The sequence below is a fragment of the Cyrtonyx montezumae genome, unplaced genomic scaffold (assembly GCF_038088225.1).
Source record: "Cyrtonyx montezumae isolate F1298 unplaced genomic scaffold, pur_monq_1.0 scaffold_3, whole genome shotgun sequence".
Taxonomy (NCBI): domain Eukaryota; kingdom Metazoa; phylum Chordata; class Aves; order Galliformes; family Odontophoridae; genus Cyrtonyx; species Cyrtonyx montezumae.
In genome coordinates, this window is record NW_027072034.1 from 23,025,082 (window position 1) to 23,601,797 (window position 576,716).

Below are 576,716 nucleotides of genomic sequence, written 5' to 3' on the forward strand. Positions count from 1 at the left end.
CCTGCCAGAAAGCATCACGGGGACCTCTGCGAGATCGGTGCTGACAGACGTTTATTGCACACAGAGCTGAGGTGCTCACACCACCACCCCCAGCAAGGTTTGTAGTGCCCACGCTGCTGCGATGCTCTTTTCCCTCCTGAAAGTCACAGCGAATGAGTGTCAAGAGGACAGAGAGGCGCAACGGCTTCGGGCAGCAACACGCGGCACAACAAAGCCCGCGGATTTTTAGCAGAGCGGATCATCAGTAGCTCTACACGCCTTCCTCTCCTCCACCGCCCGTGCCCGGCACCCGCACGCCGCGGGCAGGCAGGAGGCGCCCGCTGCCGGCGGCGGGGAGCGCCCGGGCACGTGGGGGGCGGCTCCCACCCCCACGTGGAGCGCGGCACACCTCCTCCTCCCCTCCCCGCCAATGAGCCCCGCGGGGGAGGGCCGCGGCGGCGTTCCCCAGCCAGTGGGCAGCGGCGGGGCGGGGCGAGGCGGTGATGGCGGCGATGGCGGCGGCGCGGGGCTGGAGGCGGCTGTGAGTGATGCGGCGCCGCCCCGCGGCACGAGCGGATCGGGGCGGGCGGGGGCGGCACGCGGCGCCTGAGGGGGGCGCTGTGCGGAGGCGGGCGGGCGTATGGCGCGCGTCGGGAGTTCGGGGGGCGAAGGCGGCGCGGGCGGCGGGAGGGGAAGGGAGGGGTCACCTCATGGCGGCTGCAGCTCTCACAGGGAGCGGAGGGCAGCGCTGAGCTCTGTGTGACAGCAACAGGGCCCGAGGGAACGGCATGGAGCTGTGCCAGGGGAGGGTTAGGGCACAGCCCCGAGTGCTGGAGTTCATGGAGTGTTTGGACAATGCTCTCAGACGTTGGGTTTAACTTGTTGGTGATCCTGTGTGGAGCCTGGAATGGGACTCGATGACCTGCCTGACTCCCAGGATTTGTCCTACCATGCCTGTGTCCCATCACCCACCTGTGCTGCCCTGGAGCCACCCAGCTCCTCCATGACCTCAGTTTGGGGCAGCCAAGCAGTTGGTGGCCTGGAGTGGATGAAGAACCAGGAGTCCTTGCGCACATTTCAGCTGGACAACCATTTAGTGGAAAAATACAGGGATGGCTTCAAACTTTGGCAACTGATGTACATGTGGGTTAGATTCTGTTAGCAGCTTTGTGATTTCCAGCAGGAGCTGGGTCCAGACACTGGTGTGTGTCCCACGGCTGCCACTTTTGTGTCTTTACTAAGATGTCACTGTCCTGGCAGTGCTCAGAGCACTGGTTTTGCTCGGTTGTAATCTTCCTGAGCCTCTTGGGCTCTCCCTGCTTTGGAAAGATTTTTTTATTGGAAAAAAGTTAAAAAAAACAAACAAACAAACAAAAAAAAACCTCCTTCCAGCTGTTCTGGAGTAATACATTCAACTGTTCTTCATTTTATTTTCTTTTTTCTTTTTTGTAATTGCTGAAGGCTTTTTATGTGCTTCTACAGACAATGTTGCAGTAAAGCACTACGTATGAAAACTTCCATCACCACGGATCTGCACAGAGGGCTCTCTCTATATTTAACACTTGTGGTGTAAAAGAACATTGCACCTGGTTGCCCTCAGCTACCTGACTGCATGTGTGCTTTCCCCATGAACAAGAGGGCTCTTTACATCTCTTTCTTTACGTGGCATGCTCCAGCCGGAAGCATACCCACATGCCTGCACGAGGTTGGTCAAAAGCGACATTGCTAACCTCACACCTTGGCAGAGTACTGCGGAGTGCAGAATGCACGATGTGGATGTGTACAGCTTTGGGAGTGCTGCTGGAGGAGCGCTGCTTCAGCTGCCATGCCACTAAATGAGCGTGACGGATTGCTGTGGTGTGGTGAGGCTCACCAAGTGTCTTCTTGGAAGATAACATAGCATAATTCTGTCACATCTTGCTCAGAGACCATACATATGTCATCTACAATTTCTGCCCTTGGAACAGAAGATATTTGCAGCACTGGGAGTTCCTTCTATTGCCTCCAGTTGTCACCTTTGCTCCCAGGATCCTGCTGCTGCTTCATCTCGTGTTTCACAGGACAAGTTTGAGTCTACTTGGCAAATTAGTCCTGATGGTGCTTTTCATGGATTGGACGCTGGAGGGTGCTAATGCAATGAGAGCTGAAATTGTTTTAGCAAATTAAAAGGTTCTCCTTTGTTGCTTGTGAAATAATTTTATTCTTTGTTGCGACATTTAAACAGAAAGACATCAGCTGTGGTCCTTCCTCGTAGCTGATCTTGCTCAGTATGTGTAGAGCGATATCCAAACATATCAATAAAGCATTAAACCTGCGAGGGATTTCTGTCCTGAACCTTTGTTAAAAAAAAAAAAATTCATTTTGTGTTCTACACGCTTTCTAAGTGTGTCTTTCTAGAGATAAGAACACTTTATCAGGCAGAACTGTTGAGAAACAGCTGCAAAACCTGTTTTTCTACAAAGTCACTTTGGTTCACTGAAACCAGTGTGGCTGTGTTGCTGATGAGCACCTGATGAAAGCTCATGTTTGGGGAGGAGGAGGACTGCTTGAACACTGCTGATGGAGTCTCTGGGGCTGTGACCCTCTGCCAAAGGATGAACCTGATAGAGCTCTCTAACATCAAGGTTTGGGGTGGCTATGTGTGGTGTGTACCCTGCACCTGGATGTGGTTAAAGGTGTCCCTGCTGGCCTTGCGTTACGCTAAGCCAGTCTCTGCTCTCCTCTGCAGTTAGCAGGAGGATGCCAGCTCCCTGGTGTGTGTGCTCTGGCAATTCCATAGCCAGTATTAAGGACTGTGAAACTACTGCCTGAGCCAGTTCTTGTCCTGGCAGTGGCAGAGGTAGGACGCTGGCTAATTAATGCTAATGAGAAGCAAGGTGCAAAGCCAAGTGTACACAGCTGATCACCCCTGGCACCCCAACAAGTCTGCTTAAATCTCTCCCAGTCCTCAGTGGTCCTGCCTGCCCCTCCACCTGCCTTTGTGGAACAGTAAGCAAAATGGGAGCTGGCAGTCATTAAGCTCTGAGCAAAACAGGATTGTTGCAAATACACTTTTGTTTGAGGTCTTTCTTATGAGATGCGAGTGACAAGTGAGTCACTCCTGTATCTTGTTCTTTCCAAATGCATTGTGCTGTGTTCTCCGGGAAAGCGTTACTTTGTGTTGGTCAACTTTTGTCCTTTTTCAAGTGTTGGAGTATGTTCACATACAGACTGCTTTCATTCTTCCTTTCTTTTAGAAATACGCGGCAGTTTTTCTTCTGAGCAGAAGATGCAGATGAGCTGGAGAAAAGAGCAGTGTATAAGGGAACCAGGTTGGGTCCTGTTCTGGCACCGTTCGAGATACGTTTGCTCACCTCGCCAGTGTGCACAGGCAGTGTGGCTGGTTACGCTGCTTGGCACGATGTCAGAAACTGAAATGCTGACAGCGGTGCCAAAAGGATTTGCAGTTGTGCATTTCATGTGGGCTGCGGCCTAATTTATCCTGAGAGCCCCGTGACTGGCAGAGAGGGCTCACGGGCCTCATGCCATAGGTACTCAGCAGCGTTGGGTTTAAGTGCTGCCAACTGCTGGATGCTGTCCTCAAGGCTCAAAGCCACCCCACCATGAGAGAGGAGCGGGCCTGTGCCTGGGCTGCCTGGCACCTCACAGAGCGCAGCCTGCGTGCGGCCTTTCTGTGCTGCTCATGAAAGCTGTGCAAGGGAGCTCTGCAGGGCTTTGGTGCCTTCTGCAGAGATGGAGCTGCTGTCCTGGATGCCTCCATGCTCAGGGGTCGCTCAGGCAGGGAAACGCCTGTGCTACTGGATGTTGCCAAGGTCGCCTGCTTTTCCTTCTCCCCTCTGCGGGCCCGGGCTGACCTGCTGCCGTGGGCTGAGCAACTAAGCCTGCTTTCTTCTCTGCCATTTTAATTAAAAAATGGTTGGCATCAGGGCTCTGCAGCGATGAAAGGGAGATGATGAAACTTTGAAGAATTTGGGGCATAAAGTCAATCTCTAAATTTTAATGTACTCGTTGCATTTAAACAGTTAATAGATGCGTTTTATTATCGAGCTTTCAGGTGACCTAATTTCCCTTAGTACTGTACATTTAGCTTTATACATCTGCACCTAATTTGTAAAAAAGGACTTAATGAGAAACTTCAAACAGTTTAAATGTCAATTACAAAGCGAGCGAGGTTTTAAAGTTCCAGTAATCTGTCCATATTGGTCATCGAAACATGATCCCAGGTGGATGTTAATTCAAGACAGATGGCATTCCAAAGGCACAATTACAAAGAGCTTATATATTTTCAACACTAACAAGCTGTCACGCTATGTTGTAGCTACACTTCCAATACTGTATAACTACAATTACTGCTTTATCTGGTGTGGACTTGGTAATAAAGGGATTCGATTCCCCACTCTTGAGTTGTCAGTGGGATTTCTGGGGTGAACTGGTGAGTGGGGTAAGGTAGTGTGAATATCTTTCATGTGGTCAAGCTGTTGTTGGGTTTGGTTGGTTTGGTGTGGTTTTTTGTTGTTGTTGTTGTTTGTTTGTTTTTTGCTTTTAAGTTGGTGAAATGCTATTCAAAGAAAGGAATGGAATATTGCCCACATGCACAAAAAGCCTAGCTCATCACAGTAAGTTTTCTGTTTCCTGGCAATAACAATTAACATTAGTCTTAACAGCTGCTAGGAAATAGCTACGACAACCTGTTCAAACCCACAGTATCCTGGATGTTTTCACTTAAAAAGTCATCTCAAAGCCCTTGGAGTATTGCAGTGTTACTTGGAAGACTGAAGTCAAAGGGATCGATTGTGACTTTACTCTCAGTGGTGTCAATAGGGAGCGGTTCCACCGCAGCCGAGCAGGAGCAGTACACCCAGTGCAAAATCAGGTTTGAATTATTTGTAGGTTTCAGAAAGGCAGGGATAGAGGGGCTGAACGAGGCAGGCTAAACTCAGGACTTCCCTTAGACCGAAGCGTCAGCCTGTGGTAGATGGCACAATCTGGTGTGAAACGTTTGATCCTTATTACATAGTGTTGGTGGATGGAACTGTGTAACTGAACAGTGAACCATAATTGTGTGCAATTTCCACTGATCTCCTTGTTTGTTTCTTGAAACCGGGTCATGAAAAAGCAGACTTGCACTGCTCTGGCTAGATAGTGTTTTAATAGGCTTTATAAATTCTATACTGTTAGGAGCAAGATTAATAATTCTCTCCAGGAAGGATTTTAAGCTCCTGTGTGCACGTGTATTCTCTAAAGAGGTTCTGAGAGTGGAGAGCTTACACATCTGCTAATTTATCTACCTTTCACTGGAAAGTGGAGAAGGAAGCAGAAAGGCTACGGTGCTTCATCCTCAGAGTGCTGGAATTAAGTGGTGAGGTTTTGCTTGTTAATTTTGCTTTCAACTAAAGAATGTTGCAGATGTGTTTTCTGAAAATATCTTGCCCCGCTTCCTTTTTGGAGGAGGTGCAAGTGCTATTTGAAATACACGGCTCGTCAACAAGCAAACTGGACTCCTGAGCTACATTTGAAACAAAATGCCAATTTTACCTACAGTTTTACTAGGTTTCCTGGTTTATGCAGTGGCATTTCAATGGCCTCTAATAATTGTTTTTAGCAGAAAAAAAAAATCAAACAAAAATGAGAAACACAACCCAAAGCTCATTAGCACTGAATTTGGCATGCCATGAATCGTTAAATCTTTATATAAATGCAGAAGTAATTTGTAGCAAACAAAGTCCTTCATTTTTTTTTTTTTTTGGCAAGGCTTTCTTTTGAATTTTCATGCTGGCTGCTGAGGTCCGGTATGTTTCCCAAAAGTCAAGTGTTAATTCAAGAACAGGGGAGGAACTAATTCACGTTTCAGTTAAATGTTATGCGCTGTTCTTGAGCGTCAAATGTACTTAATGGTGATGAATGAACAAAATTATATGGAAAACAAAAGGTAGTAAGTAAATGCTTAGATTAGTCTTTACATCCATGTGTTTAACCCAAATTTGACACCAGCAGTGTCGCTCTCAGGTGTTTTCCCCTCAGATTGTGCAGTGCTTATCAGGGTAACTTGCCATAGGCCTTTCATTTGTGTCAGGCTAGAAGTTGAGGGTTAACTGATTGTTAAAGCCTGAGCAGGGAGCTTTCTTGCACCTGGAAAACGAGGAGAGCAAAAGCAAGAGACGTGTCCGCATCCTTTCCCTGGTGGTTCTTCACCTGTGAATTTGAACTGCGGTGGTAATAAAAGTTTTGTGGACCTCATTTTATGTGAGATCATTAAGCGACAGGAGAATTCAGGACTAGCTGCCCTTCATAATTCAGGACACCGAAAGGTGCCATTTATAAGCTCAAAGCGCCTGCGGGAAGGCAAAACAGGCTTGTAAAACTTAGACCCCAAACTCCGAAAGGCAACCAGTTTGTACTGCTGGCTGTAAGCGTCAACATTGCAAAGGTGGTTGGTATTGGTCTTAAAAATGGAAAAACACCTGCCTCTAAGTGTGGATGTAATAGCCTGAATTTTCATAATTCTAGCAGTGACTTGTCTTTTGGCCCCCAAGAAAAAACCAAAACATCATGGGGAATGATCCTAGCAAAAACCCTATCAGCTGTTGTGCCCGGCCATAAAATATGCTTCTCCTGACTTCTTAATAATACTTTGCAGTGAACTTTGCCCATGCTGTGATCCAAGGACATTGCAGGGAGAGCTCTCCCCTCCTTGCTGTTTGAGGCACAGTGGGACTTGAAGAGAGGACATCAACAAAGTGGTTGATGATATGGCGGCATATCAAATCTTCATAAAGCAAATTGTCACGGTGCTGAACAGGCAATGTGTTCTGCTAAACAAAGAACATGCTGTGGTTAGATGGATCTAGAAACCAGGAAAGACACTGGCAGCTCAGGGAGCAAGTCCAGTCCTGGTTCTCACAACAGGTCCTGTTTTCCCTGGTATGCTTCCATTGTTTGTGATCAAAATGGGGCTGTTCATGCCTGGAGATGTTGGTTGCTGTGACAGAGGACTTTGGTTGGCTCATTCTGTCATTTGCTCAGTTAGGCTCAAGGCTTAAAACTTCCCAAATGTATGATAGGAAGTAAGCCATCCATATCTATAATCCTAAAATGCTTTTAGTTTGGCCAGTTAAACCCTTCACTGCCTCGTTAGAGTCCCTTAACTACAATTAGTTGGGTGTCAATTTGCACAATCAGAACCTGAATTCCAATAAAGACAAGAGCTGGCTGCACATCATGTCTGCCTACAGCATCTTTGTTTTGTTAATCGGCTTGAATTCAGTATCCACATGCTTACACACGTTGTTTTTAGGCTACCGTACCCAAAGGGCCATCTCTCTGAAGGCATTCCAGGTAGGATCCAGAGAAGTGACGGTGATTTGGGAACCTGTGTTTATTGTGCCATTCTTCACTGCTTTTGTTGCCACAATTGACACGCTTGGGGCCCCAAATACTACATGGAGTTTAGTTTGACTCCAGGGTTGATTGCAGGACTCAAACCTTTGTATCCACTATTAAAAGGCAGTTATGTGACTGTTTATGTTAGAGCCAGGTGCTTGGTTGCCTGTGGACATGGTGTTATTTGACAGAAGTTTGGTTTTTCCCTTTGTCATCAAAATCTAAGAAGTGTTGGTACCGTACTTACATTTATCCCTCCCTCTTCACAAGTGAACTGGCTGCCTTCAGCAGGCTGCTCTGATTCCTGCAGGAGGATGCAAGTCACGGTTTTCCAGCTCTCTGTAAGGACATGTCAAACAGCACTACCACAGCACCATTACTTCTATATTTTCTAAGTGAAAAATATACAGTTACTGGGTGGCATTTCAGCAATATATCTTCAATGACAGTATTTTTAATTTAAGCTGTCTGATCCACAGTACGTTTCTTGATTTTTGTGGCTTCACTTATTTAGGCTTTGTGGACTTACTGCATTAAACATCAGCTTTTTTGTCGTTGGATCTGTAACAATACTGAAGCACTCCACGCTGCTTTGGGTTGGGCCAGTACAAAATACTGACTCCAATAGACTGGAAGCATAAAGTCTGACTTCTCACTAACCAATTCTTTGGGAAGTTGATAGATGTGAAAAACATTTAACAGTATTTTTTCTCTCCTGCTAAACAGAGCTACCGAGGAAATCTCTCCACTGCTACATGCTGCAATATGTCAGAAACACCGCTATGTTATAGTTGCATCATTATCTAAAGGAAAAATTGAGTGTGGGTTTGAAGTCGACAAGTGATGAAAGTAGCTCTGAGGTTGTCAATTAGAAAGCCGAGGCCTGGAATTGATAAGTTAATGGCCGGTTCCCTTGTCACCCCCTCACTTTTCTGCCTGCTCTCTCCTCACCCCGCAGCAGCTTTATTGCTGAGAACATAAAGGGAAGGCTCGTGTTGCTTTGTGTCCCAAGATTTATCTCACTAATATCATTCACTTACATTCCTGGCGGGTTGCAATGTTCTTAGTATAGGCAGGTAGTTAAGCACGGAGAAATGAAATATAGCAGAAAAAGTCATTTGCAAAGTGGTGCCCCCCCTTTTTTTTTTTTTTTTGTCTTTTGCACATGGAGCACACGCAGCAAGTTTGGAAGTATTACATCATTCAGCTTGCACGTGAAATTCAATGGCAGCCAGTTGGAACCCATGTGCTTCCTTTAATGGTAGAGGGCAACATGTGCATTTTTTTTTCCAAAGGGAGATACTGGTTACCAAAGTTTATGATATAAAGCAACATAATGCAACATAATGCAGTAATGTTTGTATTTTCCTCGGACAGGAGGGAGCAAACATGTTGTCAGTTTCTCTTTTCTGGAGGAACACGTGGTTTTAGACAAACAGGTATATTTTGAAGCATAACAAGCAAGATTTGTTTCAATTTTGATCATTCAAGGTGTGCCATATCGCATGAACAATCAGAAACTCATGCAAGCAACTTGAAAGGAGTATTAGGAATAAAATATGTTTCAAACAGGCATTGCACAAAGCAAAGTGTGCAATTTGTTTTCAGTTTCTGAAAAGCTTATGTATAGTGTGAGGTGTTTACTGCTTGTAAGGGGCTGCAGATGGGTGCTCCTGAAGTCTGAGGTTTTCTGTTCGTGGCACAGCTGCTACAGTGACAATGGAAATACAATAATTTTTTCCACATAACCATCCCAACCAGACCAGTAATAATTAATGGTATGAGAAGGCTGTTTAATTTGTGAGTACATTCAGCTTTTTGACCTTTCTGGAGGTTTCACAGTGACCAGCAAACATCTGTTGAGTGGTAAAAAACTGCAGTTGCTGCTTACTTGCAGTAATCAAACGAAATAGGGAGCTCAGTGTATGACTGGTGATCTGGAGCTCCTCTCTCCCTCAGCAAGATTTCAAAATGTGAAGTAAATCTTACTCTAGCTTAATTCACATGTGACATCAGACTAAACATCTGAGTGTTGGATGGCACTGCCTCTGCCAGCCCTGCCCAAGAACCAAGCTGCAGGGCTTCTCCAGAGCTTCACAGGAGGTTTACTACAGAAGAGGCAGCACAACTCAATGAGCTTGTTCCTTCTGTACCATACACTAACTTTTTTTTCCTGAGGTAGCTATGTCTCACAATACTCATAAAAACTAAAAATGTACAGTAAGATTTATGGTAGGTTTTGTTTTCATACACATAGGGGCTCTAGATTTTTTAGTGATAAGGGAATAAGCTCCTCTAGCAGCCTGTTCCAACACTCGTTGCCTCAAGATAAAGAGAGAACACTGCATCTAGATTAGCCTGATTTGTTCAGATATCACCCCTGACAGACAGATAACATAACTGTGGTCTTTCCTCCTAAGCAGGTCCTTTCCTTGGACATTGGTTTTGTCATTGCAGGAGATTACTACAGTTACTCTTGATTTTTTTCTGAAAGCTAATAGCGTTAGATCAGCAAATCTCATCTTCCAGGGGAATAGGTATCTCTTTCCAGACTTTTCTTCCCTTTATCTCTTCCATCTAATTTTATATCTGTTGCCCAGTAGGGCTGTTGCACAGGTACATTCATGTGCCATTTGGAAAAGGCAAATTTTGGCAGTGCCAGTCACTGCTCTGCAAAGGGTATAGGGTATATATAAAGGGTATAGGGTATATATAAAGACCAATACCAAAAATCTCCACTAGTTCTTTCCATACATCTACAGCACATGATGTTCTGCCTGTGCCCAATACAGGGTGAAGGGGGACCTTACTGGTAGAATTAGTGTTCTTTTCCCTCTCCCTGCACCAAGAGGAAGAGTCACATTTTCAGGGAAAGAGCTGCTTTCTTCCCAGCAAGGATGAGACAACATAAGCTCTTCAGCTCCTTAAGGTCAGTATTGTTGTATAACATCCATGTTATTGGCAGATGATTGCCCTTCATGAACCCAGCTCCACATTCCTGAACAGGATAAACCAGAAAATGAATATGCTATGAATAGGGCTGCATTTCTAGGGCATCTGCGGGGTTTGTTTATTTTTAAAAATAAGCTTCTTTGACCACTTTCGTCTGGGAAATGATCTGCTAACCTTGCAAGCACCACCATCAAGTTGGAAAATCTTACAGAGAAAAAGGAACGTGTGGTGTCTTAGGTTTGGTACTGTAATGTGTGACTGTATAAATCTTAATCACTAGGGAATGTAGGAGCCGAAACTAAATGGTTTCAAGACAAATATAAACTTAAAGAAAGAATTAGCAAGAGTTTGGGCTTCTCTGATATTAGAGACCTCAGGAGTGCTTGGAGGTCTTGACCACCTTCCTGATGCATCTGTTTGATTCTATAATTGATAACAATATTTATTTGCTAGTGTTTTTGTATAGAATATTTGAGACGAGGTCTTGCTAGCTCACACCATTGGTAGCTGTGATGTCGGCACCTTCCTCCATTAAAAAAATAGTCTGGAACAAAATGAAAAGCCAAGAGCAGAACCCAGAATCAGGGAGATTGGTAAAACTTCAGTGATCAAGAAACAAATAACAATAACAGTTTTGAAAGTAATGGTTTTCTTCTCAAAACTAAATCTATTGGAACAATGCTAAGGCCTAAGCTTACTGCAATCTGCATAAATCGTAAAAATAAACAAAATAGAAACAGGGCATTCTTGCTTCCAAGTCACAAGCCAGACCATTGAACTGATGAAAATCACTGCCTAAACTGTGGAAACCTGAGTTGTTTGAAGTACCAAGCTGGCTTTTGAGACCAGCAGTCTCTCCTGCAAGTACCAAGAGAATACTTTCTTCAGCACATTCAATTAACTGAATTAAATGATTAATTTATTCAAACTTGACCAATTGGGAGTTGAAAGAAGCAGAAAAGCTTGTTCTCTACCAATCTGTGAATAAAAGGTAATTATGAGAGGATTAGATTTTGTAATACTACAATACTGAAGGATATTATGGACAAATACAAGATTGGTGCTAATTCTAGCTAACACTGAGTTATTTTAATAGGCCAAATTGATACATATTACCACAATTTATATATGCATTTTTAAGTCCAGCTTGTTTACAACAGTGCTGTGCAGCTGATAAACCGTGTCTCTAATTTTAAGTTGCATTCCGGTTTCCGTCCAAAGAAACATAAATCATATGTAAACACAAAGGGATCAGCTAGTAAATAAGAATTGCGCCATACATGATTTTCTAATAAAAATAAAATTAATGTGAAAAAATATATAATGAGGTATAGAAAAGCTTAAATATATATCAGTAGAGCTACTCTGTCCTTCTGGCTAGCAATAAGGAGTGCCAAATTTAGTGTAAGAGCTATATTTAGTTACAAAGCAACATACAAACTGAGAATTAACCTTTCTTTAAGAATATAACTAAAATGTTTAAACGGGAAAACAAGATTCAAGTTGATTATTTAACTAATGCTTTTCTGATTGATTATTTAATAATTGTTTTGAAAGAAGTGGCTTAAAAGCTTCCATTCTTCCTCAATTTGTCAATAACCAAGGTGTCTATAAGGGAAATAAATGTAAGTAAGCACAAACTTGACATAAGGATCTGGAAATTCAGCCAGGAATGTGAACTCAAGGGAATAGGGAAAGTAAAATTTTCAGTCCTGTCTCTAGACACTTGGCATATGCGACACCACACAATGAAATTTCATTACCTCTTCTGCCAATGGGATCATGAGAAAAAGGCTGCTTCAGGAGGTAGCAGAGTGAGCTCGGGAGGGCAGGCAGGATGAGGAGTATGCTGGTCAGCTCTCCTTGGCTGCTGAGATGCCAAGGCCTGCTGCCACTTCAAACAACCTTAGGATCTTCATCTCCAGCAGGTGTCAGTAAGCCAGTTGTGTACCTTAGAGAACAGACTGTTAGAAAACATGGACTGAATATGCAGCTGGAAGTGTTACTGGATGTGATGGCCTGTTTTCGTGGCTCCACAGTTATTTCCTGAAATCATGCTTGCCTGTACGTCCTGAGCCCCCAGGAACCTCCTCCCAGTCACTTCTCTCCTGTCGGTGTGCGCAGCAGGGGATTTTTGTAAGGGCAAGCCTGCTGTTCACTGCTAGGACATAGCGATGAAGTGATGGAGGATGTATAAGCAGCAAAAAAGCGAGGTGGTGGATGTTTACCTCAGCAAGACCATCGACATGAATATGGCCTTCCGTGCTGCCAGCCTTGTCCTGCAGGCAGACCTGCTGGGCTTGGGGTTTATGCAGTAACTGAACAATAACAGCATGTGCACACGATGCTGGTGTAAAGGCTGTGTGTTACCTGCCCCATCTGGCTGCCTGGATTCTGGGTTTGGGCAAGTGTTATCTCTTTGTAGTCCTTTTTTGAGTAGAACTTGGATTTTACCGTCTCTCCCTCACATGCATCCACTGTGAAAGATTAGCACAGTATATAGGCTTTTCCAGACCGATTTTCAGGGCGACTTGAACCCTTTTTTCTGTAATGTTTCTAAAACTGGCAGAAGTGGGTTGTTTTTTTTTTTTTTTTTTTTTTTTAACGCCTGCATACACTGCAAGGAATATTTTAAAATAAAGATTTTTTTTTAATCTTTAAGCTAGTTTAATATGAGGTGCCAGATTTTAATTACAGTTGGCATTTATAAGTGTGGTGCTGGCAATGGCAACCATATTGCTGAAAAAAGGCATAAATTTTGACACCGGCAATATGGGAACCCAGCATAGGAGACTGTAAACCCAGTTGCATTCTGTTTTAATATGCTGGTTTAAGGAAAGAATTTCTAACGGTTCATATTTAACTAGAATGTTTAGGGTTAGGTATAAAGTTGTTCTTATTTCAAGCTATTTTGTAATTTAGATCCTACCAAAGATCGGCTGCAGCAGTAAGTTTCTATTAAACAGCCTCTAAATAAGCGTGCTTAAAGTAGGAAAATAAGATGCTTCATTACAAGAAATGAGGTTGGCATCTACCAGGTTTTCCATTAAGTTCCAGGTCACAGACAAATAAAGGAAGTATGTTAGGAAAAAAAAGCTTTTTAAAAATAATTAGGGAGATGTCTGTTTTGTTCACCAGATGGAAAATCAGTAGTTGTGGGTGGTCTGTGCTGGATGGGGCATCTCACAATTGGCAGAACTATGCCTTTAACTTTTAAAGTCCTGGGACAAAATGTGAAAGTAATTGACTGTTCAGAATGCTCTCTCTCTGGATACCTATCATTGCTTTTAAAACCGGGATTTGGTGAGTTTCTGACTTTCTTTTTTTATAAGAAAGCTCAAGCTGTTGTGTCTAGTATTGGGCCAATAGGATATATTTTTGGTAGCTGTGTACTGGGGCTGTTGTCTTTTGTGATTACGCCTGTGTGTGCCTGTACTTGCATGTGCACAACTGAAACACCGCAGCCTTAGAGTTCTGTTAGCACGTTGTGCACGTGTTTTTCATAATACTGTCAGTGTTTGCTGTGTCAGGGTGTACCTCAACTGCCGCTCAACAGCATTTGTTTCTTTCCTGTGGTTCCCTCTTTTTTGAGATTTGCATCAGAAATGTCTATCGATTTGACAGTATAACTAAGGAAGAAAGGCTGCAACATTGTTTTTCAGAACGAGAGGAAGGTTCCTATTTTAAAATAATTCAGGGCATTGTAAAAGCTCCACGAGTCAGCACTGTTATTTTTTCAGAACAAACAAATCAAGTGTGCATATGTAAAGAATATGTGTATGCGTATGCATGTTAAATATAGTTATTTAGGCAGGTGTTAAGAATTTTCTCGGTGCAGTTTGCAACTTTGCTCACTGTTTCAGTACCGATGCTTTCTAATTTCCAGGTTAAATTGGGAAAATGATATTTAAAATGTGGAATAAGTGTTAGGGAGTCTTTGTATTCACGTTACGAAAACCAGATTTTACTATCTGAACAGCAATAAGAATGCGTGCTGATCAGGGGTGACCTCTAAAAGAATGAGGCATTTATGGCATAGGAGGTAATTGCTTTAGATTTTCCTTACTTTGCAGACCATTTTTTTGCAGTTATCTGTAGGAATGGTCACAGAGAATTGAATGCGTGTGTTATGTGTATGTTGTAGCTTGTGTTAAACCGATCCCCACACTTACTATGGACAAGCATTCTTGAAGATAAGTGAGGCACTCAACTTAGTACCTTCTTTGTGAAATCCCTTTTGCTATGCATGACATGTACTCTGTGTTTTTTTTCCTTGCAGTAAATTATAAAGCTTTTTTCTTTCCATGAATCTCCTTCCAAGAAAACACATCCCGCCTAATAACACTCGCCTTGAGAACGGTGCATTGCCTCCACTACAAAGCCGTGTTTTCATTGAAGAGATAATTATAATATGGTTTAATGTTCTTGTCAACCCTGAAACACTGTCCCTAAAGAGTGCTATTCTGGAGGGTGTCTTTTTGAAGAGAGCTGAATGTAGCTAGGAAAACACACATAGAGCCACACACTTTTCTGGTAAACTAAGACAGATTTTTAATGCAGTGTGTGCTTGCTGAAAAGAATTAGGCATTTTCTAAGGAGATAATTTAGGGCTGCTTCTTCCTCCAGAGTTCCTTGTTGAAAGTGCAGAAAATTTGCTTGGATTTATTTATTTTCACACACTCTGTGTTTATAGACTTCAAATCTATACAGGCACATAAACTCATGACAATAATTAAAATGCTTTTAATGTGCTTTGAGGCACAGACTTTAAATGAGTAAAAAGCCCAAACTGGAACACAAATGGTTCTTCCCCGGCAACAAACACGCTTGGCTGTTGATATGCTGTAATTTTCTGCTTTACTTAGTGAAAACAGCAATTACTTATTTGTCCCACGTCCCCCCCCCAGCACAGATGCTCCTCAGTCTGTCCATTTTCTGGGCGCTGAGCAGGCTGTGTGCGTGCCTGTGCGCGTGCATGTGTTTTAAAGCAACGTAAGGCAAGTTCTCCCCTTGCACGGCGTGCCGCTAACAGCATTTATGTGACACAGCCTGCCACCAGCTCAAGACAATGGTGTGCTGGAGCTGCCTGGGACTGAAAAGTAGTGCTTTGCCGTGGAAACGTTTGCTCCCAGGTGCGGGTTTGTAAAGCGCCGAGCGGAGCTTACAAATGGGCGCATGTGCTGGATGGTCACACCAGTTAGGGCTGCTGCCGAGCTGAACAAATCTCTAACATTGCTTTTGCTGTCTTGTCTTTTGTGATGGTCGGGTGGCCATGAACTGGTGCTCCAAGGAGCTGTGTGCTGGGAGCAAAAAGCCTCGGAGGGAAACGGGGACTGGCTGAAGGCGAGGCAAAATTCCCACTGCCTGCAGCCGCTCTGGGGTGTTCCCGCAGGTTTCAAACCCAGTTACTGCTGGTAAGCTTGTGGACACACCACAGGAATACTTCTAACCAAAGCAGGAGAAAAAAAGCACCCTGAAAAGGTATGGACGACACAAGTCATGCAGTCAGCACAAGGCTGTGCGTGTACACGAGGAGCGCGTGTTCCAGCCCCACGCGGCCTGACTTCCGAATCTGCTGTTTGCGGTCTTGAATTTAATACCTAATTATTTTTAAGGGCTAATCTTAAACGAGGAATATGAGCTAATTAATTGAAAGTAGGCATTTTACTAAGTACATAATTAGTGTAATTCTGTAGAGGTAGTTTAATGGGAGCACGATACATGGAAAAAGTGTATCATTTGATTCTGCGTTACAGCCATCCAATCATTAGCAATCCATTTGCTTGCTCTGAAGTCAATGGGATTGGTTTTCTATTTCGAGTAGGAGGAATCACAAAGCAGGGCCTTATATTAGAGCAGGAAATAATCTTTCTAGAGAAACTTTTCACCGCAAAGACTCGCCCAACAGACGAGCATTAGAGTGTCAGGATTGCTGCACACGGTTATAATATGCCCGAGATTTTTCCGCTGGGGAAATCTTCAACACGGAAGGCTGCCCTTCAGAGATTGAGCACATATTTCAGGCAGAACCAGCATTTTATAGCCACATCAACTACGTTTCGGTTCCCCCACCATTTTGCTTTTCTTTTGCAGTGGAAGGAAAAAGAAAATATGAAATGTTAGTTAATGAATTTAGATGCGAGTAGCAGGAGAAGCAGAAAGAATTCCGGTTGTTCCTTCTCATTCTATCTTTTGGTTTCTTAATCCACATTTGCTTTACAGAGTTTGTTTTATTTGACAAGATAAGTTGTGTTCCAGCTTCACCTCTTTTATGCAAATCACCATTTGGATTTTTTTGTTTGCTTGTTTTGTTGTTTGTTTTTTTGTTTGTTTGCTTTTTATTTTGTTTGTTTTTGTTTTTGTTTTTTCCTAAACCACCCCTTTTAGTTTTGGAACAAATAAGTCATTGTGAGATTAAATATCAAAAGAAAGGTATACAAGGCTTCCCAAGTATGTGAACGTATGTAACTTTTGTAATTATATTCTTTCTCACCCTCCCCACCCCTCCCAGGTCAAATATTAGATTTATGTCTTTATGTTTTGAATTTTAACTATGAAGATGTCACATTTAAATCCACTGCCATGCTAGATGCTGCAGATGAGGCTCAATGATACCATCTGTCCCGACAGGCAGGTAGTTTTGCTGTTTCATTTCCTCATAAATTACCCTCTCTGGGAAAGACTGTGTCAAGGGATACTTGCAGACAGCCCATTTTGTGCTGTCCAGGGGCACTCTTGCTGGGACAGACATTCTTGCTCCATTCTTAACATGTCCATAATATTCCATTCTCCTTCTTGGTGAAATTTCGCAAACGAGGAGTTAATTGTTAAGCACCAAATACTCCCCATGTTTGTTTAAAGGCAGCTTTATTTTTAACACCTTGTGTTTCACTTGATTTCCAGCTTTCACATCCAAATATTGTGATGGAGAGAGAAAATGAGTTGAAGGCTGTATTGTCATGTTGTGGGTGATCACGTCTTGTTTCAGTGGTTAAATACACTCTCTGACCCCAGTTCCTTTGGAAATTCCCATGAGCTGCATATTATTGATGTACATTGATTACAGGTATTATTTTATTAAAAAAAAAAGCAAAATTTTGCTGAAGTTCTCTTTTGATGTAATTTTATTATTAACCTCGTTTTCTTTTATGGTAATGGCATTCATTCAGCCTATAGACCTCCTTACATACTGCATTCTTACGATTCTTTTCTCATAATGGGAGGCTCTGCAAAGACATGCGTCAGCTCGAGACAGCCTTCTTAAGGCTGCAAAGTAAAATGCCCAAGAATTAGGAAATGTCACAGTTATGATAGTAGGTGCAATCAAAGTTGAGACCTCTTATAGATTCACATGATAGCGTCATGGAATCTGAGACCTCTTATAGATGCACATGATAGCATCATGGAATCATACAGTTTTTTCCTCAGAACTCCAGTCTCAGTTACTGAACAGGATGGACGATGCTGAGTTAACAAGCAGTTATTCAATATTTTGTTTTCTCCTAATTTTTCAATGTGTAGCCCTAGGCCTTATTTACTGCACACTATTGAAACCCTGCTGTGAAGACAGAATTGTTAATTTCCTCATGAGCTTTTTTATGGCACTTATTGCTATAAATATCTGAGTGCTTAACAAACATTAATTAATTTATCTTCAGAAAACCCTTGCTATGAAAATGGATGGTATTACTGCTGTTTTACGAACTGGGAGCTGAGGCACAGGGAGATGAGGATCGTGGCTGTCCCACAGACATGAGTGCTCAGTTGCCAGCTTACAGTGAAAGCAGGGATCTGTATTTCAGCATTTGGCTTTGAGGCACCTTGCCATCAGAGCAGAAAAACAATGCCAGGTTAGAGAAATAAGCTTCCTCTACTCTTACGAGAAGCTCTAGCGAGTTGAGCTGTATAAAAGCTCAATTTATTTCATTAATGGCTTATATGTATTAAAAGATAAAAAAAGATAAAAAACTACCCCAAAGACAAAACAAAAACAACCACCACAAAACAAAAACAAGAACAAAAAAACCCTTTGGGCATGCAAGAGTGCTTTTCACCTGCACTCTTTTACTTGTGCATGTCCAAATAATTTTAATGCTAATTCTATGCCTAGTACAAACTTCTAGAGACCCACAGAGCATTGTGCCCCCACTGCACTTGAGGAAAGCTGGAAGTACTTGGAATACGTGGTGAGCAGGGAGCTGCCTGCGCCCAGTGAAATACTGCAAAAATGCCATTTCTTAAATCACAGGCTTTTCTTAAATCTAGCAACATTACTTTAGGTTTCAGGAGACTGCTTTTGTTCACTTGAGATTCACCTAGCCCTTTATTGCAGCCACGGAAGCATCTGGAAATTTTATTTAATTAGGTAGGACAGATACAGAAGCACTGATGGAAGTGCCTTTTTATTTATAAATTGCTCTGTGGTAAGAAGCAATGGCATCAGTTCTTCTTTCTGAAAGGATTCAAACCTGTTGCTTTCCAGAACACAGCCTTAACTAACATTGTGGTAAAACATGACTTTCTAGATGAAAAGATAGAAGCATTCACTTGGTGGAGGGCAGATTCAGCTCCTGCCCTTGCTTCAGTTAGCTATCCAAATAATTAGTGTCAACTGAGCATTGATTAAAGTAAGAAAGTAGATTTTAGATGAGTTCATAGTCTGGCCTCAAAAGTTATGTGTGCGTCTTTTAGTGTAATCCCCTGCATATCCAATGACCATACAACCTGTGCAACCTGGGCTAGGGAGCTGCTTTGGCAGGGGGTTGGACTCCATGGTCTCTAGAGGTCCCTTCCAACCCCTACAGTTCTGTGAAACAATGGTACACGAGCTAGCAGGGCTTCTGCTGTGTATTCCCAGCTAACGTCAAAACTTTAAAAAAAAAAAAAAAAACACCTTAAACTTTTAAAAGGAAACATAAACAGACAAACCAAAAAAATGCCTCCCTTAGGTTTCTACAGTCTTCTTCATCCAGTCATGATTCAGATCAGTCCCTTGAAACATCTTTGGGAATGTATTACTGAAGGTGATTTCATAAGCGATGTGCGCCAAGGGCTGAATTTGGATTACACCAAAAGGTGAACTTGGCTGTTTCCTAATGTCTTGTTCATTTGTCTTCTAATCTTAGCAATGCAGCTTAGTGTGGTCTTGCCAGGTTTGCTGAGAGGACATTTTAGCACAAAATGGCACTGAAGCTCACATAGTCTGCTGGCACAGCAGCTGGAAAGCTGAGCTGAGCAACTCACAGGTATCAGTGTGGTGTCACACCAAGGTGCTGCGCACTGATGCAGTATCAGCAGCCTCTGGATGGGTGCAGCAAGCAGGAGCTTTGCCCTCATAGCAGGGGAGACAGGAAAACAGGATCACAGCAAGTGGAAGGAAGATGGGCATCACAGTGCCAGTAGGGCCGCTTGCAGCCGTTCCATCAGGATATAAGCACTTAGTACAAGCAGATCATTGGAGTCATGGCTTACCAAAGTCCCAGTGCCTTGTCTCACAGTTCCACTACATTTGATGGCACTGAAACTTGAGTTTTCTGATGTTCTTGGTTGTTTTATTATCTGGGGAAGATCTCAGTGACTAACAATGCTCATGCACATTTGGGTGCCACTGCGTGTGATGTAATGCCTTCTGCTTCAGCTCTGTCCTGTCCTCAGTGTGTTGTTTCAGTCCCATTCTTCCTCTAGGGCTTCGCAGAAACCTCAGAGTTTGGAGGGAATGTTTGTGGGAATGCCTCATTGCCACACTTTCCCAGAGCTGCTGGGAGGCACAGTTACAGGGCAGAAGGTGTGGGATCTGTACCTGAGCTGTGCCCATGGAGCTTTCACAAGGGGCTGGGACACTTCATGGCCTACTCTGACCAAGGGCTGTGAGCAGAAGCACAGCAAAACATGTAGAGTATGGCCATCTCAGATGAAACAGAACTCCTCCTGATGTTGCATTAAAGTTTTTCAGTGTTTGAACTTGGGTAAATCTGGGTGACTTCTAAGGAGCATGACAACAACACGTACAATGCAAAAGACTCCCGACCTTCCTTGCTAAGTTTAAAGAATTTTGAAGAGGAACGTATTTAAAGGTACTGGTAATTTTAATACAGTGAAGAGCGTGGTTCACTGAAATCACCTGTTACTGCTAAAGGTTCCCAGAACATCAGCCTGAAGCAACCATGTAGCACAGACATCCCACTCTGGTGCCCAGGTGCAGACTGAACTAAATGTGGAGATTGGAAGTTTTTGTTAACAAAAAGACCAGCGCTGCTAATGCAGACCCCCTGCTATTGAAACACCAGAAGTGTTGGACTAGCAAATTAGCACAGAGGAAATCTGCAATTGCAGAAAAAGTCGGGTCTCATGATTGTAGCAATTGTTTACATCTTTCTACAACAAAAAAGGCTGTTTAATCATGTTACATTACAACCTTGTGTTCAGATAGTGGGCGCTCACATTATTGTCGTTGTGAAGATGAGTTGTCACTTCTCTGATCTAGGTTGCTCTCACAACAAAGAGGCATTAAAGCTTTCTGTGTGAAATAGAATAAATGGAATAATTTCTTCTGGTGCAAGGCTGTGCAACAGTTTCCCTTGTACGCGCCCTAAAGTTTAGCCTTCACTAATTGGTTTGGAAATGAAAATTAATCAGTGCAAGGGAAGGGAATTCACAGCTGAATTCTAATTACAGAGCAAGCAAAACGATGGTTGGACAATGCAAAAGCGTGGCACAGGTGTGTAACGTGTAGCTCTAGCTTGTTAACTGGAACAAGCTGTCCCGAAATGGCTCTGTGTGCTAGCTCTTACCAGCAGCAGGCAGCTGGAGGAAGGCAGGAGATGTACATGTAGGAACCAGCTGTGCTGGTTGAGAGTGGCTCCACTGCCACTCCAGGAGATGTGATTGCTTCTAGGGATCTGCCTCAGAGATTCTTGATACACTCTAATGGGTCTCATTTTTCCTGGAACAGTCTTGGGAAGACTCGTGCAACCCCATTCTGCTGGCAGGGCTAGAAACTGATGGCATCTGTCTGCTAGATGCTCCCAGGCACCCCAGGTTGGTGCCCACACAGGTCCTGTTCGGAAGAGGACATCTTCCTGCAACCTTAAATCACTGAAAGTGGTGTGTGTCATTTTGTGTACCTGTTCTCTCACACCAAACTACACAGGCTTTCTTCCTACACTCAGTCAGTAGCGCCAGATTCCTCTTAATTTCAGTAAAAGCGTTTTTGATTATCTTTTTTCTTTCCGTCTTCTCTTTGAAGCGTAAACTCAACCCTTGTCTGATAGGCTACGTCTTTGCTAAGCTCCTGCTCATTAGGTGGACTGGTAAGGGTTTGTTTGGAACTGGCACATTTAGGACTCCAGCGGGCAGCGCTGGGAAGGCCCTGCCCGAGGCCTCGGCCTGCCCGGCCGCCCTCCGGCCGGAGCGGCGGGCAGGTGGCGCCGCGGCCGCCAGGTGGCAGCGCTGCCCCAGCGGAGGGGAGGTCCGCAGGCACGGCCGGGGACCTCGGTTCTTGAGGTCCTTCCGACCTCGGATAAACGCACAAGTGTGTGCCGAGAGTTCCGTGAGACTTCCTAGGGTAGCGCCGACTCGGACACTTGGCTGTGTAAATAGCCTTTTTGTGTTACTGCTCACAGGTGTCAGAAATGGCAGCGGTTAAGTTTAGTGCCTCCGTCGAGGTATCTGCGCTTCTACAGACAGATGCAAAAACTCAAATTCACAGACGGTCTGTGGGCTGCGTGATGAGGAAGGAAACAGACACGGCACCAGATAGTATTGTTTGAGAGCTGTCGGCCTCGTGCTGTAAATGCACAGTGACACTTAATCCAAAGGAACTGATCTGTGAAGAATTTTGTGCTGGACTGTTCAGGAAATGCCTGTTTGCTGCTGGAAAGGAAGGAAGGAATGAGCCCAGTTCGGCCCTGTCTCCGTCGAGTGATGGCTGCTGCCTGATGCAGCTCTGTTGTTGCTGCTTGGTGCGATGTTCACAGCATACATGCAAGAGTGATTCATCTCCGCACCCCTTAGCTGAGATAACAGCCTTGCCAACCCTACCGCTAAGGTTAACCTGTATGATGCATAAGGACAACAGATGGGAATTCTGGTGTAGAGCCACCAAAAAAAAAAAAAAAAAAAAAAAAAAACATAAAAATAAAAACATGTTCCAAAGGGAAAAGGATCTTGTATTTCTCTGCCTGAACCTTTGATCTTCCTTCACATCTGAAGGGAAGAGTAGACCTTTCGCTGAAGACACATGGTTTTGCATCTGTGAAAACACAGCTGTATATAGCAAAACAACACTGGCGGAAAACACAATGCTTTTGCTGTGTCAGTTTAGATGTTAAAGTTCTTTAGAAATACTGTTTTTTCGAAGAGCCTTCCAGAAGCTCACTCTCATTACGCCGTTGTTTGTTGAGATTTTATTCCGTGGATGTTAAGGTTCATTGGTGATCAGGAGACATCTGCTACCTACATTTTTAAAGCGAGCTCCTGAGAAGGCCGGGCAGCCCCTCAGAGGCCCTATTTTAATGGCTTTCTAATAAAATGTATAAATGAAAGCATCAAAACTTACAGGAAAATGCACACTGGCAAAATAGCCTTGAAAAACAGACTCGATCCAGAGAAAAAAACAATCCCTATCACAAGTGCTGTAATTCATAGCGGTGTGTGTATAATACATAGCTATTTGAGAATTGTATGCCGTCTTTCTTGAGTTGCCCTAGAGTTCCCTGGAAAGCAACAGGGCTGTCTCTGGCCACACCTCAGCATGGTGCCAGCTGCCTGTCCACTGCCTCCCAGCATACACAGTGACACACCGCTGTCCCGGCAGCATCCCCAGCCAGCTTAGCGGGCTTGCTTCACACCTCCTGTTCCCCAGCAGCACTGCTGCTTGCTCTGGTGGGTCAGGAGTCCCACTTGGGTCCTCTTATTACATGGACTGGTTTATTGCAGATGGCAAAGAGAGGAACTGAAAGGAGGAATGCTCAGTGTGCACAGCTCGGCAAACGTACTGTTATTTCTTTGCATGTCAGTAACCAATTGCTTCCTGAGCAGGGAGGGAATCAGACTCTTCTTTTAATTCCTGATGCTGGCACACCAGTGCTTTGCTCTTCACATGTATCTGTCTTGCAGCCTCACAGTAAATTTTCAAACGTGTTCAGGTTCCTAAACATGCAGCTGGCACGTAATTGGATTTTGAAAAGAGCATAAGCAGGTTAGACATGGCAGCAACCACTGAAATGGGTAGGATTTAGATACCTATCCTGCTCTCAGAGATCCTGCCAGGTGCCCAGGGAATCTTTAGTTGCCCCAAAAAATCTGGTTGGTGTGTCCCTGTGGTCACTTTGCTCACATCAACATTTGTCTCCCAGCTCTGCCCCCTGTCTGGCCTGCACTGATGCTGGAGCCCTCTCCTTTGTAGTTCTTAAGGGACATCCCTCTTTGTGCTGCCTACCCGACAGGCCCTTCAGGTCTTCAAAGGCTTGGTCAAGCAGCCCTGCTCATATTTTTCAAATTAGCTCACCTCTCCTTTCTAGCAATCTTTAGTTCTTCGTTTGTGTTGTTTTGTCTCTGTGCTTGGGGATTAGCGGCTGTACAAACAGGTTTGCGTGTGCACGTGAGGAGGGCAGTGTGCTACAGATCTCCGTGAGCCAACAGGGCATTAATCACAGAAGCACAGAACTGTAGGGCTTGGAAGGGACCTCTAGAGATCACGGAGTCCGACCCCCCTGCCAAAGCAGCTCCCTAGCCCAGGTTGCACATTAATGTTGTGATACGCACACGATTGCTAGCTTTTGTATGTAAAGCACAAGAACCCAGAATCAGAACATTAGTATTATAGATTCCTGGCTTGTTAGAGCAGGAGTCACCTGGTGCAAGCCATTCCCCATCTGTACAGTGGGTCCCACCTCTCCCTGTGCACGCGTGTTGAGCCCGGGTAATTAATCAGTACTTGTGAGGCCCTTCTAAATCCTCCGACAGAAGGTGCTGGAAGGTGCAGCGGGCTGCCTGGGGCCCCACACCCCGCGGGGTGAGCCACAAGCTGCTTCCCTGTTCCTTCCCAGAGACACCCCTATGTTTTCTTCAGGGGAAAACAAATCGGGAAGGGAGCAACGGCCGCGCATGCCTCCCTCACCACGCATCCCAACGATGGCAACAGCTTCATTAGCGAGCTGACAGAAAAGAGCGCTGAAATAGCGATCTCTGGATAGCGATCACAGTCCGGGGAGCGAGGGGAGACAGCAGCTCTCCTCTGCGAGCATCCCCTCGGAAGGAAGCCTCACGGGCGACGAGAGGAAAGATGTGAAGGCTGGTGGGAGGGGGTGGGGGGGCTGCCCCGCTGGTCCGCTGCCCGGACCCCGCTGCCGCAGGATGTCGCTGCCGGCCCGCCTGTGTGCCCGGCCGGGGCTTTTGGGGAAAGGAGGCGGTTCCAAGCACGGGAGGGAGTGCGGGGGGTTGTCGGTGTGTGTGTGTACGGGGTGGGGGGGGGCTGGGGGGGGGGGGGGGTGGAATAGCAGCTTTATTGTTGTTTTTTGTTGTTGTTGTTTTCCGTGGGGAGGGCGAACCCCCTCAGCCCTTGGCGGGCGTCGCGCCGCAGGTGACAGGTTGCGGGGCAGCAGTCCGCTCCCGTCTGCCGAGGCTATTCTATGGAAACGCCCCGGGTAAAAGCAAAAAGACCGGCTTGTTTTGATTTGTTTTGTTTCTTTTTTTTTTCTTTTTCTTTTTTTCCTTTTTTTTTTTTCCCCCGCTGTCACGATACACGCGTAGGTGCGCTGAAGACGAGGAGTGTTTACATTCGGCCGGGATATCGCTGAGTTAATTTTTTTTCCCCATCTGAGCAGCGAGCCGTACGTGGCTATTCGGGCTCCGACAAACACGCGGGGGAACCGTTTTCCTCGGGAGGTGCCGCGCGTGTGCCCCCGGCACTCCGCCCTGCCGCCGCTCCTAAAGGAAAAACCATACGTGCCTTTTAACGTCTCCCGACGTTCTGTGCTGTCCGTGTCCCCGTTTTGTGTCCTTTCGCGATGGATTCGCAGTAATTTGAAACTTTTCAAAGCTTCTCATTGTTTCTCAGAACTTATTGAAATGCGTAGATATGTTAAATAGGTAAAAAGAAAAAAAGAAAAAAAAAATAACCCACCCCGAAGACTTCTTTTGCGCTGCATATGCAGTGCCTGTTCCCTGGCGTTTGTTAGTCACATCCTGTTGTCCATTGTTTTGCTGTTTGTGGTGCGAATCCGATTTATTCAACGGTAAAGGACCGGGGTGGATTTTTTGTTTTGTTTTTGTTTGTTTGTTTGTTGCTGTTTTTGTTTGTTTGTTGGTGGTGGTGGTTTTTTTTCCTTCCAGAGACGGTGGGCGAGCGCTGCAAACGCAGAAAGAGCGGAGACGCCGACGTTGCATCTCCATCAGAGAGCTGCGCTGCCTCTCGCGAGGCTCTCCGCTCACGGGCACTGCCCCGAGTTGTTTTGCTTCCCGACTCGTTTCGGCCCAGAAGCCGTGCGAGTGAATACGTGGAGCAAACTTCGCCGTGCTTCCCGCGAGGGGCGGCGGGCACGGAGCTTTGCTCCTTCCTGCCAGCCCGAGGGGGTTGGTCCGCCGCTGCTTTAGGCTGCCCGTGCCACGAAAACCCTGCCCAGAACCCACAAGAAAAGCTGCTTGTAGCGGCAGGCCCCTTTCTAACGTTGAGGGGTGGGGGAACACACGCCGTTTTCAGACGATGAGATTTTTAGGGAAACGGAAATAAATGGACACCTTGGGAAAGGTGTGAGCTGCCGAAGTAGAGGGACCGCACCGATTTTGAAGCTCCTCAGTTCCAAAACGGTTTTGTTGAACCAAATTTATGAGGTTGTTATGGCAACAGAAATAGTTGGGTTGTGGTGTGTGTGTGTGTGTGTGTGTGTGTGTGTATCCAGAACGTAAAATTGTAAGAAAGCCCGAAATAAGCGCGGTGCTTTAGTTGGAAACTGAACTGAGCAGTGGCAGCCCCGCATCCCCCGGCCTCGCTCACAGTCTGCAATGAATGCTGCAGTCCTGCTCTCGTGTGTCTGGTGCTACCACGGTGCCGGACCGAAGGTGCGAGCACGGCACTGCCTCGAGGTTCACCTTTGTCATTTTTGCCATTGCCGCACCGCTACAAAGTGAATTTTAGCACAGTTTTATATTTCCTCCCTTTCCAAAACCTGCCGTGCTGCAGGGATGTGCGCTCTGATCCCTTTTTGCCCCTGCGCTCTCCACCTTGCCTCCCCGCAGGACTGTCGGGAGCAAAAAAGAGCTGAACGTTGTTCCCCTTAACTCTTTGCCATGGTAAAATGTTGCCTCTGCCTCCAGTCCGGTCGTTAAGCCGCAGCCCGTCCTCACGACCCACGCTGCTTCAGAAGCAGTAGCAATATTTGGCTGTACCTTAACACGCTTCGGGAACCTTTTGTCCCACATCTGACATGGATGAATCTGCCAAGTTTCAAATTTCAGGGGCACGGCAGTACATTTGTAAGTCGGTGTTTTTGTTATTCTGGAAAAGTTATTTGACTTGCGGGCTTTCTTAGCTTACGTTTAATAAAAAGGAGATGGAGTGTGACATTAGGCAGTTTCACAGCGTTATAGGTTTCGGCCGTAAACAAAGACAGATGAATCTCGATCACTTTCAGTCTCGGAAGTTTGCTGTCATTTGTTCGCAAACTGTGGAGCTGATACTGCGGGACTTTATTCAGGAAAACAGGGCTTGAAGCTGTTGACAGTGCGACTGAGTAAGTACTGCGGGACCAGAGCAGAGCTCTGCCTGCTGAAACCACAGTACCTGCGTCCCAGGGAAACAGCTCCTCAGCCGCTCTCACCGCGGCACCTCTGATTCTCTCTGGGATTTCCTTGCTAAGTCGGGATGTAAAGAGAAAAAAAAAAAAGAGAGAGAGAGGAATTGAGGTTTTGGAGTGATGCTGTTTTTCGGTTTTGGTGGTGGCTGTGGGTTTTTTTTTGTTGTTTTGTTTTGGTTTTTTTGTTTGTTTGTTTGTTGAGTTTTTTTTTTTCCTACTAAACCTCCTCAAAACAAAGCAAAACAAAATAGAGCAAAACAAAACCAGAAAGCTTTTCTCCGAGCATCTGATTTTAATTCGGTGTCATTTTGTTGAGGTTCCTGCAAAATTAAAGCATATCCCTCCGACGTTCTGCGCTTAAAATTTCAGCATTTTACAGTGTAAAATTACTTGACATTATTTAATTGGACATGAGGGTGTAATACAGGAATTTCCGTTATGTGATGGATTAATTGTTTTCCTAATACTTTAAAGGCTGGGATCCAAACATTTTTCCATTCTATTGCGAAATTAACTGCAATAAATCTGTCAGACCCAATTATTCATTTAAAACATTCCACACTGATTAAATCTGCACATTCGCCGGTGCGTGTGCGCGGCTGCGAGCGGGCGGCGGGGAGAGGTGTGCGGGGAGGGGGGGGGATGGGGCCGCACTCAGCTTCCTCCCCAAAGCGGCGGCGGGCTGGGGGAGAGCACTTTGGGGTTTAACCTGCAAAATGTCATTACGCAGATGGTGCCCTGCGAGGAATTGGGCAGGCAGACATCGCTCCGTCCGTCCGTCCGTCCGTCCGCGGCCGCTCCGTCCGTCTCCGTCCTCGGTGCCAGCCCTGAGCAGGCAGCAGCGTAGCGTGGAGGTGTGCGATGCCGTCCCACCCGATCCTATTTTGCTTCTATGGTGCGGTGGCGGATTTTTTTTTTTTTTAATAGTTTGTTGATGTTTTCAAAGTCTCTAAACAAAGTCAGATGTGTTAACAGTCTTATTAACAATGTTAAAATGGAATTAACAGCTTGTGGATACCTCGAGAGCACAATAGCATGTCAGCCTACCCTGCCCCCTTATAAATCGTGTCCCGCTGTCTTTCCTTTGTTTCGGGCCCAATCAGCAAACCAAAGTTTTGTCGAGGCAGAAGGGCAGCCCGCGCCTTTCTGCGGGCCGGCCGAGGGGAGGGCTCCGCTGACCCGCCGGGCTGCCTGACCTCTGCCTTGCCAGTTTAGGGGCTTTAAAAGGCTTTTCCTATGTAGTAGTTTACTTTTATGGTCCTCTCGGTGCCGCCATGAAAGCTTTTGTTTACTTGAGATGTATTTGGGGTCCAGTTTCTGTTCACCTTCGGAACTCTCCCAGGGCTCCGCCGCCCTCGGGAAGGGTTACTTCTGGAGCGGTGTCACGCCAGACCGTGGGCAGCCACCTCCAGCGGGATAACCGTGCCTGGGTTTTGATATTCCGAGAGTTAGTCGGCTCCGAGAGGGGAAGCTCACAGCAGCACGTGCTGCTCTTCGGTGCGATTTCGCTGGAATGGGGTTCTGCGCGAGAGAAAAACTTTTACTTTGTGTTCTCCTCTCCCAGGTTTCCCTCCTGCAGCTCTGCTGAAATCTTAAGAAATGTCACCCGTCACATTGCAGTGTTAAATGTGAAAAGAGCATTTAATGAGATGTAATTTTTTTCATGTGGTTAGAGTAACCCAGGGTTAATTTGCATATAAAATTTATGTGAAAGGAAAGGCATTCCCCATAAGAAAAGTGTTTATATGTTTTGCTTTAGCTATGATAATGACATTTTTGCTCCTTTCATCCGTCAGTCTCCAAGTATTTACAATCCCTCTTAGGACTGCGTAGCACCGCGGGGCGGGCAGGCGTTGCATCCCGGCTCTAAGTCACACACTGCGTGCTGCAGGCAGGCTGCACTGTGCCCAAGGACCGCAGAGCAGCGGCGAGCTAAGGAAAGCCAAAGTGGTCGTGTTTATAGCCAGGGCTACCCCAGCACTCTTCCCTGCTCTGGCTGTCCCCCACGGCTGCTGGCAGGAGCAGGAGGGGATGTGGTGCCACGAAAGCACCTGCTGGAGGTGCACCTGGAAATCTAGCTTTAGGAAGCAGCACACTCACTGTCCGCAGAGCCCCACTGTGCTTTATTCGCTTGTGGCACTTGGAAACATCACCGCAGCACCCAGAGAGAGTCTCTGCAGTGTCTTCGTAACGCACGCTGTCGTCCCTGCTTCCCATTCTTAAACTCATCGTTCGGGAAAGTTGACTTTAGCTGCCGCTGAGCAGCTTCTTTCTCACGGCACCACTTTATCCACCCATGTTTTTATGCACACTGCTCTCATTTGTCTGCATTTGGGGTCATCTGTGGGTTCGGTTCCAGTTTACAGATAGGATAAGCCCATCCACGAGTTGGTTGGTTTTTTTTCGACTTCAGTTTCTGTAGCTATTCTGAAAGCATGGAATATGAGATTACAAACAGGCACTAAAAAAAATAAAATAAATAAACAACCCACAAAGAAATGCAAGCTAATCAAGAAGGCCTGCAGGCAATTTGGCTTCGCTCTGGTGGCTGCTGAGCCCAGCTCACCCTCGCTGCAATGACAGAAGTTGGAAACATTTCACCTTTCTGAGGGTCACGTCCTGCAGAAGGTGTGTAGTCAGGAGGATGGCGTTGAAAATATTTCCTCACCTAGCTGGTACAAAAACCTTCTCACAGGCAAAGCTGTGCCTAATTTACAATGCTAAAAATCAGTATCTGCTATGCATTTCTTAATAATGAATGAACCAAGCTGATAAAGACTAAATTATAGAGGGACCAACTATGTTATTTATAGCATGGCTCACTTTTTGCTATGTTGTGAAATTGAGTGCCCAGCAGTTTTTCAGGGTTTCCGCTTATTTTAAATGTTTTGTGTCTATTTTTACGACGCAGATTTTTTTACATCGTATAGAAATGCCACAGATTAAAAGGGATATTTTCATCTTTATGTCTGTGGAAGTGAGGAACGAAATAATTTGTAACTATGTGCTGTAACTTGGTGTAACTGGGTAACATAACAAAAATAAATGCTCATCTTGGGGAAGTGTTTTCAATTTTATACAGCGTTGTTTGAGGGAGTCGGGAGATTTGTGCTTTAAGTACTGCAACACCGGTAAGGAGGTGCAATGTTTGCTAAGAGTCCAGCCATAGCTGGTGCTGAGACCTGCCCTGGGCTACACCTCATGGAGGAAGAATTTAGAATTATTGCTTTTCCCCCCTTTCTGTTTCTGTTCTTTATAACATATAAGGAAAATCCTTTATACGATTTATATTTTGTGGGAAAATTAACACCTCTTTACTTTTAACAAATGTCAGTTTTATATGTGGATCTATGTGGATGCCCATTAAATGTACTTTGGGGTTCAAGGGGAGAGTGGAGGACTTTGGTGGGTGCTGAGTTTGGGTTTTCTGTTCGTCTGGGTGAGTTGCATGCAGAGCATGTGAGGGTGATGCTGGGTGCATGTGCCAGCTGCAGAAGCTTTTGGTGATGGAACATCCACCTTTTACAAGAGCAAAAAAAACTGAATAACCCAGAAAACACCACCCTGAACAGGAATGAAGATGTTTAGGCACCATCTGCAAAATCAGCATGTGAGATTGCTGCCCACCTGAGGCTTGGTTGGGCTGAGGGCAACTCCTGGGTCCTCACCAGCACATTCCTGAAGTTCACCCCTGAGCTTAGGACCCACCTGACTGCTCTTTTCTAACCCATTAGTTGTGCTCATGTGCTACTTGACATTTGTCTGGGCAGGCTTATTTATTTACCTGTTTTGCGCTAAGCAAATTTTATTAAAGATACCTGGAGGGTTAACTCATTTCAGATTATATATATATTTTTTCCCTACCTGGAAAGGAGGTGAACTGAGGAGACTGGCTGGCCCACGGAGGCTGGGTTTCATCTCTGGTGCAGGTGAGGTGTGGGGAAGAGTCTGACAGAGAAGTAATGTATGTGACACAGAGGGGCTTGGATTTCCTGAGATCACTGTGGTCTATGAACGTGTTACAGTGCATCAGTTCTTTATTAATACTGCATTTTTATGAACGCATATAGACCACAAAACATAATCTTGAACGGCTTCATCTATGTAGACATATTCCTGTACTGTTTTCCTTCCGTGGAGTTCTAATGCAGTAATCATTTACGTAATAGAGAAAGATGCGAGAAGTGTTTTGAAGATGTAGCACATTTAATTACATATGCTTTTCCATCGCAAGTTGATTTTTAAATTGGGAAACTTGGGAAAACCTTGTAAATGAGGATGCTGGTTTATTTATTTATTTGTTTCGTTTCAGCTGAGACAGATGGGATTCTCGGATCATGCACTGTTAAGCCTTCCTTTGGAATTCGCGCCACTGTGACCACAGAGCCCAGATGGTGCTTAAATCTGTCATTTTTTAACAACCCTACTTTCTTAATTTTATATCCAAACACATTGAGCATTCTAAGTGATTAATTACTGTCCAGATATGTCTGTGCCGAAGCAATGTACTCACACGTGCCAAAGATCATTTCGTTTGAAGAAGTTAGCTTGGAGAGGGCTGGGTGGGCAGTGAGAGACCCCCCCCCCCCCCCCGCAGCAGATCCCTTCTCCTGGAGGTACCATGCAAGGCAATTTGTACCTTCCTTCTCTGACAGCAGGGCGTTAGCAAAAAAAAAAAAAAAAAGTTTCTGCCAGTAGAACAGAATTTGGTCATTGATATTTTCATAGAATCATTAAGGTTGGAAAAGACTTCTAAGATAACCCAGTCCAACCACCAACCCATCCCCACCGTGCCCGCTAACACCCATGTGGCACATCCATGTGTTCTTGAACACCTCCAGGGATGGTGTCTCCACCGCCTCCCTGGGCCATCCATTCCAGCACATCCCCACTCTTTCTAAGAAGAAATTTTTCCTGACATCCAACCTGAATATCCTTCCCTGGCATAGCTTAAGACCATCACTTCTTGTCCTAAATTTTAAAGCTTGTGTGTGCGATTCACTGTATTTCAGCCGAAGTTCCAGTCTCACCAGATCTTCTGTTTGTTGGGAGTAGCAGGAAAAGGACAGTTTTTGATGCCTGACAGCACCAACATTATCATTTAAGGATTTTACATCTGGACATTAGTGGCATGTCTGAGGTTGCGAAGATTGCAGACTTCAAGAAGCAGAGCTGGTTCCAGAGGTCTCAGGAACAAAATGATCAAATTACCATATTCAGAACTGGATGTTTCTCTGGTGGTTTCCCTTCTGTTTTCAATTTAAACTCTCAAAGAGTTTAAATACCATTATTATTTGTGTCTGACACTTGCTTTAATTTGCACGTTGGCAGCAGGCTGCTATCAGTTCCCTGATTTTTGGAAACGAGGCGAGAAGCGGTGCTGCGCTGTGCCGCGCAGCCTTCCTGCACATAGCAGCACAGCCCGTGGAAACCCCTGAAGTGCTGCTGCTCTTTCCTTCGGCTGAGCGCCGATAGCCAGCCACCTGAGGGTTGTTTGGGGATGTCACACGTATTGCCTGCTCGGTCACATCAGCTGTGTGCAGGTAGAGCACTCTTTACAAGAGGGAGTTTCCTCCGGGGTGCCTGAAGTCTGTCAGGGTTCCTGGGGCTTTTTCTGCTCTGCGAAGGAGTTGTAATGCTCACGCTATGTTAAACACGGGCAAAGCAAATGTCGAATGCTCCTTGCGTTAAGGGGGGATGGCGGACAGCAGCAGGCTGTGTCTCTCCTTCCTCACACAGCCTTTGTGTCTTGCACAGTCCTGCCCGTTAGCTCCACAAATAAACACAGTTAAACGTAACAGCATCAGCATAAGCCATCTCAACAAAGGGATGCTGCTTTTAGCAAGGGAGATGCTATTCTTGTCTGAGGCTGAAGTTGCCCTCCCTTCCATGCGGTAGGAAGCTGTGCAGTCCCTAGTGGCAAAGGAAATCTGCCTCTCTTAGGCATAAAGTTTGCAAGGAGGCATTTTTCCTGAGAGGTTTCAAATGAGCTCAGCCAGCATTAAATACTGGAGAGTTGTGGTAGCTGCTGCTGCTGTGATGAAGTGGTGCATATTATTTATCAGAGCAGGCAGGGTCCCTCAAAGGACGGGAGCTCTCAACTCAGGATGTTTTGTCTTACCCACATCACTGCGGAGGACCAGTTCTTGGGCAATGATCAGCCCGGGCTGCTTGGTTTTGATCTGCTCTTCCTGAGGAGCAGAGGTTTAGCAATGCTTTCTTTTGGTTATTCTTAAAAACCTCAAGAACCATTCCTCAGTGTGGTAATGCGCTTTAAAGAAAAAATTCTGGTTCTGGAAAAGCAAAGGAAGGGTTTTTTCTCCCTGGTTCCTGGTATCTGTATAGAATCAGATAAGTAATAATTAAATAATCAGACACCACCTGGCCAAAGGTTTTAAGGCACGCCTTATGCCAAAGTGAAAATGTACTGACTGAAATGAAGGCAGCATTCAGAGGCTCAGCTATAACCAGGCACAGCGTTCAGGGGAGGCATGATCCTGGGGTAAGGCTTACGTAGCTTTTATTGTATCCTCGAAAGCAGGAGTCTTGACAGCAGAGTACATGGCCAGAAATAGTGCTAGAGCACGCAGTATTAAAAAGTGAGTTTAGACAGACACATGTATAAAACGAATTTGTCTCTAAAATAAGGCAAATGTATGATATTTGTAGTGATGTGCATTATAAGGCCAAATTATCACGTTTTGTTATATACTGGGGCTTCCATCGCTTAACACGTCACTGTAGAAGCCTTTAATTCTGAGGGGACTCTCTTGTTATCGGCATTTCCCTTGTCACATTTCAGTTGCATTTAATTACTGTTAGCAATTACCGACTGGTGCTGGTGGTTGCAAATCTGATTGTTAATATGAAGCAGCTCTCAGGCAGCATCTCTGAGAGCTGCCCTGTGAGGCGGGAGGTGCTGGCTTGGCTACTGTAGCTGCAGGAAACTCTGCCCTGCATCCTTTGGGATTGGTGGGTATGATCTCATTCCCCTTCCTGGACATAACACAGCCTAGGCACTTCTAGGAAGTCACGGCATTGGCTTTTGGTTTAGGATTTAATAAGGCAGGAGTGGGTTCTGGTTTTTAGGAGGGAGATATATTGACTTTTTGGGGCAGGGCACCTGGAGTAGGCACTATTTGTTCCATGTCTCTCCGACTGGTGATGTTTCAATCCAACAGAATGTTTTTGGATGTGCTGAGAGAGATATAGTTGGCAGTGGTTCTCAAAAAGTACTGATAAGCCCTTAACCTGAGTCCTACCATAAAAGAAATAACCGCTTAACACTGCTACTGTCAGATCAGAATGTCCTGGTTAGTATTTCAGGTTTTTGTTTTGTCTGCTTTGTTTTTCCTTTGATAATTAATTCTACATAGTAGCAGCTCTCGCAGCAGTTGGTGGCAAGTGCCACAGGTTCCCATCAGGTAAACTGCACGGGTGGGGGTCTGTCCCCTCACTGTGGAGGGTGACCTCTCCTCAGCTTGCTCTTGGCTATGTTTTGGTAGCCCAGCAAAGTGCCCCCAGTCATTTGTGCACCTCCAGAGTCACTGTAAAATGTAATAGCGAGAGCTCTTCAGACAAAGTGACAGCTTGGGCTTTTCTTCTCCCTTCTATAAAATAAAGTCCAATCAAGTTTACGTCTGTAGCTCCAGCTGCATTTTGTCCATCCTACCTGAAGCAAAATGCCTTATATCCCACTGGAAGCATTCAGTTACTTCTAGGCAGACACAGCACATTTGCGCTACAGTGTTTTTCACGAAAACTTAGGGCAGTTTCACCCAGGAGGAGATTACCGCTATTGACGCTAATATCCTGTGTTTGGTGTCGGCACTTGAATTCCTCAGAATCTCTCTCTATGGTCTTCCTTAAATCTCGTTAGCCCCAGAATGATCTGACACTGTTCACAGCCTTTTGACACTTAAAACATCTGAGGGTGTCTTCTTGGTGTCTGCCTGTAGTGACAACCAGGTGTTTGGCTGGGCCTGTCACAATGCATACAGCTTTTGGGTCAGTAGAAGCTAAATCAGAAGCTAAAGCAAACAAACAAACAAAGAAACAACCCCATAATCTAAAGGATGAAAGTCCCAGAATCTCAGTTCCTACCCACCAAAAGGAGCTCACTTCATCTGATTTGAAATACATCAGCTTTTAACTTGATCGTTTCTAGCACTGAATGATCATCTCAGCCAAAAAAACACGCGTGGCCAGGTTAGGATGCCAATTTTCACCATCCCTCTGCCTTGTGTCCTATAAAACTTTAATACAGAAGCTGACTAACAAGTTGTTTTTTCCTGCAACTTACCTTTGTTGTGTGAGCAGAACCAAAGGAGAAAAGCCAACGACCTCTGTTGTGGGATCTTTGCACCCCATCTTCCTCACGCCCCAGGGCCAGGCTCTTCGGGATGCTGCTGCCATCAGAAAGGAGCTGTCCTTCCAAGGGAGCCTTTTTAACCTCCTTTTAATGAGTTCCCAAGTGCTTTTTGGCCCGAGATATTAAAGCTTGTGTGTTTGCAATTTCTTTGGCAAACTGCCTTTCGTAAAAAGGATATAGTGTTTTCTTGGTTCTTTGCCCAAAGTAATTTTGCAAGAAACTGTAACTGTATTTAGTACATGTCGCTCATTTGAGACAAGCCATTGTAATTGCATTTGATCAGATTCAGTTTATGGTTACTTTATCATGTTTTCATGCTGCATATCTACTCAAACATCATAGCAAAACTTAATGGCTACTGTTTTACATCTGCATAAAACATTTTATGGCCTTTTTGTGCAGCAGACATCAGGTTTCAATCACTGTTGCCCCATGGAGAGAGAAAAAAGTTGGCTGAAGAACTATCAGAAGTCCTTAACTACATAAAATTTTATTTCAGGTCAACTTCCCATAAAAGATATTAAATGTATTTTGTGGTTTATTCTTCACGTTAACAATTTTAGAGGAGCTGCAATGTTTTGGGGGAAGCAGTATGAAGGGGGAGGTTAATTTGCAGAAGATGTTTTAGGTTCGGGGTAGCTTTCCTTTGTAAAAGCGTGCATTCGGGCTGGGACCGGCGGCTGCAAATCCACAGCCATGTGCTCAGCACAGCTCTAAGGGCTTACTGTTGCCTTTAGAAAATTCACACTTCTGACCTTCCGCTGATGCTTTTTAATCATAGCTCTGCGTTTCTGATGTGCCATTCATAAAAACCGGCTCCATTCACATTCCTTAAATAAAATATTTTGCTGTCGGAGCGCTGCTGAAGTTCCCAGCTGAAAAGTTTAATTAAAAGGGAAACTTGGATGTGGTGCTGAGAAGATTAGTTCGCATTACAACGGCAAGATAAAAGAAAATTTAGTTCTAATCTAATTAGCACCAATTAAAAGATGTAAAAGAGTTTGCGTCAGCCAAATGTTAATTATGCATCAATTTGCCTTTCCTGTGACACAAAAAAGCAAAATGCGCCTCGTTTTGTGTTCGGACACCTATCGTGTGATGACAGTGCCGCAGTCCTTCTTCACGTGTGGTGTGCATGAGGTAGTTACACTTGCTTAGCATCAGCCTTCGGCTGCTGCGTGGGCTCTTGGTGAGTGGCCTTTCACTGAGTGGCTCCACAATTTGGCAAGCGTATGCAGGGATGATGCAAAGGCCTACAGAAGTTCAAGTTTTGCACAGTTTCTGCTTAAATGTGTGTAGGGGTCAGGGGGGTCTACCTGTCTGTTTTTAGGTGTGTACGGGCATTTATGCATGCTTGTGTAGTGGTTACATTAATTCACAATTCCTTCATATCTGAGATTATCTGTCAATAGATTCCACGCACCTTCTACTCTCCTTTTGTGTGTGTGGAATGTAATATTTTGAGACAACTGGTGTGGCTAGTGAGCTTCACAGTTTGTTTTCAGGCAAAATCCGGAGGTGCAGATTCAAAATTGTAACAAGAGATAAAGGAGGGACCCTAGCTAGATTATACTGGTTACATTCTGTTAGGGACTTTATTTTTATTACGATTATCATACTACTAGACAATTGTACATATAAATACAAATAGCAGGGATAACACTGCCAAATAAATGGTTTATGACATTGGTAGCTGTTTGTGCCCTCAGTAACCCACAGATAAATTCAGTACGAAAATCCTCAACATACCTTTTCCAACTCACTGCGTATATAGTGGGTAGTGCAATGACGAGTAATTATGAAGGTATCAGAGTGCTGAGAAGCACGAAGGCTGCAGTTATCTAGTAGTTACATGTGGGAGGAAAGGAGACGTGTGCAGTTATGTCAACCAACCTTAGGAAATTTATAGGCAAATGGAATTTTAAGGCCAGGTTGCATATTTAGAAGGACAAATAGGGACAGGGAATGTGTCAAAGGGAGTAGAAATATTAGTGTAGCAGTATTGCTTGTAGTCAAACAGTGTAGTTGGAGTGGTAGCAGTATCTCAATTAAGAATTTCCCTTAATTTGGTCATAATACTGAAAAAAACCTAAGCAATGCTTTGCTACTGGGAACGTGTGTCAAGTAACTCCTCGGTGCGTCTTCTTGTTCATGCTATGCCTTGCTGTACTGTTCTTTACGCTTATATTGCCTTCTGTGAAAAGCTCCACACAGGTTCTTTATAAAGAAAACAAACCAGGAGCTAGAACATTAAGAGAACATTATATGTTTGACCAATCACTTTTATGAAGTCTGATGCAAGTCTTTAATCTGAGATCCTTGGAGAATGCTTTCGTTTTTAATATTTCTATGACCTTCTCCAGGGGACTGAAAAATTACTTTGAAGTATCAAAGTGGTGCATGGAGTTTTAGCTGTGTGATTCCCATTAAAGTCAGTAGGAGCCAGGTAGCTAAAACTCAACACAACTATGAAAACACGCTCCTTGTGCAGTGTTAAGTAGTTAGGCAATTCTGTGACACGGCAGTGACATTTTACTGCATTTGCTGCCTTTATAGATCCATTCAGGGCTTGTATTTTTACTGGAGTTTTACTGTTTGGTGAGAATAATAAAGGAATATTTAAAAGTAGGTGTAGGCTAGCCTAGGAACAGGCACAGATGTTGGGTAAAGCTGATGCCTTACATAAATTTTTAATGTAAAATGGCAAAATCGCTTTTGCAGACTCCTAGCTCTCCTGTGTGTAGGCATTTGTTGGAGATGCCTGAAAATGCTTTGCATGTTCTCCTGGCATGGGAACAAATTCAGCCCTTGGTGACTACCAGTGCTGGCAGAGAATGGGGACATACTGACATCTATGGCTGCCTTCCCCCAGTGGAGGTAGAGTGGTTGTGGGTTTCATGTCAGGGCTGTGGGCACCTGCAGGAGGACAAAACTCCACTGGGCAGTGTTTCTCCAATGGACCAGGAGGACAAGGCTTTTTGTGGGAATGCCAGCCCCTGTGAGGGGGATCTCTGTGAAGAGATGTGCTAGGTGAGTCTACAAGAAGTCTATTGCCATATCTCAGTCAAGCATTATCATGTGTTTTCAGTGGTGTGTCTTCACTTTTAGCTCAAGCCAGTAGTATTTTGCATTTTATCTGTCATAGATCTCCAGATATTGCGTATGAATCTCTCCAGTTCCTACTGTGGAAGACATTACCTCTCACAAGAGCTGTTTTATGTTATTTTGTGTTGACCATAATAATCTTCCCTCTGTCTTTCGTAGCAAAGGCACACCATAAAAGCAGAGGCTCATCCTTGTTCCTGAACTTTCAGCTTCTCTAGATGAGTTGCCTGTTATATGCTGTAGCTGTCATGCCTCTTTTTGTGAGGATAGTTGTGATTTACAGAAAACCTCTAGACCAACTGAACTTATATCAAATAAGTAACCTTAGAATTTGAAAATAAATGTTTTGAGCAGATATCTAGTTAATTTATTTTTGAATGACAGAAAAGTTTGTCTATCGGGTTTTCTGAAAGACTAGAATCACAGAAGCACAGAATGACTTGGGATGGAAGGAACCTCAGAGCCCACGCAGCCCCAACCCCATGCCATGGTAGGGCTGCCCCCCACCCAGGCTGCCCAGGGCTCCAACCTGGCCATGATCACCTCCAGGGATGGGGCCCCACAGCTTCTCTGGGCAGCTGTGCCAGTGCTGCATCGCCCTCTGAGTGAAGAATTTTTCTAACATATAAACTGAATTTCCCCTCTTTGATATTAAAGCCGTTCCCCCTTGTCCTGTCATTTTCTGCTAATGTAGATTTTCAGTCCGTTTGTTTATAATCCCCCTTTAAGTACTAGAAGACCACAATAAGGTCTCCTGAGAACCTTCTTCAGGTTGAACAAGCCCAGCTCTCTCAAGCAGTCTCCATAGGAGAGGTGCTCCAGACCTCTGATCATCCTTGTGGCCATCATCTGGACCCACTCCAGCAGCTCAACATTGTCTTCAGGGGCTGGAGGCTGCAGGCCTGGATGCAGTACTCGGGGTGGGGCCTCACAAGGGCAGAGTAGAAGATGGCATTTACCTCCTTCTCCCAGCTGGCCATTCCTCTTTGGTTGCAGCCCAGGATACCATTGGGTCCAAGTTACTTCCAGGATACTTCTGGGCTTCAAGTGCCCACTTTTCATCCCCCAGGAGCCCCAGGTCTTTCTCCGCAGGGCTGTTCTCAATCTGTTCTTCTTCCAGTCTGTACACATACCTCAGATTGTCCTGACCCAAATGCAACACCTTGCACTTGGCCTTGTTGAACCTCATTAGATTCACATGGGCCCACTTTTGAAGTTTGTCCAGGTCCCACTGGATGGCATTCTTTCCATCTGTTATATCAACTACACCATTCAGATTAGTGTCATTAGCAAACTGAGCACGCTCAGCAAGTCTGATGTATATGATATTGATGGAGGAGAAAATGCAATGGTATCTCCACTCAGTCATGTCCTAAGATGCAATGAATTTCACAAAGGCTTGATTCTAAACTGTAATTACTCTTCTTCATGCAAAAGAAATCCATCCTTTTTGGCTGTAAGGACTGTTGTATACCACAGACCAGACAGAAATAATTGATAATACTTGATTAGTAATAGATAATACTTGATTGATAATACTTTTATTGAGTGTTGATGATGTTTGGGAAACTGGATAGCAATGCCATCAGAATCTTTAAACAAAATTTAGTTGCAAGTTTTCCCAACAAAGCCATCTTTTCTTTGTGCACTATTTAGGAGAAGAGCAAGCGCTCAGAAGGGCTGTCAGTCAAAGCTCTATTCAGCTCCTCTGAGTCATGCTTTGTCCACACTGGCCTTTGTCCAACTCAAAGCACCTTTGGAACCAGCATGTCTTCTTTGCATCGTTCTGCCTGGAACCAAAACATCCTCTAAAAAAAATCACAACAAACTCAAGTAGTTAAATGCCTATGAAGTTTTATTTACACCAACCTATAACAAAAATCAGGCGTTCTATTCATTTCGCCTAAAATCAAAACAAGGCTTTAAAGCTTCCAGACCTCAATTTTCATCAGGGCACCCAACAAACCAGCCAGCTGCAGTGCTCAGAGCCATGTACCGGGCCATGCTCCCTGGTGCCACAGAGTGTGAGCGCCTGGTGCTGCTGCCAAAGGTCCTTGAGAAAATCAACATAGAGCTGTCCCATCTGTTCCACAGTCATCCCTGATAGGTCAAAATGAGTTACTCCATAATTCTGGGGCCTGAGCTCATCCATATTTGACATGAGATGCTGAGAAGCCCACAGTACTCAGAAGATTAATCTAGCAATTAATATTTAATCACAGTTTCTTGATATGGTTGGAAGCATGCTGACTTTACCTTTTCACCAGAGAGAAGTCAGGTTTGCATGTCACATTACCTCAACTAGCTGCAACTTCTATGCAGCTAGGAAGGGTATTTATGGAGTTCATGTCAGAGCATATCAAGTTTTATAGCATCAATTGTTACATCATTAGCAAGATTGTTTCAGTTTTCCTCAAGCTGTCAGAAAATAGATTAAAAAAATACAGAACGTAATAGCATGGAAAGAGAGCAGGCAGCGTCCCCAGGCTAATCTACCCTTAATCCCCAAATTTTGCTGGTGTGAGACTCAGTGCCGCTTGCCAGGAGCTCAAGTACTACGCAGGGTGTTCAGAGAAAAGTAATGGTAATTCATCTCTAATATGGGTATGTAGCTCCTGGGATCCACGGGCTGCAGCATATGAGCTGCTCCTCCGTGACCCAGAGCGCGGGCAGCGGGGATGTAATCCGGTATTGCAGAGGTGGTTCGCTGCACCTCTGTTTTAAAACAGCAAGCTGCTTTTGCAAGTCATATCATTGACTTCCTCGGGGCAGCCATTTCTGTGAATTAGATTTCTGGAGCTGCTTTGGTTCCTTTCCGTGCCATTTTAAAACCTTTCTGAAAGGCCAAATTTATGAAGTATTGACCTGTGCCTTAGGGTTCAGGGACAAGGCCAAGTACTTGCTCCGTTTTCTCCTCAGTCACCTCATTGCGTATTTATAGTGACCTGTTGGAAAATTGAGCTGGATTATTATTGCCATATGACCGTAAAGCAACTTTTCTCATATGGTTAATTCAAACTGATGCTCCTTTAATTTTAACAACACAATGCGTGTATGTGCTTATCTGTACTTGTATGCTACGTAGCGAGCCATGTCTGAATAATGCAAGTAGTAGTCTCATTGCATTGGCTTTATTAGACTTTTCAGATTTAAATAGATTTAGTGATTTTGTTTAATAGCTTATGATTTTATTATTTGTTTCTCTTTAATTGAGAAATATTTTGAAGTGTGCAGAGACTGAATCAAATGTTCATTATGTACCTGCTCAGGCTAAATGATTCTTCAAGCAGTTTGGAGAAAAACGCTCATTGAAGACTTGTTAAGTCGTGTGAGAATATGCATTAAATGCTTATCTCTCCTGTGGGTATGTAGGTATCAGATACTTGGTTTGCTGTGTGAGGTTTAATGCTTTTCTTCTAATTTCTAATGAACTTTACCACCAGACTACTTGATCATGACTAAGCCTATGAACAATGCAAATGGAATTGCCCCCTGATGGTGAGGAATGGGGCCCAGATGGCCCTTAAAAGGTGATAATTAGGAAATATAGCATATCTGAGTAGCTAGAAAGAGAGAAATTTGTTGAAGACAGTCAATCTGTTTGAAGCAATGGTCTTTTCCTTAATTATATAGATTTTCAGTTAGGGCTGCTTTAAAGTAAATTTTCCTGGAAAAAATTGTTTGCAACTGGAAACTAGGAAACATTGCTTCTGCTGCTCCCTGCTTTAAATTATCTGTGGAACCTTCTCGGCTCACACTGTTTTCAAAACCCAGATGAAGGCTACTTGTATGCATTGTGGCAGCATTTCAGGCCGTCGGGATTCTCCTGCTGCAAAACGATAGCAAAATGGGAAGTACTGGAGATAGATGTTGCTATACTGTAATATGTAAGCATGACCAGAAGTTGGTTGTAAACTCCAGTAGGTGAGAGTTCGCTTGCTTCTAGAGCAATTCATCCCTGTTTAGAGCGTTTCATCGCCTTTTGGGGGTTTCATAAAGCTCAGGCTTTTATACCTCCATTTACCTTTATGACTTCATTAAAACACCATGATTTGGAAATATATTGTTGCTTTATATTGTAGCTCAGATGCTAATGAAATAGTAGCACAGGTCCTTTAAGGCTTTCCATTGTAGCTCTCCTCTTACAGCTGCCTTGTGAAACGATGCTTTATGTTGGTTGCATTTGCTGTTCGTTGTGAGAAAAAAAATGCCAGTGGGAAAGGGACATCCATATTGCTAGGTTCTGGCAGGATATGATGTGGGAGAGGGAAAACTTACTGGTAAATCCACTGCTATTGATTTTGTTTATTAGGTGAATTCTAATTCTAACCCAAGAGCGATGTGACACAAGCACATGTTTCAAAGAAGAAGATGCGTATAAAGGTAGATTCCAACAACTGGTAAATGCTTATGAATTATTATTATTTTGAATGCCACCTTGAGTTCAAGCATAAAATGCAGGCATGTGACAAGTGTTTAACAGTAAAACCTGTTGGGATGGCTTTTTTGCCTCATGATGCACTATGTCAAATTATTCTCCAGAACAGACCAATATCCTGTAAATTTTGTTTTGCTGCTGTGGGAGAGGACACACTGGATGACAAAATAGGGAAGGTCTTCCAGAAGGATTTTATTTTTTTTGTCCTCTGAAATATGTAGTTCTCTGTCATATTTTGTTGTTTAGGAAATGGTGTCAGAGCAGGCTATCTCCTGTGCTCTGACCTTTTCACGTTGAAGGGCAAACACAGGGCTCAGCATCAGCATCATGTCTCTGCTAATTTTTATCTCATATTTCACATTGTTCTCCCCTAAATGTGCCTTCCTCAGCTTACCATTGGATGAACTAGGAACACCAAAAAGACAAGTTCAGTTTGGAGAATTTAAAGGAGATTATAAACAAGATGGATATCGACTTTGTACATGGTCTAATAGTGGTAGGACAAGAGGGAATAGCTTTAAACTAAAAGGAGATTTAGATTAGAGGTCACAAGGAAAATCTTCACTATGAGAGTGCCAAAGCACTGGCACAGCTGCCCAGAGAAGCTGTGGTGCCCCATCCCTGGAGGTTATCAAGGCCAGGTTGGATGGGCCCTGCACAGTCTGAGCTGGTGGGTGGCAGCTTTGCCCATGGCACAGGGTTGGGGCTGGGTCCCTTCCAACCCAAGCCATTCTGTTATTCTGTGAATCTAAGTTCCTGTATCCTTAAACATAAATGCATTACTGGTGTCTCTTCTGCTAGAGCATCCTCTTCTTAAGAGGAACCAAAGAGCAGCACAAAGGGAAAGCTAACCTATTAAGAGGTAAGCTTCAGGAAAAGTACTTTTTCATTATTTCTTTGGATTTTTCTTTCTTCCAAGTAGAAGGCACTCCAGTATCTAGTATGATACCTGTACTGAATTACTATTTCTATGTCTGGAAGTCTTAGTGCAGTAAGTGAAAGTATTTCCAAGGCTTTGAGCACTATGACATGAGCCAGAATACCTGGGGACAGAAGTATAACTGAAGCACACAAGGTCCATTGTTCTTGGCTTCATTGTTACCTGTTGCAATCTCAGAAAGCTCTGAGGTTTGGACTTCTTTTGGTTCTGGCTGTTGTAAGCCAAATAAGCAAATCTCTGTTAGTCTGCTAGTCGCAAGTGTGCAGCTTCCCATGGTTTCCATAGGATAAATATTTTGGGTACCCTTCTGCTGTGAATGGAGCATTTTTGTTTATTCCCATGCTCCTCTGCAGCTGGTTAAAAAAATAAATAAAATCTAGTCATGTCATTGATGCTGATTATTGTTTAAAGAGAGTGCCTTTAAGTGTCTCTATGCATCCCAGCCTATCTGAAACCTTCCAGAATGGTATTCTGCCATTTTACAAATAATTTATTGTAATTTATTTTATAGAGCACAAAGGAGAAGACAGGCATGGGAGGCTACTTCATTGGGCTCTGATGTGATTCAGTGTGCTAGGCCTGTTTATTATAATTGATTGGGAATGGTTAAAGTACCTAACAGCTGCCGCCTATATTGTGCTGATATTTATATGGTACTTTAATACTCTGTCTGAAACCATAAGCACAAAAGGTTTGCAAAGAATTAATATTAAACTTGCTTGTAAAACTCCAAGGTTTACAGCATGATTTCTACAGCGTAGGCCTGCTTGGTTTATGTGGGTGGACGCTACTTAACTTTGCACTTTCTTTTCTGTACTTCTCTCTGACAGAAAAATGCCAGGTTTTGAAGTTTTAAATGCTTTTATCTTACTGAGACACGCATACTGCCTTTTTGTAAGGAAGTTATTCTGAAAGTAGGCAGCATGTGTACGTGCAGAATTGGTGTGGCATAGGTACATACAGATATCCTGAAGTACGTTAAGCCTCTTGAATAACCAGTGGCCACTCTTCCCAAGCACCTGGAACATTTTGTTTAAAATTAACTCCTCAATAGCTTCTTTTTTTAGTTTTCTTTTCTTCTTCTTTTATTTATTTATTTGTTTTCTTCTTTTCAAGTAGTTACAGCCTAAGTCTTGATCCAGGAGGAGTTTCCCGTGCACACTGGCTCAGGACCATCTTTTCTCCTTTATCCCGTGACCACACTTACCTTGAGCCTGGCCTCTTCTGGTACTTTCCCCAAAGCTGAATTTACGGTTCATGAGTTTTACACCGGTATCCAGCTGTGCTAACACAACCCATCTCTGCTTGGTAGCCACAGACTGCTTGTTTCTTTGTGAGCCTGTGGCCATTGCCAGGCTTCACACCCCCTCCATCCAGATGCCTCTCCCTGTCATTGAAGGGGCACACAATAAACTAAGGGAATCATGCAGCTCTTTCTAAATGTTGTCAAACTTGGGTGTCTCAAACACATCCTCTGGAGCCACTGCAAAAATTTCCTGCTCAATTTTGGTGACTTCTCATGATTGGCTGTATTTCAGTCCCGTAATTAACATTGTCCTCATGCCACTTTCCTCTCCATACTGATAGCTAAGTCAAGTTGGAGCATGCAAAAGCTGGGAAAGGTGGGTATGCACTGAAGGGACTGAGGGGAAGACTCATTCTCCACTCCAATAGACTGAGAGGGCTATTCTCCAGCCGGTGGCTGTGCCAAGGGCACCAGAGGTGTGATGTGGATTTTGTCAGAGTTCTTTCCAGCTGCAAAAAGTGTTGGATCTGTTCTGGCCATCCTCAGTTCCTATAAGGCTGGTCTTTCCTCAGCAGCTCTGCTCATTCTTGTGTTTCCTCTGGAATTGTTTCTGGTGTTGTTTTTGGTGTAGTCCATGCCCCAGCCTGGTGTCCCAGGAGCACAAAAAGCACGAATTCCCTGTCGCTTCCCACCCCTCCCACCCCCAGCTTGGTTGTTATTACACTATGTTAAGGGTATTCTTTCCTTGACATTTGCAAAAGAATAGGAAGATTACCTTATTTTCATGTCTATAGCCTGCATCCCAGGTCAGAAGTACTCCGACTTGAATCTAAGTCTCTGGATAATCTGCACTCTCAGAAAACCTGTATTAAATAAGGAAGCAGGGTGGGATTAGAGAAAGCAAGGACTAATTAGGCCTGCAGAAGAAGCTTTTGGCTGAGTGGAAGAGTAAACTTCCCATCATGTACAGCCTGCGTTCTCCCTGTTTGTTTTGTATTTTATAAGACGGCTTGTGGTTTACATGCATACAAATCAGAGAACAGGAGTTCTCACTTCAGGCAAGGAGCAAACCTGACTGCTTTGGCAGTTGCTCTGTCTGGTGATAGAAGGATTGGATTCACCTTGCAGAGCAGTTTTGAAGCTGGGTAGCTAATAGTCATCTGCTGCGCACAGGTGAGGCCCAGTGAAGGAGAGCACTTCGGTTACGCTCTGGGGCCATACCCAACTGCGTGGTGTTAACCTCCTCATAAAAACAAAGTGCCCGGGTTCCACTGCCTTCCTATCTGCCGGTATCTGCCATGCACACGTTATCCCAGTGGGGGAAAAAAACGAAAGCTCCTTTTCTCCTTTTTTTTTTTTTTTCATCGTGGAGAAAAGCCTGAGGCTGTGGAATCTTTAGCCTTACGAAGATATAAATGACCAGGCTTTGATTCATGCAGAAGGTTTAAGGCCGATTATTTTAAGAACCGTTGAAACCTGAAGCCTCAGCCCTGTGATTACAGTTCTAGTCTGTATTTGACATAGTGCAGAAATGATTTTGAACATCTATTTTAGTTTGGATTTAGAGAGAGAGCCAACCTACATTGAAGTATATTACCATGCTCTGACTTGTGAGCATTGTGTAGGAGGTTTAAGTCAGATTATTTTAAGAACTCAACAAGCCTGAAACAGCATTTTTATGATTATAGCTTTTTTCTCCCCCATCCTTTCCACACAGAGCAGTGGTGAATTCTAACATCTCTTTTAGCTGGCTTTAGAGCCGGAGCCAGCCTACACTGAATTGGCCTCTTTTGATGCTACAGTATTGACTGAGGGGAGGGACAGATGGAACAAAAATCCTAATTGCCCAAACTTACAATAGGTTCCCAGCAGCAGCCATCACAAAAGAAATGTTAATGCAGTAAAAGGTAAATGGAAGGAAGCTAAACCCAACTTGTGGACAATTCAAAACCTACATCAATTTATTTCAAACTGCTTCCTGCAGTTTGTGAACACCTTCCTTGTCATAGCGGAATTGTATTTGTTTTAACATTGGTCACCGCTCTGCAGAAGTCTTACCCTGCTTCTGCAATTTGTAAAGTAAACTGCAAACTGTAGTCTGGCATGGGGAACAAATGACTTCCTATGGTCCGGGGCCAATGGTCTCGAAGGTATTTGTTGCAAACAGTCCCCTGCGTATCCTTCGCAGCTGCAGCTGAACACTGTCTTTTCTAGCAGAGAAATGTGAGGGTATCTGCAAGGAAAACAGATGGCAGTAGTATTTTGATGCTTCAGTCATGAAGCGAGGGGGCAAAGTATCATTTTCCTTCCTTCCTTCCATCCATCCATCCATCCATCCATCCATCCATCCATCCATCCATCCATCCATCCATCCTTCCATCTGTCTGTCCATCCATCCGTCTCCCAACCATTCTGTTAATCTTACACATTTATGTATGTTTTTTCTTCCATTTCCGTTTTCATTTTTTTTGCACCCTTACCTCTGCTTTGTAAAACTTCCATGTGTTGTGTTGTAATTAATTATGAGTGTGTTGAAGACTGAAATTGACTTTGTGTCCCCTTTCCATGATGTGAAAATCATCCTATCATTAGCAGTTTTGAAGAGTTGATTTCTTTGACTGACTGTCATTTCTTCTTCTGGTGAGGGCGCAGCTGAGGATAGTTTTAACAAATTGTCTTCCATGCTAAGCATTAATTCAGGATGCAACTTCAACTTATTTTTTGCTGGGATGAAAAGCATCTCTAATCCCAGAGCAAGCCCTTGTGTGCTCAACGGGTTAGTTACTAATCAGGAAGATGGGGCCACCCTCTAAAAATACATAAGAAGTCATAAGTAATTCAACTATGATTTTCTTAACTTGTGTATAGGATGTTTTTTGTAGTTTGATTGGGTTCCATTGCTCAGTGGTCAACAGATACCCACACTTAGCATTCTCAGAAGAAGCCAGTAAAAATGTCCTTTAAAATTTAAGATAGGTACTGATAGGTATTCTGCATACAATATTTTATTTTTTCCAACATTGTAATCAAAATCATTAGGTTTATAAGGACCTTGATTGCAATATAAATGCAGCTGTGGCTCAGCAGCTCCCTGAATCCAGCAGCCAGGTGCTCCCTTACCCCTGGTGCAAGTCACTCTCATTGGGGCTGTCCCTCATGCTACGGGTTTAGCCTTAATTACAAAGTGCTCTGTCCCACCTCTGCCTGATGATTAACCTAATCTTTACCAGCCCTATGTACCAGAGGGGCACAGGTGGAACACCAGGCAGCCCATTTAGCTCTTTGTGTCTTTTTCTCCAGAGGAATCTTTTGTAGAAGCTTTGGTTTCTACGACCCAAACTCTTTCCTTCCCGTAGCCCTCATCTGCTGGCTTGGTGGCGGTGCTGCTGGCCGGTCCCGCCAAGGTAGCGATCCGAGGTCTGCATGTTTAGTTATAAAAGTCAAAGGTTAAGTGATTTGGGAATAAAACGTCACTTAATGTGACAGAAATGTGACAGAAATGAACCTGCCGATGGTCGCATTACTCCTGGGGTTTTCTCTTTACGTGCGGACTTGGTGTTAAGTAATTTTATTAACTGAGGAGGGGGAAACATGTTATTCGCTAACATTTTTATCCTCGTGGCGAAATTTATTGTGTGTTGCTTTGTGAGTATTTTAAAGCAGGGAGATGGGGAAGGCAATGAAAGTAAAAATGGAACATGTTTTTTCTCTCGGAGGTGTTACTTAAAACATTGTACGGCTAGTCAGAAAGATTAATTGTTGCCGGTGGCTAAACAGATGATAAATTTTAAAATGATATTATTACAGTGTGTCAGCATAAAAGCTCCGTGTCCCAAGTGTGTCGCCTTTTTATGTTTCTGTTGACAAGGTTCACATTTTATAGCACGCTACCAGAAAGTGTTGACACATATTCAGATCACTGATTAAATGTTTTAAAAACGTGCCACTCACAGACTAACCCTGATGGTCTTTGAGACAGGCATTTTAGGAGCCTGGACGCCTTTCCCTTCATCAGTTAGGCTGTAGCACAGTGAGCAGCAGTAATTAATGTTTTAACTTCTTTTTAATTCTCATACTTGACTATTTTAAGGACGAAACGATTGATAGTGAATTTTCAAGCGCAGTTCATGGCTGTCTTCAGTATGGTTTAGAAAATGAATGCTAAATAATTCCTCACAAATGTAAAAATAAAATGAAATAAATCACCTTTCTCATGTAGAACTTTGCCAAAGCATTTTTCTTCTTCTTTGTTTTGTTTGTTTGTTGCTTTTGCTCATTGTTAACATTTTGATGTGCCCATCTTGAGATGATTGGATGACGTATAAAAGTACAGCTCAGTGTATCCTTGTAATTTCAGTTGTTCCAACTGGAGGTGCCCCTTTGTACTTAAAAACATGTTTTGCTCCACATTCTGTGATCTGCTCTTCTACCTCCAGCATTTTCTCCCCCCGAGGCTTGCCCACGGTTCCTGCAGCCCAATCGTGATGTTGCTGTGCATTTTCCCTTCCTGCCACTTTCACAGCAAGGTTGCTCCTTTCTGAAGAGAAGTCATGGGATGAAAAGGAAAAGCAGTCCTGAAAGCACAGGGTGGGACCCAGGTGGTTCCTCCCCCAGCCCTGCTCCTGTTCACCAATTCAGGCTGCTCTGTAGCTCCTTTTCCCACTCATTTTCCATTCTGAGGAGAGAAGTGCAGGAATGGCTCTGGGTGTGATGGTGTATGAGGGACCTGAGAAGGTTCCTCCTGCAGTTTGTGCACTGGAGCCTGAGGGCTGCATGAGCACCCTTGTCTTTCTCTGGGCAGCAGCTGCTAGGTGGTTCCTGCAAGGACTATCCACTGAAAGAAGATAATTAACCCTAATTAGAAAAGGACTGCTTTTCATTGAAGCTGTGCTGTGAAGCTCAGCTTACTGTTTTCTTAATGTTTCTTTTTATTTTTGAGAGAAAAGGTGTTACTGAAATATGAAACATGCAATCTATCAGCGTTCTGTCACCCTGCCTGCAATTCCAGCCTGTTCTGAGCAGAGCTGTAGTATTTCTGGTGTGAAAAGTTTAGTCAAGAGAGAATATCTGGCTGACAAATTGCCTTGCTATTTCCTGTGACAGGAATGTGTAGAACACAAGGAGAACACTTTTCTGTGTTCTGATCTCACAATTATCTCTCAGTTCACCGGTAGATTTTATTGTGCTTATTATTGTCCAACAAACTCTATTCATATTACAACTTTTCTTTTTCTCTGTCTTGCAACACAGCTGGTCAGAGATTCTTTTTTTTTCTTTTAATTGTCAAAAACACAAGTAAAACGTAAGGCAAAAGGGGAGGTTGACTAGCTGAGTGAAAAGTGAATTAATAGCACTTCCTCAAGCTTTTCACAGTCTTTGTTTCCAAAAGATCAGTTATGATGAAAAGAAATTCATTCTCTTCAGTTCCTACCGAAAACTTCCTGTAAACATTTTTAAGTAACTTTTTTTTTTCAGTGGATTCTTCCTCCCATCTTTAGGAGTTGAAATAACCCATTGAGGGGAGATAGGATCAGTTCCTACATCTGCAGGCCTTGAGAAGCATTGAATTTTTCAAGGAGAGTCAATCAAATAGGCATAACATCTCACTTCTGCTTTTTCGGTGATGCTGACCTGTCTCTGGTGTCCCTGTCCCATTACACCAGTAAAGAGCACCTCTCTGGTGGCTGTGTTTGGAAAGAAGCCCATCTGTGAGGCCATGATGGATTTGCATGGACAGGAAGTCCCTCTGGATGCCACTTCATCCAGGAGCTGTCCTCATTCTGCTTCTGCCCTCTTGGGACTGCCACCTTTCCACTGGTTCTCTCTGCCAGTGGAAAAGGGGATCTAGTTCACGTGATACGCAGCAACATTTATGCATTAAAGAGAGGGGAAAAAAAAGATTTTCCTTGGAAAAAGCAGTAGTTCTGCTCATCCCTAAAGTAGGGACCTAAGACAGTTGTGATGGGACAGTTCTGTGAGGAGCTGCCTCTGCCTCCATAGCTGCTTAAATGAAACAGGTAACTTGTGTGGGCTTGAGACCTGAATTTTAGGTGACTAACATTGAAAAATGTAAATCTCTGGACTGTAGAGACTGAAAAAATTAGATGTGGCCTTGGTATTTCATCAATGATACTTAAACACTGCAAATTATCATCCTGATATAAGATACCCACATTTATCCTGGGCAAGGGGCATCTTCAGGGACGTCACACTAGGGTTTGGGACAGACCTCAGTGAAATATGAAGAAAGTTGTCAGAGCTGAGGACATACCTGGTCACCATCTGTGGCATGAAACTCCCAGCCTTGATTGAAACCAGATATGGTAGAAATGCTGCCTTTGGCTTCTAAAGGACTAGAAAGTAAAATGGCACGTTGAGGCTGTTGGGCACAGCGCTGAGCATAGGGCACCTGGAGCTCCACCTCTGCTGGAGTGACATGGACAGCGCAGGTGCCACAGTGGCTTCTGTGTAGGGTTTTCTAAGATAAACAAGCATCCCTTTTTTAATCTGTGTTTTTGAAAGACAAAGTGCATTCCGAGCAATAACAAATGGAGCCATCACGGTGCTAACAGACATGAAAATTCATCCATTGCTCCACTTAAACTACAAAAAAAGCTTTCACCAAAACTCCCAGTTGGGCATTATTTTGTGGATTTACTACAAAAAGAACAATGCGTGTTTATTAAAAACAGAGTGGCTTTTAGCAGCAGCAGTAGCACTGCACACAATACACCAAAGCACAACGGGGGCCTTCTCCTCGCAATTGATGTGGAGAAGACCTTTGGCAGAGCAATATGGAAATTCGCATTCAGTGGCTTGATTAATTTGGAGTTTGGAAGCCACCTTCCAGAGATGGATGACAGTGGTTTATTAAATAAATAAATAAGAAAAAGCAAGCCGAAGCAGTGCCGGCACTACCGCACCAGATTTATGTCATCGGCAGAGACAGAAAAGGCCTTTGTGGCCGCTATTGTTCTGCCTGTCAGCCGAGCCCTCAGCAGCAGCCTTTTGTAGGAACTTGTGCTGGGGTAATAGCAGGGAGACGGCGGTTGGTCTGTTTGATGTAACCCGGTTTTATGTATCCTGGAGCCGGCATCTAGGCACACAGGCGGAAGAAAATAAGCGTGCCGGAGCGCCGGGGCGGGCGGCCCACATCCCATCCAAGGAGACAGCTCCCACCTCTGCTGGCCGTGGGCCCTGAGCGCCGGCACTGAGGGTCTCCAAGGTCCGTTCCTGCCTGGGTGATGGGTGACGTGGCACTGGGAGGCTTGTCACGAGCCCCTCACAGCCCACAGCAGCGCGGCCTGAGGCCTAAGCTGGTCCTGCAGTGGGCACACATGGCCAACGCTGCTTGGCGTGCCTGTTCCAAATTGGGCATGGTATATATGGCCACAATGCAGCACATTTGGTGTAGAAACAGACAGGGGCAATAAAAAAAAATCTTATGCTAAAAAAGTCTTATCCTAAAATGTAGACGAATTTTAAAAGGATAATTTTATTTCGAGTGCTATAGGATTCATTTTCTCTTCAGAAACATAGGTAAAGTTTATGTTGCTCAAGCTTAGCTCTTTCATATTAAACACGAAAAGCAGACAGACGATCTCAACTCATCTACAGATGTAAGCGTGCTGAATATACAAGATAAAAAGAAAGACTATTAATTTGCAGTTGACTGTAAGAGTAAACCACTGTATTCTGTCTCCAAGCCAGTATAATTCTGTAGAAGTTAAGGAGTACATGGCGTTCACTGAGAATAACACCCCTCCGATCTTAACCCTGTGACTTCAGGAGAGTATGAATGAAGACTGAACAGTTGCCAGTGGAAGCTTGAATTTTCAATTTGCAAACAGAATATGAAAGTTATTTCAACTGTACTTATGACAAATTAAATAATAACATAATTTATTATTGAGACTTCTTAAACTGTTTCCTCTTTTTTGGCATTTCTTCAGAGTTGAGTAACTGAAAGTGAATTAAATTTGACACCAATGAGCTAAGTAACATAGTAAAAAAACTCCTCTGTGAGCTTTTTTGAGAGAAGTAGAACAAAGTCATCCAGCTTCCTACTTTTTTGCTTTGGAAGTAGACATTATACAGATACCAATCTTATGGTACAAAGGTAAAAGGCATGCCGTACTAAATCAAAACAAAGCAAAAACAAGCAAAACCAACGATGGACAATCCTCTTATCTTACTGCATCTCATATCAGTACTGACTACATCACATTTTGGCTTGCCTGGGCTGCATAGAATGAAGAGGAATTGTCTAGGGCCACATCTACAAGAGTTGATCTGAAAGTAATTCATCCTAATGATTTCCATGGAAAATAGAACCAATACAAAGATCACAATAACCCTATTTAGTAGAGCAAATCTTCAGCTACAAAACAATATTTTTCAACATAGTCACCACTGTTAGCTGTGCATTTTCCCCAGCAACAACCAAGAGCCTGCATACTGTGCTCTTAACAATTTGCACCAGTGAAGGTGACCCCCTGTTGCTGTTGCCACTGCTGAAATGCACAGCCCACCACCTCACTGTGTTCACATCCAGCAGTTGGTCTCCATAATGTCTAGCAAGTGTCAGTGAATGGGCACCATTATTTCCCCATGGAGGAATTCAGTGACACCTCCTTGCTTCATATGCACATCCATGTCAGACACCATCGTGTCAGACTGCCTCTCTGCTGCCATCTGTCGCGTGGCAACAACATGGAGTGGAATACTGGTTCAATCTCTGCTGCCATACCACCACCATCCACCTCTGATGTTGAGGGCCAACATCATAAGATAGGGGGCACTACTTTCAAAGCAGCCCTCATAAATATATAATATAGTTAACGTATATAAGTAACACTTTTTTGTTTTTTAATTAAGACATAAAAAGAAAAGCAACAAAACCATAAAACTAGAGACCTTGTTTTTGTGGAACTAATGCATCAGTCTGGTTTGATGGCAGTGGTTGCAGTTCTTAATGAGGTGTTCATCAGAGATTTTTGATGAAATTTATTCTTCGTGTAATTCATCCTTGAAAACAATTGTTCACAAATGTATGTGCTGCCAGAAAGTAATGACACGAATAAGACATGACTGTGAAGCGAGGGGTACTTCTCTCTGGTAAGAGAGCGCTTACAAAAGTCTGGTACAAAGGTAAAGGGACATCGTCATATTTTTGATAGCAATTCTGTACATTTTATTTGAAAATTGCCAAGTACTGTATGTTGACTAAAAATGGAGTTGCAAATAAACCAAAGAAGTGATGATTTTTTTGGGCAGTCTTGAAACTTGTTCTCAATTTCCTTTATTAAAGCAGAAAGCGCAGACCTTCCCAGTCTTTTTACATTCCTAACATTTTGCTGCTTTCAGAAAAGATGGTATTGTCTTATTAGCTAGACACGTGCTGTAGCTGGACCACTTGGCCTGAGAGTGCCAGAGCAATGCCTGCTAAGGTCAGCGATGTTATTGAGATTACGCTGTATGTGGTAAGAGCTGAGATCTGTAATAAAGTGAGCTCATTTCAGAAACTGCACATTGCGTTCACTTGTATGTGAATGACTGGGCTCAGTGTTAGCAGTGTTTGGCACTGATGAGCCATGTAGACTTATAAGGTAGAACTGCTTCATTATGCTCATTGGTTATGGCCCAATTACAGGAGATGTTTGAAACACAAAGGATAAACTCCTTCAGCAGCCTCATTGTAGGTATTCCTCAGTTTAGCTTAAGTCTTGTAAATTCAGGTTATGTACTTTACCTCAAAATGTGTTTCTTAATATTATGTAGAAAACATCCTTGCATGACTTTACATTAGCTAACGAGCACGCTCTCTGCTTCTTAAACAGGCTGATGGTTGCCCTGACGCAGTGAAGGTTTTGTTGGCAGCTTCAGCAGGGACAAGATTTCACCCACAGCAATTTTGTAGGAGCAGAAAATCCGACTTCCAAAAGGTCATCCTCACTTCTGCTTGACTTAAGTTGGTGAATTAAGAGCTTTGGAAGTTTCAAAGGAAACAAACCTCATTTTGAAGGATTTATCTATCCTAGTTTACCTATCCAAATTAAAACAATAATAATAATAATAATAATAATAAAAGAAAAAATAAGAATTGTGAAACATCCTTCTGCTGTAAATTGCTGTAAATTTATGTCTCTCAGGATATTTTTTCATGTCATCAGTTGTTTGTGTAAATTGCTAGACAACATCTTTAGGTAGTATTCAAAGCATTTTAAGGAAATTGCAGTGTATATCACATACAGTGCAATCTGTTACGTTTCAGACTGACAAAAAAATCATTTGCTCAAAAGTTGGAGTTCTTCTTTGGGTGAAACAAACACGTTTTTGCCTTGTAAAACTACTGACAAAACTTCCTAACCTGTTCTAGCTGGAGATAGGTCAGCCAAGTCTCTCTGCTTGTCATTATATCTGACTGACACTTGCACACCTTGGAGGATTTTTGGTTTGCTTGTTTTAGCAGTCTTCAGACATGCCATTATTTGAAAGTACCATTGACTAGTAAAATATAATTCTGAATCAGAAAACTGTGGTTGAAACAATAGGCTGAGCAATCCTGCTGACATGGAGGATTGTTTTATAGTGCACCAAAATATATTTTTCTTATTTCTGAGGAAAGTTTCTGGATTCAAACCAGATCCTCCAAAAGAGAGTGAAAAAGAAAGAAAATCTTTATGGAGTTAGCCCTGACCTATAAAAGCACCACTCTGCAGGAGTCACGAATGGCTTTTTGGCTAAGTTCAGCAGTTGAAAAGGCCGGTACTTGTTTTGTCTCCAACTCCCACAATAGCTGTGGAGAAGAATGTCTTCTTTAAAAGTTCTGGGGATCAAGCTGCATGTTGCTAGAGTGTTGCTTCTTCTGGTCCCTTCCCCCCCAAAAAAGAAGTATGCTAAAGGGCCTAATCCGGCTTCTATTGAAACTGGTGTAACTTTGTCTCTTTTCAGATTTTTATGATTGACTCTTTTTTGGGCTGCTTTCAGGTTAAAAACAGGTTTCATATTTCGCAGTACAATATAAAAATATCTAAGGGAAGGAGAAGATATTTTCTTTCTGAAAAACTCTTCTGGTTTGACAGTAAGCAGTAGAAAGATTTCTACATGGCGATTTCTACATGGCTGCAGATGGCACGAGCTCTTGCATTCTGTTTGCAAGCTTCTGTGCTGGGGCTGTTGGCAGCTCTCTCCCAGCCCTTGGGCTCCAGCAGGCTTTCTGAAGACAGTTAGGTAAAGCTGTTTTTCCAGGGAATAGCTGAGCTTTCAGTGAGTCTCCTGGTTTATTTCTTACAGTAGGAGCGCTTGGTGCCCAGCTTTTTTTTTTTTTTTTTTTTTTTTTGATGTTCTGGTGCTATCCCACCTGTCAGCATTGAGAGCTGGGCTCAGTCCCACCATCAGCCAGAGGGGGTTCAAATACACAGCTCCAAAGACCCTCTGATTGTCCAGCTATTTGCACTTTTGGTGGCAGGGAATCCCCCGTTCCTTCTGATGAAACTGAATAAGAATGATAGAATCACAGAATCATGAAAACGAAGAGAAATGAAATGATGAGAAATGAAATGATGAGAAAATGAAAGAAAACTATGTCAATGACCATTTGTAAGTCCAAGATGAACCTACACCTTAATCCTTCTCAAAAGAATCAGCCAAGGGAGAGAGACAATTGGAGAGTTGTTCCTCCAACCCAAAGGTGCCAAGCTTATTAGATGCTCTCTTGAAACATGTGATTCTCTTGGTTGATAGTAATGTTTTAGATTACCACTATGAGGTGGAATGAAATCTATTCCTGAATAGATGACCTTGTTTACAACGAAGAAGTGGTGATGCCACTGAAAAAAGCAGTGGTATCTGCAGTAGTCCTGCAGCAGCTATGGAAGCTTAAAAATCATTCTGCAGGCAAAATAAGTCTCATGGTTAATTTATGGGAAAGAAAGTAGAATGATCCCAGGTGTGGATTTCCAAAGGGATGCATCTCTGAACCCAAATCCTTGAGCACATAGAGCTGTAATAAAAGTACAATGTGTATTACAAAGGAATGGAGAACAGACATCAAATTGACAAAATCTAATTAAACACTATTTTAAAGAGAATTATTACAAGCCAGCAATACCATCCTTGCATTTCCTGCCCTGCTTTGTTTAACTCATTCTCCCACAGCGAAGATACAGCACACCTCCATGTGTTTGCCTGGGCTGTGTGAAGACCATATGACCTATTTCATATGACACAAAGCAGGATAAAATTGGAATGATGAAGGAATGGAAGAGGCATCATTTGGCTTCCCAGAGCCCTTAAGGGGCAGGGAGAGAAGCCGAGCAGCACGAGGCTGTAGCTCTGGCCTGCTGCCCTGGCAGGGCTGCCCGTGCCCATGGGCTGTGCCTGCATGCCCGCTGAGGGCGGGGAGCCTCACTGTGTTCCACCCACGTTCCCGGCTGGAGCGGGGAGCAGCGGGTTCCTTTCAGGGATAATGGAGCCTTTTAACTGCCGTGCCTTGCTTGATGTATGAAGGTGGATTCACGAGGAGTTCCCATAACATTTTGCTGGTGGTTTAATGATTACCGAGAGAAAAGGCTAAAGAATGCAGAGAACAGGACACTGCACTTGTTCTTTTTTTTTTTCGAGGGTGGTGTTTTCTTCTGTTTTTAAGAAATGCGTGTCTTTGATGAGATATTGCCACAGGCTAACGTTTTACATTTTATGTCGGCCACCTTTTGTCAGCAGCTCGTTATTGATGCCGTACTCTGTTTTAATTCACACTTCTCTGCTAATCAATTACAGCGTTTATCCATTAATCAGGTGTTCTGACAGGGTCAGTAACTGCTTTTAGGTTTTGTGGGACGTTGCGTGTTACCAAGCAAGTCACAACAGTCGGCAGACCGGCTCAGCACGGTGTTATTTCTGCAGCCCGCTGGGCATTCAGGGGAACAAACACATAACAGTGCTTCTGGCCATCACTTCAGGTTTGGGATCCCGTGTCACAAACCTCAGCTCTCTGCGTGCTTCACCCGCACTGTTGGCTGGGGTGGAGTGTGTGCGCCCACGTGCATGAGCCCGAGTACGTGCATGAGGCCGGGCCTGCCCCCGTCTGTGTGTGTGCGGACACAGGTCGGCACCTCACAGCCCAGATGTCTGCCTCGGGAAATGGGCCTGTTCAGCTGGGAGTCTTGCAGCTCCTAGAGTGAGGTAAAGCCTCGCAGGAATTAACATTTTTTTTTTCATTTTAACAAGTGGTGTAGATAACAGAGGGGGCAACATTTAATTGAACAGTTACAGTTTTGGTAGTTAAGTTACCATCTATAATGATGGTAACAGGTTTCAATTATCTTTTTTATGACAGATGTACCAACATTTAATTGTTTCTCATCAAGTGTGGAAAGAAAAGACACTTCTGTAGATTTTTCAATTCTTCTACATGTCACTTAGCTGTCTGCACCATTGTTTGAGCTCCTTTCTCTCATCCTCTTTGCAGCAATGAGTTGTGTCATTCCCTCATGATCAGCACTTTTGTTGTCTTTGTTTTTTGCTGTACCTCAGAAGTCCATCTTTTCTTTCATCTCCTTCCCATTCATGCATGAGGGAACAGTTGTGCTCTGTTGTGGGGATGTTCCGCTGGATTTCAAACAGTAGGGTTTCTTTTTATTCTCTTCTAAGTAGTACAATGGGGCTGAATGTCTGTTGCAGAATGCACACACTAATATGCCAGGTTATTTGGTTTCTAAGAAGTCAATAAAAATGCTACATTTAGGTTCAGTACTTGGCTTGCTTTTTTTCTTTTGCTGCTTGCTTTTCAGTCTTCAGTTATAAATCTGTTTGTTTGTTTCTGGTTATAAAATATAATCCTCTATATTAAATCCAAGCGTGGAATCAACAAACACTTAGGAAAAAGCGTTACTGGCGGTGGGGTATTTTCACACTAGCAGATTTGGCAGACTGCGTCTTCCCCGATAAGGAAGGGAAAACTGCCGCCAAATCTAATTAATGGGGTCTGTAACAGAGAAGGGGAGAGGGAGCGGGGAGGGGAGATGCGATCATGAGTTGGTCTTGGCAAAACTTTGCTGTTTCTTGGAGACTCAGCAAGTCTCTGCATTTAAAAGAAGGTAGCTTTAGTAGACTGGATTTTTAAGGATTGGGTTTTTGTATTATTATTATTTTATTTTACTGTGTTTGTACTTAGTTTATAAACACTCATCCAAAAGCCGCTTCACCAGCAAAAAAGCTAAAGACATAAAAAGCTTGAGATACCTCCAGATACTTTGTTCTCATATTCAGGAACAATCTTCAAAATCCTTCTTAATGAGGTCATAAAAGAAAAAAAATCGAACAAGTGGTACTTGTGTACCTCTCTAGGATGTGTCATCGGGGTCACTTGCCACTAGGTTATCCTATTTAAAAAGGGATTGGGATAGTTCAATCAAGCATTGCATTAGGAGAGAGACTTTGATTAATTCCTTCTCTTCTCTATTGTGCTATAGATAATTTCAGTAAATTTGTGATACTTTCTTCTTAGTCGGTGTTGAGGCTTAACGTTCTTGATGCGTCATGCTGTGTATTAGCATTTATTGGGCCTATTTGGCTCTAGTAAAGAGGAGTGTAGGCTGCAGACAGCCCTCTAATCTTTGACAAGTGAGGCCATTCTTTCAATATTACTGTTATCTCAGGTCATAGAGAGAAAGTGTTCTCTTACAGGTTTGCTGCAGGAACAAATATTGCGTGTAAAGGAAGGGGAAGAATAAAAAGTAAGTAGGCTGATGATTTATTGCAGATTTGTTTTCGGAAAGAGTCGGCTTTTATGCAGAAAATCACTGTTGTGAGTAGCTCGTTCCTTTTGTGGCACAATGAGATGGAGGTAAAGAAATGCAAAGCTGAGCCGCGTTATTGACATACGCTGAAATGCAGCGGAACTACAACTTAGAGGCCGGCTGTGATTTTGTTATTTCTGTACTGCATGAAACCTAACTTTTATTTAAAATGCTGATTGGCTGCTCTGGGAAATTTCCTTCTTTGTTTAATTCTCATTAAAAAAAAAAAAAGTAAAATTAAAATAACTTGTTCTGACATTGGCGAAATTTACTTATGTCCTGTTTATCAACTAGCCATGCACATTTTTTCTTTCCCTTTAAAACTCAGGCCTTTAGAATTTGCGTGATATGTCACTTACTCATTGTAAAACTTTCTATCTCTACATTGCTTGGTGTAATTTCCTTTCTCTCTCCCGGCTCACTTTGAAAACGTGTGCGCCAGTTGCTCTGGAGACTCCAGGCCCTGTTGGGTGTACACATATTTAGGCGCTCTTTAAAAAGTGGATTTTTGACCTGATAGACCGTAACGGCTCCCAGGGAGCCACTATGGTCATTGTGTAAATCCTTCTTAGTTTTCGGTTTACTCACTTGATATACCGTAACGGCTCTTAGGGCCGTTATGGTCTATTGTAGTAATCCAGCTGCTGCACATGCGCATGAAGCTTTTGTGCCCAAAAACCCCAGGGAAGTTCTGTAGGGAGCGGGTAGGCATGGGCAGAGTGCTGACTTCCTAGAGGGGCCACGGGGCTGGAGGGACAGTGGTGTCCTTTCCACCCTTCCCTCTGGCCGCAGCCTGAACCACAGGGTGCAACAAGGCTAGAAGCCTGCCAGCTGGGGTGTGGCAAGAGAAACAGTCCTACTGCCTGGCCTGGGCACTTAAAATACCATCCAGTTTAAAACTGGAACATCCTTGAGTATGAAGGAGCTGGTTTGTGTTTGTGTGTTTTTTTAACGTGTGTCTGAGCTGCGTGTCAGGCTTCTGCCCAGTGGGGTTTTTGACAACTGAGTTATTGACCCTTGAAAACAGGGAGTTGTAACTGAAAGGCTGATACAGTCGTAACTATAGCAACCCTGTCAGTGTTCCTGTAATTATTAACTATTTTTTTTAATGCAAAAATTAAGAAGCTGTTTCCGTTCTTAAAGAAGCCTTCATTGCAAACTGATGGTGCCGCCACAGAAATATGCTACGCTTAAACAACGCATGCCAGTAGTGAACACAGAGTACAGGCAAAGTGGGGAAAAAGCTGAGCATTGCTCACCAGCAGGGCCGGAGCCCGCTGGCCCAGCCTGATGCTCCGAGCAAGGACAGGCAGCTTCAGCCACTGCTTTGAGCATAATTGGGTGCTGGCTCAGTTTCCTTCACTCACATCAGGAGAGCAGCGTCCATGCTGAAAGCAGAAGCACGGGTGTTTCTTGTAGTCAGCGCCTGGGTCTGGGGAGCAGTGAGCATGGCAGCTCCTGGGGATGTGCTCTCACACTGCTCTGTGGTTCCACTGTGCCAAGGAGTTGCCAGCCCACCCTGAGCCAACCACTGGGGCCTGTCCTCGTTGCAAGCACCTGCAGATCCACCTCTGGTGACTTCATCTCTTGTTGTTGCTCTGGTGTTAGCTTGCATTTTCTAATCCACCTTCCAACAGAAGCAGTAAATGCCCGAGATATAAAATGGGTACACACCCTGGTATTTAATGTGAGCACAGCAAGTGTTTGCTGCTGCCACAAATGGCGTCCGGCCCTCCATTTTCTTGTTCCTTGGAATCCAAACTATTGATAGTACTGTATTTAATGGAGTTCCTTAATTGCTTCTGTTAAACAATCAGTTGCTAAGCTTTCCTTAGCCAGGTTTTTAGATAATGGCTTTTGTTTTTGCTTAGCCATCTGTCCCTGTATTAATTGTCCTTTTCCCCTTGCATCTACCCATAATTTTGGCAAACTGGTTCCTGAGGACGATCTGAATTCCTTGTGCCTCATTTTGTAGTGTTGGACACCGTTACCTTTAGCGTTTCACACATTTAATGGATGTAGTTCTGGATACTGAAGGCAGTTCAGTCACTTGCACCGCATTGCAGGGAGCTGAAGTTACTCTATTTCTATGCAATGCTAAATGCTGGCAAAACAATCAGAGGCCTCAATTGAAATGATGGCTTGTTTGCAGGAGATCAGCGTGCATGGCAAGTAAAAATGTTTTCCTCATTTCTCTCTGCCGAGTGAGGTGACAGCTCACAGCTAGAGGGTTTCAGAAGAACTTCCTCTGGGCTCAGCACTGAAGTTCCCATTTTGTTTCCACCTTGCATGCTGAACCGCCATTTGTTCTGCCTGGTTTGTACAGCTTTGCCCCTGATCTTTGACTGCAAAGCTGCTGAGCCAAGGCCTGGTGCAGAAGGGTGCTCAGACAGGTGATATCTGTGGGGTGCTCAGCTACTTGGCTGAACCAGGATCATCCTGGTTCCTTTCTCCTTTGTCCTCCTCCCTTGTACCCTCTTTTCTTGCTTCCCCCATCTCCTGCTTCATCCTCCAGGACTTCTGCTGGACTGTCTATGTTGTCCTTAAGTGATGCAGCTGGTTGCCCTGAGTTATAACATTTCCCCTTGTCTCTGGAGGTTCCTCAGGCCCTGGTTTTCATTGCCGCTTCCCTCACTGAAATCTCCACTGACTTGTCACACACCTTTAAGATACCTTTTGACCTTGATCCCTGCCCTGGCTCCCTTCCTGCATCCCTGACTGATGGTTTGGTTTCTGTGTTTCAGTCACCCTCTCACCCTACTGTGCTCCTCTGCAGTTCCCTCAGGCCTTCTTCTACCCTGGTGGCTCAGCTGGGGCCACAACCTGGCACCGTCTGTCTCACTGCTTGCACAAAACACATCCCTCCCCTTGGGGTTTTTCATAGAGACCCTACACATCTGTCACCCATCTCCTTGGCGCTTGGACCAGACTCTGCCTCTACAGCCACCTCTTCTGCTTTGCCTTGCCTCTAGAGCTGTGGCTGTGTGCAGATGGCTTCAGACTGTCTATGCTACCTCACCTCACCCTTCTGCCAAACCTAGGCTTCTTGCAGCCTATGTATCCCCTTTTATTCTCATTTTAGGGAATAAAGCATGTAGATGCTCTTTAATCTTCTTCTTTATTCATTCTCAAACATGAACAGTCTTACAAAAGTCCTTCATTGTCCCTGTATCTGCAGCCATCCTCATACTCCTAGTGCTGGGTTAAACACTGGTGTGTTAGTTGTTTGCCTGCAAGCAGTAGGAATAGTGTAATCAAAGTATGTTTTGAATCAAGGCATAGCAGTGTCAAGAGCCCTCATTCGTCTCTTCAGACTCTATATCTTCACTCTTCGTAACTCAGTTCATCCCAGGCTGGAACCTGTTTCTGTTTGCATTTTTTTCCCATAGACTGTGTTTTTAAAAAGACTAGAAAATAATAAAGCAGAATATTTTAAGACTAGCTTATTGATTGCATAAAATTTAACAACTGGTTATTATTTTTCAAACTTTTTCAGAAGAAAAAGTTCTTAAGGCACCTACTAATGTTGATTTTATCTTTTTTGTGGATCAAAACCTAGCAGTATCCCTGGAATGCTCAAGTTAGCAAATGAGACTATTACTGTGGTGGAAAAACAGTTTACATTATAACTGCTTGGGACAGGAGCAGGGACAACATACCTTTAGAAGACCCAAAGACACAACTGTGTTTGTTGAAAGAAAAAGCAGTGTTTCAGACCAGATTGCACCAGATTTTTTTTGAGTGTGCTGAGTGCTGGGGCTTATCTTTTAGAGCATGCAAAATGTCTTGCAGCCAAAGAAGTGATGATTGTAGGATGTGGCAAAAGAAATTATTTATATACGGTGTCACTAGTGGTGGTAATTTCCTTTAAAATTTACCCTAAGCACATATCCATTCAGTGCTCTGTCCTGTGTACAAGGGGATGCCAATGCTGTGGGGAGAACAGCTTGCCAGCAGGACTTCCTAAGCATCAAGCTGGAGCTTAGACAGAAAAAATCCACCATTCTTTTGGCCTGAGCACCGTCATCTGGGTATGTTAGCCAAGAATTTATCTTCCCAACTATTAATGTGTAGTGGCATACTGTTGATCAAACAGCCCCTAAATTCCTTCCTTGCCCTACAAAACAATCAGAGCAGGGACAAGGGAGGATATGAGGTCATCATCTTCCTTGTTTAATGGCTAAAAATGCTAAGCTCTAAGAGACAGAAATGAAGGAGTGTCACTTGTGTGAAATGCCTGGTTGCTTGCTTTGTTCTGGTGGGGATTTGGTGAAGACAGAAAGAAGTAGCACTAAGGGCAGAGCTGCTTTGGTTTCTTGAGATGTTTCTTCAGCATTCAGCAGCTGTAAGCCTGCGGGGTCATACCTATACTTGCAAGGTACGTAAGATGCCTGCAACCTTTGTGATGCAAAGAGCAGCAGCACTGTGAGGGCAAGCTATTGGCATCAGTAACTGGTGGTGGGACAGCCTGCCACCTAGGGTGTCTGCAGCACTGGGGGATTGAATAATTCCTTGTAGAATTCCCAGTCTAATAACGTTGCTGGGGATGTGGGAAAAGGCAGGTTTTTTTCCAGCAAAGTAGTTGAGACTAAAAATGTTGGGAAAAAAGCACTTAATATATATTGATTTATGGAATGGAAATTCTTTTTGCCTCTTTCCACTGATACATACTATTGTGTTACGCCACATTGAATGATTTTATATGCATACAAGTATACATATATCTACACTTATATGTGCATAAAGAAGTAGTAAATGTAGATATATGTGTAATAAATACGTAAGCATGCATACAAATAAATGTATGCTCACTTCAGACTGTCATGGTTACAAGCCAACAGATGATTTTATCACCTTTAAGGCTGGATATCCTACTGCCTTTCCCTTCTCTCAGATTTTCAGTAATTCAGTTTCTAGGTTTATTGTTAATTACATATTGGTATTGTTTTTAAAGACTCCAAAGAAGAAGCCTTTATTATTCTGCTTCCACCCAGAGCAAGTGAGATTATTATTTTCCATTTTCTCTATCAAATTACCCAAAGAAGGAGAATTTTTTTTGCTTTCTGGATACATTCTGGAGAAAAGAGTGGATATGCCATGTTTTTTCTTTCTTTACTTATTTATTTATTTTTAATGCATCAGATGCTAATCTCTGACAACAAATCTTGCTGTCACTGAGATACTAGCTCAACTAAAATGTTATTCCGGATGATAAAAATTGAAAGTCCCTGACATTCCTCCTATCAGCAAGGAAACAGATGATGAGGAGCAGGGGGTGATGTGAGACTAAAACTGGTGTCTCCAACCATCCAAATAATATATAAATAATCTCAGATTTGAGAGACATACTTAGCAAGAACATTTCAGTTTGATCTGTAGCACTCTTCAGTACTTGTATGACTGATTTCTGCCTCCTTTTCAATCCTTTGTTTCTTAATGTTAGTACAGATTACTGATCTGCTCTGTAGAATTAATATGTATCTCAATATAATTTCACTTTTTCTGTACTGAAATATATCTAATGTGATTCCCAATTAAAAAAAATATATATATATATATATATACATATATAGGCAGCTTTGGGAATTGAGTACTTTTTTCCCTCTTTTTCTAGTACAGGATAGAAGACATATGTTAACTAATGATCTAAATTCTGTAATTCTGAGCCTATTTCTGATAGAGGTCATTAAGGAGGACCTCTAACGGAAAACACCATGATGTCTCTCCATGTTTTCACAGGGAGTTTTTTCCACAAAGTTATATATCAGAGAGTTTGAAGATTCTGTTTGTTGCTCAGTTCTCATACAGATGTTCAGTGGTAGAATGTTAACTTACAGAAACATAGCTGCTCATTTAAAATGCCATAAAAACAGTTAAATGGAGATAGACCTAATCCTGTTTCTCCTTACAGGTTTTACTTTCACATAATCCAGCAATTTTGTTTATCTATTGTATGTCAACGTTAGAAACCAAAGGCAATTTTATTTGTGCAATAGAGGCAATATGTTTTTCTTATCTCTAAAGAAGTACTGCATCAAGATTTTGGGGAGCAAAATTCTCGCTGATGGGGCAGTGACCCCATCTCCTTTTGGTCAGTCCCTTCCCTTGATCTCTGAAATTTAGGTTTAAGCCTTGGTGATGGTGGAGCATACTGAAATGCATGAGTATGGGAGATCCCTGCTTAACAAAATGGCAGTGTTTTGTGGGAAGGGTCATCCAGTGGAACAAGGCCGTTGGGAAAGAGAGCAGCTTTGACTCCTAGTGTTGCCTGAGTTTCTGATGGCTTTTTTTGCATGCTCACTGACCCTGGTCTATAGATGCTGTAGCAACCGCAGCCACACAAGCCATCTCACCTGTGAAATACAGATAAGAAGCCCCCACAGAGAATGTAATGCGAGGTCTTGCCCTCGTGCCTACACAGAGCCATGCTTACCAGGTGTTTCCAGTGCCCAGAAGCGGCTTTTTGCTGCTCGTTGGACTTTTTTTTGTTTGGTTAGTTGGTTTGGTTGGTTTTTTTGTTTTTTGTTTTTTTTTTTTTTGGTGAAAATAAACCCACAGTGTTTTGCAGAGCTTTTCAACCCACCTCGCTTCTGTTCTTGATGATGATGATTTGTGGAGCTCTGGGCCATGGTCAGTGACCAACTAACCATCAAATGGGATGGAGTTTACGGTATGGAGGATCTTCAAACGGGCTGGGGTTGTGCTTTTATGACCGCTTTAAGTCTCCCAAGGTGCGGCGAAGTTGTTATGAAGAGTTCTGTGAAAATGTTTACGGATAACTAAATGATAAAAGTATCTTCCTCTCATCCAAGCAAGTTCACCTCCTTTGAACCTTCAGTGACCTGCCTGGATGGGGAGGAAGGTTATGACTGCGTTCTCCCTTGAAAGGTGAACCTGGGGCTCTAACCATCCCAAATACACACCCCTTGTGGGGCAGGACCTGACCCTCCACATCAGTAGGTCAAGAGGGTTTTGTCCCTTACCAAATGACACTGATGCACTATGCAAAACTTCTCCCTCATGCTGGAGAGTTTGGTGACTGGAGGGGTCTGAAGAGGAGGGTAGGCACTAACTACAGCATTTCCAGTTTCCTGACTTTACCAAGGAGATGATTTTGGAGGGTTGTGTCTGGGTTGGTGTGTCTGGGTTGGTGTGCCTGTTTCCATGAACTAAAAACATCCTTCGACTGGCTGTGGGGATGACCAAATGGAATCAACAGCTGTCAACTATTTTATCCTTAGTTTCATAGTATTTGCCATTTCCTTCAAGCCCAACATCCTAAGATCTTGGGGTTTTTTCTTTTTTTTTTTTATTTCACTTCTAAAAAAAACATCTGGTTTCAATTGTAAGGGAAAGTTTGAAAATACAGAGCCAAGGACACAAGAACTAGCAAGTAATACTGCATGGTGCAATGCGAAGTGTTGAATTTTTTAATGCACAATGTGACGTCACATTCTTCATGATTTTTTAAATGGTTGATGTTATTTGCAGATGAAAAATGAATGGCTTTTTCGAGAGGCACAAAGAGTAACGGTAAGATGCGGAATAAATGAATAAATGGAAGAAAATACAGGTGTTTGTATTTTCATTGTAATTGTACAAAAGCAGAAATAATTCTAATTTTGTAGCGTATCAAAAGAAATAAAAAATGCAGAAGAACAATTAAAGACATTGGATAATAAAACTTTGCCAGGTGCTTATTTACTGGAGATTGGGAAATTTTTGCAGTCTCCAAAATGTTGCTTAGTCCCACCACTGCTTCTGGTTTGTGTGTTTTAACTGGTTTGTGTGTTTTAACTGTAGATAATTGAGCAGGGATATAGTCTAAGGCATGAAAATGTAGAAGTCAGAATGTGGGGGCTATCTCTGCTGTCTTTTTAAATTAATAAAATAAAATCTGCCCTAGGGCAATAGGGCTGGGCATATTATTGCTACTACCAGAACTGTCATAGAAAGATTCCCACGTTTTGTTTAAATTAAATAGCGATAGAGGCATAGAACATTCATTTGATCTTTTATAATGTTTTCATGCTTAATGGGATTTACATATGACATTTTTGTATGATTAAAAGTACTGGAGTTTCATTGCAGTAGACATTAACTCCTGTGATTGAAGTTAAGTGAGTTTTTTTTTTTTTTTTTTTTTTATGTAGCTAATCAAGAGTTTAACAACCTCTGGGGCATTTCAAGAAAACGTTATACTGTACTTAACGAACATTATACTACAAATAAGAGTGATATTTCTGTAATTAGAACAGTCTGGATATTGCTTAATGAATGTTTTGCTTATCTTAATGTATAGGCCATAAGGATTCATGTAGTTGCCTTTATTAACTTGTGGAGTTAGTTAAAAAGCTGGTTAAAACAGTAAGTCCATATCGGGTCAATATAAAATGCTTATGTAGGGATTTCATTGCTCTTATAAATCTGACTAGTTAAAAAATAAACACAGCTGCTTGTTTGTGCCATCCTGAGCCATACTGCAGTGTGGTATTTCTGCCTGTAGACATTTCTAAAGTAAGTATTGCCCCAGTCACTGAGCACTTTGGGAGTCTTATTTATCATCCGTTTAGGAAATGTTTTAGAATTTCCTCCACACCAATATCCAAAAGCAGAGAGCAATTGTCCTTCAGTTATTATAGCTGCATTGCTGGGGAACTAACAGCAGTGCATGTTCGTTATTTCTCCTATCATATTACATCACATTTGATGTAATTACTTTTTTTTTTTTAATGAAATAACCATGTATTTTAGTTTATGGTTACACAGACTGTTTTTCGGTGATTTCACATTTACTAATTGCTGGCTGAATTTTTCCTCACCACTCAGCTGTTTGGCACAGAAACAAAGCAGAACTGATACAAAATGAGGCTCCAATCTGAAATGCTCAGCAAAACATAAAACATATTTTTTGCTCTTCATCAGAACCTGAAAATAACACGCAGTTTATTTCCTGGTTGAGAACGACTGCCTTTATGTTGTTAAAAAGATGTTCACCAGCTGGATCGCATCTGCAAGCTCCCAAGTCTCGAATTTGCACCAGACTCTGTGCCAAAAATGGAAGAGAAGAGGTTGACCTACAAATAGCCTACAAACAAATATAGAAGAGCTTCTGCATCCCGAGTGAATCCTCAGTCCTGCAGGGGCTTAAGCACATGGGCAATTGTAGGTGTTTGACCAGTCCTTTTGATTTCCGTGGGCAGAGCACTTGCTTGAGCAGGTTTACAGGAGCAATCCCAACGTGCAGAGAAGATTGCAATTTGTTTTGTTTTCCCCGAGTAGTAAAAGTGCCCATGCTTTATTTAGTGGTGCAATTTGCATGTACTTCTAAGTAACTGTACAGGAATCACTGAGCTGTTGGTGCATGGCTAGTGTAGAATGTCGTGAAGTGTAAATCGACATGAAATACAGCCTATTTGGTGAAGAAATCTCAGAAGTACGAAGGAGACCTCACTTTGTAAAATCACCTCACCACAGCAGAAATTAGAATACAACTGGTATTCAAACATCCGAAATCCTGAAAGACTCAAAGCATGGGGCAAATGTCTTCCTTTCGACAACTTCCTCGGTATGTTGATCCTGACTCTTCTTTACCCATCTGCTTCATTTGAATATTATTACCAGGCACATCTTCCGTGTAATTTTATTCTAAGTACAACCCGAATCGGAGCTGTCTTTAGGGCCAGCCCTGTTTGCTGTTATCTCTTGCCGTGCATCAGTGCATTTCTGACCCCGTAGCTCTGGTGCAGGCAGCTGCTCTGGCTGCAGCACCACGGTGCTTCACTGGGGCTGCTTTCATCAAGTGTGTGCTTCTTCTTTTACGTGGAATTCGTTAGCAGTCCTTGGCTGTGGCTGTTTGGGCCTGGGATGGTAATGACAATAATTAGCACGGGTTTCCAAATCCCAGTGTTGGTGTCGGCCCCGCAGCACTTGGCACACACGCAGGCAGCGGGTCTGCAGCACTGTGAGGAAGAGAGGGGAGTGGTGAAGAAAAGGGATGAAAAACATCTTCAGGGAGAAAAAGGCTCTGTCCAACTGCTGTTACCCATTTTGGTGTGTGTGTGTGTGTGTGCACAGGGGTCGTGGTTGGGTGTGTTTGGAAGTGCTCTGATAGTTAGTGGCAAAGACAGCATCCCAGGGCAAACCAGGGAAAAGAATGTGAACTGTTCCATGACAAGACAGGGGTGTTTGGGTGTGACTGCCCAAAGAGAGAATCGCCTCAAAACTCTGCTTTTCTGCAGTGGCCACTTCCCTGATTCCATAAAAGCATTGTTTTGCACTTGTTTTGTATTCACTTCCTAAGGCAAAAAATTATACACTGTGTCCTCACCAGCAGCTCGTGGGTAATGTGTGCCCCATCCTCCTCCCAAACTGGAGGGTGCTCGGCTTCAGTAGCCCTGTTTGTCCCTTGGTGTCACACAGCCCTGAGCACCCTTTGCTTTGTACCAAACAGTGATAAACCAAAGCAAATCATAAATCAGTGCCATATACCCAAAGTAATCTCTTCTTACGTCGCCATACGTGTCTTGGAATGGCTGATCTCACGTGCAGTCCTTTCTGAGCCTTCTGATGTACTGCCGAATCTTCATGTTTATTGTGGGATGTTTTTGCTTTTTAAAAAGGGTTGTCATTTCGTTGCAATTCCCTAAGAAATGCATCCAGCAAGAGCCTCTGTCAGGACACTGTACGGCTAAACAAAATTCCCAAAAACCTCTGTGCTGTGTTGTGGATTAAAAAATGCAAAGAACAAACAACGTTAAGTAGCTAAATGAAATTGCCTAAAATCTACCTATAGAAATTGAAACTTCAAAACGTCGCAGCGATTCAGGGCATGGTGGGGCTCTGAGTGAACCAAAACAACGGGGTCAAATGTGGTTGAAAGAACACGGAGGGGTAAATAAAAGGTCTTTTTCTTTTCTTTTTTTTTTTTTTTTTTTTTTTTTTTTTTTTTTACATTTAGCGCGGGTGGGTGGAGAAAGTTTGGTTAACTATTTAACCTGTGATTGCCTTTCATCATTTTATGGCTAAGGGGTCCGTGGTTTCAAGCCTTTGTCAGTGAGTTACTGGTTCGTGCTCAATCTGTGCTGCGGGAAGGCTCTGGTTTCCAGTGATACGACTCACACTGGTTCACCGGAGATAGGAAAAAACTACAGATAGCAGCTGGCAGCACACGTTTTCCCTGAAGTCACTCACCATCAACTTCTGAACATCTGTACACTGAACTGCTTCCTTCTCCACACTTCTCCGCACCACTGTTTGTTTCCCACCACTCTGCTCCTCCTGGAGCCTGCAGCTCGTCATTCCCTGGGGTCCCTGGGCATATCCTCAGCCCACTACACCCCAACCCCACTGCAGGATCCCCCGTGGCCTTCTCGAGAGCCAAGACAGGGGTCCTACTCCCGTCTTGGCTCATGCCATCTTGCACCTGTATAGCTCCATCAGCGTCAGGAGCATCAATCTTAGCGGTGCGTTGCTGGGAGATGACGCCAGCTTTACAGGGGACTTGAACGGCAGCCAATGGCTCTTTCGGGGCACCCCGACTTCTTAGCAGAGCTGCTTTTCCAAAGCCCCAAACCATGGGCTGCGGGGAGGGAGAAAGCCCTTACTTAATTTTCTTTCTTTTTTACTTTTGGAGCGTCAGGGAAATGGCCTTAGCGGGTCCGGAACAAAGAAAGAAATCAAAATGTAAAGCGGAGTGTTTGATGTGTTGATCAGGCGCAGTTTTGATTTTAGCATAATTGGATCACCGTCAACGGCAGTTGTTGGGCGAAGTGCCTCGGTGAAGTTGTGCCTTCTTTCGGCACCAAATATCGCTCACACGCCCTCTCTTTTCTCGCAAGCCCCGCTCCCCCCAAAGCAGCGCAGCGTAGCGGTGCAGCCCGCACTTTGCCGGCGGAGCCCCGCACGGCGCTTCCGAAAGAAGCTCGTGTTATCCGCCCGAGAACACGGTGCGATTTTTTTCCCGTGTTAACTTTTCATTAATCGCGGGGAATTTGTTTAGTTTAGTTTAGTTCAGTTTTGGGTTGTTTTTTTTTTTCCCCCTTTAAAATTGCAACCCTTTCCTCTCCCCTCCCTTTTCTCTCTTCTTGATATTTTTATTTCCCTTTTATATGGAGACTTGTAGATTTTGTCACTTCAAACGTTCGCTGTTCCTCCTCTTTTCTTCTGCTTTACAATACGCACTAGGAGATTTTTTTTTTTTTTTTTTTTGCATATTCCTCCCCTTTCTCTGTGAGATATTGTCGCTGACCAAATTTAAAACACTACAGTATTTAGGATCCCCGCGGTGCCATTTGAAGTATTTGGACCTGGAAAATGCCCCAAGCAATAACTACCTGAATTGCTTTTAATTACACAATATAGCTGCATCATTTTACTTCAGATTCTTTTTGATTGATGCTGTAAGGCAATTGTAACCATGGATGATGGGATTAAGTGCCTCTTGAAGTGACTTTAGCTTCTTGTGGGAACAAAGGGAAAGAAGAGAACACTTAGTCCCTTTTGGAGTGAACAGCCTTTTTTCACTCGCTATATAAAGAAATACAATTAACAAACATTATCCCCAGAGGTGAATTGAAATGTACATGCAGACAATAACTGCTCTTGACTGCAATTAGACATATATGATCCGAGGTATTTTGGCCATTCATTAGTGCTAATTGTTTGAGAAACAAGCCCACAGAACAAATGATTAAAATGTTAGTGCCATAACCGGGATTATTAGCATGTGTGATAAAATGCATGCGCTGCAGCTGTACCAATAAAACTCTCGGGAAAGTCGCTTTGATTTGACGAACGCTTGGCTCGGCTGTGAGCTGCTCGTATTTGCACAAGGCCTGCTGATGTTTATAACAAACAACTTCTAGCTTCTTTTCTTAATTAGAAAGAATTACCATGCAAATTGGGGCGCTTTGTAATTTCGCGCAACTCGCCTTTGTCTTTGGTGGATCATTTGTGCGCGTTGCGGAGCGGCTCCCTTGCAAATCAGACATAGTCAAACCGCTGTATTTAATTTGTGTGGGTTTTGTTTTCTTTTGTTGTTGTTTTTTTTTTCACACATCAAACAATTAGCTGGAGGAGACTTTGCTGTGTTAGCTGTGCTGTGTTCAGGGTCGCTTCTTATGATCTTTAGAAACTTGTTGCCGACACCGTACTGCAAGAGTAGAGAGCTGCCCCACTAAGTCATGGGTGTTTTGCCATCTGTTGGGCACGTGATGGTGTAGAGCCTCTCCTAGGATGATCGGGTCTGGCAAATAAACATGGAGCAGAGATGCAGGCTGAAGTGCTGATCTTGAAAAGAACTTGTGGAAGTGCTTTACGTCCTGCGCAGTAATTTGTTGGCTCCAACAAGAAGGCACCGGTGTGTGCCATTCAACATACTTGTGAGCATGAGCAGTGCTGGAATATGAAAATGCAGTATGCCTTGGGGGCACCTCTGCGATTTTCAGTCATTTCACTGTTTGCTGTATGGCTGCCACCACAAAGTGCAATGTCTCTTAGTAATCAAATGCTTTTGTTTTCTCCTTCCTGAGGATGAGCTATTTGCTCTTCAGTGAAACTGTTCTCGGAGGATCGAGTGTAACTTTAATTTACCAGCTACTTTTATATATTTGATGAAGACTTCAGTAGAATGTTATGCTTGCTGAGGAAATGTGCCTTGATCAAAGATGTGCTGCAGTAAAACTACGCAATGAGCATTACCCAATCCTTGTTTTAACTTAGAGTGCTTAATGGAAGAAACATTGTCTTAGCAAATTCACTTGGCTTATGTCTGTGTATTCAGTTTTAAACACAGTCGAGTTTAGTCTGAACCATCAAAATACTTGTAGTCAGCAGACCTGTAAGATTTTCTTCCTCTTCACAGCATGGGGTTATAACAAATTGCTTTCCCCTCTGAAAAAGTAACCAGACTGGGGATGTTTTCACTCCATCAAAATAACAGAAGGAGATGATCAAGATAGTATTTGCTACCGGAATAGCTAACTGTTAGTATGCATGCCACTGCCCGTTTTAAAAGGGTCTGTAGGCAAGTGGACTTCGTTGTGGAGCTGCTTCTTCCTGGGCAATTCGTTCTATGGCAGAACATAAAATTTGGCTATGTAACACAAATGTGCAGTGAGAATGGGACTTTTCAAAGAATATTTGGCAAAATGATGGCATCTGAAAGTGTTTATTGCAGTCACACCTAAGTATCATTGATAAAGAATCTTCTTTTGCACTCACATTTCTAGAGCTCTTTGTTTTGGGAAGAGAAGGTGTTGTGTTGGTCAGCCGACAGCAGTTCCTTCCATATAATTCATTTTCACCCAAACGTCCATAGAAATCTACTTCATGTTTCATAAGACCATTAATTTGACAAATTATTGATATATATTTTTTAATAATCTGTGCCCTGAGAAGCCTGCTTTTTGAGCCCCTGAGGCTGCAATTTGATTAACTGAGGATAGACTAACAGTTTCTAGCACTGAGCCCAGTAGGTTCATGGATTAAATCTGCCGTGTCTTGAGGGGGAGCCACACTGCTGCCCTATCTAGAGGGATGTTCACAGACCTGAATGGGGACATGTGGCTAAGGATGCTCTATTGGCAGTGAGGGTTTCACCTGTGCCGGTGTGTGATAAGAGATAGATCTCCTCTTGGTGTGCTCTGACATAATGGTTTTATCCACTTCTACCAGGGTAGGGTGAGCTGGAGGGATGCAATCCAAGGGTGCTCCAGGATCTGCTTGTCTGCAGGAGTTAACTATTAATGGACTGAGCACTTTGACTTCTTTGTGCCTTTGGGCACTACAGAGTTGAAGCCAACAGTGACAAAAAAATGGAAATGAATCACTTTTATCCCCTCATACATGTCTAGTGAAGGACTGCAGACTTTACTGACCTCTGTGTCACACTGAAAAAAGACCCTCCACTCTTCCACTTCCCCCTTGCTCTTCCAAAGTGTACTACTGCAAGAAAATGAGATTAAGTGGATTTAACTAGCAGCCACTTGAGTTGCCTCAAGTTGTGTCATCATTCCCTCTTCAACACAGGGCTGAGAATGTGGAGTGATGGTTTGTGGGAGAGGAGCGAGGAAGGTGCTCAGGAGAGTCTCATCTGATGTTGATTCAGCTCCACGTGTTGATTGTCAAGACCTTCAGCAGCCACATCCCGGAACTGCTGCAGATGGAGATAAGATTTACTAACAAGGGTAGCAGTACAATTTGCAATAAATAGCAAAGCATTTCTATTTAGCAGCAAAGCCGATGTGTTACTTAGGCTGAGACACATTGCTCAGAAGAGATTGGTGTGGGATTTTTGTGGACTCTTAAAGTGAGTCCACCCAGGACAGACCTGGCAGAGGAGACAGTGGAGTAACTGTCCTTTTCTGCACATTTTACTGAGATAAAATGTAGTTAAAGCTCTATTCGAGTTCTTAATTCAAGATCTGTCTTTTAGGGTGCTAAGCCTAGGGGAAGGGAGAATGCTTTGGTGGGGTTAGTTTAGAAAGTTGTCTGTCAGCGAGGCATCACGTTGGCTCTGATGTAGATTGACTGAGCTCATTTCCAGGTGTTTGAGAGGGTTAGTCACTTTGGAGAAAAGCCATGTGTGCATGTAGCCATGTGTCATTCAGATGTAGCGACCTGGGAAATGTTATTAAGAGGGACATAGGAAAATGTATGGGTCTCTGACATGATGTGATAATGACATATTCAGTGCGGTGCTAGAAAAGCTTTGCATTATTCAAAGTGCTGAATAATATACATGATAATGCATAATGGTGTTGGATTATGGTGGGATTATTTTGTGACTTGTAAGTGACTTGTGCTCTGGCTATGAAGATGAATTGTGTTATTTTGTCCTCAGTTTTGATGTAGCAGTGTATGTCTGAGGGGTACAGCTTGAAGTGGGTAGGAGAAGCAGGAATGAGCAAGGGGTTCTTTTTGTGAGGCCATGAAACAGAGCGGTGCTATCTGCAAAATAATTACAGAGTGAGGCAAGCTCCACACTACACTTTAGGGCAGCCTCCCCCAGCAGCCCCTGAGCACACAGCCCATATTTGGGGTGAGTAAGCCACAGCCTCACCAGGAATGATCAGCACAGAGTGGAGACCATCACAAACCCAACACTCCTAACCACTCAGATGAATCCCACTCAAGCCTTGTGGCACTGCAGGCTCACACCTGTGTCTTCAGCACACTTCACATGTGGCACGAAACATTTATGCATGAAGAGATAGCGTGGCCAGCTGGCCCACTGATGCTGCTGGTGGGCTTGTGAGCTCTGCCAGCATTCCTGGTTTTTCTTGTTTCCCTTTCCATCCATTTTGCTGATTTAAAATTCGCAAGAAAATACGTTTGTTGAAATAATACTAAGGTTGCAAAATCAACCTTGCAAAATGGTGTTTGTTTAACCAGCCCCCCCTTCTTCGTTAACAGCATGCTATCCAACTCCTGCAGCACATGTGGCAGGGAGCAGCCCCTGCCTTAAAGCAGCTCTGACCTACTCCCAGCACAGCCTGCAACCTCTGAAAGAGTCCTATGGCACAGGGAAAAAATAAAATAAAAACCTTTCTGTATTTAATGCTTGTCACAGGGCACAAAATGGGCAGTGTAATTAAGAGTGCATGGATAACCTCAGCCCTGACATTTCTTTGTTTCTGGGTGTTAAAATTTGCAACTTCTGCTGAACTCAGTGTTTCTGGGGGGGTTACACCGTAATTATCAGTAATACCGTTGTCTTCCTACCTTGTCTCTTCTTGAAGCTTCTGTTTTTAAGACATAGTCAAGTATTCCTTGAAGAGCCTGATTTCAACCTTATCCTTTACAGGCTGAGTTCTTCTCTGCCAGCCGGTGTTCCCAAGCTCAGCTATCGCTTTGCATCATCTCACAAGTACATTCCCAGGAGAGCCGTGCTGTATGTACCTGCGGATGATGAAAAGAAGATACGAAAAATCCCATCACTAAATGTTGATTGTGCAGTGCTGGACTGTGAAGATGGTGTGGCCCTGAACAGAAAGGTAATTAAAAACTATCTGTGCAATACAATCAGTGCTAACTAGAATGTGTGGGCAAATATTGCCTTTGCCTTGGGGAAGTGGCAATCAGGCAGACAAAGATAAACCTTAAGATATACAAAGGGAAGTGATAGGTTTTATGGTGATGCTGGAAAACATGCTTTCCCAGAACTGCAAGAGATGGCTCCTAAGTGGGAAATGAGTTTTGTAGGAATCCAGAGCACAAGCACTCACCACAGAAAAGTGGGAGATGCTATTATTTTTGTCACATATTTCTTGTAGAAAAAGAGAAAATCAATTGTTAGAAGAGAAGTAGGGAAGGAAGAATTGGTTCATGGTCATCAAGTGGATATTTTGTTGTTGAAACAAAAGCTTCTTCAGATTTAGAGTGAGAGTATGGGTTTGAGCTTGAACTTTTTCATAGTTAGATTTACTCACTGAAATTTTCAGAGGAATAGTTGGTAGGGTTATTTCTGAACAAGTTAGAACCCAAGTCCACCAGGGACTGGACGGCATTTTAAATCAAAGGAGCTGCAAGAAAGCAGGCAGAGTGAGAAATAAATGTAGATGTGTGAAGTGTCAGTGCTAAGTTTTTGATGATATTCGATTTTGAGGGAGAGAATGATCCAAACATGCTTCCAGGTATCCTTGCTAGCAATTTTTTTAAAGTATCTTGAAGTAACCATTAAAATGTTTCACATCCCGAAAAATGAATACCAGAAACTGTTTTGAATCTTTCACAGTGAAAGGCATTTTGGAACTGGAATATAAATGTGCCAAAGTATCATCTTCACTTTACAGTACCTCCAACAGTAGCAAGAGCTATTTAATGTTTGAGTTTTAATGTGTTGTCCAGGCAGTTATGGAATAGTCTTGAAAACTTTCCCATGTAATCTCAAAAATGTGGATGAAATTTTATTCTTTTCTGTTTCTTGGGAGTTAATGCTTTCCAGAAGGACTCAGTTTGGTAGTGTTCTCTTTAACCTCCAGATCTTCTTTGCAAGTATGTTGGATAGAAAAATATTACAGAGGAGTTTTCACGTAATAATTTTGGCTCTGAAAAGTGAAAATAGCACTGCTGAATGTTCATGTGTACTGGTGAAGACAGATGGAAAACATTTTCCAGTTGCTAAAATTCTGAGCAGAAGGCTAAAATTATATCTGCTGTCACAGTGAATTAGTATTGTTTAGTTCATGTTTGGAAGGCTGATACTGTAAGATGACACAAGACACAGTTGTGTGTTAAACCAGCATTTTTAGGTGCAGCTTAATTATATAAAACAAACCACTTATAGCAGAGGCATCAATTTGTAACACAGGATGACAGCAAAATGAAATTTTATGATCGAGGTGACGAATTTGACAGCAGTAATTTCTAAAGGGTGATAAAATTCTAGCTTGGTTGAAGTGAAGGGAAGCTGTGCCACTGGCTGTAAGATTTCAAAGAAATTAGGGGGAAATTATGTAATACAGACTGGAGGTGACAGACAAGCCCCTGAGTGAGCTTAAATGCAAACAAGAAGCAGATAGGAGGTAAAAGCTGGGGCAAGCTACCAGAGAGCAACACAGAAGGCCTGTCTGAGCACACAGGGACAGAAGGTGGAAAGTCAAAGCTTGGCTGGAATCTAAACTGGTGAGCCTTGAGCAGGTCAACAAGAATGGCTACTAGGGGTGTACCAGTAGCAAAAAGGAGAAGGAGGACCAGGTGAAGTGTGGACTCTGCTCCACAAATCCTCAGGCTTTACTGTCAGGGACTGTCTCAGTCCTTCTAGGGGAATTCTGGAAGCTGTTGAGGGAGCTGGCTAGTATCATTCTAAGCTGCTGTCACTCATCACTGAGAGGACATGGTGTCTGGGTTGGTTCCTGATGCCTGGAGAGAAGCAAATGGTACAACAATATTCATAAAGGGTAAGAATGAGGAACCACAGGTGAATCAAGCTCACAGTAGTGGTTGTGAAAGCTGTGGTGCTGGTTCTCACAGAAGTTATTTAATGGTGCCTAAGGACATAGCCAGAATGGACTGATACGGAGCAAATCATTCCAACAAACCTTCTCTAAATAAATTATCATGTTTTAGTATGAGAGATGAATAGAAGTCTACTTTGACTTTATCAAGACTTAGACATGGGCTTGCATAGTATACATATCTAGTGGTCTTACATATCCTGGCGGTCAGCCTAAGAACAAATGGACATTGTGTACAGACTGTGGCAGTGACAGTTTGGCTGGACACGGGTGATTCATGATGTGTATATTTTAAGATGCCCTTTGTGGGGTCAGTGCTATTCAAGTTCTTCATCAACAGCCTGGTTGATGGGATGGAGTGCACTCTCACTAGATTCACGATGACAGCAAATTGGGGTGCAATTCATAAGCTAGAAGAGGCATAAGTTCTTCTTATGGAGCTTGGCCTTTGGAGACATTATTTGGCAGAGACATAATGAAGTGTTCAATCAAAGTGAAAGTAAACTCACAGAATCATAGAATTGCTTAGGTTGGAAGTTGCCATCAAGATCATCTTGTTCCAACCTTCCTGCCATGGACAGGGCTCCCAGCCACTAGACTCTATGCTGAGCTAAAATAATCCCAAGGACAGGCTAGGGACACAATTGTCCTGGTACAGCTCTTCAAAGAGGCCCTAGCTACTGTTTTATGTGCAGCTGAACAGGCTTCAGCAGTGTGCCCTGTGGCAAATATGGCCTACTGCCTCCAAGATGTACTGCCAAGGATGCAGGCAGCTGGTGAAGGGAAGGGGTCTGTCACCTTCACTTGGGATGGTGACGTGAGAAATCTGTGTCCTATAGGAGGTCCCAGGCAAAGGAGGCACTGAGAAACAGGAAGGAGCCTGTGAGGGGCCACCAAGATGGTTGTGGCACTGGGGGAGAGGCTGAGGGAGAAGAGTTTATCCATCCTTGAGGGGAGAGAGCAGAAGGGACCTTGGTGAGGCCCTACTTCGACCAGGAGGATGGAGATGTTCTACTGAGGTCCCTTCCAACCTGAATTAGTCTGTGTGATTGCACGACCTAGCAGCAAAGCATAATTCAAAGTGATTGGAAGATCGAATTTCATTTTTAGATCTGCCACAGATACTCAGGAAGACTTTGATTATTAGGTTCTGTGAATGTGAAGCTGAAATTATTACTGCTCTTGTTGCTTAATATATTAATATTTCTGAGGTGTTTGGAGACTGTGTGTGAAAGATATGTCAAGAACATGCACTGAATACTGTATTCGGTGGCCCATTGCAAATAGGTCATCTAAAATAGAAAAAAATACTGGGAAACACAGCAACACTGAGTTTGTCCTTTGGTACACTGTTCTTAAAATAAATAGTGCTGATGATTTTTGCTGTTCACTGCCACATTTTGTATCAATAAAAATTCTACCTATGAATTTTCTTGAAACTACTATTAAAATGTTGGGGTTTTGGAAAGTTAGAGCCTGGCTGAAGGTTCACAGTGCTTTGGGACAATTTAATCTGCTTACACATGATTTGTGCTTTAATTGTACCCAAGCAGAAAATTTGAACAACACCTCACAAGTTGGTTTTGCAAGACTCTGTGTTGCACGCATTCAGATTAAGCTAGATTCAGACAGACCAAGAATCTGGAATATCAGCAGCCCCATATGTTTTAAAATGAAAAGTCATTTCCAAATGAGGAATGTTACCATCTGAATATGTTGAACTGCAATATTTCTTTGGTATCCAACCTGTTTTGTAGTATCCAACCTGTTTTGTTTTGTTTTTCCTTAAGACAGCGCCTCTCTCTGTTTTGCTTATACGGCAGTCTTGATCTCATGACCTCTGCAAATACATTTCTGAAAGATCCCAGAACCCTAATAATTGCCAGTATTCAGCTGTGCATTCAGCTGAGAGCATATTCTAACTCACCAGGTAAAAAGGCGTTGGAAGAAAGAAAAACTAATTGGCTGCAGAGTTCAGGTTTCTTGGAGGAACATCTTTATTTCTCTGCACCTGATACCCCTGTTGTGGGCAGATAATTACAGCTAGGCTGTCTGTGCAGAAAGTAAAGCCATACACGTCTTTGCTTGTGTTGAGACAGTGGCATCAAGAGCTGTTCAGAGATCAGGGAGTGGCTGGCAGGAAAATACCCTCCTTTGATTATAGCATTTTCTTTGTGACTTTGTATTCTTATTTCTTCCTTATCCTGTAGCATGAGTCCCCATCCAGGTTCCTCCAGTCCTGTGCCTTTGTCTGCTGCTTCCCAAAGTCTTCTCTTCCTCTAGCCTTTGGTCATGGCTCAGCAGCCTCTGGTCTTGTCACTTAGTAAACAGCTTTCCCTCAGTGTTAGTTTTTGTTTGGATTTGACAGAACGTTAACCCCAGTAATGTTGTCAGACCTAATTACCTTTTCATACTAGGGAATTCAATCCTGCCAGCCATGTGCAAAGAGTTATTTCTCACTCTTTGTCGTAAAAAAATTGGCATGCAATAATTCATGTTACTCATGTTGTTTTACAGTACAGGTGGTAAAAGCAGTCTCTAGGATTACATATATGTTTGGGAAACTTCTGTGGTATCACCCAGCGCAAAATTCTTCATTTGAAATTGAGAAGTGTTGCTGTTTTTCCTCCGGAACTGAGGAGATCTCCATCATCCAATAAAAACTCATATTCAGGGCTGCACTGTAGAACGATGTAGGACTGATGAGCGTTTAGGATTCTATCACTTTGCGTCTTGTAGAAGGAAGCTGCCTTCTCCTCTAGTGCCTGAGCAGAAGAAGGTGGGGAAGAGGAAGATGCACTCCATCCTTTCCTCTCATCTCTGCCTTCAACAGGGAAACAGCAGGTCCTGAGCCTTTCTGTTCTCCCTGTTCCCCTCAGCAGTGAGAGGAAGTTCACTTTGCCTGGGAAGATGGGTAGGGAAGGACCTATTTTGGCTTATCCACAGCATGGTCTCTTAGGGTCAGAGCATAAATTTGCTCCCACTTAATATCTTTTAGCAGCCACTTAAAAGATCATCACTGTGCTGTGCCTTGGAAGAAAAAAAAATCAATTAATTCTTTTGAATCATCTGTTTTTAAAAATAGGATTAAAGCCTGACCACTTTTCAAACTGTTCCATTATGAATAACGCATACGTAAGAGATGACTCCGGGTTCATTACAGTTAAGAGCAGATCATCCGCATACATGCTGATTTTATGGAGATTTCTCCCCATGAGAATGCCTCCTCCATCGCTGTAGTGATCTGATCCTGGGGTCAGAACAAACAGCACTCTGGAGGGAGAGCATCCTAGCCTACCATTTTTCCCCTAATATGAGGCCTTCTGACCTTTTTATTCCTTATCACAGATGAGAAGAGGCTCTTGCATACCAAGTAATGCTTCAGCTGAATTTTAGGGTGGAGATGAATGCATAAAATGGGTCAGCATGGTATACAAAAAAATCCTAGGCTTTCCTTATTGAAACACATTTTCTTGTTGATCTTATTGAAGGCTTTTGCAGTATCAGCGGAAAAAAAACTGCAGTTGGTTTCCATAAATCTCTAGCTACTTCAATTAAAACCAACAGTTTTCCTGTATTATGCTATGATAATCTTTTTTTTTTTTAATGTTGTTATTAAAGCCAAGATGGTTGGGATTTATCAATGCTGCAGGTATTTCTCTAGACTCATAGTGAGAACATTAGCTAGTACTTCATAGGCACAGTTGCATGAAACATTGATAACCAGGTTATTTTACCAGGCCTTTGCTTTATTTATAATAAATTAGTACTGTACCTAATTGTATTCCTCCTACGGGGAGAAGGCTTGCTGATAAAGTGTATAGAGAATGATTAAATGTACACAGGCGCATAGTAGGGTGACTTCTCTTCAAAAGATGCACAAAATTAAAATGGGAATGCTGCTCTCCCTGGTGGCTTGCCATTATTAAAAGTCTCAGTAGCATGGGAAATATCTTCTGTAGGAATTGGGGAGTCCAAAAGTCTCTCTGGTATATTGTAGGGAAGCTGAACTGTACAGTGAATCTCTGCAAGGCCTTTTTGATCCTTGAAGAGTTCTGATGAATATACATTTTTATGAAAGTTGTAAAGTATTTTCACTTTCTTATTAATCCCACCATGGTTCTTGAAGAACTGCCACTCCTTACTGATAGCAGTGACAATAAAAGTTCTTGTTCCTATTGTTTTATCCTATCAGCCAGTCATCTTCCTTACAGAAAGATTTGAAGATTCCTAAGTATGGGCACAATATTCAGCAATTTTCTTCTTAATGATCTCAATAATGCTTGTGTCTCCTCAAGCAGAGCCTTTGAAATGCCAGTTATTTCTTTTCCACTGATTCAGACGTATCCAATTAAGTTTGACTTGGACGTATTCTGATATAACAATTACTACTGCCAGAATGGTGTCTAGAAACTTGGTGAAAATGCCATGGCTCAGTATAAACAGGAATTTCAGACAGAGACGTTTCAACAGGCCTGAGAAAATGCTTTAAAACACACTGTTAATGCTTGTATGGATTTGGAATTTGTGGCACTTTAAGTCTTCATGAGTACTCCACTGTCTTCACACACAGCAACACACCTGGGTGCTGAAGGCTAATTACAGGGCTAGAGCTCAATATTGCTACATATTTCTGTAGCATTTCTGGACCATTTTGCAATATCTCCTGTGTTCTCATAAGTGGGACTTGCTGCACAGACAGTGAGCATCTAGCATTCTGAAGGGCATTGTTGAGTTTCAAGTGTGCTATAGCAAATCAAGTCAACACAAAAAGTTGTGTATACACATGTAACTTAGAAATGCATTGGATCAAATTTGTGTAAACTTCTGTCTGTACACAGGTATGTGCATAGGGCTATGTTGCCTGGGCTGCGACAGTACCAGAAGAGAGTAGAATTTAAAGGTACTGCCCAAATGGCTGTAGGTGACGTTCTTGGCACTCATAGTAACATAGAATGGTTTGGGTTGAAAAGGACCTCAAAGATCATGTAGGTTCAATCTCCCTGCTGTGGGCAGGGTCGCCAACCATAGACCAGGCTGCCCAGAGCCACATCCAGCCTGGCCTTGAATGCCTCCAGGGACGAGGCATCCACAACCTCCCTGGGCAACCTGTTCCAGTGTGTCACCACCCTCTGAGTGAAAAACTTCCTCCTAACATCTAGCCTAAATCTCCCCTGACTTAGTTTAAAACCATTCCCCCTAGTCCTGTCACTATTGACCTGTGTTGACAATACTCAATAGCATTTATTCCACGTCTCCTTTTTTTTGGTTATGAGCAGAGGTATATGTCTGTCCAAATTTCTCTTGCAGTGATTTTAAAATCTGTTCTTGAGCCTAAGACTTTATGATTCTTTTCACAAGCCGTCCACCATGCTTATCTTTCCATATTGCAAAGACTGTATTTTGAAAACAGAGAGGCAAGCCAAGCGTTGGGAATCTTGCAGACTCCATTAACAATGGCATGGAACAGAAGGTGGTAGGACACGCAGACTATAGAACTTGCCCTCTGTTAATTTTTTCTGCTAAGTATCTTTACAGTTAAAGTCAAGGTAGTGGTCTCAGTGGACCTTTGCTCTGATTTTAGGTGAGGTAAGAGAAGTCAGAAATGCACCGTACTTTTCTTATTGCATTAGTTTCATCACTGCTAGACCTGTCCCAGGATAAGGAGGAGTGGATGGAACCTTAGAAACACTCAGAAGAGACATTTGTCTGCCACACTGATGTTGAGATTGCCTTTGACTTGGATGGAAATTGGCTTGGGTGGCTGTGGATTATTGGCAAAACCTGTGGTTTATTTTACCAAACTACTTAAACGTTACCTGTTTACCTGGGAATTAGTGGTATTATTAGGAAGCAAAACAAGTGTGGTGAGGTACTAGGTAAGAAAGAGGCATTTTTTTATGTCAGATGGTGGAACAACATAGCTGTAGCCATGGAAGTTGCAGATTAAGGTAGCGATGTCTCTGTTCTTGGTTAAGCTTTTTAACATGGCCAGTTATGAGATTTAACATCTGGACCTTTGGTTTCATTAGTTATTCTTCTGGAGACCAGAGGCTATGATCCTATTTCTCATTGGTGAGAAAGAAACCCCACAGTACCTATGCAAATTACATACCTAAACCTCAGTTCATCCCATTGTGTGACTTAATTATTAAGAGTCTACAATCCCTACTGTGCTGCATCTTCAGAGGCAGATTCAGCAGTTCTTATTCAGATAACATTTCCCAATGAATAAGGACATTTGTGTCTAAATGTGTAATTCAGGATAAATCCCAACAAGAATTTGCTATTCCTTCTAGGAAACACTGCTATATATAAAATTGATTATCTTCTTAGATTTTCCTACACTTTCCCAGTTTCCCTGAGTACTTTTGATTAGCCGTATTGTGTTTCTCTGCTCCTGAACAAGTTTCAAAAGTTATCCCCTTTGAGGCGCTGATGATTCCCTGAACGTTCTGTGAAATGAAAGCCAGTTGTTATGTCAAGCTTTGCTGCAGTGGTAAGCACGTGTGTTGTCCAGGACAGTCTGTTCCCCAAATAAGCAAATAACCATCTAAAACCAGCCATTTATTTCCACCAGAAGCTAAACATCTGCCATGACATCCCTTCAACTTAGAGTGGAGTAATTTATCTCTGTTCAACAGAAGACAACGCATGGATTACATTTGCTTAAAGCTCTGTTTTTTACATATTCTGTGAATGACTTTCTTCTTTGACTTGTGAAGACTTTGTGCTAAAGAGGGCTTTATACAGCTAAAGAATACACTTCTGTGGGACGAGCTGCTAACCAATATAACTACAGGACCAAACTTCTGGCTTACTGAGACCAGAGAGCATTCAGAGCTGTGAATTCATTTTACGTGAACATACCAGAACAGAAAAAGTGATACGCAATTCTGGTGATTTTTCTTGTCCCTGTCTTAAAAGCCAAAATAAACAGGGACAGAAAGTTAGGGAAGCACAAGTACAGTTTACTCACATCTAAACCCACACAACAGTGCTGATTCTATAGTAGGCTCCAGAGGCAAGAAAGCTCTTAATGTGTCACTGCATTGCACATTGCCATGCCCACATTTTGGGCTTTCAACCAAGGGATTATTTTGCAAAGAAGTAGAAAGCATTTTTTTATTCATCCTTTCAGGTGAGTCAAAATATCTAGCAGTATTTGATAACAACTATTTTAGCACTGCTTTTTATGTACTTATGGTGCCTGTGTGGTTGTTAGCACACCTAAGTGTGTTGGCTGACATCTATTGTATTTTTTTTCTCCAGGGGCAAATACACACATCTACAAATCCAGCATACTATAGATTTTGATGTTGTTGTAGGCTGATCTGCTGAGGTTGCCCATCTTTCCATTTGGCTACAAATGTCACAAGGGAGATTGTGATCTCTCTTCTTGTTTATCAATAAACGAAGTGATAAGCTGACTGTGGAGTCTGATTAGCACTTTGCATAATTTCTGAAAAGATTAATAAAATCATACTGTTTCTGCATTCGACTGCAATTTCTATTTTTAAAGGAGCTTGGTTGCTCTGAGATTTCTGTTTCAGCTTCTAAATGGCTGCAGAGCCTCCTAGTATCTGCTGTATGTCACTGTAATAGTACTTTTTGCTGTCTTTCTTTCACTGCAGTGCGTTAGGACTACCCTCTCCAGAACAATAAACTTGCCAGTTATTATCTCTTCAAGGCTAGGGGAAAAGAACTGCAAATATTTTTCTTCATTTCCAATCACTGAGCTCCAGAAAGTCATAAATCCTTACGTTGTTCCTTATTTGGGAGCAAATGGTTGTAAAGATGATGGCTGTTCATTTTAGCATCATTGTAAAATATTGCTAGCTCATTCTTTCCTCCTTACTTTGTTACGGTATGTTATAAGATTGCCTCAGAATAGCTGCTCCTATGCCAAGCTTGAGATAGCTACATCTTCTAAGGTTTAATGATAAAACTGTGCATTGTAAGGGGGTTATGCTGAACAAATTGATATTCTCTTCCTTCTTAGTCAAGTTATTTGGTTACATTTTAAACTTTAATTCCACACAGACCCAATCTTCCACTCATTAACTGATCATTTTTAAATAGAATAAATACAGATAATAATTTAGCATACATCTTCTTGAGAAAAGGGCAGATTAGTACGTGTAAACATGGGTGAATCTATTTAAGTAAACTGTCCACAAAATCCTTACAATATGTAAACAACATTTGTTATGCCTTGGAGATAGCATATGATTGGGCTCATGAGACCCTGTTTATCCTACTGAACAGTTTCTTTCATAACTTCAAAGGGAATTTTATATATATATTTATGGCAATAGCAGGGTGTTAAGTGTAGCTAGACAGAAATTATACCTCAGCTATTTAAGTTAATGCCAATAGGGATTAAATTAGATTTTATAGCTGTTAGTAGAAGTCTGTTTTGTAGCTAACAAGTGGGATTTTTAAATCCTGGAAAGCATAATCCTATTATAAAACTGGCAGCTGAATTAACATTATCTAGGAAGCACGTCTTCACGGATTAACATTTTTTGACATTAACAAAGAAAAACTAATGCTACAGGGATATTAGATGCTTTTCCCAAAAGTAGGAAAAAAAAAGGAAAGTGAATATAGGACAAGATAAATGGCATAAATACTGCAGTAAGGAAAAAAATGGAGTGAAATATGCATGAGAAATGAAATCTGGGAGTGACCGTGTTCTTTATCAAGTACAAAAGAGATACACAGAGGAAGAAAAGACTCCACAATTGATAGCTCATATGTTAGCCCACGTGTTGATTTATATACAAGGCATGGCTATCCTCTGCTCATAGCCATGAAGGCCTTATCCTATCCTGAGATCTGAGATCTTTGCATTACAGATAGATGCTGTAGGAGACAAGAGCTGACAGTAATACAGAAGAAACACTCATCCTTTTATTGAATAGGACCATAAGGCTGTTCCAGAGGGATATTAAAGAAGTTCTCTTTACCCTAAAGGACAGCTATGGAACAACTACTGTAGGTGGTTGTACAGGAGATGAGTGACAACAAGTTTGACAACAAAGTGACAACACTGACAACAAGTTAACGAACTTGTGTCTTGCAGTATCTTTTTTTAGCTGTTCATTAAAACCTAAAAATAAATAGGTGTTAATAATAAAAAATAAACGGGCTGACAGCAGTGGTACATCAACTTTCAATTAAAAAGTCCCCATCCCAGTGAACTTTTCATTGTTTAAAATTGCAAAGTATATGTTTACTTTTCATTATTTTAAGTTTCGTGTTTAGAGTCTGAGTCCTCGTTCACAGTTGCCGTATAGAAATAGTAGAAGTATTTTGTAGTGTGCAGTATTGAGGAATCCAATTGATACACATAAAACAATTCTCTAGATTTTGCATCACATTGTGTGCTGATCCTATACAAATTTTACAGTAACAGTTGGCTGCCATCTTGTCTCACAAATTTCTTCTGTCTTCTCAAATATAAAAAATCATTAATTACTAATGAGAGATGAACTGCAACAATTTCTTCTGATGCTACCTTCTAACATCAAAATCTCTCGATTCAAGTAAAGTCACCATTAGGGTAAACTTTTGTGATTAAAAGTTGAACTGTGGCTTTATAAACCCAATGCATGGCTTTATAGGTTGATCCTTGGGTTGTTGCATTCAAAACATTGCATTTTTCCATTGCTTTCACACACATGCTTGATTTTCTAGCTGGTGGGAATTCACATACTGAACAACCTCTGAACAACACTTCATTTGACTTGACAGAAACAAGCAGAAAGAATGACTGCCTTTTAGCCTGTAACAGCCATCTCAATCCCCAGTCAACAGACGTCACCTGTGCCCACACCTTCACACTGACATAATTGTTGTCAAAAGGAGAGCACTGCAGGGCTTGCACCCTCCCAGGGGTGATGTTTCCCGTAAGAAGAGTGACGATGCTTTGCCGTAAGCACAATCAGTGGGTCAAAGAGGTCTCTAAGAGACCTCTCTTTCTGTCATAGTTGGAGCTCTGAGCTTTCCCTGTGTTGCCAAGAGCGAGCAGTCCCACGAGGGTCACCTTTCCATGCCATATGGTCTTGGCAAGCAGCCTCCTGCCATACTGAATGGGGTAAAAAAAATAGCAACAAACAACAGCATTTGTAGTAGATCTGTGGGTACTGAGCCTAATTCTTTGAGAGAACTGTCTTTTTTTTCTTCTACTAGTAAATATACATGGCAGAGAGACTCAAGACATCCATTTGGGATCATTTGTCGTAGGGCATTCTGGGGTAACAGGAGTGTTGAACTGAAGCAGCTGTTGTCATCTACTTCAGTCCCCCAATCTGAAGAAGGATGAAGCTTATCCAAACCACTCCAGTAGATATTTCTGCAATCTAGTGTAGGTGTGGCCCAGAGGTGGCTATTGTTCTTCTGATGTTGTTAGAGATTTTCTAATAATTTATTGTCAACACTGGTAGACAGCAAGCTGGACATGGGTCAACAGCGTGCCCTTGCTGTCCAGAAAGCCAACCATATACTGGGCTGCATCAAAAGCAGTGTGGTCAGCAAGGTAAAGGGGTGATCCTGCCCCTCTGCTCTGTACTGGTGAGACCTCACCTGGAGTACTGCATCCACATGTGGAGTCCTCAGTACAGAAGAGACATAGGCCTGCTGGAGAGCATCCAAAGGAAAATGATCCAAGGGATGGAACACCTCCAGGTCAAGAGTACGAGGGCTGTCTTTTTCATGTCTGCTTCCCAAACCTATTTATTTCAACTGCATTCTTACAAATGCAACATAAAAATGTGCAATTGACTCCTATTTTATACTGCATGATGTTTCTGCTAATATATTTCCAGAATAAGCTTTGTTTTTTTTTTTTGTAATAATCCTGCACTGGTGGTACCTTTTAACTTGACCATAATTTGCATTTTCAGCTATGTTTCTGCATCTATGTCTCTGTTTCATATATTATATTGTTCTTTTTCTTTTCACCTTTGACAGAGTCTGAGAATGTTTTTGCAAGTTCCTCCAAATTCTAGATCTCTGAAGATACTGTGAATCTAATCACTCTTGCACTATTCAAATTGTTACTGAAAATATTGAAACCGTGCCCATTCTTCCTACTGAGCCACCTGCTCCATGGAACTGCTGGTTGCTGGTTTCTGAAGGTAGATTTCCACAGTACCGTATTTCCTTTGAGGTTGTTATGTGCAACAGTGCCAAAAGCTTTCTCACATCTTGGAAGCCCTCCACTGAGCCCTGTCCAATTTTTCAACACCTTTCTTGAAGTGGGTGGCTTAAGCTGGATGTTCTACTCCAGATTTCACCCCTCTGGTGTTGAGCATAAGACAACAGTAACCTCCTTAGTTTTCTGGTCATCCTCCTCCTAGTGTAGTCCAGTACTCAGTTTGCCATGTTTGCAGTGTGAGCACTCTGTTACCTTCCTGGCCCCCATTCAGGCTGCCACCCACTAACATTCCATGGTCTTTTCAGTAGCCAGTCTCTGTAGCCTGTCACTCTTGGCCAGGAAGGTACATGAATTTATCCTACTACTGTGCAAGTTCAGTCTTCTTCTTGCTGAACTTTCTTGAGTTACATTTGGCCCAGTCCTATGCTTCCTTACAATGCCTCTGGATTTAAGCTCTACCAATCACATCCCTCTACTTTGGTGTCACTGGAAAATTTGCTAAGTGTTCATTCACTGTCAGTCACTGGGGTTGATGCAGAAGACGCTGTATAAAATTGGTTCCAGCATCAAAGCATGTGGTTCTCCATTTTTTATCAGCTGCGAACTAGGCATAAGCCATGGATAACTATCCTTCAAACTCAGCTGTTGAGAGAGTTTTCAGTCCATTTAATAGTTCATTCCTTCAGCCCATATTTTCTCTGCTTCCAGATGAAAATGCCATGCCTTCTAAAGTCACAGTGTGTTACATCTGCTGCTCTCATTTTGTTCACATAGCTAGCTAATGTTTTTGTCACCAAAGGTCATCAGAGTGATTGCGCTGAGATGTCCTTATCCTATCTCCAGCCCACACAGACCATCTTCTCCTGATTTGGTTGTCTGTAGTTATCATAATACCATGATTGTAACCTGTTTTGCCTTCTTTTCTTATTTACCCACCTAGAATCTATAGACTTAATAAGCAAGAGACTTTGTTCTTGTTTCATTGTACAGCTTCCCAGTCTCAGGTATTTTGAAGTGTCCTTAGCATTGCAGCATTCTGTGTCTTCTGAGCATTAAAATTTTAGTTGCCTCAAGTTAAATGTGGATAACTGCATCTGAAAATGTGATCCCTAGCTACAATACTAATGTGACTGTAAGCATGTAAAATCTGCTTTTGTGCATGCTCATAAGTGCCTCTTTCCTCTTCTGGCAGCTTGTATCCTCTCTCATGCCAAGGCTATCAGAAAAATGCCTTCTGTCTAAGGCTCCTGAGTAGATGAGATCAAAACTTGCCTAGCAGATTCTGATAGGAGACAAAGAACAACAACCATTGCAGTTTTATTTAAAAATTGCTAGGAAAGGAAAGAGAAAGTAATGGTCTTGACTATATTGGCACATGTAACAGATTCACTGGAAACTAATTGAACAGGGTCATAAGAGGAAGTCAGAATAGTGGAGTGTAATAATGTTGTCTGGTCAGGGAAGGAGACTGTGGACAAAAATTTCTTTTAAAAACTGGAAGAGGTCTCTGAAATTCTTCATGGTTTTTATGAAAGACTTTAACCATGTCATCATCCACTGAGAGGATCACATGATAGAACACAAGCAATACAAACTTCTGGAGTACATGGGAAATTTGATGCAAATACTGAACAAGCTAACTAAAGCTGTTTGGTGAACTCCTGAGTGAGAATGAACTGTTATTCAATGACAGCTCTGTCTGCAGGAGCTGTGAGATGTTGAAGTTTAAGATCTCGGAGGAAGTGAGGGTGGCAAGGAAACAAGATTTCAGCTTGTTCAGTGAGCTGGTGAGCAGGACAGATGCCGTGTTATGTTGCCTCTGAAGGGAAGGAGAACTCATAAGAGCTGGTCAGACTTCAATGACAATCACCTTAAAGTGCAAGAAAATCAACTTAAGTGCAGGAGAACAGGCAGGCATGGCAGGAGGCCAGCTGGCTGAGCAGTGCACTTTTGATTCAACTAAATGCAGAAAGGTTGTATAAAGGAAACAGAAGCAGGAATGGACTACCACAAAGGAATATAGAAGTGTTGCCTGGGCATGTAAGGACAAAATGAGGAAGATCAAAGACTGGCTGGAATCAAAATTCATGAGTGGCCTGAAGGGCAACAAGAAAGGTTTCAATACCTTCAGCAGCAATATAAGAAAGAACAAGGAAAAGGTCTAGCTGAAGGGTGAACTTTGCTGCAGGACAAGGCTTAGGTGTTTAGTAGGTTCTTTGCCTTAGGCTTTAGTCTGGATCTGAGGGCTTCTCATCTTAGAATCATGGAATCTCCAAGGTTGAAAAAGATCTCTAAGATCATCCAGTGCAACCATCCACCTACCACCAATATTTCCCACTAAACCATGTTCCTTAGATCAAGATCTAAACATTTCTTAAACACCTCCAGGGTTGGTGACTTCACCACCTCCCGGGGCAGCCCATTCCAGTGCCTGATCACTCCTTCCAAGAAGGCATTTTTCCTAATGTGCAACCTGAATCTCCCCTGGCACAACCTGAGGCCATTCACTATAGTTCGTACACTAGTTATACTGGAGAAGAGTGTGACTCATCCTCATCACAACCTCCCTTCAGGTAGTTGTAGAGTGGGATAAGGTCTCCTCTGAGTCTCCCCTTCTCCAAACTAAATAATCCCAGTTCCCTCATAAGACTTGTGCTCCAGGCCCCTCACCTTCTCCCTTCTCTGAGTACGCACCAAGGCCTCAGTGTCTTTCTTGTAGTTAGGGTGAACAAGCTTCGCCAATAAGCACATGTGTATGCATAGTTACACATATGTGCACGTACACATTCATAGAATCATAGAATCATAGAGTCATAGAATCATAGAATCATAGAATCATAGAATCATAGAATCATAGAATCATAGAGTCATAGAATGGCTTGGGGTGGAGGGAACCTCAAAGATCCCCTAGTTCCAACCCCTCTGCCACAGACAGTGTTCCCATATGTAGCCCAACACACAGCTCAATAGAGTCAGAAAGTACTGACTTTACCAGCATCCACATAAACACGGTGCTCCTACAGATATGTACAGCATGGTGGCCAAATTCTATTCCCAGTCCTGCATATACTCTCTCTATATAGTATTATCCATATGAACACAATGTATGATATATATATGTACACACATAATATGGACCTCCCTTTGACAACCTGGATCTGGCCCCAGGTACCTCAGTTTGTGTCATGTGGACCTGCACAGCATGGAGGTTCATGGCCCCACCACAGCTGCTGTAAGTCAAACATCTCATTAAACATGCACATGCACATACACATGTGCACGTGTACATGTATAAGCACACACTCAAGTAGCCCACCCAGTATCTGGCCCCAGATCCAATTAACAGTTTATCTTCTCTTACTATTAGCCTGGGATTTACCAGTTCTTGTCCTCCATAGCCTCATACAGTTGGTAAACTAAAGGCCACGTTTCTGAAAGTGAGAGACTGATAATAGGAAATCTGATGTCACTGTTGTGATTTTGTTTTTTTTTTCAATAGTAGTTAGGTGTTAAATTGTTATTCCAAAAGCCTATTTATCTACAAATGTGCATGTGAAATGAACAGCTTTAGGAAAGGCATGATTGACCACCCTATAGTATGCGTAAGGAAACCTCACAAAGGTGATACGTGCTTTATTTGTGATTGTAGTTTTGAAGTGTTGTATTACTTTCTTTGTTGTGTTGACCCACATTACAAGGGTCTGTATGTGCGGTGTGTTTTACTAATCCTTTTGTAGCAGGAGGAGGAGCATCTCAACTGGGTTAAGCACAGTAGATGGTACAGATAGGAGCTTCTGGCTACCCTGCTGCTCTTGCAGTTGATTAGCTGTTTTCAGTAATTACGCATTTCCATCAGGGGTGCAATGGTTATCACCTCTGGTAATGAGATTACTCCCATTTCATACAAGTGTAATGTTCTGCTGGTTCCCTTTTGGCACTTTACACGTCTCTTTGACTCTCACTCTCAAAGCTTACTGAGGTTGCTCACCGTATTCTCTCCTATGGACCTATCGAACCGTGCAAACTGGCTCCGCAGCATTTGTCAGTCTCGTGATAGTGACCACTAGGCATGCCAGGGTAGCATGACAGCATGGGCAGAAAATAGACTGCTTCACAGTTATTTAGAGAACTTGTTCAGATTTTTTGTGTTGCCTTCTTTATGGTGGCTGCAGAATGGGAATTAAATGTTTTTCACTCCTGTGAGGGATTTCTGTAGCCCATAGCGTAGCAGGATTTTTTAATCCATGTTTTTTCATTCTGTTTGCCACAGAATGAAAACCGATAAGGTACGGTGCTTTTTTACAAAAAACTTGCAGGATTTGCTGGGATTCTCTAAATGCGGACCACTTGTTCCCCAAAGCACTGTTACAAATCATTATAGTCAACAATAGGACAAGGCAGAAAAGTGGATGCTGGTGCTGCATGTGACTTATACAAATAAATCCCCCATTCTTCTGGTGCTGAGTAAGTACCCGAGAAAATTCTTAAAAAGGAAGAGAGAAAAACCCCACTAAGGGGCAAATAAATCACTGGAAAAGACACGCCAAAAACAAAAACCTAAAAAGGTAAGGTGTGTTGCTGGAGCTTAACAAAGAGGAATGAAGATGCAGTGAAACATTACTCTGCAAGGAGCTGCAGATTCCAGGCATTCCTTTTGATGGAGCCTCTGAAGGAAGGTTAGTGGCTGCGTACTCTTTTGGAGACAGCTTTGCAGGTCACAGATCTGGCCTAAACAAAAGTATTTTTTTCTAAACTACTCCTTTCATTTCCCTCCTCCTCATGGCAGGATTCCAGCAGAGTTTTGTAAGCAGTCCGAGGGCCATCCTGGCAGCATCTCCCTCCCTGCCTCTGGGGACCAATTGCAGGTCATAGATCACAGTGAAGGTATATTTCATAGAGCAACTTGGCGCTTCCACATGTCCTTTAATAGTTATTTTTTTCTCCTTCCAGAGTGTGGCATGAAAAGGGCAACACTGTAGGCTACCAATCAACCACCTCCTTAAAATAAACCTCATCGTCACAGTATCTTTCATGTAGGCATCCCAGCGAGTAAGCTGCATGGTGCAAAGAAGGGCATCTGGTTTTCACCCTGTTCTGGAAATCAACTGAGTGCATAAACGTGTTTTTTGCCAAGAAATATAAATGCAAGTGCTTGAGCGGCAGCCTTGGAGCTCAGGCTTCCTTGACTCTCCGTGTGGTTCCAGGAGACATGTGACCAGTTCCTTCAGTGCTTTTTTCCCATTAAAATTGATCCAAGATCCCAAGAGATAGGTGATGAAATTCCTCTTATGTATGGAGGTGGCAGATTTCCCCGAGAGAAAGAATCCGACCAGCAAGCAATGCTGCCTATGCAGGAAACCCCTCCTGACACTGAGGGAAAAGGTCTCCAGCCTGAAGGTGTTGTTTAAGCCTACCAGTGCTCCCAAGCAATCTTGTCTAGGGGAAAAGAGATTGAAGGTGCAGAAATAACTGTCCCAGCTAACTCAGGCATGGGGCAGTGTGGCAGGACACCTACTTGCTTCTGGCAAGAGACGGAAGCGTGAGAAGTGAGCATGCCAACCAGCACATTAAATAAGCTGGGGGCTCGCTTGCTGTGCAGGGTTTTGGCTCGAGGAGCTCCCCTGTTCTCTGAGGGGACAGGAGGGTCTGAGCCTCCCACACCGAGGGCGGCACAAAGGAGCTGTGCACAGCACCTGCTGTGCAAGGGAACAGTTTCCTCCTTTGCTGCCTTTTGGTACATCTTTTCTGTCCCACCTCCCTTGTTCCCAAGTGCTAAAATGAGGCAGGGTGGCACTCAATCCAGTCGGTTTCTTTGGTCATGCTTCTGGAGACCAGACTCCAGCTGTGAAATTAAATTGATAAGATCTACATTTCAACAGAATAAGACATATAATTCACCCTTGAAAAGTCAGAAACCTTATTTCAGTCAAACTACTGCTTAAGAGAAGATTTGACTATACTCTAATTCAATCTAATCTACCCAGTCAAATTATATGCTCGTTTCTTCTCTACTTTAGAAGAGTAGTAATATAAAAAGTCATACAAAATTTGGGATCTTTTTCAGCATTGCATGAGGTCACTGAGCTTGGGTCATACAAGCACTGTGAAGGCAACACCATGGAGTTTTCACTGAAAGGATTTGATAAGGGACTAAAATTGTAGCAGGGGTAAATGCGCTCTCTTATTGAACTTGTTAGTTCATGTAAAGCTGTAGCTGCAATAATGAGAAAAAATCATATCTAATTTCCTGGAAAAGTGGGAAATTGAGAGAATATATTTTAATGGAAGTCGTATTATTAACTCTTTGTTAAACTGGTGTATTTCAGTGATCTTCAAACACAGCTGTACAGTACAAGTGCCAGTATTGGCATGGAGAGCATCTGAGAAAGTTCCCTGTTGTGCCAAGACTGTGACATTGCGTTCTGCTGGAGATCTCTTTGGCTCTGTTTCATGCATACCTAGCAGATTTAGCAGATTGTGAAAATGAATGTTTGCCATTCTCATGGCTGATTTTTGCATGCATCTGTTCGCTCATCTAAACCTTAGTCACATGCTGCTACGAGAATGAAAGGCTGTAATTTTTTTCCTTGGAAATTGGGATTGTTTCATGCACCATGATTTCTGCTTAAGAATCCTGCACAGAAATTATGAAACACTTGTTGTACTATTGTCTTAGAAGAAATCATAGTTACAGGGACATGTTTTTCTTTCCCTCTATGTGTGTGTCTGGGCTTTGTGTTATAGGAAATACAGGCATAAATCTAGAGAAGAGTACTCCTCTTAGAAAGGAAAATTCCTGTTGGCAGGTACCAAAAGGTACCTATTTAAACATGGTATTTACATGTGACATTAATATACCCACACTTATTACATCACAAATTCAGCACTGTAATCCACAGTGGTTGCTTCATGCATCAGTTTGGAAGTAAGTACGTAGAGTGTCAGATTGTTTAAATATTGAAGCTGTGCTATACTGCAGAGCTTGCAGAGGGATTTATATGCTGAATATTCCTCTATTTGTTTTTTAAAGAAAAAAAAAAAACGGCCTGGCAATTAACTTGATACAGTGAGATTGGATGGGGTCAGGAGAGAAGCCTGACGTCTATGTGGTGCTCCAGAATTAACAGTGTTTACACTCTCACTTTTTAGAAAGAGCATTTCTGACATAGCAGCCTTTTATTTATAGTTTCACTGGAATTATTTGCACTTCTAAATATCCCTTCGTACTAATATTTTGTTTCCACAAAGGACGGGTGTAAGTGGTTAACCGCATTTTCTAAGGCAAAGACAAAGGGTGAGATCCAGATGACCCTCAGCCCACCCAACCCCTGCAGTGTTCCCAGTAAATTGTACCAGCACACTATTTTTTTTTCCAAATTATTTGTGCTCCGCAGATTTGTATTTGCTTTGTTGCGGGGATGTACTTTTCTGAGCCTTGAGCCTGTGCCACCAAAATTAACATGCACCATCTAAAAGGTAAAGACAAGGATACAAAGGCAAGAAAGCCATCAGTTGAAGCATTGTGCCCCACAGTACTCTTAAAACACTTGCTTCTAGCACTTCCAAAGCACCCATTAAATCTTTATATCACTCTTCAGAGACTGTCATTTCTTTTTCCACAGCATAAAGTTTACTGGTCCTTCTCTTTTCTCAGGCACCCTTTTTTCTGAGTAGCAACACAAAAGGAACAGAGCTAAAAAGTGAGTCCCATTAGTCATGCTGCGTAAGGTCCAGTGAAGTGGATTTCCAATTATTGCTAATTTATTCAAGGGTAAATTGTTGCACTGCAAGGGGGCTAGCAGTAGGGGTGGGTGCAGCGGGCGCCTGGCAGTGCACGGCATGCAAAGGCTGTCATGGTCACCGCATCTCCCAGAGGCCTTCAAGGGGCTCTTGCACTCACACAGGGCAGCTCCACCATCCCGCTTAAGAAGAGGCAAAGGTTGGATTTCAGCCCCTCCCTGCTCCTCTGAGCACCCTCCACGGGGCCGGGCTGCGTGCAGGAGCTGCCCTGGACTCGAGCCTGGGTCTGCCATTGGGGCTGGGTCCTCTGCAGAATCTCAAACTATTACATTTCTGGCTTTGGTCTCTGTTACCTTCTCTCTAGAGTCCATGGCTCTAGTGGGTATGTATAGAAGAGCTTTTATTTCAATTTGCAGACCCAGCTGATGAGCTGCAGCCTGGTCCATATGGTCTATTTGCTAGCCACGTTGTGATAAAGTGGCAAAGAAAACATCTGTGCTCACCTGATGAAGCACCTACTACTTGCTTTTGTAATGCAATTGAAAAGCTGTTCTTAGTTAGCACATTCAGAAACCCAAATAAAGTCTCTTTTGCAATGGCTATATAAATAACTGTGGCTGAGAACAGCTGGCTTGGTGTCAGTGGCAAGCGCAATGTTTCTGGCTATGCAGTGTATCTGGCTGTGGGAGCTAAGCCCATCTGGGCCCTTCCCCAGGGGCTGGGCTCCCTGCTACGGCTGATGGATATTTCCCTGCCAAGCCTGCCAGTCTTTCCCTGCAAAGGAGCAAGCTACTTATTTTTACTGTGTCATAGGACATCTTTTTAGATGCCTTTGGACATCTAAAAAGTTGAGGGTATTTCTGATGGAGTTAAGATGCCTTAAAAGTCTCATTTCGCCTATCCAAACCTCTATACTGGGGATGCTCCAAGTATTGCTTTGTAGAAATTTCCTCTGCTCAGTGATCACGTTGACTCACGTAGCCAGATCATCCTTTGAAAGGCAGTATTCTCTCTCTGCCGTAGGAAGAAATCCAGCTAAACCAGTGAATGGCATATTGGCAGTTTGTCTCATAGTAAATCAGGTGGGTCTTGGTGCTTTGCAGATTGGGACTAATCCTGCTGTCTCCTACTTGTAACAGTGTTGTGGATTTCCAAGTCCTTGGTTTTGGCAGAATACTATAAAGTGTTTACACTCACAAAGATTTTGTTAAGCTGGAATGCCACTGTATTCTGCACTACGTAATATTTTACATAATGGAGATGTAAGTTTGCTCACTTTCCCCTTTTTTCCCCATTATAAAATGCAAGAGCTGAGAAGCAATTAGAAATGGTGATTTTCTTTTGGCAACTAAAAACTGTTAATAGTTGGAAAGTTATGTTTGTAGCATAGATTGCTAATAAAATTCGCCTCTTCCTGCCAAAATCAGAGAGTCCAACTTTCAGCATCTCCCCAGTCTCTCTCTCTCTGCACGAGCCATTCTCACAGACCCAGTTTCACTTCTGGCTGTTATGTTCATGCACTCTTGTCAAAAAATATTTTCTGCGTCTCTAATTTCATCAAGATATGCTTGACTGCGGTCGTCAGAATCACTGAGAACTAGTGTTTAATTCAGAATTCGCTGTGTCTGAGGCTGTGGCAGCTGAACAACTGAAATATCAGCGAGGAATCAGACCACCGCGGCTCCACAGTTTGTTGGCATGTTTGTGTAATTAGATGGGAGACGTCACTATTGTGTGACTGCCCATTCTGAAGCTGTCCTCCATGTACAATGTAGTGTGCTTTTAAGATATTCACACTGGAAAAGGACTATATGTAAAAAAAAATAAACCTCTGCATTTAATTCTTCCATACCTTTTATAGGGAGCTGTGCCGTATTTTCTGAAATAAAACTAGCCCTTTTTTCTTCCTTCATTAGTCACAGTAATACATTTTTAAATAGCATTCTTCAGTGACAGTTATCTCATCTGTGCAGTTTCTAAGGTATTCCTTATGCAGAGGTATGGTCAACAGCATCAAGGCCAAGATCAGTGTAGAAATACTGATGTCAGACATGGGTAGGATATGAAGATGTAAGGATGTAAAGAGCTAAAGCTTGGAAAAAAGTGAATGGCAAAAATGTAGTGTCCTCCTTCTTAAATACGGGTTGTTTCCACTAACCTTCATTACTTTTGAAGTAAATCTGTATCCTTCAAGTCTAATGTGCCCTCACTTTCACTGTTGATCTTAATTTACCTTGACACAATTATGGTGCTGTGGCTGCCTCCCCTGGCTATTTCATTGCCTTGCACAGTTCTTGTACACCAGGAGAGGTGAGTGCCCATGACACGAAGCATGGCAAGCAGGGTTGACTTTGGACATGCTGACTTTGCACATCAGTAGGAGTGTATGGGAGGGATCAGGTGCTGCCTTACAGCACAGACCAGAGGTAGATCTGCAGTGATGGGTAGTTTCAGTTCTTTCTGGGTCAACGCCATTTCCAGGTGCCATGGTTTCCAGGAGGAAGGCTACATGGATGTGGAGCCTTAAATGCAGAGCTACCTTGTACTGACAGCAATGGGGGAAAGGTACATGGCTCAAGAACACATTGTACTGATGTGCAAGTGGGCTGGTGGAGCTCAGAATAGAAAATAGGCTAGGGGAACAGGCTCACACCATGTGTAAATCCAACCATTTCTGAGGTTTCCCTGAATCCATTTAGGTAGGGAACTGGGTTTAGCCAGTGATTGTTTTGAATGATGAGCTGTTCATTACATCTGTTTTTCCCTGACTGCTGATGTGAAATAATTGACAGATGAAATGTGAGAGGATAATTTCATGTTTCACACCAGTGACTCCATTTTATGTGCTTCCCTTCTCACATGATTGGGAAAGACTAGTGCTGTATGAATCCTTTGCCTATCTGAATGATGAATCAGCAGGTCAATGATGAGGTCACATCAAGACCTCCCGAACAGCTCTTTGTTGTTGTTTTGGTTTGGTTAGGTTTTGTAAAGGCTTCTGAATAGATTTTGTAGCATGGCATACGGTTTCAGTGCTTGTCCTAAGGTCTGGGTTGGTTCTGTCAAATATTTTAGCTAAGCAATGGCAGTGATACCCAGTGGCAGTCCTTTTTCTGGCATTTAGGAGGGCAGCCAGTGGCTGATGGAACAGACAGGGCTTCAGCCCAGTGATAAGAGCTCTGACTGAGAGAGGAAAAGGGCACCATGGAGAACCTTGCATAAGATTGTGTGGCACCTCTCTTGATAGGGCCAAATGTGAGCAAAACAAAACCTATAGTATTTTTCATCCTGGTAGAAGAGCCTGAAGTGACCTTCACAGTGTTCTGTTTGGCAGTAGCTCTGGATACCACTGGCTCAGAGCAGAGGGCAGACTGCAGTGCTGTGAAATCAGATAGCAGATCTTAAATGCAGCACATTTTCATGGTGGAGATGACACCTAAGTCATTGGGAGGTTCTCCATGGGGCTATCACCACCACTGCACAGGAGCTGGCAAGATGATGCAAAGGTGCAGAAACTCTTTCCCTTTCTCCTATACAAATCTGAGATTACTGTTTGCATTGTAATCCCACAGCTGCACAGATGTCCTCTGTATAGAATTTGACCCAGATTTGCCTGGTGACACTGGACACTCACAAGAAATGAACATTTCCTCCACCACAGTAGTATGTGAGGGGATATGAGCAGAGCAGCTGGCAGGAGCCTGACAGCAAGCACATCCTCATGCCCAATGTGCTAAGCCTTTCCACGCTGCTCCTGAGATGCCTGCCAGCACAATTTTCCAATTTCTCATTTACAGAGGGCTTTGCACGTTACCGCCATCGGAAGCTCCTAGGGCAAGCTAAATACATGTTTTGTGCTTCTGCCTCTTGTCAATGGCATTATTCTTGAGCCCAGTCCCATCCCTGATGCTCAGTCTGCAGGCCAGCAGATGCAGGAGGATCAACAAGGGTGGTCTGGGCTCGGTGCACTCTGCATCCTGAGTTTCTCAATGACGGCCTCTCTGCCCAGCGGATGAGCCTCAGAGGGAGCCCCAGGCAGCCCTTCACTAGTAGAAGAAGTTGGCAGCAGCACAGGGCCCCCAGAACAGCGATCATAAAGCCAGGAAGAAGTCCCCTCCTGTGGTGTGGTGCTGTGTGCCAAGCCGTTGTCCCTCCAGCCAAGGCAGACCGAGGGGTGTCCTGCCAGGCCTGCCAGCCCCTTTCAAGAGGCAGCCAGGGCTGCTGCTCTTTGATGTTCCCAATCAGGGGCCGGGGACAAGGTTAGAAACCAAATTCTGACTTTTCTGCATAGCCCTTGAGTTTTTACGTCTAAACATATAGTCTCTTATTTTCTTGGTTTTGTTCTTGGCCTCCAGCTCCCCTCCACTAGAGGCACGGGCTGGTGCGATTGCACTCCACTGAGCAGAGTGCCGGCCACGAGCTGTGTGATTTTGTCCATCTCATCACAGCAAACACATCACCGTGTGACTCAGTCATTCTCCAGCTGCCCAGGGAGAGAGGCCTTCAGAGCAGTTGCAACAATAATCCCATCTCATTACAGCGTGAGGCACTGCCACCATGCTAGGAGGCAAGCTAGCAGATCTCCTTCTTAGAAAATAGCTGGCTAGCTGTGTGGAAAACTTACCTCCTGTTATGGGATAGACAACACTATATTGTGAGCTCTGGGAGATGGTGTGATTGAAATCACAGTAATTAAAATGAAAAGGTGAAGCCAGGACAGTGTAATGCTGCTTCCCTTCACTTAATAGGTACTGTAGGAAGAGAAATTAAGAAATGTAATTATTTGAGAAGTTATCAGTAAAATAGTATCTTCTACGTTCTGGCAGAAAATTAAGTATGCAGAAAAAGCAGATGTTCAGTTTTCATATTTCTCTGCTTGTGATGATTTTTTCCCCCAGTTCTGGGAGAAAGATGCTCAAACTCAGTGCACTTAGTGGGCCCTACTCTACATCTCTAGTTTGGTTCACCATTCTCATGGTCTGCCGTACTCCTCCCAGTCACAGTTCCTTTCACTCCTACATGCCTTCTGGTGATCCTTCAGGAGTACTGCCTTGGGTAAATCCCCTCAGCAAGGACAAGCTGACAGCTGTAACCGGAGGCTTTCCCGTAGCCCCAGTTATGCTTGGGACCACTGGGACTACCTGGTGCCACAACTTTTGTCCTCCTGCAGGACAGACCTTTTCTCCAACACCTGCCTTGCTCCAGCAGCTATCCCTTCTTCTGAATCTCCACTGAGGGGCTTCCCTGAGTATGAGTATGAGTGTGGGTCTTCCACATGGGGATCTCCAGGACCTGGGCTCCAGCTCACTCTAGATCCCAGCCGGGGGGGGGCAGAATGGCCCTGCTCTATGCTAGAGGATTTACTGCAGGAACCTCCTCCTGAACAGCAGATGTCCTTGCCAAAGGAGGGTATTCAAGCTTATGCTTTCTGTTAGAAAAATGCTTCCTGAGCAGTTAGAACTTTCTCTCCAATTCTCAGTATTAAAATTAAAATTAAAAAAAAAAAAAGAGAGAGAGAGAAAGTATTACTTTGTGCATGTGGTGGTGTAGTTTAAATATAACTAAAGGAAAACTAGTCTTTTTTTCCTCCGGTTAGAGTTGCATTTATACATTTTAATATGAAGATATGCTCAGTAGGGAGCAAGAGCCTATCATTGGCTCTTCCAGGCAGCACAAACTGTAAATGTAAAAGAAAGGACTGCATCACAGAAAGGAGGAAGTGAATTTTAGATGCAGGGGGAAAATACAAGTACTTAGACCATATCTGTGCCTATAAAGCCAGAGATAGAAGGCTTTCTCTTTTATATTTTCTTTTTATTGTTTTTTATGGTGCAGTACAATACAAACATTACAACCTGGCTGACTCCTGCAGAGATGCCAGGCACTAGCATTGTGTCCAAAAATTAGCTTTATACATATGCTAAATTAAAGATTGGCAGCCGCAGCAGCACAAATCCCATATTGGCAGCAGTTTGCAAATCCCACGTTGGCAGTCTTCTCCACATGAAAGAAGAGAGGAAATACAAAGGGCAAAAAGCCCAAGAGACTTTCTCTATCGAATAGCAGCGAGTGGAACACATAAACTATCTGTAGGGAAAAGATCTCTGAATTACTGAAGGTAAAAGATTAAACTGGATGTGTGATGAGCTCAGATGAGGCTCTGTTTATACCTTTTCAAAGCAAACACTGGTTTGGTTTTGAGAAGGGTGCAAGTCCAGTGCTGAGCAGGGGATGACACTTGCCCTGTGGAAGTTGGCACCAAGGGATTCTGCTGCTTCTCTGACACTTCTATCAAGGCAGAAATAGCACAATTAAGTCTCTTAAATCCAACCTGTCGCTAAATACACTGGACCCTGTAAAGCACATAAGGTTACTTGGTTACTCCTTTACAGATTGTGTATCTTGACCTATCTGCAGAAAACCCCTTACTTTTTTGAATTTGAGTTCCTTATGAACTGATCAAAATTGTCATCGTGTTTAATTCATGAGTCTGAACATCTGTATTTTCATGTTAATTCTGCTTACTACTGTATTCTGTGTGTGTTTCACAACAGAGAATATTTTCTCTTACATGTACGCTTTTGGCAGCAGTTTCTTCATGGTCTGCCCAGCCCGGATGGATTGCTTAGCTCCTTACCCATCCTCCTATGTTATTTTGGTTGGCATTGCTTCCTTCTTGAGAAGCTGCTGCATCTGTTAATTTACCTTGAGATGTAATTGCTTCTAATGCTTTAACCTGTCTGGATTTTAGAAGTCACAAATCTTGTATTTGGTGGAGGTGCCTGGCCCTAACGAAGATCTTTGTTAGAAGACATCACCTGATTTAGTTGTAATGGTTGGCTGTACTGAAAGGAGTATCCTGAGATGGAAGTGCAAAGAAGTATAATTTGCATCTTTCCAGAGCTTTTATTTTTGTTTAGTGCTTACTTAAAGCATAAAGTATTCCATGGTCTTCTAAATCTCTGAGGTAGCCCAGGACATGAAGTTTTTTTGCTTCCTCAGAGAGGAATTTGCAGTCAATCCAAGAACAGCAAATGACAAACATTTAGCTCTTTCCATCTGCACGTTGAGTGCCAGCTCTCACCACTTTGTGTAACAAAGCCAATTCTAGGCCAGCAGTGTGGGATCTCATGCACTGCCAGATCAATGGAAGTGGGTCTGAATCAGACACATCAGCCAGGAAGGAGAGGGTGCGTGGTACAATGCTCCTGGCCCTTGCTTCCTGCAGGTGAAGGATGCAAGTGTTTTCTGCTTGCACTGGGCTTTCCAGCTGCATCAAGAGGTGGGCTGTAATGACTGGACATGGATTTGGGGAGGAGAAAGCTGTTCCTGTATTACATATCAGCTGACCTCTGGTAGTCATGTCCTGGACAAAGGCACTCCGGTTTCCCACCGGGGCACCCATTGAGGCACCTGGCAGTGCTCCATGCTCATGGTGGCTTTCTCTGCCAGGTTGGATTTCACACGTTCACTCTGCTGAGTCTTCTCTCACCACTGTAGCCCTGTTTTTGTTCCCAAGCTTTCTCTAGGACCAGCTGTGTCCTTGAGTTGTCTTGCTTTGGCTGCAGATGCCAAGATGCTTCAAATAAGAAGAATTATCAGGTGGCACATTCTAAGCAAATAGAAGCATCTCTTTTTAAACCAGTGCATTGTTAGGCTATTTTCCCTCTGTTGTGGAGATATGCATCAGTCTAAAAAAGCAGTAGAGCATATTCGTGGTGGGATTCTACCAAGGGCTATTAAACACAAAGATATTGCCTCTCCAGCAATCTCTTAGTTGTAAGTAGGAGAGGGCAGTTTATTTCTTCAAACTTCTAGGAGAATAAAATTTTTGACAGCTTCCCTCAGTTATGGATGGATATAGACCAGTTTCAAAAGTACAAAAGGACAGGGAGTTTACATAGACTTTTTGGTGATCACTCTGCCCAGTTGAGGACACCACACGAATTTGTGGATGTAGCTTGGATCCATGATGTTCTAGGTTGACAAATGCGTATCTTTGCTCATGCTATGCATATGCTTTTTCTGTTATTGTATACTGTGCCTATAGTGTATTAAACCATAAGAAATATGTTCAAATTTCTCTAAAAGAGCTTGCTATGCTGGGAATTCCTTTTGTTATCTCAGGTTCAAGGATTGATTGCAGCCCTGCCAAAAAAGACCTGGGGGTACTGGTAAGATGGGGGGTACTGGCAAGATGTACATGGGCCAGCAAGTGTGCCCTCACAGCCCATAAACCAACCACATCCTGGGCTGCATCAAAAACAGCATGTTCACCAAGGTAAGGGAGCTGATCCTGCTCTTCTGTTCTGCACTAGTGAGGCCTCACCTGGAGTATCACATCCACATGTGGAGTCCTCATACTGTAGAGACATAGACCTGTTAGAGAGCATGCAGAGGAGGGCCTCAAAAATGATCCATGTAAGGAAACGTCTCTCCTACAAGGACAGGCTGAGAGTGCTGGGGCTGCTCTCTCAGAGCAGAGAAAGACACAGACTCTTTAGCAGGGTCTGTGGTGATAGAACAGAAGGAAATGGCTTCAAGCTCAAAGAGAGTAGATTTAGGTTAGATATAAGGAAAAAATCTTTTACAGTGAGGGTGGTGAGGTGCTAGAACAGGTTGCCCAGTGGTGTGGTTGATGCCCTGTCCCCAGACACTTGCAAGGTGAGGCTGGATCAGGCTCTGGGCAACCTGATCTAGCTGTAGTGCCCCTGTTCATTGCAGGGGAGCTGGTCTACATGGCCTTCAGGGGTCCCTTCCAACTCTAAGGATTATGATTCTATGACCAACTTGATATATGCATCACAGTGTATGGGGCACCCTTTGGGTGTCCTTCATGGATGCTGCCTTCACAAACCAAGCACATTTGAGACCCTGAATAAATGCTGGTGTTCCCTAAAATACCGCTACTGGCATGCAGTCTGTCATGCCCCAGCTGGAGATGCTGGCCCAGCCCCACCATGCTGCTGCCCAGCGTGTGTGACTTGGGCTGTGGTGTCTGAGGGGCCACCAAGTGAGAACATCCAGGGACTAGGTGTGGAAAGGAAACAACAAAGCCGCAGAATAGCTGAGTTCAGTTTTTTTATGCCTGTTCACAGGCTCAGTCTAGGCTAAAGTTACCCTTCTGGAATAGTGTGAATAGCTTGCCACTGGCTGATGGACCTTACCCTGTGTCAGTGCTCTGCATTGAGTGGGCAAAGTGATTTTAGTCTGGGATTAGGAGCTTTCCCATTGGCAGTGGCTTTTTCTTCTTCTAACTTCTTTCTGGTACTTATCCAAAATGTTAGTAGAGGTTTCTATACATATATTTATACATATATAATGTATATATAAATCCATTCATTAATTTATCATTTTCAGTGCAGTGTTAGCTTGCTTAAATTATTTGTAGATGCCTTACATCTTCATCGCAGTTCAGCCAAACAATACATATTTATCTGATTTCATCTCCTTTTTTCACCTCAGTCCTTCTTGCTTCCATGCAAACACATTTCTATTTATTATGATTTTTCTGATGAGAAAGAGCCTGGAATTAAAAATAACTGGATGCTGGCAGTGCTGTAGTGAGTGGCAGAGCTGCACAGAGAGCTCCACTGGCTGTTTCCTTATGAGTGCCATATCACACAGCATGCCCCTTTCCCATTTGCCATCCCCAGTGAGCCACACCGCAGCTACTGCTTTGTCTTTCTCACTGATGATCTGTGGCTTTGAATTTCGTTTTTATCTTTAGATCTTTTGTATTAGTTCTCATACTCTTGCAAGGCTTTTCATTTTTTTCCACATTAGGATTGCTAGAAAGTCTTCATTGGGCTGATACTCACATTTTCTTCAAGACCGTGATGCAAATTAGAACAAAAAAAAAAAAAAAAAAAAAAAAAAGGAAGGGAGTACCCTGGCTACTTCTCTTAGATCAGTCTGATTATTTTAGTTTTTATTTCTGCTTACAGTGCACTTAACAGTCTTTTACAGCAACGTACCTTTTTCCCCTTTAACGTGAATTTTGAGTGATTGAGAAGCAGAGGTATAATAAATAAATTGCACTGAAATGGTGAGAAAATCTTGAACAATAAAATACTGTCATAATGCATGATTGTTTGGATTGTCCTCCTGACTCCACCGCATTACTTTCATTTTGTAAAATCATAATGGTATAAGAATATGTCTCAAAAAGACTGAAATTATTCATAATTGTGACCGTCTACTCCTCCCCCTTGTCCTGTCAGTTTCTTCATCCCAGATTAGTGTCTGTTGGCTTGGGAAGCAAAGAAGGAGCAGATGGACCACAAAATGAGATTCTGTAACCTTCTTACCCAATAGATCTGCTTTCTGCATTTATTCAGACATATTTACTTACTGTAGTGACAATTATCAGTTTTATTTCTTTTAAGAAAACCAAACAACTTCAGCTCAGTATGAACGAGAGCAAACTAAATTGTCTTCTGGCACCGCTACCATCCATATAATTTTAATCAATTAGGAGTTATATGGCCAAATTCCGAGCTGTGTTATACCTGAATATGTCCATTAAATTAAGAGAAATATATTGGTAAAAGGGGACTTTATAGGAGCCAAAGTAATCACAGTACATACAATCTGTGGAAACTAGATAACATTTTATTGTTCATTATGCAGGTCAGAAAAGCATAACAGTCTATTGCTGGGATATTTTGTATAATATGCTTTTTTGATCATCAGATGAAGCATCTTCTTACTTGCAAACGAAGGGAGTTGGATACAGGAGTAACCAAGTCATAATGACAACAAAGCTCCAAAATACATTATCTAAAGAATTTTGTTTATTCAGAAGCTTTGTCTCGTTTGAAGAGTACCCGTTCAGTACACTGGGTGTGTTTTAAAAGAAAGGAGGCAAACACAATTGACTAGTGTTTGGATAAGGTATATCTGTGAGTATAAATTGCCATATAGCCACTGTCGTTGTAAATTCAGCTCACGTTGAAGGTCCACTGTCATTGTGATACTCATATAGCAACACATTAGTCTTTTCATACTTATAAAAGCCATGTGTGTCATCCAGGATAGCAGCCAGTGGCCCCAGAAACATGGGATGAGGTTCATCTTGCCACTTGTAGGTCTCCAGGAGTAATGCACTTGGACTGAACCAGTTGCCTGTGAGGGAGCTGGGCACCTCTAGTGAGCAAACCACCTCCATGTCTGAGGCAGCTGTCCAGGGGTAAGATGAATTTCCTTTCAGGGACACCAGCCTGTCTCTGTTCACTGTAAAATTAGCTGAGAAAAAACACAGAGCACATTCCTGACTTTGAGATGAGTCAGGCTGAATGAGATGAATCCCATCACTGTGTCTAAGGAGGCCTGCAGTGGTAAAAAGCAGAGGGGAAAGTTTTGCCCAAATATTCTGGTTGTGCCAGCCTCCCTTACTAAAAAAGTGCCTTCACTCCCATGCTAAGCACATGGGACTTGTCCAACACGTACATGGCACACACACAGCCATGCACTGGGCATCTTCCTTAGGAGGAGAAAGGAACATGTCAACCTCGTAATTAGGGCCTGGAGTTTTAGGAGTTTAGGTAACAGAGAAAATAAAAATGAGAAGCGGGGACTTTGTGTACAAGAATTGCTTGGCTGTCTTATATGCCTGAGAGCATTGCCAAGAGCTGCAGGTGTTCAATCAGACTGCTTTTATTTGAGGTGCCCAATGTGGATTTAGAAACCACCATGTAAGGAACCCGGCTTGAAAATTGACTTTAATTTCTTCTAATTGTATGTCTTATTCTTCATTATTTTTCTTGTTAAAGACAGAAATTAGAAAGGCAGTTCACTAGTGCAGCTATTTTTGACTCATCGCTGACTTTGTCTTACTTCTTGTTATTTAATGGGTTCCAGTGGCCATATGCTGTGGAGAATCCTGGAACAAAGTGAGTAAACTGGGAGGCATTGCTCAGAAGGATAAATTTCACAGTTGGAAATACACATAATACTAAGCCTTCTAACCAGTTTTTCCAGAAATCAAAGACTTGATTGCCATGATATCTGAACATGGCGTAAGCTACTCCAATAAAGAAAATAATTGATATGCTATGGAAATTAAGTCTAATTAGTTCTTGTTATGATAAATATCTCAGTTTTGCTGAAAAGTTGAAGAGAGATATTTTACAGCGTTCCAGATTATAAATATGACACTTGTTCTTCATCCTCTCCCACACACTGGGATGCCACTTGTAGAAGTGAATATGAAAAGTCTCCTTGTGAGAATCTCTGTAGCCTGTACCCACCTGACATAGGAAATAGTGACCAAGGTGCTAGGTCATTTAACTCTTGCATAGCTTAAAACTCATTTATTTCTTTCCCTGAGTTTTAGGTTAAAATTCTGACTTTAGAACCATACAACATAGTATCACCTACCTATTCATTTTCTTCAATTAAAGATACAGATCTGCACCAAGTAATGCTCTCCAGTCCTTCTTTTCATTTTCAATGACTTCAGAACAACATGAATGCTGTATTATATCAATAACATTTTGATGGAGGGAAAGCGTCGAATGCAAACTATGACAAAATCAAAGTCACTTTTAAATTTTAAAGGAGAAAAGATGGATAGATATGTATATATGTGATGGAACATCCATCCATACGTATATACTCTACATATATACACTTCTAGGCCTTATTTGTGTTTAGACTGGGCAGATGACTTACAGCCAGGAGTACGCCTTGCAGGGCTCTGCCAAATGATGAGCCAGACTCTTCTACTGCCTTCACCAATGTAGTTACTGTGCAATGAAAAGCAGAATTAAGCCTTCATGGTAGCTGTCTATTTCTTTGTTTTTTCTATGCACAGAAAGCATAGGTCAAGAATGCTTATCGCTCAGATAAGCTCGTGTTTCTAGATTGCACACATCTTGCTTTCTACAAAGAAAAAGGGAGAGGAATCCATGTTAGCTAATAATTCTATTTGATGTCTTCTGATTTTCACAGAATCAGCTATTTAAAGTGAACCCTTTAAAAGTCTGTCTCCAGATTATCAATTTTTCAGAGCCTCAGAGTTATCAGCCCATAGGCCCTAAAACCACTGTGTGCATTCTGTAACACCACAGGCTGTTTTGAAAATGTAAAATATTAAGGAGGCAATTTCCCTTATTTGTTGTGATCTGTTTAATTCCTTTGCCGACGGCCTGGCAGAGCTGCTTGTTTTGCCAGCTGCTTCTGTTCCCTGCTGCCGCTAGCTTGCCTCTGGGAAGGGGGCATGTCGGGGGTGACCCGCAGAGCAGCACGGACATCTCCTTGGTATGTCACTGCCACTGAGAGCCCAAAGGTGCAGGGACAATGTGCAGAACCAACCCGGAGGTGTGAGATCTGCTGGTGAGGAGTACTGCTCCTGAGAGCGGTGTCACCAAGCAGGACAAGGGGCACGCAGGGGAAAGGCAATGGCAGGAGGCCCAAGAGCTCCTTCCAGACGCATCCAGTCACTCTGCAAAGCCAGCTCTCTGTCTGTATGTCTTCTTCTTGGCAGGTCTTGAGTAAGGGGAAAAGTGACTGATCTGAAGTTTATAGTCACGGTTCATGACGACTTTTCAATGCCTCTGTGCCTTCACAAACACACACCTCTGCCCACTGACATTTTTTCTTGCAAAGTGAGCGTGGGGGAAATCATGGCAATCTAGTATTCAGTTTGCCTGGATGAAGGTGAATAATAAGTGAGTAAAACAAGATGACTCTTCGTATGGCCTTTAAATATTAATAAATATCCATTTTCATCACTCATTCCCTATTATTAATTTATTTCTCCTTTTTTACTGTCGGTCCTTCTGGCTGCTACCACTCTCCTGCATCTTTCATTGTCATACTTGCAAGCATCATGAAGGTTCCCATATCCTCCATTCATAGACATACAGGCACGATTGCAGGACGAGATTCTGTGCAGACCTGTGGCGGATGTATGTAGATTTCTTCAGTGGGAGCCTAGTGCAATGGTTTCATCACGTAGCACCAAGACAGCAGTTGTTGTTTTTTAAAATCTATTTACTCTTTCTGTAACAAACCTACTGGTTGCAGAAATGAGAACTCAGCCTGCAAACAGTCCAAATTTAAGTAAAATCACCCCCCACGCTAGACTATAACAGTGGCAGATGGACAGAGGAAGACAGTGTATATAGTCATATTTCTTACCATTATAGTATAGACCCTTTCAGCTTGCAGCGAGCGACTTGCCATCTGCAAATCTGAGTCTTTCCTTTTCTGCTGAGGCACCGATTCAAGAATCATGATTTCTAAAGTTGGAGTAGCAGCACTGAGTGGTTTATCTCTCGTTTAAAGGCATACTTGTCTTGCGATTTTGCTTCAAATACATAGGAAAGGCATCATGAATATTTCCCTCAGATCTCTTCTTAAGACAAAAGCAAAACCCGGTGGCTCCGGCTTAGGTATGTGGTGAGGTAATGGGTTGCGCACATGAATAGCTTTTTGTCAAATAATCCCTTATTGTTGTTGTTCTCTCTTCTTTTCTCTGTGCGTTTTTCAAACGGCCTGTGACTTTTCTTGATGCTCTATGGGCAAATGATTTGCTCTGTGTCAGTCTCAGAGGTGCGTTGCAGTGAGCATTACTGTAGCACACATTCTGGCCCGACTCGCATTTGCTGTAGCTCTGCTCCTCCAAAGGGATGGAGAATCTGATCACTACATAAATGTCATTGATTTTAAGGGCCAGACCTTTGTGTAAATGGCTGCTGATTTGGCAGGAGTGTCACTTTTACACATATTTGCAAACAAGATCCGGGCACGTTTTTAAAACCCCTCAGTGTGAAATGCTGCTTTCCACACAGCAGTGTTCCATGGCTGTATCGGTCTGTAAGTTTTAAAAGCATGATGAGGATGGTCAGCATCACAGAGCTCAGGCAAGCATATGCAAGGTGCAGCCTGCCCGGCCTTCTGCTGCTCTCACATGATGGGCAGGGAGTTGCTTAATCTCAGGGTCATGACTCATGCAAGTTTAACAATTTTTTTCCCTCTGTGTAGCCAGCAGTAACCAAAAAATCTCCTTCGGGGATGAAAGCTGATTTTGAACTTGTCTAAAAAGGAGAGTTCTGGCAAATCCGTTTCAAGAGGTGCTGCAGTACATGCCGCGATTCTGATTTTCACCAGATTGGGGTTGCTCTCTATGGAGGCAAAAAGAGGAAGGGTTGCTTTTGTTAATCATACACGCAAGAGCCACGTACCAAATAAACTATCAAACACGGTAATTACAGTCATTTTTGTTAAAATATTTCTATAGGTAAATCTGTGGCTTTGAAAACTCTACCAGAAGCAAAAGAAAAACAACCTGTAATGAAAAAAAATTGAAATCAGAAGCCACTAATAACACTAAAGGGAGCCCAGAAGACAAATTAACGTTTCTACAAAGAAATACTTTCCTACACCAGGCAAATTCATAGTAAGACTCTTACCTGGATCTTTATATATACAGGATTCAGATTTCATTTTGAAGTATGCTTTTTACAAACTGTTTAGTGTTCGTATGTCATTACCACTGTTGGGCCAGATTGCACCTGGCATCGATATAAACAAAGCTTTGGCAGGAATTCTTTCCTTTGGGATGGAGACATCTGATTTTCAAGCAGAAAACATGTCAGTGTTGCAAGACACTCCAAATAGCCTGTTTTACCAGTGCAGTAAATTAACCCGCCTGGTGTAGTGTTAAATGCTTTACAAACATCGACTGAAGGTGAGGGAGGGAAACAGCAAAAAACAAACAAAAACATTTCAATAACTAGTTTGACTAGTAGCAGAGGAAAAAGTACCACCACAGCTTGATGGCAGGAGGTGGGCCTTGGGAGACAGGACTACAGAACACATTTTCTGCTTTTTGTCCTGTGTTCATCCCAGACAGCATGCCATGGCACAGGGACGTGCAGAGAGATGGAGCAGGAGCAGTTATGCAGGCAGTAGAATAGGCATCTCCCAACAGAAAGCTCCATTTAAAACACAGATTAGGATATCAGCACGCAGGGACTTGAACTCATCATAGCCTCGTCTACAGGAGGAAGATCTTGTGCATGTAATTACACTCAAGGGGTTTGTCTCCAATACAGCAAATCACTGGTAGTCAATGGCCAAAAAAAAAGGGGGGGAGAAGGGGGGATGGGGGAGGAGGGATACAATATTCAGCTTGTCCCCTAGTCTTCCCATCATTCAGGATGAAAACACCAAGCAGAACTTCTGGGCATCCAGAACTGGCCAAGTGAAAGCCCCTGTACTAGGTCTGGATTTGTGTTAGCTGAATGGTATGCAGTGCAATGGGGCTCAGCCTGCCCCTGTACATAAGCGTTCATCTATAACTACCACACAGTGGGTCCATGTGCATATGGAATCTAACAGTGACTTGTCCTGAGGAACACAGGCAGAAGCAGTGTTCTTAAAAGTATGTATTTATGTCACTTTTAGAAATCAGAGTAGACTGAAGCCATTTTGCTACTATTGTCTTGCTATTTTAATTACTGTAATAGCCATCTATTTACAAACATGCATGCAAGTTGGCTTGAATAATTAATTAATATTCATAATCACTCATAAAAAAGTGACAAAGCTTATGTTAGGGTGGATGATACCTCCAAGGAGGATTAGATTTGTATGAAGAGTAGATTTATACTGATACGATTCAGCATGCTTGCTTCTTGCTAGGGCAGAAATAGAGGAGTTAGCTTCCATACTGGCAGAGATTTTATCTGGTCAACAGGAAATGAAATCGGGCCAAGAAACTGCCAACACAGAATCTGAAGCTGTGAAACCTGGTCAAGAAGAAATTAAGCCAAGTAAGCAACAGCTGAAAAATTATCTTAAAGCAAGGATCAAATTTCTCAGTTGGAAATGAGAATTATATTGGAAAAGGTGATGCTGAGAGCATGAAGGGAGGTAGGAATTTAAAATATATATTTGAATAAATATATTTAGACTTAAACATTATTAAATATATTAGACTTAAACATTTTTCAAGGAAATGAAAAAAAGAAGGAGAAAGCTTTCATATGTCTGAAGACTTAAAACAGCTAGCAGAAGGGACTTTAAAGTCTTATGGACAATTTTGAAGAGAGTGCCAGAGGTCTGGAGCCCACTTGAGAAGATAACATAACAAATGAGGAACCAGAAAAGAAAGACCTGCTGGTAAGGCACATATTTTACAGCACTAGTGTCGTACCTGGTACAGCACCCTCAGCTTTCTAATAGTCCAGTGGGCTCAAGAGGGACAACAGACTTCCTAGGAAGTCAGTTGGGCAATCACCTGCTACATGCAAGAGCGGGAAGTGACCTAAAATAAGTGGAGTTCTCTTGATGTAGAGCAAACACGGTTCGGGAACCACTTTGGTCTACACTGACCATGGCCCCATTCCAAAGGATCCCCATCCCCTTCCAAAAACAAAGACATCCTAACTAGCAATGGACAGCACAAGGGCTGCAAACATGCTGATGGGAACGGTGTTGCAGAGCCCAGTTGGAATTAACAAGTGGAGCAGGGCACTTCTGGAGATGACTGGTGCCTCTGCCAGCGGAATGTGTTACTCCAGTGGCAGGCAGACAAGGAAGCAAAGGGGTGGGAGTACTGTCTGTGTCCCATCAGGGTCAGTCTGCACCTGCTACAGGCAATGCGAGTGGGACTTCTGGCTGGAGAAAATCTCCCTTAGTACTTTGGGGGAAAAATTAACCGCTGTTTGTAATATGAGATGCATGATTACTGATCAGTCATAAAGGGTAAGCAGGTTTACCACGTAGAGAACACTTTCCATAAAAAAAGCATTTGATAGGTAAGTAGGACACATTTTCATGAATCTGTCTTGGTAGTCCTTCATCCAAATCAAGGAGATTCGTATCAAATCAAAGGGGCAAAAAAATTGCAGAATACGTATTTAGTGCAGACAGTTACACAACTATAAAGAAAATTGAGACAATGAGAGTAAAACTGATAATTTCATGGGTCTCAAATTTGCTAATAATGAATTCCATTTCATCACAGCCAGTTTAAAATTAATATTAGAAAAAAAAATAAAGAGTGCCAAATGAATGTGATTATACTGCTGTAAAATCCTGACTGTCCATTTAGTTCACTCACACAGGAAAACAAATAACAGTGCTATGACCATTTTGACAAACAGATGCATGCTGAAGTTTTGTATCAACTTAATGTTATTGGTGTTAACTAAATTAATTGTTAAATCAGTACATAGGCAGGGTCTGGGTTGGTTCCAACATTTTTTATATGCATTAAAATGTGGTCTGAGCCTTCCCTATTAGTCTTGCATTGGTATATCATTGGGAGAAAATATATGATAAGCCAGACAAAGAACTTGAGCTCAAAGCCTGGCAGACTGCTTGAGCTAGATGAAATCTATGTTGGAATTGGACTTGGACGTATCTAACAGTAGGTAATAGAAACATGGCTGAAGGAGCTCCCATGCTCAAGCGTGGAAAAGAGGCAGTGAAGGGAGCTTCCTAATTTGAGGCAAGAGCTGTAGTAGTCAAGTAATCAAACATTTAGCAAGGTTGCCTGCTTCCAGAGGCTCCCATCAGCTATGCTGAGATACCAGTATGGGTAATAAGTGTGGACATAAGAATGGGGACTCTGGAGATGGTTGTGATGGGATTCAGACACTTGCTTGAATCTCACTGCTACCTCTTCATTAGCAGGAAAGAAATTAAGTCATGGTTGCGTAGCTGCCTGGCTACAGTTCTCCAGGAGTAGCTGTGCCACTGGAGAACAAAAAACAAAACAATAATAATAATAACAGGAAATAAAACAAAACAAAAAAGCAGCTTAGAAAGTTCTTCTTTGTTGTTGCCCCTCCTGGCTGCTTGTTGTCAAGCTTTACAATTCCCTTGCTTAAAATGGTACAGTTTTTTGTTTGGCCATGTTGAAATGGTCCAGATTTAAAAATAAAAATAAAATTAAAAAAACAGTTTCCCCACCCAAAAGTGAAACAAACCTGAGTTTTTCTAATCTAATTGCTTTGTGATTCGGTTTGTATCTTGGCTTGAGAAACAGCTGCTTTGGAAGCCCTTGCATAAGTGAAAAATGCAGAATGGAGTGGTAATAAGCAGAAGATAGGAACTGCTTAGATCTTGCAGAAATAAACCGGAATTGATTTATCTTATTCTTTGATTGGGAAATATGCAGCAACCTTACTTTAAATTTTCCGGAAGCCCTGCTGTGATGCACCTTCTTAGCCCAGCATTAAAAATAATTGATTTCATCAGAAAAAAAAAAAAAGTACAGTTGAGGAAAAGCTTAGGGAAGGAAATGCCACAAGTTCCAGTAATTTGTTCTGCTGCAATCAGGAATATCTAAATGAGGAACTTAAAAAAGTGTTGAAGAACACCAATAAATAATTAAGATTTCTTCTCTACATGTCCATAAAGATGTGTATTGTATTGTACCAGTAATGTACAGTTCATCTATTAGTGATGTAAAAATACTGTGACCGTAGGGTTGGCACAGGGGAGATTTGACCTAGAAAATAACCACCTCCTCTGGTGCCACTTTCAAGCAAGAGAAAAATCACAGTTTCTTTAGCACTGATCATAGGTCTAGGCAGGAACAAATTCACATCCTCAGATTTGGTTTAGACCACAGAAAACAACTGAAGTCATTTCTAGGAGGTCCTTTCTCCTTGCCATGAATACATGAGTCACTTATTTTATATACAAGGGCTCAGTCTCTGCCTCAGATAGTCGCTGCTGAGGCAAGGACATGCGGGATTTGGCATTCTGATGCCACTTCCCCTCTCCCTCTTCGGGGGTGTGAGTGAGAAGGAAGGGGAGCAGTTGCTTAGGGATTCTGCCAAGAGTGATCAGCAAGCTGTAAGCTGCTAAGAAAATGCAGGAGGTGCTAATCTCTGTTTGGGGTGGAGTGGGATCACTGACTCACTGCTGACACCTGTCCAAGTGGGATCTGTCAGAAGAAAGCCCTTCTAGCAGAGGAAGAAGGATTTCAGGCAAAGTCCAGCACAATGAGATGGTCTTAACTTTAAGGTAAAAGTTAAAAGAAAGCAAAAGTTGTGTTGATTTAGCATGAAGCTTCCAGGATTAAAGATTCCTGCACTGAACAACTCTGTCAAGCACTATCTCTTCAGGTCTTCTGCCATCTTCTTTCAAGCTTCTGAACTTAAAGACAACTGAAATTGTGTTCATGGTCTCCTAACATTATTCTCCCGTGGAAGTAATGACTGTAATTATAAGCTACTTTACAGTGCTAAAATGTATCTGGTCAAAGGATCAATCCCTGGTGCCTTCACCTGGTGGGGCTGAGGGCCCATGTTGTATGGGGGCAGCCCTTCAGAGCAGACTAACCGCAGTGCCAGGTATATGGCATGCTGCTGGGCAGCTACCTGTGAAGAAGGTGCAGCTCTTAGGGATCTAAGGAGTAACTATTCCACGCGTTTTTTCTACAGTTCCAGCAGCTGGAGTAGTATGAACAGTGTGCCACATCAACATGGCATTTTTTTAATGTTTAGCTAACAATATGAGTCTCATATCAAGGTGATGTATGTATGTGGATGAAGGCATGCAGGCCTTGCTGGAGCACTGGACAGCACTGAGCAGTCCTTCCCATACTTCTTTGGGGACATGATCCCAAGAGACCCATCTCTGAAACCACACTGTTGCTTTGGTTTGGTGAAACTAGTGGTTTTCCTCCTCCAAACGAGAGTCTGGATGTAAATGAGGAGGTAGGCTTCCCAGGTACTTGGGGCTCAAGATCTTCAGGTGGATTTGGGAGTTCAGTTATCTGATGGTGTTGATGTACTCAGAGGGTCCATATACAGAAATTACAACAAATCTCATGATCTCAAAGGAAGTGCAGGACTGCATGAGATGATCTCTGCTTTAAAAAACTGTCCATGACATGAAAAGAACTCTTCTTTTAGTTGGTGCAATAATCCACCCAGGGAGAGGAACTTCTGGGGGGGTGCGTTGCTCAACACAGGGCACCTGAGCGATCAGTTGGTGCCATAAATCCCATGCTAAATATATTGTGTGGAAACTCTTGCAGCTACAAAGTGACACCATTTAACTTTAAAAGAAAAGTTGAAAATGATCAGTGATCCCAGATTTATTTATTTATTTTTGTAGAATTATTTGCTGTGGACATAACCTGTAAATATTCGGTCTTTGTGTACTCTAGGATTCGATCAATTACAAACTCTGGATAGTTCAGTTGGAAGGGACCTTCAAAGAACATCTGCCCAACCGTCTGACCTCTTCAGGGCTAAACAAAAATTAAACCATGTTATTGAGAGTGTTATCTAAACATCTCTTAAACACTGACAGACAAGACACATGGCATCAACCATCTCTCTGGGAAGCCTGTGCCACTGCTTGACCACCTTTACAGTAAAGACATTTTTCCTAACGTCTAGTCTTGCAAGCCTACTAATGCAGATAAAGCACTTAATGAGAAGTTAACTGAGGGCTGTTAATCAGATTTTGCACACTTCAAGAAATTTATGCATCACTGTTTCAAATTTTCTCACTAAAACACTGGATGCAGATTGTGAAAAGTATCTTCAAGGAAAGAAGGATGAAGAAAGCTATGGTGCAGTTCACCTGATTTTTCTTAATGCCTTCTGTGTTCCTAGGGTGCTCTGAGCACCACAAGGGAGGTACTGACTCCTTCAGTGAAAACCTTTAGCCTTTCTTGCTTTCTGTTCAGTGATTCTCTTAAAGTTTGTGGAGTATTGCAAGTGGTTTTTAATCTAATGACCTTGCCTTTTCCAAAATGCAGGCTCTCATTCACTTTCTTTCTGATGAACTATTTTTCCCCCTTAACTTTACACATTTTGGCTTATTTTTTCCTCCCTCCCCCCCTCCCTCCCCCTCTTTCTAAATAATTTATTAAATAATTGTAGCAGTAATTAAACAGCACTTCTGATGATGCACATTTGCTGTTCATCACACCTCAGCTCAGCATCTGAACAGGAACTGATAATGTGCTAAAGTAAAGATAGTTCTGCTGGTCAGTTATGTTCCATTGTCAGCATTAGAAAAAGATACATTTGTAAAGATAAAAAATGGACATCTAAGTGAAAACACTTGTCACAATAATTTATTACATCATTCCAAGAAAAGAAACCTTAAGCTAGAATATTTTTAAATAAAAAATAGCTGTAGCATTCAATTATGTTCATGTGCCACATGAAAGGAACATAGAGCCTTCTTTGTATTGATTACATCAGATTGGATATTTTGTGGTCTCATTTCATCATCCAATGGCTCATTCGGACTGTTCAGGAAGACTAATTAACACTAATGCTTCTAAAGAATTTTCGTTTGTGATGCTAATCTGTCACAAAACAAAAAGCATCCTCAGAAGGCCAGGGAAAAAAAGTAAAGAGACTACATCTTGCAGCCAGCTTAAATTAGTGTTAGCTTGATTTGTCTTAATTGAAAGGTTGTTTACATCTCTTTTGTAAGTGTTTATAAAAGTTGGCAGACAGAAGAATAGCTGCCCACGTACATGCACAAAATTTTCTTTTATTGGAGCTGTTGTATATGAGGCTGTCATTAAAAAACCTTTTCTGTACACTTACTTAGTCTTAAGGTATAAGTCTGTCTCTGTATTTATGTATACACATACACACAGCATGCTGTATTTTTACTACAGACAAATTTATACTAAATTCTTATATCACATGAATATTTCTACACGCCAATTCATTCTAGCAGCCTCTAATTAAATTTCTGCGAGACGCATGCAAGTCTGAAAAATATCTTAGACATAACTTGTAAAAATATCTTGCTCGTGCAGTAATATGCATGTCTCTGGGTACGCTGGCTCAGCAAAGATGTGCTGTTCACATAGCTGAGCACCCGTGCAGCCACACAGGGAATCACCAGCCCTGGTCCTAGACTGCTGTCTGGGGGGACTCAGGGTCTGCTCCTCCAGTTCCCCACATTCCTGACTTCTCCAGCCAGGCCATCATGGCAACATCAAATGTGGAAGCTGTCAAGCTCTGTCAGTGTTGGACATCAAATGATGGATCCTCAGAATCCAATCTGTCTGTGCTGATGGAGGAGGGGAAAGGCTTGCTAAAGCTTCATGTCTGCTAACAGCTCCCAGATACTCATAAACAACTTAAAGTGATCTTATCCTTCAGAAAATACAGTGGAAATACTGGAGATGGGTGTAGTGATGCCTTCCTAGACCTTTAGGGCAACTTCTAGGAAAACAGATAAAGGAGATAAGATTCCTCAGCAGAGCATAATTAAATTGCAGCTCAGTTCATAATGCTGGCCACTGAAGTGGTTTGCTTCATTTCAGTGTTGATAGACCATGTACTACATGTAAAGACAATTAGCAGAGCAGAGAGAAAAGCAGCAGATGCTAGAGATGCACCGAGTTAGATGACTCATTATGTTACGATGAATCTCTCTTTCAGAAGAGTGAAAAGGATTGTGTAAAAAAGAAAAGACTTGAGTAGACTAAATAATTATTAAAGAAAGATTTAAAAGGTTTTAAGAGAGAGTAGCAGAAAAATCAGACTCTTGCAGAGTGCTAAAATGTCTGTTTTCCTAAAGCGGAGAGGAGAAATACAGGCATACACATGGAGGCCTTATTCTCCCTCCCCTCTCCTTTAGAATCACACATTGACTTCAGTATGTTCCCCATTGAAACAAAAGAAAATGTGTTTTCAAACTTAATAAATCCTTAGAAACTTCTTGAATTATAATCTGATCTCAAAGGTAAGCATAAGATCTGATTCAATAGAGGCTTCCTGAAGGCTTTGCAATAAACCTACTTTTTGCAGCTGTTTTCCAGTCTAACAAGGCAAGCTAGAAAGAAAAAATGTTTGCCATCTCAAGGATTTCTTCTCACAAATAACTGAGGCATATAAAGTAGAAAACAGGTAGAAGCAAGGACCTCCCATGCTCAGCAGTGTTCCGCTCTGCAGTTACAGTTTCCTTTGTTTTCTTAAGAATGAACACCATTTTTCTGTTCTCTTGCCAAACTCATTTGAGAATTTGAACCTAAACAAAGTACCATTCTGCGCAGCAACACTTCATTGATGGAGACTGAGCACGTAAAAAAAATGTCAGCCTTTCTCTTTGCAAAAAACACAATTTTGCCCAAATATGCACTTCTGCAGAATTATGTTTGAGAGTTGCATTTGTAGGATATGCACTAATATAGGTGACAAAAGATTCAGCAGTGTCAAGCTCTGTAAACAAACCACTCCAGGGAAGTAACATTAACACATAATTGTATGTTTTTATCATGTCAGACCTGTCACAAAAAATAACTTGAATTGTGATTATAGTAATTAATTTTTCGTCTCCCATCTGAGACATACAAACTCATTATGGCTGCGAGGATGATATATTCTGGACAGCCATTTCTGTGCATTGTGTTTTTATGTTTCTATATGAAGAATAACTGCAAAAGGATGTTAACAGGATGAGAACGGGATGAGATCTCTACTTACACAGGCCTTTAGGTATATCCACTATCTTTGTGTGAAGACCTGGAGGTTTTGAGAAACTAAAGGGTAAGAATGTTCAAGAAACACGAAGCAAAACAGATACAACCCAAGAGGAGCAAGATATATTCTCCTTCCCACTTCCCCCCAAATCAGGCAGTTCTGGGAGTCACAGTGCTGGAAAACTGGTCTGTGGGGTGTTGCGTCAGTTTGAAAAGAAAGAAGAAAATGAATTTTTTCTCAGCTGTTTCTGCCCCCTAAATTCTGTTAATCTCAATGCCTGTGTTTCATTATTTCTTTTTTAACAGTGTGTCCGTGGTGAGTGGGTGGCTGGGCTTCCACTCCTGTACCATCCCTTCTGTCTTGTAACGGAAATCTCTGTGCTGACATACAATTTTAAGAAGGAAAAAAAATAAAGAAAAGGAAGAAGAAAAGGTACAGATTCAGATGCCAGGAGATGATGTTGTAACATAGGACACGCATTTAGGTGTGCTTGCATGTGGTTCCATTAGCAAGACCAGGGGCTCCTTCCCTACCACCACCTCCCTCCCTGAGTCTCGTGCTCTGCCTGCCTGATCCCACCCGACAGTTGCCCCGACACCGCACTAATCCCTGCAAGTTTGGAACTAATGAACTCGCTGCTGGGCTGCCGCCACGGAGCTTGGTCCCAAACTATACTGTACTTCACACTCGATTTATTCTCCAGATGGCGAGACTGCGCAGCCCTGCCGCGAGGGACCACCTCTTCCACTGGAGTGTAAAAGTGGACGGATGTTGTTTTCTTTGCAGATTTGATAATTCAGAGCTAGCAACTCGTGAGGATGGGTAGTGATTAGCTTTAATGGGTGCCAATTGAGATGGCTACTCGAGTATTCCCATCTTTAATTTCAGTGTCTCTGTGTCCCGTTGGCAGTTGATTCATCTGCGATGCAGCATCACCAAAGGCTTTATCCTCCACAGTTGGCGTAGCTGCATGCAGCAATGGAAACCTCCCCTCAGCCCCCTCTGAGTCAGACAGAAGAGACACAAAAGGAGCTACAGCCACCTTGACCAATGGCTTTTCTCAATGAGTTTTCTCAATGAGTTTTCCAGCCAATTTAGGATATTTTGGTAATGTTAGCATATAATATATAGTAATATTAGTGTAATTTAGTAACATCACTGTTTACCACACTCTCTCAGTTGTCATCCTCTCTTGTTCACCTTGTTAAGAACTCAACCCATGGGACCTAATGGACTACCACAGTCCTGGGGTGAGCCCCTTTGTTTCATGGTCAAGTTTTTTCTTTACCCGCTCAGGATAGAGACTTGTCCCATGCTGTATGGCAAAGAACTGATTAAACTATTTCTTCCACTGTTCTTAACAAATTCTAGCTTGACCAGTCTTGTCAGGGACTTTACATATAGTTTGGAAAATCCATTTATTCTTGCATCTATTACTACAAAGAATGTTGTATCAAGTAATACTTTTTTCTCAACTATGACATTATTGATGTAGCTCAACTATCTTAAAATCTTGGCTTTTGTGTACATCCTACAATTAGAATTGCATTTACTTTTCACTGCATAATGAGACAGAAAGGGATCTCCTTTTCCTCCATGCTTTTAGTTCATGTAGTCCAGAGATTTTGGTGCATTTTATAATTCAACCATGACATGTTTTCCTGGAAGCTCGAGGAGGGACTTGATATATTTCACTAACATCAGTGGGATTTTTCCCATTGTAGGAAGGACAGGCACATGGTCAGTCCCCTCAAGGGGTCTCTGACTTCAGGTACCAGGTCCGTCAACTTGTCCCACAAATAAACATGTCAGTTGAATCCTGATTTGGAAACTGCAGTGACTAGGGGTTTACCATGGATGGGGATGTTTCCGTTCCTGGGATATCTAGGCAGACAGATCTAAAATGTAGTGGCTATAAGAAACTGCATTGATTCTCAACCCAACAGATGGCATGGGTGTGTTAACTAACATAGCAACACATTTTCTATTAAAATATGAGAAAAAACAACAACCCCCTCCCCATGTTTGTCGGTTGGTATAAATTCAGTGAAGTTGTTGGTTATTTTTGGGATACGTACCAGAGGGCTGCACATTTAGTTTATGTAAATTGATAACAGCAACAGCCTGTTAATAAGTGTTTTGTATGGAAATATACCTAGAAAGACACGATCTGTCTTTTTTGGGAAGGGAGTTTGCAGCCTGAGGAGAAAAATAGCTAATGAGTCTACTGCTCATTATTATAATCTGAAAAAACTGTAATGAATTAGACTACAAGTTTTCGAGAGATGTGCCTTCAGTTGGAATTGGATGCTGCCTTAGTGGATAATTTTGGGAGAGCTTTATTTTGCAAATTGGATCAGTGTGTGTTGAGACGGTGATAATCTGGCTTTAATTAAAAGCATAAATTGTTTTGGAGAATGCATTTCAGCTACCACTCTGCATCACATCCAGAAACTTCTGGGCCAACAGAGGCACCAGCCACCCTGCCTTGAGAAGGACAGGGAGGTGGGTGTGTGCTGGACAGCAACGCGTGGGCTGCTTCGCAGTTGGCCAAACTGGCCTTGGCTGCAGTCAACTCCCTCATCTTTGCACAGACCTCCTGAGCCCACCAACAACAGTTTTGGGGCTGGATTTTGCAGAGACTACCTCTGAAAGTGACCCTGTATTGCAGCACAGAGATGTATACGTGTGTGCTGTGCCTCCAATTGAGGCCCCTGCACAGGCACAGATCTGTGGCCGTCTGGTTTAACTCTACTGCCATGTGCCATCTCATTGATTGGTATTAGCTACGTTATTAACTTTGATGATTTTTTCCCCTCTAAGTTTGCCTGTTTTCTTGCAAGGTATCTCTCCAGCAACTGCATATTGTTAAAGTTGTTTCTTTACGTTTGCAAGTCAGGAGCTATAAAGTTTTATTAGGATCATAAAGCTCTTCACAAATGAAATAACTTCTGATAAGCCTTCATTTTGACAGTAAGGATTTGTTAGGGGATGTTGGCAAGTGGGAGAAATTTGTAGCCAAACCCAACATGGGCAGAAAGTTGGGAAGTGCCCTCCTGCCACTGCCCCTCCTCTTCTTGAGTCCAATAAAAACACTGCATTTCAGAAAAGCACCCAGGTATTCTTCACATAAATCAAATATTCAGCAGATGTATAAATTTACATTCACAGAAAATAGCGAGTGACCACAGGAAGCAAGTGTATTTGGACATTTTATTTTTCACCAGCAGGAGAATATCTTTTTACATGGTTCATGAAAATCTACAAATTACTGTGGCATTGTTTCCAAAGGCAAGTTCTGAACTCTACTATGAGCCTTCACACACTTTTTGTACAAGGAGAAAAGGAAGATTTACATACAGAGAAAGAGATGTACATCTACACTTACTAACATCCCTGCTATTTGAGCACGGGAAAGATGGAGATGAATTACAAAAATGAATTGTTTTAAGCAAAGGTATTAACACCCCATCATTGTGAGCATAGACTTAGCGTAATATATTACAGTTAGTAGATAGATTCATATTTGTTAGACGTATTTAGTAATAGTAGACATGGAAGTCATGTTTTCTTTAAGTGGTGGTTGAGAAATATTTAGGCATGAAAACCGAGCATTTATTTGCTAGTTACGAAGAACAGAGAAAGGCAGAATTGCAAGGTGCTGATGATGTTTGCTTTAACAAAGAATCAGAAGTGACAGACTTGTTGGTGACAAAAATACACTGGCTGTCTAGCTTTTTCCCCATGTCATTTCTATGAGATTTCTGTTCAGCCTTTAAAAATGTCAGTAGAAAATAAGCGTTCTCCTTCTCTTTGTGGCTTTGAATGTATGTGTATGTATATATATACTGTAGAGAGAAGCAAGACTGACAGTTGTGAAAACGCTTGAAGAGTTTGACATCGGCCATGCTGAGAAGTGTGTTAGGATAAACTCTGTGTCCAGTGGTCTTGCAGAGGAAGATCTAGAGGTGCTTTTGCAGTCCAAGACTCTTCCTTCAAGTCTGATGTTGCCAAAGGTTGAAAATGTGGAAGAAGTAAAATGGGTGAGTAGCTATCTATGCATTGACAATGTGGTAGCTTTCGACTGAAGCTGTTGGGCCAAGTTCAGCCAAGTGTAAAGTACTCTGATGTGACATAAGTGCCATGTCCTGTCGTTGGCTGAGTAAGGTAATTGGGAAATGCTTCTGTTTAAATGTGTATAGGATGTGCTACATGAAAACCATATGTGGAGTGCATTGCCTTTGTAAAGAACAGTAGATTTATTTCTCCTGTTGTCAATGAAGAGTCAGAGCATATTTTGAAAAGTAGCTGCGTTGGTGTTTGACTCTTCTTTAAATATTCTGCCCTCTGAAATGCTTATCTGTGGCTGTGTGCCATGGTCACATGCCCTGTAAGTGGGAGTTGGGGAAAGCATGCTAGCAACATGTGAAAAGTACGCCATGGGGGGGGGGAAGGTCACTCCTGGGGGCAACTGGAGGAACAAACAGGAAGCTTTTAACTACTGTTTTTAATTAGCACAGATATTATTTCCTGAGCAGTTCTCTATTTCTTCCTTTTTAATTGCTGACAGGTGTGTTTGTGTTTCATGACTGACTTTTCAGCCAATAAAAACCTGAAATGTAAATGGCTGGCATGTCAGATTACTTAAGAAAACTTTGAAATAGGCCTAATTATGCTATAATTGTTTTAATTGTCAAGAAGGGGGACATTTCTTTGGGTATGCAGTGACTGCAGCGCGGTGCCAGTGCAGGAGCAGCCGTTCCATGCGTTGAGTTGGTGTTGCGTCAGATCCAGTGGGCCAGCAGCACTGGGAGGCCAGGAGGTGCCCTTATGCCAACTGTGATCCTGACACTGAGCCTCCTTCACGCTCCGACGATGACATGCGAGGGCACCCTGAGCAAGCACGTCCCTCCTGCACCCATCCCCGCAGCATCCAGTGTGCTGCAACGCTTGGTTCCATGGCAAAGAGGCTGTGCCTCGAGTGCCAGCAGCCCTGTGAGAGCCGAGCATAGCTCATCGTGTGTGAGCATTCACACAGCCAAAATGGCGGGCCTTCACGGCCACGAGGCGGGCTCAGGGCATGGGTGAGGTCCAAGGTCCCCACTTCCCATCCCTTCCTCGTCTCCTTGGGCCCGCTGCAGTGGTCACTGACTCGCGCCTGGCCTAGCCCAGCAGCACAAAGAGCGTGCTCCACTGAATGATGCCGGCGCGTTTCAGAAATCCCGCGGCTTCTCTCCTGCCCGCTTTTTTTTTCCAGGCTCCCAGCCTAAGAGAAGCTGTTTATTTTTCCCCCCTCATTTTTATTTATGCGGAGCATAAAACCTGGAGGCTGATGCACAACTAAAAGATGGGCTTACTTGTTTTCTTTTGTGTGAGAATCTCTTGCTCTCCTTTTGTCCCTAGTGTGGGTACTTGTTTGACTGGCATGGCTTATTGGACTATAACAAGCGTAACTCTCCCTCCTTTGTGGCGGGACAATTCTCCCACAAATCCCGAACAGTGTGCATTCTTTCCAACACACTATTGGGTGTGCACGGGAACTGAAAGAATTGCGGGGGCCTGCTACTTCATCCCCTCCCCAAGCTTTGTTTTCTTCCCTCCGCCTTCTCCTTTCCCCCCTTCTCCCTGAAATGAACACTTTACCAGGCCGGAAACATTTAATCGTCTCCTTTTGAAAAAAATTAATTGAAACTTCTCCACTAGTTACCTTTTGTAGAGGTGCTTATTGCAAATTTTTTAAAGGGAGAGGAAGGGAGACGCCATTTAATTAAACCTTCTTTTTTTTTTTCATTTACCTGACAAAAAAAAAACCAAAAAAAAAACAACACAAGCAGTCAAAAATCCCAAACAGTGACTTTTAAAATATTTTAAAATAAGAGTTCTGCTGCTTTAACTCGCACCTAAAATATATATATATTTTAAAAATATATATATATATACATATATAAATCTCAAAAACAAAACAACAACAACAACAAAAGTCGCTGGGAGCCTTAAGAGCATAGGCTGATGCAGTTTTATTACCTCATTTTCTGTGTTTGCCTGCACGGAGTTTGCACGTTGTGCTGCTGCAGTACCTGACCAGCCATACGCTTGCACGTGTGAATTGCACTCCTGTTTTGTTGCTGGCACATTTTTGGGTGGAAATCCCTTCTCCAAGGAAAAGTTACGGAGAGGGCCCCGCTGGTGATGCAAAGCAGGGACGAGAAGGGCAGAATTCTTTGTCAGAGAAAGCTGTGATTTATTTTGTCCTAATTGTAAAGTTACTGCAAATTGCTCAAAAGCTTTTTAAAGATCTCGGTGATTAGATTTTCCTTCTTTTTGGGAGGGGCAGTGGGGGGAAGCTAAAAGGGGAAATAACACCTCTAATCCAGCTTCTGGTAAATAGGCTGCCAGCTTTTAAAATGAGTTTCCTTTCTATTAGTCAGAATATTATGCTAAGCCTTAAGCATTAGTTTTTTATGTTGCCATAGCAGCCTTATTCCTGCAGGGTTGTGACCTGCGATGATTACAGTACAAAGCTTATAGGGTCTTGAAACCCCCTTTGAAGATGAAAAGTCTTTGATGGTTTATATTTATGCAAATCTCTTAGATATGATTTACCCAACTGAGACTGAATGGAGAGATGATTAAAATTCCCTTTCCTTTGATATCCATTAATAGTCGAATATTCCTTAAATTTAAAATATATGCATATGTTATTTTTGTCTTTATTTATTACGATATTCTTGCCATACCTGCAGTATGTTTATCTCCGCGCAAATTGCCAGATCTAGACCGACATAATAGATTTACAATATAGGGCCGAGGGTTTCTTTTCCCCCCTTTTTTTTCCCCCTTTTGAAAGGGGAAAAATCTGTGCGAGAGCTTTTGTATGTTTCCAGATGATAGATTTTGGAATTTGGGCTACCCCACTGGCAGCTCAGAGCTAGCTGTGAACTGGTCTCATGGAAAAAATTGGAAAGCTTTGGTCTTCAAAGAATTAAACTTCCTTTTTGAGGCCTTCCTAGGTAAGCTAAAAATTATGAAGAAAAGCCTGGCGAACAAAGGGCAGCGGTGCCGTAATGAGCCATGCGGATGCCGCAGCGGCGGTGCGGTGCCCGACCCGAAGCAGGCCGGGCAGCACTGTGTGTGCCCCATGGCTCGGGCAGGCCGCCCTAGGATGCAAGGCGCAAGGCTCACGCCTCGGCGTAGACCTTCCCTGAAGCTCTCTGTGGTTTTTAATGACGACTTCTGTGTTTTGGGGCTTTCTGTGCGCCAGCGCTGCAGCCAGGTGAAAGATTTAAAGTGTCGCACGTGCCCGTGCGTGCTTTTTTCTCGCCAAAGCCTCACGCTGTCCGCTTTTAGTTTGCAGACAAATTCGCACACCACTCGAAGGGCCGAACCCTTGCAGAACCAGTGCATTTTATCCCATTTGTGGAAACTGCAGTGGGGTTGCTCAATTTTAAGGTAAGCAGGTCTTGGGTGAGGTCCATGCGGTGTTTTGCCCTCTCAGCCACCTGGATAAGCGGAGCGCTCCGTCGTCCTGGCGTGACTTCCTCGAGGAAGAGAGGCTAAAAAATGGTAAACACGCTTTTCAGTCTACTGAGACATTTGGATGTTTAACTCTCATGTTTGTACAGCAAAGGCCTTCATTAAATCCAAAATATTTTGGTGGAGGTCTAGATACTCATTGCCAAATGAGGTAGCCTGTCTGCATTACTACCCGCATTTCTAAGAGGAAACTTGCTTCTCTGAGGGTCTGGAGCACACACGCTGCTGCGATAAACGACTATTTAGTAGCTGTCGAGATTGACTTTGATATAGCATTTAATTAGAAAAAAAACAATCCTCATTTCATTGCTGCTGAAGTGGTATCTTTTTCTACTGACACTGTTTCAGGCAGATTTCACATTATGTTTTTTTTTTGTGTGTGTGTGTGTGTGTGTGTGTGTGTGTCACAAGGAGTTTATTGCTAAGATTAAAAGTACAAGTAACTTTAAAAATATCAAATACCCAAAGGGTAATTTCAACCAAGCTTTACATTTAAAGTGCTTTGTAATATGGGTCCTCCCCCACCACTATCTCTCACTCCCAGCCCAGGTTTTCAGCAAGGAGAGGCAGCACGGGGAGGAAGCACACTCACGGGGACACGGGGCTCCCCGAGAGCTGACCGGGAAGGCTTAGGGCCAGCTGAGGGCACACAGACACAGAACTAACACGCATTCACAACTGGCTGAGGTTTTTATTCACCTGTAGTATTTTATAGGGGGATTTTTAATGCTGCAGCCCTTGATGTTGGCAGCAGAGTTGCCTTTTAAAGCATTCAGCTTAATAATAATTCTGTGTCCCACCAGCGGCCGTGTAAGAACACCCACTAGCGGAGTTTGTAATTACTTCTATCCTTCTCTGCATACCTAATCCTTAACAAATATTAATATTAAAAAGTTCTATATAACATTCTGAAACATAGGTACAGTAGCAAAATTCTGCTTGCTTTCACTTCAATACTTTTCTGCAGTACTTGTTGCATTTTTAACTTCCTTAGCTACTTTTCAGTTAGATGTAGCAGAAGCCTTTAAATTGGCAACTTATCCAAGAAGGAATCCACAACCATTTTAAAACACTGAAATTATTAATTTTATAGCCAGGATCCTGATCTTTATTTCTTCCTCTCGGGCAGTGTTGCTAAATGTCAAATCGATCAAATGTAATACTTTTTTGTTTGCTTTTAAGCAGCCTTTGAGGAGTGCTTTGCTCCTTATTGCTGCTTGAATATCTGAGGCAATACAGCAATCGCTGTAATACCAAGGGCATTATGGTAAGCTCCAGCCAAGAGGCAGGGAAGCTGCAGTGATGTCCTGCATCTCCACACCAGAGGCATATAGGTGCTCAGGGCAAGATAATGTTTTCTATTTTGCTGAGTCATTTTAAAGCATTGTGCACACTCAAGTACCTACAATGGTTTTACTTAATAGGAACAATTTTAGCCGAAGGATCACTAGGTTTTGGTAATACCGAGTTGATGCAATATCCTCTTAGTCACTCTGCTTCCTGCATTTCTGTAGAAATTAATGATATGCTCTCATTTGAAGGCTGTCTGTGAAGAATCATTGAGAACAGGATCCCAGGTTGGCTTTCATTTGGATGCAGTCGTCTTTGGAGGAGAGGATTTCCGTGCCAGCATAGGTTGTTACCTGTCTCTTTACTATAAAGGTTAATGGCATTTGTATTGGAGAAACCCAGTGTGATTTATCTCCACAGTATCACCGACAGCAATAATTAATGTAATAAAAACATTTGATTCTGCAGTTTGCATTTTCCCTTTTCTCCTTTTTTTTTTCCAAACTGGAATGTATCACTGAGATATTAAAACATGGTTCCTGTGTATTACAAGGCACTGGCCCTACCTTGTGCTTTTTGCCATGCAGTAGCAAAAATTATTAAATCAAAATAAAAATTAAAAGCAAGCTGTCAAGTCACTGAAATTATTTAACAATGCAGTACCCATAAGAAATATGCACACGCTTTTAAGAACCGCATTGAAAAGCTTAAAATTCTGGCATCTACTTTATCTCTGATCTAGAGTCAGTTATCACTGAGGATTCTGACATCATCTGCAAACACTCTCGTGTCACATTTTGCTATAATAAATTTGCTTTAAATATGTCCCGTGTCAATACAGTAATCCCTAGCATATTTTCCTGTAAAAGCACTATCAATCTTCCTTAGAAATGAAAAGTAGTTCTGAATATTTTTTTTATGAGAAGCCACTTATCTCCCCATTAGTCTGATTCACTTTAAAGATATTAGTTCACAGCTGTAGACGTTTAAATTAAAAATAAATGTTAATATAAAAATTAGCATTGATTCATTAAATTATTCCTAACAAATTGGAAATCTGCATGTGAACAAGTGACCCTCAGGAAAGGGAACTTATTATTTTTTTTCAGCACCCGCCTTCATGCAAGAACGCTGCTTAGCTGGTGCACCGCGAGCACATCAAGTCTTGTGAATACTTTTGGTCCTTCTCAGTCATCTACCATCATTTTTCATCCAAATACTAAAGCATAAATATTCAGCTTAGGACATCCGTTGTGACAAGAATCACAACCAAGGAAAGTGCAATTCTGCTCTCAGTGTGAATTTTTTAACCATTTAGTTGTAGCCAGTATGTCACGTTGTATAAAGCCTCTCTTGCTGTAGCGCTTCTCTCTGCACATACAGTAATACTGTAAGGTAATTACTGCACATTAGTTTCAACTCAGTTGTCTTGACCAGCAAAAACTTCCATTGACTTCATGCTTACAACTGCTGATTCGAACTGAATCAAAGTCTGAATTTTATAAAGAGATATTTATTACTTTTGCTAAAGCAGCTTATTTTTTTTCCCCAGGAGTATCAGTTTTACAGCACGGCCTTGTGATTCACTTTTGTCTTTCAAATCAGTTAACTGAAATCTTAAAGACTTTTTTTTTTCTAATTCTTTTAACACCCAAAAATATTTAAGAGAGAAAGATCTAAGGCACTCCTGTCACCCTTTCTTTGTTTTCTTTCTTTTCATAGGTGCAACAAGCAGTAAGGAAACTCAAGATATTTTATACGCCAGGCAAAAAATAATAGTCACAGCAAAGGCATTTGGCCTCCAAGCAATAGACCTGGTTTACATCGATTTCCAAGATGAAGATGGGCTCCGTAGGCAATCGAGGGAAGGTGCCTTGATGGGCTTCACTGGTATGGGTTTCTGCCAATGTCTCAAAATAATCCCTGTATTCTTCTATTTCAAGATATTGCTGTTTACTGTTACTTTGACAAATAACTCACTTTTTTATTTCAGGTTTATTTTTTAGAAACGAAGTGACACCAAGCTCATCTGCATTAATTGGCACCTTCAAATTTTTGCCTGGAAATTTTGCCTGAAAAGTCCCAGGCTGCTCTTTAAAACCGTACCCCTTGAAGCATATGACCGTGTTTTGAAAAGAGGTTGGGGCAGAAGATGTGCAGGATGTGATTCCTCCTGTCACAGAGTATGGGAGAAACAGTACTCTAGTCTGCAATGGTCAGTCTGCAATCACTTTTTAAAGATATTTGGATCCCTTTTATTTTTTAGACAACAATTGCTTAAAAAGCACTTGCTAGGTGAGGGAGTTGATAAGCGAACCTTGCATGCTAATTGCTACAGGAAAGTTCTTTTCTTATTATTTTCTTTGATTTGTTTTTCATCTCCTGGCTCCCCTCCCAGTAAGTGCTGGTGACACCTACGGGTATTGGCAGACAGCAAGACCAGCAGGCTCCTTGCAACAGAGCCCTGTAATGCGGCCTGTTACCCTGTGATTGGTGTACCAGATCACTTGGACACCCTGGTGGGATAGTGCAGCCACCAAAGATTGTGTTTTTGCAATAGAAATCAGCCATTTGACACATGCATTATAGAATTCTAGGATGCAGCACTGACGTTTTACATTATTCGTCTGTTACTGTCGTTCAGGATGTATGCACAGCAATCGTATAGCTGCTCGGGTTTTGTTAGCAAAGGAATAGACCCTGATGATGTGGTTTTAGCACGCTGTATTTTTACAGTTAATGGCATACAGTATCTTAAAGCACTATAGGCAAAGTGACCACATACCACAAGGGTTCTTTTAAAAGTGTTATTTTAAGTGGCCTGGTCTTGATAGAAAAAAAAAGAAAAAAAAAGAAAACCCTTCGATTCTCTTCAGCTCAAACTCTGCTTTCCCGTCTGCTGAGCTTCAGCAGCTGAAAAAGCAGATCTCGTTTCAGAGGCAGAGGAGGGAGCTCCTCACAGCTACACAACATTATCTCTGTCCTCGTGGAGTTCCACCCTCGATTCGTCCGCTATTGAAGTGGGGAAAATAATGGAGCTCCTGAATGGTAGCACCTGCTGATGGCTACGTAATCGAGACCAATCTTTTCTAGTTTAGGGAAGGGCTTGATTTTTGAAAAATTTAAGTATCTGAACCTCCTGTTGACAGAAGATGGAGTTGCAGATGCCCAGCACCTTTGAAAGCAATCTTTTTGAATGCTTAATGTGCTTTTAAATACTTTGCTCAGGCTGCCAGTTTGGAACATTCTAAAATCGCAAGGCATAAACAGCATTGATGGTGTTTTGGACTCAACCAATGTTCTGTAGGAAGTTTGCTCACATGAGAATAGGGTCCAGATAGGAGACAAATAAAAAGGCAATGAATGGCAATTTAGGGCACCAAGTTTGTAGCTAACGCATCCATAAAGAATAAAGCAGTGTACAAGGCACCAGCTTCACTAACACAAACGTGCAGCTCTTTCTCTTTCTTCTGCGTCTCTGCAGTTCTAATCACCACATCTCAGACGTGCAGGAAGCAGCTTGACAAACAGCCCCGTCATAAACAGAGACAAGTCAGTATTGGGATTTTGTGGCCAAAATTATAAAAAAAAAATAAAAATAATAATAATAATAATAAAACCCCGTTCCAAACGAAACAGACTTTTTCATATTTTTGGTAAAGAAAAAATGATGTTGGAGGGCTATCAAAAATGTTTCCCTTGTCTTTTTTCTTTCTTTTGATTGCAGTTTGCTTAATCTTTGGTTTTGCTTAGTTTAGCTAAATTAAAATGTCACTTCAAAACTCAAAGGAAAAACACTTATTCCAAAAACTATGTAAATAAAAGCATTTTAATATTTGCAATTTAATTTTCATCACGGAAATTTACAAATGGGTCCTAGCTTAATCCATGTCCTTCTATAAAATTCATCATATTTGTCACTGGCAGTTGTTGGATAATGTGATAATAAAATCCTGAAGCACTGCCTTAATAACAAGTTCTAAACGCACGATTCTTGTTATTTTTAACTATTTGCAATCACATCTTTCTACTTTTTCTCATGTAATCTAAATCACTGGAATCAACAGGACTAAAATGAAGGAAAGCTCACCAATTGCCTGGTAACTGGCAAAACGCATGCACACGTAGGGCCAAATTCACCACCCTCAAACGTAATCACAGACTCCATAGTATTCAACCAACTTACATGTCCTTACATTTTCTTTCATTCAGAAACCAGTAGAATAGAATCATCCTTAAAATAACCATGTCTGTTCACTGATGATTTAACAAGCTAAATAATATAACGAAGAATTTACCATCTATTTGGTTACCGCTGTGACCCTCAGTGCTGATTTTTTATCCAGCTAGCTTTTAAACAGCCTGGTCTTTCTTCAGTTTGTGTGCTTCCATAAAATCGATTGTTTTCAAATGCAGTTTAGCCAACGTGATACATCTTTTGAATATATATAAATATATATGCATGCACACATGCATGCACACACGACAAGATGTTTTACAGCGCCGTTGACTGTGGACTCAAAGCCAGCGCGCTGCCTACATAAATGGTCATCAGTTTTAGGAAAGTTTATGTAAAAAAATTGAGGAAGACTTACGACAAGCTTTAACAGCCGACTTAATCATTATAGAAAGTCCCGTGCTCCGTGCTGAGAAGCCAGACAGAAATACGGAACACTATAGGTTTCCTCTCTTTTTGTAGTCTTTTGTAGAAGACTAAAACGACACCATCATACAGTTACCTAAAAGACTTGACAGGTATTGATTTAAAGCACCATATATCAAGAGGTACTGTAAAAAGGATTTCATGGTCATAAATTTTAATGTATTCCAATTTTGCACTCTCTCGGTAACTTGTCAATAACAACAATTCCACCTAAAATATATCCTTCATTCCTGCATGGCATTACGTCCATTATACAGTTATTTGGATACATAATTCTGTGACAAAAATCCACTGAGTGCTATAAATCGAAGGTTTGATTTTCTTCTCTGTAAATTGTTCAGTAATGTTTTAATGAAGAGAAGTGTAGCTTTCAGATACGGATATTTGTTATCAAAAGAAAATGTTTTTACAGAAATGTTTTACACCTTAAAAAATTGTATGTGCATTTTAATTTTCGTTGTAATTTTAAGTCAAGTGTAAATTAAAATCTGTTCTTTATTTCTCCCAGAAAGTCAGGTTTGGGGATTTTGCAGGAATTATTTGTACGTTCTCCATCTTTAGAATTAGTAGTTCAGAGTGCATCATATTAAAAATAAGGAGCATCAAAAGCTTATCGGTAGTGACATTTAATTAAAGTGACTAAAATGCATTTAGTAAGAACGAATGTAAAACAGCAGCTCAGGGAAATGTCTGCCTGTAGTTTTTTTTTTAATCAGATCTTACAGAGCTTCAAACTTTTTAGCTATTTTAAAAGTATTTTTAAATAGCTACCGTATCAAAAATTCAGAGAGTATCTGGACACCCTCAAGGTCTTAAACTAGCAACTAACTGCTTAATGGGAACTAAAATAAAATTGAACAACTTGTGGCTTTTTAAAGAAATGTGGCAACACTGAGGAGTTAGTTACAATTGCTTTTTTATCAAATGAAAGCAGGCTGTGCTCCTGCACTCACAGTCCTGTCGTGGCACACATTCATCAGACATCCATTGCAGGCTGACACAAGGAATCCTGGTGACGGGAACCTTTTTCCCATTTCTGTTTAAAATAGTGGCACATGTGTGCTGTGGTCTGGGACTACTTGTGTGTGGCGACGAGCTTATTTCTAGCTTTACATCCATGAGATCAACGGAAGGGTCCCATTCCCTCCATAGGGTGGGCTGTATGCTGTGGGCAGATGCTCGCAGTGTCAGCGTCACCCCAAAGCCACACGGGTTCCTGAGTTCCCCTGGGGTCCCTGGGCACTGCATGAGAGCCAAAGGAGGTGCGGACCCAACACGAGGCAAGCCCCACAGCAGCCCCAGGCCTGGCCCGATGTGCCCCGCTGTAGGGCCAGGAGGCGTGAAAGGCTTGGGGACGGGGCTCGTGGCTGCAACCCGCTCTGCCGTGTGGCATAGAGGGATTAATCTGTGTCACGGCGAGGTCTGAGGAGCCGGGAGCTGCAGCAGCCCCGCTTTATTGAAGCGCTCCCACGGCACGGTGCTGGGGATCATGCAGCCATCACGCCGCCTGTGAAATTCCCTTAGAAACAGGCTAATAACGTCGAGTGCCACACTTTTAAAACTGTCAAACAAATTAGATATGTATTTGTTTTAATGTGGCCGAGTACAATAACAGATTAGAACGGATTATGTGGCTGTCTATTCACATTGGAAAAACTCTGGTTAAAAAAAAAAAAAAAGGCAACACCTATTTTTATTTTCCTACTGCATGTTCATACAAGGAAGGACTGGAAAAAAAGGGCTTCATAACACTTCAGGGCACCTCTGGCAGCGGTTTAATATACTGGTGGCTAAATAAATATCCCAGCCTACCTGCACCTGCGAACCACAACAAAAACAGAAGCAGTGCTGAGCGTTGCATGATGCAGAGCCAATGCTAAAAACGAGGGAACGATCCCTGCGTGACCGGAAACTTTTCAGTTCGATAAATCTCACTTTCTGAACACATTTTAATGCAATTTATTTACGAGTGGCTGGAGCTGCTATTTATATTGGTAAAATTCAGAGGTGCATTGCACTGTAGCACTGCTGGCTGCCCCAGACCAACAATTCCACCTGAGATGACCGACGGAAGATGTATGGACTGAAGTGGGGAGGGAGGAGAAAGAAAGAATCCTGGGTCCCTTCAAACATACTTAAATGCAAGTATTTATTGCGCAAGATATTTTCATTCTTAAAAATCTGGCACCTAGTCCAGTTAAATAATAACAGAAAACAAGTAAAATAATTAGTTCAGTAGCAGAAAGTCTGCGAGGCATAGGAGAGCCTCAAGTGGTTGGAACATTTTGCTTGAACATCTGTTTGTCGATGCGTGATTCTGGTGTTATTAATCTTCTTTGTAGGTAAGCAGGTGATTCACCCTAACCAAATTGCTGTTGTCCAGGAACAGTTCTCTCCCAGCCCTGAAAAAATAAAGTGGGCTCAAGAACTGATTTCTGCTTTTGAAGAACATCAGCGTTTAGGAAAGGTAAATATTTCGTTATATGATGTCGTGGAAAGTAAATTTAAATAATATTTAAAATTTAGAGAGATTGGAGGTGGCTGTTTGCATTCATCTTACAAAGCATGCCGCATTCGAGAGTCGCGCTTTTGAGATCTGGATCTGGATCGAGACTGTAGAGTGTGTATTTATTATAAGTGTGGCACTGCCCAGTGTGTTTACAAGTAGCCTGGCTGTCTTTTTCTCTCCAGTTTTAACTTTAATTCTTTGAGCGCAGAGCCTTCTGAATACGTGCGTATATACGTGTCTGCAGCATCGGTGAATTAAAACTGCTTCTGAGTTTTTTCTGAATTAAAACTGCTTTTGCAGAATCAAAAGAAAATATTTGCAAGCAAAAAGCAGGTAGCCGGGCAGAAGACTCCCAACAGCTTGTGCAGGCATAATGGATGGAAAGGGATAAGCAGATGAGGAAGACTCAGTTTTCAGTTGGTAAAACAGCCTCACGTCTGGGGGGGGCAGATCCTGCAAACGTCCCTAGCAGTGAGTAGCTTCACTTCTGAGCAGAGCTGCTTGCGGATTGTGGTTCTTAATCATTAAAAATGGGAATGTTTTATGTGCATTTGTACCGATTGCTGGACCTGAAACTTGGATAGAGTGGAAAGCAAATTAACACTAGAATATGATTGTTCCTAATTTAGTGCATCATTGAGTCTCACGTTTCCTGCTCTGTGGGTTTCTGCTATGTAAATATTGCGGTGGTGATGCACAATCTGTCTCCACTTTGTGCCAGTAATACTTAAATTAGGGGTCGCCTGAAGGAAGATTTTATGCTAGTTGCAGCATTGTCAGTTAATTATCTTAAAGGTTATTTGCTATAATCCAGTTTGCCTCTTTTTGAATGAAAAAAGTTGTGGTGAAATATGTTTGTCTTAGTGACAGCCAAGCTCAGGACAGCCAAAATCCCGATGTCAGAGTGGGTAGTGGGGGTGTGCAGAAATGGTTTACACTCGCATGTGTGCAATTCAAGTGGGAAAAAATATCTTTCTTAATGAAGCTCACATGTAGAGCTGTGCACAGATTCTTCCTTTCTCTGGTGCAGTTTAGAAATTTTCTGCGTGTTTTGTCACTTGCTGGTGGGTAGGAATAAGCTGCAGCGTGCCCCTTCCCTGTTCCCCTGTATCTCGGCTGCCCCAGGTGTTGTGTGTTACAGATTCTAAAAAAGGTCAAAGCAGAAATGATGCTTTCATCTCAGGATGAAAGCATGACAAGGTATTTGTTATTGGTCTGCCCTTTTCTTTGCGAGGCTGCCGCATCCCGTCTGCGGTGCCGAGGTGTTTCTAATGCGTTCTTTACTATCATATTTGGGTGCCATCCTGAGCAGTTATTTCAGGGTCACTGTTATTGTGTTACATGCCTGTATCTCTTTGTTCTGCTTCCCCTGTTTTGGAGGGTAGCTGTCTTCCTGTTAGTGGTTTAGAAAGAGAAAACCTGTGACCAGCATTGCATGTTATCCTGATTTTAAAAGCTTGAATCTGCTGCCAAAGGCATCATTATTAACGTGCTGCTAGAGCAGGAGTGTGATCAGGTAGATGCAGAATGCAAAAGTCAAATAACATGCCCAGCCCAATACTGTTTATTTCTTGTTGGTAAAATACTTCTAATTCTCTGAATTTAGAAACTCATCTATGGAATACCCCTGTCGTTTGTACAGCCAGTGAGGAGACGGGGTGAGGTGTAACTGCAGTCCCAGTATCACACAATAACAAAGCTACAGATGTTAAAATGCATGCACTCTGCAATAGCAAGCATTATTCTGCGGATTTGCTTTGAAGCTGCAATTTTATTGGCATAACACTGAAAGTTTCCTGATCACATCAGCCTTTTTTTTTTTTTGATGTTTGAATAAATGCTTTTCAATTGGGTTGGAAGCTTCTGTAAGCAGACACAAGAACAGATTTGTGGGGGTTTGCATCTTAGTGTATTTCTTCAACCATGCTTCATATATGTACGCTTCACGTATTTTTACACGTAGCTGCCTGTCTGTAAAAAGAACTGGCAGGTTAATCTGAGCACTTCTGGCCCTAGCACCACTTCAGTGTTGCTGGGCTTCGTAGCAAAACTAGAGAAACAGTTTTTCCCTGTAGTGTTTTCTTCGCTGCGTTTGCATTTTGGTATTAAAAATGTGTCAGCTAGAAGAGCTTGGGCAGTCTGATTACTTAATATTTTTCCAAAGCAAACATATCTCACCGAGGGAGCCTCTGGCTCTGCGTCCTAGAGACACGCTAAAATGTAAGTAATAACTCTTCCCATGCCACCTCCTGACAAATGCTGCACACAGTGGTTTTAGTAATCCTCATGTCCTAATGAAACACCTCTTCTGTTTTCCTTTTCCTTTTATTTTATTAAAGCGTTCGTGTCAGTAGGGCTGAAAATATAGCTGCGGTTAATATGGTTGAGACTTGTGTGCTTCTGCCATGTTATTAATCAAAGCTGAAAGCCTGGAAAAAATAAATGTGAGGGATTTGTGTGGTTGTTTGCGTGGCAGATAAGTTACCGGTCTTTGGTCTCTGGGATCACAGTTTATTATTCATTGGTTTTAAAGTTTGCTGCCCTTGGTCAATGGTATTTTATATTAAAATACAGTAATAAGTTTTTACAATCAGTTCCAGTTTGAGAGAGACAATTACCATAATAATCTTTCTTTGAGAGAAGGCTGATGCAGGCTCCTTCGTCCTGGAAGCTGACAAGCTTGGGCAGAGCAGCTTCCAAATTGTGAGTACTGAGGTTCTTAAAAATTCACCTATCAGATGAGCCCTGCAGAACTGGCGATGCTGTGACAGTGTCCAAACAGAAGGGAATTAGAGACTTTACTGGCCAAAAATATTTGGGTTTACATTACCGAGGCAGTGCTGTTTGGGGCACTGTTTTGGTTTGGCTTCTAGGCTGGTTTCATTGTATTTTTTTAAATATATTTTCAACTTGAAAAATAGCATATGTAGGAAATAAATGGCAACAAGGTGTTTTGGACAAATGAATGACAATCACAGAAAAAGTACACTTCATGTTTTATCAAATTACTTAGTGTACTCTGCTATCTAGAAATTTGAGATCTAAAATTGAAAAGTACTGAAAAATAGAAGTATTATTTCTGTACTGTTTCAGTATTTTCCAGCAGATGCGTGTTAGCAGAGGATGTGATTCCCAAAATTAAATAAACTTTATCCTAAAGAAAGCAGGGGTAGCTGTTGGAAAATCGAGATATTAGATAAATGTCAGCGTGCGTTCAGAAAGGAAGAAGACAGGCAGTAAGTGTTGTTTTGGTAGACTGGAAGTCAAGTTCTGTTCTAAATTTCTATAGAATTTGTGCTGCATTAGACAGGGAAGTGATCTTAGAAATCCAGATTAACTGAGTGTGAAAGGGCAGAGCTAGTGGGAGAAGCTGCTGGCTTATTTTGGGAAGATCTCACTTCCGTGACTGCTGCTACTGCTCTCTGCTGTGCAAGTAACTCTCATGTTTGTGTTACCAGTGCACCGGGTGAATAGAATACCTTCTCTGTCTGTATATGAGAAATGAGTGGGACATCGTTGCTGTAAGAGGATCTTCCTGAATTGTCTGTTTTTAAAATAAGATTCAGACAGAAGGGAAGACAGAATAGTCAAGTAAGAGGTTGCTTACACGTTTACAGCAGTGTACTAATTCATAAATGTTTTCAAAGCATCTGCACATCACACCAGGCTTAGGGAGCGAAATGCTGCTGCCGAAGTTGCCTGTCAGGTAAGGACTGTTCAGAGCTAAGGTGAGCAATTCACAGCTCTGAGCTGTAACAGGGACAAAGCAGAAGAAATATCTGTACACGCAGTATCCAAATGCACAGATTTTTCCTTAGAAAGCTTTTGGCATACGTTTCCTGCATTCAGTTCCGTGCCATTGTACATCATGTGCTCAGCGGCAGAGGAATAATATTTATGAACGCTAGCGATTTGACAGCCTGTAGAGCTTCTTTTACGGGCCTTTCCGGGATTATGAAAAATCTTAGGAATGCATTTATTTACACAGCATCCACCCAACAAAGGGATGGAAATTTCCAGCAGTGGTTCCCTCATAATGCTCTTTGTCTGGGACAATCTGCCCCAAGCCACTGTATCTTGGAGACGATGTGCCTCATGCTTGGGTCCTGTCCAGCTCCTGCCGGGCCCAGGAGGGCTCTGCCTGCTGAGAGCAGACCCCTCACAGGGCTAACGGGGCGGTCAGGACCCCACGGGGAGCACCGAGCACCTTGTTGTGCATTATCTTGATATGTAGTAGCACATTGTATTTGGGTATCCACAAGGATCTGTTGTCCGCGTGAAGTGGGCAGCACATATTCCTCATGGGGGACACCCAGGGATTTGGGTGGCATTGCTTGCATTAGGAAGCACAGAGTCAGGTGCTTCTGTGTGTGAATGGAGACTGCTGCTAGCATTTAAGCACAGGCCACTGTCAGGCTGGCTGCTTGTTTTCAGAAGTGCAAACTGATCCATGTAGTAACAATAGAGCCTGTCTTCGTCCTTAAAGTTTATTTGTACAATTGTACAAAATGTATGCTGTGTCACAGCCAAAGGCTTTTCTCTTAGGAAGACCCACCTGGGGACGCGTTGTGAGCCCCCACAGCAGTGCAGAAGGGGATGTATTAACTAAATGCTTGTGCTCTACCAGTTCATACTCCGGCACAATCAGTCCTGAGAGAGACGTGCCAGGTGAGGAGAGCAGATTTCTCGGCGCAGGGCTGCAAAAGCTCCTAAAGCACAGCAGAAACTCACACAAAACATCTTCTTGCTAATTCTCCCTTCCTTGCTCCTCAGCTGGTACATACTGAATCTTAAATCTGTTTTTCTCCACTCTTTAAATGCCAATGCATGGGATCAGAGGGTCTGAGATCATAGAATCATAGAATGTACTGGGCTGGGAGTGACCTTAAAGCTCATCTAGTTACAACCCCCTGCCATGGGTAGGATTGCCACCCACTAGACCAGGTTGCCCAGGGCCCCTCCCAGACTGGCCTTGATTGCCTCCACAGATAGGATGCACTTGTACACTGCACTTCTTCACTCAGGGGGACAGTCTCTGGACACCTTCATTGCCTGCCCAGACAGAGATACAGCCCCTGGCCACCAGGATGTGCACCCACAGAGGACAGAGGATGTCACCTCTCTGGGGTCCTCCTCAGCAAGGTGCCAACCAAGGTGCCACCTCCATATGCCCAGCCCTGTTTGCAAAGTACTAACAAGTGCTCACTTTTCAAAGAGGATCTGACAGGACATGTGTCATGTTCTGACCAGATGTCTGACCGAATTCCCTCAGTGAGGACCTTACAGCCAAAATATCGTTCCGGGTGATTTCAGCAGCAGCAGTCTTGCTGCCTTGCAGCTCCATTCTTCACTAGCTGTTGTTCTCAGAAGGCTAGAGCAGCTTTCTGCAAAAGCTCCCTCAATCAGAACAGAGAACCGCAGTGAGGAGTGACTGCTCAGCCCTACTCAGAGAATTAATGTGAAATTAGAGAAAATAATACAGAATACCAAAATAATACTGGCTCCATTCTTGTTGACAGAACAGGCTTCACTGTTAATACTGTTCTCACCTGTGTTGCTTTATGACTACCCTCCCTTTCAGTATCAAATGCCTTCTGTGTGTCCTTGCAGGCACCTGCTTCCAAATGCAATTTTCGAGGTTTTAACAAATTGCTTCAGTTACTGTAAGCCTCAAGTTAATTTTGAATGACTTAATTAAGGGCATCTGAGGATACTGATCTTAGTGTTAGTTACTTTTCATTTTTCTGTATAATAACCATCGCACTCACTAGTTGGATATGATGTTTATCCAGGGAGCTGCTTTTGTGCTATGAAGTAAAGATTTCCTTGGCAGCGACATCTCCAAGCAGCGTGCTCTCTAGGCTTCTTCTGTTCCCCATCCATTATAGAGATGACGGGTGGAAACTAAGGAAGAATATTCCTAGTACTCTCTTTGTTTCTTTAATTTTCCTACTCTACAGGAGCACACAGGAAGGCAGTAACTACAGTGAGAAGAAATCTAGTGAAAACGTGAAGACAGCAATTAAAAACCCTGGTGCCAGCCTTTCACTCAGGGATCTTACACAGGCTCAGTGCAAGGTGGAGACCTTGGTGGCTTGAAGCAGTTTCTGGGGCAGGACCAAACAGGATCGGCTGGCCCATCCCAGCCTAAACGCCTGTCCCCACTGGTTCATGGAGTCTGGGAGAGCTATGAATTGGAAACATGATTTGCCTGGTTACACAGCAGGGCAGGACCCTCATCCGAGGACTGGGAGCAGTAATGTTGGGCAGAGGTGGCACTTTTCATGACAGAAGTAATAGATTTTCTGGGGTCCCTGTTATTTATCTCTCCTGCCCACTGTAGACTGGGGGGATCACAGAGCCCTTTCCACTTGTTGAGCATTAGAGAGGACTTTCCTGTCAGAGTTCATGTACTGCTCCTAGGGATTCATTTGAGGGGAAAAAAAATGTATCTCTATTTCATGTTGCTGTTGCTCTCTTTTTTCTCGACCTTTTGTGTCCTTCCATCGTCTCCAAGAGGCAGAATCATATCTCACACACAGGCTGCCAACTAAGTCTTGCATTACAAAGTGTTACATCTTCTGTACCCAGTAACTGCTTCTGTACGGGTAGAAGTTTACGCAGGTGAGAAGAAACAAAAGACAGTGATATTTAAAGTCTTCTTCACATCAAGGTGTGATGACAACAAAGCTTTGCTGGTGAACATACATACGCTGCAGAATTCCCTCCCTATTCATCCCTGACTTCTGTGGGTCACAGAGACCCCCTGAGAATCTCCTCTTGACAAAAGGAAATTTTTGACAAGTCTTTCTTGGGATCATTTGTTTTTCCTAAAAATCTTGTTTATAAGTGCCTCCCTTTCCTCATATAGCATCACGACCAAAAGAGGCAAATGTCAAAGGGTTCAGAGCAGAGGATATGAAAATATACAACCAGAAAAGCTCTGTTAGTATAGCTAGTGTGTGGAGTCCTCAGTTTGTCCAATGCAACTGCACTGGTTCTTTTCCCATTTCCTACCTACTGCAAAGATGCTAAAAGAAGGCCGAGAGCTGTGTGTTGATTTGGAGGCAGGGTGGGCCTGAGCAGAGAGGAAAAGGAGACTTTTTATAACCTGAAAAACATGCTCAGTTGACCCAGATATCATTGACCAGCTCCTAGCAGCTCACTGACCTTTGGAAGTTCACCAGAAATCAAAATGGAATTGTGACCCAGCTATCTGTGAAGGCTCTTTGGCCACAACTCGCAGAAGAAAAAAAAAATTAATTAAGCCTTCATTCAGCACCATCACAGCTGTTAGCTTATTTCCTACTCTCGTCTTCCCCAAAAATATGGTTTCAACCTTCTGTTTGAAGGGAAAGTCATTCCTTTGTGGTTAGACTAATCACTTCTCCCCCAGGCACAGACCCAGCTCCATGTGCTGCGAGCTGGGCTCCCTTTTGTTCATATACCTGTAAGCAAATCCAAGCGATCTTTTTAAGCCCTAAAGCAGAGATTTCCACATTTCCTCTGCAGGGGGGTGCTTAAAGAATGTGTGTTTTCATTCAATCCTTGGGGGAATTGTCTTCTTGAATGCCATGCTTTTTAGGAGGACCCTTTGCCATCCACCTGCTTCCTCCTCTCCTCAGAAGAGCAAATCTGCCATTCTTCCAGGGCACAGCACTCCCATTTCCTTAGGACAGGTTAATATGCAGGATTAGAAATAATGTTCTCAGACCTGGGAAGATTTTCGTGGGTTTATTCCACGTATATTTGCAGTCTCCAAAAAATCCTAAGTAGACTTCTGGGATTTATCCCCAAATAATCCACCAAATTACAACAAAAATAAGAGACAGCTTCTCAGGTAATTGTGGCTCAAAGACAGTTCTAGTGTCTGTGGAATTGAGGACGTCTGTCTATGTGAGTGCAGGGATTTGGTCTGCCAGGGAAAGTATTTCTAGCTGAATTGATAAGTAATTGAAGGAAAGCATATCTTCATCAGCAGGGCAATGTTTCTAACCTAGTGAGAGCAGAGTGCCTCCAGAGGACTTCCCCTCACTCAAGAGCTTGCTCATCTTCTGAGTAAGTCACCTAACCAGTGGCAGAGATTTGCTGGCAATTTCACAAGCATTCAGTTACCCTCGTCTCAGACCTGTGTTTAATTCAAAATTCAGCAGCAGGTGCTTTCTTGTAAGTACTGCAATTCCATGGAACGTGACCTTAGCTCTCTTCTCCTTTTTTTCCACTGACCAGAGGACCCCATGCCAAGGTCCTGTCTGCTCATAAACATCTTCTGGTAATTTCCAAGCCTGCCATCTCCCAGAGTAAAGTGCTTTGAGAGAGGTGGCTGTCTCCACATGGGGCTGCCCAACACAGTCCATACTTGTAGGCACGCAACTGAGCACAGCACCATTGTCTTCACTATTTCACGTGATACAAGGTATTTGTTGTTTATTTTTCCTATAACAGACAAACAGCAAGGTTTATAAGCAAAGATAACTGATAACAAGTACTGCTGATTCCCAAACCAGAACGCACAGTCCTCACAACTAGTGCTTTCATTTGGAGTCACATCAGTAATCAAAAGGGAAGCCACTAGATATCTAGGAGCTTTTTGGGTTTTCTCAGTACTCTGAAACACATGTACTCGCAAGGTCTTAGGAAAAATGATCCTGTTATTGATATTTTCCTTCATCTAAGAATAGAGGACCTGCAGCAGTGTTCACAAGGAGCTCACTGCAGCCACCCGGACAGACACAGGTAGAGGCAAGGAAAGAACTTAGGAATACTGAGGAAACTGCCCCAAGTGTTCCCAGGAGTGGGAATACCTCTAATTCCTCCCTCTTGTCAACCAAGGGGGACTAGCTTGTCTGATGGCTGTCTCACATGTCCCAGAACAATTATTATTTTGCTTTAATTAACTCACTGTCTTTCATCCAAGCCACTGCTCAGAGACAAGTGTACCACAGTGCTATGAGGTCTCTGAAGTGCTCTGTACCCCAATAGCTTCAGCCAGCTTGTTTCTTTAGTTTATCCAGTGATACATAAGAAATAAAAGTGGAGGGAGCAAAACCCTGTGTAACACTGCACGTTATGTGGAAATGTTAGAGGAGAGACAAAGAAGTGGGGACTTCCATTTCCATGATCTCCTGAAAAGTCATGACAGGTGCCTCACTGGTTGTCCTGTCCATCCAAAGTCAACACAACTCTTCCATACATGATAAATCCCAGCAAGAGAGTTGAATGTGGAGTTTTTTCCCTTCTCCTAGTTCCCCCTAAACACACTGATCCCCAGGAGAAGCAGAAATGATTAATTCCGAATCCTATTCATTTACTTTCCGTGAAGATAATACGTCTTGCCATAAAAAACTTTTGGCATGTTTGTGAGATGGTAGTACAGACTTAGCAAGCTCTTAACCACCCCAAAAAGTTCCACAGAGGAGAAGATGCTGCCTCAAATACACACACAAACAGAAGATTTGCGTATTCCAGGAACCACTGCATTAACACATTCAGCCTTTGATCATTAAAGATCAATGTCAAAACTTTCTGCTACTTGGTGCATGTTGTTTAGATGCAACACATTCAAAATCTGTGACACTGATCCATGGCAATGCATGACTAAGGGTGTCATCTACATTGTCAGTGAGGAGCCCCCGTTATACACCGAACTATGTTAGATCTGAGTTGGTTCTGGCACTGGCTATGATTAGTTACCCCCTTTTTCTCCAGACTGCCTCTCCAGATCCCAGCCTGTGAACATGACTGATCTCTGGCAGTTCTCTGTTGTTTCTTCCCATGACTGCAGGCTGGAGCTTTGTGGCACTGACACTGACTGGGCTCAATTCTCTTTTTCCTGAGACTATCACTTTTTCTAGTTATCTCTTGAGAAAAAGGATGAAGGAAGGACAGATGGACGGAAGGGAGAAAGGAAGGAAGGGAGGGAGGGAGGGAGGAAAAGAACTGCAACCTTGTCTAATTTTAATTCCCTTCCACTTGTTTCCAGTATTTGCCAAAACCCCACTACATTCTGTTCCCAAAGCACTTTGGGACATACTGAAATTCACCACAGAGGGGACAGGACTTATTTGGGCCTGGCTTACACTTTATTTCCTTGAGTTCTGGGTTCAACCAGCAGTTGAACTACTGGAAGTACAGGCTGGAAGCGTGAGATGATTGAAGACCACAAGCCAAAAAGAAAATTTAGATCTATGGTTAAACCAGTCCCCAGATTAATGCTATCAAAGTAAATGGTGTTTATAGGAAGTCTCGTTTTCTTCATATTAATGTGAGCGAAAATCAAAAGAGTGTTAAGGGCAAATTTCATCTACCAGAGTCGGAAAAGAGAGCGTGGGGACAAAGCTGTAATTATGGGTATTTCCTATCTGCTGAAACCTGTGGGTGGAAGGGGAGGCAGTGAATAGGGCATATTCAATGGCATTAAAATCGGTTTCTTTTTCTGGACTTTAGCTCAGCACTGCAAATTAGCAGGGAGAAATGAAGCCTCTGAGTGAACAGGAAGAGAAGCCAACTTCTTTGTGCTACTCATTGCTGCTTTTTTTCCTTTGAGAATTCAAATTCACAACCAAGCCAAACCTGCAGCTGCATGCTGACAGGAGAATGCGTGGCGTACCTGCCATGGTTCACTGTTCATGCCTCCATGTGCTGCTACCCCCTTGTCCTTTCAGGGCCCTGCAGACTGTCCTGACCTCACAACCATCCCCAGGTGCCCACCTCTGTGCACACCACTGCAGGCACTTGGGAGAGCTGCTCCCGACACAGCCACTTCCCAGGGCTGGGAAGGGCCATTCCAGACCTTAACAGCACTCTGCTTATCGCCCACACGTGAATTTCTCTTTTAAACAATAGCCATTCTGTAATTGAATGCTTATAGGAAAATAGGCACAATTAAAATGCATTTTTCTCACTGTGAAAAAATATGCCCTGTGCTAACCAGAAGTTTTAGATCATAGACTTGAATTATTCTGAAGAACAATGTCATAAAATGTCTACTTAAATCTTCATGTATTTTTACAACAGTTAATAGATGGAGCAGTTTGAGGCTGCGTCTTTTGTAAATGTTAAAACTGAACATGAAATTGTCTGGGATGTGGCTAAGGCAGAAAGTATTATAACATTATTATAATTAATATCACCGTTGCAATTAATGTAGACTTGATTGGTTGCTCTGTAAACAAGACATCCGATCTGCAGCATCTGCAACCGAGTGCTGTCAGTCCCATTATTCTCTGACCCCTCCTAAAATACTGCAAGCTCTAGCACAAAATCCTGCTTACCATAAAATCAGAGCTTTAACTATTGGTTTGTTAATGGCTCCTACAGAGCTCGCACTTACATGCAGTGTTACTGACTTGTGTCAGGTTACCGTTCAAGGTGGATTTTTGTTTTACTTGTTCTACGATGTGATTTAGTGCTTAATTCATACTCTGACAACCTATGTACCACCAGAGCAGCACATTTCATTCCCATCTCTGTCAGCAGGCAGTGTTTTCCCTCTGTTTATGAGGTTCCTCCATTTAACCCCTACCAGCCCACCCAGACAAGCAGACAGCAGCGAGGTGCCATCCCACCCCATGCACACACACGCACCCACAGTGACCTGTTCCCATCCCTGTCTCCCTGTCCTCGCTTCACCCACTGCTGGACCTGGGCCTAGGCCTGGTGCCATGCTGCACTGGGTGCCCCTCTCAGCTCCTTTCCATTCTGTTCTCAACTCCCCAGGAAGGGAACTGCACCTTCACATTTGCTTTATCCAAGAATATGTCAAGGTACTACAAGTAGCATTTCCCCCCCCTCCCCTGTTTTTTGGCATATCCTGATGTGTCGTGCTTTATCATCAAGTCCTGCCTTGGTAAGAATACCCAAAGTAACACTCAGGTTTTGCCCTGCTTCATACACGTATCTGCTGCTGCGTGGTAGCTGTGATGCATTGCTGATTGCTTTCAACTCGCCAGCACAGAGTCCCTGGAAATGCAAAGTGGGGCCAGGCTTTGCTTGACTCTCCCATCACTGCTGCTGTGTATTGGAATCACTGTTAGAAACCCCCTGTAGCAGCATTCAGGTGGGCCTCCCACTGCTCTCAGATATTTGGGCAAGATTCTTGCAATAATCACAATATTTCTGCAACTATTTTATTTTCCCAGGCTCCAACCCAACCCCGTGCTCTGACCACATGCCCAGACATGGGAATTCCCTCTGCTTGCCCCCAAACCGCCTTTATTCTTGGTTAGCTTGGCCCCCAGGATCCATCTCTGCCTCCCTGCCAGTGGATGTGTTCTGGCAGTAGAGCCGGGCTGCAGCTTCCCATGCCCACTCAGGACGGTCGCTCTCTCTCTTGCAGGGCGCGTTCACGTTCCGCGGGAGCATGATCGACATGCCATTGCTGAAGCAGGCACGGAACATTGTTACGCTTGCCACAGCCATCAAGAAAAAATGATCTGGTAAATGGAGTGCTCACCATGGGGCCACGGAAGCTTGTTTTAAAAGATGACTAGAAGACTTTGGGGGGGGAAAAAAAATAATCAAATGCATCACGCTTAAGCAGAAATTCACTGACGTTTTGCAGATCTGCCATAATTTACTTGCCAGAATTGCTCATCGCTAACAGTGCTCCTGACTCAAAGAGTCGCTCGCTCCCAGTGCTGTGCAGCCTGCCACGGCACTATGTCGTGGCTGTGTGACATCGTGGCTCTCGTGACTTCACAAGAGGACACCAGCAGGATGTGAGCAGTGAGCTCCCCTCAAATAACAAGTGGACAGCGTTCAGCCTTCAGTCTCCGTTCCCATGCTGAAGTCCATCAGAAAGGCGAAGCACTGGGTAACCACACACCAGCTGAAATAAATGTGATGAAACTCACTGCCCCGCACGGGTTTCTCATCCCCCCTCTCCCCTCCAATGTATTTGTGCCATTAAAACACTGCCCCTACACGAGACTCCGGCTCTGCTTTCAGCAGCCGCGGTCGAGGCGCGTTTCTCGGCGGCACAATGTGGCAGAACTCGTGCATATGGTCGCGAGTCAGATTTACATCACATTAGGGATACGGCGACAGGTCATGTGGGCCGTGTGGTTAACGGGCTTAGTAAAGCTGTTTTGAAGAGGTTAACCCAGCTTGTAGTAAGGGTAAATAAACATAACAACCGGGCATTGTCCTCTATTCAGCATGTACTCTTATATGGAGGGCTAAAGGGTATTGAAGCTGCAGAGGATCAACTTGTGGTTGCCAGAGGACTCCAATGAAGTTTGAAACACCAACAATCAGAGATTTTGTTTCTGTTCCTCATTAAATCATGAGCTTTTGTGCTCAGACTATGAACGACTGTTCTTTAAGAAATTAACAGAATGGGAAGTTTTAAACTATGCACCAACCTTTTCATGACCTACACAGCAGCAATGCTGCAGCACTTAGACAAACACCGCGGGGAAGGCTGTTCTGTTTATTTAAATTTGTAAATAGAAAACAGTTGTTTTGGGGTTTCGTTTCTCGCCGCCTCCATGGCCGTTTTACGCAGGGAGCCGCGGTGCCTTCTCCCTCCCGTCTGCTCGCTTCTTGTGCTTCCCACACCTCGAGCAGCGCCTTTTGAACGCTTTGCTCAGTTCTGATGGAGGGGAGAGGAAGGGAAAAATTAAACAAAAATTGGGAGAATAGAACCCAGCCCCAACCCAAGCACCGTGCCTGGAGAGCTGCGGCTTGGCCAGGCCCCAGTGTTACGGTACATATGGGATGACCCCAGGGTCCGAGTGGCATGAGGCGAGCCATCCTGCTGCAGGGTGACCCATCTCGATGGTACAGAGTAACCTGTCCCAGAGCAGTGTGACCTGTCCTGATGGCACGGGAGCCCCCAGATTCATCAGATTAATGAAGGACTACCTGGCCTGATTGTATCTCGCAGCCCACCCAGCCCCAGCCCTGCACATCCCTCTGTTATTAATTCTTGGATGACTAAATTACAAGTAGCGCTGTTAAAACATCATTGGGACTAATGAGAAACAATTACTTGGGATATGATCTGGGACAGCCAGGGCCGGGCACGTTTCTAGCTCTCCCCACAGATTAGGTCTGTAAATCGTCAGGTGCAGGGCAGCATGGGGGCGAGGCCTGGCACAGGGAAAGCAAAATGACATACAGGGTCGGGATCTTTTTTTTTAATTTTGCATAATTTTTTCATTAATCTCAATAGGACCCGTGTGGTGTAGATTGTTTTATTCCCTTCGTGCCGCACTGGGAGGGGGAGTGGATCCCCCCTGTAACATCTGCATTGTCCCCGCAGCCCCAGGGGGTCCTAGCAGACCCTGGTCCCAAAAAGTTCGTTCTGGAGGAACAGCGGACATGATCCCACCTTCACCCCAGCTCTGGGGCACTGTCATTTCCCCCAAAATTACCCAGATCCCCTCCATCGGAGGAGCCCGTGTTCATTTCCCAGCCCTAACGAGCCGTGCTTTGTAACAAATAAAATCCCATTTATTTGTTTCTCAGTTTACTTTTGGGAGCGCTACGTGCTTCCCAGCTTTATTCTGTTCCTCTTTCTTCCCTTCTCTTTCCCTTTCCTTCTCTCCCGCTCGGTGCCAGGCAGGCAATTGATGAAACAAAACAGATTATAAGATTAGCAGCGGGATTTTGTGCATATTAATGATAGGGAAGGGTGCTGAATGGGTTTGTAATTGCAGATCTTGCGCTCGGGATTGGGAACTGTAGCCCTGCTGCAGCAAAGACCCCCCTGTGAGGTTTTCACATTGGAACTTAGGGGAAAAGTGAAAAAGTAATTACCAGAGCACAACATTGAAATGTTAAAGCACTTATTCTTTCTTTCAGCGTTCTGTTTTAAAGGGGGAAAACGGGCAAAATGGAAAATAAATTACTTTCAAATAAGTAGGTTAGCACCTGAATACTGGTGTGCATTTTCCCTTCTGCTGCTTCTTTTCTTTTTTTTTTTTTTCCTTTCCTTCTTTCTTTTTTTTTTTTATCAGATCCTAGCAATTATTGAGCAGGGCACCGCTCAAGCCGCCATCCGGGCGACAGTGCAGGGAGAGGGCAGGGGCACAGCGGCAGGGGCAGAGCAGCAGCCAAGGGCTCTTCAAAGCTGTGCTCAGAAATTTAGAGGTTTTTTACATGTATATATATATAATTTTTTTCTCCTTTGGTTTTGTTTTGAAATCGGGGCTTGAAAGGAAAAGATTGTTTTGGTTTCCTCTCCAACGCCGGCATCAAACGGCGCTCTGGCAGGGATGCATTTCCCAGCGCAGCCCCTTGCCGTGCTCCCGTAGCACCAAGCAGTGCCCGATCCCGGGCTGTGCCTCCTCCTGGGGTCCTGGGGATCACCTTACCCCCCCCCACCCCCACCAGGGCAGATCTCCCAGCACTGGGGGCCACGCTCTCTCCCTACCACCGCCCCATGTTGCTCCCATGCCCTGCTGTGATTTCGCCGACAACGGAAATCAATGAACCCTGGAGAAACGGGCTCTGAAAACTTTTTGTCTGCGTGACAGAAAAAGGGAGTACCTGATCCTCAGCAGCAATTTCTGATTTTGAACTGGGGGAGGGAAAAAAAAAAAAAAAAAGCAGGCATGGCTTTGAGCACATTTCATCCATTCTGTGGCTATTTTGGAGAACTGTGCAATGCGGGTCATCGGCTCCTGCTCTTTAGAGTGGGGTGGGGATAAATCTGTGGGGTGAGGCACTCCCTTGTTTTCTATTTCTCCCCAAGCCCGTTTTGCCCCAAGCCCTGAGCATCTCTCCCCGGGACAGGGATACAAGGGGCTCTGCTCCCCATGCTACAGGAACGGGGTGCCCTAGCAGGGATATCAGCTTCCCACTGTGTTCCGGGGCTGTCACTTCCCAGCACAGGGCTGGAACTCCCAGATCTGCACTGCGAACCGGTGCTGGGTCACACACTTCTGATTTTGTTCCAGTTTCTGCTACCAAAAATCCCTGCTGCTGCAACACTCCTTTGGAGGGACGGGAGGCAAGGATAATAATTTTTTTTTTAATTGCTTCCCTGGCTATAAATTATCATGCATTGGGCTATTTTTTTTCCTTGAACAAAAGCACAATTGACAGTGGGGCTTAGGGAAAACCAAGAGGGGGCTCCAAGCCCCACGGCTCCCCTGTGCATTGAACCTGAGCCGGGGGGGGGTGGCTGTGCCCAGAAGTTGAAGGACACTGAGAGCTGCAACACAACAATAGGGATTTTTATGTCTCGCCGACTGTTTTTGCAGCTGCATCTTGCCCCCTCCTCCTCTCCTCTCCCCCCATTATTCCATGTGAGAACCAAGTATGAAAATAAGAGCCATGCTCTCTGTCCTGAGCAAGTGTGCATAAATCCAAATATCACAGAGGACGGGGGCTGGTTCTTAGCAGCAAGGGCTACAGGCAAATACAACACTTGTTCTGCACCTCTGTACTGCATTTTGCTCTTGTCACAGATGGGAGGACATACACAGAGTATGTTGTTGGCATGCCTGGCTGTGGTGCTGGCCCCCACACCCCTACCTCACTGTTTCCCAGCAACTCCTCCATGCACACACCTGGACATTCCAAAAATCCCAGCAGAGCCTCTCTCCCCACAGACCTTTCCCAGCAGGGCTGCGCTGGGCAGAAGAGCAGGCAGAGCGAGTTTGCATTGACATGAAAAGATATTGTATGAACTAAAATGTGTTCCACCCCCAAACGGTGTCCTGAGCATCCGGGTGGTAGGGGACATTTTTCAGCCACGCACAAACTGTGAACCATATTTGAAATTAAGTCTCTGTATTAAAGTCAGCATCGCTGAGCCTCCCTCCCACTGGCAGCCGCCGCTGTTCAGCACGGTGACATCTCCCCTGGCACCGGCGGGCTGGGAGCTCACGCAGGCATTAGCAAGCACTTCCCTACTGCTCTGCAGATATCAGGGCTCTGCAGCAGAGTGTGCCGAAAAAGTGCGAGGAATGCAAGGTGTTGGGCAGAATGAGGAAGGGGCATGGGTGTTTTTGTCCTGCACACAAGGGTGGAAGCTGTTTTACAATCCTCCGTTAAAGCAGCATATTGCTGATGTCACAAATTATGTCATTTTTCAGCAAGCTGTTAGGGAGCAGCGGGACGCCTAGAGGTCCCAATCTGAGCTCACAGCTTGAGGCCTCATCATCCATTGAAGTCAAGGAAACACTCCAGTCCCCAGACCCTCTGTTTACAAATAATATATCAAGAATCAGGATTCCCACAAGTGAATTTTCAGGTGCCCAACTAAAAGAAATAGGTATGTATATACGCATACACAATCGCACACATATATACATGTATAGGTGTATGTGCATGTCTGTGTGTGTGTAGTGACACTGAAGCCTGCAGTTTGCCCTCAGGTTTCCTTTGAACAAGCATTTTTCATTCTTCCTTGGTGTTGAGAAGGGATGCTTCACCAGCACTTCTATGGCCATTTCGCACATGGAGCCCCATCAGACTTACGAGATATCAGCATGAGAAAGGAGTACAGCATACCCCATTCATTTCTACTTTTAAAAATAGCTGGGGTTTTGTGTGTATCAAGTACTTACATAGCAGAGGTCTGATTTATAAACACATGTATAAGAAGGGATGTATTGATACTGGAGTTGAGTAGGCTGTAAAAAAATAAAATAACAACAGAAGTGTCCAAAGAGATAGCAATTGGTAGAGCAGACCAGCTTTTAAGGCTCACCTTCTCTCTTTGCTGAGCCCTGTTTATAGACATATATTCCCCCCACCAGAATGGAATATGTCTCCATGTCCTTCTGACACTCTGCATATACCTGGTGGATTACAATCTACGCTGGATGACAAAAAATGCCAATTACATGATCCAGGGTCATGGCACAACCCGAGAAGAGGAATTAAATCCATAGCTAACTGTACTGAATCCTTCGCTGTGTGCTTTTACCCCATGAACTGGTGATAGCCAAGGCTGCAGTGCCCAACCACAGCTCCCAGCCACATCTGCTGCAGCTCTGCCACCACTGCACAACCAGCACAGGGTGCTGGCAGAGGCACTTCTTTATATCCCTCTGCTCTCTCACTAAAACAGTTTCAATATTTTGCTATTTGGAAGAGATATTCCAGGGCTCGGATCAGCTTCACCTCCACAGCGTATCCTTGGTTTAATTACTGCTGCTGCTATCCCCCTCTATCTGCACAATAAATGCAGTTGCTTACAGAAACATGATTGCAGGATTAGAGTTACTGGGCCCTAGCCCAGACGAACGCGGTGACAGAGCATAGCACTGGCACCTCCGAAAACTGCGCTGACCTCAGGCATCTGTACTTCAAAGGCCACGGCCACAATCTGAGCTTCATTAGCCTTCAAGGCTGATGTTACAGGAGCACTACTTCCTCAGCCGCTAATGGGAAACACTCTCCTCCATTTGCTGTTGAGGTGTTAAAAGTTCCCCTTAACGTCAGTTAGCGAGCTACAGCTCCACCGGTACCCGGTGATGCCTTGTGGGGCAGGGCTGAGCCCGCAGCTTCTCTCTAGGTTCTCAGGCACTAACAGGACCACATCGGCTCCCAGCATTATTCCAGCTTACAGGGTCAACAGAGCCAGAGGCATGCTTTGACTCGTAGGCTTAGCCCCATTCCCTCAGCTTTCTGGATGCTCGGCAGCCTGGCACGTTTTCAGGGCTCAGTGCAGATCCCCAGGCTTTGTCTGGGTTAGGAACTAAGGCAAGATGAGAAGGCTGAGCAAGAAGAATTCAGTTGATTTTCAGCTAAGCAGCCTCACGCAGAAGCTTACACAAAGGCATTTATTTCCCAGGAAGTTGTCGCTGGATTTCATTTTAAATTAAATTACAATCTTTCAAAGAAATGGGAAATTCCCCTTTTCTCCATGAATTACTGATTCTTTCCAGGCTTTCCACACACCACACACACAGCAGTGACCGCAGCTGAAGATTTCCATCACCTCAGGCCTGAGCAGTGTATGAAGCTGCCTGCAGAAGGCAGCAGGAGGAGACCGTGTGAGGGGCTGCTCCATGCAGACGGCCTTTGGAAGAGTTAATGGAACCCTGGTTGTGCCCATATCCACGTGTCTGAAGCCAAATGAAGAGGAGGAAAGCTCTTCCCATCTTGTCTGCCACACCAGCTGAAGGAAAGCTGGGCAGCGCTCTCAGTGCACCCAACCTGGGCTCCTGCTTGCAGGGGCAGGACAGCCTGTCAGCCTGTCACACTGCTGGGCTCCTGGGGTTTACAGACTCCTCAGTGCTACTCCAAGCAAAACCACAAGCCCATAAAGTGTCCTTTTCAGTAAAACCTTCTACTGTTTGCCTGAAGCCAACACACTGTACGTTTAAAAAGGAAATAAAAAGACCTCATGTCCCGTTGGGAAGCATCCCTTCCCCAGTGCTCTCTCCTGGTCCAGGCCTGGCCTGGTGGCTCTGCCCTCTGGTCTGAGGGAAGCCTGCTTGACCAAGGAATGACCACGTGAGTTTAATCAGAGCTCAAAAGCTGTGTAGGATGGCTCATGCTCACTCCTGACCCCCACCTCTTGGCTCCTGCTAAGGCCTCGCCATTTGCTGATGGGGCAGTGTGCGGTGGGATCTCTCCTACCAGCGCTCACACCACCCCATAACAATTTGCTGGAAGCTTTGCTGTGGATGGCACGGTTGGAATCACATTTCATTTACAGGTGGCAAGTCAGAGGAGAAGTCACCTCCATTTTTTCATCAGATCGCTGAGAGGAACAGAATTAAACTCCAAGTCTACCATGGCAGAACCGTGCTAACACTACAATAAATACAACAGCAATAGCTCAATGTGAGCAAAAAGTGGCAACTTCACGCTGCAACTTATTCACAATATGGGAGACAAGCTCTGGCAAGAGTTACGCAGCCATTAATGCATGCATTGTAGGGCAGGAGTGTAGCACAAGTGAAAGTCTGCTGACAGCATAGTAAACAACAAGCTGAAGACTGAAAATTTCAAACACAGCCTGGAATACAGATTTTGGTTGTTGGCACTTAGCCAGCTCTGTGAGCTGAAATCTTGCTGCATTTCACATCTATTTTATCGGAGCACACAGCTCCAGAGTGAAAAACTCAAATTGCATTTGTAGTCTAGTTTTCCAAATTGCATTCACATGAAAAAAAGAGAGTATTTTCCTACATCCCTTGCAACAACAGAAGAGACTGTGATGCTTACACTATGTGAAAAAGGAACAGCACAGGGACAGAGGTAGACTTCTCCAGAGTGCAGAATGCAAAGCCAATGGGAGAGAAAAAGTGTCTGCCATGCTTCCTTGAGACCTAACCCCACAAAGGTGCCCTGAATAGAGGCAAAGAAAAAGATTTCAGAAAATCTCAGTTACTTTCCAGTTCATCACTGATGTGACACAGACCGCGTTTACGGAGCAGGTCAAAATTGGCAGCGTGACATCCTGCCTCTCAAGACACAACCCTCATATCTATGTCAATGAACCAAGTGCAAAGATTGACTTCAGATCCCAGGTTAAGTGTGTCAAACTAGCAATTAGGACAAAACACCTTTTTCTCTATGAGTAGCCACTGAGACATAAGGATTTTGAAATCTGTGTCTCAGCTAAGTCACATCTTTTACTACAACCAAGCTTCAAAGAAAATATTTCAAAGTTACAATAAAAGAGGCAAACATCCTCAAAAGTTTCCTTATAAGGAAGATCAACCAGTACTTTCCCTCCTGTAGGATGCACTTGGGGTGCCGCAGCAGTGAGCTGGGGCGAAGCAGAACAGACCTCGGGACTGTTCACTTTATCCACAGAAGAGCTGTCAGGAGACACAGAACTGGTGCTCGCTCAAGGCAGCCGTGCTGGCTCCTACTCTGCTGGAGAGAGGAGCGTTTGCCACATGGAAGCAGAAAACATTGGCAGGGAAATATCTTCAATATCCAAACTTGAAAAGGAGTAGTGCAAGCAGGAAAAATAAAAAGCAGGGTGGGAAATAACATTCACCTGGATGCCCTGAAGACACTAGCCCTATTGTTTGGGGTACACTTGAAAGTTGTTTGTTTGTTAGTTTTTACAGTGAGCAGAAAGAGAGCTTAGAGGAAACTTCTGAGCCTCAGATAGGGAAAAAGCACGTCCATCACCTGTGGGCTGTGGTGAGGATGAGCAAGGACTTCTTGGAGGAAGACACTAACACTTTATATTATATATCTATGTATATATGTATATCAACATTGTTATGTACACATGCACTGAGAAAAGACAGCGAGAGAAGCCCGAGTGGTGCCCTGAGCATCGCCTGCAAGGAAGATGACATTTCTTCTGAAGTGATGGACACTGTTAGTCCTCCAGCTCTAGGGCAGGTGAAGCTCATGGTCCATGCCTGACCCAGGCTACAGCAGACTGTATCTGCTGTATTTGGAAACTTTCCTTTCTAGCATCTGCTAAAAAAAATTATTAGCAGGTGTTGAAAAATGTGTCCTCCAAACGAGAGATCCAGAGCCAAAATACCAGAGGGGAAAAAGTCATTTCTTGACAACCGCCTGACTCCTGGGCTCGATGAGACAGAGAGACAATCTGCTGCCATGGGAGATGCCAGATAGAGGAGGGAAACGCAGCACCTCAAGTAATTAGTCTAATTTTTTTGAAGCTACAAGTGGCAAGGGCCAATTCCTTGCCTCTGTGAAGTTATAAGCCTCGCAGTTCCCTCTCATGCTGTAAAGGGGTCCTAGCAGCGTGCAGGTGATCAGAAGAGGCTTGACTACCTCCTCACCACCCAGAGTAACCAACTGAGGGCACTTAACATTTGCTGTGCAAATGGCACACTGCTATGTAAATATACCCCAGCTAACCCAGGAGAATAAATTCTTACATGCCACGTCGTTACACACACATTCACATAAAATAAGCTGATATAGAATAAATATACAGATGTCTATGCCTATCCCAGCCTCCACTCCAAGGTTATTGCATTGCCAGTGTGTTGACATAAAAATGCAGTTTTATAGGTTACATCTAAATAGAAATGTGTGAGAAGGGATTTTGTTTTGGCTGCGGCCCAGTCTCTCGTTATAGTTGCTATTTTTACTACCACAACTCCTACCCCCACCGCAATGAATTGGGAGCCCTTTAGTTCTGCCTATGGCATGAGCAGCAAGAATGATCTGGGTCTAAAAACACTGCAGGTGAAAGAGGGAGAGAGGCAATGCAACTTCTGCAAGGTGTTGCAGCGGGACAGCGTGGGCGACCAGGTCTCACATCCCAATTGGTGCAGCACTGATCAGGGTTTTGCAGCAGAAGTGGCAGTGGTGACTGGCTCTAGCAGCCAAGACCATGATGGCAGAGGGACCAGCAGCCTCGAGTGTTCAGGCCAACCAGCTGGGACCTATCAAGACACAATGCCTTCCTCACCCCCTCCATTTTACAGGTATTGGCAGTGAGGCTAGGACACTTGCCACCAGTAGGTCTGCTGGGGTTGCAGTGGTTGCTTATGGGTTCAGTTCTCTGCCTCTCACAGCAGATTGGAGGCAAGGTTGATCTTTCTTAGTCATGGGAGAAAAAATGCCTTCCAGCTTCCTCAAAGGGAATTATTTCTTCCTACAAGAGCCGTGTTGGTTTGTCTTGAGGGTGCTGTTAGGATTAGCTGAGTTAGCAATCCATATTGTCAATTAGAATCTAATGTTGCCCCAAAGAGACCCAAAATAAGATCCAAGCAAGAATAACAGGGTTTGCAAAATGATGATTGGCGGCAGAAGCATCATTTAGGAAGGAGTCTGTTTAATGATCCTGCTCAGCTTTTGCCTTTGGGTAGGCATATGAATCAAGAGATTTGAACACACAGCTCCCCAAAAAACATTTCAGTCCACACACACTCCTCTTGTGTTTGTGTCCCCAGCTGCATTGGTTCCGAGCAACCCTGGGTCCCATATACCAAAGCACCCCTCCCAAACTCAGTGGGGTGCATGGAGATATCGTTGGCCACAATAGAAATGCAAGCTTGGAATCCAGCAATACAGATTTGGCGCTTCAGTGTAGCGGATCATGTTATAATCTCCGTGCTTGCAGACAGACTTGAAGTTTCAATAATACTTGGCTGAAAGATACCATCCTGATAGCTGAGTGTCAGCTGCACTGAAGTGTAGCCTGTGACCGGTTTCTGGCCCTGCTCAGCTACGTGCAGTATTCCCTGCCACTCTGCCTCTGCCATAGCACCGCTGAGTCAATGACAGCCGCAGGCAGACAGCATCCCTCAGCAAAGCAGAACTGCAAGCCCTCGGAAGTCAGCACCTGAATACATACAGAGTTCATAAGGGATTGCTAATGCGTTGCACATCCCCACAGACCATAGAAATAAATGGGTGACAACGACATCAACCAAGATGGAACTGGGTATCACCCTAACCATCAAGACCCCCTAGCTAAATGTGATTGTCATTGCTCCAAAATCTGCAAACCTTTCTCAAGCGGAACATCCATGAAGCACACTGAAGAATTTGTGTGCACGCACATACATGGCTGTGTGCTACTGTGCATGTCTGCAACCCTTCATGCTTGTAAGGATTTCTTTAACATGGCAGGTGAAGGAGCCCTGCGACTCCTGTGCGGAGGTGCACGGTGCACCTGTAAACTCGGCCATCCTTCATGTCGCCATACCCTCATGTCACTGCACACCTGACCCCATTGTCACCGGGGAGCTCCCCTCAGCCCCATGGCCTTTCCAGCCCACATCTGGGCTGCCCTGGGCCTGGCCCTGCTCTGTCACAGCGCTGGGCAGTGGGCAGGCCGCAGCCATGTTTTTGGCAGCCCAAGGTGGGCCTGACCTGGGCAGTGCAGTGTGATTTGACCCTGATTTTTCTGAAGCTCAGAGTTACATTTTTAACAGAAGGCTCCCCCTCATATCCTCCCTCTCACCCTTTCAAACTGATGGACCCTACTAATGGGCACCGTGCAGTGCTTAGCTCCTGGCAAATAGGCAACTGTGACAGAGAAGATGAGCTCGGTCAGCGCAGGCCCAGGTGGTGCAGTGATGAAAATAAAGTGGGTGCCACAAAGCAGGCTGCTCCTTGACAGTGTGTCTGCTGCCAGAGGGACACTGCTGGCACCGCACCACACAGCCTTCGTGTCCCTGAGGAGCTACAGAGACATGATCTGAGGGTGTCAGTGTGAGACTGGTGCCAGTGCGGAGGGGAGAGCCATGAGCCAGGCACTGTATGTTGGCTGCAATTGCAGCAATGGCCTTTCTTGGGGTAGACACAAAGCAGAACTGCAGCAGCCAAGGCAAGAATAAACTCTTGCTTTACCGTGGCTTGCAAACAGCAAATGTAACTCCTCTGAACTGCTATAAAATGCTGCAAAAACCCTCTAGCCTGCCTTCTTCATTTCCCACTGCAAGCACCTAGTGCCCTCCGCAGCACTGTGGTTGGCCTCAGGATTTTCCTGTTCCCTGCTCACCATCCAGGAGCAACCCCGTGTGGGTAGTGTGCATCCATCCCCAAACCCCAGCTCAGTGCTGTTGGTGAGCTGGTGGCCTGGGTGCTGCTGGCAGGTGTCACAGGGAGGGAATACCCCATGCACAACCTGAGAACTGGCATGGTCTGCATACTCTGAGGGATTAATCCAACACCAAACACATCTAGCACCTGAACCTGGGGAGAGGAGCACATATTCCAATAATGAAAACGGGAAGAAAGTTCTCAGTAAAACCCTCTTGGTGGGGTGATGGTACCAGAGGAAGCAACCCAAGGCTCCCACTGACCAGAAACTTCTCTTCTGGGGGAATAAAGGCTCCTAGGGCTGCCCCAGGGCTGCACAGCATGGTAGCCAACACTTGGTAGCCACAAACTGCTCTGGGAGACATCACAACTCAAAGGCCAAAGGGAGGAGGGTAAGGCTCATGGTGAAGGCAGCGAGCCTGTCCCAGGGCCAGAACCCAGGCTGAGCTGAGTCAGTCTGCATTCGTTTGTGGCTTAAAAGGGGAGCTCCACGTCACTGTGGAGAGCCTGCATTTTTGTGGGATTCAAATATTCCCTAATTAGGTGTTGTCTCTTCACGGAATGAAAAGAGGGCTTTTATTTCATCTTATTTTGTGGTTTTAATTTGCCCCCTTTGCATTTAATAACTGGGTAGCTACACGTCAGCAGCCGCTACACCACATTTTGCAGTACGTTTATTACCGACAGCCCCAACCTTCAGCCCCCATCCTCCACTCGGGCGGCGATGGGGAAGTTCCAGCAGCCCCTCCAGCTCCAGGAGGGTCCCACTCAACTCCCTCTCCTCGCCCTGCTCCAGAGGCTGCCGGGCGGGCCGCTACAGGACGGGATGGTCACCGAGTGCCCCGACGGCAACCCCCGGGCGCACCTCCGGGGCCGGGACTTCGAAACGCGCGGGGCCGTCCCTTCGTGTCCCTCGGCCTCAGGCAGCAGCCGGGGCCGCTGGCGCCCACCAGCACGCGTTTGCCGTCGGAACAACGCGATGCGCGTACCGTTTGGTCCGTTTGGCGCCCGTTTGGGCGCTTCACTACTGAAAATAAGTCGCAAAGGTCGATCGATTCCCGCAGCCTCTCTCCCCGCGCCGAATCCCGGCCACCTGTTGTACTTTTTCCCCGTTGTTTCAGCCTGTTTGGGGACGCACAGACCGCGACGGCCGTCCCACGGGTCCCGAGAGCCTGAACACGCGCGGAGGCGAGCGGGGAGTCCCGGCTGTTTGCGGGGGGGTGGAGGGGGAGGGAGCTCCCCACGCCCTCAATTCTCCCTTCCCCAAAGGGAAGCCCTCTGCCTGCCGCCCCCTCCCCGCGCCCCAGGCTCAGCTGCATCTCCCGCAGCCCCCGGCCGCTCCCTTTGTCCCGGGGCGGGTGACCCACTTCCTCTTCTCCTCTTTCCCGCTCCCCTCCGCCCCCTCCTCCGCCCCGGGAGCCGCCGCCGGCCCCTCTCCTCCGCGGCCGGCTCGGGGCGGGGGGACCGCGCCGTGTTTGTTTTCCTTCCCCCCCATTCCTTCCCCCCCCCCCCCTCCGCCCCGATCTCTAGATTAAGACGTGAAGATTACACTTTTATTGTGGCGGCCGAATAATACCACGAGTCAACACAGACGGCAAACAAAAGTGCTTGTAGTACATGGCCAACCCCGCTGGGAACCGGGCTGCGGGCTGCTGCAAAAATCAAGCTCTTCAGTGCTAATTACAAATAAATGATGATGTGCTCACTAAGTAATTGATTTAATGAAGTTCCTATGAAACTATTAAAACCGGGTAGAGGTCAGCGCGGAGACGCCCCAGAGCGCCCATTGAGGGATGTTTAACTCCGCCAATCTCCTCGGAAAGACATCGGGGCTAATAGGTGAAGTCACAGCTGTTCCGGCTGACTTTTGCAGCAGCGGCCTCCCCGAGCCCGGCCCGAGGACACGGCCGGGCGGGCGGACCCCCGGCACAGTCCCCCGAGCCCCATCCCCTGCCCGGGGGCAGCCGCAGCCCCCCGGTCCCGTCCCGTCCCGTCCCGTCGGGGCCGCGCTGGGTACTCACTCGTTTGGCCCTGCCGGCCGCCCGCACCTCGGCTGTCCCCGGCCCGATTAACGAGGGGGGGAGCGGAGCTCTGAACTTGTGCCTACTGCTGCGGGGCGGCCGGAATTCCACCCCCCGGGCCCGGCCCCCCCCGCCTGCCCGCCCGCACTTCTTCGGGAAACTGAAGCTGGGACGCAGGTAGGGTGCTGGGAGGATTTGGCAGGGCGCCTGGAAGGGGATGCGTGCCCATTGCTACTTGAAGGGTTTTCTTGTTTGAAAGGCCGGCCGGGGCCTCGGGACGGGTTGTGTGAAAGGAGAAGGAGGAGGAGGAGAAGGAGGAGGAGGAGGAGGAGAGGGGGAACACAGACATTAAAAAAAAAAATTAAGGAAAAAAGAATCCGGCGATTATATTTCCCGGCTCCGCGCCCGGCTCTCCCCCCTCGGCCCCCACTCCGTCGTCGCCAGGTGCCCCCGGCCCGGCCCCGTGCGGAGCGGGGGGGGCAATCCCGGCTGGGCTGCCGGGCGTGGGGGTTGCTGCCCCCCTCCACCTGTACGGGGAGAGTCCGCGCCGGGAGGGGGCAGAGCTGCACTCGTTGGCCCTGTCGGAGGGGATCGCCGCACCCAGTACACAGCCCCCCGACAGCGGGGGCCGGGGGCATGGGAGGAACCCGAACTCGTCCCGTTATCCCAGCAAAATCAGTGCGTTTGCTCTCAGGATTTTCGGGAGCGTCCGCTTCGGCTCTTTAAGAAATAAAAAATTGTGGGGGTAGGGGGGGATGGGAAAAGATTAAATTTGAAACAAACGAAGCTCACCCGCCCCATGTCTGCCAGCCGGGCTACGGGGCGGCATCGAGAGCGGCGTTTCGTTAACACCGCGCCAAGGAGCGCGGCGGCTGCAAAGAAAAAGGGCCGAGTGCCCCCGAAAAGCCCCACGTCGTTCAGCGTCTGACGCCCCGCACCGCACGGCCTCCGCCGGGGCTCCTTCCTCAGCGGCACCCACGGGCAGGGAAAGCCCTTCAAGGGGGCGACTTCCACCTCCCGTGTAAGGCGCGCGCACTCGGGACATGTGCACAGGCGCAGGCCCAAAGCAAACAACGGCCCCCCCCGCAACTAACGGCGCGTTGTGCCGCGGCTCCCCCCGCTCCCCGCCCGGTGGGTGCTGCCCGCGGCCGGGAGCTGCCGTTCCGCTCCGGAACCATTGTCTGCGAGCGATGCCACGCGGTCAAAGGGAGAGGGAGGGTGCTTGTTTCCAGGCTCCCGAGACAAACGAGTCCGCCTTTCATCCTTTAAAACGAGGTTTAAATGTCACCTCCACGTCTTTCACGGACGGGGGCGACCCTTCAAAGCGCTCCGTAATAAACGGCCCTTATTAAACGCGTCCCCGCCTGGGAAAGCCGAGGGCCGAGGGGGCCGGGCCCGCGCCGTACGCGCCGTCGGGGCCCCGGAGCGGGGGCTGCGGGCCGGGCCGAGCCGCCGCTTTTTGTGGCGGGAGAGCGGCGTCTGCGAGTCTGGGGCGGGCGGTGCCGGGGTGCGGGCTGCATGCTAAGGGCTCCCGCGGGCGGCCCGGCAAAGGAGAACAAATCGCTGACAAAGGAGGGCCCTTCCAGCCCAGCGCCGTCGTTAGGGCAACCAGCGGGCATTCGCCCCATAATAAGTTCCACTTCAAAGGGTCCCCCATTCAGCGGGGGCCGCGCCGCACTTTTATGAAGTCGGCGCTTTTTCACGCGGCGGAATCATCTGTTTGGTTATTTTTCATCGTGTTTATTTTGCGCCATTCACCCAGCACTCGTATTAAATAAACACGGGACAATCGCTCTGCAAATAACGGGGCTGAGGTGGGAAATAAGGGGGGGAAAGAGGGGGGGGGGAAGGGGGGGCCTCGCCCTGCGTGCGTGTGTTTGTTTATGGCCGAAAATACGGAGCGGGGAAGGAATGGGGAGGGGGAAGGAGGGCAGAAATATGGGGGGTTCCGATGGAGCGAAAGCTGCCGGCGCTAACGCGGCGTGACACCAAAGGTCGCCGCAACTGTATCTTAATAGAGTGTCGCGAATCGCGGTGCACCGCTCCGAACGCGGCCGCTCCGCTGCGCCCATCGCCATGGCAATGCCCGCGGCGAGGGCAGCGGGGCCGTGCGGGAGCGTGGGGCGGGGGTACGGGCGCGTGGGTGCGTGGATGTGCGTGGATGGATGCGTGATTGCGCGTGTGATCGTATAGGTGCGCCTGGAAACGCGAGAGCGCGTATGCATGCGTATGTGTGAGGAGATATATATATATATATATATATATATATATACGTGTGTCCACGTGTGACACGTGTGCGTGTGTATATACGCGTGCACGCCCGCGCGAGGTGGGCAGAGCTCACCGCGCTCCCCTCGCCCCATACCATCTCCCATTCCCCTCGGTCCTCCCCGTCCGTCTCCCATCCTCCCGCAGCTCCTCGCCCCCCAGCCCGGCGCAGGGCTGGCTGATGATGGGAGCGCGTCCTTCCCGTGCTGCCGGCCCATGCGGTGTCACCAAGCGGCTCCGGGCCGGGCCCGGGCGATGCTGTAGAGCTCCCAAAGCACTGGGGGGGCTCGAACGCCTTCGGGCGCGGAGCCGAGGACGGTGCGGGTCGGCGCAGGACATGGGGACACGGGGACACGGGGATATTGGGACATGGGGACATGGAGAGGGGAAAGGCGTTGTGTGCTCCATGCAGGGCGCTGCCCATTGTCCGACGGCTTTTATCTTTTCTATTTCCCATGAATGATTCATGCCGCGGTGGCTTTGTGTCGCGCTCCTTTCACCAGAAACTTCATTAGGAGCGCTAAGTTTTCCCATTGACGGGAACCTCATTTGGGAGCGCTCTCCGCGTTGGTCATTGTCACCGCACTCGGGACTGCTTCCCGCAACCTGCTGCACCGCGCCGCGTCGAGGTGGGGCTGCTCCCGGTGCTCGTCCTCGATACGAAAAAAAAATAAAATAACCGAAAAAAAACAGGAACAGAAATAATAACCACAGGAAAAAAAAATCCTGGGCTCGTTACATTCGTTTCTTGTATTAAAATTTAAAGATTAAAGAAGAAAAAAAAAAAGGAAAAAGGAGAAGACTGTCCCTTTCGGCCCCGCGTGGCACTGCGCCCGGGACGGCGCTGAGGATGTGGGAGGGCACGGCCGAGGAGACCTCGATTCATTAGGACCGTTGCTATTTATGATGATCATCATCATCATTATCGTTCTTATTCCCGCCGAAATATTCACACTGAGTTGAGCGGTGTGACGCTGCGATTTGCTGTTCCGGGGCATAACGGAGGTGAATCGGCGCCGGACCTCCCCCCGTGTTACCCACGCACCCCCGGGTCGCCCGAGGGGAAACCCCCGGCGCCCCTCGTGGGAGCGGGACGCGAAGCCGCGGGGGGAGGGGGCCAAGGGGGTGGGGGGGACTGGCACTGCCCCTCTCCGCCCCCACCTCGCCGTACCTCTGCCCACCTGCAGAGCCGCACCTCGGGCTGTCAGCGAGCTGTGCGTGACGCGTGGGAGCGCGTCGCTCAGTCACCGTGCGGGGACATTTCCTGCCTTTTTATATTATCATTTATTTCTACATGGGGCTCTCAGAGGCCAGTTATCATTTTTGCTAATTGCCGTTCTTCAATTCGGGAGGTGCCGGTGTCACGGAGCAGGGGCGTGACCCTCCGCGCAGCGGCGGGGAGATGCGCAGACACCGAGAAGTTCCGTTTGCAAACAGCTCGGGAATCGATAGCGAAAAGGTACCCGCCGGCTGCTGCCGGCACAAACGGGGTTTGAAAAGAAATCACTCTTAAAAAATCAATAATTATCCTTAAAAATAATAGTAATTAAAAAAAAAAAAAACGGGATTAAAAAGCCGGGGGAGGGGGGAGGAGCGCAGCACCGGGTCGGGTGCGGAGGAGAGCACGGAGGTGATGGGTTTATCCACAACGCAGCACCGCACCCACCGCCGGCCTGAAGCACGCAGCTCCGTGCCGCGCCCCGCACTCCGGCAGGAAAGAAAAAATAATAATAATTTACAACAAACAGGAAAAAAAAAAAAAGGAAATGAAAAGAAAGGAAAAGGGGGGTGGGGTGAATGTCAGAAAATAAATTAATTCCGCAGCACAAAAGAATCGCGTTTGCGGACACGTTATTGACAATGATAAAACCAAACAAATTTCACGCACCAAACACATTTCCACAAGCCCCGGGGGGTACGGAGGGGAGAGCTGCCCCCCCCCCCCACTGTCCCCTCCCCTCCCCCTCCACGACGGCCCCAGAGGACGAATGGCGCTCCTCGGGACCGGCGGGTCCCTCCCCGCAGAGGTCCGGGCTGCAACCCCCCACAAACACTAAAGTTTCCCTCCCCCCCCCACCCCACCCAGAGCCGCCGGTGCGCGCCGTCGAGGCTGCGGGGAGCGGGGCTGGGGGCTGGGCCTGGGAAACAGCACCAGAGCCAGCGTCAGCCCCAGCGGGACGGGGCATCGCCATCATCGGCTCCCGCGTTCCTGCTGGTATTTTTTCCCAATTGCAACGAACGTATGGCAGCGTCATCCCCGGTGTCAGGCGGCAGCGGGTTCCTCTCATTCCCCGGTGCTTTTCGGGAGCCGTAGGCACGCAGAACGAGGAGGAGCAGTACAGGAGCACCGCATCTTTTGTCCCTCCTTCCCTACAGCCGTGGTACAGCGGAGGGTGAGAGGTACCGACCGGGTCGGGCCGGAACCGGCGGCTCAGAGGGGAAAGAGAATTACACAGAGCTGTACTGCAGGAGGCAAAAAACGGCGTTTATTTTGCGGCACTGAGCATCTCCCCGGGCCGGCTGCGGGGCCGCAGCGCTGCTGCATTCGGCCGCAAACCTGCCCCCCCCCCCCCCCCCCCTTCACCCCCCTCCCCCGGCTGTGGGGGCTGCGGTGAGGCTGGGGTGGGGCGGGAGCCGCTCCGGGGCCTGGGGGGGGGAGCTCAGGAGGCATAGGGCTGAGGGAGCTCAGGGGACAACAGGATTTCGGCTGGGTCGGAAGATGGAGGGAACTCATGGATGGGGGGGGGGCTGTGCCTGCTCACAGCCTGCGTGTCGCCCCCCCCCATGGCCGCCTCGGCCCGGGGCACCTCCTGGCCCCGCGCCTCTGCGGTGGGTGGCACGATCCGGCGTGATCCGTCCGTACCGAAATGGGACACAACCGTCCGAGTCTCTTTAATTAAATTAGTGCCCGTACAAACACCATAGGGTTTCGTACACGGAATAAATAGCGCGAGTCAAACCTGACGCCCTTCCCGCAGCCCTAGGGGGCGGCCCGGCCCCCCGAGGTCCTGCGGGGCGCGTCCCCCTCGGAGCCCGGTGATGCGGTGCGGCTTGGGGGGCTGCGCGGCCGCCGTCCCCCCCCGGCTTGGCAGACGTACCACTCGCTGAGGTCGGTGACCGGCGGGGACAGGGCTGCGGCGCGGGCACGGGGAGGGTCGGGTTGGGGCTCGATGCCGGGGGGAAGAGGGCCGTCGGGGGGCCCCGGCGCGGCGTAGCCCGGGGGGGCGGGCGGCGGAGAGGGCGGAGGCGATTTGCAGTGGATCTTCATGTGCTTGCGCAGGGAGCTGGGGTGCGTGTAGGACTTGTCGCAGCCGCGGATCTTGCAGTAGTACGGCTTGTCGCTGGTGTGGACGTGGGAGTGCTTCTTTCTGTCGCTGCTGTTGGCGAACTTCCTGTCGCAGCCGTCGAACTCGCACTTGAAGGGCTTCTCCCCTGCCGGCAAACAGCAAGCAGGTGATTACACCCCGGCCCCGTGTCCCCCCCGCACACACAACCCGGCGGCAGTTCCGCACCCTCCCCTACACCCAACAGCCCCGTGGCTGCGAGCAGAAGCACGAAGGTTTTGGAGACCAAAAATGAAAACCAAAACCAAAAGAAACACGAAATCCAACGGCCGACCTCCAGGCAGGCCTCCACCTCGTTTGCCCGCGGCAAACCCTTCATTAGGACTCTAATGACCGAACCCACACAACGCATCGCAGCGTAACCGCCTCAAGTGCGTGTATCCCGACACATCGGGAGTAGCACCTCTCTGTGCACAAAGGTCGAAGCATCACCCCGTGTCACCCCCTATCACCCCGTGTCAGGGCGGCCGGCAGCCCCTTCTCCCCTTCGCACCAGGGGATGCTTTCACCACGGTACAGTGGATTTATATCGCTCTGTTTCTATAGGAACACAGCCCTCCGCTGCCCACCGCCACGTCGGGGGCTGCGCATCCCGCGAGGGGCGGGGGGAGAGGGTTCCCCACTCCTCAAGACGCGCGCAGTCCCCGGAGAGCTGAGCGCAAGCGGCAGCCCCCCTTCCCCCCGCCCCCAGTCAGATAAACAACGCATAAATCAATGAAACTCCACTTTCCCAAAGTGTCCTCCGAGGAATAGCAGTAGTCTGCCGCCCTAAATCCCAGCTCCGTCGAGAGATTAGGAATAAATAAATAAAAAATAAATAAAAACCAAAATTTAATAAAAGGAAAAGGGGAAAAATAAAAAAAGGAAAAAAAGGAAAAAAAAAGAAAAAGAAAAAGCTCTGAACGCTGCTCGTAAAACCTCTCTCGAACCGAAGTTTCCTCAGAAGGGAACCCTGCTTGCAGCCGCACCCCGGGGAGCCGCTCCCCGAGAGCCCCGACGGGGTGGTCCCGGCGGAGAGCAGGGGGAAAAGCGGAGCCTCCGATGTGCCCCGACGGCTCCGTCCTCTCCCCGCTCCGCCTCGGGGCTGCCGCTGCGGGCGGAGCGGTGCTGCCGGAGGTGGGGGAGGGAGGGAAGGGGGGAGGAAGTATGACAAGGGGGGTGGGGGAGCCGAGCACGTGCGTGTCCGTGTGTCCCTGCGTCGGTGTGTCGGGGTGCGCTGTCGGATTACTTATTCATGACAAAGTCACATGTCCGACGGCATGTAGGGAAAGTGGGAAAAAAAAAAAAAAAAAAAAGGACGGGAAAGGGAGGAAAAGGTGCGGCCGGGAGGGGCGGGGGCACACCCACCTGTGTGAGTCCGCTTGTGGATCTTGAGGTTCTCCGACCTGGCGAAGACCTTCCCGCAGCCGGGGAAGGGGCAGGGGAAGGGCTTCTCGCCCGTGTGCACGCGGATGTGGTTGATGAGTTTGTACTTGGCCTTGAAGGGTTTGCCCTCGCGGGGACACTCCTCCCAGTGGCACACGTGGCTGCTCTGCTCGGGCCCGCCGACGTGCTCCACGGTGACATGGCCCACGAGCTCCGGCATGGTGCCGAACGTCTTGGAGCAGGGCGTCCCCCCGCCCGGCGGCGGCTCACCGTCGATCCACTTGCAGATGAGCTCCTGCTTGATGGGCGGCCGCATGTAGCGCAGGAAAGCGCCCGCCGCCCCGACGGGCCCGCCCGGTGGGGGCGGCTGCCCGCGGCCCGCGGCCAGGCCCAGCCCGCCGGGGCCGTAGCCCTGCAGCGCCGCGGGGCCGTAGTGCGGTTCGGCGCGGCCGTACGGCTCCGGCCGCATCTGCCCGTTGAGCGGCGGCGGGAAGGAGGCGGAGTGCGCGCCGTCGGCGGGGCCGTAGGTGCCGGCGGCCGAGATGAAAACGCCGTGGGGCGGCGGGGGCGGGAGGCGCGGGGGGGCCCCGTGCGCGGCGGCGACGGCGGCGGCGGCAGCGGCGGCTGCGGCGGCGGAGGGCAGGTCCCGGCGGGGGAGGAAGTCGCGTCCCGCCGACCCCCCCGTCGGGCAGCCCGGCAGCGCGGCGGCGGGCGGCGCGTAGGCGACGGCGGTGCTGGCGGCGGCGGCGGCGGCGGCGGCTGCGGCGGCGGGAGCGGCGAAGGCGGCGGCGGCGGCGGTGAGCGCCTCGGGGGCGAGCTGGAGCGCGGCGGGCTGCGCCATGTGCTCGGGGCCGAGCGGCGTCAGCGCACCGCCGGGCTCCGCGTCCCCGGGGTGCGGGTGGGCCGCGCGGGGGGGGTGGCCGTGCGGGGCCCCCGGCCCCGGGAAGCGCGTCATGTGCGGGTGCGGATGGGGCTGAGCCGCTGCCAAATCCACTAATCTCGGGGTCGGGTTCCTCTTGCTCAAAGGGGGCTCCATAAGGACACGGCCGGGCCCATCTACGTTGGCTGTTGTTATTTTTTTCCCTCTGCCCGCCTTCAAAAACATGTATATATTAAGCGGCTCTTTAACTTCTTTTGTCTGCGCTCGTAACTCCGCGTATCCCCGGCCCCGTTCCGTCCTCCAGCGATTGGCAGAGCGCTCCCCACATTTGAGCTGCACAGTGGGAAATACGGTTCGGACATGGCACCGGAGGGATTGGACGGCTCCCGATGATTGGCAGCGGCCGCCGCCGCGCCATTGGCTCCCTTTCAGGCCGCGGCTCAGCGGGGATCCGCCCCCGCCGCCCCCCGCGTTCCCCCCCCGCCCCCCGGAGCCGCACTCGCAAAACTTCGCGCGGGGCCCGACGGGGCGCACCCGACCCCGCCGCACTGGGCGGGGGAGCGTCCGCGGATGCTCCGGGCTCGAGTTCCCCGGGTGCGGGGTGGGCTGCGGAGGGCTCCGGTGTTCCTTCTGCCGGGAGCGTTGTCGCGGCCGATGCTGGTGGCTGAAGGCGCTGCCGGCGGAAGACAGCCAACGTTTTCCTAAAAAGGCGGAGGGAGGGGGGGGAGGAGGTGGAAGGGGGATTCCTTTCCTTTAGAAAAGGGCTGAGCGCGCAGCGGCGGGGAGGCACGCGGCGCACGGGAAGGAGGAGGATGGGGAGCCCGTGCCCAGTGCCCGCGTCCCCCACCCCCGGGCCTCCCGATCGGGCACTGATGGGGGGGTGTCCCCGGGCGCCCTCCCCAACCTCCCCTCTAAGCTCTATTTCAGCCACGGGGGAACGGACACAAAGCGACCGCGGTGCCAGTAGAACGACGCCCCGTAAAGCTTCTAGATCGGGTTGCCGTCGGAGGTGATGGGGGGGTGAGGGGGGCAAAGGACACTGGGTGGCCCCAGGTGAGCCGCCCCACGGCGTCCTCTGCGGGAGTGGTGGCCGCGCCGTTTTTGTCCCCGCGTCATGCGGCGCTGTCCCCGTGGGAACCGCACCTTCCCGCCCCGTCCCCTAAGCCGAGCTCCTGCGGTGCACGTCGGGGGCCGGCCCCGCTCTCCGTTGGAGCTGCGTGGTGCGGAACGTGGGTAAATAACGCCCGGCCCTTTACTGGGGATGCCCGATGGTTTTATGGCACAGTAAAGCTTCCCTCCAGCTCCCTGTACATCGACATGACTATGTCCCTGGGCTCGTGTCCCACGCACGCACACACTGACTGCCCCCCACACGCACATCACGGTGTCATGAGGCTCCGGGAGCGCGCAGAAGGGGAGCGTGGCCCCGCGCACGCCTCCTCACCCGGCCCTCGTTAAACGCAGCGTGATAGGGATCTGTCATCGATTTAATATGGCTTAATTCAAATCTATCCCCCCGATCAATTTCTTTTTATGAGGGGCCATAAAACAAAGAAAATATTTTACAGCCGAATAACAGGCGGCCGACCCGCGGTTGACAGCGGGGGAGCTCGGACGGGCTCCACGTGGATCCGTGCCCGGCTCCGCGCACCGATGCAGGCATGGGGTAGGGGGGGCTCACTCGGGGGACTGCGACCCCGCCGGAGACCTCCGGGCCCTGATCCGGGCCCGTCCCGGAGAGTCCTTCCCGCGGGCACTTTCGCCTTAAACCCGGGCTCGGGACATCGGCTTCGGAGGGGTTTGCGCTGTGTTGCGCTGGGGCTGCGCTATGTAAATGTATGCTAATGCTCGCGAGCAGCATTTACAAACAATCGTCTTTACTGCACGTCTTATTGATGGTTAGGGAGCGGGGAGCGATATTTTACAGCGGCGAAAGCGTTCTGCCGGGGCACCGCTCGGAAAAGGGCGGTTACAGCTCTACTCGGTAAAGCCTCCAGATCTGCGCGGGTCTGCCCCGAATCCATCACTCCTTCCGGCCCGGCCCATCTGCGTGTGGGCTGCCCCGTGCGTGGGGAGCGGGGCCGGGCCCTCCGTGTGCATCCTGCGCGGGCTTGTGTGCATCTTGCGCGGGGCTGCTCCGGCGGCTGCTCCGCAGCTGCTGGGAGAGGCCGGGAGGTGCGGGCAGGGCCGGTAGACCTCCCCAGGGCGGAGGACAAGCGGGGCCGGGCCTCGGGCGGGAGGGGACAGCCTTTGGGATGGGGATCCGCGGTAGAAGTCGCGCAGTTGCCATTTTCAGCGTGCGCTTTGATGGGGAAAGCGTGGCCCGTTTCAACCCGCTCGTCCCCTTTTGTGGGGGACGGGGGCAAAATAAGAAAAAACAATCCCTCCTTCCGTTGGTGTATAGATGTGTTCAAAGAGAACGGAGGGAGAAGGGCGGCCTCGGGAAACCCGGGGCATATTTTGGCTGCGCCCTCCCTCAATTCGCAGCCGAGCGTCGCCCCCGGAAGAAGCTGTTGAGATAAATCAAACGGTGACACTTTGACGGCTTTTCTTGTACCCGCAATATGGGGACCATATGGCATTGTTATTTATGAATGACAGCAGAAATTGTATTACAGCGCCCATCGCGCGCTGTCGCCGCGCTGCTCCTCCGCCACCGGCGCGGACACGGCCAGCCCCGCTCCGGGAGAGGTCGCCCCGGTTCTCCCGTCCCGGCGGAGCTGCGCCGGATCCGCTCTTGCAATCGGGGACTGAGCGGGAGCTGCGCCGCGGAGCCGGGTGCGCAAAGTGCGCGCAAAAGTGCGCGGCCGCGGGCACTGCCCTTCGGCTGCCAGCGGCAACTTCAGAGAGATACATATATAACGCGTACATATGCCTATAAATACAACAATAAGATTGGCGTGAGAGAGAGGTGCTCCTCCTTGCCTCGAGAGCAGGTTTGGAGGAAGAAAAAAAAAAAAAAGGCATTTAAAAGTTGCGGCTTTGGCTGAGATTTTCACGATTTCCCTTTTCCTTTTCACATGGCGCTGCCGCTGGAGCCGACAAAGAGCTGCTGTCCCGAGGTGCGTTTCACAGAGGGAGCTGCAGCACCGCACATGTTGGGCTTCGCGGGTCAGAGGTCGGACGGCCCCGGAGCGCGGAGCTCGGCCCCATCAAAGCCGACTGTGGCTCCGTATCGCGCCGTGAGAGCGGCGGGCGGATGGCGGCTGCGGCACGGACAGCGCTGCACTGCCTCTCCCGGCCCCGAGCTCCCCGCTCCGGCCCGGCCTGGCTCACCCCAGTGAGCAGGGGAAGGGGTGCGGGGGGGGCCTCGGCGGGGGTACGTGAGGCGTGGAGCGATGCTCCGTCGCGATTCTCTCCACGTTAGCAGCCGGCGACGACAGGAGCTGTTTTAAAGAGAAATTCGGAACGCTTACAGAGGGAGGGTGCTCCCAGCGGGGCTCGGCAGGTCGGGAGCGGACAGAGACCTGCTGGGAAAAATAACAAAAATTAAAATCAGACTCGAAGTTCTGTTCATCCGTGCAGAAGAGCTCTGGCCCGGCTCCGGATGGACACTCTGCCCAGGAGCTGCCCGAAGCTGGACCCTTCGCCGCCTGGGGAAGAGGGGCCGCGGTGCTGGGAGGGACACAGAGACTCTCAGAAGACGACCATGCGACTTTGAACTTGGACCGGCCCCGCTGCGTCCTGGGGATGCACACTGGGAGGCGAGCAGAGTGCGGCTGGGCTGCAATGGTCCCGGCGGAGTGAGAGGAGATGGGGCAGGAGAGGAGGGAGGGATGGGAGAAGGGAGAGGGTGGGAATGGAAAGGGAGGAAGGGAGAGATGAAGGAAGGAGAGGAAGGAAGGGAGGAAGGGAGGAAGGGAGAGGTAAAGAGGAGAGAAAAAGAAATAAAGAAATAAAGGAGAAAAAAGAAGAAAAAGAAGGGATGAAAGAATAAAGAGAAGAAAGGAAGGAGACCTTTGTACGGACATTTATCTTTTTTTTTTTCTTTTTCCCTTTTTTTTTTTCTCCAAACCGATATTTCATTTGGGGTTTTTCTGAGTCTTTCGGGTTCCTTTCTGATCTGAGATACAATCACTTTTTTTGCGTTTTTCTCTCGGTAAAGTCCCGGCTCTCGCAGAGCACTGTCCACAGGTAGCACGGAGGCACAGCCTCCGGCGTCTCCCGCACCTCTGGGGCACCTCCAGGCCCTCCTCTTCCAAAACCTTCCGGGGAAGGAAAACAATCTGTCCGCTCTCCGTGCCCGCAGCCCGGGCTGTGCAGGGGCCGGCTGTCAGCAGGCATGGACGGTGCGGGCTGCGGGGCGGGGCGGGGGGAGGATGAAACCTCGGCCTGGGCAGAGAGCAACAGCGCGACACTGCATTTCGGACAGGGCTTGGAACATTTTAACTATTTGATGGCAGCAATGGGGGGAACCTTCTCTAACAGTGCTACAGTGTGGACCACGCTACCTTTTCCTTCCTTCCTTCCTTCCGTCCTCTCTTCCTTCCTTCCATCCATCTATCTATGAATCCATCCGTCCATCCATCCACCCATCCTTTCTCTGGGTGCAGAGCGGCTGCATGCCATCAGGATATGGTCCCTCCATACCGCCATAACACGATACCGCTTTTTTAGGCCCCTTTCGGGGCTACCCCCACCCCCCAGCACAACTCGTGCCCAGGCGTGCTTTTATGGGGGCGAAAGTGGGGGGGGGGTGAGCTTTTCCATTCCCGCCGTGAGAGGATCCGGTTTGCCAGTAACAATGGCGGGGCGGGGGGGGGGGGGCTGGGCCGGTTTGGGTTGGTTTTGTTTGTTTGGGTTTTTTTTTGTTTCTCTTTAAAGAACGGAACGAGAGCGGAGAGCTCCCGGAACACCCGCCCCGGGACACAGCACAGCGGAGCAGCCCCCGCCCCTCACGGGGTCCGACAGCCCCCACGGCCCTGTCCGGCGTTCCCTTCTGCGTCCATTCCCATCTCAGTGCATTTTCCGCGGCAGCAGGACTTCAGCCCAGCCCCCCCCCTCCCCCCCCCAACTCCGGCCCCGCTCCCTGCGTCGCTTCGTGTGCCTGAGCCGAGAGGGGGAAGGGGCTGCGGGGTGGGGGAGTGTCCCTCTCTCCGTCACCACCTGAAAAAAAGAAAAATTAATAAAAATGAGAGAATCATTTAAAAATAAATAAATAAAATCTCTCTCTCTCTCTCACCCCACCCGCCACCTCCATCCCTCCTCCCCCTTGTTGATGCTCGAAGCCCCTCGCTTTGTTTGTTTGCTCCCCAGGCACAGCGGCACTGCCCGTGCGTTCGGCTTCTCCCCGCAACACCGCCCCTTCCCTTCGCCGCCCAAAATTCGAGGGGGCGGCCGATGGGGGGGGAGGTCGGGGGTGGGGGATGGAGGGGGGACGACCGAAGAAGCCCCGGGCGGGCTCTCCGCTGCCGGGCGCTGGGCCGCGAGAAGGGGATGCGCGGCCGCTCCGCTCCGTGCCGGGCTGTGCCGGCGGGGGCCGGGCTGGGGCGGGAGGGGCGCGGGGCCGTCGCGCTGCCATTAGCCGGGGCCGGGGACGCCCGGATGGACGGGGCGGCCCGGGCCAATGAGCGGGCGCCGGGAGAGTGACCGGGAGCTGTTAAAGGGGCGGCGGGAGAGAGAGGGGCCGCCAGTCCGGGCGGGGAGAGGGGGAGCGGCCGGGCGGGGAGAAAGGAGAGGGGGAGAGGAGGGGGCTAGGGGAGGGGAGAAAAATAAAACGCGGCCGCCTCGGCAGCACCCGGCGGGATAAACAGTGGCGGCGGGAGCGGGCGGAGAGTGGCTGAAGCTCGGCGGCCCCCGCGCCGCTCCGCCGCCCCTGCTCCCCCCTCCCGCCCCCATTGTTTTTAATCCGCCCCGGACCCCCCTTCCCCCTCCCCTCCCGCCCCCTCCCCGCGCTCCTTTCCTCCGTGGGAACCCGCGGTTGCCGCGAGAGCCCCGGCGGGGCCGCGTGTGTGTGCGTGTGCACGCGTGCGTGTATCGCGCGTGCTTCTGTGTGTGCGCTTGCGGGCGTGTGTATCCGTGTGCGCGTATCCGTGTGTGTGTGTGTGCCGCAGGGAGCGGCGGGGCCGCCTTCCCCCCCCCACCCCCCCGCGTCCCCGCCGCCAGCCCCGTCCCTCCCCTGCTCCCCCTCCCCTCCCCTGCCCGCCCCCGCCTCGCCTCCTTTAATACACTTTGGTTCTCCGCTCGCCTTTGGACTCTGCGCTGCCCGGGCTCCGGCTCCGGCTCCGGCGGCGGCGGCGCGGCCGTGCGGACGGAGGCGGGGACGCCGCGGCTGCCGGGGGGAAGCGGTGCGGGCGGCGGCGGCCCCGCGCCGGGCGGGCGGCGGCGGCGGAGCCGCGGAGCGGCGGATCGGAGCGGCGGATCGGCGCGGCCATGCTGCTGGACGCCGGCCCGCAGTTCCCGGCGCTCGGCGTGGGCACCTTCGCCCGGCACCACCACTCGGCCGCGGCCGAGATGCAGGAGCGGGAGCTGAGCCTGGCGGCGCAGAACGGCTTCGTGGACTCGGCGCACATGGGCGCCTTCAAGCTGAACGCCGGAGCCCACGAGCTGTCCCCGGGGCAGAGCTCGGCGTTCACCTCGCAGGCGCCCGGTTACCCCGCGGCCGCGCTGGGGCCGCACGCCGCGCACGTCGGCTCCTACTCGGGGCCGCCCTTCAACTCCACCCGGGACTTCTTGTTTCGCAGCCGCGGCTTCGGGGAGGCGGCGGCGGGCGGCGGGCAGCACGGCATCTTCGGGCCGGCGGCCGGCGGCCTGCACCACCCGCACACGGACGCTCAGAGCCACCTCCTGTTCCCCGGCATCCACGAGCAGCACGGCCCGCACGCCTCGCAGAACGTCCTCAACGGGCAGATGCGGCTGGGGCTGCCCGGGGAGGTGTTCGCCCGCTCCGAGCAGTACCGCCAGGTCGCCAGCCCCAGGACTGACCCCTACGCGGCGGCGCAGCTGCACAACCAGTACGGCCCCATGAATATGAACGTGGGCATGAACGTGGCGGCCCACCACCACCACCACCCCGGTGCCTTTTTCCGCTACATGCGGCAGCAGTGCATCAAGCAGGAGCTGATCTGCAAGTGGATCGACCCCGAGCAGCTGAGCAACCCCAAAAAAAGTTGCAATAAAACTTTCAGCACCATGCACGAGCTGGTCACCCACGTCTCGGTGGAGCACGTCGGGGGGCCCGAGCAGAGCAACCACGTCTGCTACTGGGAGGAGTGTCCCCGCGAGGGCAAGCCCTTCAAGGCCAAGTACAAACTGGTCAACCACATCCGCGTGCACACGGGCGAGAAGCCCTTCCCCTGCCCCTTCCCCGGCTGCGGGAAGGTCTTCGCCAGGTCGGAGAACCTCAAGATCCACAAGCGGACTCACACAGGTAATGGGGGAGGCCGTGCGGGAACGAAGACGGGAGAGTTACGGGGCAGAAACGGAAGGGGGGGGTGGAAGAGAAAAAAAATGCGGGAGAAAAATAAGATGGAAAGGGGGGGAAAATCGGGTAGGAAAGAAATAGGGGAGAAAGTCGGGAGGAAATAAATAGGAGAGGAAACTGTGGAGGAAATAAATAAGGGAATTGTGAGAAAACTAATAGGGGAGAAAATCAGCGAGAAAATAAATAGGGGAAAAAATCGGGAGAAAAACGATAAAGGGAGAAAAATAGTGAAAAAATAAGTAGGAAAAAAAAGTCAGCGATGAAATGGACGAGGGAGAAAATCGCTGAAGAAATAAATAGGGAAGAAAACTAGGGAGAAGATAAATAGAGAAAATGAGGGAGGAAATATACAGGGGGCGAAAAGATTTGAGAGAAAACGAATAAGGGAGAAAATCAGCGAGGAAATAAATAAGGGAGTAATTCGGGCGGGAAAGAAATAGGAGAGAAAATCGGTGAGAAAAAGAAAGAAAAAAAAAAAAGAGGAAAGGAGAAAAAACGAAGAGGAAACGGGCTCCCGCGCAGCTCGCCGCCTCCCGCAGCCCCGCTCCCGGCACACGGCCGCGGGCGTTGGGCTCCGTCCCCGCCGCATCCCCACGGCCGGGAGTTCGCGTTCGTGGGAGCGGCGTGGATGGAGTGGGGCCTCGGCCGGGTCCTCCGGAGGGGCGGGCGGGGGTCTGCGGGCGTGGACCGCGGCGGTGCGCGTGTGCCTGGAGTCGCGGGATTGGGGGATCGCAGAATTACAGGATGGCGGAACTGTGGGGTCACGGAACGGTAGGATAACGGGGCTGTAGGGTCACGGGATTGTAGGGTCACAGAACGGTAGGATCGCGGAATTGTAGGATCGCAGAGACGTAGGTTTGCAGAACTGTAGGGTCACGGGTTTGTAGGATAACGGAATTGTAGGATAACGGAATTGTAGGGTTACAGAGCTGTAGGAACACGGAGTTGGAGCATCTCAGAGCTGTGGGGTCACGGCTCATCTCGGACCCGCAGCGTCCCCGAGCCCAACTCAGTGCTCCTCAGAACGCGCTCCGCTTTGGGACAGAACTCGGCTGTCGGGAGCCCGCCCGGTCCGTGCTCCGTTCGGAGGACGGATCCGTGCGTACAGAGTCCCGCGGCAGCCCCAGCCCCGTAGGAAGTGCCGAGTGCGGCACGTCCCTCGCTGGGACTGCTTTCCATTAAATTTAAATAGTGTGAGCAAGGCAATAAAATTTTCTCGTTGGGGAAAAGAAAAAAAAACGAAACCCACCAACCTAACAAGGACCAGAAAAAAAACAAAACAAAACAAAAAGTGCTCTTAAAGTCTCAGCGAGCTGCCGTAGGCCGGCCGGCAGCGGCGCGATGAATGACGGGGGGGAGCGGGGCACGGCGCGGGCGGACGGGCCGGCGATGCCCCGGTGGGGAACGGCGAGAGCCGCGGGGCCGGGCCGAGCGCGGAGCCGTCCGTCGGTCCCGGAGAGCTCCTCGGTTCCGCGGCCCTCGGCGGGGCTCGGCACCGCGGGTCGGTGCAGGGAGGAGTTCGGGCGCCGAAGGCGTTCAGCGATAAGCGCTTCCTCGTGCCGACGCGGAGCTCGCGTCTCCGCAATGCCGCCTGAGGAATGGTTGGGAAAATTAAACGAAGTATTTGACGGACGCTTCGTTTGCCCGGCGGACGCGTGCTCTCCGCGGCTGTCCGAACGAGGGGCTCTGCCCGGCCCTAAAGCCGCCGTCAGTACCCGTTCCTCGGCGGGATGCGTGGGGCCCAGGCCGTCTCGCCGTTTTTTTTCCCCCGTCTCCTCGGCCTCGGGGCCGCGCGGGGCCGGGACGCGCGTGGGGCTGGGACAGGGGGCTGGAGGCCGGGGCCCGGCCCGACCGCTGCTGTCTTGCAGGGGAGAAGCCTTTCCAGTGCGAGTTCGAGGGCTGCGACCGGCGCTTCGCCAACAGCAGCGACCGCAAGAAGCACATGCACGTGCACACGTCGGACAAGCCGTACCTGTGCAAGATGTGCGACAAGTCCTACACGCACCCCAGCTCCCTGCGGAAGCACATGAAGGTACCCGGCCCCGCAGCCGGCGGCGGGAGGCGGGGGGGCGGCCGCCCCGCTCAGGGAGCCCCGTCGGGGCGGCGGGCGGCGGGCGCGGGGCCCGGGGGCGGCGGGCCGGGCCGGCGGCGGGGGGCGGCAGAGCCAGGGGGCCGCCCCGTCCCCCCTCCACCCGGCGCTCTTGCCTTTGCCCCCCAGGTGCACGAGTCGTCCCCGCAAGGCTCCGAGTCCTCGCCGGCCGCCAGCTCCGGCTACGAGTCCTCCACGCCCCCGGGGCTGGTGTCCCCCAGCGCCGAGCCGCAGAGCTCCACCAATCTCTCCCCGGCGGCGGCGGCTGCGGCGGCGGCGGCGGCGGCGGCGGCCGTGACCGCCGTGCACCGGAGCGGCGGCGGCGGAGGCGGCGGAGGGAGCGGCGGCGGCGGCGGCGGCGGTCACGGCGGCCTCTCCTCCAACTTCAACGAGTGGTACGTGTAGGGCCGCCGGACTGCTCTGCGGCCCCGCCGCCGCCCCCCCCACCCCCCGCCGTGCCGGAGGGAGCGCTCCCGGAGCCCGCTCCGCACGGAGCTCCCCGCGCCGCCGGCCCGCGGCCGTCTGTCGGAATCGTTTCTGGTTGTTTTTTTGTTTTTGTTTTTGTTTCTGTTTTTTTTACGAACGCTTTAAACCAGCAAAAAAAAAAAAAAAAAAAAAAGAAAGAAAGAAAAAAAAAAGGAAAGGAAAAGAAAATAAAAGGAAAAAAAAAAGACTTTTCTAATGTAACTGCGTGCTGGGAAACGCGAGGGAACAACTCACGAAAGAGAGGAACGGAAAGGAGAAGAGAGGGGATAAAGCGACGCACGCGGCTCCCGGCAGAAGGCCCCGGGGCTGCGGAGCGCGGCGCTGCCCTCGGAGCAGCGGACAAAGCCCCGAGCGGGAGAGGATCGGCTCCGCTGTGCCCCGCGCCCTCCTCTTCCTCCTCCTTCAATTTCCCTCCGAAGAAGCGAAGGACTTTGTTTCTTTCCTTCCTCCCCTCAGCCCTCCTCCTCCTTTTTTTTTTTTTTTATTCACCCTTAAAAAAAAAAAAAGACTACAAAAAATACAAAGTAACGTGGAAGAAAAACAAAACAGAAATGGTTTCTTTTGTACATGTGATCTCTTGAATATCGTGTTCCTTTCGAAGAGGCGACTTGATTGTAAACCGCATCTCCACCGTACCCGGGGAAGAAGTGCCGTGCCAAAGTCCCGTCCCGCCCCGCGATGTCCGCTGTTAGCTGGGTGCCGTGTGCTGTCGTAGTGCTTTGCCGTCCGCTCCCTTAGTTCTGGTGGGAAGGTTGTGAGGAAATCAGCGTCGTGCCGTAGGCTTCCCGTCCACCGCCCTCCTCCTGTAAATACCCGTGACCATATTTATCCATTTGTAATTAAATTATGGTATTAACTTGCTACAGAGGAAACAGTATTTATAAAGAATGTTTCTTAACTATAAATATGTACAATTGTGAGCATAAACTGTTTCAGATTTTTTATTTGAAGGTTTAAGTGGTTTCATCCTTTCTTGTGATATGTTTGGAGAGTTAATGCATACAGAAATATAATAAAACGTGTTGAAGCTGCACGCGGGCCGTCGCCTTTTTGTGCCGAGGGCTCTCCCGGCGCCCCCGGGTAACAAACGCCCTTCGACGGCGGCCGTGGAGCGGCAAGGCGGGGGGGAAGGGGGGGCAGCGCCGCACCCCCCGACCACGGCGGGGACGGACCCCCTCGGGCAGGGCCTCGCACGGCAACGCCGCGCTGCCCTCCGCTGTCTCCGATCCTCCGACTTCTGCGGGAGGCGACGACGCGGCCGCTTCGGGCCGCAGGAGCTCGGGCGCTACCCCGAAGCCGAGCCCCACACCGGAACGGCTGCTCGGGCCCCGGAGAGGAGAAAGAGACCGCGTGCGAGAGATCTCATTTCCCTCCTCTCTTCTCTCTTTGCTTTTTTTTGCTTTTTGAACCAGGATCGGGATGACGTCGGGACCGCCCGCGCCGGACCCGCAACGCGATGGAGAGAGGCGGCGGGCACGGGAGGGCCTTTGGTCCCCGGCATCGCCACCGGGTCCCCCTTCCCCCCCGACGTTCCGGCCTTGATTTGGTTTTCGGGCTCTGTGCCCTGCGCTCAGGGAATGGCAGAGGTTTCCTGAGTTATGAGAATCGGATAAGTAGGGCTACGCGGGGCCCTGCTCGCTTCGGGCACATCCCCCAAACGCGGGACGAGGGGAGGAGGGGGAGGAAGGAGATAAGGGGTCCTTCATCTCGGTGCTGCCGCAAAGTTGGGGCGCGGAGCGGGACCAGAGCGTCCGCCACAGCCGCTCCTCTCCCTACTCGGCCATCCCCCCGCGTAGCGCGGGCTCCCGAGCAATCAAACGGCTGTTAACATCCATTTATGTTCTGTAATAATATTAAGAAAAATAAGAAAATTAAATCATTGGCGTATATCGCCTGCCCCTTGGAGAGCTCCATAGGAAACGCTGCTGCGAGGGTCTCTCTTCGTCCCTGCAGCCGAAATTTCTCCCGGGGTCCCCCTGCAGAGCGCTGCGGGCCGGGGGCTGCACCGATCCTCCCTCGGCCCGAAGCCACGGTTCCCGCTCAGTCCCGGTGCCCTCTGTCCCCCCGCCCCGTCGGGCCTCGCCCCGTTCACTGCGGCTTGCCCAGTCCCACTCCCTCCGCGGGCCGGGGCTGTGCCGGCCGCGGGGCTCGGGGTCACTGCTCGGCCCTGCGCAGTGCCAGCTGAGGTCGGAGCGGGCGGACCCACACGAGCCTCCCGCCCTCCATGTCCTCTCCGAGCTGCCCCTGAACTTGAACTTGGCCCCGGCGGGTCCCGCCCGCAGCCCCCTCTCTCCGCCCGCCTCCCTCAGGCCCTGACCCCGGCCCGGCCTCGCCACGCTTAAGGCAGAGAGCAGTAATTCATCGGGCTCGGGGTGCGGGGGTGCGGCCCCGAGCCTCCTTCTGCCCAGTGTGCGGGTGGCCCGGTCTAGGGGAGCCGGAGCCCTGCTTTGCCCTCTCTTACTCTTTCCACACCCAGTTTTCCCCCGCCTCCCGTACCCCTTCGTCTCTCACACCGCATCAGACGTTCCCAAACCTCCCCGCCCGGCCCCGAACGCGACTTGGGGACAGCCCAGGGGGGCAGCGGGCAGCCGAGCTCACGGCCTCGACGGCGCGGCCCCGACGGCGGCCGTGGAGGAGACGGCTCCGGGAGCGCTGCTCGGCCACTTCCTTCTGGGGCCTCTTCGCTTGCCGCCACCGCCGGTACAGAGCGGTGGGTTTCATCGTAATGTTTATTATTGGTATTATTATTAATCATAAAATTCGCTCCCAACTCTGCCTGGAGACCCCCTGAAGGCACAAAACGATTTCCCCGAGAACCGCTCTCTCCCGGCGCGCTCCTCCCGAAACAAATCCCTGCTCAGCCCACGACAGGAGCCGCAGCGGGACCCTACCTGCCCCTGCCCTGTCCCCCCCCACCTGCTTCGCTGCCGCACCGTCTTTGTTTTGGAGGCGGAAAGAACGCGTCCCAAAGCCACAGCTGCCCGCCCCACACCACGGCCGTGTCCGTGCCCACGGCCCGCGCCCAGAGCGCCCGCACCCACCCGGGGAACGGCCGCGGCTCTCCCCGAGCCCGACCCGGCCCGATCGAACCCCGCTGGCTGCCTCGGGCCCGACCCCTGGGAGCGTTTTCGGTCGCCCTTTTGTTTTCAGTACCCGCACACATTTCCTGCCCTGTGTGCAGACTAAACGGGCTCACCCACACCTCTCCCGGCCGCGCGGGCACAGCGAGGTACGTGGATTTCTCATCATCTCCGTGCACAGTTAGCTTTCTGTTTAGTTGCTCGCGTTTCGATCTCGTGGGTATCTTTTTCCTTTCTTTTTTTTTTCTTTCTTTTTTTTTTTTTTTTATTTTCTTCCTCCTTCCTTCTCTTTTTCTTTATTCATTTTTCTTTTCTTTTTTTTTTTTTTTCTTGTCTTACCTCCCCCCCGCTCCCTCCCAGCAGTCCCACTCCCGATCGTATCCCCCCTTTCTCATCAGAGCGGGCAAACCCCATTGTCCCACCCCGCGGGACACGGTGACCCCCTCCCTCCGACAGTGCCATTCCTCCCGAGGGCGTCGGGCTTTCCTCCCTCTCACCCCGGCCGGGCTGGGGGTGGGGGTGGGGGAGGCTAACACTGGGGGGAGAAAAAAAGAAAGAAGGCGAAGAGCGGGAGGGGCCGAGAGGACCTTTGCGGTGGTTCCATGTCTTTATTTAATTCTACTTCAAAGCGGCCGCTGCGCCGTTGTCCCGAGGGGAGGAAGCGCGGCGCGGAGCGCACAGCCGACCCCTCTCCTCGCGGGCACTGCCCCAGCGCTGCTCCCGCGGCCCCACCGCTCATTGACGGCGCTTCGAATGGAGAAGCCCCGGCAGTGGGAACCGCGAGGGGCGAGCGCTGCCGCGGCCTCCCCACGCGTGGGGACAGTGCGTCCCGGGGAAGCTGTGGGTGTCCGCAAGAAATCGTCGGCACGGGAGCAGGGGGAGGGAATGGGGGAGGTGGTCCGGTATATGGCCGGGCAGAGGGGTCGGGGAGGCGGAGAGAGGCGTGGGGCAGTGGGGGTGGCCCCGGACCGCTCAGGTGCGGGTGGGCACGGCCGGGGGTATCCCGGGGAGAGGGGCCGTGTGGGTCGGAACAGAGGGAAAAAAAAGAAGAAAAAAAAAAGAGCAATTTTCATTTTAACTTCTTTCTTTCTTTCTTTCTTTCTTTCTCTCTTTCTTTCTTTCTTTCTTTCTTTCTTTCTTTCTTTCTTTCTTTCTTTCTTTCTTTCTTTCTTTCTTTCTTTCTTTCTTTCTTTCTTTCTTTCTTTCTTTCTTTCTTTCTTTCTCTCTTCTTTCTCTTTCTTTCCTTCTTTCCTTCTTTCTTTCCTTCTTTCTTTCCTTCTTTCTTTCCTTCTTTTTCTCCTTTGCTAGAGCATCAATTCCTCCGTGTGGACAAACAGCCCTTCTCCGCTGGTTCTCAGCCGCATCCCCGAGATGGAAGTGCGGTTATAATGAGAGCCGCGAGCGCGCCGGGCCACGGCGGAGAGGAGAGCGACCTGGCCGGCCCGTGGCGATAGATCTGGCCCGGCCTGTAGCGACGGAACCGGTCCGATCCGTGCCCGTGGAGCCGTCCGGCCACGGGCAGAGGCAGAGGTCGGCCCCACGGCGGGGCGGCGCGGCGCGCTGCCGGCACACGCTGCTGCGGTATTGATCCGGGGGGAAAGATAAACAGCGAAGCCGGCCCCTGTGTCCTGAATGCTAATGCGAGCGCCTTCCGCATTTTAATTGTTGTTCACTTCTTATTTCCACCGCAAACGTTTGCCGCCCTCTGCGTGGCAATCCCCCCCCCCCCCCCCCCCCATCTTTATTTTACTTTGCGAGCTCTCATTTAGCTTTCTTCCTCTCGTTTTGGTTTCTTCTATTTTCCCCCCACCTCCTGCCGTCGGAACCTCGCCGCGGCTTTCCCGTCCGACGCCGGGGACACCGGCTCCGCTCCGTGCCTCGCCCCGTCTCGTCCCTCCGCTCCTCTCCGGGCTGTGCGGCGCAGCCACCAGCGCAGAGGTCCCTCCGGAGCCCTCCCCCCCTCCCCCCCCCCACCTTCACGCGTTGTTCAGAGACCCACGGACCTCATAGGGGCAATTAACCGGGTCGAGCTGACGCGTCAGACAACGAGGAGACACTCATCTCTAATTTCCGTCATTACGAATAATTTTCAAGAAGGGAACTTCTAAAATATATATACATATGTTTCCTCCCTTATCCTTTCCAGTGTGTTTTTAGCCCCCGAGGAATTTATTGCGGAGGTAATTTCGGAGGACGCGGTTTACAGCGTGAGTTATTGGGGCGAGCAGCCCGGGCTGACACCTCCGTGTGCCCGCACCGCTCCGCACCGCTCCGCATTCCTTCACAGCGCGGACTCCGGGCCGGCATCAAACGAGCCCCGGCCAGCGCGCCGGTTTTAAGACACGGGGAAATTAAAACTAAATACAGGCTTAAAGGAACAACTAAAGCAGCGTTTATTTCCCGTCCGTCTCCCGCTAAAATAAAAGAAATTTCGGGCGGAGCCTTCAGTACAAACCGCAGGCACAGAGCCCGAGCAGCCGACTCGGGCTGGAGCAGGAGCGATCCCTCTGCTGACCGCTATTTACTGGTGTGTTATTTCGGCGGTGTTTTTAATTCCCGATGGGAATGTCGGCCCGAGAGCGGTGCCCGCAGCCTCTCCCAGCCCTCTTTCCCCATTTCTTTGCTGCCGGCTCTACTAGGCTGCAACAGAAGGAAAACGCTTCCAGCGTTCTGCTTAGCGCCCTTCACTTCTCCCCGGCATTTTGGCTTTTAGAGACTTCCCCTCTCGTCACCGGCACCGCTTTTTCCCGTTGTTTTGGGTATGGCGAAGGCGGCTCTCAGCTCCCCGCTCGCCCGCATCCTACTGCCCCGCTGCCCACACCCGGCTCCGCCGCAGCCCTCCCCGACCCCCGTTGTGTGCCCTCGGGGGAGGTAAACCCCTGAATCCCGCAGTGCCCCCCTCCTTATCGCCCCCTCCGCCCCGTCCCGCTCCCCTGCGGGAGGGTGCGGGGCCGCTTTTGCCCGCCTTTGTTACGCGCGCATTTGAAAAAAAAAAAAAAGTTATTTTAAAGAAATGAAAAAAAATATGTAAAGAGAGGAGAGAAAAACTAAAGCGAAGGATTCGCTTTAGGAAACAGACCGAATAACACTCTACATTAAAAAGATATATATTACATATATAAAATAAAATTATCCCCGATAATTATCCCCGAGAGCCGTTCCGCATCCGCGGAATGAGATCACGGCTGGGTCGTCCCCCTCCAAAATGCTCTGCCCGAGCCCGGCCCGACGGCTGCGCCCCGTGCCCCGTGTTGTGGCGGGGTTGCTCTGCGCGCAACCTGCGCTCCCGCTGCGCGCCCTGCAGGGTCCGGCCGGAGGCAGCGCCGGGACGTGCGGCAGCCGCGAAGCTGCCGTCGGGGCGCAGGTGTGCTCCCGTTTTGACAAAGCGCGTTCACATGAGGCGGAGGGCAGCGGGTTCCTCCCCATCTCCAGCTCTTCCCCCAGCAGCTGTCAGAAAAAAAAAAAAAAAAAAAAGACTAAAAAGAGGGGAAGCTAAGATTCTCGTTTTCAGCTTCTACACACAACGCTGCGGCTTGGCGAGGACGCAGGGGAAATCCGCGTATCTTTTCCGCGTGGGGAGGCTGCCGGCTCCTTGATGCGTTCCCCCCGCGCATCCCCGCGGACAGGTGCGGAACCGGGCAGGACCGCAAAGCCGCCGCGATCCCCGGCGGGGCGTGAGGGCCCGGAACCTTCGTCCCTGAGAGCCGTCGGGGGGAGTGGGGCATGGGAACGTCGGGCAGCCCCTCCTCGAATCTCTTCTCTGTACACTACCCCGGGGCCGACCTTGAATTAAAGCCCCGATGGGGTTCCCTGAGACAATGGGAACGCCGCTCGCAGGAGTGCTCTGGGGTTGCGGCAGGGCTGGCCCCAAGCCCTGCGTGCTGCCTCCGCTCCCTGCGTTATTTGGGGGAATGCGGGAACACGGAGACGGCTCTTGCCCCAAACAATCGATTCGCGCAAATGTAGCAGCGCAAGAAGGTGCTTAAATTCTCGGGGCGACCCGTATAAAAATACTGTGAGCTTGCTCCCCTCGGAGGAAGCACTGAAAACGCTCCGGAGCTCTGAGTGAGCTCGGTGGGTATCTCCGGCCGCGCCGTCGGAAGGAGACTTGGGAAGGGAGTGCCGGCAGCTGCCGCCGGGCTCCGGCTACAGATACGCACGGATGGTTGGGGGGGGGGATACTGGGAACGCACGTTGTCCAACGCTGCGCAGAGAGGGAGCGCTGGAGAGCCCCAAACTTGCACTCCCAGGGGCTTAACCGTGGAAAACAAATAATTTTGTTTCTTAGATATATGCACATATTTATGTAGCATATATACGAAGCAGCAAGAGGAAGGAAGAAGTTGTCTTTGTTCTGCTATTCCTCTTTCACTGGGGGGGGGAGGGTGGGGGGGGAGTAGAGAACACCCACCCACATTAATGCCCTTTGGTTTTTGTTTCCACAGTTTCTGTTTTCAAGGCTTCCATGCACAGCTCTGAGGCACCGCAGGGCCTTACACAAGTTAACCCACACCTGAAGGCATGAATAGGCACGAAGATAATACCTCACTGCACAAAAGGTGCTCTAAGGTGTGGTGCGACCTGGTATTGAGACAGCTGCCCAGAAGAACCCCTTTTCTTTGTTTGTACAATGGCAATATTTTCCTTCCGACCCTAGAAGCACAGAAGATGTGGTGGAGGTGCAAAAGAAGGAGCTTCAGGAACTTCCCAAATAAAGCCAACTGCTGCTGCTACCCACCAACAGAAATCTCAGGCATCCCGTTTGCCTTTCACAGTGCTGTGCCTTTAACACATTTTATTGTCCCACTATGCTTCCAGAAAGTTGCTGCGTCCTACCTGGGATCACAGACCACAGTGTGGGATTTTGGCAACCTCCTTTCTGCTACAGCTGTTAAAATTTATTGCCCAGCAGAACTCATCCATCCCACAAGCCATGCCGGGTACAAAGGGACTCATTCAGGCTCTGGGGTGGCTCCTTGTGCAGCCCCCTTATGGAGCCCACCAGAGACACAGCCACGTCCGCCAGGCTACAGAAGACCAACCAATGCCTTTAAGCTGTGAGTACATCATGCATTGTTGTATCAATTCTGTTCCTACTCAAACCAGTGGAAGATACGTGGGAGAATGAAGTATCAAAAATCCGCTGTGCAGCCCAAGGTATGGGCTTGAGCACTGAAATATGTAGGTAGCATAAAACTTTGCCCTAAACTCCACATGAAGGAGACGTAGTTATGAAAGTTGAGATTTTTTGTCTTGAAAATATGTTCCTTTAATGCTGTTAAATTGTAATCCTTACATGCAGTCCTGCTTTCCTTCTGGGGTTTAAGTGGACTTCAAATAACTCTCTCGATGGATAAATGCCCCTTCCCCTCTGTACCTGCCTGCACTTTGCCAAGCATATCCTCTGGTGGGGTGCGTTACGAGCTTCCAGATGGACAGCACTCACATCTGTGGTGCTATGAGGAGCTGCTGAACAGATAATTGTGATGTCAAGGGGATGGGTGGGAAGAACAGATGAACTCTGAGAGCAAACAAACTGGTTTGATTCCGTATTCCAGAATGGGAAAGGCAAATAGTGATGCCTCAGCAGAACTGTTTTCAAGGAATGGTTCTGATGAAATCTCAATGGTGTTAGGGGCATATACCATTTGCTCGAGAAGTTTTGCTTTTCTGTTTGTTATCAGAGAGGCTTTGATGTTTGCTCAGCTGCCCCATCCCAGTTCCTTGCCCCCTGCTACCCACAGGCACTTCTGAGGCCACGTGCCTGCATTCCTAATATCCTGCCTCCATTTGGAGCAGGAAGCTGTCTCCTGGGCAAAATGAGACCTCCAGGTTCATTGCTGCTGATCAGAACTGCAGCCAAGGCACAAGACACACTCATACCACAGAGACTGTGTTTTAAAAATCCCATGGGTGTGGGGTGTGTAAAGAGCAGAATGCTCAACTGCCATTTATTTTCTGGAGGCATTTCTGCACCTTCCGAAGGCTGGATTGTGCAAAGGTGCACCCCATCAAATTCCAGCCCCGGGTTCCGTGTCGGTTTTACATATGTCTGAGAGGCAGTTTGCCTTGTGCAAAACATCAGAAAACTGAATTCCAGGCTTGCGTATCTATAGAATGTACAGAGTGGTTGACAAACGTTAAGAGTTCCTCCAGTTCCTTTGAGCAGGCACGCAGATGGCACCAAGCACCAAGAGGTGCTGCTGGCTGTGGGCAGCCAGGAACCTGCTAGACACTCAGCACTGCTGCCACTCCTCAGAGTGGCTCCCCAGGTCGAGGTGAAAGAAGCATCTGGAGCACCTTGCAGGGCTGTCCCTTTGGCATCTTCCAGCAGCAGATTTGCACCCTCAAAACTATAAATCAGGAGAACTATGTGCTAACTGCAGCATATGGGCAGTAAGCTTGTGTGCCTCAAGAAAAAAGCATCATACGTCTAGTTGGGAAAAATAAAAAGCATATGCTTGGAGCTATTATCATATAAACACAGGGCTGGAATGCAAACCTTTCCAGCACACAAATAAATGGACTTGCCACTCAGCACAGCCCCTGTATACTGAAATTCAAAGTAATTAGAGGACAGATGCGGGGCTCCATTCTGAACTATTTGTTTTATTTTTATAACACTCAGGATGTTTTTTGCATCTTCAGAGGTATTAGATGTCAGATTGCTACAGTTAATGCAATATAAAATTCTGCAGCCATTGACTGCAACTGCCAACATACAATTTGGGAATTGAAGTCCAATGTGGAAAACTGGAGATGGATATTGAAAACAGTTTGTGCTCTTACTTTACCTTACAAGCAGTACTAGTACTGAGCTTGTTTTCAAGGGGCTCTGCTGCCCTAGGGCTGGATGAGAGACCCCAAAACTAACCCCGGCACTTGTAGATGTCTGATGGCACCATGGTTCTTCCCATAGTGAGGGGCAGAACTGACTGTCCCACTTAACCAAAGCAGTAGTTCAATTTTAAGGTCTTCATCTTAACCCCACAGTCCCTGCAGTTCACAGGTTTTAGGGAATACTGATCAGAAACAGTGATTAGTTGTGAGTTGTATGGCACTGTGAGCATAATCCCACCTGTGCCTAAAATCTGACAAGTGAGCTTATCTTGACTACGTACAGTAGGTAAGCAGCAGATGATTACTGTTGTTTCGTACTTAGTGTTGCCAAGTATTTTCAATTTAATCTTCCTTCCTGTTCTCATGTGATAGATTCTCTAAAGGAATACTCTGTATCTTCACATTTCCTCTCTGTGGTTTTTGCCCCAGAATGATTTTCCCAAGTCCTTTTTAGAGTGTTCTTTCGTTCTCTGTCGAAATGGTGATGGTCAAAACAAAGTAATAGTCCTCTCCATAGAATAAACATCCCAAACCATGGAAGAGTCAGAGCAAAGTTATCATGGACACAATCCACATCACAGATCAGTGTCCTTCAGTCAGATTTCTTCTCAGCTGCATTAATTTAGACTGTTTTGCTTCACGAACTTTACATTTTAGGAACAGAATTTAAGAAACTTGGCTGGGAAGGTGGATACTTAGCATAGGTTGTTCCCAGCCCAGGGCCTCCAGATACACTGTGCTTATTAAGTTTCTCATTCTTCCATCTACATTTTTGTTTCTAAGAAGCAGAGATTGTATCCTCTTTAGGACGAATAACTTGGAAAGAAGGAATTTACAAGCTCCACAAGATTATTGGTTCCAGATTTCTTTCTTTTTCTCCCCTGCGCACAGTTTGAGATGTCTTTTCCTTAGAAGTTGAGGAAAATATACTGAAAACATTAATGCATCACAAAGGTCAAAAGATGAAGCATTCAAATGACAGTCAACTCCAAGGGTTATCACAGCAAGATCTTGGGATCTAGGTTGATTCCCAATGACACAGCATCAAGAACACTATACCGAGGACCTCTGTAGACTTGATTCAGCACTTTGGTTTGCTTTTTCTAAAGATTTTGTATCGTATTTAACTGATCACTTGGACATAAACAAGAGATAAAAGACTTTGCTACATTATTAGAAATTAACATGGAACCCCTCTGATGAATAGATAAAAATGTCTGATTCCATAGAGTTAGAACAGCTCTGCTGCTTTCATGTTTGTACTCAGTCATCTAGAGACTCTGGGCTTAGATAAAATATCTATTGCTAGTTACAGAGATGTAAACAACTTCAGGAAAATCAAAAGAAGTTTTGAGCCCCTCACTACAAGACAGGCTCTGAAGTCCTGGAGCATATCCAGAGAAGGGCAATGGAGCTGTGAAGGGTCTGAAGCACAAATCTTCTGTGGAGTGGCTGAGGGAACTGGGATTGTTCAGTCTGGAGAAGAGGAGGCTCAGGGGTGACCTTACCTTTCTCTGCAACTGTCTGAAGGGAGGCTGTGGCAAGGTGGGGGTCAGCCTCTTCTCCCACATAACAGCAATAGGATGAGAGGAAATGATTTCAGAATGCACCAGAGGTGGTTCAGGTTGGATATTAAGAAATATTCTTTCTTGGGAAGAGTAGTGGGGCATTGGCACAGGCTGCCCAGGGAGGTGGTGGAGTCACCATACTTGGAGATGTTCAAGAACTGTGTGTATGTGGTATTGAGGGATGTAGTTAGTGGGCAAGGTGGGGATGGATTAATGGTTGGACAAGATGATCTTAGTGGTCTCTTCCAAACCTAATGATTCTATGATTCAGAAAACTAGATAAATTATGCATCAGGGATAAAAAGATCCCATAACGTTATCTCATAGCAACGACTACCATGCATGCGTTTTGAGTTAAGTTCATCTCTACAGGTCATCTTAGTTCATTTGAGGCTGCACACCAGTGGTATATGTTGGAATGGTGTCTCTTCTCAGTTAGGATGGCTTCTCTTCCCTCTTCTCCATTTTGGCATTTCCCAGACAGCAAATCTGGCCAGCTGTGAAGAATCTATTCATTTTCCCTATCGCCCTGTAACAGATGAACAGATGTTTCAATGGGTGATTAAGCTCAATTTGTCCCTCTAGCCCTTATTTTCTAAGAAAGTGAAGGTTGGGGTGGGTAAATTTTCACTGTGGTTGTGAATAAAAGAAAAAATAAAATAGAAGTAAATTAAATCAAATTTTACTTTGGGGTGAATCTGAGAATTAAAATTGCTCCATGTTTCCTCACTCTTAAAAGAGGACCAAACTCTGTTCCAGTCTGCAATGTATCTGACTGAGAAAGCTCCCATGGAGAGCAGCAGCAGGCAGTGAAAAGCCAACCCTGTGCCAAAGCTGGGGGAGGTGGGGACTGTCCCTCTGTAACACTGGCAGATGTCATTAGCAGCTATATGAAAGAGGTACAAGCATTTCATTGTAGAAATCTTCCTTTCTCTAAAGAAGTAACTTGAACTGGTGATCAAAAACTAGGGACATAGCTCTGTTAGGACTATTTTTTTTTTCAGAAACACATGGAAGTTTGTATTAGTGGATAAATATAACTCAGATTCTCTGTAGGCATATCTGCCTGGGGTGCTTGCTCTAATCCGCACACAGTTTAAATACAATTTTCTGTTTTCATTGTAGCATCGAATCATGGAATCATTTGAGTAGGAAGGGACCATTAACACGATACTGCCCAACTTCCTTGCAATGGACAGGGACACCCACAGCTAGGTGACAGAATCATAGAATGGCCAGGATTGAAGAGGACCTCAAAGATCATGTGGTTTCAGTGCCAGCCACTAAACCAGGCTGTGCAGAGCCACATCCAGCCTTGCCTTGAATGCCCCCAGGGATGGGGATCCACAACCTCTCTGGGCAGCCTGCTCCAATGCGTCACTGCCCTCTGAGTGAAAAACTTCCTCCTCATGTCCAAACTAATTCACCCTTCTTTTAGTTTGAAACCTCATTCCTTAGTGTCTTGAACAAAAATAAATTAGTACAGCTTTTCAATATGGATTTTTGTATTTGTCCACTCTATAGCAGTAGTACTGCGATATTCTTCCATCAGCTTCCACCATTTCTAACGTCATCATTCAGACCTTCCAAGAACTGCCTAATGCTTTATCTATACCTACCAGAAAAGCTCTTGCAGTCTGGAGAACATTACCGTATTCAAATGTATTTCCCCAGGTACATAACATAGCATGAACAGAGGAAGAGGCATTTGTCTCTTCCTCACCTCTGTTTATATCTGAATGAAATTAGATTTCCCATTTGGTTGCATGTTTTATTTTTTAATCATATTTCTCCTTTCCTCAATAATTAGCAAAGTGTAAATAAAAAGTCATAATTTGAAGAAAAATCAGTGTATCCCACGTGGGAAAATCCATACGCACCTCAGGTTTTAAGTCAGGTTTAAAGTTAACTTACATTGCTTATGAAGTGGCAAATGAAACACTGTGCAGCTAAGAGAGGGATCAACTGTTCTTTCTCATAGATTTTATCTGTCTTCTGATTTGTGCTACTTTAAAAATGATGGAATCCCTGTGCTTCATAGGAACAGGCTCATTGCAAGATAGGTGCCAGAAGCTGGACTTGATCAGCTTTATGGGTTCCCTTCCAACTCTTATTTAAAAAATGCACCTCTTAGGGAGTTTTCTAAGGAGGCAGTGTTTCCTCTTCTTCCAAGAAGCAGTGTCCCTGGGGCAAGGCACTGACTGGTGCCAAGTGCTGGCACTTCCCACACCCTGCCTTGCACTAGGCTTGGATGGCAGCACTGGCACAGCAGCAGGACGAGCTGGCTGCTGTGCCTCTGAGCACAGCGTGCTTGGGATGGCCCTGGTGTGATCCAAAAAGCGCCTTAGTGCTTCCTCAGCAGGTTTTGCAATTGAATCAGGTGCCTGGCTGCAAAGGCATGTTCCAAAGAAACAGCAAAGTGCTTCAAATTAAGTGCCTGCTGACATCCAACAGGTGATTACCAGCCCCCAGTACTGATCAGGGAACACACTACAGCTGTGAGGGAACCACTGGGCTTCAGCCCTAACTCATTGCCAAGGCTTTGGCAGCATCATTTGGCCTGAATTTCAGTCTGAATTTGTTTCCAGAGAGTTTCCAGAGTGATAACAGAGGGGATAAGAGCAGGTGCAGGGCCAAGGAGCACAAGTGTGGCAGTCCTGGGAAGACCTGTAATCTGTGGGGGCCACGTTCTCAGCTCCTTGGCTGCAGCAGAAGCAGGAATGCATGAGTTATGGAGCCAGAGAGAAGGCAGGCAAGAAGAAACACCAAATAAAACCTAGGTGGTAGGGCACTCAGCCAGAGGAGGGAAGACTCCAGGCCAAATGTATAAATAATCCTGGGAAGTCAGAGCAGAACTCAGTAGCTGCACAGTACCTGATAGCCTACAGCTAAAAAAGTCCCTAAATTACCTTTCGGGGCAACGGATTACCTAGAACCTGGTGTCCCACCACCTGGTGCATTTGTGCTGCACTGCATGCTCTTGCTGTGCAGTACGTGTGTTCAAAGTTCACCTAACATGCTCGTGACATGCAAAGAAGCATATAATGTATTTTGCAGTTACCACATTGTTTTCCTACACAACTTGTTAGATCTAGGCACTTTAATCACATCTCAATCCTATGCTGAAGTGCTGCTCTTAGTCTCATCTGAGTACTAGCAGTTGTGTTGTGTACTCATATGTACATGTACACGTGTATATCAGGACCCCCTCTCAGTCAAAAGGCTGCAAGGATGAAGTGACACCTATTTCCCACTCTCATCCACTGCTGCTGACATCACAACTTGTGCGCTAGTTCAGACTATGGTCTCCTCTGCCAGGAACCACAAATCATCTTACAATAACCTCTGTAACAGGTTAGGGACTACAGACAACCTATGGGCTTAAGCCATTTCCCTCCATGAGTTAGCGGCTCTGGCCATCTCCTGCAGAAGATGTAGCCCCAATCTCCCCAACTGTGCCTTGCACAGGAGCCCAGGAGAAGAAAAATTCTTTTTAAAAATCACACTGCTGCCATTTTCATCCCCAGTGAAATGAAAAAGACACTTCTGTTTTGCCTTATAGCGTCCCTGACAAGGTAAGGCTGATAAGCACTTGAGGAAGCAGAGCTGAAAGAGTGCATTTAGCCTTCATACTGGGAGTTTATCATATTCAACATCTTAACCTTCTTTGGCTGAACACAGTCTTAAGTACACAGCCTACTCAGCTAAGACCCTGCTGCATAAACACATGGGTAGGGGTGAGCAATCTGTAGGATTGTAGCTACCCAAAAATCCATATCATAGGTACACTGAAGTTTGTGGCAGAGGGGAAATAAAACAATAGATTACAATATATTACAACACTAATACAATATATTAGTGTTATGGTTATATATATATATTCTGGAGTTGTGGGTGGTGCTGTATTCTTTCTTTTTTTGAAGAAATACAGATACATGCCATTATTTCAGATCTGCCACCTGGCAGATAAGAAAGCTGATGCATCTAAATAAAGCTTTTCTTTTCCAGAACTGATGGAAAAAAAAAAAGCATCATTTAATGGCAACTTCAAAGAGTCAGTAGCAGTGGCTTTCAGACCTTAGCCAGGTGTTTATTGAAAGGCAGCCAAATGTTTACATTCTTGATCTATTTCTACACACACTGTGTCTCTTCCCAAAATGACATCGCGTCTTGAAGATGAAGAATATCAACCTGGGCTGTAGCAGTAAGTATGTTGGAAAAGTAACACTGACATGTGCCATGTCCTGACATTTTTTCATGTGTGGCACAGTCACTGGTGATAGTGGGAATTATGGTGGGTTAACAGAAGTATAGGGCTCAAATTCTGTGATTCCAGATTAGGTCTATGTGAAGACCACTGGAAGGAAGATGCTGTTTTTAAAAGAATCAGAGTTGAGACACGTTTCTCTGTGGAAGCAACACAAAATTAGCTGGTGTAAAACCATTTAGGTTTGAAGGAGCAGAAATAGCAGACAAGTCTGCTAAGTACGACATGGACACAGACAAATGTGAAAAACTGGCTGCACTCCAAGCATGCTGTATGGGAACTGCTGAATCACAGCCTGAACCACTGATGGGTCACCTGAGGTGAGCACCGAGTCAGCCATGGGGCCACAGGTGAAGGTGATATACCTGTGTGATTGGAAGGGGCGGAGCCTGGCTCCAACTCTCCCAAGCCCCATTTAATGGCTGACCACCACCAGGGAAGGATCTCTTCTTGGAGATCCCTCCCATGTGGAGTCCCCTGAGAGTCTTGTCATTCTGAAGGTGAACCATCTTCTCTTTTGTATTATTTGTATCCTATCTGTATAGAACTGCTCAAAATATACCATCATCTATATTATTTCTTTGTGAAGTACCATCCTTGGGAGTTATTTACCCCACACATGCTCACTTTGTTCAGCAGGTAACACATGCCACCTTCAGGAGTCATGGCCATTCCCCATGTAGATGAAGTGAATGGTCCTCTACTCTTTCTCAGTGGAAAAGGAAAACTACAGCTCTCTTTTCTGCACAAGCCATGGTCCCTAAGGCTTGCTAGGTCAGCCAAGTCTCAACCAGCCTTCCTTGAAACACTCCCAACTACTTCTCAATAAAGTACTGTCCCATGTCCTATCCTCTCATCTCTCAGCCCTCCTGTCCATTGAAAAAAAAAAAGTCCTACACCTTTTTTTAAGTTTATAAATAATGAAGTATTTTTCACTGCCCTGAGACTCAGAGGTGTTTGCATTATCCTAATCAACAACCCAAATTTGTCACGCACTTTGATCAGTGTGTGAGAAACCTATCACACTTTGGAGTGGAGTAGACCAGAAAGCTGTAAAGGCAAAAAGACAGGGATAACATGAGCTATAGTTTTGCAACATATGCTGTAGTAACTTCTTCTGGATGTTCTCAGAAAATATATCTTATTAATTGCTGCAGGCTGTAAGAGCAGCTCAGAAATCGTGTTAAAGAAGACTAGAGACAGAACATTATCTCCTAAGAAGCTAGATAATAAGAGCAAGAATAGTGGAGAAAATCTGCCAAACGTCCAGGCTTAAAGAAGAGTATAGTGAACTTAATATTAAAAAAAAAAGTCAAATTGATTTCAGTCAACTTCTCAGACAGAATCAATCACAGAATCACCGAATCACCAAGGTTGGAAAAGACCTACAAGATCATCCAGTCCAACTGTCCATATATCAACAATAGTTTTCACTAAACCATGTTCCTCATCACAACGTGTAAATGTTCCTTGAACACCTCCAGGGTTGGTGACTCCACCACCTCCCTGGGCAGCCCATTCCAGTGCCTGACCACTCTTTCAGAGAAGTATTTCCTAAGATCCAATCTGAACCTCCCCTGGTGCAACTTAAAGCCTCTAGTCCTATCACTAGTTACACAAGAGAAGATGCTGACCTCCAGCTCACTACAACCTCCCTTCAGCTTGTTTCAGGGAGCAATAAGGTCTCCCCAGGCCTCCTCTTCTCCAGACCGAACAATCCCAGCTCCCTCAGCCACTCCTCCTAAGACTTGTGCTCCAGTCCCCTCACCAGCTTTGTTGCCCTTCTCTGGATACGCTCCAGGGCCTCAATGTCCTTCTTGTAGTGAGGGGTCCAAAACTGAACACGGTACTCGAGGTGCGACCACACCAGTGCTGAGTACAAGAGGACAATTATTTTCCCTGCTCCTGCTGGCAACACTATTTCTGATACAAGCCAGGATGCCATTGGCCTTTTTTGGCCTCCTGGGCACACTGCTGGCTCATGTTCAGCTGGGCATTGACCAAAACCTCCAGGTCCATTTCCTCTACACATTCTTCTAACCACTCTGCTCCAAGCCTGTAGCACTGCCTGGGGCTATTGTGGTCAAAGCGCAGGACCTGGCACTTGGTCTTGTTGAACCTCATCCTATTGGCTTCAGCCCAGCTATCCAGCCTGTCCAGATCTCCCTGTAGGGCCTCTCTACCCCAGGCAGATCAACTTCCAGCCAACTTGGTGTCTCCTGCAAACATACTGAGGGTCCACTCAGTACCCTCATCCAGGTCATCAGCAAAGATATTGAAGAAGCTTTTCAAGCCATCAGAATCCATGCAAGATTTAGGACTCAAGAATTGAAACAATGTGGGATGTGATCTTTAGCCCTTAGGAGGTCTCGGTTGTGTGGTTATGAGGACTTCTATTTCAGAGATAACAAAGCACATTTATCACATCAGCAGGCAAAGTTCTATGAATAGACCAAGAAAACCCCCCAGAACAAAACCAAACCAAACCAAAACAAAAGATAATAGACATTAAAAGGAATTGTAGTTCAGTATGGTAGAAATCCACTTGGACACACAAAAATATAATCATAGTCACAGCTTAGGAAAAATCTCTTTACCATGAGAGTGACCAAAACTGGAATGGGCTTCATAGAGAGGTGGCTGACGCCCTGTGCCTGTCAGTCCTCAAGAGATGTTTGGACAATATCCTCAGTAATGTGCTTCAATTTTTGTTAGTCCTGAAGTGCTCAGACAATTGTACAGGATGATGTGGGACACAAGCCCCATGCTGTGCCAGACTGAGGCCTGGAGACAGGGCTGGATATGGTCTGGGGACTGGGTGGAGCACGGCAGAGACAAAAAGGGCCCTGGTCCCCTGGGTGGTGTGAGTGTAGGTCCTGAGGAGATCCACTGAGGATAGTAGGGCTTGAAGGTGTCCTCAGGGACCTGATAAGAAGTCACAGGTCACCAAATCCCGTGCTGGCTGAGGCGGGCAGGGCCCTTTGCATCCCTGTGTCCCAGCCCCTGCTCCAGCAACACCATCCAGAGCAGGGTGCCCAAGCCCATGGCCAATGGCCAGGTGGTTTCTGGAGAGCTCCAGGGAGGAAATCCCACAGCCATTCCTAATAACATGTACCCATTCTTGGGCAGCCAAAGTGACCAAAGTCAAAGCCAGAAACATTAGACTGCTCTGGAATTTGAGGTATTTTCTGTAAAGACACTTTTTGAGGAAGTTACTTAATGGGAAGTGTGCCGTATTCTCATCTAATCAACTCCAGCCCTTGGCAGCACAGACCAGAAGAGGTCTAGGAACAGATTATAGGTGACTGAGAGCAAGGAAAATGCACATAGACCTTTGATTTACCCCATGTTTAGGAAGGCAGGCACTCGTACGTCATCTCTAAATAATGAATACACCATGGCATCACTGAAATGTTTCCTCACAAGAACAGCATGTTTTTGGCCGGCTGCCCCAGTTCACAGTCAGGGGACAGTCAACAGCTGTGCAGTCAAGCACCCAATTTTGTATGCAAATCTCTACTTTCCAGTTTTTGAAAATTCAGTCCAGATTTTCTCTCATTCTGAGATTTCATGTGTTTGCAAATACCAAACACACTGACTGAACTTTGGAAGAGTCTCTCTGTAAACATTCCATATTTTTTCTTGCAGACTTCACTGTTACAAAATTAGAAATGACGTGGAAACAAAACCAGGTCAAAAACAACTGCAAAGCATGCAATTTCTGTTATGAATCCATTTCTCATCATATGACCTCATATTTTTGAAGTATGCCAAAGTGTTGTTTTGAGTTTAAATCTGTCTCAACCAATATGGGTTTACAAATATGAAAGACACACCAGAGTTTATTGAAAGAAAAAACAACAACAAAAAAAAAATAGTGGAAATCAGGATTAACTTGCTTAAATCTCATACTGTATTTGGTACCTGTGTCTGTTACTGGTGGTATGGGACATTCTGGATATTTTTACTACAAATGCCTACAGAATCACTGAATTGTAGGGGTTGGAAGGGACCTCTAGAGATCTTTGAGTCCAACCCCCCTGCCAAAGCAGCTCCCTAGCCCAGGTTGCACAGGTCTTGAACATCTCCAGAGAAGGAGACTCCACCACCTCTCTGTGCAGCCTGTGCCAGTGCTCCGTCACTGCACTGTGAAGAAGTTCCCACACACGTTTATGCAGAACTTCCAATGCATCAGTTTGTGGCCATTTCCCCTTGTCCTATCGCCACACACCACTGAGAAGAGTCCAGCCTCATTCCTTTGCCTTCTGCACCTTACATATTCATAGACAAGGATCAGATCCTCTCCTTTATTACAGGAGTGCAATAAAATGGCTGACATTAAAAACTAGCAGCAATCCAAGTTATGCATGTCCAACAGGTGACAAAGATACTGCTTAATGCTATAGCCTTTAGAAAAAGCCATCATTAGGGTCTGGTACTGCCCTGCTCCCTGCAGCTGAAAATCAATCATCTGATCTGGTGTTGCACCACATGGATGTGAATACTATGGCCTGGCTTCTTCACTTTCCTTTCTACATTAATATTTACTACTGTTACACCTTCTCAAGAGGCCACTAAATATTTCTCAATGAAGTTATAGTCCTTCTGGGCTCTGGATTATTTATGACTTCTCCTACTCCCCTATATTCACAGACATATCCCAAACTGTTCCTAACTCCTAAAAAAGAACCCTATATAAATGTTACAGACTGCTAGTAAAAAGACTAATATACTAAAATACCTCAATTTTCAGAAAGTGTAACCTACAAAATATACCTGGTGCTGCATCTTTCCTGAGGGTGTCTTCATTAACTCAAGAGCGTATTTAATTAAGGTCTTGTAAATTGCAATAACTCTGTTGATAAGAGCTGAGTTCTTGTATCAGTGTAACTGGTTTAAATATTTGTTCTCCCTCCCACTTTGCATTCTGGGAGAGAAACTACCATTGCTACAGCTGGTAGAGCAGAAGGTAGAGTAGACAGATGGTTTTAGTCTGTGCTGTAAGCTCTTGCAGAAAAAAAGATTAGATTACAGGTGACTTGTAGTCATCTACATAGATTTGATGTTAAAAGTTTCATTTTCCTTAAGATGTGCTTCTGTAAGAGTGATGCTACAGCAAGCCTTTCACTAGTATGGTTTTCAGATGAAAATGCATCTCTGTATGAGTCAGGAAACTGTTAGGACTGCACAACCAGCACATGCATTTCAGCAAAATCATTGCTGTGGATGTTTGAGAAGCAGAAGAGTAACAAATAACATATCTGCCTCTTCCCACCCTTACAAAAGGACCCCGTACTGCAGAGGAAGTTCTGATGGGGGAGAGGACAGAAGGCAAGATGGGGTGTCCTGCTGTGGTATGAAGGGAAGGAGTGGAGGCTGCCATGGCCGGGCTACCACACTGCCGTGTGCCTCCCAAGGATCTGCACTGTCACCCACCCACGAGATGTCCCTAGAGTTTCCCTTTTACCTGGGACTGTGGGTGGGATGCATCCTGTGGACTCAGCCCCGTGGACACAAGGATGTGTGGCTTGTAGAGTCATGAGAGTTGGTCCTCTGAGATGGCATATTTTAAGGAACAAGTCGTTCACCTGTGTTTATCAACACATTAGTCTGCAATACTTCTTATACAACTGCATGAGGTATATCAAGCAAAATAAAATACTAACCATTATATGTAATTAGCAATTTGGTATTTGCTACAGGCTTTCTTGTTGAAATAATTACCAGATTTCTACTTTATTTTCTCTATCCACAAAATACAGATATGACTTTTTCTTTTTTATTATGTGGGGGGAGGAAGGGGATTAAGCAGTTAGCACTTACATAACGCTTTAAAATGCTCCATGCTGTTTTGGTTAGCAAGTCATGATCTTTATTGGTGAATGCACAGCGAGAGACAACCAAGCCTCTACTCTGCTTTTATGTATGCACCTGTGCAACATGCATTATACCTGTGTAACATGCTTTATACACTTTCATAAGCTGCAATTGCCTCAGCCGCAGCATGTTTTGCTTTATTTTCGTGCTGGAATTCGGAAATCAGCAAACAAGTCTCAAAACAGGCTTAAAAACCTCTTTAGAGGAGTATTTCAGTGGCAGAAAACAACGGAGCCTCTGTCTCCATATATCTACCACAGCACTCAGCCTCTTCCCTGAGGTGTTGGACTTCAGACACATTTTATTAACATTCTGGAGTTGTACCCTCCTGACTAACCAGCCATTAGCTGGCTCACTGATCCTTAACTGCAGCTCACTCTCTCTCTTATATAGGCAGCATTTCCCTTAGGTTCCGAAATAATTAGTCTCACGGCTATGGATGTGATTTCCGTTTAAAGGCATGCAGAAGCCACACCTCCGTCACTGCTGGTGAGCATCCTCTTGCAGCAACACTCCTTCGCTGGTTGGTATTCACAGAGCACCATATTCTAATTCTACTTAATAATTAGGCTAATACCAGTCGTCCTTACAGTTGCCTCCCAGCACAATTTTCAGCACAGTAAGCAAGGAGTTACCCACACAGCGCTCCCATAGCAACATGTTATTGTTAACTGAAGTTGTGTGGATAGCTCCATGTGCTAAAAATTCACCGAGGGCCAATTCAGCTGTCAGATACATGGGGGCAACTCCCACGGGATGTCAGCAAAGGCTTGGAGGGCAGAATAATCCTACAGAAGTTCAACTCTGTGCTGTGGTAACAGTCACCCGAAGAATGGACAAGCCAGTGCTGTAAGCAGCCCTGTTTCAAACTGCAGAGATAAAGCCTTGTGCTCAGTCCTTGGTCGAGCTTGACCTAAGGGCTGCATCCCTATAACCCATTTGAACACTATTTTTCCATTTGTGTTCTCCTGCAAGATGGGATACCTCTGTACTAAGGAAGTGATAGTGTTTTCTGATGAGCTACAGCCACTGCAACAGTTTCCTTCAGAGAACTGGAAAGCACCCACTCTTCATTTCAAAATGTACAAAAACACAGCACCTCAGAATGCTGTGACTGCCTTATAGGCTTCAGCTCATTTCATACCCTAAGGTCAATGATGCAAACACTGACCAAATAGCATAACCAAACTATTTTATTTATAGCACGTGTATGAGAACTGCTGAGTCACAGCCTAAACCACTGCATGAGCACCTGAACATCTGGTCAGTCTTGGAAGCACAGGTGAAGGCGATTCACCTGCATGACCAGAGCCAGGCTCCACCCCTCTTAGAACTCATTTAAGGGCTGACTGCCACTGAGGAAGGATCACTTGTTGGAGATCTTTGTGGAGCTTCTTCCCTGTAAGCCTAGATCTCTGGAGATGGGTGAGCATTTGTTTCCCTTTCGTAACACCTCCTTGTTTGCCCTGGTCTCTTTGCTTTTGCAATCTTTACAGTGTGGTAGTAGAGTTGTTATTATTACCAAACCCTTAATTTAGGGAAGAAAAATGAATGCAATAAAAACATGGTGCCTGAAAAGCTGTGTAGTTTTTGTGACTCTGTACACCTTTCCTGACTACTTGGTAGTCTAAAACTCCACTGGTTTATTTTGTTTTTAATGACACTATGCTTCTTGTTTAGTGACCTTCAATTGGTGGGATGCATCAAAAGCTGTCAAAGTATCAGTGTGATAAAGATGTTCCCTTACTGAAAGGATAGATGCCTAGTCAGTGACTTTTGCTTCTCATGTTTATCACATTCTATAATTGCAGAGTCTCCAGGAGTACATTTTAACTCATTCTTCTTGAAATCATAAAGAGGTGAGAACAAAACGTGAAAAGGCAGACAGTGACAGGTCCCAACAGTAAAGTGCTGCACATGTCAGTTCCCCACTACAAAGGTGTGAGTGCTGTGCTGGGGATTTACTTGGGCTGGCCATTCCCCTCCTGTGCCTCTGGGCATCTTCACACCTTGCCGGGGGGGGGGGGGTGGGCAGGACCAGGCACACTGCCTCGGCCCAAATTCCTATGACTCAGTGAGGCTCAGCTGCAGGTACAATTGCATATGCCATTTTTAGGTGCCTGTTTTGAACACAGTCACCTACAGCTGTAAACATTGTAATTCAGCTTACCTTAATTACAAATACAGCAGTGTAACTTAAATGTCTGAACACCAGCTCAATGTTTGCTCAAGCATACGAAGCCAGGGAGGGACGAAGTCTTCTTAGCCCCCTGGGAGGAGAGTACATCTACAATCCATGCATTTATGTTCTTTCACCTTTATTTTTAAATTCCATCTCCCTTGATAAGTCATTGTAAATGTCCATTTCAAGCATTTCCTTTGATCTGTCTTCCCAGTAATTAAATTGCCTGCTTTTAAATTGCCATCATTTATAGTAATCCTAATTAAGACAATTTCTCCAAACTTCAAATACTGGTTTCTGAATTCTGGTGTGAAGAGAATGAATAATGATTCCCCATGTATTCTCTTTAATAGTACAAGGAAATCAACCTCTCACCTGTCATGTTAGCTAAGGGAAGTGGCTGGATTATGCTTGTGTCTCATAAGACATATCTGGACTGCTCTACTTTAGCTTACTACAAATATTAAATGTTGCATTTTTATGTCATACACAGAGCACTAAATCACAAGCTTATGAGCAACTGCGACTGTCAGGAGACAGCAAAAGATACGTAAGGGAGACATCCAGTTTCTAAAAGTCTACTGAGCCTGTGGAACAATTATACATTATTATATTTACCTCTTGCTTTTATGTTTACATATCAGAATGCATGTTGAAGGGCTTAATTGTGAGGCTATCAAAAATAAAAGTACTTTTTGAAAACCAAGCCATGCAATATTACAGGGGAAAAAAAGATGAAAACGTCCTTTGTTCAAATGGAAATACAGAAAACAATGTTGTTTAAGTAGGATTTTATTTTCTTCTACTCAAGTGATGAAGAGGCTTTTGTAAAGAAAGGCTTTCATCTTAAACATTCAGTACTCCATCACTACATAATTACCCTAATTTGTATTCCGCTGTAGAAATAGGCTTTTTTCAGCTTAAACAAATTAAGCAACAATCACTAAGTGCACATGACCAGCATTTTTTTCAAGTAACCTGTTATCAGCTCTGGCTACAGCTTTATCTTGATAAAATGGAAATCCTGTTGTATTTTCCTACTTTTCCCCTCAGGATTATGTCAGTCAAATTGCCTGAAGAGGCTCTGTGATGCATGGGCTGGAGCAAAGGATGGAGTACTTGGGGATTATTTCTTACAGCCTTACTAAATCACTCCGTGATCTGGGTCAAATCCTTCCTGCCTTTGGGCCGCTATTTGGGAGAAGGTCTAAGTAGGTACTTAACTCCAAACACGTGGATGCCCCGGCCACGCACAGAAGGCCCTTTAAACAGATGTGTGTGCTCCCTGGTGAATAGTGGCTGTTCTGCTGCTCTTTTCCTCTGGCTTTGGTCGGTACTTGTATCTGCTATCTGTGTTGATGTTATTTGTCCTTTATCTGTGTAACTATGGGTGTCCTTGCTGTTTGCATGCGTTCTAATTATTAAACAAACTCTGGTAGCTGATCACTTTCTTTCAAATCTTCTTTCAGTCCTAATAGAGGTTGATCCTGCAAGCAGAAATCCTGAGCTCCCAGCAGGAACCAGACAAATTGGAAGACAATGTATCTACTACCAAAAAGAGTGGGAGTCATCATGGCTCCTTCTGAAATCCTTGAGAAACAGAGCTCACCAGGCAGATACGTTGGTTGGATAGCATATGATCAGTATGTTTGCTGTGATCTCCTTCAGCACAGCTGAGATCAAATGTCAGAAACACAGGAATTAATGGTGGTGGTTGGGAATGCCACCTTTCCCAGCCATCCCTTGCAGAACTTTCCTGTCTTCTTCAATCCTCACAGCCTATCAGAGAGCAGCAGCCAGAAGGGAAGGTGAGCTGAGGTGGCCACAGCACAGGGCAGTGCCCTCACTGGCAGGGCACATTCCCACGGTAATTGGGCAGGGGAAAAAAAAGCAGGAGTTGATAGCAACAGGTCCTTTAAACAGGCCATCAGGTTAGAGGTCATTTGAGGAAATCCAAACAATTCAGGACTGGGCACAAGCACATTTATGATATACCTTAGACCCATAAATGGGCCGAAATGGAGATCCTGAGCATGAGCAGAAGTGTGAGTTGAGGTCCCAGGTTATGTAATTAGGGCCCAGTACAGCCTTCCCATCTCACCTCACAAACTCTGGGTTTGGGGAGGTGCTTGCTAAAACAAATTTGGGTTTTGGCCAATCCATCTGGTTTCCAGGGGTGCTCCTCAAGTCTGTAGCTCTACCAAATAATGAGGTATTAAATCTTCCCCCAAACTATTCAGTGCTTGATGAACACTTACTTTACTGGGAAGTGGATACATGGGGAATCATCAGGTAGATACAAGGTAATTATTCACATCTGACATAATCCTGGGAAAACTGAATGGTAAATCAGGATCAGGTACACCTATGGTGCACTTCTGACTAGGCCTGATGACCCATGGCTGGGCTGAAATGGAGCCCCTGGGTAGAAGGGAGATGGTCAGAGCAATTGGAGTGCATGGGTGCACTTGGAGCCAAGCATAGCCTTCCTCAATTCCTCTCTGGGCTGTGGGTTGAATGGATGGTAGTTCTGTTTCTCTTCAGAGACAGAAGAGAGTGAGCAAGCAGTATTGTCATTGCTTGTCTCCCTGTGCTTAATATCTTATTTGTGCTCAGGCACTCCTGAAATCAATGCCTCAAAAGCTTGTCATTGTTAATTCCACCACCCTTCGAAATATCAAGATCTAGTGCTTTCCAGCACCATACAGTGAATCTGTAGCTCCTCCTTGTCATCACTGGATCCAAGGAGGAATATGAATCTGTGGCCTCTGAGAAACTGATATCAGAACAAAGCTACAAAGATTTAAAGGGCTTAAGTGCCCTTCACAAAAAAGTGAGGACCAGTCAGGAGCATCTTCATGGCTGATATGAGGATTATCACCCATGTATTATTATATGTCATGCCACACACAGGAGAATACATTAATCATTCTGAGGAAAATGGGATGGAATTATCCACAAAACAGAGACACCCTTGTGTTAGAGAGCTGTGATGAAGTGAATGTGCTGCCTGACCTTGAAATTCAGCCTTCCTGAATTCTTTTTCACAGGTTTGAAATTCACAGTGCTTCCAGCAGAAACCAAGAGGAGATGGGTGCCAACACAACTCTTTGTCTCTTAGAGCAAGACAAGATGTAATTCACTAAGGACTATTCCTACTGCCAGTCCCGAGTGCCACTGCCATGTACAGACTTGGGCAGATCTTTTCTCTCAGACTTTTTCCTCCCTCAGTGCTCCATTCCCATCACTGTGCTCAGGAAGGGGATTGTTCCACGTACCCATGGGCAAAGCCTCCTTTCCTCTTGAGCAAACCAGGTTGCCTCTCTCTGCCCCAGGCTTTCATTCCCTGGCTGGAATCCACACTAATGATTTAGCTCTGCTAAAATTATTGCCTCTTTTAAAGAAATCCATCTCCTCCTTTAGCTTGTCCATGCTCAGGAATAGCAAATTCCACGAGCAATCTTGCATTCAAATGTACTACTTTGTTTACTGAGCAATGAACCTCCAGGGAATAAACACTACAGTGGGAATGCACCAAGACTCAGGGCTTGACAGCCCAGGCAGCCATTGCACAAATCTTTGTTAGCCCTGACAACATTTTTTTTAATCAAAGGAATTACAAATTTGTTAATCCTTGGGGTTAATGATTTAGAAATGATCAAGAGCTGTTTAAAACTGTATTCATATTACAAGCAGGCAGTACATTTCAGACTTCTAGTCAAGCTGCTGTCACTCCATGTGGACAATGCCACAGAGAAGAGGCTAAGAAAACTTTTTGCCCATGTGCTAGAGTTCCTCAATGACTTCTAGGTACAGAAAATGCTCCGGACCTCCCTGAGCAGATGACTCTCCAGTCACCCAGAAACTCTGGCAGCACAATACAGGTGCCAAGCAGCAATCCTAGCTGGAATTCCTTTAGCTTACAAAATTGGTACTTTCTTTGCTTTTTCAGCACACAGAGCAGAAATTCACTCTCCTAAGGTTAGGACTGCTTGTTAAAATGCAATCACAGTCATTAACATAGCCTTCAAATTTGTTTTCCCTTGACTCCTCTTCCCAGCTCTAGGGAGTAGCCACAATTACCACAAAGCATGCGTTGTGTAAAACCACTAAGGCAGTATGAAACCTTACAAAGTAATCCAGTTATGACTCAGGCTAGACTATGATAGACTGAAATCTCTGCTTTGTGAAAACCCTTTTCTTTAACTCTAGCATAAAGTGAACACCTTAAGGAGGTGATCAGGCCTTTAGAGTGGGGAACTTTGAGCCCTCCTGAACCCACAAGTCTCTTTTAGTATTTGTCTAGACTTGTTGCTTACCTACAGACCAGATCAGTATACATTTTTTTTTGTTCTTTTTGGCACTCCAAATTTCACATTCTCGTCCTTTTCCTCCCTGTGGAGCTCTCTCCAGTTGTCTGTATCTCTTCCACCTTGATACAGATTTGCAGAATCTTCCTGCCCATGAAATCACAGGAAACACAATTCCCACAGAGGCATCACCCTGCAGTGTCAAAGCACTTGTAATTCCTGTGCTACTAGTACAAGAAATATCATAAAACAGCATAACTTATTGCATCCAAGTATGAGGCCTTTCCAAAAGGTGCATGTATCCTCCTTGGTTACTGGTGCTATTTTGGGCTGTGTTTCACAAACTGCTTCAATGGTCTGGAAGTTGTGTTTTTTCCCAGCCTTCACTCTGCAACCCACAGACTCTGTATGGGATCCAGCGAACTCTAAGGCAGACAATGCTTATTTTCTTCTAGTTTTTCCATCACAGTTTTGTCAATAAGTTTTAAACATCCTGAGGATGTGAAAAAGTTGGAAGCCGCTTCTGATCTAAATTGTCAGTCTAGAGGAAACCAGACACAGACCCTGAGACAAAAGAACTCTTACCCTACCGAAGTAAGAGCTCCTTCATGTTTCCCCAGGCAAACCCACACTGAAATAAGCATTTTTACTATAGTGTTGTGGCACCCAGTGCATCAGTAAGCCTCAATGTCCCTGACCAGTCGCACCTGGGGCCTCCACCCACACCCTCTGTCTTTGGCCATGAGGGTCCATGTAAGCTTAGGGGTGAATGCTGGTCTTGTTCTGAGCTCTACTGTAGCTGTACCTGCTTCTAGTTCTGTCTCTGGCTGCTCCTACTGATGGGGCTGCCAGGGTAGACCTACGCCTGAATCATCTTCTTGTCTTCACTGGGACAGTATTTGGCGTTTGTTCAGACCCTGGGGAACTGTGCCATGGTGATAAAGACGCTCTCCATCCTATGTCTCCCCTGTGTGGCTCCTGCCTGGTACCTGGTGTTCCTTTGGAGTGGCTACAGGAGTCTAGGCTGCTCCTGTAAAGCTTGAGGTCCAGCTATCTGGTGAAAGGAGATTTGGGCTAACAGTGGGAAGCTGGGATGAGGCTCAAGCTGCATGTGGTGGGTAAATTTGGGATAATCAAGCCATCCATGAGTGGTTCCTCAGCTAGGTGCAGGACTTGGGGACTGAAAACATGGTTTCCTTGAGAAGCCTTGTAGTGAAGCCTTGTAGTGTGGGAAAGAGATCAAACCATCCTGAGACCATATAAGGTGAATAAAGGGTCTTAACCCCTGAGGAAACTCTAATAGTGGAGGACTGTTAAGCCATGTTTGAGGCTAGCTGGGGAGGAGAATGTGGCCTCCCAAGTGGGAGTGGGCAGAGGTGAAACCAAGGTATTACCTTAGAGCTGGTCTCCTGAGGAGGGAGACTCCTGGACTCTTGAGGCCAGGGGTATCCCTGTGCAGTCTGGAAAGCTGGAGAGAAGAACGAGGCCACCCTGAACAGCATCAGAAGTTAGTGGTTGGAGTGGTTGAGGTGATACCTACAAGAAACCACACAAGCCTGGAAGTTTCAAGTCCTCACCTCAGCAGTTGGGTGATTCAGGATACCCCAGGATGGGGGTCAGGATGAGCCAGGCCCTGGGAGGCCAAGGGGATCACAATGTCCCAAAGCAGGCCAACCTGAAGCATGTGTGAAGGAACAAGGTCACCTCTGACGGGTCCTGGAGGGTGTCCGTGTCACACCTGAGGAGCATCAGTGATCCCAAAGCCTGGAAAGCTGGGTATGGGGATGAACCACAGTGCCTTGGAGGAGGACCCCATCCTGGCTCCCCAGTGTGTGTGTGGCTCCTCTGGGCTTTAGGGTGTATCCGGGGCTTGATGACCCCTGGACTCTCACTTTAGAGTCTTGCAGCTGAATGTTGCATAAAGGATCTTCACAGTCAAGATTTTTCCATGGGTATTTTGTGCAGAGATGTATGGTAACGCTGACCTGGCTGACTCTGAGGCTGAATGCCTGCCTCACAGTGTGTGGAGCAGAATGCTGATAGAAACACAGGCTGTTTACAGAATATGTAACAGGTACATCAAAAGAGTTCTCCTGGCTTTGAGTCTTTCAGTCCCAGGCTTCCATGCATAATGCATTTCATGTTCTATGAACTCAATACAGTACACTTCTTGTTAGAAAAAGGAAGATGGATTACAATCACTCCACTTTTCTCCCTGGCATATGGCTTGATAGTCAGACGATGACACAACTTCTGATTCCTGTCCACACTTGGAATTACATTAGAAGACCTGGGCATCTGCCTTTCCCCTGAAAGGAAGGGATCAAGGAGGGAGATTCCCAGCATCAAAAAACACTTCGCTTTTGCTTTTTTTCCAGGATCCCTTCAAAATAATGAGAGAACGCGTCGCTTGGTATTCCAGCCTCTCCTAACCCTGCCTTTCCCCATCGCAGGGAGCCCCTCCTGCACCCAGCTGGCAGCCAGCTCCCCTCTGCGCAGTCCCAACCCGTTTCCTTTCACAGCTGCGCGAAGGCCAACACTCCGCAGCTGCCCCAAGCCGCCCAGAACCTCCGCGGACCACGCTGCCCCCGCCCATCCGCCGCGGCGGCGGGCATTGGCTGCGTGCGGCCCCGCCCCGCCCCGCGCCGGGTGAAAGGGTGTCCGGGCGGGCGGCAGCCATGGCGGCGGTGCTGCTGCTGCGCTGTGGGGCGCGGGGCGGCCGCTGGGCGCTGCGAGAGGTGAGCGTGCGAGCGGCCGCGGGCTCCGCGTCCCGGCTTCCCTGGTTCGGAGCTGGGGGCGGTCGGGGGTCTTCCTCTGTGGGAGGTTCTGCGGTGCTGGGGGCTGTGAATGTGGGGCTGGGGGCGGCGCGCTGTTGGCGCGGCAGTGGTGTGCGGTGGTCGCGGTGCTCCGCTCCCGGGGGCTGCGGAGCCGTAGCGTCGGGGATCATCGGGTTTAACTCCGGGCCCCGCGCTGGATCGCGCAAAATCCAAACCCCGTGTCTGGGAGCGGTGTCCAAACGCTCCGTGAATTCTGGCAGCTCGGGGCTGTGCCCGCTGCCCTGTGCAGCCCGCTCTATGCCCACCGGTGCGGAACCTGTTCTTAACCCGCGGCTCGCCTGGGTCGTGCTGCTCCTCTTGCTTTTCCTGGAAACGCGAGAAGCATGTTGCAGAATTGCGCTGATGCTTTTGGTGAAAGCTTTACACGTCTAGAAACCTGAGGGTGTGGGATAAGCGTCTCTCCAGTAATGTGACTCCTGAAGTATACCGTGTAGAGGTCATCACGTGCCTTTAGGGATCGCTCAGCTGCGTGGGGCTTGTCGTGGCTGTAAGCAGAACCCAGCGCTGCCACTTGTCAGAGCAGGGCCGGCTCCAGCTCCTCCACATGGACACGCTGCCGCCGGAGCTGAGCCGTGAGCGATGCTGCGTGTGCTCGAGAAGACTGAAGGAAAGGGAAAACTGCACAACAGCAGCTGGGAGAGAGGAGTGAGAAATGGGAGAGAACAGCCCTGCAGGCACCGAGGTCAGTGCAGGAGGAGGGCAGGAGGTGCTCCAGGCACAGAGCAGCAGCTCCCTGCAGCCCAGGAGAGGCCCATGGAGGAGCAGGTGGTCGCCCTGCAGCACCCTGACACCATGTGCAGCCATGGAGGAGTCAGCCTATGGTGTGCACCCACAAGCCGGAGCTGCCTGTGGAGAACAGCCCACAGTAGAGCGGGAGGGCTGGGAACTTGCTTTTAGTTCTCACTGCTCTGGTCAGTTATTAATAGACAATAACTTACATTAATCTCCCTTACGTTGCGTCTGTTCTGCCTGTGGTGGTGATACATAAGTGATCTCCCTGTCCTTATCTGAACCCATGTGCTTTTTTCCAGTCATATTTTCTCTCTCTGCTCTGTTGAGGAGGGGGAGTGTTAGAGAGGTATGGTGGAGCTGGGTGGCCCATCAGTGTGAGACCGTCACAGTGATGTGGGTGGTTTGTGTGACTAACCAAAGTGATTTTTAGCTCTTAATATCTCTGTATGAAAGTCACCTTCAAGATTTTAGTCACTGGAAAACATTTAATCAGATTTGCATGGGAATTGTTCATAGATTCTTTTATACATTACTGACAGAAGTGAATGGTATCATTTTAAGTTCTCACATTAAGAGTTATGAAAAATTAAAAAAAAATATATATTTTAGGACCAGTAGCTGGTTGCCTAACCTTGATGACTTCTACTCTTTCGTGGGAATTGGTAAAAGACTTGAGAAAAAGGGTAGTGAAGAAACACAGAATTGGGGATTCAGCTGATTGCTGTTTCTAATCTAACGCTTAACACTTCTGTGACGGATTTTATGCAGAGCTAATTCTATAATAGAGTATAACTAAAACTTCCTTTGGAGTGCTTTGCACTTCTGAAGTGAGGAGAAAATGCTGATCCTGTATGAAGGTGGTAGTTACTGTATGAGGATGAGAGATGCCTTTTGATACTTCAGTCTTGAAATTCCAGAGGAAACTGTTAAAGGACTTTAAAAAAGTGTAGGAGTAAGCTATGAATATGGTGTATTGTGAAGCCAACAGTAAACTGCTGACACTTGCCTTTTTAACGGTGTGGATCAGTTTTCTAACCATTGATCTAAATGTATGGAAAGTTTCTGGGCTCTGATAAGTTACTTATCTGTGTACCCACTGGTTTTTAAGTCATAAAAGTCACCTTTACAGTGGGAGCTCCTCACTCTCTCCTGGGGCATTATTTTAAGTGTCCTGTTTTTTCAGGGGGGTTATTTTCCTCCTTCTGGAGTGCAGAAGCCTGAGAGGATAGCAGTACTGGGATCATCTGCCATTAGGGTAAGGAGATGGAGTGGTTGCTGGTTTGGGAAGATGAGCATAGCCCTATGCTTGTGGAGTTTGGTGATTGATTGTTTCTAGCATATAAACTACAGACCTTCTAGAGGTAAACTACAGCATTCTGGTTTTACTGACCTTGTTTCCAGGAGTAGCTGTTTGAACTTTGCAGACTAAGCATGCTGTGCAAACTGCTTGGGTGGGATTTTTTCTGGGTAGAAAGTTAACTTCATTAAAGTTCACGTTGATTTAAAAACAAACCAAACAAATCTTAGTTTTGAGGCACTATTCATGTGGTTTTATACGCTTTCTTTTCTTCTCTGTGCAAACTTTGTGTTGGTGACTCTTGCATCATTGTTATGGTGTTGTAATGTCTTTCACAGCTCTAGCCTTGCTAGAGCTATTTAAGCTGATGCTGTGAGAAACTGTTCCAACTTTCTGCAGCTGTTAGGTCTTGAGCACAAGCCATTGCCTTTCAGCTTCTGTCTCCCTCCAACTTGTCCCAGTGCTGCTGTTTGAATGTCTAAATGGATAAACAGGACTGAAATCTGGCAGAGAACAGACTTTTCCCATTCCTTGTGAGTATCTTTTCAGATGGATGTATTCTGTAATCTGTTTCACCATGTGACTATGCAAACTTTTGTACTGGTGCAGGGGAGAAGGTACTTGGGTGTAAGAATGACTTAGTTTTTCAAAATGGGTTTAGGTGTTGGGAGTTCCCTTGTTTGTAGCTCATATTCTATATTGGTACATGTGGAAATGCTTCCTCTCTTCCTTCTGGAGTTGTCCATGTTTCTCAGGCTATATATATTATAGTAATATATTATTTCACTCCTATAATGAGTGAAATGATTCCATATGTAATGCAGTGGACCTTACTGGACCTTGTACTGTATCTGTTTGCAGTTGGCTTCAGGAGGATCTGCTTGTAGTTGCAAGTGCTTGGCTGCTCAGTGATCTCTGAGAGACTTCAAAAGAGGGAAAGTACTGAATGGGGGGAAAAAAGAACATTGTTATGGTTGCTTTCCTGTTTAAAAATGTACAATATTAATGATAAGCTACATTTTTCACTCTTACAGATTAAAGTCCTTGCAGATGTATATGTGCCTACTTTCAATATGTTGGGTACATACTCCGTCAGTAGAACACAAAGTTATTTTAGGACTGGTTCAGATCTGAACGAAGTTTTGCTGTTATGTAATTAACAGCTAAAGCAGGACTCTTCCAAAATAAATGCAGTACATAGTGCTAGTATTGTGTAGGGCAAGGTTTTGGAAGCAGCAGTGGCTGTGGGGAGCTTCTACTCTGTGTGCGGTGCACCTCCTGCCCTTGATCTCAGTGGCTTGCAGGGCTGTTCTTTCCCATTTCTCACTCCTCTCTCCCAGCTGCTGTTGTGCAGCAGTTTTTCTTTCTTGTATGTGTTCCAGAGGCATAACCAGTGTTGCTTGTGGCTCAGCTGTGGTGGTGGCAGGTCCCTTTTGGAGCAGCTGGTGCTGGCTCTGCTTACCAAGAAGAGTAGATTCAGTAGAGGTGGGTGGGAGGCTAAAAACCAAAATTCAAACAAGAGTTGAGCTCTTGTAAATAAATAAGTCGTCCATGTTTGTAGACTTTAAAGATTTGAAACATTTATCAAATGGAGATAATGAGTTATGGCAGAAATTGATTGTACCAGATTAATCCAGCAGTGCTAGTTTGACAGAACATGAAGTTGCTAGGTCAAGCTGTGACAGATATCAGAGTTAATATAACATTGTTAGCCTTCATTTTTTTTTATTTGCCTTGTACTGTCGCTTGTAGGATACACATGCATGCTTGTTCTCTATCTTTAAAAAAAACAACAAAACTAGCTTGGGGGCCCTATGAGTAGCATCAGATAAAATATATTATAGCGTGTTTTCATCTTGACTTTCTCTATGAGTGGACCATAGAGATCTCGACGAAAACAGTTTTTGTGAACTGGCTTGAGTTCTGGGATTTGTAGATTATAGTTATTATTTTTTCCATAGCATCTTGGCTAATGTGGAATTGGGTAGTTTCCATTCCTCATTTGCTAGAGAGAAATGGGTACACCTAAGCTTGTATTGAATAAGCTAAATAACTTGGCATTGTGCATTAGAGATCAGTAATAGCTGTGGAAACACATTCGAGGAGGGACTCAATCTGTGGTTCTGGGGAAGGTATAGTTAGGAATCAAGGTAGGTTTGGATATAACTGCCGTGATCTCCAGTTGCTCCTGTGTGGGGTGTATGCAATAAGTTTCTCAAAAGGTGTACCTACTGTTTGCTCATAAGCCATGTGAAAGATGAAGTGACAGATGTCAGCAGTGAAGTTGTGCCTGGCTTTTCTTCTAACGCTTGAGTGCATGCCAGGATGTGGGAAACAGATCTAAGCTCCCTTCATCTGGAAGGGATTAAAATCCACCCGTTCTCCACTGGTGAGCATTTCAACCAGACCATGTGCTGCTTTGGAGATGGAATTCTGGGGGAGGTTCTGTCTGGATTTTTCCATCTATCATTTTTTGAGGTGTAGATGAAGTTCCTATTCAACAGAATTAAAACTACAAAATTAGACAGCTAGGACAATGGGCAATAAAACCTAGAAATCCAGTAGAAGGAATAGGGGGATATGATATTTAGGGACGTGTTTAACAATTTACTGGTATGTCTCATGCCAGAAGAGTGGTTAGGCAGTTGAGGTAATGTGAGCTATAAATCTCAGTTGCACTCTTAGATATGATGGGTTATCTCTTGTATAGAGTGTGTTCTGGGGAAAATTAATCAAGATATATCTAGAGCACATGTGATTTTTTGTATTTATTTTTTGTGGTGTGAGGAGACAGCCAGTTAATCTAGTGCTGGACTGGTTTGTCTGAGTTAGAGGTTTCAAATAACCAAGCCAGGGAAGGAGCTTGGAGGCTCAGAGGCTTTGTAGCTGTCTATCTGGAGATGGCAGTTATCAGTGTTCCTTTGTGGCCCTAGCCATGCATTATTTATGTAGAGTCTGTTTGCTCACTCAGTTGTGCATGGTATCTAGCTGCAAGCCTTTGAAGAGACTTTTCTAAACAGTTTAAACTTTTAAAACAGTTTAGTAGTACAGGTGCACTGTATTTCTGAAGTTGTGAATTAAGAGTTGGAATTTCACATCTGACTGTTCTGAGCAACAACCTTGATTTGATTTTGGAAGTTACCCTTACATGCATTCGATTCAAGATTGAGCCTAGTTCTTTTAAGCCATTTGTGTGTGCAGTTGTTTAACACAGCATCATATGCATGTGCATCATAATTGTTACAAGATTTCTGTAAGGAAACAATCCGATTCTGTCCTGTAGAAGCAGAGGTGAGTGTAGTTTAATCCTTTGTCCAGTTTTTAATTGCTCAAATGCTTGACTTTTTCTAAGAAGTTTATTTATGACTTTTTTCAAGGCATGGCTTGAATTCAGAAATTGAACGCCAACTGTACTTTTCCCTTCAGAGCCTTTCCTTCGTCTCAATCCTTGGTGCAGATTTTGTCATCTCATATGTATTTAAAACTAGCACTGAAAGGTGCTTACAAGAAATGTCAGGATCATGCCTTGCCCCTCAGCAACTACAGGCATTTAGGTTAGCCCCCAACCCTTAGCAATTACTTTCTCCGGAGGACAATAGCTTACTGAAGATTTCTTTGGTGTGTCCTGTATGACTAACTTCAGACTACTTCTGGTGCCACAGACACCCCTGTCAATAGGGTCTTGGATTTGAGGGATTTGCTTGTTTAACTAACTACACATATGCACTGGAGGTGCAGAGAATATATTCTGTGAGAGTATATGCTGTGCTTCTACTGCCCCAGCTATCCTTGCTCCTTCCTGTAATCGGAGTTAGATAACAGCAGCCACTGACTGTGCAACTGTCATGCCATGAGCATGGTGCAGTGACCATCTGATAGTTGTGGTTGCTGCTGGCAGAATTCTTATCCTAAAGGTATTTTCCCTTTTTATTGCCTGAAGCAGCAGCCTGTACTGTCACATCCTCAGAGGAGGAAGTGCAGAGCTGTAGGTAGTTTATGGTGAATTGTGAGTGACCTGCTGGGTAATGGGATCACCTGGAAATGCTCTTGGAAAGTGGGAGAAGTGTAGCTGTGGAAAAATAAGCAAATGTGAGCCTAGGGAGAATGTTTTTCTTCTTTAGACCTCATGGTATCATGGTATTGTGGTGGTGAAGACTGGGAACCAAACTAGCATCTGAAGTCTGTTCTGCTTTTGATAGCAGTTCTGGCCTAGTCCATTGCCTGCTGTATACCTAACAACTCCCTAGCAGTGAGGGCTTGTCCCCACCAACAGTGCATACAGACCTGCATATGCATGCTCTGAGAACTTCTTGGTAAGTATTCCTTCAAACAAGAAGGAAATACGAGGTCATAGATTTGTTAAAAATCATTTATGGTCTGAAGAGTGACTTCTGTGTAGGGCATCTGAACTGTTCTCAGCTACTGTTTGTTGTGTGCGGAGGCAGATCTGTGCCAGCTTCTATCCACATTGTGGGGGAGTGGAAGGAGGGGTGGGGAATGATATGGAAGATTTTCCTCAAGATGTCAGTATATGAACTGTTTCTGTCTTGCTGGAATATAGCAGCAGGAGAAAAAAATGTGTAACTCCCTCTCTCTTCTGTAGTGTGAAACGCTTTCAAGACGGTGCCTTAAAACATCACATAAGCTGTATTCTGCTGTGTATGATCCAAATGAAAAGGTGAGTAGTACAGTGCATGTTTTTCCGCTTTGATGTTTTACTGTAACTTTGGCATTTGACTTTTAAAGCTATCTTCTCCCCTGTGCTGTTTCTCATAATGGTAGTTCCCCCAGCGTAACCCCTTTACAGTCACAGGATTGCAGTCATTGAATTACTAAATGTTAATGTTTCTCCTGTAGTGTATTTGTTGAGATTGCATACTGACTCAAGTGCATAACTTAAAAGTTGGGAGAAGTGATTGGGAGCTTGGGAAAGTTACGTACTAGCCAGACCATGTTATAATTTTGATACTGCTATTCTTAATGTTGTACATGGTATAGGAGGTATAGAGAAAAACCACTACTGTGTGTGTATACATATTTGTGTTCATGTAGATATGGAAAATGCAGTACTAGTATAGCATGTTTGTTAGATGGTCAAACACACTTTGTCCAAGTTGAACTTGTTACTCACGTGAGAGAAAACTTCAGAGCTTGGATGAGGATGGATGTGTGAGGTTTGCAGAGTATGCTAAATCCACATCTTGGATGAGGCTGCTGGGTTGTCTGAGCTTTCTGTCAGACTTGCTGACAGACTCATGCAGTAGCAATCTCAACTTACAGCTGCTAGCCAAGGAAAACTTCTCCTGTGGGCAGCTGTCTTGGCATAGCTACTGAAGTAACACAGTTGGAAAAATAGTGTGGCTGGAGATATCCGTGTACTGAAGAGTGTGAGCGCTGGCATTTCAGCGTGGGCTTGCCTGTATCTACCAGCATAGGTGCAATTAATCAGAAGTGAATCAGTATTAGAAAACAGAGGGAGAAATAATATTATGTAACTAGAACTGTGTCTAACAGGAAAGTTCTCCTGAAGTAATCAACTAAATGCTTCCTGTGTTCTCAGAGTCTTTACCTGATGTTCTATTCCTTTCTATGGACATATTGAGACTATGTAATCAGGCCTTTGGTTTCTCTTAGCTAGAAGTTGCATGACTCCAGGTAGGGGCTTCTGCAAGTAGCTCAAGGTCTTGTCTGCCTTTTCCCTTCAGTGTCACTGTTTTTGTAATGTCTGGAATTCTAGTATCAGAGTTTTGCACACTAATTAGTGGAAATTACATCAAATACCATGCAGTGTTTACTTTTTTAAGGTAGCATGTGAATTATTATTATTTACTTGCTGAACTTGGATCTCATTTTTAACAGCAGAAGTTAGAGTGCAGTTTCTTCCTGTTAGTATCCATATTTCAGAATTGGGAAATTAAATGGTGGATGTTCCCTGACTTTGGAGAAATATAGAATCATAGAATCACAAGGTTGGAAAGAACCTACAAGATCATCTAATCCAACTGACCACCCATTACCATTGCTACTGCAATATAATAAATCTGGTCAAGTGCATCTGGTGTACATTTGCTTGTTGCACACTAGACTGGCAGTAGAAATTTTCACTGTGGTTTTACAGTTTCTTTTTCCTCTCTACCTGCCCCTTCCACAAACCTGATGATTGTAGGGATAACAAACAGTTTCACTGCTGCACTGACAATGCTTCCCTTTCCCCTAGATGATATGGAAAACAGCTATTTTATGTAGGGGAGCGGGAATAATATCTATTGGGTGTCTTGGGGTATAGTTAGATAAATCTAATCTGGAATAACCAGGCTACCTGTGAAGGGGAGGACCCTGCTAGCTCCCTGTCCTGTTTGTGATTTGGAACACAGGAGGCAGAGTAGGACTGCTCAGTTTGTTCTGAACTGATGCATTCTGAAGCTGAAGTGGTATTACTGCCACATCTGTTGTAGGAAAAGCAGTGGGGAAGAGTGTGCAGAGCAGGCTTGTCCCTTTTGGTGACAGTCTGTGTTTGATACTGAACTTCCTTGGTTGGAAGTGAACCTGCATAGCAGCAAGGCCAGTAGCAGCAATAGTGCTTACAGACAGGATAGAGATTTCCATGTGAAGTTCCTCTCCAGTTTCTTAATGGAAAATTTTTGTCTAGGATATAAGGCTAATTGTCTTCTGACAGCTTGTTATCTCCTTCTTCAGTGCTCTTATCATGACTCTAAGATGTATTTACAGCATCAAGTGCAATGGAGTGTGAAAGGTGACAGAGAATTTCACATGCTTACTAAAGCGTGACTTGCTGTTTTGTTGCAGTTCGGTTGCTACTTAATAGTGAGTGTGTAAGGAAGCCATGATGACAGTGCAGGAGTTTGCCAGGCTCCTCATGTGACTTGGTCATAATGGGGATCAAGGCGTGTAGCAACTCGGCAGGGGCTGGAGTGGAGGAGTTCTTATGTGTTTAGTTGGGGTGGCGGGGAGGGAGAAGCAGATATGTGGGAAGCTTGCCTCAGTGTGAATATCTTGTCTGCTCAATATATGCAACTTTGATACTTTAAGTGAAAAAGTTGCAGGCTTCCAGTGTTTAATTGGAAGTGGAGGAGAAAAGAATGTGTTTCTGAAAGGAGGAAAACCTGTGTATTCATCTCTCAAAGTTCTTGTTCTTTTCCCTTCAGACTTTTGAAAAGCTCCTTATTGCCAACAGAGGAGAGATTGCATGCCGAGTAAGTATGTAATCTTTTTTTTCTGTAGTTTATTCTTGAGCTATTTGTTTTGAATATTGATAATTTTCATTTCTTATATGGTAGGTCATCAAAACATGCAGGAAGATGGGGATTAAAACAGTTGCCATACACAGTGATGTCGATGCCAATGCTGTAAGTACTGCATGAATGCAAGTGATAGGTAGGGTTCAAGAAGACTTGCAACTATAATGCAGACTTGTTGCTTATAATGGTAGGCATGTGTTTACAGTTTTGAAGCATCTTTGCATATACTCTTTTCCTCCATGTGATTAAAAGAAGGGGAGATACTATGGCAGGGGATGGATTAGGCAAGTATTTAGCACTGTGTTGTGTGAACTCTCTGGTGTTTTGCTCTTCATAGGTGTTATCTTGCTCTTTTTATTTTCTCCCTGAATTAAGCCATACAGTAACAGGTTGCTGCACAGAGCAACCAGAATGGCAGAGAAACCAAAGTTTTGTTTTGCTAATGAACACCAAAAGTAATTAAAAATCTATTTCAGGAGGTGGAGAATTTGGTATAAATGGTTCTTCTACCTGTTACTTTCGACTTAAGCTTTCTGCTTGCCAGAGGAATGGTCTCTCCTACCAGGTGTGCTGACCAAGCATTCCAGAGGTGTTACATTTGACATGGATATTGAGGTGTATTCAGGAGTGTGTCAGGAAAATAGCAAAATGGCTCTCTAGACAGGGAAGATGCTTGTCTAGATAACCTTTTTTTTTAGGTCTTGTAGTCTCCTATGTAGTTTATTTTAGAAATATTTTAGTTCATTTATAGCATACAGCAGCAAGTATATTCATACTTGCGTATTCTTGTTGACTGTAGAGGACATCTTATTACTCTGCCTGCAGGAACTGCAAGAGGAAAAAGGACTAGTGGTTTTGAATTGCTTATTGGAACTGGGAGCTGAAAACCTTTGTTGTGATTTAATTGGTGAGGTCCCTAGGCAAGGTGAAAGGAAAAAAAATTAATGTTATGTAGGGCAGGACTTGGGTTCCTCAGCATTTGAAAAACTGAAGATAAGTCATAGAATTTCTGGAAGTTTAGTTAGGAGAACTTTGTTGATTTCAGAGTTGAGAGATGAGAACTGTTGAGAATTTTGGAGCTTGACACAATAATAATAAATAAGCTGCAGGTATAATAAGGGATTGAAGCTAGGTTATTCTCAGGTGAATGAAATGTTCCAGTACTGGGTTTCTGTGACACCTAATATTTCTTTTAGGTACATAAGAGTAATAAATAATACTTGGTTTGGGTTTTAAGTGGTAGCCAAAACTAGGAGTGTATAGTAGCTTGTGGATTGAGAAACAGGTTTAATAGGTGGGTGTCAGGCATTATAAATCCTGATTCTTCTGGGAGCCAGGGGATTCAGTGAAAATAAATACAAGCTACTTATACAATCAATGATCCTTCTAGTGCAACAGGAGCATGCTAATGGGTACTTGTATTCTGTCTTATATATGTGGTATCTCCACTAGGATAAACGGATCTGTCATTTAGCAGCATTGCATAGCCTTGTTCACTGGGGTGAATTCTGAACATAGACGAAAAACTTTTTTAAAAAAGGAGGACGTGTTCTTTCACCAGTTGGTAATGGACTAGAAAAATGAATTGGTCTTTCCAGCATGTCTGGATGGCTTTGTTTATTGTGTGGGCACTGCTATGAACTGGAGATTATGGAAAATTTGAAAGTAATATGTAAAGACTGAGATTGAAGATTATAATGAGGGAATAAGAGTGATGGGAAAAAGTACAGCTCATGACCTTACAGAAAGGAGTACCAGTGATGTATTACAGAGAGAACTGAAAATATAATAGCTATTCTGCTTCATTCTATTGTGCCATCTTAGCTTTAAAATATGTATAGAGTCTTTAATTCATAGTAGTTCATAAGAGAAAGTAAATTCAAGCTGGTATCTCAAATTCAGTAATGTATTCAGAACAGTGCATAAAGTTAACATGTGGAATGAAATACTGACACTTATGGACAAAGATAATGCCCTAGCAATTCTAGAAGGGTGAAGTATTGCCTGCATAGCTGCTTTGGATCCTTACTTTGGTAAGCAAGCTAGCAAAAATGCATATTTAGTGTTGAAAAATATTGTTTTATGGCTGAGGATTTACTCTATCAAATAGTGTTATTGTGCTCTTTGAATTTGTAGTTTCCATGGAAATTAATAGGAGGCATTACTTTTGGATCAACCATGTATTATAACTACCTTATCCCTTCTGATCACTTATTTGGATGCACAGCTGTGGAAATAGCTCGATGTAGTCCACCTTTGAGTAGGATATCTCCAGTTGTTTGTTGTTGTGAATGACGTGGCCATTGCAGTATGTATGTGATGGGCAGTTTGGATAGATGAGCCCAGAGGCCAAATTGTTTCACTGTGTTACTCATAAAGTAGTGTCAAACGTGGCTTGACTTTATTTCTGTTCAGGTTGCATCAGCACCTAACTACTTGGTTATACTAGTGGTAACAAGTCAAACACTAAAATCAGATTTGGGAGCTGATACCTACTGAATGAGTTTATAGGAGAAAAGTGTTCACTTAGTGGTGGGATTTAGTAAAACAGTTGTGAATCTCCTTTTGATTTTTTTTTTTTTTGCTTGACAAGACTTCTCTCACTCTTCCAAGACTTCTGTTGCAAAGGCAAGGAATGTCATAGTTGTCTTGATAGTAGTTACTGAAACAAAGACAGGAGTAAATGTAAAGCTTCAACTACCAGCCCATCCTAAAGCTATTTATCTTTACAAAGAATAGTGGGACCTGATTTCAAGTGATGCGTATGCAGGGACTGTTTATGAAAATATTCTTTAATAAAGTGTTTAAAAACACGATGATTTGAAGTAGGCAAATATCCTGTTTAGAAAGTAGAGCAATCTCTTGAGATGTAGTAAAAACTCCTTATCTTACCTGTGTGCTTACTAAAACATGTGTAGTCTGATGTTCTTGGTACCAATTCTCTTTAAATTCTCACTTTAAAAGGAAGGCAAGCTAGTCAGTCTTCTACATCTCTCTGGCTTTCCTTTCTGTTATTCTGGTTGAAAACAACTGAAATTGAAATAGGGCAGCTTTAGTGTGCCTGTCTAAGGGGAAAAAAACCAAAACAAAACTCGCAATGTAATGAGCAATTCAAGCTCTTCAATAACAGCTTCTAGTTTATTCCCTGTCCAGCATCATATGCTTAGATGATTCTAACGGGTACCTTCATTGATGTTCATTAGGAATGAATGATATAGCTAGCTGTAAAAGTATTGATTTTTTTCTTCTTAATTATTTGCTAGTGATCTTTGAAAGCTTCACTCTGAAAGACTTTGGAATTCTTCCATTTAAATATTCAATTAAAAATGTTTTAACATAAAAAAAAAACCTGTCAGATATCTTCATGGAGTTCAGTGTTAAGTGAGAATAGTTGAAATGTATATGTACTTTCTGAGAAACTACTCTTATTGCTCTCCAGATTTGGTTGCTGTAGAACAAAGGTGAAAGTTTTGTATGTTGTTGAAGCAGTATTCATTTTGACATCCAGAATTTACATATTAACAAAGGGTAACTAGGCTAGGACAGTACATGAGAATCTTGATCGCAAGAAGTTAAAACTGTGGCAACTTATGAGCAGGAAGCAGCAGCAAGGACTGTTTTAAATTGGGAATGTGGCAAAAATTGAACAACCTGCTGAGAGCCAGATAATGCTTATTTGAAGAAGGGAAATGTAAAGAACAAAATACTGCTGGTGCACTTAAAAAAAGCCAAAATATTTCTATAGGTTAAAAACAAGAATTGTTATGGTGATAGGAAGGCAACATTAACAAAGCTTAAAAGGATATAAATTACTTCAGGGATTTGTGAGTGATTGTGCATTAAACGTGAAGTTGTAGGTAGCTGGAAATGGCATTGAATGGGATAGGATTAAATTTAAATTGCCTAGGAATGTGAATGGGCAGAAAGATAACTTTTGGTGTTATTTATGCTGTAGAAAAGAAGTTGCTGCTTTAACAGCTGTTCTGTAAAATCAGTTTGGTGTAGGGCAGAGCAGAGTGACAAAATGACTAGTGAGAAGAGACCCTTAGAGAATGAAGTTGCCCATGAGGTGCTGTGTATATTCAGGAAAGTAGGTCACAATTTATGCTTTTTAGAGCCTTGACAATCTTGGTTAATACTTATTTTTTGCTGTTTTGGGGAGGTGCAGGAAAGAAGTTGATGTAAACTGTGCAAAACGCTACTTTTTCTTCAGAGTTCAAATTGTGAAGCGCTAATTCTTTATACTTGGATAGGTAAAGACCAATAGAATTTGGACTTTTTAATTTAATGCAAACATCTGGAATTATTTTTGGGGTGAGAAAACAAGCAAAGAATTTTCAATGAAAAAAAGAGTAATCATATGTACTTTTTTCCCCCTGAACTGATTGGAATAGGGGGTTAAGATGAAAGAGACTCCTCAACCATAAATGTAACACTGATGGTGCAAACATTGTCGAGGAAAGCTAGAGAACCATTGTAGTGCCTAATGTAATCAGCTAAAAGTATGATAAATGAAGAACAGGCTTTCACTAATTGGATCTGAACAAAAGAAGGTATAGCATAAAGCAGTGAATGAGATATAATTTTATTTGGCATTTTTTAACACAGCAGGGATTCTATAGCCATATGAAGCAATGAACTATAAATGACTGAAAAAATCCCATGGGAAAGTAATGTAAACTACTAAAACTGTGAGTACTGGACAGCTAGTTGTGCTCCTTCAATGCAATTTTTCTATCACTCACTTTAAGCTTCAGGTGTTAGAGATGTCTGTGCTTACAGACTTATAATGCTTGAAGTGTTTTTTACTTTTGAGAAATACTTTATTCTTCTGGATACTATAAAGGCAAAAATGATGCAAATGCTTTTATTGATGTAAAATTAATTGCACAGTATTCAAATGAAAATGTTGAAATCTCATGAAATCTTGGTCTTTGAAGGAAAATGGGAAAGGAAGTCAAAGGATGTGTAAACTGAAGGTTTGTAATGTTAACTTTATCTCCTTCTAAGCTTGAAGTCTGCAGCAGTACAAGTAGAGAGGAAGCTTCTTTAGGGAAAATGCGAAGCTGATTAAGTTTGTAAGCTGCTATAGCAAGTCTGTATTGAGCAGAATGAAATTGGGTGAACCAGCTGAGCTTTTGACTTAAACAATAAAAACATAACTTTGAAGATTTTTTTTCCTACAGCTTAACTGAATGTTGTTGGTTCTTTGTTCTCAAGAAATGTAGTCAGCAAAAATAAATGTTATAAGGGGATGCAGTTTGTATTAATCTAAAAACTATAATTGAATTGAAAAAAACAAGTTCATGTAAAACTGAAGTTTTCTTTGCTTGTTGCTAACTGACATACACAGGTTTTACAGTTTAGATAACACTCACTTGTTCTGTTGTTGCTTACTTCTGCAAACATGCCAAACTTTAATCTGTCATCTGCTATGAAAATGGTGATTCAAGTGTTATAGAATCATAGAATCTGCGGATGGCTTGGGTTGGAGGGGACCTTAAAGATCATCTAGTTTCAGCCTCCCTGCTGTGGAGGGTATTGACAGCTCATTGCCTCCCAGTGGCACTTCGTTTGTGCTCAGATAACCTGGGGAGAGATGTAGTTCAAGTGCCTATAATGCTAATATTTTAATGTCTTGTTTAAGTACATGTTTTTCAGACTGACGTCTAAAGTGTACGTAGGGGACTCTTTGCTCCCATGTACTATATCTGGAGCAATCCATTCTTAATAAGTGGTAGTGCTTCCAAAATGTGCAGAACAGGAGTCTGTTAGGATGTGCAAAGGGAATGTTAGGGTCAGGTTTGCAGTTGGTGTTCTGCTCATTCTTTAATACTTGTTAGGTATGGTTTAGCTGTAACGCAAGACAAAGTCAATTGTCTTTTGTTTCAAAGATAAGACTGCATGTTGCTTGTTTCTCTACAAGAGGTGATGGAAGTGCTGTCAATTATTCCGTCCCCTTGCCTTACTGAGTGAACTGATAACACTTGTGTAAGGCATAAGATGTTGGTGGTGATCTTCCTGGGAATGCTATCTCTGTGGAAGGATTATACTGTTATTCATAAGTCTGTGCTAGTCAGGCAAGACACACTGCTTTTTCTTTTAAAACTATACCATAACTTCTATGAGTGAATGGGTGGAGGATGCTGCTGATGAGGAAATACTCCTTTTTGTTGTCTTTTAGGAGAAATTTAAGCTTCTAAAATTAAAGTTAGCGGGGCTCACCAGTGCTCTAAGGTCATAAAATTTCAGGCTGTTCTCCAAAGACTGACTATGCATTTTAGTCAGTGAGAGGATGACATGAAATGCATATGACCTTTGGAATAAGGACAAACGATCAAATTCCTTTTGTAATATTTGGTGGCTAAGATGAAGCATTACTTGCATTGGATTTTGGATGAAGGTTTTATGCTGAGCAGGAGAAGGCTATAGAACAGAAAGCTATAAGCATCATGCTGTACACTTCTTGGGGATACCTCCGTGGAGGTGGAAAGTGTGTATTGGAAGAAGGGATTTGAACCAAAATCATCTGGCCTTCGTGAAGAGGGCCAGATTTGTAATTACCTAGCTGATTTATTTGAAGGGTCAATGTACAGATCAAAATTTTCTTAGCATAGAGTTCATTTGGAGGAAATGGTTGCCCTTAGGATGGGAATATGCAGGAGTTTTGTCAGAAGCTAGCTGTGATTGGGATGTCCAAATGTTTACTGCTGCAGAGACTGAATCTGTGGTTTTATGGGTGGTGATGTCTGCCTAGAGTGAAGTGATTGATGCCGGAGACATAGGGTCCTTGTTGTCTGTATCTTAGCTGTTGGAGTAGTTTGGTGCCATACTTTGGTACTATGGACTTGGTGCCCATTAGTGGTGGTGTGATGTGTGTTTGCTGGACTGCATCTTTTGGTTGAGTTTTGCCTGGAGGATAAACAATTCATGTGCTTTGGGACACCTATGTGGTGAAGAATGTGTTGCATTAATCTCATAGCTAACCTCACACTTGAGACTTGTACTTAAATGCTAATATACACTTGCATGAAGCAGCTGCAGTTGCTATTGGTATTCTGCTGCCTCATCTCCTAGGAGATGAGGAGAAAATGTCCTTGAGTGTGCTGTCTCTGTCCTGTCTTCTTTCTTCACCTAGGTCTTCAGCAGCAACTTATTTTCATTGTGCCAATTCACCTCTGCTGCTTTTGTGGCTCACATTTTCCCAACAATGTGATTCGCTATCAGCTGCGGTTGTGTGCGTTCAAGTATGATCTCTTTTTAAGTGCTACACATGAGCGATGCTGTTTAGTAATCGTATTTCTTATTTGTGTGGCTGTAATAACTAGTTAGCAGGCCTTGGGCTGAGTTTCCCTTTTCTGTCAGAGCTCATGGTTGGAGTTAAGGCAAGTATTTATGAATAGTTTTCGGAAGTGTTTGGAGAATAGCTTTTACAGCTGGTTTAAAACTATACTGTGTACTAAGAGGAATTCTTTCCCATTTTTACCTTTCCATCTCCTGTGTACCTGATGTTTCTGTTGGCACTGGTATATGTGCAGTCTTCTGGTAAATGGGTCCAGGCTGCTTATCTGTCCCAAAAGGTTGCAAAGAAGTAAACTGATGTGATTCACTGCATGTCTTTATGATCGCTATTGTTAATGCTATCCAAACATGTGGTTGGAACCAGCAGAAAGGAGACTACCTGCTCCTACTATTCTTCAGTCAGACATTATGGATTTAGTGTCTTAAGGTACTGTGAGCCTATATCCTTGATACCTGTTTCCTTCCCTGCTCCATTTTCCAGGATGTGACTATATGTGGTGGGACTGTGTGAAGAACTGGATTAGGAAGTGAACAGTCTTTAAAGGTCCTTGTGTGAATATATATATCACTGTTTAACTGGTATTGTGGTTTTAGGTTATACTTCCGTTCTTGTTTTTAAAAAGCATTTTCCTTTTATTTGTTTGCAGTAAAACAGCATTATAACTTAAAAGTAGAAGTTTGAGGTGCTTTTTCTTTTAGGTTTTAGTCGTAATAACAGGTAAATAATAACTACAATCATTTGACATTTGTTTCTAAAACTTATGGTGATGGTTGTTGTTTAAAAGAAACTTTATCTTCTGATCTTGTCTAGTACTGGGGGAAATTGGAGGAGGAATAGTGATCATGTAAAAGTCACATCTACGTGACTAAGCTGTTTCTGGGAAATTGTTGTGGCAGTCTATCAAATTCAGTTCAAAGAATAAGTGAACTTTTCAAAGTTGAATCTATGAAATAAGCTTTAAATGACTTTATGAAAAGCTTTCCATTGCTTTTGTGATTGCTTTATAAATTTTTTTCCTAGAGACAGAATGTTCTAGATAACTCAATAGCAACTGCTTTTTTTACCTCAAGTGAAACGTACATATTTGTTTTCCTTGAATTAGCGTGCCTGCATACGTATGAATGTTTTATTACCAGCTGGACTGATCATGCCTCACAATTAGAATTGGCCATCAATTGAGATTTATTATTGGAAAGGCCCTGACTGAAACTCAGGTTTGTCAGGTTGACAGGAAGTTCATTTCAGAATGCATGAATAAGCATGTACAATGTAAAAATTTGATTTACGTAGTAACGCATCAGAGCTTTTTTTTCTTGCCTGTAAAAGACTTTTAGGTGTCAAGTGATATAAGACTTCTGTTCTGTAATGTTTTTCATATCTTGGGTCACTTGAATAGTGAAAATCAGATGTCATGATGTTTAGCTCGGTACTTGTCTCTTAGTGTCTGGCTGTAGTAATGGAACATCAATTACCAGGGAACAAGTCTTTAAGACTGACCTGTGGTAATTTTGTTCTCACCCATTTTATTCGGTGTGTAGGTTCCTAAAGTGTTGACTGAGAAGTAACTACAGATTGAGCATGATGCTGATGGTACCTGTTGGGGTAGTGGATGATAACGTTTTGCAAGGGGAGGAGTGGGAACAGAGGAAGACACAGTTCTTCACATCCCTTCTTCCACACAAAAAGTCAGAGATGCCCAGCTGAAGTTGATATATCTCTTCCTGTATAGTATTTAAAGACTTTTTTTTTCCTTCCAAGTAGTATAAAAGTCCTGGTCTACAGGTAATGCTTATCCTAGAAAATCTGCTATGAAATCATTAATTTATTTTATATTCCTTTCCCATTGCATTTTCTTTGTAATACTAGATTACAATCAGGGGGGCATGGCTCTTCAAGTGCACGCAGCAGTCGGTGCAGTGAACACACATGGAGGTCAGGTCCCACAGTAACACAACTGTTTGAGAATGGCTCTCTGCAGGAGGAGAGGAATGTGACTGGAAGCTGAGGCAACTGTGTTGAATTGCATGCAGGTAAGATCCTGCTGAGCATTGTGGGGTATTGGCATGTGGCCAAAGATTGCAATTAGTTTGTGGTGTTGCATTAAGAACAGGTGTGACTAGGTGATCTTTCAGACCATGAACTTTTTGACAGACTTTTTAGTGTGTTACAAATGCTTGCTTAAGGATCAGGTGACTTGCCTAACTATAGGTATTGTGATGCTTCCCTACTTACCTTGGCAGGGGTCATTGTCTCCTGAGAATTAAAAGGAAGGTAAAGGGAAATGGTCTCAAACAGTAGGTTTCTTTTTCCAGTTCCTTGGTATTTGGACTATTCATTTATAGTGCTTTGTGATGTTGTATAGTAGGAGCTCTGAGTGATGCTGTTAAGTGACATTTATTAGGATCTGTTCATATCTAATATGGCCAATGAATGAAAATGTGTATGCTTCAGTATCAACTTAAATAACTTGTTCAGTTATTTAGCATCATAGGTATCTCAGCTCCTAAAAGAAATGATAGTCTAACTTCTTCCATGATATGAAATGCTAGTGTAGCATGAATAGGTAGCTTGAAAGGTAACTTGAATAAAGCTTTCCTTCATAGACTTTTGTGAGTAGACCCTCCGTTCTCTTAGGGAAACTTTGTTTTGTCTTAATATGGATATGTAAATGTTTGGGCCTGGAGCATCTCCCTTTGAGGAAAAGCTGAGCAACCTGGGACTGTTCAGCCTGGAGAAGAGAAGAATGAGAGGGGATCTTATCGATGTTTATAAACACCTAACAGACTGGAATTGAGTGAGTGGGACCAGGCTTTTTTTTGGTGGTGCCCAGCAAAAGGACAAGGGGCAATGAACACAGACCACAACACAGGAAGAACTTCTTTGCTGTGAGGGGTGACAGAGCCCTGGAACAGGCTGCCCAGGGAACTTGTGGAATCTCCTCTGGAGACAGTGAAAACCTTCCTGAATGCTTTCCTGTGTAGTGGGGGAATTAGACTAGAGGTTCCTTCCAACCTCTGTGGTTCTTTGATTCTATGTGTGTGAAGAGTCTAGTTTAGAGAATACAGGAGAGTTTTCCTGAGCTTCCTTAGACAGACCTTGTTGGGTACTCTGCATCAAACTGAGATTCTGATCATTTAGCAAGAAATCAAAGTTGCTGAAAACTCGTATAGTACAATTTCTTTTGAACAGAGTTTCAAGTTGATGCTTGGCCATCTGCATGTATTACCAACACTGCATTCCCAAAGGATACTTTGGAAGTAATCAGTTAGATATTGTGGACTGGTCATGATCTTCCCTGCAGAAGCTGTCCCATGACCTTATTGCTTCTTTATTAAATTGTAAGTGTAAAGGAAAAGCAGCTTTGAGCAAGTGAGCATGTGTTAATCATTAATTTGTGACTGCTGGCAAGATTAATATTTCCAAATACATGGAGGAAGTGCAGATGTGGTCATCCATGTCATGGGCTTTAGCAAATGCTTGGTGCTTCTCCTTGAGGCTGGGAGTAGGAGCAGGGTAGTGGGATCCTTACAAGGAGGAGTTCTGTGGTTGGGTTGCTGAATTGCAAGTGAAGGAACTACTGGAAAAAGGGGAGCTGACTGCAGGATTGTGGCGGACAAACACTGTCAGTTTCTTTTGCCTGCAACTTGTGGAGCCAAAAGCTTTGTTAGAGGCCATTCTGGAATAAGTATAGGAAAACCTGTGATTTTTGCAAGCAGGCCACATTGTGAATGTCTGCCTCAAACCTGATAGGGAAAAGGATGACAAAACCTGTTTAAGAAAACTGAAGGATGCCTTGCTATTGTGGACTCCAGTATTAATGTGGGGTTTTTAGCTATACTAATATTTGCTGGAAACGCAGAGTGAAATCTATTCAGGACTCTGTGGACATCTACTTCTCACAGGATAAGTAAGACAAATAGAACTGCAACCCTGGACTTCAGGGAAGTTGACTTTGGCAATGGTCTGCTTGGCAACATCCCATGAGAGTCTGCTTTTGAGTTTGAGGTAGTCTGGGAGAACTGATTGATACTCAAGAATAGCTTTCTCCAAGCACAGGAGCTGTCTGTTCTGATGTAGAAAAGGCAGAGAAGGTGTGGCAGAAGCTGGCCAGGGCTGTTAGGAGAACCAAGCCAAAGTTCAGATGCTGAAGGAAAGTGTACAGCAGCTGAAGGCAGGAGAAAGCTGTTTGTCAGTGTGCAGGGACTAGATGAAGAAAGCCAGAGCTCTGCTGGTGTTGTCTGTGTCTTACTATATCTTACTGAAGGGTACAAAGGGGCAACAAGCTGTTTCTGTGTATTGGCAGTGAAAGGAAAGAAGAGGGAAAATGTGTCGTTGAGCAAGGTACCTCATAATGACAACTGTATGGGAAAATCTGAGGTAATCAATGCTTTCTTTGCTTTACCCTTTAAATGTCCCTATGCCTCCTAGTTACCAGTTACCTTTGCAGTACCAAGTGGAGTGAAAGATCTGGTTGGTATTAAATAAACAAAATGGACATAGCAATATATGGCCGTGGATGGGAAGTGTGTGAGCATGGTGACAGAACAAGGTGATTTCAGTGTGAGACCACTGTCTTTTTTGAAATATCATGGTGTTGTGGGAAGTTCCCAATCACTGGGAGGTAGTAACTAACGCTCTCCTTCAAAGAAGGAGGATCCAGAGGGCTACAGGAGTGCCTTTTCAAGGAGTGGTAAGTTGTGTGAGCCGTTGGAAGACCTGTCCTATTATGTGAAAGATGAGAATGACTGAGGGCAGTCAGCATGGATTTATGAGGGCAAATCATGCCAGTAATCTAGTACCATGTTTGATTTGATCAGATGCATGAATGAAACAGCAGTGGACATGAACTACTTTGGCTTTAGCAGGGCTCCTATTAATGTCCTGTAGTATCTTGGTAGCTGAATTTGATACAGTCAACCTAGCTGAAACAGAAAAGGAGTGCAAAAATTGGACTGGCTCTAGAAATCTCTTCCAGCTGCAACCACAATTATTGTTTGTTCAGTGCTTTTTTTTAAATGATGCACTTTTAAACATGCAGTATCACTTTATGCAAGGAAAAGCAAAACGTAGATGTAGTTGATTCACAAATTCTACGTGTTGTGTTGTCACGTGGACAGTAGTGCTTAGTCTGTAGTCTTTGGCTATCCAAAGCATAATAAGGCAGTCCTTTTATTTTCCCACCATTTATAGGAGGCATGTCCAACCTGTGGGCTGCATGTGGTCTGGCACAGCTTACAGTGTGGCCTGCCCTCTGCTGCTGCGTTGTCATGGTGGTGGCTCTGCCCCACTGAGCGGCCCAGACCCAGGACACAGGGAGGGCACAATACAGTGCTGGCAAATTATATGGCACTAGGCTTAATTTGGAGGGAAATTCTGTCTGTTTGGAGGACTCTCGGAGGACTCTGTCTGCTCTGGAGGACTCCTGTTTGCTCAGCACTGCTCAGTCAAGCCAAACCCATGATTTATAGCATCAAATTTGTCAGGATAATGAATACATCTTAGGTAATATTAATGGTTATTATGGAAGTATGGTATAGTTCTTTGCCTGTGATGTTTTTTAAAAATTACCTGTTACCCATGGCTATATCATCAAGCTGAAGAACTGGGGAAGTATGTTTTTGGTTAGGATTTTTCTTGGCATATACAGATACCAAAATACTGATAAGATTCTAAGAATTTAAAAATATATCAAGGGGGGGTGTATATATAAGCATCCACTTCTTCCTCTTTATTTCAATAAGAGTCTAAAACTTTGGGGGGGGGGAAAGCCCAGAAATTTAGATAATAGCTATTGCTTATTTTTTTCATGTTGCGTTTCCTCTGTGATTTTGCTGCTCTTGTGCTTCCTACAAATGCTCCTGAATCCAGGAAAAATTTGTTAAACGTGATTTTTTGTTGGACTTGTTTGTGTTTAAAATGCGGGACCTTGGAGGAGTTTATCTGGGTGTAGAACCATCAGAACAAGTACAGGGTGTGAGATGGATGCTGTAGGGACTGCATCTTGCCACTGTTTTGAATTCTTTTGTTGTTTGTTCTTTCAGGTTTTGCAGTAAAGGTGGTTTTGTTACTTGGTTAATGTTTACGGCCTGTGGGGGTGAGGAGCTGATACTTGGAATATATGTGAAGCTAACCACAATACAGTTTTCAGCATTAAAGAAACCCAAACAGATGAAATAGTAGCAGCAACAAAACCAAGCAAGTGCCTCTTCCTTAATATTGCTTCCCTGTGCTTTTTTAGTGGCCAAAAACCTTGTGTTTGCAGATGGGAAGAGATGGTTGTTGAGGAATGGCCTATGGGCACTATTGCTGGATAGGCCCAAATCACAGCATCCTTAGTCTTCCTTTTCATAAAAGAAAGGAGGGCAACATGGAAAACAGCTGTGTTTGGGCAGTCTCACTGCTTGCTGTGCTGACCTTCTGCTGGGATTTGAGAAGCTTCTGTTGTTGCTTTCTTTTGCACTTGCAGCACGGTAGTGCTTTTCTTGCTTATAGCAGATTGAAGCTTAGAACTTTTTAATGTATGTAGTTGTTTTACATATTTAGTTGTGCTCTTTGTGTACCTTGTGAAGTGCAAAAATTTTTAGAACTGTAGGAGACACTATACAATCTATTTTTTTAGTTTGAATCCATTTTTCTAATGCCACATGTGACACTTAATGAAGAATTTTTAACCTCAGTTTATTCAGTAATTAAATGCTGAATTCAAAGTCTTCAATTTACAAGACTATAGTATGAATATGGATTCTTCTATTGTATTTTCTTTCATTTTGGAGATGTCCTTTCATATTCTTAACAATCCTAAATTCTACTCTTGTTTTTAAAAAAAAAAATCCCACATTTTATTTGTATTTAGTTGGTCTGTAGCTTTAAATATCACTTTCCTCTATGTATAAATGCATTGTTGGGGGGAATATGTAGCTCTATGAATTATATGTATTTTTTAAAGGTAATAACTTGAATTTTAATGTTGAATACAGTTTTGTATTTCATTTCTGCTTGCTGAATGTTCTGAAGAATTTTTGCAGTCAGCCTTCTTGCATGTGGGTTAAATTGAGTTTCAAGTGTTGTTTTGTTTTTTTTCCCCCTGGTGTCCGTGGAGCTTGAGAATGACAGATGAGCTTGTTGGCTGTGAGCTCTGTGGTACTGATACTTGTTGACAGAAGTTTCCTACCTGTTTTTTCTTCTTTCCATAAGAGGAAATATCATAATTCTACTGCCAGTTAACTTCAGTAACTAAACAGAAAAAGGTATTTTTTTAATAGGTGGTCTTACTTTATGGATGCAGCAATTATTTTCCCCAACTCTAGAACTCGCTTCTATGCAAATCCTTTTTGCAGGTAATTTTCTTCTGCAAGTTAGCCAACAAAAACAAGAACTTGTTATTTGTGTGAGTTCTAAAAGTTCATTTTTTAAAATTAGGCTAGTGAAACTGAAGTAGTAACATGGCTGTGTTAAAAGATTTTTGTAAAGTCATCAACGTAGCTCTAACATACGGAAATTTAAACTCAGGTTTTGATTTGAAGATATGCCTTTTTAAGGAAGCCTTCATCTACTAGAATGTCATGTATTTTCAGCACCTGGACTATTATGCTTTTTTGCCCTCCATATATTTCTGGCGGTAATGTGGACATATTAACTAACATTTTAAATTCACTTTGGCAGGCAGGCATGCCTGTGTATTTTTTGCCAATGTTCTTTCCACAGAATCTAATTTCTTTTTTGAATTTTATAATTTCAAGCAGTTAAGTCAACAGTGGACTTCTCAAGGTGCAGGTAGGAATAAGTATATGCTCTTTAAGAAATAACTGTACTAAGTCTGGAATGGATAAGGCTGTTTCTGTTCTTTAGCTTAAGTGGAGACTAACACACTTCCATTGGTAGTTTATCAGTGAATGACTTTTCTAAAACTTCTTGGTCTGAGTTTTTCCTCTTTCTTGAGAGTTCTATTTCAGTAAACCAAGCCAGTAATACTAATTTTCTCCCCATCTAGTAGCCCTTCTCTAAATCTAGGAAGAAAAGCACTGAGATTGCATTCTGTGGGGGGAAAAAAATCCATCTTGCTCATAGTTTTGCCCTACTTGATGTTCTAGAAGTTTATTGTTATTATTCTAGACTCTGTTTATTGTTTTTTGTTGCCTGCAGATGTGGTATTTAAACTTTCTGGGATGAGTTGTGCCAGAGAGGAAAGGAAACTTGAGTGGGCAGGCGGTTGCTGCACCCAGGTGCCTGGGGTAGTTGCCTGTGTTATCGGTCTGTGGCTCTGATTTGCATTGATTGACTGAGTTTTTGACTTAGTTTCTTTCCCTTTGGTACTTTTAACCACAGCCTGTAGTGACCAGACAGGGAAAATCAACTGTAAACTAAAAGGTTATATCTAAGTTGAATATTAGAAACTCTTCACTCAGAGGGCAGTGAGGCAATGGCACAGTTTGCCCAAAGAAGCTGTGGATGGCCCTGTCTCTGGAGGTGTTCAAGGCCAGGTTGGATGGGACCCTGGGCAGCCTGAGCTGGTGGGAAATGTCTCTGCTGATGGTGGGGAGTTGGAACTAGATGATCATTAAGAGCACTTCCAACACAAGCTGTTCTGTGCATCTGTGAGTGGCTGGGTGGGTCTGCGATCCATCATATTGTTCACTGTCTGATGTGTCAGTCTGCAAATTTACTGACCACGAATGTCTGAATTTGGGTGTGGAAGTGGAAAGTATTACAAACATTGAGTGGAAAGTATTACAAACCTTGGAGTAATTGCTCAATTTGTTTCTAATTAGACTTAGAAAGCTGGAGGAATGATATTAATTTAAAAGTAGGAAAGAAGGTTACTTATTCTGAGAAAGCAACTCTTACTAAGTCTTTATGCTAATGCTTAATAGATTTTATTTTCTGATTGACTGCTTAAGCAGGAAAATTGCATTTATGATTATCTGCTTTGTGCTACAGAAAAAGAAACCAAACAAATATTGCCTATGACCATGAGTTTCAAAGCTAGTGTTACTTCTTTCAGAGCTCTGAATGCATTTATGTAGTTTAAGAAAGGAGGATTCTTAAATTGAAAATGAGCTTTGAAACTTAAATTCATTTTTTAAAATTAATAAAGTTATACTTACTGGTTCTCCTCTTGCCCACTAAATGACCTGATTTATTTTCTCTTGACTCCTCAAGATGAACAGTTTTGCTTTTAGCGTGTCCTTTTCTGCCATCATATATACATGTATTCATATATTTTACTATATGACATTTACCGTGTTGCAGCAAAGAGCCAACAAAATTCATGAGAATCCCAGAGCTGCATCTTACTCAGGTGACCTGCTGTTTGAAATATGACTCCTGGTGTGTATTGTACTCCTAGCCCTAGGATTCAATAATGAGATTGAGTGGTATCTTGTGTGAGCGTGTCTGGATGATTGACAGTGAGGTGTTGTGAATCATCATTTATCAGGATATTATCATGCCTACCCTTGATAATTTCTCCCTGCTGTCTGGGGAGGTGGTGAAGACAGATAGGACTTTGTGATGTCAAAGTAATTAGTGTGTGTTGGTTTCCAGCTGAACAAACTGGAAGCTAATGATCAGGTAAATGAAGATGAAATGCATTAGTGTAAGAATGAAGGTGCAAGGACCTTGGGGAAGAGCTTATCAAAATTTCATGGGGGCTATTTGAATATTTGACAATCTATTTGTGCAGTTGCAAGCAATATTTAAAACTACTGAAGGATACTTCTGCATGTCTATTTACATGTCCTTTGTAGATATCTCTTCTAGTGAGAGGGTCAGCTCTAGTGTTGAGGGTGTCAGACTCTCCTGATCTAAAGATCAGGATCTCTTTGTGACTTGCATGAAATCCAGATAGTGAATTTCTAAATAATGTAATTTCAGTTATATGATATTAAGATCAGAAAGGTGTTTTTTTTCTTGTGACGTTCTTCTCTCCCATTTAAAGAGGGGAAAACAGCCATGAGGTTTTCATATTTTTGACTCATGGTCAACTCTTTTGTATTCTTAAAGTATTTTAGAATTGCTTGTACATACATTACAAAGTCCACATTTTAAGATACTTATGTAACTGGTCATGCTGCAGCAGGTTCCCGATGCTGTTTCTTGATGCAGGTTTTGAAAACACTGTGTGGATCATTACTGAAATATTTTTGAATTTTAGAAAACACCCCTTATATGTAGGTGTGTACAGCAACAGTGATATTTTAAGTGGTGCTTAGTGCACACAGTGAGGGGTCGCTATATAAAGCATAGCCAGCAGCAAGTGTTCCAAAGGTCTCTGTAGTTAACTTTTTCACGTGATTACTTACTGCAAAATTTTAATTAAATGATTGAAAAACTACCCGTTTCACATGCGTGCTTTTCAGTGATTAAAATGCTAATTTGTTTACTGCTAGTGTGCTTATAGGGTCAATATGCCGGCCTCCCAGATACCTCCAAGAATAACATTCCTGTGGCAGTGAGCAAAACTTTGTAATTAAAGCCCCTTTAACTGCTTTTTAGTCGAGGTTTATGTACGCAGCTTTCTTTATTTTAGTTTAAGCTCTTTTTCTGCCTCTCATTTGGTGAAAATAAGTGGGCTAGAATCCCTGGCAGGAATTTGTCTGTATTAATATAGCTCATCAGAGACATTACATTTAATTGGAGAGCCTGCAGTATAGTTGCAGGAGACTGAAGGGAATTATTTAGCATTAGCGTGGCTCGTCTGGGAGTTGTGTGCTAATCAAGGAGCTTGTGTGTTAACTGTAGGGATGATGGGAGTTGTGACGATTATGACATGTGAGCACGTCTGTATGAGAACTGGACAGGCAATGAGTTAATCAAGAAATACATTAAATGGCTCCCATGCTGCTTCATTATTACTCCGCAGAGTGTCTGTCAGATTGCGTACTTTAATGGGGGAAAGAATAAAATCCAACAAATAAATGTCCATGCCAATAAGTAAATACCATTTTTTAACTACAAAAAATCACTTTTTCCTTGTATTTTTGAAGTTGATGTTTTAGAGTGTTGTGCTGAAAAGAAATAAGTGAATACTCAGTCAGAAAAATGTGTTGAAATGCTTCTCCATTCTGCTCTTTTTGTGTTTTCTTAAGCGTGTGCTTTCAGTAAATCTGAATTATTTCATCCTTAAGACATCTAAAACATCTGTTCAGTTGTTTTAAAAACTTTCACATCATTAAAAACAAATCTTATGCTTGCATCTATTAATGTTAGCAATTAGCGTTAGAGATTTATAAATGCTAATTGTTTTCTACCATTGGAATGATTCAAGCATTGCAAAGAAAAAAAAAACAAAACCAGAAACTAACCCTAAACTGTCATGCATGCTTGCATCCAGGTAAACTCAGCATAGTTAGAGGCATCCATTTTGTATCTGTCATGAAAGAACTGGTTATGCTGGAAAGAAAATCCATTTTTAGAGGGGTTGAAACTGATAAATTCAGTTAACAAAAAAAAGTTGCATAAGCCCACAATCCAACTGGATTATATCTGTAGGCAAACTCATCCCAGAGCTGCTGGCCAGGTGAGCATCTGCACTTTTCCTGCTGTTGTCAGCACTGTCAAATTTAATAAAACTTTCTAACAAACTGTGACCTTCATGTATTAACTTAATTAAAGCAGTATCATGGCTAGTACCCAAAGTGTTAACCTGTGGGAGGTGGTTATTGAAATCCATTATCTGTGGAGTCAGTATTAGTGGTCAGCAGCAGCAGAAGTAAAACTGCGAGTCAGACCCTCCCTTGGGTGCTGTGAGCTCAGCAGGTTAAACTGTCAAAGCTTCTTAAAGGACTGATAGTTAAACCCCCTGGAGTTATAGGTAAACCAATCATTTGCTGTCAGCAGGAAATACGACTTTATTTAGCAGGTTGGAGGGAGGAAAAAATGCTAACAGGAAAGAGGATTTAGACAGAAGTGTCATGTGAGTGTGTGCTGTTGTGCTATGTAGATTCCATGCAACTTGGGTTGATTTTCTTAATTCCAGGCTTTTTAATGACAGGAATCTATTCAAGTGGAAACTTACTCCAGTGTCTAATTAAGCTATACACATGGTTGAGCATATCTGTTGAACTTATAAATAATCATATTCTAAGTGAAAAACAAATTCTGATAACTTGCTTAAAAATGAAACTCTTCGTCATATAGAAATAAGCTGCTCCTTTCCTTTGGTTTTGTGTAGGTGCTGTCTGTGTGTGACTCGGTCTCTTTTTTATTGCACTAAATATATTTAACACTAACCAACTGTATTATGCAATATCTATTAACCTATTATATAAAATAATTATTTAGGACTATGATGTAGAGGAATGTGTTAATTGTATGCATACGAGCTGCAAGTATATGATACTGTATTTGAATTAGTCTAATAGTGATACTTCCTGTATTTTCTAGTTTTTAATTCTGTTTCTGAAGGTGAGATTGACAACATTTTACTTCCTACTTCTTAAGCTCTTTGACTGAAAAAGAAAATCTGGGAAGTGATCACATGTTGTAGAAGAGTCTGAAGTGGATGTAGAAGACTTGATGCTTTTTGCTGCAGTTACTGGACAAGAGCAGTGCTTACCCTCTTGGTGAGGGGCAACATTATAGTGGCTTGTGAAAAGTGCTCTCTTATGTATCAAGGCCTATTTCCTCAGTACATTAAACTGTTTTTTGACTGTTGAATGTGCTGAAATAATGCCTGAGGATTATTGGGATACAGTAGAAGCTAATGCTCTGTCCTTGGAATGGTGAGCTTCGTATATCGTAAGAAATCATCTGGGAAAATGGAAATGTCAGGGTACTTAAAAATACATTAAAGGTTTTCTCAGAGTTGTGCTAAATTTGTTTTACAGTTTGAGATAGTAGCTATTGCAGAACTGAGAGGGATGAAAGCTAGTTTTTGCTGTAAGAGAAGTTCTTGTGAAAGCTTCTGTCAGGTGGTCAGTGTCAAACCACATGAAGTCTGGCTTCAGCACCTGTGGCTTGCCCAGTTCTGGGATTAGTTGTGTGAAAATTCTATTCAGGCAGTACAGGTTTTGCCCATTCCTACCCTTGTGGTCGATTGTGCATGGATGCAGCACGAAACCAACACTTCTTAAGTGTATTGCTGTCCACTTCCTTACGGACTTCTTTATATATGGTTACAGTGTTCAGAATTATTCTGTGTGAGGATGGAATGGAGCTTAGTATAGTCAGCTAATGAACGATGGTAGATGTTATGTTGTAAGATTAAATGAAAAAATAGCTACTTTTATTCCTTTTCAAAATTTTCCATGCAGCAAAGAATACTTCCATCCTGCATTGAGCAGCCAACTCTGGAACTCCTCATCCTGTAACTTGACTGGCTTTTGTTTTGTTTTCCTTTACAGGTCCTCAGCTCTGCTTTCTATCCGTTTTGATCCTCCCTTATGAAATATATTTTTAGCGTGTAATACTTCTGTGTACTTGACTTTGGGGTCTTCTGTGGTTACACTTTCATATTTCTATGCAAAATTTGCTTAAGCATTCTTTGAATACAGGATTGCAGACACTGAAAGGCTTTGTTGATAGGTCTTTGAACTGAAGTGAAGGCTATGAGTTTGTGGTGGCTGATGGTTTTGTAACAGAGTGCTCTGTGTTTCCTTGCTGTGTCTGTTATAACAGGCCCAAGTGTTTGTCAAGCAGTTCACATAGATTACACTTCTGGAATAGGCAAGGATGATAGCTTGCTAAAAGACTTTTTTTTAAAGGTAAGCCTGTTCTGAAAAATTGCTTAAGCATATTTCATGGGATTTATGGCTTACTGTTTTCTGTAAGTTTGTAGAAGAAAGCATGCTTCATGATTTTTCTCCACTACTCGGCTTTTATAGTATTCATTTGACACTTGTATTTTAGATTCTCTAGCTGCCTTGTATTCTTTCAAAATAAATTTCTGAGAGTGGAAAACTTTGGGCAGGTTTTAAATTGAATAACTTTATAACTTCTTCCAAGTTGTCCCAGAATGCAAGGAATAATTTTAAGTGTCAGAGAAATAATGTTTTTATCTCTAATTCTATTGAAGAAGTAATGAAACTTCTTAATTATTTCTTAAAAAATAATACTTACATTAGTGGATTGTTTTAATAAAAGTGCTCTACTTCTCCTCTTACTCTCATTGTGTAAATAGAAAGAGAAATTGCATAGATATGATGAAAATGTATTTTGGAGAATTGAAAGTTCCAGTATTCCTAAAGTATTCTACATTTATCTCTGACGCATTACTTGGGAGTCTTCTTTTATGAATTATTGGACATTTTAGTTATGTTTTAGTTGTTTTATTGGATATTTTAGTTAGGTTTTAGTTATGTCTTAATTTCTCTGCACCCAAAATGTTTTTGAAAGGACCAGTTGTGCCCTCCTGTCCCCTTTGATTCCTTCATTGTGCAAAATGGTTTAACTTGCTGATCTGTTAATTTCTCTCCCCCTTAGAGTACTTATCTACTGGATCTGCTCAGATAGTTTCTTCTCTTGTCAGAAGTGTAATTGCTAGAGCCGAATGTGAAGGAGTGCTATGGATGGGATCATCCTTTGAGTGGCAACTTATATTTGTGTAAAGTGAGGCTTACTTTGAAACTTCATTCATGTCTCAATATATGGTTCATCTTAGGCCAGAACTTAATTCACACTGTGAAGGGCTTGGTTTACTACAGGGTCTGTATTTTGCATTTCTGATTATTTGTTAACATTCCAAATAGTGTTTCAGAGTGTGCTGCCTTGATTTTTACACTTCACTGTCACATTTCTTTTAAAAACGGATGGTTAGTTGAAATACCAGGTAGCTGTGAATTTCACCTTGCTGTTTTTATTAGCTGTTATTTTGACCTTAGGACTGGTTTCAGGGATCCCTCACTTGATTAACATCTTTTGATTCTGGAAGCAGGTTCTACATTCCACTCTTTGCAGGTAGGCAAATTTGGACATGGGACAGGGGCCTCATCTGAATGGCCGTGTACTGTATTCTTGTATCTGAAGGACAACTCTAAGCTGAAAATCCTAGAGAAAAACATGTTACAGAAACGTACTACATGTTGCTTGTTACGATTCAACTTAAACTGCCTTTTCTAAATCTCGTATGTCTGCTTGATGTTGACTATAACACGAGGAAGCTGTGATATAATCCAACTGCTTCATTTTCCTAAAATTTCCATAGCAAACAAACTTGAGTATTAAAAATAAATTGTAGTCTGCCACAGTGGATTTTTAAAGCTTTAAGTATATTTTCCCTCAACAACAGAAGCTTCTTGAAGAGAAGTATGTGCTTGTTTGCTGTTTACAGGTAGTCTTGATGGGCAGAAGAGGGCTTGCTTAGAGAACAGTTCTTCTGAATAGAAGTCTGTAGAGGTGAGCTTTCCTAGAGAAGTTCCAGAAGAACGTGCTATGGAGAGAAACATCATGTCTTCAATTTTCAGTATCTGGCAAAAAGTCTTGTTTTAATGAACTGAAGTACATTCAGCTGCTTGGATCTGGCTAAACTTCAGTTCTATAGTCTTAAGATTTATACAAGGCACACTGAAATTACCAGTTCCCAGTCTTTACTCTTTGAAGGGTAAAACTCAAATAACTATTTACAGTAAAATTCTTATGGAGAAGTCTTCTTTCCCATCAATTTTCTGGCATTTCTTTGCTAGTCCCACCAATGAGAACTCAGTTTTGAAGTATCAGTTTTGTGTAGCCTTCATGTGGTCTGTTTTTCACAGTCTTGGTCATCAGGCCTCTATATAATTCAGGGAACCTATTTCTTTTAATAGCATCTCTATTAGGAGAACTGTGTGTGTATGGGCAATTAAAGTTCCAGAGCTCTGTTCACAGAAGAGAGGATTTCAATATAGTTTTTTTCTTCTTCTGAGAAGTATAAATATAAATCACATTTATGAGTAAGACTGAACAAATGGGAATCTTTTTATCTTTAAAAGTGCATGCTCTCAGTCTGAACTCATTGTTCCTTGCCTCAGTGGTGCCTCTTCTTTTGAGGACAGTTGAGTTCAACTTAGGTCACTGAAGTGTCAAATAGTTTGTGAACTATCAATTAAAAAAGAAACAACAACAGCAGCAACTGAACAACAAAACCTCAAAGCCAACAAACAGGCTTGCAGGAAAATCTACTTAGACTGAAGGCTGTTCTGTGTACTTGCATAACTTTTTGTGTATTTTTTTTTAAATGCTGAGTTAAAATAAATGTGGAATATGTGAAATTTGTGATTTATGGCTTTCACAGTTTTGCTTTTCATGCAGTTAGAAATATTTTCATTATTTCATTTTAGAGTTAAATGCCATAATTGTGTGGAGGTATTTCTTTGCAATTGCACTTTAAGGATTGTGAGTACCACGCATTTGCTATGTGCACAGATTTGTTATAATCTTGATGTTTATTTTAGTGTGGAAATGTTAAAGACAGGTCTAAAAGTTTTGTATTTTTGGCAAAACAGTGGATTTAAACCTTTCTTTGTATCTTTTTGATTTTAAGTTGACTGCTCAAAACTACAAGGTTTTTGTTCTGTTTTGTCTCACTTTTGGCATTAGGATTGGCAGTATTTGAGGTTACTGTTATTATTCAATTTTATTTTTTGCTACCCACACAAAGGATTTACTCATTAGCTCTATTTTATGGGTTGAGCTAATTGTGGTTTGTCTTGCTGAGTGGTGTTATGCAGTTTGGGTCAATTAAGTGAATCCACTTATATACCAATGGTTGTTGTTCCAATGTGTAATATTGATTTGAGCTATTAAAGGACATTTTTGATTAGAGTTGCCTTCTCAATGCTTGAGATCTTATCTAATGTACCAAACATTTATTCTTTTTCCTTTAATCGCTTCTTACATTTGATTAACATTGTATATGTGCACGTACAGCAATTTCCCTGTCTATGAATTGTGGAACAGTACAGAATTCAGGAAAATGCATCTTGTAACTTACTGTCTCTGTTGTATGAATTATCGACTTGTATCGAGACCTGGGAACGCATAGGCTGACCTATCCTGAAAACCTGGGATATCGTGAAGTCCCAGACCTTCTTCCTTACTGAAGAGGAGAAGGGGGGAGTGTGTGTGTGTATGTGTTAATTAGGCATTTACACTGATGTAAATGGCATCTGTCACACGGTAAATATCAGAAACTGCTGAAGTGTATGAAATAATCTGAAAACTGTGCAGGTGGTATTAGGCACTTTGTTAGGAAACACATGTACATATCTTTGTTCTTCTACTGGCTCAATTGAAAACCAGCTTTGTTTCTTGCAATTAATAGATGAGAATCATAAATTAAACTGGGGTGATGGGTATGAGGATCTTTCTTCATTAATTGATTGCTTAAGAAAGTAACAAACTGCAGATCTTGAATAGTTATAATGCTAAGAGTCTGTAAATTATTCTAGTGCCTTTCATTATTTTATAGGTTCACTGTGCACTGGTATTTTTTTTCAGTGCTTTGCTTTAGCACTGTGTTGTTTGCAGATACATACTCTTGCATCTATTTCCATACCAAAATACCTTTTTTTTGTAAGTGCTGGGAGCACATGTACTTGTATTTAGTGCAGGTTTTAGCTAGCAATCTGAAGCAACTGGAGGACTGTTGGCAGAGGTTACCCTAATTCTACTGCACTAAACAGAACATTTCAGAGCGCATGTGTATTTTAGCTACTAATTACTTTTTATCCCTGTAAATTATTATTTGAGAAGAGAGATTTCACGAGGAGGGTGCTCTACTAGTTTTCAGAGTATGTCTGGGCAAAAGAACATGCTGCTGTCAAAATTGTACAACTGCTACCCTCCAGGGTAAAGGAGTACTAACATATTGTTAATTTAGGTACTCACTAGCTCCAGTTCAGTGCAGTCCTTCTGAACTGTACTTTGGTGTTTATATCCAGTGTTTTGGGATCTGGGATATTATAAAAAAATCCATGCACCATTCCTGGTTTATTAATTCTGCTGTTATACTGAAACAGAATCTCCAAAGCCTACCACTGCTACTGTTGTCACTTGGCTGGAATTGCCACCCTGAGAGTTGCTGGCTGCTGCCTGGATCAGTGGAACCAATTCTGGATGAAAATGGCTGGATAATTGCCCTCACAAATTATTTAGGTACCTATTTCAAGAAACAGGAAGAAACATGGTAGGATTAGTAGTTTAGGTGTCATACCATGAAGGTGGCTCCCAGGTCAGAGCTAGCTCAGGAAACAAGTGGCCATTTTGGTGCAGTTTGTTTTAGAGCATCGCTGAACTTGAGCTAATTCTTGTTTCTGTATGAGGTCATGAATTATGCACACAAATCACTGTTGCATTTCAAACTGTGGCCAGTTGTTAGTCATATTGGTGAACTTTAGAAGTAATCGTGCTACTGAAGAGTATTCTTTCTAATGAATACTCTTGGACTTGTTAAATGAAGAATATTGTAGTGTATTTGTTGTAGAAGGAGAGCTGAGGAGGCTTCGATGGGATGGTTAGTGTTCATTGCAGGTTAGAATTTAGGTTACTAAAGGTGTAGCAAATGGTGAGTCAGTAGGTTTTGGTAAACCCTTTGTCTTGTCATTAAAATGTAATTAATCCTTACTAAATATATTCCAAATATAAAACTTCTATAGATATTAAACTGTTCTCTACATGACTAAGTCATGCCTTTAGTTCTTTGTGTTGTGTAATCTAGCAGGTCTTTCTGGTTGTTTGAAACATATATTTTGAGGCACAGGCAGCCCAAAATAGCAAATTGACTGTATGAACTGTTCAGTAGTTTTAGGTTTGCATCCTTGCTAGTCTTTGTTGGTATCCATTCATGCTTGAGATTGTGTGGTCAGTTCTAACATTTATGAAGGAATTGCTTCTTTGTCTTGTTGATGTCATTTTTCTATTCAATCTGAATATATAGGATTGTGATTTTCTTAAGTCAAGTATTTAACCATTGTGTTTGAAAATAAACTCATTTCACATCTGTAATGCTTGGAGAAGGGGTGCGTTAATGGATTCTTTGAGCTGCCTAAAAATATTGCATTATTATAACTTAATTCACACCATAATTCTTTTCCCCGCAGAAAGTGGTAGGCAGAAAACTGAAGGATTCAGCTGTCATTTAGATTCAAAAGTTGGCTTTTGTAATGTGTATATGTAACTATGGTTGGTTAGTATGCATGCATTGCTGTATATTATGCTGAAATTTTTATAGTGTTTGTAGTACTTTTCATGAACTATGGCACATTATAAAAGAAATGAAACGTGTATTTAAAGATGGAAATCCTTATAAGGAGGTAATGTCCACTAAGAAATGAATCTTGCTTTCCAGATTATATGTGAACTGGTTTAATTTTATTTACAAGTCAATATGGAAGCTCCATAGAGCTGCTGCCATTGGAACATGGAAATTTGGAGGTTTTGAACTAATGAGGAAAAGGTGCTTAAAAATAGCTAATTGTAATAATAGTCCTTTATGTGGGGAAACTTTTTGGTCCTGTAAAATGTACGTGCTAAAGTATGCTTAAGCTCGAATAATTTCATTCAGATGTAAAACAAGCTGAATAACAAAAAAGCTGAAATCAATCAAATAACTAAAGGTATCCAAGGGCTGTGCTGTTTCTTGTACTTAATACTGTCCAGAATGGGTAGCAGACAAGTTAATTCTGCTATCACTTAATCAAGTGCTAAGTTATTAACTTAATTTGTCAAGGTGCTCGTATTATAAAGATTAAAATCCTGCTGTACAATTCTCTGTGCTAGTGCTTAGGGTTTTTGGTTTTTGCTTTGTTTGTAACATGAAGGTGAATGCTGTAGTAATAATAAAAACATTATCTCTTTGAAGAAACTGTAGTAACTAAAATGCAAAATACATGGAGATTCCAGGTGGTTTTATACACTTGGAGCTGGTGAATTGGCTGTGTATTTGTGAATCTATTTAAGAGAGAATCCCAGAAGAGTGCTAGAAATTTGAAGGCAAGTTAATATTTCCTTCTGGTGTTGGGATTAACTTTCTGCAAAGTATAGAAAAAATCAATAAAAAATGAAGAATAAGGGTGAAGGTTCACAAGTGACTTAATAGATTTGATTTTTTTTCTTATACATTACCTGAATATTTCTCATTGTGCTATTTAAAATTGCTTGACTACTGTTTGTTAATTTCTAGATACCTTTTTTTCTGGCCTTGACTTTTTTCTGAATGAACCAATAGTGTATAGGGGCTACAGTATTTCCAACATTAACGTATTACACTGACAACCTTTATGCTGCTTGTGAATAAAATTGCTGTTCATAAACAAATACATTGAAATGTCATGTATGTTAAGGTTCACTTTATGAAACATCATCACTTTCAGTGTACGCTGTGTAGCATGCTGAAGAGAAGGTATGTCGTAAAATAAAAGTTTTAAAATTGGTAAGCACTGAAATGTCAAACTATGTAGTGATGAGTCTTGCTAACACGTATACAGGTTAAACAGTGTCATATTTCCTCTAAACATGTACTAGATTAGATGTACTGAGCTTACAAAAGGAAAACAAAATGAGAGACTGACTTTTTGTGGTGGTCTGTGTGTATCTTAGTTTATAAAGAAAAGTGTAGGTAGAACATGTTGAAGAATAATCTGAAAGTGTTGTAACTTTTATACCCAAAGTGTGTGAATGAGTTCTGATTTCTTCAAATCTATCTATTTTATTATTCCTGGTAAACTGTTTGTCACTTTTTTAATGGTTTAGGTTGGACTATAAAAATGTTTGACAAATGCATATAAATTAGGATGCAGTGGATCAGGAATCAAACATGAGCCTGCTTAAATAATTCTCAAGATTTTCTGGTTCACATGTAGTGATATTGAACTCTTTAGTCATAGGCTTTAATTTGTGCATGGTGCTGACCTGATGCTGTGCAGGGACACTCGCTGCATCCCTTCATTCAATTCACTCTAATTATCCCCAACTTCCTGGGGAGCCTGCTTAGAAGTGGTCATGAATGTTTGTTATTAAGTATTAAGATATTAGACTACTCTGGTTACATGTAACAAAGTAGTTTTTAGTCTGAATTTACATATAGATGATCAGTATAGGAAGCTGAAATTAATTTGTCATGATTTGATTTAACCAAATTCAAAATAATACACTGGAATAAAACATCTTGACAATGACTTAAGGTGGGAGTTAAATGAGATTTAATGTTATTGTATGAGTTCTTGTAGGTGATTTCAGTGTATGTTTTACAGTGGTTATAGCATGTAAATTATCTTCAAAACAATCAAATTTGTGTGCATATCTCAGGATGATGGTAATTATTTTTGCTGGGAGCATCTGTTAATGTGGAATACTCTCTCATCAGGTTCACGTGAAAATGGCGGATGAAGCTGTCTGTGTTGGCCCAGCTCCCACCAGCAAAAGCTACCTCAACATGGATGCCATCATGGAAGTCATTAAGAAAACCAGGGCCCAAGCTGTGAGTCTGAATGAGTCTATCTGCTGCAGCTGTTTCATATATAGCAAGCAGAAAAGCCAGAGTTTGTATTTTTTTTAAGGTGTGTGTGGGAGAAGTGATTGAATATGCGATTCCAGTTAGTTCATGTCACATGAGTTAAATGTGTCCGAAATCGCTACTGGAAATCAAAGGCTTTGTAGCATCTGGCAGCACTGGTTGCTGATCCTGCAGGTGGCTGCTGGATTCAGCTTTCACACCAGGGAGCAGCTTCAGTTCATTTCCAAATTTGCTGGGGGAAAAAAAAATCCCAATTAGTTTTGAGCGCTAACCCTTTATATGCCATAATGGCTTTTTGAATGTTTTACAAAGCGTGTCCAAAGAAAGCTTTTGCTTAAACTATTTGAAGCGGTTTTTAAATTATGTGTTTTATTTGCAAGAAGGTGCATTCTGCAATTATTTGTTTCACAATGTTTATGGAGTGCCCATCAACCCATACTTACTCACGTAAGCTGTTCTGCTTTTCTTCTCTGAACTGGCCAGAGATTCAAAGCTTAACAGGGATTGGCTGGAAAAACAAATGCGTGGTCATGTTCACAAATATAATGAAATAAATGTATTATTCAGAGCTACTGTAAACAGCTTTTTTAAAGTAAAAATTGATGGCTGTGTTTGAGCAACACTCATTACTATGGAGTGGTTTGGAGCAGCGTTGTAACTTCCTTCAAAGTAGATGTTTTGGTGTGATGCTTTTTTTTGGGGGGGGCTCAGACCTACCCTGAAAAGAAAATGACTCATGTCCTTCACTCTTGAGTTTCTGAAAGTAGAATGCAGTTGTTTACACTCTTTACAAGAGCGTGTAGTGTATGCTTTTTGTTTTATCTGTTGGACTATATTGGATCAAGAATCTTGTCAGTAGCAAAAAGCAAAAAAGAGAACTGTTACAGTTCTTTCAAGCAATTATACAAGGTGCATTTTGGGGTATGAATAGCAAATCAGGCATTTAAGGATGCATCACTTACACTAATGATACAGTAAATACTGCTCTCCATCAAGGGTGGCTAAAGGTAGGAAGCTTATGACTGTAGACCTAGGAACCACTGTTACGATCAAAGCTAAAAAATATTTTGAATGAGGAGTACTTTGTAGTGTTGTACATACTCTTCTCAGTATGTATGAGTATCTATGTAGAAGTCTGCAGTGATGTAAATGTGGCGAAAGGGAGTAAAAAGGAGGGAAAGTCTGGAATGAGTATGTTAGTCTCTCTGCAAGCAGCATCTTTCTCCATAGTCAGGTAATATTTGTTTTAGAAAATGCAGCTCAACTGGTGGATGGGTTTTTACAGCTTGACTCAGGACAGTTAAATCATTTCAGCTAATTTAAATGCTTGGTGATCTATTTCACCTTACTAGTATCTGAAAGGTGGTGGTAAATTTGTTGTCTGGCTTCAGAGGTTGGTGAGCTTGAAAATTTGTTTGCTTCGTTTTTTAAAGGTACACCCGGGATATGGATTTCTTTCAGAAAACAAAGAATTTGCCAGACGTTTGGTAAGTTATCTTTGCTTGGATGTGAAGGGTGCACTGGCTGACATATATTCGTTCCAAGGTATCTGAGGGATCAAGGTACTCATTTAAGGCAGATTTAAAGGATACATGAAAGCAGGGTACTTTGCATACCTTCTCATGTATGTGGATTTTCTTGCATTTTATAGGTGCAGTTGCAGCCTGCCCCTTTTGGGAAAAGAGAAGCTGCCTGTTTGTAAGAGCTGCACCAAGAATATAGGGACCTCAGTGTTTGCACTTTTTCTCTGTACTGTTTGTGGCTTCTTAGAAACAAATACTTTTAACCTAGATGATTTCAGTGACTAGCTTTGAAGAGATTGTTTTGGTGACTCCTTGCACAGCTGGTGAACAGCAGTATCAGCAGCTCTGAAATGGTGCTGAACTGCACTTTCAGGGTGGAGGTAGAAAGCCGTTTGAAAACTGGTTTCTGTGTTGGAAGTTGTGTATTACAGACCTGCAACCTCCAAAAGGACCAAGGTGGTAATTCAAGAGGGTGCTGTTTTCACTTCACATTTGAGTTTCATTTTTTTCATAATCTCCTTAGTTCAGTGGGGTTTTTACATATCACAAGAAACTGATATGTGGCCCTTTTACTCATTTCTCCAAACCCAGCTCTCCAGCCCCATGAAGTGCTGAAGAAGATAAATTCTAACAGGCAGTAAGAGAAATTGGTTACTGTTTTCAAGAATAGTTCCTACCTTTCATAGTTCAGTGTAGCAGAAACACAGATGGAGGAATGTCCTTCTGTGAAGCTTTTGTGAGATATCTCCTGTTTGTAGCACTTATATAGTAGTTCTTGCTTCTGTGTCTTCCTTTACTACATCCCTTTTGGCTCAACTTCTGTTTGTAGTATAGCCTGTTATAGTTTAGTTGGTTATTTGGTGTTAGATAATATTACCAACTCACCGAGTAAACTATTCGGGAATTAAATCTCAAGGTTTTCTATTTTATTTTTTTGCTTCTTAGTGGCCATGCCTTTTTGAAGCAAACAAGAAAAAACAATGTAGAGTCTAATCTGTGTCCTGCTGGTTGCTGAGTGGTGGTAGTGTTCTGTTAAACTTGAAAGGAATTTGAAACACTTAGCATTTGCCAGGTTTTACCAAATCTTGGATAACCTCTTACGTGTTATTTTCACACAGTTTAACACTTTTCTCTGTACTACTTTGTGTACTAGAGCCTCTTTTTTGAGTGAAGGTTCCTGGTTTAATTTATAACAGTGTTTGTAACAGAAAGAAACAGAAGTGCTAGATCATGCTATTATGTGGTATATTTTTGCTGCCAAAGTTTGAAATTTGATAATTATTACTCCAAACTGGGCATGCTTCCTAGTGATATGGTAATTATTGAGCGATGTAGATTACAGTATTGTTGACATGACAATCTGGAACAGTTTTTTTATTTTGCAAGATTAAGTAGAAGTGGAGGAAGAACGAACATTCCTGTAGATCCCCTCCCCCCTTCCTTCGCGTCTTTTCACTCAAATGCTTTAATAGTGACCATGTTATTTCAGGAATTCACTAGAAGCACTTTCAAATTTGGATTGCTGCAATCTCAAAGTAGCTTCTAAATACATCTCACAAACTTAATGTGTTCTGCTCCCTAAAGAGAGTAAAGCAAGCAACTTCTGCTTTGCTTTCTCAAATACAGTATTTTAAGTCTCAATTAAGTCATAACTGTGCTTCCCTTCATGTCAATGACTCTACAGTATCAAACCCCTAGTGAGAGTTGGGGAAATGATCTGTTTTTTTATCACTGAGAACTACTTATATTTTTTCAGACAACTTGATTAACATTTTTAGGAGAAAAACATGCCTGCTGTTTCTCTTCTTCATTAAAGCCTGTAATAAATGTTACAAAACTGTTGTGAAGTTGGCAAGGATGTGTTTTTGTTCCATTTTCTTCTTTCTCCCTGTGCCTTTATTTGCATACATTCTATTTGTTCTTTTTGCTGAAAGTACTGATGGACTTGTGAAACCAGTGTTTATTTCCTGGTGTGTATCTATACTTTTAAAACAAGGCTACCTAGATTTGGTGACAGAGAAATAGACTAAGTGTTTTAAACTCACCATTCTGTCTGTAAGAGTGGTAATGAGCTCAAAGCAAAGCTTTGTTTCCACTTAACACATGGACGGTCAGTTCAGGTGTAATCCTGCTGTGTGTAATTTGAACAAAAGCGTGTCTTTTTGTTTGTTATTGCATAAATGATTAATGGAATAAGTGCACAGCTTTAGGTAGTCCTTGTAGAGGATTTGATTTATACATATAGAGTACTGAAAATGACAGTTGTTCATTTTTCTTTTCTTTACTCATTTTTTTTCTTTTTAGAATGGGAGGGAGCACAAACATGTTGAGGATTTCAAGTAAATATTTCAGGCTTCAAAACAAATGTTCTGAAAGGTGATTATGTTAGTATCTGGCATATTTTCCATAGTGATCCAACAAACAAAGTTGGCACTTCACCTTTTCAGATGTATCTATTCTGGTTGCTGTTGAAAGACAGCAGAAAAAGGCATCCACTGCACTTATATAAATGAAGTCAGCTAATGATTTTGTTAAAACTGAAGGCCAGTTTCTTGAAAATTACTATTTTAATACTAATTCTTTTGAAAATTTATCTTAAGGTAAAGCAGATATTTGGAGTAAATTGGATATTATGTAGAACAAATTATGTTTCTGGGCAAGTGAATGTAGTTTCTTAGAATATTTTTAATTAAGAAATTTAAGCTATCCCACTCGGAACCCTTGAGAGGCTCTAGGGGAAGTGATATGGGTACTAAGGCTGTGAAGTTCAGTTGTGCAAGTAGTTACATGTAGTTTATACATGCAATGTATATCTGAACAAAAGTGGTATTTTTCTTCATGGAGTAACTGCGTATTACTGAGTATTGACATAAACCTAAAGGTGTAGTCAATCTATTGCATACTTTATCAATTTTTATTTTTAATCTCACTTTTGAGAGGACAGCTTGTTCCGTCACTTTATAGAACAATTTGCTAGTGACCTCTGTATTCAAGTTAGCTTGCTTCATGTTTCCCTTTATACAAAATTAATGCAGACCCTTTTTGAGAAGTTCTAACACAGCTATTGTTTGCAGCAGGCCTTTGAAATTTGGCAAGAAGAAAGGCTTGAGGCTAAAGATGAGCCTTTTGGTTAGCCTACTACTGGATGATGCAGTCATCTGAAATTGCCTTTTTCCTTTTCTTGTGAACCTACAGAGTAGCTGTGAGGGAGTGGGCATACTGAGCCATCTCTTCATGTGCATGTTGAATACCTGAGGATTGGCCATCGATCCCTGTGACTATTCCCTCCCTTTCCTACCTGGGTAAAGAAGGGAACTGGGGAAAAACAAGGGACAAAAAAATGAATGCGAGACCAGATTGGCCCAGACATTCATCCAATTTGACCACATTTTCTCATGCTCTATCTGATGTCATCAAGTAAGAATCTTACCTCTGTAGTAGAGGTTGCATGCCTTTCTGCTTCATGACAGTGGTTAGAAGCCTGAATCGTGATGCATGGCAACTCAGTGTTGCAGTTGTTCATAGTGGGATCAATTTTCACATTTTTAGTTAAAGAAAAACAGAAATAATTTTTTCTCCCCGTTGTCATTGAAGTCCCTTGGGGAAATCACAGAGTGGTGGTAGGGACAGGAAAAAAAAACTAAACGAATGTGATTCCCTTGCAAAGTGTAGTATGAAAAAAATGCCAGTTTGCTGGATTAAAATCAGCATATAAATATATTCTAGTATGTAAGGTAGAGTTCCTGCCTTTACAGGTGGTGCATTGTAATGGTTTTTTTCCCCAAAGCCTACTAGATTTGTGTGTAAGATAGATCTATAAATGTTAAAGTTACACTTGTATCCTTTAATCTGTGATGCTCTTCTTTTGAGTGCAGCCTTGACTATGCTGTCTGATGTTTTCTTCAAGGAAAAAATTGCAGACTCTTGGCTCTGCCGATCCTTACCACTGCCCCATCCTGCATATGGCTATTGGTGCAGAAGTATTCAATTCTGGAGTAAGATATGGATCTTTCTGGAATACCTAGTGATACCTCTTTCTTTAAATCTTTTGTGTCCTTGTAGCAACTACTATTTGGCAGGACTAAGGAGAGAACAAAGCAGCCAGCATAGCACCAGTTTTCTTTACCTTTGAGGCTACATTAACATTCTTAGTGGAATTAAAAGAAAAACAATGTGTTATCTGAAATAAATCAGCAAGCAATACACATGGAAGTGGTTAATCACATGTTTGTAAGTGGTTGTATGCTTGAGATGAATAAGGTAAAACAAAGAATGCAGTGTACCATCTTCTGTAAGGGATAACCTGTAAGGATCTTTTGGTTGGATCTATAGCCCTACAGAGTTAATTATGGGATTGTCACCTTTTAAAATATAGATTCATAGTGACAGCAGCCCTTTAAAATGGTTGTTTATGGATTTATTATTTGTAGGTAAAACTGTGAGGTTCCTTTATTGTGATTCAAGGTATACTACGGTTCTGGAATGCATTAGGTGTGATTCATGTGCAATTCCCACATTATTTGCCCAGTAAGAAGTCAGTACAAGTAAGTTAGTTAAAAAGGTTAGTACCATTTGTGCTTTCTGACTTGAGAGGTGATGATTGAAGCCCGATATCAAGAAATCTCACTAAGAGGTTATGTCCTTCAAGGAACAGAGTGGACAGAACTAGTGATGTGAGTTTCTTATTCTGTCTGCAGTGCACAGCATTTCCAAGCCACAGCAGTCTGTGGTGGCTTTGGGTGCTCTAATGGAGTCTGCTGACCATAGGTGATAAAGGTTAGGCAATGTTCTTGCCTCTTCAACAGCAGGTAACCAAGGTGCCCCCAGAAAAGTTGTGCATTTGAGCCTGTAATGTCAGTGGGAGACTACATTCTGTTGTGAGGCAGAATACTTCTGAATATTATTTGTTCTTGCAAATAATCTCAATTGTTTTCTTAATAAATATATAATAATCCCAATTGTTTTCTTTTGTAGAAATACCTAATTACAGTATCAAATGCTCTGATACCTACAGAAGGGACAAATATTGCAGGTGTTAAATCACCTGCAGTGCTTGTCAGATGTTCCTGGCCCTCTGCTAGTGCAGGTGAGCTAGAAAAATCCAAGAACCCCATGCTGGCTGAGGTGGGCAGGGCCCTCTGTCCCTGTGTCGCAGCCCCTGCTCCAGCAGCACCACCCAGAGCAGGGTGCCCAGGCCATGGCCAGGCAGCTTCTGGAGAGCTCCAGGGAGGAGACCCCACAGCCTCTGGGCAGCCTGTGCCAGTGCTCTGGCACCCACACTGTGCAGCACTGCTCCTGCTGTTCAGAGGGAGCCTCCTGGGCTCCAGTTTGTGCCCATGGTCTTCTGTCCTGGCATGGGGCAGCAATGCAAAGATCTTGTTCAGTTATCTGGTTTCTTCTGACTTAGAAGCTCCCTATGAATGTAGGAAGGCTCTTCATTCTTTTGAGCTTTTTTGCCTAAACTCTAAATAGGAAACTTGCACTGCAATGACAGTCTTGTTTGTGTTCTTCACCTCGAGTAACCATGTATCTTGTGCTTTTTAAAGCTTTTTCTTGAGGGGGGGGGAAGTTTTGTCGCAAACTTAACCTTGTTTTATTCTTATTAAAATCTTTATTAAAACCTAAACACAATGCCTCTTTAATTAGCAATATTAGGCAGTTTGAGACCCTTGGTCCAAGAACTGTGGTCCTGCATGACTTCTGAAATGACTTATGGTTGTGCAAGCTATTATAGAATATTAGTGATTTTGCTTATCTAGACTATCATAAGATACTAAATATTTCACACAGGTTGTATTTCAACAGCATGCTAAGGTGTGTGGCTCTGTAGATGAATGAATTTGTAAATAAAAACTATAAAATCCTTTCCTTGATGTGCAGTATCACTGCAGTAGCACCAGGCTTCTAAAACACTTTGAGTTGTCTGTCTTCAAGTGTTTTGAAATCTGGTTGTGAGAATAAGAGATGCTTGCTCTTTTCCCACTGTTTTTATTATAGACAGCTGTATGTGCCTGTACTGTCTTTTCCTCATTGCAGTAACAGACTTGCAAGCATAGTGCTGTGTGGTTCTTTTATGTGGGTAACACTTTTTCTTTTCACTTTTTCCATTTTTAGTCTACTGTTGATTTGCAACGTTGCAGACAAGCTTGACTGATTAAATTGTGTCCATTTTGATGTGAGGTGATTTGTTAATTGTCTTATTTTAGTATAATTGATGTGAGTTGTATGGCAACTTTAGAAATGTATTACAGGTCTGCTGCTTCTGTTCCCAAATCAGTATTAACTGTCCAGTTGCTACAAGTGGAGTTAGGTTAGATGTGACACAGTAACTCTCCACTGTTTTTTGAATAAGAATTCCCATTGTTTTGTGGTTTTTAATTTACTTCTATGTTAAGATAGATGAAGCATCAGCTTAGAATTCAACAAAAGCAATGCTTTCTTATGAATAACCACTTCTGTTTTCTGTCTTTATTTTAAGAGCTAATTTATATGGTAACAATAGGTAGTCTATGTTCAATAGTCTTGCACAGCAAGATTGCATTGCCTCTTGTCCTGACAGTGGGCACTACTGTAAAGATGTTGGAAACAGACTTTTCAGTCTTCCCTGTGGTATCTGAGGTATCCTCTCAGGCCCCCTTGACCTCCAAGACTCAATGAAAACCTCTCGCTAGTATGACAGCAATGATGGCCCTCAGAAAAGAGTAAGAATTTAATAAATAACTTCCAACCGCATAATAGCGTTTAGTGGTTTAATTTATAATTCTCTGGAACTTTAAAGAACTTTAATAGTACTTGCTATTATGATTGCATTTGCCTTTTCATTTTCATTGATTCTGTCCAAAGGATGGCTTACAAGTAAGCTTAGTCTATTTGTACAGTGCTATAGTTTACTTCTGCTTTGGACTGAATGGTGATGATCAGTAGCACTGATAACTAAGTACTGGGTTGACTGAACGACCCCAACTAGAGTTGTTGTTGGTCGTTTTTTCTGGGGAGAGGGGGACAGTTAAAATAGTTAATGCTCAGATTATCTTCAGCAGGAAAGCTTTGAATCAACAAAAATATTAAAATTTATTTTCTGAAGTGATCTTATGAAACTAGCATCTACTTCTGGCTTCTGGAATGAGCCAACAGAAGATGAGGTTTTGTGCCTGTTGTCAGCCTGTAGCCAGACTTTCTGAAGACGCTGCTCTCAGTGGCTTGTTACTGTCTGTTGTTATTGTTATTCTCCCTCTTAGATGTGCTGGAATGATTGCGTGTGCAAGTAACTTGGTAGGCCTATTCTGTAAAATGAGTGATTTGTTTTAAGGAAAGCCATCTAGCTACCCCATTAAGAATCTTTGAGTTAATAATGCATAGTTCTTGCAGAAGCAAATAAGGGTGTCTCTCCTCAGCTTGAGATGGAGGCAGATTCAAAGGGTTGATACTTTAGAAGTGGGATGTAGGAAATAAGAGGGAAAAAGTAAGCACCTGAAGGTATTGATCTTTTAATTTATTTACAGCTGAATAACCACACTACTTGACAAATCTTAACTGAGAGTGATCTAGGTGCCTAAACAGTTCTGAAAATCTATTTTGTGTTCTTTGTCTTTATAAGAAAAGTTTGATTAAACTCAGATTAAAAAGAATGCTAAGATCAGCACGTACACATTTCTGAGCAGGCATTTTACGTATTTGTCCATCTTGATTTTTACATCAGAGCTGTGTAGGGCACCTGCTGAATAACATCTCACTGTTTAGATATAAGAACTTTAATTGATGCTAAATTATGGCTTTTAGTACACACAGGGTTAAGTGAAAAGTTTGCAGTAGTATCTACTGAGCTTTTTGCTTTAATGTGCTCATTAGCAGTTGCAGGTCCAGGTTTTAGCGCATGCCAGTAATTTACATTTCACTGCTGAGTGGGTGCCCTTGTTCAAGAGTTGTTTCTAAGCTTGATGAATATACTTGTAATGGGAATAAACTGAGTAGAAGAATTGAAAGCCAAATACCCTGCCAGGCTATTCAGTGGGTACTGGAGTTTCCAGTGGGCCACTGATTAGTAATGCTTAGAGTGACAAGAAAATACAAAGATAACGTCTGGAAGCCTTACTACAGGTAGGCTTATGCCATCAAACCTCTCTTTGTAACTACCTTTACTGTTTTAGTTATTTTCTTCAAAAAACTTTTCTTCACAGGCCTTCTTTTAATATGATAATATGGTACATTGGCTAGACATCCCATCAAGGTTACTTCTTGTTTAGAGGTGGCGTAGTAAAGTGGTGGCTGCTCAGAGAGTCCTAGAAACAAATGAACTTAGAGGCTGTACAGTTTACTGCTATCAAATTATGGTGATAGAGGTCTCTGTAAATATTTGCTCAAGCTCTTTTTTCTTTTCCATGCTTTGTCAGATGCTGGCTTGGAGATGAGTGGCTAATAGCTATAATGACAAATAGATGCTTTGAGTTGCAGTAGCATTGTGGCTGGCTATTGAGATGCAAGACAAAGGTTGCTAGCTTTTGGGGAGGAAAATGGTTGCTTTCATGTGGCAGCAGCTTGGTTTGGTATTAAAACCATGTAATTATCTAACTGTATTTTTGATAGGATGATATTCGTGCCATTTTCCAAGCTGCACTGACTGTTCACAGATCACTACGTGAAAACTTAAACTGTGAAATTCTGTTTTCCTTTGTAAAGGAGTCCTGTGTATACTTCCTGTTCAAAAGGATAGGTATTGCTAAATTTACATATGTACGTAGAGAGCTATGTATTACGTGTGCCTGTGAGAGATCATACTGATGTGTTCAGAACTCTAGCAAAAGAGTGCTGGTACTTACTGCTTCCCACTCACTTTCTAAGGTATTGTGAATGTTGTTTATATTCAAGCTACTTATTATACAGTTTGGGGATGGGTAATGCATTAAACATTTAGAATGAGGGGAAAAAAAAACCACAGCAAAGATATTCCAGAACATTCTTGTGAAGAAAACCTGCCAGTTCATTGTGGGAGAACTTATGAACCCTTTTATTAGCCTGCGCATTAGGTGAATATATCTAAATGAGAATATTTGGAGAAAACAAAATCAACTGAATGTGCTTCACACACTAGCAATCATAGGATCATAGAGTGGTTTGGGTTGGAAGGGACCTTTAAGATCATCTATTTCCAACCCCCTGCTCTAGGCAGAGACATCTCCCTCTAGACCAGGTCGCTCAAAGCCCTATCCAGCCTGGCCTTGAATGCCTCCAGGGAGGGGGGCAACCATGACCTTGCTGCACAATCTGTTCCAGTGTCTCTCCACCCTCATGGTAAAGAATTTCTTCCCAAAGCCTACTCTAAATCTTCTCTCTTCTAATTTAAAACCATTTTCCCCTTGTCCTGTCCCTCCCCAGCTTTCCAGTAGGCCCCCTTCAGGTAGTGAAAGGCTGCTGTCAGGTTCCCCTGCAGCCTTCTCTAGGCTGAAGAACCCCAGCTCTCTGTGTGTCCTTGCTTGGGAGGTGCTCCAGCCCTCTGATAGTCTTCATGGCCTTCCTCTGGACTTGCTCTAACAGCTCCATGTCCTTGTTATGTTGTGGGCCAGACCTGTATGTAGTACTCCAGGTGGGTGTCTCACAGGAACAGAGTAGCAGGGCAGAATCGCCTTCCTGGACCTTCTGGTCACGCTTCTCTTGTTGCAGCCCAGGATGTAGTTGGTCTTCTGGGCTGCAAGTGCTACTTTGGTCAAATTTGGAATTCCCTTTGTTAATAGATCCTTTTTGTATAGTCTGGGAAGAGTGACTTCTTTACCATTGTATTCTTAGGCAAAAGGATTCTGAAGTGGCAACTTAAAACCTCAGTTGATCCTGTCAGTTGTCTAGCCTATGACTAATATCTTACAAGCTAGCAAGTGATTGTGTATCTTTAGGTATTGCTGGTAATATACTTTTCCTACCTTTAGTTACGATCACAAACTGTTTATGAAGTTTTAGACTTTTTCCAAATAAATTCACTTCAAATCCTTTTCCATGTGGTTGACTACTTCCTGTTCTGTAGTCTCAAAAGGCTGGATATACTTGCAGCTCCCCATGGGAAAGACATTGAGCTCAGCAGAAAAATAATGGTATGCCTGAGTAGAGCTTTCCTGAGTGTGAACAAGTATCTTACATTTCAAACTGTTTCATTTTGTCCAGTGTCAGCTGTCATAAAATATTTTCAGCCTCACGTTCTTAGTTTTGGACTTTGATTCTGAATGGCTTAAATGAGAAAGGGTTTTTTTGTGAAAGCAATCTTCACCCTGTGCTGGTTAAAATTCTTCCTTGTAGGTTTATGGAGGGGAAGACTTCAGTACCCACTAAGCTCCCATTCCACACTAGGTTTTAACCTGGTCTCATGCTTCCCAATGGCTAAATGATTGGTGGATACTACTTCTTTGTGTACTGTACTTCTTGGCTAAGCGAGCTTAAGTTGTACTTTAGGCACTGCATACTGCATATAGGTGTGTGCATCAGTCTTGAAGTCAGGTGAACTGTTTTTTTCTATGAATGTGGCTTTTTGATGCTTTGATCCTTTTCTTGACTGATCAAGATTGTAGCTTTTATTAGCTATGTGTGATCTGGTAGGAGGGTTTAATGGGCATAAACACTGTGGTAAAATGCTACTGCAGCAAAGGTAACTTTGACTGAATTATTGGTTATTTGATCTTTGGAACAGGATCTGACCTCAGATAAAATATGAGATGTGTGTAGGCTTTTCTTTTTGTTTTGGGGGTGGTAAGAAAGTGGGAAGGAAGAGGAGTTTGATTTTAATATAAATCTTTTGCTACTTCTGGGGTGAGAGGCATCATTCAAACTGGTGCAGTCTATATCTGTTCTAGTCTTTAAGGGGGGTCAACACACAATTCTCAGGTGTCTCAAGTAAATAGTGTTGTACTTTGTGTAATACTTAAAGCATTAATTGTAGCTTTTGGGTCAAAAAAGTGAGTTTTTGCATCTTTTAGGAATTCAGATAATTAATCCTCTAATGGATGCTGAAATATCTTACTTTTTTAGTTTACTTTTTTTTTACTTATTTCAGTGCATCTTTCTATTCCTCTTGAAGAAAGAACATGTTATTTTAAAGTGATGTAGAGCTGAAGTTGTTTAACTTTACATGATGGCTACTGTTACTCATGTTTTAATAGTCTAAATACATTTAGCAGCAACTTAGACATCCTTTGGGCAGATAACTTTTTCTATGCAAAGGGTTATCCAAATGCTGTTTGAGCTCTTGCATGGAAAAGCTGAAAGTATACACATGTATGAAGGCAACTTCATGATGTCAGCCAACAATAGGATGAGAGTTAATGGCCTTAAGTTGCACCAAAGGAGATTCAAGTTGAATAATAATAAAAGTTTATTTTCAGAGTAGTGAGGCTTTGGAACAGGCTACCAAAGGAGGTGGTGAAGTCACCATCCCTGAAGGTGTTCAGGAAGTGTGAAGTTGTGGCACTAAGGGCATGGTGGTGTGATGGGTTGATGATTGAACTTGATGATCCTAGTGGTCATCATGTTTCTGTGGATACTCTGTTAAATTCTGTTTATGTGCAAGAGATGGCAGCGCATGGGCAGTCTGACAAACTGGTATTTGGCATGGATGTGTGTATGAAGCAAAGGTGGACACTGAATTCTTCCATGTGGAAAAAAAATTGTACCTGTTGGCATTCATCAATGCTTGCTGAATGCTTTTGGAGACTAAACAGTGTATGTTGGCACAGAGTGGTGGTAGGTGATCTGTTTCAGTAGTGGTCACAGTGCTGTTGATCTCTGACTTCTGCTGTTGCAGTTTTTGAGTGCAGCATGTAAGACTATTTCATCACTGGTGAAAAATGCATACCTAGTGGTAGTGACTGTGTTGAAAAATAGTGTTTTGTAGCTGAGAACTTGCTCTGTCAAATAGTGTTATTGTGCTCTTTGTATCTGTTGTAGTTCCCATGGAAATAAATAGGAAGCTTTACTTTCAGAGTGACCTACATTCAGGTAGAATGTGATTAATTTTTTTTTAGCATGCAAGAACTGCTTAGGAACCCAATTCATAAATTTGCTTCTCAGAGGGAGGTGAGAAGAGTGGTGCTTTACTTATCCAACCTGGAGATGTTCAGTTGAACTCAACAGCTTGGCAAAAAATTCTGCCTGAATTTTGGGGAAAGCATCCTTGATTCGAGTCCTCCAGATCCTGTATGAAACATCTTCTCATGTTGTGTTAAGTTATAGTTGCAATATCATAGCAATTTTTTGTTGATTTACTTCTTTGAAAGTTCTAAACTTTTTTGCAGATGCTTAAGGGAATTTTTGTGCAGGAAGTAATAAGAGTGGAAGACTTGAGTTCAACAAGATTTAGAATTCAACAGAAGTATATTCAGTGCTCTTATGTAGAGTAGATAGAAAGGCATGTAGTTTTCTACTGTCATGTAGGGGGACTAGCTCTGCTATGCCTCATACAAAATTGTATGTATGAGATAAGCTAATGTTTTATCTGCAAGATTTTGTTGTACTTCTGATGTTAATATTAAGTTAGGTTGCATAGTAGATTCTAGTTTTTTTGTATTTAAGACAGATTTTTCTTCTTAGTTATTTCAAACTACACAAAACACTTTCCTAGTCATTTCAGTGCTTGATAACTTCAGGGTTCATTGCCCCATACATTTTTCAAATTATTAGCTTCCTAATGCATACAGCTTTAATTTACCCCCTGCTGATATCCTTAAATGGGTTTTCAAGAATTTTGAAAGTGGGCTACTATAGTTGTATTTCAGTGTTGGTCCTGACTGACATAGAATTTCTTAAGTAGCCTTCCCAATTAAAGTGATAGGGGGGTTCAATCAGCTTGTACAGCAAGAAGCTAAAGATTCTCTTGAAAATAGATTCGTATTTGGTTTCCTAGAGTGTTTTTGCTCTGCTTATTTCTGGTAGTTTGCTTGTTGTTTTTATGAGTGCTTTTCCCCCCAAATGTAACTTAAATGTGTTAAAAGCTGTATCTCATCTTCTGATGTCAAATATTTAATGATAAATCCCTTGCTTTCCTCTATAAAGGAAGGAAGAAAATGTGACATGCTGTGTACCTCACAGCATTTAAAAAAACAGAAAACAACACTATCTGTAAGGGACAACTTAACTGTCTAAGTATGTTATGTCTATGGAGATGATTTTACCAAGTACTTGCTTATTATGTTTTGAATATAATTCAAGTGATTGTTTTTAGCTCAAAGTGCCAGAGAACTACGGAATTATTTTTCTATGAACTGAAATTTCCATTACAGCTTAGAATTATAGGAGTGGGTGAACTGAAGTCTATACCACTTCTAATCACTTAGTACATTTCTGCAAGGAAAAAAAAATGCTGTTCATAAGGACTTCAGTGTCACATATTCTTCTTGTCTTGCAGATAAAACCAATTGTTATTCTCTCACTCTGCTGAATCTACTTTCTGCTTTTTGTCAAGTGTGGCTCCAGTTAGATTCTTATGCATACACATGTTTCTATAATTCATGTTCCATTGAACTGAACACTTGAAAATGTGTGGCCTAAAGCTGATACCAGGTAAAGAAGAACAGAAGAATAGGAAAAATGCCCTTTCCAGTATATTAAGTTCACAGGTTTCAGTGGTATTGAAATGTTTTATCGTTCCGTGCAGGATTTGTTTCTTAATAGATGTGACTTCATAAATATTTGTAATGCCAGATTTTAATGTCATGTAAATGGCACATCAGTCTTGATACACAATATTATAATAACTGGAATTATTGCAACTGCTTCTAAAAAGTAATGAAATAAAACAGCCTTTTGAAAGAAAGTATTCCCTTATAAGGAGTTACTAGTAAAAATGTTCATTTTATCATGTTCTGTTAGCATGCAATAATCTGAAGATTGCATTCCATTCTAGAAATGACAAGCCTGCCTTAGAATCCAAACAAAAGTTACTACGTGGATAAATTATAGAATCATAGGGGTTGGAAGGGACCTCAAGAGATCGAGTCCAACCCCCCTGCCAAAGCAGGTTCCCTACACCAGGTCACACAGGTAGGCGTCCAGGCGGGTCTTGAATATCTCCAGAGAAGGAGACTCCACAACCCCCCTGTGCAGCTGTGCCACTGCTCCGTCACCCTCACCGTAGAGAAGTTCTTGCGCACATTCGTGCAGAACCTCCTGTGCTGCAGTTTCTGTCCATTCCCCCTTGTCCTGACTCCACACACTGCTGAAAAGAGTCTGGCCTCGCCACTTTGTCCCCCACACCTCAGACATTTATAAACCTGGATCAGGTCCCCTCTCAGTCTTCTTTTCTCAAGGCTAAAGAGACCCAGTTCGCTTAGCCTTTCTTCACAGGGGAGATCCTCCAGGCCCTTCACCATCTTTGTGGCCCTGTACTGGACTCTTTCTAAGAGATCCCTGTCTTTTTTATACTGGGGAGCCCAGAACTGGACACAGTACTCCAGATAAGGCCTCACCAGGGCACAGTACAGGGGGAGGATCACCTCCCTTTACCTGCTGGCCATGCTCTTTTTAATGCATCCCAGAATGCTATTGGCCTTCTTGGCCAACAGGGCACACTGCTGGCTCATGGTCAACCTGTCGTCCACCAGGACACCCAGGTCCCTCTCTACAGTGCTCCTCTCCAGCAGCTCATTCCCCAGACTGTACTGGTGCATGCAGTTATTCCTCCCTAAAATTAAAGGAGATGAAAGTTGGCAAAAGAGAAAGCTAGATAAGGAACAGATTTCAGTATGGATAAGTTAAGCTTTGTAGCCCATGATTCTGTGATAGCTGAATGTCATTGCTAGAGTGAGTGAAATAAGTAGCAAAATGATCACTTTTGGGAGTTAACTGTTGAGATTCCTTTGGTGACTTAATCTTCATTTGGATTGTAAAACATGTCTTGATACCTTATTCCCATAAATGAGATGGAGTTCTGCACTTTACAGTTACAACATGAAGTTTCACATGCGCCTCAGACCATGTTGTAAAGATTCAAATTAAAACCACAAGTTTAATAGTTAACACAGTAACTTTCATTATGCAAAATATGAGTCTGATCATGTATGCTGTGTAATTGCAAACTACAAAAAGCTGAACCTCAGTTTTAAAATGGTTACAAAGCTTGGACTTGATGACTTTAGAGGCCAATTATGAGCAGTTATCTTTAAGAAATGCAAACTGATGGAGGTTGTAAGCAGTAGGAAGAGAAATGCTTTTAGGAATGAAGCAGTTATTTTTTTTTATTTGATTTTTTTGGATTGCACACTTTTAAGAAATTTAGCATTATGCTATGTTATGTGCTTAGCTTTAGTTAATAATTAAGCTGATAATGGAGATACTTCCAGTTTGAGTTTTCTAAGGTAATTTTGAAATTCTTTAAAAATAAATAAAAAAAATATGAGCAGCTTGTATGCTGTAACATTACATTACAGAGGAAGCTCTATGAATGCTGGTATTTGCTGTATAATTAGGGCCGTTTCTGAGTGACATAACAATTTTTCACGCCTTCTTCAATAACTAAGGTGTGTGGCAGTGATATACTTGTCTATGGACTGTAAGAACATCATATTTTATGCAAATTATATATATAGACCAAGATAAAAATGCTCAGTTAAACATTGTCAGCTTCATTGTCTTCAGTAACTAAAACCATGGGTTCCAAATTAATTATGGTACACAAAGCATGAATTAGAGCTCCATCTAAATGAGTTACATAGAAGCTGTCACCAGTGTTCAGAGTTTCTTCATGAGAAGGTGTGATAGGTAAATGGGAGTTATCAAAAGATGGCAAAAGTGTAGAATACCTATACAATGATTGCTGACATAAACTGGTTAAAATACAATGCAATGGAAGAATTTGAGATAGGTAGATTGAGCATAGTTTCAATTTTGTGGACAGCAAGAACTCCTACATGAACCATTCATACAACTGAAGTCATAGAGTGGTTCGGGTTGGAAGGGACCTTTGAGGTTATCCAGTTCCAGCTTCTCCTGCTACAGGCAAGGACACCTACTAGACCAGGTTGCTTAAAGCCCTATCCAGCCTGGCCTTGAATGCCTCCAGGGAGGGGGGCAACCATGACCTTGCTGCACAATCTGTTCCAGTGTCTCACACACTTGCACAGTAAATAATTTCTTCCCAAAGCCTACTCTAAATCTTCTCTCTTCTAATTTAAAACCATTTTCCCCTTGTCCTGTCCCTCCCCAGCTTTCCAGTAGGCCCCCTTCAGGTAGTGAAAGGCTGCTATCAGGTTCCCCTGCAGCCTTCTCTAGGCTGAAGAACCCCAGCTCTCTGTGTGTCCTTGCTTGGGAGGTGCTCCAGCCCTCTGATAGTCTTCATGGCCTTCCTCTGGACTTGCTCCAACAGCTCCATGTCCTTGTTATGTTGTGGGCCAGACCTGTATGTAGTACTCCAGGTGGGTGTCTCACAGGAACAGAGTAGCAGGGCAGAATCGCCTTCCTGGACCTGCTGGTCACGCTTCACTTAATACATACGGCATTCTTGGCTGCAAGTGCATGTGTTGCTGGCTCACACGGTGTCTTGTATCAAGTGACACCCCTGAGTCCTTCTCTTCAGTGCTGCTCTCAAGCAATTTGCTATCCAACCTATAGCTGTACTTAGACTTGCCCCGACTCAGGTGTGTAACCTTGCATTTGGCTTTGTTGAATTTCATGAGGTTAGCATGGGCCTACCTCTTAAGCCTGTCCAGGGCCCTCTGGGTGGCATCTCTTCACTCTGATGCGTCAGCTGCACCACTCTGCTTTGTGTTATCTGCAGACTTGCTGAGGAAGCACTTGATTCCACTGTCCATATTCTTATAAGGATATTAAATAGCACCAGGTCCAGCACCGATCCTTGAGGAATGCTGCTTGTTGCTGGTCTACACGTGGACATTGAGCTGTTGACTGCAACTCTGAATGCAACCAGCTAACTAATTCCTTATCCAGCAAGTCATCCATCCATCAAATCTATTTTTTGCCAGTTTGATGACCAGGATGACATGTGAGACTGTGTCAAACACTTAGCCCAAGTTCAGGTAGTGGATGTCAATTGCTCTTCCTGTATCCACTGATGCTGCTACTCTTTCAGGACACCAGGGTTGTTGGGTATGACTTGCCCTTGGTAAAGCTGTCTTGGTTACCACCAACTACCTCATTTTTATTTTCCATATGCCATAGTAGGGCCTTCAGGAGGATCTGCTCTGCGATCTTGCCAGGCACAGAGATGACACTGTCTGGCCTGTAGTTCCTAGATCTACGGTTTTATCCAGTTTTTAAAATGAGTGTTATGTTTCCCTTTTCCAATCAGTGGTAACTTCACCAGACTGCTATGACCTTTCAAACATGATGAACAGTGGCTTGACAGTTTGTTCTGCCATATCTCTCAGTACCCATGAGTCCTGACAAGATTCATCTGTGGATATTGCTGTTCACATTTTTGTTGTAATGCTGAAGTATTAATAGCTGTGAAAATAAAGCCCCAGAATCTAACAAAAGTTGGTCAAAAATAGGAATCGGAAGCAAAGTCACATTTTCAATTGTTTAATGCTTAAGTGGCACTAAAATTCTTATCTCAGGTGTGTAGCAGCAGATGTTGCAGAATATAGTAAATGTAATTATATTACTGTGCCACTGATGTCTATTGACTTTATCTGTATTAGAGCAGAATCCAAAGAACTTAATTATGCTCACTAAATCCCAATTGTACTAATGTCATATACATGTGAAGAAAAGCTGGTTTATGTTTTTCCCTGCTCCTTCCAATTCTGTTAGCATCTGAAATAAAATAAAAAGGACTAAGCTAAAAATAAACAGAATGTTATAAAGAAGAAAAGCCATAGCCTATGACTAGGGAAATCTTAATCCCTGTATGTACCCCCCCCAAAAAAAAAGTAAAAAATCCCCCCTAACCACATGCCCCACAACTCTCTTAATTCTGTAAATCCAGACAGTTCATGTGACTTAACAAAGCAGCATCCAGAGATCTCATTTTTCTCTTCTCTTTTCTAAGTTAGTGTTATGCTCTTCCAATGGAAAGAGTCTTGTGTAGTCCATTTATAGTAATTTTTCATCAGAAATCTTGTTTAAAATGTGTGCAGAAGAGACCAATAATATTCTAGCTGTACATATTTAAGCTTATATTGCATTGTAAGTATTTAAAAGACTACTTAATGTAGCTTTTTTTTTAAGCATTAATTCCTGGTGTTTAATATAAATTCCTGAAAAACCTATGGAACTAGGGCTCTAGTATCTGAACTGTGTAGCCCTTAAAATTAGAGGGCATAGTTTTCTGGGAGAGTGACAGCATTAGGCCCTGGTTTCTAGATATTTGGAACTTCTCCTTCCTATAGATAATATTTTTAAATTCTTTTGAACTATATTTATATTCAGAGTGAGATTATTTATTCCAGACACGACTTAATGAGTTCCTTATTTTTTGCATTTTCTGTGCTGGAAATTTTGGAATTGAGGATCCTTATTCATTCTTCCCCTCTGCCCCTTCCCCCCTCCCAAAAGAAAGTCAGTCTTAGGTGCCAGCTTTAATACAAAATCTATTGTCTGTGCGTGAGAATATTGAGTACCTTCTGTTGGATTAGCTTGTTTTTGCATAGCTACTATCACCAGCTCTCTTGCCAGTACTCGTTCCACATTGATTTTTGCTTTTGGCTTTTTAATTTTCTGGAGATAGATGATGCTGAATTTTATACACACTGTCTATCTAATAAATACACTCTTCAGATTGTGTTTTGTTTAAAACTATTCACAGGCTCAAATTTTGGCAAGGGGAAGGAATAAATTTAACTTGCCTCTGAATAGTTAATGTAATCCTGTACTAGGATAATGAACAGAGATCATCTTGGCAACATATTTTAAATAACTAAATATTTCACACCAGAAGTGATTATCTGTTTTAAAGCTTTGCCAAGCTACTTCTTTATGTTCTTTGTAACACTATGCTTACTTTGCTTCCGTTTCAGACTTTTTGTGTCAAGTTTCAGCAAAGATTCAGGCAGGATGAGTCTTGGGGAAAGTTTTGCTGATGCAGAAAGATTTTTGATCAGCTTCAGAGCTCATAAAAATCTTTAGCTTGAAGCACGTTCTCTACCTTTCACTTGATGAGAGATGTTATTGTTTGGGAACTGGGAAAAGATCTTGCTGAGCCACTCATAGCTCTCTCATTTAAGTTAGTGATGGGTGGGTTACTTTTTAGGAGAGTGAAATAGAGCTTGCATGGCAAATATCTTTCTGTTCCAGCCTCTATCCTCTGGGAACTCCAGAGTGAATGCCTTGAGTTCTGTTGCAGTTCAGGCCCTTGGTGGCACTGAGGTGAGACTGCAAGGCAAGGAGGAAAAAGCCCGCAATAACCATTTTCACATCTTAGTCGGCTGTGCAAAGATGTAGTTTAACAATAACTGTAAGCTAAACTATTTCTGTTGTTGAGAGGAGTTGTTGGCCTTGGCAACCTGTTCCTGCCATCTTTCTTACACTGGGAGTACTGTTTATGTAATCATCTAGAGCAAGTTCAAATGTAATGCAGGAGGGGAAATCAGTGCTAGTGCCAGTAAAGTATAGTGGACTAAATATGAAAAATGAAGAGCTTACAGGTCAGGATCCCATTTTTGTGACAGAAGGTCCCACTTACTCTGGCATCCTATGTTTACTCTTTGTGTGCGTGTTGCTGTTGTTAATACTACTGATAATTGTGTTCTCTGTCCAATTGCCTCCCGTGTTGGGTGCTGAAAGTAGGCAGCAAGTGAACAGATTCTGAACAGAGAGAAGGCATGTTAGGGCAATACCTCTGTATCTAGGATGTGCCCATTCTTGATGGCAATATGATGCTGATATTAAAAAAAAAAAAAAAGCCCAACCCAAACAAAAACAAATGAACAAAAAAACCAAAACAAATACCAGGATATGCTTGTTTGGTGTATTAATTAAGTTACAAAGTCAACTATCTTTTAATTCTATTTTAATTCTTCTATTGCTTTTTCACTGCTATTCTTGTAGTATGTTTTGCATTAACTTTTAAAGATTTTTCTGTAGTTTTATTATCTAGACACATGGACTCTTTGAACATCCTTTGTCATGATTGAAAATGAATTTTTTCTAAGAATTTCCAAGTAATTCTAGCCCAAGGAATAAATTAAGAGGTTAGACTTCTAGAACTCCTACTGTATTTCACCATTTTCATGTACCATCTTAAGCACTCCTGAGACATCAGTTTTCATTTTAATAAAGAATTGTGGATTGCTGAGCAATTTTTGTTAGATTATCCCCTGCTCTGTGCTGTGCATTGTCCGCTCTTAACCCCTCATCATTAATGTGGGAACCTTTGAAAATAAAGAAATATCGACTTTTTCAGAATTATTGCCAACATTTAATAGGTTGATTTCCTCTACAGGCTGATATTTGGGAATTAAGACCCTCAACCTGCAACTGTTTAAGCATACTTAATTTCAAGCACATGCTCATTTACAGGATCCAGATTTGTTTGTCTAATTACTTTATAGAATGAGTGAAGCCAGACTGTTCAACTTCCAGGACCATCTGTCAGGAGAGGTGGCAGGAGGAGAAGGAGGAACTTGATTGTGTATTTCCCCAAAAGCTGTTCCCCTTTTAGCTACCAGACCAAATTTGTCTTTCAGACCCAGAAGTTGTCTCACTTGAATTAGTATGGTAGATATTTTTGTCGTGATGTTTACCCTGAGTTTGCAATGGTTATGGTTCATGGGGAGCAGGACCAGAAGGGGATTTCATGGATTATTTCATAAGTTCCTATATCTTCTTACGTAAGACATATTGATACACATCATTGTCTTGTTTCATTTGTGACACTGATATAATGAGAGGTTGTTATCCCAAACTTACAGCAATATGCCTATTGTAATAGTGATGTTCCATTATTTTGTTTAATAGACTAAAATATGCACAACTCTGTTGTTGTTTGTGCATGCTAGCCAAGGACTGTAATATAGTAGTAGTTTTAAATACAACTTGGAACTCTCAAAATACTTAGTGGTGTTTATGATCACATATTGTTCTTTGTTTTCTTTCTTTTTGAAACTGTTTACCTTTAAAATGAAGGCAAAAGGCCAGATCTGCTTGTTTTATTCATGCAAGACTATGTAAGAGTAAGAAAAGGATTTGTTGGAAAAAATGTATGGTTGCATACAAGTCTCATTAATTGAAGATAATAACAGAAAAAATATTACACTTAATTTTGACTGCAGAAGTATCTGATTCTTTTTCTTTTGTTTGAACATTCACATTTAAGAAGGCAACACATTTGAATCAGAATGTTTTGGGTTGGAAGAGACCTTAGACATCATCTAGTTCCAACCCCTGTGCTGTGGGCTGGGCTGCCACTCACCAGCTCAGGCTGTGTGGGGCCCCATCCAACCTGGCCTTGACCATCTCCAGGGGTGGGACATCCATGGCTTCTCTGAGCACTTTTCTCTAACTATCTGCCTGTGTAAAAAAAAAAAACCAAACAAACAAAACAAAAAAACAAACAAACAAAAAAAAACCAAAAAAACTTCTCCCTCCTGTTTATAAATTCCATTTAAGTATTGGAAGGCCACAGTGAGGACTCCCTGGAGCCTTCTCTTCTCCAGGCTGAAAAAGCCCAATTTCCTCAGCCCATCTTTGCAGAAGAGGTGCTCCAGCCCTCTGAACATCTTTGTGGCCCTCCTCTGGACCCATTCCAATAGAGGCCCTGTATTGGAGGCCCCAGGCCTGGATGCAGTACTCCAGATGGTTTCTCACGAGTGGGAGAATCACCTCCCTCTCCCTGCTGACCACTCCTCTTCTGGTGCAGCTCAGGGTAATGTTGGCTTTCGGGGCTGCAACTGCAACCCTTGTTGACTTGAGTGAAGCTTTTAATCCACCAGAACTCCAAGACGTTTACTATAGGGCTGCTCTCAATTTGACATCAACCCTGTCCTTAATGTCTACCATATTCTTCATGATGTAAGATGAGCTTAAATAACAATTGGAAAGGGAGCAACATATATTCCAAAGAACTAAATTGACTGTTAGAATATACAGAAATCCCTCAGAAACCTCTTAGAATACTTTCCAGTATGAATAGGGAAAATAGGTGTTGTTTTTTTTTTTCATTTACTTAAGTGCAGTGTATTGAGCTCCTCTCAGTGGGCAGCTGTAAGAGCTATTTATCTATCATTACAGGGTAATTAGTCCACAGTTTTCTTCAGGGATTATGAATGATTTTAATGTTTTTTATTAGTCTTCTATTGGTAATATTATCACATGCATCCTTTTACAAATTATCAAGGAGACTAGACAGTAGTGCTTAGCAGAATTGTGAGATAGTGTCTTAGTATGGCTTATATTGTCTGATGCTGTTGTTATCCTGTATGCGTATATGCGTTTGCTCAGTGATGAGGCCATTGCAGAAATATCATTCTACCTTCCTTCCCAGATTGCAGCTTCTCTTCCTGCAGTGATTGCAAGGAGTTTCCATTTTCCCTACTTGCCGTGTCTTCCCAGCTCTGTGTTGCACACTGTGGTGACCTCCTGGTATAACTGGATGAGCTCATCATTCAGAAATGGGAACCTTTGGAAGTCATTTCTATTTTTTTTTGGTCGTTGTTGTCTAAAACACTAATTGTTTCATTAATCTAACAGGAATCGGAATCACTTTTGCCTGCAGAACTGAGGGAGCATCATAGTTCTCTCCAGAGGTAGAAATCATAGAACCATAGAATCCTTAGAGTTGGAAGGGACCTCTGAAGGACATCTGGTGCAACTGCCCCGCGGGGAACAAGGACACCACAGCTGGATCAGGTTGCCCAGGGCCTGATTCATTCTCACCTTGAAAGTCTCCAGGAATAGGGTATCAATCACAACACTAGTCAGCCTGTTCCAGTGCCTCACCTCCCTCACTGGTGATCCTTCTTCAGTCCTCCTTATACCTTTCCTGCACCTTTTTGCCTACATACCTCACAGTGTGACTGGTCAAAGTCTGTGCTAACGCTTGTTCCTTCTGCCCCTCCATTGCTGTTGTCTTTTTAGTAACTGCAGAGTCAGTGCCTGTAGGTTTTGGTAGCAGGTACCCCAAAATATGTAAATCTGCAGGTGCACACAATGTTTGGTTGATTTTACTACTTTGTCTTTAAGGAATACATATTACTGTGGCTACCTCTCAAGACTAGGTATGATCTTCCCTTGTGTCAGAGCTGGCAGCTGTTTGTCAGCTGTTTTGTTGTGAGGGTGGGGTGTGGGATGCTGAACTATACTAGCCTGCTGAGAAAAGGGAGCTTTCGTTAGGTTGAATGGAGTTGTACATATTAAAACTTGGTCAGGGCAGTTGGCTCAATCTCTTGTATAAATGAAGTGCCATTTCAGTCTTTCTCTTCTACAGCATTTGAGAAATGACAACTTTCAGCATAGCTGGTGTACTTGTCTGAGCAGTTTCTTAATAGTATTGTGGTTATTAGGAGATCATTCTAGGGTCACTTACTGATGCCAGGGTTCACGATGCTTGACTCATAAGTGAATCTGTGGTGGGAACTTTGGGCATTCACAAGCTTTGGTTTGGTGTCTAAACATACACTATCGATAATGGTAGTGGTTGCTTGACTCTGAAAACATTGTAGCATGCCCGCAGAAATACTGGTCATTTCTTTTAACATTTTTTGCCTTCAGGTTCTGATTTATTGCAGATTTTTTTGCAAGCATACAGGTGGTATCTTTTGTCTCCCAACTCAGTGCAATATTTCAGCAGTAGAGCTAATTTCCTGCCATTTCTCAATCTCTAAATGTATTATCTTGTCTCTTATTCCTTATAAAAAAAATAAAGTACACACCACAAAACCAATATGACAACCCTACAAGCTACGGCATTACAAACTGCACTTACTAATCAGACTTGCTTTTATTTTCAGAGCTTCCCATACGTCTTGTAGAAAAGGAGAGATAAGATAGTCGTATGAAGAATAGTTGTTCTGTGTCTATGTGTTTTTTTTTTTTTTTATTATTGGTTCTAACATTGCTATTTGAATTGTTAAAGCTGTACCTTTTGAAACAGTGTTTTAAACCGATATTGAAGATTTTTGTGTATGTAGTAAACTCAGTTCTTGGAACTGTGGAGTATTGGTTTGGCTAGAAGAATGCCCCTCTGTTTCCCCCTCATCATTCTATCCTGCTTTTTCTCCATGAGAGCCTGTTTTTCATTTGGAGTAATGTATATTTTCTCTTAAACATCTCGCTGAGCATTGCCTGCCAAGCTGTAGTTTTTTTCTATCAGGCTGAAAGCCAAGTGGCCTAGAAAATAAAGTGCTGCTAACTTTCTCTACTGAAATTAGTCTGGTAATTCCAAGCGTTTTTTTTCACTCTAAATGGGTTAAAAATACAATGTAGGTTGAATTGTAGTAATAACTAAGAAAAAGACTTTGTTCGAGGAATGTATTGCTCTTGAAGAATAAATTGTACTTAAGCTACTTTATTTCAGAATGCATTTAACGGTGTCATTGAGCTATGGCTCAGATGTGTTATTTAACTGATAAAATGGGGTATGATGTAGCATATCAAGGAGGGAATCTTTCCTACCTTACTAACGTGTTTAGGATAGTGCTGTGCAGCTGTGTACATTACATTTAAGAAGTTTTGGTTTTGTATGAAAAATGAAATGGTCTTCATGAGGCTAGATGATTGGGCAGACTAAGATTACACTTGTTAGTGTTTGCCATTTCTTTTGCGCATACCTGATTTTTGTCTTTATCTTCATGTAATCAGCTATATCCATTTCCAGGATCTAATTGAACGTAATGACGAAAAGAGGTTGGGCTGTTAAGCCTCCACATTCTCTGCTCTTTGTGCTGATCACGGTGCTAAAAAGAGATGAGTTAACGTAAACCTGAGTGGGCTGCTTAACCTTCTTTCTCTTCTGGAAATGTAGATGCAATAACATTTGCAGCTGAAAAGGCTCATTCGCAGTTTCTAATGTTTAAGGATGCAAATGAAGCATTTTGTCTCTTCTGTCGCCTGGAGGTGTTAAGCAAGGAAACAGAAAGAGGTTTCTAGGATTAGTTCCACAGATTTCTTTTATCATGTTAAAATCAAGGTTGGTTTCAATGCCATGAAGTGGAGAAAAGCAATATGGAAACTATCCAAGGAAAATTCTTACATTTCATTTGTTTCTCCCTAAATTTCTGGTGGTATTCATTACTCACTGTAAAGCTGAATGCTCAAACTTTTTGTGAGACAGCAGAGCTAGTTCCTGTGTCTGCTTAGTGGGTGTGTGTAATGTTTTGCAGGCGTTAGAGCAATGCATCATTGACAGTGGCATCCCATATACAGTATGTTGAAGTTTCTATTACAATAGCTTTTTCCTTAAGAAGAGATTCAAAAACTTTGATAATTTAATGTTGCATTTGAATTTTGGACTGAGGCATAAAATAAAGATACCATCTAAAGCTGGTTTTAGGTGACATTATCAAGCAAGGCTTTAGCTTGATGGTTATATCCAAAGTGAAAATTTAAAAGAATAGAGCTCCAGAGGTTTTTTTTTTTTTTGATGTTGTTGTTTTTCCCACCAAATCTTAAAAGCTCTGAGTCTTTGGAAAAAGTTTCTTCTGTGTGTCTTTAACTTGAGATTATAATGACCTGGAAATTGAATAGCATTATTTTCTGCTTTAGAAGTATGACATACACTATGAGAAGTTTGGTTATAGAGACATTTTTGATTTTTAAATACAGTATTGAATTGATGCAAGCACATTTACCCCCTTGTACACATACTGTATGGCAGCATGGCTTCACAACTTGTTAAAGATGCAGACTAGATTGATTCTTAGCTTTGACTCTGGAAATGTACCACTTCACAAAGGAAATGATTTTTCAGTTTATTTAAGCCTATTTTCTTGGCAGCATTTGTGACAAGGTGATGCTGACCATGTAGATATACTCTATCTGCTTCCTTGTGTTTATCAGATCAGAGAATGCTCAGCAGTGGAGTTTAGGTAGCTTTAGACTGTGTTTATGCTACTTCTAGGAACAGTGTTTAAATTTGTTTAAACTGAGCTTTAGAGTAGTCTGACAGATTGCTAACTTTCTTCTTGCCCTGCAAATATTTAAATCTGTGTATACTGCAATTTAGAAAACATGCAGGTTTAATTACTTTTATATGTATGATACAAAGATGCATGTTCTTCCCACATGCTTAGGATGCATTTCAGGCAAGTTTAAGTGGACCTGAGTAAGCAGGGCTTTTGTTTGGTCCTCTATACTTCAGCGACCAGTGTGAGCACATTCACATCAATATGAAATAAATGTATTTCTTATAATGGCTTAAAAGAAGTTTGTTAACTTTCGGAATGGGAAGAGATTCTGCAAGTAAATTAGTGGGCTCTAGTTTTTTCTTTCTTTTTCTTTTAGAATGGCTGCTCAGCATCCATTTCTTTTTCTTATTGAAGTTAGTAATTGTGAAAATGCTTTAGTGTTCTACAATTTCAGTTCTAAGAACTGTGACAAACTTCTCAAATGCAGCTGTAGTCAATTTCAGGTAAGGCCTTTTCATTCTGTTAGCTTTTCCATTTTTTTCAGGTAAATGCTTCTAATGTAGCTTTTTTTTTTTCTTACAGTGTGTATACACCAGTTTAAAACAGAGTACAGAGATTTGAAATTGAATAGTGTTGTGTCATGGGTGATGACACAGCTTGCGAGGTTGGTCTGGCTTCTAAAATGCAGTGTGTTTCTGAGCCAAGTAACAGCAAATTTTAGTTAAAAGAGAGTTTGGAACATGCAGTGAGGTCTGGCAAGCTGAGCAGCATGCGTTTTTATTTCCACCTCCTTCAGTCCCTCCTTCCTCAAGCAAATTTCCTAGGGCTGAAACCTTCTCAGTCAGCAATGATGGACACGGAATTATCCTTTTTCTTCCCAGAATGGTTGCTACAACAAGCTACCTACCTACTTGTCATGCAAACTCAGGTGATTGTGATACTCCTCCCTCTCCTACCCACAAACAGAAATAAAGCTAGACCTCCAGGAAGATCTACTATAGCCAAAGGCATGCATAGTTGGAAAGAGAGAGGACACTACAGCATTCCCCCTATAGCATGTGTAAATTTAGCTGCTAAAATATCACACCGTGTATTCACCTAACAGGTGCTATGCTGCTGTTTTTGTTAGCCTATATGGAAGCACTTTTTCTTCACCACTGTTCTCATTTTGTTTAAAAATTTGTTCTAATGAAGGATGCTACTGTTCCTATAAGTGTCATGCTCTCCCCCCCCGTTATACCTAAGACTTTTTTTTCCTTCAAAAGTCCTGTTTATTCCATTCTGAAAATGATTGGAGATGTGTGACATACATGATGATACCTAGGCATGCTGCTGTTTTAAGCCTTCTCCAGCTTAAAGACTGCTTTAAAGGAAGTTCTCCATTTGTCAGTGTTAAATATTCAGACTACTTGGACTCCTTCTATATGTGTGCTTTACTGTGAGCCTTAAGGATACTAACAGTAACTTCAATGCCAGATTCCAGTCCTTGGAGCTAATTAGGTGGTTTCTGCATATCTAGCAGAAAGCTTCAGTGCGTTCTCTTCCATCTCTACCTCATTCAGTTGTAGAGCATTTTATCAACTCAGTATTTTCTAGCCAATTGAATAAATGCTTCTTTTACTAGATCTCCCAGAGGAGAGTCTTCCCTGTGTTCCATAAATAGCTACGGCATTTTGTGGTGTTCTGTCATGTCCTCACTTTTTCAAAAATGATTACAGCATCCACTTTTTTTCCTTTAGGACTCCTGAGTCTCATCTGTCTTTGGATGTTCCACCTGGCTACTTTGATTGGATTTTTTTCCCCCTTTCTGCTTGGCTGTTTTCTGGATTGTTTAAACATTGCGCTTTCCATTTGCTGCCAGCTCTGCTTTTCAGCCCTGTATTTTGCCTGTGTGATTTGTGGACTTTTGAGCTGATCTAGCTGTTTTAGTTGAGCAGATCAGCCTTTAGCTGAGCTGCTTATCTGATCTGCTTTATATGCTTCTGCAGGCAACGGCATGTACAGGTCTGTTTCCTTCTGATGAGCTATGCATCAGAATAGCTCTACCTACACAGCAGCTGGTCCCTGCTGTATACAGGAGAACATATCTGTGTCAGATGACATTTTTTCTGGAAGTCATAAGAGTTCCAGAAATCATACTGCTTGTATGATTGCCAGATTTCTGCCACTTCCTTTCCCCACTGGATCTGCCTCCTTAATGAGCCATGTGTCAAGAGGGCAGAAAAACTAAGGTAATCTTTCCCCAGTGTGAGAATGAATGAATTTGTCAGCCACAAGCAAGCTTTTCATGGAAACCTTTTCCAGATTTTCCTGTGAAGAAAAAAGGTGTGGGTTGGACCAAAATTTTGAAAACTAAGCATATGATACCAGTTTCTACTGAAGTCCTTATCTTTGAACCTTCATTAATGATCTGGTTCACCAGTATGTTCTTGAGTATGTGTGTTAAATTGATATTTGCACTTGCTGTTAGTTCACTGCAATCTTGCTTCTGATTCTGCTGTGAAGCTGCTTCACTGCTTGATGGCACTTGCTTTTTCAAAAAGTGGGTTTGTTTCAAGCTTCAACCATTCTGTGATTCAGACAATGTTCCTCAGAGAAGCGGTGTTTTAAAGTTTGTTTTAAAAGAAAACAGAAAGGCAGACTGAGTAGAAGAGCAGGCCAGTAGCTCAGTGCTGCTTCTTCCCTCCCCAGCACACCTGAGGATGTGCCTCCCCAGAGGGAGCTTCCTCCCACTTGTGTGCTCCAGCATGATCCAGTGATCATTAAGCCTTTCTGTTAGCTTACCTTAACCCGCAAAACAAGCCTTTGGAAACCTAGGCCATCTTCTCCCATGTTGGTCAACTATATCACCTGTGAGTGCCAGAACCTGCCCTAGAGGAAGGAGATAGGACAGTAGGAAGGGACATGGAGCAGAAAAGGGAGAGAGTATGGGGGGAAAAGTGGTTAGGTTGATTCAGTTCCTTCCTCAGTCACTCCTGTCAGATTTCTAGTCTCTGAGTCTACCCAGACAGAGTTTCTGGGGTTAAGCACTTTTATCCTGAGTGAATTACTGTTGCTGTCTGATGCACCCTGAGCTTGGGTAATCTTGAAAGCATAGGTTTGAAAACCTATGATCCAGTGGCTGTATGCTACAGATTGTTTGGATTCTCATGTAAACATAATGAGTATATTTAAAACCAGTTGAGAGTATACATGGGAGCATTTATTTTCAGTAATGTAGAGCAGCTCCAATTGCTCCTGAGATTCTTTCTTCATTTTATTCCTCAGAGATGGGAAACACATTCCTATAGCTGCTTAAGGCACCAGGGAATGAACAAGCACAAAACTTGCCTTAATACCATTACTTCTGTGTCATGAAATAATAAGGGGCTCTTGCAGATGCAAGCAGCTGTGCAGTTGGAGTATGCTTTGCCACATCACTGTGGCTTGAGTGGAAGAATCCTCCTGCCAAATGATCCTGAAAGGAAATGGAAAGTTATTGATACCTGTGTTTTTCTTTCCTCTAGTACAAGGGATATCACCTTGGTTGGAGCTGCTCAGGAATCCTGGGCGGATTCAAGTATCTTGGCTTGAACAAGGACACCAAAAAGCATGTTTAATTGTCTATAACTAATGTGGTAAAAGAAGGAAAGTTTAATCATCACTTGTTTTGTCTAAAGCAGAGTTGGAACTAGTCTGTCACTCCCTGCAGTGCTGAGAGGCCTAGCAGTGATTTGGATGTTTTGCCACATATTCAGAAACCCACAGAAGAGTGTTATGTTACTAAGCGAGCTGGAGATTATTGTATCAAGGCTGACTCCACCACTTACTGTATAATGCATTAATTGTGAATTTCTGCATTAGTAACTTCCAGGAGGAGTAGTAAAGCAATCTCCTCTTTCAGGATCAGTCTTGTTAGTTGCCTCAGACCCACAAGAGTTTGTAAGAGGGGGGACATTTTATTTTCAAATGTTAGAAGGATGGCTACTTTAGAGTAGTGCCCCTCGGTCTGCTCCAGCCAGACAGATATTGGTGGCAAAATGCTGTCTGTCGAACACAACTCAACAAGAGACTTGCTAAATCAATTCTCCAGATCTTACCTATGCTTAATCTACTCTTGGAAACAAAGAAGGTTGGGGTAAACTCTTCAATATCTGTTTTTTAGACAAAGAAGTAACTTACTGGATATTGAACATATTCTGAGAATATTCTTTTATGTATCTTCCTTACTGTTCGTAAGTACCTTTGACTGTACAAAGTGGAGAGCTCTGATACAGGTTTATTTCTGAAGAAAATGCTGGGTGCATGTTACTTTATGGTAAAACTTGACATGTTCCCTTTCAGTTTAAGTCTTCAAGGTTGGATTCCACTATTTAGTGCGTGGAGGAGTAATAGAGCTTTTGGAAGAACTGTTTTGGTATGTAATGTGCGAGTTTTTGTGTATGTGGTGGAATGTTACTGCGCTGGCAAAGTTCCATGTGTGGATGGGCTGTTGTTAGGCACTGGTAATTGTTTCTTGCACAATTTCACTATTTCCGTGTTTCTCGTAAAATGAGAACACAAATTGATGAGTGCTGATAATAATTTTCTTTTTTTCCAGAATTTAAGATGTTGGCACATTTTTATGTTAAGCTTTTGGCATTTTCAGTAACAGACACTAGAGTTCTGAACAGATTATTTAATATATTACTTTATCTATCTGTTGGAAATGGAGAAGTTGAGGGATTTTTTCTGGATGTGAGTTGGCAAGATTTGGCACAGAGTTCAAGCATCTTGTATTAGAGAGAGATGCATTTGAAGGTTGGACTACTTGGTGGATGAGTAGTTGGTTGGTTGATCACAGCCAGAGGGTTGTTTTCAGTGGTTCTATGTCCAGTTGGTGGTCAGTCATGAGTGGTGTCCACCAGGAGTAAATCTCTTCAACATCATTATCAAATATGAAGATAGCGGGATTGAGTGTACCCTTGGCAAGTTTGCCTATGAAATGTTGGTTTGGTTTAGGGACATTTGGGTTAGGGACAGTCCCAGTCATCAGCATTCAGTGACAGTCTGGAAGGCCAGCAGTACCCTGGACTGTATCAGAAGTGGAGGTGGCCAGCAGGGAGAGGGGGGTGATTGTCCCCCTCTGTTCTCTTGAGGCCCCATTTGGAGTATTGCATCCAAGCCCAGGGTCCCCAGTGCAGCAGGGATGTGGAGCTTTTGGAGAGGGTCCAGAGGATGGTTATGAAGTTGATCAGTGCGCTGGAGCACCTCCTGTGAGAAAAGTCTGAGGAATTTGGGATTGTTCAGCTTGGAGAAAAGAAGGCTCTGGGGAGACCTCATTGCAGCCTTCCAGTACTTGAAGGGAACTTTAAGAAGAAAACGGACTTTTCATACCATCTGGTGGTGATAGGACAAGGGCTAATGGCTTTATCCTAGAAGAGAGAAGATTTAGGTTAAATTTAGGAATGTTTTACTCAGAGGGTGGTGAGGCACTGGCACAGCTGCCCAGAGAAGCTCTGGATATCCCATCCCTGGAGGTGGTCAAGGCCAGGCTGGATGATCCTTTCAAACTGAAGCCATTCTGTGATTGTATCTCATGTTACTGCAAGAGTTTGTCCAGAAGCGCCTTCAGCTGACAAAGTGTTTTTTATGAGCCTTGCTATAGTTATTTTCAGTGTCAGATTAGAGAAGATGCTGACTAACTGTGTAGGGGAGTAGGATGGCTGGCATTACGAAATTGCTTATTGTTTACAGTTAACTGTCAGTTCTTCAAAAGTGATTCAGAACACTTGATACTAAGAGATGCAGATGCAGTTTGTAAATTTTGGGCGTTAAAATAATGTGTTTAAAAAAGACAAAGACATGGTATGCAACAGGTAAGATTTACATTAATGCTCATCTGTGATCTTTGGATAGTGCATCTTTGGATAGTTTATTTTTAACAAGAACTTGTGTACATGTGGGAATATTACAGGTTTACAAGATTCCTATAACAAATACACTTTATACAATTTTTTATACAATTTATTTCTTGAAACATCCTTTGATGGGAGCAGGAAACGAACCAGCCACTTTGAAAGCCCAGATGACTAGGCAATGAAAAGAGACATAAAGTGGAGCAAGATATCCCCTAAATGCCTTTCACTGGAAAGATCCATACTTGCTAGTGCCATGAATGCAATTCCTATCCTCTCCTGTGACCTCTACATTTTCCTTTTTTCTGACAGAAGAAGGTCAGAGGAGGAGGAGAAATATTCTCTTACTCTGTCTCTCTTCCTCCTCTGGCCTTCTACAGTAGAATACTGAAAACAGACAGTAGCCTGGAAATCTTGTGTGGTAATGACAGAAGTTTTGGATTAGCTGTCCTGATGAACTCTGGAGATACTGTGTTTTTGCTGATAGACTTGGAGAGGAGGAAAAGGGGGGAAAGGAAGGAATGCATGGTATTAAAGGTGGTGTTTGCCAGGTTTGCAAATGCCACTATTTTGACAGAAGCAACAGAAACAAGGCTTTTCTAGTTATGAGTGATATGGAATAATAGCATAATTTCCAGTTGCCAAGTGTGTAAGCAGTCTTCTTCCACAAAACCTCGAGGTTGAATTGCAGACTAATGAGAGGAATCCACCCTGCCTCCAAATGTATGCAGGCACTGTATTGAAAATGCTGTTGTTCAGATTGCAGTCTGCTGCTATTTCTGAAACTGTCAGCTCCATGCTTTGTGTTACTATACTTTCAAATATCAACTCCTTGTTTTACTTCTTTAAAGTGTTAATTCCTTTATATTCTAATCCTTTGGCGCTGATATATGTACACCCTTATGTCTGTCTTTCCCTCTTCCCTCTTAATGCAGTGTTCTGAGCTTCTGTGCTTGTAAGACTGCTGTTCATTGAATAAATATTGCTGAATTGCTGAGCTAATAAACCTGCTGTATTAAAGAGTTGGGCTGAGATTTGAAGAAGAAAGACAAACACACACACACACACACACACACACACACACACACACACACACACACACTCAAAAAAAACCCAAAAAAACTTGATCACCCTAAAACAACAAAAAACCCCAACCAAGTAGTTCATTGTGAATGGAAGCTAACACGTTTTTGATGTGACTAAACTGGATGCTCTGCGTTTGGTTTGGGTGTCTTTGCATTGAGCTTTTTAGTGTTTGTGTAATACTATCTGTCAGTTCTAATATATGCAGTATGAACATTCATCAGAAGGGAAACAAGTTCTGATGTAAGAGATGAAATGTTTGCCATTACAATAGTATTGTTATTCCATAAACTGCCCATCAGCTGGAAACATCTTGTTTTAATGTATCCTACATGTGTCTTAAAACTGGGCAATAATCAATGAAATGGCTGGGAAAAAAAATTGTACAAAGCTCATATGCTTGTTCTTCTGATAGTTTAATTATACAACTCTTGGGTTTTTTTTTTTTTTTTTTTCTTTTTTCTTTTCCCATGTTATAGAAGAGCAGAGTTACTGAGACATGCACAGACTCACTGATCAATCAGTAATTTTTACTTGAAACAGTTCTGGTGGAATTGCCTTTGCTCTGGATAGTATTGGCTCTTGAGAGGTTTTAAAAATGTCTGTGTTCATCTCTGAAGTTTCCTGCTGGCATAGAGAAACAGGAGAAGGGAAAAATGTGATTTGGTGCTCTACCTACATATTTGAAGTATTTTGTGTTGACCAATTTCCACAGTAATGTCAGAGAGTTGCCTGAAAGAATTGGGCATATTTCATGTTTTACATTTTTCCCCAGATACTTAAATATGTTTAGTACGAGCTGATACTTTCATTTTAAAGTTCTGTTAAGATATGAGTTTAAGGAATGCAGAATGAAATTTTAAACTGTACTACAGTTTAGCAAGTATATCTTCATAGATTACTTCAGCTATTTCAATGGTGCACTTACTAGCCCCTGCTTTCTCATCTTGAGAAGTATTTCTGACTTTCAAGCTGTAGTACTTCCACTTTCAGCTATTTTTCTTTGGCCTGGCTTTGATTTATACAAATGCTAATTATAGGGGCTTTGAATCTGTATGTATACATAGCTTCACAAGGTCATACACATTTTTGAATGGACTGACTGAAATGCTTCTTATGTGTTGGTGGAGCGTGGCATAAACAGATTATTAGGTCTTCTAAATCTTATTTGGTAATATTTTTACTCTTTTTAAACTTGAAGGCAGTAACTGCAGTAGGCTGTTGATTTTTTAGTCTCCTCAAGTTGTATCTTCATTGTCTTTGCAGGCAGCAGAAGGTGTCACCTTCATTGGACCTGACACGCATGCTATTCAAGCTATGGGAGACAAGATTGAAAGCAAATTGTTAGCCAAGAATGCAAAGGTCAACACAATCCCTGGCTTTGATGGAGTAGTCAAGGTGAGAAACCATTTAACTACTGTCTGCTCTTTGAATCAGTGCCTAAAACAAGGTAGGCCTATTGAAGATCTGATACATAATGTAATTATAAATTCAACTTCATTTTCACTAAGAGGTGTAATTAAAATCAGAGTACAGACTTTTACTAGAAGGGGAGGTTTGGAAGAAGGAAGATGAGGAAGAATACTTTGTAATAAATGATACATTAAACACTGCTTTCATGGAATCTGTAAAATGTTTTGCTTTCATTTCTATTTGAAGGCAAATAAATGTGTTTAATTTGAGATGTGCTGTTCTATCTCTCTACAAGTCTTTCATTTTTTTTTGTATTTTTTATTTTTATATTGTGGTTAAGTATTGGGCTCCTAGAAGCATTTGTGTATGTTTGTATATCATCTGTGTTATGCAGGTAGTATAAGCTTTTTGCCTTAAAACCTTCTGTATGCCTAGCTATTATAAAACTTTGATCACCAGAGTTGAAATTTCTTATGCTGATCTTGTCAAGTAAATTTTTTTTCTGACAAAATCTGAGTAAAACTTTGAGTTACAGGAAAGTTAAAAGTTTGGTTCTACAACATTTTAACGTAGTTGAAGAAAAAAAAATTGAATTTTATTTATTATTGTTTCTGTGGACCTCTGATCATCATAAATCTTATTTATATAATGAAGTAGGAAATTTCAGCCTTATTGGGAACAACTGAATATATTGATGGAATGCAGACTGTACTTTAAGAAGAGACGTATAACTAAACTATTGTCCTGATATTTGTGTTAATCTCCATGTAATGACCTGTTTTGATGAGGATATGAAGAGAACTTTCCTAGTGATAGTGTGATAAAATTGTGAAATGTCTGTTAAGATCAAAATGCACAAGAGAACTCTTCAATGCTTGTGATGGGAATGCCTGGTGTGAGTAATGCATGTTTGTCTACAGTGGGTAAAACTGCAAAGAAGGGCTGCTTATGAATGTCAGGTTAGCATTCATGGCAGAGCTGAAATCTGACAGTGTTAAGTTGCACACAGTTCCTTCTGCTTTTTGTTGCATGTTTTAGCAGTCCTTGTTTGTGTCTGTGATCCTTTAGCATTCCGGAAATGTGAGTAGCAGCTAAGCTATCATGTGTAAGACCCTCTGTTCTTCCTAATATTCTACCTATTATTCTAGAAAACCTGAAATTATCATCTGGAAAGTGTCTGGTTAGAAGATGACTGATTTGATAATCTGAACCCCATAAAACTTCTCATAAAGTGGGCTCACTAAATAATTTCAAAACACTTGTTTAATCGCTGCATAAACTTCTGTAAGGGTCTGCTACACTGCTAATATAAGGAAATAAATCTGGCAAGGTTGTATAGTGGTTGATGATCTGATAGCAGCATAATCAATGAAACTGTGATAGCCCTGTCTACTTTTTTCTTTCTGAGGCCTTTAATTGCGTTGATTTTTTTACAATTATCTGAAGTTCCAGATACTCTAAATGAAGGAATGTAAGTGATAGGGTTGGCAGTCAGCTGTATGCAATGATAGTCTTAACACCAAAAGAACTAGAACGTAGGATTAAGCTGACAAATCCAATCCCAGTTTTTGAAAGGAGCTGCACAGTAGCTGCTTAATCCTGAAGTCTCCATATCATATCAGTTACATATACCTCAGCCTTGCACTCCTGCTTATCTGAAGAGTGTTGATGAAAACAGAGCACTTGAATAAAAAGCTGCAGTGCACCCAGTGAATCATAAAAAAGGAGAGTCCATGGGCTTTGCCAGTGTTGCAGTTTCTGTCAGAAGGGGGGATCTAGGTGAAAACTGAAGTTAAATGGTGCTTTGGTTACCAGTTCTGTAAAATAGAACTTCTGGTAATTTTAATTCTGGTAAATTAAACTTCTGCGATTTTCATCCTTCAATAAATCTGGTTTATATATGCCTGTGTTTGTCTTCTGATCTCCTTTTTGTGTTAGTGTTGAGTTTTGCTGTAATGAATAGCTGAGTAATTAAGTCATACAGGGTACCTGATCTTGATATAAGTTCAATGTATTTTGTCAATTCAGACTAAAATACAAATTGTGAAGCTCTGTGACACCAAACATAACCCAGAGAGCACACCAGGAATTGGAGACTGTCATATTTCTGGCCATTCTCTGGGAGATCTGTTATGGTCTCTGTTTTGGTCACAGAGCTATGAAGCTCTCAGTCTTTGAGGGCTCTTGGTTTTCAGAAATAGACATTTAGAAGATTCTGGACGGGAGTTAAGTGTCTGTGTGATACTTGAGTTGATTAGAGGTAGTTTCATCTTTGTAGCAGAGTCTAAAGCTGGGAGGAATCTGCATTCATGCCTCTGACAATGCCAGAAGTTAAGAAAGATCAGTTGCATGTGTTCTTTGTGGATGAATAGTTAAAGCAAACATAGAGTAGCAACTTCTAGTGCTTCTTTTATTCAACTGGGGACTGCACTGGAAATCATTGTTACTTGAAGAGTTGTCTTTATTCAGCTCTTGTTAACTAGAGCTGCCGATACACAGGTCCTTCATGAATAAAAGGTGAAGTCCTCCCCAATTCTTATTGCGTAGTATATAGACTGAGTTGTTAAGCTCCTGTAATCACATAGTGGAGAAACTGTATAAAGAACAATTCCCAGTGAGTAGAAAATTAAATTAGTATTTTAAGAGGACGAAGCACTTCAACAGTATACTATGAGATAGGTTATGGAGTGATTTTGGGAAGAATGTTGAAGAAGATAGGATTTTAAAGAAGAGTGTGTTTGATATTACATACATAGCCAACTATTCCCATATAGACAGTCTGCTGCCAAGTGTGAAGTTGAGAATGAAAAGACAGATTGAGAATAGGGACTGTAGTTTGACAAAAAGTAATTTTTTTGGGGTCCCTTATTCAGTTGCTCAATTGGCTGAGGTAAGGGTTATTTAATGCGTACATGTAAGGAAACTGAGTGTGACACTATCAGTTGAAGTCATCAAATGTATTGAATGGTAGTTCTCAATTCAAGATCTTTAACTACAGTTAGTTTCCTAAAACTTGACTGAGGGGGGATAATGGTCAAGAGTCTTGATCAAAAGGCTTGGTGTTAATCCATGTGACTAATGGCTGTACTAAAGTTAGAGCTGAGATGTATTGTCTGTAAATCAGTAAAGAGAAATATGTGGTGAGAACAAAATGGAGACTGAGTAATGAGTATGCAAAGATGCTCTGGTGGGAAAACTGGTGAAGGAAAGAGAAAATGAGGTCTGTCTGAGATAGGTTTGGTTTTGTGGCTAGAAGAATATAGCTGGTTGTAAATTAATGTCTGAATGTGAGGATTAATGTCTGAATGACTACTCAGTTTCACTGTGATTATGTAATTGATGTCAGTAGACGTTTCAGCTTTTCAGCAAAGCTATTTATTTTCTGTTTTTTAAGTTTCAAACACCTATTTTGGCTGTATTCTTATATTGGGGTGTTGATGTTAGTATTCAAGGTCCACTGGATTGCTGAAGGGATTATTAGAAACTGGTTATGACTTGGAAACTCTCCAGTTCCAATATCCTCAGCAATTAAAAATATTATGTGAATCTTTGTAATTAATACAATATATTATAGCTGTGGGAGTCTCTTAAACATCTTCATCCTGACATTCTTCTATGTTAGAATAGTTATTTTGTTTTGTCTCCACCTGCTGGTACGTGGCAGAGAGGCATGTGCATGAAATTACAAGACTGGAGATTCTTCTGCTGAGTGAGTAAAACTGAGTAATTTATATGTATTATATTAATAAAATCAGTAATTTGTAAAAAGCAGTGCATGTGGTTTTATAACTCACGATTTTTACAAACTAGTATTATTACCTGTACAATTTTATTTGTACAGTAAAAGATGGTGCTAAAATTATGTATTTCTTTACAGTCTCCGGGTTATTTTGGGAAAATGGTGGCATACCTTGTGATGTGTTTTGGAGGAAGTGGCAATAAATCGAGGAATGAGGACTTGAATTTTATTTTTTTTTAATTTTAAAGAAAAGTAGTTCAAAATACTCTCAGTACTGGTGTAGTTTTGTGTATTTTGCATAGGTAGACTTTAGCCATTTTATATTTATTAATAGTACTCAAAGTGCTGCTATATTTATGAAATCTACAAGTGAAAAGCATGACACTAAATTGTGCTCTTACCAAAAAAAGAAAAAATAAAAATAAAAAGCCTGTTACCAGAGATTTCAGTGAGTCATTTATGATTTTTTTTCGAACTGTTTTTCTCTTTAAAGCACAAGATATTTTGTTTTCTGTTACAGAAGTACTCTTTGAAGACTAAAGAATTTGAATATGCATTATTTTTTTTGTATCTTAGAGTCTGAATTCTAATACATCAGAACTGTAAAATGAAACAGATGTTTGAGTAGTACAAATTAATAACTGTTTCAGGTCTTCAGTTCGTACAAGCTAGAACTGACACAGTCAGCGATTCTGATACAGTGGTGCTTCTTTTACTGTAGGTGTTGGGTGCATGTATTTAAAAACAAAAGTTAAATACAGTGGCTGTGCAAAGCTCCCCGGTTTGCGGCCTGCCTTCCTGTGGGCTGCAGTGTATCGGTTAGCCACTTGTTTGCAGGTAACTAAGTGACAAAAAATTACCCTGTTTGTTTCCCCCCTCTTAATTCTATTTTGCAAATATATGAGTGAATTTGCAAGAGAAAAGAAATGTAAAAGTTTTCTTCTCGACTATAATCGTGGCTCTTCATCAGTCATCACTCTTCCTGCATTTTGTTCAAGAGGCTCTAATTGTCTGCATTTGGCAGGTTTAACACTTCCTGACAGAGAGGCTATTAAGGGGAAGTATTCTCGCATAACTGTCACGGGCAGGAACAAAGAACCTTCAAACTCAATGTGTGGAAACCACTAACATTCTTAAATGACCCTTTTCATGCATTTTATCCCTTTAAGCTAAAATTTGGAGGGTGCAGGGTCATGGAAAGCAGCAAGGTGTAATAAAACAGTAAACCCTGATTATTTTATCTTATTTTTTAGTTTTTGGAGGTGGGGGGGATTTTTTGCTAGATTTATCTCTTGACTTAAAAACAATTGTTATTTGGAAAAATCTCATTAACAGATGTGACTGGAGTAAAAAGACTTAAAACTGATGTTGCTTTCAGGACTGCTTTGAACTTAACAAGCACCGATTTGTGGAGCAGACTAGCTAATGAAAGGAAATTAAATTTTCTGACAACTTCCCCTGCCAGCCCCCTTATTCTTCATGGGGCTGTTACTAGGTACTGAAGACTTTTAAAGAGGATTTTGTTTTATTATCGAACATAAATGAACCAGGTATGAACATTGCTTATGTATTTTTTTAAAAGTTCTGACCTGTGCGCTTTTAAAACGGATTGCCTTGAAAGCTTTAAAAATCTCAGGTTTCATTTTAATGTTCATAAGTCAGCCCCCATAGTTTCAGACGCTCTCAGCAGCTGGTGGTTTCCAGACGTTACTACCTCCCGTACAAATCTTTTTCATGTATGTCATGGAATAGTACGAATACTAGCAAATTTGGAAGTTTTCAGACTTAAGCCATGCCATTGTAATTTAACCCTTTTTCCTTTCCCGTATCATGTCATCGAAATGGATTGTTAGCAGTAGGAGAAAACAGAATTAACTACTGCAGGAGAAGCAGTTTGGTGGATTTAGAAGTGAGAATTTCTCACGTTTTTCTGGGTTTCTAAATAGGTTCTCCTGTATCATGTTTTCTGTACCAGGCTGTGTTGGGATGAGTCAGCTGAAGAAGAAGGTGGCATCAACCAGAACTGTTCTAGTTGTCATGCAATAATAATGGGCAAACTTTCTAAGTGGAAACTATTTATATAAATCTTCTCATCTCAGATTCAGTTTAAAAGTATGCATTTCAGTTCTGTTCTCCTTCCAACGAGAAAAAGAAACGAATCCTTACAAAAGCGAAGCCCTTGTGTTTCTTCCGTAGACAAGTTTTCGTCTTTGAAGAAGTTCTGCAAGATTTTTTCAGAACCTGAATCGCACCCAAACAATAGAGAATCAACTCCCCCTACTGACAGCAGCCAGGAAAACACGACAAATACCTGAGAGGACAGAAACAAGCTGGCGGTGGACAAACTTTAACGATCTGATTTATGGACCATTATTGATTGTAAACTTCTAAATTCTAGCATTAAATTCCTACAACTGCAGAAAATCATTTTGCAATCCTGGCTGTGTTTCCTGTCAGCTGATTCCTCATTGCTTTGAGTTTCTCAGTATACTAATGATGAGGTAGAATTTACATTCCACTTATGGTATTAATTTTACATTCCTCTGGCTGAAAAGGGTCAGAAGGTTGTAAAATCAAACATTAAATGAATCAGAGGAGACAGTAGTGCAATATATGACTGCCCTGAGGACACAGTGCAATGGCTGATGGGATTAACGTTGGGTCTCATTTCCTGCTTTTACAGGATGCAGATGAAGCTGTCAGAATTGCAAGGGAAATTGGTAAGTTCTTAAATTAGCTATGGTGGGATTTGTGTGCCTCTCAGCAGACATGGTTGCCTAAATTGTATGTGTAATAAGTAATCCCTATAGAACAAATAATGTTTTAATAGTGTTTAAGTTCCCTGTTGCCTATAGGGCTGGAAGAATCTAGATATTATCACCCTGTCTCTTTAATCATCACATTTTAGCTTTTCAAACTTGACTTTACAGAACAAGTGTGGTCATGATTTGTGGATTGCGTATAATATGGAACAAGTCTTGCTAAAAGAGTTATTTCTAATTGTATCTACCTGCAATTGGTCATGGTATTCTTTTTACAGAAGCTTAACATGGTGCATTTCTCCTGATATGGAGGCTGACATGGTGATGTTATGATCCTCATTCTTCATCGCTGTATGCAGTGCACTTAATTTGAATATCACCCGCACCACCATCCTTTCTTTTGTGCTTTCCAGAATAAAGTCACTGCTCAGCTTCTGAATATCTTCAAGACTGGTGAAAAGGGCAACCAGCAAACTGTTTGGGACTTGTTTTGATGAACATTGAATGTAATATGTGTTTAATGAGTTTAGGATTTTAATTAATAGAGCTTAGTACTTTTGAAAATGTTTAACCATATACTTGACATTGCCTGCCTTCTTGAATGCTTTCTAGGAGGAGAATTTAATGCATTAAGAGATTTTTCTTGGTTTTAATTTTTTTCATCTTCTTTTTTAAGTGATGGTAGCCATAAGTAGCTATTTAACTTCATCAGTTATTATAGTTCCAAGAATCCACTTCAAGTATACCTCATCTGTGCCAAAAGCTATGTCTGTGTATTAATGCCAAATAGAAACCAGGACTTGCACTGCTGCAGATGATTCTTCACGACTGGAACACTTTTCCAGTTTGAGTGTCAGCTGCGTTCTTAGCCTGCTCTGGTTAACTATGCTGAAGCTTTTCATGGTGGGCCTGACTGACTGGTAGGTTGACACCACTGAAGTCAGCATTTCTGTAGGTTAGCCTTTGTCCCTTTTGGGAAATCATGTAATTACTGATCACTGTCACGCAAGCTGAGGCAAAGGGAAGAGATGATCAAACTATTAGGAGGAGAACTGGCAAATAAAATTGTTTTCAGTGCTTAAAAAGGCATTTATAGCATTATGAATTTATATTGGTTCCGTTTCATTTCAGTGGTCAGTTTACTTTTTTTTTTCTTTTTTAGATTTCCTTCAAATCATCTTTGATTATTTTAAGTAGGAAAGGCATCTGATGGCTTCCTAGGCACATTTTAAAATTAATTCTTGCTTAATTTTCTTCAAACTTCGAGTGCTCTATTGACTAGTTCCTGTTTTTGATATCAAGCAGCACTTTGGGGGTCATTATATGAAGGCAGTCTTAAATCTGCAGATATTAAAGTTGATTACAGACACCTGGGTGGTGTATTTTGTTTAGATGGAAAATTCTAAAACCATTGCATGAAAAAGTAGATGTCATGTAGTGAAATAAATTTGTCCTTTCTAGCCTGTTTCCACCCTTGTTGTGACTGACTGATCAGTTTCATTAGCCTTCAGTCTTACCATGACCACAGGTCAGGAAAAAAGCCAAATGATTTGTTATTTCAGGGGATCTAAAATAAGATGAATTGAAACTCTCTGTGTAAGTCTCTGGGTGTATAATGTCCTATGCATATGACAAGGCATTTGGTAATTCAGTTATTTCAGATTATTTTAAAATTAATATATGTAAAGCCTAAGTTTTCTAAGAGTGCTTAAAATAACTTTTATTTATTTATTGTGGTTTATTACTTAAAACTCTAAAACCTCATCTAACATTCTTATACTGCCATTGGCCTGCATTCTGGCCAAAGATCCAGTAGCAGTGGAATATGACATCAGGGCTGAGACATAACTGCCTTTAACTGTTTCATTGAATCCTGTTTATGGACAAGAATTTTCTAAGTACAGGTGAATAAAATGTGTTTTTCACTCCAGATTTGAGATGTGTTCTCCCATGCTGTCAGGTATGAATGTTGCAAAGATACTAGGCTAACTCAGGTATTGGGAGAGGGTCAGGCACATTGCTGTATAGTCTCCTTCTTAAAGTCTCTCTTCTCGTATTTGTCTCTGTGGGCTGTTCTTTTCTTGTGATCTGTTCTGAAGTGCTTAATCACACTGGCTTTTTTCCCATGCTGCTTTCGATTTTATTTAAGTTATATGTTAAGAGCTTCCAGCTTCTTGATTTCTAAAGCATCGATGAAATTTTGGGAAGTTTATTTTTCTGAGTAAACTTATTTCAGTTCGTGTCTGTTTTGAAGGAAGGGTTGTGAAAACTTATCACAGATTCAAAAAGTGTCTGCTTTGTAAGGCAATATATTCATGTTTGTATGTGTCTCCTTTCAAATGATATTAAAATTTGTTTGCTTGCCTCTTTCTTCCCACAATGAATCCAGCAAATCCATGGGAACATATTTTAGCAATTATGACTGCTGCTGAGTAGTGCAGAAGTGGTCAGGAGAACGATGAACAACATCTCCTGATCTTGGCATTGTATACCCAAAAACTATGCAAAGCTTAAATTCTATGAGGCCTTCCTTGGCTTAGGACAGATCAGTTTTTGGTATCCATTGAAGAACAGCTAATGTCTGGCTAAGTTCAAGTCCCTTTATTTTCAGGGAGCTGGCTAATTGTCATCTCAACTTGCAGAAGTCTCTTGCAAAGAGTTTTTCTTTCTCATCCTAAAAAGCAATGCGTATCTTTTTAAAACCAAACTGTGCTTTCATTTTATCTACTTTTATTTCCATGAATCTTTGGAATCTTTAGTTGCTTTGCATGTGAGTGTGATCAACGTGTAATCATATACATAAGGCTGTGGTGGAGGGAAAGAAATGCTAAACTTTCCTAAAACTAGAGAGTAATACCACTGGCCTGTGAATATGGTCTGATACTTTAATGAAGTGAGCTGTGATATATAAACTTAGATATTCTGTAATATATACTTACCAAAGGTCATTTGCAGTGTATCTATTTTGCTGTTGAAACTGAAGAACAGTAAATTAAAACTAGATATTTCTTCCAGGATTAAAATCTGCAGATTGTTCGGGAGACTAATATTGTTAAACTGAAATTGTTAGCATAATTGATGATTTTTTTTTTCAAGTTCATGTAACACTGGATAAGATAGATTACACGATGGAAATTGCCATAGTGAGTTTGCTGTAATAATGCTTAAAACAGAGCTTATTTCAGAACTGCAAACTTTCTGAGCTGGACAGAATTGCAGCATTGCCATAAGTGCTGTAAGTTAGGTGGTGTTAATTCACTTATGATCTCATGTCTTGCTTGAAAATCATACAGGGTATGCTTTTTACTCTATTTTGAGACTTATCCAAGAGTGTGGCAGTCAACGAGGTGTCTGGAAAGGCAACAACATTGATGAATTGCTCTCGTAGATTATATATACACTGCATTTCATGAAATTCAGTTGGATTTCACTTTTCTTGCATGAAATCTAGAGCTGTTATGTGCATGCCATTTTATCTCTGAAATTATCGAGGCCTTGGAAATCATTGATGAGATTCTGAATCAAACCCACTGTAGTCTGAATAATGCCATGCCCCTGTGTGGGCAGGGTCAGATACTCAAGAGGAAAATGTAACACTGTCTAGCAAACTTCCTTGAATGGTTCTCTTTGGTCTTATATAAAGCCAGTATGTTAAGATTGCTTTAGACTCTAAAACATGAAGCTTAGCAGTGGTCCTTCTTGTATGAACTTGAGATTTGTGCTTTTATATGGCTGTTACTTTTCTACAGCTTTCAGCCACGCAAATGTCTATGGTGTTCCACAGTGTAATTACATTTTATGTGGGAACTATTTTATTGATTATTTTTTTGTCTGTTTTTGCCAATTCAGTGTTCTCTTGCAGTGTTTCTGCTTTCTTGCCTTCTGGTTAATGCTTACGTGTTTGATTGTTATGCTTGTGTCATGTCTCTTTTTGTTTGAGTATATTTCAGTCTTTTTAAGCGAAAGGTATTTCCAGATCGTGCTGTTTTTTAATGTCTTCTGAACCTCCTTCCTTTAAATGAATTTGCAGAGGAAGTGGAAGGGATTTATCACTGCCACTTGACAGGGTACATTTTAGAAAATGTAGATTTTAGATCTACATTTTAGAAAAAGTGTGAGCAATAGTTATGTATGTGACAACAGACTTGACCATTTCTATTAGGGAAACATATATGAATGTCCCTTTCTGTCCCAGATCAAAGCCCTTTTTAGGAACGTATTTTCAAATTGCAAGGACTGACTGGCTTCTCTTATCAGACAATAAGAGCTGGTCTCTTGTTTGGCTTAATGTTATGGTTTTCATTAATGGTATTGGGGTCCAAAAGTGTGAGGAATATTTTGCTATCGTAGAAACATCAGAAGTTTTCTAAGCATATCCTTAGCTTTCAAGTTCCCATACACACACGTGGGAGAAAGGTGAAGTTCACTGATGGGAATAAGAAATTGTCTTAGGAAGTTGTTTTGAATTCAAAGCATACTGTACTACAGGATACAAAATCATTACTAAGTAGGCTTTTAAACTATATGCTTTTGGTAATATGCTTTTTTAGCTTTCAAAATGCTAAGATCCTGTCTTGTACCTATTAGGGTATCATGTTCTGAAAGTGAAACATTACTGGTTATGCACACTTAGATATATGCTGCTTACTTTTTTTATTACTTGTTTTAGATCAGTATTACACAATGCTTATGATGTTTCTGATGGTTATTGCATGGTATCTGAGCTTTTTGGAGATGCTCTGTTATTGAAAAGGGACTGCCCCAGAAGTGATCAATTAGGTACAATCTTTCTTACTGAACTTCTTGACCGATATTTTATGAAGATTTGCTTATTCTTGTTAATAATTCTTTTTTTTTATCACAGTGATATTTTATTTGTGCTGTAGCAAAGAATCTACATTTTGTTTCTAAGGAATGTGAGCTTGAAAAGGTGATGTGATTGTATTCATGAAACATTGTGTTATTTGGGAATAGTACATTAAGTGTTTGTTTTTAATATAAATGAAATAGAAAAGGCAACCTTTTGGTGGCTTTAGAAATCATTGTACTGACAGCTAAGTCTTGGAAAGAAAAGCCTCTCCTCTTTCTGCAAACAAGAAGCATTTTAATAAACGAAGTTATTGTCTACTAGCATTATTGGACATGTGGTCAGTTGTCATGTTTCTATGACCAACTGATCAAAGTTTGAACTTCTGTCTAATTGTTCCCCGCTGTTAGGCTACCCTGTCATGATCAAGGCCTCAGCAGGTGGTGGTGGGAAAGGCATGCGAATCGCTTGGGATGATGAAGAGACCAGGTGAGATGCTGTCCAAAAGCTTGCCTTGATGAATGCTGCAGTTACTGAAGTCCCATTAAGCCACCGTGTGCTGACAGTTGAGCAGATATGAAATGTTAAACAGAATTTGGATTGTACTGTTTTTTTTTTCCCCTTTGGTAGAGTGAGTGGTATATTTTGGTACTTTGCATGTGTGTATTTTAAATTAATTTTTCAATTAAACCTTGAAACGTAGTCCATTATTTTGAGTAAAAATGTAGCCCTTGCATCTGCCCTTTTAGTCTGATATCAGACTGTAAATTTGCACTGTAAATAGTATTTTACTGTATGCTTTCCAGAATGCTGATCTATTAATTGTCTTTGTGTTAAGTAGAATGTTTATTGGCCTTGCTTCTCAAATATTAATGCGAGCTATTATCTCTCTTTAAGTTGATGAGACTGATTATTCATGTTTGGAAACAGTATTTCCAGAATGTGCTCTAATAGCATACTTCTGTGTTTAAAATTTTCATCTCTGCTAACTGTTGTGCTTTTGCCTGTTTGAAACTGAATATTTGTTTAAACACACACTTTCATATATTTTAAATCTTGTCTGAATCCTGAACCCTTTAGGATACTCATTATTGGTTTGGGTATGTTTTATGATCTATTATCCTCTGATATTCTGACAGTGAAGAGCCTGGTTCCAGCCCCTTGTGCCACTGCTACAAAAAACTCATTGTAGGATTATTCAAAGAGGTATAATAAAAAGCCTATTTAATCTAAAAGGAGGTAATTTTCTAAATGTTTTCCTTTCCACATGGTGGAATGAGCTTGAAGTATAATTGGAGTTTCCATTGGTTTAATTGTTAGTTGCCTGTATGATTTCTCTGCCATATTTTTTGTTCTTTCTTTTTGTTTTTTGTCTCACCTCAAAACCTGAAAATGGAGATAAAACTTTGATAGTTACGTTAGCCATAGTTTTACAGTGTAATTTTCCAGAGTAGTGTTGAAGAGCTATGAGAAGGAACACCTTCTCTGAATTTGCAGATCAACAGTTGTCACTTGATCCTATATCAAGAAGAAATGTTTGTTTTAATAGTTAAAGGTAGGCAGTGATGAAAGCAAAATGTGTGTGACAAAATACTTTTTGCAGAATGTTTCACATTTACATGTGAAATAGGACATTTGAAGAAATGAGGTGTAAATGCCTTGTTGTACATGTCCATTAATTGCTCTGTAGAAAGAAGGTTTTCATGTAACTGAAGAGGAGCATCTGATGGAGTGTTTTGAAGGTGGCTCAAATTATTAGTGGCAGAGCAGTGTTATCAGACACTTGTAGTACACAGTAAATTGGTGATGTCAAATTTTTAACAACATTCAACCCACAAAAACAGCAAAAAAAAAAAACAACAAAAAAGAAAACAAACGAACCAACCAAAACCAAACAAAGAAGAGCAACCAAAAAACACAGCAACAAAAAAGCCCCAAAGCCTGTTTCCTGAGAAGCCAGTATCTGAATGACCTTTTATATTTCATGGCTCCTACATCCAAAATGACTATGAACAACTCCTAGTAGTATTTTAATGTGGAAACTGGCTTTGGCGTTGCTACAGAAGATGAATTCCAAATGCTATTTGAAAAAAACAGAGAAAACCAGCAAACATTATATAAACTCATTTTACTTGAAATTTACTTCTGGATTTTCAGAATAGCTGTAGATTTTCGTTGTCCTGATTGGCTATAGAGAGAGCTTCAATAATGTAATGGTGATTTGATATGTAAATAGCCACCAGAAAGGTACAAGACCTACCTGATGGAACTTATTCCTACTGTTAAGAATTATTTGCGGTGGTATCTTACTAGTGCAGCATCTTTCATATCTCTTAAATAGCCCAGGTAATGAAAATTGTTAGGTTACTCTGGATGTTATGATACTACTGTTATATCTAAGATATCTGCCGTATTTTATTCATATTTTTAAACAGAAGTACGTGAATACTGTTCTATCATTGTTATAACTTTTCTTGAAATAGCTCTTCAAGGGTGTGTGATTGTGGAAGGCTGCCATGTTCTCTCTCTCTTTTTGCTGTCATTGTGTTTCTTGAGATTTCTTCTTATCTCAAATGCATTTTATTTTCCTAAGTTTGAGTTAAGTACTAGTGTGGAATTTTATATACAATTAATGCTACTAATCCAGAACTGAAATTAAAATAACATTATTGTCACTCTAATATATTTCCATATCAGCTATCTTGGTTTGGATAAGTTGAATTCAGGATAGCCTTTTCTTTTAGTAATAGGTACAGAGTTGAAATTGTATTGAGAATGATGTCTGATCTCCAAAGAGCAGTTCACCTTGAATTAATGTTTGTATGTTCTTTATAGCCTGAGAAACTAATGCCTGAAATTCTGATACTGTATTTTTCTTAAGGTTTTCCTGTATTGCTAGAGTTAGACATCTTTTCTCTGTTCTGGTATACAAAGAGCTGCTATATTTGTATCCTAGAAATTCCAGTCTGAAAGTGCTTTCCGAATATAAAATAGAATAATTCAATTGGATGGGACCCTACAACAGTCATGAAATCCAACTGCCTGACCAATTTGGGGCTAGTCGAAAGTTGAAGTGCATTATTGAAAATGTGCAAATGCCCTTGAACAATGACAGGCGCGATGCATTCGATGACCTTTCTGGGAACCCTCTTCCAGTTTTTGACCACTCTCACAGTAAGGAAATTTTTCTTCGTGTCCAGTCAGAACCTCCCCTTTGTGCTGTTCCCACACTTCCTGTCATCAATTACCAGGACTGACACCTCCCTCTGCACTTCATCTCCTAAGAATGTTATAGAGATCAATGAGGTTGCCTCTGAGCCTCCTTTTCTCCAGACTAGACAACCTGAGGGTTCTCAGCCTGCTCTCACTGAACATGCCTTCCAGTCCTGTCAGGGCACACTGCTCGCTCGTATTGTGTCCGCTGTCGTCCATCACCCACAGATGCCTTTATGCAGAGCTGCTCCTCAGCCACTTGTCTCTCAGTCTGTACCTGTATCTAGCTTTATTGTATGCCAGGTGCACTCAGCATTTAACTTTGTTGAATTTTGTGTCGTTGATGATTGTCCAATTATCCAGGGTATCTGGATCTTTCTGCAAAGCCTCTCATTCCTCCAAAGCATCAACAGCATGTTGCAGTTTACTATCATCAGCAAACGTGCTAAATTTGCATTCCACTTATGCATCTAGACCAGTGATAAAAATGCTGAGCAGGACTGGCCCTAGAATTGAGTCCTGAGAAACACCACTAGTGTCTCACCACCAGCCATATGTAGCCCTATTCACTATGGCACTTTGAGCCTTATTCTTTAGACAGTTCATCACCCAGTGTAGCCTGAACCTGTTCATCTCACAGTTGGATGACTTATCTAGAAGGAGGCTGTGAGAGATGATATCAAAGGCCTTACTAAGATTAAAAAAAAAATATTATGTCCTCTCCATCCTCTTAAGTGGGTGACTGTTGTAGAAAGAGATTGAATTATTAAGACAGGACTTTTCCTTGATGTACCCATGTTGATAATATTCCATAAAACCTTATCTTAAATGCCTTCCAGTTTCGACCAGGGTTATCTTCATAACTTTTCCAGGTACCAAGCTGGAAAAGTTATGAAGTACTAATCAGTCTGTAATTTCCTGGGTCTTCTCATGGGCCCTTCTTGTAGGTCAGTATAACACTGTCTTGCTTCCAGTCAGCAGGGACCTCCACAGACTCCCAAGACCTTGGTAAATTGCTGAGAGGTGTCAATCTATACTGTCTGCCAACTCATTTAATGCTTTTGGTGAAATTCTGTCAGGCCCATGGACTTATGAACATTCAGGTTATACAGCAGGTCCCATAAAATTTCGTTGACCACACTCTCTCCCACTCACGTTCCTCCAATTCAGAGGACTGGGCAGCCCAAGATCCATCATTAACACTAAAACTGAGGGAAATAAGGTGTTAAATACTTCTGTCTTTTCTTCATCCTTGTTAGATGACCATTTGTGGCAAGTATTAGTCCTGTTTTATTTAGACCTGCTTTTGCTGTGAGCATACTTAAAACAGCCTTTGTCTGGTTTTCTGATACTGCAGTGGCCAGCATCAACTCAAAATGGGTTTTATCTTTTCTTGTTTTCTCCCTGCAGATGTGAACTGCAGCTCTGTAATCTCCCTATGGAGCCTGACCTTGCTTCCAGAGGGTCATATATTTTCTTTTCCTGTTCAAATTCCCTCTCTCTGACTGATCTTAGTTTAAATCTCTCAATCAGTCTTTCCAGGTTATGAGCCAAGAAATGTTTCCCTTGTCAAAACAGGTGTCCCATCAAGTCCCAGCAGACCTCTTGTCTCAAAGACTTCCATGATTATGAAACTCAGACTTCACACTTGCAGTTGTTACTATGTCTTTGGGCTTCATGGCTTCAGGTGGTCCGCTGCAAACTTTGAAAAGGATTTCACTTGAAGACCCTATCCTCTCCTAAGAACGAGGTTAAAAGTTTTGGGGTGAGTTTGTGGTTGATTGTTACATATAGAGGTACTTAAGTGAATTTTCAGTTCCAGGATCAGAAATCACCACACTGGACTGCTCATCCATATGTTAACTTCCATAAGTTTGTTGATAAAAATTAGTTGTTTTTTTTTTCTGGTTAGTGGCTTCAACCGCAAACATGGTAATCGTTGAGTTGAAAATTTGAACTGTATTTTCTTCTAATTTTAAGAAATTTGGAGCTCTGTGCTACCTCCTTATTCATCTCAACTTTTTCTAGGCATTAAAATCTTGGTTGTACACTAATTTAAAAAAGAAAATGGACAGCATTCTCTGTGACAGGTGTTTGCCCTGTCATATTGCACTGCAGAAGTGAGAGGGTATAGGTTTGGCCTTCTGTCCAGAACAAGTGTGCAATTGCAGAAGTGTTCAGGTGAAGGGAAGGAGTGAGACTGGATGAATGATGAACAGTAATTCCTAAAAACTTTTTTAAACATAGGTTTTCATACCAACCATGAATAATCATTTGCGTAAGTTGCTATGATTAGATAATTTTACATTCTTAAATTTAATTTGGAGTCAAGCTGAAGCAATGGAGTGATTTCTGTTTATCTTGTGTAAAATCAGACTAATCAGACTAATGATGATAAAGCATCTGTTCTTAACTATATCCTTTCTAATTCTGGCCTCAAGAAGAGAAGACTGGAAACTGAAATATTACATGATGACTGCAATTTTTAACTAGTGTCGGTCTGCCTCCAAATAAAGTGGCTGTTTTAATTGAAGTAGCAGTGCTGAACTTGGAGCTGGATGCAAAACATTGACAAGGAATGTCTCATTTCAGACAAACACAGGAAAGCTTGTGGCAGGATCAGTGAATACTTTTGTATAGCTTAAACTTCAGTGTGGATAAATGTACTGCAGGGAGGGAAGGAGGGGAAACCTTAAATACATCCTGTTCTTCCTGTTATAGAATCATTCATGTTTGAAGGGATCTAGAATTTCTCATCCAATTTCTCAATAAGAACTGGGTCAGCACTGAATTTGAAGAATGCTGCTTAGAGATTTGTCTAGTTGGGTCTTCACAGAATCACAGAATTGTAGGGGTTGGAAGGGACCTCTAGCGACCATGGAGTCCAACCCCCTGCCACAGCAGCTCCCTAGCCCAGGTTGCACAGGTAGGCGTCCAGGCGGGTCTGGAACGTCTCCAGAGAAGGAGACTCCACCACCTCCCTGTGCAGCTGTGCCACTGGTCCCTCAGTGCATTGGGAAGAAGTTCCCATGCACATTTGTGCAGAACTTCCTATGCCTCTGTTTGTGACCATGTCTCCCTTGTCCTGTCACCACACACTGCTGAGAAAGGTCCAGCCTTGTCCCTTTGCCGCTCGCTCCTTAGATATTTATAGATGTGGATCAGATCTCCTCTGAGTCTTCTCATCTCAAGGCTGAGCAGCCCCAGATCTCTAAGCCTCTCCTCATAAGGGAGGTGTTCCATGTCCTTTATGGTCTTTGTGGCCCTCTGCTGAACTCTTTCCAGGAGATCCCTGTCTTTTTTGTACCGAGGATCCCAGAACTGGACACAGTACTCCAGCTGAGGCCTCACCAGGGCAGAGTAGAGGGGGAGGATCACCTCCCTTGACCTGCTGGCCACATTCTTTTTAATGTATCCCAGGATCCCATTGGCCTTCTTGGCCAACAGGGCACACTGCTGGTTCATGGCCAACCGGTCATCCACCAGGACACCCAGGTCCCTCTCAAAGGAAGTCTTGGAAGCCTGCAAGGTGAGATTTCACAGTCTCTCTTAAGAGCCCACCTCTGTTGTCCAGGTTCAACAAGCCTTGCTCAGTCTTCCTGTCCTTTTGTGCTCTCCCCATCTTGTTGGCTCCCCGTTGACCTCATCTCAGCTTATTGACTTCGTTTTAGTTGTAGATGGGTTCAAAACTGGATATAGTTTTCAATTATCATCTAACGTAGTGAATAAAAGAATAGTTTCTGAAAATTATAGTGGAACCATTGCTTCTACTAGCTATGCTGCAGCCAATACAGCCCAGTAACCAGTTAGACCTCATCATTGTCATCAGTGCACTGCTGACTTGGGTACTGTAAACTGTGATGCTAGGAATCTTAATCTGGTAGTTGACTCCACATCCTTTTCTGTTACAGGGAATAAGTCTGTGCTTAGATACAGGATTCTGCATTTGTTCTTGTGGAAAACAACGATATCTGTGATCTCACTTGGGTGTTCAGTTTGTGGTTGTGCAATGTGGGGAGCATCTTACTTGTAGTGAGGCTTTGCAGTGTGATTGATGTGGGCCTTCAGGGGCTGCTGTTTATGGGAAAGGTAATGCTTTGAAATATGAATTCTCTTCTAGCCTACATTTTTCTTATAGAGAATCAGACCATCTCCATTTTGTTAGTATAATTTGTTTAAGGAAGGCTAAGAGTGTTTATTGTAATTTGGTAACAGAGCAAGTACATTTGCACAGACCTGTAAAATGCAGACCAGATTGGAATACCTATGTAATTTCTGCTATATATAATTTGAAAAAGACTTACAGATGTATTAGATAATTAGGCACCTGATTTTTTTAACAAGTGTTGAAGATTAGATTTCTAATTAGCACATCAGTGAAGGAAAAACAATCAATTGTGCATAAAGCTGTCTGATAGAATGCTTAAAAAAGGAAAAAGAACCTTTGATATAGGAGTTAAAACAGCTTCAAATCTCTTTCAGTAATCTCAACTGGTTTGGTATGTTTGTTACATCACATTTTTTTTTTGACAGATTAGTTAGTGTACAGATACACAAACATCAGTGTCCCTCTGTAATCAGTAATTTAATATATCTAGTTATGAATTTGTGAAAGATTGTACATTGAGAATAATCACTCTTAGAATTAAAGTATATATTGTTTCACAGTTTTGAAAGAAAGTGAAGAAATACCTTTAAATATTAACACCTAAATCCTGTATATTTCCCTATCCCACAGTTCAGTTAAGCAGGTTTTGTTTGCAAAGTCACACTCAAGTACAGACTCACACTCAAGTCACACTCAAGTAAAGACTTCAACTCAGTTGTGCTAGCAATTATGTCTCACAGAAATAATCTTTCTGCTAGGAAAAATAAAACAAGTGAATATACGATCATAGAATTGTTTGAGTTGTAAGGGACCCTTAACAGTCGTCTAGACCAACCCTCCTGCAATGAAATTGGGTTTCACAGCTCCGTCCAGACAGACCTTGAATGTCTTCAGGAATGGGACATCCAACCCCCATCTCTGGGCAGCCTGTTCCAATGCCTCACTGCCCTTAGTGTAAAAAACTTCCTTATGTCTTATATAAATTTCTCCTCTTAAAGTTTGAAACCATTTCCCCTTGGACCTGTCACAGCAGACTCTGCTAAAGAGTCTGTCCCCTTCATTCTTATCCCCCCTCCTGCCCCAACCCCCCCCTTTAAATACTGAAAGGCTGCTAATCAGTACACCTCACCTCCTTCTCTCATCACTGAGGAGGTTGTTCCATCCCTTGGATCATTTTTGTGGCTCTAACATCTCTTATAATCTTTGTTGAGTTTTCCTCTGTTTTCTTTGATAAAAACATAAATTGTTTGAAATGTGTGTGGTATAAAACCAAATTCTGCTTCAACATGGGGAAAAAGTAGTAGTACATGTGTATATTCTGTGAAGTATTGCATTTTCAGGTTGTATGTTCACTTGTTGAATTTGCAATGTATGCAGTATTATTTCATCAAACTAATATACAACTAACTACCGTTATTCTTGAGTGCTAAGATAGTTTAACCACCATAAATAGCAGTGACTTTCACTTTTACTTCTGTATAACAAGAACTTGGCAACTATTGTTTTTTACATGTTGTTTCTGTTTTCAGCAAAAGAAAGTGTAAATTAAAAAATACACAAATAACTGTTGTTAACACGCAAACTTTTTAAACACTTTGAAACTGTGCACTTTGAACGTGTAGTCTCGTTTTCTGTGTAACTGAAGAAAGAAAAAAAGACATTGATTACAGAATCAAATGCTCCAACTTGTTTTTTGGATGTATGCTCATTGACTGAAAACTGAGAGATTACTTGGTGTTTTTTCTTGAATGCTTCAGAACTTAATGTATTAAAAAGAGATTGTTCCTTTTGTTTTGGTTGTTTAAGGGAAGGTTTTAGATTTTCATCTCAAGAAGCTGCTTCAAGTTTTGGTGATGACCGCTTACTGATAGAAAAGTTCATTGATAACCCTCGTCACATAGAAATCCAGGTTTGTACTGTTAATTATTTTACTATTATTATTGTTATTCAATTAAAAAGGTTTGAACTGCTAACCAATCAAAGCTCATGATGAAGGAAGGCATTACTAGCAAGAGGGAAGACAGTGTGACTGTGTAGAGTGCCTGTGTATTGCACTTCACGTTCTCCGTTTAACACAGATCCCTAGATTACCATCACACCTGTTCTAATAGCTCGTGTTCTCAGTGGTAATTTCCTTCAATAGCCCTATTTTTTGTTTCTGTGAAAGACAAGTTCAGTGACTATTTCCACAATTCTTGTATATACTGCATTTTATTTTAGAAGAAGAACAGAGATGTATTTTAAAATAACTTACAGTTTAGGAGAGTGTGGTGTCCTTTTACCCTTAACATGGTACTTGGTGGGCTTGATTAAGCATTAGGGAGTATTTTTTCAAACATTAGGCTAAAAAAGGCCTAGAGTCTTTTGTTTTCCTGTATCTTGAACCATTCCTCAAACTGCATGGCTATCATACACAATGCAGCCTTCCTGTTTTGATTCTTTAGCCTTTCTTTAGCGAGAGGACAATGAACCAAACTCAGTTCATTGAGTAAATAAATAAATACATAAATATAAATATACATACATATATAATGTATATAATATATACATGCGTGTGTGTATATATATACATATATACACACACACATATAATGTGTATATATGACTGTAGTTATCTGTTCTGACAGCTGAAATATGAACTCTGGATCCTGATTCCAGTGCTTTGAGCAAGGAGTGCTTCATGTTTTTCTTGCAAATTTTAGTTAGTTTTGTCAAAATTTTTGTTTCTATCTGAAGTATCCAGTGCTCTTTGTGAACTCCGGAGAATGCGTATTATTTTGGGCATAGATCTTCAAAGTCAGATCTATTCTCCCTACTTTTTTGGGTTATGATTGCTTTTTGTCTTCTACTGGATCTTGCATTAAACCAGATCTGCTAATGCAAAACAAGACTTGTTTGTTTTGGACAGATTCTTTACCACAATTTTTTTTTATTTGGAATGTATTTAATTTTATGTATGCAACTAGATTGTGTCTGCCAGTAGCCTTGAAATTTTCTTCCTCGACAAGAAATTCACATAGGATATGTCAGTTTTCATGAGAGAGATTTCACTATTTTTATCCAAAATGTAAACTCTAAACTGTGGCATGATGTAGATTTTTTTTAGTATTATTACTATCATTTTTTTACAATGAGATTCTGAGGTTTTTTGACAGTAGCTCAATAGCTGAATGAAACAACCACAAATTTGACAGTGTGGAGTGATTTGTAGGAGAGAACTATTCAACACTTTTTGCTCTGCCAAATACATGCCCACTCAAACCTGATTTCTTCTTCTTTTTTTTTTTCTTATTTCAATTCAGAACTTGTCTGCACATAAACTAACTTAAAGCATATGTGAAATGAAGAAAGATTCTGCAGAAATGATACTTAAACCTGAACCTGTTCCTATTCAGTGGGTTGTGGAAAGTCGTATCGAATGTTTAGTTCTGGTGTTAATTTTCAGTTACAAATAAACTCAGGTTGCTAGAGCATTTTCCTAAACTGTCTTGATAGAACTAATGATTCTGGATACATATGTCCTTGTTTCCTTTTTTTTTTTTTAATACACAGATCAATATACTTTAATATTCTGTTCATCTCTTATCTTTACTGAGTTAGCCTATAAATGCCTTACAGTATGTAACATCGAGTTAGGTTACAAGGTGGAGTGGAGGAGAGGTGCCTTCAGGGAGACTGAAGATAAATTTGGAATGAATTTAGAGAGTGAAATAAATTTGGCTCATAATGCGTTTTTGAGATGAGTCTTCAAGGGTCTGTTTGAAATTCAGTTGAACTGAAACAAGTGTGTTCATTTACTTAAATGGTGTCTTGAATAATTTGAAGTGTATTCTTTGGCTTGGGTTTCCTTTAGTCTTCTTAAAGCTTGCCCTTTGTTCTAATCTAGTTGTCTAAGCTGCCTTTCTGGTCAGTGGAAAGGGTTACGCACTTCCTGAGATTCAGTTCTCCTGCCCAAGAAAATTAGGGATACATCGCTTTCCGAAGGCGCCCCTTTTTCTGCATTGTTTAGAGAGAGACATTCAGCAGTTTCCTACTGACTCTTTGATGACTAAAGTTAGATAAGATTTGATTCCTCTAGACTTTAATCAGCTGGTGCCAGATTTAGCATTCTGTCTTGATCCCTTTAGGTTTAAAAAGAAGGTTGCTTCAAAATTAAGCAGCAGTCCACAACTGTGGGTTAAACAGTATAGCTTTGCCTTTAATAATTTATGGTTTTGTTTTTAAGAAGCATACCGTGAGCGCTGTTTTCCTTAACACAAGCACTTTGATGGTACTTGTAACAATATCGTAGCGTATCATTTTAACTACATTTTAATCAGCTTTAGGACATTGACCTTGGTTCATTTTCAAACTACTAAATATACAAACAATTCGAGACCAGATGCCAAATATTTACTAAGTTAGCAGTAACTTTTAAACATAACTTTTTTTTAACATTCTCATATAGCTCCAAAGTGTTGGTATTTAAAATTGTTAAATAAGGGGTTTCCTGCGTCTAGCTATAAAACAATCACTTTGTAAAACATGAGAAAAGACTAAAACAATTGACAGGAAAAAAGAGTCCAAATAGACTTTATGCTTGGACTGATTTGAAGTCTTGTCCTGAAATATCTGACATAACCGATCTGAGTTTGAAGTAAGAGTACTTGTAACATCTAACCATTACTTGGCTAAATAGCAGACTACAACTGGATATTAAATGTAGCTGAATCATACAGAAGAAGATGTGGTACATTGTATTTAATTATTTTCATGTGTAGCTGTACATAAGATAAACTATTATCATAACAGTCCCAGATAGCACGGGACTTCTTAGTTTTATGATAATTCTCTTATAAGGATATTAAGGTATTTAGCAAAATGCCTTATGTGTGACATGCATTTTTAGTGAGATGTGCATTGGAATTTCACTTCATTTTGGAGATTATGATTTCAATTTTCTGTAAATGTCTTCATAAAACAACTGTATTTCAGAAATAAACATCCAGTGAAACCACTGGAATAAATTGGAATAGCATTCATTTTAAGGTACAGGTTCTTCTTAATAGAAGAAGGATACAAGAAATGTCATGAAATTAATGAAAATATTTATCAGTTGGCTTGAAAAATATTTTATTATTTCCGTGAGAGAGGGTGGGTGAAGTAGAGAGAAAGAGGAGAGAGAGAAGAAGCACATCAGCTTAGTTTCATTGAACATTTTAGGACTTTTCCAGTTTCTGTTTTGGTGAGGTTGAAGCTTGTTGTAAGTTGTAGTCTCTGTGATGAAGCAGAAGTGCTTACAAGGAATCAGGAAGCACTTGTTAAATTCTGTTCTCCCAAATATGTTTCTGTAAAACTCGGTGGTGCTTAGTTCTGGACAGGATGATTTAGAAGTAGAATGGGAAGTTGCTTTAGATGCTGTTGGGTTTTCTTTTGATTTGTGTAAAGGGGCCTCTGTTACAGAATCTAGCATCTGACTCAAGTATCCTGGTGCTGCCTGCTGCTAAGCCTTCCAGAGTTCAAGGAAGGGGACTTTGAGACAACCTGTAGTTTAGGAAATCTCTTAATGTCTTCTTTGTAGTGTCATTCTTGTAGTGCTCTTTCTAAGGGATTTTTCCTCTAGAAAGTTCTTGTGAGAGCCCAATGAAATTCCTGAGGAAAAGGTAACTCGGATCCTATGGGAGGGCTGAGCACTCTGGGTCTGATGCTGCACAGTGCACGAGTTACCTTCATGAGATCAGTGCCTCATTTTCAGTTACATCGACTCAGATTATTCACGCATCAGGAAACATTGGTGTCATAGATGCAGGAATTCATCTTGCTTAGTGCCATACTCGCTCTGTGGTGCTAAGAGGAATAATGAATAATACAGATTCTTTGTCACAAATGTCAGTAGATATGGTTGAGTACACACAGTTTGAAGATTGTCTCCATTTTTTTTTTATCATGTCTGTTTTCAGTGTAGAAGTGCAATGTTAAAGAATGAAGCATGAATATTGGCACAGGTTCCAGCAGATCAGAGCAGGAAGATAGATGGAAGAAAATGGATTGGAAGGAAAATTTTATAAGGAGCAAGGGAGCAAGTGTGGTCTGCAAGTAAACAAATTGTTTAAAGAATAAGTGCATAGAGTACAACATCACAAGATGGGAAAAAAACTGCCTCAAACCCAGTCTCCTGATATTTGAAATGGCTACACTATACAAAAAAATCATAAATTAACAGAGTACTTTTTTTTACTTCCAGAGCTTGAAATTGCAGAATTAGTTGAGAGTTCTGCTGTGCTGGATTTTTTTGTTTTGTTTTTCTTTTTTATCTTATAATGTATTTAGTTGGATCTAAATGCTTGAGTGGATCCTTAACTTTTTCATCATCTGGAGCTGCAGTGAAGAACTGTAGTTGACTCTATTTTTGAGGAAGTCCTTGAAACCACTGATTTCCATTGAAAGTGTTGAGGAAGTAGCAAATTTCATTCTCTGACAAAAGATTTCAAAGTTTCTGAAGAGTTTTTCTTAGTCTTTAAAGATGGGATGCTTAATCTACTAAGAAAAACTAATTAGCTGTTGTTTCTGAAAATTTTGTCTGTAATTCAAGAGCTAAATATTACATGCTTCAAGATTTTACTCCCCTTTGTTGACAAAAAAATAATGTTTAACAACATGATTCTGAGTATTTCAGTATGCAGTACAGTTTTAGAGGCTTGAAAGTAACTTTTCAGTCTTTTGATTTCTAACTTGTTTCAATTCCGAGCTTGTTTGGAAGCTCTCACAAGACACGAGTGCTCTTTGACATATGTAGACTGTAGAATGGCTTTAAAGTAATCCTGTTAATCCTGTTTAGAATTTGAAGTAGCATTCAACTAATGTTTTGTATACAGTTATTTTTCTGTGGTAGCATTTTTCCCCAGTATTTATTTCTAGATGGGGAAAAAAAATTGGCTGAGTGGTATGTTATAGCGGTATATTGTCAAAAGACCGTATGCATTTGTGTGTGGGGTAATGGCAGCATGTTATTATTTCAGATACTGGCAGATAAACATGGCAATGCATTGTGGTTGAATGAAAGGGAGTGCTCTATTCAGAGAAGAAATCAAAAAGTTGTGGAGGAAGCACCCAGGTATGTATACCGGACTCTATGCAGCTACATAGTTACTGAAAAGACTTTTGGAAAGCTGATATAATTGTACAATTGCAAGCAAAGTTTATTTAAAAAAGATGCAAAGAAATTAATTGCTGTGTTTTAGTTTGTTAAAGCCATTTGAGTGTAATGCAATTTTAATGTACTTAAGAGAGCGGCTGGATCTTGCTTCATTATGTCCTTCTGTAAGAAGAAAACTGATATTTTATTTTTTCAGGATCTTGTATAAAATAGATATGGATCTTATCAGTTGAATATATGGAGTATATGAGATGACTTGCTTAATACATCTGAGATACTTCCCTTTACCATTCTGCTTTTGGATTTGAAAGTCAAATAAAATATGGAATAAAGATCCTTAGGAATGGTAAATCAGATATTTGACTGTTATAGTAATTATCAGGAAGCCAAATAATGCAGTCTTTTTTCTATTTTGAAATGAATATTAAGTTGTAAATACTCCATGCCACTTTTACTGCTGTTCACAGTAGTGAATTACGGATGCAGGTGTCCAATAACTCAGAGATCCTAAATGGTCTTAATCCCAGGGGTTCCAAAAGGAACTGAAATACACCGATTCTGTGTAAGGTATGGTCTTTCTGTGTTCTCTATTGGGTGATGTCCATCAGAGAGTATAAGTAGAAAAAAGGGCCGGAGGATTTCAGAAAACCAGACCAAGGTCTATGACTGCTTGTGGGGATTCTCTGCATTGTGGATTCACCAGGTAGAATGGGTTTGACATTTTTACAACTGAGAACTGTGATGCAACAATTTAGGATATGAGGGAAAGCACATGATTCAGTTGATGTTTAGTTATAGACAGCATACAAATTAATGTTATACCATCATTGTGGGTGGGACTGGCACTGTTTGTGACCTAGATTTTAAATTTAAAAGAATTCAAGGATGCAAACCCAGTAATAAATGCTTAAATAGCTTTTGTTGCTCCTTGTAGCTCTTCTGTATTGCTCGGCAGTATTTTGCTTAGGAATCTGACTATGTTTTTGTTTATGCAATATGAAGGCTTCATGTCCCAGTATAATACGTGTGTTGCATATATGTATACCTAAGCACTTAGGAGAGTTTTTTTTTTGTCTCAGCAGTACATATACGTTGCTTCCTGCTCATGCTCCATGCCTGTAGTGAATTAAAAAGAGTAATATGTCTTTTCTCTTACCAGTCAACCATGACTAACTAGAGCATTTCTTTCATCAGAAGTATCTGTCTTTTGACTTTCTTGAGTTTCTCTGTTGGAGTCGACAGTAAGTTTTCTTACCACTTTCTGTAACTCTAGAAAAGAGGGTGGGCCTGCCAATAGCTTCCAAATTTTGGCATGAAAATTTCACACTGCTGTTGACTGTTTCAGACCTTCCCAAACCTTTTTTGAGAGCTTTGGAAGCCTCATCCGCCTTACAGCTGCTTGCAATTGACTGCAGAATCCTTCCTGGTAGAAGTGATGGTTCAGTTCACCTAACTGATTACTGACTCCTGGACACATCTGTTCTTGAGGAAGTATGCTGTCCTCACTAGATTATTAATATTTTTCCTCTCCTGTTTTATGTGGTAGCTGCCATTAAGATCTCTGAGCTAGGTCGAAGCCCCTTATTTGTATTGCATAAAGCTGAGAACATAGGGATGCTATAGGCTATTTGAATTTTTTACAACTCTGACCTCTTCTGAAATGTGTTTTGATTCACTTTATGCCCGTGGTAGCTAACTGATTTTAAGACACAGACTGTTGGGGACAGGTTGTGTTTGAATATAATCTTTATGATTTTGCCAAGCAAAGCTAAATATGCAGCTGTCGAACATATCCTTATGGGGTCGTCTTGAGTTTGATTCTCTGTTTTACCCAGGGAATCTGTCTTGTATTAAAATGAAACAAAACAAAACCACTGCTCTTTTGAGGAGTGTTCTTTATCACCCTGATGAGCTTACAGTATTTAAGGGAGTCTTTGTGTTCATGGTGGATCAATCCTCCAGTCTCAAATAGGATTCTAACAACCCTTGCTTATTCCCTTTTACATAGCTAATTGTCCTACTGTGTCTTTCTGGAAAAGCAAGGATAGTAATATTGTCTGAGCATCTACAGGTTTTTAGCTAGGTCAGGGCATAGGCTTCCTCGAATGTTTTGAGAGCTGGACAAAACGTCTGGTGACTTAGAAGAATTTTGACTTCAGCTTCAGATCTTTTTTTCCTTTTCACTTCATAGGCTGAAATTTAAACAGATGAGCAACATTTGTCTGTTGCTTCTTAGTTCACTTTTTCTTCCTTCTCCCCCAAACTCTGTTCCTTTTCAGAGACAGTTGCTATGAGACAGTCTGCTTTGGCAAAATAAAATGTTAGGCTGTTGTTGTATTTTTCAGTCTTGTAGGGCAATTAAGAAGGAACATGTCCCCATGTAGGTAAACAAAGCCCAAAAACTTATCAGAAAATTCACTGATCCCTTTTGATTAATTCAAAGTGAATTGATCAGCGGAATGTAAATATATAAGAATCTTAGTTGACTTCCTATTTAAAAACTGGAGCTCAAAGGATTGTTCTTAACATTGTTGAGAGCAGGTGTTATTTCTAGGCATTTCAGGACCTGTAAAAACTCTTTAAAAATTTACTTTTGCCTCACTGCTTTGGTGAAAGAATGTCCAGCTGATTGAAGGCACTTTGTTTTTTGTTCTAGTTAGATTTTAACCACATTTTCTGTTTTTGAGTTCAGATTGGCTATCCATTCAGCCAAAATTTCCTGAATATGCTTATGACTTTCCACTAAGATATCTGAAATGCTTTTATGGAGAAATGCCATTGAAATGCTTCTCTACTCATTAGGATCACCCAATGCTATCCTTCTCTGTGCCAGTCAAAGAGATCAAACATTTGATCCATTGTGAACTGACATTTAAGTATTGTGTCTCAAAACACTTTATGTCAGGACCCTGTTAAACCTTCTCTGTACAGTTTCAGGCCTTTTCTGTTTGTAGAGTTGTAGGGTGGTTTAGGTTGGAAGAGATCTTAGAAACCATCCAGTTCCAACCCCCTGTCATGGTCTTGGATGATTCCCAGCAGACCAGGTAGTTCAGGGTCCCATCCAACCTGGCCTTGAACACTTTTGGGGATGGGGCATCCACAGCTTTTAATCCACAGCTTGTGCCAGTGCCCCACCACCCTCAGTGGTGGTACAGCACCTGCCATTGTTACATACTGTCACAGAAGGTATGTTATCATCATCCACCATGAATAAGTCCTTAGAACAGACATGTCCAACCTGTAGCCCACAGGCCTCATGTGGACAGGTAGTAAGGTAGCCCCGTATTATCGTAAACTTCTAATACCGAGATATCATTTTCATCCAGGCTTTTTGTGAGTCAGTTGCATGCAGCTTGAACATAAATTGTGTGGATGACAGTGGAATTCTGTGGAGGGAAGGGTGCAGTGCTAACTCTGCCTTTTGTGCCTGCCACACAGTCAAACCACAACCCATGTGTATTACATGTTCCACGTACTTGTGCTGCTTGGTGAGTAAAAGACAGTGGCTGCCAATAATGGTTCAGTCTACATCTATATGTATGTGCCTGTGAAGACCTGTGTTTTTTGTTATTAAGCAGACATGCAAGTTTTTGTATTAATGATTAAACTTGATAGAGTCATAGTAAAACGCTAAAAATGCTTCACAATTTGCAATACAAGTCATTTATGAATTCAGAAGGAAAACTTGTGCCAGAATGTAAAAATGAAAAATGGGTCACGGGTTTAGCATTTTTCTTGGATTTGACAGCTCAATTAAATGAGTTAAACATGTGTCTTCAAGGTGAAAATCAACTTGTCTGTGTTATGTTTCAAACCATAACAGCCTTTGAAATGAAACTTAAATTATGGTAAACTCAAGTTATGGCAAATAATTTCTTGCATTTTGATAACATTGGCTAAACACAGTCCTGTGAACAGTAAAAAAAAAAATAAATGCAGCTGTAGTTTCTGTTTTGATAAAGGAATTTGAGAATAAGTTTCAAGGTTTCCCAAAACAAATTTTTTTAATGATTGCTACTCAATTTTCAGTCAAGATAAATACATTACCTGCAGATTTTCAAATGAAATGTATACAATTGGAGTCAGACATCCAACTCAAATGTCCAATACAATTCCTCTTCACTCAGTGCAACCCAGTCAAGCCAAAAGGTTGGACAGCTGTGGTTTAGAACTTGCTAGCTGCCTGCTTTTTCTCATTGGTTGTGTCTATTTCAGAGCTTTTAGGTGATGCTATGTCCCTTGATTTGAATCTTAACATGTGGTTATTCTTGTGACACACTCTCAACTGTTTCCTAAAGTTACTCTCTATTTCATCTCAAGTAGGAAATAATTTTCTTAGTATATTGTTTCCTTTTTGTACTAGACGTGTGTTCAGGATTGTGGTAGTCTTATCTATCTTAGACATTTGTTTTGCAAAGTCTTTTTAAATTGAAAGACGCTCTTTCAATTTCAGTTCAAAGGACAAATATGTTTTTATTTTTTCTGACTGTGACAGAAAGATCTAAGAGGAGATTTCAAAAGGGAAGCTATTTTACCAGTAAGTGCCTGCAATGCAATGCAAGTGAAACAGTCGAACTCTTCTTGTGACCTTGTTGGCATGCACCATTGTTAGCTTCTCTAAGAAATCTTTCTATTCTTGGAAGGTGCACAGACAGCAACTTTTTTTCACTTTTTGCAAGCACTAAGCTCTCTTGGTAATGCCTCAGTTTAAGGCTATGTACTTGAGGATTGTTTTCCAGGTTACCTACTAAAGTGTTATGTGAAGTCACCAAAAATTTAGCATAGAATAGTCCAGAACTTAATGGAAAAATATGTCATTGCTGAGTACTGTGTGCATGTTCTTCTCAGAGTTGTGCAGCATGCATGTGTGTCAGAAACACATTTCCTGTTACTCTGTCTGGAAGTCTTTGAAGGATTCTGGGCTAAAGGAGCTTGTGAGCCTGTTCTGTTTGTAACCGTACAGAATTTAGATGCTGAGGCTAAATCTTTATTCTCAAATACTGTAGTGTATTTATGCCTGCAATGTGGTTGTATGCACAGGTATCTCAAAGAAGAGTGGTTATTGTAGGTAAGTAATTATTTTAAACAGACATCATGCCCAACTATTTCCTTAGAGCAGATAAACTGACCTTGAAATGTAGAAAATGTGGGTACTATTATCTCCCAGTGCAGTGGTATCTTCAGAGGAAGGTTAATGTTACAAAGCTGAGCAGTGACTTGACTTTATCTGAGTGATGGTGATAGTTTGGGAAACATTATCTGATGAATTGGAGGTAACATATTGCCCATGTGGTCACCTCTCTGGATGTAGAAACAATAGAACAAAACAATTGGTCTGTCTTTGATCAACTTTACAATAGCTTGAGGAAGGTCCTATAAGTGAAATGTCAGGTCTGATCTTATTTGTTCTTTCTGGTGCTTTTATCTTGCAAATCCTTTTTATTTTGCAGCTTTCATGCTGCTCTAGGAACTATTTGGTTGGAAGAATTAAAGGTATATGTCTGAGAAAAAAGTTGAAGTCAGGTTTAAAATGCTGTGTTTTCAAGTGGTGGCTAATTATACTGGAGAAGATGTATTTCAGTTGTAAAAGGTGAGTAGTTAAAGAATAGAGAAACAATGATAGGGACAATATGAAAGAAAAAGCAACAGAGGGGAATAGGAAAACTTGAGTTAATTAACCTAGCTGATTGCAGGGATATTCCAGTCATTTTAGAGCATAAAGCGTAACCACATGGCAGAGATCAAGTTGAGCAGTGTGACACTTCTTTTCCATTCTTTGGCTACAGCAGGAGGTGTACAGAGAGATCTCTGACATACATTTAACAAACATAGGGAGACACCACTGTAATAAAGGGGAGTAACTGTCTTTCATCCGTATGAGAAGTAATAATGGTTATTCTAGAAATAGAATATTAAGCCAATATTGAAAAGGTTCTGTTCTTCATAAACTACTCATTGACCTTTCATGTTCAAAACCTTGCAGAAACCCTGAGTTGAATTGTAAGTTAATGACCCTGTACAATACATTATCTTATTGAATCAAAGTAAGAAATATTATGAAAATCTTTTGTTATCAACACCTATTTTTGATAGATAGGGCACAGTTTCACTCATCTTTTTTTTTTTTCCCTTTGATCTGGCATAGGATCTACCAACAATTTTCCTGTGCTCTGTGATCTTTTCCTGTTGACCCAGTTGATGCCAAGAAAGTTCTTTTTTTTCCTAAAATTCTTCAACTGTTTGCCTTACTGTCCATTAGAATCCACCCCTGTGGCACTTACTGGAATAGGGTGCTAGAGTATATATACTTTTCTCATGGAGAGAAATATCTATTCCTTTGCCTCTCAGTTTGTCTGGATATTTCCTTGCTCTTTGTGTCATGTCAGATATGGCTGGTTATGGCAGAAGATTCTAGCTGTTGTGTGATTTTCAGTTTTAATAAAAGAAAAGAGAAAAGAGAAAAGAAAAGAAAGAAAAGAAAGAAAAGAACAACAACCCAGAGATAAGTCCAGACCCAGGCTTCTGACTGAGTACAGTCCAGGGAATCAGGTGGAGCTTTCCTGCTGTTGGTGGAACCACTTCATATCCAGGAGGCTCATGCCTAGTCATTTGTAGAATTAGGACCCACTGTTGAAGACACCTCAAGGAGTATATAACGTTTGATATGGTGGCCTTTCTGTTTCAGCCTTAAAGTTAAGGTAGAAGTGCCTTCCTATTCCTTTACAGAAGTAATTGAGAGGTGAGATACCTGCCCTAATATATGTCACCACAGAAATATAGTAAATGTCTTTATAAGCTTGCATAAAACTAATTGCTGCATCCTGTCTTTTCTTGAAGGTCAGTGTATGAGCTTGAAGGGCAGCTTGTTCCACAGCTTTGATTGAAAACCACAGGAATTTCCATAGCTATGAATAAACAACCTGCGTAGGTTATAACCTGTGTATACCATAAATCTAAGTTTACAAAGTGGAGGAGACTAACATGCAGGGATATGTATTATCCTCAATCTTTCGATGCATTTGGGCAGTGACAGTGGCGTACTGCTTTCTTAGAATGAGGGGATGGAATCTTGGTGGATCCCAAGGTGGTAGCTGAGCTGCTCTTTGAATGCCGTTGCGTGGTGTCTTTGTTTTGTTGAGAGTAATGAATTGCAATTAACAAACACTTAACAAACAGTCTTCAGCTTACAAGTAAAGCCAAGAGAGGAGATACAGAAGGTGAAGGTTTATCATGGCATTGTTGGCTGTGTTTTTGCTATGTATTATGAATACACAAATTTTTCCATGACAGTTTTGCTTCTATAGGAGGCTTAAGTAAATACTTCATGAACTTCCAGAATTTCTTTATTTCATAGAGTATCATTGGAACAGGTGGAGTCAGAAGACAAATTCTCCTTTGACCTGATTTGTCATTTGACATTCTTGTTTCTATTGGATAATTTCTTAATAGTTTCATTATGGCTCTTTATTTCTTAGTTACAGTTCCTATGAAAATAAACGTATTCTAAAATGGCATGCATTTGTATGTATTTATTTTCATTTAACTTGAACTTATATAGATCTTGGTGCTTTAAAAATATAAAGAATATATTTTAGAGAATACTGTTATTTATCTTTAATTTTTGATACATGAGTGGTTAATTGTGAGTATGTGGTGTATCTGTTTAGGAGCAATATAAATGTAAAGGCTTACATTTGACAGTTTTCACATATTTTCATTACTTGAATAACGATACTGGTAGTTTAAGCAGAAAATGAAATGATCCTTCTTTTTCTTCTTTTAACTGAAGAAAAGCATTGTTTTTGTACTGTAGCACTTTTCTAGATCCTGAAACTCGAAGAGCGATGGGAGAACAAGCAGTAGCTCTTGCCAAAGCAGTTAAATATTCCTCTGCTGGAACAGTAGAATTCCTTGTGGACTCCAGTAAGAATTTCTACTTCTTGGAAATGAATACTAGACTTCAGGTAAGAAAAACAGCTCTTCAGAATCAGAAAAGTGTTATTTAAAAAAACAGAACATAACCTCCTTCCATACTTTGGGGTCTGCTCCTGCAAAGGCTTATACATAACTAAGTTGACGGATGTGAGCACTTCCAACTAACTTAAAAGATCCAGTCGCTTAAGTAAGCCTGTGTATACAAGACTTAGCAGCCTTGAGCCCTTGTAGAGCACTCAAATAAGCATTCTGAAGTTTTTTTGCTCTTTGTTACACTTGACCTAAAGACCTTTCAAGAGGTCGCTGTTAAGTGCCACTGTGAGCATGCGGTAAGTGACTAGCCACTGTGCTCTGATGATTTCCCCTGGTCCCTCAAGTTTCTTTTCTGTTTGATGATCACTTACTGATTATCTCTGAGAGAGTGACTAAAGCTACGTGTATGTCAGAAATAAAAACACTGGCAACCTGCATGTGATTGAAAACACGAGTAGGGTAGCATTTTTATAGCAACTCTTGGAGCCAGTGCTATGTATTATTACAGTGTGTACTGCAAATGAGTGGACAGTGTGTTTCCTGGAGAACTACACTCCTACCTCTCAGTTGAACATGATAACATGGTTCTGTTAATAAACCATGTAAGCAAGTATATACTTTGAAATCTGAATGTCACTCTCAGAAACAAGAAGAAAGTCCAACTTGTATGAATGTAAATACTATAATCACTGTTCTCTCACTTTGTTAAATTACACCAGAAAGACTGAAATTTGGAATCAAACAATAGAGCCATCAGCTTCTTTTTAAGTTTTAGCAACATTTCAGTGGGGCTGTGTTCTGCCTGCTGCTTGCATGTGTAAGCAGTGATAGAGTGTAAAGAGGTGCTTGAAATCCTAACATATATGAGTAACTTTGTATAATGGCTGGGTGTTGTGGCTAAAGAGATGAGGGGAATTAGAACTCAAAGGAGTGAGGGTATTAAAGGAGCTGGTACCAAGGGAAGACTGCTGGTAAAATTTGCATTGCCCGGCAGCAGTGTTTTTTGAACTACTCATAACAGTTGTAATTTACTTACACTTTTGCTAGGAGTTTGTATTCTTGGCACGATCTTCTCTACCTTAGATTCTGTTAGAAAGAACAACTGCTAAGCACTTTGTGTAATTTATTAAAATGTTAAGAGGAGTTTCTCTATTTGAACATATTTATTATGCTGTTCTTGAGAAGAACCATTTTCAGACACTCTCCGTACTCCTGTGTGAAGAGAAGAAAATTCGTGTTTGGTTTTCTGTGTAACACACCTGAAGTCCAAAACTGCTTCTTTGCTCTAACATCCTACTGATAATTGATTCCTAAATGGAAATAATAATGAAGTATCCTTAGAGCTGATTCTCTTTTCAGTGTGTTTCGTTAAGATGCTATCTATTCTGTTTTGTGATGTCTCTCCCCTACCTGCCTTAATACATAGTGGCAAGAACTTTGGAAGGTTCAAGCCTCAAGCTTGCTCAATTATAGAGGTCTCCACGTACACAGTAGGAAAGCTTCCATGAATCCATCTTTCAGGATTTAAAGTCAGGACTTTAAAGATCTTCTTGAAATATAGCCTAAGCAATTTGACAGCCCCCTATAATACCTGATTCATTCTTTCCAACCCTTAAAGAAATTTACTAATCTTAAATTACAGTGCTTGTGTAGATATTGTCTCATTTCTCTACCCTGACTCTGTATTGTCTCTAATTAGCATTTCAGCTTGAGGCTCGAGAGTAGTAATTTTCTCTGATTCTTCTCCAAACTTACCCAATTGATCTGTTGCTTCTTCCAAGTCTCAGGCTTTACTTTCTATTCTGCTGACAGGCAAGTAACTAATATCTCCCTTCCATTAAGAGCCAAACATAGAAACTCTAATGAAGCTTTTTTTGTCCAGATTTAACTTAAGGACGAGGAATGTCTCCAGGTGTCCTTCTTTTACTTTGGTCCTTTTACATCTTGAAACTGTGAGCAATGACTGACAGACTCACCCTCTTTTTGAGTAGTACTCAACAGTTGGAAGGACTTCCTTAAATGATAAACATCTTGTTCATAAATCATGTTCCTAAGGTCTTTGTCAGTGTGCATTACAAACACAGTTACCTTTACATCATCAGAACGCTTCTACTAAGTTATGCAGTTTTCTGTGTCTGATTCAGTATTTACGCAATCTCTAGTCAGATCACCGGGATCTTTTTACTTTATATAGACTTCAGAATGAACTTGAATAAAGCCAGCTAAACCATGTCCAACGTTTGACAAGGCTTGCTGATTTCTCCCCTCCATCTCTTTGGTGTATGTCAGAGATCTTCTAATGTGTTTTGTAGATTATTTTGCAGTAAATGAGAACTGTTATTGTTCGGCTATCTTTTGGGGGAACTTTCTGGGATTATATCTTTTAAGCTAAACAGTCCTGCAATTGAAGAAAAAGAGCACCTTACAGGATGTTAATATTTTATGTAACTTTTGTGTGAGGCATTGCTGCAACATGAGATTGGACAGTGATAATAAGCTTGTGAATCAGCTTCATTGTCTCTTGTATGATACATAAATCTTTTACAGATGTTTTAATCATTCAGATAGAATGAATTATTCTCTGCTACTGGCAGTGCACTTTTTGTTACTTGCTTTTCTGCCATCCTTCAAAAGCTCACTGATAAGACACAAGATTGGATAACTGAATAGCAAAACTTGTTATTTTCCCTTTTCACAAGAAAGTGCAGAAACATCTGCTCTGCCAGCTACAAGGGAACTTCCTGTATGCTGTCATTTAGTGCACTTTTGGAGTGGTTTTTAGGCAACTACCACTGCTAAATTGTTGAGGCAGACCAGATGTTGAATATCTGATTCTTTATAGCTGCTCATGCTGTGGTGTGCTTTATGTTACCTAGTTGTCATCAGTCTAATAAAACGCAGTCATAATCCAGAGTAGCTAAATGAGAGCTTTGAAATAAAAGTTACTGACCCCTAACTTCCAAATTGTGTCAAAGTCTCTGCATCAAACTACCTTGAGAAGTGCTTGCTTTCACCAGAAGTTTTGTTTTGCAATGAAAAACAGAATGTTTTCTTTTCTTTTGACTTGATATGAAGAGTCTGCAGTCTGTAAATAAAGAATATCTGTTAAGGTATGGGTGTGCAGTTTGACTAAGCTTCTTAAAAGGGAATCAGTTGGTGACAGCAAAGAGAAAGCATCAGATGGCTGTTTGTACTGCCTTCAAATGAGAAGCATCTCTTGTTGGCTTGAGAAAAGCTAAGACAACTGTGATGATGGGTATAAAGAGTACAGTTGCTATAAGTGTGGTTTGCATGTCTCTTTCTCAGATCTGCTCCCAGTCTTCTGCCTCCTTCATGTGTTGAGTGATTTAAAATGACAAGTGAGCACTCCCTTCCTCCTCAAAACATAACCAAGTTTGCTTAGAGTAATGTGATTGAAAAGGTGAATTGCATAGACTGTATACAATCCATTCAATTCAGTGCAGTGAAGTTGAGAGCCACTGCAGTTTGAATAGCAATGTGTTTTCTCCTTGTGACAGTTCGAATATCATTACCTTTTAGGGAATGAAAGTTACTTTTGTAGAATGTTCTATCGATGTGTTTCTAAGAGGTTTATTGAAAACAAATGTCCTGTCTGTGTTTTTATTTTACAGTTAGTTGTAGAGTATTTTACTATTTAATGTAAATGTTCTTTTAAAGTAACTTATTTCCAAGGCATAAGGCAAATAAATTTCCACACATCCATAAGTTATCACCATGCTAAGATTTTTAATAACTTCTAACGCTTTCATCAGACTTTAGTGTCACCTGTAAAATGTTTTCACTGGAATTCACTGTATTCACTTCATTTTTACGTGCAGCAGTTCTGTACCTTTCTACCTTCCTCTTCTATTTGTCCTTATGAAAATATAAAAAGCACGATTTAGAAATATCTAGAAATACATAGAAATATTATTGATTTGGAGTTCTAGTGATGTTAACTCTTGCTTATGTCAGTCTTATAATGGTATCTGTATTCTGTTGTACATAGTTAGGCAGCACCCGCTACACGTTTGCTCAGTGAAGGAGGGAAGAGCTGGAAAACATTGCAGCTGCACTGTGTAAGCACAAGTAGCAAAAAGTAAACAGCAAAGTGATGAGCTCAGTCCGGATTGCCAGAGAAAACCACAGTGAGGAGGGGACTTCAGTATCCGTAGCAGACTCATGGGATGGCGAGAGATGGTTTTGTTGTCCTTGCATGCGTAACTGTCTGGAGGATGAATTGTGATAGGTGGGAAGGAGGATGGCAGCAGTGAAAGGGGCTGTCAGCAGTTAGGGGAGTAGATTTCTACAAAGTCTGAATGGAGGGATTTCAAAGTAAAGTCTCAAGTGACTGTTTCTGCCGTTTGCTGAGGCTCTTCATATTTCTTAATACTGGAATCTTGTTTTACTGTGACACTTTGCTTCAGTCATTTTAAATCGGCTAACGAACAGTGTCAGATGGTAAAGACTTTCAATTGCTACTAACCTGGGCTGAATTTGAACTACTGACCTTAAGGTGAAAGGTCTCTTATCCCATTACCAATCCCCTAAGCCCACCAGAATCCATTCTGCACACAGTTTATACCAGCTGTTCATGGCCATTTTTAGAACCGAAAGAAAAGGTGATTTTGCTGCCAAACAACACTTCTTCACACAAGAGGGTCAGCCGACAACAGTTAACCAGATTTTTGCCACATTCTTGCCTCCTAATGCAACTTCCATTATGTAGCTACTGGTTGTCTGCTTTTCAGGCTTTCCAAAAGAACTACAGAAAAGCATTGCTAATTGTTGTTGACAGAAGAGACCGACATTGTTTGTCTAAGTCATTGAATCTGAAAGATGCCATTAACAGTGCTGCCAGGGCATGGAGTGATATCTTAGAGACAACGCTACCATGTAGCTATCATAGAATGCTATTAAAATTAGAGAGAAAGCAAGCTCCATTTTTTTATAAGTTAAAAAAGAACTCTTTTCAAATTATACATTAGTTTCTTTCCTTTGGTGAATTTGGTGTAAAGAAAATGCGAGAATGGATGCATTGTGACAAGACCCATCTTGAACTAAGTACTCGCAGAGCCCTTTAATGCTACAGCTGTAGCATCTCCCATAAAGAAAGTGTAAGGCAGTTTTGTTAGGAGCAAGTTTCTTTGTTTTGTTAGAGGGAGCTTGAAGTGGAAAGGAATTGTATAGAAATAGTGAATTTCAAGAGTTCTTCAGAAAGTAATGCTGAAACTGCAAGCTAAATAACCTGTTGATATCAAGAGTGTGTTGTTGAGAACACAGGGGAGACACTCGGTATTCATAGGCTATATAAGTTATTTCTTACCTGCGTCTTTCAGTACAGATACAGTGAGGAAACAAACTCTTGCAAAACAGAAGTTGCCAAAAGTGAATCTTTGATTATTGGAAGATAATTTTGTGTGAAGAAATATATATATTTTTTCTCAAAACTTGTACTGTCATTAAACAAAAACTTATTTGGTACCAAATGTCTGTGTGTTAGTTTTTATTTCTGCAAGAAAACTCAGAAAACAATAGAAGTCATCTGCATGAGCATCTCAGGTGGTAATTTTGTAGTTCTGGCTGAGCTTATTTCTTTGATTGAATAGTAATAGATCAGAATGTAAATGGCAATGCATGTTATGTACTGTTTATAGAAAATGGCGAGGTGAGAGTTCTTCTGTTACCCATTTGTGTGCTTTCCATTTAGTGTTTTCATCAAGCTAAACTTTGTCAGCTCTTCAGCAGCCTTTCTGAAAGTCTGTTTTTCTTAGCATGTTCCTGAAATTCCCGTATGCACGTGCTGTTGTGAACTACTGTGAAGGAACTATTTTGCAGAAAGATGATGTGACCCCAGAGTGCTCTTGCTCATAGTAGTCAGAAAGCTGGCATGCCTGAGTAGCGGAACATGTGTGCACCTCTGTTGCTGTTCACTTTTCCCAGATAGAAAAGAAGCTTGTTGAAATAACAGTGGCTGAGGAGCATCTGTAAGTTGCTGGGTTTGGGTTAATTGATACTGGATTTGGAGCAGAAGAAAAGCCCCTAGGATTCCAGGTGAATCATGTTTCCTGGAAACTAGTGAATGTTGAAAGTTAGCTTTTAGATTATTTATTTGAATGTAAAGGAGCATATGACACCATCCAGAGGCTTACAGTAGTAGGATAGGGATCGCATGGGCTGTAGATTTAAGCCTGCTGAAGCTTGGATTTTCTTGTCCTCTGTGGTCTGTTTGAATGCTCCAACTGATGTGCAAGTAAGTTGATTCCTTGTGTATACATGAGCGAGAGTGCAACCTGTGAGCATACCCTTAAGGGTTTGCTATTAGAGCTGGGTACCTTACTGGTTGTGAGAAAAAATTGTATTCTGAAAGTATTCCCCAGAATATAAAGGGAATAGCCACCACTAATTTACCTCATACTGTTTGTAAGCATTACATGACTGTTTTTGTGACTGTGGGTGAACCCAAGCATGGTAAAGCTTTAAGGCTGTTGTAAGTCATAGAATAGGGCAAGAATTAACAGCACCTCCATACTGTTGTGGGAACTGTTGCTAGTTGCACTGCCATGTTGACATGTTCCCCTAGCTTTTTATGCCTATTTCAATAGCTGTGAACTGGAATTTTGTTATTATTTTCTGACAGGCTTTGTCACCAGTGCTGCCAGTACCTCATGGTATTTGATCTGGAAGATTAGGGAAACAAAAACACTTGTAGTGCTTAAAAGGAAGGGATTACTATGAGGTCTCTGAAGACGAGTAGATCCTGTATAAAGGGAAACTTTCCCTTTACCCCACTGTGAATGTTGATTGCCATAAGTTATGGCTGTATGGATTTAGAAGCAGGCACAAAAAGTGATATTCTTCAGAGAACTGTACCTCTGTGGGAATAGGTGATTTTTTTGAGGTGTAAGTGGGTGCTGAGATAGCAACTTCTTGCTAACTTGTTTATGACTGGACTTGGCATATGTAAAAGAGTTGGTAGCAAAGGCAATACTTCTGCAGATAACTGCTTTGAGAGTTATCACTGATCAATTTTTCTCCTTGTTGTGTTACTAACAGGGATAGCTGCTTTGATGTAGCTATGATCTGTCGATTGCTTGCTACAGGCATGTCTGGCTTTGCCCTTTATGATAAGGACAGATATGATGTGTGAATTTACCCACTATCATACAGCCATAACACCATCGGCTCTTACCTTAATGACTAAGGTTGTGTTGGCAAGTCCTTGGCTCAGCAGAGTATGAAATCTGAACATGACCCACAGCTAAAGGAGTTGACATATTGGGTGTGATTCAGTTCTGGTTAGGAGCATAGTTGCATTCATCTCTTAAAAAAAAAAATAATTCTTGATTTAGCATCCATGAAATGGTAATGAATGTTGCTGGAGAAGAGGCATAGAATAAAATCGATGGTACCTAAAATAGGAGGCTGAAAAATGAAAACTACTTGAAGTTTAACTTCTAAAAGCAATTCAAAAGCAGATGTAATGATTACCTTGGCTAAATAACTGTAGTGATCATTCTAGAACTTTCCTAAGCAGGAAACGATGAAGTCTTTGTTTTAAGTTTTGTAGAAAGAGAGATCTAATTTATTTTTTTTTTCTACCCCCATCCTTCCTTGCCTTTTATTATATTAAGAGCTTTAATTTCAGATCCTGCAAGTATCGCTCTGTGGAAGGAATCTTGCACCTCCAGAACCTTGCAGGATGCTTGTTGAGCCAGGATTTGACACTACTGCTTTGTTAATGTCCTTTTGTGCTATAAATGAGAGTATTCTGTACAATGCTAAAAATACTGTCTCCCTCCTTCCCTCCCTAGCCGTGCTGGATGAAAATTGCAAATGCTAAAACAAGTGCAATTTGAGCTGAGCACCTCAGTGAAAGATTAAAGTTACAAAAAAGTCAACTAGAGTTTCAAGGTTAAAATGATTTTCTAATCCATTTGGGTCTTAATGTATATTGAAAAGCATTTTAAGTATATTTCCTACCACCAAATTAGTGATATGATTGCTTCTGTCTACATTATCCTGAAACAGCATTACTCCTAAGAACAGTCCTGTAAAAAAGCTGAACGTCTTCTCTCCACCCTCCAAAAGACCTCAAAAAATTTTGCTTGTCATATTTTCTGAATGCTGTTTTCTGTGAAGACACAAAGGGAGTATTTTGAAGGAACAGAGGAAAATATTGACCAAGTCAAAGATCTTTATTGAAGAAGGGATTAAATAAATGTTTGTGAGTCATAAGAACCAAACAACAAAAATATTTTTCTTTCCAGAAACATTCCGTCCTATTTTGATCATCAGCAGTAAAGCTGAAAACAACAATGAAGCTATTGAATCTGGAATGCCAATTGTAATCCAAGAAAAATGATAGTATAGCTAAATAATGCAGATAAATGTCTTTGTAAAAAAGAAGCATTGTATTTTAATTATTTTTGACATTAGAATTCCGCAGGTTTTGTAAAGTCTGAGGTAATTTTTTTAAATTTAATTTCCTAAGTATGAGAGTAAGTTCAGTTCAAATTATTCATGTGTGGTGAGTAACTTTGTATTAAAACTCAAGTTAAACTTAGTTCTAATAGAAACTGAATTGCTTCAATTTAACACTGCAGGGTAGGCATGGATGGGTGTCACAGATTCTCCAAATACTGTTATTAACCTTCTTGTGCTGGAGAGTATTGTGTTAGGTAGAATCAAGATTGAATCCCAAAGGTGCATCCTCAAACTGTATAAAAAGATTCCCATTTCAATGTTACTTTTATCCTTCAAAGAATAGGTCCTTGTTTCAGTGATGATTTGTCATTAAAATTATGTCAAAACGTCTTAAAATGTTGTTGGAACTCTAAACAAACTCACAGCACACACAAGGCTAATTATGGATGCCATCTGTTTATTTTTACAAGGCCTTTTTCTTAAAGACCAAAGCATCTACTTGTTCCGATTAGTCACGAATTATTATAATGACTAAATATTTTCCTTATACTAGTGTACTTGAAGGAGGAAAGACATGTGGTTTGTTCACTGACCTTTTTCTGTGTCACACAGTGCATGCAGTATTGCATCACATGATAAACCATTGTGAGGTGCATTTTCTTAAGGCTCTTGGAATACCATTTCATAACAAAAATGACAGGCTGTAATTTTTATGTGGAAAGTCTTTAATCTGGCTTTGGGTGAAGAACATGCTTATAGAGTGAGTTATGTTATCTCTGTGGCATGCCCTGCACTCTGTTGTTGCACTGATTTTTTTAAATTATTTTTTAATTTGTTTGTTTTACTTTACATATAATCATAGAATCACTGAGGTTGGAAGTACCTCCAAGATCATCCAGCCCAGCTGTCCACCTACCACCAATATTTCCGACTAACCAGGTTCCTCAGTATAATGTCCAAATGCTTCTTGAACACAATGAATACAGTGATTAAAGGTTTTTTTTTCATGTTCATGTATTCATTCCTATCCATTCACATTTAAAAGAAGGTGTGTGTACGCATGTGCGTGCACATGTGTACATGCTTGCACGCACATGCGTTGGTTAGCGTGAGCGACGGGTATTCCCATGGCAGCATCATCCAAAGCCGTTAGCAGCAATTTGCTGAGAGAGCAGAGTGACTCTGTTGGTCCAGCCCAGCTATTGTGCATGCTAAGCACTAAACAGATAAGTCTGGAGGGGGAAAAAAATTGAAGGATCCATCTGCTCGTTTCTGCTACACTGCGCTGATGTAAGATTACGCTAATCTGGTTGCTTGTCAGGACAGGTTAGTGAAAGCAGGCGAATGGGTGAGATTTAGGGTAGGCGAGTTCTATGGCAAATTGTAAGCAGCTCCTGGACGTGCCGTGTTAAGTGTAGCAGAATGGGTTGATTATCAGCTTCTTTGAGATTCTCAGCTAAAATATATTTGGGGCTAAAGTGATAGTCTTTTCAAAACAGAATTGAACAGGAAATGCTTCTGGGCAAAATAAAAACTAGCTTTACATCGCTGGGTGCTTTGAGTTTGTAATGTAAATGAAAAATCCCTCTTAGGTGTTTTTCCTATTGTGTGTGTTTCTCTTAGTTATTATAATCTGCTCATTATTCTTGTGTTTCCTTGCAAAGAAGGTTGCAGGGAGCTTGTCAAACATATGTTTTCTGGGAGACAGAGGGAAAAGACCAAGGTGGAAATGTGTTCCTTGCCTGTTCCAATTTCTTGTTTATGTGTTTGTTTGTGGAGAGGGATTTCTTTGATTGTTTTTGTTACCTACTGACTGACAGTTCTTGACCTTGCAGGTTGAACATCCCGTCACAGAATGCATTACCGGCCTGGACTTGGTCCAAGAAATGATCCGTGTTGCTAAGGGTTACCCTCTCAGGCACAAACAGGCTGATATTCCCATCAACGGCTGGGCGGTTGAATGTCGAGTTTATGCTGAGGTAAATGAGTGGTAATGGGGAGGAGGGTAGGTGGTAGAATTGCAGAGTAGTAATAACCAGGTGGGGATGGAGACCAAGGTGAAGTCAAGGATTGTCATATGAAAGGTGTGATTTACAGTGTGCTGCACAAATGGTTAATGAGCGTTTGTAGAGTTTTTATTTCTTAATTCAAAATGTGGTATGTATTTTGTCATACCTTTTTTCCAAAAATCAAAATTAGAAATGGTAATGATAGCTAACGTTTGTTTTGAAAAACATTTGCTATATATTCTGTTCACAATTAATGATGCAGAATTTGCATTGTTTGGTATGGTCAGCTAGTATTTCTGGTTTTATTATATACCTGAAACTAAAATGAACATTGAAATAATTCAGTGGTTTAAAGAATTTTATTGTTGTTTTACCAAAACATCGAAGAAGCAGGCTATGTTTGCTGAAATCACGGTTCTTTATAGGACAGACCTTCAAAGTGCATGTCTGACCGTCTCTCTCATCTTATAAAAGCTTTCTAAAATATAAAACATGTTTTCAAACATGTTTAGGACATTACATAGTCGTAACCAAATCAAGATTAGCTCATTAAAAAAATGGCACTCAACCTCTTTCATTTTGTTTAAAGAACGTTTTAGAGAATGGTACTTCTCAAATATAGTTCAACCTCCTGAGATATTATTTTTCCTCATGTAACTACTGCTGATTTATGGCCCTAGGATTTTTAATTTTTCTTCTTTCGCTTTGTGACATACCCATAATCTTCAACTTGCTCTACTGATGAAAAATTATGTGAACTACTTTAATAAAAAATAAATATTTTCATATGATAGGCATGGAATTATGAATAGGCTTCACCCTGGAGTAAGTGATACTTGAGCTTTTGTTTTGTTCGGCGTATTTATAAATATGAGGGAATTTAAACAATGGATCTTAATACGTTGTCATGAGATTGGTTGTTCTTATAGTCCATATGCTTATTTGCTATCTTGCTAAATTTATATTAGTTTTGCATTATGTAGACAGTTTCCAAAAGTGTAAAGTTCAGTTTGATTTCTTATGATAGTTGAATTCCTGACTGCTCTTTTTATCTTTGAAATTTTTTCTTTTAACTTTTTTTTGGTGGTGCACTGTAGCCACGTGCAGAGTGCTTCTTTTTTCCTGCTGTTTTGACTGCAGTATGAGTTTATGTGCTTCCACTTCTTTGAGTAACAGAGATAGCTCGAACAAGTGTAGTTCAACACAAGTAATTCTGAGGAGAAAAAGTTATTGCAGCAGTGGTTTCTGTTAGACTTCCAGCTATTTAGTATTATCTTCTCCACATCTGTAAAAGCTTAATACTTTCTCATGTTGAATTTTATTTCAGGACCCCTACAAATCTTTTGGCCTGCCATCCATTGGTAAACTTTCTCAGTATCAGGAGCCATTGCATGTGCCAAGTGTAAGTAACTTAATTCTGATTTTCGTAGGTACTGAGTCTTAAGGGTCTCATTTTTATAGATAAGGGATATAAGTACTCATTAGCTTTGTAAATTAGGGTCTGTTTCTAGCATTATTGATGGGGGGATGCGTGTATGTCATGGAAATACTTATTTGTGCTTCCTGAAAGTGTGTTTGAAGTTGTATGGTTCCAAGCTGGCTTTCAGGGGTACTCAGATTGGGTATAACAGGAGACCAGCATATGCTGAAATATTTTATTATGTTCTGTAACTTACAGCTTAAGTTCTTCACACACAGCTGAAGAGAAAATAATGCGACAATTCAGTGTTGAGTCAAATGTTGTGTCAACTCTTTGACTACCAAGAATGGAAGACATCAGAAATTGCCAATGCTTTCTGCTTACCTTTGTGGACTTAGAAGAGCAAATTGGCTTCATTTTATTATATACAGTTTATTACACTTTTCAGGATGCAGTCTAAATATATGGAAGAGCTGTCTAATAAACTGTGTTTTCTGCTACTTGAAAAGAACGAGGGCACTGCCTTTCTGTAAAAGCAAGGGAGCCCAAGTCATAAGTGCATATATACGTATATATAGCATATATATATAGTACATATATACAGTGGAATTGCAAGGCTGTGCTATCTGTGAATATGATTATTCAGTCTGATTGCTTGCATGGAAAATAGTGCAAGATTACGGGAGAAACCTTAAATGTGGAGATGTTATTGGATATGTGATTTATTTCACTTCTTAAATTGTTTTTGCCCACGTACTTTCTGAAGGGACCTGACCCTTTCTGGTCTTTAAGGCTTCATGCTGTGTTCAAAGCCTGGAAGCAGAAAAAAATTGTAAAGATCTAAAAGGCATTATGTGATCTTAAAGAGGAGATGAAGGGGAAAGGTATCATTGAATGTATCTAAACTTCTTTTTAAAATGAAACAGAGTGTACTTAATAAGAATTTATAATGAATACTCCAGCAGTTGTTAGAAGTTTTCACCATGTTGTAATAGCTAACAGGATGTCAAACATTTTGCCCTTGCAAGTTTTTGCAATTTGCAATTTTCCAAACGTGAGACCTGTTGAAAGTACAAGTGATAATGGACAAACTGTACCCCCTACGGTCTTTGTCCCACCAAATCTTTCTTCAATTAATGCTGCAGCAGGAGTTTTATGTAATAACATTTGCGCTTGTGAGCCATCCATACAAAGAAAAAACAATTAAAATGCCTTAAATGTTCTGCTTACTGCTGTTATTTGCTTGTGCGAATGTTGCATGTCAGCTAAATGGACCACGGAATAGATAAAGTGATTGGGTGCAGGAGAGTGCACACTAAGCTTTGTCTATCATTATTGCTGGGAGCAATCAAATTGATGCCAGCAGGACAGTAGACGCGTTGACAGCTGTAATTATGTATCTCCATGGTGATCACTTTTGGCCTGTCATGGAGGCCCACAAGTCCCCTCCCTTGCAAGCATTTAATCAGATTGGGCTGTCACTTGTCAGGTAGACAGGGTGGGCTGGGAGTTGTGCTTAGGGGGAGAGGTGAATTGAAAATGAAGGGTGGGAGATGCCTGATTGCTTCACATGGTCCATCGTGGTACTGAAGAAAGAAATTTTAATTACACCAGGGGCTTCAGAGCAGTGGTTTGAGGAGCTTATACGGAGTGTCTGGGCTGTTCTTTCTGTTCACTACTTCTGTGTTATTAAAAATAGAACAGCTATTTTTATTTAGACACTCATGGTTTGGTATCTTAATACATGTTTCCTGCCACTGTTAAACTAATTTCTCTCCTGAGAATGTCATGCCGTGAAGAACAAAATTAATACGACCAAAAAAAAGTTCTTTACAAGCCCATTGTGCCTCAGTGTGTGTTTTCTACATTTTAGATTTTAGAGTTGTCAACAAGTTGGATTTAGAAATCAGCTCAGACTTGCAATGTGTTATGGGAAGTTCAGCTTAAGAGTAGTTCATTGCCAAATGCAATTTCAGTTCATTTCTTCTGTTTCTGAAGCTAGCTGTGATGGGCTGCGTGCCGTATTTGCCAGTTTCTCAAGTTGGAGGAAGTGGCATGCATGGATGTGTGAGGTTTTTTCTTATCTGTAGATAATGCTATACTGATTCTTTTTCTCTCGTATATTCTGTAATTTTCATAGAACATGGTATGAGGGAGCATCAATTTTTCATCATTGATAATGAATCTTAAGATAGGTAACGACAAAAACTCATATCATTATAATTGTGAGCATACCTATTTAATGCTCTTACCCAACATAGAGAAAGTGCTGCCATACCTGAAGAGCTCCAGCATTGCTCTTTGCCAGTATAACTGGCAGTCTGTTCTTTTATCACTTTCAACATAAAGACAAAAAGTGTTAGACTCATATAATAAAAACTGGAAAATACTAGAAATCTATACCTGTAGGTGAATGGAATTTGATGCGCTAATAGTTCGTTGCAGGACTGACATGTAGATTGGACTTTTCCCCCCACTTAAAGGATTTTTTCTTTCAGTTTGCTGTTGTCATAGCATAACAACACATAATGATAGTACAACAGCAGTAAAAGTGTTTGGGGTCATAATACCAATGAGCTGTAGAGTACAGTAAGATTTTGAACTGTAGCCTTTCTTTGGTATTTTAAATGCTGAATAAAAGAAAGGAAGTACGCTAAGCAGAAGTAAATATGGAAGGTCTAGTAAGTATTGCTATTATCTGACTACTTAAGGACTTTATAAATATCTGTTGAATTACGGTTTCTTTTTCATTCTATATTCGTTGAGCACTGTCACACTGTATAGTTTATAAAATCATCTACTGTTACTGGGCTTTGAAAATTTAACCACTGCAGGGATAATTTAAGATGGTAAATGTATTTCTTTTTTTGCTGTCATTGTTTTTAGTCACTCTATTTTATGAAAATTAAACTCGTACAGAAGACTCCAGAGTTTTTTAAATTCTACAATTTTTTTTGAAGAACTTTAAATTCCCTCTATATTTTTTCCTCATTCAGAATATTGTACTTAATAGAGGGTGAATTATTTAGTGGTCCGTATGTTGCTTATGAACAGAAACATAGAGCAGGTGGAGCCATGTAGTCAGTACCATCAGAAGCTTTATGTTGATTTCAGGATCTGTCTAACCTGCATTACTATGAGGGGGAATTATGCTATTTTCATTGTTTTTTTTTTCTTCGTCAAAATACGATGTGCACATATAAATACTTATGTTTCCGTATATGTAAAGCATCGTCAACACTTGTGTTGCTTTGGAGATTATAATCAATTGGTATGTGGAGTGTGTATGGCATAGCTTCGTGTCTTATACACAATAATCATGTATTCAAAAAAGTTATGGAAGGGAGAGATTTATACTAGATCACAGGTTGAGTAGATGAATTACTTCTTTTTGTTTGAATGTGTGCATTGACTTTGTACCTATAGGCAAGTATCCTGAGATGGTGGATGGTGTAGCAGCTACAAAGACAGTTGAGAATTTAGCTGCCTAGTTTTTCTGTAATTATGACGTGTTTGAGCTACTTCTCATCAGTAGGTAATGTTAATAATACCTGATAGGGGTAGTGGGAGGCCTAGTGAAATGTAAATAAAACACATTCAGGTAAGATGTGGTATAAATGCCTCAGGAGTGCTACTGCTTTTACATGCAAATAAATATGCTACAGAAATGTAAATATACAATGAATATTTAAGTCTGAACCTAAACCTAAAAACATACCAATTCATAAATATGCTTTTTAAATGAAACCTCATAAAACCTGATTAGTGTATTTTTCTGAAAAACATGAGTACACCTACTAGGGTATCTCTTATGTCATTTGGATAATAAAGTCATCATCATGCCCTCATGTGGATTTTGTAGACAAGAGGTTCTACATGTGGTCCCTTGATAATCGCCTAAATTAAAATATTAAAGGTCTAACAGCCGTTGTGTTGACCTTTTTCTGCCTTGCTGCAGACAGCTGAGCTGCTGTTTATTACAAAGGTTCCTTCCCACAGGTGAAGATTTAAGTGAGATTCCAGGACCCTCTTCCCCATCCCCTTTACAATGCAGTATACCAGAGCCCTGCTGTTTCAACGGCTTTGATTAGAGTCCTCCATCCTTGTGATCACCAGAATGCTTTCAGTTATTTTGATTAATAGTTAAAAAATATTTCAGATTCTTGTGCTCAAAAACAGCAATTTAATACATATTTCTTCCTCAGAAATTACTCATTTAAACAGTTTTATATGGCTAACCTCATTGCTACGGTGATGAAATCAAACTGAGAGATGAAAACAAGAATCACCATTATACTGACTAACTTGTTGGCTGGTTAACAGCAATCGGCCTCTTCAAAAGGGATTTTTGAACTTGTGTTATTTTTTTCTGTGAATATTGCAGAATCAGAGATTTAATTGGGGCTGTGTCCTTACAAAGCAAAGCCGTGGAAAAAGCTGTGTAAACATTGACGCCTCAGGGGAAAAGCAGCAACAGAAAACACAATGGTTTACAGTCAAGAGGGCGAGGCAGAAAAGGAAAGTGTTACAGACATGAAAACCACAGGATTGGTATTCCTATAGAGCTGATAAGCAGAGCTCCAAAGTTCCTGCTGAATGCTCCTGAGTTGTATTCCCACTGGAACCTTCAGAAAGGCTATCGTGAAACGTGTGGAATGGGATTGCGTATAGATGCAGAAAGGGTGTGATTTTGAGGGGCATCCTTCATGCCAGGTGTCAGTCAGAAGAGTAATTACAACTATCTTATTACAGTGATTAAATCAGAATTGGACGTGTTGTGAGTTGAAGTTTAGAGTGTGTAACAGAACCTAAATTGTTAGATCAAACTCCGTGTGTTTACTGTGCATTGTAAGGAGAACAAAAGAGAATTTTGACTATCAGCTGAAGATTATATTTGTGTTTCTTTTGAAGGAGAGAATAACTTACAGGTCTTTTTCCTGGTGGAGATAAAGGCTCCCTTCCCCTTCCTCAACTCTTCTGAAAACAAATTATTATCCTAGTTCTTCAAGAGAAAAATGTACATAAGCGTTGTGAACTTTTGGGGTTTTAGCCTGTCAGATACATTTTATTGCATACTGGAGGTTTCTTTTTTTTTTTTTTTAATACAATTTTTTTTTTGTTGTTTTCTGAAGGTACGTGTTGACAGTGGCATAGAACAAGGAAGTGACATCAGCATTTACTATGATCCTATGATCTCAAAAGTGAGTTGGTTACTTTTTAATATTTAAAATTCATTAAGGTATGAAATGCTGAATTTACATGCAGATCAAAGAAGAAAATCCTAAAGGCTTGGTAAATCAGTATTTTAAAGATGCTGGGCATAATGTGCCTTAAGGAAATATGAGAGGAATGAAGGAAAGTGTGTAATAGAGGAAGTTTCAAGTTACTTGTAAACAAAATTTTGTTTATCTACTGAGGTAGTAATTGTTTGTCTTGCAGTTTGTGGTTATTAAAGGGATTTTGAACAGAAACCAGTATATTCTTTTAATGTATTCTAACTAGAACTGTTATTTCAATAGTTCTGGCTTCTGAAAAGAAGCAGTGAAATAGATGGTTGAAAGTGTCCCTCGGTGTTAGTTCATATTCATTAGTAACATATTGGTAAAGTTAAACTATAAACTATACAGTCAGAGTTCAGTTGTTGAATACATCTTTGAAGTTGGTTGGAGCATCCATTCAACTAGATACTCAATCTCTGCTTTAATTTTCAGTGCTCCTGAAAAAGAGAGACTCCATTTACACGCCCAGATTTGTAAGCACTGGAAGTGATTGGCCTTCTTTCATTGAATGGATTGAGCTCTTGAGATCTCTTGATGTTTTAGAGAGCCTCTGAAACATAGATCCAGTAATGTGCTAGAAATGTCTTTGGGATTGCAGAAGTTTTACAAACTGTCCATTTTAAATGCTTTGCAGAGTCTGGAGACAAACATGCTATTTTTAGTTAACTTAAATACCTTTTGTTTTTCAGCTGATTACCTATGGCTCTAATAGAGCTGAAGCATTGAGAAGAATGGAGGAGGCTTTGGACAATTACGTAATTCGAGGTAACTACAAAAATTTGGGTTTCTAGAGTGATCTGTTTCAACAAAACAGCTTGAAAATGTAGTAATTAGCAAATTGAGTAAAATTCCCACTTCATAAGTGCAAATGAAAACAGGAAAAGCTTGTGTTAATTAAGTTGAGAAGATAGATCAGTGCTAAAGACTTCATTTTTTTCTCCATTGTTTTTGCTTTATGAGATAAATGTTTAGAGATAAATATTTGAATTATTTCCTTAAAGAGATTTCAGAAGATGGTGGGACATAATTCATGTATTACGTAGTGGGGGGGAAAAAATGGCCACCGTGTGTAGGAAATTAAAAGCAGTTGCTGCTTTATAGCAGTTTAATACACTGACTACAGTAAAAATTTTATCACTGTTGAGTGTGTGTGTATATATATATATATATATATTTCTTACTTTCAGTGTAGTTTTTGTCTTTGGGTAAATAGAAATGTGCACTGATAAGTAAAATGTGTTTCAGCTCTTGCTTGCTGACCGACTAGATGTAGTGGATGCTCCTTCAGCTTTCCCAAGCAGCAGGGGTGAATCAACCATGACCACTTTAACTCGTTTGAAGTTTTAAAAAGGGAAGTTGGGGTTTGTGTGGGAGGAATCTTTACATCTTCCTCTTTGTCTTATGGGGAAAAAAAAAAAGAGAAAACTAGGAAAACTCAAGATAGAAAGAAACATTGGATTTTTTTAATTCTTTCTTATCCTGGGCGTAAGTAGAGAAGGGAACTGTAACGTGTTAAAAATCTTCACTTTTCCTCTAATCTGTGGTGTCTGAAGGAGATTTTTTTTCATTACTAGTCAGTATACTTAGAAGAACCAGGATAGAAGGGAAGACAACTATTTGACATTGCTGGTTTTGTTGGGTTTTTTTCTTTTTGACTGCTGTACTTGTTCTTCCGTGATGGGCGAGTGACTTGTAACACCTTTAATTCCATCTCTAAACAGCTGGAGGAGGAACAGGAGAGCCTACTTTGTGTAGCAGACCAGCATATCAGTGTTTCTTTAAAATTTGGTATGGCTTTAATGCTTTCTGACGAATACTACAGATGCCATGTCAGACTTAAGAGATTTATCTATTTAGGGGAGAATGAGCATCTCTGTACCACAGTGTAGCTAGATAGGTGGTAGGACTAGACTCTAAAATAGATTTATACTGGTGAAACTTGAGCCTTTATACTATTGCAGTACAATGTGCTGATGTAAACTCCTGCTGTATATCAGCGTAGTGAATTTATATGAGAGAATACAGCTAGAATGAAGTAGGATAGTGCTTTTTTTTTTTTCCTTTTTAATGGACACAGGTTCTTGACTCAAGCTCAGTTGTAAAAGTAGCTAGCGACATTAGGTGAATTATATTTAATGGCAGTATTGGAATTGTATGTGGACTGTGGTCTTTTACTGTGTACTACAAAATGGAATGGAACCTATTGGTTTTTGGTTATTTTACATAGATGTATTTGGTTAGTTCTACAGACATAAATATCTAGAAAAGGTATGTTGCCTTGCATCTGAAAACTTAATTTTAGTATTGATTTTTTTTAGTATCTCATTAATATGCACATATGCATTTAAATGCTCTTAACTGATCTCTCACTATATTTATACCAGTGAAATATCTCTTCGTGTATTAAAAATGTTGATAGAGGTAATAAATTAACTACAGGCAGGAATTATTGCATTACAGAGGACAAATTTTAATTTGCCATAGATTTCAAAAGTTTATGAAATTTCAGAATGCGTTTATAATTGTGATGAGCAATGATTTGCAATTGAAAACCAACAAGATTTTCATGTAGTTTTATGCAGCAGATAATTTCTTGTCAGTGTTTATGTTATAAGCAGTACACATAGATATGACATTATCTCATCTCTAGTGTGAATAATACTTTTATACCTGTCAGCGTAGTTCAAAACATTACAGTTCAGACAGATCAGAGTTGTCTCTTAAGTTCAAGTAAGCTTAACAAGTGTTGAAGATGAAACAATACTCTCTATATATAAATTGACAAAGAAACACTGTAAAAACAATTCAAAGCATTTTTCAATAACATTTTTTTTGCTTTAAATTGTTATGTAACATAATATTAAAACGTATTTATCTTTTGGGAACATGTGAAGTCCGTATGAGTAGTTGCTATTAGTAATTAAATATACAGATAGTTTTAAGGTAGTTTAGAGTCAGTTTTATGTCTGAATATTGAGCCTATATACAACTATTCAAAAATCTACATAGTTTTTCTGAGTAGTGTTCTTCATGCTCCATATTCTGAAAAAAACCTCATTTTTTTTAAGCAGCTTTTGTTTGCTTTGTATTTAAAGGCCATTTAGTTTTTCATTCTAAGTAACAAGTCTTCCAGGACTTGCAAAAAGTATTAGCTAAGATTACCAGCTAAAGGCAATGTAACTTGTACAAATAATACTGCAAGAATTTGGATTCCCAAGAATTGCAACATTTCTGTAAACAAAAATGCTTGCTTGCTCACATTTGGTGGGGATGGGTTGGGGTGACTGGGTAGCAGGTTGAGGACAATCTAATGGATAGCTTAGGGATTGCTAATGGAAGATGGAGTCTTCCCCATCACTTCTGTGTCACTAGTTCAAGACAGGCAAAAGTTGGTAAGGATTTTTAGTCACTAATATTTTGATGGTTGCTTGCTGACCCATGTGAAATCAGTGGTCTTTATTGAGTTCCTAGAGGACAAATGTCCTCTTGGAACAAATGCCAGCATATAATGTCATTCATGGAGGTCTCAGTAGAGAATCCAGGGATTGAAGTGGCACAGTGACTCTTCTGGAGGTGAGTCATCCAGTGTAGATGGAGGCATGCTGATAGCAGAGTCCTTGCACTTCACGGTGCTCCTCGTGTACTATCTGTATGAACACACACTCAAATTCCGCTGCTGTGACTTTAGGATATCCAAAAACTACCCCATTGTTTTTGGCTCCATTCTACTTGCAGGAAACAAATCTGTTCATCAGCAGATGCTACCAATGTACCTAACTCAGGGTGTATTCAATCTCATTCTAGGAAGCAGTCTTCATATTCCTTTGTTATAACTGTGTTATTCATGAAATCAGATGAAAGTAAAATAACATTTGAGGAGCGCATTGGATTAATCTCCTGAGGTCATTATTCTGGTAGAAACTTAATCTTCCATTGAGATCTCATTCAAATTTGAAATCTCATCTAAGATTTCTGAAAGAGGGAAGATCTATTTAGGTAACGTTGCTGTCCAGCATTGCTGTGGATGTTCCAGTATGTCTCAGTGATGATATCAGGGTTCATGTTCTAACCCATGTTTGCCTCACTTTTGGCTTTATCCAGTGGTTCCTGGAATACTGAAATGTTAAGGACATTGGTCAAACATAGCACTAGTGTTGCTCATCAACCTGAGATGTGAATAATTAAGTACCTCTGAGCCTGTAAGGTAATCAGTAGTACATCTTTCTCCAGTTTTGTCACCTTTTATCAGAAATTTATGGCTTTGCTCTTTTCTAATTTAGACAGCAGAAATAGGATATTAAATCTGCAGATAGCAAAGATTTTGTAACCTTTCCTTAGAGCTGTTTTTTTTTGTTTGTTTTTAATACATTCTCTTATGATTCAAGTATAAAGCAGTAACACCAATTTAACACTCTGTGAAAAGTTATACTTTCCCTGTTTAAGTCTTTGTTTGCTGAGATTAGAGAGGAATGTAGTTGTCTACTTGAGAAAACGAAGACAAAGAGTAAGAAGCAGATACAGTAAGGAATAGTAGAAATAAGGGAGGCACAGTCCCTTAAAATAATGCCTTAATTTTAAAATCCTAATCCCTTAGTCCCTAGACTAAAAGAGCAAGAGCTAATACTGGAAGGTGATAAGTAACTGTGGTGAATGTTTGAGGGAAATGGGAATATAGAAGTGAAGTTTGTGATATGAACTGAGACCTTAAAGGACAGTGACAGCAGAAACAGTGCGATTTGTTTCCAGCTGCAAACCTACTAATTGGGAGGAAAAATACAACCAAACTCTACTTAGTGTTACTTAGTGAAGACTTTCTGGGGAAAAAGAAAAAAAAAAGAAGGGACGAGTATTTTATCATGTAATTCAAAGAAAATAATTTTCAGGTACGGAGGTTTTCACAGTAAACTGTAATTAAATCCAAACAACTGTTTATCAGAAAATACTGAATGTCTTTTATATATTAAGTAAAAAGGTATTTCTCAATGGCAGTGATGAAAATTATATAGTGTTTTGTATTCTAATTTCATGCAAGTGTGCTAGAGAGCTCATTGATATTGTGAAAAAATCTTTGTATGTAAAGCAGTTTTCCCGCAGGTGTTTATTCTTAAAAAAGAGGAGGTCTCATTCTCCTGTTTGTGCTCTACAAAAGCACTGTCAGGGGTTCTGCAATGGAGCTGTGTATTTTCCCCTTTGTGTAGCAGAGGCCACGAGATTTGGGAGCTCTGCAAGCCTTGCTGTGTTCCCTGCCCCTTTTCAGCAGTGATCATCTGGCTCCCAAGTGGGTCACTGGGGAAACTGAAACTGGAGAAGGGAAAGCAACTGGCAGATAGCAGTTCTGAAGTGCTAGAAGTGACCCTTTGTAATGTCATTTTAGAATACAAATTCTGGCAAGAACGAAGATTCTCCTCGTAGTTCTCCTGTCCCTTTTCTCTTAATCCATTTGCAGGGGAAGGGGTGGGAAGGGCAGCCTCTCAGTAGAGCTTTATGGCGTGTCGTTTAGCATGGTTTACTGACTGCTGATCTATGGGAGAGAAAGAGGGAGGACAGCCAAAATACTGACCAGGTGAAAGAGAAGGGTAATGTTTCTGTTGCAGAAGAAGAAAAATAAGATGATTTACTCTTTTTTTTTTTTTAAGAGATGATCTGTGGAAGTGAAAAGTTACAGGAAAGTCAGTGTGCCTTATTAAGGAGACATCAGAAGACAAGTACTGCTACTTCTAGTTAGTCCTACTACTTCTAGTTAAGCCCTTTAGATATAATATTGTCCTGGTGATCTATTCCTCTTCTTCAGAGTGAAAGGATGGCTGGTGAGAGGGTGGTAGCAAGGTGGCCATCCTCTTCCTTTCGCTTATTCTTCACAAAGTCTTCCAGTTATTCTACCACTTGAAACATTCATGTGTTCCTACTAACACCATAAGTACTGGACAGCTTAATCTTACTAAGATTTGCAGAAGTCCATACAATACAGAATTTTTCTTCCACTTGGACTTCCATTTTTACAGAGGGATATTATGTTGTACTATCTGCTTTTTTCTTCCCTTCCCCCCCCTTTATTTGGGTCAACGAATTTTGTGAGCTCAAGACTTTAATACTGGGAAGAATTAATATTTTACTTGAAATTCATGTTTGGTTCCTAGGGTCAGCTGTGCAGTGATCCTATATAAGAATTCTAGGTGGATGTTTATATATTAAAATTTCATTTTAAAAATATTTTAAAATGGAAAAAACTGAAGAAGCCTTTGTTTTTGCTTTTGGATTTTGTACACACATAGCCTGCTCTGAAGTGAATCAAACATAATTACACAGTTGAACGTTGGAGAGTTTAAGGAATATTATGGCAACTTTTGGAATTGCAAGCATGGGGGCTGGCTGCATGGTAATCATGAACCTTGAAAAGTTTGCAATGTTTTCATAATCTGTGCAAATCGTTGATAATGTTCTTGTTTTAAGAGGGGAATAATAATAAATTTTATTACAGCACAGCACAGAGCTTGGTTAATACTTTATTATTTTGGTTAAAGAAATGGACAAGCATGCCATCTAAACTTAATACCATTTATTCTCCTACACCATTTAAAATGATCGGAGTTAATTTGGCTCTGGTGTTGTTTTTTTTTAAGTAAAACATTCAGTGCAGTACCCTGTACCTTGTTTTTGCAATCAGTAAGTGTGCAGATAAAGTTCTTTTTATTTTCTCATCACAATTTAAAACTATCAGCAAGTTAAGTATATTCAACTGCTTATCTGCAGAGAGGCATGTAGGACTCCAATTAAGTTTACACGGATAAACGCAGATTTGTGTTTGCAAATGTCAAGATGACAGAAGCTTAATGCTGTAAAAAGGCTAATCAACACTGAATATGTTTAGTGTCAGTAAATATTTGTAGTGAAAACATGGTGTATGGTTTTGTGACTTAGCTTTCCAGGTTTGCTGATATGATATCTTGTTCATAAACCTGCTATGGAACTACTGTTTTCTGTAAAAATTAATTTTATAGTCTTTTTCATCTTTCTCTTTTTATTTTTTATTTTTATTTTTGAAACTAGGATAGGAGCTAGGCAGCAGTTTGTAACTTAAAAAAAGAGGTGCATTTACCAAGAGTCTAAGGTAGACATGGTCCGTAGAATGTACAAAGAGAAGCAAGATAAAAGAGGCAGACATTATGTAGAGCAATTTCTTCCAAACATTTTTTTTTTAATGAGAACTTCTTCAAAGCAGTGTTTGCTAATCAGCCCTCCTGAAAAATGTCATTATTTAGTATGTTCGTGTTCATTAGGCAGTAACTGGAGTTTAACTAGATAACTGATCAAACTTCAGTATTATATGTATGTTATATATAAGACTTAAAAATATTTACATTTCTTATTTCATTATATCTCCAGAAGTTAAACATTAATCCTCTCTCTTTTACAAAAGCGTTCTGGAAAATGGTGTGTCAAAATTGAAATCCATGAAGTACATCTTAAATTGAGCCTCTGCTGATGTAATATGGTATGAAGAACACATCTGAGTGAAAGAAAAACGAAAGATACCAGAAACATTGGTTATTATTCTTCATAGTATTTTGACTTGGAGAAAAGAAGAATATATCTACAACTGCTGTTCTGCATCAGTCTTTATAGTGTAAAAGAATGATGCTAAAGTGAAATTTTTGTTTTCTGGAGGGGAAATAAATTGATACAGATTAGGATTTTGTTTGTTTGTTGGAAATGTCATGCCTTGTCAAGTTAACAAATGTGATTTTGTTCTTGGCAGACAGCAGACTTGGTCAAGAAAAAGGAAAATCCACTGAAAACCTCTGCAACATAAATATAATATACTTGAGTTTAGTGTGTAACTTTGCATGAAATAAGCACTGCCTGTTAGCCTCTGTTTGATCCTGTGAGAGTGTGGGGCTAATGTCTGGCCAGTGTTTTGGAAGCAGCAGGTAGTCAGGAGCAAGCTGCTGTAGGGGTCCATATTTCTGTAGCCTGGCAGTTACTCACACACACATGGAGACCTTATGAACTTTGACAGAGGTCATGCTAAATTGTAAATCTAAAACTTCTAGACTTCTGAAGGATTACACTGGTGCATTATTATTGTTGTTATTTTTTTTTTGAACACACAATTAGGGACATCACTAAAGATAGCAACTCAGGTTTGAGGAGCAGATAAGCCATGTAGTCATGCTCACATAATGATCATAGGGATTGATAAAGATAGTGTTTTGTGATACTCTAAAGGGAAACTGATGCATATTAGAATTCTAATTTACATACGTAGAACACATGGTATTACTTCCCAAATACGGAGGCTTGCCTGCTTTTGAACTTACTAAGGCAATTTTAGAGTGTAAAACATTTCAGAAGCTTCTAATTTTTCTGGTGCAATTTGAAAATGATTAAGATACACTTCTAGGGTTTTTATTTCAGGTCTTTTGGGGCAGTCAGTTGAGACATCAAGCTCTCTGTCATCAGCCATCATCTCACCAGGGATCTTATAGTGGTTTCGGAAAGAAAAACATGAGATGATCTGGTTACACGTTGTGTATTTAAATCCTGCTTTCAAAGTCAAAGAGCTCCTCTTTTGTCTTCTCACTGCGGTCCCATAGCTGTTCTTAATAGATGAAAATCTCTGTGATATTTCAATTTACTATGCAAATTGGAAAACTTAGAGGGAGAGATCAATACTTTCACATATCATAGAATCCTAGAATGGCTTAGGTTAGAGGGGGTCTTAAAGATAATCTAGTTCCAACTCCCTCACCATAGGCAGGGCTGCCGCCCAATAGATCAGGCTGCCTAGGATCCCATCCAGACTGGTCTTGAATGCCTCCAGAGGTGGGGCATCCACAACTTTTCTGGGCAACCTGCTTCAGTGCCTCACCACCCTCTGAATGAAAACTTTGTTCCTAACACTTAATGTAAATCTCCCCACTTCTATTTTAAAACTCTCACTATCAGATGGTGTAAAAAGTCAGCCCCCTTCCTGCTTGTAAATTCCCTTCAAGTACTGGAAGGCCACAGTGAGGTCTTGCAGATCCTTTTCTTCTCCAAGATAAACAAGCTCAGCTCCTTCAAACTTTCTTCGTAGGAAGGGTGCTCCAGTCTTCTGTTCATTTTCATGGCCTTCCCCTGGACCCACTCCAACAGCTCCACATCCTTCCTGTACTGAGTGCCTCAAGCCTGGACACAAGTACTCCAGATGGGGTCTCACAAGGGCAAAGTAGAGGGGGACAATCATCTCCCTGTCCCTGCTGACCACCCCTCTTTTGATGCAGCCCAGGATACTTAATGGAAATTGCTGCTGCAGTTTCACGTTGCTGGCTCATGTCCAGCTTTTTGTCCATCTTTACTCCCATGCCCTTCTCTACGGGGCTGCTGTCGATGAGCTCTTCTCCCAGACCATATTCAGGCCTGGGATTGCCTCGACACAAGTGCAACACCTTCTGTTTCGTGTCAGGCAAGGAAAAACTGTATTTGATTCCAAGTTGTAGTTATTTTGCATAATTTATTTTTTTTAATGGAGATGCAAAGTGAGTTTAATTATGTGTTTATGAAATCAAGGTCCTTAAATGACTGTCTAGGTCACAAGCAACAAGGAGACTGATCCTCTTTTAATCAAATGGTCAAATGTTCATCTTGTCTTTATTGAACCAGTATAATTTGCTTCTTAATGGCTCATGAACCAGACTTTAAAGCTATGATGTCATGACTTGATGAGGCTGATTCCATGTGTTGAATGTGGTTTCAGTAATGGCCAACAGAGATTGAAAATTCACACCAGCAGCAGACTGTAGGGGGAAAAAAGCTTTACAACTGTTTGAACTGGTCTGCACATTAATAACAAGATTGTTTTTGAGATTATTTCTAAACTGGAAAATTACAAAGGGCAAAGAAGTGTAAAAATAAATCTCCTGTTGCCCCAGGAATTCAGTCGCTGTACTGCTAGTATCGTTGCAATGGTAATATCAGATTAAATAGGAAGAGGAAATGCAAATAGCTTTACTTAAAGCTAAGAGTAACCAATAGATCTCTTTGTTTTATGAAGTTCCACTGGTGTCTCTTATGAAAAGTTATAAAAATACTATAAACCATGTACATATGTGCTATAAAACATTTTGCTGTCCTTCATTACTGTGATTGGGGTACAAAATGGCACGTATCTTCCACAGCAGTGTGTTTATATAAGGCTGTGGGTTAACAAGGTGGGCTAGGATTCATTGTAACGGCTGAAATGTGTGGTCATGACACATCTGTCATTTTAGTGAGATGACCAAAAGTCTCTTGGTTATGCATGGTTATGTCATTGAGTTAACTAGGTGTTTTGATCAGGGTCTAGTGTGGTGAAAGTTTTGAGGGTTTACTTGTTAATTACACTGAAAGTTTAAGGAGTATATTTTGAAATAGGATTGGAGAAAATTGGCAAATTTGCTTTGCTTACAACAGAACTGTGGTCTGAAAGTTGTAAATAAGTTTTCCTTGAAGATAAGAGCATTAAAAAAAAGTTTTTTAAAAGGTTGTTTCCAACTGTAATTCAATTAATATTTTTACCTAATTTTGTGTTTATGTTATATTTGCAGGTGTGACTCATAATATCTCTTTATTGAGAGAAGTGATCATCCATCCACGCTTTGTTCAAGGAGACATCAGCACTAAATTTCTTCCTGAAATTTATCCGGATGGATTTAAAGGTTTGTTCTTCATGGGAATTTTGTTCTTTCCCTTGATTGTTGTTATTTCTGGTTATTTTTCCTTTTTATATTTATAGGCTGTCATGTTTCCCAATCAGTCCTTACATCTTTTTATGTACCTGTGCATACACATAGGTTTTTCTAATAACATATGGTATGATTGAAACGGTTACTTTCTTTACTTTCAGAAAGGCAAAATATATATCTGTAGAGACAAAGTGGTAAATTAAATACAACCAGAGTCAAACAAAACAATTTGTAGGTGATATGAAATATGTAAAATAAACATCAGTTCAGCTCTGCCATGCTGTTGCGCTTCATTAAGGACAGCACTCCTACTGTTACCTGGAGATGAGATTTCTCTTTGCCCAGCTCTGTTCCTTCTGTGGCTATGTGCAGCATCTTTAGAAGCCCCTTTTTGCACTATTTGTGTTCACTGCAGCATTGCTTTGGAAAATAGGGACATTTTGTCAGAGTATTCCGTTAAGCTAGTCTTGATACTCATTACACACAGTAATGGGAAATAAACACACATGCAAATGTTTCTTTACGACATCCTGTCACAGTTTGGTTGATGTTATCACAACCTTCTTGGCCTCTTTGCTCCCCTCTTCCCTTTTTTGGAACAAAAAAAAATGGAGACAACTCGATTTAGATAAGGAAAGAGAACATTTATTACAAATGATAACAGTATGTAAGATAACATAATGCAAAAAGGGAGTTACAGGTAATATATCAAACAAATGGGGGAAAAAGGATTTCTTACTGTGCCACTGGCTGTGCTGCCTGGAAAAGAATTCTCTCCCATCGTCCAGAGTTGGAAATCATGTGGGGAGTACTGGAGACTTCTGGGAATTGTAGTCTGTCTCTTCTTAGTGTGTCTTCCTTACAAAGAGCCAGAACCCGTGTGAGAAGAGCTGAGACTGCTGGGAGCTAAGACCTAGAAAGTGCAGTTCCCAAGTACTGTGTTCCAGTACTAAACAGCTTGTTGCACGATGTCATGATATGGAATACTGATAAAACCAGAACTCATCCCTAACCACAAACTGCAGAAGTGTTCAGCAACAGTTACTAGAGAAATACAGGTAAAGAAATTGGTTTCCTTTCACAAGGATCAGAATTTAAAAGATTATCTTTTCTCTCAACCAATTTCCTGTAGATAATTTCATGACCTGTGTGATCAGTCCTGTTACAGGCCTTACATTTCAGCTGACATTCACAAGGAAGGAGCTCTTCCTTATTTAACGTGTGCATATTGGTACCTCATCTTTCCTGGGTCGTTGGGTCATCTGTGAATCCTGTGGAGGTTCCTTCCTCCCCAGTTAATCATTAACCCAACACGGCAAAACTCTCATTCCACTCTGGAGACAACGCTGCTGGTTTGGCATTCACCGGAAATGACTGGCACCTTGCAAAATTGCAGTCTCACTAAGGAGTAGAACAGATTTTTCTTACCCCAGGACTCAGTATGTGAGTTTGATTCAGAATATTCAACCACAGAAGTACTGTATATCATTGTATAATTGGCAGTTCTATTTGATGCAGTCCTACACAGGAGATTAATGCATCCAGCTTGTTCTTGGCTCCTGACTGAGCCAAAGGAATAGGAGTTAGTCACCTGGAAGGCAGTAAGCTTGGGATGGTTGAAGCTCAAATGTTCTTTGTCTACTTTGCTAAGGTACTTAACTAATCCTCAGGTAACTGAGCTGGCTTTTATCTGTCACAAATGTTAGGGTGTTCTGATCAGCTGTGAGGGCTCTCTGCTGCTGATTAGCAAGTCTGACTCCATTCCTTTCCCTGACTCTTTCATATGGAATTCCATGTCCAATCTCTTTGATGCTTCAGGGACTTTTCAGTCCTTTTCCTTGGTGAATTCAGTTCCACAAACTACCAGAACACTTCGTTTTTATTGTTGCTGCCTTTGGGGTAGTCTTTTGAGAGTTACTGGGTTGACGTAGCTCATGGAAGAGTCTGGTGAACTTTAGCAGATGTGCAGTGTGAATAACAGGCTAGAACTGGGGAGAAGGGAACAGAGGTGAAAGGAGGAGCTGCAAACAGTTGAGTAGTTTTATACTACGCTGTGAAAAAGTAGACGCACCTGACACATAACTGAGAACAATGAAAATAAAAACCATTCTACCCTTACTTGGGTTCTTTGATCACTTGCAAGAAGACAGGACAGGTTTTACTGATGCAGGAGAGACCCCGTGCTATCTATTTTGACTCTAGAAAGGAATGCATCCGTTGTTCTTTTATTTCTAAGTCAGTCAGTTGTGGATTTCTTGTCCACAAATTTCAAGGTGCCAATAAATTTCTTTGGGGTAACATGACTTGAGCAGTATATGCACATATTTTTGTGTGTACCTTCCCTGATGTAAATAACTGATTAGTGTTGCAGTCTTGAGGTAATACTGTATTAAAATTAAACTTCTTCTGTAGACACTAGAGAACACGGAAAAGATATTGTTACAGTTCACAATAGGAGCTAATGAATGACATGAAATGATTCATTCATGTAGCATGAAATGTCTCAATCCTCTTCCTCCATGCACCAAATACAGACATACGTTAGCCTTCTTCATCTCAAGGAGGGATGGTTTAGGTTGGATGTCAGGAGGAAGTTCTTTACAGTGAGAGCAGTGAGGTGCTGGAACAGGCAGATCAGACAGGTTGTGGATGCCCCATCCCTGGCAGTGTTCAAGACTAGGTTGGATGGGGCCCTGGGCAGCCTGGTCAAGTACCAGATCTGAAAGTGGGTGGCCCTGCTTGTGACAGGGGATTGAAACTTGATGTCCTAGGGTCTCTTCCAACCCAAGCCATTCTATGATTCTTAATGATAAATAAAATGGGTAAATGACTATTACAAAGCATTTGTATTTCAAGTCAATAATACTGACTCAGACTTCTCTCAGGTAATTGAGAACCCTTTTAATGATGTGATACCTTTTGGCTTGAAAAACTACCAGTCAGTTGAACCAGAGGATAGTTTCTTAAGTACCTGTTGAAAACTTTCTGGAATGGGAACTGTTGAAGGCAAACAAGTCTTCTGCAGGTGATGTGCTGAAGCTCAGCACGAGAAGCAAAGGAAAATTACCTTATAACAGTGCAAGTTCTCTACTGATTTGACTGGCCTCTCAATAAAAACCCATCATAAATTTTGCTTTGAAAATTAACTTTATGTATCCTAATACTGTTAAAAAAAAGAAAAAAAAGAAAAAAGAAAGTGTAGAATTAAAAAAGATTTGGTATAATCTGAAAAATTGGAACAAAGTGTAGTAAGAGTGGATTTGGAAACACCAAATGTTTCTTCAAAGTAGAGATATCTAGTGTTTTAAATTTAAAAAACTTAAAAAATACAAATAAAAATCAATGAAGATACATGCTATATTAATGCTTACATGCAATTCAGTATGTTTATTTTGAAACTACAGAAATTCCACTGTTGGTCTGCACTGATGTAAAGAACATCTGTTGTTTTCTTTCTGTTGACTGCGTGAGGACTGGCCCATTCCTTAAGTGCATTTTTTCTCAACTATAACAAACAACTTTTGTGTTACTGAAAAAAAGTAAAAAAGAGATTCTTTATTTTACACTGTTTGAAGACTTTTACAGTAGGATTCTAAAAAAACTTTTACTGCAAGTTAAGCAAAAAATAATTATTAGAAGTAATTCAGAAACTTTCACATTAGCCTGTGATATCTACTTCAAATTACATCTGGAACTGGGATGTCTAGTTATTTTCATGATTAAAGCTTAACTATTTTTCTTTAACCATTAACAAAATCATTTTGTCTATTTCAAGTTTTTTTTTAAATATTGCTGTGCTGAAACTAGACTGGCTGCTTGGTGTATGATTAGTGTGGGAAGACAGCTGCTGTCTAGAATGCTGGCTGGCTAGTAGGTCAGCTGGCATGGGTTGCTGCTCTATTCACATGTGTTGGAAGGAAAGCAGATCTGAAATTGGGTGCAGCATCACTGTTTGGGTGAGATGTGACACAAATAAGCCTGTCTTATTGTGTCCTCCAACTCTTTGTTCAGAGAATGAAAATATTTGTGAAGCATGCAGGAGTAGGCTGTACTACCAGAGTGCTGTCAAACAAGCTGTTCTTTTACAGCTTCCAAGCAGCCTGGAATGCTTCTGTACTTCCTAATTTTTCTAGCAAAAAGGGAATATGTTATCTATTATCACTATTTTTAGGTGCATAAAGTGCCTCTATGTTCACAAGGGTCCAAGGGGAGTCTTTAAAAAAGAGTAAATTAAACCCATGAGGTTATTACACTGTACATGGGATCATTCTTTGTTGTACAGCTGATTCATGGTTAATCTCTCTTTTCCTGGCTAACTTTGAATATTTTTTAATGAACCACTCTTCCTGGTTATTCAGTGATATCTCAAATGCTTGTTGAGTCTCTTCGGAAGAGAGAGCTCGTGTGAATGGGAAGAGGGCTGTTTTCCAAGAGGTTATTGCAAAACCTGTATGAGAACACAGAACAAAAAGAAGAGTTCTTTATTTTCCCATTTTCTTACATGTTGAACTCATCTGTTGGACAGGAAGAGCAGAACTTCTGATAGACAATCTTCATTAACTCATTTCTAATATAAAACAGGAGAGCATCCCTGCAGATAAGGACTTGGGGGTTTTGCTGAACAAAATCCTTGATCTGGGCTGGCAGATTGCTCCTGCCCCCAAGAAGGCCAACAGTATCCTGGGCTGCATTAAAAGAGGGGTAGCCAACAGAGACAGGGAGATGACTGTCCCCTTCTACTCTGCCCTTGTGAGTCCCTATCTGAAGTGTGTCCAGTCCTGGGGTCTTCAACAAGGACGTGGAGCTGTTGGAGTGGGTCCAGAGGAGGGCCATGAGGATGCGCAGAGGGCTGGAGCAAATTTCCTGTGCAGACATGCTGGGGGAGCTGGGCTTGTTCCACCTGGAGAAGAGAAGGCTGTGGGGAATCCTCATTGTAGCCTTCCCATACTTAAAGGGAACTTTTAAATAGGAGAGGGACTGGCTTATTTACACAGGCAGATAGTGATAGGACAAGGAGGAATGATTTTTAAACGAAAAGAGGAGAGAGGTATATTAGATGCTAGGAGGTCATTTTTCGCTAGGAGGGCAGTGAGGCACTGGCACAGGCTGCCCAGAAGGACTGTGGGCGCCCCATCCCTGGAGACTCTGGAGGCCAGGTTGGATGGGACGCTGGGCAGCCTTATCTAGTGATTGGCAACCCTGCCCTTTGCAGGTGGTTGAGACTGGGTGGACTTTAAGGTGGACTCTGCATGGTCTAGAGACCTTCCAAGATTCCTTCCAGCCTTGATGATTTTAGGATTCTGTTTTATTCATAAAAGCACCTTTTAAGTGAACTGAAACTTCAGATATTTAAATTGTTTTTCATTGGATAGGGTAATGCTGCTTCTCTGAATATAGAGCTTTAAGGGAGAGAATTGTTGCTTTTAATTCTATTCATATTCTCTGTGTTAGAAGCAAGTGTTTGTTTCCATTTTATTAAACTATTGGATTATAAAATTTATTTTAACAGATAATTTAGTTGACTTCCTTCTCTATGCCAAACGTAGTCAACAACTTGTTTTAGTACTTCAAAGTAGTAGAATTTGCTTTTCTGTGTGTTGTAGTGTCCATCTAAAGAAGGATCATTGTCTCTGAGAGACATACTTCTGTATTCTGAATAGTTTGGGATTGCATATCAAATAATAATGTCTGTATTTTTCCATGACCATTTTTGGGTGGAACAAAGCTCATCTGGACTTCAGAAGAAATGGAAACCTCTAACAACATCCAGCTTTGTTTTCTGCTTCAGCCTACTTGGTATACATGTTATCTGTAACTTCAAAATCCATTGGGAAAACCTCAAGCCAAAACAGAACCTAAATATTATGTATGTATTGCCTGCATTGCCGTGGATATGAATTATACATTGTACTTTCTGTCTTAACCATTTTGTTTTAATTTTTTATTCTTTCCAATCAGAAGACAGTTACTTTTCAACTATTAAGTAACAGGCCTGGGCACATAACCAGGGCTTGTTTGTGCTTTTATTTTTTTATTTTTTTCTGTAACTGATAGTAGGAAACATGTTTCTAGGACAAAATGCAAATGAGACTGTTATGGGAAAAATGACCTTTCATGTAATTTAATTTGGTGTTGGTTATGTAAAGTAATTTTGTGAACCTTTTTGACTCAGCTTGGGGGATATTGGGATAATATTGATTTAAGCAATCATAACATCAGGGAAATGAGAGAGAAATGCTTTTTCCATGTCTTCTCTCCATCCAGGGTACTGCTATTTAATAGTAATAGATGCGAACTGTCTGCTTTTAAGTAATATGAATAACAGTGCTTCCACTCCTTTAACTGTGACTTAGTTTTATTTCCATTATTCTTGTTTCGTGTTCACATTGTATAATTCAGTTCAGTGATACTGAGGATGCAGTGGTATATCCTAGATTGAGCAGAGCGATCTGGGAACTCCTGTGTGCTTTATGGTGTAGACAAAATCTCCTTGTAGCTCAGGGATCTGTGGTATACAGTAAGGAGAACCGAAAAGGACAGTTGATAGAGCTTCCCATCTTGGAAGATGTTGAAAATGTTTGTAGATGGAAAAGCCTTTGCTTTTTACTCATTTTACTTTCTATCAAGGCAGTACGTGAAAAATGCCTCAGAAGGAGCTCTGTTACTGTTCAGATAGATCTTCTGTGTATTGAACATGACAAACTTTCCTTTTAGTTTAAAGACAATGGCTTTATTGGTGAATAGTCACTTATACTTTAAGACATTCAGTTGAAGTTCTGAAGCTTGTAAAATAAAATAATACTTGAAAAGAAACAGAGGTATTACTGTTTGGAGCATTTATGTGTTTCCAAATCTAGTAATGTAATAGGAAGTTTGACTTCAAAACTTTAAAATCCTTCTAAGCATAGCAGTGGAGCAAGAGCCAAAGAGGAGAACAGGGCTGCAGGGTAGAAGTAACGACGACTTGTATTATAATGGTAAATCACCATCCTTAGGAGGCAACCTTTAATCTAACTTCTGATGTATGCAACCAAAGTTATGCCTAGGACATTCTGTGGTAGGAGTGTATCTTTAATGCCAAAGACGCAAACCTAATTTTGGTATGTTCTTGCTAACTGTATTATCTCCCAGACTCAGGAAAATACATGCAGCTTGCCCACATTGGACACCACAGTAATGATTGGCTATCTGCATGCCAGATGTGTGCAGCAATTAATGCAGATGGTGATGAATAGGGAAAATGTATAAACTTCTTTTTTAATGTCAGTAATAATGAGGGGGTGAATATAATTCTCAGTTGGTTGTTAACTTGCTCCAAATTATCAACTCTTGTTCAATGTTTGAAGTTTGATTTTTATTGAAGATGCAGGGAGAAAATAGTTTTGGCAGCACAGCAAATGCAAAAGCAGTTATTGGTTTCACTGGGGATAAAGGTCATCAAATAAAACCTTCACACTGGGATTATTTCTAGTTTTATCTTATTCTTGTACCTGAGTTGATACTGTTACTACCAGTTTTTGCTGAGGCAGGTGAGAACATGGAGTTTTGGTCACATGTGAGTGTTAGGCAGGATAACTGAAAGCAAAGATTCTAGGAGAGATTTCCTGATGTATCTTTACCTGATACAGACATATATATATGTACACACACACACACACATATATGTATAAGCTCTTGTTGGACTGGCTGAGACAGAAACCAAATACCAATTTTAGACAAATTTAGGAAAAATAGTCTCAGAGGTTCTTCACTTTGTGCAAGTGACTATAAAATTGGAGAACTGGCACTCCTCAGATCCAGATAGTGAATACTTACTGTTTTATATAATTATATAAGGCTTTTTAATTGTATAAGGGTTTTGTGTATGTATATATGTGTGTGTGTGTGTATGGTAGCGTTTTTTATCTTTCACTCTGCAATTAATAGTTTTAGTAACTGCTGACAAAAAGACCAAGTTTGGTTCTCAAAGTCAGTTCCTCAGACTTCAAGAATTTTTATTTCTGCATGTTTGTGTTAGTGAAGACAGTTTCAATTTCAAGGCCAATAGAAAATAATAAACACTGAGCAAAGGCAGTTGCATTAATCTTTAGCCAAAATATGCTAATATGGCCTAAATTAAAGATAAATAGATTTGCTGACTTTTCTATTTCTAAATTTGCACTTTTTGGCCAGTGGCAGCTCCTTTGTACTCTCAGCTGGAACAGTAAGTAGGGTGCTTCCATCATTCTAGCTTGATTGTATTGATGGAATTAACTCTTAATTACAGAAGATGCTGTTTAATGTGTCCAGTCAAATGATGGATCCCCTTAAGAAGGCATCCTGTTTTGAAACTGTGTTCTTGCACTTATTACTGTAAAGCCCGTTCTGATTGTTGTCGTAGGTCTCCATTCTGTGTTTTCCAGAGGATTGTGTTAGTCTTATGCTACTGATAAAAGTTGTTGTTCCCTAATAACAAGGACTGGGGAGCATGAGCAAACATTATGTGCAGTAGTGCTGAGGTGATGGGAGCATGGAGGTGGAGACAGGAGCTGTATGCTGAATGACTTGAAGCAAACATGCCTCTCTGGGCAGATTTACTTAGGGAGATAGAACCTTCTGAATCCCTTTCCCACCTGTTTCATCATCATAGTATCACTGGAGTTGAAAGGGACCCTCAAAGGTTGTCTTGTTTAACTCCTCTGCAATGAACAGGGACACCTACAACTCTATCAGGATGCTGTTCTTTTATATTAAATTTATATTTGCTGCAGATGGTGACATTTGCCGTGATATCTACACATGAAGGTCTGCTGAGACAGACAGCAGCTGACTTAAGCACTCTGAGTTCTGCTGTAATCAGCTAAATCACGGTGAGGTCCTTCCATGACCTGAATGGGGCCTACAGGAAAGCTGGGGAGGGTCTTTTTATAAGGGTGTGCGGCGACAGGATGAGGAGAAATGGCTTTAAACTGGAATATAGTAGATTTAGAGTAGGTATTGGGAAGGAATTCTTTACTGTGAGAGTGGTGAGACACTGGAACAGGTTGCCCAGTGAGGTTGTGGATGCCCCCTCCCTGGAAGCATTTGAAGCCAGGCTGGAAGGAGCTTTGAGCAACCTGGTCCAGAGGGAGGTGTCTGTGCCTGTAGCAAGGGGTTGAAACTAGGTGATCTTAATGATCCCTTCCAACCCAAACCATTCTGTGATCCTATGAAATCTTTCAGCCTTACCTTAACATATACATACATATTTTTTTAACTTGAATTATTGCATTGTCTTCTTCTCTAGCTTTTGAAACACCCATTCTTTCATCTGTGCAAAATCTCACTCTTAAGAATACTTTGAACTCATTCTCCACAACAGTTCATCTTTGCACTTGTCCTCTTTTGCATCAACTTTAACTTCCTATCACTGCCTTATGGACTGGCTATTTCACTTGCCCTTTTACTTCCTCTCACATCACTTTGGACTGCTTTACTTCTCTAGTGCCACCAGTCTTGTCCACCTATGTTCCAGCTTCTCATACCAAATCTGTGTTGCACAAGGGCGTGCAGAATTTAGATATTGTGTTGAGGGACATGGTTTAGTTAGAGAGAGCTATTGCTGATAGGTGGATGGTTGCACTGGATGATCTTGTAGGTCTTTTCCAACTTTGGAGATTCTATGATTCTGGCACTATGCTCTGTCTTATAATCTGCCAAGTGGACTACTGAATTTCTACACAACTTTCACAGTCTGTAGCAAGATCTGGATGGGAGTTACCCCGATTTTTGTCCAAAACTTTATTAACTTGCTTACCTTTAAATTACAAGCTACTTTAAGCTATCTTTTACTTATGAAGCATGAGATATGACTTTGACTTCATTAGTTGCAAACTAATAATGACAAAAGTGACACTAAAGGATGCAGGACTCACAAGTAATTTCATCTACATTTATTTCTGGAGTTATTATCCCTTTTGCTTGGAAGCTGTGTAGCTTTTTTACTATAAGACACTGAGAACAAATGCAGTATATTTTGAATAAGTTCTAATGTACAAATGGATTCCTTACCAGCATGAGGCACAATATGTCAGCCAGTGACATTTCAGTAACAAAAACAAGATGCTGCAGCATCGTTCCATTTTTTTTTCTTTCAGTTGTCAAATTGTTTTCAACAGAGTTACTGGTGTTAGCAGTAGAACTGATCTGTATGAAAACATTCAGTTTAAACTCTGAATCTCAGAGCATCTGCTATGCTGAGCCTCATCTTAATTTAGGGAAAAAAACACAGGTTTAATCTGTAAGGACTGAGCAGTGTCTTTTCTGGTAGTTACTTTTTGTTTTTATATTTGTGCTGGTCTGTGGTTTTAAATAATTTTTAACTGATTTTTTTAAAACTAGGGCACAAGTTGAAAGATCATGAAAGAAGAGAACTACTGGCAACAGCAGCTTCGTTGTATGTAGCTGAACAACTGAGATCGCAGAGATTTCTAGGGACTCCAAGGTAAGTTTGCTTCCAGGAACTCAGGTGTGCTGATGCATTTTGTTAATGGCATCATCTCATGCATGAGAGCAATGCTGGTGAGAAACTGCATGGTTTCTTAATATAGTCTGTTTTTTCTAAATTCAAATGAGCTGTGGCTTACATTTCCCTACTCACACAAGTCGTACATGATTATTTTTATTCTACATATTAGCACGCTAATAGGCACAAAAATGTGTTACAAGCCAGAGCAGTAATTAATGCACATCAGGAGTTTCATTAATGCAAAATGTTGTTACATTAGTAACTAACCACAAATTGAGCATCACGAATTTCCCATGTGTCCATTTGCAGTGATCTAAGCACTTTGGGATAATGCGAGTGTTCAGCTACAGAGCTTTAAAATGTTGTGGATTCGTGAGTAATTTGCTACCTTGATGAAGAACCTTAATAGCTTCAGGTCTACTTCTGAAAATGCATTCTGACTTATAAATTCTGGAATAATCAGTGCCCTTGCTTTAAGTGTGGATTTTGGTGCTGTCGTTGCCCTTCTTCCTTGTTCTTTTGGATAAGAGCAGCTGGTAAGCTAATCAGTACTGTTAATTGATGAGACATTGCAGTAGTATCTGTCAAAACAGTAATCACTTCTTAATTTCTTTGGAACAGTGTGCTTTTTTTCCTCTGTGATGCTTTTGGCTTTTGTTGTCCTCTGGTGCACCATTGTCAACTGAAGCCTTTGTCAATGCCTTGAGACCTATGTAATTTGTAAATACGTTTGGTTAGTTGGTGTTTCCAGCTGTTGGATGCAGAAAAACTAAGTTTTATTGTGAGTCTGTTTCAGAAGTTAAATTCTTCAATGTGTCTGCATGTGTATATATGTCTGTGTGAGAGAGACAGAAGTCAGAATGCGGCGTAGACATTACTCACATTCCATGCCAGTGGTTTGACAGTGTATTCTATTACTGATTTTACAGTGGTCAGGAATAAATCAGATGTGGTTTCAAGAAGTCTTTATTTTTATTTGTACCCACATAGATAAATAGTACCATATGTGTTTTAAAAAAGAAAAAAAAAAAGAGACACTTAGAGCAAGCATAGCAGCTTTGTAATATATAGCATATGTAGGGCTAGGTCATTGTTGGTCTTATTCACCTATAGGGGAAAGCCAAGTGTTATTTTATTTCCTTCCACAAGTTACGTTCTCCATAGCAGATGGCATAAGGAGAAGAACAGGCACTCTAAGGCCACTGTTCTCAGCTACAAGATGAATGAGGGTGAATGAGGAGGAGCTTTAACTGTAGTTTTTAGTGGCTAGCACAGGAAGTGAAGTAGTCTGGTACTGGTGTTGAGAAGTAATGGATGCCTTCATACTTAGGACAAGGATGGTAATGATTGACTTAAATAGCAATTTTCAAACTGCTGTTGCATTCCCTGATCTGATTTTTTTTTTCCTCTGAGTGTGAAGTGTTCTTACTTGCTAACAAGAAGAGAAAAGCAGTTCAGTTTTTGAAAAATCTTTGAGTGCTTTATTTCTAGTGTAGAAATTTTCTTTCAGTACTGGGTGTTCCTGTATCTTAGAAAAGACATACACAACTACTTAAACCAAAATATCAAATGTGCAAAATACTGCATTGAACAATCAGACACAGCTGTGTCAGGAAAACAAATACTTTCCTGCTTTCAAGAAAAAGTAGCTTATTTTTTGAGTCCTTCTAACATAACTCCCTCATATATTTTCCTCCAATGTGGGAAGAGTAGAATCTGACCACATGATATTTTTGCTTGGTAAGACTAGATAAATATTTGTTTTTTCAGATCTTATATGGTGGAGTTAACAAATTTTTTGGTACGTGGATTATCATTTTCTCTTACCATGACAGGTATGTAGCTAAGCTCTCTCAGCATGATCTTTTCTGTCTGTTGTGGCATATACAGATTGGGAACGAGTCCTTCAGAAGCAGAACCGTAGAATTTTCTTGGAGTAGTGGCTCTCTGTGTTCCTTGGTGAATAGGTCATTATTTCAATCCACATGTATTATGAAGTCTACTTGTTTCAGTGACAGTAAAGCTGCCTATCTGAGGTCAAATAAGGACAAGGTAACATGGAAAGACTTACTTATAAGTAACTTCTGAAGAAAAACAAACATGGTAATGGTAACGATCCTCTTTCCCACATATCCTGCAGCTCTGCTGAAGAAGCAAAAGCAGTGTGAGGTCAAAGGATTGTGTAGGGGCCTGGCCAGTACTCTCCACTCCTCAGAGCAGCTAGTGGACCCCCTCTAGAGCGGGCTGAGCACTGGAGCATTCGAGGTACTGCAGCTGGGTCAAGGATCGGTCCTTCATGGCATGTCCTCAGCTTACCCGAGCTGCGTCTGACTTGTGTCTGAAGGTGTGCCATGTCATGGGTATGTTTCAAGCAACAGAACTGTGGCCACAGAAAGCACATCTTTCTTGGCATGTCTGTCACCTGAAAAATTTTAGTAAATAAAAAATGCAGTGTAGGAATCTGTCTTACTGGCAACACGTCACAAAGGTCACTTGAATGCAGTTCACTGTGGCAGAATTAGATGGAGTCTGTGTGAATTTTAAATCCATGTTGGGGAATATAAGTGCATTAGACAAACTGCGCATCCCCAAATTGATCTCCTAACAGTTTGGAAAACCATGACAACACATTGATGGTCATCAAAGTTTCACCACTCTGGTAGTACTTAAGCTGACAACATTTTCTTTTGTGTGCACTGAAAATAATCTCCAGATTTTTTTTGTGAAGAATTACACCAAAAAGTACTATTTTGAAATCATGCATTATTTCTTCTAAACTTGGTGCAGCTGGCATATGGACAGTTTACTGCTGAACTTGAGCTATATGATTAACTTTCAGTTTTGCGGGTTTTTTTTTCTTTTTTTTCTTTTTTTTCTTTTTGGGAGCCATATGTATGGTATATATTCTTTTCGCATCTGTGAGGGTACTTTGGAGTCACTTTCCCAGCCTTAATTTATTTGGTCCATGCATAGGATTGCAATTCTAGTCAGACAGATAAAAAAAACCACTCTAGAAGTCTTCATAGAAGTTCCACCTTTCGCTAGCAAGGCCACTGAGACTGTGGTTAAATGAAATAGAGCTGAGCCAGTTTAAGGAATCATTGTCCCAGCCTACTTCTCGGCTTGATCTCTACCTCTTCTCTCCTCCTGCCCCAGGTATGCAGGCACAATTTTCTGTGCAGTTGCTTTCTATGGTGATTCTGCCAAAATCATAGAATCACCAAAGTTAGAAAAGACCTACAAGATCATCCAGTCCAACTGTCCACCTATCGTCAATAGTTCTCACTAAACCATGTCCCTCAACATGTCTAAATGTTCCTTGAACACCTCTGGGGTCAGAGAGGTAGTGCTTGGAGAAGTAGTATTTCCTGATGTCCAACCTGAAATGATCCATATTAGCCTAGACACCATTTAATCACAGTTTACTTCCAATCATTCTGACAGAACCAGGTTGAGGGCTGACAACATGAAATTATTCTGGAAGAGATGAGAATGAGATTGTATAGCAAGGACGGAGAGAGGAGTGGAGAGTGTTTCATACCAGGGATCCAGAGTTGGTCTTTAACTGTTTCACAGTTAGACTAGCAGCTGCCTCATGATGGGGATTCTCTTGTACAGTCAGTGGTATTTGCAGGGGTGGACAGTGTGTATTATGCAATCCCTTGAGTGACTTAAATCACTGTAAGGTTCTTGCTAGAATGCACTCTGGAAATTTGTGAGCTTTTGCCTCATTAAGATCCAGGGCCTAACTAATGCTGGTTTCAATTAGATATGACCTCTTTAATAGGATTCTTTCTTGGAGTACATTATGTGGCTTTGAGGTTAATGCAGGCCTCAAGGCAAACAGCAGCTCGCTGTTCTTGTATCAGGGAGAATGGCATGACAGTTAGGGTGGAGCACCCACAGGTGGGTTTCCACTGTCTGTGTTACATTATGCCCCTGGCCTCACCGGTGGTCCTGTAGGATTTATTTGCCAACCACAATCTTAGAACAGATGCTGGAGACCCATGTGTTCTTGTAGTTATAGAAATATAAGACATTTGCTTTCGTTATCCAATAAGATATTTAGATTTTATTTTTTAATTTTTTTATTTGACTGGTTACTATTTAGCCAGTTTTCTTGGGAAGTGGATTGTTGAGCATTTGGTTTTGTTTTGCTTTTGGAAGATAATTAGCTAACAAAAATGCTTGGTATTTTGTGAGCCAGATAGTACTAATGTGAATATTTCACTGTGATATCTAGATAATAGGGGCACATATTTCCTACAGGAAACAGCCATGAATGATTAATGAGTGTTTCATTGTTCCGCTTTCAGTTATTTTACCTAGGACTTTCCCTACTTGTTCCATAGTCCAGTTTATTGTGAAGCTGGTGCCACCCGCAGCTGCTGAACAGATTTACAATATCTTGTAAAATCTTGAGGTCTTCTAGAGAGAACTTGATCTTATTTCAAGTGGAAACATATTTTGGCTGAAGTGAATCCAGCTTATTTTATGTCTGTTTGATGTAGTTAGCCTTTGAGACAAAAAATGATGTTGTACAGTTGAATCTTCCCATTTTGGCTTCAGACTTGTTTTCATTAGTGGGTTGGGAGAGGAATAGGAGAGTGACTCTCCAGGTGTGGCTACATCATGCTATCTCATGGGTCTACTAATGTGGTGTTTATACTTCTAAACCCAATTGCCTACAGCACTTCCTATGTGTTGCTTGTGTTGGCAGCCAAGTGTATTTTCCTAATTTTTCTATGGGTTTTACTCTTTCATCATTTATGACTTGGAAAAAAACAGTGAGTCTGCATGCCCAAATTACATGATACTACATGCAAAAAAATGGTAACACATTGGAAAATGTTTTATATTGCTAGCAAAAAAAAACCCTAAGGTTTTTCTTGGTCTCCTGTTTAGTACAGGAAAATATATGGGACTGGAAAAGCTTGAGTTAAACTCCTAACTGTTCTTGTGGGACAGTTGGAATGGGCCTTGGTTTACCAAGACAGAATGGCCCTACTGCTTTACCACATTATTGAAGTCATATAAATATTTATTTACGAACATTTATAAAATATTTTGAGACTAAAATGGATGATATTTTCTAAGCATAGAGTAATGCTTTTGCCAGGAATATATTTGCGAGTAAGGAATTGCAGCAAAATGTGATCAAAATTTTGTTCTAATCCAGAAATGATTGTTTGTCTTTTTGTTGAAAGGCATCAACAAGTTAGCTCCTGTGAGGTTCTTGAAATAGCTGAGTTGAATTTTTTTGTCCTAAGATGGTGAAAATTTGGTGCACTGGATGTAACATGGCCGGTGACCTGCGAGAATGGACTGCTGTAGGTTTGTGTCTAGGTTGATTTGATACAGGCATATTGTTGTAAATTCTCAGCTGCACATAGTAATGACGGTTCAGATACCTATTTTGCCTTGCCCTTGTATGACCAAGGCAGATAGTGAGCTGTTCAGAGAGCTGTGATCTGGTACCTCTTATGCTTGCTTTCACATAGACGGCACCTATTATCCCACTGGTGCCTGGGATGGAACCAGCTCTGCCATCCTGGGGTTTCCCCATATGGATGAATGGTCAGCTAGCCAATAGGACAGTTATCTGGCTCACTTGCACTTGCTGGAGCAGCACAAAATAAGGTTATATTACATTACTTTTAAAATGAAAGAAGATTATGTCAGGAAAATTTACTGAAGTCATCTGAACTGGCCACTTGGAAAGAGAGACTTTTTTACTTGCAGTACAGTCACAGGCAATCCTGAATTGTCATCCTTCCCCTCCCCCTTCAAACCATGGTAATAACATGAACAGTTATTCCAAGTACAGCTAAATATTTATAATCTTTGCATTACCCTACAAATACCCTCTAGTGTGATATAAAGCTAAAATGCTTTGTTTTCATTTGGTAAGGATGACTAAGCCCAGCCCACTTGTGGCTTTTCTTTATTCCCTTGCTTTGGAGTTATGCAGTCATCCTTACCTCATGAAAATAACACTGTTTTGTCCTCATTCTTCTGGTTCCCTGGTCAAGAAGTCAGTCATTCTTTTCATGATTTACTACTGTGCCTTTTGAAAGCTCTCAATATGCGTATGTAACTATTACAGCTTCACACCATTATTTCACCATTATGTTTTTGTTCTTTGTAGACCAATGAGGTACAAAAAATCTGTTTTGCGTGCGTGATCCTTATTTATAATGGGATCTTCAGGTTGTGACATCCTTCTCTTGTCTCTTTAGTGTTACTTAATGTTGTTCCTTTGACCTCTCGATAATAACGTAATATGTATATTATGTTTGTAATCTCACTTAATCACTGCTAAACCAGCTGCCCTATATAGAATTCTGTCTGTCTTTAAAATCTGGCATTATTTACCCTTCAACGTTGTTCATTTGAATATTGTGGAAAGAAGATTACGCATGCTAGAGACAAACAAGTAGACGGAAATACGTGAAACAGGTGTTTTTAGCCAGTGGAGATGAACTTTCATGTAAAATATAAAAGTTGGAATGGAATTCAGTGTTAAGTGGAGCATTTTTTACCGTTTCCACAGAAAGTAGGTGTCATCTTTCCTTTCGATTCTGTTAATGGTATTGGAGTTGATAGTGTAAGCAACGTAAGGAATTTATATACTCGTTCGAAAGCAGAGCCATCGTCCTGTGTGATTCGTGACCATATATATTCCAGAAACAGAACAGACTGTTATGGGAGATTTTCATAGCATATTATCCCTATTGCAGTTGTAGGGAAAAAGGTGTTCTGGGCACTCAGGAATTCATGCTTGCTCAATCTTAAGATTGGATAATCATTATGAAATCATTATGAAGGTAATTGTTGTGAAGCTTGAACCTCACTGAACATCTTTCGGGAAGGCCCCAGAGCAGCAGGTGCGCAGCTTGCTGAGGTGGCTGCTGGTGGGAAGGCTACTCACCAAAATAAATGGACTTGGCTAAGTCCCCATGTTTATTGTCTTTTATTTTCATCATGTCTGCTGAGAAAACAGCAGCTGCTGGAGGAGTGTCGTGGCTTCTATGGCTACCATTCATGTAATGCTGAAACCTGAATGTACATGGCCTGTGCATGTGAATGTTTTCAGTTGCATTGCTGTATTGGTCCTTTTTAATTGTGAATCAGGCCCTTTTCTCATCCGTGCTTTGCTCATGACTTCTTCTTTCCAAGATCCCCTCTTTGCCATAAGACCTCTCTCTCTTTCCTTTACTTTGATCCCTTTTATAAGCTCAACAATTCTTTTCTTTCATGCAGGCTTACACCTCCTAAACTCGTTCCTCAATATTTGTCTGTGTGTAAAAAGCGTGCACACGAAGCTGTAGAACCAAGTTGCATGCTAATCACCCCATGTTCCCTGGTCATTTTACATCTATTTTCAGCATTGTTTTTGTCTCTCCATCTGTGAGTTTTATTTGGTATTTACGAGGGCAGAAGTGAAATCATGTTGGAGATTTCTATCTAAGGGCTCAAGTTTTCTTCGCTTTGGGGGTCTCTAAGCTTAGGAAGTGCATGTTAAGCTCAGTAAATGCACGTGTATCTACATTCATATTGGAAGCTCTATTTATGTTTCTTTCCTAGGATTATTAACATAAAAAGGATAAGCCCAAACATCAAGACTGTACCTTGTTAAGTTCTTGGGAGTGTTGACTGTGTCCTGCTGTTTGTTAGTGTAGTGCATATTCTCTGTACTGTTGCAGTAGAAATGTTATCAACAAAATAACATGGAAAGAAAAAGTCTCTTATTCAGTATTGTCTGCATACTTTTACATGTATGTGTCTTGATTTTTCTATTCTTTAACATGCTTGCTTCATTCATGATTCACAAAGGCTATAGTTAAATATAAGATATTGATTGAAGGGATAGATAATTCATTTATACCTTTGTTATTGAGTATTACAATTTTCAGCCATTTCTTTTTCCTTTGATTCAGCTGCAAAAGTGGGATGGGACGCAGAATGGCCTCATTATTGTAGGAGTATTTCTCTGTTCCCTGCAATGATTCCAAAAGCTCTTGCACACTTCATCAGTATTATTGTAATTCTTTGGCTGCAGGATATTTGGCAGCTGTTGCACCCCACTGGCAAATCCTATTCAGACTTCACTTCCATTCACCATTGCCATTGGAGAATTGATTTCTCTCTCCTCTGCTCTAACCTTTCCCAATTCATTTTGGATTGTTCAATGTGAAACATTTTAATTTCATATCATACAGCCATTCAGCTCACAATCCTTTTTTAACCTGTCACCAGGGTAACAGCATAGCATGCTTTCTTTAGGCAATCAAGTTTTTATTTCACATGCTTAATGTTGCATTAAATGTTTGCATTTTGTTTAACCCTCTTAAATACTTTGAACTGTGGATATATTCCGCAGGGTAATGAAGTCTCTGATTTCAGTGTCAAGTCTTTGCGAGAATTGCCTTATTTAAAATGAAATAGAAAAAAGAAAAAAGCAGAAGGTGAATACAGTAATGAGGAGATTATTAGTAAAATCTCACATAGATGAATGAGACAAGCATCTATACAATGGCAAAAAATATTTTTCTTCTGCAAAGACCTTTCAGAGGCTTACAGTGTGATCTATACTCCCGTGCTTTAGGATTACTCTTACCTGTAAGTGCTTGTAATCAAATTAATGCAAATATAGGATTAACCATGCAATAACATGACTTCTAAGAAGTGAAATATCTGACCTATATCTGTCAGCCTGCTTAAAACTGCTTACCAGATATGTGCATGGGACTGCAAACTGAATAGCAAGTGTTCTACTGCATAAAAATTAGAATTTATTGGGATGATGCAATTGAAATACAAAAGTCATGTTTTTGGTGTGAGCAGCAGGCTATATCCCTTTCTTTTTTTTTTTTTTTTTGAAATGTGAATAATAATAATGCATTTGGAGTACTTTACCGTGGACAGATACAAAAATAAAATGGAATAGACTTCTTCATATCTGAAAAAATCATTGATATCATCTGTGACTTTACAAAGCAAGTTCAGCTTGTCTTGGTAGAAAATAGGACCAGCTAGGTTCTTCTTCACCTATTTGGCTGGAAATTAAAACAAATCTGTAATAGATTTTCTTAAAATGCCCAGAATTTTGTATCCTAACAAGAGATGTAGTGCTGAAGGGTTTTTATCTGTCATATTCTATTCTCAATCATGAAGGCAGAAAAGATGGGAAAAACTTAATTTTAACTAGTGAAATGTAAGAACTCATGGTATTATAAAGAAGGCCAAACTCTGCTCGTTTGTAATGAAATAAGCCTGTTATAATGCAGGCACTAACAATACTCATTTTAACACCTTGAAACACTAGTTTTACAAAGCTTCTTGTTTGCAAAATAGTTTATACGTATTCAGACTCTTTTTTTATAAAGCAGAATATTTGCATTAGCTAGACCAAGCTTGCATTTGACATAGCTCTTTTTTGAGGAGACGGCTGCTTATTAGAGATCAGACCCATAAAGTTGACTTGTTAGAATCTTTCTTTCACCAGCATGCAGCTAACTCTACAGCGCAGTTCCTTCTATAAATTTCTGATCTTTCTGTCCACTTTCCTTTTTTTCCTCAAGTTGTACTATAAGCTACCAAATATCAGTATCTGCCAAAAGTGGTTTGGCTGTGCTTTGCTGCTGGATTTTGCCAAAAGGAGCCAAACATATGGTAACAGTTAATTTATTGGTGCTTCTATCCTCAAAGGAGCTCTTACAGAGAGCATATTACCTTTTTATCTAACATATTTTAAAAGAGCAGTTGGCTTGAAATTTGATATGCCAGTATAGAAGCTGACCTTCGATGCAGTTATGCTTGATTCTGTCTTGTTTAAGGATAAGATTAAAACTACAAATGTATAAGATTGAGCTGAGGCTTCTTTCTTTCCAACTTTTAGAGGGTCGAGTCACTTTTGCATACTTTTAGTTCATCTGTGTGTGTGTGTGATAATGATGAAGAAATATTTTCAGGAGGATTATGTGTCCCACCTTTCACTCATAAATCTTGAGAGCTCTTTCTTCACTTTCTTGATGAGAGATTTCCTTATACGTGCATTTTCAAGAGATAATGACTTTCATTTTTTTTCCTAACTTCTTTATATGAATTTTTCTAAGTAGGACCACAGGTCTGTTTGTTGCTCTGCGACAGCGTAGGTTTGTCTAACTGTAATGGTAGAAGTATTTGAGAGTTAGTATTGATAACTGTGCTGTTATTTGCTGGTTCTATCTGAGACAAAATCTTCTGTTTCTGCTGCCTGCATTTGAGGTAACCTTTTTTGGCTCTCTTCATAACCTGATGTAGTGGTGACTCACTTATAAGTAAAGCTAATTGAGCATGTCAGAATATTTCATATGACATACTTAGATGGTGCCTTAAAAGAAGTGCATCCTGATGTCCTTTGACTCATATTAAGTATTCAGATGAGTAGATGTTTTTCTCTGGATCTGTGCTGAGGCTGCCCAAATGACTTTTCCTTTTGTGATTATGGGTGATTCTTTAATATATTTCACAGACTAGTCTTTAGTGGTTTACTTTTGTGTAATTAGATGTGGTGCTTGGAGTTTGTTTTGGCTGTGGCTTCCCTTTAACGTACATCTTCAAAGCCTGTAGTGTGAGAAAGACAGGGCAGGAAAGAGCAGCACAGAACGTGGTGCTTTTGAAACCAGGGATGTTTACCTATTGACTTAGAAAGGAGATGACAAGCCTTTATCCTGTCTGTCTCTGGTGCTTAGTAAAATTAGTCCTGCAACACTTGTATTAACAATAATACAAACTAATTGTCCATTTAATAAAAAACAAAAACAAACAAACAACACAAAAAAACCCCCACCAAAACCAAACAAAAACAACAACAAAAAACCACAACTGGGATATTTGTTAAATTTTATCTTTCCTAGGCCACAACCTTTTGTTTTAACCCAGTGTTGTGGTACATGTTTCTGAGGCTTCTCTGCCATGGGTGATGGTGTGATGCACCTTGATCAAATGAGTGATTTTTTCCAGGCCTTGTTGCACATTCTTCTACCAGACACGTAAATTCAAAGCCAGATCTGCATCTGGCTACACCCAGCCCTTACTGTTCTTCAGAGCTCCCTCTGAAGAACAGTAAAACCAACAGCTTTTCTGTGTTTGTTGCCTTGAAGTTGTGGCAGCACTTTTCTAAATCCTTCATTTTCCCCACACTCCAGTGCCACAAATCCATGGACAAATCACAGTAAGTTGAAGATCACTGAATACTTAACTGGATGGATATTTGGCCCTCTCAGGTATGACTTGTGGTCATGATTCCCCTGAAATAAGCTGAGGGAGGTCGAAGTACAGAATCTACTTTTTGTCACTCATTACGTGCAGTTGTGTTTCACCACTCATTGTGTCCTTCCCAACTGCCCAGGTCGACTTCTCCACTTCAACCGTTTTAATCAGTGGAACATTCAGTAGGCAGAAATTTCATTTAATAATACTGAGAGTAAGACATTGTTGTTACAAATACTTCAGTATTTTTTCCTGTGTCTTACTTTTGTCCTGCACAAACAATAACCCTAATTTAACTAATAATTTCTCCTGAAATTCCTTCATTCGTATCTGTTGCATATAGTTTTAGCTAAGTAGGAAATCTATACATCATTTTTATTGTTGGCTTTCTTCTTGTGAGGCCATAATGTGAACAACAGCAAGCATCCCACAAAAATGATGATAACATATAGAATGCAGTAGAGATTTATCTTTTGAATGCATACAATTTTAAGTAATTAGAGCCTCAGTTTTTGTGGCACATATTCATGGTGTCTAAGTAGTGTAATAAATATAGATGAGTGTCACCTAAAGGTAGTTCAGCCTACCTGAGGACTGACTAACTGTGGAGAGGTTTGTTTCTCTTTGCAGTGGTAATAAAGGTGAGATATGGTTAATATCAGATGTCTAAAGCCCAGTGGTGTGAACTGAAGAGGTAAACTAAAGGTGCAGTAGATGATGTATGGATGGTAACGTGACTCATTGGAGCTCTGTAATGTGCTGTAATTATCTAGATGTTAAGAATTATACTTATTGAGGATATATATGTTTTGTTATCTATGTAATATAATTTAATTTTTAATGAACTCTTACGGGTTTTTATATTGTTTTTTCTTTCTAACCCTAACAGAATTAGTGGTGTTAATTTTGTTCAATGGAAATGGAGTGCAAAAGAAATAGAGAGCAGAGCTTTAGAATCTATGTAGCACATCATGGGGTATTTTTTTGTGCCAAGGGGAGGATGTGGCTGTTGCAGTGCCTGCCAGAAAATGGCATGAGTACCTCTTAGCCAAATGCTCTGATCATATTTATCTGTGAATTGATAGATGCGTCGTTCATGTTTGCCTGTCAGCCATCACCAGTTCCTCTGTATGCACTAAAGGTGCATCTTTCTGTAAAGACAACCAAAATCTGGAAAAACAGATTGTTGCAAATTGATCACAGTTCGTAGTCAGCTTATGGTTCTTACATTGTGGCATATGGGAAAGCCAGTAAGAGAAAATTTGACCATCCTTTTCTGGAATCTTGTACCATGTTGAATGTGTATCCCCACATATTTCCTGAATTAAGTTTCACGGAGAAGAAATCACAACAGAGCAAATATGATCACTACAGCAGTATTATCGAAGTAATCTGTGGCATGAAATGGTTAAGCTGTTGAATCAACTCTTTTGGCTTTGTCGCAACCAAGTTTGCAATGGGTGGTCAGCTCTGTGATGTGTGAGCTTTAACAGTGTTTGGAAACCATGTGGAAGACTGCTGCAAGTGTTATGTTTTCCAAGATGTGCAAAAATTTAGTAGCATTCTCTTTTTAAATGATGACTTCCAGGGAAATTAAGGCAAATCACAGGTGCTACAGAAATGTGGCAGAGAGAAAACTATTCTATGTTTCTGGCAATATAATCTGGTTTTAGCAGACTGACAGATCTAAAGGAGACTGTAGTAATCCTTATAAGCGTCAACTAAATGAAACCACAAAATACAAGACAGAAGTCAATACATAACTTGTAATAATAGTCTCAAAAATGTATTTGGAGGCGGTGTTCTATAGAAGGTATTGAAGACAAGTTTTGTTTGTTAGCTTAATGCATTTTATAATTTTTCATTACTTTGCAAACAGTGTTTTCTGTTGTCCTTTTGGAAGGCTGATGTTCTTAACTTTGATGTTGTTGCCAAATTTCTTCAGATATGACCTTATTTTGATGTCTTCCCTTTCCCTTAGGTGTAGTAGTCACCTCTCATGCATAATCTTCTTGATATAGTAAATTGAGCAGGTTTCAGTGTGTTTGGTCTTATTCTTGAAAGAAATGCTGCCTTTCTGCTAAATATTACTGGCTGTAATGGTGCGTCTCTGGATATGAAAGATGAATTCATGTACGCTTTGGGATTAACTTTGTAAGTTACTTGTAGTTGTAGAAGATATTTTAACAGGATAGAGACAGCAGTGAAATGTCAGGCCAAGACTTTTTTCAAAACAGAAGTTTTAAATTTGATTCTAAAATAAATATTTTGTACTCCCAACTGGCAGAATGATTTTTCAGAAGTGCTGCACTGTGTGATATTCTCATTGCTTTCAAGTGAGTGGAGCTGGCAGGGGCTAAGCACTCCTTAGCATACCTCTTTCAATGGGCCTGAATCTAAATACTGAGTTTTGTCTGAACTCTTAAGAAGAATAAAGGGCACAGCAGTAATTGTTGGAAACACAGTTGTGAAATTACTTTAAAGAAATTATACACTCACAGAAGAAAAATACTTTAATGAAAGAGAAATTGTCCCAAACTTGTTTGTAGTAGCAGTTTTCAGCAGAAGTCAGTATTGTTGACTGATCTGATTATAGAAATACCTGCTTCCAAGTTCTTGGTAAATAGTTACGCTGATTTAGGAAAGATAGATAGAAAAAGAAACCAAACCAATTAGAAGCATGGATTTGTAAATTGCATGTAAAACGAATATCTTTTCTCTGTACTTATGAACATGTGATTTCAGTAATACTTCTATGACTTAAGCCATCCGCCTTTTTCTTACTATGAGCCCCAATTGCTTGTGTAACTTCCCTTTGGAAGACGAATGTCCCTCTCATGTGTTCCTGGAGGTATTTAAGAGATATGTGGCTGTGGCACTAAGGGACATGGTTTAATCTGGAACGCAGTAGGTCAGGTTGATGGTTGGACTTGATCTAGAAGGCCTTTTCCAACCTGAATGATGATTCTCTCATTCCTTCCAAGCAGGAGCAGGGCAAGATGATAATTTCCTCCTCAAGTGTTGCTTGGACACTGGCTTTGTTCTTATGAGAGATGAGAGGTAGATTTGAATCCTCATAGTCTGAAGAAGACTGATAAAGGAGATTTCTATTCTCTGGGTGCATTTGCTGCAAGCATGAATTTGTTACATGAAAGTTGGCAGTAGCACAAATCCTGCTTCCTTTTCCTGATGGGTTTAAAGCTAAGAGCAATAGAAGATTTTTCAAGAGGCTTAGAATTGTTGCTGTGTGCCTGGTGCACACCTTCTCCTTAAGACTATAGAGTCAGCTTTGGCAGAGGATCCTCTAGTTCCTGGACACCTGCTTGGCTATCGAGAAGCTAGGTGTAGAGCAGACAAGTGGGATCCATTAGGTTAGAGGCCTTCAAAAAGGAAGAAGGCGAGCCTGGGTGAGCCCTGGTTGTCTGCTGGGTTAGCTGACTAAAGTGCTTTAGCTACACACTTAAATTCTGGTAGCTACGTTCACCCTGGAATTACAGAATATAGATTAAACTATTTCATTGCCTTGATCTGGGATTTGCTGATGAAGGCACTGGAGGCTTTCTGTGAACGCAGCATTGCAGGCCTTTATATCAGTCCTCCAGAAGGCTTCTGTTAAGGGAAACGGAAACATCCAGATGTGTATTGCTTTGAATGAAAGTACATTTCACTGCATAATGTTCTTTTAAAGCAATGCTTTCTGTTTTATAGTTTACCTCCCACAGAATTTCATTTTTTTTTCCAGTGGTCTCTGTTCAAATATAGCATGTCTATAAATTTGCATTTTTGTTATTGATCTAAACTTAATGTGCGAGAAAATGCAGTATAAAACCATTCTGACATAACCATTTTGACATAACTATTGGATAATTCAACCTTTGTCTGATAGCTGGCACACTGGCTAGTAGAGGTTATTATTTTGTATGACACATGCAGAACTATAATTTACTCTAATGATGGTATATTTTCATACTCTTTGGTGAAAGGAGTATACGTATACATAATGAATACATGAAGCAGAAAGAAGGGAAACACATTCTTATGTATAGATGAACCCATCTGAACATATGCAGAAATGTGTGTGAATATACATTTAGAAAATATTTCAAATTGCTGAATAAAATATTCCCAGATTCTTAAGTTCCTTTCACATAATTTTTAGTTCTTAAAATAATCCTGTGAAAGTGCTGCTTTTATCTTTTCTGTGCAGCGATGAACTTTTATGTTGGAAAGTGTTGAAAGTACTCAGATAGTAAAGCTTAGATTTTTGTTTTGTTTGGCAGTACACTTCTGTTTAGAATTCTTTTAATCTGTCCATTCCCTGCTTTTATATTCATCTGATAGTTGAAGGTTCTGTGAAGGATATTTCTTTGTATGGGAACTTATTAAACCAGTAATACTCAAAAGTATATGATTTACTTCCTTTTTTTCTTGTTTTATGTCACAAGATATACTCCTGGTTTGAGTTGTTAAATTTCTATTTGCCTTTCTCAAGTTTTTTGGGGGGGAGTTCGGAGAAAATAAGAAACAATTTATATGCTAGATCTAAAGTTTCATTAAAATTGCTTATGCCCTGTCCCAGGCATTTTAAGTGGGCCATCTGTCTAAACATCTCTCCATTTTTTTCTGATCATTTCCTCGACTTATTCATGAGCCATGGGAGGGCTCCTTTGTAGTCTCCATGTAGCTGGTTCAGTCTACCCCCACTGAATACATCTATGTGCTTGCATAACATATCTTTTCACAGTGCTGGAAATTCTCTGAACTTGGTTCAGATGAATGGCCCACTTTCTGAAGGTCTTTTTTTCTCCTCCTGCAAAGATTTGTATGCAGAAACTGACCTTGGTGGCTACAGAATCCAGCACATTATTCTTGATCATTTTACAGGCCACCTGCTGTGAAAGTTATGATGAAGGATTTCTTAATGATTCTTTGACCATTAACATTGTTTTAAGTCAATATTTCACTTTTATTTAACTGCTGAATAGGTAATTGCACGATTGAAAAGCAGCTTTACAGAGTGCCACATAATGTGGTCTTCAAATGCTTATAATCTTTCAAAACTGGAGAGTTTGTTGTGATAGTTTGGGATTTCTCTCTGCCTTTACCTGAAGAATTATGCAGCAAAAATATTAGAAGTAAAAAACATATTAAGTTTTCCCCAGCATTAGAACTCACATTTTAAATTGCAAGTTAAAAAATGAAAGGTAAAAAAAATCCATACGCAATTTTCTGACCCTTTAGGAGCTGGTGACATTTATCATAGCTCATTACATCATCAACAGTAATCAGGAGAGAAGAGTTTATTAGCTACAAACTGCACAAAATTGTAGCTTTATTGAGTTCCTTCTATGCGATTGGTTGATGACAATCAAAATGGACAAGCCACGGCTGAGTTATTACTTGCCTTGCCTTTGTGAATGTCTGTTTTCTTTTGTTACTTATTTTTGACTAGAATAGATAATAGTTTAGCTAGTGTCTGTTTTTCTTGAGCACAGTGAGTGTGTGTCAAGCTAAAATTTTTAGTAGTTTTCTGCTTCCCTCACTGAAAATTTGCAAAGCAGGAGTTGTAATTGCTGCATTATTATCAAGTGTCTCTCATTTTCTGTCATGGCAGTTGGGGGTAAGAGGAACATAATGCACTGTGCTGTGTAGGAAATACATTAGGAGACCGTGACATCATCTGCAGTTGAGTAAAGAGTGACGAGGATTGAAAATAAATAACTAAGCAGGTAAAAGGAGCTGTTTTGCTTCTCACACCATTTACATACTTTTATAGCTTATGCGGTTTAGAATAACACCTTTCTGATTTAGAGCCAGACCACCTTTCTCAAAGTACATGCCCCTGTTGCTGGTGTTACCCTCCCCTTGGAAGGCAGGTCAGAGAAGACCGTATGGAAAGAGTTCATTATACCCTTCTCCCTCCCATCCTGTCTGTGCTGGCAGTGTGCTCCCTTTGCACTCTCCCTCTCCTTGAGTGTAATACTGGCAAGGGAAAACAGCCTTTCTGTGGCCCTGCTTCCTGTTCACCCAGCCCTCGGCTTGCTGCTGAACTTGTGTTTCTTCCTGCAGCCAGTGATCTCCACACACCATTTCTTTGATGTTTCATGCGGTGGGACTGAGAGGATAGAAGGGGATGTTGAACTTTGTGATACTGAATCTGAGATTGGATTGAAAATGCCTAAAAATTTTGCATCTTTTGTAATGATAAAAATGACGTTACTTTGTCTTCCAGTATATATTTTTAATGTTAACAGAATATCTCAGATTTTAGCCCAGTATGTAGAATTTTTAGTTTTAAATCTTTGAAAACAGCCACAAATTTGTGACATTTATATCCACTAGTGGAAAGTATATCCAGAAGTCCTAAGCTGGGGGCTTTCCCCTGCACTTGGGCATCTCATACATTATAAAAACACACAAACAAAACACCCTCCTTATCCCTTTCTTAACCTGATAGAAACCTCAGCATTTCTAAAGTAGTTCAGAGGCTTGATCAGTTTTCTACCTGTTGATATTCAAGAAACTTGGATTGACTTTGCTCTTGCTTTTGAACTTTGTCATGCTTACAAATTACATATATGTGTATGTATATATAGAACATATCTATATTATATCTATCTATATGCATAAATCACAGAATTGCAGGGGTTGGAAGGGACCTCAAGAGATCATTGAGTCCAACCCCTCTGCTAAAGCAGATACTCTGATAGGTTGCACAGATAGGTATCCAAATGTGTCTCGAATATTTCCATATCTATAAACAACAACAAGAAAAAAAAAAGAGGAAAATAAGCAGCAATTCAAAACCAGCAAACCCTTCAGTCCTATCAAAATACTGAAAAATATTTTTTGAAAGGAATTTGATTTAATGAAGAAAAAGCGGAAATCTTATGAGCTAGTGTTCATATCCATTTTAATCAGTGTAGTTGTAGATTTGTTACAGAGCCCCAGGCATTTGTTTAGCAAAGCTAACAAAAATGTCCCTGTGCAAGAGAATCCATCAATTCCAGGAGAGGCGTAAAACTTGCAGTGTACTTTGCCATTAGATACGTCTCTGGACCTTGCCCTCCTGACCACCAGTGTTGCAGAGAGGAATTATATGCCTGTGGGGCAGTTTGAAACCCCGTCAAAGCAGTGGTCATAGTCATGCCTTTCAAGAGGCATGCATCCTGTTTGGAGATACACTTGACAAAGCTCAGCAAGACAGGACTGAACAAAAATAATCCCTGCTGGAGAACAAGACTGTCTTTCCTTTGATGGCCAGCAGCCAGATTCATGAGGTCACTTCCAGTCAAATGCAATATGAAGCAAGGCCATGCCAGCAAGTTATAAGGAATCTCATGCCACCAATGAAGCTGATCCTACTAATCCGTGTTTGAGTTGAGGTCTTACTTCTTACAGAAAGAATATGAAGTTTCCATAGAGCGCACTTGGTTATAATAATAGAATACTATGTAGAATTTAGGTAGGTTCTGCCATAATCCACTACGTTCCTTCTTACTGTTGCTCTTATGTCAGGAAGTGTAGTGAAAACATCTCTCTGCCTGCTACCTGTTCAGGAAATTTCTCAGTTCCTCTTCTTCAGGAACTCCAGTGTCTGTAATGTTTCCTATCAGCCAGTATAAATGTTTTGGTGACATAAAGAAATTTGAAGATGAGGTGCTGAGAAAGTCATTGCAGCCAGTAAGCCATAGATGTTTCCTCAGGTTTGTTGTTTTGACAGTTATCTCTGTATATTGAATGAAAAGTATGATGCTTGGCATCATTAGCATGGGGAACAGGCTATTCTCAATATCATGAGCTTTGTGGGTAGTGCTGGTTAGAAATGATCAAGAATGTTTGGTGAAAGGTGGTGTAAGACTCTGCTTGGCTTGGATCCAGAGTAACTAATGGTAAATGCATCTTATCAGTCTAGCTAATACATTGTGTTTTGATTTTACCTGTTTCAGGCACACTGCAAAGCACAATTTTAATAAACTTCTTGACTGGATTCGTGAGTTTCTATTTGCCTATATTTTAGATGTTGAAGAAATCCAACTTACTTAAAGGAATTACGTAAATCCTTAGCAAGTCAGTATGTTATCCTTGGCTTAGGCAGAAAGCTTCTCCTGTGTCTCTGGAGGACTCAGGTGCTTCTCCCTGTTGATTCCAGACATACTGAGCACGTCCTTTGGGGGAGCTGTGGTTCACTGGGCCCTTGAATCCTTAGCAGACTGCATGTGACACAATCCGGAAAAACATGTTTCCGAGTTTTAAAGCTCTGAAGACTGATCTGAAATAGTGTAGTAATCACTACAGTCTATGATAAATGAGTGTTATATCTTAAAAGATACAAATGTGATGAGGTTATTATCTGTACAGTTTCTTACGGAGAATCTGAACATGTGTAGAAGTCAGTGTGGAAAGAAAAGCTATACCAAAATAACACGCCATTGTTCTAATGGAGTTAAACTGCACCTTCATACCTTCTTGTTTAGGCTACAGAGGAAACTGCTGATACTGTATGGTCTCCAGAGAATATATTGCAGCCAACTTTGGACACGAGTTGTTAGAACAAAATTAAAGAGATTTGGGAAGCTCCACAGGGAGGAAATAAAGTTACTAATACACATTTGAAGTTCAGTAGTTGAAAACTACTCATTACACTCTGAATTAGCAAGCATGACTCTTCAGGTCTGTTTTCCTTTTTGTGCTTCGTTGAGCTGAAGTTGGAAAGGTTCATGGTTTTCATGTTACCTGATAACGGGTGTAACCACTGGCTGCTGTGGGAATAGATGCAGTCCTGTGTATGGGTTGTGGTACACAGCCATTTTTCAGTTTGTTTGAAGGATTCTGTGGATGAAATACTGTAAAATGTACATTAATTATAAAATTGTGTGTATTACTGGTTTGGACAAATCTTTTGTGTCTAATTGGACTTTAATTAAGGTTTACTAAGAATGAGATAAAAGGACTGGTGATTAAATTTTGCACTTAGAAAGAATGCTACAGCTATCACTGTTGCTATTCTTCTGCCAACCCACTTTCTAATCTGCTTTTCATCCTGTTTGAATTAATTCTGTGGCAAGTGCTAGCTGCATTCAGGAGCTTCCCATAACTGTATAAGCACACCCCAGTGTGTCAAGGCAAGTCTAGAAAGAAAGTAGTGTGCTTTCTCCTCATATACCATTGGACAAAAAAAAATGTATCAGTATTTTTTTTTTGAAGTATCCTTTCCCATTTGTGTCTATAGATTAATGACGTTTTATATTCTTCATGACCATCCTCTGAGGAAAGTGCTCCTGGTTTAAATGCAAAAAATGTGAAGTTTGTTAATTTTTTTTTCTATTTGTCTTTCAGAATTCCTATTACTAAATCAAAGAGAAGTAGCTGGGAGCTCTCTGTGAATCTGGGGGATGGGATTTACCCTGTTGCAGTTTCAAAGGACGGCTCATCATTTTCTGTAAGTTCTGCTCATTTTCCAAGATTTTCAGTCCATTGAGGCAATTTATGTTGTCATTGACTCTTATTATAATTTTCTGTTTTTTTCAGTAACCAAACATAGATGTTTATTTTATCTTTAGCAGGCATAACTGTGGAAAAAAAACCCCAAACAAACCAAAAAAGACTCTATGTTAGTTAAATAGTGTGACTATATAAAATTTTTCTCTGCTTGTGTCTGTGGAACATTTTTTATGCACTTCTCTTAAATTAGTCTTTTAATTAACATCCCTCTTTAGTGTCTTGTTTAGATGTAAGGTCTTTATGCTTCCATTGTAAATATTTAAGAGTAAGAAAATAACTGCAACGTTGAGAAACATTACAGTAGTTTAAGTTAGTGATTAAAGAAACAAATCAAAGAACTGACAAAGTTGAATATGTAATCATATTGGAATGGAATTATTTGACACCGAAGTAGTAAAACCGCATGCAGGCAAAGTAAAATCACTTCAGATACATGCGTTTTAACTATTTTTTTTACAAATATTCTAAGATAATTACTTAAACAATATTGTCAGCATGAAAGGCAGACAAGACCATGCCAATAGAACAATAGTAATGCTGTGTTCAGTAGAATAAAGCCAGGATGCAAGCTGGTGGAATTGTATTGAGACAGTAGATTTATAGAGAGAACTACTTTTTATGTCTATTAATAGTAATTCCATAATAAAATGGGATTTTAAAAAATAGTTTACTTGCATTGCATCTGTTAACTCTTAGGCAGAAGTTTTCAAAGGGATCTGAGAAAGCTAGTTTCTCATAGAATCACTGAAATACAGGACAAGACTGAGGAACCTCAGAAGTCTTCTAGTCTGCCTCTGACAGCTGTTTGCTCTTCTCTCCAGTCTTCTCTGAAGAATGTTCTGCAACATCTCCTTCATGATATTTTTAGTTGTGATGTTTGCGGGTAGGTCATATTCAGAATCATGACATTTACTTGAAAAAGGATGTTTAAATGAATATTTCATCAAGTGACGATAGTATTGTTTTGGTGATTGACTCTTTCTTTGCTCTACTAAGATTTCTATTTAAGAGATGTAACAGTTGAAGTTGGTAATGTTTTTAGGTGGTTATTTTCACTTACATGAACTGAGAAAATAAAAATCTTGCATTTAAAGAATCTTTCTGTTGGCCTAAGTAGGACAAGAATATGCCTAAGCAGTTTTCTTTAGAACCATCCATCTGTGTTGCACTATTTTGTACATACTCCATGAATATAAGATAAAAGTTTGAGTAGAGATACTTTCTGTTCCATATGGATCATAGGTGTGCAGGAAAAAAAAGGGTGTGGACAAGATCCATAATTTTAGTCAGCATCTTTTAAAGTTCTCTCTTGCTTGAAGTATGGAAGATGGAGGTCACTTCAGTTGCGTTGATTTCTCTTGGAAACATACTGGGAGGTCTTCAGTGTGACTTTTCAATCAGTCCATAGCATGTAGCACTGTGCTGTGGCTGTGACACTTGCCGCCGCTGTTTAATTGTGCTTTCTGAACTCAGGCCATGTCTGAACACATGCTTTTTTCTGAATTAATGAAATATATATTTACTAGGTGTTCTCTAAGCTTGGATGCAACACATTGCTCAGGCAGCAAAACAGCCTTACCATGACACAGCTGTAATTGTCTTCAGCCTTCACACATTTTAGCTGCAACATTGCTATCTCACAGTGGTCAGCCTGGAGCTGTGAGGCAGTTAGAAAGTGGCTGCTACTTTTCTGAGAGGTAGCACACACATTTTTGAGTGGCTTAGTTAAGTTTCATTTAGTTGCCTAGACTCAAACTTATACTAACTTGATTAATTTTAATAGAGATCTATATTTAAGCCACACTAAAAAGAGAGGAGGCTTAAGCCTTCTTCTGTGCTTTTGTCTCCATTGACATTGAAGGTAACTGAAATTATAAGCTTATATGTGAGTTAATCCTAAGTTAATGAACTGCAGTTGTAAGCTGCACTATCTCTCTACGAGATGCACTGAGAATGATTTTATGCTTTTGCTGCTATTAATTACTGACATGCAGAAACTTTAACATACAGTAAATCTTTCCTACCTGTACCACAGGCCAAATCTGTCAGGCAGTTTAAATGGAACTTCTAGTGTGGCAGCAACATGGGCATTACAGCTCATGCAAGCCCATTTTAACATGGCATGTGTGGAATCTGATTGCTGCTCCTTCAGTTTATTATTCAAACAGTAACACCTCCAATATAATCAAGTTGTCTGGCATTACCGGGCTAAGCAAGAGTGAGTAGTTAAGCATGTCCTTATTTTTCTTGTTTGCTTTTGTAAATTCCTTTATATTTCAAAGTCACTTGACCCCCCTTTGCTACTTTTCCTAGTAGGAAAATTGCTGTGGGCAAGTAGTGCTCTGCAGGAATCCCACTGAAGCAGGGAGGGGAGGAGTAGGTCCTGCAAAGGTCCTGCTCATCTCTGTGCAGCCCTGCAGTGTGATAGGTTGAGGGATTCGAGAGTTAGGAACAACAGAGAGGAAGAATACAGGTCTGTATGGCTACAAGGTTGGGACAGAGGCACTGGAGGCATGGATACAAAAGCTTTTGTGTTCTGATTCTGCCCTAACCAAGACTGTTTACTCTGAGATGATTTTTTAATTATTTGTATCTAGAGAATTTCTTAGCTGATGAAGTAAATCATAGTAGGTGGATTTCATTATGACCATAAGGTCTATCTCACTTAAATTTTAAGGTGTTAGTATTAAAAATAACACCTGAGATTGGGTTTATGCAAAGCAGGAAACTATTTTTGCATACCAAGATTGTTTAGGTACGCTTATTTTTCCTAGATATTGGTCAAGTAGCAGAGGAAATACTGTTCTTTATATATATATATATATATATATATATATGTATATATATTTGCTGCATGGGACTGTGCTGCAGACAAGAACAGCATAAATACAGTACAGTCCAAAATCTTCTGAAATACTATTCAAAATTTTACAATGGAAAAACAATTGACTTAAAAGTCGAATGCTAGGAATAAGAAATCATGTTTCTGATTAGGAGGTATAATGTACCATCAGAAAAAAATGGGAAAACTCGAAGTCCTCTTTATGAACTTTGCTGTCAAAAATGCAAGCCTCACTTTTTGAACTTCCACATTTACTTTTCGCTGTGAAGTTGGTGTGGCACGGGCTCCTGACTTAGTGGGCTGTGTCCCCTTGTGGCTCATGACAAAGATAGCTGAATCCATAGTGCAGCTAGATAGCCCAGTGGGAGGGCCGCCTTCACATTCCTCTTCAGAAGTTTGCTCCTGCTGCCAACTGTGCATTGCAGCAGCAGTGTTCGCATTCTGATTTACTTTGTTTACCACTGGGACCTTTCCAACAGTGACTTCTTTCTTTTTTCCTTAACTCTTCTACTCTCACCAGCTGAAACCTCACCGCCCCACACTGTGCGGTGCTTTGCTCTCTGTGTAGGGAGCATGAGCAGCAGGCTTCTCCATGGTTCCTGCTGTTCACGGGAAGATCATTCGTCAGCATGCTGATCTATGGGTCACCTGTGATTTTCTCCCTTTATCAAGAGTCTTAGTGAGTTGTGCAGCACTAACTGCCTTTTGCTGCTCATCATTTTCCATGATTTTGAGTTCTGTAGCCATCTGTTTTTAACCACTTGATTTGCATCAGTGGTCAAAGCCACTTTAGAGGCCTTGATTCCTGGATCTGGAGGACTCAAATGGTCAAGTGTGAGCAATATTGTTTGCTTGAAATAATGAAAAGAACAAAAAATAATTAGCTTTATTCTTTCCTATTGGTACTGAAAGCTTTTGTGAATGCCAATTTGCTATTTTTATTCTTTAAAAGTAGAAGTAGCTCTGTTATTACTCTGCAGTCAGCTACTTATATGCTATAACACTGATGTTTGTACAAGATGAGTGTACTAGAATTTTTGATATCAGGCAGATGTTTCTGGTAATTTCCTATCAACACAGCAACAAACAATTTAGCAATTAAAAGATTCTAATGACCTGACTGAGAACTGAAGTTTAGCAACTTTGATGAGATCTACTTTCTTACTTACCAACAACTGTCTAAATTAATGTGAATGTCTTTTTGTGTGTGTGTGTGTGTGTGTGTTCCTCTTCCCATTAATTGCTAGAAGAATCCTTTTAAACTAACTGTTTATCATGTATGTCTCTTTAGGTTTTTGGAAAACAGATTCTTCTTTGGTTGGTATCTTTCTTAAATCTACACTTTTTCCTCTCATTACTACTGAAAAGACCAGTGATCAGGATTACTATTACAACAGAACTGGAAGGAGTGATGAATAAGTTCCTTTACATGAGACTAGCCTAAAACAGCAATAAACAGCGTAGAAGCTTCCCCTAACCAACCTCTGGAACTTTTTGTTTGATCCAAATTCAGACAGGAATTGATTTCATCTTGCCCTTATTGACTGTTAGTCTGGTTATCAACTTTTGATTTTCTCAGTTTTTCAATACAAAAACATAATCAAATTTTGTTGATGAGGGTTGGAGTCTGTTTTTCCTTTGCAAAGCTTGAGTGCTCTGTGGAGTACTGAAGGTCTGGAGAGGCAAAAGCTCATGGAAATCTGCATGTACTGAGCAGACTTGGCTGCTGTGTGGTTTCCTCCCACCATGCTGAATATTGCAATTTTAATGTATATCCGTAGGGAATATCTTCAGCCCTTCAGAGCTAAATGTCAGCCACCAAGCCTTCACTGGGCCCATGTTATGGTAGCTTTGTTGCATTTTTTCAGCCCTATTGAGACTGCTCACAACCAGTGTGGAGGTTCTCTGCTAATGACACAGAATAGGAGTTGCTCTCCCCAGCCCCATTGAGAGCAGCTCCCTACTCATTGGTGTGTGTAGGACTTCAGTGTCATTGCCAGCCTTCACCTGCCCTTCTGAATTGTGAAATAATTTAATGTCATTCAGTGAAGTAATACTACTTGTCAACAATTTATGGGCTGTTTGGACCCAATTCCATGACTAATGAGATGGGGTACCCATGGGCCAACACCCTGGGAGAGAGGAAAGGTGAAAAAGGGAAGGGGTAGGGAGATGGGCCCAAAAACAAAACAGTGGCAACGATCTGAGGAGGAAACTAATTCACTAAATATTGGAATTCAATATAATACAATATAATTGGAATTGAAGCTAATAAACAAAGTGACAGAAAGTGTCCGAAATTGAAGGCCTTGAGCTAAATCTGAAGGCAAGGCAGCTGTAGAACCTCTACTGCTGATGTGACCAGCAAAGAGAGAAGTTCTTCTTCTCTTCCAAGAGACAGGTGCCTGGAAATTTGGCAGTTCATGGAACTTGAGCATTAACTCTTCAACTCCCAGTGCCTTACATGATGTTGGGATGTGGAATACCAATAACAAAAATCATAAACAGTTAAAATGTGTAATGAGAATAGCAGCATGGAATGAAAGTGATCTAAGCAAGATAGATCATAAATATGTTGCGCCAGGAATCCAATTATGAGGTTCAATCTATTGGATCCACCATTATACCATTCTTCCATTACAAAGTACAGAGTTGGGTGGTAAACAGTTGACAGTTAATTAGGGGACTAGTGCAGTTTTTTCACTGCTGTAACTGCCTTCCTTAATCCTTTCAGTATTTTTCAGTATTCCTTTGTTAAGAGAATTAGACAACTGAAGAATGGTTTGAAAAAAAGTGATGGATGAATCCAAAGGCTCAAGTGGTGAATACCAGCACTAAGTTGTTACGCTTTAGGAGATACGATCGTGATTATTGGTTTGAAGTTTATTGCTGTATGCATAAGATGAGGACATAATTTTCCTTTCAACAGGGAATTTGTGGCTATTTTTATACAATAAACTGCGTTCTTGAATAAAATTTTTGGCATAGTCCATTTTCTGATTCTTTGCTATAAAAGAGAAATCCTCTGTCTTGAGAATTCTTTATCGCTGATTTGCATGATTTCTCTGGAAATAATTGTTATCGTTCTTTTTCGTGTTAAAAAACAGCCCTTTCTGTTAGGGTTCTTCTTCTCTGTAGTAGATGCATACCTTCCCAGACTGCTTGGATTCATCTTCCAGTCTGTTTAGTTGACAAAGAATTTCCAGATGTTTTCAGTTATAAAGTAGCTTCTTATCACTGCAGTTGTGGTGAATGAAAGTTGTTTATTTTTTCAAAAAAAGCACAAGGTGAAATAGTTCAGAAGTTACTTTGAACAAATGGAAACTTGATAGGTTTCCAGAGGGGCCTGTGTAGATCAAGCACCAAATAAGAGGACCAGAGAAAGCTTAATTACGCTTTCAGATACTACTAGAATGGACTGCCATTTTTACAAAATATTGGATCACTTCCTAAATTCAAATTTAAGAATGAGTAAATATAATACTGGCATGGAATCTCTGTGGAACTTATTGAAATGCTTCACATGCTTCCAAGTGAAGAGTTAATTGATTAATATTTTAAATATTTTTTAGGTAAAAAGAGTTTTTTTTTTCCAATATCTTTTTAACAACAAGAATTTGTAAGTATCTGTGAAGATGTGAAGTTGTCTTCTGTACCTCTGAATTTTCAAAAGAAAACTTGTTGTATAGTGTGTAAATGTAAATATGAAAGGAAAGATCTAAGGCATTATTGTCATTGTACATCCTTTATCATTAGCATGGAGTAGTTAAGTAGTTATCTATATTCTTTACTTTTGTTAGTGAATTCATGTACATCTTACAATTAAGCTTAACATAAAAGTATAACGTTGATAAATGAATTGCTGTTAAACAAACATTTGGTTCATTAAATGCAATTGTGAGTGGAGTAGGATTGTAATTCAGTGTGTGTTCTGTACCACCTTTCCAGTAGACCATGCAGAAGAATAACATTTCCTGGCCCTATCATTATGAAGTTAATGTTCTTTTTAAGAGAATCAGTCATTACTGCAAATATTTTGCATTTCTGATATGCTTCAGGCACATAATACCTCATAACTAATTAGTCATATAAAAGAAATATGAGACCTGTATCAATAGAGGTGAAAAGCACATACCTGTAGGAATTAAAACACAAAAGAAAGCTAGATGGAAAAGATAAAAGTTGACCTACATCTCCAACAGAAGGAAAGGAAAAATTTTCTGCTAATTTCTAAATATGACCTTGTATTATACAGTGACATGTATGTTATATTGCTATATGCATTTAATGAAATACACTTATTCTGGCATCCTATGTTAGTTTGAATGAAGGGAAACTGTAGATGTAAGTCACAAGTATAGAAAGCAGATCAGTTTTGTACTCCTTAATTCTATAAGCAGAAAATTTTAACAGTCTTTTTCAAAGTATTATGTATTTTCCTTGCCTAGTAGCTTACAAATTCTCCACTGAAGTTGTGCGAACAAATCTCTTCATGACTAAGTTCTTTGGGCTGCTGTTTAGGCAGGAGTTAAGGTACATATTTGCACCTTCCTGAGTATTTGGAAGATTTCATGATCAGTGTACTGTTCTGTCACAGCTGGTTTTGCATGGCATTTAATATAATGCAAAATGGTGTCTTGAGTGCCAGAAACTACTGATTGTACTCAGTAGTTAGACTTCTTGGACTTGTATTTAAAATAAAAATTGTTAATTAATGTAACAAATAACATTGATAATGAAAATATTTAGCAAAACATCTCTCTCAGTTAGATGCTTCTTCTACCTACCTGATGGATGCTAGCACTGTGTAGTTAACTCTGTTTCATTTGTAAATCTCCTTTCAAAATGATGTGGTGATATCCATGTTTTGGAGTTGTTGTCCTCTCAATTTCACTGTTATTTAATCTGTTCAAAACGTGTTGGAAGGTAACTGTTTTCCCCACCCAGAAAAGCATATTGCCCAGAGTCAGATTAAGCACTGTCAAACGCAGCTCTGTGTTACTTAGCTACTTAGTTTCCTGTTTGTATTATGTTTAAAAGTGTGCTCTTTAATTCAACTTGGAAGAGCAGTATAATTCATATAATTCATCTACTGATGTTTTGATTGATAGTTCTTTGTTCAACAACATTTTTTTTTTAATTTAGATTTTCATTACTTAAAGGAAATTGGAAGTGGTTTAGGGAAAAGGACTTCTAGAAAGGTTTGAGTCAACTTTTGAGGAGCTGAAGTGACCAACGTTTATTCAGCTCTGCCCTCCAACGGTTTTGTGCGTAGAAGACAAGAATGAAGAGAATGTAAATTTCACCTTTCTCCCTTTGCACTCACTCCTAACTCTACTGATCTTTTCTTTTGCATACTGACTTCTTTTTTGTTGTTTTTCTTTTGTTGTTAAGACTTGATTAGTTTGTGTAATGGCATGTTAATGAGGTATGCATAAGCTTAACCCTTCAGGAAGACAAGAAGCCATGATTTCCACCCTTGCAAAGCACTGCCTTTGTCACTGGGTACAGCAGTGCCTGTTGACTGACTCTGGCTTTACTGATCCCCTATGCTCATTTCTGCACAGTGGCAGATTTCTGCAGGAAAGGTAGAGATGCCCTCATCCTTCCTGATGCGTGGGGACAGTTTCTCCTGGGGGAGACACTGCAGGCTTGAACCCTTCAATCTGAGGAGGGCCCTGATCCTCGTGTTCTGACTTTGTGGGCAACTGCTTTAATTGGTACGTTTCTGTGGCTGCTGACGTTGTGTTTTTTAAATTGAAGTAGCCTTGGCCTTGGTATCTTGTTGTGAACTCAGTGTTTCTGGTATGCATCTCCACTCTGCTGAATTGAATCTCTTGGAGCATATAGATGCGAGAACACATTGTTCATAAATACTGTTAGATAAGCCAGAGGTAAAAATACTTTGGTAAATATTCAGTATACTTACCTAATATTTACATATACTTGTATTAGGAGTGTTTGTGTAATAAGCAAAAGGAGAAAAACAGTCTATCTGGGTTGCTTGTTATTTTAAATAACATACCATTTTAAAAATAAATATATGTAAGGAACTGGTACAATATGTGCATATTTGTTTTGTAAAGAGAGATTGGTGTAGGTTTGTTTGTATATCTCAAACTAGTTTATTCATGCAGCACTTTATAAGCATATACAGAAAATAGCCACAGTGTTGAAAACTAAAAATAACATGAAAAGTGAGGAAATGATTCTGTGGCTTTAATTACATGCTGTCCCCTCCGTGGCAGAGAAGTAAAATAGCTTGGTTGTAGCCCTTCTGTGGTGTACCCGTGTTTCTTCTGTAAATCTCACAGTAACATAGGATCTGGCACTTCTGAGTAGGCTACAAAGAATGCCTAAATTGAAAATGCAGCATAGACTAAATTCGTGAAAAACAGGCATGGTCAGTTTGTATATTTATTTTCCTTGTTTCAGGATCATGCTTCTTTGTTCTGTTTGAAAGCATTGGTCTTAGAGGAGCTAGGTTTTTACAGTGGTGGCTTCTAAGTTACTCAATGGAGACTGGCAGTGTCTTGGGTTTTACCCACAGAGACAGCTTCATATCACGAGTTCCTGTGATATGAAAATGGACACTGTGTTCTCTTATAGGTCATGACCCAACAATTCCAGAACTCCCAGTGAGCCATAAACTAAAATATCAATTTAATATCTGTAACAATACAGACCAATACCATACGATGTTTTTTCTTCAAAAAGTCTTAATTTCTGTCATACCAGCCACCCTTCCTGTCTGCTGAGGTCTTCTGGTGTAAGACTGAAAACTCCTTAGGGCACAGGTAATATCCTCAGTGCATTTGTGTGCCATGGATACTTCACACCCTGCACCAAAATATTTGTATAATTATTTTGTAGTTTCTTAAAGTAATGTTTACATGAGAGTCCTTTGGATGCTTTTTTTTTTTCCTCATTGATTTCACATCCAGTGTAACTGAAAAGAAAAAGCCCCATGAATTCCTCCCTACTCTCAAAGAAACCCCCTCCAGCTTACTTCCCCACCCCCTCCCCAAATTTTGTAGAATCAAAAAATGTTGTGAGCTCCTCCTGCTGGTTCAGCAGTAGCAATAGTTGTATTTAGAAGTATGCTAATGTAATGTTAAGAACCTGGCTTTTTACCACAAAAGCCGTAGTTAACTCTGTAACTCCTGATTGGTATTTCATCTTTAATTCTGTTCTCTTAGCAAAGCTCAGCATGTTTGATATTCAGTATGATGCTCTACTTTGAAATCTCTTGATGCTTTGGCATAGAGGGGCAACTTGGAGTCTCTGCTGCTTTGAGTGGCTTTCTTAGCTCTAAACTTCTTTTCTGTATTTTTTTCCCCTTTAATTTAATTTTTTAAGTAAGCTGGATTGTTAATATTACTTGAATGCAGCTTTTATAGTTTATGAAAAATAATGCTGCTGTAGTGGATAGACATGCGTCAGCTGTGAATAAATGTTTTGATGTACTCTTCTCAAAAGATAGACTAGAAGAGCTTTCCTTTGAAATATGTGAAGCAGTTTTAGACGCAGCTTCTCAGATGGATCTAATTAGACTTTCATACGGACTGGATGTCCGTTTGTTGCAGCTGAATTCTCGTTTCATTCACCCATAACTAGAAACACCTCGCTTCAAACGTGTTTCTTCAAAGAAAGAAGGGTTTAGGGTTCCATGTTTTACTGCTTTTTGATGTTGGTTTCCCTTTAACTGAGAAGACCTTATGTTTATACAACTGTTATTATTAAGAAAACATAGCTTTGTTCAGGATAGTTCATTCAGTATCAGTGTTGGCTATTGGTAGAAGCCGGAGATCTGTAGAATAGATCCTACTATACAAGACCAGTGGGACAGCTGTACGTCTGGCAATTAGGCTCATTGTATGAAGGATTTGAATGCAAGCATAATGTTCTAATAAAATCAGAGAACCAGGATTGTGGGAAAATGAAGATTAGATGTACAAACAATCAGGCTCATCAATGATTAGCAGTACTATTTATTATTTACATCTAGTAGTCTTCAGAGACATTGCATGGTTCCCCATTTTAGGGCATTTCTACAAGGCACAGTTTAACACTGTTCAGAGAAACCTGTGCTGGCTAATGTAGTTTGGGCAGTGCTGTATTAATGCAGCTGTACTGCTCCTAGATGAATTAAGTTGGTTAGAGCTGATGTATGAATCTTCATGTGACACTGCATTGTGCCATGTCCTGACACCTCAGCAGCAAGTAGTATCATGAAAGCTGTAGTGATTAAGTGTCCCTTCCAGCCTAAGCCAGTCTATGGTTCCTGCTTCTAGCATCGCCTGGTAATTTTCTCTGCCTGCACTGCTCTATTTTCTAAAACCCCCTGTCTGTCCTGGTTGTCCTGCCAGTAGGCAGGTCTGGGTCTGCTGTGCAGCCCAGTTGCTGAATGAACAGCATTAGGCTCTTGTCTGTCCAGGTGCTGAATGGCGCACTTCTTGGGCTCTGTACAGATTTTTATTTTCATAAAACCTGGAGAGATTTTAATATATTTGGATAATGCTAACCAGGCAACGGGTTCAGAAGTTGCATGTGGGAGAATTTAGAGACTCAGAAATCAGCAGTGGATTTTAATCCACCTTTCCTTCCAAGATCAGGCTAAGGATACTGAATTATTGAAAGGTTTAAGAAAGAGAACAAAATTGTTCTTAATGAAGGAGAAAGAAAGTAATTCTGAATACTAAAAATGAACTGCAGCACTGTCTGTCTCATAGAGAATAAAAAGGACACTGATTTTAGTAGTCATAATCCACAGCCAGTGGATTATTTCGTTTTCCAGAGAAAATGTACAGATCTCAAGGATATACAATGGAAAGATATCAACTGAAAACTGAAATAGACCTGTGGCTCCATAATCCTAGAAATGCTTAATTATTTCAGGTAATATTGTATGTGCCAGTCTTTGTTTCAAAGAATGGTATTGCTGTTCCAAAATCACTCAGATTTAAGGAATGCCAGATGTCAGGTGTCTTTATTTCATCTGTTGTGAAAATGTAGAGAGGCAGTGAATCACAGAATGAGGGGGAGCACCTGGAGAAGGAGACTTGTTTTGTGGTTAAGGAGGCTGCCTGCTGATTTCTGTCTTTGCTTCTGTTCACATTTTTCAGGAGTACTTCCAAATCTTTGAAACCATACTTTCTAAATGCAGTCAGTTTTGTATGCTCTTCATTCTTTAGCCTCGAGTCATGTTCAGTCCTATGCTGGTATGTGCTAAATATGTGAAGTTTGTTCTAGAAATGTACTTGTGAAGTGTAGTGATCCATGAATGGGTAGGACTTGTTTTACAAAATGCACAGAACTTGTCCAATGTTGTGCCATTTTCCTGAGGATAGTAAAGCTGCATTCCAGCAATTTCACTTTCCAGGCAGATTTTCAAGTCTGTTCCAAATAATAAAGGAGATACTGCAGCCTTTCATAGAAAAATCAGTAGAATTTAGTAATGTGTCCAAAAGTATATTCTTCCACATTAGGAATGGCTACATATTTCTCTCTGGAATTTCCCTTTTATGAAATTGGGACCTGAAAATACAATATGATGATGTGAAGTGTTGCACAACTTCTGTACTAAGGCTCTTCCCTTCCCCCTCACACATAGCTGTGTCCCAGACCCATGCCTTTTGGCAGGCTCTGCCCCTGCTCCTCCCGTGCTCCTTCTGTCTTCATTCCAACCTCGTCTTTCTGTTGTGACTGCCCTCTTGTTTCCACCAGCTAACCTCTATCAGCTGTTTCCTTTATTGCTGTAATCACTGTGTATTTTCACAGAGTGACCTCTTTGTCACTATTGGAACAGCCCAGCTGTTTCATGCTAGCAGACTAGCTTGAATGCACAGTTTATCCCATTTTAATTTGATATCTTCCCGTAGCTGATAAAGGAGGGGAGAAAGACTTTAATGAAAAACGTGTATGGTTAAAGTGACATCTTTATTTTCGTGGTAGTGGGCTTTCCATATTGTTAATTTATAGCAAAGATACTTTTGAGTAATATACTAACTTATATGTTAGTTTTGTAAGAAAAACTACACACTGATGGCCAATCAGTATAACAGACACTAAGCAAGAATGAAGGCTTTTTTTTGTCTGTTTGTTTTATTTAAAAATAGCAGCAATTAATTAAAGAAATGGGTAGAGATAGTGTGTCTACATCCTGGAAAATGGAGAGCCAGAATTTATACTGCCCTTGAACAAGACAGTGGCAAATTCTCAGATAAAACAGAGAAATAGACCCTCTTCCTCACATAGCTGAAGGATCCTTCATGGCCTTGGCAAAGAAGAACTTTCTTGTAGTAGGTGAGCTATTGGTTAGAGAGAAAAGGAACCTAAGGCATGGGTGTCCAACCTTTTAGCTTGCCTGGGCTCTGCACTGAGTGCAGAACTGTCTTGGGCCATGGATTGTTCCAAAAGTAATGTCTCCTATTTATTTCCATGGAGACAGCAACAAACACAAAGAGCACACTTTGCATGATAGAGCAAATTCTCAGCTATAAAAACAATATTTGTCAGCATAGTCACCATCATTAGCTGTATATTTTCACCAGTGATGAGCTTTAGCCTGCAAGCCATGCTTGTCAAAACCTGCATCAGTGGAGGTGACCCACAGCTGCTGTCTCTGCTGCTGAACCGCACCACTCACCACCTCACTGTGCTCACACCCACTGTTTGGTCTCCACAGATGTTTAGTAAGTGTTGATGAATGCCATGGGCACCAGTTTTTCCACACAGAGGAAAAAATTGTGCCCGTGCTTCATATTTTCACACCTTTGCTTCATATGCACTTCCAAGTCAGGTGCTGTTTTGTAAGACTGCCCCTCTGCTGCCATCTGTCACATGAGAAAAACATGTAATGGGATACTGGTGAGAAGGTTCAACCTCTACTACTATACTACCAGCATCCACCTCTGATGTTGTAGACCAACATAATAAAACAGGAGGTGTTACATTTGGAGCAGACCATTTAAAATATATAATATAATTATTGTACATAAGTAAAAAAACTTATTTTAGTTTTTAGTAATATTTTTATGAAAATGATAAAAAAAAAAGAGCAAGAAAACCATAAAGCTAGTGGGAAATGCGACCTTGTTCTTGTGAAAATAATGCATCAGTCTGGTTCGATGGCAGTGGTTGCAATTCTTAGTAAATTTTCCACTGCTCCTCAGAAGTTTTTTGTGAAATTTTGCTCTTCATGTTACTTCATCCTTGGTAACAGTTGTTCACTGTTCACTGTCTGTACTGCCACAAGTAAAGGTGTGACTGTGAAGTGAGGGGTATTTTCTCTTAAAAATAAATATCTGGTAAAGTGCCACGATCAGATTTTTGAGTTGAATATCTGATCACAAATCTATACTTTCAATTTCAAAAATGTATTTATGTTGAATGAATCACAGAATCACAGATTTGTAGGGGTTGGATGGGACCCCTAGAGTTCATTTAGTCCAGTCCCTGCCAAAGCTGGCTCCCTAGACCAGGTTGCATAGGTAGGAAAACAGTTGCAAATATACAAAAAAAAAAAAAAAAGATGATTTTGAAACCTGTTCTCAAATTCCTTTATTGCAACAGAGTGCCTGGCTGCATATTTTTCACTGTTCACAGGATAGTATTCAGCCAGCATATAAAAATATTTGCTAATATTGCAGTTATTTGCTAAACTTCAGTCAGCACTGCATTTATGCCCTCCCTGTGCCCTGGTTTCAGCTTGAACAATATTAATAGCACACTCAGGTTTGGTTGTGAGCGATGGGAGGGAGCTGCCACTGTGATGGTACAGAGCAGGGGACAGCCACAGTGCTAGCTGTGCTGGGCCTCATGTGGCCTGTGGGCTGCAGATTGGATGTGCCTGACCTAAAGGGTGGTCATTGTTAGACAGATCAATCCATCTGCCCGCCCAACCAGCTGAAGTTCACAAGGAGATCAATTCACTTTGGCCTGTATGTGTGATCAGTTCACTTTGGCCTGAATCAAAGGTGATTTAAAATTGCTCACCTGCAGAATGCAAGTACTTGTTACTTGTCTTTTTGTAATTTGTCATAAATCCCAATTCACAATGAAGTCATTACTAAGGTGCAAAATGACTTTAAGGATAAATGCTTTTAGGAGTGTTACTGAGTGTGATCTGTTAAATGTGTTGAACGACTCACTCCTGAACCTTTATTCACAATAAAAACTACAGTAGCTGAGGGTGTGTTCCAGAAAGTTTGGCATTAGTATTATTTTCCAGAATAAGAGGGAAATGTTTTTGAAAATGGCAATAGAAGGGACATTTGGTGTTACACACAACTTTGGCACTTTTGAGTAACTTTGGAACATTTAATCTGCTTTGTTGAATTTGGATGTATCTTCCTATGGATTTATGCTGGTCTTTGATCATAGTATTCCAGATCTGAACCTGTGTCATTGGTGCTTGTCATTGATGCTGGCATTGGAAAAAAGCTGAATGCAGATTCTGCAATTTGGTCTCATATATAAGAAATGTTTAGAGAATAATAATAATAATAATAAAAAAGCATGAGAAATATTGGAAACATTAAAAGTTAGAGTCAGGTTAATGAACTGGGGTAATCTCTGACTGTATCTTACTATGTGAATTTTTTTTTCCCTTATAGAATGGCATTAAAAACCGATCTCTGCAAAGCACGTAGAAGATTAATTAATATTGGGAAAAAAGAGATGTCTGATCCCTTCACCTATACAGTACCCTTTATCTCCTGCAGAGTTTGCCATCTTTTAATGCTATTTGTCATCTTCCCCAACAGGTTTCTTGATATTTTCCTCCACGCTGCCATTTGTACTTTCAGCGATTCCTATGCCAGTACCCTACAGAAACCTGTTATCCCATCCCACCAAAGGATTTGCATATTCATTTGGCCTTTCCCTGCTTGCGCTTTTTGGATTTTCTGTGGAAATATATTTTGTATAAACAATCTCTTGGGTTTTGATAACATTGAACTTCAGTGTTGTAGGAATTCTACCTTAAGTTGCATGCTGTCTTTCAGCTTATATGGGAACATTATCCTTAGTGCCGACTGATTAGAAAACTAGGATGTTTTTTCTTCTTGTTCCAGTGTAAGCCATCTGTATTTAAAATAGCAGCGATAATCTCCTTTTTTATTACAGGCATTCAAATACAGGAAATTGTCATTGGACTACTAATGGAAGTGGTTGGAATATGCCTTCCTTTCAAGGGATCATTTTTCTGGCAGCACCAGGGATTTAACAAAACTCTGTAGACTTGTTATCCGTTTTATTTATAATAGAGAATTTGTGATTTATTTGCATGAGAAAGTACTTAAGGTTCATAGAATCATAGAATCACCAAGGTTGGAAAAGACCTACAAGATCATCCAGACCAACCGTCCACATACCACCAATAATTCTCTCTAAACCATGTCCCTCAACACGTCTAAATGTTTCTTTAGCACCTTTGGGATTGGTCACTCCACCACCTCCCTGGGCAGCCCATTCCAGCACCTGACCACTCTTTCGGAGAAGTAGTATTTCCTAACATCCAGTCTGAATCTCCCCTGGCACAACTTAAAGCCATTCCCTCTAGTCCTATCACTAGTTACACAAGAGAAGTCACCAACCCCGAGCTCACTACAACCTCCCTTCAGGTAGTTTTAGGGAGCAGTAAGGTCTCCCCTGAGCCTCCTCTTCTCCAGACTGAACAATCCCAGTTCCCTCATCCATTCCTTGTTAGACATATGCTCCAGATCCCTCACCAGCTTCGTTGCCCTTCTCTGGACATGCTCTGGAGCCTTGATGTCTTTCTTGCACTGAGGGGTCCAAAACTGAACACAGTACTTGAGGTGCAGCCTCACCAGTGCTGCATACAGGGGGACAATTACTTCCCTGCTCCTGCTGGCAACACTATTTCTGATACAAGCCAGGATGCCGTTCGTCCTTTTAGCCACCTGGGCACACTGCTGACTCAAGTTCAGCCGAGCTTTGACTGATATCCCCAGGTCCATTTCCTCTACACAGTCTTCCAGCCACTTTGCCCTGAGCCTGTAGCATTGCCTGGGGTTATTGTGGCCATAGTGCAGGACATGGCACTTGGTCTCATTGAACCTCATCCCATTGGTTTCAGCTCAGCTATCCATTCTGTCCAGATCTCTCTGTAGGGCCTCTCTACCCCCAGGCTTTTTCACAGATCAGAAGCGTGCTTGTCATGTAGAAGAAGCCTGCCCAAGAGCTCTCTCTACAGAAATGAGCAGTTCCTTTCCAAAGCGCTTCAACATATAAAGCCATGTAAAAGATGGATAAGTCTATGTCAAGAAGTGTATACAAGGCCTTAGCTGAAAAGTGCCTGAACCACCATCTTTTCAAAGTCTTTCTCTGACTCTCTACACTGCCACTTTGGAAATTTCAGGAAAGTTGATTAAAATTCTTGAAATAGCTTTTAGGAAACATAATTCTCTGTCTCCATTCCAGAGATTATATCCATATTCAGTCTCTGGAAGAGCTTGTTCAGTGGCCATGGTCTGACTGTTCAATACCAGCATCCACACATCTCCCTGTATGCCTAAATGCAAAGACCCTGTTCAATGCACGTCATGCTTCACACACCCAGTCTGTTATGGCTTCGGTCCAGGGTACAGAAAGAAGTATATTCTGTCGGAGAAGGTGGAAGCTGAAAACTTCTTTTCTTTTCTTCTAGCTTTCTTACTAATGAGTTTACTGGAGATTCATCTTGAACTGAAACTGTAGTGAATCTGTAGCAACAGCTGCTAGCTTGTTGTGTTGGAGCTTACTGGTGGGCAGCCCTACCCAGAAAGCATGGTTCATACCATGCCAGATCAGAAGGGCAGCCTTATCTGGTTTCAGTTGAGGGATACTGCACTATACTTATTGAGTCTCAGAAACTTTTTTTTGAGGAGAAAGTATATTCTTAATGATACAGCAGCAACACCTGTGCAAAAAGCACAGTCTCTTTATTTCAAGAAAGCACAAATAGTACCTTCACGTGGAGAGAAATATTCTTCTTCTGTGATTTATTCACACCAAAACCATGCAGATCTTCCAGACACGTGGTCTGTGCACAGAGAGGCTGGCTTTAGGGGACCAGAACTGTGCTGGGGCTGCATTCAGGCAAATTGTAAGACTTTGGAAGCCTGACAGTAACTAGAAGGCTCTGTTTGCAGGCTGCAGAGGGCTGGCAAAGTCACTCACTTTATATTTGTATTTTAATTGTCAAACTTACTGTCAAATTGAAAGAAATTATTATTGTATTTCAAATAGATTTGGGAAACTGAGTGAAAATTTCCTTATACAATAGAAATACTATTTCTATACAGCCCTTTTCACTGTTTGAATTCTGACAAAAACTCAGAAAAGCCACAAATATTTTCTTCCAAAACTGCTACAGTTGTTTGGCTTCTTAAACTTGAAATGGAACTAAGTCACAATAGCTTATGTCCCAGCTGACAGTTGTTGATCCAAGTCTTAGCTCTGGAGTGTTTGAATGTGCAGCTACTGTGGTGAGCAAACTGAATAAAACATATATCCCTTGTAGGGTCATAACAAAGCAGTACGTACCTCAAAGAAAAAATAAATGGAGTTTTTAGGGATGTGTTGTTTGACATGCAGTTTGGAATTGTATGAAAGGATCAATTAATTGCAAATAGTTTCCTTTCCTTACTTGTCAAACTCATGACAACAGATGAAATTAAGGTAGTGAAACCTGGGTTTCTATTGCTGTGGATCCATTTTGATGTTCTCCTAATTCACAGTTATATGTAACAGATGGAATGTAAATAAGGAACTTCAAATCCATATTTTCTGCCTAGTTGAGTTGCTTTATTCAGTTTGTCTCTGCTTCTGAAGACATAAGGTTCTTTTCTACATAACATAACGGCAAGGAAGATTTTGCAGTTTTGAACTTTATTAACAGAACTAATGCCTTCAGGAAGAGTAGAGATATAGGATATATGTCTTTAGCAAAAGTATATTCAGTTTTTATTATTTATAAGACAGCTCTGTCCTCTTTTATCTGGAAACAAAATGTGTGAAGAAGAAAATAATGGCACGTATTAGATACAGAATATAATACTAAGGTACCTAAATTGTGGGTTTTTTTTGTTTGTTTGTTTTGTTTGTTTTTTAAAGAAGCACCTTGAAAAGAATCAGAGAATTTGAAAAATCAGTATCAGAAGTTTCCATTGTGAGGTGGCCAAAATTATTTATATCAAAAAATATCAGTGCTCAGAGCCTCAGTCTTAACAGCATCAAAGCTAATTCTATTTGTACAATCTCCACTTTGTGGACAGAAAGGTCCCTAATAAATAGGCTAGTGAAGTTGCACAGCGATCACATGCTGAAATTATTAACAAACAAGCAGAAGACCTCTAAACTTAATGTCATAGTTGGCAGATTCTTGGATAGAAAGTTTGTCAAGTGCAAGGAAATCTGAAAGTTTCTCATCATTAATCATATAATTGTGAATATTCATTTTTCCCAGTCCTACTTGCTATTGCTGTGATTAGACACCACCTTTGTTGTGGTTACAACAAGGAAGCTCCCCACAGTGAAGATCACTGCATAGGCAGATAATTACATTTTAGACGTATGTTAACAAGCTTTCATTATTTTTCTAGTCAATAGATGCTGTGATGCAAAATGGAGGGCTTCCTTAACTTTTTAAAAAATCTCAGGTTTCAAACTACCTCTGTTAAAGAAGCAAGGATCTCTCATTGTAGAGAACAGGAGTTAACAGTAAGCCCAAATGATGGGTGTTCTAGTTCATGGGATGTGTTGTCACAGTATGAGACCATTAGAATTCTGTTTTCATAAAATTATTATTCAGGAGCACGCCAGATTTTTTTTGACACTCATTAGAAAATTCATACTGAAAATACATCTGTTTTACTTTTTTTCATCTTCATTGTGTAGTTACAAAAGATTCGGTGATAGACTTTTAGCATTTCATTATGTTTAAAGCTCTGACAGCTGGTCTTGTTGATTGTTCTGGGTATTTTGACCTTTCTGAGATGCTTCACCTTTGAACTGACAGAGGTGTGTATTTGTGTCAGTCTTTAAAGCAGGTAGTAATTGAATATGATTGCTAATAAACTTGGTGTAGATAAGTAGACAGAAAAGGCTTTTTGTAGTTTTATGGGTTTTCTGAAGAGCAGAAAAAATAGGCATTTTTGTAGACTTCAGTTGTTTTCATTGAAGGATTGTTACCCTTGTTTATTAATTCTTATCAAACTGTAATAGCTCAGGGATACTTAAGGTATTCCATTCAAAGAAATCCAAGAACCCCATGCTGGCTGAGGTGGGCAGGGCCCTCTGTCCCTGTGTCACAGCCCCTGCTGCAGCAGTACCACCCAGAGCAGGGTGCCCAGGCCATGGCCAGGCGGCTTCTGGAGAGCTCCAGGGAGGAGACCCCACAGCCTCTGGGCAGCCTGTGCCAGTGCTCCGGCACCCACACTGTGCAGCACTGCTCCTGCTGTTCAGAGGGAGCCTCCTGGGCTCCAGTTTGTGTCTTCTGCCTCTTGTCCTGGCACTGGGCACCACTGAACAGAGCTTGACTCTGTCTTCTTGCACCCCCTTTTTGGGTATTTATGGACCTTGATAATATCTCTCCTGAACCTGTTCTTCTCTAGACTGAGCAGTTCTAAGTCTATCCTCAAACAAGAGTCGATCTCATCCCTTCATTACTTTGATGGCTCTCCATTGGATGTTTTCTGATAAGTCCATATCTACTGACTAGAAAGGCATGAACATCATTCCATTGAGGCTGGAGGAGCCTCAGCTCTGGTTTCTACTTCTGAGTCTACTCAGAGATTTTATCCAGTGAGTGGCTTTAATACAACCAAATAAGTATAAAATTTAGCTTAGATTTTATGATATTACAGTAAGGATAGTATAGTAAGTATGGAAAGTGAAATCATTTTCTGAGGTGCTCCTGTACTTACTGAAGTACGGCTGTTAAGGTATCAACAAAAAAACATGCTAAGTAAGGTATCAACAATTCAGTGCTAACTTTTAAGAATTCCCCAAACCAAATTCTTTTCTTTTTTTCCCTTAAAAGCAGAAATACAGCATGTATTTAAAATACAACTTATAGTTTGTACTGGCTAAAATCATCTGCTCTGCTTCGTAGTGTCTTTAGTTCTAAAAGGATCATCCTTTTTGAAGGGGCACAAATAGCGTATATTTGTTTCTGTGGGCATCTGTTATAACAGCACAACAGCTTCAGAGAGGTTTTCTGTTTCTTATTTAGCAGCAGTGGAAATTGCAGTATTCTATTAATTTGGCTTGCCACTATGGCAAAGAGGAATTCTTTGAACTGTGAAGAGGAAATATTTGTTTTCATAGACTGCTCCTTACATATGCTGCTCCAATTGTAATTAAATATGAATATTTGCCAAGGAAGTAGAGTATTTCTGAAGTTCAGTTAAATTGATTTTTAAGATCCAATATATAGGCATAGGCAACGCATCTTGTGTTTTGTATAATGCTGTTAATTATACAAAACTAATAGATAGAGTAGCAAATCAATAAAATATCACCATGCATGTCAAATGAACATTATGGCTATAAATTCTTTATCAGGAAGAACGTGTAAGTGGAAAAAGGAAACAAAAAGCTAGATCAAAAGCATTGTGGGGAATTAATGTGGAGAAGATGAAAGGGATGGAAGAGAACAATAGAGTTGATGTTAGTGGAGGATTAAGTAAAGCAGAATCAATCATTTTTTATGGGACAGATGAAAAGAAATTGAGAATGATTGTTACGGGAGGTGTAAGTAGTAGCAAGTTGAAAATGGCATGTATTTAACGTCTGTGTGAAAACTAAGGCTTGTTCATGATTTGTGCTGTCATTCATTTCCAGGAAGTAGTTTCCTAATGGCTCTTGCAGTATCATGCATTGTTCTGACAATGACACTCACGAAACCTTATTTTATTCTTTCACAAGAAATGATAAATGCCACGCTAGTATCATTCAGCATTATTCAGCTCCAGATAACAATTTTATTTTAGATATTTGAAGCCAGCCAAATCCTCCATTCAAGGATCTGCAGACCCTTGTGTGTGCAGCACGAGGTTAACTAGTTTGTTTAGGGAACTGTTAGCTCATTATTTGGTGAAGCTTATAGCTTGGAATAGTAAGTTCTGCAAAGTCTTCTGAAAATGTCATCAGGCTGACACACAGCTTTAACGATCTGTTTCAGTGAGGATTAGGAGTAGGGTAGTATTTTGTTTCCTTCTCAGCTCTTAGGGTCATTTCAGTCCTTCACAGAAGAGCAGTAGTCTTGGAAAACATCTTTATCCCTGCACTTGGGGAGGTCTGAAGGGGAGAGTGCTGTTGTCTTTTTTGGGCATTTATTGCATAGCTAATACAAGAAGCCCAGGTGAAGGAGGCAGTAGTTCACACAAGTTGTTCATTGAGTCAGAATTCTTCCTGATTCATCTTAATTTTTCTCTTTAATTCTCTTTCGTTGCTTATACCAGTCAAGAGCCATGCTAATTACACCTTTTGGAAATCTTCAACAAATTATTGCTATTCCTGCCTGTCCTCTGTCACGCCAAAGGCTACCTGAAAGTCAAAGCATTGGATGAGGTAGTGTCTAGGAGGTCATTTTAGACAGGAAGCAACTGTGCTGGTGTGGTATTAGGTAGGCCTGTTGATAATCATTTGAACGCTGACCCTTTCAACTTTTTGCTATTTTGTGTAACAGTATATTCAAGCCCCCCTTCTGTCCTTGTTGCTCTTTCTGTACTGTCCTCATTTGTCACCTTCTTTTGAATAATGAGGCCTTGAATTATTTATAAACAATTATACAAGGTTTTTTTAATAGTCCTCTCTCTTCAACTTGAAATATGTTTGATTTTTAATGCATGAATTTAGCTTCATTAATATGCTTTTCTGCGTAGGGTCCTTGTTTATACAGGGACTGTGATTTCCTTGCATTGAGATTTTGTCCCTTGATTTTCTAGGGTTACACTAGCTTTTGTGATTCTTTTTTGAATCCCAAACTCAATTTTGGTTTGCTCTTGGTTGTTTTTTGTTTTTAATTTACTGGGGTTTTTTTCTTCCTTTTTTTTATCTGCTTGTGGATTTCTTTTGAAAATGTTTAGCTTTTAAAACACTTCATTTTCCATTTTACGTGAATTTGCACTCGGATTATATTTCTTGTTGATATACTTGCATTGGTATCCAGTTGACATAATTGCAAAGTGCCTTAAACTCTCTAAAAATAACAGGGGATGTCTTACCCAGTTTTGTTTTGGTTTTGCTTTGATTTTGCTTTCTTTCATTTACCATCTCCTGAATTTCTCACGTGAACTGAGTTCTTTGGATTTCAAATGCAGAAGCCTTGTTTCTCCGAAGAACACCTTGTCTAGTTACATTTTCTCCTGTTTCCTGAATACAGTCTTGTACAGAGAAATATCCTTAATGTGCCCTTTTGTCTAGTACCTTCCAGTCTCCATGATGCTTCTGACTACTTGGTGCTGCAGTGGGCTGCCCAGGGAGGTGGTGGAGTCATTGACTCCAGAAGTGTTTGAAGAATGTTAGGTGTTGTATTAAGGGACATGGTTTAATGAGAACTATTGGTAATAGGTGGATGCTTGGACTGGATGATCTTGTAGGTCCTTTCCAACCTTGGTGATTTTATGATTCTATACTTCGTGTTAGAGTGTTAAAATTAAGTTTTGCTTCTTAGTAGGGGAGAAGAAATTCAGATGATAGGCTAATTGCTTCCCTGTAGCACATCCCAGGAGGTTGCCTCCAATTGTTTCTGCACCCTAGATGCACACTGTCTTTGTAGTCTCTGGTCAGGTAGTTTGGACTTGCTTACTGCTTTGAGAGCAAGAACCCCCCTGGGAGAGGGGAACATGTTTTAAATAGGATAGTAGATTCCTTACTCAGTGAGTGTATGAGGGTCCCTGTCTGCCATGTAGTATGATTTTTCAATGCATTTGAGATGGAGTCTGGCCAGGGTTATTGGGGTCAGGAATTGGACCTTTGTTTGAAGTGCTAGGGAAAGTAGGAAAATGTTACTGTCTCTTGGGACTGCGAGGGCTTTGAAGTGTTATGATCCATAGTTAAGCTTCCCACATTTTCTCATCTTTGGAATTCCATTTACGTTTTGTGGCTGCACTGGAGAGTATGAAGTGATGTCTCTTGACTATGTTTTGTCTTTTTAAGTTTTAAAAAATTATTGTAGAAAAATTAAGATAGTGATTAGAAACAAGAAATGTTAATAGAGTTCCTTAAAGGTTCCCAAATGTATTTATAAAAATATTCATCATTTGTTTCTCTGAAAAATAAGTATTTTGCAACAAAACCTTAAAAAATAAGTATATACATTTATCTTGGTATTTAAAAAGGCAAAGGCAATACACAGTAATATCAGAATGCCTTTTTCTTTGCTGCCTGAGACTTGGATAATATTACTGTTTTGTATTCTTTGTTCATTTTCATCTAAATAGGTATCTCCAGAATTACTAATTTCTCTAGTAAATACATGGCTTAAAGAATGACAACTATATTTTTATTTATGACAATCCAGAACTTTTTCAATCCCTTTTGACAGCTGTTAAAAAATAGATATTTTTGATGTGCCAAAAGCCTGAACATTTATAGATAATTAAAATACACAGGTTGTTTAGCAGGTGCTGACTGCAATTTTGTAGTTACATTTTTTGTAATCACTTCATGAGGTTTCTCTGCTGAGGAAATTAACTTTGTTTAATGCTAAAGGATGTCAGTAATTTGTCTCTAATGCCAAATTGTTTCAGGGTGTGCACTGTACTTTTTCCCTTACATTTACGTAGATTGGAAAACTGAATGTTCCAAACAACTGGTGAAGCAGTTTCCATATCAACTTTTATGTGCTAAAAACGTAATTAGGATTGTTCAATCCAAAACGTAAACAAGAAATAGGATGTAATGTATATGGCCTTTCTAAAGAAAATGACAAACTATTCTGTTAGTGCAGCGAATTTGAATTTACCCTGATAAACATCAGTAGCAAGCCTATCTATTTGAATCAAACATCTATTTGAATGTGAAACTATGTGAAAACAGAATTCTAAGAGATGTCTGTTCACTACCATGCTTTTCTGCCTTTTTCAGTGAATTCATGGTTATCATTTTAACATAAACAATGCGATCCTGTTAACTGTTAAGATAAACAGCATTAGATGTAAACATCTGTTTTACATTGCTTCATGATTTGTTCAGCTAATGGAAATGCTGCAAAACTTTTTAGTGTTTCCTCTTTTGTGTAATTGACTTATGCTTCTTCTGGTATCTCAACTTCTCTCTGCTGCTTCAGCTTTTCCTTTTTACACCTTGTGCATAGGCAAGCGTTCCTCCATTTTCTGTGTATTGCTGATAGCTGTGGAGCCATGTCATTCTTATTTCCTTTTCTGGACCTATTTTAAAAGCTAGAGGAAGAGCTCTCCGATAGACATGCCTGCTATTACATCTGATAGTTCTTTACAGTGCTTTCTTTTCCCTGCAAGCTGACTGGTGGGTTTGATAAAACTGCATATTCCTGTCTTGATAATGACCAAATGCACCCAAGAGAGATGATCCAAGTACTTGTCTGGAGAGCAGGTATTGCTGGAAGGGATTTGGTAACAATTTGATGATGATGATGTTAATTTTGACCAGATTTGAAAGTGGTCAAATACTCTGATTTTAAAATTATTAAACTTGGAAATAAACAAAACAGTGGAAGTAGATTTAAAGATCTGTTATTGCGTCTAGCCTTCTCTTCCTCAGTCCTTATTTTTATTTCAGAAATTAAAGTTGCTTTTTGTCTTCTGGCTGTAAGTAAGAAAATATTTAAATAAGAAACCATATAACTAATCTATCTGTTATCATACTTTTTCCTTAATGCAGTGAACTAATACGACCCATACAGATGTGGGTTTTTTGGATGTTTGAGTTTGGGGAGTGCATTGAATTGCATGTGATATAAAAACAGGCTATAGAAACAACTGGTTTTTTTCCATGATATGCATATTGTCTTGAAGCACATAATGGGCAGTTTGGAGAAGATACGTAGCAGCAGCAGATATTTTGCATGTAAAGCTTTTAGTTTAAGTGCTGAATAACCTTGTGCTGGGGATATCCTAAACACTACTGCTGGCCTTTGTCCTTTGTGACAGCTGAGAGCAGCAGGTTGGAACTGCTGGATGAAATCCATACCGAATTGCCCATTGTACTTTCTTCTTGTCACTACACAATGTCAAATCAAAGACACTTGTTTTGCTATCGCTTATTCTAACCCTTCAGTAATTGGAAGAGAAGATAGCCTTGCTGCCATGGTAGTATGATCAGAAATGTAACTGAAGTCAGTGGCAAAATGTATCCAGTGTGGTCATCCACTCTTAGGTAACTAAATTAAGGAGCAATACAACTTCCAAATACAATATACAATGCTTTTATTTCTCATTGGCTATTTTGGAGCCTGCTGATTTTATTGGATTTCTCTATCAACTTGTGAATGAAGTAGAATACTCTTGCTCACTTGATGGACATAATTCTTATGATTTCAAATACTCTTCAGGTTGCTGTGGTATACTTCATTTAGACCAGAATCAAAACTCTACATAATGCATAATGATTAGTTTAGAAAGGAGACAGAAAACAAGCTAGGAGGTATTGATTTTTATTATTTTTTTTTAATGCCGGGGATGTGTGTGCACGTCTGCTTGTCTCCTTTAATTGTTGTTGTTGTTGAATAAATCTTCCTAATTTATATTCTGTTACATTATCTTGCTGAAACACTATCACTGTATAGTGATACTGGGAATTTCTTAGTGGTCAGTATTGATTTGCAGCCCTCTCTCCCAGTTAAAAAACAATAACAACAAGAATTAGAGACTTGGCAGTTAGGTATGAGCAATCAGCAGCCCACTGACAGTCAGGATAGGAATTTGTGAATTCTTGACTCCTAAGCTTTACATCCATGTGATATGGTATCTTCATGTGTATTTAAAATCTACTCATTGCTTGTCTATTCTCATTGCATAACTTTCACTAACTATACATATGATAGAATCATAGAAACCTCTGAGGGCCATCTGGGGGTCATCTAGTGCAGCTCCCCTGCAAGGAACAGGGGCACCACAGCTAGATCAGGTTGCCCAGGACCTGATCCAGCCTCACTTTGGATGATGAATGCTTTAAAAAAACAATTCCAAAATATATTGTATGTCTGAAATGATGGTACAAATTTTAGACTATCATATTCTGTAGTGACATCATAATGCGATTTTTTACAACTTACATTGTGGAGTGGTGCCTCTGAACTGGAAAAAGAATGGAAACTTCAGTGGAAAGTCAGGCTTGCTTAGTGATTTCAGTGTGTAGGCATGATTAATGGGTCCAAAGCTCCTAAACCGGCATCATCTGCCTTGTGAATATTTATTTTACCATTGTGTTTTTCACTCCCAACATACTGCTTTAAATTATCTAGATTCTGCTGTTGGCTTCAATGCTAGACCATTTCAAGAAAGTAAAGGAGAGTTTTCCCAGCACATTATCCTGTTGATCAAGGAAAACTGGAATGCAATGCTAACTTGAAACAGCCCAATATGCACAGGAAAGTAGCAGTACTGTTTGAATCATTTGCACCATTTTCTGGCCATCTCAGAGCAATTCTTATACCTATGCTAGGGCATTTGTCACAGAACGACTGGGAAAGCAAAGCAAGTCATAATCTTTCTTCTCTTCTACTTTGGTCCTATAGCAACAAATGGCAATGGCATCCTGGGGTTCATTATGAAGAGCAAGGCCAGTAGGTTGAGGGAGGTGATCTTCCTCCTCTGCTCTGCCCTGGTGAGGCCTCACCTGGAGTATTGTGTCCATTTTTTATCTCCCTGGTGCAAAAAAGACTGGGATCTCTTGGGAAGAGTCCAATGGAGGGCTACAAAGATGATAAAGGGTGTGGAACTCCTCTTCTACAAAGAAAGGCTGAGAGACCTGGGTCTGTTCAGCCTTGAGAAAAGAAGACGCAGATCTAAGGTGCAGAAGGCAAAGGGACAAGGCTGGACTCTTCTCAGCAGTGTGTGGTAATAGGAAGGGAGGTAGTGATCACAAACTGATTCATAGGAAGTTCTGCACAAATGTGCGTTGGAACTTGTTCACAGTGATAATGAAACAGGCTGCCCAGAGAGGTGGTGGACTCTCCTTCTCTAGAAATATTCAAGACCCTCATGGACTCCTACCTGTGCAACCTGGGCTAGGGAGCTGCTTTGGCAGGGGGTTGGACTCCATGATCTCTAGATCCCTTCCAACCCCTACAGTTCTGTGATTCTGTGATTGTATGAAATGTATATATTCCCCACACCAGATGTGACTTTTATACCTGAAGCCGTTGCCATCAAACCTAAATGATTTCCTGACAGCTGATTTATTTTTTGCTGTACTTTTTTGTTTTTTGTTTTTCTATTTTATTCTTAATTTTAGTAGGCTTGGGCAGGCTACAGATAAGAGCCATCATCTTAGTAATGACTCTACAAAGAAAACTAAAGTAGTGAAGCAAAGTATTTGCCATGGTGAAGTGTTTTTGCTGTCTACAGCAGTAGGTCTTACAGAGAGGATAACTTCCCTGGTGAAGGGTAGAAGAAAACACCTGCTGATTAGAGGTGATGAAGGCCATTGCTTCTCTCTAATTTTGTTTTGTTTGATTCTGTTGTTGCTGATCTGAGAAGCTGATACTTGTTGTGTGCTCCTGTCCTTGGTCTCTAGGTTGGCATGTTCCTACTTCTAAAGTGAGATAAACCAAAGCAGCTAATGGTAATTTGCATGTGTATGTGCTACTTTAAAGCAAAGAGAGATAATTTGAATGTGTGCACGTGTTTGCTTTATTCTAGTGGTTATGGGCTATTTGCTATTCTTGTGATTATGGACTGAGCTGTCTATGAATGTACTTAATACTTTGAAATTTTGAAAGAAATGATGGCACCCCACACGATGTCAAAATGTGCATTTGAAATGAAAGCCCAGCAATTCAGATTTCTGGTCTTGTTCATAGCAGGTAAAAGACTGCCTTGATGACACTTAGAGCAAATGAGTTTCTCTCCTGCAGTCATGCACTGAATAAATTGCTTGATCTAGTTTGGCACAAAAGGACATGATCTATAAATAGTTAACAGAGCTTCTTTCAGGACGAGTGATCTATAGACTGGAACTCTCTCTTGGGGTCTTTTTTAAAAGTAAGTGCTGATATGAACAAAAGAAAAGTTTGTTTAAAAAAAAGAGACCTTTTTAATGAGGTTGAAACTCGTGTATTTTAACTTCCTTTTGAACGCATCTGGACAACCACTTCAAAAGTAAAAATAACTAAACTTGCAATCACTTTAAGAAATAGAGAAAAAAGATCAGTCCCTGTTAGTGTGATGTGGGTATATTTTTGTCAACAATTAAACGATACCATGCAAGCTAAAGCAGCCACTTAATTTGAATCAAAGATATTGCTGTCATAAAGGCATCAATGAATCCAGCTTTTATTTGAAAGACAGTATTTCCAGGCTTAAAGTGTCTGTCTCTTCATGGCACCTTACATGGCAAGTGATTTAGTAACAGTAGTCACAGGTAAGCCTGACATACCTGATGTCTTCTTGGCTTCATTCTTCACCAGCAAGGTCTTCTGGACTTCTGTGGTTTATTAAAAGAATTCAAGGAGGAGAACACCAGTGGTAGATGCAGATCAAGTTAGTTATTGAGACAGTTTAACCTATGGCAGTCCATGTGACCACACAAACTGCACTCAAGGGTGCTGAGAGAGCTGATGGTTGTGGTAGCAACCTTTGAAAAGGACATTGATGTTGTGTGAGGTATCTCATGATTGGAGAAAAACAAGTGTTGTAGCAATCTTCAGAAAAGGCCAAAAGCAAAACCTAAAAAAAAAAACAACAACTAAACTAACCTAATGTTAGTCTCCGGAAAATAGTAAGTGAATAAATAAGTAATAAAGTGAATCCTCTTGAAACACATTTCTGGGCATACCAAGAAGGAGGTAAGGAACTGTAGGCATTAATTTGCCAGGAGTTAATCAGCCTGACAGCCTTGGTAAATTAATTGGATTTGTGGACTACCAGAGAGCAGCAAATGTTGTTTACCTTTATTTTAGCCAGTCATTTGACACCATCTTGCATAACAAGATGCTTGAAAAGCCAGTTGAGTGGTCAGGCTCACTGGATCATGGTTAATGGGCTGTACTCTCCTCAGAGGTCATCAGAAAGTAGGGCACTGCTGGGGTCTATCTTGATACCAGTCCAATTCAACAATTTTATCACTGATCTGGAGGAGATAATGGAAATGTGTGGTCATAAAGGTTAGAGATAACAAAAAACTGAGGGAACTGCTCAATACAGTCAAGGGCAGTGCTGCCACCCAGTGGGACGTCAGCAGGCAAAAGCAATGGGCTAATTAATGGGAACTGTGTAATTTATTAGCAAAGTTGCTGTCTAGTGGACGCACTATCTAAATGTGATCTTATGAGTTTTGAGTAGAGGGAGATAATCACTTCTGTCTACCAACAGAGCAGGGCTCTGCTAGACATTTTATCTCCAGAACATGCTGCTGCCTTATTTATGTCCAGTTCTCACGTCTGCTCAGATCTCCTGGTCCTTTTTCTCAGAGCTGTTCCCCAGCCAATCAAGTCACAGACTCCATCATTTCGAAAGATTCTTCCTTACCATGTGGTGGACTTAATAACTTGTCTTAAATTTCACAAAGCACCCATTTGCTCATTCCTCTGGCTTCTGTAGAGTTTGTGAATGGCAGTGGTGCCCTACAGACTGTGCCAACAACTTGTCAAAGGTGCACTTTGTCATTTCTTCCAAGACCCTGAAAAAAGTGTCATGTTTTATGGGTAATCAGTCAGATACTCTGCCAAAAATATACAGCCCAAAGAATGGGAAGAAAGAAAATCATACAAGAAGGAGGAGAGGGCCCTCTGTGGGTGATGGCCAGCAGCTAAAGCTGGCTTTGCTCACAGACGCCATCTCTGCAGTCCTTCTGCCACGTATGTCCAGTACATCCAGCAGGCATCATCAGGCAGGACACGCTAGGCCAGAAACTAGGCCAAAAGCATCAAGTTAAAGTTGAATTAAACGTTATTCTGGGAGACATGTTTTAAGTTAGTCAAGACTCAAGGCTGGCTCGAAGATCTGTAGGCATAATGTAGATAGGCATCAGGAAGGAAACAAGTGCTCGAGCTGCCCTCCAGTCTACTGGAAAACCACCTTCATTTCCAGGAGAAAAGAAATGACATGTGCCAGATGTATCTGAGACTCTGCATTAGTAAATTAACAGGGCTATAACACTCAGGCTTATGCTGCCTCCTCTAATTGCCTGACATGCATATAGAATGCCAAATGATGTTATTTAAAGGAAACAGAACACAAATTGTGCTTTGCAGCTCTTTGCACTATTGGTTAGGTGAACATTGGGAACTCAGTCCACAAGAGTTGAAGGGGCTGCTACTGGTTCAGGTACACGACAGCGAAATTGTGTGCGCTGTAATAGTTGAATAAGCTGTGTGACTTTTCCAGCATTGTGTATTGGACTTACCATTCTTCTTTCTGAGGTCTCATTTACAGTGGCTTTTGGATTTAAAATAATTGTAAAGGAGGGCTGTGGCTGCTTTTATCTTTTTTTGCCCTTACATGGGGACAAACGATCCTATTAAATATATATATAACTTCACCACCACCACATCACATTTATTCATTATTCGCAGGTGAAAGCAGCTGCCTAAGAGCACACAGCTCTATTTTCTGAGAAGCCTGCTGCAGTTTAGTGAGGCATGCATTAGTTCAAATAATACTTTTTTTTTTTCTCCTTCTCACCCTTTATTCTTTCTTGAACGGAGGAAACATAGAAGAGGCAATATCTTATCTATTTATTCTATAGACTTGATGTGGGCATTAACTTTAGTATCTTTTCTTTTAGGGTGGTTTCCACCAGAAATTCTTTGATACTAATTTAATCTGGAATCAATGATGTCTAGACTTGTATAGACCCTTGTGAGGGATTTTAAGCAAATCGTTTACTGCTGTAACACACTTTTATGTCTGTTCTTCTGTACAGTGGTGAAAGAGCTAATTATTAAATTGCGTTTGGTGTGGGATATTGAGTTATGTCTTGCCACTGGAACACCCTTCAGTAAGAGTCTAGGTAATCCTGCAGTGCAAAAAGCATGGTGTACAGCTGAACCCTTTTGGAGGCCAGTAGTCTGGTATGCTTTTATAGCATCTCTCCTCCTCCATTGGAGAAAGGTGGCAAATTATATTTTCAGGCCTGGTTCCAGTGCAGACGGTCTGCCTTTGTTACAGTGATAGTAACAGATAGCTTTTTCAGTAATTGCCTTAGCAGAGTTTAATTGCTAATCAAAGGTTGTTGAGGCAGAGCACCAGGTTTGCTTTTCTCCAGACCTTTTCAGATTGCTGTTCCCAATAAAGGCAGTATTTGCTGATTCAGGTTTGCTGGGAGTGAGCTGGATCCACTGGTGTGTTCCAGCTGCTTTTCTGTGCTCTGGCAATGCAAACCAGCTGCAGGTCTGGTTTAACTCAAGTCAGGTTTATGGCTGTTTTGCATCACTGGAGCAGTGTAAAGTACTTGAAGCATGCCAGCTAATCTGGCCTGTTGCTGAACCATTGTAAATGACTTGTTTTTCTTAGTGTTCTGTGCATGTAACTTTATTTTTAGCTAAAGCCTCCAGGAATTGAGTAGATTGTATCAATATAAGACAGATTTTATGCTCTGAACTAAAAGTCTATAAAATTAGAGGATTTTTAAGCTAGATTTTTTTTCTTAACTGAAAAAAATTATCGAATTACATATTGCTTCTCAGCACTTGGTTGCTATAGATTTCTTTTAAGCCACACTAAGATTACAGTTGCCTGTTCTCATTGTAAGATGAAATAATGATTAGCCTGAGATCTAAAAAAGAAGGTTTTTATAAGTTTTATGTTACAAAATATGGGATCGATTTTATTCCGGATACAATAATTTTATTGTAGTCTGCTGAGAATATATGCAATGTCTATGTCATTATCAGTATTGTCTGGTTGAAAATATTCTGAGATTTTGGGAGAGGAGGGAAATCAGCCAACCGTATTTTTTCTTCTGTTTATAGTAAGCCTTCTAAATGTAATAATATTTACCAACATCTGATAGCATGATGACATTCAAAACATGCCACAAACATTAATTGGTAGTTATGTTATTCCATATACAGCAATATATATTTTTTCATATTCTAGCTCTGAGGCTCATATAATGTTGAATGAGTTATGTGCATATAATTCAGTGGAAGAATAAGGGATGTGTCTTTACACCTTCTCTGTGATACTCAAGTGTACCCATACTTCCTCCAGAACTCAGGAATTTTTACACAGAAATATTCTTGTGTAAAGATACGGGGATGATGTTGGGGTTTTATTTTGGGGTAATTGATACCTGGATAATCATATTGGCATTCAAGTCAGAAACTGCGTTCCTCTGATCAGCTGTATATTAAGAGAAAACATGACAGAATTTACAAAGTTTTATACACTTTTGAGGCAAAACACCAAAGAATTAATTACTGCCTCATATTAATTAAGATAACAATGCAAAACCCTTCATTAGGAGCATAGGAGAAGTTCTTCCCTTGGTCCTTGGAGAGAATATTATATGCAAGCCCTGTTGTGTGGGTTGCAAGGTGTCACTGGAATTTATATGCATTACTTGTCTAATTGCAGTAAATGTAGCATGTCCAGATAGGTTTAAAAGTTGGATGGCTGTTTGTTACTTGCTGGAAATCACTTGAAACCTTGCTACTTGGAGGCAGCTGTTCACAGGTCCTTCACCTCTCCCCAGAGATAGCTAGAAGACTCTGTTGTTGGACCCTGTCTTTTATGGCAGAAGCAGTAAACATGACAGGTTGTTTGGGAGCCATCTGTTTTAAAATGGTTGCTGCTTTGTATGCAGTAATGAACTTGAGATCAGTTTTCTGTCTGTCTTCATAGTAACAGCCTTGTTTGGTGTCACAACAGGTGGAAGTTGATGGGATGAAACTAAACGTGACCGGCGAGTGGAACCTGGCTTCACCCTTGTTGTCTGTCACCATCGATGGCACTCAGAGGACCATACAGGTAAATTTACCAGTACCTTTATCTGTGAAACTGAACTAACCAGAATTCTTTAGATGCAAAAATAATATTGATGCATGGGGTCTAAACTTTCCATATCATAAAAATCATGCTATGCTGTGTGAATAATAGAATCTTTGAGTTTTGAATGTGTTCAGACCTTCAGCGAAATGAGCTTCTCTTAGAGTTCCTTGCTTGGAGTTTCAGATATCTTTCATCTCATCAGAAGTTGCTTATTTTAGAAATTTACTCCTGTTGCTTAGCATCTCCTTACTTGGTGACTGGTAGTACTGTTTACAAAAAGATGGGGTATGGAATTATTAAAAATTATATATATTTTGTGTACAATATTGCCTGTTTTACATACATTAATCAGTAATACAGAGGTCAGATTTCTGCTAATTTACAGTGAAGTACATGCATTTGTTTTCATTTTCAGCCCATGTAAATTACTCAAATGGAAATGCTATTTTTTCTGTGGGTGAGTTTGAAAGACTAAAAAAAACAATAAATGTTACTGCAGTCCTTGAAAGATACGAGTCCTTGAAAGATACGAGAGGGGTTGGACTAGATGATTTCCAGAGGTCCCTTCCAACCCTGTATGGTTCTGTGATTCTGTGAGAGTGAAATTTTCACTACATGCCTCAGTAACTTCCAGATTTAAGTTTTGCAGATTTCCTGGGTGATTACTGCCAACTTCAAGGCTTGTGTATATCTAATATATATATTCTACAGTATATTTTTTGTATTTTAATACTGGTCCATTCTGCTGGTATTTTATGAAGTAAATTCCTGATCTTTGAATTTGAAGAATTGATAGCAATACTTAAACATGAAATCTGCTTAGGAGAAAAACATATTTAGAATGGTTACCTATATTCAGAAGACCCTGCTGAAAGCTGCATGGGTCTCTGAGGATGGCTAATAATAGTTAAGAACAGCTGACTGAAAGTGTAATATTTGAATTGGCACGTAGAATTAGTTTCAGAATTAACGATGGTGAGATCTGAATCAGCTTTCTATTAGGAGCTGAGCCAGCAACACGTAGGTATGACCAAATTGTATGAAATTCAGCAAGGCTGGCCATAACAACAAGCAACGAACTGACTGCATTTATTTATCAAACAGAACGTGAAATAAGCACATATGTTGCTTCTTTCTCCATGTTTTCATGTAAGCTTTTGCTTTTAGTACAGAATCTCAGGAGCTTAAAAAGTTATTAATCTTTTGTTGTATGTATGTAAAATTATGGGAACCTGAAGCCTGACCTCTGGTATCCACTCACTGGAATCTATATTGTTTTTTTTGTTAGATATTTCTCTAGACTTGCCCCACTGCAAGAACCAAATTAGACAAGTGTATTCCTGTAGGTCAGTTTGTCTCCAAAAGCAATTGACCCCTGAGTCTTCAAGTGTCTTTTTTCAGCAAGACTTAGCCCTAGAGCCATTTAAACAACAAATATGGATAAATCGAATAAGTCCAGCTGTGCTTTATTAATTTTCAGCCAGTCTAATTTCTCTTCATAGTTGGTTTCATTCTTCTAAATGTGTTCAACCAAGTACGGTCTTCATGAACATTGTATTTCTTTGGAGGATTAATTTATGCATCTTCAGCTTGTTCTTCTAGTCTGGCCCCTCTCCAGCAAAATACTTAAGCACAGAAGCAGGAAATAAATTATTTAAAAATGTTTTGGTTTAAAATGTATTTACGTAAATTACGGTCTAGAAATCCGAATTGTTGCGTATCTGTTGCACATTTTAAAAAAATTAAGCATGCTTCTGTATTTCCACTCTTTTGCTGAAGGCTCAGTGTGTATTAAAACAAAGCAGGGCACTAACAGTGAAGTTTAAGAAAACTTACAGCTTTAAAATGCAGGTTTTCTAAACTGCTTCTAGACTAGGAGACTTGGGAGTAAATCTGAGTGCCTTAGGAGAAGTGTGTGCCCTACTTGCAGCCTGTCCAGGACATATCAGGGCACAACTAGGATGTGTGGCAGCTCCCACTCGTGCTTTTGTTTCCTTTGCAAGGAAGCCCATCTGCATGTCACAGATGGACACTGCAGAGTGCCTGGCCAGCTCCCCAGATGATAGAGGGACCAAAACCCAGGGTCTGTTTCCCTACAGGATAAGGGCTGTCAAACCTTTGCACTGATTTGGATTGCTGTGAAACTGTAGGATGCTATAGAAGGTGATGAAATGATGAGAACTTTGGATCACTGGAGCAAGACTATGAGAAGGAAAGTGACAGACTCTTTAGCAGGTTCTGCTGTGATAGGATAAGGCGAAATGATTTCAAACTAAAAAAGGAGATTTAGATTGTGTATATGGAAGAAGTTTTTTACAGTGGGGGTGGTGAGGCATTGAAACAGGTTGCTCAGAGAGGTGGTGGACTCCTCGTCCTTGGAGACTTTCAAGGCCAGGCTGGACAACCTGATCTAGCTGTGGGTGTCACTGTGCATTGGATGGAGGGTGGATCCTTTAGGGGTCCCCTACAACAGAAATGATTCTGTGATTCTGTGTGATTACACTGTGTCTTCCTGAGGATTCAGATTTGAAGGGATTTGTTGTTATTTGATTTTAAATGCTTACCTAGATTCTATTTGAATATACTGTATCCTTTCTAGCAATGCTAGAGAACAAATGAACAGTCAGAGCTGAAAAGAGGGAGTTGAATGGTGGAAAATAACTATAAGAACTTGGATCGAAACAGGAGGGGAAAGCAGTGATTCCAAATGGTATCCTGGAAAGCAACAATGGCTGGAGGTCAGCGAGGACTGTTGTACCCTTCTGCCTTGTAAAAATAAGCTGTATGTCAGTGAGCTCTATACCTGTAGGAGAAATCCTGTATACTAGATTTCCCTCCCTGAGGAGGGGTAGAAGGGGGGAAGAAGGGAAAAGAGTAAGCTGGTTTTCCTTTGAGCAGAACGTTTTATTCTCTCATGTGAACAACTTCGTGGAACCACCAGATAAAACAATGAATCCAAGAAGTCAGGAGGTATACTTTAACGTAGCTGCAAGTCCTCTGACAGCGTCCTATAATCAGGTTGCAAGTAGTTGCCTTCTGCACAGGGAGATCAGATTGCTTGGGAAAAAAAGTGCAGGTGGGAGGTCATCAAACTCTCTTTGCTTTGGCACTGCTTGTATTTGAGCAAGTTCTCAAAAGCCAGCCCACCAACCATTCAAATTCTGAGCCTCCTCTATGGCTAAATTTTACAACCCCTTAGTGCTGTTTTACAGTCCCTATGAGATTATTCTGTTTAATTCTTTGCTTTTACTGATCCCATCATCAAACCCTTAACCCATACTTATATGCCATCTACTTGCAGACAGGTCCCTATAGCAAAAGGATTCTGTGCCAAAATAAATTCCTTGTCGCCTTGTCTTGCTACCTCTTGTCCCTCTACCATGTATCATACACACCCTGCCACCCCACTGGTGCATTATCAGCTCTAATGAGGCCTGGTACCCTTTAACAGGAGCTCAGCCATTTTGCCTGGAGCCTGGGAAGCTCTGGTGATGTTTGGCAGCTTCAGCAACATAGCATTATGATACCAATGGCAGTGACCTTCCTTCATGTCTGGGTTTTAAAAGACTGGTCTATGCTGAGCTGATATTCAGTTTACATAAACAGTGCTCAGTTAGGCAGAGTCCTGGCAGCTCAATATTACTTCAGGATTAGCCTTATGTTGAGCAGGGAACTTGACTATCTGATTTCTAGAGGTCACTTCCAGCCTAACTGTTCTGTGACTGTCTTGGACATCTCAAATTCTGTCATAAAAAGGTCTTTGTCCGTCACAGTAAGGTGTAATTAAGAGTAGTGGAGTTACTAAGCAAGAATGTGATCCTGTAAAGCTGAAATCATCACCCAGGTTTCAAATGCTTCTGTAAATGAAATAGATGAATCTCTATTAGTGGAGTTTTTTCTCCTTGCCGTATTACGGGGAATTCAGTATTGGCACTGATAATTTTTTCCTTTTCATTTCAAGGAGGTTTTGCCAGGAAACTCTGAAGCTGTGTAGCATGCCAGAGCAGGTATTGATGTCCTGTGGCAGATAACGTATATGGTGGAGGTGGATGCTTCCTAAAAGATGCAGGAGCATAGAGAAATTACAGTTAGAAGTAGTTAAGATTCTTCACCAATACACATATTTATTGCTTATCTCTTAGGTGTTTCTGAAGGATGTGAATGATATGCTTTAAGTAATTATTAGATCATTGATCTTGCTGGGTTTGGGAAGAATTCTGTGCAAGAAAGCTAGTAATAGTACCACTTCATCATTATTTCCAAGAAATTGAAGAGAAAGAGAAGACTTGTAAGAGCTAGCCACTATGGCTCTTCTTGCTGCGATTATCAATAACATAAATTACTATTATGACTTGATTGGCACTGGTATTTGCCAAAACTGTTAAAAGTACTACTTTTTAAAATGACCGCTGAACATACATATAACCCAAAAGACGGCAGCGTGGCCAACTCAGGGTGGACTTAACACTTGTCCATGATTTGAATGGAGAATGTGTAAAGAGAGGAGGAAAATTTGAATTTTGGAAGTAAAAGATCACAAGATTACAGATTATTGCAGCCTTCTATTTTTTATTTTTATTTTTTAATTGAGAAGCTGGGGTAAAAAGCACATACCACCACCCTTAAAATTCTTTCAAGAGAATGATTTTTTTTCATCCAGGAAGGAAATGAGTCAACTGCCATGCCCAGTAAATCCTTCTGGGACTAGTTGTCCACTTGTTTGAGACAGGTCTCCTGCAATAAAGCTGTATTTACAATCAGCATATTTCTCCCTTTCTTTAATCTAATGAGATTAGTAATAACCTGTGCTGCGCAAAGGGTTAATCAAAGAAAGTTAGTTGTCCCCATATCTTATGACATACTTTTTTCCAAAGAGCTTTAAATTTTAGTGACAATATTCAGAATGAATGGCTGTAAGGATTCTCTGTGTATCCAGAGACCAAGATATTGTATTCAGTTGTTGACAGACCTCATCATCTCATATGTGAACCTTAAAAGACAATAAATTGTTCTCTTGAGCATGGGAATATGGGAAAAAGGGGAAGAAGAGCAAGGAAGAAGTGAGAAAGGACTTCAGATCTTGCTAAGAATCTATCTTGGAGCCATGATCTGTATCATCAGATGAAGAATTGCATGGCACCATATTAACCCGTACAGCATCCCTGATGAGAGCAGAACAATCTACAGCATGTCAAAGGAGGATAACACTCCTAAAAGTTTAACTCATTTTATGATTTAAGGTAATAGCAGCAGATATTAGGGAGAAAAACTCTTCACAGGACTGTGAATGTGAATAGCTGGAGTAAATATCTTTCAGGTTAATGCTTTGCTGACACCAAGTAAATGGTCTTCCATGTGTATAGTTTTGGGTAGCAGTATTATTATTTTTTTAAGCTTATCATCTGCTGTTTTGTAACACCTACCTTTGTCAGAGGGCTAAGGGAGCACATGGACATTGTTGGAACGTTTTCTTTGTAAATTTGATAGCCGTATTGTGGTAATATTAATACGAAACGTTTCTGTATAGAACATACAATAAAACTATGTAAGACATGACTTTAACATCGAATATCACCTAAAGAAAAATTGTTTTTCCATTTTTTGTTTATGGGAGAAGTTCCTAAGACAGCTACTGCAATTAAATCTCAGGCATTAAGAGCACTTTACTTATAAAGTTTGTGATGTGTCACCTTCGACACTTCTGAAGGTGCAGTTCCTCTATATGAATTGGTGCCTTGCAAGCCATTCATGCTGTGCTTGACATCTGTATTTGGACTACTTGAGGGTAGGTTCCATTCAGTCATTGGAAAAGGATTCAGGTAGCTTGCGGCAGATGCTGGGGAAGGCCAGTATCTTTAGCATCCTGGAAGGATCCCTCGTAAAGGGTAAGGATAGTACTATTTAAGCCAGTCTTGGAAATCTTTCACACGTCCAAATGCTGCATACACAGCACGACTTGATCATCTCGTTCCTTTCTGAGTGACTGCTGTCCTTGTATGAAACTGGAAAATGTGAACATGGAAGAGCAGCTAACTGAAGCTCCATTTATTCTGAAGTGTGATGTTAAGCTGATAATGGATAGGAGTGGAGCAGCATGTAAAATCTAGCTAAGTTTACATGTAGTTTACTGCAGTAAAAGGAGGAAATGATGGCACCACCAGTAGAGAGCACTGAGTTGTGGCAGAAATAGAGAGATCCCCTAAGTGGAAAGGCTTGCAAGGCTGTACATTTCATGAACATACAGTGCAGTGCAGTCTGCAGTGTACAAGAAAGCTTGATCCCATTACTAGTCTGCTTGTAGATTTGCTATCCAGTGTCCTGACCTTTTTATAAGAGATGAGAAAACATGCAAGGAGGCTACAGGAAGGGCCCCATTGCTGCTGCATGACTTCTCATGTCAGGTTTTTCTCTTCTGAAACTCTACAGAACTTCCCTTGAGATTATCTGTGGGCTGGGATTTTATACTATGGAAAAGGAGTGCTGAAATGTAGGTCTGTTTTCTGCAAAGGTTCTAGAGGAAGGTGGTAAATTAGATGGATAAAGCAAAACTAATCTTCACCTTTTGACAAAATGTGGACTTCATTATTTCGCTATTACTTCTGCAGCTTTCTCCTCCTCTCTTTACCACCCATGGAACTCCAGATATTGGACTGACGTAGGTGAATGGTGGAGCATTTCAGGCACCCTCATGTACACAAAATAATGTTACTATCATCTGTTACTATCATACTGTAACTCTAGAGGATAAAATACTGGTTTTTTTTCACCTGTTTTTATATACATTTTTAGTAGAACCTGTCTCAGGTTACAGGTACCATTCAAAATGTGAGTGGAATTCCGCCCTTAAAATTCTTATCATAAGACATTCAGAATTTCTGGTAGCAAGTGGCTGAGGTGAAACATCAGGGGTTGCAAGAAGTTTTGCATTTTGAAAAGCAGAACTGTGTTGGGAAAACACACAGTTTCACTCACATTTTTATCTGTAGTCTTCTGGAATTATTCTAGATACTTATCAGCATGTTTTCTGGGTTTGGCATTCTTTGTTGTTGTTCTGTATTATCTGACACATGTTGTCTGACATGGAATGTAGTGATGCCCCCACTTGAAAAAAATTGCAAAACAGATTGTGACAGTCTTTACATTTTCTGCAATTAATGTTCTCCAGCATTACTTTCAGCAAATAACAGTAGCATATAGTAGCTGAAGACAGATGTGTTTGGAAAACTTCAGTATGTTACTTCCTGCCAGTGAATATTCATTTTGACTTGACACGTTGCTTTTTGATTTGTAACCAAAGCAAGAAATTGCTTTTGGTCTATTTCAGTTTCTTTGTTTTGATACCATTTCTTCCCTGCAGCTGCTTCTATCAAATAGCTTGGAGATAGCCCAAGATACCAGAAGATTTGTGAAAAATACTGAATTCTTGTTAGAGTTTAATAATGTCTATGTCAGGTTAGATTCTCTTTCAATAATATATATTTTATATTTGTCTGAGCTGCTTTATCCTCCTTCATGTAAAGGTTATTATCGTTTTTATCTGAAAGTGCTCATCCACTGCGGGCTTAATGCAAAGCTGATTGTAACCCCACTGCATCTTACAATGAATAGATCATTGATACTCAGCTAAGTGGAAATAATTTTCTATGGCAAAGCAGAAGAATTTAAAGTAATATCACACTAACCTCTGGTAATTTACTGGGATTTACAGATTAAAATGATTGTTTGCAAAATGACTGTGGTATAGCATACACTTAGAGTAGGAAATTTGAACACATTCTGTATGATTGTGTACACTTGCCTATTTTAAATGCATACGTGAACGTTTTGTTTGTGTATACGTAGCATATGCAGTTTTACATACTCTAACCTGTGTGTAAAAATACATATAAGATTTATGTAACACACCCGTTTGACAGCTTTGAGGCTACAGATGGATTTTTTAAAAGCTGTGATTTCATTTTTTCCAGATTAGATTTGGCTTGTTAATGTTCAATAAGGAAAAATCATTATACTTTTAATTCATGTCATGCTAATTAAGGTAGTCTGAACCTCAGTCAATTGAGCAAACCCAGAAGAGTTATGTTTAAGATCATGCAATTGATATCAGCAATGTAATTTTACAGTACTCCCAGGTGAACATACGGTGTTGTTTTGTCTTTGTTCAGGTGGCAGCCTTCCTGTGCTTTTTGGTGTAAACCTCTTAGTAAATAATTTGCAATTTATTAGGAAAACAATGGCAGTGCATATAATTAGTTATTCCCTTATGTTACCTCTATTTTATTACTTTCCTGTTATCACATGCAACATGAAACCATCTATTATGAGGTATAGAATATGTAAATATCTAACTCAACAAGAGTAACTGGAGACTGGTCCTTTTTCTAAAGAGGCAGAAAATAGAAGAATAATTGTTAACCGTGTCCTTTCATTTTCTTGAAAACATCAATTACATTTACAAATCCCAGAAACACAAGCCCACCAGTGGAACAGAAATAACTCCTTTCAATATGCTTCAAAAAAACTAATCACATCTAACAGCTGAAATTTATTTACAGCTGTAATTTGAAACATTAATTATGATAATGTGCTGACTTCTTTTGTAATATGTTTCTCAAAAGCCTGGCAATTCTCTTTTTGGTCTTGGTGTAACATATGTTTTGTGACTTGCAGAATTTCTCTACGTTTCTTGAAAGATATCTGGAAGGAAAACTTCTTTTTCTCCTCTGTATTTGTTAACTGTTTTCATCCCCTTCTCCCCCCCCCTTATTTTTTTAATTATTTTTTTGTATTGGCTGTTAATTCAAGGAGATGGATTTTAGTGCCCACGCTGACTCGCAATGACCGAATGCAGCGTGTCTGTTTTGGACACAGTAAACAGCAGTGATGATTCACTGTATGATGGTACCAGAGTACTTCAGCTGTGTCAGACCAGCAAAAAGGCTGTTTTATATTTTTATCTTGCTATTATTTATAGAAGTTGCCTGCATGATACATATATTTTGTTTTATATATAATCCACGGTTTTCTAAATTAGTTCTGACAGGACTTGCTAGCTTATTTAGTTGTAAAGACAATTTACATGAGGAAATACTTTTGATTCTTAGTTATGAAAAATAAGTTGTCACATTATCTGATTTAACTTAGAAACCTTTAAAGAGAATGGTAAAAAAGACTATTTTTCCTTTCGTTTTTGTTTTGTTTTTAAGTTGTGTTTTTCTGTGGTGGAGAGATTGGCCAAAAATTTTTTATTAGGATGTGAAAAGGTCTCTAATGACCCTTGAAAGTGGACAAAAGGGTAGCACAATAAGTGACAGAACTCTAACGAGCTTGGAGGGCATTCCAGGAAAAAAAGAAATTAAATCCTTTAATTTTTTTCGGCTTGCCATTTTCTGACAGCTTATCAAGTGATTGGGACTTGTTTGTTTTGGCATGAGGTTCATTCATTGTAGGCAGCCGGCACTTTGTTCTTCTTTGTGGTTTCCAAAACCTGATTGTGTTTATCCTAGACTGTGGGAAAAGTGTATATTCCTGTTTCCTTTATAAAAGTAAACGTCAGGTTTTGTATGAAATTTTATTTCCCATATTTTCCATTCCATTAATCATTATTGTTGAAATATGTCAGGCTGTGGCAGATCATCCTTTGTTTTCATATGATTGTACAGATTGCAGTGTCGGTGTGTGACCTGTTAAGTCAAAAACTAAGCATGTTTTGGCCATAGTAATTACTACTTCATAAAGTATAGCTGAGGAACTTGCACCATTATTAAAAATGGACTAGAGTTTAATTTATTGCTGTTGAACCTGCTTAGGTGGAGCATTTTCTTGCTTAGTCAAGACAAGACTAGAGGGAGTCATGATAATGGCTCTTTGCCCACCTGTAAAAGTAGGTGTAAAAGAATAGAGTATAATCAGCATTTCCTGTCTGTGATGAAGAAAAGAAGAAATAATGTTCTGCTGTTGCAGCACAGGATGATGAAGATGCTGAGAACTACACAGGGAGGCTGTAAAATCTCTGCAATTGGAATATTTTAAGGGTGGGTTAGATTTGCTTCATTTCTGAGCGACTTAAGAATGTTTGGCTCTACTTAGGGTACCAGACTCAAGATTTGCAGCCCTATTGCTAAGGTTTGTGGTCTGTGAAATGCTGAAGATCTCAGTGTGGCTTCTTGATGGCATTTAATAACCACCTTATCAGTCTGTTTTTGGACATACGCATGTCATTGTGTAAGCATTTGGTCTCCCTTCCACAACTAAGGCTATGATTTTGGGTCCCTATGTACAGTAATTGCAATGAGAGAATCAGTAAAGTGTTGAATCAGTGAAGTTTTCTTTCCGTTGTCTCGTGGCTGACTGGCTTTAAGATTTGAAGACTGTTTAATAACTTTAACCAGCTCCTGAGCCATAGTATGTAACTAGGCATTTTATAAGGTCATTTTTTCTTCATTTCGTAAGTTTGCATTTTAAAAAGAGAGTAAAAAGTTTCTCATTGGGAGATAATAAATATAATGCTACACGTGGACACCAAGAACACAGAGTCGGAAACTTAGAGATGACAGAAGCCATTACATTCATCTCTCTGCAAGTCTGAGTTGTTCTGCATTGTACTTGATCATATTTGTTTTCATAGCTCTTCAAAGTAAATTTTATTGAGTTGACTGAAACAAAAACAAGATCTGAAGTATGAATTAGACTTGTTACTGAAAATCGTGAAGGAAATGGTTATGTTTTGTCTGTTTTATGGGTAGTTTTTTGTACTCAGTTTTTGTTACTTTACAGTGGTAGAACTCAAAATAGAATTGTTTCAAATTTTTGAGGATCTTCCAGTGAGTTTTTACAACGTTTGTTTTTGTGTTTTTCTTTTTTTCTTTCCCAGCGGCTTTCTCGGGATGCATCTGGAAATACAAGCATTCAATTTCTAGGCACAGTGGTAAGTACACGTAACTATTGTCAAGAGTTACATTGATAGAAGAATATCATGTAAACAGAAGATAACTGAAGTGCACTGGCAACACATTTAAGTTTGCATTGATGAAGGTTGGCATTATGTGTAAACATGCTATGCTTAACACCTGAATTTAGGCAAATTTTAAAAGATATCTTCTAAGAAATGCTGCACAGTATCTACACTGCACATTTCAGTTTATTCAAGTCTGCCTCTGTTTCACTTAGGATGGATTTAAATGTAGCTGGATATAGACTTGTAAGCTTATTGCATGATACTCATGTTTGGTCCATATCTGGATTCATATCCACTCCTTCTGACCTCTGTTGCTTTACTATACCATGCACCCTCACATCCCAAAGACATGACAATAACTGTCTTATACAAAGACTATGTAGTGATGCAAAGTGCTATGTCCTTTTCTCACTCTAAGCAAATGTGCTCCTATTTTATTTTTTTTCTGATGAGAGTACACCATTTGGCAAAATTTCCTCAATAAAAAAGATTTCTCACTTGCTGTTATATGGGAAGAAAAAGAAATATATTAGGTAATGGATCATTATAAACATATATGAGATTGAAGCAGTTATATAATTTGCATGTTTTTTTCAAGTTCCTTATGCACCTAAGGGAGGTTCTACAAATTAAATAAAATCAAAGTGTCCTCTAAAGTAAGATATCCTGATTACTGCCAACAGGTTTCCCAGTAGTGATTCTAACAGTGAAAAGCTGAGGGATGAAATTTTCCCCTTAAAAGTTAGTCCTGATACCTTCATGCACTAGAAGTTCTGAACAAATCCAGGTTAGGGTGGAATGTGATAATGCTTTCATTCTACTTGTGATTGACTCTTCTACAAGTCCTATGAAACCATTTTTGGGGAGATACAGTATTGCAAGCATAAACACAAGACAGTATCTGTACTTGTGTGTTTTATAGAGATGAAGAGTGCTTCTAATGTTTTTTTGGGTTTTTTTTTTGCTTTTTTTAGTACCTATATGCATACACATACACTTATTTATGTCTTATTCAATATCAAGCAGAGCATCACTTATAAATAAAACATAAAAGTTAAGTTTTGCTCTGCAGTACTGTATTTGTAATGATACTTCAGCTCTGGAGCTGCATCCTGCATACACAAGATTGTTGCTGACTGACTGATCTGGTAGTCTTGGGTGAGAAGAAAATATCTACTCCAAGTAGATAAGATATAAACATAATGCAGCTTCATAAGATGATATTGAAAAGAGTGTACTTGAAAGCCCAGGTACAGTGTACTGCTGTAGCACTGGGAAAATTCTGAAAAGACATTTGTGAGTGACATTAAAAATAAAATGTGTGGTTAAGTGAGGTGTAAAAACATTTTGTATTCATGTGTTAAAAAGTGACCTAGAGTTCTACTTATGGGCTATAACTTTTGTACTGGGCCTTGTGCAACAGGAAAGAAAAGGACAAAAGAGAGTGCAGTTTTGGTTTGCTTCTGACTTTATGAAAGTAATGATGAAACAGTTAACTGACTATAGTATTTATTACATCTTACTGCCTAGCTTGTCACATTGGATCCTTCTTATTTTGTGAAATCAAGTGTATAACTAAAATTCTTAAAGAGGACTAAAAAAAATCGCACTTTGTACTACTTTGTCCAACATTTCTGATTTAATACAAATTATGTGCATGTCCTGCTGATCATACCCAAAGAGAAAACTTCAGTGGGCAGGAAAGTTGTGTAGTAATGAAGTGTTTCCCAGGTTTTGCTCTGATAGCAATTTTCTCACAGAATCCAAGCTAGAGTCTGCACCTGAGTTTGTATCAGTTCTTCTTGCCTACTCCTTTTCCTTCTCCATCCCCTTAAGTTCCTTTCCTTTATACAATTTGTCCTTTGCTCCTTTGAGATCCTTTCACTCTTCTGGTTTCAACATAAACCTCTTGGCTTTTGTGATGGTTGGGAAGTAATGGTTTTCTTTACAATGGGAACCTCCACAAATTGCCCACACATATATATCTACCCAATCTATGTGTACCTGCATGTATTTGTGTACTTATGCACAAATGTAAATATTCCATCAAATAAAAGAATATCATCTCAGACAGAGGTTTTCAAACTATGTTTTGGGCTCTCCGTTATATATTTCTCTCTAAACATTACTAACAAAAAAGTGCAGTCAAGATAGAGAAAGGAATATTTAGAGACAAGTAACTCTGATTTCTTGTTATTATCATAATGCATTACCATCCACATAGTAAACCATTTATAAAATTATTGCTCTAGTCAGTTTTTTTCATAGTGGGAAACACTAGGGATAGCTGTAAGCATTGAGTTACTTTTGTGACGGGACAAATTTTGATGGTGCTGGTGTGGTGTTACTTAGTGTATGCACCAGCAGATCAGGAGCACAGCTCTTTGGTAGGTCAAGAGAATGTCATCTTAGATAAATGATTTTGTTTGATTTTTTGACATTGAGCTATAGAAACAGTTCTGCTACTGGTTTTTGATGAAACACAAGCATTGGGAAGCCAGCTGACACTCTGTGGAGAAGTGAAACATTTGTATATTAGAAGCATCGTTGTGGATGCTAGGTGAAAGAAAAAAAAATACCCTACACTGCTGCCGAAAAAATAACAGTTTAATATGAATTCTGCCGCAAAGCACAGGTCAAACATTGACAGTAGGGCAAATGTTTGTGTTAGTGTGGCAGCATATTTCTGCTGTTCTACTGATCTTTTTCTGATTACTCATGCCTCTGTCAGCTGGACTTCCACAATGAAAAAATAGGGGCAGGCAGCCTTTAACAAAAAGAAAGCTTCAAGGATACAGAAAACTGGATATTTTTATGAAAACGTTAAATTTATTCTAGAGTGTATGTCATTTCCTCTGTGCAGAATTTTAAAAAAACACTCAGTTGTGCTCAGGTAGTGAGTGGCCTGGCTTCATCACATACATCACTTCAGCGTCAGCTTTGGGCTGAAGACCATGCTTGACAGCAATGTTCTGGTGACCCAGTGGAACACTTCCATCAAAAGAGTCCCAGATAGTGATAAATCCCCGTGGTGAAAGGTTGCAAGCCTGTCAATATCCTCTGCTATGGAATTTATTTCTTTTTCTTCTTCTTATTCTTATTATTTTTACCTTCTGTTCTCTAACATCAGAGCACCAGTGTGGAGTTACAGCATTCCTGTGAGGGAACAGTGAAAGAACATATGTATGACAGATGTTAGTCGTGTTTCTTAACATGTTCATAGAATCACCAAGGTTGGAAAAGACCTCCAAGAACATCCAGTCCAACCATTCACCTACCACCATTATTTTCCTCACTAAAACATGTCCCCCAGTACGATGTTATTTGACAGTCTTAACTGTTCTGGCCCAGTGATCATGCCATTTTTAGATACTTCTGAGTTCTGTAGCACCTTTTCTTGGTCTAGCCTTCTCACTGGAGGTTTATCCATTGCTTCAGTCTCATCCCTGATGTTTTTTGTGTTTTTTTTTCCGCTGTGTCTGAAGTTTTGCTTTGGAAACTTTTGCAATCATATATTTAATATCAACCTGTTAATACCGTGCTTGCCATTTTCTGGACCTGCTATTTAATATTTAGTGATTTACCCCACCCCTAACTCCTGCTGGATCTGTGACTTCAATTTGAGAGCTTTTTATTTTGGAAAATTAGTCTGAGTCTGTCTGTACTTTTTAGCACTGTCAGCATGCAATACAATAATAATCATTCAATATTAATGATTTTTTTTTTGATTGTGCATTAACTGCTTCCAGATAAGTTGGCAGAAGGATGCTTCATAAACAGTCAAGGTTAGGTATGTTGCCCATAAAGAAATGGTGAGCTTTACGTTCAGGCATTCCTCAAATTGTTTGCCTTTCCTTCCTGGGTTATTGCACATTCATCATTTATGTTTCTAGGGTTACCTAGAAGCTACTGTTTAGTTACTTCTCATTGCTGATTCCCTTTCCCCCTCTCCTCACTACTATGACTTGTTGCTTTTGCTTCAACAATAACCTGCCATCTTCTATGTCCCATTATTGAGGCTTACATATTGTTCTGGAACTTTCAGTCTTTATATAATCTCATCAGCTTTTAGACAGCTTCCTTCTTTCTTCTTTCTCTTTCCATTCTTACTGAGTCCCATTAAATGGCAGTAAAGATGGGAAGCTTTGACTGCGTAAGTCTGATTTAGTTCACAATGACAAATGTTTAACAACCTACTTCTTTCAGCCTTGCAAATCATTGCAGTTCCTAACACATTTCCTTTCTTTCTGTTTTCTTTGTGTGCATGACATTTTGGAGACTTTAGACACCGAGGATTTATGTGTACTTTCAAATATTGATTGAAAGCCTGCAGCGGTTGCAAAGTTTGTATCTATTGGAATGTGTGGAATATTAACCACAAGAAAATAAATATAATTCAATTCAATAGGTGTTTATTTTGCAAGCTGATGTCTTAAAAAAAAATAAATTCTTACTTTTCCTGTTCCTTACAATCAAGTTCCATGTTCATTTAAAGGGAATTCTACTGTAGTGTAGTTTTTTGTCCTTCCAGCTAGCTTCAGAGCTACTGTGGACCACTCTAATAGAGCTATTGTCAGGAAATTACAACAGTGCAGAAGGTGTCACTAGTAAAAATGGGTAGATGCTTCTGGAAGCATTAAATTCTGAAATTTCCTTTTGAACGCGGACAGCAAGAATCCTGACACTGGCTGCAAACTTCTGCAGTGCTCTGCAGAAAGTTTGTATTTCATGCAGCAAGCATGGATTCAGCTTAGGTGGTACTTAGATTCATCTCTAGGTCTGGGAACTGAGAATTATTCCAGCTTATGTAATGTGGATGATACAGCTACACGTGCCCTTCTCATTTTAGTTGTTATATATTGATATATTTAAAGCATAAATTATAGCGGATATGACAGAGTTGTCAGTTGGAAGCAAATTCTCAAAAGGACGTGAAAGATTTAGAAATACCAGTGTTACCAAATGTGTCATAAGATAACTTAGGTTGTTTTGGGATTCCTCCTTTGGATTTCATGGGAAGGAGAAATAAAAAAGCACTTGGATTTATTTCTGATTTTTGCTTCCATGACTTGAATTAGAAGTTTCTACGTGTTTCGGTCACTTGGACACTGTATGTCTCAATACAGATGCAGTCCTAGGTTTCAGAATGACTAGAAGTGGGCCTATTACGTTGAGGTTCTAAACATTTTTCATTTTATTTGTTCATTTTTAATCTTGGCTTTTCTTCTGTTTTCAATTAGAGTTTTAATTTGGAGAGGAAATGTGTGATCACATCATAAGTAGGTGAGAATTCCCTAGGATGTCGTTCATGTGAGTGAATTGTGCAGTGTGTGTGCTGTCTGTAGTTTAGTATTCTTTGCATATAATAAATTATGCACCTTATGCCTCACCATATCCCTGAGAAACAAGCAAATGGAAAAATACAGGTTTCTAATTTTTCCAGTCATCCTTTGACAATTTTCTTTCTTAATCATCCTGGCAATGCTTTAAGGACAGGAACTGAACTTGGCTGATAAACCTGTTTGTAACTTCTGGTAACACAAGTTGACAGGTTATCCGAGTATAACTCAAGCGATTTACCAATGTTACAATAAATTTATTAGTTGCTTTGTCTGACAAAAGAAGTGTTTGTTTGTTTTTTAAACTGTGTGAAGACTGTTAAATCATAGTGAAGACGTAATGCTTTCTTCTGAAGACGTCTACTGACAAACATGTGTAGCCCATGTTTTTATAAAGCTTTTTGATAGCTGACACCTTGGCATATACCCAAGAACTGTTTAGGAGGTATTAATTTATATGACTTTGAAGCTTAACCGGGGACCTTAATGAAAGAAAGGCATGATGAAGTTAGTAAAGCTAATTTAAATCTCTGAATGTAAATTTTAAATTAAGTTTTTATTGATAACAGATATAATTGTTTCTCATTAGTCTTCCAGGCTTCAGTGGTAATATCAGAAAAATAAGCATGTTTAACAAAGATTTAACATTAAAAATGCTGTTAATGTGACCCTTGGTACACCAGCACAATTAGATTTCAAAGTGAGCATTTAGGATGTAACAGCGATTAATGACAACCATCGAAAACAATTTTGAACTCCATCAGTTTAACTCAGGAGGGTAAACTTAATATGATAATTTATCTAGTTGAATTGTATCAGCTTAGCAGGAAAGTATGCAAATATGTGACCCTTACCTAGAATCTAAATGGATGCTGCGCTGATAGATTTATCAGTTCCATTAAAGAACTTTAGGGAACTTCGGAATTTCAGCAATTGTTCCCTCCGAGGCTGAAAACCAAACCTGATCTCATACTGGGACCATTCTGGTCTGCATATTTCCATAATTTGCCTTTGCTACTAATATGACAGCAAGACACAAATAACTGTTTCTAATAATATCAAATGGAGTTGTGGAGGACAGCATTTTAATGTAGTAAAAGACCTCCCTGTGGGGTTGTTATTGCTGCTATAGAACAGCAGTTCCACAGTTGCAACAATAGTCTCTTAATTGATTCGTTTAATTAGCAAGAGATGAAGCTTGTGCTGCATCTTGTCATCTGTTATCATGGGGGTGGCTACAGAGAATCTTTGCATTTGTCACTCTTTACATACGGCTTTAAGTAGAGTAAAAGGAAACTTCCAAATGCGTTGCAGCTATAGAGGTGGGCTTTAATCAGAACGTTTTCTGTGTGTGCTTCCATGTAGGCTGTCAGTGTGTGCTCAAGAACTGCAGTAGTCTCCATGATCGACTTTATGACAGAACATTGTTTTACTGGGGAAAATCTTAATGCAGATATGTTCGGCATTTCTAACCTAAATATGCAAATCTAAGTATTATAGGAATGGTGGATTATTTGGGGCATTGGTGTTGTAACAGTTGACTAGATTTACTTGGAAGAAATAGGGTCAGATTAGTGAAACTGGCCATCTGGCTCGTGATTGCTTTTTAGTGGCATTTTTGTTTCCAGTCTGGGTAAACAATGAGTTACAGGACCACATGGTCCATGGTAGGAAGCATGTGTAAAAGAGGGACATTCTTTGTGGCTGGTTTTCCCTAGAGTAGTTATGCATACAGATACAGTGCTGTGCTTGCTTCTGGCAAATGAAGTCATTTTTTATTCAGATCTATTTTATTTAAACTTTAAGGGTATGTAAACAAATATATTTTAAAGCTATGTAAATATATCGGAGCTTTGGTTTCATTTTTCTCCTCTCGGTTTAGTTTTGTCTTCTGTTCAAGGTTATTCTTCCTTATGGAAAGAAATATTTCTAGAGGAGGACAAACTTCTTGTTAAATGCTAATTAAGAAAATGAAGGTTACATTGGCATGCTTCCATTGTCATAGCACTGACCTAAGATAAAGGATCTCTTATTAATCTGAAATAAATTAGAGGGGGAAGCAAGTGATTCTGTGCATGTAAAGCACTCAAAGTGTCTACTCCTGCTCTGTTTTTAAATGCCCGTGCTTGTGTTTTGTTGCTGTTACTTGTTCATTTGTTTTTGTTTTTTCCATTCGTGCCCTTGAATTTTGGAGTACGCTGGTGCTGTCAATCTGTGTACCAAAGGAGCAATGTGCTGTTAGAAAAGGTGTAGGCTTTTCTTTTGTTTTCTTTCTTTTCTTTTCTTTTCTTTTCTTTTCTTTTCTTTTCTTTTCTTTTCTTTTCTTTTCTTTTCTTTTCTTTTCTTTTCTTTTCTTTTCTTTTCTTTTCTTTTCTTTTCTTTTCTTTTCTTTTCTTTTCTTTTCTTTTCTTCTCTTCTCTTCTCTTCTCTTCTCTTCTCTTCTCTTCTCTTCTCTTCTCTTCTCTTCTCTTCTCTTCTCTTCTCTTCTCTTCTCTTCTCTTCTCTTCTCTTCTCTTCTCTTCTCTTCTCTTCTTCTTCTCTTCTTTCTCTTCTCTTCTCTTCTCTTCTCTTCTCTTCTTTCTTTCTCTTCTTTTTTTTTTCTTTTTCTTTTCTTTATGTTTAATAATTTAAACAGAGATTTCACCCACTTATCACTGAAGATCCCATGGTAATTTCCACAAGGTTCCAAGATTGCTTCACATTCTGAGAGCTTGGCCAAAGTCCACTTTGTTTAATTACCTTCTGTCTACATAAATCCCTAATGCAATTTTAGATGTGTTTGGTATTTTTCACTTCCTGTCCTAAATAGAGAAAATATTGCCACACGCTGCTCATAATTATTGTGTGTTGCATCCTAAGTTCAAATAAAGAGATTCCTGTAAATTGTCTTTGTCAATTTTGTTTTCCCATTGTTAAAGCACCGGAATACATGACAAAAGATGAGTAAACAGTAGGGTGTGTAATTAAATTCACAAACTGATGTAATAACTGGTTTTGGTTCTTTTTTTTCTTCTTCCTTTTTTTTTCTGTTCTGTTACATTTTGGCTGTCTGAGATAAATTTTTTTTTACTGATCGGACCATCACTGAGGGAAAAGGTCAACTTTGAGGCCATATCAGAGGTCAAATTTAACACACTGCAATAATACACTTTGAAGCAGTTAGGATGCTGGTATGGGACTGTAGATGCCACCATCATGCAATGAGTTGTCTTTTCCTTATGTTCCACACTGTTTTGTTCCCACTACTGAAACTATTGCCTTTTATCTCTTAGCATAACTAAAATTGGTTTAATTTCCTCTTTCTGGATACCTGTCATGAAATCCAGAATGTATTCAACCATATTGTCTTTGAAATTATCTGCTTCTGCTCTTCTCTGTTGTCTCTTTTGGCAGAATTTATTGCTTTACACATGAAGTTCAATTCACCTGTCTTCATCACAAAAGCTTATATTACTTTATTTTATGCTACACCCAAATCTCCTTCATTTTGGTATTTCATCAGTTCTTTCTAGTCATCTTTTCTCTGATTTTTTCCTGCCATATTTGTCTCCTTCCCCTGTTCTTAGGTCGTTTCTCCAGAGAGTTTCCTGTGTCAGGGTTGTTATGAATAGTTGTCTATTTTTGCTAGAGATAGATGTGTTGAGAAGGGAGTTGCTACTGTTAATCTGATATTAACTTTCATGTTGTGTAAGCAGCATTTAGTAGAAGCACGAGGGTAATACACTACAGAAAAAGTGACATGCATCACAAGTTGTATAGCTGGACTTAATGTGTCTACAGCTGGAACACCAGGGTCTCTTGTTTATTATGAGATAAAGACATCCTTTGCTTCTGTTATGTATCTGATAGTACAGGGGTACAGTTTAGTCAGTGCTTGTAAAATAAAATATTAGTCCTCAATAGGTATTTTGTAGCTCTGCATATTTTTCCCAGTGTTCATTTCAGTTTATAGCTAAGCAACAAGGGAACTGAATATACCAAGTAGAGACAGTTTAGATCACTTTTAATGGGACTGAAGGTTCACAGAAATTCTCCTCTGTGCCAAGTACACTGAAAATTACATAAAATCTTAAGCCTTTCTGAAGAACAGCAACCCACACTACTACGTACACACTGATACCAACAGGCAGCATACATCTTCATTTCACTTGTGCCATTTTGATATTTATTTCTCTTGCCCATAGTGAGGCAAAAGAAGGTGAAGGGCAGAGCAGTAGTAGTAGGAAGTATCATGCTTGTGTGACCATCTCCCAAACACAACTCTTGTGTCTTGGAGAGGTGCCATGTTGGCAGGGTGCACGGGAAGTATTAGCATAGCAAATTGTGTTATGAGCAGCAGAACCACAACAAGGTTCTTCCTGCATCTGATGATAATTGTTTGATTGGGGGGAGGGAGGGAAAAAAGAGAGGTCAGGGTGATGCAGATGAAAAGGAAAGGCCCGCACTATTGTAAGAACAGTGAAAACAAAATGCCCCTGTGCCAAGGAGCTTCAGCGTGTGTGACAGCAGAGCTGAGTGAGACATGGGAATATTCCATCGTGCCCCAAAGTCTTGTGGGTAGGAAAGGTGTGGTGATCTCCTGTGTTTCCACTGCTAGCTCCTTCTCTTTGCTTCAGAGTAATTTCTCCTGAAATGGCCTCACAACCAACTCGCTTTCTTTGATGTCAGTCTTCATATGAGGGAAAACAAAGATGTTTGAGTTTTAAACTACTTACATTAGTGTTCCGTTACAAGTCTTTGGGCGTTCCTTGTTTTTTAAGGAGGGTTTTGTGTTATTTTGTTGTTCTTGTTTTTTCTCCCTTAATCTTCTGAGTTCCAAGGCCACTGTTAACATTAACACATACTCAGCATGGGGAACAACCCAGTTCAGTCACTGTACCAAAGCCAGATCTGGACACAGCATCAGGGAGATCACAGCTACATCCTGGAAGTTATCTGTCTCACAGCCTGTTTTTTGACATAGTGATGCAGAAAAGGAGTATTTGAAGGTGGAATGAATATATGAAGCATATTCTGCTTTATGACATATGAAGTGGTGGCTTTTGTGAAGCACAAACTGTACTAGTGCTTCCTGTAAATCAAACATTATGTTGGGGAAGTTGAACAGCATCTCAGGATGCAAAAGGGGCAGCGTTTATCCATGCTTAGTATTTTTCCTACTATATTGCAGGCAAGATTAGAATCCTGAACAATACTATTTCCTAACTTAAATAGCTAAATAGAAATGCAATGTTACTCATGAATTAACTGTACAAATGTGCTCATGCTCTTGGAGAGGCCAGAGAAGCATCTTGGTGCGTCAGTGTTTGAGACTGGAAGGGCACCACCCATTCAAAGCAAGGTTGACAAGAGCAGGGTGATCAGGGCTGTGTCCAGTTGGCTTTTGAATATCTCTGAGGTGTCCCCTAAGGCATTACAGGGCAGTGATACAGAGGCAATGTAGACAGAATAAGGACAAGCAGTTTCAGGTTTGCAGTAGCACTGGTGTGCAAAAGAGAATAATCGATCCTTACAGCAGCTTGAGTGACTGCTCTCAGGAATATCCATCCAGGTGAGGAAAGGTCAGAAGTTCCATGTCTAATCTGAAGAAGGCTGCACATTTGTGATGGAAACATAAGCACACAGCAGAATGCACTGGTAGTATTGTAATGCTTTGAGACACAAGAGAGCTGTGGCAGGTTGGTGCCTCTTAACCCATCAAAATCTTGCTGAAAGGATGGAAGCTGTAGAGCAGGTTAAGAAGAGATTATCTCCAGAGATGAGCTGGGCTCTCAAATGGTCTTCCTTCACCCTGAAGGAATAAAAATTTTAATAGGAACATCTCTAGGGTGTGCAGGAAACAAAGTCAGAGGCAAAGTGTCAGCCAAAGGGGATCCGCATCTTTTTCTTTTTTCTTTGTAAATGCATGATAATGTTAAATGTTAAAAGTAAGTGCATGTTTTCTGTGGATGTGTGTAAGGTTATCACTTTTCCTTTGGATGGTAGATAAATCTTCAAAGGAAAAAAAGTGCATAGCTCAGAGAATCTCTTAGGTTCATGCCTCAATAACATGAGGGTTCACAGAGAAGGTAAGAAGTGGAAAAATAGCATCAAAGCCATCTGATTAATTTCTCTGCCTGATCTGATTGGTCAGTGGCTTGTTCTTTCCTCATTTAGTTACAGAGGTTTTCTTTTATTACTAGGATTACTGGCTCATTTCCATGCAGATTTCCCTACATTGTTATTTGCTCCGCTCTAGAAGCAGCTCTCCTTATGGCAAACAATGTCTTTTACACTTCTCCTTTTCTTTAAACTCTGATCCTAGGGCACTTCTTGAGAGGCAGAAGGAACCAAAAGTTCCCTGGATTTCAGAAGGGAGTTCTCACAAGCACACCATGCAATGACCCACTCTCTGTGGGTCCCTCTGGTGAACTGGGGCCAACTCTGAGGTAGCTCGTCCAACGCTGTCCCACCTCCAAAAGCATTTTAAAACCCATCTGGTGTTTCAGTTTTTGTCACGTTGCAGGTGGCACAAGTTGCTCCCCAAACAATGCTCAGCATTGTGAGATTACTGGGGAGCCCCTCCAGCTGCAGATAAAATGAACTGCATTTCCACTGCTGGTTTTTTAATTCCTGTCTCTTTTTATGGTTCAGTTTACTGAACAGAAGTACGCTGGAACTGGATTAAGCAAGACGAAGGACGTACTGTCTCATCTGAAATGCCTCATCTGAAAAAGCATTGTTCATGCTGACAGATGGTATTGCATTGTCTTGTGCCGGTGCTGTGTGCATGTCCCAGGCTGAGCAGTTGGCCACAGAGCACTGACCACAGGTTGCCAGAGAATTTAGGTGCACCTTGGGATGGGAACAGATGCCCCAATAGTTAGCTGTGGTGAATGGAAGTGGGGGAATCTGGGCCAGTGTGAGCATCAGCTCTGTTCCTCCGGCTTGAAGGAAGCAGAGTGAGCTCTTCGCACAGGTTGTAGGCAGAACAGTGTGTTTTGTTTCAGTACAAGCAATCTCACTCTCTAGGACGTTGTAACCGCTCTGCAGAGGGAGGTGAGCAGCGCTGAAGTTCCCCTGCAGAAGAGCTTTCTACCAACACAGCTGCTTGCTGGGAACTCACAGCCACAGGCATGCTTGGTGTAAGGATGGGGCTTAAAGGCCTGGCAGCTGTTGAGAAAGGGTTGCATTATACCTTGCTCTCGTGTCCAAATGAGAGCCACTTCTCAGTAGCTAAAAGACCAGTCTGTGCCTGCTAGCTCAGTACGAGACCTCCAGGCTCCAACTCTCTGCAGCCCTCCAGAGCTCATCCTGAAACTGCTCTGTTTTGCGTTTGATTCGGTTTTTATTTAGAGTTGATATTTTTCTTATGTAATACACAGCTAAAAGTGATCTTAAAGTACTTGGACTTAATTGTGTTTTTGTTGCCCACCCCCATGCTTTTATGTTTGAAGGTTCCATTAGTGTTCGTAACAAAGAGAGAGTAACACAGATGGTAAACATTTTTACCCCAGAACACCAGCAGTGAACACCATATCTCTGATTTAGGAGTGTCGATGCTGTGCTTGCTCAGCTGTACATAATCACTCTCATTTCCTTCCCTTGGGTTTCTGGCCAGCAAGGGAGCTTTACTGGCAAGCTTAGAGATGTCTCCCTGGCATCTCTGAGCTATGGCTCAGTGCTCATGTGTAGTACTTCACAGAGCAAGAAGCTCCACACTGGAGCTGGTGTCAGCTTTCTCTTAGTGCTGTTCTTTTAAGAATTCACTACATTTACTAAAAACTGAAACTCTTTTGGATGAGGACAGTATCTTCCTTAGCTGCTAGGCAGCCACAGCAGTTACCGTGTTTGTGAATGCCCCCTTGGTACAAAAGACAAAAATTCTAGGGAGCTGTGGTTAGCCTTGCCTGAGTGTTGTGGTAGATCCCATGATGGGAGCTTGTGTGCATTTGGTACAAGACAGTAATGTTTTTAATGTTCGTATTTTCTTTCAGGGAATGCTGATAGCAAGATGAATAAGTGTAGTTGGCTCTGTGTAGTAGTTCAAATAAAAGTGTAAAAAATTCAGTTTGTTGGAATATTTACCAAGCTGACTAGCTGTGAGGTTTTTGTTTTATCTTTCTTTTTATACTTTTCTTTGTACAAACAAAATAGTGAACTTGGGCTCTGTCTATCAAAATGCAAGTGGCTTTTCTTTTGTACTCAGATGAGAGAGATAATCCCTAACAAAAATTTCACATTAACATTCTGCTTGTAAAACAGAGCAGTGTCCTTCAGGCCAAAGAAGTTTTCTGCAAACAAGCACACACTGCAGCGTGTGCAGTGGTGGCCCATTTTGGTGACTTGTTTACTGCTCTGGCTTTCATATCCAAATTCTTAGCTACGGACAAAGCATTCAGATAGTTTTCTCTTTGTTGAAAGAAGATGAAAATTGTCTGAAATTGGAGCCAAGTTCGCATTCTCTGGAATACCGTTTCAGCCTTTGGAAGGACCATCTAATGCAGAGTAACTGAAAACTCTAGCCAGGTTTGTTTGAACAATCTAAGCTTAAAGAGGAGACAGCAAAACAAATACTTTTTAATTCTTGTGCTTTTTATATTTACACTGGCGGTGGTGTCTTCCTCAGATAAAACGTTTTGATATTAAGCAGTTCCTCTAATTTTACTGTGCTCTGTTTCTTTTTATGGTAACACACACTGTGCAGGAAGGTCATTATACGGGAGAAAAAAGCTGTCAGCATAAAAGAGAAAGTTAACATTGCACATGTTGTCTTTGTTTATGGGGTTCCTGGAATGTGTTGAGAACCAAGCCAAATGATAGCTTAAAGTGTACTTTTTAATATTCTGGGCAGCTTCTTCACAGGTTCAGCAGTGGTGGGTGCTTCACCTTGCAAGTACAGGTTGCAAACTTACCTGTGAAAGCATCTGGAATATTCCCTTTGTATGTTACTAGCATTTACATTAAAGATGATTTATATTTCCTGAGCCGTTTGGGGGGATGTGATTGTTGTGACATTCAGTTAATGACAAAACATGTATTGGTAGCACAATCAAAGCCAGCTTAGGCTAGTGCTGGTCTCAGTGTTGCCTGATGAGTGTACATCACAGGGAGCCTTGCAAACTGCACTGGTGATTGTCTCATTTAGTATTGCATTAACATCTGTGTTACAAATGGCCATTCATCAGCTGGCATTTTTGCTTGAGTTCCAGAAGCAAGATGAAAGCAAATGCAGCTACTTTTCATTTATGGAGTTCCATCCCCAAACAACTTACGTGTCTGAGGTTAAAGCTGGGCAAGGGTATTCAAACCATGAATCATTATTAGCTTATGTAAGCAGCAGTAAATTCTTTAATTTTGTCCCCTATGTAAAGAAGAGTAAAACTTTGTCTTCTGTAAGCCAAAACTACCTCCTTCAGTTTTAGACAAAATGAAATATCCCCCTATGTACCCTGTGTACCCACCCAGCTGATGTAGGGATGACCAGGTGTTCTCAGGGATTCGTACTGAACCTGTGCAGGAGTGGGGAGGGAGTCCTGATGGCTTGGGATATAAGGGATAAAATCAACAATTAAAGGATAATAGTGAGTTGGGAAGGAAAGGGAAGATGACTAGCCAGGAAGGATTAGCCTGAGTCAGGAACAAATTTCCTGAAAATAGCCAAGCAGTGCTTAAATGGAGGTGGGCTTTTCTCTTATGGAGTGATTTTGGAAGTGTGTGAGCTGGTAAGGTCTGAGAGGTGACTGCAGAAGGAACTCACTGGGGAATGGATGGATGCTGCCTTGTAGGAAGAAAGCACTGTGCTGTTGAAAGACAACATGATTTCCACTGTACATCATACCATGAGTAAGGTTAGCATGCTAGCTCACAAACTGTCTTCCAGTGGGGAAAATGCAGTATTTGAAGAGCTAATCTGTTGCATTTTCAGTGCAGATCCCTTTTATAATCTCACTGTGCAATAATAGCAAGACTTGCTAAAGGGAAAAGAACTGTCTGGTGTAAACCAGAGAGGCAAGTTCCACAGAGAAAACCAGCATCTTGGTTGGTCAGCCACCACCTGATGATTAGACCAACCCTAAGCTCTTCTTTCTGTTCTCTTCCGCAGCCTTAATAGGAGCTGGGGATAAAGTTTTGTCTGAGGCCTTTTTGTCAGTTTCAGTCCTTGTACTTTGACCTCAAGCAGTTGGAAGCAGTGCAAGAGACAGATTAGGCATGAGTGTGAGTGAGGAGAGGGCTTGTAGTTCCTGCTCAGAAGAGGTGGTGCAGCGTGAGCATCATCTCATGAGATGGCCTGGCATTAACAGATACAGCCACTACCTGTGTTCAGGTATTACAGCTGCCTGTGTTCATTTTAATTAAGATATTCTGGGGTCAATTTTGTTAGCTCAAGTGTATGCACATCTGCCTTATGAATCAAAATGAGGATTTGGTTTTCTCGTTTTCAGTGTGTTTCATTATGCTGGATTCCTTTACAAGCCAAGCTGTTATCTTTTTTGCTGAATTTACCTGAGAGATATATGGGAAATGGACACTTCAAATGCTAATTGGTGATTTTTATATGCACCATAGCACCTATGTTATTTCTTTGGTGGTTAACAATCTTTAGGCAGTGGTTTTGTTCGGAAGCAATTACATTAGTCTTCAGTAAAGCTGAAATTGTATTATTTTTGTCAAAGCATTTAACACTTCTCCCACCCAAGGGAAGAATGCAGAGTTTATTTGGACGTCAGTGGTTTTAACATACTGCAAACTTCTGGCCTCAATCTAAATAAAATGACTGAGACCTCTAAATACCAAGTATATAAAATTCCAGTATGTTTTATTGGACAAGGAAACATTATGTTAAAAAAGCACAGTGTTTTGTACGGTTTCCAAAATAGATGGTTGTATTCAAAGCTGTGAAATGTAATTGTTTCTACATCCTGACAGAGCTGCAAGATCTGGAGTGGCTTAAGAAGTGAAAACTGAAGGCCAGATTTTCAGAGGTGACTTAGTCCCGCTAAAGCCAGTACAAGTTAGGCACTGAAAGCCTTGGAAATTTGGCTTTGAGCCTGTAGTTTTTGTTGCTGTTAATACTTGGGACATTTTCTTTATGCCAGCCCTTCAGTTCAACTCAAGGAACAGGAGAGGGATTTCCTGTGTCGGTCAGCAACGTGCTGTTTAGCACTGGAACTGGCCCCACAAGCAGGGCTGGGCAGTGCTGCTCTGGGACTTGCTCTACCTTAATATTGCTCCTTGAGGAGTCAAAGTTTAATTACCAATATGACATTTGACTTCGTTCTTAACTCCAAATAAGTTCTGAATTAAGGAGGATGCCAAAGAACAATTTCCCCTTCCCTCTCCCCACTCTTTCTCCCCCCCCCCCCAGGTTTTAGTGTTCCTCCCAAGACTTGTTTTGAGAAAAGAATATATAGTGCAGCAACGTGGGCATCGTTGAACAGAACTGATTGTGTAGCTGTAGCTTTATTTTGTGGCTAATAATACTATGCCTTTTTTAAAGGGAGGAGCAGCCTTAGAAAGTCAGACTGGAAAATAGCTAAAAATTATATATTTTTACCCCATCAAATCATAAAACTGTACTGTGGTAGCTGAAAGCACATAATGAGTAGGAAGTGAGCTCTAATCTATTTGGCTCTCTCTGAGCCTTCATATTTCTATTTATCTCAGTAGGAGATTTTAATATTCTACTGATGCTATTTTATATTTTGCTGACTTTCAGGTTGAGATATTGGCTCTTAAAATCACGTTGACTGCCTAAATGCAAAATCGGGCTTTATGAGAATTAATAGAATCATGCTATTATGAATCTTGAAGATGGTACTAGCTGATATAAATGGTCTCTGAAAATGATTTAATGAGCTGTTTTTTTCTATTTCAGAGCTCCTTTTTCCATACACTTGAAAGTGTTTTGCAGAGGTATATGTATGTTAAGGCCCATATTCTGCTTACATTACTAGGAGAGTAATTCATATGGCCAACAAAGCTAAAAGTGTGAATAAAATTTCAGTAACTACTGTATTAAGTGTCCAGTCCCCAGTTTACTCTCTGATTTTCACAGAATACTCACCTCCTTCACAGTGCAGCTCCAGACTGCAGTTACTAAGTGTGCCTTGGCTTTGCAGATGGTTCAGCAAGCATTGCAGAGAAGCTGGAGGGATGAGCAAAACTTGGTTTAAAGTTTAAACGCCTGAGGACACATACAACTGTTGTATTGAAGATGCACAGAATGTGTGCTGGTGAAGAATGCAGTATTGTGAGCTTAGTAAATCACTGTTCCTCTTGATGGCTGTTCCAACACATGGCTGGAAAAGTAGCAAGAGGGCTATCTGCTGAAGAATCTTTAGATAGGAAGAGTCATGGGGGAGGGAGAGCCAGCAACCATCTCCTTCTCCCCTCGACTTACAGTCTTAGTGAATTTTGAAGTGAAACAAATCGATAGAGTAATTCTTCTGCCTGAGGTCACTCAAGGTAAACCATCAATTTCTCCAAATAACTTCCTAGGCCTTTTGCAAGGTTTGAAAATGGAACCACTGAAGCTGTCCATTCAGAAGAGTGGTTTCAGGCTACTGGTTACACCTTGTTGCCCTTAGTAAGGAGAGTGCTAAAGTAAGCTGTTTACTTCAGCCTCTCATTATCTTTGAAAGCACTTAAAAAGGGACTTAAAGAGCACTGAAAATACTGACATGCTTTTAAAAGCTGACCTGTATAGACATTTCAGTTTTGATACATCATAAAAATTTAATTGAAGATAGCTATAGTTTTTGCTTATACTCAGAACCAGTTTGAGTGAGCTCATTGTCAGAGGGAACTAGGACACACTCATCTGTTTATCTGCTGTGTTTCTCATTAATTTGTATTGAATTAAGAATCCATAATTGACTAAATTATGAGTGATCAAAAAATCCTCTTCCAAGAGAGCATTTATAATGCTTAATGTTCAGAGTTGTCTCTGTACTGTTGTTTAACAGCCTATAGAATCTCCAGCAAGTTATGAACTTACCCTCTGCTTTTCCCCAACAGAAAATAATCCTTCTTCAAGTTCTCCAGAAGTTCAGTGATAGTCACTGGTAGAAATTTTACAGGTATAATTTACCCAGCTTCTTGACACTTCTTCCTTACGGTAGAGGCCATAACATGACTGGAGGCATTTTTAACGCACTTCAACGTGACTGCAGGTGTTTTTAATGCACTCCAATGGCAAGAAAAATCATTAAAGAACTAAATTTGTTCATCAAAAGTCATTACCTTGGAATTGAACGAGTGTAAAAAATTCCAACTTATCCTATTGGCTAAGCCACTGTGTGAGTGTGTTGCTGTCAAGTATAAATCCAGTTTTGTGCATAATACAGGTAATTTAAGGCTAGTTAGTGAGACCAGATAGGGGACATCTAGAATACTTCAATACCAAGAGAGCATTTTCTTGGAGGCTAGATATACTGTTTGTGTGAGGAGAACATTGATTAAAAACAAAACAAAACAAAAACCAAACCTTGTTATACATGTTTTAAAAAGTGCTCATAGATGTTACCGTATGTGTGGAACGTGAAAAGCAAGAACATGATTCACATTAGAAATGCATTCTGTTTTTGAGGGCTGGACTAGATGATCTCTAGAGGTCCCTTCCAACCCCTACTATTCTGTCATTCTGTGATTCTTCCGTGGCAGTCAGATGAACAAGTATTTTAGAGATGGGGGAAGAAAATGATTTAAGATGCTTAGTGCTTGATTATCATTTATGCACATGCCAGGTTGCACCTGAAAGTAGAAGGCAGAACAAATGGAGAAATTGAGCCTACTTAATGCTCAGTCTTATTTCACGCACATAAAGGCTGGATCTCCTCCTTAGATTAAAAAAAAAAAAAAGGAACTTTGAGTCATATTTCTGTGAATGGAGTTTCAGAAGTGATCTGTCACTTCTTCCATCTTTCAGGAAATAGGATATTGATAGTTTAGATTTCTCCACGGTCTCCAACTTGGGGTAAATTATTTCTCTCAGTGAAGAATTATCAAGATATTTTTTTGATGCGGATTTGTCTGTTGTTCGTTGATGACATCTTTATTATGCAGGCATGCATGTTGACTCAGTGGGAGTTTCAGTTCACTTCTGATTATTTCCCAGGCTTTCAGCCGAGGATTTCTCAGGCTCTGATGGTTGGTAGTGAACATTTCAAAGCAGTTCCCTTCTATACTGCACATCAGTGCCAGATTTTCAAAGATGCAAGTGCAATTTAATGTGGATATAAATGTGAGGTGCTAACTTTGGTAAGCACTTTCCAGAATCATGAAGATATGCCAGGTGTGTGGGTAAATGCCAAATACCTTAGGTTCATGAGTAGACACTTGAAAGTGAAAAAAAAATCCCATAATTATGTGCACTTTGGATATTGCACATATACTGTATTATCACTGCGAGCTGGGAGTTGAACAGATAGAGCACAGTCCTGCTTAAAAAGACCTGGGGATAGTGGTGGATGGGAAGCTTGACATGAGCCAGCAATGTGCCCTCACAGCCCAGAAAGCCAACTGTATCCTGGGCTGCATCAAAAGCAGCGTGGCCAGCAGGGCGAGGGAGGTGATCCTGCCCCTCTGCTCTATGCTGGTGAGGCCTCATCTGGAGTACTGCATCCACATGTGGAGTCCTCAGTACAGGAGAGACATAGACCTGCTGGAGTGTGTCCAGAGGAGGGGCACATAAGCTATCCAAGGGATGGCATACCTCTGCTGTGAGGATAAGCTTGAGAGAACTGGGGCTGTTCAGCCTGAGGAAGAGAAGGCTCTGGGGTGGCCTGAGAAGGGCCTTTCATTATATAAAGTTTTTTTTACAGTGAGTGTGGTGAGGCACTAAACAGATTGCTCATAGAGAGGTAGTGGAGGCTTCCTCTCTGGAGACGCTCAAGGTCTGACTGGATAAGGCTCTAAGCAACCTGATCAAGCTGTGGGCATCTCTGATCATTGGGAGCTGGGGGGAGTTGGACTAGATGACCTTCTATCTCAAACAGTTCAATGATTCTGTCGTTCAGTCTCCACAACTCAAAATACATATATTTGAAAAGGCATCATTTTTAAAACTCCCTGATGATCCTGGTGATGCTATAGAGAAAAAAGATGAGTTCTTTCAACAGCAGAGAGGGGGGGAGAGAGGGAGAGAGATGAATTCTTTAATCAGATAGAACAAAGAAAACCTGTGCATACTAGTCAGTAACTGGGTTAGTGGAGAGAACTTACCTTTTTTTAATTAAAAATGAATAATTAAATCTTGCTGTAAGCCTGCTTGTTTCAAATGATCTGGTGGCATCATTACTTATTAATTGATGCTGTTTTTCTATACATGAGGAGTTTATTTATTGTATTTTTGTAACACTGACTGATGAATCATGTAGCTGCTTACAGTGCAGTGATATTGCAGTAGTTTTAGTTATAAATACTTTTAATATTCCCTTTGGTGATGGATGGATTGTTCCTCTTGCTGAAGGCGATGGCTTACCGAAGTCTTTTCAGAGAACAATTTGAGTGTCAGTTTCACAAGTGAAAAAAATCCTGAAAGGAAAAGGAAGCAATTCATTCACAACGGGACATGGTGCAGAGGAGGATAACCTGCCTTCAAAGATTTTTGTTTCGAGTATTATAATGTTTAATAAATAGTTTACTTCAAAGGCCTTTGCTGAAAAAAAAAGAAAAAATAAGCAGCTTTCCTGCTATTCTTGTTCACTGGTCCAGTGTTGCTATAAGTAGCTCATATCCTGTTCTCTGTGGTCTCAGGTGGTTAGCTTTTGTTTTTGAAACTGAAGCTTCTACCAAAAGAACTGTGCCACTGGTTAAATTATTGGGTAGCTGACAATATGTCTCACAAATCAGTGAAGCTCATTGGGGAACTTTGGAGGTTGCCTTTTGCAGGGGGAGGAGGGATGTGTGTATTATTTTGGGTGATGAGCAAAAGCAACATGTCAGATCATCTAAAAATAGAAGTTGCTAAGAAAGGAGTCTTAAAGTAAATTCTTCCCCAGCATGCACTTTTTTCAGGCATTGTTAAAGTTTTTTAGAGTACCAGATATATTGGGAGGTTGTTTAATCTGTCTGCAGTGTCATGACTGTTTGAAGTTCTTCTGACCTGTTCTGTATTCATTTATATATTTCTTGATTGTTTTGTTTCTGCTAAATAAATGTTGTGCTCAATATTTGTGTTCCATTGAGTAAAGAGATGAGTCAAAGCTTAAAGGAAAAGGCTTGGGTGTTTCCCAAATAACTACATGTTAGGTTTATCTAGTCCTGGGCATATGAACTAAGCTACCATTTTGTTTTCTTCCATTACTTTTAATTCCTAGTTATTTAAAAACATTTGAGAGAGTAATGTGGTGTTGTTACCATTCTTCTAATCCCCATGTTTGTCTTCTGCACTGTGGGCCCTTATCCCTGTGTGCATGGTCTGGATTTGAAAACAAAAGCATTCAACATCTGTGGTAGTGGTCTTGAAATGGAATCACAAAGGTTCAGTCTTCAATTTGTAGTCCATTGTTGCCAAAACTATAAATACTAAGACTTTAAGAGAGAGTTGAGCCCTAAAAGAAAGGAGACTGCTGGAACTACCTGCACTTCACTTGTGCTCTTAGGTGACTGAATATACACTGCTTTTAACAGGGATTTGGTCCACTCCTTACTTTTTCCTTAAATCATTGGCTTTTAAGAACTGGAACATAACCTCTGGAGCAGCTTTCTCTGATTGGAGATTTATTTGGTTGAATCTGAGGACTGCATACCCTCTTTATGTGTCCACATCGAAGTCAGAAATTTCTATGAGTTTTCACAAGTGGAATATCTCATGGATAACATGCAATTGCTCAGTGGAAAAAAGAAATCAATATTTTGTACTTAGGAATGTATCTCTTCCTGTATCCTACACTGGCTTTTCAGTTAAATGGCAGGTAGGAATGAAAGGAGCTTGATAGTGCCTCCCCAAAATGAGATCCAAAATGCAGCTGCCAGTAAAATGGCAAGAGAAACCTCATTGTGCATGTAAACAAAGAGGAATGAGGAAGATGTTGGGAGGAGTTCCAAAGACACATCTCCTGGCCCTGATTTCAGTATCTTCTTTAGGAAATATCCTGTATTTCCAGACAACTGCGAGCCAACAAAACAAGAGTTTTTCTTTTCACATGTAATTTTGAGGAAGATGTATTTGTCACTGAAGATTAATGGGATGAGGAGAAGTCTAAGTAAAAGGACACGCTTATTTGTGGAAGCAAAACTTTATAATCCACTTTAAAGAGGGCATCAGATGGGCAAAATAACATCATCTGAAGAACAAAGTGTGTAAGACTGAGCTGTCTCAAGTCATTTTTTCTATTCTGTCATTTGTCTGCAATAACATTCTTGGTTACTCTGGGAGGAAGAAAGCTGTTTTTCAAAATGACCCATACGCAGAATAGTAGAGGTAATTCTGAGAAAATTTTAGATCTTCACCAGTGGTTTCTGGATCTTCATCACTGACCATGTGTTTCATCATGGCTGTGATATACTTAGTTCCCAGAACACATCAAGGAAGACATTACTTCAAATCAACTCTTGTTCATCTTACAGGTAATGAATAATAGAAATTGATCAGTGCTGTAATGGTAATTAGGAAATGGAGTGAAATAACTTGAAATTAAAATGTACAAGCTTTTACCTGCTTGGAATTCCATGTTGAGCAGCAAGTTCATGGTGTGTTGCTCAAAACAGGAAGAGTTAAACTCTGGTCACTTGTGTGTTTATGCTACAGCACCATTCAAATGTCTGCACTTCAAGTGGTTGTTTAAAGAGAGAGGAGATGAAGATGTTGACCAGGATTGCTGCAAAGCTAGTGAAAAGTTATGTCTCATTCTGTGTCCCCTTTCAGTCCTGTAATCGTTATGTGTGCGCATACTCACATTCTTCCAAGCTCCCGCTCCATTCCTACAAACTATTCTTCACTCAAAGACCACACAGAAGTTCTTGGTGTATACTTTGTGAGTGAGTCCTAATGGTTCTTTTCTACATCTCCTGGTCCAGAAGCATCCACACTTAGATGGACTTACTATAGAATATTCAGAAGCTATTTTGTATGTTTTGTCTTAAGGAAACTCAGCTGCCACAAAGGAGAGCCGTGAAAATTCCTTTTAACTATCCACCAGCAAATTTACAGAAGTGACTCGCCTCATTTCCATGTTTTCACAGAAGGGCTTTTTGTGAAGAGGTTGTTCTCATTCTCCCACTCTGATAAATTTCCATAGCTGTCCTTCCTTTTAAAGGAGTGTGCAGTTCTTTCTCTTTTGCTAGTGTTTCCTGAGCCAGGGGCTGTAATTCCAGAATTAAAACTGATACCTGTCAAAAATTGCACAACACAGTCTGGGAACTGTATAAGCATCAGTAGAGGAATTAGGTACTTCCGGTGTGATTCTCTTGTATGAGCTTTTCAGCTTTGAGTGTCCAGGGCTGTAAGTGCCCTTGTTCAGACTTCACTGTCTAACTATCATGCATGCACTGATCTCAAGGCATCCGTAGAAGGTTGGACTACATGACCTTAGAGGTCTTTTCCAGTCTTAATGCTTCTGTGATTCTACAATAGGGAGCTGACGTCTATAACACAGGGGCTACGAGTGTAGTTTTTGAAGCAGAATACAGAAGCCAGACAGGATACTTTCAAACCAAAACAACAGTACCTGAACCTCAGCCCTAGAGCTCAATGGGTTGTTACAGGAAATTTCTGTTGGAGCCTCAAATTTATTGAGAGCGTTACAGAGTTTCTCTTTAACAACCGACATGCTGCCTAATAACTAAGCCAAAGAACAGAACTTCCTCAGGGATGCTGTTAAAAATGCATGAGAACAAGAGAAACTGCTGTTTTATTCTTTGTTTCACGTTGCTGATCACAATTAAAAAAAAAAAAATTCTCTGTAAGTCTCCTAAAAACATTCTTGTACAGAGAAAAACTTAAAGATATAAAAGAAAATGTTTTTAAGCCCCCAAAACAGAGCTGTGTCATCTTATATATATATATAGTTATGTAAACATGTATGCCCAAATTTAATTATGTATATATTTGTATGCATAGAGTAGATTTTATAGGCATGTATTTTATACGTGTACTCCATCTAAAGTCTGAACTTCAATGATGAAAATAAAACAGTTTAATGTAAAAATAATTGAATCATTTGATGATTTCACTCTTTGTGCTCATATAGTAAGATTCTCTATGTGACGAGGAAGTTTTGTGTGTGCAACCTTGTTGGTGTGGGTGTTAAAGGAAATAGTGGGATTACAAAACCAGCTAGTAACTGATACTTCACGTGACATTTTAGGAAACTTTAGGAAAATGAGGCTGGGAGGAATAGAAACAAAAGGAAGGAACAACAAAGAAAATAAAAAGTATGTGTTGGTGGTTGCTGTTGACTGCTACACATTAAATTGCCTCACTGCCCCACTGGCAAACCTTCAGTTTTGTGGACTCCAGCAGTTATAGTAGCTCTTCTGCACTGAGCATATGTTGTATTGATTACTGTCTGTCATTATGAGCACTTGAAATGTAAATTATGGAAGCTTCTGTTCTGCTTTTGGTTTAATACTTCAGGAGAAATAATTCTATGTGTATATTGTTAACTATCTTTGGTTTGGTTTTCTCTGTTTTCAGTTTTAGAATTACTGTGAAAATAGAATAGCATTCACACTATTTTTGGGAGAATAGTAGTAGATTACGGTTGATGTGAGAGTGTTTTATGAAACAGGTAATTGGGAGGAAAGATGGATGAAGCATGCTGCTTGTATTTCTTTTGTAAACAGGCATCAGAACACTGATAGAAGTTATATGGGACCAGAATAGAATTGTTTTCAATTCATATGAATTCACACTTCTCAGGAAAGCCAACTTCAGTCTCTTAATACATGAATAAAAAGCATGTGAGTTTGTAGTTGATTTCTAAACAATACAAACTGCAAATACTTTATATTTAAAATCGCTATGCATTCTTTGACAGTTAATAGAAAAAAAATGTACCTATGTTATTCTAAAACATCCTGGTCTTGCTCTCTTGGCTCTTACTTGGTATTTTAATATTACATTGGTACTCAAATATAAAACCAAGTACGCTATGGAACGTACTTCAGTCTACTTCCCACATATCTTCTATGAAGTGAGTGCAAGATCACTCACCACATGTGAAGTGTGAGAACTTACTGAAAAGAAGGGCCAACACCTCTGTACCTGGGACTGCGGTTGATGCAGTGTGACTTCAGAAATAATTACTGTGAAAAAAATAAGGATTTCCTTAAGAAGACTGAAAAGCTAAATAAATCCTTTCGAAATGAACAGAGAAGATGTATGAGATATTTGGTGAGACACTGAAATGGGTTGCCCAGTGAGGTTGTGAATGACCCCTCCCTGGAAGAGTTCAGGGCCAGACTGGATGAGGGTTTGAGCAAACTGGTCTAGAGGGAGGTTTTCCTGTTTAGAGCAGGAGAGTTGGAACTAGAAGATTTTAAAGGTCCCTTCCAACCTAAACCATTCTATGATTCTGTTTGAGTTTATGTATTAAAACTTAAAATGATTCTTTGCTTGTATTAACCAGTGTTGCATTAGTTCGTTATTTCTTAATGAAAAAAGAAAAAAAAAGATATCTTGGGATATCTTCTCAAGAATTATAGCTTTTCTTGTTCTGTTTTGCACAGAGCAATTTGAAATTCATGCAGTGTACCTTCACAATGCAGAGTTTTCTTTCACATGATGCTCACCAAGATAATTTTAACATTAGTTTGCATTTGTGTCTTATCAATTCAGAGATTACTTGAGAGTTCAAAGAATAATGTTTTCTTAAAAAATGCTGCATATCTCTGATATTTCTGTCTGGAGTTTTCTTTTTTATTCCGTCTGATGTCTCATGCATTATAACCTTGTCAGAGGATAATGATATTCAGTGCAATGGTTCTGCCTGGTAGTTTTTGAGATGGCTACCTTACTGGTGCTGACTGTAAAATTCAGACTCTCCTTATATGAAACCTAAAAGATCTGAAAAGACAAACAAAACTAGGTCTTCACTTTAGTTACAATTCTGTCATAGAGCAGAAAACTCCTGATTTCTGGGTATTGATTGTGTTCATTTACCACAGCAAAGTGCATTTATTGATAACTACCTGCTGGTATTGAATCAATCTTACATGAAGCCTGGGGCATTATTGTCAGGTAGGGTAAATAACATCGATTCTATTTTAAAATGAATACAGCGTAGCTGAAATTAATTTGGTTCTATGAAGTCATTTAATTATGTTCTATTGACAGTATAAACAGTGAAAGTCACGTAACAATATGATATCATGAGACAAGTTACATCTGCAAGCTTTAGCAAGGTTATCCCTCCATAATGGCAGTAAATTCATTTTAGTTTTGTTTTGCATTAAAGGAGGAAGAGAAGTTCAGTGGCTGTAATTAGTCTTCATGTACCATCCCAATTGGTCCCAAATCCTTCACTAGTCTGTAAGTGGGACTGGAACTGTTGACTGTACTCACTGCAGCAAACCAGCTCCAAATTTTGAGGCTTCAAATATTATTCTGACCAGTATGCTCTGCTGTCAAAACTCCTTGCCTTCCAAAATAAGCAAATAATCAGGAATGGGAAAAGGGAGTAGTTTTGATTATACCTATATGGTTGACTATACAATTCATCATTGGTCTTAGTATATGAGAAAATAAATGATAAATTATCACATACCATATGTAAAGGGCAGGTGACATCAGAATTATGTCAGCCTCGTGTGACTCTCTTCTCATTTTAAATACTTAATACCAAATAATTTTCAGCCCAATTGTGGCCATTTAAATAGCTGTCTACAATCCAACATATTTGGATACGGTAGTGAGGTAAATAAAAAGCTTGGAGGAATAAAAAGAACTGCCTATACTTGAAAAGGAGGCATGGGTTGATATAATTTTATCTTGAATGAAATTTGCCTATGGAAAAAAATTCCAAGAGAAATTAAGATAGGTGGATAATTATCACTACTCAGTTTGATATAAATTGATATGAACAGTGGTATGATCATACACATTCCTTTTTGACCACAGTAGTTCAGTGTCATGCATTCAGATGTCTTTAGGCATCAAATTTACAGGCCCAGATGTACTCAAGCACCCACTTCGGTGCGTACTGCAAGATTCAGTTGTAATTTAGGTGTCTCAGTCAAAGAAAATGATCTAGGAAGTTTAAGAACGAGTACCTCCTAAGTGTCTTCAGGACACCTGAAACAGATTTCAGAGCTATCTATCTTAAGATGCATTCATCTTCTCAGCAACCCTGATATCAGATCTTCACTTGTACTCATTGCGCTGCTGAAACAAAGCACTCAGACTCATCTCAAGTCTCCTGAGTGAACAGTCTTCAGAAGACATCTGGTGTGTGTGATCAGCACTGATTTCAGCCCAAAGCCTCACTGCTGTGGTTATCATCATAATTCATCAAAACCACAGCCACCGACAGGCGCACTTTACACAACTCCCTTCATATGAGAACGCTTGCTTAGGAAGCTGGAGGTAGAGGTTGCATATCAACTTCCACATGGTGGGATTGAAGTCTGCTGCGTCCCTACAGTACATAGATATTGCCAAGTCTTGGGGTCCTTTCACTGTATTTACCCTACTTGTTCCTGCATCTTACAGTTTTAGTTACCTACAGGTGAAAGTTCTTCAGCACACACGGCAGGGTTGCCTTGTCAGCCAAATTCAAGACATTTTGGGTACATTTAAGTTAAAAAAAAAAAAAAGAGATTTTTTGCAATTTGTTTTACTTTTTGAAATTTTATTTGTAATCAGTGTTATAAGACTGATCTATTCAACTTTATTCTTATCCTGCAGTGAAACATTTTCAGTTCCATTTCTTTGCACATTTGAAATCTGTGGACCAACTGGGGAGCCTTAAAGCATCAGGATAACCTGCAGGCCTTGTTCTACCATTATACTGAGTAGTGAGAATATTGTGTTGGATAAAATCAGTGCTAGTTATTTTCAGTCTTACAACCCCTTCCTGCTTTTCATCCTCATTTTACCCTGCACAGCAATGCTCAGGAACTTGTGTTTCTCAGCAGTGTTCTGTGTTGTTACTAGTTTCTTTTTGTATTTCCAAACCAGGTTTAAGAAAATACTGGTATACAGACTTATATTGTTCTCTATGCCAAGGGTGATTAACCAGTATGCTGAAAATAGGTATGTAACTGTCGATGTGGCATCCTTCCATGTTATTTCAGTTGACTGTTTTTTACCTTAGGGCCATTGGATATCTGCTAGTGTATAATGTACATCTTCTTGTGGGATAGAGAAATTGACTGTACTGTTAATAGTAATCTTGAGTGTGAGTTCAGGTTTTCTTGTGAATAGTGGTTTCCTTGTTTTGTTTGTTTTTGAAGCTAAGAACTGCAATTAAAGAAGCGCAGCTAAGTTCTCAGGTGGTCAAAAGAAATGTGCTACAGGTTACAGTTCACTTTTTAAACCAACAGAGGCATTTGCCTGGTGAGCCTGAAAAAAATAGCTCTTAGGCCTAAACTAGTAATAGTTACAAGTGTAATAAACCTACTGTAGGTTGTCTGACCAATCTGTTGGATTACGTACAGAAACATACTGGTGTGAGAAATAAATGTAGCTTATATAATAAGATAAAACAGATGTATAAAATGCACTTCTACATCTTAAAATTGCAATTCTAGATGCTCAGGGAGGTGGTGGAGGCACTGTCCCTGGAAGTTTTCAAGAACTGTGTGCATGTGGCTCTGAAGGACGCAGTTGGTGGGCCTGGGGGGGATGGGTTGATGGATGAACTAGATGAGTTTTGTGATCTCTATCAACCTCAAGGATTCTATGATTCTTAAGATATTTGGCATGGCATAAAATATTATTGTGAAAGATAGGACTGATAAATATTCAGAGCTTTTTGTCTGCAAGTTTAAATTGAATTTAAATAAATTCTTCTAGCTTTTCTTCACTATCTTCATTACGATTGTCTGAAACAGTTTCACACCATTCTTTCTGTAATTGTTATATGAAAAATCAAGAGCAGAGAAGAAATACTGAGGTCAATATACGCCACACTCTGAATTCCTTATTTGCAGAACCTTAGTCTGAAAATAAATAAAGAAATAAATGCTGAGTCATTTTAACCAACAACAGCAAAATATTGCCCCAAGGACAGAGGTTAACTCAATTGAGAAATAATGACCAAAGCTCACGCTTTAATAACTTTCAGGGGCCTAAGGGTAATTTAGCCCCTGAGAAAACTCTGTAATGTAATGTGAAATGCTTGGCAGAAAGAGCAGTAGTTTAGAGGCAGGCTCAGTGGGTCATAAGAACCAAAAAGTCTCTTGTGCAAAGCCATTTACATTTTTAACTTTTTCTTATCTCATCTAAATATACGTTGTTCTAAAGTGGAACTGAAAAAACACTCCGAAATTTGCAGTATGAAGTACATTAAAGTTCATTTCAATTTATATCCAAGAATACAGGAAGTTGTGTGGAAGTATTCTCTAAAACTGAATCACTGAAAAGTTAAAGGTGGAGATTTCCAAATGCATGAAAAGAGATTAGAGTGGATAAAATGTTGCATATCCATCTCTTTTAGTCTTAAAACTGCTTCACCTTAAGTTCCCTAATGCTTTCAGTGAGAGTTGTTAAGCGGGGTGTCCTTGTCTGATTTCCATTTGGGTGATTGGTCTTTTCCAACCTGAGCAATTCTGTGATTGCATTCTTCTGTTATGTCAACTGTAATTGCATATGGTTACATTCCTTACTTCATTCCCAGTCCCAAATCTACTGAATAATACTGTTGTGTACTGATAAATAACTTCCAGGATTCACTTCTTACCCAGTCCTCTTGCATGAACCTTATAGCTTTGGACTAAAATGGCAATGTCATAACTTCCTTAATATCTGGCAGTTATTAACTTCGTATTTGTGCTAATGAAACATTTATAAACCTGTTATTAATTTATTTATTTTTAAATAGCTGCTCCACACTTAAGGAATGTAATTAACTACACAAATACTTGAAGCTGAAAATATGCTGATAGCTTTTGAGAGTTTTCTTTGTTCAGTGGATTTTTTCACTTTTTGATCTCACATTTTTCCTCCCCTCCCCATTTTATTATGGATTATGAACATGGAGAGGTTGAGATTTTTATAGTCAGCCTTTTTAGTTATTTATTTTGCCTCAAGGAATATAAAATAAGCATCCTAAAAATGAGTAGAGTAAAAGTAGAACATATTTTACCTGCATTTATTTAGAAGCTTGACAACAGCCCCATTCTACAGAAAATGGCAAGGATGAGGGTTTTATTTTTCAAACACACTTGAAATATGTGTGTATGAGTGCATATATGTCCACGTTCACAGGCTGAGTAGCAACTCAGTTCTGACTGAGCTGAGGGTTCTTGGTGAAGTATCTTCAGTGAGGCCATGAAATCAGTGAGACTACTGACAAAAACAAGTCTAGGACAAAAGCACATCCAGGCTTTAAAGCCTGCCTGTTTCGGACTTGAGCAGTAATGCTACTAAAACCCCTAAATCAATTGCTGGGCTGTTTAACTGCTGTAATGTGAATGCAGTTTGTCTGGCAGGAAGAGTTGCAGAAGAGATTAGCACACAGCTTATGTAAAGCTGCAGCATCTTTGATGAGTTGAGCTCTCATAGGTGTAGTCATTTCTTCCTCACAGCTCCCCTTCACAACGGACGAAAGGCTCCTGTTTCACATTCAGAGTTTGGAAAACCCTGAAAATGCATCAGGACCTGTCCAGGTTCTAGGAGTTCCATTTCTTCATCTACCTAAAGCCATACTTCCATCCAGAGGGTTTTGTAGACTGAACCTAATTGCTATAAAAAAGCCTTGGCTTCCTGCACATATTTTTCTCCAGTTGTAGATGTCGTTGCGCTACCTGCTGTACAAAACAAAACAGAAAGATGCTGTGGCTTACCAAGTAGTGTTTGGAAGCACTCCAAGGCAAATGAACAGACAAGCTCTAACCAGGGCTTGCCCAACCACTAAAAAACTTGGTAAACTGTGAAAGAATGCACTTTGCTCTGTAATTTCTTCCTATAAAATGAACAGACTAAAGCCGTCTTTGCAGCCTGTGCAATACGAGACCCATCTAAATCTTTATCATAGATGCTCTGTCAGTGAAAGATTTTGCGCTCTGCTTTTTCTTCACTTAAGCAAATGACAAAAGTGGAGCTAAGCTTGAAGAGGTGAGGAATCAAACATTTATTATTCCACGGGCATGGCATCTGGGAATTAAGCAGCATTTGCTTGACATTTCTGTAGACCAATTGTTTCTTTTTCTGGAGAGGGATGTATTGTACCCCGAGTCGGATAGTACCTTTCAAAAAGCACTTCCTTAGTGAACTTACTGAATAACTTCTGAATTTATACAGAAACATAGAACCATTAAGACTGAAAAAGACTGCTAAGATCATCTAATCCAACCATCAACCCACCCCTGCCATGCCCACTTAACCATGTCCCTCAGTGCTACATCTGTGCCCTGGGCAGCCTGTGTGAGTGCCCAACCACTCCTTCTGAGAAGAGATTTTTCCTAATATCCAACCTGAAATTTGGCAAATAGTAAACATCCTGCAGGTGTTGCATTGCTATTTAGTTGGTATTATGATATTGAGCATCCTTATTGTTTTTTCCCTTTGTCTAAGTTGTTGCCATGGTCACCAAAGCCTCTGGTTAAACCAGCCCTTAAGGAGCTTTCCAGGTTACCTTTGTGAGCCTTGTGCATTTCGCTGTCATTAGTTACAGAATAAACAGGCCGAATATTCTTGCCTATTTAAAATACTTAAAAAATCAAATTAAGAGTTGGTAATTAATGTATATTAAAAACTACTACGCTGTATAATGTCATCAGAGATGGTTTTTTTCCTACTGCAGAGCATATTGCATATTTAGCGGGTTTGAATGTGTAGCCCCCAAGTAGGTAATGATATAACTAAACTGTTTGCGTGGAGTTGTTGTAAGTGTTGTGTCAGGAGCCTATCTGCAGCCAAAGAGCCAGGGTAGCGGTGTGTGTCGTGCGTATGTTTCACACATGGTGCTCAAGGCAGTTCTCACTGGGTTTTTCATTAAATAGCAGATATAAAGTGAACGTTTTAAGTATGAGTTGACCGTATTTGAAGCATAAGAGTGATGAAAGTGATGCATTATGTCACTGTAACATATTGACATTATCAATTATGTGTTATTAAACAGCTTAGCTAGCTGAATGATTTACCTTGCGTTTAACTGCCTTTTTCAATTAAAGGTAGCAAATGCTGTAGAACTGGGGCACAGCCATAGGAACCATATATTTTCTCCTGTTAACACCAGCACTGCTGACATGCAAGTGATGGGAGTGTTGGCATTTTGCTGCAGGCTCTAATGGGCTAGTTTAAATGGTCTAAAAAAAAAAGTGATTAATGATTAGGAACAGGACTGTTACACAGCTTCACAGCTCTTTTCCTCAGCGCCTTTCCATTTATGTCAACTAGCCGCACACTTGGGAGGTGTTATTTCAAAGTAGTCAACACAGCTTTTTTTTTCCCCTTCTGCTGCCATTAGTTTCCATTTCAGATGTCCCTTTTGTTGGCCTGATATAGCTAATGTTTCCGTATGGTTATAAGCTTTAGTGATACAGGAGGATATGTCTGGTGACCAAAATCTGAACCTCTGAACTCTAAGCGTCATTTCAAAACAGTGAATGCTGTCTTTAACCTCACTCTGTTTGCCCCCGTTTGGTTTATTGTGTTGGAAATAATTTAAAGGTTCCTCTTAAATTAATTGAAGCACTTTGTCAACCAGTAAATGATTCTCTTCAGCTGTTCACTGGATTTTTCGGGAAGCAGCAATTTGTACATTAACATTGCTTTGTTTGTAGCTGGTAACTGTCCAACCCCAAGCCCTCCCTTATTTACATGAATACACATATACATTTGTTGTGTGCATTTCTTTGGGAACCAAGGTCAATAAACACTACAACAACACTTTGAACTCCACTGCTACTCCCCAGCAACAACTAGCCGCCCAAATACATTCAAAAATAAGGTCAGAAAATTCAATACATCGTCCTCTTTAATTAAACTTAGGACAGTGAGATATCTGGGATGTATAATGCATTGTCTTTGCTCTTCTAAGCTAAGGCAATATCAAACGCTGAAGAATAGAAGAGATTGAACAGTCGAGGGGAAGATACCTTTTATTTTTGGGAAGTTTATTTCAATGTGCTAAGATCTTAGAGCTCTTTGCTGAAAGCCACCATTCACCCTAAATGACCACCTTGTGAAGGGTCATGGATTTTCTTATAATGTAAAGTAGCATTTTAGTTACCATCATTTTGTCTAGGCTTTTTATTAGCGATCAAAACAGGAAGCTAGTAGTCATCGATAAGTCTTCAGTTCAATGAAGTTTTCTGAACAAGAAGCTTAAGAAAAAAGCTTATATAGTCATGTAGGGGCAAATGGGAAGTGTGAGATGGCTGATAGTGTTGCGATGTTGCAGAATGTTGTAGAATATAGTGTCGTGGGATCAAATGGCACATCTGCCAAACAGCTTTGCTGCGTCTGTAGAGGAAGAAGCATGGCTCACCAGTGGTGTGTGTCACTAAGTTGGCTTGTCCTCCTGGAGTGGGATGCTTAGGATGGCACTGAAGCTCTTCTTCCTTGTGTAATGCCGTTCTTAACCACCTTCGCCAAAAATACAAGGCAGGCAAGCTGTATGCCTGTTGTGCCGTTTTGCCCGCCAGGTTCCCAGCGTCATTGACTCGACTGATAGATTTCAACCGGAGCTGACAGGGAGAAAAGGGTCCTGCAGGTGTTGAGGTGCAATCCATCACGTCTGGCTGGAGCAGGAAGCTGCAACCCGTGTGTACGGTAGCGAGCGTGCACAGAAGAGCTGGTCAGCATCGCTGCTTATTTAAAATGAGGGCATCTGCGCGGGGAAACGTAGCTGTGAATGGCTATAACACGTTGTGTTGTGATAACAGCCACAAGCCCATCTGTGCCATTTGCTTACGGCTGGACCGCATGATCTTAGTGGCCTTTTCCAACCTTAATGATTCTATGATTGGGTCCTGTACTTCTGCTCGTCCTGCTGCAGGCAGTCACTTGTTGCTGCTGGAGTTCTCCCCTGTTGCTCGTGCAGGGGATTTTCCAGGGATCGGCTTGTCGCGGATGTAATGCAATTTTCTGTTTGCCTCGGACCCTTCCCTAAGGGTCTCTCTTTAGGTCCCGATGTCACTGTGCGCGTTTTCCCTGCACACCAGCGCGGCCCTTTCCCCGTGGTTCGTGGGCGGCTTTCAAAGGAGCCCATCTCCATATGGTTTTCCCCGATAATCCTTTATCCGCCATCTTCAGCTCTCATTCCGTCGCTTTCTCGCCTGTGGCTACGTTTCTATCTCTGCATCAATTAGCACAGTGATTTATACAACAAGCAAGCAGTTTAGAGGTAATGGTACACAATTAACATCTCATTCCACCATAAAGGGTATGCTAAATACCCCCGTCACCGCTTTCTCTGCCTGGAATTGAAATAAGTGTTTGTCCTAATTCATATGCTATCTGATGTGAAGTGGGCCCGCTTTGTGCGGCGCTGCACCATTAATCTAATTACAGATAGCTGCAAATGAAGCGCTGTCTGAGCGCGGGGCCCGCGGAACACTGCGCCTTTGTGGCGCAGCCGCCGCTCCGTGAAGCGAGATGGGGCCGAGAGCGGCACCGCCGCCTGTTGCACGGCCGCTAATTGCCGCGGCGTGGTAAACAGCCGGCCGGGGGATAGAGCTGTAGTGCGGCTGTCAGGAGGCTCGTCGGGAGAACCCGCCGTGTGCTGGTGTAGTAAATGATGCATCCTGATTGACAGCCGCCTTGAGACTGCGCTGATGGAGTTGTCAAAGCCATGTGCGGGAGAGCTGCTCCCGGCCGGCCTTCCTCCTTTCCTTCCTTCTTCCCTTCTTCCTTCCCTTCTTCCTTCCCTTCTTCCTCCCCTCCCCTCCCCTCCCCTCCCCTCCCCTCCCCTCCCCTCCCCTCCCCTCCCCTCCCCTCCCCTCCCCTCCCCTCCCCTCCCCTCCCCTCCCCTCCCCTCCCCTCCCCTCCCCTCCCCTCCCCTCCCCTCCCCTCCCCTCCCCTCCCCTCCCCTCCCCTCCCCTCCCCTCCCCTCCCCTCCCCTCCCCTTCCCTCTCTTCCTTTCTTCTATCTTTCCCTCTTTCCATCTTTCCTTCCTTCATGCTTCTTTCCTTTCCTCTTTCACCCCTTCCTTCTTTCATTCTTCCCCTCTTCCTTCATGCTTCCCTTCTTTCCTTCCCTTTTTCTTCCCTTCTTCCTTCATTTTTCCTTTCTTTCCTTCCTTCTTTCTTCCCTCCTTTCTTTTGCTGCCATTATCCCATGCAGATGCTGGCATCAACTCCCACCACCACCCTGCGGATATCAGCTGTCGAATGTGCAGCCAGCAGAAAGCCCCTGCGATCTGCAGAATGCCCCATGGATGAATCCTTTCCCAGCAGGGAATCCTAGCCTCTGAAATAAGGTGATGCCTGGCACCCTGTGCAGTGTGGCATAAATACTCCACTCCTGTTCAGATCACAGAATCGCACAGTACTCTGCGTTGGAAGGAACCCATAAGGATCATCAAGTCCAACTCCTAATGCCCTGTTGAAAACGCAAGCAAGGCTGTAGCTGGTCCCTGTGTCAAAATGCTGAACAATTAATTAAAAAAAAGGCAGTGTGCTCACTGTATTCAGCTCTGGAACATTGCTTCTTATTATCTCCATGAATGAATACAGCATAACATTCCTCACGAGCCTGCAGTGGTCAAACTCAAGGTGACAACAGTTGAGTGACTTGAGATAGGATAGCGATTAGGAATGATAAATGGAAATTATGTGGCCACAGTTAATAAATGTCACTGGTTCCAAAAATGACACTGTAAGATTACTGAAAATAATTAAGATGCACAGCAGTTTCTTTGCTGAAATGTGAGCTGCATAGGATTTTCACCTCTCTGACCACAAGAATGACAGACATTTGGAAAACATGGTTGAGCATTTGGGGAAAGCGCACTGAAAATCCACATCTGGTCAGCAGTCCAAACAATGTCCTGATAACACACGGCCGTTGATACATTAGATTGCTCTATAAAATCTCCAGTGGAGTTTGAACATTTACAGCTTCTGGGGACATGAGTTTCAAGTGTATGGGGAAGATCATATTTAATAAACTAACGTGGGTTGTAACAGAGCGCAGTGTGGAGCATTTCACCGAAGGTATGCAGTATGCTGTTGTACTCAGCGAGGGGACTGCGTCTGTATAAGCAACAGAACTCATTTTTAAGGAAAAATGAGCTTCAGGTGCGCCCTGGCCACCTCTTCAATAGCAGCTGGTCTGCTTCTCACCTACTGACTTGGGAGATCAGTTTGATACGTATCTAAAAAAACCCTACAGAACCCACAGTGTAGTTTTCATTGCCTTGCTTTCTCTTTTCTCCCTCATTCCTTTGCACTTCTATTCTTATGCCATTTTCCCCCCCTTTTTCTTTTTTGTCACGGAGGTTTGTCCGTAAGAGAGAGTTTGGTGGTGTGAAAACACCCATTTCATTCACGTTAGAAAACAATTACTGTAGGAAAACAATTTGGGAACGTCCTCTCTCCCTGCTGTAATTTTTGTCAATTGGTTGTGGACTCTTGTTGTAAAGAAACACCTGTTTCCATGCCATCCGGAGCTGACTGGCTCCTCCCAGATCCTTCTCCGTGAGGTTTGCTCTGGTCCAGAACTCAGCTCCAGAACCCTGTGTTGCCAGCAGCCTTCCTTGCTGCCCATCCATTGGCCAGCAGCCTTCCTTGCTTCTGCTTCACTAGCACAGCGTCGTTCTGTCAATACAAAATCAGAGGCGTACAGCAGGGTTAATCATGCAATGGAAAAAAATGGGGATATTCTTAATGGTGGTGGCATTGCTGTGGCCTCCCCGGGGCACTGTGGTCTCCCGCAGCCACCGTGGCCCCCTGGGAGGTGAGCGGTGCCCTGAGAGGTGGGGAATGGCCTCACAAAGGGCTGCCGGCAGCGGGAGTACATCAAAGGCAGTCCTGGAGAAGGAACCTTTCTTTGCTGCTTTGCCTTTTTATATTGGGAAAGGTCATTTGTGAGCAACGTGTGCCAAAAAAGGCCCTTCCCCGAGAAGTTTACTGTTGTTATTTTTTACTTTCTGATTACAGTAACTTGCTTATCCCCCAAACAGACCGCAGAACAATAAACAAATACGAAAAGAAAAAGAACAGCTCATCAATAACAAAGAGCTGCATTTTAAAGCTTTGAGTGTACAGGCTCTCACATCTCCCTCCAAGCAAAGCAGGAGCCCTGCAGAGAAAGGAATCCAAGAGATACGAAAATTATAAAGACAGTGAAAACAATGTTTGGTCGGGAGGTTTCAAGTTGCTGCGCAGGGCCGGGCTTTGCAGTGCAGCGCACCGAGGGATGCAGCTTTCCCCCCCCTACTGCTGTAGGCTGCGAGCGCAGGGGGGATCAGGGCAGTGCCATGGTCCAGCTGAAGGCAGAAGGTTCAGCTCTCATTTGGAGTTCAGCTTTCGAAATCGGGCAGCTCACAAGTGGTGATGTCTGTCTCTGTTAGTGGCTGAGAAACGCAACGGCGTCTACACCTAACGCTTTGAAACCATATCGGAATTGTCCCTTGTGTGAGGCGGTGGCATAGCCCACGAATCTCACTTATTTCCGTTTTCTTCCTTTTTCTTTTCTGTTGTATTTTCAAACTCTGAGTACAAAGAAAACACCAACCATGGATACCGAAACTGTGCAATTTAGTGCAATTATATCCCCCCCCATAGATTTAATGAAGGACTTTTAAGTACAATTTATCTTTGATAAATAGTCCCTCTGCACAGAATGTTTATTAGATTGACAGCAGAATACGCTCGGCGAGCTTTTTTTCCGTGCCACTTATGACTCAGACGAATTTTAATAGGAGTAAAAAGCTTTTATTTGCACGGCAATTTCACTTAAGGATCAGATCCTTCAGAAGCTGGCAGACACTCGGGTGTCGTGATTGCAAAACAGACACTGAGGAGTGAAGAAACAACGCATACGATGTTATTACTCGACTCGTCACGCCGCTGCAATTCTGCTTGCAACTTCTGACATCGGATCTCCTCTCGCACAGCACCCGTGCGGACGTGCACACACGCACACGTGTGCACACGCGCTGTGCTTTTAGGGAAGGAAGCGGCAGGATGCCCACCGGGCAGTTACGTGCGAGGAGAGGGCCGAGCGTGCTTTGCTTCTGGGAACACGAGTGCCACAGAGCTCAGCAGCACAGTGATGCCTGCGGGCGGCTGTGCGTTGGGGCGGCTTTCTGCATACAAAATGGTGCTGCCGTACGGTGTCCTAGCCATGGTAACCAGGGCGTGGGGTGGGGAAGGGGTCCTGGAACCTTCCCAGCCACCTCCAGCGGCAGGAAACATCCTTGTGGTGCTCGTTACGTTTCCCAGGGCTGTTCGTTTGAGCGCCTTCTTGCTTCCCGGCAGAATTAGAAGCGTTTCTCACCAGACAGCCGCCCCATTCTCTGCACATCATCTGCGTGCCCCAGTGCTGTTTGGGGGATGATGGTCCCACGTGAGCCCGTTTCGGTCGGGCTTTGGAAAGCTGCTTTGTAGGGATGTCACCGCCGAATTGATCACCTTCCGCGGGCATTTCCAAGCGCGCTGTTCTGCTTCCGTAGGCAGAGGCCCCTTTACCTTCACCATAAGGGAATCGGATTTTTCCTCGGTCGGTGAAAAAACTGAGAAGTAAAGACGTTTTATTGCTAATAAAACAACAGCTAATTGTTTCGGAAGAAAACATACTGTTCGAAGCAAGGTGTTGAACTTTACATCAGCAAAACGCGCATTTGAATTGTAAATGCGCCTCACCCGACGCTGCTGATTAAAACCTTTGTTTAAATTACGGAGAAGCGCGGTGCCGGCTCCGCTCGGCGTAGCGCAGAGACCTGCTGCCATCTGCCGATCTCCGCCTTCATCTGCACGGGCTCCGCGATGTGTCCGAGGACCCGCACGCGGGGGATCGCCGAAGGGATTCAAGTTTCGAAGAGCTGAAAGCCTGCAGCTCAACGAGCGCACTCAGCCGGGCTGTTTTCTGAAGGGTTTTGTTTGGAGAGTGCCCTTGGGCACCTGGGGCTCAGTGCTATTTTCCATGTTTGTTCTAGGCATTATAAACACTTTTACTTCTTAAGATGAATAACGACTGCCAAATGGTTTTTATTACAGATAAAATAGATTCCATACAACCAAAGTATTCCGTCCCTCTCCTTGTGCACAGAAACTGGAAGGGAAATTGCTAATTATGTTCCAATTGGAGAAGCTAAGCTTGTTATTCACTGCAAAGCTTGGGTACAGGATCAGAAGAAATGTTTAAAAAGTATAAAGCAGTGTTTAAGACTCTTCTCAGCAGTGTGTGGTGATAGGATGAGGGGAGAAGTGGTGGAGTCTCCTCCTCTGGAGACGTTCCAGACCCGCCTGGACGCCTACCTGTGCAACCTGGGCTAGGGAGCTGCTTGGGCAAGGGTTTGGGCTCCATGATCTCTAGAGGTCCCTTCCAGTCCCTACAATTCTGTGATTTAAGATTCATCACATTCATTTAAAAATGGTCACTAAAAACCTGTCTGTCCATCCCAGAGGGGTCAGTTTCTAATTGGACACAGCGTTGGAAATGAATGCTGCAGCTCTCCTTGTCCGGTGTAAGGTGCAGTGGGCACGAGGATGTCTGTGTTAAATTGGCAGCTCCCTTCTGCAATCCCACTTTGGGAAATGAACCCGACATTTCTTTACTGTATTTGGTTATTTCCTTTTCTGTGCTCATTGCTGCTGTTTAGGGTCACATCTCTCTACATTCTCTTTCTACATCCTGAAAATGAAACCCAATAAGGATTGCAAGCAGTGATTTTTGGGCACTCCAGCAAAGAATAGATAACAGATGTATTCTACAAAAACATGCCACCAAACAGTGCGGGTCATTCTGTGGGATCCACGGAGGTACAGTGTGATAAATAAACCCTTGCTCTTTCTGTCCTTCAGTACAAATTGCAAGTACTGACGAAGGCAGCAGCAGAGCTGAGCAAGTACATGCCGGAGAAAGCAGAGGAGGACACCTCCAGTATCCTGCGCTCGCCCATGCCTGGAGCAGTGGTGGCTGTTTCTGTCAAGCCCGGGGACATGGTAAGAGATGGGATCTATGCATCTGTATTTTTGCTGTATATTCTGCACAAGTTTCTCTGTGGCACAGCTGAAGCTACAGGTCACGGGGGTTTTAACCTCCCCTGTGGAGTAAAGTGTGCTGAAGGCTCTCCACTGCTTTCCCTTCAAATGATAAAATGATAAAATCTCTTCTATGGAAATTCCCTTGTCCTGCACAAGGGATAATGCTGACAAACTGAAGGGCAGCAGAACAGACCACTGCTGTCCTGGGGATTCCTGGTGATCCTTACCCAGTCCTGAGCTGGAAGCAAGTGGCAATACAGTGTTTTAGAGCTGCCTGTAACTACTTCCTTGAACTATACTTTATACTGCATTCTACCACATTGTATCAAATGTTATTTTTAAGGTCAGGGCCCTTGAATGGATGTCCTGTAGCTGTGAAAAGCAATAGAGTAAATATTAGCGAGAAATTCCTTCAGAGGACACTCAGCTATCTGCCTTTGCCATGTATACATGCACACATAGCCCGTTTGCACCTTTAAAACCAGCAGTATTCAATTAGAATTAATCACTGTGGCATCACACGGAGCCTTTTTATAGACTGTTACTTGTGCCTCTTTTGGGGAGGAGTTAATTCTGCCACATGTTGGAGTTTTCTCTTCGAAGAACATTCCTTGTTGTTTTGAAGGAATGGAACGAGTGGGGAAGGAGGGCAGAGCCAAAGGGATGTTAACTAACTAAATCAATGAACCTGCCTACCCAGACCCACAAGTGATGCGGTACATCGGAGCAAGAGCTGCTAAATAACATGTGGGGATGTTTTCCTGCTTGAAACAGGAATGGCTATCTCAGAATGTTTTAAAAGGAAAAGGGGAGCAAGGGAGATGAGAGTAGCATAGCTCTGGGCACGCCTTGGCTCCACACAGCTGTCCAGTGGGCAGCAGCAGGCAGCCTTGCTCTCCTTGCACGGGCTCTGCCATAGGGAAGGAGCAGCTGGTGGGGGATGGCTGGGGATGGATGGCTCTCACTCATTGCCTGTGGCTCTGCTACAGGGCAGGGTACCCAGCCAGGTAAAGCATACAGTGTTTGTGAGCCCCTCTCTGTGTGTCCTTAACCAGAGGAGGTGGCACTGCTGCTCCCTGTGTTCATTTTCCTTGCTTGATGCAGCATTTTCCTTCAAGTCTCGTGCTGATTTGGCTGGTGCTGGCGAAAAATACTCGGGGCCCAGTGGAGGCTTGTGTGAGCACCCTCCCTCCAGCTGCTCCGAGAGGCATTTTTCAATTCACTGTTGCCAGAAGATAGTGCATATGCAAGGAATTTGTTCTCTTTTGTCTGTAAGATGATCTGTAGATCTTAGAAGCACAGTGGGGAAGGGCTTGTTGTCATTCAGAGGGAAGCAGAATCTGCGATGCTGCCAATTTTTCAGCTTTTCCCTTACTTTCTACTTTCTTATCCTTCGTGCGATCGGAGGACTGTAATTAGTTGTCACTCCGTTATTCCTGCAAGCACAATGCAGCCACTCAGAAGCATAAATCACACCAACAACAAAACAATCCGAAATCCGTATGAGCAAAAAGAAAGTTAATGTTATTTGGGGTAAGATTTAAACTGAGCTTGCCTCCTTCATGTTAGCACAGCTATGCTGTGTAGGAACTATTAATTCGAGGGGGTGTTTGTGTGTGTGTTGTTTCAGCAGATGGCTCTGAGCGCTGCTCTGACCCACACACAGACACAGAAAGAGCCTTGGGCTGTCCCACCAGCGTCGTGCTCCTTCCTTACTCTATTCTGACCTGTGATTATGGGTTTTGCTTTTTCAGTTTTGCATCTGTGGGAAAGGTGAAGACTCTTCGCTTTTGGCTGTGTGTTTTCGTTGGTTGTTTTCCTGTGGTAATGAAATGGGGCAGAACAGGTGGCATTGCTAAGCCCAGCACCGGTCGATAGGCCAACACAGCGCTGGGAGCGCAATTCACATTAATGGCTTTTTTTTTCCCCCTCCTCCAAATGTAAAAGGAAAGTACTTCCGGACAAACGCTCCATCGTGACTTAATCTCTGCACCTCTACAGCCAAAAAAAGAGAGAGGTTAATTATTTTGGCCTGAGTTTCTAGACCTCCTCTCTTCTTGCCAGGAAAGTCTCTGTGTTTTGGAACTTATCACCACTCAAACACTTCCTAATTCCTGAACTTGGGGAGCTTGTGGAGCTGCATAGCTGCCTGTTGCCATCAGCCAGGTGTGTGCTGCTCTAAGGGGTGTTTGCCCTTCGGTTCTCCAAGCCTAAATAAAATGCCTCTTTCTTATCTCATCCCTATAACCCAAGTGGTAGGAATTTGCAACAGTGTCCACAGGCGGTCAGGAACCGATGTCATTTTCAATAATGCTGGTTATTAGGTGATTTTTGTGTGTGTGTGTGTGTGTGTGTATGTATTTTTGTTGGGAAAAAGACACCCTATTGATAAACCAATGATGAAACCATTTGCATTGGAAATTTCAAGAAGGAAAGCATTTAAATGTTTCCCCACTCCTGTAACTCAAGGCTTTGAGTAATTTTGCTGTGGTTGCATTGAAAGTTGCTAATAACATTAGTGCGATTTTTAGATTTGACAAAAGGGTTTTTCTTCCTGTCTTTATGCAATTACACAGCCTGAGATTTGTGCCTGAGTGAAGCATAATTAAGAATGAGATCCTGTCCCTAAGCAGAAGTACAAATAGTCAATGTTGTTTGAGTTTCTCCATTGAATCATAGAATCCTTCGAGTTGGAAGGGACCCTTGAAGGCCTTCTAGTGCAACTCCCCTGCAATGAGCAGGGACACCACAGCTAGATCACGTTTCCTAGGGGAAAGAGTGTCAGCTTGTTGGAAAATAAACCACAGGCTTTTATTTTTTGTTCTTTATCATTCTGCATTGGCTTTTGGAATGCCAAGAAACTCTTCAACCATCGCTGAGATGCTCGTGTTAGGAGCACGGTGTTGTGGAGGCTGAGCAGCACGAGCATCCCCCCAAAGGTGTGTGCTGCCCCAGATCGCTTCCCCCAGCGCTCGGAGATTGCAGCAGCAGCAGAGACGTGTGTTTGGGATAAGTGGGAGTGCAATGGCCAGTGCTGGTTGCTGTCAGGAGGCCGGCACTGACCTCAGGTTAATCAGGGGTCACAACATTTGGGAAGTGCTATCTGCAGATTCACTCTCGAAAGGAGCGTGGCAAAAAAAAGTTTGATAATGGTTTGTCAAGTGTATTAATTGCTGCTAATTACATTTGCGACTCCGTAGCTCCTGTTTCAAAGTTAATTTGGAACGAAGGGTAGGCCCTCACTAATTGTTTTATGTGGTGATGGGCAACGTCAAGGAATTTCAATTGCTTCTCATCCAGTTCCTCTCAATTTGTTTTCTTGTTAGATGCTCAATGCCAACAAGTCAGAGCAAAAAAAAAAAACCAAAAAAACGGAACAGAAGGGGGATGATAGCAGAGTGGGCTAAGCTTAGACAACAAATAAACAACCCCTTAAATTCTCTTACAGGTTTTACACAGCAAATACATACCTAGTTGCTATGCAGTGGTTTGGCAAGGGTGTAAACGAGCGCTTGAAATTATTTAGCAGAAGCCCACATGCCAGGGTGGCTGGATTTCCTATGGCACGGTCTGGCATTGTCCCTTCTTACTCTGAGGACTGAATTGGGGACATGGGTCTCAGCATAATGGAAATCACAGGAGCTGTTTACTGTTGTCTCCCCAAAGCTGGGAAGGCAGATACCCATAAAATCCAATTCTCCCTTTGCTTTTAAGCAAACTGAAGATCCTTTCTGCTTCGAGCCGTCGCTGTTTTTTTGCCTTTGGATCTGAGAGCCTTAAAGTGTAATGCATCGGTGGAGCACCCGCGTTCTAAATGTAATGGTCTCCCAAATGTAATTGAGGGATTTTCACTTTTGCTGGGAAATCAGCACGGCTGGTATCGATCCATCTTTTTAGGGAGCCGCAGTGCACCAGAAGGTGATACTGTAGAGGGCCCCGTAAACCCTCGGAGCCTTCTGTCTGATTTGGCAGAAAAACACAGAATGTCGGACAACAAAAGAACGATCCGATTCCATACGAAGTCTTCATCCCTCCCACCTCCTTTTCACAAGATGGGGGAAAAAAAAAGAAAAACAAAAACAAAAAAAAAAAAGACAATTTTTTCAGCTGCACGCAATGATTTGGTGCTCACTCTTGCATTGAAACAGTTGCTGTCAGAACAGGCAGGAAACAGTTTTCTTTTAATTGCTGAAATCATTCGGAAGTGCTTCATGCACGGCTTCTATACAGCAGATGCTGTGCGTTAATTGGCCTGTGTAGGGCTGACCCAGGGTTCCTTGCAGCGGGCCCAATTTTAGGCAGAGGGTTTAAATAGCTTATTTTTGATTTTGTGTAACCTGGCGGACGTTAGGAGCGCGCTCACTCGCATGTGGGGTATTTCATGGTCTGCAGTTTCTAATGTCATGTGGGTTTCGAAACCCGTGTTTGCCTGGTAATGTACGAGCAGCAGGTAAGCTCTAAATACCATCCATCAGGAGCTAATTTTTTATCCAGATACTCCAATGACTGATGAACCTGTCTTTTGTATGAACGTTCAGCGCAGGAGAAAGCCATATGCCCCTGGCACTGGTTCCTAGGCGTTCTTTACAAGGAGATGAAGAAAAAACCAAACCCTTCCATTTACACATCTCTCATTTATTTAGCAGTTAGCACTTTCTAAAATAGCTCTGTTTTTTGCCAGTGAAAGGAGATTTGGGTCTCTTAAAGCAATCTTGATTCCCACCACCCGCTTTCTTTATCAGGAATATTCCCGCACACCCTTAATAGGGAACCTTGTTTTGCTACTCCCCGTCTGTTCAAAACAGACCTCAGCCCATTAGAAGGTCCTCCCTTGTGTGGGAAGACCACAGCTGTTACTGTAAATCTCATCCAGTAACTGTATCACCCCCATTTTGTGGCTCTGAAGGATGAAATTGAGAAATGGAATACTGTGCAGTCATCCTTTACATCTCCAATTTTAGGCCTTTGCACATCATTTTCATGCTTTTATTCCAAATCAAACGACATTAGTGAGCAACACCACCCCGTGCTAAACGCCTGGTGTCTGGGGCAGCCTCAGCGAGCTTTGTTTTGGGAGGCGTTAGGATTTGGGAGGCCCTCAGGCTTTTGTTGGTGGGGGATTTTGTGTTCTGTTTTTTGTAATCCCTCTCCCCCTCCCCCCCCTCCAACCCTCCCTTCAATCGCATCTTTCCAAATTGTCAAAATTTGTCTGAAAACAGCAACCCGGGTGGTGGCAGAGTAGTGGCAGAGTGCCTAAGATGGAGGACGCACGGTTGTGCCTCCAGAGAACGAGCCGGAGCTTGGGGCAACTTTAAAAAGGTCTCTGTCTCTTTAAATCCCCACGAATAAAGTGAATCTAACTTCTTATGGAGGATATTGGGGGCTTTAATCAGAAATAAGAAGTGGTTTAAGTAATTAGCACAACAAAGCAAACTATAAGCTTGAAGATAAAAGTCTCAAGGGAAGGAGTCCTCTGAAAATAAATGGGACTTGATAGATTTCCATATCATTTATAACTTCCCTTAATTACACTTGGAAGACTTGCCAGTAAAACTGGAAAATTGGCAGCCTATATCCATTATAGTAATTTTGCCGACCATGGCAAGCAGCTGGCTTTACTGGATTTTATTTCCCATCACTCACAATTAATCATCAGCTGGAGATGTCTGAAACTCCTCAAAACGTGGCAATGCTGTGTGACACTCGGGCCTCCTTAACATGCTAAAATCTGCTGAGTAAATGGGCCGAGCTCCCCTCCCAGCGCACTCATTTGGGCGCGAGGCGGGCTGCCGCCTAATGAGGGCCACTTGGAGCATCGGATGCGAACGTGAACCCTGACCCCGTGTCAAAGGAGAGGACGCGGCAAGCTGGATGAAAGATGCGGGATTCAGCTCGGCAAACTTTGCACCAATTAGACGGGGCGCGGGGAAGTGCATCAGCGCTGATTGGGTTTATCAGAGAGACTTGTGGGGCCTGTGAGCGCTTTACACGCCTCGCTCTGAAGTCATCCTGTCACAATCGTTAAGTCCGTGCCAGATGACGCGCAGAAGACTGAGAACAGTGTTCTGGAAAAGAGCACTGGCACAGGCTGCACAGAGAGGTGGTGGAGTCTCCTTCTCTGGAGACGTTCCAGACCCGCCTGGACGCCTACCTGTGCAACCTGGGCTAGGGAGCTGCTGTGGCAGGGGGCTGGACTCCATGATGTCTGAAATGTAGAGATGGTGGTATGCTTTGATTTACCATTCCCGGAAAGAAAGAAGTCATACAGAGACAACACAGCCTTACAAATGGGGCCAGATAAATCCTTAGATAAGTGAGTTGCAAAGCAAGGAGTTGTACACATCAATGCAGCTTTCATTTACAGTCTAAATGATATGTGCAATTATGTAATGAAAGAAATTGGACAGTGCCCAAGAGGCTGAAAAAGAGAAGAAGCAGATACAAGTGCCTCATTTTAGGATTTGTTGCCTTGCAACATGAGTGGTGCTGCAAAGGTTTAACATAAGAACAGTAATTGAACTTCTTGGGCTTAGATGACACTTTCACCGAAGTAATTTGGAACAAACTGTGCATTGTCAGAAGTACTGACGCAGCATTTTAACACGTCCTCTGTACTCAGAGTGCCTCCTTCCTTCCAATCAGTACAACTGTGGGATGTTTACTGGTTACCTGGCTATATAGTCTGTTGGCTGGGTGGATTATTTCCTTCCCAGACACCGATTCCTTTGTCATCAGCCCAGCAGGCATAAAGGAAAACACAAAATTTCTGTTTTAGAGAAAGGTGGGAAATGGAGAAATTCAAATTCACAGCCATCTCCATGCCGTGGCTACTCGTGCTTACTGCTATTTTACTGCCGTACTGGAGATCTGCGGAGGCAACTTTGTCCTTTCCCAGTAAGTGTATTTTCAGGACTGTGTTCAGACAGTTGTTGCCGGTCTCGTGTGTGTCACCATCCTCCCAATGGAGGCATTTTGTGGTTGGACATCCTGAGGCACTCTGGGCTAAAGAGAAGAGATGCTTGTGCCTTTGAAATTACGCTCCTATATTCAGATCCATGCTCCTTAACACCTCAGTCTTTGGTAGCTCCAGAGGCCAGGGGCACCTGGCTAGCTGAGTTCAACCAGAGGATGGCAGATATATTTATTTCTGAAAGATCCTGTACCAAACCAAACCAACATTCTTGTCTTCTCTCTCTCTTTTTTTTTTTTTTAACTAAAATAGCTATTCCTAGCTTCCTGTTAACCTCAGAGCTGTCTGGAAGTTCAGAGCAGACTGGAGAGAGGCTGAGCGGTGAGGCAGAGGGAGGAAGAGGGAGAGCAGGAAGGAAGGGAGCTGCAGGGGAAAGGCCCCGCACAGAGGAGCAGGTGTGCAAGAGACAGACAAAGGCAGGGAGCTGGAACAGAGGGAAGTAACTGGGGACAAAGCACAAGTCTTGGGCGCTGTCCTCTGATGTGACGCTGCTGCTGACTTAAATGCTCACCTGAAGCTCTGCAGTCAAAGTGCCGGTTACCCTTCTGTATCTGGTTACTGCACAGCGCTCCAGGAGCAAACACATTCTGTCTTCACTCCAAAAAGCCTATCACTTACACTGCTGTTGAAAACATGGTACGCCACCGTCTCCGTGACATGGCTGGGCAATTCCTGGCTTACATGAGGGATAAATCCTGCGTGCTGCGTTTTTGCCCTCATCTGTAGGCAGCCCATGGACGGTCGTAAAGCCCAGGGCGTGGGTCTTGGTGGTGAGCACGCTCCCTGGGTGCTGCCACGCGCTGCGCCGGAGCCTCCCGCCTGCGCTCCCCAGGACAGCTGCCAAGAAACGTCTGGCTGCCCAACCAGGATTAGCATCCGTGGGATCCGTGCCAGGGAAGCAGAGCAGGGGCTCCACAGCCAGAGCTGCGCAAATTAAATTTTGGTCTGGATTTAATTGATGTGGAGCCGCGGCGGATGTGAAATGCGAGCTGTGAAAGTTAGAGCCGGGTGCGTGAGGTGGGCGAGGGGCCATCCAGGTTCGCTCGGGGTGATGGCTTTCAGCAGGTGATTCCTTGTCCCTTGTTTGGCACCTGGCTTGACAAAAGCAGCTGTGCTTTGTGACTCGGCCGTCCGTAAGCGGCTGACTTGACTTGCGCCGTGGAAGTCTTCTGGTGCTTTAATGAAATAATCCCTTTATTTTCTAAAAGAATCATACGCACTTCGAGCATTTTAAATCCTCTCTCTTCATTTTGTACTGCTTTAATTTTACCAGGTTTCAGAAGGTCAAGAGATTTGTGTAATTGAAGCGATGAAAATGCAGAACAGTATGATCGCTGCTAAAACGGGCAAGGTAAGCTACCTTGGGTCACTCAAAACCATACGCAACTTGTCAAAGAGGATGGAATTTAAGAAGGAAGAAAGGAGGATTCTGGTGGTTAAGGAATTAAGTCTGATTGTTGTAAGTCTTTCGAAGTGAGGTGTCTTTAATTTTTAACATTTACATCTGCTGTGAATGCTGTTAAGCAGTTCCGAGCTGTAGATGGCACAGCAGGAAGTAGTTTTACTGGCTTTAGAAATTCATATAACTCTTTTTTTCCACGGTGGTTTGTTTTCCATGACGTTACAATGCCAAGCTGAACTGAAAGGCGTTAGAGATCATTTTTCCAAATTCGCAGAGAGCAGCTGAAGAAGGGTGATCTCTTTGCTAGTTCATTTATGGCAAGCAGTGTGATCTCACCGAACCACTCAGGAGAAGGCACAGGAAGCATTTTTGTAGGAAGATGAGAAGAGTGCATTTTTTTGATTATTGCCTGTTGAATATGGAACGTAGATCTGCAGATGTGCCCAGCGTTGTGGGGCTGTGCACTGTGGTACCTTGCTGCTTGAGAGGGATCAGCAGAACAGCCGCTGAGCCGGCTGTCCTCCCACCGTGCACCCGTGCTCCAACACAGCCCTCTGAGCAGGGAACTGGGTAGGCTGGCATGACAGGGAGAAATCCCATCTGTATGGAGGATTGTCAGACCCTAGGGTGGGGCCTCAGAGCATTTCTGCGGGATAGTAATGCCCAGACTGAGGCCATCACCTGAGCACGGCCCAGTTCAGCCTTTGCACAGGGAGAAAGAGCAGAGAGCCATGAGGAGGTCGGGATTTTTTGTTCTCCTAATGTCACCTTTCCCAGCAGGTCCCAGCCCATCTCTGGCTGGGGACGGAACCTTCTGCTCTCCCTGAAGCAAGGCCATTTTGCTAAAGAGAATAATAAGGTAATAGAAATAGATATTGCAAGGTTCATTAGCCCAGAGGGAGGCAGCAAGGAGCCTGACTCCAGGGCAGGCTGGGTGAGGCATTGGCAAGATTTGCTGAGATCTGACGATGGGTTTCTATGCCAAGGACTGTTTGTGTGTTTACAAGAAAGGATGATTTGGCACAGCACTGAAATTGTCACCAAAGCTTGGACCAGGGCTTGCCTCTTCCAGTACATCTCATGCAAAATTGGGTCTTGAGGAAATAAATGCTGGCGGGGGGAGGGCAGAGTATGTGCTTTCTCCTGTTGCTCTGACATTGGCACTTTATTTTCTTCCATGCATTAATTGCTATGTAACTTGTTTTCTCACTTGATTAATACTGTATAGCGTTTATTTTTCTACTTTGCTTCTTTTGTTTAACCCCTTCTTGCTGCTGTCTCCACTGCTTTTAACCAGTGAGTATTTGTGAGTAAAGTGCTACTGCCACCTTCCCTCCACTTTATTTTTTTGCTTCAACCTTTCCTTTCCCACCAAGGTGTGCTGCGTTCCCAATGAGCTGTTCCTTGAAATCCTGCTTGCGCTTCTCCAACTAACAAATACTCCCTACCACTGTGCACATAAAAACCCCATTTGATGAATTAATTCTTTCTAAACAGAAATTTTTTGCTCCACTCTGCAGTGCAAAGCCACGGCTCAGAGTGCTAAAAGAGCTTGACCGCTCTGCAGGAATGGGATGTTTGGCATTGGCTGTTAGCCCACTTTTTTTATGCTTTGAAATTGTGTTTTGAAACGTAGTTTGTTGCCTTCAGCTGGAGGACATCCATTTTCCTTCCCTGTCTGAGTTCCTTTTCTGCATCATTCCCCTTCCCTCTTCCTGTTTATAGCTGTGAGAAACGTGGGTTTGTTCACTCCAACTCACCCCGTGCAGGTGGTTTAGCAGCCGTGGCCAGGCAGAGGAGTGCATGGCCCAGACGTGAAGGGCTGTAGGCCGTCACACTCAGACACGTGCAGCCCCATCAGCCCGATTCTGGGCGTGCTGTGGGTTCCCTGAAGGAGCCTCAGTTAACTGAGTGACTGAACCAGGTGAACCGCTGAAAGAGACTTCATCCAACAACTTGGGTACCTCAGTGGGAGCTCTGGATTAACACTGCGAGCAAACTCTAATACAGAGCTTCAAATACCTTCTGAAGCTCCGTGTGCTGACGTGTTTCAGCATTTTACAGAGAAGGTGAGGGACTGTACGGGACATAATATGCTATGTTCATTCAGTAAAGAACTCATCTACCCGATGCAGCTGCATCTATTTGAGGACTGTAGCCCTTTGCCAAGTTCAGTTACATTAAAGGATTCCAACTCGGATTTGAATCAATTTCTCTCAGCGGCGTAGGGATTAAGGGAAACCCAGCTTCATGGCTGCAACCCCGAAACTCAGTAATGCTTCCAGTCTGTAATCCACGAAATACCACAGTATTGCACCGTCATGTCCAAGCGTGAATGCTGAACTCTCAAACCGTCTGATGAAAGATTTAAAATTGCAGGGTGAACTTCATGGCGGTGCTGAGCCACACACTGAAATGGTTTCTGTGTTCCTGTGCTGTAGGTGAAAGCCGTGCACTGCAAAGCCGGTGATACTGTTGGAGAAGGAGATCTGCTGGTGGAACTGGAATGAAAGGTCGCCTTCCCGCTGCTGAATTAGCTCAACCTTGATTATTTCAGTCCATGAAGTAAAATTAGAGCAATTCAAGACAGATGATGGATCGTCCTACGCAGAAGATTTTATAGAGCCATATTTATTGTATCAGTGGTTAAGACAGCAAACACAGATGTTAAACCTTGGCAACAGATCCCAGATTTTTACTTCCAGAAATACTTGTACATAACCTTTGTAATTCTTTGATTTTTCAGGATCAAGTAGAATCAATAAAATACCATTTCTGCTTTAAAACAGGAAAAACTTCTGTTAAAAAAGAAAACATAACAAAAGCCCGAAGCTGATTAATCTTCTCCGTAGTAATATCACTGGTAGGAGGCCCCAGCCAAATTGTACAGAGTGGTTGATAGGAGCGACAAATTAACCACTGAATGGACTCAGCACTTTCCTACACTCTGTGTAAGTGCCAAACAATTACTGCTTAAATTCTGGTCAGATTTACTGTAATATTTTGAAGCCTTTGTCCACACTAGGCTTTGAATTATGGGTTAGATGTTTTATTTTGCTACTGCAGACTTGCCCCATGTATTTTCAGTTGCAGTTCTAAGGGAATTCTCTCTTTTATTCAGACTCCGTACTCAGACACTCTCCCCTTTATCTTCTTTCTAGTGGTCACTGGATACGGGGCCTTCCAGGCACGGGCCTCAAGTCCCCTCAGCTGCCCCTCAGGACAAGCATGCTGCTCCCTGAGCTCCTCCAGGCCAGGAGACCCTCGTGTCTGAACTCCTGTTGTGCAGAGGCTCCTTCTAACGACTCAGTGAGGGATTAGGAGTGTTCATAAAATTAGAGATTTGCAGGAGCTGAGGCAGAGACCCTGCAGCCTTTCCTAGGAATGTCCTTGGAGCCATCTTGCCTCCTCCAGAAGGGGCACAGTGCAGCTCAGGCTCCACAGGTTGCCCTAAACTAAAAAGTACAATGCAAAAGTTTCTACAAAACGAATGTTCTGCTTGAAAAGCGTGTCAGAGTTTAATGAGGCTGCTTTTCTACTTGAACGGCAGCAGTGCCCATTACTGCTGAAGTTCAGGCCCGTTCCTTACCCTGGCTCCCTGTGCTGATCTCTGGCCATCCCAGAGCTCCTGCCAGTGAAGCAGAAGTACAATGCAGTTCTGAACAGTCCCCTTGGACTACTTCATTGTAGTCTGGCTCGCCGCACGACACGCATTCCCCGCTCACAGCCTTGTCCCTTCAGCAGCTTTCTATACTGTACAATGTCAGTGTACCAAACACTGCAGTTGAAGGAAACAAAAGGCACAGCAGTGAAACAACACAGCCACAATATCCCCGGATTGTACAGAAGCCAGCACAGTGGGTTGGGTCATGAGGACAGTAGTCTTTGAATGTTGCAGTAATCACATATAGGTCCTTTGTTGGTGGTGTTTTTTGTTGTCTTTTTTTAATAACATGATTAAGTATCTTTCCCCCCAGTAGGAAATTCAGTCAGCATACAGCTGCAATTTCTGCACTGAAGTTCTCAGCTCAACGTCACCTTAATAGTGCTCACCACAGCTGCCTCTGGTACGGTGCAGTGGGCAGCTGAGGTCAGGTTTACTTTTCTGGCTCGCAGCATCCAGATCCCAGCCACTCAGGGAACTGAAACGGTGCCTACAGTGCTTGCTTACTTAGGATGCTAAAAGAAACATACAATTTTAAATGCAATTCTCTTTAATATTTAATAATTCTTTAATATTTCTTTACAGCATCTCATAAAACTAAATACGTTTTAAAAATAATCATCTCCAGTTCAGAAAAAAAAACGTTGCATTATCAAGTAAGAACGGTCATCTTTAAAAATCTCTTCCCTTTATTTCTACAGCAGTGCTCTATTTTTCCCCAAGCGCAGTGGTCACTTCTCCCCCACAAACATTCGCTTGTCGCTTGGTTTACGTTCAGTAGCCTACCATTACAGGACAATATTAGAGGGGCATTTTACTTTGTTTGCAGATAGGATTTTGTAAAACCAGTTTTAGCTATTAGTACAATAACGTCATTACTCCACCCAGCTTACGGGACACACATGATAAATGTATCAGTTCAGATAAGAAAGAATTAGTGTGTTCATCTGTCTTCCACTCACCTCGGCCGTGCACTGAGATGAAGGGGGTACGGGGGCAGGAAAGAACATAAACCCCCTCACTGCTGTGCACTGACACAGTTACTTCAGGCCTCATGCGAAACCAGTTAGGGTGGGTTAGTGCAGGCACAAGGCTGTGCCAGTCTCTAGGCCTAAGGCACTGCAGCACTAGAGCCAGCGTGCCCAGGTCTGGGAGGTTACGGGAGATGTGGGGATTTAAGAGAAAGGCATTATGGGGTTCTTGGAAGGGCTGCCACACAACACCTGCTTAGAACCGTCTTCGTAGGGCTGTGCCGGCTCAATCTCTGTTCTCTCGTAGCACATAGGATAGGCCGTGGGTCCCGGAGGAATCGTAATGGTCGTGGTAGGGCAGCTGGACCCACTCAGGCTGGTAGGTGCTGGTGTTGTACACGAAGCACTCCATCACCCCGCTGCTGGCTGGCCGCATCTCGGCTGTGCCGCTCTTCCCCTCCCACTCCACCACCTCGATTCTCATCATCGTGCGCTGGTACATGTCCGGACAGCCTTCGAATTCGTCGAGGAACCGCAGCATCTGGTCATCCACAGCGTAAATCTCCCCTGCGATGTGGTGTCCCGTGCCCGGGATGTTTAGCATGTAGGGGATGTTGTACTTCCCCGCGATCACCAGAGGGTATTTCTCCACCGTGCGGCCCCTTCCTTGGTACTTCGCGATCCCCTTGGCGGTGTTGATCATGTGCTTGTAGTTGGGCTGGCCCTTTTTAAGCGTGCCATACACAAAGACACGAGCCATCGTACCTGCAAAAGCGGCAGGACAAAGGCAGTTGTTACGTATGTGGCTTTCTCTAAGAAGCTCTGATTTCAGGGTGCTGCTGTGTGGAGCCAGGAGTTGGAGTCAACGACTCTTATGGGTCTCTTCCAACTCGGGATATTCTATGATTCTAAAGAAGCCACACCACGAGCCAACAGAGTGCTGAGCTTCAAGCCTTCCTTGATGTTTTTCTGCCTCTCTCATGATTAAATTGGAGCTGTGCTGCACAAAGCACGATGCCATGCTCAGTAACACGCCAAAAGCAACCCGGGGAGCCATCCCAGAGATGGAAACAAGTTCTAATGAGTGCACCCTTCATGGAAGAAAACAACAACCAACAACCAGACAAAAAACCCACCCCAACACTAACAAAAAGCCATGGTTCAGTTCAGCTAAGCAAGCACCTTTCTATATTGCTCTATTTACGTTTTAAGTAGCCCCAGCCAAGTCCAGGTAATGTTGAGACTGCAGAGGTAAACCCAAAGGACAGTTTTGCCCCATTGGCAGAGGGTCTGGTTTTAAAAGCTGTAGCAATGGACCTCGTCCCCAGGTCTGTGCAGCCCAGCACAGCGTGTGCCTCCTCTTCACCATGGCAATATTCAGGATTTGAGAAACAACATTATATTCAGAGACAGAGGTGCCTGGTTTCAGTTCAAGTATCTTGTTTCATGGTAAAATAAAGCGCAGTGGCATTAATCATCCCAAAGCAAATTAATGCATTCAAACTTGCCATCATGTTGTGCTGCATTTGCATACATTTGCTGGTGAGCATTTTTTGTGTTAGTAATACCAACTTGGTTACACTCTCAAAAAAAAACCAGCCCCAAAAACCCAAACGAACATAAAAACAAACAGGAAAGCACAGTAAAAAGTACGATGTTTGTAGCTGCAGCAAGCTAACACTGTGCAAACTGGGACATCACTCAGCCTGACCGCAGAGCTGCCTGTCCTGAAGGGGAATGAAAAGGCTGGAACACCAGCCCTGGAAAAACAAGCGCTGTGCTGCAGAATGAGGTGGCCTGGCACGAGCTTGGGCTAAGTTCAACCTGTTGTAGAGCTGCTCTGGGGATATGCTGAAGGCTTCCCGCAGCCCCAGCACTGGGTCCTGCTGGCTGGCTCTGGCTGCTGAACGCCGGCAGAGCTGAGGAGGCCACGTCCATCCGAGCCAGGGCTGCTCGGAAGCTGCCATCGCGAGCACAAGGATGCATTTGTCTCGCCTGTTTGGGGAAAGGGAAAAACAACATTTGTCTTTGGTGCTTTCAGTGACTCCTAGCTGACAGGCCTCCTTTGCTGGCTTGATGAGGGCAGGCCGGGCGACAGTGTCGTCACGAGCACCATCACCCTTCTTGTCCGGGTTAGCGGTGCCAACATTATTCCTATTTGTTTACCTTGGGGACAGACTGGGAGGCAGGACTCTGTATTTCAATGCTAACAAAACTGGAAGATTCATCCTGAGGTCTTTTTTAAATATGGCCATGTGCTGAGCCACGTCTGCCTGCAGTCACTGTTTTGCACGTGTGCTAGCCACATCTTGAAAGCAGCCCTGAACAATTTTGTTCAACATCTGTTTTGATCTAGGAGCATGAAACTCTCCAAGTTGGTTTAAATGGGATAAAAGTTTGGCCTTACTGAAAGGCAGAAAAGATATCATCTGTACCTTCATAGTTCTTTGTTTTTCACACTCTGCCCCATACATCCCCAGTTCTTCCTTCATGGCAAATGATGGTTTTCCCCATTTTGCCTTCAGTCTGTCTCTGCTTTGCCTACCATAGCAGCGAGGCAGCTGCCTACTACGCACCAACCACCAGAGGAGAGCATGAAGCTCTGTTAGTTATTAAACAACATTCAGAGTTCGAAAAATCTTTAAAAACTCAGTGGAAGCAGAAAATAAATGTCTTTTTCAGCTATTTACTCTTCACTTATTTTTCTAGGTCAATTGGGTTATCCAAAGGCTATGTTAGTGGCCAGGAGGAGCGTCACTTAGAATCACCAGCCTTTTAACCTGGAGCAAAGCAGCTTCACCCTTCGCAAAGAAAGAGTTTCTCTCCGTGACAGAATAGTTTTCTGGCCAAAATGGTGCGTGCCTTTATTTACTGGCAAACAGCTTTCAAGTAAGGAAAAAGACCACACTGATTTGTCTCTGTGTTTTATCAGATATGCTCCAGCATAATCTATCCTTCATGACATAAATGAGTTTTTTTAGATGCAGCTCATTCCCTCACAATAAAAAGGACATTAATATTCAGTTCGTCTGACTCCCTTTTATAAGAAAAATCATTACCTTTCAGACTGTGTTTTGAATAACAAACAGAGATCTTTCAGGAAGAAACTTGTCCCAGTGGGGATTGGGAAAGGATCAGAGTTAAGCACTGAAACATGCAATTAATTCCCATTAGGGGATTAGGGCACTCGTGTTCACTTTGAATCAGAAAAATGAATTGTGAATTAAATTGTTCACAACCAAGAGGTTACTTGTCAGAGTTAATAAGTTAAAAAATAAAAAGGGAAACCTAAAACACACATGAAAAGCTTAATACCGAGTGGTGCATCTGTAGGAAAAAGATATGCTTCATTTCCATTAAACGAAGATCTCTCCCCACTGTACATCTGAAGATAAGCTTCTGAAAAGTTTTCAGGGAGAAATGTTAAAACTCACGAAACTGGTGGCAACAAAGTGCATGTTTCAGGCAGTTTGCAAGTGCTCCCTTCACAACTCACAGCAGTACACCCAGCACGCTACTGCTCACCCCAACAACCGCAGCAGCGGAACTCGCTAACCGAGGTTGGGTGTTTCAGAGGCAGGTTGAGCAACCTGATCGAGCTGTAGGTGTCCCTGCTCATTGCAGGGGGGCTGACTTTTAAAGGTTGCTTCCGACTCAAATGATTCCATGATTCCAACATTAAGTCAATGAATTCATCGGGCAAGTTAAGTGGAGAATGAGGAATTGGAAATCCCAGTCCCAGGTTGCACAGGTATGGCACTGCCAAGCCCCATGTTTGCAGCATGTCTACAGCTGTAACTCAGGATAAGGCTGGCGACCAAACTGCCCCTTGCCCCTCCATGGCCACGGATGGTCCTGCTGTCTGCCTGGGGTAAGCTCAACTCAACACGCTGCCTTTGCATCTTGTTCAGAAAACTGAATGTGCAACCAAGCCCCAGCGGGGAAGTGAGTGAACTGAGAAGTTGGTAAAAACATTTTCTGAACGCAGCTCCCTATAATTTTCTGTGTAATACATTCAATCTCCTGCATGCTGTGTGTTGCATTCTGGACGGGCTGCTCCACGCCCAGCACAACTCCCAGCTCTCAGATGTGCGCTTTCAGACCATCCTCAGCCACCTTGTGGCAAGGAGAGCAAAGAGCAGGATTGTGTTTTGGGGTCGTTGCACAGCCGTTCAGCCAGCATCTGCCAGGAGCTCGTGCAGCAGCGCTGGCAGTGCCATGGGAAAGCAGCCTTCCTCACATAATCTGGTTTGACACTTCAGGCCTCTGCTGATCTACCTCAGGGAAAGTAATAATAATAGGAATCAGATTCTATACTAGGTAGTAGGTGCCAGGACAAAACAAACCCATTCAAAAGGTTAATTCATGAAATATTCACGCTAGAATCATTAAAATTTAACAGCGTGAGGAAATGTAAATGAAGGCTGGATGTGGCTCTGGGCACCCTGCTCTAGCAGCTGGCAACCCTGCCCACGGCAGAGGGGCTGATACTATATGATCTTCAAAGTCCTTTTCAACCCAGGCCATTCTATGGCTCTATGATGATTCTTTGAAATCTGCAAGTCACCTCTCCCAACTTTCTTTTAACTACGAGCAGCCTGCTTGTGGGCCACACTTCTGCTCCCTTTGCTACGCAGGATGCAAACATGAGAGGACAGGGGGGCTGCCTCGGGGTCAGGAGAGCAGGAGATGTGTGGGGGTAAGCCTGACTGTGGGGCTGCAGGGCCCCGTCCTGGTTGTGCTGCTGGGTCCTGAGCTGGGGGAACAGTCTCACCTCCCAAGAGCTCTGGCCATAAGCATCATTTTTGCCATGGTTCTGACAACTACTGCATCCCAGCAGCAGCTTCTTTAGAGAATGAAAGAAGCAGTGTGTGCATAAGGCTTGCTCTGTGCCCCTTTGTGATTGCAGCAGTGTCGATTTTGGGTTTTATTTTGCCCAAGCTTTTGCTCGCAGCTTAGAAAGTATCCATTTCTCTCCCTCCATACAGTAACATTATTTTCCCTTGAGAAAAATTCTTAGGGCTGGCTCAGTGACCAGATATAGTTACACATTAATTCTTCAGAAGTTTCTTAAAACTGTAGGAAACAGGTGAAAAAACAAAATGCCTTGAACTTTAAACTTGAGCCCAGTCTGTTTGAATGAAGCGAGTTTTAAGGTCACTCTTCACTCAATGCTAACTTTCAAGCAGGACTAACATGCCAGAGAGGGCTCATGGGACTGCATCCTGTTGGGCCTTTGATGCTTTCATTTTGTTACTCGCTATTTTCTTTATAGCACAGACAAGGGCTTCCTGCCCGGGCCGACCCCTTTCCAACCTTGCTGAATACCTCGGAAAAGTTTATGGCAAGACACCTTTCTTACATTAACCACAGAGGCACCAGCGAAACGATGGCTCCTTTGAAATCCAGAGGTTATGGTCTCCTCGCAGCAGTTGTTCGCTCAGAAACTGCGAGGTGCTGGTTTGTGAAAACAAACAACAGTATTCAGTGACCAGCAATGTGTTGGACACTACTGGGCACTACCTGAAACGGCACTTAACCTGCTTCACAGATACTTTTCATCTCACCCTTGGATAGCTTATATCTCCAAACCAACACATGGGCAGCACTGAAGCATGAGTGCTTTGGGTCAGAATAAGCAGCAGTTGCAGTGCTGCTCACGGTGCTGGCACTGACTCGGCATCAGAGCCCACGTTTGTTTTTTTCTGCTTGAAACTGTTTGCAGTCACTTTCAACTCTATTGCGTAGAGAATTCTACTCCACTCATTTTTTTTTATTACAATATTTTTTTCTTTTACTATTACCAGGAAGAGCTGAATTCCCAAAGTAAACATTAGGAGCTGCTTTGGCAGAGGGGTTGGACTCAATGATCTCTAGAGGGCCCTTCCAACTCCTACAATTCTGTGATTCTGTATATAGGCTCCAAATGTCAAATGGATGAAGCCAGCACACACAAAACGATGCTGGGGTGTGATGCAGAAACATGCTGGATGCATTTTTAGACTAATTAACATGCTAAACTTCTAGACAGTGTAGAGCCAGGAGGGAGACAAGCACACGAGGAGGACAAGAATAGGAAAAAGACAATGGAAGGACACTGGATGTGAACAAATTGTGTTGGTAAGAAATGGCTGCCTTCACAATACTTTACGAGTACTACTGACTGTTTTGCTATAGGGTAGTATTAATAAGCCAAAAGATTATTATATCAAGTTCTTGACACCACAGTTCAGACACCTGTGGACTACAAAAGTAGTTAAAATGAGCTCAGAGCAGAGCACTGAGAAAATGAGTCAAAGGCTCTTATGTTGAGGCAAAGACAGAACAAGCTGTTTACTTTGAACAGGAGCTAACAGGGCTCTGAGACTGCCTATCTTCTGTCTGCATCTCTAAACTGTACTGGGTTTACATGGCAGGGTTTTGGTAGCATGTAGCTGCAGAGGTGGTCTCTACAAGCAGAGCCCAGCACTGCCCTGTGTCAGAGCACAGCCAGCACCTGCTGCTGCCAGAGCTGAGCTGTGAGAGCACAGACTGAAAGAAGGGAAAAACTGCTGCCCAGGGGCAGCTGGGAGAGAGGAGTGAGAAATGCGAGAGAACAGCCCTGCAGGCACCAAGGTCAGTGCAGGAGGGCAGGAGCTGCTCCAGATGCAGAACAGCAGCTCCCTGCAGTGCAGGAGAGGCCCATGGAGGAGCAGGCTGATCCACTGCAGTCCACAGGCACCACGTGGAGATCTCCCCATGCAGGCAGGGAGGAGCCCACGGGGCAGCAGTGGATGGGGCCTGACAGAAGACACAGCCTATGGATACCCCTCAGGAGCACACCAGGCCTGAGCTGCAGCCCATGGAGAGCAGTCCAGAGTGGGGCAGGAAGGCTGGGGGAGCTGTCGTCTGTGGGGACTTGTGTGGAGCAGTGCATGAAGGGTTGGCCCTGTGATATGGAGCTGTGTTGGAGCAGTGCTGGCAGAGCTGCAGCCTAGGGGGAAGCTTACACAGGATCCCATCAGGAAGGATGGCATTATAGGAGGACCCCATGCTGCAGTAGGGACAGAGTGGGATCATGAAGGAGCAGCAGAGACAAAGTGTCTCCCCATTCCCATTCCTCTGTCACTTAGGGGTAGGGGACAGAAGAGGGTGGATGGCAGGGAGGTGTTTGCAGTTTGTTTTTAGTTTCTCACTGCTCTAGTTGGTTAGTAAAGGCAGTAAATTAGTCTCCCTTATGCTGAGTCTGCTTTGCCCGTGATGATAATAGGACAGCGATCTTTCTGTCCTTATCTCAACCCCAGAGCCTTTTTCCCACTCCCTCTCCTGTTCTGTAGAGGGAGGGGAGAGCTGCACAGTAGTACTTAGCTGCCCATCGGTGTTGAAGCACCCTACAAATACAGAGGCTTAAATTGTTTTATCTGTACAAAAGGTGACAGAGGAAAGAAAAAGAATATTAACTTCAAATGCCAGATAATCATTAAAGAAGAACAACGTAGGCAACAACTGTTGATTCTGCAGCCCTGTTGTGCTAGTTCTGCTCCCAGTAGTTTCAAACACCACTGTGAATTTGAAGTGGTTTCTGCAATTGGCATGCAGGGCATAGCACAGTGATTCAAAATGCCGACATCCTGAGGCTCAAATGCAGTCTGAAGCTGGGACGGGTTTTCCCAGACCCCAGCAAGGTCAGCACACTGATTTACATGCCAATACTCAGAACGTTCAGTCAGTTGTTTTCGATCGGGAAGAGCATCTCAGCCTGTGAAACGCAGCAAACACTCTGAGTACCTAAGCATGGGAACACATTTTTCTATGCTGAAAAGCTGGTGAGAGAAAAGTGGAAGGGAGAAAAGATCAGGTCTGTGCTAGATCGCAAGGTGCCTTTCCACAAAGCAGCGCTGGAACGGGATGTGGAAACCACTGCACAGTAACACTTTGTACAGAGCAGAGAGATGCCCAGCTGGTCCCAGCACAGCAGTACCTGCTCTGTGGAGGTTACCTTACCTCATCCCTCAGGGACGTGGCTCAGCCTGGAGGATGCTTTTAAACAGCCATCAGCACAGCAGCCTCCCTGGCTGCATAGTGGTCCAGTGTGGGTGATGCTCAGAGCCCCGCAGCCTGTGAGCCCCGTGTGACACACGGTGACACCACAAGCATCCAGGTGGTGTCATCTCAGGGCTTGTTGTGTCCAGGAGGGACAGCAGCGAGCTCCTGGTGCAAATGCAAGAGCTGAGCAGGGAGATCAATTCTGGATGGGATGTGGGGTCACATAATACCTAATTGTTTTCTTTTTCCTGGAAACCACCTACCTACATCACTGTAGATGAGTCGCTGAAACACAAAGCTCTGATAAACTTGGCAGAAATTAGGGATTAGAAGATCCTGACAGACTTGTTTTCAGTCTGTGGTTCCTTGGGTCGGCGACTTCTAAAGGCCATGGAAAGGTAATTCACATACACTGACAGCATTCATGTATATAGATAACACTTCTATGGGGAACCATGCTTTTTTTGGAAAACATTAGCAAAAAATGAGAAAGAATAAAACCAGCAGTACTGGAGGAACCACCAGATTTAAATGCAGCCACTATTTTAAGTGCTCAGCCAGGAAGGGTACAGGCAGCACGGGGTAATAATGGCCAAGCACGTTGGTTGTGAAGCAGGGATGTACAAAAGGGTGGTTGAACAATACAGCATAAATACACTCACTACAAAAATACAGATTAAAAGCATTAATGTGAGTGTACATGTGCCACTAGCTAGCACTGGGAGAAAAGGCCCTTCCTGACATTGGGAAGGGCACAGATGAGGTCAGTAATGTGCACCAAAGGAAAAGTGGAGTATTCAGACAGTGGAGTTGTAAAATCACGTTGGCTACAATAGCTCTGAAGCAAGTCAGACCACTGACCTGGAGACAACCACTGGACAACCACTAGACAAGATTAAAAAAAATATATATTCAACAGATCCTCCTTCTGTGATATTTTCCTTTCTCTTTATTTGACCCATTCAGGTAAATTCTTTTTTGAGTCTAAGAAACTGATGATCAGGGAGGCTTGCATTATCCTTTCAGATCCTTTTTTTGTGAAAAAGAGTAATATTAAACATGAAATACAGGAAGAGAAACAAAGCTGAAGTCACTAACAGCCATTATTTTATTTACCTAATTAATTAAATAACTATGCAAGTTTTGCTTTGATAAGTTATGCAAACCATGTAGTTATGCAAGTTGTGCTTTGATAAGTTATGCAAACCATTTAATAAAATGACTTCATTTTGTACTGAATTTCAGCTTGAGCTATACACATCAAAAATAAAAACCTAATCCATATCTCAGCACTAAATCTTTCCCCACCATTTTCTAGTATAATAAAAGGCAAAACAAAACAGATACTCACATCAAAACTACAGAGAGCCATGAGCAGATGTATGTAATTACTTCAGTCCCATTGAGGCATATCACTTCTGTTTAGAAATTAGTACCAAGTTCACTACAAAAAAAAGTCAGATCATCCTGAAAAGTGACGAGTTATTGCAACTTTTCTGATCTTGATTTTTGTTCTCCAATAAGGACTTGCCTTCTGCAGCAATTGGGAAAGCATCCTTACCTAAAAGTAAATAGGTTTACTGGTCTGCTATTTTCTACAATGAAGAAACAAATACATATTCTGCCAAAGGAAGCAGTTGTGTGCCTGTCAAATCTGTGCATGACACATCCTAAGGAGGAGTGGCTCATGCTATAGACATTTTAGATGGCCAAAGAAGTATGCAACTGAAATATGTTGGAAGTAAACAGTTGCAACAGCACAACATCATCAGCTACAGCACACACCTATGCGAACCACAAAGAAACAGCTGTAAGACACAGCCAGAACAGTTACTTGAAGGAAACAGCTTAAAAGGTATTAGTAAAATTTTACACAGAAAACTACACCCTAGTGCCCTCATCAACATGCAGAAACATCAGTGAAAGGCACAAGTGCACAGACAAAAGGGTTTGTTTCCCTGATCATTCTATTATTTACTTATCAGAGTTAAAAAGAGTCAAAATGGCATAGGCTTGCAAATATAGACTGTTATTCCTCATGCATACACTCTTTGTACAAGCACCTTTTCTTTTTCTGTAGTTGCAGATGGCTGCATTTGATGATCTGAAGATTCTAGACACCAAAAACATTTCATATTTTCCAGCAATGGATAGTTTTGTGAAGGACTGTAGTTCTACAAACCAGGTGTTTATCATCCACAATATGTTCCTGCACCACAACAGAACAAAGTAGCTGAAAAAGCATTTAATTTCCAGGGGGGAGGGAGACTAAAAGAAATAAGAACATTCTAGAGATATAAACATTCAAAGTTACTTGAAGTGTGTATCAGAAAAACTCATACCTTAAGGTATCTAAGAGAGTTTCAGACTAGATCTCTCTATCAAACCTAGATTTCACACTGGGGAAAGAAGCTGAAAAGAAAATACAATGACTCCATTAAAACATTACAGTATCAAAGGCTGGAGCAAGTACTGAATGCCATAGGCGAAGATCTTAAGATGCAGCCAGTTTCTGACTGGAGCAGATCCCAACCTTAGGTGATCACACACAATGATCACCTTAAACACTTAAAAACTTTGTCTTTTATTGTTTTCTTTGTTCATAAAAGGAAAACAAAATTGAACAAATTTCTTAAGTGCTTCTCCCATGGTCTCAACATTTGCCATTCATCCGTCCCCTTCTATCAGACACTTGTCTCAGTGAGGCAAAAAGTAAAATTTTTCTTAGAGTAGCTGAGCTGTGAAAGATATTGCTTGTTTATTCATTACCCATTTTGATCCAAGGAACAGGTTTTCAGACCCACTTCAGGAGACTAGGCAGTCCAAGGACTAAAATGAATTGGTATACAACAGCACAATACAAAGACAAGGCCATAGGGTTAAAGCATGTTACAACCAGATCAAGGGCTGCAAGTCACTCCATAAAGGAAAAAGCAAATGAAAGCTGCACGTGGAATCATAAAAGAGCCTGAGTTGGAAGGCACCCATGTGGATCACTGAGTCCAGGAGTTGGACTCAATGTGTGGCTCCACACAGAACCACCCAAAAATCAGACCGTATGTCTGAGAATGTTGTGCTCACACTTCTTGAATTCCAGCAAACTCTGTGCCATGACCACTGCCCTGGGGAACCTGTTCCACTCCTGACTGTCCCTGGTGAGCAGCCTTCTCCAACTTCCAACCCAGCTGTCCCCTTACACAGCTTCATGCCATTCCCTTGGGTCCCATCACTGTCACCAGAGAGAAGAGATCAGCGCTGCTCCCCTGTTCCCCCTTGCGAGGAAGCTGTAGGTTGCAGTGAGGCCTTTGCAAAGGTCTGCCCACTGTTTCCCCTGGTTAGCAACCTTCTCCCTAATTTAAAATAAATTTACAGCCACTATTTATAACTTATTTTTAAACTACAACTAAACAGATGAGCCTCCACTAAATACTATGAAGAAGTCAGCACCATGCTTGTCAGCATCAACTGCTTGTACTGCAAGATCTTGGCCAAGAAGGCCTAAGTAGCAGACTAAGCAACTATAGTCTGGGAGTTTCAAGAGATGGTTCTGGGTGAATGCTCCTACACCCTCACATCTAATAGGTTTCACAGTGGAAAGTTCATATATTTTAAGTTAAGATATAATTGATGGGTAATTTTAAACAGAAACATTATCCCTTAAGTGTAGAAAATATACAAAATGTTATTATAGAACTGTTCGGTTCAACTTGACAGTAAACTGTCATCTTTCAGTTCCTGAAGAAATCAATCCTTGAAAGAACTGAATGAATCAATTCTATCCCCCTGCACAAACATCATTCTGTGCAGCAATCTAGAGCAGCTTCCAATCCTCAAATACACTAACATGTCACTATCCTGAACACCATTTGTCCTGGAATTGGCAGCAAGTATGTAGGGACATTTGGAAATCTCAATTAATTTTACTTCTGTGTTAAGCAAATAAGCACTTATTGATGCTAATTAAAAAATAAGTAATCTAATCAACAAGAGCTACACTGGATGTACTAATACAGGCATAGAAAGGAGAGAAGCCATACAAGAATTCAATGTTGTTGTTTGATATGGTTTGAAAAAATGGGTAATGAATAGCTGGCTTCTGATTTTCAACATTTAAAGATTTATTTTAAAACAGATCACTTGAGCTGTGAAATGACAAACCTTCACTCATTTACTGTCCACTTGCAGATAACTCTGACTAACAAAAGCGTGCTTCTGAATACATAATGCATTACATTTTTTACTTTCAACACCTGGTGTCAGCAGAATAACACCGTATATTTCTATGTAAGATGCTCTGCAGTTGTGTGCGCTTTGATTTTAGGGCAGTAGTATTTCAAATAAAAGAGGAACCGTAGAAAATTATGGGAAATGATCACACATACATGGATTTAGTGGTTGTGACACGTTATCTGTTAACTGACCATAACAGGCCATTTTAAGACATGAAACAAAGTTGCCTAAAAACATTCATTCCTTAGTCAAGGTCAAGAATAACCAGAAGCAAAGTAAAAAGTTTTTCTGTATCCCAAAATTCTGAGCAAGCTAAATCCTTAATTTGTAAAAAGGTTTTAACTGCTGACGACTTCTACATCAGAATTTTGCTAACTGCCATTTCATTTCTGTACTAGCAAATCACTGCTTTTCTGTCCAGTTTAGGACAGAGGCATTAATAATTGTTATGACAGTTTCACTAAGAGTAGACCATGAGGAGGAGTGCTTCGTGTTGTAGCTATCTGGGTCTCTAAGACACTAAATAAAAAAATCACATCAATATCAGAGATTAAATATACCTTGGTTCTTCCTTCCTTCCACTCTAACAGGAAAACAGCCAAATACATGGAAACTGCCAAAAGAGGCACAATGAGTAACCCTGTACTTCACTGTTTTAAGGTATGTGTATTCATATGCTTTAAAATTAAAAAGATAACGGGCATAAGAGAATGAAATCTTTCTCAGCTTTTGATACTTACTTCAAAATCCAAACTGGATTATGGCAGATATTTAGATAAATGGATATACAACTTAAGTTGTGCTATTTTTCTTAAATATAGCTTTTCAGATGCATTACTGAAGGAATCCTGAATTTCGGAAGAGTCATCAGCCTCTTATACAGGGAAGATTGGAAACACTGTAACACAACAGAAGAATGCAATACTTTAAAGCCATCAGAACATTTTAAGTTACTTCAGAAGAAAATTTTTTTAAAAAAATTTAAAAGAAGATGTGGTCAAGAATTTTTAATTCACTTGGTAAAAACATCAAAACTGACACTTCCACTAATTAGGATTTTTCTAAATAAAACTTTCCAAAAGTTGTATTGTCCTTCTTTATTTTTTCAGTAAGATACAGTGGCTTTAATGGATGTGGGCATTCAGCTTTTAGTCCAGCCACTGTGCATTTTAAAGCTAGAAAAGAAAGGCTAATGCTGACAGCAGAATAATTTCCAGGTGAACAGAAAATGTTTGGTGGAGATCCCTATGCTCCAGAAAGGTGTTTACTACCTCTCAAATCATTTGTGCGGGCCAGCTTCTTGATTACAGAAAACCTCATCACCTAAAAGGAAGATAACAAAGCAACACAACCCTTAATGCTGCAGTCAAACAATGCAAACCTAAAAAAAGCAAGATCAAAGGAGAGTGACTGCAGAATCTTCAGATCAAAATACCGACGGAAAAAAAAGTAATTGAAAGCAGATAGAAAAGCAACCTGAACCTTGAGAAGAGAGATGCTGAAACATTAATAAAATAGAGCTTTTCTCCCAATTTATAGATGTTAATAAAAACAAACAACTTTTGAAGGAGACCACCTAGGTCTGGTGGGCTAATGAAGTTAGGCAAGTTTACAAGGGAGATGGGGGAAAAACAAAACAAAACAAAAGCTTTCTGTAAAACAAACCAGAGTGGACTGTTTTAGGACTCCCTGGTCCCTCATCTCCTTTGGAAAGAGTAAATAATAACAATAATGAAAATTAACAATTAAAGCAGAGGTCTTAGAGAACCCTTTTCTCCCAACCATGCAAGCATTCTGTGGTCATCTTAACAAGCATGTACTTCAACTTGGCAAGATCAGGAGCAGGAGTATAGCTGCTGAAGTAATATACAGGTTAGAAAGGTTTGTCTAGAGCTGCACAGAAGAGTAGCCAGACATCTCCTCCCTGACCTGCACTCAGTGGGAAAGGCTGAGCAGAATGAACTGCCTGGATGCTCGAGAAAATGCTGCCAAAATAGATCTCAGAGAGGGCACTTGAATGGACCCACTCACTATTTCTATCATGAATCCAAGAACCACTGAATCGTAGGGTTTAGAAGGGACCTCTATAGCAACTCTAGTCCAGCCTCTCTGCCCTTCAGGTTCCCTACATTAAGCAGTCCAGGCACATCTTGAGTATCTCCAGAGAAGGAGATTCCACAGCCTCTCTGGGCAGCCTGCTCCACTGCTCTCACTCTCACAATAAAAAAGTTCTTATAATAAAAATATAAAATATATTAAAAATATCAATTCTTATGGAAGAAAAAAGGGATGTGGACGTTCCAGTAATTAAAATAAATACACAGAATATGCACAGAACTAATTTCCTTCCTCATCCGGTTGTAGGATTCTTGGGTACTGAAAAACAATCATCTATCTTGACCTAGATGAGGTGTTTTTTTATTTTTTTTTTTTAAATCTTGGTAGAACTTTGGATATTGTAACTCAAGATATTCTCATAAGCAAGCCAGAAAACAAACAAACAAACATGATTTAACACAAACTGTTAGTACTTAGATTAAAAACCTATTAGAAATCTGCATAAAAATTTGGTAGCAGAGAAATAGTGGCAATGAAAATACCGACTCACATGAGAGATGCAGGTACTATCACAATGCCAAAGGCTGTGCACAGAGCTAATCTCGTGCCCTCCAAGTCTCTGTGGAGTTGCTGCTCTGCAGCAGGAATTCAACTAAGGTTAGTGCTGAGTTCCAAGATTAGCCAGGAATACTCAACTACATAAACAAAATCTGGGGAAAGATTATCTTAACAGAAGCTCTGTAGAAATAGATTTGGCAGTTACAATGATCATGAACTCAGCATGAGTCAACAATGTGGTACTCTTGGAAAAAAATATCCTAATGTTTATATACAAACAAGTGTATAACTATTAAGACGTGAACATAATGTCCAACTCTGAACTGGTCACAGATAGAATACTAGTGCAGCTTTGAGCACCACACTTCTAAAATATGATCAGTTGAACAGAAGGAAGAGAGAGTAATCACAGTCCAAGAAAACATGGGAAGGTAAGACTGTACTGTGATCATTTATTTTAGAGAAAATAGTTCGTGCCTGTAATTATAAGAAAGGACACAAAAAAAATCTCAAACAGTGGTAAGCAGAGAACTTCATTCCACATCTACTTTTACAGAAGACTGTAGAAATTAAATTCCAAATACAGACCTTAGGAAAGACTTATCTGCTGGTAAGCACAGTGCCTTGGAAGAGTCTAGATCATCTCAGAAGGTTGGGAATTCTCCACTGTCAGTTATGCTAAGCAGCAGGTTAGTCAAATCTCTATCAGAGACAGATCTATTTCTAAACGTCTGTTTTGCCAAGGAATTGGATTAGATAGTTCCTTAGCTCTCCTTTAAAAACAAACAGTAGGTCAATTCATATGCTCTGCATAGAAGCGAGTGCTAGATTTATGGAGACTGCGTATGAACAGCAAGAAGTTGATTCTGCAGTCCAGTCTTTAGATCCCTTCTACCGTCACCTTGAGATTTCTAGATCCTGCTCAGAATCTGTTTACAGACAGGTTTATAGACCTGTTGACAGACACTGTGCTATTACTTGATTTTGAACTTTTTTTTCTTTCCAAATATCAATAACCCTGAAAAGAGAGAACAAAGCGTAGGATTCCCACCTATTCCTGATCCACAAAGCACCTGCCAACCATATTCAGAGACACAATTCCAAATTTCTACATCTAATGCTCTTGGACCATCTAAGTCCTGTTTTTTGTACTTTGATGCAGCTTCAGAAGGACAAGCTACAGCGAGATCAGATGATCCTAGGAGACACAGGTTAGAGCCCTCCAAGGAGAGGGCATGAATCTAATTTTACTATAAAGACCGTTCTTAGTCCTGAAGCTGCTGCTGGTTGGAGCATGTGTGTATCTGCCAGATGTAAGGTATGCGTGGTTGAAAGGCAGAGCAGTGCCAGGCCAGCAGTACATCTCTGGCCTGATAAAAGCACTGAAAGAAGGCAAAGTAAGAGAATGACTCAGGACTCCACTACCACAGCCTCAAGAACAGCCTGCCAGTTCACTATTGCCATTCCCCATTGGGAGCTTCGACTTCTCAAGTAGGAGTTGAGACTTTCTCAAGTAGCAGTTGAGACTTTTTCCCTTTAAAGTCTGCAAGACAGCCATCCTATTTTCCATACTGAACATAAAAGCAGCTACAAGTCCGAATCTAAAAAAAAAACAAGCCTTCTCCTAATTTTGTCTATTTTACAGTTTAAATATTACTGTTTTCAGATCACAGACATGAGATAATTTAGTCATAAGAAGATCTGAAATAACTGCTATTAGAGATTTTTAAAATATAAACCGTATTTTGCTTACAGGCATATGTTGTACTTGCTCTATTGATTGCAAGCTGGTAAGATAAATCACTGATACAGATTAATTGAAGTAAGTAACTGGAAATCTATACCCTCACACAGGTTTCCTCCAAGCTGTCAGTGCTGCAACTGCAGACAAGACAAACCACGAGTACTCCAGACACAGGAAAATTTTGCACACACATTTTTTTCCATGTACTGTCTTCTGCGTATGTGGTCTTAGTTAAATTAGTAGAGAACGATGGGTAAATTGTCACATATGGGCATGGGTGTAACCCAGAGCATGCCACAGGTCTTTGGGGAAAAAAGAATAATGAACAAAGGTAAGCCAACAGACACCTCTTAAAAAGAAAATCAAGTCATTGATTACATTGTGGTAGCTCAGACAATATGCTACACAAGTTATGGCAGCAGCTATGCCCACAGCACAGAAATAATGAGAAGGTAGCATCCAAGGGGACAGTAGTTTTGTGTATGCAGTTATTTACATAGTGCTGAGTTTTTACAGATTACAAAATCACTGGGGAGTTTAATGACTGTCTTAGCAGACTGCCTGTTCTATTGTCACTGAAAACATTTCCTAACATTCTTTCCTAAAAACACTCCTGAGGCATCTCACCTACCTGAAGTGAAAAGTCAGGTGATAAAATGGGAGTTGGGCTTCAGTGGGCTACTGCAGAGTGGGGTGGAAGGAATGTCAGAGAAACAATCCCACCAACTTACAACCTCAAATATTAGCCCAACAGATAGTATTTCACTTGTCCAAAGAAAGACCAAATTACCCGATCTGTCAGAATTGTGAGAGGCAAATTGTCCTGAAGGGAATAAATATCACCTGCTCCTCTCTCTCAGAACCATACCTATCAGGTCACATGGCTGCTGCACTGCTCTGCACAATTCTGTTTACTATTAGGTTGCACCAACTCTGAAGGTTGACTACACATACACTCAAAACATTAACAGAAATGAAATAGACCTGAAGAACATAGAATCGAAAAGGCTTGTCACAAACTTCATGCTCTAAATCTTGACAGACTTCAAAAAGATGTAAAGCATGAAGTTTTTATATGAATGCATAACTACAGTATCTTCTGCGATTCTGTGATAATTAACAAAATTCCAAACTGAAAATAAAAGTAGCTGAATTATAGATCGGGTTTTCATATACAGCATCACTGAAATGATCACTGAAATGAAGTTACGTGTTAAGACAGAGACTACAACTGGACAAATAGGAGAGATCAAATCATTATTTGGATATACAAGAATTAGAAAAACAGCTTCACTGCAAAAATGAATCACATACAAAGTTAAAAGATGCTTGGTGCCACCCATTAACATAGTAAGCTGTCATTACTGTCATTAAGCATACTTAATTAAAAGATCTAATCTACTAGCAGTAAAAGAACAGACTAAAGAAGCAGATGGATTCAGATATATTTTGACCATTTCTTGGTATTTCAAGAAGTAAAGGTAAATATAAACAAGAATAAAAGTGAGAGGAAAAAAACAGCCAGACAGGGTATCTCATTATGAAGCTTCATACTAGAAAAATTGAAAGACACCAAAAAAACTCCTTTCTCTCTTTTTATTGCACCTGTTTATCTTCTCCAAGATGTTTTGTTTCTGTTAAGCAGGTTTCTTAAAGCTTCACCTAGCTATAAATAATCATGACTAAGACATTCATTATATCTGGATCTGCAAACATGAAATACAGCCCATTGCCTAAGGAGAGTTTAATCAAATGAAACTGTCAACTTAGAATATAATTTAATCTCTTAAAAGTTGCCTTTCTTTTACACTCACCCTCTCCTGAATTTCACTCCTGTTAGAGTGAGTGATTAAAGAATGGGTCTATTTGCTGTCCACAGAAGTAAAAAATATTCTTTTGTTTTTGAGCCCTTCATGTCACCATCCCAACCAGACAGATTATAAGCACATAACTTGTTATTTTTCATATCTGAAATGACCTTCAGAAAGATCTGGCCAGTAGCTGGATTCACATGCTGCAAGTTTCCACAGCTGGTGCTAGAATGACACTGCAGTAAGCACTGCAGCCTTAGAAAAGGTTGGGGTCTGATGTGTGAAATGTGTGTATTTTATGATAAAAATCCTGCTGGGATTTATTCCTGAAGTAATTTTCAGCTAAGGCAAAATTAAGTCTGGGGTTCCACTCCATAAATTACGTCAAAACATTTCCCTCATTCATGTAATTTCTCATATAACATGAGTTTAGCTCTGTGCAATCCTATCTATTCTAAATTAAGTTATAATCCCGTTCCCACATCCAAACATAACATTTACCAAACAGCACCACCACACATGGCATGTAACAGAACACAAAACATTTTGTTGTAAATACTGCCCCAAGGAAAATCAACAGCAACTGATAGGTACTCTTGAATATACCTGAATGCTCTGTTTTCCACCTCGTGATCTCTAGCTGGAACTCTCTTTTTGCACTTCACTTTTCGAAGCCTCGATAGGGTTCATAGAATCACTAAGGTTCAAAACAATCACTAAGTTCCTCTAGTCTAATCATCAACCCATCCCCACCATGCCCACTATCCATGTCCCACAGTGCCACATCTCTTCTCTTGGAAACCTCCGTGGACAGTGTCCCCACCACCTCCCCGTGCCAGTATCTGACTGTTCTTTCTGAGAAGAAATTGTTCCCAATAACAACGTTAGCCTCCCATGGCACAACTTACATCCGTTCCCTCATGTCCTACCACTAGTTACCTGGAAGAAGAGGCCAACTTCTAACTCTCTACAACTTCCTTTCAGGTAGTTGTAGTGAGAGATAGGGTCTCTCCTGAGCCTCCTCTTCTCCAGACTCAACAACCTCAGCTCCTTCAGCTGCCCCCAAAAATGCTTGTGCTCCAGGCCCTTCACAGCTTGGCTGCCCTCCTCTGGACATGCTCCGGGCCCTCAATGTCTTTCTTGTACAGAGGGGCCCAAAACTGGACTAGAGGTGTGGCCTCACCAGTGCTGAGTACAGAGGGATGATCACTTTCTTGCTCCAGATGGTGACACTATTTCTGATACAAGTCATAGAATAATAGAATGTCCTGAGTTGAAAAAGGACCTCAAAGATCATGTAGTTTCAATCCCCCTGCCATGTGCAGCATCATCAGCCACTACAGCAGGCTGCCCAGAGCCACATCCAGCCTTGCCTTGCATGCCTCCAGAGATGGGGCATCCACAGCCTCTCTGGCCAGCATTGTTCCAGTGCATCACCACCCTCTGAGTGAAAATGGCACGATGCCAATGGCCTTCTTGGCCACCTTGGCAAACTCCTGACTCACATTCAGCCTGCTAGCAACTGATATCCCAAGATCCAAGTTGTTGCAAACCTCTTCAGTTTTTCCTTTACCCACCGTAAGTACTACTACCTAGAAATTCAAGTCCATCACTTACCAGCAAATAACCATGGCAAGTCATTTGTTTTTTTGTTTCCTCTGGCCATCTTATATGAACATCTGTTCTACCCAATTGCTATTGATTAAAACTGTAAGTTGCCTTCCACCCACATTTTTACTACCCAGTTTTCCCACCCACACATTCTCAGATCCTATCACAACTCAAATCCTATCACAGTGATAAAAAAACAAAACAAAACAAAACAAACAGACCAAAAACCATAGTAATTTTCATTTCAGGTTATTACTATGAGTGCTTACGCTATTTCTCGCTTTTCTTCCAGGCTGTAACACTGATGAGATTGTGGTATCTTCCTTTTTCTCATCCCAGATGAGTTGGATACATCTAAACAAGGGAGTATATTCTGATACTTACTCAACCCGTTGTCAGTGTATAACCCCATAAAACCTTTGGAACAGGAAAATCAGCAAAATCTGGAGGCCAAAAGAATGTCAACACAAAAAAGAGGTACATGAAAGGTAAAAGAGAAAGCCAGTGCAGCATATCTCTATGGCAGCATAGAGATGGATTGCAGAGGGGAATGCAATGACACTGTGTCTTAAAAGCAAAAATTTATGGAGGCCCTAATGAAGGAGTCAATACCCCTTAAAATAAATATCCCATCACTGGAAACCTGTAAAGATGCTGAGAGAATCACTTGTTTTATTGGTCAACATCTTCCGGTCACACTTCTGCATTTGCAAACCACTTGAACCTGCAAATTTGCTTTCCTGTACTGCCAATTGATTTTGTAAGTTCTACTTTGGGAATCACAACAAAGATGCTAAATCAACAATTAAAACAGCCTTAAACACTTCCCATCAAGCTCAGAGCACATATTATGTGTTCCCAGAATCCGAAATGTTTTATTATACCACCCACAGCAAACTGCAGGTAATGCACCTAGTTAAATTAGTTTTAAAAAGAAAAACAATTAAAGACATAATGAGTTATAAAATAGTTTCAAGAATAAAAATGGAATTAGGACTACAACTTGAACTGGGGCCCTCTATATACTTTGTCCTATCTACCACTTCCTTATACATTAAAAAAGCCCATCATTTCTTCTTAGAGAAGTTATTACATAATGAAATTGTCACAGCTTTACACTCATCACAGCTAACATCAACCTCTTGCTTGTCAGCACATCTAAATGTCATTCAAAGCAACTGCAGTCACCACTCTTCCAACATAAGAACAAAACAAGACCCTTATTTCTCACTCACTACTTACAGTCTCACTTCCAGTATTATTTTTCTCAGCAATGTATTGAAGAAAATTGGTTTACTGCTATTTTCTTTCTAGCTTTCAGGCCTAGTACTACATATGCGGGGTGTATTTCTCCTGACAGGAAATAATTTAAACTGTTACTTTTGATTTCTAAATAAATTTGCACATTTGTGAGATCTATGGAGCAATAAAACTCCTACGACAGAAATCAGAGTAAAATCTTTTTGGACCATATCTTGAAATCTAAGGGTCAAATAAATTAATATCTTATTGTGGACAAGACGTGATCAAAGACTGCAGATCAATTTAATAATAAATTTCTGTGTCTACAACTAACCCTTGGGTTCCATTTAAAAGAACTCAGAAAGCATTTTATTCCTAAGTTCTTATAAACCAGAGGGCAGTACTCTTTGTACCTGACTAGATTTTTCAAAGTTAGGAACCCTGGCTGGTCATTTAGTCCTTACCAGCTGAATCCTTCACCATCAGCTACAAATGAAATTTGCACTTCAAATGAAGTAGTGGATACTTAAGCAAACATAATACCTGTGGGAATGGCATGGCACTCAGCCTCTCCTGCATAATTTGCTTCCACACCACATCTTCCAGTTTTTGACTTTCTGATACACCAAAATCCCAAATACTAATAAAAGTAATGGAGACAGTTGCTTCATGCTTCTACGTATTGCACATGTTATCAACTAAAACCATATGAGGAAAAAAAATCACTTAAAAACAAGATTCAGTCTTTAAAACGGTTCATGAGATGAACCTAAGCCTTCATCAGCAGACTTCATGAAGGACACAATCATAAAATAAATGCTCTTCAGCAACTGAATGGCAATTGCTGAACCACTCAACATATGTACTGGAAAATATCAGCCTTCTAGCAGCACTGTGTAAACTGTGTGTTGGGAGAAACAATAAAACCTGGTTATGTAACTACAGTACACAAACTGGTCTGCCTAACAGAAGGCAAAACCTGACAGGTGACACATTTCACTAGACATGTAGACAACCAGTCCCTGTGATGCAGATGGCTGCAGCAGAGGAACAAGCTGATACAAGGGATTTGGAGAAATACAGAAGAAGAAAGAGCAAGGGCAGAGTCCTACCTAAGGAGGAATAACCACATGCACCAGTACAGGCTGGGGGATGACCTGCTGGAGAGGAACTCTGAGGAGAGAGACCCGGGTGTCCTGGTAGATGACAGGCTGGCCACGAGCCAGCAGCATGCCCTGGTGGCCAAGAAGGCCAAAGGGATCCTGGGGTGCATTAAAAAGAGCACGGACAGTAGGTCGATGGAGGTAATTCTCCCCCTCTACTCTGCCTTGGTGAGGCCTCACCTGCAGTACTGTATTCTGGGCTCCCCAGTACAAAAAAGACAGGGATTTCCTGGAAAGAGTCCAGCAGAGGGCCACAAAGATGATAAAGGGCGTAGAGCACCTCTCTTACGAGGAAAGGCTGAGCCCTGGGTCTGTTTAGCCTTGAGAGAAGAAGATTTGGAGGGAATCTGATTCACATCTATAAATATGTAAGGTGCAGGAGGCAAAGGGATGAGGCTGGGCTCTTCTAGCAGTGCGTGGTGATAGGATGAGGGGAAATGGCCACAAACTGATGCACAGGAGGTTCCACACAAATGTGTATGGGAACTTCTTCCAGTGCAGTGACAGAGCAGTGGCACAGCTGCACAGAGAGGTGGTGGAGTCTCCTTCTCTGGAGACGTTCCAGACCCGCCTGGACGCCTACCTGTGCAACCTGGGCTAGGGAGCTGCTGTGGCAGGGAGGTGGACTCCATGGTCTCTAGAAGTCCCTTCCAACCCCTACAGTTCTGTGATTCTGTGAAAAGCAGACCAGTGAGTCTAGACGAGTAGCACATCTAGAACCTCTGACACATCACTATGTATCTTATTCTTACCAAACTCATGAATGTACCCTTTTGGACAAAGGAAGCAAGAAAGGCGGCATGCATCCCGCATTGCAACAATGGGAGCACACACAGCAGGTGGAGGGAAGAGGTTATCTCCCTTCACTCGACACTCACTAGGTCATATCTACAATATCACAAAATTTTTGGGTACAAGGAAGATACTGACAAATTACAGTGAAATTACAGGAAAAGGATGATGAAAGAAAGAATTCCACAAGGCCAAGGACTTCTGTCAGAATGGCAGTAATACAACAGTAACTTCAGCTGTTAGTAAAAGTCCTGAGCAATTATAGTCAAACACTGCAGAAAGAGGTGGTTGTACAGGTAATTCCAGAGAGAGTAAGACAGAGAAATCAGAAGTGATAACAATACCCAACAGGCTTTTCTCAAGATGTTAAAAGCAAATAACTGACAAACTCAAAGAAATGAAAATAGTCAAAATCTTACTGTAAAGGGCATTCCTTAAAAACACTGCAATGGTAGATCAATAGAACGTCCTTCTTCAGTGTTAATTGGTTTTTAGAAGTGAGGAAGAGAGAGCTGTTTGACATGGTCCATACAATGTAATCATATTTTTGGAGTGAAAAAGAACAGAAAACTCAAAATAGCCACAGACTTGATTTAAGCACAGTAATTTGCAACTGCTTTCAACATTCTAGGAGGAAGAGGGAGACAGAAAACGAAGGCATTACATCTGCAAACTCAATGACACTTCTACCTCCATACATTTACTCTGTCTCAATATTAAGTTACCTGTTCAATATTTAACCTCTTTGTTAATTTAGCTTTACAAGATGCAAAAAAAGAATATGTCCGCACAGAAAATGCTTCTTATGGCAAGTGTTCTCTGCTCAAGAAGTTCACATCACTTGAAGTATCATCCACCTTCACATTCAATTCCCTGTGATTGTACCTACCCTCACAAATTTATAACATTTATCAGGCAGTAATGTAACCTCTCACTTCCCCAAAGCTCCGTAAGAGCAAGCAAGCACAACTATATAGACAGCAGAGACAGAAGCAGAAAAGATTATGGTTATATCAGCAGTCAGATGCAAGCCCTTCTGAAAAATAAAACCTTTTGAAATAGATAGTTAGGCTGCTACTGGGAGTCAGGCACACACACAGGCAGCTCAGAGGGATGCTGGTAGGAAGGAACCAGTCTCCTGCTCAGAGCATGACTCGTGCCCAGGCCAGGCAACACTGCTTCAAGTAAAGAGGCTGCTCTCAGTGAACAGCAGGTGGGAGAGACAGCAGGACATTGGATGCACAAACAGGCCTGCCCTCTGCCCTCGGCTCTCTGGGGGCACCTAGCTTTCCACATCAGAAATCAGCTAAGGAAACCACGAGCTGACACGATGATCCTTTCTAAAGAATAAAATCAAGTACTCTAAACAGTATTTCTACCCTCAATCTGATCACATATACAGAAATCACCGAAAGAAAAATTAAAAGGAATAGATGATAACAGGTATTGAATTTGTGACACGTTCTTCCGTGATGGAGCAAAGCTTTGCTCCATACTCCAGTGGACTTAAACTCACGAACAGAATCAAACAAGATGATCTCTTTTTTACAAAGATGAATATCTATGATATTCAGTATCTACAGGGAAGCTACGGGAAAGGGGACTGACTCTTTAGCAAGGTCTGTGGTGAGGAAACAAGGGGAGATAGCTTCAAGCTGAGGGAGAGTAGATTTAGGTTGGATACAAGGAAAAAATCTTTTACAGTGAGGGTGGTGACTCACTGGAACAGGTTACCTTGTGATGTGATAGATGCCCCATCCCTGGAGACTTTTAAGGCGAGACTGTATCAAACCCTGGGCAACTTGATCTAGCTGTGGTGTCCCTGTTCAGGGGAGTGGGACTACATGACCTTCAGAGGTCCCTTCCAACCCTAAGGATTCCATGGTTCTATGATGCAGAGCATCACAGTAACTTGGAAAGTGAGGAGCAAACAGCCAGCAAGAACCCAAGCAAAATGAAGTACTACACACATTAACTACTTCCTATTTGTCAGCAATAGCATGCAGATTGTATAACACAGGCAATGTATTGGAAGCCAGCTATTTTAACGTGTAAACACTCTTCACAACTCAGGTTGAGGGATGGTTGTTCTGTGTTATTTACTGATGGCAGACAGAATGCTGTAACCTGTAACGTGCTTAGCTAACGAGACATGTTGGTTTTCACATGACCTGAACCTCAGAGGCAAAGAGAGAACAGTGCGAGCTGAGGATACAGACACCCTGGAGACAGAACCTAGGTTTCTAAAGGATTTCTCAAGGGGAGTGGGGAAGAAAAGCTGTAATAAATCCATTCAGATGTGCTAAATGTAAGAACCTTTCCTAATGGCCTAATTTTAATTGCCAGAAAATTGCTTCTGTGGGTGACTCACTGCTTAAACACTAACCTGGAGGGTTATGAACTGTAGTCCACTCTTCAGGCAGCTGCGTTTTGGAGGTACAGTGGTGTCTATGTCAGGAGAGCCACACTGCTACACTCTGACAATACCAAAGCAAAGCAGAAATTGCAGCGAGCAAATGAAGAAGCCCTGAAGCCTAAAAATGAGGAAGTTAATTGTCTGTAGTTAACTCAGATGCAGCTTAAGGAACCTTAAGTCAGCAAGCACGAGGTTTAACATACCTCGAAAGCGGGAAAGGATGCAAAAAAAGCAGGAGAAATCAGGCTTAGTTAAATGAAATACCTGGGAGGCTTACTAAATACAAAAAAAACCCCAAAAAAACAACCCAAGCAAGGCAGGCACTGAACGCTGCTGTCAATTGCCAGAGGGACACACGCGCAATTTTCTCTTAGCTTTCCCTTTAAATGAGGCTTTTATCCTCCAAATGCGCTTCCCTAACCCTGACCAGCCCAGGCAGGGTCACCTCAGCACTGACGGACCTGAACGCGAGGCCCAGCGCAGCAGAGCTCGTGCAGCGGAGGAGCAGCGCGGCGGGACGCACGCAGAGGCCATCTTACAGACGGAGGACCGCAGAGGGCGGCCTCTCCGCCCGGGGCAGCGGCAGCCGCGGTCGCCGTCACACCGATCCGGACCCGGCGCCTCAGAACCTCCACAGCCGCGCCAACGGCCGCCGCCCCGCCCTCTCCCGCGTCACGTGACCGAGAGGGCGGCGCTAGCGCGCCCCCAGGCGGCGGCCTCCCGCCGCACTCACCTGCCAGCGCTGCCCTCCGCCGCCGCTCGGCGCCTCCGCTTCCGGCTGCGGCCGCGTCCTTCTGCCCGGGCCGCGGCGGCTCCCGGGGGAGTAGGCGGCGGGGCGGGCCCGGCCGGGATGGGCGGGGCGGCGAGACGGTGGGGCCGGCGGCCGCAGGGAAGCCCGAGTGGGAGCGGGGAAGCCGGCATAGCCGTTCTGATCGGAGGATCGGATGGTGCGGTGTTTACGTGGCTACACCGGGATTTTAGCTGCTTCCGCTTTTACGTGTCAGAAATTCAACCGTGTGATCTCACTTTCATTTCCAGTAAATTGGCACGTTTGAAAGAGGCTTAATGAAGAGGCGTGGAAAGAGAAGCACTACTTAGAGAAGGGGCCGAGTCGAGAATCGCGTGAGAAGCTACAGGTAATAACAGCGTTATAAACACACCTAAGCCCAAGTGGAATGAAGAATACAAGGAAGAGCCAGAAAAAAAATGTAAGATATTTAATGTAAAAAAAAAAAAACAAACCCAAACATACATGAGCTACGCTATCACATTTGACATTCTAACAGTTGCAGCTTGAAATAGCAACTTCAGTTTAAGGAAATCTCATCTTTGTAAATTTACAGTTGCCTCAGATTGCTTATAAAACAGTGAACAACAACAAAAAGACAGTATAACAGTAAGCTGTTATCATTTATTGTGATCACAGACAAGCTAGCAGTAGATAGAACTGGACTCCAATGCACTGCTGTGTAGGGAGAGATGTGACATTCAGATGCTGTATCGGTCTCATAAGTTTAACTGTCCGCAGAAACTGAAGTTCTTTTAATTTGTGTTATCCCATTCCCCCATCTAGTCACTATAACCAACCCTCAAAGCAAGTACTTGCTAGTTTGCCTCAGTGCCAGTCTTTTAATAGTCTTTGTGCAAAGCATGGTGTAAGAGAGGACCAGATTAATTCATCTGAAAGCAGATTTTCTTAATGTACATGACTGGACCATCTTAGTAACCCTTTGAGGGTAGTGAGGAATATATGTTTCAAATACGTGATGCTTCCCATCCTTTTCTTTAGGAGATTAATCATATCTCACATTTATTCCTATTACAGAGAAACTAGGATGAATAGCTCAGATGTAGATATCTAAAACATGGAGGAAACTGCAATGAACAGGGCCCAATATTTGTGGCGAACCATTCAGAAGCATTGAAGATTTTTATTTTAGAGTGCTTATACACGCACAACCCAAATCTCTAAAATCTAAGTATGAAATTAACAGGAAACTTCAAGTATGCAACATTGTTCTAAACACGAGAGAAACATATAATTACAGAATTCTCTTGGGAGTTTTTGGTGAAAATAGGCTGTGATTCATAGTAGCTGTTCTGTGCATTGACTCCATTCTGTGCACTGAATCATAGCATGTCTTCAGAACTGTATTTGAACAAGCAAGCTTTGGAAAAAAAAAAAGTAAGTATATCCATGTTTCTTGATTTCACGTCAGCTGATAAGAAGGAAACATCAGTCTTCGGAAAGGCAACATGGAGAAAAAAATCCAGCATGCTGAACATAGAGACCGTTTGTAACAATAGCTACATACAAACCCACTTTTTATTTTATTTTCCTAAACCTTTCTCCCAGAGTGTGTGTTCTGCACTATTCCAGGAGCCAGTTATGAGGTATGAAAAATTAAGAAAAAGGTTAACGTTACAAAATGTTGCTCTCTCAAAATAATTCTGAAAACAAAACAAAAAGAATAAAAAAAAAACCCAACTAGCATTCTTGAAAGCTTTAAGTGTTAAAAAAAAATCTTGTTTCTTTCAAACCCAAAGTATCCCTCAATGTTTTGCTCAGTCACAAGAGTATCATTACTACTCTCATACCACACTGAATTTCTATAGCACTAAATAAATGATATAAAACAAATAATTCCACACATAATAATACAACAGATGCCCAGAAAACTAATCAAGAATAGATCTCACTGTATCGAAGAGTAAACACCATTATCAAATGCCCACAAAGTATTCCATTTGTTAGCACATCTCTTCCATCCCAGACTCATGAGTAGGAGAAACAAACTGATTTCCACGGAGGAATTTCTGCAACAACTTTGGTTTGTAATGAGCCACAGAGAATTCAGACCCCATACATAATATTGATCTAGTGGATTTCTGTAAAGCTAACCTGATTGGTGACAGAAGCAACTATACATATGAACTTCTTGATGAGGATAATAATTTAAACTCAATGTGTCATATTCCAAATATACAGAAAACACTTGATTATATTAAACATCTATTTTCTGCTAGTTTATAGCTCATCCAGCCAGATCCCAACCCTTTAATACCTTAAGACCAAAGTCTCTATATCTAATGCATATTAAGTTATGCATGGAAAGCCTTAGAAGTCTGCTGTCTGTACCGAAGGGTTTATCTATTTCAGCACATTTCAGATATGAAAGTTGAACTAGAAGGTATACTGAGCTATACTTGTCAGTAGAATTGGGAAACCATACTGGTGCAGAACCAGAAGAAATGGAAACAACGCATCAGAGTTGGTACCCTATATGAGCAAATTAGCTCTGCTGAGAAACAGTATGTTAGCAGGAGAGGAGCACTGCACTAGTACAAATACATGCCTCTGGTATTTCAGCTAAAATCAGCGTGGCAATTATAAGATTTGTGCAAGTGCAGTGCAGGCCTGTGAATTCATTCAAAGCCAGATTCATGCAGTATCACTGCCACAGCCTTGCTGTCTACATTTGTAGTTACTCCAGAAAGAATATTACATCGAAGTGGCTGCACTACTTGTGGTACCCAAACTAACTTTATTAGAGGATGCTTAGTGAACTCTGCAGTATTGCATGGTGCTCTGCACACACACTGGTTCTTGAATCAACTGTCATTTTCAAAAATTAGCCTACTGCAGGTTCAAGACACAGCCTAGACATAGAATGTGTGGACATCTGACATGGTGGTCAGATGGCAACTTCATGCGGTATCCTGTCCTATGGCAGGCATTTCCCCAACATTTTAAATGGTTCCACACACTTGCAGATGTGTTGTGTATGGAGAACATTCCACATTCCTATAAAATAGTCACTGCACTAATTAGGAAAGCTGCAAATACTACATTAATCAATAGAGGAATAATAAAAAAAAGAGGCTAAGTTTCTCAGTTTTTACATCCAATAGAAGTCATCCCATCTTAAATAAAACAAGCAAACAAATTAGAAAATAGATGTCAAGATTTCCTGAACCAGGAATATAAATAAACAACTCTGGACAGCCAGAGCTTAAACATGTATCACAGCAAGTTGAAAAATGACACAGTATCAATTGGTGCCCATCTCTGAATCACCCCACATCAATATGATCAGTTTACACATTAACAGCTATGCTTATGTAACTGATTTCAGCAAACACACGAGCCATGGTTTGACAAAGGTTTATCAGAGTTCCTTCCAGTTAACACCTTAACAGTCAAGGTCAGGTTGTCTGCCCAGTTACTTTTCCCACGGAAATTCTCCATTTACCAACAGTGTAGGAGCTAGAAGGTGTTATGTCCTCAACCGAAAACCACTGCAATGCCTCAGCCAACAAGAATCAGCTCCCGTAGATACTATACTGTATTTAGACCACTGACTTGCTGTAAAAACTAAAGTAAGTCTGACTTGTGGCCCAAGTTTTCTATGCTAGATGGGGCTACCTGAAGAACAGAAACTCTAGCTTACTCCTCTGTCATCTGACACTTCTTTCTTTTCCATTTGCTGCTTGCTAAAATCTTGACTTAAATGTAGGGAGTATTTTCTCCACTCGAGCATATCTCAGCAGCTTGGTGGCTGACAGACGTTTTGAAGAGCACATTTTCACCTGTAGAAATCCTACACTTCAAAGGGTGGAGCCAGAAACAAGAATCTAAGTATAACTCAAATTACAGGAGTAGATTGCCGGAAAGAATCCATTCTTCTACTGGCTCTGTAGGACTGGCAGTTGAAAGCAGTAATAAAACTGAAGTGGATGGATATTCTTCATACTTGAAACGATCAGGATTTAAACAGGAAATTGCACTTTTTCTGGAAACACCTTCAGAAATAAAACTGCCTTCTGATATTCATCCTGCTGCTAAAAAGTCAGATGAAGATATCAAATTGCAAGTGAAAGCAAATATTGCTATTTATTCACAGCTGTGAAAATCCATCTGCATTGCCTTCGTGTACCTATAAAAGTATTCTAAGGGACTTCAAATGCAGTTCAAGAGTAAAAATAAAAACATCTTCAAACTTCGGCTGAAATGTTAGAATCTGCAGGAGGGCATAATTGGACATTCGAGTGTGCACTGCTGGTGTTGTTACTTTTGAGAAATAATGACTGAATCCTTTACATGGTCAAAAGTAACCACGTAACACTAATAGCAACCTGCATGCATGGACAACCTGAAAGAAAACATCAGGCACCGCCTTTCTTTTGCAATTGCTCCAGTTTTCTTCTTAAGAGACTGTAGTTTTCCTTGGTCCCAGGTGCCGTAGGATCAAGCTTCAGAGAGACTTCATAGTGCCTCTTTGCTAAGTCAAGATTTCCCCAGCGATGATAAAGCACAGCTGGAACATCAATAAGGAATTTCATGAGCAATATTGTTAAATAATGTGCTGTCTTACCAATGACTTGGAAAACAACATTAAAGCATTTGTTTCCAGTGAGGGTCTCTCACTGTCTGGTGGCACAGTAGCTGCTTGTTCTGTTGCCAAATGCAGGAGCAAAGCCTGGGAGCAGAACTGGAATGGGACTGATGGAATGAATTACACTCTAGCCGTAAATGGCAGCTCTTATCTGGTGAGCTCATTGTGGGTTACAAGTATAGCATAAATGAAGCAATTTGCAGCCACTGAAGTGCAGCTACCTCTGGGCTGGATCGTGCAGCCCTCTTGATCTGTCATAGCATGCGACAGCTTCTCTGGGTTTGTGCCCCGTTCTTTACTGGCTGGCAGTTTTTCCAGGCAGTCAGATAGCAATCTGCTCAGCAGGAAGAAGGCTCAAAAGACCGCTTTTTCTTTTAAACCACCATGAATATGAAGCAAACAAACAATACAGCCGAAGACAGTTAGAAAAATCTCTTACCTAAATTACCATGATAACTGGCAGCATTCGGATTGGCTTTAATTGCCTTGAGGAACAAAGCTTCAGATTCCTGAATAATTTAGAAGAACAAGTCAACAGCACAGTCTACTCTTGCAGTATGTAAAATAAAGAAAATATACTCAAAAATGTAATTGAAGGAAACCTCAGAAAACACCACATCTACATGATTCCACAATATGCATAATCTAAGCCTGCATAATCATTTGGTTCAAGTGGCTGTGGTCTCCAGAAAAAAAGAAATAAAAATTAACAATGGTACAAATAAGTGCCAAGATTCTGCAGGTTCACATTATTTTAACTGGGAACTATTAAGCCCTAGCAAACTTTGTAAAAGCAGTCTAATTACATCACCTGCGGAAATTTTACTGGTTTATTCAGTCAAGGCGAACATAACATACAGTATTTGAGAAAACTGCTTTTAGACATCCTCCCCTTTAACACATTTTTTACCATTTAAAATGCAAGCATTGCAGTAAAACCCTTTCAAACAGATGTTTCAGCATGGTTCTTAATGAAGAACAACTGTCATTTAAAAATCAAACCAAGTGAAGCATTCTTCACATCTCTTGCAAACTACTTTTTCCATATACCAAGCTGCAGTTTGTATGCTCTTAGAACTGCTGATGTCTGAGTATTTCTTAGAAAAGCTAAATTCTCACTATATTGGCCTCTGAGACCCACAGTGATTAATACTTAATTAATGATTTGAATGCGTTATCTGAAACTTCAGAAACAGATAACTCCTAATTGAATGAGTGGTCAGTGCACCGGATGGGAAGGCTACCACTCAGATCTAGGCTGGATGGAGAAATCAAATGGCAGGAATCGCATGATCTCTGCAGTCAGCAGGGCCCTCTTGCTTGGTTGCTTTGGCCCAACCTCTGTTCCAGCAGCATCATTCAGAGCAGGGCACCCAGACCCACAGCCAGATAGCTTTTGGAGATCTCGAAGGAGGACACCCCACAACTTCTGTGGGCAACCTGTGCCAGTTCTCTGTCATCCACACACAGCATGGAAGCACTGCCTGGTGCTCAAAGGGAACCTTCTGTCCTCCAGTTTGTGATCATAGTCTGTTCTCCTGGCCTTGGGCTAGACCAGAAAAGAGGCTGGCTCCATCCTCTGTGCACCCTCCCTTCCAGTATTTATAGATATTGAAGAGATCTGAGTCCCCTTTCCTCTGGGTTGAGCAGCTCTGTCAGTCTTTCCTTGAACTAGATGCCCCAGATCCTTAATCATTTTTACGGCCTTTTGTCAAACTCTTTCCACTGTGTTCAAGTCTCCCTTGCATTGATGAGTCCAGAACTGGACACAGTACTCAGGTGTGGCCTCACCAATATTGAATAGTGGGGAAGGATCGCCTCCCCTCAACTTGCGTAATGCAAACCCAGGGCATTCTCAGCCTCCTTTGCCACAGGGACATGTTGCTGGCTTGTGTTCAACTTGGTGTCCACCAGGATCCCCCTGTCCTTTTCCGCAGAGCTGCTTTCCAGCTGGGTGACCCTCAGCATGTGCTAATGCTTGGACTTGTTCCTCCCCAGGTGCAGTGCTCAGCACCTCCTTTGGCTCTCTCCACCCTTCATAAGAGATGAATGGGAGACCTTATTGCAATCCACAACTACCTGAGCAGAAAATACACAGAAAACGGAGCCAGACTTTTCTCACAGGTATATAGCAACAGGATAAGACACAAAGGAAATTTAAGGGAAATTTCATTTAGATAAAAAGAAACAACTTTTTATTTATTTTAACCAAGAGATTGGTCAAGCACTGGAAGGTGTTTTGCCTGGAGAGTTTTTAAAGATGTTCAGGACTCAGCTGACCATTGTCCCAGGTTTGGACAGGGGGTGGACTAGATGACCTCTGGATGTTCCTTCCAGTCAAAATGGTTCTACGATTCTAACTCAGTCACCTGAGAAACATCCCAATGCTCAAACCTTTGGCAAATCTTGTGGTGAGACAACTTCCTTTCATATAGCCACCCAAACCTATACATCAACTGCAGAGTGGCCCTTGAAAGCATGTAGTAGTTGAAAATCCTACAGCTTCTAATCTTTTTCACTGAAAATTCTAGTATTTTAGATAAGTAAATAAGTAAATCTCTGCTTTCTTCATCAAGCAAGGTAATAACAGTCTGAAAGACGTGCTGTCCAGTTAATTCACTGTTATGCCTAAATGTTGCCACCTACACAAAGGAGAAGTAGATAAGACTCATTCTTTTCACTGCTGAAGTAAGATAGGGCAATATGTGCAGTGTGTTCCCAGAAAAATAATGAAATGCATGATCAGAGCTGACTCTCATTACTATACATCTTCAACCACATACTAAAAATATTTTCATTGCTACTGCTTTGCTCAGCAGTTAGAAGCACAGTCTGATTAAAGACTATTGAAGGTGCATCACTTTCATATTGTTGCAGATATATCGAGTAAATATACATTCCAGTATATCCAATGATACTCCATATTACTATGTCTTGCCAAATCTTTAAATTAAGCGCTGTCAAGAAACTTGCACATTGTGTATAGCAAAGGCTTTGGGAAACCACACTGCATTCCATCTGCTGCCAAGCCCACAGCACAGAGTTGTAGTCTGGCTTTATTTCAAATACAAACTAAAAAAAAAAAGTTCAAATGTTTATAATTTATTGTACTTCTTACAGAAAAAAAATATGGATGCATATATAACAAAAATACAGCATACGTATTTTCAAAGAACAAAAGATTGATTCTTTGTCCATTGCAACAAGTATTTAAGTGAGAAGTCCGTAGTGACGTTAAAAACAAACAAAAACCAAACAAACAGCAAAACACACCACCACCAAAACAACTCATCTTTTATGTGCTTTTGTTTCTGGAATAATAAATCATTCGTGAATATATACAAACAAATCTTAAAGGGTTGGAGGATTTTTTTGGGTGTGAGATACGACAGATGATTTGTGTCAATAGGGTGAGGGGGGGGCACTGGGCTGACTCCCCAGCACACCCAGCGCTGTTTGCTTATTGCTTTCTGCCTTTTGATAGTAATAAAATATTGCAAAAACTCCGATTGGACTCTGGGCGTTTATGACAGGAATCACTCAGAAAATACAACATCTGCTGAAAATCAAAAGCATTTAAAACTGAAGGAGAATTTTGTCTGAATTATTTGAAGGGAATCTCTGATAACATAGTAAAATCTTGACTGTGTGGCTTTTAAAATAAGAAGTACTCAAAAGCAAGCAACCAATCAAAAAGAAAACCTCAAAACAACAAAACCCACCCCAAAACCAAATGTTACTTTATGGCAATGGAGCCAGTGTAGTGTCAGCTTTTACACAGACACATAAAAAGCAAATAAATGACATGCCTGAGGTTATACAACGAAACAGATGCAGCCGTGCAGCCCTATGCAAGTTATGCCCATCACCTTGACAGGCTTTATCCCACGTCTCCTCCACTCCTCCCAGCTCAATACATACCCTTAAGGAATCATCCTCTTCTCTCTGTTTTTACATGTTGAGGGGGTGGGCAAGAAATCAATCTCCCATACTTGTTTTAGCAATTTTATTTTCTCCCACTTAAAAAATAATTAACAATGCTCTATCTCCTTTTTCCAGGCCATGCAAAGTGCAGCTGCTGCTGCCATTATCTCCTTTTCTACCTAAATCCACTTCCCAATTCCCATAATTTGCTCTCCCTGTTATAACCCATCAACTTCAAGTTGGGCTTTATTTTTTGCTCTACACAAACTTACTACTGCCTGTTGAAATATTAAAGCCCTCACTGGCTCCCTGTTTTCTTCCCTGGGCTCTTTTGCTTTATTCAGGATTCCGGCTTGAAAGCTTTATTTTCCCTTACAACTATAACCACTTTATCCAATGCATTCCCCTGCAGCATAATGACCTTTCAGAACTGGTTAGCATTTACCTCCATTTTTATCTTCTAAGTCCACTAATACAAACTTGTTTCCTCTATAGCTGGAGAACATTTTCTAGCAAGTTTTCCACTTATTTCTTTTACTTATTTCATTATAAACATTCTTTATTCTGTCAGGCTACATATTACTCTTGCTAAATAACTGTACCATCCTCTGTTCTTTTATACTCATGACTCATCTAAGTAATAATAGTAAGTAACTCCTCCGTAATGTTATCCCTTATACATTCTGGATGTTAATTCATATTCTTCTAGAACTTTGTTAAAGTAATCTGCAAATATATTTTATAACAGCTTCAAGGTAGAAAGAGTTTAATAATAGAACATACGAAAACTGAAACAGCCAGTCTAGAGCAACAGTTATGTGGTGTATAAGAGCATCACCAATACAAACAAAAGTGTTGGGCTGCTGCAGGCCCTGGCCTCACATCTGGCAGGTCATCACTCTATGATGGAACATGGCTGTGGAATTTGGACACAGTAATTGGTGAAAAAAAAAGTATTAATTCTAGCAAGCTTAACATCATAAAATCTTCTTCCTTCTTATGCTGAGACTGTTCCCTCAGCACTAACATCACAATGTATCAAAAAGCAATCAAAACCCCCAAAATTCATGGTTCAGTAAATGACTTTTTTTTTTTTCAAGACTACCTAAAACTTGCTATTGTATGCATACATCGGTCTCTATGGAGCCTATTAAAACAAATGAATTTATTAGCTATATGTGATTTAGTCTTTGTATGCTCATGTGCTTCCTTTAGGAAAATAGTTCTGTCCCCATTTGCATTACATTCACTAAGTGTAAATATAAGTAGTTAATTTTGAAGTATCACTTATTAACTGGTCAATTGTATCCAAGTCTGATACATTGTTCAATGTATGAATTTCCTATAATATTCTGGGGTTATCCAGGTATCCTATCTTCAATCCAGGATTAGAGAATCTGTAATATCCTCATTTTAGATAGCTTCTGATGTAAAGAGGTTAGAATTCATACCAAACAATGGTAAATGTTGCTTCCTTTACATACAAAGAGCACAAAGAACACAAGGACAAGCATGTTACATCTAATTTTAAGACTCTAAACCAAAGCCTTTAAACAGAAGGGGTTTTCTCTATAGACAGCAAAGAAATATAAGTTCCTAACTGCCCTCTAGTGTGCTTAAGAGCCCATTTCTCTTCACTGACCATTGATGTAGTTTAGGGTAACAAAGTTCCACACATCTAAAGTAAGGTGAGATTAATTTAGGACAGAATCATATAACTCTGTGACAGAAATGGGTGTTGAATCCTGATTATTTGAGCCACAGACCACAACGGCCTCCTCAGTTTCTACAGAAACAGAAAAGAAAAACCAGCACAACCACAAAGAAGCAACAGAGAAACATCTAGTTACCTACCTTGTACTTTTGTGATTTCCCCAGTACATTTGCCAAAGAAAACATAAGGGAATGATCATTAGGTATCAACTCCAGAGCCTCTCTTCCGACTGCTTCTGCTTGAGCTAGATTGCCTGGGAGCCCACACAGTGGAAAAAGAGAAAGCATCAGCCTTACTAACTACTCTTTTCATGCTGCAATCGCACGTATCGTACAAATAGCTGATGACATACTTTTTTTTTTTTTTTTTTTTTAAAGAAAAGCAGGTATTTCAGACACAAAGAAATTCAAAGTCCTATAGAATAAAATAACAATTTTGTTTTCAACAAATAACACCTTCAAAAGGACAAAAGCACTGGTTCAAAACTCCTGAAGTTTGCTCTATAATATAAACATGTCTGTGCACTGATAGCACTACAAACAGGGAACAGAAATTCAGTCTATGAGCTGGATTTTAAAGGATGCTCTAAAACCAGCGAGTAGAAGGCATTCTAATATTTATGAAGAGTATCTTGATAGCTGTAGAAGCAGCAGAACTCCTTTTTGGATAAATACAGATAAAGCTCTGAGTTTAGCAAGAAGCTGAATTATTCATTAAAATATTCAAATGGGGTTATACCTGTGTTATCAAGTAATATAATCATATTGTTCCAAGCCAAACTATGCTCTGGTTTCAGAACTGTAGCATTCCTCCACGCATTCAATGCATCTATATGGCGATTCAAATCTGCATACTAAAAACAAAGAGAACTCCAGTAATTTCACCCCCATTTACTTTTCTATTACAGACTAAAGGCACTAAGCAGTTACTAGCCCTTCTCATATCATTCTAGTAGAACTTGCTCTTGTAAACAAAAATAAGAAATGTAAAAAGAGCACTAGGGTAGTATAGAGGATAGACTGGTATATATTAACATTACACTTCCACACTGCTTTTTGTCCAGTATCCAGGCTTGTTATCAAATGCGTTTATGCCAGTAGGAAGGGGATGAAAATCAGCACGCAGTTCAGAAATCTATACAAGAGAATATGTAAACATTTCATATAAATATTTCCAGGAATCTAAGCTTCTTTATTTTTGCGTGGTTCTACTGCCTAACAATTTGTTGAAATATACAACAAATTGTATCTATGTAAAACAGTCAAATATTGAGAAATTATTAAAATTCTCTTAAACAAAAGATCACAATCTACATATTTGTTTAGATGTCTCTATTGGGAAAAGTAGCACTACCAAAATATGGAGGGAATTATAGGAAAAGCATTGAAATTAAGAAGTCAGTTTGAAGTACACATCAAATAAACCAGAATAACTTTTAAAAATACATCATTTAAAAATACAGCAAAATTAAATGCACGTGTAAGCCACTCTAATACTGATCATTTACTCAAAAATACTTACCAACCGCCCTAAATTGTAGTAACAATCTGGGTATTTTTTTCTGTGTTTAATTGCTGTCCAGTAGCTTTGCTCTGCCTCTTCAAACCTTCTTAAGCTGTTCTGTACTATTCCCAGATTCATCCATGCGGCAGCAAAATCAGGTCTGCATAAATTGGGAAGGGAAAAAAAAAAGAGAGAGAGATGACAATTGAGCGTTTAGAACAGAAGATCCCATTGTATACCATTTCTGCTCAGCTGATGAAAAACACTGCTTAGCATTGTTCTGAACATACTGTATTTGTACAGCTAAGGACAGCAACTCTTCTGCTTCTTGGAGCTCATTTCTTTCCTTCAGAATATTTCCAAGGTTGTTCATGGCATGTACGTATTTTGGGTTCAACCTAAGATTTAAAATTTAAGAGATTATTATTATGTATGAGACATACTTATGTATGCAAATTGTTAGCTCTTCATCTCTGCAGAGCATGAAAATGAATACCAAAGCATTTTCTCCTGGTTAAGCATTAAAGCGATGTTAGGATAGTTCAATAAATCAGCAAAATTTTTAATACCTTACAGCTTCTCTGTAGTATTTGATTGCAGCACTTTGATTTCCTTTGTCAGCCAGATTTTTGCCAACATTGTAGTGCACCTGAAAACACAGGTGAACATTTTACTGGATGCTATACAGTCACATGTTTTACAGATTACCCCAAATAGACGCATTCAGTATTTATGTCAATACCTGCTGATTTTTTGTGATAAGTGGATTCTCCAGGTTGGACAATATATACAGTGTAAGCAGTCAAAGACAAAATCTTGGGAATAAATGAATCAGCTTACCTGTTCTAGATAGTTAAAAAAGATTATTCTCTTCCTGATATTTGTAGGTGAGGTAATCACACTGTCCATAAGATTCTTTAAATGGAGATCTCTTATGCTTCATTTCTCTTATTTGTCAGATGAATAAGAGAAAGTCTGACTCATTCGAATCCACCACAGAAGATAAACTACAACACTAAGTGTTGATTGAACTTTGCTTTTACGTCAGTGTAAGCCAGGAGAAAATTGATATTAACAGAAAAACAACCATTTCTCTCCACTCAAAGGACCTAATTATTTTAATTTCACTTTAATGATGTATATTTAACAGCACTTCTGCAAACAAACAAACAAACAAAAAAGCCACCAAAAAAACCCCAAACAACTTGACAGCATGTTGGAGAACTTGTTTGTTACACTTAGCTGAAAATAAGGGAAAGGTATAGAGTCTTGGGATAACTACAGAAAAGATTTCTATCATTTGAATTTATGATAATGATTAGATAGGAATTTTAGGATAAACTTGAGTGGGAAGACATTTCAAATCCTATTTTAAGCCTAGTGCCAGAAGACTATGTTACCTGGTCAAAGGAATACTCAGTTTTAGAAATAAAAGTATTGTGAACACAAACTGCTGAAAATGGACTTCTCTACAACTAGATTAGAATTCATGCTTTAAATTAGCTTACTATTTGAAATCAAAATGTGTATGCCTCATCTAAAACAAAATACCGTGAAAATCTGATTTAAATCTCTTCAAAAAAACGCTATGCAGAAATTACTTTGATTGAAATACATAACGATAGGTTTGTGATAAATTTAGATAGCTGTAATTCACCTTAAACATCCAGAAATGGGTTTTCATCTCACATGTCCATTGAAGTTTAAATTCTGACTGTGTTTGGCATAACACCTGGATCCCATTGATCCAGCACACACAATCATGTCTGAACTCAACTGTCATAGCATTTAGTTGTTAAATTCCACCTCTACATGGTTGTGACTATATAGTGCTGTACCACCAACAAATCAAGTTAAAGCCATATTCCATGCTTTCTAAAATAAGCAAAGAAGTAGTTTCACTGGTTTAAGATAGTAAAAATGCTGTAAGGCTTACTAAGCATTCACAGAAGCAGTTCTTCTGACTGTAAGATATAAAATAGCACACAAATTCAGTATCCTATAAAAAGCGGTTCTAGCACAGATTCCAAGGAAATAAAATAAAATATTCAGACATTTCTCTCATACATTCAGAAAAAATATGACAAGGCCTATCCTAACAAGCAACAGGACGGTACATTTATAGCAAGGCATAGCCATTTATGAAGACCAGTTCACTGTGATTAAAAAATAGCATAGCTTTCACAGGGTCAATGAAGTAAAATAATACATCCCAAAAATGTTGCCTAGGACTGAGCATTATTTGTATTTCTTCAAGAAATTTTTCAGCACATTATGACAGCATTTTTAGCAAACTGGAGTGCTTTGATTATATATACAGTGAAGTTTACAGACTCAAAATCTATTCAGAGATAATTAGGTTATTAAACTTTACTGTGCTTCCAGATAAAAGATAACTTTTAGCAAAACAGAAAACTATAAAGGAAGCAAACTAAGGCTATACTAACTAGATTCAGTTTCTTTCTCTAAAGAAGTTTTACAAATGTTGTTTCTTTTTTCTTCACATTGTACATTTTAAGGAAGTAATATGCATTACTGCAAGAAAGAATTTGATTAAAGACTAAAGACAGAACATATGAGAAAAAAAAATAACACAACTGTGTATACCACCCACTCAGTCCCTGAAACATATGTTTCAGTTGTCTTGTGTTAGGAACCAGTCAGCATTTCACTTTCAGACACTATTTTTGCCTCAGTTTCTTACATTGTGGAACTTCTTATGGTCCACTTCTATCTAAATGAGCAGCGAAAAGCATATTCTTCTCCTGTAAATATTATTGTTTAGCTCACAGGAACCCAAAATGTATCAGTTCTTTCAAGTTAGAACATCAAATGAAATATTGTGAAACTGTTATGTTTTGTGAACTGAACTAGAATGATATATTAAAGTATTAAAGCTGATAACAAAGCTATTTAAATAAACTACTGCTTATTAAAGCAATCATTTTTCTCTCCATGCATTTCTTCTGTCCTCAGATAGAGTTTCTGTGTGAAAGGAACAATTCTTCTACACCATTTTCCTGAATATAAAGAGTTCCTTGGTGCATGTATGTTTCCCAGCTTCCCCTCAGGAAAGATTGTATGTAACCTTAGCTCCTCTCTGTAGTGTGACAGAGAAGAAAGTAAGAGATGAAAAATTTCAGTAAGTGAACCAAAGGAAATCCTCAGCCTACCATAATCTTCCAGCAACAGAACAGTCTACAAGCTAATTTACAAGGGGTAAACATGCAGTAAAATCTTTATCTTAAGAGGAGAATCAGGAATTGTTTCTAAGCATAGAGAGTCACTGGAAAGGTGCAGGTTATTTTAGTTACACAGCCACATCTCTCACTACTCTGGGCATTAGAGAGAGATGTCAAGATCAGCCTTTTGCTCTACTCTCCCCTCAATCAGGTTTACAAACAACCTGTACTCTCTCTGCTAAGCACACGGCTGTAATTCTGTAATCTCTCCTACAATCCCTATCTATACAACCCAGAGAGAAACACTTCCCATATGCCCACAGGTGGGAAGAATCTGGTTTTCAAAAGTGAGGGTTCAGTCTGATGCTTAAATTTAATCTCCAGAGACATGGTTGATTAGCTTTGACAGATACCACCCATGCCAACCTGGGAGAGGATTTTCCTTTCATGATTAAACATTTAAGAACAGACATACCATTTCATTACTAAATGAGCATTAAAGACAGACATTACCTGAAAGTGACATATTACATTATGCCCACTTGCTCCTTTATCAATCTTAAACAGGTAATTACTTTACAGTAACAGTTCTAAAATGAACTTTCTCAGAGATGCATAACAACACAGCATTCTCTGCTGTGAGGGCCATTAGGAAAGAGCAATATACTAAAAATACCCCCTGAGAAAAGCTAGTTGATTTCAACAGACATGCCACATTTAAAGTTAACATAACCATGGCATCATGGTCTAGCACAAGGCTCTGGGTTTGCCTGTCCATAATACCTCCGTGGGTCTAAGATGTCATAAAAACGTAAAAGCATCGAATATTATTGTTAGACACACACGGTGCTTGAACTCTTACTCAAGTGTTTAAATGTGCACACATTAAAATGAGGAAGATAAAAAGAACACATTTTCCTTGAACAAAATCATCATTAATGTCAAACCAATTTCTTGTTCCACCCCTGCCCTCTTTCTTGCCTCAAACCAGTTCAGGAAGAAATTGAAATGTAGTATCATCTAGGAAATACACGTAGTGCTCAGCTGAAGCACTGTCTATTGATTATTTTATTCCCTCTTCCTCACTGCTTATGATCACCTTTTCAGCAAATATGAACACTTGCTGAAAAGGATGGAAGCAGAGCACAGATGTCAAAATTCGTACAGAAACATGCAGATGCTTCTGTTCAATGCCAGATTCTTCCATCAAACTCTCTTCTCTTTCCTCTGCTACAGAAATTCTGTTTTCTACATAGAAGAATGCGGGGTTTTTTTCCTGCATCTTCTCATTTTATTTGCACAGCTAATATTTTCTAATGGTTCTTCTGCATTATTATATTCATATACAAAGCACCTGATGTCTAAAATGTTATCCACGCAACAAAACACAAGTTAACCTCTAAAAATACAGCCTACAGCATTTCAGGCATCCTTTTCAGAAGATAATCCCCTTTTAATATCTAACATAGAATTTTCAATATCTAAAGGAAGTTCTCTCTAGATCAGCTTCATAAATCCTTAAACAGTAATAAATCTCATCCTGTCACGAAGATGCTTTACAAGGCTTTAAAGAAAGTAGAGAAAATAGTCTTAAAAAATTCTGTTGTACTTTTTCAGTATTAGAATAGATTCCCTTCAATAAACTTGTACCTGTGATAAAAACAGTTTGCATGAAGCACCAGGAACAAAGCTACCACCCTTAGTATCTCTAGGCAGACGGGTTAGCAGCACATTCTGTTCAGAGCATAACTCCCTTGCTAAGTATTACAGAATACATAAGCTACATAAGTGGATGTTTTTTATAAAACAAGTGTATTAAATTACATGCTGTAAAGGAAAAAAAATAAAAAAGAAAAAATCTAATAGCAAAGAGAATGTACAGATTACGTACAGACTGTTAACAGTTTTCAATTATTTAAATTCAGTTATTTCAAAATCTAGGAAGAAAAAATGCTCGCTGTGGTCTCTATTTCCCATATATTTCATTATATTATTACACCTTTAATTTATATAATCAATTAGAAGAAGTCATCAAAAATAGGCAATGTATATGGATCCTTAAAAATTATCACAGCTTTGCTGAAGAAAAAAAAACCAAAAACCAAGAAAAAGCATATTGGCATTTTGAACATTAACATATTGCAGAGAACACCAATGAGATGAGTATCTTCAGGACAGGAATATTCTTTAAAACTGAAAGGGAACAATGTCTAATGGCCTCAGAGAGTGAGAAGCAACACAGTGATGTCTTGAAATAATGAATGGCACTAAGACCAGGGCAAAATCTCACAACCATATGTATGCACAACTGAGGCAGTTCTGAGAACTTTTTTCATAACCAGTAGGGAGAAATACACAGAACGGTGCCGTCCTTATGGCCTGCAGCAGTCATGTAGCTGAAGGTGATGATGAACCAGGTGCTAGAAGGGACAGTTTCTCCTCCCCAGTTATAAAGGGAACCTGACTTGCTCAGATGCAGATGTCTAAAGCAAAAGGAATGAATACCAAGCCAGTAATCTGATATGGTCAAACTGCAGTTAGGCTCTTATCATAGCCTGTAATAAGATATTCTAGTTCTTCAACAAAGCATTTCTGGATTAACTTGCAACATACCGGCATCAATGAAAAGACTCAGTTAAATCCATTGAGTCTTTTCTAATCCATTAGCACTGAATTATTTGAAATTCATAAACTACCTGTAACATGTCTTCATCAGAAAAGAGTTTATGCAATTGTTTACAAAATTTGCTTTAGTACAGACAAGACTGGCCTGGTTCTAACTCACACTAGTGCATACTAACACTGAGCTCTAAGAATTCAATTAATCTATACTGTATGGAAAAATGTGGCAAGATGATACTGAATATACATACAGGCATCTTCTGCTCATCTAGGCAAAATACTGCCAGAAATATTCAGTCTAAGAATCTTTCAATTTAAGTGCAGGATCAAGCAAGAGCAACATACTTCTGGACACAGCTACAACATCCTTCTTTCTTTTTCTTGCAAATAAATTAATGCACATGCATACATTTAGAGATCTTTATAACTTCATTAAGGTACCTGATTGCTTCCAATACATTTTAAAATTACTAGGCCATGTTTATAAAAGTTGATCCTAAATTTCACTTTCTTGAGCCAGATATATCCATCACTCAAGGGGGTAGATTTGCTACTATGCCAGAGAATTTGATTTATTGGAGTTTCCACACCTCTGACTAAGAGAGATGTTTAAAGAATGAGAGTTTGAAACTAAAGAAGGCACTTCTGTAACTACTTACTTCTGTACTAACTTCCTTAGAATTATGTTAAATTTACCTTACACTGCTCACATACAATTTGGAATAGAGAAGTGCTGTACCACAAAAGCTGCAGCTCTTGTTGGTATTCGGGAGACAGCTGCACATTTTGGAATCCTGTTTCAAAATGGAATTAAAGCACGACCACTTTACAGAAATCAAAGATGTTCTGAGAAAAATAACAGAAAATGTTATCATCTATGTTCCATCTTTTGGTCTGAATCATCCTCCCACTGAAATAAAGGGCCAATGAAAAGTCCTGTGGAACTAGTTTTAAAGGAAGCCTGCAATTTCTTGACAACAACAGAAGACTAAACTAGAACCCAGTTCCAATTTTTACATTTATTTTTGCCAAAGTTGACTAGATGTAGCTAATCCATTATGAAAAAAAAAAAAAGAAACTGGCTCTTACAAATGGGTTCTCTAATGTTCTTGGCTAGTAAAGTTCCCTACCACTGTAATTTCAAAAGTTACTCATTAAAGAAGGCTGGAAGGTGAGTCTAAAAAGCCTCCCTGTTCACATTCTCATGCTCTCTATTTGTGCAAGCCATCACTAGCATCAATACAGCCCAGGCGTGTCTGCATAGCCTAGTGTTGACAAACACAAGCTCATTTTCCCTGTACACTTGCTGGCTTTGAACCAGCTGCATTAGTTCAGTAGCTTGCACACAGCTTATCGGCTCAAGCACAGCACTGTGCAAACACAGCTACACAGCTTCCCAGCCAGACATGGCTGGTGTCCAAGGACCTTGGAGCAGAGGCAAAGAGTGTAGAACTGTCTAAAGCACTCTTACCATAGCAGATGGATAGAGCTACACACAAAAAAGCAGACTGCATTAGACTATGCACTTGTCATTCAGTAGACAAGATATTCTGAGATCATCATTGAAAAGGAGATGGCTGCTTACCACTGCCACAGTAAAATATAAAAGTTCTTTTCCTATGTACTGAAATCTGAAATTGCTGAAAGATTTAACTATGTTGTAAATATTGACCATCAATGCTTTTTAGAGATCACTGCTGCATATTTGTATTCCAGCAGGTGCTAAATTTGTCATTCTCTTCACAAAGTTGAGTGCTCACAGGTATCGGTTTAAATTCTGTATCTCAATCTGTGTTTTCTATACACATCATTTAATTACAGAAATCTAATGTTGCAAAACATCCATGAGTTTTTATTAACAAGCTGTGGATTCCTATTCCCAGGCTTAGTGAAGCTGGTCTGTTCTAAAATTCAAACAACATCAGGGCTCTGTGTTATAGTCTGACAGATCCATTTCAGCTATTTAAGAACTGCTGCAGAGCTCACCTATACAGGCAGGTTAGATTCAGTCTACTATGCCAAACACTGATGTTCATTCAGTGCAATGAAACATCAATCCCACCTCTGCCTTTTTCTCTAAGTCTTGAAAGGAGTTAAGGAAAACTGCAATATTCCTGTGTTTGAAGCCTAGCTCATTCAGCCACCATCAAAGAGAAGTAGTAGGAGCAAAGATTTTACCCCCAAGACTTGCAGATACACAGATAATATGTTTCTTTCTGCCTTAGCTGTGTTGGCTATATATACCACAGAGATCATATTAGCACATATGACATGACTGAATGCCCTTTCCCCTCTCCTTCCCCATCCCCATCTCCCAAGTTCTGAGTTACAACTCAAAGTCTGATATGGCGATGTCATATTCTTGCCACAGTGAGGGTCTACTGTACCACAGTACATTGACTACACACAAAACCTCCTTCATTGCAAAATTCAAAGCATTTTTAAAAAACACAAATTAAAAGAAAAAGGTTGAAAGTACACAACTGCCTTACTTTAGCATTGAGAGGGCACACAGACAGCGCACTCCTGAAAAGCTGTTCTTCTGACCTCCACTGACTGCTGCGGAGTACACAGCGCACAACGTTCATCAGTAAGATTCCAAGTACTGCCATGGCAAGAATTTTCTTAACGAAAGAGAGACAAGTTAAGTATCAAATCACTCCACTGAAGCACTTCATCATCACCCTTACTGACTGTTTTGATGGTACCTTTTTCTTGGCTTGCTTGCTCAAGAGACTAAATCCATATGTAAACAGAATGCAATAGCCAATACTGGGGAGGTAGATGACTCTCTCTGCAACAACAAATCCCACGCGGAAGAACAGATTACTTGCAGGAAGAAAAGGGATAATAAGAAATCCAAGTCCCAGTGTAAGAATTCTGCAAACAAGAAACAAGATCATGAAATTAGCAGCAAAGCTTAATAAAAAGAACCTTTTAACATACAATACTTACTTGAAAAAAATGTAGGAAAAAAAAGTGTATATGGAGCAGGGCATTCAAAAGCAACATCTGGGAGCCACATAAAGTCAGATTAGGCTTCAATAAGATTTTGACACTTCACTCAATCCTGCACTTTTAAAATCTTAGCAACAATTACCAGAAAAACAATGTTTATGCTTCAAAACTGGAAAATAATCTCATTAAACATTAATTATGTCATCGTGTAATTTCTATTTAAAATATACAGGCAAGAGAATTAATGATGAAAGCTACCTGTCTAGTTTTGGAACTAATAAGACAGTAAAAAAAGCAAATAAAATATAGGTCACTTAAAGAAATAACAGATATGTTTTCAACTGAGAGTGGTTTTTTTTCCTAACAAAGACATTACTGGTAGAATCCATTGTGTTTAACCACATACGAGCCAGTCATCTACACTCCTTCCACAGTCAGTGGAGAGAGGCATTTCATCTTCCTTGCTTTAGGAATCTATGCCAGGAATAAGCAACCCTCAGCAGGTAACTATGGAAGACAGAGAACTTAGATAACTGAGAAAACAAGGTACCTTACCCCTGCAGAGCTAATGTAAAGGACTAATAGATGTCAGGCCACAGATATGGCTGTTGTCCACTAAGATTTATTGCAACTAAATCTCTATATTGTAATGTACATAACAAATCTACAGTAATGTACCCTCTTTAGTCCTTTCTTTTCCATGTCCATGGCCTTCACTACTTTGTCTTTACCTTTTATTAAAAAATTGTTCAGCAATATTGGCTTAGGTTTTTGTGGTTTTTTTTCTCTAGAGACTGTGATGACACTTGCAACAAGATTTTTACCCCTCTTCAAAATGATTTTAATTGTACAAATTAAAAATGAGCATGGAAGGTCAGCCTTTGAAGAGACACAAGCAAAGAAATGAAATTACACAATACCACAGAAAGAAAAAGGAAACATTCGGTACTTTGAAAAACAGGATGATCTCACTGTGACTGAACTGCTGAAAAATGTGAAGGAACTGAGAATTAATTATACATAAAATCCACAGAAACAGACAAAAGCTAACAAAAATTAAGCTGAAATCCTCAAGTAAGACAGCACAATTAACAATATATATATATTTAGTTTCTTTTGGTAAAGTGCAAATTATTTCCTCAGTAGATAATATGGGTCAGTATTTCATTTATTAATTGTGTGACTAGCATTTGTAACTCCTGTCAAAGCACATCTCTCCTTTTCATTATTAGGAGAGAGGTTTAAAAGAGATGATGACTTAGAAGAAGTAATGTCAACAACACACTGCCCTGCTCTGAACACAGATTACTTCTTACCACCTACAGTGCCATTTCAGGAGAAGAATAAAGCAGCCATCCTTATTTCCCCCTCCAAGTGTTTCCCACTAGTCAGTGTACAGTGATGGGCCCAAATTGGGATAAAATTGTAATGACAGCTATAAATATTTATTTGAACTGCATTTGCTAGACACTGGTTCCACTGAATTGTTAAAATTATCAGTACTGAATTTAACAAAATAATACTGTACTCAAGTTGTCCAGCCATTTAAAATTCATCACTGTCTCTTACCTTCTCTTATAGCTGTCTTCTGAGCACAGAGCTTGGCATATCAGGCCAATTAGGCAGAACCAAAGTGCTGCTAGCGCAATTATCCTCCAGTCGCTGACGGATTTAATGAGGGGTATGCAACCCATTGACCAATCAAAACACAGCCACCAGGGACACAACAGCAACCATGCATTCAGTGAATAGTAGTAATTATAGTTTATAGCCTGTCAGTCAAAAAGAAAACAAACATTTATTTGATACTAAACTTAAGTGCAATGGGAAGAAACTTTAGTTCTTTTCTTACCAATTCTGTTATCACAAAATATTTCTTATAAAATAGGCCTTAAATTCTGACAGGCCTCATCCAGCTGCCGACCATGTTACAGATGTGAAAGTAACTTTATTTTTCTTTTATTTATTTATTTTTTTATATATATATATACAGCTATGAGGCTTTCCTATTCACAGAAGGGAAAGAATATTCTATGCAGTGCAACCAACATCCACATGTAGAAATAATTTCCCACAATAGGAGAAAATTTCAGAAGACAACATCCTCCATTCCTCATCTCTAAACCCAGACTTAATACAGTCAGAAGTATACAGCCAAAACATACTCCAAGTGCACCAGACCAGAACTTTATCCTATTTTCTTCAATTGTGAAGGAACAATTGAAGAGTCAAATACAGCGTGTGGAAAAAGAATGAAATGCAGCAAAAGATAAACCCTGGCAAGCATGAAAAAGTAGTGAATAAATGGAAACACATTTAAATGGCTGCAGTGCATACTAAATTGAATGCAAAGAATATTCAAGGTATAGGTTTAAAAAAAATATGGCAGAAAATCACAAAGCACGAGGGAAGTGACTCATCATACATGTCACAACCATTTTGTTTCTTTAAAACACAAAAGAAAATGTAATTAGATGAACCAGACAAATGTTCTAGGCATGTCAGAAAAAAGAAATTAGCATCATAACTTACTCTCACAAACAGACTATCAGCAAATGAAGCTGGGTTGTCTACTTCAGTAAAAGCTGGTGGCCCTGTGCCCATAATCCTCCAGCGTATATAAAGTATACTAGCCCCTCCAGACATCAGAAGAGTTATCCTGAAAAGCAGCCCCTTCCTTAAGAGACCAGCACTCTACAGGAAAGAAAGAAAAAGCATTTAAATACAAATACTATTTTCTTCTCTTCTTTACTATATTCACATCCTTTTGGCCACTATTTCAGAGAGGTTATTAACTGACATTTCTCTTACTTTTGCAGTTACAAGAAAGATGTCAAACTTTACGATAGTGTCTCTCTAACTCCCTGTGTTACAGTGCTGCAGGTCTCTCTTAGAGCTGTCTAAAACCTGATGGTTGAAATTAATCTAAACAGCCTCAATAAGTCCTAAGAGAAGCAGACTGAAGGCAAGAGTTTCTCTGAAATTAGGGGCCATCTGAACCACTTCCTTCTCAACATATCTGAAGATGAAAATGTTGATAAACAGTGGTTTTTATGTGGAAGTATTGACTGGATCCCAATAAATGTGGTCATGTGATCTGAAGTCCTAGTTTTCCTTTATTTATACCTTCCTCTTTTAACCTGATATGCTTTAAATATGCTATTTCCTTTAAAAACCTGATAGTTGTACATGATCGGTTCTCTATGTCCTCCATAAGAGCTAGCATGCTGATCATTACTATATATGACTGAAATATACTGATTAGCAAGCATCACCATAATTATTTATGATGCAATGCTAGCTTTTTCTGAAGACTATGAAAAAAAAGGGCTTATTGCATAAGAGATATAACAATGTCCCAGCTGAAGGTATTTATTCTCTAAAATGATGGAAAAGTTAAGTTTAAAAGAAATATTCATGTATATTTTTAAGCTGACAGTGGAATCATCATAAAATATTTATTTGAATGCATAAGGAAATAAGTTTGTAATGCTGAATTTACATAAGTTAGCCTTTGTGCTCAAATGGCTATTTCTAATTTGCACGTTGCAGTAACCAAAGTCATTACGAGGATTTCAAGCAAATCATTGCTGAATACTTTTTTTCCTGTAACAAAATTGTGCTGTGAAGGAAGACTGCATTGTGACAATTTATGTCTTATTACAAAGTAATTACATAAAAACTCTCATCCCAGGCTTAATTTCATTTAACAGCACACACAGCTTCCTAAAGGCCATACTTCACAAATCACAAAATCTCTTAGTAAGCAGAATTCTAAAAGTGGAAGAAGGTTACCGTATGTCTTATTGCCTTTGATTTAGGGTTTAATGAAATCTGGCATCAAACTGAAAGCAATCTCTCAAATCAAGATGGTAAAAAAGTGTGCAATTAAAAATGTAAGACCTGCCTTTCAACAACACAAAACAAATGAAATTTAAATACACTTAAATGAAAAGACCAACACACATTTTTTTAGGTTGCAGGAGCTAAAATTAATTACTCAGATGAAAAGATGATAGAGATAGATTCTATGTTTTCCTCACCCAGACAGTGTGGGAATGTGCTGTTTGAAGACAACAAAACAGAAGTATAATGCTTAAAAAGTAACTCTCCAAAAATGTTTGAGCCTGACACATGTCCATCACTTTAATATTGAGCTGGATTTGCTTTAGTTTCCTACAACTCTAGACACCTCCCTTTTCTTAGGCTGGTTTACGTTACTGTAATTATGCAACTCAATTCTTCAGCATTCTTACTTGCTGCTTGACATACTCCTGCACCTCTCATCCATTCCTGCTCAAATCTATTGCTTCAGTTCTAAAGATTCTGCTTTCACTGATTTCCCTACAAAGATTCTCAGGAACACTGCCACACTTCATGAAGCAATTTAAGAATCCCACAGGACTTGTGCTACATAAAAATAAGAGCAAGAGTTCTCTACAGTAAAACTACCAATCAACATAAATTCCAGTGAACATACATTTCTCTGCCTTGCTGAAGTTTGCGTGGGAGAACCAAATAATTTAGCTATTTAACAGTGGTGATGTTCTAGTAGTCTGTTGATCTATTTGGCTGCTATCAAATGCTCACCTGAGGATGACTGTTTCTGTGATTTGCTTATGATTATGATCCCACAACAAATAGTAGGTGTAAAATTCCATTTGACCCGATACTAGATAAAGCATTATCAACAGAAGTAGATACTTATCCTTAGTGACTATCAGAGCTTGAATAGTTTTACTTTCAAAACCCCAATCCACTACAAATAGTCTCCAGTTCAGTAATTCATATTCTGAAGAAAAGAGTAAAATATTTTAGTAAGGCTGGGAAATGGGACATAATATTTTTGCTATTTTTCAAAAGTCTATTTAACCACCTTGTGAATCTGAATAAATAGCTCTATCTATGCTGACTGAACTGTGTTTAATAAACATTTCAAGAGTTCTATTGATTCTGTAGAACTTGTAGTAGCATCAGGCAGCTCATCAACAACAATTCTGAGATACTGTTGAGAGAACTTGTGGAAAGACTTTTTGTATTCAATGCATGTCTAATGTTACTCCATTAAAACTCATGTTGCTGTCAAGATGTAAATGCACCACTGACTTACTTAGCTGGATGAAAATCTCTCATTTTTCTTGAACTCACAGCAACAACAGAATGGACAGAAGTTGTATCTGTCTCTTTTGGTACGTGATTGATCAGCAAGAATGAAGAAAACCTAAGGACTCACCTCCAATAACTTGTCTTTACGTAGTAATTTTTGAATGAACTCCAAAACATTTAGCTTGTTAATCACCAGTGCATCAAACACTGCATTCAAACCCTAAGCAACCAAAAAGGAAAAATAGTTAAAAAAAAAGTAAATAGAAAGAGAAGGTAGTTACCCCACCCCTCTCCCCCACCCAAACAAACAAATAAATAAATAAATACATCTTATATTCCACTTCTACATCTTACAACTTAATCCTGATTCCAAACAAGTAGATAATAGAGCTGTTGCTAATAATGATGGCAGAATGAAAAACTAAGAACCTGTGCTCAGATGACAGGAACATCACACCCGCTGTAATGGGTATGCTCCTGCTACATCCAGTAATGCTTCACAGATACCATGTAGCAGGAAACAGTGCCCCATATGCATGGTAACAACAGTTCCAAATTATTCATCAGACTTCTTCCCCAAATGCTCTGCAGTATAAATATGGCAGTCAAAATGTATGGCTCCCATTATAGTGAAGTTTCTTTAAGCCTTTTACACACACGCACATATTTGTTGAGCAACATCTTTTGACTGCCAGCTTTCAAAAACATTATTTAAGATACATCAGTGATCACAACAACCAAAGGCTCAAAGATTTTATCAGGCTTGCTTTTCTTTTTTTTTTTTTTGTCAATTACATCAACACACAGTGGCAGTTACTGGAAAAAAAAAGAAAAAAGAAAAAAAGTTCTATATGATGTCATCTACTACCCAAAAAGCTGAAGCGTATGCAGTGCTTTGCAGGACTATACTTGTTTGTTTCCTTGGGTGAAATATGCACAAAATATATACTGAGGTAATTCTTCCAAGGTCAGTGAGGTAATTTTATTAAGGTCAACGTTATAGTTCAACTTCAATGTCCAAGCAATCACCAACCACAACAATTCATGAATACTTGGTCTATTTCCTATTACCTTTGGAAATTATCTCAATAAACTAAATGGGGAAAAAAAAACCCAGTAAAAACAGTATCAGGGAATGCAAGACTTAGAACAAAGAGTAACCATCATAGGGAAAAGAGAGAAGATGGGCTGGAGTGTGGCATGGTTTCACATAGGGAGGTCACTAGCAATTACAAGGCTTTCATATCACTTACATGGAGATTAGTAAGGTAAGAATCTTACTGAAAAATACGTTCAGCCTAGGAGCAATCTTTTTAATATATGGTTTATCCTTTCATCCCTTTGACCCTTGTCCCTCAACACAAGAATAAATACCATCATCTTAACAGTGCAAATAAATTCTAGCAAATGAATAAAAAATCCAGATCAAATAAAAAGTCTGTGTCTTTCAGCTCAAATAATTACAGAATGAGAAGTAATAGGAATTGGAAGGACCTCTGGACCATCTAGTCCAACCCCCCTGCTAAAACAGGTTCCCTAGAGTAAGCTACACAGAAAAAGCGTCTAGTTTGGTTTTGAATATCTCAAGAGAAGACAACTCTACAGCCCCTCTGAGGAGCTTGCTTCAGTACTCTGTCACCCTCAAAGTAAAGTTTTTTCTTGCATTCACAGGTTTCCTGTTACCCCTTTTCCTGTTGCTGGACACCACTAAGAAGCCTGGCCCCATCCACTTGACTCCAGCCCATTAAATATTTACACATACTGATAAGATCCCCTCTCAGTCTTCCCTTTTCCAGGCTGAACAGCCCCAGGCCTCTCAGCCTTTCTTCATAAGGGAGATGCTTCAGGCCCCAAATCATCTTTGCGACCCACTGCTGGACTCTCTCCAGAAGTTCCCTGTTTTTTGTTTTTTTGAACTGAGGAGCCCAGAACTGGATACAGTACTCCAGGTGTGGCCTAATCAGGCAGAGTAAAGAGGGAGGAGAACCTCCATCGACCTGCTGACTATTCCCTTTTTAATGCACTCCAGGATACCATTGGTCTTCTTGGCCACAAGGGCACACTACTTGCTTGTGGCCAACACGTTCACCAAAACACCTAGGCCCTTCTCTTCAGAGCTCCTCTGCAGCAGATCAGTCCCTAACCTGTACTGATGCATGCAGTTATTCCTCCCCAGGTGTAGGACTCCACACTTCTCACTGAATGGCAGCACAGCCTCCTAGTGTGTCAGCCACTCCTCTCAGATTAGTATCACCAGTAAACTTGCCAAAGGTGCATTCTATCCCTTCGTCCAAGTCACTGATGAAGATGTTGAACAAGACCAGAGCTAGTATTGACCCCCTGAGGAACACCACTAGCTACAGGGCTCCAACTAGACCCTGCACCACCAGCATTCTGAGATTTGACAGTTATCCAGTTCTCAAGCCACCTAACTGCTTACTCATCTATCTCAGACTTCCTTAAGCTTACCTGCAAGGATGTTTTGGGAGACAGTGTCAAAAGCCTTACAGAAGTCAAGGTACACAACATCCACTGTTCTTTCCTGATCTCAGCTGGTCATGATATCACAGAAGGCTACCAGGTTAACAAAGCATAATTTCTCTTTGGTCAATCCATGTTGACTATTCCTGACCATCTTCTTTTCTTCGACTTGCTGGGAGATGACATCCAGAATAAGCTGCTCCATACCCTCTTCTCTGTCCCTGGGAAGGTGATCTGTTCTGCAGTTTCCTGGCTCCTCCTTCTTGCCTTTCTTGACATTAGCTTTCCTTCAGTTCTCAGGCACCTCTCCCATTCTCTGTGACCTTTCAAAGATAATAAGAGAGCAGTATGGCAATCATGTCTGCCAGTTCCTTTAGCACATGTGGGTGCATTCCACTGGGGTCCATGGATTTGTATATGTCTATTTCCCTAGATGACCTCTGACCACGTCCTCCTTAATCAAGGGGAAGTTTTCCTTTCCCCATATTCACTTTTACCTTCAAGGTCCAGGATTCCCAAGGAGCAGAGGCTGAAGCAAGAGAAGATATTCAGTATCACTGCTTTCTCAATGTCCTCCATTACTATGGCATCCACCTCATTCAACAGCAGACTCATATTTTCCCTAGTCTTCCTTTTGCTACTGATACACTTAAAGAAGACTTTTCTTGTTGTCCTTGACCTCCCTCACCAACTTAATTCTAAGTGAGACTTCACTGTTGCATTCCCTGACAATGTTTTTATATTCCTGCCAAGTGGCCAGACCCTTTTTCCACATTACATAGACTTCCTTCTTCCACTTGTGTTTTTCCAGGAGCTCCTTCGCTCACATGGGTCTCCTGTCACCTATGCCTGATTTCTTAGTCTTAGGAACATATAGATCTTGAGCTTTGAAGAAGTAGTGCTTGAATGTCAACCAGTCCTCTTGGGGTCCTTATCTTCCAATGCTCTAATCCATGCAAAACCTCAAAATAGGTCCTTGAAGGGGTCAAAGTTGCCTCTCATGAATTCCAGGGTTGCATTCCTACTTATTACCTTATTTCTTCCACGTAAGATCCTGAACTCCACTGTCTCATGGTCAGTGCACCCAAAGCTGCCACCAAGCCTTGTATTCCTAGTCTCTTTGTGTTTGTAAGAACTAGGTTCAGCAGCACACCTATCTTACTGGCTCCTCTTCAACTAGTTGTACCAGAAAGTTATCTTCCAAGCACTGCAGGAGCTTTCTGGACTGTGTGTGTGCCTGGCAATGTTCCTTTTCCAGAAAATATCGGAGTAGTTGAAGTCCTGGATGAGAATAGTGCCTGTGACTGTGAGGCTAACGTCTGCTGTCGGTAGAAGACCTCATGAATTTCCTCCTCCTGATCAGGTGGTATGTAGTAAACACTCACAATGATGTCACCCATGTTAGCCTGCTCCTCAATTCTTGTCCATAAGCTCTCCACGCATTCATCACTCATCTTTTGGCAGATCTCAGTACATTCCAGTTGTTTGTTTACATAAAAAGCAACACTACCATCTTGCCTTGCTGGTCTGTCTTTCCTCAAAACTACATAGCCATCCATGACAGCACACTAGTCAAGCTGTCCTACCATGTCCTAATGTGATCACACACAGATCTCGAATTCTACTTGTTTATTTCCCAGGCTGTGTGCAATGAATGAATGATACACAGGCACCTCAGAGAAGAAAAGGGAGATGAGGATGCATTTTTCCCTTTAGGGATGGAATAACTTTATATCATTAGAAGAAACAATCACAGTAGGTTTTAGGATTACTTCTTAGGTTTCCCTCACAAACACCTTTGAAAAAACGACATCAGCAAATGTCTATCTGAAACTAATATCCTAAAGGAAGATGTTTTCAGTGATTTCTTCCACAATTTTTTTCTAAGAAGGACAAGAAGGTCCTTGCTGAAAATAATTCTTCTGATTCTGTTGCTTTGTTTTATGTCAGTTAAAGCTACAAATTAGCTTTACTTCTACAGATATACAACTACATAAAAGGTATAAATCACTGGTGCAGCATTTCAGGTGGCTTACTGGATCACTCAAAACAGAGCATCCTTACTAAAGTAATAGAAAGTTAGAGGACAGTGAATTTGAAAAGCAACTGTACCTGTTTGCATAGACAGTTCCTTAAATAAGGAACAGAAAGAAAATATTAAGTGTGAGAAATAAACAATGATCCTACTTCTAATTAGAATGTTCAAAGAAAGCAAGAGTGTGGAGCTTCTAAAATGCTCTCTTTCAGTTACATCTTTGTTGATAGTCTAGAGACCTCTCTTTGAAGGCTATCTCAACAGTTATACATTCAAAAACATGGCCAATGAACATAATACATAGTGAAACTAATACTGCTAATCTTGCAAGTTTTGCAAGAAACTAACAGATACATGCAAACTGCTTACAAAAGATAAAAAGAATTACAACAGACTGAGTAGGACACAATCAATACAGCTCTACTAGAATACTGCTAGTTTGCTGAAGAGAACAAAAAGGTGTGTGATTAATTGTGGAGAAGATTCATCTTTGTACGCTTTACAACTGCACCTGTGAGATGCTGAGGTCAAAATTCAGTCAATAAGAGGATTCTTACCAGTATTGTAATTCCTTGTTCTTTGCACAGCATGGCTATTGCACCTAGGAGAACACTCACCAGCACCCAGAATATAGAAAAATTATGTCCTTCCTTATCTGTCAAAATAAACCATGCCATAATATTAGGTATATATGTTTAAAAGTTAAAGTTAGAAATTAAAATTAGAATATTAAAAAAGAAAAGAAAAAAGGAAAATCAGCATTTAATCTCACAATATTTTCTATTAGTCAAAATCTGGTTATATAGACTTGAAAAGCATGGGGTGCCCCCTGTAATATGCTGGCATTCATCCATTTATTGCAGTCATTTTCTCTTCTCAAAGACATTAGAAACCTCCCTATTTGCTAGACGTCTTAGGCAGACTAATTAGAATGACAGAAGCTTCACACAGTTTTCACAATCTATCATCTGCAAAGGTTAATTCCCAACACTTTGGTCCATTTATCTTCCCTAGCTACAACTCTAACATTACTGCCCACTCTCTTCCAAGCTACCACAAGAACATGAAATTCTTTCTAATGGTTACACATGAAGCAGTGCCGCACACAAACTCTTTCAACAGCAGTCTAGTCTACAAAGGTACAATGATCTGCTTTTCCAGGGCTGCTGTATTTAGCAAGTGCTTCATGCCATTTCATTAACACTGCCAAAGAATGCCACAGAGCTCAATAATTCCAATGTCTGAGCAGAGAAGCAGTTTTATGGCAGGGTGAAGAACTCTGGGGTTAAGAGATCAAGGGTAACTACAGCTTCTAGTCAAAAGAAAGAGTCTTTAAAGATTGCACCATGTAGCTGCATTTGGGTACTATAAGCAGGCATTTCTGAGATTGATATAACAATAAGCCTTACTACAGCCAAGGTATTATTGCACATATAGTACATGGGTACTTCACATAAAAACATATCTGTCACAATCTCTACTCCACAGGTTTAAGCAACAGAGGGAAGCAATAAGCTTATTCAGAGACATAGCCTTGATTCAAGCAACACGGGCTCTACAGGCAACACAAGAATCTACCTTTCATTTGGCCTGTGAAGAAACAAAGCTGAACTCTATATTCATTGAATGAACCCTTTCTAAAATATTTTCCTTGATCTCTACAGTAGTTCTTTCCTACTGTTAATGCAGGTTTGACCCTCAGTACTTAGACAGAACTGTCATAATGTTCTATGGAGATGACAAATGACAGAAATAAGATCTGTTTCACCTACATCTGAGAACAGAACAACATAACAGAACACCAGGCACTGTTTCTAATTGGTTGAAAGAGAGTCCCCTTTAAGGGATCCAATTACCTACTTAACTGAAGTTCAGAGAAGTAGCTATTGCTCTCTTCATTGGTGATAAAATGAAACTAGTATACTAACTCAGATATTAATGGTAAGATACAACCATCACAAGTGTGGAAAGGATCTAATGATATTGGTCTTCTCTCATTTTAAGGCAGAGTACTTTTATAGCAGACAACAAAAGTTTTGAAGAACAAGTTTTGAAGTTGCTTCTAGCATTCCTTTCTTACATGAGACTTAAAAGCTTAAACTGAGTGAATATTAAGATGTTTATGATTCATCATTGCAATAAAATATAGTGGGCATATATTTCTTCAATCCCCATCCCAAATTATGTCCTTGTAGATGAGGTAAGAGTTAACATCGGAAGTGCAGATGTCATAAACTGAAAAGAAAGCCTTCTGAAGGAAAGAAGTCATACTCATCTCAGCAATAACAATAACAAAACAAAACATGGAAACACAAAATATATAATGGCAAAAGAAAAGTTGTAATGACAACAACAGAAAATGCAATGAGGAGCCAGCAAGTAACATCAAATGTATAGAACTGAGGGACTTCAGGGTTGCACATGTGCATGCAGTTCATAGAGAACAAGGCTTCAAAATCCTCTCTACAAGCACTGCTAAGAATAAAAGGTATCTGTTCTAAATATATCCATCGATGATCTTTAAACTCTTCAGATTGCTTGCAACTGTTCATTCAGTTTTGAAATCTGCTTGTATCAAACGTAGAAAGAAGTCAGCTGGTAGAATGTGAAGATTGAAGGCAAGATAATTGAGTGTGAGGACAAAATAACAGTCATTCCTAGTAAGTGTAGAAGAGAAAACAGTAAACAAAGCCACTGGACTTCAAAGAGCATGCTGAAGCATCCTTAGCTTCAGGTGGAAGATTTCTTTTCCCAAGAACTAAATTCTGGAAGAGAGAAGCTGGGATATTTGAGCACTTCCCAGAGAAGAGAAGTAGTACTGAGTACAAACAAAGATTATGTTAACATGGAGTATGGTAGAAAGTATATATAGAAAGAGATCAACTCAGAAATTTAGAAATGCTTTGATGACTAAGTGTAAGAAGTAACAGGGAGAAAAGAAAGGTCAAATTATTAAGGACTAACTATAGCACACTAATAAAGCACCAAATTCAAAAAGGCCACATCACAAAACGAGAAAAGACAATGTATGGAAAGAACAAAGCCACAATTCCACAGACACATTAATAAGAAAAGCAGCAAGGAAACAGTTATTCCAATATTTGGTGAGAGAGAAAATGGCAGACAATGACAAGAAAATAGAAGTATTCTGTGCCTTTTTGCTTCATTTTTCACAAAGAGATCAAAAGAATTGCAATCAGATGGCTTTCACAACATCAACAGAAAGGGAGCAATAACAGAAGCAAAATAGAGACAATTTATAGAGAAAATAATCTCCTTTAAGTTACATCTATTGATCAAATTTACTCTAACACAGAGTAATCTCAACTGTTACCTCTGGGACATCATACAAAACAGGAGATTCCAGAAACTTGGAATTAAAATAATAAAAAAAAACCCCAAACCCTCACCATGTCTACCATTAACGAGGAAAACAGAGAGGAAAAAAAGAGCTACAGAATCAAAGCTAAACTGACTGGTTGAAATTGTCCAGAAAAGAAAAAACAGAAAAAATATTTTCTAGATGAGTCTCCAAAACGTAAAAGAATTGTTTGCCAAAGACATACATTAGCCACTTATAAAAAAAATCATTGTACTTAGAGAGTACAAAGCAAACCTGGATAAAAGCAAACCTTGCCTTCAGGATGGCATGACAATGCCACTGGGGAGAGTGTGAAATAAGCCAGGATAAATAGGGGCTGGATGAAATTATTACAGAACAGAAACAAGTAATAGTTATAAAAGTACTCTAAGACACCAGGTCATCATGAAAAATGGGAAGATACAATCTGGAACGGGTCTTTCTTTCATTTAGCTTTATTCATTAGACATTTTTAATCAGAATATTCCATCACTCAAATTTTAAAGTCTCAAAGTGCTGCCCAGCTACAGTGACCAGGAAATGTCAGAATTCATTTGACAAACCTGAATGATCTTGGGCAAAAAATGATAATTGAATGCCATTCAGGCACACATTCAAAGCTGTACAGAAACGGACTTGCCTTCTTGTGAACATTCCAAGACTCAGATGCCAGTAATGTCTCCATGTGTATAATGTAGCCAAGCTCAAGTATGAACTCTCAAAGATGGTAAAAGATGGTAAACAAAAAATGCAATTCCATAGATACAACAGTAAGAAGAGAAATAAGCATCAATATCTCCTTTCCAAAACCATAATCTCAGTTCCTTTAGTTTCTTTATCAGTCTCAAAAAGTCAATACAGTCATATACAGAACCATAATAATATGAAAATTCATAAATTTCTGATTAAACTTCAAAGAGAGATAATTTTAATTATGAAATGTATTATCTTGAGCTTGCTCCCTGTTCAGTGTGCACAGATAATCCCCATATCGTCACTGCAGAAATCTCACTAGTGAACTAGGATTGAAAAATAGATACAAAAGCATTCAGAAAATCCTTCAAGCAATTTTTAACAGTGATTTGCAAATGTAAAGCACTGCATAAGTGCTAATTATTATTATATGAGACACATATGCCAACATAAGTAATCAGTATAACAAAGCACATTCCCCTAATATGGTGCTGCTTCCCACCAGAAAAATCTTGTGTCAGAAAATGAAACCAATCTTTGGTTGGCACCTGTGCCTAGTTGAAACTAGTACACCATATTGTGAGTGGGCATTGTGCCACTAACAGATGGACAGGACTGTAAGCGTGCCAAGTAAACAGAGGGTTTCTTTTCTTTTCTTTTTTTTTTTTCAAACTGGAAAAAGATAGTGTTTCTATACCAACACAAAAAGAGTTTCCAGATGACCCCGCTTTGAGTCTGAAAGCTGAGGAAATCCAAAGAGATACCTGCATAAGCCATGAAGAAGCCATGAAGGCTCCTATATTCATGCTGCTGGACTTGAGTAAAAGCATTCCTAGAGAAATTCTGCATACACAAGGGGTATTGCAGTGTGGAGTTTACTGATCCTAAATATATGACCTATGATGTTATCCCTTCAACTCTGCGTTCCTAGATGCTAATCCTATTTCTTGAAAAACCTTATTCTGCATTATCCTAAATCCACAAATGAATGAGAAAAGTTTCCTTGAAAGATCAGGGTATAAAGAAAAGTACAATATGTTTAGAGCTCCAAGCTTAGTCTTACTTCTAAGTCAAGCTATAAACGGCGAAACAGGAGAAAATCAGGGAACAATTATCAATCCAAACTTTTAGGCATTCAGCATTCCCTCCCTCAAACCAACTAAGCAGCTTAGGGCTTAGACAAGTGACAACTTAGAGCAGTTTAAAAAGTCACCATCTTCAAGTGAAACACTGTAATTGATTCTGTGAAAACACCGTCTCAGTTGAAAATTGAAGCAAAATAAATTATGTTAAGCTCTTAAAGGAAGTTCTATTTTTCACTGAAAAATTACAAATGCTTATACACTCTGTTGATATGCATTGCTTTTAAGGACAGTAGCTTCCAGCTAAAAACCTGCAAATACCCATTTAACCCTAAGACTTCCCTGCTTATGCACTGCTGTACCAGGGGAAAGAATTACTCAGTCTTAGAAGATCAAGTAAAAATCTACTGCTAGAATTAACTTAAGCCTGAGATCTCTTAGTGTTTCCAGTTTTCTGAATGTATGTACTACTGCAGTGCAGCTCAGCCTTTCATCTAATAACAAAGCAAATGCTGTTCCTAAACATCTCTATGTACCTCAAACTCACTAGGCAGACACTACAGTAGAGGGATTGTCTATCCTCATCTATCCATAAATTGGATCTTGAGGAAGCAAACTTCAGCCCTTGAAAATTAAAAAAAAAAAAAAAAAAAAAAGAAAGCACCAGCTATGGTTTCTTATTTTCCATATAGAGCTCCTCCTTCCCAGTGTGTTCAAATATATGAAGAGTTGGGCACACTGCTGAAAAATCAGGGCCCAAATGTTTAACAGGAGTAAATACTTCTTGATTAACTGCAGAACAGCTAACAGTTTTTCCCTTTATCTTAAGAGTACTCTTTCACATAGAAGACTTGTATATTTCCAAACTATAAAAAAAGCCTCTGTAGTACAAAGCTTCAGCTTTCACTACAGTCTGCTATACACATTTAATTATATTAGCAATAAACTAGTAGCTGACTAATGGGAGACTACACAGAGCAAAACAGAAACACACAACCAGTACAAAGTAATTTCTAGAAGTCATAGCATACAGGCAGTTCTCATATTTAATATCCTTGTCAGGTATTACTCACATGAAGTAAATATCACCAACTCATCATTTTACATTACTCAGAATACTAATGGAGCTGGCAAGTGCATGCACCAGATCACTGTCAAGGCTGAAGACAAAGGAAGGCAAAACGAATACTGCAGCAGTTTCAGAACTCCTTATTAATTCTCAGAGATATTATGTTAAAATTCAACAAAGTTCATAACCCCCAATCCCTTCAAAATATACCTAAACACCTGTCAGCTCATGCTGTTTCCAAAGCCTATACAGTGGACTTGTCCCCGCAGATGTGCTTTTAGAACAGTAGGACAGGATGAGAACAACAGATCAGTTCCTTGCAAATGTGTTATTCTATCAGTTCTGGTAACAAGGAGTGCTTATTAGAAAAATAGTAAAAGAACATCAAAACTTCAGTGAAATATAATTATAGCCTGCATCGTGTGATAATGAAAAAAAAAAAGTAACAAAGGTAATGCTACAGATTTAGGCTGAAGGAAACTGTCCCCAAATCCACCTAGCCACAAATAAACCACATCAGAGAAGCAAACTGCAGCATATCTTTACAAAAGTCATTCTCCTTTGGAAGATTTTCAGTATGACAACTTTTCTAATTTCCTAATTGCCATCAGAATTATTTACACTTCCCTGCAGTATTTCTAAATCCTCCACAGACATTTTATGATTCCTCACTCTCAAGCCAAAAAAATCCTAAATACACTCTACATTCATTCACTTAGATATCAAGTGAAAATAAAAACTAACCAGCCTCTCTTCCATGACTTTTATTAAAGAAGTCTTCAAGGATGACATATAAAAATCTAGCAAAATAAAAGGAAATAGGATGCTGGAACAAACTGTTAGATCCCGTTTTTCTAGGGGATCCTCATGAAGCTGCTATATATAATTAGAAACATAAGCCTGATGCAATAGAATGAACAGAAGGTATTTTGGTTGTTTTCCCTCCCCTCGTACTAACAAAGACTACTCCACAAAGATTAATGAGCATCTTGGTCTGATCTAGCAAGTGATGCAGTAACAATTGTTTACTTGGACTAGAACTAACAATGAGCACTGGCAGTATTGCAGACTCTGAGTCTTGTAGATAACTACAACTTTGCCAACAGAAGGAAAATATTCTGAATTCTGAGAAAAGAAGTGGTATTTTTTCTTCATGATATGTTAGAATCATAGAATTATCAGGTTGGAAAACACCTACAAGGTCATCCAGTCCAAACATCTGTCTTTCACCAGCAGCTCTCCCTGAACAGCTTCTTCCCTTTACAGGTAAAGACACTACTGCCTATAGGAGACAATTTATCAGGAGCCTGATACATTGGACCAATCTCCCTGTTCAAAAGGAAAAGAGAGATTGCATGATCAGAAAGCAGAATTACTGGTGGTTGTTGTGTGGTCCAGCACAGGAGCACAGGAATACAGGATATACAGGAACAGTGGAGAAATTAACTGCCATTTGGAGTTGGACTGGGATGAGCTGGTGGAATAGGCTAACATAAGCCTAATGGACTTCAAAGACAGCAGCATGGATCAGACAGGCTGGGGACTGCCTAGACAACAGCCCTGCAGAACAGGACCTGGGGTTCTTGGCTGACAGCAATTTGAAGACAAGTCAGCAGTGTGTTTTTGCAGTGTTGAAAAAAAAAATAAATGGACAGTGGACTATATAAGCTACAGAGTATCCAATGGGTGAGCGAATGTGGCCTCTGTGTCCAGCCCTTATGAGTCCACATCAAAAGTACTGTGTTCACTATTGTGTGCAACAAAAGAGACACATCAATAAGATGGAAATTCAGTCAAGAATCCCTAAGGTGGTAAGGCGATAGAAGTATAACATACGAAAAGAAGCTGAGAGAATTGGTTCCCCTATCATTCTCCCTTCAGAGAAGGCTGAGGAGGATTCAGTCTTCAGCAACAGGCATCTCTGAAGTAAAAGGACAGGATGTAATTGCAAGGCCAAGCAAACTGCAACTGAATGTAAGCGAGAAAAAATCTTCCTAGGAGGGCAGTTAAACACTAGAACAGGTTGCCTAGTGAGGTCTTGAGGTTTTTTTTACAGCTCATCTGCTTAAGGACCTGAGCAACCTGACTTACAAAGCAAGTCTTGCTTTAAGCTGTCAGAGCAGAGATGAATTTCAAAGTTTCCTTCTGAGCCAAATCTACAGTCTATAATAAAAGAAAGTTAGGTTGCTCCACTTTAGCACCTGCGTGCACTTCTCCTCAACTGAAGTGGCAAAGGAAACATATTCTAAGTCCAGTTTTCATGAGCTTCTATACAGCTTAGATACTCAAGCATCTCCAGAAGGCAATTGCAAGTTCTGAAGCTAAACCACCCCTCTCACTGACCATCAAAACAAGCCTGCCTCTTTTGAGAGACCACAAAAAGAGCAGGGAGAAAAGCTTTTATGTTGCATGCCCAAGTTAGCTGCTGAAGGTCACGAAGTAGGGAAATGCGAGCTCAGTAAAATCTGAGAATACCCACGTAATGGACAGAAGGTGAAACACAACTGATTTAAGAGGCTCAAGATTAAGCTTGTGGAGATACTGCTGGGTAGTCAACCTCATCCACCTTTCTGTTTAGAAATTATTATTATAGCAAGGCACATCCAGAATGAGAAACTTCGAAGTCAGTTTTAAGACTAGAACCATTCTGACCTGAAAACTTAAAAGGTTCAGATGTAATAAGTAATCAGAAGCTTGGGCTCCTCCCTTCAGGCTCCATGTAAGACCTGCCAAAAACCTTATTATGCTCTCCACAGTGCTGGATGATGTACACTTCTCATTCTCTCATATATGAGATGCAAGATATTGTCTGCAGAAGAATTATCTGAGAGAAAATCAGGCAGTGAAGGCAACAGTAAGCACTGAAATGCGATGTGAAAGACAAAAGGCACAATTATGATGGCATAAAAGCCATAGCTTTCCTTAACAACCCTGAAGAAGAGACAGTTCTGGTGTTATTGGGAGATAACATCCAACAAAACTACTAAGTGATGCTTACTAACTTGACTGCACAATATTTTTTCTTTAAATCAATGACAAGAACTTTAATACAAGAATACTTCTGAAATTACACTGACTTTTTAAAGCCATTAAACTAGGCTTTGAGAGTTGTAAAAACACTCAAGAATATCCCTTATCAGAGCACACATCACATTCTAAGTAATTCTTGAGATATCCTATTTGAAAGATTCCAATGGCCACCCTAGAACTTGGTTCTAGAGGTCTTCAAACAAAAATTATTTCCCCAGGCATACAAGAACACCTCTAACAATAAATAAGGAAGTCAACATTTTAATATCTGATTTACCCTTGTGCTGACAATAAATATCCAAACACAAACAGATAAAATAGGTTCATTAATTCTTTTCTCACAAGCAAGGTCCCAAGGCCCATTCTCATCAATACATCAGTTCAGTTGAAAACTGAAATCTACTCAGAGCAAAAAATAAATAATCAAGAAGTGAACAGAAATCACCACAAATATAATCTGATGAACAAGTTAAACTTATGATATCAAGTATAGAAATGAGCAAAATAGTTCTGAGCGATGTAAGCTCAATTAGTGACAGTATCCCAGAGCTTACTGTGCACTAGCTTACTCTCCCTCTTTTCCCTGCCCACTACACTAAATCCTGCAATCCCGTTACTACATTGTTACTCTAGATCATTGTCAACTGCTGATAAACACTACAGACTACACTTTTTGAACTGATACAGCCCAAGCTCTTTGTAGCACAGCTCTTCATGTGTTTGCCAAATGATTCCCCTATTATCGGTGCTAGAACACATTTGGAAACCAAAATGCCTATTCTGTTCAGTTTTTCATAACCAATTGATGTATTCTCGTGTACTAATTTAAAAATCCCAAGACAATTTCTCAAAAACAGTATCTGAACTGCCAACTTACATTCAGATCAAATAATACAACACATCTGAAAGCTCAGTTGAAAAAACATCTTTGAAGGAATTTTTCATGTTAAAATAACACAACTGTCTTACAAAAAAAATCCTACAAATAACACTATAACAAACGCGTATACACCAGCACTTGCAGGTTACAAGAAATTAGAGGGCTTACTCATATAATTTTTAATAAATAAAAATTTATTTATAAGTAAGGTTTCTAAAGTTCACTCCCATTTAATCCATTCCAACACAATGGCGTAAGTACAGTAAAACACTGATAATAGAAATATACAGCTTTGATTTCTTTCTAAAATACTATATAAAATATTCTTCCAAATAAGAAATCATTTCACATATAAATCTATTACAAAATATTTTTTCTGCAAATAAATTATTAGTGTTTAACAAGAATTAGGGACATCATCCCTTCTAGCTCTTCTAAAATCAAATATCTGCTAAAGCAGATTTTTCTTAATATATATTTTCAGAGGATACAAACATTAACAGCTTCAATCCACATTAGATGACATTTCTTGTTTTGCTATACGTTACTTTATGAATACAGATAAAACAAAATATAAAATTTAAGATGCAAATGAAATGCTTACTTTCTCTAAATGCTTTACAGTAGACTAGAAATGACAACAAAAAGAACAGGGCACATAGTAGATCTGCTCTGCCAACAATCCCTGCAACCTGAAAGAGAAAATAATTAAGATTACCAGACTTTATTCTTAGAAATCTTGAAAGAAAGGTACACACATGAACACATATACAATGTGAAAGTATAAAACTATTGATGTAGTTGGCTTTATTTTTAATCTCATTTACTCAACTAGTGATATTTAATTTTTCCAAGCAGCATCGTATCAGTTTTACTGGATATTGCTTAGTAATAAATAGGTAAATTATTTAGCTTAAATTTATGTAATACTACTACATTTAAGAAACTAAAAATGACTTAACTTAAGAAAAAGCATGTTATTCCATCCCAGCAGATTTTTGGATAACATTGCCTTTCAGTAGAACTCTTAGTAAACATCCTTCAAGCCCTACAAAATTGGCAACTCCACTGAAGTACAAATCAAGACTATCTACTTTCAGAACACAAGGCAGCCTTCAAATTGCAGTCTGAAATCTCCCAATAAGGAAATAATTTTCAGCCTGCTGGAATGCCATCCTCTAGCAGTTTTTTTGTGTGGTATTACTTGATTACACTACAGATACCTGCAACTGCATCTTGTAACAGAAGCTGGAGTAAGGCATATTAAAATCAGCTTATCCTGGGACCTCTGTGCCAAACAATTTAAATTAAGAGCATTTTTGGGACTATCAACAAGCTTTGCTTCAAGGCATTAACTTGCATTTACAATAATTTGCTGAGACACACATTCTTGGATCTTCATTCTGACTAAAAAGATAATAATAATTCAGAATATGCTATGAATTTTCTGGAGGAATCAGCACAGTGGGGTGGCAGGAGATTGGATAGGCCCAAAAGTTCAGACCTCATTAGAGAAAGCACCCAGAGCAAGGAGGTTGGAAAGACTCCTTTTTTTGAGTTTGTGTCTATGTGCTGGAGCGCCACGTTCTGTGTTTCCTGAAGAATATGAACATCATTGGTTTTTATGAGGTGACGGTTCAGGAACAAAAAGAGAAAATTTGATCTTGTCTACTACATCCATTGTCTCATTTTGTGAAAGAGAGGTAGGTAAAAAGGAAAACTGTATTTTCACGTAGCTTCAAGACATTTGCTAACCTTCCTTTTGGAAGACATTTTTTCTTTTGCACATCAGTCCAATGTGATGGAACATGTTCTGATGTTCTTTAGAAATATCTACATGAGAAAGTATAGAGACGTGAGAGTAGAACTGAATTCACAGAAGCAGCTCTCTTCTGCTTTACCCTCTGCCTCAGCTGAGCATCATGAAAGAAGAAATCACTGATTCCTAAACTGAGTCCTCAACAACTTCTAAATTCATTCAAAGCCACGCACCTAACTTCCTGCTTCTTCTTACCCCACAGAGGAAGTATTTGGAAAGGTGACAATAACGAAGCTTCATTCTGTTTCAGAAGCTGCTCTCAGCTAATGTCATAAAAGTAAAGGCGAGCTGAGGCAATTATAAAAATAAATGCCAATTTGTTATAATAAAAACTAAGGAGCAAACAACACACATATGGCCTTTAGATGACTCCAAATGTACAGTTTTCTCATCTCAGATGCAGGATCAGTTGCATAATTTCTGATAACAAGGTAAACAGAAAAATTCAATTTTAAATTAGTGTCAGGCATATTCTTATGTCTGTATTTCATCCCTCAAGTGTTACAAAGAATAAACATTCATTAAAGAGAGAATGGTGCCGCAGCAGTGTTTACATGCATGTAAAAAAATGATAATGACAGATGTTTTTATTACATAGCTACTGAAAGCATTAAACTTTTCAAGATCTGCTTTATGTGACAAGTTTGTTTTGTGCTGCATGTACCATAAACTACAGCAGCAGACCGACAGATTCCTAACAATTCTGTGTCAAAATATGTCAGCTCATTTCATAACCAGAATGTTGTGCTACCTGAAGCTCACAGCTCTAAGATGAGAAATGCTCTTTGAGGAGATGCTTCTTAACATGCATTCACGCTAGAACCATAGACGTATCATGCCTGTTATGGTGCAACAAGATTTATCATTTACTGGGAAGATGATCAGAAGCTTCTGTCAGCTCCTGGATCTTAGAAGAGACATGTTATGTAAGCACACTACTTTTTTCCTCTTCTTCCAATGTTTGCCCAAAGTGTATGCAAGTCTTCAAAGCTCACATAGCTGTCAGACGGCGTCACCTGTGATTTATTTGACACGACCCATTGTCTGAATAACCATTGCCTACTCACAAATATAATTTTAGAGTCAAATAGAAGAAGGAATAAAATTACGGATATTAATAAAGGAGTCAATAGCAAGATTATGGTTAAGATTCCAGTGAGATTTTACTTTATATGTCAAAGCAACGAGGGCTTGTTTTACTTCACTTTGACATCTAAAACTGATTTTGGAAAACATACCAGGGGCCCTTCTGTCTAAGTGCTCTAATAAAAAACCTCTTCTGTAGGCAAGCACCAGAGAACAAATTACAGGATCTTTTAGCTGCACTGACAAAGTGAAGCTAAAGTTCAGAATTTCCTAATACAGAACCTTCCTCCAGGTTTCCAGTATGCACAGGATCTCCTATTAACTGAGAGGCACAGCTTTCTGTGACTTCTTCCCCATAAATCACACATAGTGGGGAATGAAAAAGAGCCACAAAGACATGCCGTACCGTAAGTGAAAAATCAGTGTCACATACATAGAACATGGTACACTGAGGACTCAGTGTTCATTTTTAGGACTAGAGCTGAAGTTAAATTTAGTAACTTTTAAGTACCTTAGTCCCTCCAGACTCTAAAAAAATTATTATTGCATTGCAATTATTTTATATTTCATGTATTCTTACTTATAAGTTATTAAGCAATCAGGAACCAAAACCAGGAAGTACACTAGCATAAGGCCATAAGACTTTCTTAGCTGTGAGTGCAGAAGAGCTTCTTAAGAAAATAATTTCCTCTTCACTAGAGCTTGCACACAGTGACTTTGATGTTTGGTCAGGTATTTTAATTGGATGCTACTCACATGTCATGTTCCTATTCTGCATCTTTATAGCTTCAACTTCCAGCCACTGTTATGCTGCTGTCTGCACTATTAAAGGGCCCATTACTATCGAATTTCTGCTTCCCATTTACATAATTACTGGCTGTGATTAAAAAGAAAAAAAAAAAAAAACCAACCCAAAAAACCATCCTTTAATCTTCTCCTTCATACTAAAAATATAAATCCATGGAATTTGATCCCTCATGACATGAGATGATTTCCAATCCTTTAATCATTTTCATGGCTTTTCTGAGTCCTCTCCATTTTTCCCACTATCCCCTTTGCACCATGGATTGAAAACTGGATAACGTATTCTAATAGTCACATACAGAGTGTATGTAATAACCCTACTCCAATATTCCATCATCTTGTTTTTTTATCAAAGCAAATTGGAATGAAAAGTGGTTATGAATTTGCATTCAGTTTATCTTCTATTCTTCTTGGCTACTCATGTGCTAATGTTTCTAGTAATGAATTCTTAATCCAGCAATTAGGAAAACTCAGTAGTTTAGGGCTATCCTTCTTCAGTTATTGTACTTAAATGATTTAATTTATCTTCCTTAATAAGGTCCAGCCCTGTAGAATTACAAGGTTTTGGAAGCACTAACCGTAATATTTGATTTTTCTTGTAAGCCAAGAGATGAGAAGCGTTAAGAATATATATAAGCAATGAATACAGTAAAAGGCTATGTCAGAGCTAATTAGTCAAGATGGTCAAGAACTTCTAAGATATAAATTGCTGGAAAGACGTATTCAGTACTTACACATTCGGTGTGCACTGGATGTACAGCAAACAGCAAAGCAGCTAGAAGAGACGTCTTTGGAGCCAGGTTTAGTCTTCTTCCTTTATTAGTGAATTGCAATCCACCCAATAATATTGAGAACACATCAAGCATCAACACTGAGATAGTACAATGCAGTATGATATTGATGACATGGAAACCAACTGGGTAGAAGCCTCCAGCAAAAAGATAATTAATTCTATGTACAAACAAAAGCATTAAGGTTAGGACTTGCATGAATAGTTAGAGACACACTAACAGACAACCTAACCAACCCCCAAACCAAGACTATGATAAACGAACAAAAGCTAATGATAAAAACAAAACAAAGGCTGAAAAATACAAGTAAACCCTGGCATGCATAGTCTTGCCACTTCATCACCACAGCAGACTAGAAACAATGTCCTGATCTTTGAGGTATTCATACAGGATACTATATTTAGAATACCAACCCTCTTCAAAGATGTATATTAATGCTGTTGTGTTAATCACACCTATGACAGGTTAGAACAGGCTACCAACACAATTTCAATATTGCAATGCAATAACACTGCACCACAAAAATCCCAGCCTATCGAGGGATACCTTGGGCTTAAGAGACATTGTGTCCACAAGCAACTTGATTAAATCTTTTTAAACAAATGCACAGTGTGGAAACTGATATACACAAAACTAAGATTTCTACTGGCATTCAAATCTGTTCGGATTGATGATGTAGAAAGCAGCTGGGTATTATCCAGCATCAGTCCAGAAAGCAGTAAAGCAGCAAGTCTTAGTAAATAATCTGTGAGACTGGTTAGAAACAAATATCATGCAGTTACCAGAAAGAGAAAGAAGTAAAAAAAATTAAGCCTAAGATCCAATCCAAGATAGGAACTTTGAGGCAAAACTGGGAGGATAAATGGAGAAGTATGTTATTTTCTGTGTGCTTTTATAAGTAGGTGAGATACATAGAAACTTATAGCTTCAAATACTTCATTTGACCAGCTTGCATCTGGCTTAAATGAAATGCACTAAAAATACCTAACTCATTATAAATGTGATACGCATAAAAGCTGGCTTTGGGAAATTAAGAAAGCCAAATTCTTACTTGTGAAAATAATATTTTATGGACCATTGCCACATGTTCATCTATATTTTCAGATACAGTAATGACAGTATCCTAGTTCTCTCTTTAAACTAACCAGGACATTACTAAAGATGGAATCTACCACAGAGGCCTTGAAAAGAAAGGGAAACGTGGTATTTAATCACTGAAAGCCTTACTAAGTTTAAGATGCTGACACATACCACTCAGTTGCATATTTTCCTCAATGGCAATGTGAAGAAACCTCAAAAGACAGTGAAACCCATTATGCTGTAAGACTAACACTGAACTCAAGAGTAAAAGCTTTTGCTTCAATCTGAGAAGGAATCTAAAATCCAATCTCAGTTCCTGGTTTAGACCAGACGCAACTCTACAGTCAGTGCCAACTCCACATTATGCAGCAGCTGGTCTCATAGCACAGAGTTGTTTGGAGAAAGTAAAGAAGTTTATGGCCCAGTTCTTAAAGATTTTTTGCATTACTGTGCCCAGTTGCTATGTGGGGATTTTTTGCTTTTTTTTTTTTTTTGTACATGGATTTGGGCAAACAGAAGTCATAAGCTAAGCATCTACAGAAGGACTCCTTGCAAACTATTAGTTGTCTGAGAAAACCAGCAAGATAAATAGACAAACATCTTTTTCTCTAGGACTCTCAGAAAAAACATTCACTTGTAACAAAAACATCAGGGGGATAGAGACAGGAAAATTACTCAGTGTCCTAGTGGCAAAAGGTCACAGCAGAAAGAATCATCAGACAGTTCACCAGCAAAACAAGGAACAGAAACTACAATAATAGTGCAAATGGCAGCAGGGCTAAGTGGAGGCAACATGCATTTTAGTTCCTTGATGACACACTGAACCATATTGCTCCAAATACCGAAGTATATAGGATGCAATCTCTGAAAAGTACATTTAAAAACAGAATGTCAAAATAATGAGTACTTAGAAGAAGAAACAATTTGAAAAATAAAACTCAAATTGAGATTAAGGCAGTGAGCAGAAACATCAGTTTAAAGAAAGGCATCCAGCTCCCTCCAGACACTTTGTCTCTCCCTTTTTCCTAATTGTCTCCTCCCTAAAATCAACATGCCAATATGTGCTAAAAAAAAATCTTCAGACCTAGAGCAAAATGGCAAGTCTCACCTGAAAGTTAGGACAGTAAGTGGTCGATAAGACTTATGACTGGTATTGCTGCTGAGTTTGCTACCCCAAAAGTCATGATGCCACAGGTCACCAAGTGGGGTTTCTGCCCTGAGGTCCTGAAATAAAAATCAGATTCTTAACATTTCTGTTTGATTCAAAGGAGCTATAACACAAATGAGTTCTAAGCAATACAACCTCATGTTACCATAGACATACCAGGTGTTTTGCTGGCTCTCTACTAACATTTGACAAGGTACAGAAGATTGCAATGAAGGTCAAGTTTGGGATGCCTGTCATACAATCACAGAATGCTTTGGGTTGGAGGGGACCTTAAAGATCATCTAGTTCCAAACTCCCTGCCACACACAGGGTTACAAACACTAGATCAGGCTGCCTGTGATCCCATCCAACCTGGTCTTAAATACTTCCAGAAATGGGGCATCCACAACCTCTCTGGGCAATCTGTTCCAGCACCTCACTCACCTCTGAGCAAAAAATATCTTCCAAACATCTAACCTAAATCTCTCCCCCCTTAGCTTAAAGTCATTCCCCCTTGTCCTATCACATTCAGATGATGGAAAAAGTCAGACTCCCTCCTGCTTGTAAGCTCCTTTCAAGTACTGGAGGACTCTGCAGGGCTCCTCTCAATGAGTTCCTCTCCCATCCTGTACATGTATCTGAGATTGCCTCAACCCAACTGCAACACCTTGTACTTGGCCTTGTTAAACCTCAATTAGATTCTTGTGTGCCCACTTTTTGAGCACATTCAAGTCATCATAAAGAATCAAAGCATCTTGACCTTTAAGTAAGCATAACTACATGGAATTTAGAAGAACAATGAGTATTTATGTCAGCTGATAATCTGGTCCAATATTTGCAATAGAATACATACAAAAGAAGACCTTTACCAAGTAGTATTGTAAAATGCCTTTAATTCCATATTGCTTTAAGGTTAAAAGGTTAAGGTTTCTTTTGCAGAAGAAGCCACTGTGACAAATAGCTATTTTTAAAACAGTGAAAGAAGGATAACTATTAATGAAAAGAAGAAAGCAAGAAGACAAAAGATAGAAAATGACAGTTATTTCTTTCTGAAGTCTTACTTTGCAAAGAATACTATTTAATTAGCAGTTAAAAAAAATTTAATACACGAAGCCAAGAATTAAGTTTTTCTGCCTACCGCCCCAAACAATTAATAGTGGAAACAAAAATAAACAAATCAAGATAATTTTGGATGGGAACAGAGCCTAAAAAAATACTAAAAACACTCTAAAGGGTAAATATACTCTTTCCTTTTCTCTTAAAGCCATGTTGATACAGAAAACATTCAAATAACCTAGACTATTGAGTGGAAAACATAGACTTTCGAGAGGACAAAAATAAGGAAGCCACCCTTTTGAAGAGGAGGACTTAGTAGCATCCTCCTTAGTTCTTTGTGAGAGTAAGCTGTTGAGCTCAATCCAATACGCTCATCTTCTACCCACCCTTACTCTCCTTTTTCCCAGGTCAAATTCTAATAAGCAAATACACAGGTTAAATACACTTAAGACAGAGCTTAAAAACAAAGTTGTACTAGCTAATGATTACTTTTTATATGAGTGCTGATGTTATGCCTGCAATCAAAGAAGTGTTACTCTACTCCTACCTTCTCTCACCCTCTTTTTTCTTTTTTTAAACAGACCAACAAATCAAAACAGACCAAATAACCAATCTAAACAACAGTAAGGAGATAAACTAGATTGCTAAACCCATGAAAGGTCTTTCAAAACCTAGTGTCCTATGTCTTACTTATTTTACATCTCCATCTACTTACAAAGTTGCCCCACTCTAACAACCTTAGCTCATTACCTCTAGTTTCTTTCAAACACTATTACTGCCTCACTTACTTCTACACTATCTTGAAAGCCCCCTGTGCTCTATAGTACCTTCCATCCTATCCTTAGCTGCATTTGTGGCCTGCCAGAAAGGCAAGAGATAACATACCACTGCTAGCCCCAATATAGAACTAAATGTCTGGGTCATGCTGAATGGCTGCTGCTAAACTGAACTCGTAATAGCTAAGTTTTTCTTTGATCTCTTAGTACATTCTGTTCCCTATCCATCAAAAAATCCAGGAAAAATAGTTTTTTATCACTTGATCAAATTTGGCCAATATCAGTTAACAATTACAGAGGGGTCTGGATAGGCTGGTTTCACAGGCTGGGGCTGATTGTATGAGGTTCACTTCAGTCACAACAGTCCCATGCAACAGTACAAGCTTGTGGCAGAATGACTGCAAGGCTGTATGAAGGAAAAGGATCTCAGTGTGCTAGGTAGTCAGCTGACTGCACATGAGCCAGCAGTGTGCCCAAGTGGCCAAGAAGGCCAATGGCATCCTGGCTTGTGTCAGAAATAGCGTACCCAGCAGGAGCAGGGAGACAATCTCACCTCTGTACTCGGCACAACATGAAGCTACACATTGGGTGCTGTGTTCAGTTTGATGTCCCACACTACAAGAAAAATACTGAGGTGCTGGAATGTGTTCAAAGAAGGGCAATGAAGCTGGTAAAGGGTCTGGAGTGCAAGTCTTCTGAAGGAACTAACATCGTTTAATTTGGAGAAGACGAGGCTCAGAGAAGACCTCACCACTCTACAATGACATGAAAGGAGACTGCGGTGAGGTGAGGATTGTCCTCCTCTCCCAGGTAATTAGTGATAGGATGACAGGTAATAGCTTCAGGTTGCACTAGGTGATGTTCAGGTTGAACATTAGGAAAAAAATTATTCTCCAAAAGAGAGGTCAGGCATTAGAACAGGCTGCCCAGGGAGGTGGTGGAGTTTCTGTCCCTGGAGGTGTTCAAGAAACATGTAGATATGTCACTTTGATTTTACTGGGTATAGTGGTGATGACTTGACTGTTAGATTTGATGATCTTAGAGGTCATTTTTGACCTGAAGGATTCTATGAATTAGGATAGAAAAGCATGATAAAAATCTTGCAACAACATACTGTCAAATGAAGAGAAGCATTCTGAAATATGTTACTAATAAACAAGCAGGAAAGTGACTGCTAACAAGGCACTCTTTGAAAAGTCCTATATTGTGGATGTAAATGAAGGCATTTTCAAGGAAAATCTTAAGAAATCAGGACTCATGGGGAATCCCATTTGAACTTAAGTATTATTTAAATGTGAAATTTCTTTACTCTTTCATAGATATTTCTGTTGTCAAGCAAAAGAATTTCATTTTTTTTCTCCCAGGACTGCAATTTTGGCCTTCAGCAAATTCCATTCCCCTATGGCATGCACAAACACTAAAGGACATAATCTGACTCTCAGAGGAGGGAAGCTCATCATCAGCCCACTAAATCAATCAATGTAGCCTGCTTTTACAGGAACAAGTTGAGACTAGGTTGTACACCAATGCATACTGAAGCCTTTGTGCTCCTCAGGATGGATCTACAGCAGTCACTGTAGCCCTCAGACTGCTGTCCAAGGATCAGCATTGTTCCTTGTACTTGTCTGTCTAAGAAATGAACTATGAGAAATACTTTTCATAGTTGTAGTAGAAGTACTACAATTTTAAAAGCACATTCTCTACATCACAAACATCTACAGTGATGGGAAATATATTTGAGACGAGCAAAGTGATATTTCTTATTCCTCCAGAATCAGACTTCTTCTGTCTTCAACAGGTAAAGCTAAATACCAGAATGATTTAGTGTTTATATTCCATCTCCTTATGACCTAGAAATTCTTTGTCACTTATCTTGTTCATGTATCTAAGTTCTGTGAGAGAAAGTTGTTTATATCAATTATTCCACAGTGCCATTACTCTAAAAAAGGAACCCATTTGCTCTATAAGTCACAACTGATAAGAAGTTACATATGATTTTCTCTGTCAGACACAACTGAAAGTACAAATCAAAGAATCTCTAAATACTTGATTAGAAGCGGCCCACACAAAGCAGGGTTCAATTCTAGAAAAAAAACTTCAGTTTTTCTACAAAAAGGCTAACAGAAAAGACACATTGTGTCTGAAGTTTATGAAAACAAAAATCATTGCTGTGTACTAGTTAAAATGCTGCTTAAAATGTCAAGAAAATATCCAGGAAACAGCCTTTAACTCAATAAAATCCAACAACTAAACGTTCCACAGTATGGTAGGCGTAGGGTTGACTAATTAATTATTTAAAACAAAAGATACACTGTTAATTTGGAAAGACTGGCTGGGGAAGGGGCAGGCAGGGGAGCTAATGCATTAAAAAAAAATAAAAAATAAAAAAAGCATGTGGTACCCAAGAAGACATTGATACAGTAACTCAGTAAATCTATGGAATTATTTCATCTGTTTTCTCTCCTATTGCAAAAGCAGAAAATATGGAAAATATGCTGTGGCTTTTAAAATGAACTCTGTTTTCTATATACTCTTCCTCCCAACTAAATAGTAGCCATCTCCTCACTTTTCTTATGGGTTTTGTGTATATATACTTCTACCTATGTGAAAATGATAATGTTGACAAAATCTCATTTAATTTCCATGGGATAATATAGGAATTTGATATGAAAAGTAGTGTAAGCCTCATACTTGTGATTGTTTTTTTTTCTTTTGTTTTGTTGTTTGTTTTTTTTAATAACAGACCAGATTTGGATTAATCTGTTTAAGCAATTGGCTGAATTTCTCAGCACTGCCAATAGCTATAATCCTAGTGAAGGTTGTTGTGTTGCACAGATAAATCAAAACATTTCTAAATTAAAAAGTGAGAGAAATGGAGAAAGGTTACAAGTGTGGAAGTTCTACAGGAACAAAACAATAAAACAATTTGCCTCATTTCAAAATCAGTCTTATGTCTGCTCTTTCAGGACATTAAAATATTATAATTGTGTCCCAAATAAAACTTTGCAGAATGAAACCCTTCCAGGAGTTGTGTAATATAAAATATAATGCCTTAAAAAAAATACAACAACAGAAAAACCAAACTACAGTAGGATCTTAATTTGTTGAGAGTATTCTTGTAGAAGCTTTGAGATTTAGTTCCAGTTTGATGGATGTACCTTCTCCCTGTACATTTATAACTTGAGGCGTGATGACATATATAAGCATAATATAAATTTGTCTGAGTAAAGAGTAGTACTGTGGGGGCTCTAAAATGCCCACTGCAGTAAGTTGCCTCAAAATTTTGTGCATCTCAGTTTTTAAGTAACTCAAGAATTACACATTGCACGTATGATCTATTTTAAAGAGGGCACAAAAATATTCTGCCTATATTTCCAAAACTACTGCTATGACAGAAACATTAACTAGAGAAAGAACACTGGAAAAAATAAGCTTTCATTGTTCCTTTAACATTTTTATGGCATAAACCACAGCTGGAGAATCCTGCACACTATGACTGGTTAGTTATCTTACAATCACAGTGTATTCACGCACCACTCCAAGGAGATAATGAAAAAATCTCTTATTTACTATAAAGAGATACTGGAAAAATCTAATGCATACTCTCTCTTACTTAGAAATGAGCATAAGATAAGATTTATAGGCAGTCTTGATGTATAGGTAACCTGTGAAGAAGTGTGATCAAACAACACATCTAAATTAGCTGCAATCCTAGATAACGCTGCCTTAGATGACAAGTAGACAAAGTCCATCTGGCATGGCAGAAAGAGATCCCTTCCCCTTGATCATATAGCAAGACTTGCCAAGTGGAATATTTCGACCAAAAATTAAAGATGGCGCATTCTGAGGAAAAAAAAAAAATCAATCCCTTTTAATTTGCTCACTCTTTTGTATTATGCATTGGAACCCAAGTCATGTTTTTCAAATGGCTTTAGGAATAAGATTTTGTTCAGTTTTTCAGCTGCACAGCTTGCCTGTCAATGATAAAGAAAGCTTACTTCAAAAAAACAAAACAAAAAAACAACAAACAACCAAAAAAACACAAACTCATGAAAAATAAAACTCAAAAAAAAATTATATATATATATATATACCAGAAGGAAGTGCTCTACTAGGGTGAATATTCTGGGTCTCCTTAGATAAGCTGTTGCCATCATTTCTTTCCTATTAACGCTTAATGGGAAGAAGAAAGAAAAAAATAAAAAAGGAGAGACAAACCTTATTATTGATGATGGCTTCAGAATCATCAAAGACAAAATCTCCATCATAGCTGTTAGCAAAACAGAGGAAGGAAATTAATGCCACAACAATCTTAGCCCAGCATGACGGAAGGAGGAACCATGATACATCATGGTCCAGGTTAGGTTCTGCCTGTGCCATTCTGTGAAATCCTTGTTCCAAGTTGGGAGCTTCAGCATTATGCTGGTTGCAAATCTGAAAGAAATAGATACAAATGCTCAGTTACACTGCCATTCCACTGAAATAAATGAATAAATAAAATTAAAATGGAAGGCTGTGCTGGGAGAATGAAATTTCACACAGTCTAACACCTTTGTTTCAGAGCGCTTGATGATCGCCAGAACATACCTCAACTTTATTTTGTACATCAAATTTGGAAGAAAGACAGTTTCTCGTGGTTAACATGCACAGAAATAAAAGCCAAGAAATTTCTACATTGAAGTTAAAGCTCTGGTACAGATACATTCCAAAGTCTTGAGCAAGACACTTTTATTTCTTACTCTTCTTTTCAAGTATAACAAAGCGGGGCATCGCAGGGAGTGATAAAGTCCCTACGAGAACGATAACCATTATAATTTCCTTACAAAGGAGTGAGGAGTGAAGAAACACAAGCAATTGGAGAGAGCCGGCTAATGGACTAGGCCTAAATCTCCACAACACCAACGATCAGACAATAAAGTATCGCACAATTAAGACTCAAAGCTTTCGTAGTTCACATCTCAGATACAGCACAGGCTTCATTCCACCTCACGTCTCCACAGGCTGTTGAGGCAAACGGAAAGGCAGTTTACCCACGAGCCACCTTTAGCTCAGCAGGGTCACGCCCGCTGCCCCCAAACGCTGCTCTGCCGGGACAGCTGTTTTACCTCCGCTTCTCCAGCGCTCCCACAGCACGGCGTGCGCTGCTACAAGCGGCACGGGCGAGCCTACAGACTGAAAACTACAGCAGAAGCCGGGCGGTGCGCGTGAAGTTTGCAAGTGCGGCACACGCAGGAGCTCAGCCCGCTGCCCGGCGCTCCCAAGCGCAGCACAAAGCCGGGCACGGCTCCCTGCCGCCCAGCGGTCCCTCGGGGACCCCGCAGCGGAGCTGTGCCACCCGAGCGACAGCGCGGCTCCTCGGCCGAGCAAACCAGGCCGGGAGAGCTTTTAAAGCGCTCCAGCTCCTCAGCGTTCCCCTCGCCCAGAAAGTTTCCCTGCTCTGTTTACCGACGGAGGCTCCCTGAGCGATCGCCAACCCGTCCGGAGCGGCTCCGCGCTCCGCCGCCACCCCGCTGCCCGCCGGGGGGTCGGGACCCGCAAGCGGCGTTACCTGCGAGGAGAAGGAGCCCGCGCGGCATCTCCCCGCCGGGTGCCAAACTCTCCGGCCGGCGAGCCCCAGCCGGAGCGGCCGCCGGGGGAGGGACCGCCGCTTCGCCTCCGGGAAACATCCCCGCGGCCCATTGGCCGCGCGGCCGCCCCACCCCTCCTTCTCCCCGCCCCGCTCTCCCCGCCCAATGGCGGCGCGGTGTGACGCGCGGCGGGCCGGGCTGAGCTGGGCGAGCGGGGTCGGTGTGAGGCCCTGAGCGTGTGACCCGCAGGAAGGCGTTGCAAACCGGCCCGGGGTGCTGTGTCCGCTCGCTGTGAGGGCTCCTCGAGCCGTAGGATGGGGGGGGAGGTCCCGCTGAGCTCAAGGCGTAAGGAAGCCAGCTTTGTCGGCTGTGCTTTGTTCGTGCACGTCTTGCGTGAAAGTGCGGCGAAGTATTGAGCTATAGGACCAAACCGTTAGGGAGGAAGCTTTCCTAAAAACAAAACAAAACAAACAAACAAACAAAAAAAACCCATTAAAATCTTAACGGACTGAGGTAGGACGAGGAATGCTGGCTGAGAGCCAGGCAGGCAGAGGTGTACGATTTGCTGTGCTTTTCTTTCTTTTATTTCTTTGAGATATTCGCACGATCAAGCTTCAAATGAACAAGGTTATTTTCCAGCTCTTTCGTGGCTTCATCTCTCGCGTTGAAATGCTGCTCTGCGGAGGGCTGCAGCGGCTGTCACCCACAGGCGGCTGCTTTACACCTGCTGTCAAATATCGGGCAGCTTGGCTGCTTGGGAGGCAGCAGCTGAACCAGCACAATTTCCAGGCTAGTATGTTGTTAAAGCATACGTGAAATTCTCACTTTTAAGGTGCTTGTCTGTAATGCGGGCTTCGTCCGTAGCTACCATGAAGCTTCTGGATGGGAAAGTGGTAGAAAATTGGCAACTGCCTGTGGCAAAGCCTGTTGTTCGCCAGTCAGAGCTCACAGAAACTTCTGGCATTTTTATCACTAAATCTTAAATAAATACATAAAGATTGTGAGCTGCCAAACAGCCTTGCAGTTAAAAAAGAACTTGTCCACTCCGCTTGTCCTCGACCTTAGTGACATAGGTGGATGCATTCCGTAAGCATCGTGTCCTTTAATTCGATCATAAACTTAGAAACAAAATGGCAGATGCATGTCTTTATGTTTTTTTTTTTGTTGTTGTTGGGCTGCCTTATGAGTTCAAGATGAAATGTGAGATAATCTCTAACAATACGTCTTCTAGGTTTACTCCTAAAATCAGAAGCAGTGAGATTGATATCACTACCAAAACCAGCCGGTTTGCCACACTGCATTAGTCATAATAAGGAAGTACTTGGTTCCTCAGTGTCACATTTCCTTTCTGATCCAACTTAAGGCACCCAAACTAATGCACAGAAAGTATTAGCAATTTAAATTCTTGTCAACTGTCTTCCCAGTTTTTCCAGATCCAGCAATCTTGTAGAGATGACAGTACTTATTTACATTTTAAACCTCTAGCCTTTACTAACGGAAAGACCTCTATGTGGAAGAGAGGGGGGCAATTCAGGAAAAAACAAAACATCCTCACATAGGATGCTAATTAAAACTAACATGCATATCATTTATTTATTCTTCTATCTTCTACAAATTCCAGTGAACTAAATTTCAGTTCATCCTTAAACATGAACATCTGTAGAAATCGCTTTTAGTTTAAGTGAATGCAAATATATGCGAGATTCTGTGAACGAAGGTTGAGGTTTACCTCATTGGACTAATTGTGACAATTGCTAGACCTACATCAGTTGAGTCGCTTTCACATTTCTATATTATATTTTGTTCTGCCAAGGCTTTGACATTTTCATGCTTGCTGATGTATTTATTTCTACTAATGTCTCATTCCCATCAGATACTCATCTTACTATCTCCTTTGCTCGTATTTCTTATACATCCACACATCCCTAATCTATGTTTTATAACTGGAAATTCATTTGTTTGGTGCAAGTCTGCTGATATCATCATTTCTGGGGAAATTTATCTAATTTACACAGCCAGGTTAACAGATTATATAAATCTCCTCATCACCTCATGTTGGTACAATACTGATTAACATTTCCTTAAGGCATTGACAACACACCCAGAAGTCCGTCCTTCCCTTACTTTAATTTTGAAGTAAATTTATTTGTTATTTTTAAAATTATTTTATTCTTTTTATGACCTTCTGTTTCAACCCAAAGAAACCCATAGCTAGTACCTGCCCCCTAATTCCCTCAAAATCAGATTTAAATCAGCTACACTTGTGTAATTTGTCTCCAGTCTCTTTGTTGAGTTATTATAGCACTTCATTTTAAAACAGCTCCTAAATACAACACCTTTTTTTTTTTTTTTTTTTTTTTGTAATATGCATTTTCTTGGAAGGTATATGTCTGAGGAGATTATCTATCTCCTTGCACTGTAGTTTTCTCAGTGTGCTACATTGATCTATCTAAGTGGCAATCACGTCCTTATTTTTAGAAGCCTGCCATTGCAGATTTGCACAAAGGCCAATCTTCCTTTTGTAAGAAGGGAGTGTGCAGGAGACATATTTCAAAGGATCAGCATTTGTAAGTATTGCAGTGACTTTGCAGATGAGAATAAAATGTCAGTCACTCTGGAAATGAGGGATTCAGCCAAAATATTTCAGAAGCCTTGAAAGAATATCAGTCTTTACCTTAGCTGTGTTAAAAAAGCTGCATCTTTGTTGCTGAAAAATCCATCATCATTGGATTTTGCCTTCATAAATGTGGGTGTGGCCATTGAGCACAAATGCTCTCAACTGGAAATAATCTTCTCCTGAATGGTTGGGACAAGCACAGACATTATATGCCAATGTGCTAGCTGTTTCTTAAATGTAATTTAATGATCTTTTTCTCTAGGCAACTTCTGTGTCATGTACTTGTTCTGCTACAAGGCATTTTAAGCAGCAGAAAGTCTTAGGTAGTTTATTTTGCATGTAATTATATAGATAGGTGGATTTGCACGAGTATACATATATTTGTATACACAGGTAAACTCTTTTGGCTGTTATAGTTGCAGCCTTGTTTAACTGTAAATGGTAAAAACAAAACACAAATGAAGCAGGAGTTACAAGATGGTTGTGAGAGATATGGAGGGAATGCAGGGTGGTTTTACAGGGATTTGTCTCATATTCCTACACCTCTGCTGCAGTAACTGCAGTTCCCATCATGCCCCGTGCCAGTCATCTTCGTTAAGAAACTGCTCTATTTTTCACTTTACTTTCTTGCTGGCCATCTGCTCCAGATTCAGTTTATTCTTCCAGCAGGTCGAGGGAGGTGATCCTCCCCCTCTACTCTGTCCTGGTCAGGCCTCACCTGGAGCACTGTGTCCAGTTCTGAGCTCCTTGGTACAAAAAAGACAGGGATTTCCTGGAAAGAGTCCAGCAGAGGGCCACAAAGATGATATAGGGCATGGAGCACCTCTCTTATGAGGAAAGGCTGAGATACCTGGGTCTGTTCAGCCTTGAGAAAAGAAGACTCAGAGGAGATCTGATCTACATATATAAATACCTAAGGAGTGGGAGGCAAAGGGACAAGGCTGGACTCTTCTCAGCAGTGTGTGGTTATAGGACAAGGGGATATAGCCACAAACTGAAGCATAGGAAGTTCTGCACAAAAGTCCATGAGAACTTCTTCCCAGTGCAGTGAGGGAGCAGTGGCACAGCTGCACAGAGAGGTGGTGGAGTCTCCTTCTCTGGAGATGTTCCAGACCCGCCTGGACGCCTACCTGTGCAACCTGGGCTAGGGAGCTGCTGTGGCAGGGGGTTGGACTCCATGATCTCTGGAGGTCCCTTCCAACCCCTACAGTTCTGTGCTTCTGTGATTAACCAGAGCTTTGAGTATGTTTACTAATGAATGGCTGGCCCAGACTTCTTGACTATCCAGCCATCACATAGAAAACAAAATAGCCAGGACTCTTGGTGAAAGAGTGTGTCAGGTTGCTACCCTTTACACAGCTGTTATGATTTCTATAAAACATATAAGAACTCTACATCCTTGAGTTGGTGATCCTGCACTTTGTTAAATCTGTGGGCCGTAAGTATTCAGAAAAGGATTAACAAGCAAATCCCATCATATATATATGTATGTATATGTATGTATATACATATATATATGTATTTCTCCTTAGAAGACAGGTATTCACTCAAGTGTTAGATACTTCAGCCCTATTACTGTAGAAATATTCTTGCTCAGTGGATGAAAATGGGTGGATCTACTTAAGACTTGTTGCTAAATTCATGTAATGTTTAGGGTGGATTTGAAGTATTACAGCTCAGAGTTACATTTAACCATGTATTATCCTTTCCCCACATAGATAGTTAACAATCATTAAAAATAAATAAATTAGTAGTTAATCCTGAAAGAGAACTATGCTCAACTCTAGGCATGGTTGTGAAAGTTGTTCTTGACAGTATAAAATGGGAATGCTGTAGCAGGTCAGGAGCTTGTGAATAACAAAGATTCTGCCACTCTATTGCTCTCTGAACCATAAGAATCTGCAGTTCTTCAGAAATAATACAAGATACACTTTGGCTTTCATAGCAAAAATAAACAGCTGTGTATTGATAATCAACCAGTGCAGCAATGTAGTTACGCCAACTCGTTCAACATTAAGCCTCAAGCTACTTCACTCTTTGCATCTGCCTTGACTTTTGTGGTGTTAAATACAAAATTTTCACTTAACTGGGATACATTTTCCCCCTCCATTCTCTCTGTGCTAGACATTGAAATAAAAGTAACTGTAAATGCTTGACACAAAGAAGCAGAAGATAAAAAAGACAATTTAAATGGAAAGTGGAACTCTTAAATCATTTTAAAGGTACTCAAATTTCCTTTCTTTTTTATTTAAAGCCGTATGAGAAAAAGACTGAAAACCTAGTAGGGCTGGTTGTATGTGCTAGCATTATATGATTTAAGAATATTTCTGAGTTTTTCAATAAAAACAAACAAACAAACAAAAAAACAGTATTGTCCTAATCAAAGTCTTTACAAGCATCTCTGTTCTGTCAGAAACAATTTATAATTCATCATTTTTACTTTCTAATTTAGTAGTATTTTATCTATGTTTATATAAATATGTAAATGTTTGTATATACATAGAACTACGAATAGGTGCATTTAAAAACCTCTGTCTTATGGTTAAATTGATCAGAACTTCATTGTATACTACACAAAATTGTACTGCAATACATTAAAAGATTAAAGAAATAATATCATAGTGGAAAAACAGAAAGCATTTTAAACAGATTTGCTTGAGAAGCCTTTGCAGATGTGATCAAAGAACCAAGACATTTGTTTGCCTTTCAATTTATCACATGATATTAACAAATTGGATTTGCATTCACAGTTATAGCGATTTGCCTAAGTGAAATATGAGTGTTGAGTATGGTAAGTAAGTCAGGAGAAGACAGTTTGTACCAAGCGATAAAATTATGATATGAGGTACAACGAAACAATGAGTTGGGGTCTGTACCTTTTTCAGTGTAAAGGTTCCCTTTCCAATTATATTTAGCATTTCAGCTACGGGTCCAGCCTTGTCTTTTATTCCTTTTCACAGACCTACTTACCTAACAATGGGTTCCATGAAATCTTGAAAGTTCAACCACATGTAAAGAACACTATGACCAAGACCTATATATAAAACGTAGGTGTAAAAAATGATCTTTAAAGCCAGCCCTAAAAATGGGAGAGACCTCTTGGGAAATATATGCAATGAAGTACTGTGTAATATAATGAAGTGCAGAGAGGTGTGAAAAGAGAATCCAGTTCATAATTCATAAATCAAAGTCTAAATTAAAAAGACCTTAAAACTGCAACAGTGTTTGAGGCAAAAATGTTGAGCATCATCATCTAACCAGTAGGCATTATACAACATCAGAGTATAGATCAATACATCAGATGGCAGCAATGCCATCAAATGCAGAAATAATTTTAATTGTGTTTCTTCTATTAGTAAAATGAAGCTGGTATTCTTAACTAAAATCATTTTGTTTCACAGACAGGTATGTCTGTAAGCGTGAGATCAGACACTGATGCCTGAGTTTTAGTATGCACCCAGGAAAGCACTGAGACATTTAAGATGTGAGTTATTGTGGAGTGTAGCTAGAGCGGCTACTTTTAGACAATTTCTAGCTGCAATTTGTAATAACATTTTACTTTCATTTCTTGCAGGAGAGGGTGGTGAGTAATAAGGCATTCAAGAAGAAATAGTGAAATAGTTCTTTCTTTCCTTCCTTCCTTCATTTTTTTCCCCTCTTCTCTTAGAGTAGCAAAAAAAAGCTTTCCACTGTGTTGATGGAGAAACTGAGGAATGGTGAGTTAAAGTTGCTTAGCCATGGTTGCACAGCAATTAAACATCAAGAGCAGGAAATAGGAACCTACAGAGCTGATTAGAATATGGCCTTTTCCTTCCTGTGTGGAATTCTGAGGTATTGGAAAAACTTCTCCTGCCTGTCCAAGAGAACTCTATTTGAGGAGAAACAAGACTGAATTTTTTCAGCAAGCCAGCTAACATCTGGAAGGCTTTTCAACTGCTGTGAATTAGAATTGGTACGAACACTTTGGGCAGTCTGCCACAGTCTCTGAATGCTGTGGTTCTCTCTGGCTGTCTGACTGGAGAGGAAAAGATAGTTCTCATCTCTCTCCCCACTCCAACTTCTGTTCTGTGGTTCCTGGCCTGGAAGATATTTGTCCATTATTTGATTGTTTCCTGTGGGGAAATTAGTCAGAAAGATATTTCACAACCAGCTTTAGCCAACTCATGTGGCTCCTAAAACAGCCCCTTCTGCAGAATTCAGTCAGAAGGATGCTTTGTACAGAGCCTAATATATATATATTTTTCTTGCTGCCTACTGGGCCCTAACTCATATTTCTTTTCTGGTAAGGTAGGGCCTGTGGATCAGATTCCTGTTGTGACTGACATTGCACAGTGATGTAGGAAAGATGGAATCTCTGCTCAGAGATTACTTTCATCCCCAATTTTTTCCACATTTAAACTAATAGAGCTGCATTTGTTTAATGACATTTAATAGACCCTGTAAGGAGTAAGGCAGGACCATCCTTCCATCAGTGTTGTTCTTCTGCATGGACATGAAAAAACCATTTACGTGCCCTTCTGCTCTGATACTGCTACAGAGCTCATTAAATCTTCTTGCAAGGAAGGCCTGAGGGTTATTAATTACTCAGTTTTTCCATGTATAAAATGGGCAGAAAGCTACTAATCTGTTGACAAGTCTGCAGGAAGCTGTCCAACTGTGAAATGATACTGAAAATTCCATTTTCCTCAGAGATATTGTCATCTCCTCATTTTTTTTTCCTCTTTTTTTTTTTTTTTCTTCTAAATATGTTAGGAAGGCACTTCTCATTACCATGGAGACTAATATTTTATTGCAAAGACTGTAATTGCAAGCAAGTTTCAAGGTTGCAAGCACATTTTCCAGAAATCAGGTCAATTGATGAAGTACCTGCACTCACTGTCAACTGCTACAGTGCACATCACTTTTATTCTGAGTCTTATTTACATTCCAAGCCCCAGGGCTCAGCTGCCAGCAAATCAATTGTGGAATTGTTGGGCTGTGATAGATTCTGCAACAGGATAATAAAGGGAAAATAACTTCACTGAAGGGTAAACTTGCTTGCATCTACCCCAGGGTATGGCGGAATAGCAACATGTATGCAAGCAGTGACAGCAGAAGAGTTGATGCCCCACAGGATCATATGTTGGCTTACCCATAGCAAGTTGTTCTTGTAACTGCAGCAAAAGATAGATGGCTCAGTGCATTGCAAATCAAGATCTGCCTAATAATAAGCATCACTTGCAATTATTCATTTAGATGAGCTGCTGAGAAAGAGAAAAAAATTAGTACCATTCTTTTCTTTCATATTCTTTTTTTTTTAATCACCAAAGACACATTAATTAATATTAAAAAAAAGACAAAATGACAAAAAAGAAGAAAGATATAACTTCAGTTTTCAGGCTAGATGTGAAAATATGAAAAATTAACTCTAGTCCCACTCCCTGAGGCAAATATAAAGGGAGGTTTTCAGCAAGTTTGTCCCTTTGAACCTGCTGTAGAAACCTTCAGGCAGAATACATAGACATAAGAGATTCCTTGACTACATCTTGGGGAAAGGACATTTCTACTCATTTCTTTGTATTTACTCCCTTCCAAGAAAGTGAAATACTGGAAAGAAGTTTTTCACAGACATAATGGCCTTCATGTTCTACCATTATCCAGACATTAGTAATTTTTAGTAGAGATATATGTAGCTTTAAAAAACCCTTGACAATCAATGTGCTTTTTAAGCATATATATGCTTTATCATCTGAAGAATATAAAGCCAAGTGCTTTATTGTCTGTCGACCGCATTGGTAACAACTGTATAAAAGAAAATCAACATTTCAGTATGGAAGATCAGAACTGTAGCCCTAGCTAGTACCAATAGACATTCATGTTATCTTCTAAAGCATTTTTTTTCCCCAAGTGCAGTTGGTTTTGAAACCATTTTCCAAGATATCAGCTGTCTGTGTGAAAGTCTGCTGTACTTCCCAGAATCAAGCCTAGGTAATGCCATGTCCCAGAGCTCAAATGTAAACTGACTTGTGTGTCAAAAGGATGCAATCCTAGACTTCTTGGCTAAATCATCTCTTCGTATAATGCAGTAGAGATATGTTAGAAAATATGGTTGCGTATCATTAATGAACAAACATTTCTGAAGGAGCAAATTAACTTGAAAGGAGTTTAAAAGTCTATCATGATGCTCACTAACTATGGAAATAAATTCAGGGAAAGTGCTTGATTTGGTAAAAGACTGCTAAACTTGTTTGAAATATAAAAAAAATGTTAACATTGTTGTTCAGCTTTATGACTCTTCTTAAATTATGGATTTAGTGAGACCTGATAGTGGAACTCCAAATTCTGCATATAAATGTTTAAAATGTATGAATAGTTAAATGTATAAATGCATTTCATTAACATATTACATCTGAAATACTAGGCAGTAGTCAACAAATGATATACTAAAAAAACAAATGGGAGTGATATCTCCTCTATTTAGCAGAATAAAAAGGGAAAAAGTGAAAGTTAAGAATTAAAAATTAAGGCCTAAGGCAATGATTACAACAGGCAATAATTGCAATTATATCATCCCAGGATGTTCTATAATATGAATTTTTAAATATTTATTTAGTGTAGTTATGGCTCCATAAACATTTAGCAAAAGATTAATAGCTCTCAACTGCAATAATAACTTCTTCACTTTTTTAAAAAATTATTATTATTATTTTGTGCATCTCAGTCATGCTCATGCCATTGTTTCTACAATTCCTTTATGAACCATTATTTTATGTATTTAGGTTCACCAAATCTTGTTCTGGAATTGTGCATCATAATCAGTATCAAATCCTTTAAGTATTAAGCTGAAGTCTGTTCATAGAAGATGAAATTTGTTTAAAATCTTGATCCATCTTAGGAATTAAAACAAGCAACTTAGAGGAAAAAAGAACATTCTAAAATCTTTAGAAGGCTTCATGACATGATTCTCCTGGATGATAGATAGAAAAAGCCTGCTAAGTTTCTATAGGGTCAAAGCATATTTATATAATTATATCACTGTTTTTCCATGTTGTTGTACACTCAATAATGCTGAAAAAGGGATTTTCTTTTCTCAGGCAATGAACCTGGCAAGCTGAAGGCAAGTTTTTCATAATGCCTAACTTTCCTTTTGCTCTATATTCCCCTGTATGGCTTCAGTGGCTACAAGTAGAGACTAACAAAGTTCCTTTTATTAGACTTCTAGAATTATGTGGAGTTAGTCATTCTAAGTTATTCCCAAGGGTCTCACTGTCACCTCACGCAAGTTTTGGTTCAAGGAAAATCTAGAGTATCCAAAATGCCTGTGTATTTAGGTGTGTACACCAGCTCCATCTTTTTTGTTCACAGTGCAGTGAGGGAGCAGTGGCACAGCTGCACAGAGAGGTGGTGGAGTCTCCTTCTCTGGAGACGTTCCAGACCCGCCTGGACGCCTACCTGTGCAACCTGGGCCAGGGAGCTGCTTTGGCAGGGAATGGACTTGATGATCAATACAGGTCCCTTCCAACCCCTACAGTTCTTTGATTCTATGATTGTTGAAGGTTCTCAGGTTTTGGAAGTAGGAGATCTTGCTTTTCCCAGTTAAAGGCTGTATTGGTTTACATATTACTGCTTTTTTTTTTTTTCTTCTTTTTGTTCCTAAATAACTAAACGTATAATTTCTGTGAATTACTTCAGTATTGTCTTACAGTGTGTGTTGCTAGCAATTAAGTCTTAAGTCAGCAAGGAAAGTATTCTTATATGAGGCCTCCAAGGGCCACTTAAGCTGTTGATGGTATGTACTCACTGGAGAAAGCCTATCAAGGTCAATTGGAATACTTGAGCAAATCCTTATCAGTATGAATGAGGACGGGTAAGGAGTCTGTGCTTAGATTTGGAAGATATAAGCAGTATTTAAGTATACTATTTAAATTCAGATTTACCATCTTTCTTTTATCCCTTAAAGATAATTACCTCTCTGATGCCATAGAGAAGGGTGACAGTGACCATTTTCTTTATAAGCTCATTGCTATGAGGCTTATATAAAAACACCTCTTGGATTTTATGCTTAGGAAAGATAAAACAGCTGACAATGAAAACAATGTTCCAGTTTCTGAATCCAGCTTGCTATTTTCTGCATCAGGTTTATTGTTCTGACTCAGCCCCATGTTACTCAAGCAAAATCCCAGATCAGTAAAGATTATACACATAAAAATAACACTGGAAAATAATCAGAATTTGTTGGTATAAAGATATATTAATGCATGACACGAACAGGGTAATCCTTACCTGTACCTTTTCCACGAAGCTGAGAGAAGGGAAGAGAGTGCAGCTTATCAGAGTGGAACAGTACTCAGGTGTGTAATTTACAGCAAGCCTCCCAGAGTGCTAAATAGGAAAAGCAGGTGACAGCAGATGAAGTTTAAATGTGTGTGTGCATATATATAGACATATTTATACACACACTTTTACATACGTGTATATATTTTTATATATCTATGTACTTAAAGGAGTGAGCCACTGTAATGATTGCTGTAAATATAATTTCTGGAAATATGTTTGAAGAGGAATATAAGCAGTGTTTTAAAACATCTCCTGATAACTGAATTATGTTTGAGCATTCGCCTTGCTGTTTCTTTCTGCCATATTCATGTAGGGTATTGCAGATTTTGTGGCTTTGACATTTAGACATCAGAGATTTTAAGCCTATTCTCATCACACAAGTGTAAGTTCTGTGCATCTTTCAGAACTCAATGCCTATCCTACCACTGACTGTGATTCAGGGAGGACGGGATTTGGTACAGATGATTTCTTCTGTTCTCAGCTGATAATCTGCAGTGATTTTTGGTGTAACAGGATAATGGCTGTCAGAAGGTTGAAATCAGCTTTGCAGTAAATGTATTCTTAAGATTGCATCCATTTTTGTTCTGTCTTGCTAAGCTTTCAGTTTAGTGTAAGTCTTGAAGGGCTGTAGGGGTACCCTGTATAAACATAAGGAAGACACCAAGAGTTCTGATGTAAATTTGAGTAAGGCATAATGAGTTGACTGCTGTCTTTCTCCATTCCTAGCCTCCCTATCTCCATACATATATATATAGGTCTGGTGTATATGTAACATACTATAAGATAAAAGGCAAAGTTGAAGCAAATCCTGCCCCATTTGAAAACAAATGAAGTTATACATTGCTATGGGCTTTTAGTATGACCGCGTTTTCGAAGACAGCTTGATAAACTAAATACAGAGCAAAGAGATGTCATATTTAACTTTTAGCGACACATTTATGATGAATACATGCCACAGATATTGACTTAATTGAACCAGCTAACAGTGACTCTATTTTCAACAAATGCTTTTAACTGTAATACGCATGCAAAGTAATTGTGTGGCTTCTCCCAGAAGATAATCCAGTAATTTATTGGGATAAACAAAATGTCCAGCCACCCACTAGGTGGTGGCAAGGAGCATAGTTAGGTAAAATTGTATTTGCAGCTGTATTTGTACTGTCTTTTGAGTTGAAGTGCTTGCCTGTGTCCTTCACACTGATCTGTATTACTTTTCATCAGTTCTCTTCAATAGCACTGTGTGAGTGCCACACAGTATTGTCAAACCCATCTGCAGTGAGCCCAGACTAACTTTTTGCTAGAAGATACCACGCACAGAGCATCTGGAACACCAGATTCCTCATTGGCTGCCATAAGGCTAGTTATATTATGGGAAATAGCAAGCAAGAAACAATCTGTGGCTGACTTCTGAAGATGTAATGCTGAACAGTAAGGTACCTTCACCATCTGTATGGGCTGTTATTAAAACAAGACAGCTACCACAAAATTTTGCTATTCTGTATGTGCTCAGTACACATCTGCTGCAACATCTCATCTGTGTATCCTGGTAAGGAGTTTCATTGCCTTTGTGTGGATATGGCTAAAGTGTTGAGGGGTCATTACAGTTCAACAGCAGAATTTTATTTGCTCTTGTAAATAGAACAGGGGTTCCTCCTGCACAGTATGGGGATCATAAATAGCACAACTGTATATAAGAACTGCCCAAGAGGCAGAGTATCTCCTATTGCATTTGATGCAATCACTGACAGGGGCTGAATTCAAGCAAAGTCAGTTTTACATCTTTAAGAAGAAGACAAAAATTCATAGAAATTTTGTTTGATAGTCTGTAGGAAGAATAAAACACAGTGCACCACACTTTGACTTCTGAATGGATATTCAAATATGTTTATGTTGCTGGCTCTCAAGCACATAGCGTGATGATAAGCAAGTCATACTCCTAAAAGTTTTTAAGCTTTCAGAGGAGATTAAGCTGGAAGTTTGAGTTGCCCTTCTTTGAGTTTGAACTTGATTTAGAGCTAAAGCTCTGTGTCACAATCATTTACTCGACCAAGCTCCTAAAAAGGCTAGGAATTTTCTCTTTGCTGTGTGAACACTATGGGGGCTTTGCACTTCCAAGAGCTGTTTGTTTCCAAGATCACATATAAATATGTCTATGTGGTGTGCTGAGGGCAAATGAGTGACTTGAAGGCAAGTGTTCAAAACTGAGTTTGTGAATCATGCAAACTGTTCAGTCAGCGTGAGCTCAGATGTACGTGTACTTCAGATCATTCATATTTTTTCAAATATTTGCTCAAGAAGCTTACTTGAGCAGAGGATATCTGTCCTGAAAAGGGCCACAAGGAACCAGGAAGCTAGTATAAGTACAGGAAATGGATGGGATGCAGAATATACCATGCTCAGAAGCGTTCTCCTTACGCAGCATTATGGACAAAAATGTTTTGTTTAACTACAGCACAAAGTCTTCATCCGACAGTCAGCTGTCTGATATTGCTTTCATTCTTACTCTCAAACTCAGGAGACAGACTGCATAGATTGACTACCTCTTTTAATGTGACTTACCTTATTAAAGATCGCACCCCCTTGGGAAGTTCCTTCTTAAAAGTGTTCTCCTGCTCATCTCATAATTTACTATGTCTCAAGGCAAGCAGCGTCATTCTGGAAATAATGGTAGTTACATATTGGCAAAATCTTGCAGTGCATAAAGCATCCTGTTGTTCCTTTTCCTCTCTAACAGAATTGCTCCTGAAGAAATGGAGTAGAGTTCTGAATGGCATTTATATCACCCCTTCCAAGAAGACCATCAGATAAAAGACAGCAGTTAATTTCTTTCACATGAAATGGGGTTCAATCAAACTGAATGTACACAGTTCTTTTTTTACAACTGAACTACTTACTCCAGGGTTCTCTACAGGCAAGTGTGAGAAAAATAGACATGTCTAGATCCCAAATTGTAGGACTTTAGAAACTTGTATTAATAGCTGCTGAATCCTATCCTGACAATGTATGTTGGTCTCCTTTGACACTAGGAATGATGTCATTTCTCAGGAATGTGATCCTCCTAGTCACAAAGAGTTCCAGGAGCCAGCCCCCAGCACAAATTTCTCAGTGCAATTGAGTAACTTAGTATTAATAGTTAAAATCTTAAATACACAGTACAAGAAGCGTGTAAAGATTAATGCAATACAGAGAGCACATGAAGAATTCATATCTTCAGTGATATGAGGTGCCTTAACTGTAATAATGACAATAATAACAGAGAAAACAAGTAAAAAGGAGAGAATGAAAGTTAGCATTCAGAATGCATATTTATCCAGCATATTATCATTAGTTCACTGTCCTACTGAAGAAGAATTCTTAGTTCATTTTCCAAAGTTTAAAGATAAAAATTTTACAGAAGGGTTTGGAAGAGTCTGTATATGGGAAACATGGCATGAACATTACTGATACAGTAACAGTGAAGTGCTGCTGTAGAGCATTATTCTTCTTTTAATATTTTAACTAATAAATATCACTAACAAGATTGAACCCCTGTGGATAATTTCATCAATCTTATCTTTCCACTGCTGCAATGGCCCAAGATACATGGACTTCAACAGGAGCTTTTCAGCCATCTTTCAGTTGAGGTTTGAATCAGATCCTCAGTGAATATGAATCAAATACAGAGAAAAACTGTTTCTTAGGACATTTTCTATCATGATTCTCCTTTTACCATTACATTTCATGATGATACTTTTCAGGTTTTCTATCAGTAGCTATTTTAGATCAGCTGAAAGATCTGTTTCTGTTGTTGATAATAACACATTTAAGACATCTTTCTGCAATCTAGGTTGCTGTTTCCAGCTGCAAAGTATGCATTATGCATACTTCTTGTCTGCTTAGAGTATGAAAAAAACACCCTACTAAAGCCTTGTATTAACGATTTCCCTGTTATGCTAAATGTTCACAGTTTATTATTCCAATAAATATGTCAATCCAGTGGTATTTACACATTCATAATGGGTTGTTAATAATGATACAATACTCTCCTATTCAATATTAATAAATTCAATTTGAAAGTAATTTACTAAGCAGCAGAGAGATGCTCTAGTATGTCGTTTTGCAAAGAGTCTTAGTATCAAAGAGGAATCGAGAAGATTGCTCACTGCTCTGGGGTCATTACTACTCAGTAATTTTCAATCCTCCCCTTTCCATGTTTACAGATTTTGATAACTGCTCCCACTCACTGAACATAAAATTAATGCTTAGCTGCATTTATTGCCTGTACTGGTTATTTTAATTTTGATTCTAAAGGCACAGAACTGATGAGTATCCCTTCAAAGCTTATTTAGTAATGAACTTCTTGCATTCCAAACTTATGGCATTGGTTGGGTTTTAACTTTTAAAATGCCTGGAGTCTTAAGAGAAGATGTAAAGTAAAGGGCAAATACAGAAACATTAGTAGAACTATTTATTAAATGATGCATTGTTACATATAAAATATACATATAATACAAAAGAAAACATATTAAGTTCAGAATGAATGCATAGAAAATAGAAATAATTACTTTGCAGATAGAAGTAAAATACAGGAGGTTATTTTATTCAGGGTGAAAGTACTGAACAAAAGCACATTTACTGGTCTAGAATCAACGGTATGCAAGATCAATTTAAAATGGAAAAAATAATTTATGGGAAAAAGGTAATGGAAAATTAGATAAAATGCAACATGTTTGGCCAAACAAAGTTTATGCCAGAATGACTGCAGACATTTTTTAGATCAAAGGTTTTATAAAGAGGAGATTTATGAAAGATCTAATTTATTTGGTAATGGATGATGGATTTAATCTAACCAAAGGCATTTTTTTCGGCACTAGAAACATCTGTTTCTGAACCAGTCACCCCAGGCTCCTCTTTTTCGTAGTGACAAAAAATAGTTAATTTTAGGGTATGATTCATCCTATCCTAAAGTCAGCGTCTAAAACAAATCAGATGAATCACACCTACAAGTGCTTATTTCTCTCCATTGACTGCAAAGGTAGCCAGGGGTGAGTTCCTCAGACGTAAATGACCACTAAAATGATGCTGAAGTAAAATGGGAGTAATTTCACTGAGACAGACTAAATTTTGAATAAAGCATCTGAAATGATGCCTGTAGGAAAGTGCTCATTCATCAGAGATGTGCAGATTTTCAGATAGTTAGAGAACAGTTTAAAGTTAATAAGACAACGGACAATGTTAAAAAAGTAATAGACTGAAAGAGACTATTAACAACATTCTTCATGGATTGGTCTTGGAGTGAATTTTAGTATTTCCTTTAGCAACTTCAGCATGAGAAGTATGACTGAACTAATAATATCCAGTGTGGAACTATGCAGAAGAGAATTTGGATGTCATGCAGTAAAAATTAGATAAACTTAAGGAAAGAATAATGGGAATGAGATGAAACTATGTATAAATACAGCATTGATGGAAGAACCTAAATTTTCAAAGAACATAAATGTCTAATTTTAATAGAAACATAACAAAAATAAAACACTACAAACATGTTCAATTACTTGCTGGCCTGAAATGCAAAAAATCCTTCGGTTTTCAACTGAAAATGATTTATATGCCTAACGTTAGTATTCTGCATTAGTTAGTACTGCTACTGTGGTTGAACTGATCACTTAGGAACTCATTCACAACCTGAGTGTCTTTCTCCACCCTTGTTTGTCTGGGCTGCTGTTATAGTCTAAGTTCACTGAAGGCTGTCCTTCTAAACATTTTTCTTGTTATACCTAGCATATTAACAATTGGTATTACCACACTTTAAATCATCAGATAGAGGCAGGATAGAAAACCCTTATTTCGGTACAGTGGCACTGTTGCTTGTGTGCCTGAGAGGTATGTATCCCAACCAGAGTAGAACTTAACCATCTGGGTATTAGAAAGACACTCTTCATTCTTCATGAGCAGCTTAGAATGCAGGACTCAATGAGATCAAATGAGTATTCCAGGAGTCCATCAACAGACTCATCTCTGGTCTTTGCTGAAGAAATAGGGGACCTAAATCTGGTTTTAAGTTTTATTTCTGTTTTTATGATCATGATTGTTTCACTCGTGGAAGTGCTGAGAGGAACCCACCTGACTGATGTGTGCTGAGTGGCACTGCCACTTGGGCACTCCTTGCTTGAAAAGGGATGCACCTATTGTAAGAAGA

The 576,716-nt window shown here is 41.4% G+C and overlaps 6 protein-coding genes across 12 annotated transcripts; 3 read left to right on the plus strand and 3 right to left on the minus strand.

Annotated features, from left to right (window-relative positions):
* The first annotated feature begins 480 nt into the window (after positions 1-480).
* On the plus strand, positions 481-150,903 carry CLYBL (citramalyl-CoA lyase). Of its 2 annotated transcripts, XM_065740834.1 has the most exons (9): positions 481-520; positions 76,813-77,002; positions 126,160-126,348; positions 129,653-129,754; positions 131,380-131,473; positions 132,851-133,018; positions 138,134-138,258; positions 150,638-150,737; positions 150,863-150,903. In XM_065740834.1, exons 1-8 carry the CDS (start codon positions 483-485, stop codon positions 150,731-150,733), a joined length of 1,002 nt encoding a protein of 333 aa, XP_065596906.1. In that variant the 5' UTR covers positions 481-482; the 3' UTR covers positions 150,734-150,737; positions 150,863-150,903. The 2 variants fall into 2 exon arrangements, with proteins under 2 accessions (XP_065596906.1, XP_065596905.1); XM_065740833.1 differs by having other exon boundaries at positions 150,638-150,897.
* Positions 150,904-169,132: 18,229 nt separating this feature from the next.
* Positions 169,133-172,808, minus strand: ZIC5 (Zic family member 5). The gene is made up of 2 exons (XM_065743144.1): positions 171,686-172,808; positions 169,133-170,426 (listed from the first exon to the last, which is right to left on the minus strand). Exons 1-2 carry the CDS (start codon positions 172,806-172,808, stop codon positions 169,975-169,977), a joined length of 1,575 nt encoding a protein of 524 aa, XP_065599216.1. The 3' UTR covers positions 169,133-169,974.
* A 5,987-nt stretch (positions 172,809-178,795) lies between these two features.
* On the plus strand, positions 178,796-182,500 carry ZIC2 (Zic family member 2). The gene is made up of 3 exons (XM_065743145.1): positions 178,796-179,952; positions 181,875-182,038; positions 182,225-182,500. The coding sequence occupies exons 1-3, from the start codon at positions 178,956-178,958 to the stop codon at positions 182,498-182,500; spliced, it is 1,437 nt and encodes a 478-aa protein (XP_065599217.1). The 5' UTR covers positions 178,796-178,955.
* Positions 182,501-213,359: 30,859 nt separating this feature from the next.
* On the plus strand, positions 213,360-477,332 carry PCCA (propionyl-CoA carboxylase subunit alpha). Of its 3 annotated transcripts, none has more exons than XM_065740814.1 (24): positions 213,360-213,443; positions 220,175-220,249; positions 222,738-222,785; positions 222,870-222,938; positions 251,411-251,524; positions 252,994-253,047; positions 287,297-287,428; positions 293,866-293,902; positions 299,162-299,240; positions 307,879-307,985; positions 313,075-313,165; positions 321,021-321,171; positions 331,438-331,581; positions 332,939-333,013; positions 338,164-338,232; positions 339,000-339,075; positions 348,876-348,986; positions 359,373-359,475; positions 380,095-380,197; positions 414,127-414,225; positions 425,120-425,173; positions 465,604-465,744; positions 474,030-474,107; positions 476,600-477,332. In XM_065740814.1, the coding sequence occupies exons 1-24, from the start codon at positions 213,384-213,386 to the stop codon at positions 476,666-476,668; spliced, it is 2,139 nt and encodes a 712-aa protein (XP_065596886.1). In that variant the 5' UTR covers positions 213,360-213,383; the 3' UTR covers positions 476,669-477,332. The 3 variants fall into 3 exon arrangements, with proteins under 3 accessions (XP_065596886.1, XP_065596884.1, XP_065596887.1); XM_065740812.1 differs by having other exon boundaries at positions 307,879-307,981; positions 313,071-313,165; XM_065740815.1 differs by lacking the exon at positions 465,604-465,744 and having other exon boundaries at positions 307,879-307,981; positions 313,071-313,165.
* Positions 477,333-478,368: 1,036 nt separating this feature from the next.
* Positions 478,369-505,251, minus strand: GGACT (gamma-glutamylamine cyclotransferase). Of its 4 annotated transcripts, none has more exons than XM_065740839.1 (2): positions 505,181-505,251; positions 478,369-479,558 (listed from the first exon to the last, which is right to left on the minus strand). In XM_065740839.1, exon 2 carries the CDS (start codon positions 479,551-479,553, stop codon positions 479,080-479,082), a length of 474 nt encoding a protein of 157 aa, XP_065596911.1. In that variant the 5' UTR covers positions 479,554-479,558; positions 505,181-505,251; the 3' UTR covers positions 478,369-479,079. The 4 variants fall into 4 exon arrangements, with proteins under 4 accessions (XP_065596911.1, XP_065596914.1, XP_065596910.1 ...); XM_065740842.1 differs by having other exon boundaries at positions 505,177-505,233; XM_065740838.1 differs by lacking the exon at positions 505,181-505,251 and adding an exon at positions 504,905-505,065.
* A 4,090-nt stretch (positions 505,252-509,341) lies between these two features.
* Positions 509,342-559,657, minus strand: TMTC4 (transmembrane O-mannosyltransferase targeting cadherins 4). The gene is made up of 18 exons (XM_065740770.1): positions 559,587-559,657; positions 558,257-558,472; positions 552,168-552,283; positions 549,923-550,139; positions 546,084-546,171; positions 535,922-536,019; positions 530,976-531,068; positions 528,275-528,436; positions 527,312-527,514; positions 525,493-525,664; positions 525,277-525,408; positions 517,550-517,629; positions 517,271-517,378; positions 516,999-517,140; positions 516,216-516,330; positions 515,618-515,730; positions 510,279-510,348; positions 509,342-509,761 (listed from the first exon to the last, which is right to left on the minus strand). The coding sequence occupies exons 2-18, from the start codon at positions 558,416-558,418 to the stop codon at positions 509,610-509,612; spliced, it is 2,223 nt and encodes a 740-aa protein (XP_065596842.1). The 5' UTR covers positions 558,419-558,472; positions 559,587-559,657; the 3' UTR covers positions 509,342-509,609.
* Between the last annotated feature and the right edge of the window lie 17,059 nt (positions 559,658-576,716).

Coding starts and splice junctions, on each gene's coding strand:
- CLYBL (XM_065740834.1), top strand. CDS start 483: ATGGCGGCGATGGCGGCGGCGCGGGGCTGGAGGCGGCT. Junction 126,349..129,652: donor ATGTGGAAGAAGTAAAATGG/GTGAGTAGCTAT, acceptor GTCCGCTTTTAG/TTTGCAGACAAATTCGCACA. Junction 138,259..150,637: donor AACATCAGCGTTTAGGAAAG/GTAAATATTTCG, acceptor TCTCTCTTGCAG/GGCGCGTTCACGTTCCGCGG.
- ZIC5 (XM_065743144.1), bottom strand. CDS start 172,808: ATGTTTTTGAAGGCGGGCAGAGGGAAAAAAATAACAACAGCCAACGTA. Junction 170,427..171,685: donor CCACAAGCGGACTCACACAG/GTGGGTGTGCCC, acceptor GTTTGCCGGCAG/GGGAGAAGCCCTTCAAGTGC.
- ZIC2 (XM_065743145.1), top strand. CDS start 178,956: ATGCTGCTGGACGCCGGCCCGCAGTTCCCGGCGCTCGGCGTGGGCACC. Junction 179,953..181,874: donor CCACAAGCGGACTCACACAG/GTAATGGGGGAG, acceptor GCTGTCTTGCAG/GGGAGAAGCCTTTCCAGTGC. Junction 182,039..182,224: donor CCCTGCGGAAGCACATGAAG/GTACCCGGCCCC, acceptor TTTGCCCCCCAG/GTGCACGAGTCGTCCCCGCA.
- PCCA (XM_065740814.1), top strand. CDS start 213,384: ATGGCGGCGGTGCTGCTGCTGCGCTGTGGGGCGCGGGGCGGCCGCTGG. Junction 307,986..313,074: donor TCACATAGAAATCCAGGTTT/GTACTGTTAATT, acceptor TATTTCAGATAC/TGGCAGATAAACATGGCAAT. Junction 313,166..321,020: donor GTTGTGGAGGAAGCACCCAG/GTATGTATACCG, acceptor TTTGTACTGTAG/CACTTTTCTAGATCCTGAAA.
- GGACT (XM_065740838.1), bottom strand. CDS start 504,977: ATGGCCTCTGCGTGCGTCCCGCCGCGCTGCTCCTCCGCTGCACGAGCT. Junction 479,559..504,904: donor GCGCTGGGCCTCGCGTTCAG/GTCCGTCAGTGC, acceptor CCGCTTTTGCAG/GTACGATGGCTCGTGTCTTT.
- TMTC4 (XM_065740770.1), bottom strand. CDS start 558,418: ATGGCACAGGCAGAACCTAACCTGGACCATGATGTATCATGGTTCCTC. Junction 531,069..535,921: donor AACAAGGAATTACAATACTG/GTAAGAATCCTC, acceptor TTGGTTGCTTAG/GGTTTGAATGCAGTGTTTGA. Junction 525,665..527,311: donor GAAGACAGCTATAAGAGAAG/GTAAGAGACAGT, acceptor TCTTGTTTGCAG/AATTCTTACACTGGGACTTG.